Below are 576,716 nucleotides of genomic sequence, written 5' to 3'. Positions count from 1 at the left end.
TAATTAATTGTGTTTTTTTGGCAGTCTTGATCACTGAAAACTTTGACATTATAGGAGACAATTATACTTCGGTATTATTTTTGCAGTATTGCATATACAGTCTGTGGGACCCAGACTATCTCAAGGAAGACTTGACAAGGCCATCTCATACACTGTGGAATCTTGGCAGTTTTTTCAAACAGCCCCCCCAGCAACCCACCCTACAACTGCAAAAAGAAAAAGGAAATCGATGACAACTTAAAAAAAAATGAAAATTCCTGCATCAAAAAGACATTTTGTCAGAAAAGAGGAAAGTGGGTAAAAGGCCACAGAGTCCATTAAGAATTTTGCTATTATTGCCAATTTTTTTAAGTCATGCTCCAATACCGCGTGGAACTAAGAAACGCTAAAATAACTAAGTGGAACTAGTAGAGCCTAAAACGAAGATTAGCTTTTTATGTGGCTAATGGAAATGCCCACTGTTAATATATGAAACACTACAAGCATCTTGTTTTTTCCGATTTCTTTGCTTGTTTGGGGTGCAATTCATTTCTTCTAACTGAGGGCCATCAGAGTTAATTTCTGTGGGTGAACTAGTCACTGAAGGGACGATATTCAGGAAGAAAGAGACACCTCTCAAGGACTGATTATCACCAGCTGAGACATTTAGATGAAAACTGCTGGAAATGCCCTTTTCTCTCCATTGACAATATCCAACATTGATGCGTGAGGTTAGGGTGTCGGAGAAAATGAGATGAATGCCAACATCAGCCTTCATATTTAATCTCAGCCATCACAATGTTACAATTGTGGACTTTCAGGCTGTCGTTTATGTTGCTTTCTATGGGCTTTTTGCAAGCCAGGTTCACTTTTGCAAGGACACCGGCTAAACGTGAGTAACTTAGTGAACCTTGCCATTCATCCTTACAGCTTTTCTCAGACCTTTCTGCTTCCTTCTTACTCGCTTTGGATGCCAGTGTACTGCTGTGCTGGTGGTGGAGGACCTCCTTCGAAAGACGTGTTTGTGTTGTGGGAGTGACACAACAGGTTGCAGGCGATGTACGTGCTTCCTGCCTTGCAGCCACGCCGGCCGGAGCGGGATCCTGATTTAGCAAGGGCTGAAAAGGTGGAAGTCAGGCAAATAGACTGAATGCAGATGCAGGAATCTGGGCATAGCTGCTAGTGCAGTGCCTGTCCAGTGTCCAGAGGCAGGCACAGAACAGGAGAAGAGACTACAGCATGGCCCTACTGAAAACAAAAAACCAGATTCTTCCATAAAGGTTTTTGTCAAAAAGGGAGGTTCAGTATTGTGAGCAGAAAACTCTTCCTTTGCATTGTATTTCAGGATGTTACCTTCCCACTGTGTTCCAGGGAAAAAAAAAAAGATTTTGTGAATTTTTTTCTGTGAATGAGCAGAATTATGTCAGGGAAATATCTGACTGTCATCCCCCAAAAGAAAACATTAAAGATTGTCTAAGCATTTGGATCAAAAAGAACTTTTAATTTTTTGGTTTTGACCTTAAAACTTCTATAATTCGTTTCTGATGTTTTTGCTAGTTCTTATCTAAATTTCCATCTTCAGTATTGCTGTCTTTTGTCTCCCAGTATTGTTGAACTTGTAAATCAGGTGATAGTGCCAGTTCTAACAACTCAGCTTCATTCATTACATGCACATGAAAATAAGTGGAAACACAGCTTATGCTTTTGCATTATCTAAATATAGCTGTTTCAGAATGCATTCACCTGCAGCATCAAGAATTTGTTCCTTCTGCCTTTTTTTTCTATTTGATCAATTTATGTGCATATAGTTGAAGTAGTTGCTGCCCTGTTCAGAAAATTTGGTCTCCTTAGTTCGTTTGTCCACCTCAAAAGTTGTGTCCTCAGTATAACTTGTCCTTACCTTACAGTGAGAGAGTAGAACCATATCGGTATTTTTATATTTCAATAGCATATGGTCTATATCCATACAGATTCAGGAGCTAAATCTGTTTGCAGAACCTTTTACATACAGTGCTACCCCACTGATTCATTTTTTCAGGGGGTTGAATATACCAATATTGTATGGTTTTTCATAGGCAGACTATTGGTAATTCTTCTCTCTGTGGAGCAATCCTGTTTTGTAAGCGCCCTTTCGTGCTGCAGGAATTCAAATTCGTCCATGGTTGCTTTCAGATTTTTTGGCATCACTGCTGTCACAATGCCGTAGCTGAAGTAACCTAAATTAATTTAGGTCTACTGGCTTTAGGAGCAATTTAAAGTAATTGATGATCTGTCCTTTATGGTTAATGCTTTTTATGTGTGCTTATTTTTACTTGCCGCATTAGCTTGGCACCTGAATTGAAATAGGCAAATTACATAATTTTGTCAAATTTTGCCTCATATATACCGGTCATTTGACAAAATACTAGATTTGATCTAATTGTCCTGTCATTTGCCTTGTTAACGTGTAAATACAGTTTCTTTCAGTGCTTCCTAGCCTGACTACAGCTATTTCTCTTGCTTGCAAGTGTTGCCACTTCTGAGAACATATTACCCCCAAAATCTATAAACAGAGATCTTAGGAAAAACCTCTTCCTATCCTTACTATGTTGAAAAGTGCCATGTATTCTTACTGTTTTATTTTTAATTAGTTTCTAATCCATGGCGTTACTTTCTCTCCCATCCTATGAGTCTGTAGAGCCTAACACAAGCCCACTGAAGCTGTTGTGAGTCTCCTTCTGTTGTCCTTAGAGGGCTTTGGATTAAGACCACAAGACCAGCATTTTCCCCACAGTGTCTTCTGAGGGATTGTCTTAAAAAAAAAAAAAAAAAAAATTGCTATGATATCATTGTTAGTCTTATCCATTCTGTTCCAAAAGCACTGTATGACTACAGAGGTCTCGCTTCTTCTCCGAGATGTCTGATGTATTGAGTCTATCTGTGCTAATGAACTAAAGAGGGGCAGGGCAGGGCCTGACAGCTGCTTGTGGTTGTCTGTGCTGTTAGTCTCTTAACAGAGTTGCTGGCACAGTTTTCATCTGTCGCTATCCCCAGAAGCGTCCGGGCATAGTTCCAGCCGTCCCAGAGGCTAAAGACCTTGCCCAGTGGGCTGCCAGCATATGCTTACTGGTTTGGAGGAGCAAGGGACTTCAGCTGGATGGATGCAACTATACTGCTTGGCCTCCAGACAGGAGACCGTTCAGTGGGTTGTTTTATCTTTTTGCATAGACATAACTATGCAAACTGGTAACGAACAAGCAGTTCTAAGCCATGTATTTTGCAAAGCTTTGTGTATCACCATGAGTTGATGCAGAAGACAATGTTGCGCTTAATGCATGAACTGGATGCTGGGCAGTTGAGTGCCTGAGGAAAGCTTGGCAGGATTGCCACTGACTACTGGACACCAAGAGGCACGGAAGAAAATGGGAATGAGTTTTGATGTCCTGTCCTTCAGTCTTTGTCTCCAGACTGCCCTCCTACTTATAGCTCAGTAGGCACAAAATGTCCTGGGCTGAGATCATGATGGGGTCATCCTCCAAATGATCCATGCAGGATGTTTAATGGTGCTTTTAAAACTGATGGTTGCCTTTTTAGTTAGGTGGACATTATGTGTAGGCAGTTGGCCGAGAGAAAGATGATATCGTTCACATGTATCCTTTAAGGGAAGAACCTGCTATTTCACAATTTGTCCAGAAACAGTAAAGTTCACTGTCAAGTGATCCACATTAAAAAAAAAAACAAACAACCACAACCCCAAACAAAAACCACTATATAAAAACTTCAAACAGAAAACACAAGATTGCAGGGAGTTTTCAATTATATGATTTCACTTTTCAAAGACAAAAGTAAGTACCAGAGTGACATTTAGACAAGAGACCATCCTTGCCCCAGAATAACCCTGTTTATTAAGTGCAATTGTCTTCTGCCCTTAAATGCCACGTCTGTTGAAAACATTTTTTGGTAGTCCCTTAAGTCACACAAGGTGCATTTTCAATTCCCTCTGAGAGGGACTTACCTTTAAAAAAACAAACAAACAAACAAAAAACCAATAAAAACAAAAACCCAACAAAAAAACCCCAACCTTTTCCCTCCAAACTGTGAAAACAGAGAGAGGCTGCACCCTGAGGGAAGGACTGTGTTGGGCGTTTCAGAGCCTGTAAAAGCGCAGTCCTTCTCTCCAAGATTTCTCAGCAAACCTGCCTGCCTCATAAAATGCTTTGCTTTGGAAAACAGTCTGGGAAATGAGTTATTTCAGTTCACCATGCTCACATTTTTGTAAAGTAGTCATTCAAGTGACCAAAGTGTGTTTCCGTTCCTTAAAATGATAATAAAAAAAAAAATTTACAAGAAAATCTATTAATAGGTGGGATGAGAAGTTCAGGGAATAGATGTAGTTGTCCTCTTCTGTGTACGCTTCCCAAAGGCATCAGCACTCACCAAGGCAAAGGCCAGTGCAGCCAGGGGCTCTGACTGGGTACCAAGAAAAGATATCACCAAAGTGAGAGAGGCAGGAGGAGAGCTGCCTTCTCAGGTAGTTGGAAGTGATGAACAGCCAGAAATGAGTAATCATGAACAGCTCCTGTCCTCCAGAGTGCCACTTATCTCCATCTCCTTCACTCAGAAATTTATGAACCACCTTACTTCACAATTTTGGTTAAATCTCATCGAAAGACTCAACGCTTGGCGTATAAAAATATTGAGTAAGAAGGAAAGGTTAAGATTAGGAGTTGTAAGGAAATGCCATGGTTTGCTTCCTTCAAAAAAGGCTGTGCACTTTCACAAGAATGGTGCTCTTGCCTCGCCTTACCTTTGTCTTTCATCTGCATTTCTTATACTCTAAGCATTTTAGCACCACACCATTTTGCTTGTGCTAATAAGCTCTGCTGTGTGTGTCTTAAAATATAACACCTCCGTGCAGAGACCTTTTCGTGGTGTTTGGAAAGTAACACGCACGTCAATGGCACTGCATAATGGAATCACTCAGAAAAAAAAAATCATTTTGGATTTAGAAGCCATCATATGATATACCATTCAATAAGGAACTGAATTAACACCTCAAATTACCTTTACGTGGGGCTGTAAAGGACATCTGGGGTTGGGGCCAGACCCCTGCCATAGCCAGCCTCTGTCAGATAAACCCTTTCATAAACTAATTAACTGATCCATCTTAGAACAAATTAGGTCATTTGCTACCATTACTCCCGCTGGGAAATTGTTCAAGAGCCTCACTTCTCTGTTGCTTTGAAATGTTCTTCTAATTTTCAGCCTCAATTTATTCATGGCCAGTTTATATCCATTTGTTCTTGTGCCAATGTTGTCCTTTAGCTTAAATAGCTCTCCTTCCTCCCTTGTATTCCTTGATGTATTTATAGACAACATTCATATCCCCTCTGAGCTTTTGTTTTACTAGGCTGAACAAGAGAAGCTTGTCTCTTCTCATAACACAGGTGGTGGCGTGATCGTCCTCATCGTTCTCCTCAGCACCTGGTCTTGTTTAAATTTGTTTCATCTCTATATGTATGGTGACAAATACAAATAATTGATAATAATAGTAGTCATCTCTATTCAAGGTTCAATAAAGGAAAAATAATCTGCATCAAATATGTATCAAAAATAGGAAATGATACCTGCAGTAGATGAGGTGGCAGTATGCCTTATTTTTGGTAGCATTTATAAAATTCTGAGCTTATTTCAAACACAAAAGAAAACCCATTCCATGCTCTGGAAGGTTTACATGTTGCTTTCTCCCACTATCTGCATCGAATAGTAAGGAGTTTTTGCCACTTGTGGCTGATGTTTTCTCCTCCCAGGCACTTTTTCAGGTCATTGGTTTCTTTTCAGTGTCTGGGAAGATGCAAGAGTGGGGGAACCTGTGCATTTATGTGGCCACACGTCTCTTCAGCAAACTCTTTGAAAAGATGTTTCCCCTTTCTACCCCTTCTTCATGTGTAATTGTATGCTGGAGAAGGAGCTGCTATGTAGTTTTGCAGCACGCTGTCTCATTACAGTTACCACCGCAGGTTTCCTCCTGTCCTGGTGCATGGGTTGGTGGCCTGAGCGCTGCCCTCTCCTGAGAAGGGTTGAGAAGCCGTGAAAAAGATGTGTCGTGCGGCTTGGGACGTGTGGCGTGCCAGCAAAGGGTCACACGGGGCATGGAGGTCACTTTGGTCCCTTGAGTAAATCCAAGCCTGGAGACTGGTTTCATCTTTTGTCAGACAGATCTAGTTATCTTTCATGCTTTCACATGCTCCCAAAGTCATGTTCTGAAAATTCATTATTTATTATTGTAGTTATCACGCAGTGTTTGTTTTAGGGCAAGAACTGAACATGTTGACAGCAGTGTATGAGATACGTATGAAAACAGTTTCAGGGAGTTTGTGTTCTGATGCTTCATTACTGCATAGATTTAGGTATCTATTTCACTTTAAAAAATATATGCCTTTTAAAAATACATGTAACATTTAGAACTGTATGTTCATCTGCTTCAGGTTAAGCAACTCTGAAAGCCTTTGAAGAGTCAGAGCCTAGAAGATGCACAGAGCTGAGGTGCTTTGGGAGATGCAGAAAAGGTGTTAACATAGATTTATTAATTCAGTTACACAAACTCTCCACAGGCTCTTCTCTTTATACTAAGAAATGTGACATTTATGGTCTTCAGTGGTGAAGTAGGACTCTAGAAGGGACTTAAAACCTGGCGCTTCAGGCATGGGAGATCATTTAATTTGTAGGCACTAGTGAGAAGGCATACACAGTATTTCACAAAAATTTCTGAAATCATGTGTTATTCCTTTCTCTTTTCATATTCCTGACACATGCCATCATCAAATGGCCGTTTCACACACCCAGCATCTAGTCACATCTCTGTTTCTCATCTAAAATACTTCCTTTCTGTTTCGAGCAGTTCCTAGACTTTAAGAGGTCTCTCAATTAGAGATGATCAAAAACATTTCAGATTTAACAACCATCAGGAAATGCAGCTTAATCAAAGTAGACACATTTTGCAGGAACAAATTGGTTTCAGTTTTGATACAATTTTAAATGGAGAATGAATGTAAATGAATTGTGTCAGCTTTATTTCATTTAAATATACAAAATATTTCATTTTTACTTTACTGTTTTGATTCATTTTGTTTCAGCTGTCATACTGTCAGTCAAGACACTGTTCATATTGCTGTTCATTGTGTATCTATTTATATTTAATATTTAATTAAAATGCTTTGGACTTGGAACTTTCCTGTATTGTGATGGGCTTTTTTTTTTCCTTTAGAGTTTTGTGTTGGTGAGAAATTTAGATGGTCAACTTTTATTTCAAATTCAGAATATCCTATTCCCAGCAATAAACTTGCAGTGAGCCCCTTCTCCGTATTTCTTATGCTGCGTGGGGAATACAGCTTCCCTAGATTTCGATTTTATTACCGAATGATCCAGATCAGTCCTGCTCAGACTGATGCCTTTGGCACCAGAGGGTTCATCCAGATGTTACTGAGTACCAAAAACTGACTTGGCAGTTACAGATATGCCTTTCTCCAGGATTTGTTGTGTGGAGGACAGCAGAGGGTTTTGGAAAAGGCGGTTCAAAAACCATCTCTAAGAAGCAAGGGTACAAAGACTGGGGGAAGGCATGCTGAAAGAGCTTAGATGAGTCACAGGCTATCAGACACCGCCTTTAACAAAAAAACCCCCAAGAATTATTGTGGCACACAAGTTTTGTAGCTGAGACCACAGCAGGGAAGGCTGGAATAACACTATCCAGGTCTGGGTGATTACTATGTGGATTTAGCTGTCTTTGCCATCCAATGCCCTGCGAGCAGTTTATTATCTGGAAAGTTTTACAGCCCTGTATTTCACCGATGGTTATGCATCAAGTGTTGCCTTGGTTCCCAGGCTGTGCTCAGACATCTTTCAAAATTATGGTAAATATTGATTTAGTGCCCTGCTTAAACATGCATCTCTGGCACAGACTCTTCAGCAAGCGTGCCTGTGTCAAACAGAAGAATTAAATTCACAGCCAGAGTTCACTATAATAGCTGTCTTATTCATCTTGTGCTTGCCTTCTTGGAAAGCATCATGCTGTCATGTGTGTCTCTGAAGTACATAAATGAAATAAATGTATTAAAATGTTAAGATCTTTGACAGTGAAATATCCCCAGCCCCTTAACGCTGGAAAAGTCACCTTTGAAAAGTGACTGTAAAAATGGTGTGTTAGGCTGTGTGTTTTGCTCCTAAGGGAGAGACTCCCATCATCCCTTCCTCTGTTCTCAGGTTGTACTTTCCTTAGTTTCTAGTGTAGTATTTTCAGCTTGAGGAGTTGGTACTGTGATGACCATTTCATCTCACCCAACATCAGAAGTAAAACAGCCATCCCTAGGAGAAACAGTGTTCTTGCGTTCACCAGTGAAACCATGGTCTCCAGAGGAGATGTGATGGAGCAGTTGGATGTTCTTTGGTGTGTGGTGCCTTATGTAAAGCCTCTTCACCAGTAATGGGCCTAGTTAACATCTGTGGGTAGGTAAGCTTTTCTGCCAAGATTGACAGAGAAGCCTGCAGTGATTTATGTGGCTGGTGGTCTTCATGCTTCCACAAGACCGCCTGAGAAGCACTCTGATGTTACTAAATTGGGAACTTTGCTAACTCAGGCTAATATTAAAATGAGTTTCTAATTCCTCAGTATTAGCTCCCTTGACCATAGTTTTTACAACAAAAATTGCTTATGTATGCAAAATAGAAAAGGGTTGAGATGGTTGTCTGGAATGGTTTGAGGCACAGAAAGGATTAAGCAGACTCAATTTAAAAAAGAAAAAAAGCTAGCTTCTGCTTCATAAGAAACTATGTTAAGTTGTGCAAACCCCATCTAAGTTTTTTTTTTTTTCCAGTGCATATATGAAACCAAAAATATTATTCTTGTTGATGTTGCATAAAGCCCAGGCACTAGCAGTATATAATAGCTAGCATCTCTAGGAATTCGTATTACTAGAGGAATTCGATTTTCTTCATGAGAAACATACTGTTGGCTGTACTGGATAGGACCATCGGTCCAGTTTCTGGCTATGAAGACTTTTGCTCCTGAGCAACGTTGCCTCTGGTCTTAACTGATCAGGTTCAACCACATCCTGCAGGAATGGCACAACCCTCAGCAGACCCATGAGGATATTTGCCTGATAGTGTCTGCTGCTCTGCTTGCACAGGACCTTTTCTTGGTCCTTTCATTTTATGATGCCACCTGCTACCTGCCTTCATCAGTGGCTCAGTAGTCAATACAGCATCTCTCCTAGAGCCACATCTTTTGTAATCTGCCTACACACAGTAAAACATGAGTGAAGCCTCACTCCTTTTTATTTCTACACTTAAAACGTGTAAAAGTAAGAGTTTCTGAGGTCCTTCTGCAGAAAACTCACCCACAGTGAAAGGAGGCACTGGAAAATCCAAAATGCAGGGGAGTATTTGTGGTTATAAGGGGGACAGGCAACAGAGGTCAAACTTGAGGCTTTTCTGTGGAACAGTGGATTGTAACCTTAACTTGTGTATCAACAGAGGCTGTAAGAGGTGGTAGATATCACCGTGGGATTAAAACTGAGACCTGGAGTACCTTGCTGTTACTGTGTAGCTACTGCTCAGCTGCAGCATTTCTTCTGGGATGGAGAGTTTTCACTCCATTATATGCATTTTCAAAACAGAGAGCATATAGGTAGATATTGGGCCATGTCTGTTTCTAGGTGGTTAAATTGCTCATTAGACATTTCTTCTCAGCTAGACTTCACACCAAAAGGGCAAAAAAGAAAACTGGGCTGATTCTGAGCCCTGCAGCAGCCTTTTCCTTCTCTGGAAGGAAGAAGAGACTTAACTTAGCCCAATGTTTGTGTGGCTTATATTTCTTTGTCTCTTTTTTTCCTTTGTGGCCCCCTTTCTTTTTTAATGCCCATGCCAGCCTTCGTCAGAGGAAAGCATCTGGGAGATGCTTTGTGGGAGACATGAGGCAAGGCAGCTGCTATAGGCTTTGGGGAAGGAGGAGGATGTAACTCTTAGTGGTGTCAGTTTAAGGTGCTGATGAATTAAACGGCAGATTGAGACAGACAGGTTGGCGTCCCTGACGAGATCAATGATTTGAGAGGTTAATGAATGGCACATGGCTCATTTAGAGCTGGAGAGGCACCAGCTGGGCAGACCATGAGATGGATTTGCTGAAAGAGTATCGCAGCTGAAACTGGATGTGTTGGGTTTGTTCTTGCAGAAATGAGCTCTTCAGGGGGACTTTCCTACACCAGCCTCATTGACTGTGCTCTAGGGAGATTTGCTTGAGTTATAAATAGTGTGTTTGTGCATGTTTATATGTGTGCTTTACTTTCGTTGGCTCCCTAAAGGTCTTAGAGAAGCTAAAGGTCTTCTGAGAGAGGTTATCATTGATGCTCCTAAAGAGCCAACAGAAAGTTGGGTCCTATTGAGCACACTGGCTCCAATCCAGGAGTTTTTAATAATGGAATGTTTAATAATGTGCTGAACTTTTAGCATGGGAATAGTCACAGCAGGTCAAAGTACATGCATAAATGCTTGGCTGGTCTAAGTCAGGTTGCTCAGCTTTTTGCAAGATGGAGGCTGTTATGTGCAAGACAGCGATATTTCCCATATTCAGCCATGATGGTGCTTTTGATCTAAGCCCTTTATACAGGCTGTGGTTTTAGTAATGGAGAAGATCTTTTTGCTCAGGCCAGTGGCAGATTTGCAAGTAAAAGTCAAGTCTCTTGAGCCATGGGCCTGTGTCATGGTTTAACCCCAGCTGGCAACTAAGCCCCACCCAGCCACTCACTCACTCCCCCCTGGTGGGATGGGGGAGAGAATCAGAAGGGTAAAAGTGAGAAAACTCGTGGGTTGAGATAAAGACAGTTTAATAGGGAAAGCAAAAGCCGCACACGCAAGCAAAGCAAACCAAGGAATTCATTCACTCCTTCCCATCGGCAGGCAGGTGTTCAGCCACCTCCAGGAAAGCAGGGACATCATGTGTAACAGTCACTTGGGAAGACAAATGCCATCACCCCGAACGTCCCCCCCCTTCCTTCTTCTCCCCCAGCTTTACATGCTGAGCATGACGTCATATGGTATGGAATATCCCTCTGGTCAGTTGGGGTCAGCTGTCCCAGCCGTGTCCCCTCCCAACTCCTTGTGCACCCCCAGCCTACTCGCTGGTGGGGTGGGGGGAGGAGCAGAAAAGGCCTTGACTGTGTGTAAGCACTGCTCAGCAGTAACAAAACCTCCCTGTGTTATCAACACTGTTTCCAGCACAAATCCAAACCATAGCCCCAGACTTGCTACTGTGAAGAAAATTAACTCTATCCCAGTCAAAACCAGCACATTCTCCACCCCTTATTCCATACCATTTACATCATGTTCAGGTCTCACACTATCCAATACATCATTAACCACCATCCCCCTTTCCATCCTTTGATAGAGTACACAGATGTCATTCCCTTAGCCTATGGACCACCCCTGTAAAATGTCCGTAAATGTCCACAAATCCACAAAATATCCATTGAGTTCGTTTATTCCATGACTTTGGGCTCCATCTGTTATGGTGGTCACTCAGGTCAGGAGGGGTGGTGTGTTGCGTGGAGTTATTGGGCACCAATAACCTGTCGTATATGGATGGTGCCTACTGCGGTGTAGCTCTCATTCCTTTGGCTCTACCATTATAAAAAGTCACTGTGTAAGGAATTATTAGTTGCCTCTTGGCCTCCATATCTCATATGGGTAAGTGTATTGGGTGATGGAAAGAGTGAGTAGGACCCCTTCTTCCTTCAGTCACTGTGAGTGATGATGTCCCCGCACCTTTTCCTGTGTGGATAAGCTTGTTGTGGGGGCGTGGGGAAGGGGTGTCGCTCATCAGTCTCCTTCAGGTTTCCAACAGAAATTAGCACCACCACGGCTAATTTTGCTGCTCATCCTATAGAAAGAGAGTTGTTTGATCTGGATTTGAACTTCTTGCACCTCCACCTGTTGGCTGTGAGCCATTAGTTCTGTGAGAAGAACAGGCATACACGTGAAACAGTCTTTTAAAAGCAAAAATTGGCCTATTCAATTCATCTGGCCAGCCCCAACAGGACTATTGCTGGGAAGGTTGTGGCCACTGTTCATGGCCAATAACAGCAGTGTGATTGTGTGCTAGAGGCAAGAGGTTCTTCAAGAAAATGTTCTCCAAAACCGCTTGTGTTCCTTCATGTAGCCCAGAACCCCACATTTCAAGCAGATGCTTCATTTTTACACAGCAGCTAAGTGAAAACCAAACTGCTTGAAGCAGGTGTGCTGATATGCATTATTAAGAGCAGGGAGGTGAGTTCTTCATTTCTTTGTTATATATGTGGGCAACCTCCAGAAAAGAAGTGTCTAATTACTGGTTAATCAAATATGGGAATTAATGGGATCAAACAGTACATTAATGGAAAATATTCAAAATGTATATTGTTCCTTATCAGTTTGTTGATATTTGTAATAAATATTGTTTTGGCTGAAGAGCCACTGAATGATCGGTGTGATTGATGCTGTTTCATCTTGTAAGTTCTGGTGCTGCAGGTTGTTACATATCTTTATAGGTTATCAAGTGAATGATAAAACATGTCTGAACATCTGCTGTTGACTGTCTTAGGAACACTTTGAGAATATATAGGCTAAGTTTGCCCTCTACTGGATTGCAAAATGACCAGCTAGAGAAGTTTTGTTCTTGTTGTTTCCAAGGTAGTTTTCCATTACCTGATATAACATATACACACTTCATCCTCAAGACTATATAATTTTTGGTGTCGTATTTGGTGTCACCTTTGCTATGTGAACTGTTCCCTGAGTTATTTTGTTAAGAGTTGTCCTTTTAAAAAAGACTGTAGAGTGCTACTTTTGAATAGGGTGGTGGTTTTTTTTTCCTTTGGATGAAAAGTTTCTGCAGCGGGAATAATTCTGAACATCAGGCATAAACGAACAACTGATTGACAGCAGCCATATGCATGAACAGATTTACTCCTTTCCCTCTGACAGCTTGTTTCTAGCAAGGGCTGGGGTCTCCAGCAAGCTGTATTCACAGCCAGGGAATAGCCCCCGAGGGGCTGCAGCTCCTGCTCTTTCTCTGCCAGACAAGCTGCCTGCCACGTGTTTACTGAAGGCTTTTAGCGTGGATGCAGCCACTTGTAGTCAAGGCATGAAACCATGCTGCATCCTATTTCTAATCATGTAGTGGGATTTGGGGGCTCATTTGGTTTTTTGCTTTTAATAATAGTAACAAACATATACATCTGTGACAGACTGTATTTTGATGTCAGCTCTACAAGGGTGATCCCAGAGTTATGAGGTGATACCCATGAAAGCTAATTCTGCCTGTATTGAATCATAAGGTATATGAGGGCCAGATGCTCATCTAATGTAAATCAGTGTAAGTTCTCTGACCTGAACGGAGTTGTGTTGACTTGTGCTGGCTGAAGATTTGTCTCATTTTTCATGTCATTTCTCATTTGTTGTTTTCCTTTGTTGGATGGGCTTGTAATGAAGGTTTATTGGCCTCATCATGCCACTTCAAATTTCTGTCCTTGGTTACTATTTTTCAGTCTGCCAGGTTCTGTTTTACTACCAGAAATGCTATGTCAAACATATATTAGTTCCAAAAAGAAAATCAATGGCTGACTGGACAATGCTCAGTAGATCTTTGTTCTGACCCTGTGTCCAGATTTTATTGGTACTGAAAAAGCACTGTCCAGCACAGTGGGGCAATATTGTCACTATTTGTGGCAGTGCCAATAACATGTTATGAACAGCTGATGACAATTTGTAGGGCTCCTTTTACAGCCCTCCTGTAGTCTTCCTTGGAGGCCCCAGCAGGAGTGTGAACCAGAAAGCCATGCTGAGAGCTGTTGGGCTGACAAAGCTCAGGTATTTTTGCTATGAAGTTGTGTATCCACACCCTGGTGTGCTAGAAGGTTATGGTGAAAAGCCCTGAAACTAAAAAAGCTCTTTCCAATAGCACTATAGTTTTCCAGAGCCAGCAGGTTGCTTTTTTGTCATGATAGTTTTATATATGGATAACCTGAAAGAGGTATGGAGATTGAATATTATTGGAGCTGCCCACCAGTCAAGACTAAATTTGGAGAGGAGGAGGAATCCAGCATATCTTAGAGCATCAGGTAATAGAAGGGGAGATATTTCTGGCTGGCTGATTTATTTGTCTATTTATTTCACCATCAATTTTGGAGTTAAAGTAAGTCCCTGGGAAAATGGGGTAGGCAACAAATGATCAGTGGTGAAATGTGTATGATAAATAAATGTGCCCATGGCTCTACAGTTCATCTCAGGGGCAGCACCTCCAAAGCAGGCAGAGGAGAGTCAGCTGCTTGCATTTGGGAAGAAATCTTTTTTAAAAAGAACAAAAAGGAAAAAAAGCTTTTGGATATTTGAATGCTGGGTAGGTGGAAAAGGAGGACCACAGGAACTACCTACGGTGTTGGTAGCTTGTCTCCAGACTGGTCTCCTGCTAGAGCTCTCTGAATAGACCTGGACCTGACCCACCATTACACCTTGTTACCACCCCAGCCCTGCCCAGGTGCTGTGGGACGGTGCCCTGTCAGTGAGGGCTTGTGCTGTGTCACCCTCAGCTCCTGGCTCATTCTCCATTGTGGAACACCCTGCTTTTGCTGCTCCCTGGCACTCAGCCCGGTTGAAGTCAGTGGGTCATTTATAGACGTTTCAAGAACTGGCCCGTGTCTTGCCTGAAGCCATGGAGCAATATCAGAAGACATGAGAAGTCTTCATTGAACCACCTTTCTTTTGTGCTGCATCGATCCTCAGTAATTAGTAAGATTTACAAACGTATGTCCATTACTTAATTGCTTCTGTATTCATAAAAATATCACAGCATTTTAGTTCCTTTTACATTTAGAGGCTAGAACTATGCAATCTGTGGGGCAACATGCAGATTTCCACTTTGTTACAATATAAACCTGGTAGATACAGACATGAAGGTCTTCGTTCTTTGCTCAGGCCTGAGAATTGACCACTGTAGACTACAGGCTATTTTAATAAAAACATATTTTTGATAGAGAAAATGGAGACAAGCAATGGAAAAGAATTTGGAAAATGAAAGAAAATCTGGAGGGTAGGATGATCATTTTCAAAAGACAGGCCATTTAAAAGGGTTTGGGAGTAGATGGGGAGAGAGAGAAGAGATGGGGACCTGGATCGAGAGCACGTTACACAGAAACGGTCAGGGGGTTGCGCAGCAATGCGTCCTCTCATACAGGACTTGGAACCACTCCATTTTTCTGTAATGCGTATGAAAGGAGAAGAAACACCTCTGGCCATTTTACTTGTGCAGGAGCCTGGCTCTGATTTCAGTTCTCTAGGTATCGCAGAGCTAGCGTGTTAACTCAAGTGGTAGTCTTCCATTTTTATTTTTAAAAACAATAGCTATGGCATTAGAGTGAATCTGTGGGAGTTATAAAGGAAAGAAAATCATTTCTCTTACATTCCATCATCTCAGCTCACATCTAATTTATTCACTTCATAGATGCATAAATTCACACAGAAGTCAGACTCAGCTGAAAACAGAGTAGATGGAGTATTTATTGCATAGGCAAGAGCAGCCTGAGGAACATCAGGCAAAAGAGAACACCAAAATATATATTCTGAACTCCGTCTCATAAGCACCTTTGAGTTCAAATTCTCTTTCAGAGAGGGAAATAGTATCAGAGCAACTGCTTTAACAGGCTTTATGTTACAGCTGACTGGGGAACAGTTTCATCTCCTGTACCAAAGACTGCCTACTTTTTATTTAATTAAAAAAAAAAAAAGGCAATGATTTTAGGAGGGAGTAAGGCGTAACAACTGTAATGGCCAATCTCGTGCAGCATTTGGAGTGACATCAAATTGTTCCACTCTGACTTTGGCCCAGATTTGTAAGACCTGTTTTCAGTTCAGAAGTTATTTTCTTTGCATTTTGTAAAAACACTGAACACTTGAATTTCAAGGAGCTAGCAAGCATTTGTGTGGAAGTGAATGGGAGACAGAAGAGAGAGTGAGTGGCTGCCTCAAGTTAGGATCTCATCTACTTCTTACTACAGTAGCAGACGTATGAAGATAATTTTTTTCCCTCAGTAAAGTCTTGAGAAAATAATGTCATTTTCTCCCTAAAAACAGCTTCCAAACTCTCCTCCTTAGCTCTTCAGGATATCTGCATGTGTCTTATAGCTCTTGGCCCTAAGGACTTTAGGGTCCAGCTCTTCTGGGTGGGAAGGGCTGAGGAGAGGATGCCTCGTCCCAAAGCTGTAGGGTGGTTGCTGGATGTAGGTTTGCAGGCAACCCAAGAACACGGGCAAGCTTTGGAGCACCATGGCTACTCAAAACCAGGACACTTGTGTGTCGGAGCCCAGGTGTATATGAGCCCAGGCCAACTTTGCAGGTCACAAACCCCAATGCCAATGGAGCTGAAGAGATACCAGAGCGAGGTGAGGGCTGAGCAGTAATTCTTATGATTTCAGCTTTAGACTCAAATACCTAAATTCCACTTACATCCTGCTTTAGGCCTCCAAGTCTTCCACTGGCCCTCATTCCTTTTGCTCCATGTGTTTCCCCTGAAGAACTACTGTGGTAATGTTTTCCTGACTCTGCCCATTCTGCTATGTGCTTGATTTCTGTGTCCTTTTACAGCATGGATTTGTTAAAATGTCCTGTTTACATTTTGAATTTGCCATTTATTCATCCTTGGAATCAGTGATTCTACTTCTATAATGGATTTTGTTTGACTTTCTAAATGCTAATTGAGTTGGGTTCACTTTGCAACATCTTGCAGATAGCTAGCACAGGAGTCAATAGCTTTTCTTATATAAAACATGCAACTGTTTGTTACAAAAGTCTTTTAAAGTGTATTTTTAGTTTAGTTTGTGAGAAATGGTAGCCTGATTTTTTTTCAGCAGTCTGTACAATTGCGCTTGTAGTAACAGTTACTGGGGGCTTACAGGACTCAGCTTCTCTGGAAATTAGAGGCTTAATAAATACTTAATCAAATATTTTCAAACTAAACAATTTTGAGACGCAATTTGCAGGTTTTGATACATAAAAGTTTTCATGGCCAAAATTTCCTTTCCACAGAAACATTCACGTTTTCTTTTTCTTGTGTATTTGGTTGTATTTGGAGGGGGGGAAGGGAGAAGTTTTTGCTCTCTTGTAACCATGTTTTGGTTTTTCACACCCTTGTTGTTTCTGGTTAAGATTCCTTGTGCAAGTCACATTGTGCATGTCCAGGATGTGTATAATACACCTGGTAAAAAAACCAGTAGTTGAAAGCGAATGTCATTTAACCAAGGATCCAGGCCTATAGAAAGAGTTAATGGCATATGAACTCCCATGATGCAAAACAGCTGCATTTCAAAACCAAGTTACTTATGCAGAATAATTTCTTCTTAAAAAATTTCAGCATGAAAATATATTCTTGTCTGTAAGAGAAGATTTTAATCAGCTCTACTTCAAAATGTTTTCTCTTGCTATATTCCAAATGCTGAACTTCATTGTTTCACTTGTACTGATATTTAATAAATTGGTTTTGTTTTTCAGCCATGACAAGGCAAGATGAATTTTGTGGAAAAGGACTGTCTAATGGAGATGTGATGTATAATTTGGATGATGAATTATTGGAAAGCCAGAGCAGCCTGTGCTGTGGTCATTTTATTGTTCAGTGCAGTAATGGAGTTAAGTTATATTTACATTTTCTAATTATATTTTGCTATGCAAAAAAATTATACGTGAATATCCTCTTGCCAAACCAACCGCTGAACTCTATTCCTCTCTCAGAAAAAAAAGAAAGAGAACAACTAAGACTGAAATAGAAAACAAAATAGATAATGAAAGCCCACTGAAATCACAAAGAGGCTCCGCAGTGCATTCCAGACAAGCATCCTGCTTTTCATCACAGCCATGGCCTTCGCTTGTCCACCAAGTCCTCAGCTCAAAGTCTCCTCCTGCCAACAGCCTTGGCCAGGATCCCTCGCTCACTGCTGCTTTGGGAAACAGCTTTAAAACCCCTTGATTTTGGGATCAGCCAGGGAATCTGCTTGCTAGAGGTGGTAGCACCCAAAAGGCTGTTTGAATTGTGCTCCCCTGTGCCACATGCAAAGGAGCTATAATGGCAACACAGTGATCAGATCACAGCATATGCCAGCTTTTCCCCACAGACTCCAGGCACGAAGGCTTTTGCTCTGAAAGGATGGCTCAAGCTTCGGTGCTCCTCCGTGCCGCGTGGTCAGTCGGGAGCCGGGTGAGCTGCCTGGGCTGTTACTCCTCTGGGGTAATTACAGAGAGGAAGGGACAACGTTTTTTTCTCATATCTTTCTGTAGAATACCTCAGCAAGCTACTATCTCCATCACTGTATTGGAGCAAAACAGTATTGTTGTTATTTATTTATTCAAACATGCTGTATCTGCCTAAGTTAACTGAGAGTCTACGGAGGTCCTGCTCACCTCCGCATAATGAGCGCCAACAGCTCAATTTCCTAAAACCCATTACAATCAGTGGCTTTGGTTTATCTGTTTATATCTATGTGTGTTTGTAAGAGAAGGATGGCATAATCCTCCTTCTTTTTGATGGAACTTCCAGAGCTTGTTCTTTGCTGCTTTCCAGGCATTTCTTGCAATGAACACCATTTTCCTTACTTAGCTGTTTCCCCACATTTAAATGACTGCATCTGAATTAGACACAATAGGATGCATTGGAAAGCAAATTAAGAAGATGTATCAGTTTATGATTCCAAGTAAAATAGAGTTTATGACCATATCTTTTAATGAAAATGAAGTCCGAGGCAGGTTTAAACTTTGGTTTTCCTACTCCAAAGCTGGCAACCTAACCTGATACCTAGAAAAAGTAATAATAACTTTCCCATAGCTCCTTTAGCTTCCACTAGGAAAAGTGCTCGCCCCATATGAGGCAGCACTGAGTCTTTAATTGAAGGCAAAATAATGATGTAAGTTATTGTTTGCATTCTAAATACCTTGATTTACAGCTGAAACCTGACAAAAGCAATTAGATCTTTGACTATTCTTCCTAAATGTTTTAGGCATTCAGAAACAAAACAATTATTCCAGTGTAATATTTTGTATTACTGGATAGAAGTCAGGGCCCTGTTTGCTCCAGCATTTTATAAACATGATAAAAAGTAGGCCCTGCTCTAGAGAGTTCACACTTTCATAAACACAAATAATGAAAGTTAAGTGATTGGCACAACAGATTAACCAAATCCTTGACTTTGGTAAATTCCATAACACCATCTTAACAACTGGTTCACACCAATAGACAATACAGATTACTAGTAGGCACGATATCTACTTCTTCAAAAGAACTTAGGTACCTAATCTCAAATAATTGACAATTTCAGTTTAACTTAATACATACACCTAGGAAAAATAAATTGGTGTGTTACAATGCCTATGTTGCAAGATGTGGTCATTCACTGTAATGAAATTCCACTGAAAGTCCACTGAAAAGTAGAGCAAAAAAAATCTGCAGATGTGGTAGGAACATCATCCAACAGCAAGAAGCATTAGCGTTGCCCTCAAGGTGGAGAAGAACTCAAAGTGAATTGACAGGTATATATCAACCTCTCATCATTAAAAAAAAACGAGTAATGCAATTAAATGTAATCTTATTTTGTTGAAATATTTTTGTCAGGCACAGGGTGTTCTGAGGTGATACAGATAATTAGCAGAGAAATTTAATCATCCGTATCACAATGAAAGAAAAAAAAATTGGCTCTTTAATCAAAATATAGACCCACCTGAGCTGAAATTAGAACGTTTCAGTATGTCTTCCAGGCTAGAAAGTCTAGTTAAAAATTAATTGAAGTTGGCAAGCATTAAATTATCCACCTAAAAGATCCTATACAATTTCATGAATTAAATAGAAATACATTGATATTCACAAAATAAGTTATCTGCAAGACTACTGCATTGAAATAATGAAACAGTGAAATAACATATACCGAAGGCAGAATGCCTTCTGAGCAATATGCCATCACTAGGGCATGTATTAAAAAGAAGGTTCATTTGTGGGTCCAGATTTTCTACCTGGCTAAAGTAACGGTACTATTTTATACCAATAATGAGCTTGACTCATGGTGGTGTTGCACATTGAAGGAAAGGTTATGGCTAGACCCTGGCTGTAGCTGTGGGATTCAATGGCAGGACTTCTGTTGATTTCAATGGGATGAGCTTGCTTGGCTCTTAACACTTGGCATTTTCTTGGCAATATGTAAGATTCTTCTTGGTTCTAGGACTTGTGGTTTTGATATCTTTCCAACTTGGCTGGAATCACTGTCAGGAGTGAACACTTAAGTGAAGGGGACTTTGATGCTTTTTGCCTTCTCAACATAATTGTCATTAAAAAACCTGACTGTCAGAATGGTATTGAAATTAAATTAAAATTGGTTTAGAGGATAAAATCTGTTGCATAACAAACTTTCAGATGTATAACACAAATCTGTCTATATTTTCAATTCAGTGTTAGTGAAAAAACTTAGCACATATGTTGCTTTTAGCATACTATGTTTTAGTTATGCTTTTGTGTATTTTTATGTGTTTTTTTTTTAAAACTCTGAAGTACCCACTTCTGCTGGGAGAAGCTGGGTAGCACAGGATACTCTTAATTTAGTAAAGACAATGTGATCCGTTGGTTAGGCACTGGAATTGGTGCCATCCAGCTGGAAATCCAAGGTACATTTAAGGGTAAGGATGTTTGCTAGAAGGGAGTAATGAGGTGTATCATTTCTACTACAGGACTTGTATTTTTAAAGTATAAAAAATACTAGCTCTGATTAACCAGAAGTGGTACCTGCCTGAAAACCAAGGTCTCGTGATGCTTCCTATTAGCTTTTTCCTGTTACTGCTAGTGAGTCTAATGATTCTGCTCAGATTTTCCTAGTATTCCCATATATTTAAATTTCATACGCCCAACCATTATGCAGAAATACTCTGAATGCTTTTCCTCCTACTCTGAATCCTGTAGCAACTTCAACAATTTCATTCATGGAAAAGTAATTATTTGAATTCTGTATATTTTTAGCTTTTATTAATGGAGTTTAGAAACTGGAAATGTGAAAAACTCAGAAGCTTTAAGGGGGAATCTATACTTCTAGTAGAAATCCTCCAGATTTTGCCCTACTGTTGTAGCCTGCAGCTGTCAAGGTTGCCTCACGCCCAGGCTGCACTGTGGAGTGTATCTGCTGCCGATCTTAGCAAGAAACCTCACATGCTCAATAGCGAAAGGGACTTATTTGAGTCCCAGAATTTGAAATATATTCTTGGAACTTCTACCTAACAAAGTAAAAATACAGCAATCCATTAGTGCTATGGATCTTAGTATGAGATCTCCCATCTGATCTGCTTTTAGGAGAGCACAGTGGAAGTTTCTGTCTAGGCTAGTTGAGGTGTCAGCGTAACAACATGAAGACAGTGCCCCATGTGAGCCTGTAAGCTCTTGGGTTTATCATGGACTACACGAAAACAAGCTGGAGATCTCTGTACCAGTATTATGGTCTATTTGCTGCTGAATAATTCACTCATGGATAATGGGGAGTTGACTTCATTCCAGGTAGCTGTCCAGAGGCGATGTGTCTCAAGCCAAAGCCCTGATGAATCTAACAAATTACCACGTTTTCTAAGAACTAAATGTCAAAGCACATATATGGGCATTTAGTGTCTAAGTAGTGTCAGGAGAAAGCAGATGTGTGAGCTCCCCACTGTTTCTCCAGGATGGAGTTGGAACATGACAAATAAACTGCCCAATTATACCTTTGGGAAAATACGTTCCTATTGGTGTAACAGGAACACATCGATAAGTCTTTTCTCAAAGGCAGCTTTGAGAAAAGTTTTCAGCTACGCCGTTGCAAATTCCCTGAGCCTGTAAAGTTGCTTAGTCCTGCGTCTCACTGGGAGGGATGAGAAGTGAATGGCCATGCTTGCAAAGAAATAAGGTGGAGAACATGGGGAGAGGAGGAGAATGTCACCATGCGGTGACAATGTTGGCAGTAACCCACAAAAATTCAAGGGTTAAAAAAAGAATAAAAAATTAATGGTCCAAAGACAAATCATTCTAAAATTCAGTAGTTTCTGTCATATTCTTTTTTCCTCAGAATGTCTGAGTAAACATAATTTCCCTTTTTCAGACTCTTCTCTCCTGTTTGGGTTAACAAAGATGGCTTAAGTACCCTCATGCAGTAAGAGCTAGCAAATATTAACTTTTTAACAGCAGCTGCTCTGTCATTATTCTAATTTCTTGAAGAATTAGGGACGCTCAGAAGTAATTTTTAAATTCATTTAACAGTGTATTTACTTTATCTGACTCTCCAATGTCTTCTTTTTACTAGAAGAAGCAATTACTGCAGTTGTAAATACATGAGCAAAGTTCTAGCATAGTACGAGTGAAGATTTTTCAGAACAGACATGTATAGACATGTAGCATGGCTTGAATAACAGAATTCTCAAAATTGGTCCACTTAGGAAGCAAAATGTTGCTTGCTGTAACTCTTTTTTCTGTGTTGTACTACTAAATACCATTATGGAGTACATTTACTATTACTAAAGCTCTGTTCCTGACTTCCATTAGGTTTGCACAATGTAACACTCAACTATTTCATTTGGGATATCACCAATCCCGTTCCTCTTGAATGTTATAAGTTAATAGCAAAGCAAGTACTACAGCTGATCTCTCCTCAGCAATTATCTCCTTTTCTTGGCACTTGTTAGACTACATCTGTGGTCCAGTTTTGGGCCCTCAGTACAAGACTGATATAAACTGGAGCAAGTTCAGCAGAAAGCCACCAAGATGGTCAGGGGCTGGAACGCTTAGCCCTTGCAGAGAGGCTGAGGGAGGTGTACTTGTTCTGCCTGGAGAAGAGATGGGTTTGGGGGCACCTGAGAGCAGCTTTCCAGTTTCTTGGGGAGGTTATCGAGAAGATGGAGCCAAGCTCTTCACAGTGAGGTATGGCAGGAGGATGAGAGGCAGTGGGCATCAGTTGAAACAAGAGAAGTTCAGACTGAAAATAAGGAAAATCTTTTTCCCTGTGAGAACAGTCAACTATCAGAACAGGTTGCCTAGTGAGGCTGTGCGGTCCCCATCCCTGGAGGATTTCAAGACGTGACTTGACAAAGCCCGCAGCAACCTGGTCTGACATCAGAGCTGACCCTGCTTGAGCAGGATGTTGGGCTAGAGACCTCCTGAGGTCCTTCCAGCCTGAATGATCTTCTGATCTCAAGCATTTGGGTTGGGTTCCTCCTCAGTGTTTCTATTGAAAAGCACTAGGTTTCCTGCTTGCTTAACAGAAAATGCAAATCAAACTCCCCTAATGCTCAGTTCAACCTACTGGCCCAGTAAAGGGAAGAAGACGTGGGTCTCATGGTGAAACACTGGGCTGTGGACCTGGGTCTGATGGGATGTAAGGGATGGGGAGAATTCAGGGGGAAGGTGTAATATGACTTGGCCTGATCTTAGAGAGCACAGTCTTGAAATTAGGCTAGAGAGAAGCCTGGCTGGAGAGAAGCCTTAGCACAGGCTTGTGGAATCAGGCTGACAGGAAGAAGATGGGATCCTCGCAAAAGGGTCTGACTGAGAAGAAAAAGCCATTTCTTATTTTGAAGACACAAATCCTTTTATTGGGGAGAATAAAAGGTAACCTTAAATTAAGGAGAGAAAGTGAAACCCTGATACTCTTACAACTGACTTTTTGTACAACAGCTGTTGTATTTGTCTGTGGTCTTACATCCTTAAAATATTTTTCTTTAAAAATACTGAATAAATAAGAGCCTGTGCTGTGCAGCCAGCTAATACTGTGTGAAATTAATTCTTTCCTTCTATTCAGAAGGACTGTTCCCAGGCTTGTTTGGCTAGTGAGGAGAGCCAGCATCAAATGCATTGAATGGGTTTTATTTGATAAAATAAATTCTCCCACTCTCTTATCATCATAGCTTTAAATAAAGTATTGTGAATAGGATGTAAGCATTGTAGCCTGTGTTCCCTTTCAGATAAAGAAAGTCAGGCTCAGAGTACTGAAACCCACAAAGAATAGAATATCTATAAGGCTTTTTTTTTCCCCCTATGTCTCATTCTGTGATGGATGTGAGAAAACCACATTTCCTCAAAATGGCCTATAAAAATGTTGGCGGATGAAGATGCCATGTTGGTTTTGTCATAGTACCTGAGATATGGAGAATATCTCTAGATCAGATACAAAACGAAGCCTGTCTGAGTTCCCAGGGTTTTCCTCCTGGTATGCACCTTGGATACAAATGGACAGATTGCAGAAAAACCCTCCTCATACAGGGGTTTCACTTAAGATCTTGCTGTTAAGATGCAGCTGAGTCTGGGCTGAACTTTCCCATGTTTATATCAAAAGTAACTCTACTGACGAAGGAGGTGCACTGGGACTAAACCAATGAATGCAAAAGTAATGAATTTTGACAATTTTCCTCTGACAAAAAGCCTGACATGATGATGAAACATTTCCATGTTTTATTGAGGTTTTCTGGGCCAGATCTTTGGCCTTAAATACAGAATAACCACCAGCAAGCTTTTTAGCTACTTAAATCATACTACTTTCTTGGGTCCCAGGGTGATTGGCTATCCTTCCACATCATTCAAAGAAAGTGAAAAAGTTTCCCTACAAAAATGTGGATGAAATTTCAGATCATCTTTCTGCATTCTGCATTTCACTTCCTAATCATAAAAAAGTTGATTCCGTGTTCGGTGAGAATAAATATTTGTTGCAGCTCTAGTGACTTTCCATTAAAATGACATGGAGAACATCCATCAAGAAGAAAAGCTCAACAGTTGTTTGAATACTAGATGAAAGAGAGTCCAGTGGGGTTAATGTACTCGAGGGAGTAGTCTGGTAACATCACTTGTAGCTGCCTTAAACTTCCCAGACCTGAAGGACTTTTTCACTGACCATTTGCAGTGGCATCACCTGGGGTGATCACAGCTTGGGGTACAAATCTGCAGCATGACTTAGTCTCACAGTTCAATATCTGAGAGCAAGTCTTAACTGTTCCGTCAGCCAAACAAAAGCGGCTTAGACATGAAAAATACCAGCCAAAGTAATGATCAGCAGAACCCAAAGTCTTTGGGAACGTGAGGGATGCAGTTTTGGAATCATCTTAGGAAGTGACACAACAGTCATTTCTTAAACAGATGTTTTAATCTGTAACAAAAAAGGTCACTCAGTTTGGATTGGGTCATAGCATAATTTAGGCTGGAAGGGACCTCAGGAGGTCTCTAGTCCAACCTCCTGCTCAGAGCAGGGTGAGATGAGACCAAGTTGCTCAGGGCTTTATCTAAACAGCTCTTGGAAACCTCTGAGAGTGAACTCTGGTCATAAAACTTTCAGAGAGAAAGTGTTTTCTCAAAGTGTCAAATGAGTCAAAAAAAAAGAGAACTAAAAGCTGTAAATCAAGAATTTCTCTCTCATAATGGGATTTTTTTGCCCCAACATCGCCAATGTCATCATTTTGCAGTGTTGCAAAACACTGACTTTTGTTTCCTATTTCTCATGAAATCTCTGGTTTATGATGATGGGAGCATAGTTCATGGCAGAAGTGGAAACACGGTGATGTACAAATGCTGGCCAAATGGACCCTGGTTGGTGTTTAATAATAAGAAAAACAACCCAACAACTGGATGTTTTCAAAGGTGAAACAAAGAATTTTTCCAGTAGTCTCAACTTTAAACAAAGCTGTTTTAATCAAGGGAATTGCTACAGTTATGCCAATAGCACATAAATTAAATATTAAATAAAAATAAGCAGACAAACCCAGTAGCTGCATTATGACAAAGCTGAGGGAAAAATATCTAAAAAACCATTATTGCCAGAGTCCAATATACAGTAAGTAATTCTATTGGTGTATAAAGTAATGCAGGAGGCAAATGGGACTACTAACTGTGAAGTAGATAACAAATATTTTGTGTTCATACATAATTAAAACACCTGAGGGTAAAATACTGAGATGGAACAGGAACTGCCTGATAAAACATCAAAATTGAAGTAAAGAAAGCAAGAGACAAGAGTTTAAGGAACGTAATGAAGAACTTCCTGCTCAAGATGCAACATGTATGAAGTGTAAGCAGTTCCCAACTAAAGACAACGGAGAAAATAATCAAGACCTGTAAGTGAGGGGTGATTTTTGTAGAACAAAAGCTCCCACAGGTGATCCTCAGGGGCACCAGCATCATCTGCCGTTGGCATTTCCCACAGGTGTCTTGCTTCCCCATTACTGTTGTTTTCAAGATACATGCTTAGCATCTTAGGTGAGAAATTTTATATTTCAATATCTTTCAACAGCTGGGTGGCTTAAGGAGAAATACAGTGTGAGCAACACTACAGGATTGCACATGTTGTGTCCTATTTCTAGTGAACAGCCATTGCCTATGAAATGAAGATGCTGCAACCTTGAGGACCAGAATTCAAGGTGCTCCAGATGGGCATAACAAAAGGACTCATGGAAGGGTCTGCAGTTCCCTCACTGAAAAAAAAGAGAGAGCTTCTGCTCTAGCCATTGGCTTAGTTAAACTTTGGATGACGAGAAGAGTTTTCTGCTTTTTCTTCTTGGTTTCCCTTCTCAGCTATTAAGCAAATCACTTCCTTTCTTCTCAGAGTTTCTTCTCTCCTTTTGAGTGGGCAACATCTGAAGCAGTCCTGTTCATGCCAAATGAAATCAGTGGGCACCTAATTCTCCTGGAGATGACTGTAGTTACTTCTGGTGCATCAGGGAGAGACAAAAGAGACAGCTCCCTGGAAGAATTTTTTTTTCCTGTGTGCAGGCTGAGGTGTAAACCTTTGGGATGGGTGGCAAAGCTGTGTCCCTGGAAAGCTGCTCCAAGGCGAGGAGGGGCCACGTTCCCGCAAGGGCAGCAGGAGAGGAGGACCATCTCCCAGCAGCTGCTCCAGCCACCTGTGGGGCGGCTCACCCGGGGGACTGGAGCTCACACCAGTGGAAGACCTCATTGGTCTAAAAGTGGGGGTGCTGCTAGAAAGGAGCAAAAGGGCACGGCCGGGGTTCGGCTGCAGACCCACGCGGGCTATGCCCTGGCCTTTGCATTTCCCCGTGGTGGGGCCGAACTCCGGCATCCACCTGCCCGTTCCTGCGGCGTGCGGAGGGCTCCACCCCGGATCCCAAATCCTGGCGTTAGGGCGGGACCCTGGAGGCGCCCCCTCCCCCAGGCAGCGCCCCCGCGCATTCTGCGGGCTGCGGGCGGGCGGGGGGCGGCGGTGCCGGGGGGCTGCGGGCGGGCGGGCCGGGGCGCAGCCATGGCAACGTGGCGTGCGTCCCCCGCTCCCCCGCGGCAGCGTTATTCCTATTCCCCACCCTCCCTGCATCAGACGTGGCCTGGCTGGGGCCGCGCCGGCTCTAGCCGGTGAACAGTTAACGCCGGGAGAGGCGGCTCCTCTCCCCCCACCCTCCCCGGTTCCTGTTTGTAAAACGCGTGTGCACCCCCCGGGAGAGCAGCGAGCTGGGCACAGCCAGGGGAGGAGGGGGCGGTCGCCCCTCCGCCCTCTCCAGCTCCCTCTTTTTATTTATTGTTCCCCCGTTCCCCCCACCCCACCCTACCCTTCTTTTCTGCAACTGGTCTCCCGGGGTGGCCTCGGCTCGGCGGGACCGCCCGGGCCCAGGGCGGCGGCCGGGCATGGCCCGGGCGGGGGGCGTGTGCGCGGCTCCCTCCTGCCCACCCCACCCCGCCGGCTCCCGCAGGGCAAAAGCTGAATCTGGGTGGTAACTGAGCCTGGCTGTCCCCCACTGCTCCTGCCTCCCCTTTGACAAGGGCTGTTTTATTTTTATTGCCTTTTTTTTTTTTTTGGGGGGGGGGGGGCAAAAGGAAAAATATATATTGAAAGGGTGGGGAAAGGAAAAAAAAAGCAGACACCCTCCCCCTCTGCTGCTCGTAGTCCCCTCCACTCCACACCAAAAAGAGCCATCGCAAGTGCACGCCAGTTCTTCACTAAAGTGATCCAGCCGCTGGATTAAGTAACTCTCGGAGAACAGCACACGCACGCACACACACGGCAAAAATGAAGGAAAAGGCAATGTTTCAAACGGCTAAAATGCAAGGAAACATGATGGTAAGTGGCTGCTGCTGGCGCCTCCAGTGACTGCAAGTAAGTGGCGGGGCTCCCTGCTCGGGCTCGGTGCTACCCAGACCCCGTTCACCGCCCGCACGGTCGGTGCGGAGCCCCCCGTTGCTGGGGCTGAGCTGGCCGAGGAGCCAGGCGAGGCTGCATCTTTGCTTAGTGTCTGTCCGCTCCCTCCTGAAGAGGGTCGCTGGTGATGCGGAGGCTGCTGGGGCGTCCCCCTTTATATGGGGAGCTGGGGCGCAGGGAGGGCGGGGGGCGCCGGGGCTCCGCGGTACCGGGCGGGCTCCTCGCCCGGCTGGCTCCGGGCACCGCGCTCCGGCACGGCCAACTTCGCCAAGTTGTTGACCACGACGTGTGTGTGTGTGAGCTGGGGGGTGTGGGGGTTACCTTGCCTTTCCTCCGGCATTACGAGTGGAAACATTTGTCTTGATGCCATTTTTTTTCTTAAAACCTACTCGGGATGCCTGTTAAATCATCTCCCCCCCTCCCTTAAGGAGAAAAAAAAAAAAAAAGCCAGCCGCTCTCCCGGAAGAAGTGTTGGTTGCCATCTTGTGCTGATGGAAATATATTTGTGTGTTTTGCCTGCTGGCTTGACCCGCTGGGGGCGGCGGGGCTGCCGGTGCGCGGGGGGAGCCCGGCGCCCCGCCTGCGGGCTGCTCCGGCGGCCGGGAGGCAGCTCGCTGCTGGCGGGGGGCGGGCGTGCTTCGGAGGGGGGGGGAACGTGATGGCTTCAGGGCGCTTTGCTTTAAAACCAACTTATTTCAAATAACCTGAAGCTTGTAAAGGGTACCTGTTGGGCTCCTGTCCCCTCCCTCCTTTCAAGCAAAGCACTCGTATCTCTATTTTGCCCCCCCTGTGAGGGGAAATGCTAATATTTAATACAAAGGCAGTATACGTTTCGCTCATGCCTTGTGTTGACGTGTTCAAGAAGCGGCCAAAGTATTCTCCATCCTTTAATTAAGTTCCGTAGTAAAATGCTTCGCTGGCTTTTTAAGGAAATGCCTCCTTTTCCAACTCCAATAATATTGCTTTTTCCAGCAGCAGTTTTTAAGAGGAAGGTGCAATGCTATGTGACCTGTGAATTCAACTAAGGGAACTGAACAGGAACTTCTGCAAACATTTTTGCAGGAGAATTGCACAGCCTGTGTGATTGCTTTGTACTCCTTTCATTATGCCTTTTAAATGCCTGGGAAACATCTGGTGCTGGAACTTTTTTAACATGGGGAAAGTTAGATTATTATTTGCTTAAGCTACTGATCCTAGAGGTCGTTATAGTCTTTGATTAGGATGTTCTCTATCAATAAGAAAAAATAATTAACCACCTGAGATGACACTGTTCGGTTAAAGTACAGGATTAACCTAATTTACATACACAATGTCACGGAATTAATAAAAACCTCTCGCACATTTTCCTTGCTGGTCTCTGAAGTCAGGGAATGATGTGCGGGCAGGGATTCCCCCACTGCCACTCAGCAAAGGGCTAGAGCTGCTGCTGGGATTTTTGGCTAGCGCTTCTGAGCGTGGCAAAATGGATCCGCATATCCACACCTCTGCGAGATGAGCAAAGGCTGGAGTGATCAATCTGCACACAGAGCTGTGTAGCAGGGGCTGTCCACAATTCAAAACCTTCTGCCAGAGACAATAGTTTTTGCCTCTGATTCAAACGGGAGCAGGATCCGGCCCCCCAGGCTGCTAAGTCACAGTTATTTCTTACTGTCACTCGGGGCAGCCTCCCTGGCCCTGAATGCAAGGCTCCCCTTTGGAGAACTCATTTTTGAGACACTGTCAATGAAATTTCAAGGCAAGGAAACTGTTACACTGACAGAGATGATTTTTTTTAATTAATGCCTGTGTTTTTATGGGCCACCTAAAACACACACAGCTGGTTTCTGTGTTAATCTGGTCTGTGGTTGCAGCTATTTACGCAAGAATTAAATTTAGGTGAATATTTAAGCTTTAAGATATTTGGACAGATTCTTGTATTTCTTCAAAGATAATCATTAGTGGACCTAATCCTGAAATCTCAGATATGCTTTCGATGGAAGTTCTAGCAAGTTAAGGCTAGTACTTTCTTTACCCTTTTCCTTAAGCTGTTATTTAAAAAATAGTATTTTTACTTATTTATCACTTTTGTTACAATTAAAATTAGAATGCTGAACTAGTCATGTCAAAACCTAATGCTGTGAGTGTCCTCTCTCACATACCTGGCAGCCATTGAGAATAAGGGTTGGGTGTGTGGAGTCCCAGGAGGTGCATTACAGTGTGCATTGCATTAATTGCCCAGCAGAATTTGAAAAGTCATTGAAAATTGAAAGCCCACCATGGTTTTTTTTTGTTTTGTTTTGTTTTCTGGCAGTTTTGCTGTTGCTTAGAATCTTGACAAGCTTCTAACTGCGTATTGATTTTCTTCTCTTTAAAAATCTTTCTTAAATTGAGCTATTTCATTCTTAAAGTGATGTGACAGCAAGTGATAATACTGGCATACTGGTCCCTGGCCATGCAGTGGGCCCTTTTTAAGTGCAGTGATAGCTCATGGAGTCACTACACCTGTGATTTCTTTATTACCTAATTAGACCAGCAAAAATGAAGCCATTCTTGTGACACTGAGATAAATGTTTTTATCCCTGTGACAGTATTTCACCAGGGTTTTGTTTTTGCTTTTTTAAACAACACATTTACCTGGAAAGATGCCTATTTTTATTTTACTGCTCTATTCCCCATTGATCATTTGAGCCGGGGGAATGCAACTTACAGAAATAGTTCAAGCTCTTACAATGGGATTTCTCTTAATTCTACATAAATACTGTAGGGAATGATTAATACACAGTGGTTTCTTCTAGTAAGAACTGACATACCCCATGAGTTTTCCACAGTCTTTTTCAAGTTAATATGCAACAGTAGGGTGTAGAGATAAATGTTTATCACTTTTAGAGATAAATTCAATGCACTTACTTTTGATCCTAACCTTAGGTACAGCTATATAATTTATTTCAATAAAATATTCCTGTCTTTTCCCTCACACATCCAGTTGTCAGGTCAAGGACAATAATACCAGCTGCACTTGTTTTATTCTACTCTTGCCTGTGTCTTCCCAGGGACTGATCTATCATGTACATGGGCTTTTTTTTTTTTTTAATGGATTTGCAAGCAAATACATCAGGAAGAGCTGTTTTGAAGAAGACCTTTAGAGTAGCGCCAGATTCTTCTCTTATGTACACCCATGCAAATCCTAAGAACCCAATTTGATAGAGGTACAGCTGCAACAAAGATAAAAAGGAGCTACTACCTTCGGATGTAGACAATTAGGTGAGTGGAAACAATGGGATTAGTGGGAGTGCACAGGGGTCTTGAAGGCAAAATTTAATGTGCTGTATGTGAGCATGCTGTTATTTTGGCACATTTAGTTGTCAGTGAATGGAGGGAGCACTCTGCTGTAGCGAGCTCTCTCTGTTAGAAGGATGTTGCTGTGAAAGTCTTGTTCAGAATTTCAGTCTAGCCAGCAGCTGCTCTAGTGTTTGGAAACTACCAAGAGAAACTGATGGATGTGTCACTTTTCTGCTTTACTCTGATGAAAAATTTATGAATGGGGCAAAAGAGGCAGTTCATTGAGAGGACTTGTAGAAGAGTCTGGAGATTTAGATGCTAGTTTGACCATTTAAATCCCAACTCTGATGGGGTAAAGAAGCTGCACAGAGATTAATTTTTCTTGAAACTCCTACACTGAAGTAGGTGGTGGAGTTTCTGATCCATGGAGACTCCCTGCTATTTTCTCCTTCCCTCTGTCTCAGATTCCACTTGATTTAGAAGCCAAATGCAGTCCAGATTTTGTGTGCTATTCATTAGCTGTCTACTACCTCAGCTGAAACACGGACCTCCAGAGCTGAAAGCAGGGGAACTATGGTATCGGTTCCCAGATGAGCTATCATGACTCCAACTGAAGTTTAAAGCCAGACAGAAATTCAATTGCCAAACTACAGCAAGAATTGCAGCAGAAAATCTTTGGGGCTGCTGCTGCTGCTTAGTGAAAGGCAAGTTGTGTTTTGAGGACCGTAACAGTCTGGTATCCTTTCTGGGTCAGGCATGAAGGGGAACGAGCATTCCCCTTTCTTAGGATAATACATGCAGTAGGGGGTATGATCCATAGGAGGTACTGGAATTGCTGCATTGTGGGCCAGTGGAAAAGCTTTAAGATGTGCTGGGCCTGTTCTAATGTCATGTTGTTAGTGATGGAAATTAAGAGTCTCTGCACATTTAAGGTAGGATGGCAGAGAGCTCCACGAGGAAATATCCAGTAGGATCCCAACATTGTCCACTTAATGTAGAGTGTCCCTTTAGATACATCCTTACCTAGGGAATAGAAGTGCAGGGTCCGCCCACGGTGTATTGGAAAATTATAAGGGATCCACCGGAGAGAATACATGAGAAATACCTGGGGCCAGGCTGTCTCAGAATAACTTTGGTAGTCATGTGAAGTAGTCCACATTGCTAGCTCACTATTTGGCAATGTGAGAATCAAGGGAGGCGTGTGATCTAACTTTAATTCTCATAATTGCGAAGGTTCAAAATCTTGAATCTGGTGGTGCTCCTCACACCTGCATCTCTCTTCAGTATTACCCAGCAGCTCCTCTGCTTCCTCTTGCTTGCAACGAAAAAGGAACTTTTATGTTCATTTCTCCTCCCCTCCCCTGAGTCGCCTGTCTGTTCACAGGATAGTCCATCCCCTCCCCTCTCTTGCTGAATCTCTTCACTGCTTTCCCAAACAGTAATTGAAGGGACTGTTCGGGTTTTACTGCTACCCACTCAGCTGTCACTCAGTAAAGCCCTGAGCAGCGACAGAGGCCGCAGAGCTGTCTGTGCCGTCAGGAAGACAGCATTGCAGTCACCCGTATTTGAGAGGTTACTTTTGTTCATTAACAAAATCGGGATTTGCTTGATCTTTCTAAAGATAAATACCCAAAATGTACATTTTGGAGAGATTGATGGCCTGAGGCTTTATTTGATGAGGAGAGTTCCCCTCTCTGCACTGTGGAATGAGTCTTTCAACTGCCAGAAGACACTTCATAGCGTGTTCCCCTGCACCAAGTGTCACTCCTGTATTTCTCGGAGGTCGCGTTTCTTGGCACAGCTTTGTACTCACTTAGTATTGGTTTAATTGACTATGTGAAGGGGAAGGCAATAGAGAATCATGCCTAAGCACGCCTCTGGTTGGTACAAAACTTCTTGTAGCAATAGGCTCTTTAATGTACCTGACAAAAGCAGAACAAGATTCAAAGCTGCAAGTTGGAGTCAGAGTGTTTTGGACTGGAAGATAAAGTGCCCAGTTTTTACAGTGAAGGTGATGAGCTACTGGAGCAGTCTCTGTGAGAGTGTGGTAGTTTCTCTGGCTCTTGAAGTCCTTCGTTAAAACAAGATGGGGATAGGGTTCCTCTGACTAAACATTGCCTCCTTCAATGTAGACATCTACATCTAAGTTAGTCAACCTGGGCTCTCTTTATAATTTAGTCAGTGGAGTCTGGGGCATGATTCATCCTATTTCATGTAGATGGGTAAAATGGGCCAGAGGACCTACACTCTTAAATGGCAATTTCTCTCCATTGACTTAAGGAAATACTAGCTGAACCATAAACACCTACCCTGCAGATATCTAAGTCTTGAGTCTGTTGCTTAAACGTAGTCACAGATATTTCAGAGTATCTCAGATGACACTAAGCACCCCATTAGGCCTCTGCCATTATGTGAGACAAGGACTACTCTGCACATCTTTCCAGGGTTTGTCAACCACATCTGCAGTGGGATGTGGGGATACAGGAGCTGCGTGTTTGGAGCTTTACTCTTTCCAGGTCCCAGCATGCTTGTGCAGAAGCAGGTTGGGTCTCCCAGCACCACAGTCCATCTGTAGCTCGAGAGGAGCTCCATCTCAGCCAGATGCCATCTTGCTGCAGAAATCGCTTGGTCCATGGTTTGCATGTATACAGAGCTGTCCTAGAATATTATAATGCACCTCTGGCTTTAAAATTACTTAATCCAAATAGTTTAATGTCATCACAAGCGCAATACAGGCATTTATTCTTCTAGGTCTGTGTGTTTGCATGTGTGTTGTCTGTACGTTATTGTACTAAACAGTGACTCACGTGAGATTAACAAGCAAAGCCCATTTATTAAATTGTTTTATGTACTGTAAATCTTGTGTAATCCACTAATGCATAGTGCTGTCACTTAGGAAGCTTGGCATTCCTTCCCAATGGAGCATCACATTTAGCAGGTTCCCATACTGTTCATTTTGATAAGGCTGCAGCTGAGAATAAAATTTTAAAAATAAATCTAATTTACAAAATAAATCTAAACCATTAGAGCCCAAATGTTGACATTGCATTGATAACTGCATCCCAGCTGTAGCATGCATTCACCTGTAGATGCTGTGGATTTTCTACCCTTTTAAGGACGTTGTAGCAAGCAGAGCTTGCATTGTAGCAAGCAAGGCGTTGTACCCTGGTTGCCCTTGAAGTGGATTATCAAGGTTATGTTAAAATTGTGCTTTTGCAAAATCTGGCTTTGTGCATCTGTGGTGGTATTGGTAAGATCCTGGCAGTTCCTGGAGCACCTGTGTTGTACTCCTTATGCTGCGCACTGGGAAGAAGGGTGTGTCTTGCAGCTGGTTTCCAAGCACAAAATGTTCCCTGTGGGATCTGTATGTCCAACGATATCCTCTTCATCACTACAGAAATAAAGGGTGGGAACAGGAGCAGTGGAATTGCCTGTGGTATTTTGATGCAGGGGGAGAATTATTGCATGTGTAGCTGAATCCGAGTTCAACCCTTGACTGTAAATAGGTGGTTCCCAACCTGAACACTTACAAGGCACAATAGAAGAATTGCAAACGCGGTGCACGTCCAGCAACCAGTACAGGATTTTGTTTGTGATAAGGCCTCTTTCATGGTGTGACTCAATGTTTATTGACTTTATTAGCAACTATGAAGTATTTCCACTATCTCAGCCCTAATTACTACGGCATAATGACTTTAGAGGTCACCCTGAGATGCACCCAAATGTCCAGTCAAAGCAAGTATGAGAAAACTGTGGGATTAGCTGCAGTGGTGAATGTTGCACGCTCAGGTGAAGCACTGGACGGTAAGCAGAGCGGTCAACGCTGTGAAAAATCCCTCTCAAGTTACAGGCTATACTGGCCAGAAGATTTTGTCAACTCAGGCATGTGTAAAGACAGTTAGACGTGGCATGAATTCCAGTCACACGTTAGATGGCCTCATTCTGTAGTCATTATTCAGCACTTACTCAAGCAAAACTTTTGCTGAACTTAACGGGTTTACTACTTCTGCTGAAATGAGTAAGAAATGTGTCTGAAGGCATTCAGGTGCCTTCAGACCTGAGTCTCAACACAAACCCCCACCATGTTCTGTGTCACTAAGGATTTTCAGTGTTTTTTTTTTTAAAGATAGCAAACAGTGAAATATACTGGAGTGGACCAAGGTGAAGGGCCAGGGTAAGAAAGCAAGCAGAAGAAAAGCAGAGTGAGTGGTTATACCAGAGGGTGCTGCAGGTTAAGAAAAGTGCTCTGGAGTTTTTACTTCATCTCATTTTGTAAGTTGTCCCCCGTGGAGAACCCCATCAGCTCCTCCTCCAGATGTTTCACAGAGCATGCTGCATGCCTGCACTTTTGCTTATGCTTGTTTTCACTGATGATGATAAACTGGAAAACATGCTGGAGATGAAGCATTTTTATTTGTTTATCATTTGGGACTGAAGTTATTAAAATCGGGGAGAAAAATTGAAATGATAGGTTGGCATGTTTTCTGTAAATACTGAGTAGCTCTTCTGCAGTGTGTGATATAACCAAAGTAACCTAGAAATAAGCTTGTATTGCTCTTTTCTTGTGCCTAATTATGAGGATGTGAAAAATATGCTCATATTAATGCCTTTTCATCCGGCTGTGAGGGGGCTGAAAGTACCTCTTATGAAGATCTAGTTTGTAAAACGAATGATTGTAATGCAGGAGTATTACTATTCATGAGCTCTGAGTTTATTGACTCCGTTAAAAATTGGATCTATGGTCCACATGAAGATATGTAAAATGCTGTAGGTAGAGCAGTAATTCAAAAATTAATTGTAGTTCATATCAGTATGACTGAACCTTTCCTGATCTCAGTATTTGAGAGTTTTTCTCAGGGAAGGGAAGTTCGTGCTATATTCCCTGTTGCTTTTATGTTATTCTCTGTGCATTTTATTTCATTTGCATTAACCATGCACATTTACATTTATAATTTGTTAAAAACTTTGTTAAGGAAGGTACTATTCAGTTGGATTCGAACATTCTTGTAAAAATCAAAACCTATAAAAGATTCCAGAAATTTTAGAAGTAAAGTTTACTTATCTCCTTTTTGTTCCAGTATCTTGGTTTTACAGATACACCTTGTTTTTTATAAAGAGAGCATCTCTCACCATTTTCTTATTCAGATTTTAACAGAACTGTGGTCTTGGTAGGGAAAGGAGGCTGTTGGTACTATCAAAGGGCAACAAATAAATAAAACCTGTATGTATGCAATAGCAATTAAAGCAAAAATCACGTACTCCAGAGGCGTGCTCCTTGTTATGTTCCCTGTTCAGCAGTGTACTTAAGCACCTGTTTAACATTAATGGTAAGCATATGCTTAAATGTTTCTGCTGACTTGGGAGTTAGGAGGAGTCTGCTTTGCACACACAATAGTTGAACAGCCCGTTTTCCATCTGTGTGCGAGCCCAGAGCATGGTGCTAGCTGAGCATTTTCCAGGTTAATTAGATTGGCATAACAAGATCCCTAGCGGACTCTGTGCAGCCATCAGCTCTTCTGCGCTCCCCGGCTATCCGGAGCTCTGCTTGAAGCCGTGTATCTTTTGCTAGTAACTGAAACAGAATATTGCACTGTATTTCACCAGTGTGTTCAGATGGAAACAGAATTGAATGGATTGTGAGTACACCATAAATATCAATTTGGCTCCATATTGCTAGCGTGAATATGGTGCATCCTTCAAATGCACAGTGTCTACCAAGGACTATTTATTCTATAGAGTTACCAATAATGGCTGTGCTTTCATGAATTATGCATGTATTTGTCCCTAAACCTCACCTGACCGTGATTTGGAGTGTTTAAGATTTGAAGCTGGCTGTAAGTATAAATTGCAGGTATTTTTCATAAAATATAATGTCCTTACAGGTTTCTTTGCAATATTAGTCAGAGTCTATCATGCCTCTATCTACAATAAAAAAAAAATCTGAATCAAAAGAATTCTAATTCATTACAGGGAAAAAAAAAAAAAGCTTGATGCTCCAAAGTCTGGCAAGAAAAGGCAAAATTACATGAAGTCAAAGGTGATCTCTCCATCTATTCACTAAAGCAGTGAAATGAGATGGAGTCCCATTGTAGAAATAAGGGAGTTATTATTTACCAAATGAAGAAAGGAAAACGTCCCCACAGTATGCCTAGAAGCAACTTGCCAAAGTGTAGGAACATAGCCGTGAGAATCATATTGGCCATTCAGGCATTTTGATGGGTTAAAATGAGGAGAAAAGGCACATGCTTTTAGGGAGATATTAAATAGATGAGGAGGAGTATGGTCATTTTAGCTGAATTCAGCGGTACAAAATTTAGCTTTCCAGTATTTTCAGGGAGAGGCTGCCTTGGTTTCCTCTGAAGATTTCCTATTTTCCCTGTTTATACAGTTCTATCACATTTCAATCTCTGGTTTCTAGAGACTTCTCTATTATTTAACTTTCACGTTCAGGTTTGTTGGTTTTTTTTTAACCTGACCTCTTAAGTTTTTAAGGAGTTATATCCTTGTGAAGCCTTGCATATTAACAGTGACATCACAGAAAACATTGAGACAAAGTGGACTAATCTGCAGAATGGTGACAAATGGCTGTAGTGCTCTCCTGAGCTCTCTGCCTCCTGCTATATTAAAGAAGACACGTTATGAATAGATGCGACTAAGGAAGGGCAGAACAATGGCAAAATCGGAAGGCTTTGGGCAATTTGCATTTGGGTATGGGGAAGCTCTCAATCTTCGGTCACGGTTTGAATCTATCCTAAATTGATAGTTATTGGTGGTTGCTAACATCCGCTGCCTGCTTCCTAATCTTTGTGTGCTGTAGGAGGAAGAGAGCCCCAGCTGCACGAGGAATTGCTGTGAACCAGCTGGTGACCGCACTGCTCAGGCCCTCTCTGGAGGTGACTGATGGAGTCCATGTTGCACATCCCTTGGCAGGAACCCCCCTGGTCCCCAAGTGGCCTCGTGGTTACTGGAATTAAAATAATTTGTGTGTGTGTTTTCAGTTAAAAGGGCAGGATTCAGTCCTTCTGAATGATGTTCTTGTTCTGTGACATGTGTTGCGAGTTGAGAGTGCAAGACCTGCTGAGACAAGGCTGGGGGAGAGTTGCAGGAGGAGGAGATGTGGCCCAAGTGTGCACTGTCTCTGTGGGGCAGGCTCTGGAGTGGACTGTCTTTGGGAACTGTGCCTTTTGTAGGGAGCTAGCAGCATGGCTTGGAAAGCAGCTTAGAGGTAAATTGCCATGTATGAAGCACGGACGCTCAAGTCGCGGTTCCTGGAGTGAAATAACGAGCAAGCTAAATTTGTAGTCGGGACACGCAGTCTCCACTTATGGGTAGAGTCCATATGTCAAAGAATGTTGCAGTTGGTGAATTCATGCACAAGCACATCAAGAACTTGCAATGTATAGGAAATGTTGGGTTGGAGATACAGAGTCTAGTTCCCAGCTGTCTAAAGCAATCGTACGTAGTACTTTTGTCATTGCTGTGCATAGGAGTAATTGTGCTTGAGGCTAGTAGAGTCCATTGGATCATGTAAGCTGAACCCAGTAAACACATTTACTATCTGAAAAGTGAATTAAATCATTTCTCTTGCCTTGTAAATGTGTCAGACTGGCACATCCCCTCTGCTAGATTCAGTATCTTCTGCTTTCCCTTTTTGGAGATTCTCATAGTAAGCCACTTTTCTTCTCATGTAACTAAACATGTGGAGACTTGTAACAGAAATACAAAGATTGGTATGAACGAAATACAGATGCAAATGTGTTTCTGTAAACACTGGAAACAGCGAAATAAGTGTGAGAAGAATGTCATGTACTGATAATAAAGAACATTGTTCCCAGCAATAAAACTGAGGAATGTGCTGTGCTGTCAAGCCCAGAAGGCCTGGGCTCTGATGAAAGTCACAGTACAGGCGTCTCTCCAGCACAAGACCCTGCTTTCTAAGGACACCAGAAGGCCACAAGATAGTAGCACATCGCATGCTAGCACAATTCCTTTTCCTGTTAGGCCAACAAGGAGCTACACTGTAGCCAAACGGATGCGTATTTTTTCAGATATAGTCCATACAAGCAAAGCCAGATAGTGAGCTGCAACCTTGCTGACACTTATGAATGCCTAAGTAGGCAAGATTCGGAAGCAACTCAACTGTTGGCTCATAAAAGGTATAAAAGACCTGCCAAAAAACTAAGTATGTGTCACGCAATCTGACTGAAAAGCCTATGCTACCTTGTTATGATATGGAACAACTTAAGAAGTTGTTAATGCAAATGTGTCCTGCCATGGGGAGAAAAGCAAGTCTAGAGATTTGACTATAAACGAGAGGAAGGACTAACCTATGGTAATGAAATGCAAAGTATCTGATCAAAATTCAGCATGTTAATCTGAATAGTAAATCTTTTATATGAATGTGTCACTGGAGCCCCATAGTCTACAAGGTTTTCTTCTTACAGTGTATGTTGCCCTTGATGTCCATTTTGATTGTAGAATGTGGTAACGTTTCACTGGTGCCACTTGGTTTGCCTGCCGGAGCTGCATGGAGTCAAATGGCTTTAAAGGTTTCCTGACTACTGGAGGCTCTGGGATCTGTAAGACAACTGTGATTTGTTAAAATGGAAAGTGTAGGCCCTTGGTGTGTGATTGAGACGGTGTGATATTTAACCAGTGGACGTTGCATCTGATCTAGTCATAAAAAAATGAAATTTAAAACAAAAACTGTATTTAAATGTTAGTAAATGTAATGCTCACAGGAACCCATGCTGAGCAGTGGCTGTTGTGGTCTCCGCAGCTTATCTCTTCATGCAGGCTTTGACATATTGTATGGTTTCTGAGGAGAAAGACTGTCCTGCGATGAATACGCTTGGATTGGCATGCAACAAATTTGAATTTAGAGGGAACAGGGTACTGATTTCTTGCGTGAGCTTGAGCAAACCTCGCGATGCTGCCGTGCGCGGGACAGCTGTGTCAGTGCAGGGCAGCTCTGCCACCTCCTCCTGCGGTGACCGCGTCCTGCGTGGAGCTTCTCACTGGTCTTTACCTCCATTCCCCATTTGTAAAAAAGGGATGATAATTTCTTCCCTTCTCTTTCTTTGTGTGTTTTGACTGGTATTTTAAGCTCCCATACTATCCATCTGTATTTGTTTAGTACGTAAACTGTGTATTTTTGTGCTATGATGCTTATTGTGCTAAGTTCGAGTACTTGTCTATACTTAACATTATATTAAATGATACAAATGTCATTGATCTATTGAAGAGATGGCGTTTATTAAGAGATTATAGGAACATTTACGTCTGTACAATAGTAGTTGAGCTACACTCGTAGAACAGGTTTATTCTAAATTACAAAGAAAACTGAGGATAATGTCTTCTGTTCATGTCCACATTTGTGTCTGAATCAGGGTTTTATTATGAATCTAAGCAGTATTTGTCACAGTTTGTGCACAGCAATTAACTTTTTTTACTGGATCAGGCAATATCCTACATATTAATAAATTGGTAATATTTCAGTTGATGAGAAAATTCTGACTGATAGTGGAATCTCATATAAAATGTTCAGATCAAATATTTCTTTCTGTATTAACCTCATGTAAGAATATCATGGTTTTGATAATGCTTTGATTAGAAAAAGAGGAATTAAAGCACTCTCCCAAAGTCTGACATCTGGAAAAAAACTTTGAAATGTAATCCTTGATGGTTGGTTGCTTTTATGTTATATAAATAATATGTGGCAAATTAATTATTTCAGTTTTAATAAAACGAGACATTTTGATTGATGGGAACTGAAATTTTGTTTACTGGGAAGTTTCAGCAGTCCTTGTTTTCATCTTGCTTGGGAAGGAAAACAAATACTGAAATAATTTTTCTGCTAAATGGAGATTTAATTTCCTTTCCTCACCTTGGTTTTGCTTTTTAGCACGTAATTTTCCCATCCGTCTACAATCTATCGATATCATTAAAAATGTATTGTAAATTGAACTGACTAAAGAAAGCATATTTAGACACAAGCTTTTAGTCAGTGCTTAATTCATCCTTTGCTTATGCAAGACCACAATCTCCATGCACAACTCCTTTAATATCCAGCATGGTATTTCAAGCATGAATTGACTCCTTTCAGGTTGTTTGTATAAATAAAGTGAGCAGGATTGGGTTTAGAACTATCTACAGGATGGAAACATATTGAGGGGGTTATATTGAGGGGTATCTTGTTTCTCTGTCTTTCTTTCTCTGTCTCTGCTGTTTGCCATTTGTAATGGGTGTGCATAGCTTGCTTTGTCTTGGTGCCCCACTGGATCTGAGATGATTCCAGAGGAGTCATTACAGCTTTTACAATATGAATGCAATAGCTCCTTTGCAGCCATGAATATTCCTATAAAAATGTGCTTCCAAAGTCACTCATTACTGAGAGTGCACTGATGAGCACTGAAGGCATCCTTGAAGTCCTTGGTATACATCATGGGTTGGTTGCAAGCAGACCATTCTAAGATCTCCATATGGACAAAACTTTCAAACGTGCCTAGCTGAATATGGCATCCAAATCCCACGCTGGGTATTCACTCCGATTTAGATCTTGGTTCTCCATGCATATCATATGCAAGAGAATGCACAGACAAGAAAATTATAGCCAGGGTGAAACCACAGCACATACAGAGACTCTTCATCCTGGTTTCAAGTAGTCAGCCACTGACAGTGAATCTGGGTCAGGCAGCTGCTCTGAGCACCACATTCCCATGACTAGTCTAATATCATCCCAGACCTGCTCGTATAGATAGATCAGAGCTGCTGTCGCACCCCGGCTGCATTTAAACTTGCCCTTGATCACAATCCCGCCTCTGTTCATTTGTTCTAAGTACAGTTTATTTTGTCCTTGTTTGCCTTGCCAAATTTGCGGAGATGCGTGTGTTGGCTTTGGGCAAATAGCTCCTAGAGAAATGCTATCACTTAAGGTATTCCTTATTCCACAGCAGGTTTGTGTGGCTGGTAGAGTGTGAGGTGTATTCTCAGGAGTGTGAGTTTGTGGTGAGAGATCCCGGTGTCCCAGGGGTAGCTGGCAGCTATCTGCAAGAATGGTGCCAACTGACTCAGAAGAGAGTTATGCACAAAAGCTGGCCTGGTGGTTTGCTGTTTTTTCCTAAAGCAGACACCTCAAGGTTTACACTGTCATGTGAGCTTTTTTAGAAGGAAGAAAAAGAAAAGAAGAAGAGACAAAAAATGCTGAAGCATAGCACTCAATGAGTTCTTTGAAGCTAATTTGCAAAGGATTATTCATTTAAATACTGTTTCAGTTCTTACAGTGCTGTTATTCCTTTCATGGACCGCATGTTTCTGGATCATTGTCTAAAATAACTCTGTGAAAGCATCAGTAACAAAGTTTTTAACTGCAGTTCTAACCTGGTTGATTTTCTCCCCGGCGTGGAAGATCTAGCTTCTACCCTCTCCTTCCTTCAGGCCTTTCCTGTGATCGCAAGTGTACTGTGGGATGAAAGTCATACCCTCCTCATGGTTTATCTCCCTGTACCTTTACAGGGTTATGGGGTGTATCTAGGTCATGGTCTTATTTTGCTGTGATGTACAGGAGAGGCAGACAGTCTTTGAACTTCACCAGCAGAGAATTTGGATGTTACACTGCGGTGTTCCTATTTTGTACTATTTTTTCACTCAGCAATATGGCAACGAGCACTTGTATATATGTTTTTGCAAAATGTAATTGATAAATATTGAATCCAAAGCACTGGATTTAGCTGCTAGCGAGGTTGTTGCATGCTTCTGTACACGAAGTACAGAAGTTTGGGTGCCAGCTGCTATTGAGAGTGAGGTGATGTGGCTTTTTTAAAGCAAAAACAATACTTCATCTCAAAGCTGCAGTGCATAAGGACCGTGTCTTTCTAGCCATGTTATCTGCAGTCTTCTGTGTTGTAATGACAAAAATTCATGGCTACTACCAAACTGACCCAGATAGACCAAAGGATGTTTTCGTTGCAAAGGATGTTTTTGTTCCCTTTTCACTTGGGCTGCCCCAGCACTGCACAGCAGAGACTTGTGGAGCTGTGAGTAGAATGGAGTGATCCTATAAATGACCCTGATTATCACTTTCATAAATGACTCTGCATTTTCTAACCAAATGACCAATGAAGCAAAAGACATTGAACAAGATTTTTAATTATAACAAATGGAATCTGTGCTGTCTAATCAGATTGTTGTATAGGTGGCTATTATTAATTGCTAAAAGTTAAAGCAATTAAACTTCAAGCAGTCATTGGGCAGATTATATCAAAGAATTACTTCATTGGTGGGTTTGGGTTTGTGGTTTTGTGTTTTTTTGTTTGTTTGTTTAATTACTATCTCTAGTGGAAACTCACAGTATATTGATCTTTCAAATCTGTCTAAAGGTGAAGTATTAATACTGGTGCCAAAACAGCTGCTGCAGGTGTTACTATTATAGACTTGCAAACCTGAACAAATTTAATATTGAGTCCCCATTTTGTGCGACAGCAAAGGGAGCAGAAAGTAATTTAGGGTTTTCTATTCTATTTCTTTTTTGCTTCTTAGCGTGTCTGTCTTTATCTGCATTTTCTATCTATCTCTGAGCTGACTTTTCTATGTCCTTTCTCCTTTTCTTTTCATATATATCAAAGCTGACTGCTTGTCTGTCAGACAAGTGTGGAGGGGGTATCTATTTTGGCTGTTTTGGAGACTAGAGCATTCTGGAGCAACACTGAGAGTAGATGTGGTCCCTCAGTTCAGTATGCAGCTTGTTGCTGATGCAGTATGATTCTGTTTTGAAGAATAAAGTATACTGCTCCTTTGTAACACATTTGTGCCAGGGATTTGCACTGATGCACCTACTTTGGTGCAACAAATCTCTATTACAGCAAACTCTAATTGACCTCATCGTATCTGTGTTTACCCATTTGTAAAGCGGGCAACTTAACATACGTCTATCACATGGGAGTATTGTAAGGCTTGCTGAAGAGTAGCTTTTAAAGCATTTGGAGATCCTTGGATGACAGACACTATAGAAAAGCACTGATTCTGTGCACTGTTTTACTGCTCTCCTTTTCCATTTTAAGTCCAGCTCAGCACTTATACCAAAAATGTCAGCACTCTGCTCCTGTACAAAAACAGGTTTGCTCACCGTTTTTATTGAGAAGTGGTATTTGTATTCCCCATGCATGCACACACAATGCCTTTAGAAATTAGAGTAAAGCCGCCTAATTCCAAGTAGATTTAACTCACAGCAGGGCACACCAGAAAGGTGCTTCCACATCCAGGCCGAATGTTGCCAGAATTTCTCAGCAGGCTTTAGTTACAGAAGCAAGGAAGAAAACCAAGTCTGTAGTTCGATTGCTCTTCCCTTCACGTCTGGTCATTTGGAATCACTGAATCACCTAGTTACTTAAGTGAGCTTTGAGTGATGTTATGAGCATCCTTCTTAGAGGGTAAAAGTTTCTGCTTAGTCGGAGGTTTTCCAAAAGCCTTGATAAGGCTTGAATGCCCTATTCCCAGAACGTAGAATAATCCTCAGGTGGCCTAGAAAACCAGCCTGAACGCTGCACTTTCAGAATGACCTGTGCTTTGTTACTTTACCCTCTGTTTCTCGATGCAAAGGCGTTTCTTTGGACGGGCCTTTTGCAAGGCTTCAAAACCATGGAAGACGGAGCGGCCGGTGAGGCGCCGGATGGAGCGGGGCGGGGGGGCGGGGGGGGGGGGGGGGGGGGCTGTCCGTGGTGCTGAGCGCTGCCGGGGCGGCGGGGGCTGTCCGTGGTGCTGAGCGCTGCCGGGGCGGCGGGGGGGTGTCCGTGGTGCTGAGCGGTGCCGGGGCGGCGGGGGCTGTCCGTGGTGCTGAGCGCTGCCGGGGCGGCGGGAGAGGGTGAGGGCGGAGGATTGTTTTGCTTAGCACAGGGACGGATGAGTGCCTGCCCTCCGTCAGGTCTGTAGCCCACAGGTCTCAGCCCTCTTCATGCCAGTCGGCACACAGGGATTCATTTGAAACCAACAAGGGGTTGTAATAGAATCCTGTTACAAACAACTGTACAGAGGCTTGCTCCAGAGGTACCACGAGAATGGCGGCATCTTAAAATGTGGCCACAATTAGCCATTCAGGAGCCAGTCCGAAAACACAGCATTGCTATTCTCTGCCTTGTCCCTTATCAGTGTGTGGCAGACGAGGAGGAACATTTATACAAGACCACCTGCCCCTTCTGATTTCTGTTTGGACACTGTCAGAGCTCATAGAATCATAGAATCAGAGGTTCGTTTAGGTTGGAAAAGACCTTTAAGAGCATTGAGTCCAACTGTTAACCTAACACTGCCAAGTCCACCACTAAACCATGTCCCTAAGCATCACATCTACATGTCTTTTCAATACCTCCAGGGATGGGGACTCAGTCACTTCCCGGGGCAGCCTGTTCCAATGCTTGACAACCCCTTCAGTGAAGAATTTTTTCCTAATATCATCTACTTGGGGGTCCTCAGCAAGGTTCATCTGAATTAACTAAATAGTTGTCAATTGGCTATTTAAACCACACTGAACTCTCATTAAGAATTAAAGTAGCCTTCATTTCATTTTATTTATTTTACTCATGAAGTGGATTAAGCTATATTAAATTAAAGCTATTTTAATTCCATGTGGGACTATCCTGTCAGATATTTAATGTGGCAAAAATCATCCATCTACAAAGTAAATTTACATGTATCTTCCCAAGAATCTCAGTGTAAACAGGTCCTTAGTCCTTATCAAAAAAACCCTTTGTTTGCTGTTAGACAATGTACTTTGGAAGTGTGTAAAGTTATAATGAACAAGGGCACCAAGTGTTCACCTGGGGAATTGGCATGGAACAGCAAATGGACTATAAATTCACATCCTAGATTAACTTGTAGTACTTTTCCCTCTATATTGACAAAACAGGTTCTGTCGAGGTCTATAAGCATTTTCCTGTGGAATTTATGACCCTAGGTTCTGCTTAGAAACATGATAATCACAAATTCATAAAGTGAAGTTAGAATCTGAGGCCTGATTCAGCAGGGGACACTATGCACATGCTTAGCTTTAAATAGAGAGGTAGTTTGATTGACTGGTTAAGAATTGTGCTGAATCAGAGCCAAAGTGCCATGGCTTTTTGTGACATTAATATGGCTTCAGGATACGGATGTTCAATGAAAACTTCAGTGATGGTCTTCCTTAATAATTCAGAAGTCCCAATTTTTCTTCAGAATTAATATCAATCTGGATGATACAATCATTCTGCTCATTTGAGTCCTGGCTGTATAAGGACTTGTTTGCAGGAAGTAGCTTACCGATTACAGCTTTATTATAGGCAGCAGGAACATTGGGCTGTAACCCCTTTTTTTAATTAAAGTTGTTTTTAATTTATTAAGGCTATTTTTAAACTATTTTTTAGTTTCCTGGGAAAACAGTGGTGTGCTTTCCAGCAATTTTAATTTAGTTACATTTATGTATGTGCAGCTTTTACTACAGGAAGTCTCTCTTCATCATTAGAGGTGAAAAACATTAATAGCAACACTATTGTGAAGTAAAGTAAAGCTGTTGATGTACTTTATTGCAGTCACAGATTAATATTTCCTAGGGAAATAATGATACAAAAAGAATCATTGGGGAAGGCTACGGGAAATCATACAGTACCTTATAATTGCTATGAAACTCACACATTTTTGCCACTGTAAAGAAATCTTCCACCACTAATCTTATTCTCAGTTTTAAACCTAAAAATAACATTTTTAAACTAAAAAGAACATGTTTAAAGATGAAAAATAATTAAATGAATAACTGTAAGAATTTACTTAAGCACTTGAAAATTTCTGATACAAATAAGTGGTTTTCTTCAGTGTCACTGGAATAGCACAGAAAATGTCTGTTTTGTGCCCCTAGCATTCCTGCAAAATACTGCAAAGCAGTATGAGCAATATTTGTGTAAAGTCCACAGTTACCTGAGTTATGAGGGATCTGCCAGTGGGGCTTTAGGAAACATGAAGTATACTTCAAGAAGGAACAGTTTTGTTTAATGCATATATATTATTCACTACTGATATATACATTCTTTTTTCCACGTGTGTGGACTGACGGTACGGATATATTTGAATATGCTGAAAAACCTTAAATAGCCTAAAGTTAATAACCTAAAATAAACTTATTTTAGTATCTCAGTAAACAGGGGGGAAAAAACAAATCACAGAAACAAGTGTATTTTCCTAAGAGCTTGAAAGGAATAAAATTATTTCTAATAATTTATCTTATTTCTAATAAGTTATCTCTTGATTGTAACTGCAAACTTGCAATGGGTTTCTACAGAGATGTATAAAGAAAATTTTAGAAAGGAGAAATGTATTATATTAAAAAAATCTATTCCGTAAGAAACAAATTGCTTCCTGTAAAGTTAAATATGAAATTGAAACAGTTTGGCCCTGACCAGACATAATTTTCCTCATCGGAGGCCTAGGTGAAAGCCAAGGCTTTGAATCTGTAAACGCTTAAGTGCATGAGCAACTTGCATCTGTGTTTCGTAGTTGGAACTCCCTGGAGAGTGTGTCGTGCAGAGACGCTGCCGTGGGTGGGCGCTTCCAGGCCACCAGAACAGGTCTTACACAACGGTGATGCAGCGAGTGTTTGGAGCCGCACTAGTCCAGCCCTTCCCCTTTTCCAGCTTCAGGGATTGTGGCTCTGCCACAACTGCTTGTGTTCAAGCTCGTACCCCAAAGCATGTACCCGATCATTTTCGATTGCTTGCAACTGTGTGAAAGAGGAGCTAGTGACTTCACTTACACATGTCAAGAGGCAGGAAACAAGGCAGTAGAGATGGAGGTAAGACAGGACCTCAAGGTGGGGCTGAGGCAAATTTGGGATTAACGTAAAGCTGTGCCTCTAAATCTTCCTCAAGGCCCTGTATTGTGTAAGGTCATCCCTATCCTACGACCTGTTCCAGTATTTCACTGTTAAGTAAATTGATGTAACATTCCTGTCCTTCCTATAAAGAAAATTCTACCATGGGAACTATTACAGATTTTTCGTTTGACTACTTTATTCTGTGTTTTAGTACCGAACTATTTTAAATTAATTATCCTCTAATTTGTAGTTGAGGCACTCAGTGGCTGTAAGTGATAACATCTCCACAGTGCAGTTAATGTTATGCTTCTTTCTGTATATAAATACTTCACAAATGCAGTTTTCTCCGATGTAAATTGAATTTTAATACGTTAAACAGGATCATTTCTGTATAGTGCTTAGCAATGCATTCCAGGTGCTTGAAAGCAATTTTAGAGAGGGTGAAAAAATTTCCACGAATTGTTCATATCTTAGAATTTCTGTCAGTTTCTCCAGTAGACTTAATATTCAGTTAATAGGAAACATCAAAATGTTTTTGAGTATGAATTTAGCTATTTGCTTGCAAAGACAGTGAAGTAATTTGGACTTTCTGGATTTTTGACTGAGCTTTTTAGTGCAGGTTCAGTTGAGAAATTCTGATGAAAAACATATTCGAAGGTTAAAAAAAGTGAGGCACAATTCTTTTTATGTTCTAATACACATATTTGTTACTATAATGGTGTGAGACCAAGAATTACAGGAGTAATTTCTGTAGGAGGCTTTTGTTTTTCCAGTGTTCAAGGGGACATTTTGAAGAATCTTGGTGGAGGATCTCTGCACTTTTGGGAAATGAGGACCAGTAAGGGATGGGTTGCACTGGAGAAAAATCTATGAGCTGTCTTGGAAGTCCTGGTCTTTGGAATTACAATCTTCCATTAAAAAAAAAATTGGCAAAAGATCTAGTATTTACTGGGATTCAAAAGAGCTATGTGATAAATGAATACTAGAGAGTAAACTATTTGTGCTGTTAATACATTCTTCGTCTTACTAATCCATCCACAAGGAAAAATAAAAAAAAGACATGGTTACTAGATGGGTTTTTTTTCTCTTTTAGATAAAGCCCTAAACTTTTCAAGCGCTCTCTGAGACGTTTTTATGCATGTCTTGATTGTTATCCCTCCATCATTTATACTATAATGCATTACTGGAAGATCTGGAGTAAATTTAATTTCCTTACCAGCTGCAGTCTTTTCCTTTTGGCACAGAGTCATTATGTTTGGCTGTGTTTAGAATGAGAATAGAAAAAGCTTTTCACCGGGCTTCTCAGATCTGTGGTGTTGTGCAAAGAACTGAAATAGGAACTTGTCATGGTAGAGACCCTGCGAGATAGGAAATGAGACATTCTGCTACAGCAGCAGAGTTCTTGTTCTCCAGTGACATTGCAAGAACTCTGAAGGAAATAACTTATTTTTGCCAATACTCAGAATATAAACCGTATTAGTACTGCAGGCAAGATCACCGAAACTCTAATAGTGAGAGAACAATCTGGGATGTTTTTTATCAAGTCTTCATCCAGGGTGATGTAGTTAAAAGACAGCAAAAAGCTTGATCAGCAGTTCAGCGTCACAGATGCGATTACCAAAAGTGTCAGGCTTAGCAGTGCTCCTGTTGAAGTTCAGCGGGCATTTTCTCAATGACGTTAAGGGTATGGGGAACTTGTATGTTTTAAATAAGCAGTTAGCAAATGCATGTCCCATGGGTGCATTTCAAAGAGTCTCAATGCAAGAGCTCCATCATCTTGCCCTTCTCATAATTTCTTTTGATTATACCGTGCTAATGTTGACTGTTCTGATATGTGGGGTAGGTACACTCCAGTACTGCTTCTAAGTCTGTTCTGTTACTAGTAAGCATTTATCTAAGTCCCCAGTATGACTGCATCTTCAGGAGTGGCTTTGCACCAAGAATGTTTGTTCCCCTGACCTTTATGTACTGTAAAAAAAACCTTAGAAAACAGAGGAAAAGATAAACGCAGCATGATAACAGCAACAACTCAGCAAGCTTCAGTCTTTCCTAAATGCAAATCAGCACAAATTTAGACTAATTAAATTCTGCAGTTAATGACAGACTATACAAGCCTGATTTAGCAGATCCTCTAATGAGACCCTTGGGACTTGGAAAGCAGAAGCACGTTGCCCTCTGAGGTTATTAAGGCATAGCATCACCCTCACCTGAGATTATGGAGCTGCTACCTGTGATTGGGAGGCCAGGGCACTCAAGATAGCCAACCCAGGTTTTCTAGAGCAAATAAGAGCTAAAAGAACGAGTAAAAGGGAAGCACAGCACCCTGCCATTGCTCCCCTAGTTGTTGCCTGCTTACTTAGTCTGAAAGAAAGTTAGTTCTTCAAGGAAGAAAAAGAGATTTTGGGCCTCTTCCAGTATGTTATGCAACAAAAGATTCTTGGTTTTTGCCTGTAATCAGAGGGCTAATAGCAAATGTGATTTCATTTGCATTTTCGAGCTTTGAACATTATTTGTGCACTGTTCAGAGAAAGATGCTTTTGATTTATTTTATTTCACCATGACAGAATTTGTTGTGATTTCTTAGAGATCTGCAGCCACTGCCATTTTTTGGCACCGTACTTCTAAGTGTGTTCCCAAAGAGGTTAAATGTGGGGAAAGAACTAGTGCCATTTTTTGCATGTTAGAAAGAGTCCGGTGCACACATAAGCAAAGGCCTTGAACTTTCATCTGAAGTCAGAGTTGACAGTAATATCTGCAAGCTGTTAATGGAAAAGCATTCTAAGGATTGACATGCAAATAAGGGCACAAGTCTTGTGGTTTGTTTCCAAATTCCCACATTCAGTACTGCTACAATAGCCTTTTGAAAGTGGAGCAGAGTTTGCCCACAGGATAGGTTTATAAGATCACTGCAGAAGCTTATTCACTGCTGTTAGGTCTTATCACTGATGCACTGATTTGACTTCCATACTAGGATCCAAATTCTCTTTCAGCACAGCTCCAATTTCACAGCAAAGCGATGTCAGAGCTCTGTGGAGTGAAGTGTAAGGTTTGGGCAAAACAAGCTAGCTGGTTTGTTAGAGTGAGCCGTTTTTGTTAGCTGTGTGTACTTAGAAAAACAAAACCCCCCTAAATTTAACAATCGGTTAATTTGTTTCTAAGCAAAGAAACCATCTTCCGAACACATGGTAGACCACCATGTCATATGATTCCTTCATGAATCTGCACTGACAGCCTCAAAAGTTTCTTTTCTGCCAAGTTTCCATAATCTGCATCTGGGAGGAGATAAAATAGGCATGTGCTGTAATATTCCATTGCGTGACTAGTGCTAAGCATCCCCAAAGGGTCAAAGTGAGTATTTGCTCATATAGTCAGGTGTTTGCTAGTTTGACAATGGTTTGTAGAGCATCTAGCACAGTAGGGCACAGACCTAAGTGAGGCCCTCAGATGTCCCAACCCAACAGTGACTGCCATAACCTTCTTCCTGCTGCCACATCTTCTGAGAGAGAAAGAAGATGCCAGGCTGAAGTACACATTCACACATTCACAATGGTTAAAAAATACACTTCATTTTCATAGAGTAACAACTAAAAGAACAAAAGATTGAGGGTGGAGGGTAAAGCAGATATTTCAGTGTTACTCAACATTATAAATTTTCATCAAGCTTTTTAAATTCAAAACTAGGTTTGATGGAAAGGAAAGTTGGTGTAAATTTACACGGTGGCAGTTTCTCTTTGAGTGAAGTTTTTTTCAGGAAAGAGGAGTAGGAATAGGGAGAGGCATTCAAAGATGTTTAAGGATGAAGATCGGGAAAGGTTTCTTGTGGATGGAGAATTAATCTGTCCTTGTCTGACTTATCCCAAGAACCACATACTACTTCTGTTAAAACAAAAGCAAACCTGGGTCTAATTGTTGTCTGGGAAAAGGTATGGGACTGGATGGTACAAATAAATTTCTCATCTTCCCCAAGCCCAATTCCCTGTGAATCTTTATTCACTTGATCGCTGCCCACAAGAATTGCTTGGTCTGTTTCCTCCAATCTGTCCCCAGTGTTATGGATAAAGGTCTTGAGTCCATCTAGTTCCTCACTTGCCCCCTTTGTGTTTTGATTGTGGGATTTGTTCCGTTCTTCAGCCACAAGTCCTTACTCATCTCCACTGCTTGTTCTTGAGGGATTGGCATGTTCGCCAGCATGATGGTGAAAGATATGCTCCGCCACACAGCGCAAGGTGCCAGGGGCTGCAGAGTCCTGAGGAGCTGCCTAGTGTGTTGGGCGCTGCTGGGAGAGCTCTTGTTTTGAGCTCAGTAAAATTCTCTTCACCGGTGAGCCTGACTGAACAGCTAAAGCAAAGATGTTGTGACATGTGGGACATGATATAATCATTGCCTGTAATTATGAATGACTGTGTATAACTTTAGTGCCTGTGAGACCTAAGTTACAGACCAGGACTCCCATGGTGCTCTGAGCAGAATAAGAACATGGTAACTGCCCCAAAAAACTTGTAACTTAAGATTTACAATGCAACTGGTAGCAAAAATTAGTCTCCAAAATGACTATGGTGTCAGAAAAAGACTTCATAAGGAAATGGGAAATCATCACTCTGAAGGCAGATGAGAGATGAGCAAATTCAGGTCTAACAAGAAATCTACCAGTTTGAAAGTAGTCATCTGGACATAAATTATTTTTTTAAAGCGTGTTTCGTTAATACAGTGGTTGATTAAATATTCCCTATGTCTGGTCCTAATTTGTTGAAAATACATTTTTTTCTTTTAAAAAGTTCTTTTCCAAAGTTAAAATTTATCAAAAATCTTGCAAGTTTAAAAAATAATCTTTTCGTTGCAACTATTATCAAAATCAGTAATAATTACTTATTTCCAGCATGTTAGTATCTAGATGTACTTTCATAAATGGAAAATGTTGAGAATGACTTTCTCTTTTCTTAAAAAGTTTAAATATTGATTGCTAAGTGTGTATATATAGATATATACGCGTGAATACATATATGTATTTTTTGAGTCCATTACAAACAGCTCAAAATGAAGCCATTTCAGTATTTCAAAACCAGCTTTTCATTTCTCAGCCAACTGATGAGATTAACTTAAGTCTGATGTACATACAATGCTAAAGAAATACATCATTTCTCTACCACAGCATTAATGTATAATTTTCAGCATTTTTAAGTGACAGTTGAATTCTTTTCAGCACAATCTGTTTTACAAGGTTGGGCCTCCTGCTGGGGAGTAGAGTGCTGTATCACTGAAGGTGGATATCAAAGCAAAGTGCTTTTTTTTTTTTTCTTCCCCTTCCTTCCTGATAAAGCAGCCTTAAGGGCCTGGCCTCCACTGGGAAATCTAAAAGTGTCCCACTCGTTCATCTACAAATGATGAACTATCAGCTGGCACTAGTGTTTTAATCCACAATCCTGAGTAACCCTGCTGAGAGTGGATCTAATCGGCACAGCAGTAATGGCCCAGAGGTGATGGAATTTCCCACGTGTAGTCAAAACTAAGGGTTAAGTGCTGTTCTCTCATTGTGGTTTTTAGGACTATCAGAGCTTTATTTTTTCTTTCATTGGGCTCAAGGGCTTTGTTTATAGTTTAGGTATTAGCTTTATTCAATGCTGTAATCTAAGTCCTCTAAAGATGCTTGCAGCCTTATCCAGCAAAAAGAGGGTAGGATGAGGATCTCGTTGTTCCAGCACAATAAATTCCAGCAAACCAGCATTAGCTTTGAAGATGTCTCTGCTAACTGGGAAATGTCAGTATTATTTTTTCATAACTTACCGAAATTATAAATTGATGTGGTGTAACTTGCAAGGGAGTTTGGTGTAAAGGAGACATCTAGAACAAAATAACCAATTCTGAAGCCCCAAAGGACTAATTTCTTGGACCCAGTCCTGGCATACCGTAGCTGCATAGGCAATGCTGAGAATTGGCAACGAAGGAGAAAACACAGAGCTTGTTTACAAAGAGGAGTTACTGCAGAGTTGCTACAGGGTAGATATAAAGCTTACTCGCTATTCTGCAGTAATGCTCTGTGTGGCCAGTCCTATTCCATAATCAAAATGTCATTGTGTGGTTTTTAGAAATCAGTGCCATGGTCCTCTTGACCTAGTAAGGGAGGGTGTTTCAATCTGGTAACAGAGGCTGGGACAGATTTGAGTGAACAAAGACTGGCAAATTCATAAGAATGGTGTAGAGAGGGCATGTTGGAAGCAGGACAGTCTGCTGCTTCAAGCTGGAATGAGTTAGCAGAACTGAGGAGAAGTTAAAAAAAAAGACTAAACAAGGAGAATAAATGTAACACAGGAATTTTTTACTACTGTCCTCTTTTGCTCTATTGCTTTTGTTCCTTTGTTCCTTTTGGGAGTCTGATTAAATAATGCTTTATGCTGAAGTCCTAGAGTCATTTTAATCAACTCGCTGTTCAGATATCCCTTGAGTGAAAGAGCTTAGAGATGTCAAATGCAGTTACTCTTGTTGCGTTAAGAGCGCTGGAAGATGGAGGAGCACAGAGAGACAGTGGCTGATCCCAATGTGGTTGAAGCAGGTGGTTCTGCTCGGAGCGTGGTGCAGAAATCCCAGCCTGTCATCTCAAATATAAATTAGAGAAAGATTTCTGGGACTCTCTGGCACAGGTCTCCTGGGGGCATGACACTGTCTTTGTCTAACAAAAGCCTATCCCCAGTCGGGTGAGTGACAACTTATTTCCATATTTTTTATGAACTAGACTCCTCAAACCTGGTACCCTTGTTCATTAAAAGCTGCAGAGTTTAGGGGAGAAACGTAAATCTGGATTTTCTTTTTATATCAGAAGTGACTGAAAGGTCATCAGACTTCCCTTTGTGATTTCAGCAATTCACATGTCTTTTTGAACTTTGTTATTCTTTAACAGGAGTTACTCGGTTCTTACACTATGCTGATTACATGTTAGAAACAACTTTGAAATGTGCTGCGGGCAAAAGGTCACCAGACTACCAATTTATGAAAATAATTTAAAACATTCCTGTGAGGAATTCGGTTTAGATTTCAAGAAATTAATTTCTTTTAACTCGATACAATTAATTTTAGCCCATTTAGTAAAACAGAGAAGATAATTTCTTAAAAGTATTTAACTTCCGTGATATTTCTTGTCCACAGAGATAAAACTGCTTTTCAAAGGAGAATAAGTAACTTCATTCCAGTTATTCAACAGGGAAACAAAGTCACCAAAGAAAGAGGTGATCTGAGCAAGAGACATACCAACAAGTCCTCTCCAGTGTGAATGTCTCCATTTGTATTAGTTATTCTGGGCTGCCTTTATAGTCAGTGAGAGAAATTGGCATGTTTAGGGTGCAATTCCTCTGACCTATTTTAGGTATCTACATTAGGAAGAGAGGAATGCTGCCTCACAGGATGTTCGCTGTCAAGGAGGCTGAGGATGGCTAGCTCAGAAGTCTACAGTATCTACATTTGATCAGATATAATTCCCATCCTTAATAAGTATTTCATTCTCTGGAGTGATTTGTGGCAGCGTCTTAGTTTTTCTTTATGGATAGTGAGCACTTAGCCAAGGCCCACTGAAATCTTATGTGGAGGAAGGCTGAAAATAAAATGTGGTAAATAGATATCTGCCAAGTATCTCTAAGTTGGGGAATGGTTCTCCTGTCTCTCTTTCCGACCCTCCACTTCTCAAGGCCCAGAGGTGAAACTGTGATACAGCTGATCACTACATGAACCTCAGGGTGTCTCTTCACCAGGAGATCCATACTAGGAGCGTTAGACAGTAGCTGGTTTATCAATTATCATTTTTCCATGTGGTCATCAATTACCATTTTCATACTTTTCAGAAGTTCCCACTCCCTGCAGAAGAATCTGAATTTGTTTCCGATCACTGCTTGAAGTTTTCATTCAGTGTTTGGCACAACACAGGGAATGGTGGGAGGAATAGGGGGGGTGGTAGTGACTGACTGAAGTGATCAGCTGCATTCTCCATTTATGGCACATTCAAGTACTGTCGTGCCCTGTCACTTCCTCCCTCCTCCATCCCACACGTGAAGATTCCAGTTCCTGAGGAGCGGTTTGAATGGCTGCTCTCTCAGCATGGAGTTTTGCAGTCCAAGTCAGTCTAGAAGTATCTCAAATGCTCCCCCTCTCTGCTGCCACGGTTGCATGGTACTTTGCCTTCCCTTGCTCAGCAGTAGTGCTCATGTTCAGTGAGATCGGCTCATTGATCCAGCTGAAACTGAATCTTACTTTCTTTTACTGGGTCTGGGTGGTTGAGTGAGCTGATCTGATTCACTGAGCCACAGCATGACATCTGGGCCAACAAGGAGCACACACCAAAGAGGCTGGAGAAGGAACCTCTCTGTTCAGTGTTGATACGGTGTTAGATGAGCTTAAACATGGCTTAACGAAGAGAGAGGGGGACCTTCTGGGTTTAAAGATGATAATATTTTTGGTTTGGCTTGGTTTTTTTAACTGTACTTTTACTTGATTAATGAACTACTAGTTGTGCTTACAAGGCAAAATCAGCAGTGGTAATATGAACAGACGGAACTGGCTCAGTTCACGGGAGCCCACACTGTAGGTGCGGTGCAGAGTAGTGCAGTGTGGCAACAGCCTGGATAGCTCTGTGGGTGCTACCTGTGCGTACGCCTCCGTTTCCTGCCTATTTCTCAGATAAAGGGTGTTCAACGGAAGAAGAAAAAAAAAGCAGGAGCTGCCAAATCAGTGAGCAGTGTGGCTACCTTGGAACCAACCAGGGTGAACGCTGAGGCATGCATCAATGGTTAAGTGGTCACTGTAGCAATGCAGGGTAATAATCAATGCTGCAAGAACTTTCATTTTCTGCAAATGAAAAGCAATATAAATATAAAAGATTAATTATACTTCTGTTGCTACATAGGTCTTAATTTCAGAATAAATACTATTTCAGAATAAAAATTATTTTATTTCAGGTTAGAGTGCGTGCACTGAAACAGTATTAATTTATCTGCAACCATGTATTTTTTTCTGCTTTGTAGCCACACCAGTTAATTTCCCCATGTAGCTGAATACTGAAATAGGTTGGCTTTCAAGCCCAAATGCAGCTGTGAGAGAGATGTGATACAATGTGAGAATTGATCTAACTGTCACAGCTTGTAATGTAGAGGACACAGGTACCTGTTAGTACCTGTAATGTCCTACTCCTCAGCCTCAGGCATGATGGAGTAATCACTTAGAAAATTATCCAGAGTAGAGGGCCATCTCAAACAATTTGCTGAAAATCAGTTCCTGTGTAGGTGTTCCTGCTAAGCAAGTACCTCATTTAAGCTTCATGCTGATTAAGGAGGTCTTTCTATATACAAGGATATTAAAATGAGGTTGTTCATTTTTTCCTAGTAGATTTAACAGATATTTTGTCTCTGGGGAAGAACTTATTATTATCAGTTTCATTTGTTAGCAAGTAATAAAGTTGCATTTATTACCAAGTAACCAAGGAGAGAGCCCTGCTATCTTAGACACTATAGACACAGGGAATAGGCAGCTCTTACCCTAAAAGCATGTGGTCTGTGTGAGATAGATTTGTAGGTCAGGAGTCCACATTTTAGACTTCATACAAGCATTAAGACTGTCTTATATGCATAGAGCAGGGCACTGCACTTTCCTAATAGCTTCTGGGACATTTTACAGTGGTTCTGCTTGTTCAGCTGGGACTCAACTAAAACCAAAGCAATGGAGCAGGTACGAAGTGAAGTCTGGGGGCAGAAGATGTGAGAGGTGGAGAGAGCTTGAGCACATAGCATATTAGTACACAGTGGAGGAAGTCCAGGCAGCACTGCAAGTGTTTCTGTGAACAGTCAACGGCTCCTTCTGTATTTGCTTCCACAATTGTTTCTATTTTCTGGGGTGTCTGGAAGACTCTCTGCAGCTTTTCCTAGTGCTCTTTGCTGGAGAGGAGACACCAGGAGGACTGCACAGTGGAGAAACCATCCTCTGCTCAGTTTCTGGATCAGAGGAGAGAGAAGTTGTCCTCACTGGACGTCACATTACTGTCCCTGTCTTTCTCTGATCCACCTCCCCATCTGATAAGAATATGAAAATCTGAAGTAGCATTGCTACTGGCTTACTGGTAAAACAGTGGCTCGCTTCTTTTTCACTACAGCAGTATTTCAGTCATTTCAGCTTTCACTTGTTGGAGGGATTTTATGGAATGTAAAGATGTTGGTAATGTTGACAATGTTAGTTCTGTGTAATTTCATGGGTAGCATCCTCTTTATGGGGATAGCAGCCAAAAGAAGGAGGTTGGAAAAGACCTGTAGATGTTAAGTGAAATCAAGGCAATCACTGAGGTGTCCCAATCAAAAATGACAGCATTCTTTGTTAATTCAGACTGACATGACACATTCTGCAGTCCTGCTGACAACACGTGCCACAAGACGTGCAGCAGGATCAGAGCTGATTCTAGGATGTGATTGCAAAGCAAAAAATACTGAGCCTGAATCCCAGTTCTGACAGCTGATCCCAGTTCTGACAGCTATTCCCAGTGACCTGGAGGATAATTTCTGGCCTGTCACATTTGCTTCATTCTAGGGCAGTGTGTGACTCCCAACAGCCACACACTGCCCTGTGCCCCTGCATGGATCGTGGCACTTATTGCTGTGAGTTCTAAATAATAAGCTCATGTACTGCAAGGGAGGGGTTTTAAGCATGACATTTAGTCACCAACCCTGAAAAGGTTGGTTGGTCCACCCTAATTTAAATCATCACTTCAGGAAAAAAACAAGACATCATTGTTAACCTCGATATCTCTGTTCCCACGCAATGGCAGAGGAATAAAAATGGAGGTTATTAGACAGGTCTGTAGCAGTAGTATTTATTGCCTCAGGACTTCACATCAATGCAGGTAATAAAATGCATATCGATATTGGCCCACATACAGCTGTGCGTAAGAAAACTCTGTTCTGGGAGAAGGGACAGTTTCTCATTCTTTTCTATAAAATGTCAATGAAATCATGAGCTTGGTGAGACCTTAGAGGTATGGCTGTGGTAAAAATTATAAATGCTAACAATTAGGGCTGTATTTAATTGAGCAGGGATTCTCTGGTAGCTTAAATGCAAAGTTGTTTCATGCCAATCACTATCACCACAAAGGATCCATCTCGTTTGACGAGATGATAGATCCCTTAGCAATAAAGAAAACTGTAAATATCACCTTAAATCTTTGCAACGTAAGACAAACCTTAACTGATGTGAGCTTTCATTCTCCCTGCCTATTGCAACTCAGGGAACAAGTTGATAATACCACTACTTACGTGTCACCTTACTGTTAAAAGCAGCTTCTGATAGGCATCTAGCAGAAACCTTTTTTAGTCTCTGGAGTATATGAAACAGAAGAGATGTTCAGTGTTACTCTGTACAGATCTGAAGTGTGTTGGTCTGGGGTTGGATTTCAGCGTTTTTATATGAGAAAGAATATCTGAAAAAAATTCAGTGGTCACATATTTAGTCTTTTAATGAAATGGATCTCTCGGTGATAAACCTCTTTGCTATTATGAAGGATATCTTTTAGAAGAGTATATTGAGAAAGAAGCACACATTTGATTAGCACAGTCTTACACCACTACCTTAAAATTTCTTATTAAACTCTACAATTTCTCTAGGCAAATTCAGGGATGGTATACATGCAAATTTATTGTTAATTATTGAAGTTTGGTGTTTATATAAACATTAGGTGGTAATTGCAAGGAATAATAAATGAATATGTAAATTACTTTTACATTTATATTTTACTCTGGGAGCATGCTTAAATAAAGTCTGTGCTGAGGAGACTGCACAAAGAATGATTCTTCATTTTTATTGGTGATTTTTTTTAATTAGTACATATTCGCTAAATTATGATTGTGTTGGTTTTACCTCTTCAACTATAAAATAATTGTGCCTATGAAAAAGCAGTTGTGACTCTTGACTCCATGAATTTTCTTAGGCAAGCTGGGAAAAGGGATTATCTACATACCCCCAAATTAGAACTTTTATAAACAACTATTTATTTATCTGCTTCCTGATGTAAACAGATCATCAGCTATAGCCACCAGGGTAAAATTGTGCAAAGATTCCTGTAACAGAGTGCAATGCTTATTAGCACACAGACACACTGGTCTGGCATGCCTGGGGTACTATAACAAAAATGTTCTGAACTTGTAGAACTCAACAGTTCTACAAAATTATCCTATCCCTTTGAGTTACATGTGCTGAATGGAATAATTAGGCCAGTAATCAAGAGCTGAAACTTTGCTGATGGATAATAATCCACTTTCTGGTAATGGTTGACCCCTGTGAAGAGTCAGCATGAGTTGCATTGATTAACAAGATGAGAGACTGCAGCTTGATAGGAACTTACACTTATTACTGTAAAACAATAGACTTATTGTAAATTGCATGGACTAACAAAAGAGACAGCAGGAATAAATTGATGCTTGGGCATTTTGAGATCTCTTGATGGAAAGCCCTCTATAGCATGAACAATAAGCTACACTTCCTCACTTTTAACTGTCTCGAAGGAAAAGCAAAACAGACCAGTATGGCAGAGAAGAAGCAATGGATGTTCAAGAAATGGTTGTCTGTGGTGCACATTGGTACCTAAATTATTAGTCTACATAAATAATCTATGGCAAAGATCAAGAGTGGTGTCACAAGACAAATAATGTGCTCGGTAAACAACTGACCTCCGAGAAGCAGATAAGAAAATCAATAAACTGTAGCTGGTAAAATCATATACACGCTTAGCATATGAAAAGTATATCCAGGACCTCCTTTGAGCAAGGTCTGAGAAGCTCCACGCTAGGCTTTACGCTTCCACTGTCCTCAGAGGTGTGCAACGTATCTGTTACTGTATGTTGTAACTACTAGCAAAAAACTGCCAGAAAGTTTGGAACGGACTTAGAGCTGTGAGGTTACTTTCTTGAACCCTGTGTATCACTCAGCTTTTCCTAGGTAGGACTGGGGTGACATACCAGTATAGATTAAATGCCAGAGGGGACAAGATCAAGCCTTCACAGTCTGTTCCAGAGAGACAGTTCTTTGGTTTGGACTGTGGGGTAGGAACCTCATATTTGTAATGATTTTTAGAAAGAAAAAAAAAAAGAGATATTTGATGGAGTTTCTTGGCTCTCATCATAAAGGAAATAACTGAGGCGAAAAAAAATTAAATATTGATTATGGAAAAAAAATATACACCTTACCCAACTTTGTTTTGTAATTGGGACAAGCCAATTCCAGGAAGGAAAATTGTATTACAAAAGCAAAACAACAGCAGCAATTATAAATGAAAGCAAATAGGAATAAAAAAATGTCGCAGAAAAATCCCTAGCAAAGCAAAATGTTTGCGTTCATGGTATGAATTTCCTGCTGACTTCAGGGAAAGAGGGCTCAGAGCAAAGGTGCAAAGTTTGACAAAAGTTGCTACTTAAACTGTCAAGACAATTCTGATGAGCCTGTCGACACTGTGTGGATACCTAATCTCGCATGTGATGCCAGGGCCACAAATTTGACCTGATTTATTCATGGGGAATTAATCTGCCAGTGTCAAATGTTTATTCTGAGAGCTCATTTACTGATATATGGCCTTAGTACAAAACATAGGAATCTACTCAGTGAACATATTTTTTATTTTGGCAGTAAATGCTTACATTGAATCATAAAAGCATCCTCTTGGTGCTGTTGTGAATGCTTACTATTGATCAGTGATGTTTCTTCAGAGGTTCCAGGTTCTTCAGAAATTCAGGTTCAGTGGGGGTGAACATTGTTGATGCTTATCATGTCCTACGTAGATCTGTTCCTGAAAGGTTCTTGTAACTCCATGATCCCATGCACAATAAGCTGCCACGGGCACTTGGTTCAACACAGAGGCTGAAGGACGTGTACGCTACATATGATGCTTTATACTATGTTGTGTTTTAGACGGGATGAAATTGTTCAAATGGCAAGTTTATGCAACAGCGTATTTTCAGGTCAGCCAAAAGTTGTGCATAAATTTGCCCTGAATTTGGCAAATCACTTTGAACCCCAGAAAGGGGAGAGGAAGACTTGTAAGTCAAAATGCTTTGCTTTAGCATTTTCCAACTGAAATATTTTTACTTTTCCTCTCAAAACAGTTTTTGCTTTGTAGTTAACCACATGTAATTACTTTCTCCAAAGCACAAAGGTGATGTGTGTTTAATGAAAACAAAATTAATGTTTTCTGTTTCTTATTTATTTATTTATGAAGATACAACAGCCAACTTTTTGCCTAATACCTTCACCTCCATGCTTTCCACTTCTCTCTAATCACTAGTCACTAGCAAAAAATTAGGGATTCACACAACTCGAGTTTAATTCTTCATGACCCCTCCTGTTGCCATTGAAGTCAGTGGAAAACATTTCAGGGCAACAGTAAAACAGGGTTGGATACTGTTTGTGTCTGCCTTAGCAAGGTAGAGGATACCTGTCTCGAGTTCATCACAACTTCTGGTTCCTTTCAAAGGTGGCTGGGCTAACCTCAATTTTAGATTCAATTTTACCTTCTTAGAGGAGGAGGAACTTGTAATAGCAACAAACTGTTGCTTTTAATAGGGTTATGAGTTCATGTTGGTGATTCCTGAAATTTGAAAGACTCGTAGGTCTCAGTGGGAAGCTTAAAGAGATGAGCTTCATTCAGAGGGTGCTCTTAATGGATGCCGAAAACTTGTATCCGTTCAATGACTTTTGCAGGTGGAGATGGGAGAAACTTAAGATGATGAAATGGCTAAATGCATTTCCTGAACTCTCAAAGCGTGATTCTTCTTGTCATTAAAGATGTGGTTCACATTGTTTAAATAAAATCTTATGGTCACTTTAAATGAATGAAGAACAGACTATAAACAAAATGAAAGAAAATCACTTCCTTTTTAGGAAGTTGTCTTTTTTGTTTTCTTTTAAAAACATTTGTAGTATCAGGTCTCTCATCTCTGACCTCGGGTGTACTTTTCCTTGTCCACATTCATTTTGTATGTTCTTTTCTAATCTATAACACTCTGTGATTTAACATCTTCTTAAGAGTCTGTAGAGGATATGTGCATTTTTTATGCTTTGGGGAGATGGCCTTTAATTTGGACATCACCACCATCACCAGTCTATCATAAAAAACACCAGAGCAGTATTGCTTAATCAGTCATGTAATTTTGCAGAATGCTGATGCTTGTGATATGATTTACTATACAGCACAAAAATAAAGGGGCCTGATTCTATACTATTCGTTCAGGCAAAGATCCTGCTGTAATCACAGTTGGCTCCAGGATCTAGCCAGGGAGTGCTATTGCCTATAGTGATTTCTATTGCTTTGCAACAGCTAAATGCTTATTTTATTGTATAGCATTCACCAGTATTTCAAACCAACTTGTTCATTACTCCAAAGAAAAAGTGAAATGTGATCTGATACATGATAGGTCTCTTTTAAACTCTTCTGTGTCTTTTGGTATGCATACACTAGTCTCATAATCCTAACTTTCGATAATCCGTAACTATCACTTTACTGCAAATTCCAATAGATAACGTTAAATTTTGGAAAATGGAGCAGCTTAAATCAACTTTTTATTCCTAAATCAGACAAGTAAATTCAAATTTGATCAAAAATCATCTATACCATAGTTCTCCCCTTCTATATTACTAATTTTAACACACTGCAAGAATTAATTTGATCTATAATAGTAATTGTTTTCCAGAGATAAGGATCATGGGCAGCGTGTTCAGATGAGTTTTATTCAGTCTCATGAGCATCTTTTCCTCCCGCTCCTCCAAATTTGTGTTTTGGGAGCAAAGCTAAAGACTTTTAGTGTTTCCCCTCCCCACACATCCCCTATGTAGTATTGATTTGTTGTCCCATTTAAATACAGAGTTCAATATTCAGGTGTGTAAGTGCGACATAAATAAAATGCCATACTTTGCTGAGCCAAAGGGGCTCTTTTCCAGGGAGCTGCTGTAATTTACAGTAGGCTTGGCACCAGCATAAATATCGTTGGTTCGTTATTACAACCAAACGGTAAACCACTTTGGGCTCGTGGAAGACTGATGGTCTTGAAGAACGGAGAGGAGAAATAAAAGATGCGAGAGCTGTTGCCACACTGGTTGGGATGAGGGTTTGAGGCAGCCATGGCATGACTGGACCAGCCACACACGGTTGGGGAAAGGAGGATGGTTTCCTTGAACGGGGGAAATGCTGATTTTTATTTTGGTGATTGATCAAACCCTGAGGAAGGTGATGGGAGACTGATGAGAAAACTGATGAGAAGACCCCAGGGCACAGGGGCAAGATCCATCAGAGCCTTCAGCTGGAGAAGGGGCCTGGAGCAGGGCGAGCCTTGACCTGATTGGGAAGGGGGATTTTCCTTCCCTCTCCCACCAGCTTTGCCACCACGTTGGTGATGATTTCAGCTCTGCAGAAGGTGAACACCACCTCTTTCTCCTCCTTGGCCTCCAGGCCTCTCAGCAAGCTGGTAGGTGTCCTGCCCTCGCACCCCAGCCATGAGCCTCCCTGGCCGCTCGCCCCAGCTCCCTACAGCCCTGCCGGGGCAGGGTGTGCAGAGCCTCCCAACAGTTTGCCCACCTGGGAGAAAAACCTCCCAGGATGATGTATGGAGCTTTTCCCTCTCCGGCTGCGTGTCACTGCCGGGGACAGACTGCGCCGCTGACGAGATGAGAGGAGGGGGTGAGTTATGCCAACTGGAGCTGCTTTTAAATACAGCCGCCGAGAGCGCGCATCGTAAACCAGAGGGATAAATTAATCTCCACGATGCAGTTTCACTGTTTCAGCGACCTACAAATCGCTATGGAAATTGTAATTGTCTGCTCCCCCCGTTCCCCCTCCCGCTTCTCCTCGGGCGGGAAAGCGGCGGGGGGCGAACTGCCGTCTTCAGCCAGCGGCAACGGCCGCGCCCCGGGCCGGCGCTGCAGCCGGGAGCTGGCGCGACTCTCCCCGCTGTTAAAAGCAGCGTGGGGAGAGGTGGAGGGAGTGAAAAGAGGGAGGGAAAACACCGCCCAGGAGGGCAAGTCCCTTTCGGTGTCCGGTGGAGCTGCCCTGTGTCCTCCCCCGCCGAGCGCTGAGGGAGAGGGGCCGGTGCTTGTCATGGCCGCGGCGTGGCGGGAAGCGGGCGTTGGGCTGAGGCACCCCGGGGCCCCTCGCCTCGCCCGGCTGGCAGCCTGCGGGGCTGCGCCTGGCTCTGAGGAGAAAAAAGGCTTAAATCTCGGCCAGCGTGCTCCTCTAAACCCTGGGGAGGAGGGGGAGGCAGTGTTATTCCCAGACAGTGATCTGGAGCTGTGCACAGTGCCAAATTGGGCGATGCGAGGTCGGCTGGTTATTTATTTGCTTGATGGATCCTCCTCTTGGATCCCCCTCCCCTTCACCCTTCTGATACTGTTGCCAGATTTTGGCTTAGTGCATTGCAATTAGTATAGGTGCATGTTTTTTTATTATTAAAGGAGGAACTCTTATGCAGCATCCCTCATATTTCTTGCTGATGCTCTTCCGTGAGAGATGTGAAGGCCACTGAACCAAAGTGAGTCCTAAGGTTTAATTTATCACCTGCACACCTATAAGATCCATCACCTGAATGCCCTTAAGAGAAAGGCAAATCTTTTTTGAGGATTAAGCTGAAAGTAGGGGGGAAACCATTCCCCAGGATAATGTCTCAGTAATGCTTCACTCGAGTTAAAATGCTGGTGTTTTTCATCCCTTAAGCACTTGGCTAATAGAAGGTAATAATTGGGTTGATTATCATGTTTAGTTTGTTTTGTTGGTTTATTCTGTTTCCTACTGTGAGAAATACATTTAAGATGTCTTTAAACTGTTTCATTTTGTGGCTTGAAATCAAAATTAATCATAAGGCTCTTTTTTCTTTTTAATATAATGAAGTGTTTCAAGTTGCAAGAGTCAGCTTGCTTGTACACCATCTCATACAAGCTGCATGCTTCACAGAGTTAAATAACAGAGTCGGGGCTTTTAATCATAAGTAATGGCAGAGGCAGAAGCAAATTAAGAGCTGCAGGCAAGAGCAGAATAATGTGTCCTGGTGAGATTTGAGAATTGATGGTTTATGTGATTATTTGTACTCGTGGAGCACCTGTGGGCTTCACTCATGGAAGAAGGGCCAGGTGTGGTAGACAGAGATTGTACAGGATGTTCCTGATGGACAATAAGAGACAAAAGGTGAATGAAATACACAGATGGAGCAGAGGACGATGCAACAGAAATATGCCTAGTTATGTTTTTAGGAGAGAGGCTGTGAGCACAACATACTCTGTGGATGTTACGGACATTTGGCAGCAGCAGGAGCGGAAGAGGTCCAGGCACGGCTCCTTGAGGGAGTTTGGTTAGTATGTAGAAGCACAAAGAGATAGTGTTGCGCACAAAGGGATTCCAGGGCACTAGAGGTGTGGAGGAAAAGGTGTTTAAACTCGCAGTTTCCAGGTGATATGAAGAGATGGCAAGTAATTTCATTCTAGGCAAGAAAAACTCATCATGGATGCAATGTCATACTTGAAGTTGTATTTAAAAAAAAAAAAAATAAAGCTTTTAGTAATATTGCAGAAAATGCCAGCTTTTGCTGGGAACTGAGCACACAGTTACGAAGTCCCGAGAAGAGACTTGCCAGCTGAACCTTGCTGATATTTTCAGATTTCTGGAAAATCAATGCATGCAAAACAAATTGATAGAATTTCAAATATTAAGAATTTATATTAATATTTATTAATGTACATGTCTATCAAAATATGCTAATTCAGTGCAATTGGACCATCATAGCATTTAATATGTTTGGCTGATCACTTAATTAATTATCATTTCCAGCCTGCCTCTCCAATGCTTTGTGCTTGAGGCAGTCATTAACAGCCTGGGCAAGGAGGAATAACCCTCTGCCACAACAGAGTTGTGATTTACTCCCACTTTGCATGACTGGAAATCATTTCACGTGCTGGGAAATAACCTGAGAGGACTTGTGAGTCCTGAAAGTAAAACGGCCACAGGTTAAGGGAACTTTTTTACCCTGATGTGACAGTTTTGGCTGATACTTAGTCCATAGATGAACAGACTAAATTTCTGCTACTCCTCTAAAGTTTTCCTGCTGCTGCCTCTGCATCACCCTGCAATTCCCATGTAGCGTCCTATGTAGTTCTTGTGTCTTGCATGGCAGCATGCAAGACACATAGTTGCCAATTTGTAGTACATTTTCGAATGTGGCTGTTAATAACAAACCCTTTGGATGACCTACACCTTGTGCGCTGGTAAACGCTGATCAATCATTTCTTGTTATTATTGGTGTTGTAGAGGGCTTGGTTGTTGGCTAACACTGTAGAGATTCTTAAGCTTGACTTCTGCCCCTTCAACAAAAAGCAACCAGAAGGCTCTCTTTGCTTGCCCTGATCACCCCTTTTGGTTCGTTTCTCTGCGTTTAGTCCATAGTTACCTTCTCCACTGCTGTCCCCCCACCTCACTTCCCCAAGTCCATTGCTGTCTAGTACGATGTGTTTTCTACTGCAGTTTAGCTTGTTTCCTTTGTGTGGCTGTTTCAGAGCTGGAAGCAGCCCAGATCGTCTGGTTGCAATGGCTTTAAGTTCTTGGCTTCTTTGCTTCAGTAGGATGCCTCCCGGGTTTGGACTTCTTTTAGCTGCTTTCTTGGCTTGATGGTCATTTTTCTACTAGGCTGCAATTGTCTATTCTGAAGAGACCAAGCAGAATCCTGACTCTCTGTCCTCTGGAACGAGATAATTGCGGTGTTTCAACGTTCTTGAGAGTCCGTATTTTTCTTCTTGCCTCTGCTCTTTAGTCTCTTGGTTTTCTCTATTGCCACTTCTGCCTTTCTCCATGGATAAACGGGAAGCAGTGGCACCACAATGCTTCTATGTTTCACCACATTCTGGATGCGTCTGCTTTAGTCCCTTGTCTGAACCCAGCATAACAGATGTGCTACCTATGGCAAACTTTCCTTTTGTTTCAACAGTCCATGCTTGAACATCTCCAGATCTCCCAGCTTAAAGAAACTGGAGCAGTAACTTGTGAGCAGACACTTCCCCATTCAGTGCTGTGGAAAGTGGATTCAAGTCCTCAGTGTTCATAAATGATTTTTTTTTGCCATTGATCATCAGCTCTGTGGTCATTGCAGCGGGTGCAGAAACGCTCTTAATTCCATGATCTTTTTCAATGACTCCCATGAATTCTGTATTTCACTAGCCTCCTGGACTATATGGGATGGTTGTTTCTAGCTCTAGCTTGCCGTGTTTTAGTCCCTTACTTCAAAATATGATTTTTGCTTGTAATACAATGCAGCATAAAGCCTCTGGTGACAGTTCTCCCTCCTGCATCACATTAAGATTTCCTGATGTTGTACTGCGATTAAATCCATAGCTTGTACTTCCCAGCAGTGGTTGGTTCTGCTGCATGTCAGCTGCTGTGAGCGTTATGCAGTACTTGATCTTGCTTTTGTGGATCTTTTATTGACATCCTGCATTTGCCCATTGGTCTCAACATGGCTTTATTGTCTATCATCAGCTCTTGCTCACAAGTATTGTGGTCTGCTGTTACTGCCTTGTCAGTGTTGTAGGGATAACATTGCTGCTGGCTACTCAATCCTGCTGGAGCAGAACTGGTCATTGACCTAATAGCATAGCTGCCAACGTGGTGATTGAATTGTTGGCAGTTTTTTCCTATAGTGCGTACACATTGATAGCCCTTGGATTTGCTGAAGTCACATTGTGTAGCTCTGTTTAATTGGAAATCTCTACACCTTCAATCACTGCATACATTGCCTTCTTTCTTCTGTGAATGGTCATGGTTTTTCAACTTAAAAGAGTGATTTTCAGCACATGTGACATGCCTGTCTTTCTTTTGCCTTCTCCATCCCCCACCCCCTCCATGTATCCTCGACCCGAATGCCTGTGTATTGGTTCTGCTTCTTGTTTTCATTTTACCTTGGGCGACAGTACTTGTTCTGACTGTTAACTGTTTTCAACCTTTCCCTGTCAGATCACTTACCTTTGCTGTTTACAACCATTTCTCTAAGGTCAGGTGCAATTCAAGCCTCTCTCCTATATGATAGAATCAAATGTCCCAAGCATTTCTCTGATTAAGAATCTCTGATGCCTACAGAGTTACATGCTGATTGCAGAAAGGTCCTACTTAGTAAAAGACATGACCCCTCAGCACTATGCTGCTCAGCAATGCTTGGTCAGCACCGACCAACCATTCGGTTCCATTTCTTGGTTCTGGCTAGATGAAGAAAGGTATTTCTCTTCAGGCTCCCCCCCCCCGCCCCTTCTTTCTTTTTTTCTTTTTTCCCTTGAATGTTAGTACTTATTAGACACTCTTATTAGTGTCTAATATAGCTGTTATTGGGTTTGAGGCAGTATTCCTGGCAAGTCTGTCTCATAGGCTTTTCATTTTTTTCCACAATTGCATTGTAAAAGTTCTCATCTTTATTCCTGATAGTTACCTGTTAATACAGATTATTCTTTCTTTCACTGTCTCCATGCTTGTGCAAAGGTTTTGTGTAGGAAACTGCTTTCCTCCACTTGCCAACCAGAAATCTGGATCCCCATCTGTCTGTCTTAGTTTCTAGTAAATGATCTTCTATCCTGTTATTCTCACTCTGTTCTTTGCTACATTTCTGTGGTTTTTGTATCAATTGCTAGGTCATAAGAATTCCCATTTTTGAAACTGAACTCACTTTTTATTCAGAGAAATACTTGCAAAAGTACTGTATGTAATATGAAAGCCATGTGAAAATGCATTGATTGCCTTATATCTTCACTGAACTCTTTTCAAGATCTGTTTTATTCTCTTCTGCTTTCATGGTGTTTGGCCAATGTGGTAGACAAATGATTCAGCAATATATGAGGCAGTGGAAGACTTTATTTAATTTCTGGAGTGAAAACTACTTCATTAAGATTGTTATCCACCATTTCACGTCTGTTTTCTGGGTATTCATCTTTCTAGTCATTTGCTATTGGCCATCTTAGAGGTTTTCGTGTCTTTATTGTTTTCTTTTCACACATGGCTTGAGTAATAATTTTGCAGTAATCTGGATCTCTGGTTCTCCTCAATCCATATCAGTCTTATTTTTTCCACAGACTGTGGGTAAAGTTATGATACAGACATGTTTATTGTAGGGAATGAAAGCTTAATCCAAAGCCAGGATTCAGCTGATTAAAGGTGAAGCTGTCAAGAATTTAGGCATGTAAATCTAGAATTACAGTCCTGGGAACCTTGGCTCAGCTACAGCCTAAAACTCAGGATACCTACGTGACTTTAATATCTTACTTTTTAATCTTAGTCTGCCAAGTGCCTGGACAGCCTCTCTTTATATGCTGAGGTTTGTCTCTGTTTTCCAAACTGGAACAGCCTCCTGTCTGTGCCATGTCAGGAGGAAGTGTCCAAGTCTCAGCAAGGCTGTTCTAGTAAGTGCTGCCACTGTGTGCTTACCAGGCATTCATCAAATCTTACTAAAAAAAACACTTACAGCTGCTGCTTCAGATAGAATGGTGGAGGAGTATAGAGGAGAGATAATTTATCTTTTTTCCATAGGACCCTGTGGTTAGAGTTTTCACCTATATAAAGCACAAGATTCTTCCTCTGCCTGAGTGGGCTCAAGCCCATATGTTCCTTCCTGGATGTAGAAGAGCATTTTCCCTTTATCCTTTAAAATGCTAGCATGCATGCAATTTGGGATTCATGGGACAAGGGACACCGCAAGACCCACTGGCCAGCTGACTGAAGTGCTTATCTTTGAATGGGGAGTCTTGGGTTCTCATTCTTGCTTCTAGGCCTGTTTATGTATTTTGAATTCAACAGTTATTGGTTATAGCTCTGAGTCCTTCAAACGGACATTGGATGGCTTGTTTCATTGTATTTTTAAATAGCACACCTGTCCTAAAAAGCCAGATGATAAACTGTGTCTGTCAGATCAAAAACCAAATAAATGCAAATATCCCTTAGACCAGGGAAATTCTCAGTTTACCTTGCTATTTTTGCAGTAATAAAAACACTTGGAAAAATCAGCACCTCAACTTCAAGAGGAGTTTTATACAGGAGAGAAGTGAATACAGGAGAAACGTGTGCAAAAGCAATTTACCCCTTTCAGTGGCTCTCTAAAATCCCCTGTTGTTTAACCTTTATCCACAACATATATTTAAAAAGCATTCTCTCCACATTCGAACTAAGAATCCTTAATCAGATCTTTGTCACTTTAGTCTGTTGCAAATAGAAATTGGAGAAAAATCACAAATTCAGCATTTTATAAGCACAGCAAATAACCTCTGGTGAGGTGCTTTGATTTGTCTGTGCTGGCACTGATCTCTGTGACCTGGGCAAATCCTGGAGGCTTTGTGTATCTCTCCGTACTTGTAAGTAGTAAGAACCTACTTTGTGAGGGGTGTGGAGAGGTACGGAGTAACATACTGAAATACTTCACTCTTCTGCAATTAATTTTGTTACATAGTCTCATATATTTCTGAAGAGCAATCCAGGCTCAGTGCCGTACCTATGCTAGAAACTGAAGCAGGTGATAGATCTGGTTAGCAACAGACCCTGTCCCTCCTTTTGCTTTTTAGGAACCCCAGGAAGTTATCACGTAACTGCACCAAACTTATGTCTGACCCTCACCTATGCATAGGCATTGTTAACTCTTCTCCCTCTGGGATCCTGAAATACAGTGAATACCTTTTGTAGCCATTGGCATAGGCATTAGTTGGTGATTAGTGGGACTTGCTCCAGAAATATGTACGAGGATTGGCCTGTAACCAGACTCAGGAAGGACCCTCACAAGACCAGCTGTATTTAGGCTCCGTACTTTGCAAGTAGCAACTCAGCTTGGCATTAGAGTATGGACATACGTCCTCCCCTATGCTTAGACAGCCATCACTTGCCCTTAAGACAAAGCAGAAACACCCATTGTTACCAAGCATTAAAAAACTCTAGAGTGCCACTCTTGTTTGCCTATTATCTGTACACATGCTGGTACAAGCATTAGCAACAAGAAGAAATGTAATGGAAAGGTCAGAGCATAATACTGATGAATAGGATGCTCCATCACTGCGTGTGCGCTGCCCAGTCGTTGGGGCAGGCTGACGTGGGTTGCCTTCCAGCAGACCTCTGCTTTAATTAAATTTATTGGGAGGTGAAAGAAGTTCTGTGCTCTTACTGAGATTTTATATTAATATGTTGCAAAAACACTAGACTAAGCTACTTTTCTGGTTTATGCATAGATGTACACATTCTGGATTGAGAAGAAATTAATATTTCTTTCAATGCAAATGTATTTTCTGTTTATGCTATGGTTGTCTTGTTATTACCTTATGTTCCTCTCCTATCTTTGTTATATTTGGCTATTGTACTCTGATGTTAAGGCAGTAATAGCCTTTGTATTACTGTTTTTTTTTTTTGAGAGTATGTCAGTGTTGTTTAACATTTCATAGTGAACTTTCTCCCATCTTACAGTCACAGTCTTGCAGTCATGTGTTTATTGGAAAATCTAATATTCAATTACGGTACTTTTAAAGGCAGTTTCTGTCCGTGATGGTTATAAAGGAACTTGCAAATAGAAATCTTAGTCATTTGAAAAGCGAATGGCAAATAAAAGCACTGTAAGTAAATAATCTTTAGACCTCATTATTCTTAGGCTAGTTGCAGTATTTGGGGAAGTATAGCACTGAAGTTAATTCATACCTGTTCAAAACTTGCAGTGCTGACTTTTTGGTGTATATTTTTATCATGTATTCAGTGATGCCTCTGGGTACTATTTGGAAATCTAACGAATAATAATAACTTAATAAATTGGACAAAGTAAAGTATAAATATACAGGCATGCACACACAGAGGGAAGAAAACACTCTGTTTTATATTTTTTTCTCCAGTATGAAAATCCCCACATGAAAAACACACTTTATAGAAACAAAATAAATCTTCAGTAGAGTTCTAAAACTTAACTGCAGCAGGTGCTACCAAAAAGATAATAGATCCTCAAATATCTTCTCATTAATTCCAGGTTATTACATACTGTACTAGACATATGGCACAGCATTAGCAGAATTTTAAAAAGTACAGTTAGGCAGAAAGTGATAGTTTATCTACATTTTCCCTTATTTACAAGGAAATGTTCACCCAGCTTAAATAGATACTAATTCAGGTTGAGTAGTACCTATGAGCCCCATTCACAAACCAGAACTGTGACTTTGGTGCTGTGCAAACACTGCACGAAGTCCTAATCCAGGTGCTTAGAACAGAAGTATGTACAGCGATTTCCTTCTCTGCTAGGATAACCGCATGTAGAGGAAAATCCATACAGTGAAATAGATTCTTTTGTCCAGGAATGAGCCTTGATGGAGATGCTGAAAATACTGAGGGATATACTTGTATGTCAGGACCATCTTTACAGGTGTGCTTTTTTTCCCATATCTCCCTGGTTGTCAGATGCTGATTGATGTTTGACTTCAACCTCTTAAAATACATTCTCAATCACAGCTCGTTTTAAAAGCTACCGATGTCATAAGGAATAGTATTTCAAAAGTACTTCATAATGGGTGGAGTGCCTGGCTGTCTGCTTGTGTTAGTGAGATGTGGCGTTTGTTCTAATATCCAGCTCAATACAGGACTGAGGATCAATTTTAGTTTTAGTTAACTGCCAAGGCCCCAATAGTGCAGAAGTTGCATTTTATGTCATTTCAGACATCAAAAACCTTTAAAACAGAGCAAAGAGCTACAAATGCTCCTCGGTTTCCTGCTTGTGAAAATACTGTAGGAAAAAAAGACAATCCTGCTAACAAATCACGTCAGGTTAAGGACATTTCTATTACAACACATTGGTCTAAATGTGACTGTTGTATAGTGTCTGTTTGCGTGTTTTCTGCTGATGACTCAGTTATTAAATAGTTTATTATGGTTTTTTTTAAGTACTTTATTTCCCCTCAGAAAATGAGTGCAGCCAACCAGCATTTAGTGCTAGGCATCATTGACGAGGTAGAAATGTTTGAAGTGTGACTGATAACATTCTGATCTGCTTCAGACTATGGAGAGCTCAGTTCAAGTCTGTATTTAATCCCAGTGATTTTTTTAAAACTGTCTATATTTCATGCACTTTCAGAGCATCTTGCAGAAGTGAACAGAAGTGGTCCAAGCCAAGTCTCATTCGTGTCTTGGTAATGGAGAAGTTCTGTTGAGCTTGCCTTCCAGAAGAGGCCTGCTCTTAGATTGCATGCAACCATACCCGTCTTGCACCAGTATTTTTTTGTGTGTACTGCCAAGAAGCAATATGATTTTTCAATTGCAAACCTCATAATTCTTACGAGGTTTGCATGTGCAAAGAGAGAACGTTTTTTGGTCTCGTTGGAAAATCAGACTCCCAAGATTTTTTGCAGGTAGTACCCTCACCAGAAACAGTTGTTTTGTGTCTGTACTCTTACAATACCTCAGCAACTTAGAAAACTAACCAAGAGCTCAGCCATTTGAAAGCCTCTGAAATGGTAAGGTGAATATTATTTCTGTCATTCTCTTTTGATTTGTATTTCTGAGCTTCTGTTAGAATTGCTGAATTGTCCAGAATTGCTGAAACACTGTAAACAAAGCTATTTTTGCTATTCTGTGCTGTGTTGTGGTCCAGACTTCCTCTTGTCCTGTACTGTTGCTGTTGAAGCTTTTCAAACTGTATTAAAGCTTGAGGGCAGTACAGATCTGTGGGAACACCTGTCTCTGTTCCCTGGAGAAGACAGAAGCTATGGCTTCAAAATCTTTTGTACTCATCTGTGGACTACCAGATCACTCAGCAAGATGAACTGGATCTAATTTGGGTTGTGGCACATGCCCACATTTCTGTCAGCTTCCCTAGCATGCATGCTGGCTTTCAGGGCTGCTGTGGAAGACAAAACCGTACCTGATCTCACCAAAAGCCTGCTGATACAACCTCAACTTGTCCATACTTCTGTAATGAATTCAGACCAGCAGAATGAGTTTCCATTGGACAATGGTTTGTGTCATATAGCTAGAAGATTTTTGATCTGGTGCTGTGAGTCTTACAGCCAGGTTTGCTGTATTACTGAGCTATGGTCTGAGCAAGGAAATGTGAGGTTTAGCAATTCTTTACTTCTTAACTCTGCTTGTAAATAGAGGGCAAGGACACACTTGTGGAGTTTTTGTTGCAACAGGAATTTTAATAAAACAACGTCTATTTAAAACTTGCATGAAAATGGATTTGCATTAATAAATCTAGTTTATACTTTTCATAAAATAAGTTACATGTAAGCCATTTATCGCTTGCTACAGATGCCAATGGCAGGTGGACCCCTGAATGCAGTGCACTTCCTAATCCCACTGCTCAGGCTGTCAGTATTTTCATATTTTAGAAGTTGGTAAGACTTCACTTATTATTTTTTCTAGGAGATTGACCACAGAGAGTGTGAAGAACCCTTACAGAGGATAAACAGTTCTTCTCTTAAGGCTTTGAGATTTACTCCATGTTTGATTTTCACAAAGCATTTCACCTGATTGTATTAGTTTAGGTCAGGCCTCTTGCTAAACTCTCTCTTTTTTTTTTTTTTTTAAGAACCAAGAATGATGGTAATATCCTGGGTTGACACTGCTTGTCAAAGTAGCGAAGAATAATATATGCTAAGTAAGATGTCCCTCTTCGGCCTAACAACTTGAGTAGGCTTTTGAAACTGAGTAGTTGAGTTGGTAGTAAAGCCTGTCTTAATTCTGCCAGTCTGCACTTGAATAATGTCCAGTAGACATCTGATTGTTGAGAATCTACTTTATCACCAGACAAGATTTAATGATAAAAAAATAAACCAAACGTGTAGTGAAGAAATAAAGAAGCAAGAGATACAATACCAAAACATGTCCCTAACATGATGCTTAGCAATAGGGATTTTCTTTATCTGTTCCAAGTCAGTCAGCTAATTAACTTCTACAACCCATCACACCTGATGTGCCCTGGAGACTTCTTAGACTATACCTATCCTCCTTTCCTTTTGTTTTTAAAAAGCAACCTGCTTTCTTTTTAACATAAGATAGAATGATCTAGCCTTGATCAGTCATCCCTTTACAAGACCTCATTTCTATGTTACTTGTGATTGGCACTGGGACGTCACATTTAATACTGTGACAGTATTAAATAATATCTTTTCCCTGTCCTTCCTAAGGTTTCTTAATTAACACTTTTATGGCATATCTGGATTGGATTATATTCCTGGCTTTAGGCTTTAAGTTGCCTACCCTATTTTAGAGCCTTTTTAAAAAATGGTGATATAAATTTAGAAAATATATTATGAGAAATATTAGCAGCATACAGTAATCTTAAAACTTGTAATATGTAGTTCACCACAGGCTTTTCTCAGGAATATGTGTGTATATGTATACATGCAGATAAAAATTAGTCTTTTAGTGAATGTGTAAGACTAGAAAACCAAAACTGCCTAATCCTTCACTTCCTTTCACTTACACTTTGTTAGGTTTGAAGGGTTTTGGCCGACTTTCCATTGCAGGAGTCTAGTGCTATACTGTATGCTCTGAGACTTATTTTAGGAAATACTAGACTATTTTCTGACACAATACCCAACTTCAAATGCAGCAGCTGTGTGTCTGTTGCCTTTTGTTGGTTGATTCCGTCATACCAATTGCTATTGGTCGGAAGAGGTACAATTTTAAGGAGATATTCCTGCTTTGGCTCCCATGTCACTTTAAAACTGATGTGTCTGTCAGATTGGGCCAAAAATCTATGTTCTATAGTCCATCAATGAAAAAAAATAAAGGAAACGTAAATATACACATCTTAAAAGAATGCCTCCATAAATTTTGGAAACTGTGCTTAGGGGTAAAAGAAGTCTCTTCATGTTCTCTCTCACCTTCATTTGTCTTCTAGACCCAAAAAGAACTAATTAGACCTTTCCAGGACATTGACTTTTCTTATACGTACAGATTTCTAGCAGTCGTGATAGACTTCAAAAGAATCAGAGAAAATACTTAGAAGTAGTGATCTGGGGCAGGAAGAAAGCTTGATTCTTGGTGTGTCCATTTTCCAGTCTTGTTCTTTTCAGTGGAAAAATATAAAAAAAAACCCTCTTTGATGTTTTGCGTTGGAAAATTGGTGTGTATTAAACCATTTTAAATGCCGTTAATTGTTTTGTAGAGCATTTTTCTCCAATGTAAACATCAGTGAGAGAGTTAACCATGTCAGCTGAGAAGTAGTAGTCTGACTGTGAGGCACTTTCCACTCTGGTGCTCAGTGTGGTTGAGGAGCTATAGATACCAGTTCAGAATGAGAAGCTCATTATGCACTAATTTTACATGTCTCAGGTTACATATTTTTGGGCAAGACAATCAGGAGAATTTGTGGATTTTTTTTTTTTTTTATTCCCCAGATAATTCAGTTAGCCAGAGGGATCCAGAGCAACATGGGCTATTTTGTAAACCAAGGTTAGTTTTAATGGCTTGTTTTAAAGTAGTTCTTGCTGCCCATTGAAACCCTGTGCATGTTGGCCTTTGTCCTTCTGCAGGTGAAGAGCTACCAGGGCTTGGGGCTACTGCTTGTGCTAGGCTAGGAGAGGGACCTGGATGCTGTGCCAGTGAAGTGTGCTGAGAGTAGGTCGTCAGACTGTGACTAGATGCCTGATTTTTACTGCTCCTTATGTACTGATGAGAAGGGAAAGGATCTCTAGCTTCTCCTTTTTCCACTGGTATCTGTTTGCTTTTCAGTAGGTGGCTCTTCTCTCCTGACTCTTTTCTTGATGGATGCTTTGGCTAAAAAGACAGCACTACCCAGTGCCTCACGCTCATTTCACTTCCAAGCCTGATGTGATGGGGTGAGTTAAAAGAGATTATCTAAGCTGTTTGCCCATGGTAAGGGTCCTTATAGATGAATGTGTACATTTAGGATCTCTAAGAATAAAACTGAGATGAAGATTAAAATATATCATTAAGTTAGCTGATAGCAGGAATGCATCAGGGAAAGCTGGTGTCTTGCTAGCTGTGATGTCTACTGATTTGTTTCCAAAGCAGACTTTCTAGTTCTTTGAAAAGCTATTGAAGAATGTACTCATGCGTAGGAGGAGGTTAAGGAAGGTTGGTCCTGTCAATACATACTAGAGTTTTTTCCTTGGGTTCGTTAATAAAACCAGTAAGATTTTTAAGTGCAACTGTTAGCTAACGTCAATTAGGCCAGAGAAACTTAGCAGGAATTGAGAGGACTCTTGTTGTTTGACTAAGCAAATAGACTTGATACTTTCCCTGAGTTCTGCAAATACTACAGTCTGTTACTGATGCAGTAGATACACGTAAGGACTCTTAGGAATTTATTTTAATGTTCAGAGTATTGATCAAATAGTAATCTGAGTTTCTCTAATGTTGACATCAGTTTACAAAATTATCCCTGATAATGTGCTAGTTCAGATTATGGAAAGAATCATAGATTTTCTAGCCTAAAAGGGAACATTATGATAACCTAATCAGAGCTTCTATGCAACACAAGTCCGCGGGGGACCTGGTAGAGCTTCTGTGTTAGTTTGGCTGGCACGCTTTACTTGTAGAGTGTATTGTCTCTTACCTTACATGGAATGCTTTCTGACCATTTTTCTGCTCTGTGATTGTACTGGGCCCCAATATATGACAGGCTTCTGGTCCATGCCAGTGGCTCAAAGAATCTGATGAGGAAGGAGAAGTCTGGAAGGTTTCTTTCTTTTATTTTTGCATGAACTTGTGCCTGTTTGTTCATTATACTGGAGAGTTGTTTTGACCTCCTACAGTAAGTCAAGTCGATAACCCCAGAGAACCCTAAGACAGATAAACAATACAGATAAAGATCTTGAAATTTTATCAAAGTCCTGATTGGATAAAACTTTAACCAAGGGCTTGGCATCTGGACTAAGGCTCCTCATTTAGGAAACTTTAAAGAAGTAATTTGGAAATGGTAGAAAGAACAGTCTTGATAGAGAGGGGGAAAGGAAAACAGGTGGAAACCTTGGCTTTTGTAACTGGGGCACTTAGAAGAAGACATTGGGTTCTCTTAAAAGCTCTTGGTAAGAGAGAGTGCATATAATCATTCTTGTGTGATAGCCCGTAGTTTCCTTGGGTAAGTACTTTGCTTCACAGAAACTGCCTAGAGTTACTGTGTCTTTCTGTGGATCTCAAAGAAAAATACTTGTCCAGAACTGAATGCAATAAGGCCTCCATAGGAAGCACAGAAATTTCATGGAATCATAGAATGGTTTGGGTTGGAAGGGACCTTTAAAGATCATCTAGTCCAAACCCCCTTCCATGGGCAGGGACATCTTTCACTAGATCAGGTTGCTCAAAGCCCCATCCAACTTGACCTTGAACACTTTCAATGATGGGGGATCTACATCTTCTCTGGGCAACCTGTTCCCGTGTCTCACCACTCTCATTGTAAAAAATTTCTTCCTTATGTCCAGTCTAAACCTACGCTCTTTCAATTTGAAACCGTTGCCCCTTGTCCTGACATTACAGACCTTGGTAAAAAGTCTCTCTCCCTCTTTCTGGCTAGACGACCGAGCCCAGAGAGTTGTGGTCAACGGAGTTAAATCCAGTTGGCGGCCGGTCACGAGCGGTGTTCCCCAGGGCTCAGTGCTGGGGCCGGTCCTGTTCAATATCTTTATCAATGATCTGGACGAGGGGATCGAGTGCTCCCTCAGTAAGTTTGCAGACGACACCAAGCTGGGCGGGAGTGTTGATCTGCTCGAGGGTAGGAAGGCTCTGCAGAGGGACCTGGCCAGGCTGGATCGATGGGCCGAGGCCAACTGTATGAGGTTCAACAAGGCCAAGTGCCGGGTCCTGCACTTCGGCCACAACAACCCCAGGCAACACTACAGGCTTGGGGAAGAGTGGCTGGAAAGCTGCCCAGAGGAAAAGGACCTGGGGGTGCTGGTTGACAGCCGGCTGAACATGAGCCGGCAGTGTGCCCAGGTGGCCAAGAAGGCCAACGGCATCCTGGCCTGTATCAGAACTAGTGTGGCCAGCAGGAGCAGGGAGGTGATCGTGCCCCTGTACTCGGCACTGGTGAGGCCGCACCTCGAATACTGTGTTCAGTTTTGGGCCCCTCACTACAAGAAGGACATGGAGGTGCTGGAGCGTGTCCAGAGGAGGGCAACGAAGCTGGTGAAGGGCCTGGAGCACAAGTCTGATGAGGAGCGACTGAGGGAACTGGGGTTGTTTAGCCTGGAGAAGAGGAGGTTGAGGGGAGACCTCATCGCGCTCTACAACTACCTGAAAGGAGATTGTAGCGAGGCGGGTGTTGGTCTCTTCTGCCAAGTAACTAGCGATAGGACAAGAGGAAATGGCCTCAAGTTGCACCAAGGGAGGTTTAGATTGAACATTAGGAGAAATTTCTCTACTGAAAGAGTGGTCAGGCCTTGGAACAGGCTGCCCAGGGAAGTGGTTGAGTCACCATCCCTGGAGGTATTTAAAAGACGTGTAGATGAGGCCCTTAGGAACATGGTGTAGAGGGCATGGTGGTGTTAGGTTGATGGTTGGACACGATGATCTTATAGGTCTTTTCCAACCTGTATGATTCTATGATTCTATGATTCTATGATTCTTATAAGCCCCCTTTCTTTAAGTATTGAAAGGCCTCAATAAGGTCTCCCTGGAGCCTCCTCTTCTCCAGGCTGAACAACCCCAACTCTTTCAGCCTTTCTTTATAGGAGAGATATTCCAGCCCTCTGACCATTTTTGTGGCCTTCCTCTGGACCTGCTCTAACAGGTCTATGTCTGTCTTGTACTAGGGACCCCAGAGCTGAACACAGTACTCCAGGTGGGGTCTCATGAGAGCGGAGTAGAAGGAGAGAATCACCTCCCTTGATCTGCTGGCCATGCTTCTTGTGATGCAGCCCAGGATATGGTTGGCTTTCTGGGCTGCAAGTGCACATTGCTGGCTCATGTCCAATTTTTCATCCACCAGTACCCCCAAGTCCTTCTCTGCAGGGCTGCTCTCAATACATTCATCCGCCAGTCTGTATTGATACTGGGGATTGCCCCAACCCAGGTGCAGGATCTTGCACTGGGCCTTGTTGAACTTCATGGGGTTTGCACTTCATGAGGCCCACTCCTCAAGCCAGTCACGGTCCTTCTGGATGGCATCAGAGTTACGAAAGGTTATGTGAGAGCAAGATCCAGTTAAAAAGCTGTATGAATTGTAACCTTTCATCTTAAAATAGGAGCAAACTCCAGGTCTGCTGTTCGGAAAGTTTTGAGCGTACCCTGATCCCTGCATTCAAGATGCTCAATTTTACTGGTGCTGCTAAATGGTGAACACCTACCTAAAGCAAAGCATACAGTGATATTAAGGGGAAGTCTAGTTCCCAGACATAGCCAATGGGCTATTTTATTTTGTCAGTTGATTTCCCCATGGCTTTGCTCTCCCAGTTTCAGTTCTGTGCAGTTTTTCCCAATTTTCCATGCAGTGGAAGGGTTATGAACTTCTGATTGATGCCATCAGACCTGTTTTTTACATTCTTTTCTGAACAGCTTCTTGCAACTCTAACTTTGAAATAGTTTCAAAGATGTAGTTTTGCTGTACACACAGATCCACTTATACTGCTTAAGGCAACATACTGTTCTTGCATACCCAAACAGCATTACTCAACTACCATTTGTCAACAGCACTTTTCTTGCTCCAGGCTATTTTGGGTAGGAAATGTCATTCAAAACCAGGTCATTCTAGCTATGTGATTATGTGAATATCTTTAGTCATGCATGCACAACACCTCCCCCTTAATTAGGTACTTGTTCCTCCAAGGTGATTAACAAACTAATTTATTCTGCTAATTGCCAGAGGATTTGACCCCTGACCTGGAGAATTATCATAGATTTGAGACAGGACAATGCTCAAGATTTCTTCTGTGACTAGCTGATTAGAGATCCTCTCAGCTGTTGGCAGTCTGCACAATCAGGGGAACAGTTCTCTCTTGAAATGGCTTCCCATCAATGGTGCACTCTGTGGGGAACAGCAGGAGCTCTTTTATAGGGAGGAGAGGCAAGCATTTCCTTTGGAGTGCTTATCTTGATTGATGATCCATAGAAGTGTTCATGGCATCCTCAGTTAACCCCAGCTCTGGAGCTGAGATTGGTTTCCAAATGCTGGGGTTTATGGGCTTACCTCCATTTTAGGCACTTCTTTTTTACTTCTCATGTAGGATGCCAGGATCTTCTGTTTGTATCGTGTGCAGAAATCAGAAATTCTCCTTTATAAAAGTCTCCATAATGACTCCTCTTAGGAGAAAGGCAGTAGAGGTGGGGTTAGGCAGGCAGAATTCTTTTGCCATGAAAGTTACTTTTTCCACCTGAAAAACACTTCTACTTACCTATTTATACTTGCAAGGGAAGATAATCTTGGTGATTATCAGCACTGTGGATTTCCTCAGGTTCAACCTTCATGAAAGAGTTTAGCAACCAAAAAAGGATCATGACATATAACTTGATGTCTCCTGGCTCCCTAAAAACATACAGTTTGCCAGTGCCAGTTATCTTCCAGGGTAAAACAATATTTTGGAAGGGGACCTAAACTAGCTTTTACTTGATTGAGAATTTCACCCTCTACCCTTTTGATTCTTTAAAAGACAACCGTGTTTGGAGAAAAACAAACTAAAAGTTATCTACTGTGACTTTCCTAGAGCCTTTAGAGGTGGAGCATCTTACTGGATGTCAGGACTATTTACTCTTGGAGGCGCTCCAGGAAGGATAGTCTCAGCAATGCTGTCTTTGGCAGTCCAATGTTCTTGATATTGGATGGGTATGCCCCTATTTTGGGTGTAGGCTCCTTCATAGAGTTCTCTGAGATATACAGAGGCAAGTTCTCATTCATGAGTCTTCTGTTCAAATCTTACGAGTTCCAGTTTAACATTCTGAAGCTGGAGAAGCTTTATGTCTGCAAAAATGAAATTTGTGTGTGGAAGATGCCCACTTGAGCAATGATGTGGTGCTGCTGGGCTTCTCTCATATTTTAATATTGAATGTAATTTTAGAATACTTAGTGGAATAGAGTTTCGGAGTATTTTCAGTTTAGTTTAACTTGTAGGTTGTTAGACTTATTGTTGGGGTAATTTTTCTATGAACGTTTCCTTAGATCCAGCCCGTGTGTAAAATACTGAAGTTCATTAAGGCCTTTGTCTAGAGGTGGACTGAGGTCTAAAAAGAGCCCCAGATTCTCAATATTCCTTACTTCGTGCTGCTGCATTCATGAACTCAGAAGTGCAACTCACCAGGGGACGCAGTCACAGCAACTAACTGGAGAACCCAGCCTTTTGAGGAAGCTTGTCTTATTCTGTGAACATTTTCTTACAATGAGATGAATATACTCAGTCACTTCTATTGTTTTTAAACAGACTGCTGTATTCAGCGGCTTGCTGAAGAGCTTTTCATGTTACCTGTATTTAAGAACTGCTGGATTGAGTTACAGATCAATCTAGCCCCAGCTGCAGGGTTCTGCAGGGGTTCATCTGTCTTTCTGTGCTTACAGAAGCAAGCGGTGTCTTAAACAAATACATTCATGCCACTGCCATCAAAGGGACAATTTATAGGCAAAAATGAAACCTGGAGGACAGTAGTAAATTGCAAAAAAGCCCAAGAACATGAAGATCTTGTAATCCCAAATCCATTTTACTCCTTTAGGGCTGGGTCTGTTCTCATTTAGTGTCGTGTAAAAACAGGAGGAATGATGCTACTGAAGTCAGCAGGAGTGATGCCTGCTAAAGTGAGAATAGAATCAGAGTATAATCAAGTGAGAGATGTGTAATATAATGAAGATCATCTTAAAAATATGTGCTCTGACACATGATGGTTTGAAGGCTCTGAAGTTTTTTTGCGGAATTGTATAATTTCAAATGTGTTCAGTTTCCATAGAATAGAAAGATTTTTTTTTTCCGTACGTTTAAGCCCTGCAATCTTCCATGAGGACCTGAAAGCCAGACTGTGGACATTCTATCTTGTTCATCCATAGGAAAACCAAAACAAACAAGAAACAAAGCTCACCACCAACAACCACAAAAAAGAAATATGGGGCTAAAGGGAACATTAGGTTTTACTTAGTTCATTGCCCAGCTGCAAGCCAATATCAGCTCTGCCTTAGTCACTCTTGGGATGTATCTGTTTAACTTTTCAAAAATTATAATGGGGTAGGTTTCACAATCTTCCCGGGTGATACTACAGCATCCTTAGAAAGGTTTTCTATCCTTAAGTTTTCTGTCTCTTACTTTCCTAACTTGTACTGTCTGTTCTGTCCACCACAGACACAGCAATTTTTGCCACTTCCTTTATAACTGGCTGTTAACTGCTCTTTCCAAACTGATCTACATTTTGTGTCTCAAAATGGGCACAGAACCCCGAATGCTGAGTCAAGTAAAAATCTTACTGGAAGTGTATTAAAAGCTTTTCTCTCCTTCACAGGTCCCAGCATAGTATTTCACTTCCCAAAAGCATGATGTTACTGTCTTCTACCGAGTTTAAGATTCGTTTTAATACAAGATCCTTTCCCTCAGAACTTCCATCTATCTGGAAATTCTCCAATCCAGATTTGTGTACTTCATTATTCTCACTGAAATGTAGTTTCTTGCCCTTATTGCATTTTTTTTTTATTTCTCCAGTTTAAAATCTGTCTGAATTTTGATACTCTGGTATTGACTAATAAAATAGTGTATGTGTTGGTCAGCTTGTTCCAAAATAAGACATACCTGTGCACTGCAATGAGCTGGAGAGATATATGTTACAGGCAATGCACTCACATTTGTTGACTTTGCAGTGGGTAGGGGGAGTACAGCTGTACCCTTGTCATGACAAAGTAGATGCTGATTGCATAACAACTGTAGATCTGTCCAGTCTGTGATGTTAACATCACCTTTCCAAGCCAAACCTTAGTGGTCCTTTAATGTAAACTGCAGAGTAAGACAAGCAATCTGCTCAGCTCCTGATATAGAGGTATTCATCTCTTTGCAGAATTATACCCAGTTATATTTCATAAATAATGAGATCCTACAGCATTTTCCAAACATCTATTAATATCCGGGAGATACAAGTGCTAGTGATAAAAATCACTGCAGCATTACTCGTTTCTTCACAGGGAGAATGTTGCTGTCATTCTCAGGCTGAAGGCAAACCAGAAGAAATGTATTTTTTCTGTGATGCTTTTACCCTCCAAAGAAACCAAGGTGAAATTAAACCCATCATAGCTGTGCTGAAAAATAAAATTTACATGAGGAGAATATGAATGCAGTTTGTGGGCAGACTCTGTTTTCTCCCTCTAGGAAATACAATGAAAATACAAACCAGCTGGCTGAGTATTGGTTTGTGAGTGTTTTTGTACGGCTGTAGGCAGGCCTGACAAGTCTCACACATAAAGTTAAGATCACACATTTGGCTTCCACCTCACAGGCCCAAGTCCCTTGGCTTGTGCATCTTGCATGTGAAGCACGCATGGTTTCTCCCCTGTGCTGTGACCCCATAGGATGCATGCTCTCCGACAGCAGCCTGGCTTCATGGTTCTTTCATCGGGCTGTGATGCATGGGGACATACCCACATCTGACAGAAGAGAGACTCCACATCTGAATATCTCTATAGATTTAATCTTGGCTTCTCCATGCACTTGATTCTGAGTATAGCAGGCACTGCCAGACAGTGGTTTTTCAGTAGCCTGCCAGTAGGAGTTTAAATACATTGATGCTTGTCTACGCATGGAGCAGTTTTGGGATAGCTATACAGACACTGTTCTTCATTGCTTTTTCCATATTAGCTTAATCCACTGTGAAAGAGGATTAAACTAGAAAAGAGTACTCTTCCTGTGAAAGAAGTTGATTGTGGTATTACCCTATCCTCTCCATCACCTTTGTGGCTGGGGCTAGCTCTGTTTGTTTTTCCTTTTGCATTCACTGGTGAGTGACTTCACACATAGGTAAAGTCACAGGTATTCTTTAAGGATCCTTGCAGTTTTCACCACCCTCAAGTCAATTGGCCTGTGCATCCCAGTTTCAAAAGTGAGTTAATGGTAGAAAATCAAAGGCATTTGTGCTCTCAAGTCAGATATGGAGCTGAGGCCAGGTATCCTAGGTAGCTTGGGGTTTTGCAGGCATTTAAAATGAATATTTATTCACATTCCTATGTGTTTGCAGCGCCTTTATTTATGATATTTACATATTTACTATAGAAGTGATTATGCATGCAATTAAGAAACCGTACTTGGTTTATTTTGATTTTGGCATATTTGAAAATTATTTAATACACATAGAAATATTGCACAGAGAGTGCTGGCTAGATTCAATTTGAGTTAGACCCCAAGCATACCCCTTGTTTAACAGCTGTAGTGTCTCCTTTGCTGTGTCCTAAGACTGGAAAGGTCCCTTTATTTAGCTAAATTCTCCCCAAAAAGGCATCAGAATATATGGTTATTAAGGGCCACTCAGTCTCAGCTCTGCCTTGTCCTTCTGTGGCCACACTGCCATAATAGCCACGTATAACAGTTTAATACCTTTTTCTTCACAGTATTTTTATGAGAGGACAGTGTTATGGTCCACTTAGGAGACTGACAGATGCAGGGCAGGATTAATTCATGATTGATTGAGGATTCCTGATTAAATGTAGGGATATGCAGGGTAGACGTGTTACATCTGAGCTGGTCATCCCAGTTTCCTACTGAAATTTGTGGGGATCTAGTGAGTGTACTTGCTGAGGCTTGCACAGAACTCATCTCTGGATGAAATAGATGCTGAAATAGATTAAATGACTCCTAACTTAAAGTGGTTATTACTTTTAAAGGGAGCTTACGTAATTAGAGCTTAGCTATAAATATTTAAATTGTAGGTGCTTAAAGAAGGTGTGAAAGAAAAGCTGAGCTCGAACAATGAGAGTATAGCATGGCCAACAGCTCAAGTGATAAGAAAACAGTGAGTTAACTGTGGACTCCATACTTGGTTTCTAGGGAAAGTCTGACACACTGTTGGCTTGAGATCCTTCTCTGTCCTTGTTGGGTGTTTCTTGTGTGTCCTCGCAGACATAACTGAGGATGCAGGTTGAAAATGGGCGACTGTGGTGCATTGGAGCTGTATAACTGTACGTTCATCTAAATATCACAAAAGAGAAGTTTCACCGTGCAGGAGCAAATCCATAGAAGTGAATGCATATCTAGGTAGGATACTTTACACTGGCCTATCTATCCTGTTTCCACAACAGGTGACAATCTGGAAGGGGAAAATTTGTGCTGTTGTATTGAAATGCAGGAATTTTGTGTCTGCTGAATGGTTTATTGCATACTGCTAGTGAAGTTATATGAAGAAGGAAGACTTACCGTGTTGCTATCTGGAAACTCTGAGGCTGGTACTCAGTATTGATTTAGTCATTGTCCACAAGAACACTAAGAATTATGCCTGCTGTTGTTGTTATGCTTTCATCGTAAAGCCTTTATTGAGCAGCCTTGGCCAGTAATAGTAATGGATGGAGCACTATTAAGCTCACTGCTCTTATAGGTCAAATGAAGTCTCAAAATTTAGTAGATGTTCAGTGTGTCCTTTCTTTGTCGGTGATTCTGCTCACAGTTTTCTTGGAGCATGTTGCAACAACTAAATTTTGTGAAAAATTCTTCAAATAATGTGGCTTGAGAGACTCTAGACACATGAGGAATCTGAACTGACAGTTACTGGAGGCATTAGGAGCTCTCACATATACTGAGACAGGATCTTAACCTCTTCTCCTAACCCTGAGAATAGACCTGAATTCCAGTCCTGGATATAATCGAAGTAGGGACTTGAGCAGAGTTTCTGGTATAAACACTGTGTTTTCAGCTACTCTACTTTAAATACTGTTTTTCATCAAAGTTTTCAGAGTGTGGGAAGACCACTTGCTAGTGGTTGTAAACTGCAAAACTAATGAGCTAGATAATTGCATAACTGTGTCATCTGGCATTATTAAGTGTTTTTAAGAGCTTAAAATTTCCTGTGGATCTAATGAAAACTCCAGGTCAGCAGACCCTACAGCAGTATGGTTGCCTTTGATTTCATCGAAATCAGATCTCAGCATAGCTAGATACCTAATTCATCCTGTAAACTTCATTGATTTATTTGCACATAAAAACTTTCTTGCTTTGAATGTTTTGTTCTCTGTTTTGTCAAAAGTAAGGAAGCATTGATAAAGAATGCCCAGCAGGCAGGGCTGCTTTTAGTTGAATAATATACCCACCCGAGGAAGTGGATGGATGCAGAGCAATGTAGATGGTATTTCTGGTGGTGGTAGAGTCCATGGACTTGTAGTTAATTTCTGTGAAAGGTATTGGATCCTAACAATTGTGGATCCTTAGGGAAGCTAGTGGGCTTATAATGTAAGTGAAAATTTGACTTAGGAACATCTTAAAAGATACAGATTCTTAATGTGTTCTTTTCTGCTTTAACTTTCTAAGGAAATCTTCCTATTCCACATAATTTTGTTTCTTACATACCGAAAAGAGTCTGCTTGTTTCAGAGAATTTTGGAATGTGGAATTATAGAATTAATTTCTTAAGGACATACATTATTAGTCTATTGTCAGAAGCATTTTCCATAAGATTGAAATGTCAGCATTACAGTATATTTATTTAAATGGCCACTTGTGAATCAAGGTCCTTCCTGACTCTGTTGAACACTCTGTGTTTATCTGCATATGTGAGCGTGTATGTGCTGTCTCATATGTTCATAAATAATCCTGGAATTATAACATCAGCATCCACCTCTTCATAAAATAGCCACAAGCTTTTCCTTCACTACAGGCAGCTTGAATGCAAGCAACCCTGCTTTACTCTGTGGGTTTCTTCAATCTTGCCTTGTCTTATGTGGAGAAATTTCCTGAGAACAAGCATCTATTGTGAATATAATTTTTTTAGACCTCTGGAATTAGTACAAACAGAAATCAGTAAAAAAAGATGAAAAATAAGAGTACTGAGGGAAAAAAAAGTCCTTGATTTTATTCTGCAAAGACTTTGTATTTTAGGCATGTGCAGGGTTTAAATTTCTGTCTAAATTTCTTCTGTTTAAATTTCAAGTTTCACTTGTTGGGGATTTTATTTTCTGAAGAACAACTTATTAAAATGTAATTAAGCATCATATGTGAAGCATTTAAGCATTATTGTGACTGAGAGCCCTTTAAGAGGTTAGCAAAGGACAGTCTATCATGATGCTTGTCAATCATAAATTTAATACAAATCTGTATCTAGGAGCAGAGAGAGGTCGGAGACAGAGAGATAAAAAAAAACATTAATGGTCTTATGTTAAGTCTAGCGAATTAAAATTCTCAAATGAAATTAGTCTCTGACCTTTTACCACATTTGGACTATGCTCAAATCTTCTAGTGGACAACTTAATGGCAAGAGTTCTTCTGTCTTCACTGTAGGTTTCATCCTGCCTGTTTGAGATATGCCACAAAGCATAACAAAGGCATTTGTCTATTCTTGGAAGTTGATGATGAACCTTATAGTCATTCCCATACTTCTTTCAGTGGGGAAGATCATGCACACAGAGAGGAATAAATCTCCTTTATGCTTTACTAGTCTTATGGCTTCATACTTCGGGAGATGAGGTGACCTACTTAGGAAAAAAAAAAAGACAGTAAAAGAGAAGTAAAGGACAAAGGAGCAATAACCTAGTGTGGATTCATGAAGAATTATAGGAGAATAAATGGATCGGTTTTGTTTCTGGAGGTGTGATTCAGCTTGCCTTCTGCTTGGGGCTCCTCATAGCTTAACTTGCAGAGATCCTACGGGAAGTGAATGCATTCAAGATGTCAAACTGTTTTGATTAGCTGGCAGTATGACAGACTGGACGGAGGAGAGGCTTCGGTATTTGGAGGGAGACAGAATTTTACTCTTAGCTTTGCGACTGATTTTGCTGTGTGTATGTTAGTTCTCTCTGTTTCTTTTCTCACCTTCTGTCTGTCTTGCCTCTGAAGACTGTAAGCTCTTCAGAGCCAAAATTGGCTTCCACTGTATGTTTATATGCTGTCTGGCACACTGAGACTCAGATCACAGTTGGGGTTTCTGCATGCTGCTGGAATATAAATAATAAACCTCCTTTTTCTTTCACTAATTCTAACTCTGCATCTCTTGATATTTCCCTAGTTGTGCTCAGTTATTTCACAAGATTGCTGAGACGTTTCAGGAAAAGCACACAGTCCTTGCTTACCAGTTATCCTACTGATGTCAGAACAGAACCGCAGCGACTGCAGCTGAGCTTGGGATGGAGCATTACCAGAAACAAAGTTTAAGATGTGGTTCCAAATGGCCTTCCAGTAGTGACAGGTGCAGGAATGGTGATGACTTTTCTGTACATGTGATGCAGTTTGTTTTGTGCACATTGAACTGATGTAAGAGAAATTGTTTTGGCCAAATGCAGCATCATCCTTCTCTTGCTGAAACAGTACTCAGATCGCACCACATCTTAATATTCACAAATATCCCAGAAGATGTGTCATATTTGTGCCAGAACAGTCTCACAAAAGCTCCGTACCTTTGAAATCTTGCCAATCCTTGGTTTTGTGCCAGCTGTGCTTCAGCATAAATGATGTAGTTGCTTCTTTCCCTAGAAATCCTTCAGAATGAGCTTCACCACTTAGTGCTTGTGTGGCTGCTCGTAGACTGTCTAATACCCAGAGGCCGTTAAAACTTGACAATCACACTTCAAAGGAAACTCCCTGGCTCCATGGAGAGGAATGTTTTGGGGGATCCACTAGATCCACAGAGCCTTTTCTCTCCAAAATTGCCAACTTAAGGGATATTCATTCTAGGCATTCAGTTCAGGTGCCTTAGGGAGGAACCTGGGCTCTCTATAGTCAGTGGGGAGGAGGATACCCTCCCAGAGTGTAATTTCAGAGCTCATAAGTTTTAAACATGCTTAATTCGATTGACTAGAGACCCCAACTGTAGATAGTAAGTATACTTTTCTAATGCTTTCTCTTGTTTTTTTTTTTTCCAGTTTCCAAAGAAGGTGAGGCATTCACAGTCATGCTTGTGTGTTTCTGACTTATTTTCCCCGTTTCGGTAATTTTATAACCAACTCTGGCAAAGCTATGTGAGGGTAGAAGTCTATATTGCCACAATTTTCTTGGAAAATAAGTAGTCTGGTAAGAAAAGACGCAATTCATAGACCCTTGAAGGGAGACTGCAGTGTAATTTTTGGTTTTATCAAGCACTAGCGGCCTTATAAAGGAAGAGCTGTTATGAAATGCCCCACTCGCAGGACAAATTTCAGTCGGAGCTGATACCTCATTAGACACTAGAGAATCTAACCATTAGCTATGTCTTTATAGAAAAGTTTGCTTCACTAGTTCTGCTACTCCACAAAAATGCATGTTGGCTTTTTATCTCCTGCTTTTATCGTCTGCTTTTAGGCCAGTTGTTTGTTATGTGACTGGCAAATCCAAGTACTGCAATCTGCGAGCAGCAGTGCAAAATACCATCTGCTGTGAATGACTCTCATTGCTATGTACCCTTAGAACATCACCAAAGATGTATGTTAAGATACAATGAAAGGCTTCAGGAGACAGAAATGCAACTGAAGCAACATTTTGCTCCATACATGATCCCACTGTCGCCAGTAGGATTGTCTGGAGTTTAAATTAGCATATAACCTGACCTCAGCTGTTTAACATTAAGCAGTAGGGACAAATCCATTTCCATTAATCATGGTGATGGTCAATGTAAAACGTCTGCATTAAGTCATTGTGCTAATCTAAGAAAGCAAAGGTTGCTGCTCTGATTTGAGACAGTAAGAAATAGAAAGGAAATCTGCAGTAAGGAAATGGGCAAAGTGAGTGGCATCAAAAATTGCTTTCATGCAACCCTTTTTGTGCTGCATTAGGTTTTTGCATTGCTTTGCTAAAAGGAAACCAGTGTAATTCCAGCTGGAAAAGAACAGTGCCCACTTAATACAAGTTTGTGGCATTGATATTATATGAATAGGCCACTGAACTTAAGGATTCTTCTGCCTTTTGGACATATATAGAAGGTTATTGCTTTTCCTGTGCATATTTGCTTTTCAAATAGCGGGAAGTGATTTGGTTATTGCAGATGGTCAGTTCATTCAGACTCATAGCATTTCTCAGCTTGTAATGTAGGAGCTTGTAGCAGGCAAGCTAAGCAATGAAATAGTATTCTGAACTTCTCCCTTTTATGGGTCATCAACAGGAAGCAGGTTTTGGAAAAATTAAAACGTATTTTGTAGTTGCAATATCCCATATATTTTACTGCATTGTAATACACTAGTGAAATGACTGGTGGTGCTTTGAAATGTCTCTGGTACTCATTTGTGCCAGAGTCATGAAAGATGTGTACAGACAAAGGCGTCACAGGTAAAAGTCAGAGTGCAGGAGGAGAGTGAAAAATTGCCCCATTGTATAAATAGAAAAGCTTACTGAGATACCAAAAGTCTCCTCATTTAAACAGCATGCTGTGGCTGACTTTCTGTACAAATAAACAAGAAACCTGGTTCTTCCCATATAAATAATCCCAGGGATGAACATAGTATCCCATAAATGTTCTACTCCCCTAGCCAGTACCTATCTGGGTTTAATTTGCCAGTCTTGAGAGAATATAATTCTTCTTTCACTACATAGAGGCCTAATGTCTGGAGACTGTGAAAAGACTGCCATTGTCTTTAGTGGACTTTGGATCAAGCTTGGGTTACAGCTTTAGACTGTCAAGAGTTTGGAAGCCCTGTATGTCTTCTGTCTGGACTGAGGTTCCAAACTTTGCCATGCTAGTGTCTTGTGTATGTATGTGTGTTTGTGTCCCCATGTATGTATATATAAGAACTGAGATATTTGCTAGCATTTGTAAAAGTGAATCTGGAGTGCTGGAAGTTAGCTGCTCTCTCCAGTCATGTCTGGGTGTGGATGAAGGTGAGCTGCCTGAACTTCATCTACAGCAATATGGAGGTCTTGAGGGTAGGATGAGGAAGCAGGTATTATCTGTGCCTTAGAAAGAAGGAATTGTATCTAATGCCCTTTGGACAATGCCTGCTGACCTTTCTTTCCAGCTGCCTTGTCCATGCCTGGTCATCTGTGGCCGGATTATTGTTGCACTGTCACAGGCCAGTTATGGAGATGCACAGATTTTCCTTTTGAGGGAAACATTTTGCTTGGTGTGGCCAGCTGGTCATTTTTAGGTCATGGGTGGTGCATAAGATGCCAGTTGTGCTCTATTGTGCTTGGAGCTTGTCCTGCACAAGGATCATGCTTGCATCATCGAGCTAAGATCAGAAGGGTGCCTGACCGATATGCCCATTAAAAGCTAAGGCAATTAGCAGAATGTTCTCCAGGACTCTGGAATGTGTTTCTAATCACAGATCTGAAATATTTAGAGAATTAGAGTATGTTGCAAAAGGCAGAGAGGACTTTGGTTTTCTTCCTCCTGCACTGAAGCAAGGGATGGCTGTGAAAGTGGCTGGCTGACTGGGTTTCTGTAAAACTGATTACTTTAAAGCTGTTGAAATTTTATTGAGTGGTTAATGATGTTAGGGCACTGAGACCCATGGAGAAGCAAATTTGTTAATCACTTTAAATCTAAATAAACAAATAAGTTGTCACAGCACATGCAGTATTTCCGTTCTGTTCTTTATAAATTACGTTTTCCTCCAGAACTCCCCTTTGCTCAGTGCTGCAGACAGAAAGCATCTCATTGATTTGATTTGATGATTTTAAGAAATGGATGTGAATCATTACATACTTCCTCAGCTCACCAGTAATCCTAGAAACAGGAAAGTAGCTGGGCATATAAACACTGCTTCTATACTCCTGCTTTCCTGTGCTACGCTGCCCTGGATTGCAGAGCCCTCTGGCCATCCTGTGTGGAGAGACAGTCTGGAAGCAAGAGCATACGGTGCTTCTTGCACGAGGGAAGCGAGAGAGGTGTGTCACAGCTACATAACCTGCTCATCTGCTGCCTAAAGACCCAGAGTCCCTGAGAGAAGAAAGGGGAAGCCTACCTCTCCTCTGTCCTTGTACCGATACACAGTAAGTCAGAATTGCTGTGTGTAAGGGTGAAGTAGATGTATCTTCCTCTGCTATGCCCTGAAGCTTGGCAGAGCTCTGGAAGAGATATGTAAATGGCAGACAATGATGAACAGCACTTCCTTTACACACAGCATCATCAGTGTGTAGCTCTTTGTCCAGCAAACAGCTTTCTTTGACATACCCAAACACAAGCTCAAAACAAAATGTCTCAAAGCAGAACATAAATAAGCATTCGTGTAGGGGTCCTGAATTAAAACACAGGGTTTTTGATAAGTCTTAATTCTGCTTTGGATGTTTTTCACTCCCCCTGAGGAGCAAAAGACGTTACTAAATATTGAGAAGTAGTCAAGCTTTATCCTTAACAGGAAAGAGAATGATAGCGCTGGAGAAAGCAAGGAGTGAAAGGATTGTAGCTCTTCACAGAGTAAAGGTGAGGGTGCTGATTCATGAGGTGATTGTCCAGAGTGTTTCCACCATAATATAAAGCTGTAGCCCTGATCTTGCAAAGATTTCTGGGCAGACTGAACAACATTTCTTACAGGACTGGGCCATATGATCACTTCATTAGGATCACCCATTTCTACGGATGAGCATTTCCAACTTCAGGTGCAATCCTGCCATCACTGAACTCAGTGGAGAACTTTGCAGGTGCTTTGCTGGTGCAGGACAGATGCTTAAGTAAAGGATATAATGCATGAACACACATGTTTTCCTGCAAAAATTGGGTAGCAGATTGCAGTTCTGGAGTGTGTTCTAGCTTCTTGCTTCCCCTCCCCTCCAGCTGTTAATTATTATTCTGGTTTAGATCTTAAGGGAGGAATTATTTATCTTTTGCTATTTGTGTTTCAGTGAAACATTAACAATCTCTTACTAATTGCCTGTGCTAATTACCTCAACAGTAGCAGTATTCCTGCTCATCTAGTGAAGCCATGAAAGGAGAACGTGAAGCAGGAATAATGAAATCATTTTGTTGTCCCCTTTCTGTGCATGCTGCACAGGAGTAAAAGCATGGCAGATCCCGACCCTGCTATGCACAAAATGCAGTGCTCAAGTCCTGCCTGTAGGAGGGCAGACGTTTGGGAATGCTTCTGTGGAGAAGTTTGGGGTGTTTTGCAGTATGCCATAATTCCCTGTTTACACAGCTGTCTCTCTCTCCTGTGTACATTGACACAAAGCAACCACATGCTCCTTTGAATGAAACATTTCATCCCAAAGATTTGAATGTTTTAAAAACATTTGTGCATAGCAAACCACAGTGGTTTAGTATGAGTGACAAGCATTCCTCATTTGTAATCAGTGCTTACAGGCATTTGCTATGATACCAGTTATTCACAGAAGGAAAATCAGAAATGTTACCCAGCATGTTACTGATATAATTAAACTGAATGAAATATAAGGTAGGAGTGTGCAATAAATAATAAAATTATTTATTGAAAAAATTAGGGGCTGCTAACACTTACCTAATACAAAAGATTTTGCAATGGCAGACTTAATAAATATGCCTTTTCTGTAGTGCTGTTTTTCACAAAACATAAATCCTTTTTGTTAAATAAAATGACTGAAAGAAAGCACAGAGTTATGGAAATACATGACTGATGAAGAGAAGGCGATATGAGTTATTCTGATGTAAAAGGCTGTCTCACATCTCTAATGCTGACCTTTTTCCAGTGAAATACATTTACAGTGTTACATGTTACTTGTTAATAATTTCAACTGTTCTGGTCTTTAAGTTCACAACTCTTATCTTGAATATGTATTTTAAAGAAACTGTGACCATTTTCTGAGAGACAGAAGAGTCTGATCATTTTTCATATGTAGACGTAACTAGGACAAATGTCTGTCCTTGGCATCCAGGTGCTTTCCTACCATTAATCTTCACAGTCCCCTCTGGGGTAGGTGGAGGTTGTTATGCGTGCATTTTATTCCTGGGGTAATTTAAACAGAATCAGAGCAGCTTGCCCAAAATTTAATCCTGGTCTGACTGAAGTTAATAGGAGGTAAATGCATCACTTTGCTGGAAGCATAATTTCCTACATAGTAAAGATGCAAGTCAGTAATCAGGAGTTCCTGTCTGTGCATTCGACAGCCAAATCACTTGGCTGTGGCCTGTTTGCTGACTCTTCTTATACATGTAGGCCAAGCTGGAGCTCCGCATAAACCTGTGTGAGATGGACTTGTGTTTTAAATGAGGCCAAGTTGGTATTCTACCTTCTTCTGCTATTTTTGTCTTTAAAAAAAGTCCTCACAGCAGTTCTCTAACTTGTGAAAATTATACATATCTTTTATTTTGCTCATTGAAAGTGTTCATCTGGTATTTGTGACCTTGATATAGGGAAGTGGGTAGGTCTTGCGCTAATGTTAATCATGTGTAAAGGCACTTATAAAGGTATTTAAAAGGTTACCAATCTCAGAGGAATAATCAGGGCACTGTCTGCAAAGTAATGAAAATTTAAAAATAACTAGTTGAACAATGCAATGTAGAAATGAATAGGCTGTAGAAGAACCCATATAATGTCAAGATTGTCTGCCTATTTCTAACACAGTTTTTATAAAGAAAGGGAATATTGACATATTGGTTCTAATTTCAGATGCCTTAATAAAACAATGTCTTGCTACATTGGCTCAGGGGTTACTCCTGTCTTTGTAAAGCGTCTACAGTAGCTTTTGCTCTCTTTTTCTGATGCTGAGTATTGTAATATAGGGGCCAAATGATTCCAGTCTATTAGACGGCTAAGGCCGAAGAAGTGTGTAGCTAATCATATAATTTGCAGAATGAATTTCTGGCTCTTGCACACATCTCCTTGATAAACTCACCCTCATCTCATTGCTTTCCCTTGGTCTTCCTTTGCTAGGAAAGTGAGGCACAAGCATTTGTTGATCTGTGCATATGTACTGTGTAAAGATGTTCACTGGGGTGAAATCAATCTTCTTTTAAAATTGGCTCAGTTCTTTATCTATGTGAGTACAGCCCTGGGAAATGCATGTTGTGTATCATGGGTGGTATCAGCTTCAGCAGCAGCATGTTGTTGAATAGTCACCTAAGGGAGAGGACATGGAAGGAGGCTGAGACGCTCTACCTCTCATTGCAAAGGACTATTCCTAATACTTACCTGTTCATAGATTGTATTCACCCTTGCACCAGGGCAGTCTTACCCTTCTGGCTGATTGCAGTACTTTGACTTCAAGACCGAGGTCCAGGTAATCATCATCTTTTTTCAATAGTTTTTGAAAGCCTTTCAACCTACCATGTTCTAGTGGGCACCCAGCAAAGAGATTAGAGCTGAGAAGGACACAGGTTTCAAGGCTTCAAAAACTTTGCTGCTCTGAATTGGGATGGGTAATCAATCCTGGAAATGTCTGCTCTGTGGCAAGCCAAAGAATAAAATTAGTTTGGGACAACTGAAATGATTTATTTTTATTTCAGACTTTTTATTTTTTCATTCTTCATCAGGATTTCAAAATCACTTCATTTTTGGAAATAAATTTGTGTTATTTTCAGTCTGAAAGTGGTCCATTTATATCTTCTAATCTTAAGCAATAAATCTCCCTCCACAAATGTCTTTGAACTGGGAATTTTGTTTTAAACCAGCCCTTTTTCCACCAGCAGTTTTAACTTCGATGTGTCAGCGTTTTCCAAGGGTGTCATCAAATAGTTCCTGACTAGCTCTCTTGAATGTCTGATAAGAGTCAGATAAAAGAACTGGAATTAGACATGCTTTCCAAACCAGAGCTTGTTTTATGTGCAGTCACTATGCTTTCACATATATAATGATTTTGTAAGTTTCTTTTAATTTCATTATCATCTGTTCTTTTTTCCATGTTTTTTATATCCTCATGAGAAAATAATGTCTTTTATGATAGAAGGGAGATTCTACAAAATAGGAGGATCCTAGATAATGTTTGACTCAGACTCTCCATTTAGGTTGCTGTGGCTTTGTTGAACCATTTTCTATTGTATTTTGGTATTGCTTTGTGTTTTACTGACTATTCCATATATTTCCCAGAGAGACTAGTTCTGTGTGTTTCCTGTAGTGAAGACTATTCAAATGGACTATAATCCTGTAATCGTTTATAGCAAAATCAATTTGATGTGCTTTGGAAAACATTCGCTTGTACTACAGTCAGAGGAAATGTGTGTGCAGAGCTGAGAATTTATGTTTGTCATCAATTTTTTGAAGTTGGAAATGCATGTGCTTGCGTAATTGGGGATCCTCTTTTGTTCTACTTAATTTTTCATTTTTCCACCTATTTTTAAGGAGAATCCTATTTTATCACCTTAGTTAGCTAGGAAGGTTTTAGGATTTAAACCACTATTTCAGAAAAAGATCTCCTGTTCAGCTGTATTTTGTGCAGATTTAGCTCCAAATGTTCTGAGTGCCTCCATCGAAGTAAATAGGTGAATTATTGCCGCGTAGCTCTGTGTACAGTACCTGCCTGGTAGCACATCTTTGAGTTGATATTTAAGAACTACTGCAGCTCCCTCAAGTGGTGATGCTGATCTGTATTTACAGGTTTTTTTCATATGTTTTTTTCTAGGATTATGGATCATTTTAATGTTTTGGGCTGACCTGTTCAGATATTGTTAGACCTTACTCAGGTAAAGCTCCCACTGAATGCAATTAATCACACTGGAATCTGAACAACAGTCTTGGGAAAGTTTTCCTTGGATTGTCAAATGATTTTATGGAGGGCATAAAGCATTGTCTGTGTCCGCAGTAACTCTGTTTTTTTCTGTCAGTTGTGCTGGAATAAATAACCTGAGGACCCTACAAAAAGGGTTTTTCTCAGGACTGCAGTTGCAAACATAGAACAACTGTGGCGTAAGCAACACAATTGCGAACTACACAAATTGCTTGAGCGCACACACACCCCCCACTGACATCTATAGTAATGACTTAGGAAGAATGCTATTTCTCAGGGATGTTTTGCTGTCTTTGTGGTATAGACTTCAGCTTTTTTTTTTCGTTAGCTGCCTGTTTTAAGCAAGCAGCTGTGTACTGGACCAGATGAATGGCCCTGGTTTGGGGCCCATTGCTTCCAAAATTAGCAAGTAGCGTCTCTTCTGATGCTCTACCTCCTGCTAATTCTGCTGAGCTTTCTCAGTACTCAACATAAAGAGAGTTGTTATCCCATAGAATAAATGGCCATAGGATGAAGTCTGTGCACCCTTCTGCCCCCAGTACAGAATTGCATGAGCAAATCACTTAGCTCCACTGGTCTCCTCTGTAAAACACCAACAAGGAGTTTTATTTCAGAAGTTTACTGTAAGTCTTAATGGATGTTGTCTCCACTTTAAGGGCCTTAAGTGAAAACATATCAAAATGCCTACTCTCTTGTCACTTATAATAGTGTGTGCTGGGCAGAGGGCACAGACTGGCGGGAGTGGAAGTGCTCCCTCGCCACCGGCACTGCTTTGTGCCATATGTGCTAATGCTGCAGGTTAGCAGAATGGCACAGCTGCTTGTTTACCACTAGAACTTCTAACAGGTCTGGCATGTTTTCTGTATCAAATGCAGAGAACAGGCTTGACAAGCACTATAAACAAAACAATTTTATTTCTGAAGAGTAGAAGGTGATCCAGACTCCTATTTATAAAATTGAATTGATTCCAATTAATTATCTTCAGATTTTTATTAAGAATTAATTAATAATTATTAAGAAAATTTGATTTTTTTTTCCTTTTTGCCCTCTGTCGCAGTTATTTGACATAAGAAATAAAAATCACTAGCATTTTAGGCTTTGTCCTCAAATAATTCTATTTTTTTCCCTCTCTTTCCATAAAAGACTCATCTCATTTAAAGTGTGCCATCTAGGTTGTCATGTGTATAACAGACTGCATTGTGTTCACAAGAGAAGCATGTCAGGAGAGGGCAGGGTCCAACAGTAGTGAGTTTCCAAAGGGATCTGTTAAAGAGATGACAACTATTTTCTAATAAGCACTAGATAATAGACAAAAATTATGTGTGATGGAGCATATTCAATACAAAGTCTGTGCTCTCATCTTAAAGGCCTGCTGTCAGCTTAGAAATCACACTGTGAACATATCAGTATCTTTTTTATTTTATTTTTTCTATAGAAAGGCACTACCGGTAACACAAAAGAGAGAGAGAGATTACTTTGTAAACTTGCCTTAGGCTGCTCCTAAAAAAAGCAGAAAGGTGCAGTCAGACCTCTCCCACCGTGGCTGCAGTACTAAGCTGGGATGCGCCGGCAGCCCACACTGCAGCTGACCCACAAACCTACTTTAAAATATTTTGGGGCATGTGTGGGGCTTGCAAGGTGGCAGGACGTGCGGCTCCTGCTGTCTCTTAAACTAGGTGTCCTGGCTAGAGAATTGCCCATGGTGGAGAGGGGAGCTGGAGCTCAGTGCAAGAATCCCGGTCAAGAGTCAGCCACGAGAACAGGGAGCCCCTCAGCCCTGGATCATAAACTCGACACATAGGTACATTACAGATAAAGCAGTGCTTCTCTACACCTCCCTGGAAAAAGCAGGCCAAAGATGAAATCACTGCCAGTGTATTTATTTAGAAATAGGCCTTGGTGAGTGTTCTGAAAGTAATAAAATTCCAAATTCCAAAGATTTGAGCCTCTTGCAAGTGCTTTCTCTCCTTCTTAATACGAAGAAAGCTCTGAGTGTCACAAGATGAGGAAGATGCCTTCGGTGGGAATATCCCAGGTCATTTAAATTCTTTTAAGTCCAGTGTGACATCTCAAGTTCTAGCCAAAACACAGTATTGCCCCTCTTTGGGGTGACTGTCCCACTTTCTGGTTGTGTCATCTCTGTTATCCAGTAAATGTTTCCACCTCTGACAAGTTGTTGCCTGCATTTGTCATAATGTGCTGCAAATGTCAGTACCACATGTGCTTTATCTTGAAGGACCCGTATGTTTCTAGATGACACAACTAGGCCATGCTAATTGGTTTTGAGGTGTCATCCACGTCCAAAAATACCAAGCAGTACCGATACAAGGATATGTTCCTTTGAATAGGGATACTCTTTTCTCAGTAAAGAATATTTTCAATAAATTTATTATCCCCAGAATCAGTAGTGAATTCTGTTCTACTGAGTTACTGGATAGGCAAAGACATATTTGAATTGGTGAATAATGGCTAGAATAAACAATTCCCACAGAAAAATGGTAATCTTTGCTCAGTCTCATGAATTTGAAGAAGGTTTTAGGGTAGTTATTTATATGAAATCATTGAAGATGTAGTGTTGAGAAACAGTTTAATGATTAGCAAGAACCTTAAATTCCAGATAAATGGTGTTGCTGTTTCTGTCTGCTCATTGCTGATAGAGTTCCTGGAGGGGAGGCATCAGCTAGTGTAGCAAGTGGTGTTTCATCAGAAATTGTTACTACCTTAAGTCAAGGCGGCTTCATTTTTTCAACAATTGCTTTCAGTGTTGGTGCTTTTACAAAATGCAGCTCTGGCTGTGTTGCTGAAGTCTTGTTGATGTCATTGTTGCAGAAACTGTGATGGACTCAAATGTTGTTTCTTGGAGCCCTGTTGTGACATTTTTAGCTGCCTAGTTGCTGCTTGCCTGCTTTATGGAGAGGAACAAGAGGATCTGAATACTGCTGTGTGCTTGCATAACTTGGAGGGAATTAGATTATTTTTCTCTGGAAGAGCAAATCAGACTTCTTTCAGAGGTTTGAAATTATCAGTTGCAGTCAAAATTTCACAGGATTGCCTTTGTCACAGTTGTATTCAGATCATGATGAAGCAGCTTGTATTTTCTTGCTTAGCAGAGTCCTGGATTGCTTTTATCTTTGTGGTGAAATTATTGAACAGCCCTAAAGTTAGTTTTCACACTTTCTTTAGTTTGGTTCACTTGGCATGCTTTTATGATTCCTTGGCATATGCAAATAAATATACATATAGGTCTACCTCTAAGTCAGGAGGGACTAGAAATATGCATGTCTTGTTTCACAAAGCTTTGGGTTTATTTATTTTTTAAAGATGTTACTTAGCAAGCCAATAAGATCTATATCGGCTTAACTAGAAACTAGGAATCAAATGCCCCTAAATTTAGGTACATACAGTGAATACGTAAAGATGCATGTGAATATCCACTGGAATTTTCCAAGGCAGCAGCTCATATTGATTACGCCATCACTGATCTGATTTTGATAATTTCAATGTGTATTCCAGTACCTCGCATTGCTAAATACCTTTGCAAAGCTGACCTTAGTGCCTCTGTTTGACGTACTTTGAAAGATTGCAGTAAGGTTAAAAGGAAGCACATATGTTGATGAGTTAAATCAAGGCACATCCTAAGAGGTATTTAAAATGAAAATCTCTCTTTAGGTGGCTTGTTTGTGGATCCTAAATAACTGTGCTCATAAACCTCTGTCAAACTGGTAAGGACATAATTTATTAATCTCCTATCAATATTCCATTCTTGTCCTTGTGTCTCCCACCTCTTGAAAAATGAATACACTGTTTGGACAGCCATTTATAATCCTGTATATTTGCTGTTACATAATGGCAGTTGACCGAAAGCATGAACAAACCTTTAAAATAGCCTCCGAGAGCCTCAGTCGTTTTAGACTTTATGTTACTAAGACAAGTGAATTGGACGAATGGGGTAATTTGTACTTAGAAAACTGTAAGTGAACTGGTAAGCTTTTTTCCTAATCAATTTATAAAGATAAATGGGAAGGAAAGAACATGCACCAGCACTAATAGTGAAGCAGCACGAACATCCACCAGTTGAAATTAGTGCCAAATCCAAAAAGGAATTATTTACTTTTCGGTGATTTCAGGGGACATCAGACAGCTAATCTAGAACTGTGTTCCATAAAGTCCCTGCTTACGGACCACTTAGCTCCAGATGACTGGAACTCATTAGATGCTTTTCTGTTCACTCTGAAAACTTTCTGAAGTACCTATAGTGACAGTTCTGTACATTCAAAACTGCCCTGAGAAGACATCTCAAGACAGCTCCTCACCTGTCTGTAATCCTGATGGGAGACAGAAACTGGACTGAATTGTACCTACAGCCTTCAAGATTCCCTGATCCAGTATTTATTCCTAGAGAATATCCAACATGCTCTCTCACAGGGTGGGTTTTTTACAAACCTCCACCATTGCTCCTTTCTTTGTAAAAGGCCACCAGAGAAGAATATTTGAACATGCTGAAGCTGTGCCAAAGTGGAGGAAGAAATGTATGTCTGGCAGGGCCAGAATGAGAACAAAGGAGTAGAAGGATATTTTGTTAGCCTAATGGTAGCTAGCCTTTTTGAGATGTCTATCTTTCTATATATGCTTTTTTCTCTGCATATTCATATTTCTCTCTAGGGTTTTCCTTCAGCTGTGGGGTTCCAAAACCTAAAATTGTGTCGTTACATCCCCTGGGTCTTTTATTAAATCTAGGTTTTAGTTCTCTTCCAAGCAACAAAAAAGCTATCAATTTAGTGACAGCTAGTCCAAGGAGTCACAGAACTGTTTAAAGAAAATCTCTGTATTATAAAGAAGTTGTCTTTAAATGAAAGTATTTTGTCTTGTCTGCTCCCCTTGAAATCTGTGGCATGCAATTGAAATGCTGACTGGTTAAATCCTTCTGTTTCTCTAACATTCTGCATGCAGGTGGAAATCTGTAATTCTCTAACATTCTCAGCAGGTGGAAATTCAGAATTTCTCCAAGGTATGCTGCTTCTGTGTGCCACCAACTTTATAGTGAATTAGAGAGAAGTCGCATCAGCTTCTCCCAACATTGGCAATTAAGGATGTGCAGATGTGGCTCAGGCACTTAAGATGGAGCAGGAACCTTGTGCATCCCCTTCACATATAGAGCTGAGCATAATGTTTTGCCTCAAGACAGAGTCCATCTGAAGTAGCTGACTGAAGTGCCAGTGGATATTTTCCAAGATGGTTACTTTTTTGATAGACCTGCAACGGCCTACTTTGCCTTTCTGAAAAAAAATTTCTTTCCTTTTCTTACTGAGAGATCCCCCTTGAGAGATCATATTAATCAGGCAAACTGGTTGTTGTCATGGCATATCTGACTTGAGCATCAAATACTGCCAAGTTGCAAAGCAGAGAAGAATATGCATAGTGGAGACCAGTTCAGCAACATAAGCTGCATCTTCCATGGCTGCCAACGGCTCTTGGCACCCAAAGAAAAATGTATTTATCTGTAACTTTAATGCTTAACTTCCTGGCTTGTCTTGAAGACATGGAATTGGGATCTCATCCTAACTCAGATAAAGCTTCCAAAGACAGAATATTAATTAAGGCAAGACAGACAGTCTTCAGTGCAAATTCCTGTTTGCATGTATTGCAATACCAGGTACAGTCGTAGGCCAGGACCCCAATGTGATGCACAGCTGTACAAACACATCTGCACCTGTACCTTCTTTTACTCAGGCTTTGCAGTTACCTTTTTTAGCAGCAAACTTGCACAACCGTTGTTCCTGAGCGCGCTCTTCTGTGTGCCTTTTTTCTGCCTTTCATCACCCCTGCCTTTCATCACTTTGCAAAATCATAAAAATTAGAGATGGGAAAAACCTTGTTGGTCATGTGGTCTATCCTTTTGCCAGTTGGCAGGATTATGCCTTACAGCACATTTTCTAGTGCCTTGTACAGGCTATTTATAAACGTTCTCAGCATTAGGACTTTCACCCATTTCCTTTGGAAACAGTCCTGCTCACACCACCGGAAAGTACTTGCTGATATTCAGCTACATGTTCTTGATTTCATTTAATTAGGCCTAGGTGTGTATCAATATTCTTGGTGGATAAAATCACCTGTCTACTGACCACTGAGTGAACATTTATCCAGCAGGTGCCAGAATTACCTTCCAGAGCAGCTGATCTCCCTGGCTTTGAAAATCCTCCCATTGTGTGGCTCCAATTAACCTTGTAACGCTCCAGCCTGTCTCCCCGCTCTCCAGGCACGTTGGTGCTTTCCATCTCTGCCAGCTTTGGTCCATTTCTTTTCTGCCTCTTTGACCTCACTTGCCTCCATCTCCTTTATTTCTCTCAACTCTCCTGGTACTTCACTGTGTCCCTGCCTCTTCTGTGTGCTTTTGTTTTTCTTTCTTCAGTGCTCCCTCTGGGTCCATCTCTTCCCCTGAAGAGCCTTTTCTTCCAGCTTACTTTCTTTTTTCCCCAAAATCTTGTATCCTGTAAAGCCATCTTGCCTACTGTTCCCAGTACTTGAGTATCAGTGTTTTCTTTTCGCCACAAAGTGCCTTCATTCAACCACTTGTGGAAGACTGAATTACTCTTGCAGTGCCCAGAAAACTAATTTTTTCAATGCTTTTCTTAGTCCAGCCTGAAAAGCTAGCTTGTTTGTTTATTTAGGGTTGGTTTTGGTTTTGAGTTTTGGGTTTGGTTTTTTTAATTATTGTAAGGCCTGCAAGATTATTTTTTTTTATAATCTCTGTGATGCCAGAGAAAAATGTGCCTTTCTATGTCCCAGGCTCACTCGCTGTCCAATACTGCATTTCTACAAAATTTGCTCTGAGATGCTACTAGCACAAATAATGACATAAGAAAGTGAACAGATCGGCATACTAATTCCACAGTATATAACACCCCTCCGTCTTCAGCAGCCCTAGTGTCACTTATCTTGACACAATTGTGTGCTGCCCCCAGCAAACACATTAGATCAAAATGAACGATCAAGCGTATCCTCAGGGACTGCTGAATTGGTGCATTTGACATAGGAAAGAGAATTTCTGTTCTGTTTTGGGTTGGTTGGGTTTTTAGATGACACCAGACAGCAGATGTATAGATGGCATAAGCCTGAGGCTATTAGAGATTCACGAGTTTGGACGTTTTTGTCTTCACTAACAATAGTAATAGGAGTTAAAACAGTGTGTCTTTGTTTCTGTAGTGCCTGGAGAGTTGCTATTATAAAAAATCAGAGGGATTATATTAATAAATACAGTAATTTTAAGAGCAAATATTAATTTGGAGTTTTCTGGAGTGATATGAAAAGATAACCAGGAAACTCTAAAATTCCTTTAAAAGTTCATCGGAAAAGGAAAATACAGTATTTTAAATAATGAAAAGTGTATTTGAACTATTGAAAAATTATTTTTTGTTAAAAAATTTTCACTAATAAGCTGCTTATAACTATCGCCACATGAAAACTAGAAATGTGCTTAGCTCTGTCTGCAACAAACTCTGTATTATTTAGATGACACGTTCAAAGTTTAAGCAAACATAAATTGCTTAGTCAGAACAGAAGAATGGAACATGAATAACAATGCTTGAAATCCCTGACAGACATAAGTATTATTTTTTTAAAAAATATCCAAGAGAAGCATTGCTGGATTGTTTCTTTGCTAGTGTCATTTTGAGAATGCTTGTCCAAAAAGAAGTCTTTTATGTACAGTTTTAAAGGCAGTAGGGCTTGCGTTTGACCTGCTTTTGTTAGTGTTACATTAATAGTGCTGAAATGTGGGGATGCTGTTTATTTATACAACGTGGAAAAACCAAGTGTCATTTTTATCTGTATGCTTTAAAAATGTCAGTAAAACATAATTACTTTGCTGCTGCAGGGAAAATATCTTAAGCTAACACACTTTATTTTGATGGAAATGTCACTAGTTATAGGAATCAAACCTCCTTGCAAAACTTTGGATACTGAATTAAATATACAACTAAGAGACACTTGAGAACACTGTTTGTTTTGAAATGTCTTGATTTTTATCTTGGGATCTGTTTGCAGAATTTAGGGAAAGGATCTTTCTTACATATAAGATGTGTGTTTAAAGACATGAATCTTACGTTTGTACTTTTGAAATATTTTGCCTCTTTAAAAATATTTCATAATGCAAGTTACTTTCTTCTCCTCAAACCTCACCATAGGCTGAAAAGATCTTTTGCTGTAATGAAGCCCTGGTTACTGATACAGTGTTTGTTTATTGCCATTTTACTATCATGGCTCAATGATTCCTGTGTTTCTTTTTTTGGCTCCATCCTGTTTTCCGTGCCCTGTTGGTGTGCACACTGTATGACTGTATCTGGTCATATAACCGGGGCGTTGTAAAGGACTCTGGGCTCCAAGTCATGCACAGGTGAACAGCAAATTAACCGTGGAATTGCAAGCGGAGAGTAGAGGACTTGCAGCACTGAGCTGTGACTCAGGAGCACTGGGTTGTGCCCCTCCCTAAGAGGGACTACCATAATACATGCTTGTAGGGGACAAGCTACGTCCTGAGATAACTTGGGCACAGGCAGACTGAAGTGCTCTCCAGAGTCCCTAATGAAATCATCTGGGTCCCCTATGACTCAGAAAAATCCTCCTGCTTTCAATAACGACATCGCCAGACTGGTTCTGGTGAATCTTATTGCAGGGGGTTATTCAAAATATTTCTGCCTCCGGCTGCCTGCCCAGCCCACAAGGTCACTCGCTGTAGCAGGGCTGCAGAAATGTGTCTTGCAGTTTCCAACTGGGGTAAACCGCTTCCTTCACCCACCGCGATACCCAGAACATGACATGACTTTCCTTCTGCTGTCCCTGGCCTGTCATGGAGTAGAGAGCTGGAATCAGGAAGGCTTTTAAATAGCTGTAATTATTTATTTCAGGGCAAATGAATCACAGCCCAAAGTTGCATGATCAGGATTTTTTGGTGGATGAGGACCATTTGGCTGGTTGTTTTTCATTGAGCTTTTAAAGTATTTGACATTGCAATTTTATGTTCCCTTAATACAATTTTTCCATGAATTGTGTACACACATACATGCACAATATATGCGTGCATGACTAGACAAAATCGATTATGTGAAATCTTGGTTCTTAAGAATTAAAACCACAAACTGAATGTGTTTGGAACTGAATTTATCCTTAGTGTCTCTTTCAGTTTTGAACTGAGCTGTGAGGCAGAATGTTTTCTTTTTTCTGTACTTTCTTTGAGACTTTTTAATTCAGACATTTAATCTTTGCTGTTTTTTCTGCCTGGTGGTTTTGTCTTGCCTTTTTGTGGCTTTCTTTGGTTATTCCTTTGTGTCCTAGTTTTCCTTAGAAGTTAAAAATGTATTATTTCTTTTAATTTGATTCTCTTGTTCCCTTATTTTTTTCAGTGCTCGTTGTCACCAATTCCAAATAGTCATAAAGTCACTGTTAATGCAGTTCAAGATGGACTTTAGCTGAGCTAACTGTCCAGATTTTTGGTAGTGTGTAGTCAATTTGTGTCCAAAACATAACTTACGAGGGGTCCAAGTGGCTTCTGGAAAGTTGCCTCTGTTATGATGTGTGTCGCTATGACTTAGAAGCTAGACCTTTGCTTCAGAGCATTGTGCGCTCATCTCGTTTTTTAATTAAATGTCAGGATCTCAGTTGTGAAGATCAAAGCGATTCCTTCTTTCAAGTTCTGTCAGGAAGGAGGCAGAGCGTTTGTTTTTGTTTTCTCTCTTGATGAGATAAGGTTCCCTTTTCATCTAAATGTTAAAACTTTTCATCCCTGACTTTGAAGACACAAATAAAAAGCAGCGGATGAAACTATTCAAATGTAAAGAGATTTTTGATAAGGCAGTTGTTGAAATCACAGGGGGGGAGGTTAGCACTTTAGAATATTGTATGCACGATCTACTGAGGTGGGTTTTTTTTTAAGACTTATGAAATTATGTATATCAAAGATGGTATTTTCTTAACAGCTAAAACTTTAAGTGAGAACCGTGTTCCGAAACATCTCAGCCCATCAAATCCACTTGCTAAAGTATAATCAAGTTTGTGAGCTCTTCAGCAGCATGTCTCTCAATGGGAATGGGCAAACTCTGGTTTATGCTTTGTGTGTTTCCCGGGAATCCCAATATCACTGGCAAGCTTAGAGGTAAAAGAGCAGGAGGATTTCGGGGAGGAGAAGAGGGGACAGCAACTCTGCCACTTTCCTTTAAACCTAAGCATCTGTTGCTATGGAAACCCCGGAGCCTGGTGCTGGAGCAACAGGAATTGTCACCCTCTGTCCCGATGCAGCCGTGCTGGGAGCGGCTGGAACCCGCTGCCAACTCCCCCGGTGCCTACCTGAGCCCGTGCCCATTTCCTCCTCCGGGAGCGTTAATTAGCGGCCGCGGTTCTCCGGGCCGAATGAGCCTGGCCCGGCGCCCCCGCGCAAGGACCGCTCAAAGGCGGCGCTAGGGCCGCGGCGACGGGCGGTCCCCGGGCGCTGTCCCGGCCCGGGTCGGGATCCGGATCCCACCCCGGCCCCGGCCCGACCCGACCCGACCCGGCCGGCCCCGGCGCCGGGACCGCGCTTGTTTATCCCCGGCCGGTGCTGCCTGGAGCCACTTTGCGCGGATTTCCACAGAGGGGCGCTGAAGCACGTTTTAATGCAGCAAAAATGAATTAATACAAAAACAGTAAGAGAGACAATTTACCGGATTCTTTTAAAAAGCGACAACAACCACCTCCAAAAACCCGCAACCCCTCCTCCCCCTCCCTCCTCTCCCTAGCCTTGGGGAGGCGGGGGAAGGAGGAGGACGGGGTGGAGGGACGGGGACCGGGCACTTGCCCGCTTGCCGCGGCAGCGCCGTGCCCGCGGCCGGCTGGGGCAGGGCAGGGCAGCGGAGAGGCTTCGCCCTCCCTTCCCTTGCCCCTTCCCCGGGGCCGAGCCGCTCCGGCCACACCGGCCTCCCGGCGCCCCTCCAGCTGCCGGTCCCGCCTCCCTCCTCCCCGCCTCGCCTTTCCCCTCCCCACCTCTTTTTCTCTCTCACGGCTGGCGATCAGGTGTCTGTTGCTCTTTTTTTTTTTTAAGTTGTTTCCCCGGGGGAAAAAAAAAAAAATTAGGAAGAAGAAAAAGAAGGTGCCGAAAAGGAGATGATTGTAGAAGAGCCCTCCCTCCCCAGAGGAGCAACGTGCTTTGAATGAGGCTTCCACTTCGTCTCACACACTCTGTCACTCTGCCTCTCGCTTGTGCACACTGTCGGTATGCGACCTCGGAGGCGACTGCTCCGCCACCTCTGCCTGGGGAGCCGCTGACAGCCAGCGATTGAGCCAGCCCCCCTTCCATTTTTTTTTTTTTTTCCCTGCTTTTGCAAACACACACGCACACCCCCAAAGCACATTTAATGCTGATCCATTCAGGCGCCATTATCGGGGGTACGTCTTCGTGGAGTGTTTTGGTTCTTTTTTTTTTCTTCTTTTTTTTTTTTCCCTTCCCAACACTGGATGGTGCAGCATTCCCGGGGCCTGTGGTGTTACGGCTCGATTGCGTTTTATTATTTATTTATCTGTCTTCTCTCCTCTCTCTCCCATCACTCCCCCCCTCCCTGCTCTCTCGACCCCCCCCGCTTCTCTCCGGGTGCCGGTGCGGAAGACCGGGGAGCAGGATCCCTTGCTCTCCCTTCCACTGATGTGGGACTGAGCCTCTCCCGTGTGTAGCATGCTGTAGCCAAAAAAGAAGAGAGGAGGGGGAGAAAAAAAAAAAAAAGAGTGGGAGAAGCGCCTCTCTTTCCCTCCCTCCCCCTCGTTTCCCGCGGATTGACTTCATGGCTTCACTGTACCAGCGGTTCAGCGGGAAGATCAACACCTCCCGCTCTTTCCCCGTTCCCCCCGAAGCGAGTCACCTCCTGGGCGCCCAGAACAGCGAGGAGGACGGCGCTGCCGGCAAGACCGCGCGTCCATTGCAACAGGAAAGCAGCCGGCCCCGCTTCCAGTACCAGCCGCGAAGTGACTGTGAGGAGGAGGATGTAAGCGCCGGTGTCGTTCGCGTTGGGCTGGGGTTTGGGTGTCCCCCCTACGTCCCCTCCGTCCTGCCGGATGCCTCTGTGCCCCTCCTGGCTGGCGGCGATTTCTTGCTGTTTGTCCGCTCTTTCAAGCGGGTCTTTGCGCCCCTCTTCTTCCACCGAAGTGCCGGGGATAGGACGGGACGGAGCCCGCACCGAGCCGAGCCGGGGCTCGCCCGCCCCCGCGCTGTTGCCGCACCTCTCCGCGTTACCTGGCACCTTGCGCGGCTCTCCGCTGCCGCGGAGTGGGGCTGGGGTGCGCGGGGTCAGCGCGTTTGGACCGGGCAAGTGCAAACTCCGGCCGTCTTCCTCCAAGCGAGGCGACAAGGCTTCCCCCCCCCCCCTTTTTTTTTTTTAATTGTAATTCCATGTTTTACCCTTTAACACTCCCCCGGGGCAGAAGTCTTCACCTTGTCCCTCCCTCCTTGCTTTCCCGTCAGCCTCCCCCCAACCTGGCAGCGGGGAAACTTTTTAACCCCTGAGCAGCCGTTTCTGGGGCTCTCTGTCATCCCTCCCCGCCTCCCCCGGGCGAGCCCCCGCGGGGAAGGTGCAAACTTCGGCCGCGCACCTTCCGCTCCCGCGCTGCCTCCGAGAGTAGCGACTTCAAAGGGTGCATCTGCATATTGCCGTAGTAACGAGTGACTCATCCAGGCCGCCGGCTCGCTGCTGTGCCTGATGGAGTTAAACTAGCTTGGGTCGATCGCGCCTAGTTGTTTCGGGGGGGGGGGGGGGGGGGGGGAAGAGGGGATTTAGAAAGCGGGAAGATGAAGAAGGGTAGATCAAACTGGGTCGCTCCCCATCGCTGGTTTAGCCTGGGTGTGTTAGGTTTGCAGAGGGATTTGAGGGTGTTTTGCCTCCGTGGAAGCACACACAAGGGGAAGCAAATGGCTGCAGTTGGGAATAATGTTTGTGTCGGTTAAAAATACTTCTTGCCCGGGTGAGATGCATTAGTTTTTCAACAAGGTTCAGCTCTGGCTCTGGGAGCCTTCCCAGGAAAGGCATTGCTTCAAGCCAAGACAGCAGGTCTGCCTCACTCGGAGAGGAGAGTTGTGTTCACAGGGAAACTTCCTCGGGTTGCCTTCTAATTCCCCATTCCTTTTCCTGTTCCTTCGTAAAAACTTTCGCAGTCGGTAGAGCAAGTGCACTTTTGCCAGCGACGAGGCAAATTGGCCTAAACCTCCCCGAAGTGACAGAGGGCCACGCTGATAGTCCCCAGGGACCAGCGTTGACAGGAGCCTGGATTAACTCTTCCCTGTGACCCTCTGACCAGCAACGATCTTGGCGCTGCGGCTCCTTGGCCCCGACCAACTGCGGGAGGGGACCCGTCCCCGAGCCTGGAAGCCCACACCCACCCGTGACCCTTCCCGGTATGGCTGGGGACGCGGGGCCCTTCCCAGCAATGTGCTGGGCTCTAGGTGTCGCTGCGAGCCAGCGGAGTGCCGCCGCCGGGGCTGGGCTCAGGCACATTTTCCTCATTATTTGACTGTTTTAATTTCCCTTTCCTGGATTTGGAGACGGCAGATGTCTGGAGCCGCTTCTCTGGTCACCAGAAGCGCTGAGCCGGGAAGCAAAGGATGCAATTTAGCATGTGCGAGTGATTTGTGCTGACAGGCTCCAAAATAATGTTAATAAGAATAATGTTAAACTACTAACAGGAGAGCTTTTTTCTTTTTTTTCCCCACCCCCCTCCTTTTTTTTTTCTTTTCTCCCCTCAAGGTTTGTGTGTGGGTGGAGGGCATTGTTGTGCGGTGCCATCTGTAGAGGGAAAGGTGCCTGCCTAGGTGTCTCCCGCAATTAAGTGCAAAAAGCATGGCCAGAAGCGGATTTGGGGTGACTTCTAAACGCACGTGGGCACCTCGTGTGATTTATTTTTAAAGGGGGCAACGTGTCTGAGAAAGTTCAGTGGACCCATTCGGGCAGTTCAAAGGTGCTCCCGTCCAACAGAGAGCGGGCAGGCTGGGCTGGGGGTCTCCAGTGGGGAGGGTCGTTCAGGTCGGAAGGATGAATTCGTGACGAAGCCAGTGGAAATGGCCTTTAAAGCGCGTGTTGCGGGGAGGAGGGGGCCTGCCCGCGGGGGGGGAGTGGAGGCAGAGGGCACGCACGGGCAAGAACGCGGGCGGGACCGGCGGAGCTGTCCGCCGTGCTGAGCCCTCCCGGAGCGGGGACCGGCGGAGCTGTCCGCCGTGCTGAGCCCTCCCGGAGCGGGGACCGGCGGAGCTGTCCGCCGTGCTGAGCCCTCCCGGGGCGGGGACCGGCGGAGCTGTCCGCCGTGCTGAGCCCTCCCGGAGCGGGGACCGGCGGAGCTGTCCGCCGTGCTGAGCCCTCCCGGAGCGGGGACCGGCGGAGCTGTCCGCCGTGCTGAGCCCCGCCCCTCCCGGGGCAGGGGGAGCTGTCCGCCGTGCTGAAGCCTCCCGGACCGGCTCCGAGGCGAGCTGGCGGCGGCCTCTTGCCCTTGGCCGTGGCGAGATCGCGGCAGAGAGAGGGGGTTTCTCTCCCGCCGCCGGCAGGCAGGCTCGCCCAGGGCGAGCTGATGTAGGTCCGGGTATGAAATCCCCGAGGCAAAGGGAAAAGCGAGGCAGGCAGCAAACAAGGACTATGGGAGAAGTGCAAGGAGGGAGGTCTGTTTGTGCAGGGTGCCAGGAGCATGTGCTGTTGCTTATCATGGGGAAGGGCTTAACGAGATGGCATTGGAAACCCCTTTCTAAGGTGATTAGACTTCTGATTTCTGTTTTACACACATGTTATAGTAGGACATTCACGTTGTCTCTCATCCTTCAACATGGATCTAGTAGGAAAAGCCAGAGCTTAAAAATATAGAAACAAAGTTTGGTTGGTTGAGCACACTTGGAAATACCAAAACAAACCTGAAAATGAGACTGTTCTGTTTCTAACTTTGTCATGTGATTAATAATTGGGAGAGAACTGAGATTTTTTTATAGGTTACTAATGATGACTTTCCCTATTGAAGTATGTGTGCTGCATTCAGTACTATATTTTTAAGCATCAGTACAGACCTCAATGCAGTACAAAACAGAGGGAAAGACAGGATCTTGGCTTTGAAGGTCACAGTATTGTTAGTAAGCATTTTATTCACTGAAAGTACTACTGGTGGAAAAATACTAGATGAAACCTATATGAAGCTAAAGAGGAAGCAGTAACTTTGTAATAAAGAAAATTTAAAACAAAGACAATCATGGTTTAATATGACAACTGCTCACTTCACTTTACAGCCACCATTGAGATGGACTTGAGAACATTGTTTTTGTGATATGAAAGTATAGCAAAGCAGAAGTCACAATATTCTTTGGTATTTTAACAAGTTTTACTATGTTTCAGATCATGGTAGATATATGAGAACATATATATAGTAGACCTAACTTTTGAACAAAACCTGGGTTAAATATTGCAAATTTTTCATGTTAATTATTAGCCTGATGAGACAATCACGTTATTTATGGGAGGGATAATGAGGAAACTAGGTCTTCTATAAATGACCCCAGAAAACCACTTTCCAACTGGCTCTCTGGCAGTATTGTTACTGAAGTTAATTATTGCAACAGCTGTAAACAAAATTCTGATGACATTTTTGGTTTGTTATAGGATTACCTTTTTGCTACGTTAATTTAGATATGAGGAAATATCTGTGAAGACTTTAGTAAAATCTAGTGTGGTGATATAGCAGATTATGAAGAATTTTGGTAACATAATTCTCCTTTTAGATTGGTGAGGTTAATGCTTTCCATATTGTACTGTGGGAGGGATTTTCTCCTAGAAGTTGACTTGAGAATTTTTTCCCATAAAATAGAGCTTCTTCATCTTTTCCAAGCTTTTTCTTCTTTGGCATCACAGTGATTAATGAGTTTAATTTTTGCAGGCAACTGCCAGGAGGTGCTGAGTAAGATGTATCATGCTGATTGTGTATAACCCTGCTCCTTTTAATTACTGGGATGATAACAATGCATTAATCAGGTGCATAAGAAATTCAGCACTTTTCTGTAACACAGAATATTGATCTATTTTATAAGGCACTGACTATAAAATGATGATCACAGAAGTCCTTTTTAAATTAAATTTTGTATGATAAGTTATGTGTTAAAAATATTGAACTCTCCACTGAAACATCATAAAACTTTTCTATACAAAGAGCCATATGCTGCATTCTTACAGGTTCATTACTTAGCCAAAACTCCTATTGGCTTTAATAGGAAATAGGAATATGAAAATGGCCAGACCCAAAGTACAAAAGCTTTCTTTACTGTGAATGTTCTTGCCACAGCTGAATTCTGAATATTTCTTTCTTTCCTGCATTTGCTTAAAACTACATTTGGCCATATATTATACTTTACTAGTTTTGCAGTTGATTATTTAGACTGATTTACATTTTGAGAAGTTTTTCATTCAGATGTAAATAGCAATAATTTTGAAATGCTTCAGTAAAACTGTCTTTCCTGCTTGAATAAATTTAGGGTTAAGTAAATAAAATATCATTTGCTAATAGAGTGAGTCTGAGAAAGAGAGAATCAAAGCCATTAGTGTAAAAAACCTGTAATTTGGTATGTCAGACTTACTGTTGCATGTAATTGAAAGTGTTAATTTTCAGTTCATTATTTGTCTAATGGGAAGAGGTATTGCCTCCTAGAAATGTGTGTCAAGGACAGTGTTTCAGAAAGGTTGAAGCCTGAGCTGCAGACAACAAGCATTTCAGAAGTGGTGTGGTTTTTTCCCAGAGAGATGAGTGATTTGATTTTATAGAAGGGTTTGTAGGACTGCAGGAATCATAACATTACTGTAAGATATAGTAATTTGAATTGTAACCAGAAGTCTATCTACAGATCTGAACTGCTGTGCTTATTGACAGAAACTACTGTTTAAGTCAAGTCTGTAAGAGTATCTTCTTCTGCCACTTCTTGGTGAGTTCTTGGATGCTGAACTCAGTTATCCTACAGCCATTAAGATGTAGAGAGCTGGGACTAGTTCTTTCAATGGAAATAGTTAGGCCCTACTGATATTCTGTAAGCTCACCTTTTGAAATTAATAAAAATTATATCTTACTTCCTTCAAAAGAAATAGTTATAAACCTCATAAAAATCACGGGTTTTGTTTGCATGGAAGCCCATCATATATTTTGTGATTACAGAATAATGAACACTCTGATCTGGAGGTGATATGTTTTTTATACTTTGCTTTATAGCTATATTTAGAATTAAACCACCTTATGCTATTTGCTGCCAGTTTAAAATCAGCCTCTGTTTCTGTAGTCTTTACTAGCCATGATGATGATGCGTGCACTAAAAAAAATCTGCCAGAGAGAATGTATTTTTAAGTATTCAGGAATAACTGTGTGAAGAGGCTGAATCAGCTCTCTAATAGTAGGGAACTGTGCAGTAAGTTGGGATACCTCATGTAGAGTACTCGGCTCACATTATTTCTCTTGAGCTAGTAGCTCAAGTGCAGAAAGAAGACACTGAGCCTGGGTCAGAGCAGCTTGTGTTGGTTTCCAAGGGGCTTTCAAAGACATGGGGAGTGGGGAAAAAAATCTATGAATATGTGCTGCTCTCCATTCTCTGTATGTTTTTGTTTCAGAACAGGCCAGAAAGAAGGTAGTTCTTAGGGTGTCCAGCTTTGAAAATGCTCTTCGGGAGTCAGAAGATTTTGTCCCTTGAAATAAAAAACTTTACATTAATTTGGGCTAATATATTTACACTTTTGATGGTCCAGCAAAATCTCCCATTAAAGTTCATTAACTGCAAATTGATTTTACTGGGATTTTTGCCTGATAACGCTGGATGATTCCCAGCACGTTGCCGTGTTGTACGTGCATTTTCATCCTGTGACCAAGGGGTGGCAGCGTGTCTTGATTACACCGTTCCCGTAGAGCGCTTGGCATTTCATTGCTTTTATAGTAAAACACCAACCAACCATTTGTTTACATGCTCATACCTACACGTGAGGGTTATTTTCAATTCCTTATTGCTTTCTCTAGGTTTGATTGACTTGATGACAGTTTTGTAACACTCTTTTTCACCATCAGGGAGAAGAGAAATATTTGTTTTCAAAGCTCATAAAAAATGGTTTCACAACAGTTTTAAATAGTCCCATATTCAAGCATGGGGGAAGGAGAGGAGAAACAAATCTTTATTCTAAGGGGATGCTCTCTTTTCTCTCAAAGGAAAACAAAAACCAGCCTTTCCCCAAAAGCCTCTTGCACTCATACTGGGTTGATACAGTGTAAATTTTCAAAAGTACACGCAGATAATTTAGGTTTGTAAATTCAAGGCTTTTTGAAAAGTGATTTGTGGTCAAATCCAAAAATATGTGTTGGAATCTAATTCCTAGTTAGGTGCATAAATACTCATTTTGGGTCAGGTTCTTACTCACTTATGCGCCTTTCAAAATTGTGGGTGTTTGGTAATGATGAGATTCAGTGTGGGTGAGTTAACTGAGTTAAAACATATTTTCAGTCTGTGCGTTAGTCTATATGAAGAGATCTAGTGTGCCATAGTCTTTACTGCCAATATGTAACTAAAAATGAGTGTAAGACATGGACATTGGGCACATATATGTTGTGCAGCACAGAGCAGTGTAGAAGGGAACAGGGGGAGAGTGTAGTGGCACAATCCAGTAAGGTGTTTGAAGGGTGAATGGGCTGTGGCTTTTGTGTAGTGGAAACAGAAGTCCTTTACAACTTTTCCACCTGTAGAGTGTTTGGGAACCTTCATTTCCCACATTCAACCGGAGTTCTAGTTACTTCTCAGCTTTTAAGCACTTTAATTTAGAGATCTTTCATACTTTGTTTTGTTAAAATAGCACTTGAAAGTCTTCCCAAAGATTACAGCAAAGATTAACCCAGTTTTTAAGCCTCAGGGCACTTGTAATGTGGAGCCAGGGAGAGAGGAAGAGAGGGGTCTGATACTCATCCTCACTGCAAGCAGTAAGTTTAAGCAAAACTAATGGAGTGTGTGAGGTAACATGAGAAAAGCCGATATTGTGAATCTCTGCTGCTGAAATCTCACCAGATTTCCACTGGGCATATTTTATAATAGCTTATCACTTGCATAGTGTAAATTATTTTCCTCTAAACAAGGTGCTTGTTAGTAGACCTCTACTATTATGTAGATTCTTCCACAAGTTGCTGTCTCTGTGCCTTTTAAAACTGCATTTAACATTATTATCTTCACTTTGCAGGAGGAAAATCAGAGGCTGAGTTGACACATTGTCTCCTAGACAGTGCATCTCAGCTCTACGGCAGTGACAGTTGGCTGTGGCACAGCCCTGTGAACTATTGCAATATCTGGTCCTGGGCCGCAGGGGCTTTAAGACTAAAAAGTATTCCAGTTATCACCAAGGATATTCTTACAGGTGTAAAACTAATTGTGAAGTCCAGCACATTTAAGTCTTTGCTGCATCTAGCACTCATTAGTGACAGTTTTCATGTGACATTTCAAATGTCTGATGTTTTCCTCTAGCTGTTCAAGGGTTTGGAGCTTGCTTTGAGACAAGGGAGATTTAAAGCATCCAAAAGGGAAGGATAGGATTATCTTAATACTTTCATTATATAATATTTCGGAGGGGTGGTGGGGGGGTAGTTTTTGTTTTGTTTTGGTTTTTTTTTTATTTTTATTTTCTGTGTTTGTTAATAGCATCTGCTCTGGCATTCCAAGTAGATTCCATTCTAGGCAGACCTCAAAAGCAAATGCAGATTTCTCCCCAAGCTTGCTATCTTGGACATACAGAGCTACATGAAATGGAAAAGCAGCCGTGGGAAATGCCTGGTAACCTCAGCTCTAGTTATACCACAGTCATTAATTTTAAAGTGTTTGTATGTATGTGTTCCTTATTTTCCATTAAAATGAGCTCCAACCGTCTATAAAAGAAAGTAGCTGTGGTATTTTGGTCAGAGGAGAAATTAAACCCATGGAGGCTGAGCATTTACAGATGTTACTGCAATCTCCAAGCTGTAGATCTGAAGGCACTTGGTGAGCAGAGCCAGCAGCAGGTTTACACAGGATCCCTGTGCCTGCTGCTTTCCTCCCATTCTGGCAGAGGCAGAGGGAGAATAATGTCCAGCATCTGGGCAGCAGCAGGAGGCTTGTTACTGCCTGTTGTCCCTTCTCAAGGGTGTAAGCAGTGGTTTGCAGAGCCCAGTCATGTGGAGTTTGTGTCTGTGAAGATGAACTCAAGTGTCTTGCAGTGCCTCTTGCTAAGCTAGATTAAAAAAGGCTTGTATTTATAAGGCCAGCTTTTGGCAAAAGAAAAAGTATGAACTGCTGGCAGTAGCAAAACAGACATTTATGCTTGTGCAGGGTCATAGAAAAGCAATCTGGTGGCAGCTGCTGCTGCTGCTGGCAGGTAGGGTGGTATGGGAGGTGGCTCTGGGGTGGATGGCCCTTCCCATTTGCTCCCAAGAACTCCCAGTGCCTTAAGAGCAATAGAGGCTGCAAGCACAGCTCAGCTCTTCCTCCCTCTGTTTCCCCAGCCCTACCTCATGGGAGAAAAACTCAGTTTTGTTTGCACTGCCGGGAAGCCATGAGTCAGTTCTTCCTCCCTATCTAACAGGTGGCTGCTGGCAACCTTATCTCTCTCTGCCCTGGCGCCTAAAGATGGATCTCTCAGCAACAACCTCAGATGGCTCCTCTCCAGCCGCCTCACAGGGACATGCCCTCTGGCATTGCAAAATGCAAGTTTCAGCTGCTGCCTGTCTCCCCTGCTCTCCTCTCAGGACAGGCAGGTCGGGTTATCTTGTATTCCAGAGGAACACAAGGAGCCTTGAACAGAGAGGAAGGAGGATGTTGGGATCTGCTTGAAATAGTGCTTGACCTCTTGCATAAGAGACTGATTGTCACAAGATAGGTTTATTGCATACACAGCTCTGAGATTTGCACAGATTGCTCATGGCATTATGTTTCATGTGACTGTAGAATCCTATCTTTATTTGTTTGTCATTTATTGCAAAATCCCTCCTCATGTTTCTGGATAATCTATATTAAACATGGTTTGTCTTTGTTTTTGTTTTTCCTATTTCCTTTAGGTGCCAGAAAAGAAAGATAATATTTAAAAAAACAAACATCTATTACATTGTTGATAGGGAAGCTGTAGAAATCAACAACGATGTTGCCATAGAGACATAAATGGTTTATAGTGAACCAAAGATTTCTACTTTTACTAGTCTTCCTGCTAGGCATACTGAATGTAAGCACTTTATTGATACAGTTCCTCTGTCTGTTCTATATTAGCTTTTTTTTTTTTTTTTTTTTTTTTTAATTTGGGTGTTTGTAAACCCAGATACAAGAGGAGGCACCTGGAGAAAACACTAAAGGTATTATAGTGCTTCACAATGGTGTCTCTAATAAAGTGGGTGCTGTTGAAGCAGCTTCTTCGTTCTATTGTGAACTGCAGCACAAACAACACTTGTCAAAACACATACAGTGATTCATTGCAAACAAGAGTAATTAATAAAGGCTGACGTAGCCAAGGTTTAGGATCACAGTAACCCAATCTATTGTACTTGCCTTGTTTATACTCTCTGTGTTTGAGTTCTGTGTGCTTGGAAGAGGCTTCTTCAAGGAGTGGGTAATTCTCACTGATTGCTGGGCACATTTCTATACCTTCTGTTTGAGGTGGCATGGATCTGTGGTAGAGCATTGGAATGACCATTAGGGAAGTCTTGCCGTTCCTGGGTCTGCCACTGACCTGCTGCATGACCTTCAGCTAGTTGTTTATCCCTGTGGGGCAGGACCTGCATGGTTGGATACCATAAAGGAATCAAGGCCGTGACTTCACTTGTGGCTTTGCTGTGGTGGTACAGAATTAAATCATTTCTGCTTTTGGCCTAAAGCTTTGGGCTAAAAAGAATCCATAGAAACATGAGATTATTAATAATTAGCAGTGTGGTCATTAATTCTGACAGTGGCAACATTTGTGGGAGCATTGCTAATAACCAAAACAGGCCTGATTGTGCTTGTTTATGGTGGGCTAAAGGTCTCTCTCATTACAATGTTTCACAGGCAGTGCCAGAAGCTGATAATCACTATAATGCACATTTTTCTTTTAGCTAAGAAAAGCTAATAAGCATCTGTAGTTTTGAAAATGTCAGATTGAGCCAAAGTGCATGCAATTAGATAAGGATAATGTAACAGATAATAAGAAGATAGGTAGTGATGGATGAGCAGTTATCAGACTATTGTGCTTTGGCTGCTAAAGTGCTATGTGTCGTATAAAAGAAAGTGGTTGTTGGTTGAGGGAAAACATGCCACAAGTTGTCAGAGACGGAAACATGAGCTAATGTGGTAAAGTGACAAGGTTAGTCCTGGGAGAGTATAAACATGCATGTCAGGCTCTTGATAGATGGAAGGGTTGTCTGGGTTAAAAGTCATGTACTTAGGAAGGTGGGAAAGGCCACTGACAAAAAAAAGGAAACAAATATGGAAAGGAAGATGGACAGAATGGAGTTATTTGGAGTTGCTGTCTCTAAGGTTTCTTTTTTTCCTGTTTTCAAGACTCTCTGTCTTGTGTGTGTGATGTCTGGGCTATTCTGGCTGCTTCAGTGTGTTAAAACCTTTCTGAGACAACTTTTTTGCCCAAAAGGAGATACAGCGTGATGCACTGATTAAGAGGCTGGATGTGAATTTTCAAGCAGTGTCCTGAGTTTAATTTGCCACTGGGGGAAAGAATGAGGCAGACTCCAAAAGCAAGAGAAAACAGCAAGAGGATGAAAACCAGACAAGGGACAATGAAGGGAAAGAAGAAAGAGGAAAGCTGTGATGCACAGAACTGGATGCCAGCTCTGATACTGGAAGCCAAGGAATTTTGCTTCTAAAATATTTCTTGCTATAGGGCAAAATATTTCTTGTGGCTCAGACAGAATATTCCACATTTGCCCTTTCCTCCTACTTAGCCTAATCCAGGAACTAGTTCTGGGCAGGAGGGCAGGTTTTCCCTAATCTGGGAGTAGAGAATTTTTTGTCTCATATTTTTTCCTGCAATGTCTTTCCCACCCTTATCCCACCTCTGTTGAAGTGTTTTGATGAAACCAGAGGGGAGAGGTTGGAAGCCATTTCTCCCATATTTTGGTTCTATGATAACTTTTACCACTGTTTTTTTCTCTTAGAATTCACCGAGTATTTCATATCTTTATAAAATACCTGGCAGAAAAGCTCGTTGTGTATAGTTCTCATTCTCTCCTCTTCTGTAATGTCTTTAGGAAGATATTCTATAAATACTTAATTAGTGACCAATTATGTAGTGTTACAGCTGCAATCTCAGAAAAAAAAATTATTATCCTTATGAAATGTTTGCATTGTGGATAACAAATGCAAGGGATATTTTGGCACTTACAAAACATTGTCCTTTTCCATTTCAATTTGCACCAGAATATATCCCTTTTTGGTGTAACTTCAGCCTAGATTAACAGTATTTGTATTACAGGGTTGTATGGAAGCGTGTGTTTGATACATGTGTTTGGAGGGGTCTCAAGGAGAATCTCCTTATATCCTCAGGCCTTCACTTACGGATGGGAGCTGAGAGTTTCCCACCCTATCACCATCCAGCACAGTCCACATTCCTACGTTGCGTGACATGATTGCAGTTATGTGGCTTTTCAGGCTGAGTCTTCATCTTTCCTGACCCTTCACCCAGCTGAGCGCGGCTGCTGAGCTAGGAGATCTGTAACTGAAAAGCACATTTTCTATACTCCTTTCTTCTTGCATTCAGTCATTCTGGGAGACTCTTGTCCAGGTCTATCAGTGTGGGTTTGCAAGAATGGAGTTCATGGCATGGGCTTGGATCAGGTTTCTGGTAAGAAAGTTTTCAGAAAGCATCACTGAAACATTTAAGCTGTGAACATTTAAGCTCAGGGTGTGCTGAAATTCTCTTCATATAAATGTTCAGAGAAGGTCACTTAGCACATTCCCAGGATGCAAATTCAGAGCATGTGTAAACATGGCCAAAAGGATTACTTTTGTGGTTGTTTTTTTTGTTTTGTTTTTACAGTTCAGTCAATAGCAAATTGTATGCTCCTCAATAAGCTGTTCTTCTCCAGGCATTGGGCAAGCTTCATATTAGAGGAGAGGGAGAAAAGAGGAAGTCAGCTCTCTTCTCTCATGTTGGGCCATGAGGGAATATTGTCTTTCTCTCACAGATACAAGGATGCTCATAGCAACTGCACAGCTCTGTAGTGGCTCTCTCCTCTTTGGACGAGCTAGAAAGAAGTGCCTTATGGCACTAGAGAGAGAAGGGGAAGGTTAAGACCAAGGTAAAAGCCAGTTCAATCCCACTCTGTAGGTCTGCATGTGAAATCCCTCAAATTACAAGCATGTTCCTTCACTGTTTCCTCCTGTCTGTGCTAAGCTGAAGCTCTTCTGCAAGTGGGCTTTTGGCAGATAGGACAACGCTATTGGGCTGGAAAGATATGTGAGAATGCTATAGTCAGCTTTTTAACTGTGCAATTTAGTATAAAATGTAGGGAGCAGCAGTGTGAATCAGAGGATTGAATTTGCTCTAAAAGTTCCACAAAAGGCTCCTCTTTTGCTAAAGACAGATTGTGCCAGTCCAACCTGAAAAACTGTATTTTAATTTGAAAGCACCATTCTGCATTCTTTTCACTTGATCTCGATTGGTCACGAGCCACAAAGTTTCTCTGTGGTCCACTGGAGTTCAATAGATGAGAATTTCCTAACTTCATAAAATGATTAAAAGCACTCCAAATGTATATTATTAGCAAGGCTTCTGTAAGACAACTCAATCAGCAGGCTTCAGGTGCCTTTATGACAGGTTTGGTGAGCATTGTTTGAATGGCAGATTGCTGAGATAGATATTAATTGAGGGGAAGACTAATAAAATGCAAGACTTTATGCTTAAAGTAACTTAAAGAACAAATGATAGCGCATGTGTGTGCCAGAGGTTTTTCCGGTTTGCCATAATGCTGTGTAGATGAATTGTACAAGGATCAATGCCTCTGGCAGTGATAAGTGAGATCTGTGTGGCTGATTTTGGCAGTAGCCCACTCCTGTGTTTTCTTTAACCCAGTGCCTTGGACAGCGCTGGAAAGCAGAAAGAAGTAGATTGGTTTTATGTGTACTGCCTCATGTATCTCATCTAGAAAACTCATCTCCTCCAGCAAGCTGTATCATAAACCAAAAACCGAATCCACTTTCATCAAATGTTTGTGAGTGATGAACCATTTCAGTACTGTTCTGTTCTGTTCAAGGCATTTCTACAAACAGAAGAAGAATGATTGATTGACTCATTGCGAAATACATGTTGGGCATTAGGGACTGCCTTTCCTCTCTCCCTCTCCCCCTTTCATACAAGCTGGCTGTGATTTTCCAAACAGACAAGACAACGTGACTATTTCTATTTTATTTTTCTGTTCCATTTGTTTTCATGAATGCCAGGCAGATGCTTGTTAAGAGGGGAATGGGCAAACAGATTTCTGGAAACTGAGCCTCTAAACATCAGTTTGGATACCCAAAATTTCTAAGATTGGGTGAAGAAATCTGGTGGCTGCTTTTAGTCAAATGGGTTACTTGAGAATTTTTCTGCTGACATTGCTAAACTTTCTGATGAAAACTTAGAATAAACATGTCATAGTTAGTACTTACTGCTCTTTTCTTCCCTTGGAGCTCAGAGCACTCCAGCAAGGTACAGCACGAAAATCTGTTCTTTACTTCACAGTGATGTAATCTTCAGAGTTCCTAAATGTAAATTCGTGTGCCTCCTAAGAGGCTAAGAGGCTTTTCATACTTAATCGGTCTTCTTAATCAAAGCAGGAGATTAGGATTTTCTATGACTTGGTATCTCCCCTTTGCTGGTAATGGTGGAAATGGAGAATCTGTCCATCCTCAGGATATCTATCTAGGGGAAAGTTTCATTGTCAGACCCAGGCATTCCCAGCATTTTTCTTGGTCAGCTTCAATAATCACTGCTTCTCATTTATTCAGGTCAATGGCCCCCTCTCTGGGGGACAGTAAAGTTTTTTAGATGAAGGATATTGTTGGAATATGAATAGATGGCTGTAACCTGGCCATAAATTGGTTTAGACTGGAAATGATAAGATTTCTAAGATCTTGAGCATTGAAGTATTGGAAGAGCCTTCCAGTAAGAGCGGGCAAAGATAAAAGTCATATCTGGCTTTAAGATGGATCTCAGTAACTCTACTTTTATGGGATTATATACCTGCCCTTGGAAGCAGAGAAACCACAAGGTCCCCTTTTACAACTAAATCCACTGAAATTTTGCATGCAGCCAGTGAAGAGGTCTCTGCCTCCAGCTAGGTAACAGAAACTTCAGTTTTAATTACGCAGGCTAAACATCTTTTAGAAGAATCTCCTGAAGGAGTACAGGTTATCACATTCAGTGTTTGTAAAAAAAAAAAAAATAGTAGTAAAATGGGTTATACAGGGCTGAATCCATCCTTTGCACATATTTTTAAGGTTATTCAGTCAGGTCTATTCAGGAGTCCCTGGACTGCTGCATTTTAAACAAATTGTGTCAGGTACACCAGGTATATGATATTTCTCTAAGGATTTCTAGCTACAAACACTTTTCCATTTCAAGAGGCAAGATGTTAAGAGGTCTGTAACTATAAGGGCAGCAGCATCTACTTGCCTTTTAGTTGCAGATGGTCTGAACGGGCAAATCTAATTCAGAGCAGTTCTTTTTCCTTTATTGTTGTAGAATTGTATGTTCTTGTTTTGCCAAAGTGCTTTGCTCTAGCTTTTCTACATAGAGTCCCAGAGTCCTTTACAGACTGTACCTTTGCCTGTCTCAGTAACAAAGACAGAATGCAAAGGAAAGCCTATGGCTGAGAAGCCTTTGGAAGAATATCAGTCAGTTAGTTTTGTGTTATAGGACCCCTATAGTGTAATCTGAATGCAAATTATCTCCAGATTATGTGAATTGCAGATTTGGGTATCTAAAGAGAATTTAGTAGCTCAATACATCCAAATGGTTGAGAAAACTAGCTCAGAGTTTGAACAACCTTACTGGATATTTCCCTTTTTTAATCTAAGTGATCCCCAGGCCACAAGAGCAGTGCTGTTTGTGTGACAGAATTGCTCAGCTGGAAGCACCCAAGACCATCAAAGTCTCTCTGTGAACAGAAATAGGCAGAACAAGAGTTCCCTTCATATAGGAACACACCAGGTGCCCTTCAATGGCTCATTGCCTTATGTGGGTTCAGAGTGGGTTTAACATGCATTGGAAGGTTTGAGTTCATTATAAAACACCAATAAAACACTCTGCCCGCTTGCTACATGATGCTTCAGCAGCTGTGGCATTCATCTAGTCTGGGTTTGATCCTCAGCCTTTTCAAAACCGCATCTCCCAGGGTGAGCTCTTGGCTGTTGCTGCAGACTCGGAAGGGCTCTCCTCTCTCTTGTCCTTTCTGAACACAGGCAAGATGGGTGAGTTGGAAAAGAAACTGAGGGAAAGCGAGCATGGCTGTGTGGTGGTGGGAAGAGCTCTGAGATGTAGGGCTCTGGTCCTCAGCAGCTGGTGGGTGTAAAAAATGCCCAAGAAGGGGTACCACGCATGCAGGCAATTCCTGTTAGCTTCTTTCTCTCAGGACCCCATATGCTGATTTTTCAAGCTCACAGTGGGCTCAAACTGTTGACAACGTAGGAATGGCAGTGCCTGACTAGCAAGCAGCTGTGTCCTTTATTGCGTCTGGCCCTGAGCACTTTTGAAAATTTGACCTACGGCACAGACTTGTTTAAAACTAATGCAGCCACTTCTTCAAATAAAGCGATGAGAGACATATGTGTGAAGATATTTAATGTAGCAAGACTACTCTAAGGCAGCAGATTTCTTACCAATTATTCCAACACTGGCAGAGGAGAAGGCCCCTCTCCCTTTTTGGACCATGCAGGAGGGGAACAGCAGAAGTGGTGCTTTCTGAAATGGGTGCTGAGGGAGAGGTGGTGAGGCTATATCAGTGCGGTTAGAGGCGGGGGTGCAGATGACAGCTTCTCACAAGTGTGACAAAATGGTTTGGGTACATAGGGCAGCGGGTATGTTGATGTGATGGAAATTGCCAAAGTAATCTCCAGTTGTCTCATCCCAGCAGCAGAGGGAAAGCATGCTGCACGTGAGCAGTAAGTCAGCAAACACCATGGCTGTAGCACGTGACTGAGAGTTAGAGAGTTGGCTTCTGTTCCTGTATGCCATTTAATTTTTCAGGAGCTTTTAAATCCCTGTGTGCCATTGGGCAGATTTTCCAGAAGATTTTTGTTATGCAATAAAAGCCATCTGATACTGTTTCTACACTGCTGTTAAGATGAAGCATTCTTATTATATCCTATAATCTTACTCGTGCTTTCTATTCTTGATGGTTTTTCTAAGCCCTGGGCTAAAAGGCATTGCAATAGAAAAGATTCACCCAACAAAACATCCAAACTGTGAAGCACTAAAACTCCAGCCTTTTTTTCTACTTCTCAAGACAGTAAAGATCAAGCGGTACAGCTTATACTGCATGAAAGTACTAATATATGTTGAACACTCAGGATTTTCATGGTTATTTGAACTGAAATTTCACATGCCATCAAACATGCGGTTGATCTAAATCAGTGCCTCCCCAGGGCCACGTCTGCCCAAGGGATGAGCTTCCCTCACACCAAGGCTATATGCGCATGGCCCAAAGTTCTTCTTGTGGAAGAACTGAGGGTACCACAAGCACTGTGATGTGCTGATACAGTGCCAGCTTTCAGCTGCTGCGCATTCATATTAGTCAGAACTAATTTATCCACTGATTACTCACACGGCTGTAAACTTTCAGTCGCTGATGGAGGTTGTTCAGGGCTCCTTTAGATATCTCTGCATGGTATTACAATATACATCAGAGAAATCATCACCACGTCAGGCACTCAAAAAATATAAGCAGTGCTGGACTTAAAGTTGCCAGTGAATCCCTTCATTCAACTCTTTCTTGTATTCATTACTCTAGTTTCGTCGTGTGCCTTATGTTAGTCTTTAATTAAATGATTGCATGTCATTGTGAGGTTTTTTGCACAGGACCCCGCTTCCTGTGCTTACAGTGATTTTATGAAAAGCTCTTCAATATTTCATTTTCCCCCTGTTGTTTAATGTGTGGCCCTAGGCCTTAATCTGTGCGCTCTTCAGATGCTGTTTAATTTTCTCATGGGCTCTTCTCTAGCATTTACTGCCACAGTATTTGAATGCGTCTCAAATGCTAGTGAATTTGTTTTCACAGGACAGCTACTGAGCATGAAGAGGGGTTTATTCCCATTCCATACATAGTGAATTGAGGAACAATTGTTAATGCATCAAGAATACCTTGATGTATGTATGGGACTATTTTTATGGGAGTCCAAAGCACAAGCCTGTGACCCCAGTGACAATGCTGACCCTCAGCATTTATACAAACAGTATCAGAAGTCCCAGAGGTGAACGTTTGTGAAGTAAGTAATACTGTAATGCTCACTTAGCAGAATGCAGCTTAAAAACATTTAACATTTAACATATCCAGCATCACAGAATCTGGTTGTATGAGAGACAGGGAAATAATTTGTGTCTTCAGGGTGTCAGTCCACTTGCTTAGTCATGAAACTGTCCTTCCTCCCTCTTTCCACCTCAGTGCTTCATTTACTGCGTGCTGTTTCTTTTCAGCCATGCATGTCACCATGGGTCCTACAGACAGCTTGCTTTGACTTTCTAATGCCCTTTTGAGGCAATGGCATTTGTAGTGAAAGTCCCTCTGTGCTTGAAGACAAGAAGGCTAAGTTAAGGTTACATTAGACTGTATCAGTTCTATATAGACCCCTGATATTGTGCCATACTTAGTTTTAAAGCAAGACTTGTGGGGATAAGTAATATCTTTTATTAGAGTAACTGATCCTGTGGGTAGACAAACTTTCAAGTGTGTGAGCCCTTCAGATTTGAAGCCTTTCCTCTTATGTCAGTTAACTTAATGCCACTTCCTCCTAAATCTTAAAAAAGAAAGCAGGAAAACAAGAGGTGACATTACATGACAGCAAATGGAGCCTCCAGTGATTCATCAGTGGGTTAGAAGTAGGAGAGTGTGACCACAGACCGTTGAGTTAACAGAGTAACTGGGAATAGTTTTGTTCTCATCCTCTCTAAGAATCAGCTTAATTGCAGGGAAATAGGTCCATCTTTTCTCGGTAGTTTCATAGCTATCAGGACACTGGAAATACATAGTGATTTGGGAATGTTGAATTCTTTTCTGATAGCAAAGGGCATATTTTGGTAATTCCTACCTGACTCATTAGGAAATTAGATCAAGTGTCTCTGACACATTTCCACTATCTCTTCCCCTTTTGTGTGCATCTGTCTGTCTTCTGTATCATGCTTTAACAATAAATTATTTTTGGTAAGACTTATTTACCTTTCTGTTGGTATTCATACAGTGCCTGGCACAGAGAAGATGTGGTTTGTGCTGGGGTACTTAGCTAAACTTAGCTGAGCTGTTTTCCAAATCAACTGACTTTATTGTCCTGACTTTATGGCCAGTTTCGGCAATAAAAAATTAATTTAGGCTAAATTAAAAAAGGAGAAGGGAGTTGTAGGAATCTGTGCGGATGAGTGAAATCATCTTTCAGAAAGTTTCCTAATCACTAAGACACAGGATTTTATGGGTCTGCCTTATAGAAGCCATACCACTTTGTAGAGATAATTAAACATTCCCAGGAGCAAAGCTTTAAACCCAGGTATCCGATTTCCCAAGAGAGTGTGTAGACCCCGTGGTAGAAAATTGTTAGTGTTCTCTGCCTACGTAATAATTTAAGTATTCTGTGCAAAGTGGATCAGCTCGCATAGAAAAGAATGACAGTATCCTCTCCCAGCATATTTCCAAAATCTTTAGCCTGGGATATACAAGGATGGAATTCCAGGAGGTCCAGCAGTAGAACAAAAACAACTAAGCTGAAAGAAGCAGTGTCCACAAAAACATAAAGTACAACTATTTTTTCATGATCCTTCTTGTTCTCATGCATGTTCTTCTGGAATTTTATATTATTCAGTTGTTACTGCACACAGTTTATTTCTACTGAAACAGTTCAAGAGACATTTATCTTTTGTATCTTCAGTGTTTTTATTCCTGAGAAAGACTAATTGAAATCTGTCTCCTTGATCTTCCTGCTCTGTGGGATATCATGTCTGAGTTAAGTTTAGGCAGAACTTCAGAGCTGATGTAACATACCTAGAGGATTTTCCTACTTTTAATAAAACAGAGCATTCTCAGGGTTTTTTAACAGTTCCTGGAGGAGTCAATAGGAAGAAATGTTCATAATTGCTTAATGGAAAACAGTAGTCCTCCTGCTAAGAGAGAAATGCAGCACCACAGGATTTTTTTTTTTATTGCTTTATATGACAAAAGATCTGCTTCCAAATTCTCTGAGGCTGGAGAAACTTCATGTATCTGGAATATAGAAATTTTCCTGTGTCTTGAGTGGCTCAAAGGACTAAATTTGAGGAGGAAAATTAAAAGAAACAAATGCAGGTTTATGAATGAACGCAGAAGAAATTATTCCTGTGTGTGCTCTGAGGACATAAATGTCTTTTGGGAAGAAAGTTTGCATAGAGTTGGCCACAAAGAGGAGAACAAGTTTAAAGTCTGGTCTGTTTGGAAGAAAGCTTCTTGAGGGTGAGATTCCTGAGGCTGTTGAGAAGTCTTTCTGGAAAGAAAGTTCAGTTTCACTTTGCGACCTGTAAATATTTAGTAGTTTGCTTTCAGGAACAATAAGTTATGGATTTAAGATCAAACAGAGCAGTGTCTGGTGCTATGTCCTATGCTAAAAGGAGTAGTTCTGATCTACCTTGTAGATCTAGTCACTGTTTTCCATAATTACATTCAGTATATCCGATTCTCAGGTTACAAGATTTTGCTGCATTATAACTGTGGTTTTGGGTGCAGATACCAAACCAGTAAAGAACTTGTAGCTCTGAGAGCACCGGACAATATTCAATATTCCCCAATCACCCTGAGGTCGGAAAGAACAGGAGTTTGCTGCATTGCTGGAAAAGTGCTGGCTTATTTAATGTAGACAATAGCAGCTTGCATGCCTGATGTATGTACCTGGTGAAGAAGAAATCACGGAGTTTAGGCACATGAGCTGTTAAATGGCAGCTCTCAGGCAGTAAGTGCCCTGTAAAGGCTAAACTAATCCAAATTACCTTGCATTTGCCATGGGCTAAGAGTATGCATAGAGAAAGTTACTGCAAATCAGCTGCCAAGTGATAGTTGTATTGCTTGCTGTAGCTTGCCTGTTTGCAACTGAGCCCCAAGGAGCAATCTATCCTTTGGAGACAGCCTGTTTGTGCCTTGCCCAGTGGAGTCTTGATCTGTGAGTGGCACTATGACAATATAATGATGGACTCATCAGTGTGAGTGAGAGTTATCTGCTGTGCTGCTTCAAATCTCAGACTAAACTTGTGATCTTCGCTTGAATTTTTAGTGCATAAAACATCATTATCCTTGTCCCTATCCTATCCATCTCATTCCATGCTTCCTAACTATTGATGAAGTGTTGCTTGAATATGCCACTAATTTGGGAGCTGTATTTCTCATTTTCCCTGAGACTGGTAGGAGTCTCTCATCTCCTCTGCAGATAACCAGCTCATACTCTTTCTACACCTTCCCAGAACAAATGTCTATATATCCCTGTGCTGATTGTATCTGCAAGATTTCTCCTTCACCCAGAACTCATAAGGATGATTTACTGGCATGGCAATTCATAGTGCCAATCTAGACTGGACTGTAGTAAGTTAAGAAATGATGCACTTAAATACAGATATGTTTGTCTACTAGAAGGTTAAATTCATTGCAATCATCTAGTCTGTTGTGGTCCTTCTGGTAGCTCACAGGTCAGATGTGGCCCATGGCATACTTCATCCATCCATCTCTTTTAGCCTAGGGAAGACAATAGGAAGGTGCTTGCTCAGGAAATGCTCCACTTCCATTGCCTATGGATTAAGTGAAGCTGCTGCTGCCAGGGCTATGTGGCAAATGTTGATGGAACCATATCCATGTTTCATCCTGTCCAGGCATGGTTGAATAATTCATGGAGTATTGGTGCTGGTTGTGGCTAAAAGGCGTCTTCAAAACTGCGATGTGTTACATGAGGTTGAATTGTTCTGAAGTTGTCTGTCTGACACCTTCCTTCTGCAGGTCTTGAGCTTCCATGAATTATGCCTGCTTTGAGCTGAGGAACTGTTTGAGATAGAGTGTAATCAGAGAAAAATATCCAGTCTGATCTGAGCATGCCTTGGTGACAGAGAATCCATCAAGGTGTTTAAGTCATGCAATCGTTAATCACTTTGCTCTTAACTGTGTGCCTCATTTTTCACCTGAATTTGTCTGAATTTGTCTGGCTTCAGATTTCAAGCATTGATCTCTGCTGGGAGGCTGAAAAACTTTCTATCTTTCAAAATACATGGTAGGGGAAGAAACTAGTGCTTGATAAATGTGGGTCTTTGCTAATGTCACTTCCATTTTTTCACTTCTTTTCCTACCTTTGACATTTATTCTCACAAAAAAACCCTCATTTTGCTTCTGCAAAGGTTCATAATGGAATTACTGCAAGTGTGGAGATAGAACTGCAGCTCCTGTAGGTGTAGCCATGTCTGATAAAAGGCTATTAGTCCTGGCAGCACGAAGCCCACTGAGGGCTCCTTATGGCTGCCAGATACAAGAAGTCTGTGTTTGCATGGCTGACCTTGCTGAACTTGCTGCTGGGACTTAACTGCTCCAGGGACTTGAACTTGATAGAACAAAGCAAGTGTGGGCTGCAGTCTCCTATCACCAGGTATGAAGATATACTGTGTTTCTTAATTTATTTCTCCCTGATCCATATCTCTTGTCATGAATTTCAAATTAGTGCTTACCACTTAGGAGTCAGCATATTGCCTGTTTATTGTCTATGGGACTGATCAGAATGGAAATTCTGTGGAATGATATTAATGAAGTTTGAATAAACAAGCTCACTTCTGGTAGTGTCTGTCTGTCATAGTTTTAACAGAAAACAAAGGTTTAGAATGTGCTGCTCTTTAAAATCATGATAAAGCATGTTACAAATAATAAGAATAGTTTGCTTGACCATTATAGTCTGGTTATGTGAGAGAACACAGATCTGCAGGGCTTCAGCGTTTGAGTATCTCTGTGGAGCTGGCCTAGAATCCTGCACCCTGGGCACCAAAATGATGGATTCATGACTTCTGTGTGCAGAACCCAAATGAAATTCAAGGATAAAAGAAAGAAAAAGGGGGAGAAGAATGAGTAAGGAGGGGAACAGACAGTTCTCTTGCCTAAAATATACTATAGGTGTATGATGAAACACAACAGCCTATTAAGAGAAAAAGCAGAGGCAAAAATACAATAATGGTGGCAGAAGGACTAAGAGACTAAGAGAATAGGCTGGGAATATGTGCAGAAAAAATTTTGACAGGAGCCGCTGCTGATGCAGAGGGAGAGATTAATTTCTTCTTCCTGTTGAGAAGGAGTGAGGGTAGGTGGTAAACTAACCTGGGTAACTTGGGGTGTGGTTGAAATTCGTAGCTGCTGGAGAAGCTGATTGGCGAGATCTGATGCTTCACCAAATACATCTGCAGGTCCTCAGCAGTGCAGCTAATGCTGGTTTTCCTGGTGTGCTTAGGTCTGCTTTTTAAACAGACACTTCACAGGATGGCCGTAATGTTACTCCACTGGGCAAAATGTTTTCCAGCTTAAGTTCTTAACACAGTTGAAGTGATAAGGAGAGAGATGACACCAAGGACGTTATCTCCTATCCTTCCAGAGCAGGCTTTTCTCCATAATACATTCTTGAGTTTGTCCGGTTTGACTTTAAATTATTCAAACTATGGGCATCCCTGAAGTAGCCTGTTTTGTAACTGGAATCTCAATGAGCCCCTCAGTTCACAAAACAAACCCTGCTGCATGCCTCAGAGAGCTGTGTGTGCTGATTTGGGATGGGCTATGGACCATGGAATAGAAATTGTTCGTGGCCAGCCACAGGGGTTGAGCATGACCCTGTGATCTAAGCTGTGGATCTCAGCTTAGAACAAACCAGCTGACCATGTGTGCATTAATCTCTCTCTGTGGGCATTTTGAAGTACCCTTCTGTGAGGGCCACAACGGCGGTTGGTTTCAGTGGAGCCTAGGTTGTAGCTGCTGTATTTAGACACCATTAATGGGATTAGGCATGATCTGTGATTTGGCATTACTCTGCCGTTCCTCTCAACTGCCAGTTTCCAGATCAGTGTACAGAGTAGTGAACACCTTCCTTTTAAGGAGTTAAGTCAATGGAAATCCCAAAGAAGAATTGGACTCAACATTGATCGGTTGGTGGTAGCCGGTCAGCAGGGCTTGTTTTGCAGCTTCAACTGTGCATGTCTGTTTTGCCATCTGGAACAGTCCTGTACAGCTTGCTTTCCCTCCTGGGAGTGAACATCAAGTGTGGCTGAGCTTTGCCAAGTCTTTACTTTTCTGCTTCCATGCTGCTGCTGTGAAGGATATGGAGGCACTGGGAAGATTCACATCATGATCCCTGTTGCATCACAAGACCAGGCAGGGTGTGTGCGACCACACGCATGTGCCGTTCTATTGCACATATCACAAACATATAGGCTGAGATGAGGATCCAGAGCAGTGCATAGCCTAACTCCTCTATTGCTGCTGCCTCCCAGATTCTTCCTGGCACAGGGCAGCAGGAGAAAACATCTTTGTGAGTTGAGCAATGCACTATCATGGAGAAATGGAGCAGGTAAGTACTGAAATGGAAGATGTGCAGCATCAATACTGCTGATTCCCAGCATCTGTAAACTAGAGCCACCACAGTTTGAGATCTGCTGAAGATAATCAGGAGATGAAACAATTCTAAGTCTCCTTAAGGCCTTTTATGATTTGCTTCTATGATTTCAGGCATTGGGGTTCTAAAAGAATGCTGAAGTCACCAAGTAAATTCCAGTACTAAAACATAGCAGAGTGCATACTGGACCACATCAAAGGTCAAAATAGTTTCTTTTTTCCATCTTTTTGACAATTTTCAATAACGATTGCCTAGAGAAAGAATATTAGACTAGTGTAAGCAGACTGTGTAGCTCCCCCCACGTGTCCTCCCCACAGCCTGTGGCTGCGGACGTGTCTGTGCCCAAGGTTGTGCCACTGGATTTTTCATACAAACACATATAAACTTCTAGCATACACAGCATCCTAGGGCAATGAGCTTCGCAGCTTAGCTATCTGCTGTTGGGAAGGGAAAAGAAAGAAAGAAAGACATCTTTTGTAAGAAGAGGAGAAAATAATAGTAGCACTGCTGTTCCTGCACACCCGAGCCCTGACATCCCCCTTCACTGCTTGCCCTATCCCTGCAGTGAAGCCATCAGTTCTGTGTTTTCACATATGACCTGGTCAGCCTCTATCCCCTTTCCTTCTGAGACATCAGTGGGGTAATTCTTTTTTTTTTGGACACAGTGGAATGGTTCCCCTTATGTCCTATCTCAGTATACCAAGGAACCGGGCTCCCATCTGCAGTCTAAATGACTGCCTAGCAAAGTGAGAGAAACTGGGACCGACAGAGGCTGACCTTGTGTCCAGCAATCCATTGGCACATCGCAATAAATTTGCCAAACTATTCTAAGCAAGAAGCGTATTATTATTTACCAGCAAGGTGAAGAACTCGGCCGGTTTCCCCAAGTAAGGGTGAGCAGCAAAGGTCTGGATATTCTGGAAGTCTCTGAATTGCGTTAGCAGTATGTTTGAAATACACGGCGTGGGGAGTAGAGATGGAGAGGGCAGATGATATTACTGTGAAGTTAATGTGCCGCTTCCCAAGAAGGTGTGTGTGAGCCCAGCTTTGCTCTCTCGCCCTCATGCTGCGAGTTCGTGCTGAAGTGGAGAGAGAAAGCACCAGTCTCTCCTAAGCAGTGTGATGCAGACTTGGCTTTGATTTTTAGCTTCCAGGTGAGAATTGTGTAAAACTTACATGAGTTTCAAGCTGCTATAAAAATTCTCCAAATTTCCAGGAAAAGAGGGGAACATAAAAGAAAAGGAAAACAAACCGAGAAAGAGAGAATAAGGCACAGAAAAAGGAGAAATTAATAGATGCGTGTCATTGCTTTTCATCCAAGCGGCTTTGCCACCAGGCTGGCATGCTTGTGCATTCTAATGCATTTTTCAAGCTATATGGTGATTTGAAGCCATGACTGGTATCAGAGACTGGAATGAAAGTAAAAAGCTGTCTGCTTTCTGCCCTGAAATTCACTCCTTGCCTTGGCTGTAAGCCACTAAACCACAATTAAAATAGCATGAACAGGATGTGTCACTGAAATGGAGATCACGGTGTTCCATCAAACCCTCCGGCTGTGCCCTCCGGAGACCCTGCGACAGAAGGTAAGCCCTGCGTATGGCTTGCATCCCTTGGGCGCTGATGTACAGGTAAAAGGCCTTACAAGCACAGCCAGAAATTTATGGCAGGAGCAGATGAGGAGACAAAAACAAGAATATAAAGCAAATGACAGAACTGGAGACAAGACAATTGCAAGTAAACTGTCTCTTCTTTTTTCTCCCTCCTTTTCCAGTACGTTAGTACTAAGAACAGGGCTCAGCATTGTCAGCAGTAAAGAAGCGTTCTCTGTGTCTCCAAGCCATTCAGCATGCCTTCAGCAAATCAGCAATTTGACGATCGTTGCGGCAGCAGAAACCCTCCTTTGCATTGGCACTGCCGTCCACAGTAGCGGATTACGTGAGCTGATGAAGCCACGCTGCGTGTACTCTGACTGCAAATTCAGGGCCTAAGCTACTGTCTACATGGGCTGTTTTGGCCCTTCTGCTGTACAACTTTGGTCCTAACAGTTAGGAGACTGGTGCCACACATTAAAAATTTTAGAAAATCGTTGTTTTTTGAGTTGCCTCCTGATGTTTCATCATCCTCAAGGCATTTGATAGTGACAGAGCCCATCTCTGTGGCTAGTAAGATGATTTATCCTCCTGCTGTGGGATCTTTCTGTAGACAACTCTGCTGAACTCAATTGCCCAAACTTGTAGTAATGGCTACTTAGATGGCAGGGTGCTCTGGCTTCTCCACTGCTCCACTGCTAGTTGTCCCCCACATTTCCTAGTTCTCTGGCACCTGTTAACTGATGACACCTCTTCAGCTCCATAGCAGATCTGAGCCTCTTCAGTGTCACATTGACTTATTTTGAGTCTGTGCCCACATCTACCTTAAGCATGCATCAATCGTGCCCACACCCCCAGAGACCCACCTGACCTCTCCGTGCTCTATGTGCAGCTGCTGGAAGCCAGCTTGCACACACGGCCTCCCAGGCTCGGGACAGGAGCTCCAGTCGTTCTTCATGGGGCTGTGGTAGGAGAACAACCTTTGATTTCCAACTCTTCATTTTCCCGCCAAAAAAATATCCATCCAGTGGATGGGCAAACTATTTGATTCCTGCAATTTCTGTGATGGATGGGAGATCCCCAGAGCAGGAGAGAAATGAGGAAACCAACCATCTAGAGTTGGGCAAATCTAATATAATACTTTAACCTTTGACATGCAGGTCAAAATTGCTTCTCTTCTGAGAGCTACTGCCAGTGGTCCTTATTCAGAAGAGCACCAAAGGGCACGATTAAGCTCCAAGTATGACATAAAACCCTCTTGGCTCAGTGGAAGACCCATGTTCTCACAACATACTGGTTTAAGCATGTGCTTAAAACCGAGCACATGTAAGAGCTTTGCTGAGTCAGGGTAAGTGAGAGCAAACTGCTGTGCCATGAATAGCAATGAAAGCCAGAAAAGATATTTAAGGACACCATCAACTTGAAAATCACACTCTGCCTGAAAATTGTGTCTGTTCTAATTAGCAGTAGCCCCGTGACTGAGAGAAAGTAGCAGGGCATAAAACGTCTCTCCTCTTGGGTTGATAATTGTTCTCTTGGTTGTGCTTTGAGCTCTGTTGTTCTTACTGCTTTATTTGTTTTTCGTGCTTGCTTTGCCTTCGCTTCGTGCGTTATCAGGATGGCCTCGCTCCTGCGTGCGGTACACCCCTTGCCTTAGGCTGTGCAGAAGGGCACATCCCCGGAGCAGCAGCCGGAGGACTCCAGCGCTCTTGCGGAGTTGGGTCTCTGCAGGTGTCTCGCTTTCCTGATAATCCTCTGAGGGCAGAACAGCCTTGCTGACTTGCACGATAGGCCTGAGGAGCGAGCAGGCAGCTTTCGCTGCTGAGAAACAGCGCCTTTCTCTCCCTAGCCCATACACTGGATGAGGGTTAAGAGTATTTTTCATTTTTTGGGTCTCTCATGGCAATGATAGGGAACTGTAATGAATAGAGTTAACTGTCAGCTCCGGTGCTGGGCTGGGATCGGCGGGGGAGTTGTGGGTAGGGGTAAAACTTGTCTTTCTTCCCTTTGCTGGGGCTATTTTTAGCTTCCCCGCTGTGTGTCATGCTGCGGCCACACAGACATTTGTGTCACTGTCAGAGGACGGAGAAGGCAGGACGTTGTTTGGCTGTGGTGCCAGCTTAATACCTTCTCAAGCCATCTTTGTAGCTACAATGTTAGCGCCATGGGGCAAATGGGTCCTCCTGTAATGAGAGCAATAGAAATGCAGTTAACCCGTTTTCCCAGCTGTTTCCAGTCTTTCGGCTATCGTCCGATCCCAGCTAAGTGCTCTGTGGGTCACCTGGAGCTTGTATTCAAAACTTCTCTGCAGCTTGGCACCCGACTTCTCCTCCACGGTGCAGCTCCCAGCCTGGGACCGGCAGGACGTGGCATGGAGTCATTGGCCAGGGAAGAAGTTGTGATTTATAGGCCTCTCTCCCACCTTTCTACCTGCCCGTCCAGATGTGTCTCAGCATGGCAAGCCTCGTGCCAGGCCTTGCTGCTGCCTAGCAATCTGCAGGGGGCAAAAAAAAAAACCCACTGAAAATTCTGGTAACTCCTCAGTTTTGAAAGAGCAACGCAGTGCGTGCACCTGGCAGCTCTCAACAGTGTTGCCAGCGCATCAGTAAACTCTGGCCACCTCTCTAAAAATCCAGTGACCCCCTGATCTCTGCCACTCAAATGCTGTTTAGGTTTTGGTGACTGCTCACGTGCTAGGATTTTGGTTTATAGCAATCATAAAGGTATATATGTTACAACCACGTAAATTTTTGCAGAATGGGAGGGAGGCATGTACTGTTTATATGGTTCAGATAGAAATATATTTTTTGTGCTAACCTGATACCTGCTTGGAAAAATAATTTAACAAATGGCTTTAAATATAGCTGTTGAATATGAAGTCAGAAAAAAGGCTTTTGCTAAGGATCGTGTACGTACCTAGATTTCACAATTTTCCCATTGTCTGTGGAAGGCTTTGATTTCTGATTATACAAATGTGATAAGTTTAGGACTCTGATTATGCCCATCACTTATTGTCTCCATAATTTTTTTTTTGCCAGTATTGCCTGGTGTCGTGGTGACTTCAAAGTAGCGATGTCCAGCGTGTGAAATGTGTGTCTCAGCGTCGCAGGTGTGGGGTCAGAGATGGGCTCAAGGATGTTCTTTTCCACAGCAGCCTGACTGGCTGAGACGTTTGCTCTTTCAGTGGCAGAAGGATGAGGTTGAAAGATAATTTTGTAGTACTATATGATCAGTCTGGAAAGAGTGGTTGTTTTCATAGACGGGAAGAGGGGTGAATACAACACAAATTGTTTATGTACGTAATTCGCAGTGTTTCTTAGGGTAGATAACATAAACATTTCTCTGAAACAGAAGTAAAAAAAAAAAGTTGATGAAGACCTTAAGAGGGAATAAATAAAATCCAAACCATGCCACTGAATGGATTTTTGCTTGCATTTTTCATTGCAATCTATGTGCAAATAGGCAACAAACCAAATGTGCATACATGTATGGCACTAATGGCATTTAGTCAGCAGAGGGCAGGGTTTGCTGAGTAGAAATTCTTTCTGCTAAGAGAAATAAGTCTGAGGAAAGAGCTACAGAAGCCCTGAAGGAGGAATTTTGAAGATGTCAGTGCATCAATAATTACATACCCCCCAACTCTCCCTTTAATTCAGCTCTTCTCAGTTTCAGCTTTGGCTTTGTTAGTTAGATCTGCTTGAAAAAAATTTATAATTCTTTCAGGGTTTCCACCTACAATATACCACTAACCCTTTGGTTCAGTTAAGCTATTTAGGATATATTTATGAGCTTTGTAGGTACAGGGACTATGTTCTGATTTTCATAAATATATTTTTGAAAAATCATTGCTGGCCATATTCTTCTCTCTTTTGGGAATCTCTCTTAAAAAAGTAGCAGAGTTCACCAAAGTAAAATTGCAATACAGAGTCACGGGGAATTTTTTCTGAGCTGAGGTCAGGAAAAAGCCAAAAAGTCTTGCAGGAAGGAGTTTCAATTACAGTGAACAAGAATAAATTCTGGACTTTCTTGTCCTAGCATGGTAATAAGTACCAGACAAAAAGGTTGGGGAGAATATTAAGTGTGTTGGCAGTCTTTTACCTGAATCGATGATAAAGACATTTGAGGCTTTAAACCTTTCAGACTGCATGTGGCAAATTACTGCACTATTTATATTGCATATCTAATATTGATACGTAATACCTGTGAGCTGTGTACTAACAGGGAAGTTTGTTGAACTACATAAAAACCCCAATATTTTCCCTTTTGTGTTAAAATTAGAGTAAACGGCACAGTGCAAGGACTCATGGGCAGCAAATAAAGAAGCTGGTTCCTTTTAAAACTCCCAGAAGGAAAAGCGGATTATGTATGGGAAGACTTAGATCTGCACTTGCTAGCTTTAAAAGTTTCCCTTTAGCTGCTCTCATCTGTGGCTGGATTTTGATCAGGTTTGCATGTGATTACATATATGAAATGTGTGCAAGGTTGTTTAGAGGAAAATGTCACTGGAGGAAAAAGAAGTCACAGTGACAACCATGAAAATGTTGTTCTTAATCTCTGAAATACTTGAGATATAGTTTATTTTTGTTAGCCCAATTCTGCTTTCGTTAAACTTCGGTGTTCCTGTTGCTGTTCAATGTATATTATTAGATGAGTTTTGTCATTTGTTGAAGCAGTTAAATTCTGCGGTAATCTAAGGAACTGCTACCGATGCTTCAGACATGCCTAAAACAGAAGGGATGAGAGAATTAGCTACTGTAGCTCTTTTGGTTTTCTTTCTTGTTCTGATGAGAGCAACTCCACTGAGATGCCACTGCTCTGCTTCAAATAAATAGTAAGAAATGTGGGAACAGTCAGATCCTTGGAGGGGAATGAGTATTTTGGAATAGTCACATCCACAAGGGGGGAATGAATATTTTGTCTGGGAGAGGCTAGTCCTTTTGAGGAGCCTCTTTTAGGGACCAGCTGATTCTGAAATTGGGACCGTCAACCAACAACATTCTCTCACTTAACCTAATAATATAGAAGGATTCGGGTAGGAAGGAGTTAATTGGTTCATTGTTAATAGTTACTTCATTTGCTTCTTTAAAAACAAAAAAGGAGGGACGGTACGATATCTAAGCAGAGAAGCAGTAAGATGTACCACATGGTGACAGTCTGGAGTTCTGGAAAGTCCCATGACTCCCACCCACCAACTGTGCTGATGTGGTTTCTTGGGAAGATCACTGGTGAATTTAGTTTGTCAAATAGGGAGCGCTCCAAATACCTTTTCATAGGTGGAGAATTGCAGGAAGAAGAGACGAGAGCACTGTCTGTGCTGGCCAGGGAAGCCTGTGGCACCGGGAGGAATGAACCCCAAATTCCAGGCTAACACTTCTGACCATGGTCCAGCCTCCCTTCCTGCAACTCTTGCCATTTATTATAGATAAAGGGTTTTTTTTTTCTTTGCCATGTCTGGCTCTGTAAGCAGTGAGACTCTTGCAGAGGTCTGCTCTTGGCTTTGCTGTTCGTACCTACAGTCTTTCAGAGAAATACAAGCAGGGAAAAGCTGAGCTAAAAAAATATCTTTTTTAGAACCAAACTTTGCTGGAAAGTTGATTTCAGAAGTAAGTTGTGGATTTGTTAGACATGTTCAGATTAATGCGCACTGCAGTGCAGTGAATATTAAAGGAACTGTCAAGAAGGAGAGTCTGTGTATGGGATAAATTAGGACTCTCTAGGGATTAAAAAGATGTAGGATTTTTTTTAAGTAGCTAGCCTACTATTGAAAAATAATGAGTAGTTTCCATAGCAACTTCACTTTCACATGGCGCACACATACCGTAGCAACATAAAAAAGAACAGTATCAAAGAAGGAATAAAACTGAGTTGTGCTATTTGGATTTTTAAAAATATTCCTCCATCCTAAACTCTCTGTTTACAAGCCAAAGATCAGTAAATCACAGAGGATTTTTTTTTCAGAGAAAGTGATTATTATAACTTTCACCCAAATTTTTGGGAAAAGGAGGCAAAGTGAGAAATAATGATGAAAAGAGGACTGGAAAAGATTATGGTTCTTTCCTGTCCATACTGTAGCTTGAACAAAGCCAAGAGTATTTCAAGTTATCAGCATCTTCTCTTGGCCCTGTATCCCTAGTTGAGTCCAGTATAATCGGGAGACTACTGCCATTATTTCCTAAATGCACGTCAAGGTGTTTGACAATGTGTGATACACACACGTTGCTCATCATTTGACCTGTGAGAAAGAGCAAGGGAAGGTCAAACTTTCATGGCTATAAATTCTCAACATTAAGGCTGAATTCCTTTGAAGCTTGACTAAGGGTTTAATTTCTTCAAGCAAGGCTGGATTCCTTTATAGTTTCACAGAGAAATCAAGTAGAAATGACATAATCTCAAAAGAGAGAGTCCAACCAACAGCTGACAACGTTGACAGAAGTTTGCTGTGATTTTTGGATGTCAGTTTGAATTCAGAATTCCCAACAACTACTGAAGGCCATGAACTTCAGGGAACTGAAGCTCAGGAAACTTAGACACCCTAACTTTGAGAAGAGCATCTCTCACTGTGCGTTCTGCTCAGGGATATTCCTCTAAATGACCTGACCCCAGAGTCTAGGAAGAAAAATATTATTTTTCTTTTCTAACCTACCTGTTTTAGAGGAAAAGTGAAAGGAGATTTTTAAATGCAAAGAGGGGAGAGGATTATAAATATAAAAATACTGAATCAGGATGGGAGCAAAGAAAAAATTAGTAGTCATAATCATTGTAATAAATTAGAAGATAGAGTTGCTAGGCCTTTGGTAAGGAAAGACAAAGATGGTGACATCCCAAAATATCAGGTGTCATCAGGCATAACCTTTTTTCCTGCAAGAACAGTCTTAGTTGGGTAATGGATGTAACATCCGAGAGTTTCCTAGCTCTGCACCACAGCCCCACACAGCACTCAAGAAATCTGCAAGCGCAGCAGTTCAACACGTGCAGCCTGGTTCGACTAACACCTGGCCAATGACTGTGTATAATTATACATGGAGAATCATCACAGAGCAGATATGCTTCTCAGTCCTGCAAGGGTTGGTTCTTAGTCCACCATCTCAAACCTTGTGCAAATCACCCATAAGAATACATGAAGCAACGGCAGACAAAGTTTTCTGATTACATTGTACTGATCTTTGTGTCAATACTAAAGATAATGGGACAGATCCAGGACAGCTGGGATCTGTTGGTAAGCTGAAAGAACACAAACCCATCTATTTGAAGAGAGTCACATATGACAAGAAAAAATATGTGTCATATTTGAAAGGTGAGGGAAGTAATGTCTGTGAAAAAAAGACTTGGTGTCATTGAGGAATATCAAGTAAAGGACAAGCTCCCTCTGCATTACTCTGTCCAAAAATGTTCACGTGTATTTGACCCTTCAATAAGAAGAAGGAAATTACAGTAGATCTTTAACTGACCGTGATGCTATCCTTAATTAAAGATTACGTGACTGACCATGTTTCAAAAAGACTGTTGAACACAATGAGGAGGATCCAGAGAAGCTCTGATGTTGAATAAGAGAAGGAAAAATTTGGCTTGCTGAGTCACTTGAATGGGTTTGAAGTATTTAGTTTGTCGAAGTGGAAGTTCAGGGCTCTATCACATCTCTCTGGTCTGCTTGAAAAAGAGGTAAACAGAGCATAGTAAAGGAAACTGAAGGTAGGAAAAGCTTTCAAAACAAGGCAGGTAGGTGTAGCCTGCCAGTTGAAAAACTTGCCAAGAGTTATTTATAATGAACTTCATCTTGGGAAAGTTTTTAGCCAGGACTAATCAATTGTCTACAAAACTCTAATTCAAACAGAATTCAAATTCAGAGAAGACCTGTAGCCATCAGGATTTCTGGATAAATGACTAGAAATGGCCTTTATAGTTGTATTAATCTCTCTGATTGGTGAAAGCTTTGCCATGTGAACCAGTTATTGCACTACAGGAATTGCTTCAGGACAGCTGCTTCAGGGTTGTTGATATACATCTGTCTTATACCACCATCAGCTCCTTGAGGTAACTTGTCCCCCTTTTACGCAAGGTATCATTCAATCAGTCCAGGCTTGATTAACTCAGCTTACCTTACATTTACCTCTGAGTGCCAGGTCATAAAAGCGGATACGTGCATAGTTATTGCAGAGAAACTGATATCTAGTAATTTCCTGTGCTCAAGTCCTTTAGAAGTGCCAGCAGGTAATGTATTATAAAATGTGTTCTGTTTTTCTGCTTCCAGCTTTCAAAAATATAAGGGAATTATTTATTAATTGCAAACAGGTGAAAAAGCATAAAGACCATGAGGTTTTGCTTTTGCAGCAAAAATCCTCACAGATAGTAAAATGTGGTAAAGTCTGTCCTTTAAAATGTAGAGAGCAGCTTAAATTCTGAAGCATCAAGTGTGGTACCAGAAGGCTTGTATCCTTGAAATTAAGATTTTGCTTATGTGATTTCCTGAACCGGGCCATTTATTTACAGGGAAAAGTGCCATTTTCAAGTCAGAATGTTGCAAGTAATTGTTTTTCTTGCTGATATTTTCCATCTGTTTTTCTTCTTCCTTGTATAGAACTTTTCATATGGCTTTAGTTTCATTAATATTAAAACAAAAATTGACAATAATGAAAAGGTTCTGATTTTAACTCCACAAAGACTAATTAATAAGTAAGACCAACAGTCACCTTAACATTCATTAATACCATCCAACACTTCTAGTTGTGCTACTTAGAGCTGTGGCAGCTTTCTTGATAAAATACTTCTTAATGCCAAATGCTCATTATTCATGGGAATATGCTTTTCTGTAGCCCCAGGTTGTTGCAGAAAATGACAGCTTTTGATATTACTGAATAAAATAATATATTGTTTCTCCTGTGGCATTTTAGTGCGTACCACATTTAATGAAATGTAGATTTTTAAGGTCATTTCATTAGTAATGAACCCAGTAGGGTTCTTCTTTGGTGTCTGATTGTACTGTAGTAGTTTTAAAAACAAGTTGCTGAGTAATTTTACTTTTCTACAGAGTTCATTGGAGTTTCTTGAACTTTGAAAGTCTATTTTCTCTACTTACATCAGAAAAAAAAATCTTATATGATTGCTAGGATGAAAGCTGTGATGTGAAAAGCTGAAAAAGATTCCAACTCATTTTGTTTCTGTGAAGATCTGAAGTGCATTTCCCCTTCATCGGTTATATGGCTCTCCATCCCACATCACTTACTTTTCAATTAATAATTTTTTTCAAGTTCCATACTCTTTGGGGAACATATTTTTATTACTTCAGGAATCCTCTGCTGCTTTCTACAACTGTTCGGATTATTTTAAATACCTTCCTTGTGAATTATGAAAACCTCTAGCTACTACGGCATGATGTGGTGTTCACCAGAGAGCTGTTTCAGCCCGTGCCTGCAGGCCTGATCCTGACCTGTATGAATCAGTAATGCCATGGAGGAGAAGATGTATCCCAGCCACATGGGCGCAGCCTGCTGTGTTTTTGCCGATGTCTTAGACAAGGCAGTGCCTGAGCTGTTGTCCTGGTAGCAATTTCCTCCCTTTGGAGTCACTCAAAGCCACTTGACCTGTGCGGTGCCACAATTGGTGGCATAAGGTCAGCCTCTGCAAAGCCTGTCCCCATTCAGCATACCCTTGCAGGATGCCTCTGTCCTGCTTTGCCCATCTGCCATTGCTCCAAGGGGACATTTGCGCTCCCAATAACTTTCTAAACCCCACGGTAGCGCTGAAATGGTTAAATAACTGCCCCTTTTTAGGCACCAGTACTGATAAAAAGCACCTTCTGGTCTTGTTTTAGCTTCATGCCAAAGCACGTCGCTAGCTGCTGGTGGTGTGTCTTCTTCAAAGGATGGCTGCCATCCTTGCTTACTTCTCTGCAGAGAGCAAAAAGCCTTTGAAAGTACCTTCTGCCTCATCGGAGTAATGAGCGCTTAAAAAAAAAAAAACACAACCCGAGAGTCAGCTCAGTGGTTCAGAATTTTGCTGGATTCTGTGTAATTAATTAAGATTTTTTTAAACGTTGGTTGCTCTGCCAGTCTGTGTATCTAGGTTGTGCCAGTTTCCAGGATTCCCCTCCACCCCCATCCCCGCCCCTCGCCCCGGTTCCTCGCACAGACGTGAGCAGCTGCAGCAATGGAAGACTTCTTTGTAGAGGAGGCAGCTCCAGTGGAACAGGTAGGCGGGCTGGGGTGGGCGCTCAGCGCCCCGAGTGTGCCGCGACGGCCGGCGATATTTAAAGCCAACGGACCTAGGCTCCAACCAGCTTACAAGCTCTTGCTACCTGTGAAGGAGCAGGGATGATAGGATCTCTCGGAGACACATCAGGTGTGGCTCAGAGCAGCCTCTGACGCTGGATGAAGATGCCCTAATGTCTGCTAGGAGAAGGTTAAAAACTTCCCCGGGTGACCAGAAACCCTTGTGTTTTGCTCATGGGGCGGGCGTTGCTGTGAGCAGAGAGCTCTCTTCCAGGGAGAAGGGAATTCGGCAGGAATGATGCCAAGGAGAAAAGCGCTGAAGTCTTGCAGGAGTGGGGAAGTAGAGGAGCAAGCTGGAGGTTTCCCGCACAGACGTGGGTGCGACGGGTGTTTCACTGATCCCTGCTCAGATGGGTCTGTCAGCACCGTTATTGCTTCTCTGACTTTTCCATTTCACGTTGTGTTGGAGCCGGATAACTGAGGACATCGTTGCAGTACAGGTTACATCAGAACCAGATTTGCCCTTTCTGCCTTATATTGACATGCAACGTTTTCTTCCTACGTGGCTCTTTTTTTTCTTTTCTTTTTTTCTTTTTTTCTGTTTTTTTGCGTGTTGGTTACTCTTTTGCTATTTACACCTCTGCTAACCCTCTTGCTTCAGCCATGCCCTAGATAGGCATATTTCCGGGCAAGCGGTACCCTTGGACGAAATGATTTATAGTGATCGTTGCATGGGGAAGAAATTTAAAGTTGGTTAATGCCGTGGAGTTTGACCAAAAAGATGCAGTGCAGCAGGTGACTTGCTAATGTTGCAGGTCCTTTAGGCCAGACCTGATTTGGGGAGCATTTTCTTCGTTAGGAGAAATGACAACTGCAGAAGTTACCTGTTATACTTCTCTCTTTCCACCATACTGAAGCTGTGGTTTTTGAGGAATTGTACATTAGCGTTGATCTGGGTTGCCTAAGATGTAACTGTACAAACTGAGGTTTTCAAGGTGGCAAATAATGTTAAATAAATGTTTATTATTTGAACTGGCTTTTTAACTGATGGCCATATTTTGAAATGAGCTATTCTCTTTGACCACATTGGGAATGTGGGCTGAGTTTTGCTGCTGTTTGAGTAACTTCTAAACACATCTGCTGCATTAGCAGTATCAGAACCTGCTGCACTTTTCCAGTGATCCGAATCAGAGAGATTATGAGATAGCGTGCAAGGAATAATAGCTGAGAGCACACAATATCCTACGCCGACAGATCAACCTGCGAGTGCAGGAGAAATCTGTACAGTGAATGGGAGTCACTGGATCCGATGTTGCCGGTGCGTGCCATGGTGATGCAAGGCCTGGATGCCAAATCAGGACGCTGTGTTTGAGTGATGGTTCACCCAAAAATACATTTCTCAGCTGGCTCCTGGGCAGACTCAGGATGCACCAACTTAGCCCACTATCCTGAGCTCTACTGCATGGATGGGCAGTTACTCATCTATTGGGCTTTCAGTCCTTCACTGGGGAAGGGGGATAATAGCATTCCTTGCCTCCTGGGGATGCTGTGAGGATAAATACTTCATGAGTCTCCCAGATACTGTGGGACCGCAGCTACATAAGAGGGCCCTAAATGGGTAGATTATTTTCACTTCGTGCCTGAAATGGTGTTTTGAATCCAATGAGGAGATCTGTGTCTCTGATTAGAGAAGTTGAAGAAGAATTCGAGCCTGCTCAGTAGCTTCAGAAGAAATGTTCAGGACATTCATCTGATGATAATATTTTGAAGTGAAAGATTAATGTTTTGCAAAGTCACGTCATGTCTCCTGACTCTTCTTTGAAGTGAAAGCCCATTGTTTCTAAGCTAATTTGGCAAGTAAATGTATGTTGAGCTTGGCAATTTTTCTTTATGGATAGCTGACAGTATCTGTGCGAAGAATGAGGAGTTATATTCCTGTGTTAAATAATGAAGCAGGCGCATCAGTAATAGGCTACCACTTCTTTAAGCAGATTTATTTGAGTGATTCGGATATAAGCTCATAATTCAGTCTATATGGGCAATTCTCTTGTGCTGGATAGCTCATTTTCATCTGCATTGATGCAGATGTTTGGCTACCAAGCAGAACAGGACTCCCGCTTAATGTTATTGTCAATCTGGAATTTACGATTTTGAAAGTGCCCTGTTTAATTGCCTGTTTCCTCTGGGAGCGGTGTGCCGGAGTGTAAAGAGCGCTGTAGGACCCCTGCAAAGGGTTACGTTCAGCCATTTCTTTTAGAAGTACTCCTGGAAGAAGGTACTGGGGAAGAGCGGCCTTGAATTGGTCAGATTCTGAAGTGGGGAATTTTCTGTGTGTTTCTTTCAACAGAAAGACGTTACTTACAATGATTATATCTTACTATAGATTTCCACATGCTTGCACTCTTTTTACAGTGTCTGATATTTTAATATGAGGAGGAGAGAATGTGCACTATAGCTATGTATTTGTTCTGTAAGCATTTTGGATAATGGTATAAGGAGTACAATTAAAATTTGCAAAATTGGTAATTGCAAGCACTCTCGAAGAGGACAGGCATAGAATTTCAAATGATCATGATGAATATGAGTGACAGTGTGAAATCAATAAGATAAAATTCAATAAAAACAAATGTTAAGTATTGTAGTTAGGAAGGAAAGTCATCTGACACCAGGACAAAATGGGGAATAATTGGCTAAGCAGCTCTCTGCAGAAAAGGGGTTTTGTGGCTTATATATATAGTGGATAACCAAAATGCGTGCGATTGCAGACGTGGTAGAGCTCATTCCAGGGTATATTGACGGATATGTTGTATTTAAGTTACGGGAAGTAATTATTCAGCTCTGTTTGATACGGGAGAAATCTGAAATTGAGTACTGGGCCTGATGCTTGGAGGAAAATGAGGGAAACTGGAAGGAGTAGAGATGAATTCAGAAAGGTTGAGAAACATGACAAAAGTTGGATAAAACTGTATTTGTTTAGTTGAAAAAAAGAGAAAACTGAGAGAAACGATTTTAACAGTCTTAGCTATGCAAAGACTTTTTTGTAGTAAAGGTTTCTTCTGGGAAATCTTAATTTGCAACGAGATTTTGGCTAGATTTTAAGAGAAATGTTATAATAATAGATGGCTTTAGGAAAGATTATGGAGTACTTTTTTGTGAAGAGAACGATTCAGAACAGAGAAGACAAACATCCGTCAGTGGTAGTTGGAAAACTGTCTGTGCAGGAAGGGACTGGAAATTCTCCTGGGCTTTCTTCAACAGTGTCTTTCTGTAGATTTTATTGCTATGGAAAGTACATGCTATGTGCTAGGAAAAAAAAAAATATTTTTGTTGTGTGCTTCAGAGGAGTTTTGTGGTGGCATAGAAGAGAGATGCAGAAACAAGACCTATGTACGTGCTACTGATAAGGTCCCATGGAGTCAGTCGCAGTGCATAGCATCCTTAGCTGTCGTGACTGTTCCTCATCAACAGAAAAGTGCTGCTGTTGCTCTCCTTTGGGTTAAGTGCCAAGGAAGCATTCCTATAACTCCTGCAGACGACGGCTTACTAACAAAACATGAGTTTATAAATGTCCATTTTGGAAGAATTGTGATTCTTTAAATGATACAAGTGATTGATCCTACATTGCTCGACACCATCCTCTGTCATCAAATAACAACCTGTCCCTACCGCAAACTTACCTACTGAGACATTTGCTTGCAGAGAGGATCATTATTTTAGATCTCTCCCAGCTTTTGACTAAAAGGAGGATATTTCACTGTGTTTTATGTTGAGGTGGGGGACACATGAATAAGAGGGTGAGACAGAGAAAGCTTTGGGGGGAGCTGCTATGATTCCTTTGCTGGAAAAGGTCCCATTTTACTTCTTGGCTAGCAGTGGAAGAGCTAAACAGAAAATGTTTTCCCCATGGGTTCCAGTAAACAAAATCCGAGATCGAGAGTTGTCGTCTGCCCAGCCAATTCTGGGAGAAGATCTATAGCTCTTGTGTAACAGGCAAAGGATTTTTCTGGTGAGTCAGTATCTAGCAAAATCCTTAAATGAAAATAAGTAAATGAGGGTGCTGCTGGTAGCTTGATATTCTTGAATTTCTAAGTCTGGTGATATTTACCAAGGTTATAATGCAAAACATGAACAACTCTTAATGCTTTCTGCTGAGAAGGGAGGTTGTTACAGCCTAAGCATAATTTAACAGAGCGAACTGACATTTTAAGCAGCACACTGATATGTCATGCGTGTTTTGATCACTTTGATGGAGTTCTTCTGGATTATCTGTTGCTGTGACAATCCTAAACTCTAGTATAAAGCATGAAAAGGGCTAAAGACATTAGAATATAGCTAGCAAACATTTTTTTTTCCTGAGGAAAAAACCAGCCTTACCAACAACTCATTTCCTGGATGATCAAGACAGTACATCAGACTGTTTGAGTTTCCACAATAAAGTAAGAGGAAATAGAGAATGCTGTACTATGGCATTGCTAGAGCTGGATCAATGAACAATTAAAATAAATTTACCCAATTAACTTGGCCCTTTCATCTGTTCTCAAGCTGTTTGTAGATCAGCCTTGTCTCCCGTGTATTTGTCTTTGCTGCTTGAGTACAAAACACATTTCAGCATCTAGATCCTCTGCAAATTATGATCACAGTGTTTTTCCTGTTCTGTGGCTGAATAACTAATAAATTTTAAAAGGATGCTGTAAAACCAACATGGTCTTTTCTGGTTTGGTTGTTTAGATAACTAATCATCTTGAAATTCGTAGATTCTCGGGATTCAGGAACATACTCTTAGATATTTTCAAAAACATCCTTGTAGCCTGCAGCAATTTCATGAGCCAGAGCTGTCTGCATTTGGTAGTCCTAAATTAATTTTTCTTCTTTGTATTTGTACAATACCTTTTGAATCCATGTAACCTTTTAGGCCATTTTATGTGATGTTGCGTAGCTATTGTATAGGAGGGTAGAAGCATTCCCTGCTCACCTTCTCCTTTCCACACATTTATATAGACCCCTATCCTCTTGTCCCTTTCTAGGCTGAAGAGTCTGAGTTTATATAGCCAGTCTCTGTCTTCAGTCATCCCTCTCGTCCTTGTCTGTGTGTTGTCCATTTCTACCACATGCTTTAGGGGCAGGGAGCTGCATGGGAACTGCACACCGTCTTTAGGATGAGGATGTCCCATAGGTTTATACAGTGGTAATTTTTTTCCTGTTTTGTTCCCTTTTTCTTTCCTAATAATTCTCAGCATTTGATTTGCATTTTTGACTGCTCCTGATCACTAAGTTGACGTTTTCATAGGTCTATTTATTATAACCCAAGCTCTCCTCCCTGAATGCTAATCGCTCAAAACCCATCACTGTCTACGTAAACTTTAGGATTGTTTCTGCTTTGTGCTTCACTTTACATGTGTTTACATTGGGCTCTTCTCGGCCATTTCATTGTTCAGTCACCCATGAGGGTTTAGTCTCAAGATACTTGACAGTCACTTGAGCAAATCTCAGTGTCATTCCTTTCCTATCCCACTTACTGTCTGTGACATGTTGGCTCTTCTGTCTTACTTGTTATTAGAGCTGGTTATGGGCATTAATCCTAGTTCCACTGAAGCTGGTGGATACACTTACAGGGATGTCACTGGGAGAGACGTGTGCCCTGCACATGCCATGTTAAATTCCCTTTCCACGTGGTCTCTAACCTGTTCGTTTGATTTAGTAGTTGATAGTATTCATTTTCTTCCTGGCAGCAGGATCAGAGATGCAGTTATTTTATTCAGGAAGATAATAATTTTGTTACAAGTTATATAATAAATCATAAAATAAACTGGCATTTTGGGGTTCTTCTTATAATTCTTGCAGTTTTACCACTAGACCTTGGGAGATTATACTATCTGAAAAATTTAGTCACTCTATGGAGATAATTTGTCAGTGGTTTGAAAATCGGACATGCTAGATTTATGGTTCTGGCAAACTAATGATCTCTTTTTTCAGCGCTTTGTCAAAGCCTGGTATGCTGCCCATAAGCCAGCCTCAGCCTTGGTGTTTGTAAGGGAATGTGTTTTGGTGATTAACAAGGTGTTGTTTTCATCATATATTTATTACGCTGAATCTTGTCAGAACAATTCTGATCCAGCACATTTATTAGATTGTATCTCTTCATGCCATTGATGCCACTGTGATGGTTTCCTGTGTCTGGTTGCAATAAAATTAAAAACCAAAATGCCCAAAGAGCAATGTATATATTTGCATAGATTGCTGGAACAGGTGTCAGATAAAATATTGCTGTGTTTTTATGTTCTGAGAATGTCTTGAATTGCAGCCTTCCGCCAGCTGATAAATTCCCTAGGTCAGGTATGGTTGAATGAGTTTTTACCTTGGTAAGTCAAAATAAAGATGTGTGAGTGGTTGTTTGGAGAACTCACAAGGTGAAAGGAATATGGAAGTTAATGGCTTTAGGAAATGCAGTGAAGGTGGGAGAGTGCATCTGCTTTCAAAGCCTGGAACCATTCACACTTGTTTAGGTTGCATCTGTGATGTGATGCAAACACAGATTTATTTCTTGGTAAGAAGAAACCAAGAAAACTCCCTTTCTTTTAACAATAACTCAGTAACTACAGGGAATATCTGCGTCCCTTTTCCTATGTGTTTGATGTGAGTTGCATTAACACTATTGCTGCTAATAAATACTGTAACCCTGTAGAATGTCCTGCTATGATTTAAAAATATTTTAAGGGAGATTTTTCAGAAGCACAGCAGGCGTTCAGGTGCCTAATGCTCTTTGAAAGTCAGCAGAAAAAGTAGTAATTTTTGCGCCATATGATGCCAGACTAAAAAAGCTTATGGTGCTGTGCCCGTTTCTGGGTTTGCACCACTGTGCTTTGGGAGTAGCACGGTATCACGTGAAATCAGATAACGTGAAACCAAATTCCTTCTGGCTTCAAATGAAAGGTTCATTTCCTCCTTTGAGCATTAGTGCCCCATATTGCGCTTTATCTGCCAGGGCATTGATATGTAAGCACGTGAGGCTGCTTCTTTCTAAGTTAGTAGGATAGTGTTGTAGTGGGTAAGAAGCCGCAATGAAATAAGGCTGCAGAAAGGGGAGAGAGCATGTTATTAGTGGCCAGAGGATGTTTAGTTTAGTTTAGTTTAGTTTTGCTGTAGACAGGAGTTGGAGCTGCTAAAATTAAATTTCTCCCCAAATAAAGTGTTTTACAATTTATATTTTAAATACTTTCCAAAGAATCTTTTCTGACATACACTCTCCTGTGTCTATTAATGTCAGTAAAAACAGTTTAAAAACTCTGGTTAATATATGCATTTTTCTATCATATCCTGGTCAGGCTTTTCGCTAGGCAGATTTTCTTGCGTTTTTTGGTGCATCTGATAAATGTGTTGCACATGTTTTGTCCTTCTGGGTCTCCAGTTACTTTCAGACTGCAGGTTTATTTAGCAATTAAACAATGTCACAACATCCACTTGTTAATCAGGGTGTGAGAAACCTGACAGCCATTTCCCAAGTCCTTAATAACAAAAAAACGTGAAAGGACATTGTTTTCTCTGGCATCTTAGAGCACATCCGTACTCTAAGGGCTTTATAACAAAGGTCTCCTGGAAGAGCCCTCTAGCATAAGCTGCAGCCTAAAATGCAGCAAGAGGTTTTTGCAGTGTAGCTAGCTGACCTTTCCACGAGCAGAGGGTACACCGAGTCCTTATAGAAGGCACATGGACCTGTTGGCGTAGGTATGTCAGCAGGAGGGGTGAGAAAGTCAGCGTGGGGGGAAAGGTGTTAGCTCCCTCATCTCACCTTGCTGTGCAAAAAAACATTTTCCAGTGTACACCTTTGCCTTAGCAAAGGATTGCGGTGGGACCTCTGATGCAACAAGGCACAGATGTGATTGTGCAATTTATTTAAAGCTTTCTTCCATGCATGTAAATGCTGGTGGAAACGCTGGAGGCTCAAAGCAGACTTCTGCATGGTGGGAGGCTGCAGGAGGATGTGTCTCAGTGAGGGCGTGTACACCTGCTGTAATCAAATTCAGACACCTAAGTCAGTTCCCCCAGCTATTTCCTGCTGTCCCTGCTGTGACACCCCTTCCCTTTCAAGTCTCAGGGTAATCCTAGGAACTAGTGCTTATTACTACTTCTCAAGCCAAAGGTTTCCTTTGAAGAGACTTTTTCTTAAGGAGTTGTGAAGACTAATGCAATCTTCAAATCTTTCTCCTGCAATCAGCTTCTCGCCAATGACCTCTCCTGCCTGTTCTTCTCAGGAAGGGCTTTGTGTCCTCCACCAGCCTTGCATAGGTTCTGCAGCACGTGGCCCGACTGAATCCCGCATCCGCTGAGTGCTGGGATTCAGCTGGGTGTGGGGTGCCTGGGGCCATTAGCAGCGAACTCAGGAAAAAGAGTAGGAATTATTTGAGAGGTGTTTCAGGAGACAACGTATCCCGCATAGGCAGCTTAAGGAGGAGTGATTCATGTAATCACGACTGATACGGGAACGAGGTAAACAGGAGGTTTAGGGAGACAGCAAATACTGTCCTGGGGCAGGTACTCATGGTATGTTATTCAGCTATTAGATGCTTATGTAGCATTTCAGATAATGTCTTATTAAACAAGCAAGACCTCAAGCTGGCTAGGTGTCAGTGTTTCCGTAGGATTCACACTTGTTGCCTATAGAAGAGGGTCCCTGTTTGAGTAAGGGTTGTGGCTGTACGTATCAGGACAGACTATTTGTGTAGTTTTAAAAGTACAGCTACATCTATTTATTCATTCAGCCTTACAAAACTGTCATGGAAATTTATCAGCTCAGCCACAAAGACTAATCTTCCAGCTTTAGCAGGATGGAAATACTAATGACATTTTACTCGTCCATCAAAAATAATTACTCGTCCCAGCTGAGTGGGCAAGTAGAATTTGCGAGACTCAATTAAATACCTACATTTAGGAGAGTTTATATGATGTTCTTGTTGTAAAGCACTTCGATTCTTACCAGAGCTGTATAAATTAACCACTTCAGTGCTTTCCAAGAAATCTCCTATGGGTCAGAACTCAGATTCATTGGCATCTTTTGTGCTGTTAAGAGTGGCTTACGCTGAAAGCAGGTAATAGAAAATGTCTGCAGCAGCAAAGTAATTGCCACCAAATGCACTAGTGGTAAATACATAATACTAAATGATACACAATAATAAATGAAGTGACACTGTATAAAAAGGACCAGTATTTTCTCAAATCTTTTAATGACATTTTAGTTCTCACTTAGCCAATTAGGAGCCACACATCGAACTGAAGCAAAGCCCAGCACTGAGGACCAGTGTGGAGCCAGTCCAGAGATGCTTGTGAAGAGATTAATTTCATGGAGAAACTGGGCTTCTCACATCTTGCTGCTATGCCTGAGGTGTGCGTGTCCTGGTCATCCCCCCTCTCCTCCAGAGGAGAGCCTTGGGGAAGACGGTGATGGTCCCTTTGCTTTCTGCTCTCAAGTTGCATATTCCTTGGGGAGAGTTGAAGCAGCACTGCACTGTCCTGAGCGCTGCAGTGATGAGATGCAGCTGGATTTTAGAGCACCTCTACCTTAACAGTGTGATCTTATCATTATCAGGGTTGTGACGAGAGAAGTCCCTGGATTACAAAAAGCCCGTGTTTCTGATGAATAATGCACAAGTTTATCCACATGCCATGAGCCTTCCTTATAGCTACTGTGAGTCAGCTAGTGATGTTTCTGAGGAACAGGGGACCAGTGGTCATCACCTGCAGGGACACTGCATCCGACATGTTTGTGCCTGCCTTGTTGAGGCAGAAAGATTCCTTGAGCTGCTTCCTTGGGCCTTCCACGTACCTTAGCAGCTAAAAGATTTCTTCCAAGTAGATGGTTTCCACTGCTGCAAAGCGAAATGTTCTCCAGGTAGGTAGTTCTGGATCTAATTTCTGACACAGAGGAGATTAGTTCAGGATTTATGTAATGAAGTCCTGGATGTAGGATAAATTGAATAGCTCCATTTGTTCTGACATAAATCAGAAAGCACCTGCAGTCTGAGTGACTGTCCCTTAAATGTCACAGGGACATGGGTCATTGTGGAAATATTACAGGTTTGAGTCACACACTTAAATAGAAACATGAAAATCGGAAATCAAAGAGAGCTGTCAACTCATCGAGCTCGTCACCTCACTTGTACTGAATATGCCCTAGGACCCATCCGGAGCAGTGTCTGTTGGCTAGACTGATACTCCACCATCAAATCAGTTCAGTGCAAATCTTGAAAGATACCAGCTGAATATAAATGTAAAAGGCTCTGATGACATAAGTGCATTCAAAAATACATTTTTTTAAGTATGCCCGGCTAGGGCATTGCATGGGATATTTCTGAATAGCGTAAGAAAATAAAAAGACCATTAACAAAAAAGACCATGACAGGAAGATTTCAGTGTGTGTTCTGGCATGTTTTATAGCCAATACTGAGCCAGTATGCAAAAAAAAAGAACAAATAATAAAACATTTTCTTCTTAATAACCAAAAAAGCTTCCATCTATATTAAAACCTATAGACCACCCACCAGTTAATTAAGCCTACAGCACCATAATGACCATTCAGCAGCATTAAGCACTCAGAATTAGGTGACAAATTTGCTCAGCCAGCCAGTGGCATTAAATAACCATACATACATAACTTCAACTAGTCAATAAATCAAAGCTACACAAAATCATTACGCCCTCGCATGTCTTGTCTTCTCTGAGATTTCTGCTTCCTTTCCAACAATTGTGCACATTAAAGGCTTTTCCAGGGTGCCTGCTGGAAGGGCGTCCAGTTGAGATGGACAAGGAGAGGGAACAAGTGCCAAGCCTCAAAGGAACAGTCTGCTCAGGACTCCTTCCTGCAAGAAGGGGCCTACAGCTCAAATGCCTTTCCTTTGTGCGAACGAATAGAGGTACTCCTGGAGGCTAGGCAACTACTAGTTAAATCTGTTATGAGTAGATTAGTCCTTGTGCTCAATTTCTGTGTTTTTACAGACAGTTGGTCAATGCATTTAGTTTCTCGGTACCTTTAAAGAGTAAATAATATCAGTTCCTTCCATCACAGAGAGAATAAATATGTTGCAAACGGTGAGACAGTCAAATACCAGAGAACTGGAGCCAAATAACTACCTTAAATTATAGGATAGATCTTGACCTGTGTGTTAGAGTCAACCCTGTGATTCCTGTCCACAGGGACCCTCAGCTCATCTGTCATGTTCTCCATGAAATGCTCAATGTTTATTGCATCACCCATGAGCAGGTACAAAGTGAAGCCTCCTGGAGAGTGCATCACATTGAGCTCATCTTACAGTTGCATGGTTTTCTATGTCTGAAAGTCTAGAAGTTGCCTTGTGTTGTCACAGGTTATATAATGTAAACGTTTCTTCTTTGAGCATGGTTGGGTCATCCCATCAGACTGGGCGGTGAAGTTCCCACCATGGAAAATTAGGTTGCTGGTCAGATAGCTGGGAGACAAGCCGTGACCTGGAGGATTGTCCTTACCACCAGGTTTTTCATTCTCCTTAAACCAGACATTTATTCCTAAGCCTTCCCTTGAGCAGCTGTCACTGAAGTTGTATGTCAATATGTAAGTGGGGGCGACAATGTATTAGAATTTTCTCAGAAAAAAAAAGTCTAAAAATTTCCAAGTAGCTCTGTTGGAACGCTGACATAAACTTCTACAGCTTCTACTGCTTTCTGTGTGACTCTAAGATGGTAAGAAATACAAAGAGCTCAGTTTTAAAGCTTACATCTCAAAATGAAAGCAATAAAAAAATATAGAGAGGATAGAAATGCAGGTAGAGACCAAGTCAGTGAGCGAGAGGAAGGATGAAAGAGCTGTAAAAAACAGACAGAAAATTATCTGTCTGTAGCAGGCAGGAAAACGTAACATAAAGTGTAGAAATATTTAGAGATGAACTCTTTATGAATATTGATCCGTATTATTCATGCTTTCCAAAAAAGTGCTGGGAAAAAGAAGAGTCCCCTCCTTGTGAAATGCGCTATTCAAAGGGGCAAATACAGGACTGAAGAAAAGTGCTTGCTGTGTATATGGTTGTGTTTCCTGTATTATGGAAACGAGTCTCAAATTATTTTATCCCCCTTACAATTATCAGCTTGTAATCATGGTGTCTTTTGGTTTAGAGAAACATGGCATTTCATGAAGAAGAATCCAAGTGCAAAATCAGGTTCCTGTAGAACCAAAGACTCCAGAAAGCCAGATTTTATGATTCCTATAAACTCTGTATAGCAGTTCCTGCAAATTAGACAAACTGTAGCAGTTCAAGATTGCCAGTTTATCAGGTCAGTGGAAAAGTGCATCACTCACCCAAGCTCCATCCAGCGCCAGCTGGATTTGAGTCTCTGGCAAATCTATTTAGACAGTAGTGGTATGTGAACAAAACCCTAGCTGATCAGGTTGGCAGCACAAACCCAAAATGAGTTTGTCACTCTTTTAAATTCCCCCATACACTGGTGGAAAATTGCTGGAAAATGAAATGAAGAAATGGCAGAAGTAGTTTAGTTTCCTGTCAGCTACGAGGTGCGGACAGCCTTACAAGAATATGATACATAAGCAAGCTCTTGTCAGTGTAATCTGGGTAGGCAGACTGGCATAAAAGAGAAGGTGCTCAAATATTAATGGTCCATGGCTGGAGTTCTGTTCCTGGGTCTCAATGGCCTCATCACAGCAGTGGGCATCTCTGTTGGCCTTCCTACCCTTTGCTTCCCAGATAGGTTGTTCTCAAGCTTTGCTTCTCAGGTAGGTTGTTCTCAAGCTGTTCATCCTACAGCTGATCATGTATATATGAAAACAGTGGGAATCTGCCAGGGACCTGGCAAGGCATGTGTGTGCGGCTGCGATGCTGGAGCTCCAGGTTTCTCATGTCACACAGTAGCTGGTAAGTCTAATTTTGTTTAAATGCAGGCCCAGCACATTGTGGCAGTGACCTTTGCTGGGCCTCGGGGCATAGTCCAGATTCTGTTTATGGCTTAAAAATAAAAAGGAAGAGGTGAGTTAAAATCACCTCTTTTTTCTGTTTATTGTAGGGCTAGGTGGTGCTGTTCACTTTCAAAGTGGGTCCGAGAACCTCATCTTGAGACACACTTTTTATGTACAAGATTGTGCACATGGGGAGTTATTTGGAATCACTGCTCTTGAACAGGCATTTCTGGAGTAATTTCTATTTTAAACAAGCCCTTGCTACTTGATAGTTTTCATTCTGCCAAGCCCAAATCTACCTTTTTTCTTCTAGCCTCCTTCTAGAAGCCAGTTGCAATTGGAGAGGTTGCAGAGGATGTAGAGTCCAACGGACTAGCATTGCAAATACTCAGTTTTGGATGAGAAATAATTTAATACTAAGCTGGGGTCCAGCTCCTCTCTGTCAGATCTGTGCCCAGGTCTTGCGTACTGGAGAAAAACAGGGCAGCAGAAAGTGTACGGTATGTGTTTGTGCATCAGAGGATTTCTCCTGAGAAGTGCTGAGTACTTTATTATTTAATTCCAGGGGATATATTGAGAGTCAGAGATGCAAAGTCTCTGAAATGATCGGGCCCTTAATGAGGATAAGTAGCAGTAACCCCAGTGTGACACACAAACTGGAACGGTGTGTGGGGTCACGCCAGTCATATGGCAGCGAGTGACTTACATAAGGAAACCCCTGTGATTACAAACAGGTGTCACATCACTTTTTCTATTAAATTGATCAAATGGGTTGAAATCCCCAGAGAAGCTGTTATTGAGGTTCATGCTTGGGGCTGCGTAGCCCAATTCACTGCAGTCTTAGGGGAGGGGGAGCTTTGCACAGGAAATGAACTCTGCTCGGCTGAATTTTCTTTAATAATTGCCTCAAAGTCTATTAAGTGTGCACCACATCAGATAATTACAGGTCCCCCTCTTTTTTTTTTTTAACCTGTTTTTAACCTAGGACTTGTTACCTAGGACTGTTTGCCTTGGAAAAAGAAACATTTATTTATTCCTTGAACTGTTTCTTCCTCTACCTTTACTGTGTTCAGGGATTTATCACTGGCAGAGTAAAACCCCATGAAGGAATAATGGTCTTAAAAGTATAGTGATACATGAATTGGCCAAACAAGGTAATAAGCACTGAAGTCAGGCCCTTATTTCTTGCAGCGTAACTGATACATGGAATAAACCAATTTTTGGTGTTCACAGGTTTTACAAACTGTTCCTTTGAGCCATTTTCAGGTTCATCTTTCATTTTGCGTAGGGCAAGGATGTTTATTGAAAACAAAGCATTTTATTTCACAGTGATGAATTATCAGTCACTGAGTTGTTCCTGTGAACCCAGTGGATGTTCGTAATCTCTGGGAACCCTCTTTTACCTCTTCGTGCTCTTCCCCCAGACTTCTTAATGAATAGGCTTCCATCTCCCGTCTTGTGAATGGAGGTCCAGGTTATGTGGTTAATTTTTCTTCTTAGTGTTCAAAACTGATGGAACCCAGGAGCAGTTTTAAAGGGAGGAGATGCCCTTCCCCCTGCAAGATGCCAGTGCCCTTGACTGACCACACCGGGTTGTCCGAGAGCCCGGCTAAAAAGCCAATACCTGCCTTGAAAGCAATCCCAGGCAACAGCTTACATTAAGCGGTGGGTGGTAAATTAGGCGCTGATTCACAGCACTTCTTTGTGCTATTGCTCTGATACCAAAGGGTGGGAAATAGCACAGAAGCACAGGATTTCCTCTTGCAATCAAACACTTTCTGACTGTCTCTGATGGATACATGCAGGTGCAGTGAAGTGCACGGATGCTTGGAGGGAGTTTTGAATTTCAGTTTCTGTTTCAGGCTGGGGGTTTTGGTTGCAGTGTGGTATTTCGGGTGTGATACAGTAAAAACCACCAGTACGTTAAGCGATTGGCATGATTTCTTTGCATTTGAAGTGGCAGCATTCATCCTTTTGTATGAGGTAACACCTCAGCTTTCCATGAATGCCTAATCCCAATTCCCTTGTAATTAAGCTGTTCCACTTCAGCCATAAATATGGTCAAAATATGGTATTTTGTAGCACTGCAGCCGTTGGACTGCAGTCCTTCTGCAGGTGTGCTGCAGTAAGCCATGGAAAGGCAGCTGCCACGAAAACGTCTGGGAGAGCAGGGCCCAAATTACTCCAGCTGCATAGCAATCAGGCTAAATTGGTGTCGGTTTGATCGAAAGGACAAATAGGTTGACAATAATACACGACCGTATTGACAGACAGCCTTTCGCAACAGCTGTATAAGCTGAATAGAAAAAAGGTAGGACAGGACTTCAGTGCATAGCCTAACAATTAGATTGCCCGTTTCTGTTTTATTTCTCCACTAAATGCTATTATACTTGACATTTATGTGTGTTCACCGCTATAATTTTAAATTGTATTATTGAAATAAAGAATGGTACGTGAAAGCCACAAATGATAGCTCATTTAGTGCTTTCCTTGTGGCTTTGGCTCATCATGTTTTTGACTTACAACAGACTTGGCAATTGCACAAGTGGGCACACCGGAGAAAAAAAAAAATACACATTTTGGACCAGATTTTTAAAGGAGTTGAATCTTTGCAGTGTATGTGTGTGGTCTGGTAAAGCAGGTTCACAGATGGGGCATTTCTGTGGTCATAGGTCTTCGTGCAGCCGAGCAGACTGCTCGCAACGTGCTGGGGGGCAAACTGTGTGACATGACAGTTTTCTGGTATTTTCTAGTGTAGGCAACAAGTTACATAAGGTTCAGCTCTCAGAGGTCGGACTGTTTCAAAAGGCAACTTAGAAAGCCAGATATGAAGGAATAACACAAGAATTTGGAAAGAGAGGAAACTGAGCTGAGGCACAGAATAACTTGCAGCAAGCAAGTCACCTAAAAGACAACAAGAAAAGGTACTATAAATACATTAGGGACATGTGGAAGGCAAAAGAAAGTGAAAGGCAATTACTTAATGTGGAAAGAAAACAAAACAAGATGGCTGAGAAAAGGCTGATATTTTTACTGTCCTTTGTTTCATTCTTGTAAAAGAAATTTGTGACCCTATAATTAAAGTGATTAATTTTAACAAGGAGATAGGTGATCAGGTGAAAACAGGAGAGGAGAAAAAGCTACAAAATACATAGATAAGTCAAAAGTATTTAGTTCAGGAGTGTCTGACTAAAATGACCTATGAGTACTTGGGGAGTGAACCACAAGGAGGGAAAAAGAAGCCTCAGAGAATGGTTGACCAGTCAACCTGACTCCTATGGCCCAAAGGAGAATGGATCTATCCATTAATAAGCCTGTAGAGCATAATAAGGAGATAAAAATAGACCATGTGGATTTGTCAAGTGTAAATTGTGATCCCTGTAAAAGGATAAGGACTGCCAAGTGGATAAAAAGTAAGTGGTAGATGTGATATATCGTCAATTTAGTAAGGCTTTCGTCACCATTCCAAATGACATTTCCCAAGCGGTGTAGAGGAAAATGCATTAGGGTACAATCATCTTGAAGTGGGTGTAGAGCTGCTTGAAAAGCAGTAATCTATCGATGGTTTGCTGTTGAACTGGGAGAGCATTTCACTGGAATTTACCCAGGCATCTAGCACTGGGCCTTGTTAATATTTTCAGTGATTTGGATGATGGAGGATAATCTACCCCTCTGACATTTCCTATTGATGCCAGGCTGGGAAGGGTTACGGACACTTCGAAGTACAGGATTAGAATACAGATTAGAATAGATATGCTTGCCAAATAGCCTAAAAATATTAAAATGAAGTTAAATAAACACAAATACTAACTACAAGACTGAAGGAAGAGAAATCAAATGTAAATGGGGATATATAATCAATATAAAATGGGGAATGTTTCACTGGGCAGCTGCAGTGCACATAGGGACCTGCTGTTAGAGTGGATCATAAACTAGATAGGCATCGTTGATGCTGTTGTAAAGATGTAAGGGAATTTCATGTGGGGATGTATTAGTAGGAGTAGCATGAGCAGGATGTGGGAAACAGTTATTCTGTTATATCTACATTTTTTGTCCTTTGAGCCACACTTAAGAATGATATGCACAAATCCAAGAGAATCCAGGGGAAAGCCAGAGGAATGACAAGATTAAAAAAATAAAATAAAATAAAATAACCCCGTTGGAAGGCTATTTGTTTGATTTAAAATGGGAGGATTTCAAGGCATCTCCAGTGCGGAAGAGCTTCTTAGAAAATGGAGAACAATGAGTCAGAAACAGAGTAAGAGTGAATGGACTTAATTTTCGGTAAGAAAGATTTAAGTTTATTGGAAGGAATAAACTCTATGATTCTAAGAATAATTAAGCATTGGAACAAGCTTGAAATGGCTGGAGCAGAAGTAGGAAATATGACCTTTTCTGCTTAAGGGTATTATGCCCAAACTGGTGATGCTTTTTAATAGCACTGGAGAAACTTAGTAATTGTTTTCACTATCCACCACTCGGGAATTCTCGCAGTCATTGGGGCTGTGATGTAAGGGCAAGTCATGGACCAAGGCAGCTTCCATTTTCTGTGACTCACTCTTCACCCATCCTCAAATCTAGGGCAAGATTGCAATTCATCAGGTGCATCCTTGCAAAAAGGTCAGGTTCTTCCTTACTCTTTCTTGCTATTCCCATTCAATGTCTCAGATTCAACACGTAGCAAACCTACGGTTATTGATTCCTGATGCTCAATGATTGTTTAATGACAGATAACTAAAAAAAATCAAAACGCAATGCAACCCTACGTATTATATTGCATGTAATATTTATATATACTGCTATAACGTAATACATAATATTACGCTCAACACTAAACTTGACTTGAAATAATTTAACGAGGGCAGTTCGCATTGCAGGTTTCCAGATGATAATTAGCTCTGTTCGGTGCCATTTGCCTGTGAGCATTAGGGTGGATGTGCGTGAGTAGAACCGTGTGATGCCAAAGACGGTGAATGAAACCCTGGTGCCAGTGATCATAGTTCTGGCGCCTTCTATGAAGGGAAAATTGTACCAAAAGAAATAGAGAAAAGAAACGAAATGCAGCCAGTTTGAAACTTAGAAATATCAGTAAGTCACAACAGCTATGCCTGAAGTCCCAAAAATAAATTCCCAATCTGAGCACCCATGTTTGTCAAGCCTGGGGTTGCAGGGATGTACTAAGACATACACAGGTCTTTTTTCCCAGTCTCTGGCAGGAGAAGTTAACTGTCCTTCATAGTGGGACATGTGAAGGGTGTTGGAGAACGATCAGCACATGCAGTCTTTGCCTGTTGAAATGCGTAGAGGTCACAGGCAATATTTCAGTGAGGCTAAAGATCTAACCTCGCACTCCCACCCAGGGACAGAAGTCTTTCTTTTTTTCCCCCTATATATACAAGGAAGGTATGGGGCTAAATCTAAAGAACTTTATAGTATGTTTATGCTCTTAATAGGTACTATTAATAATTATCAGGGATAAATATAATTTTCATCTTACAGATGTCTTGCAGAGAGAGGTTTTCTGGGAAGGGTGCATCACTAAAGTGCAAATTGTTTTGGATCAAAAATATTTTGTTTGATCAGTAAATGAAAAAAAAAAATCAGTTCTGTCCTTCTTTTGGTCCTAGCTGCAGGCTACAATATTGACTAAACTTTGAGAAAGTGAGGGGGTTTTATGACATTTTAAAGAAAGAAAACTAATTCCGTTTGTAGAATGTCCCTTTATAAACATTCTTGTTTATGAGAAAACAAATGCATAATGCAACATAGATCTTTGCATGGTGCAAATTCTGTTTGAAATCTAAATACATTCAATTTCAGAAATTGTATGCTGTTCTGAAAAGTTAAATATGAGCTTGAAAATGTGGAAATAAATTAGGTCTTTTCATTCTCTCACTAGTAAACTTTAACAAATAAAATTTAATACCCTTGAAGGACAAATGATTCAGAGCACTGGAAGCAAAAAGCCTCTATGGATTTGGGTCATGCACTCAATCATTTCTTCTAAACTTAAGCATAGCTATGAGAAACATGCTTAGTTCTTTATACATTAAAGCCTGGATCTGAACTCCATACTTTTGTCACAATTTGATATTGAGATATAAATCACTAAACAGAAATCTCCATAAAGCCTCATTATAGAAGGGGCTTCTGTTAGTATCATTGATTGATTTGCTGATTTACTGCATGCTCATCAGTGATCAGATGAAGTTCTCAGCCTGCTAAATATATTCCACATGCATCATGTGAAGTTGGTATTTATGAAATCAAATACAATGAAACTCAGTTGTGCCTTTCCCAAATGTAGTTTGAGCTTGGTACATCATGAAATTGTAACATGCATTTGTAATCATAAGCCCAATTAAGGAAATTACTTATTTCTGAAAATGGGCTTTTGTCCCACTGAAATCCACGCTGTTTAAGCTTATGCTTAATTGTGTTAAGCTTGTGCTTTAATTTGCCTGAATGCTAGCCATGGTTTAATATTTATGTTTTGGTATCTAAAAGAAAGATGCTTGATTGTGTTCAATGCACACAGTTAAGCTTTTGGATTCCTATTTCTGAAAAAAAAAAAAACCAAAAACCCCAAAACTTTTCATTTTGATGCTTGTTTTATTATTATTATTGCCCTGGGATAGAGTTAATTTTGGCTGGGATAGAGTTAATTTTCTTCCTAGTAGCTGGTGTAGTGCTGTGTTTTGGATTTAGTGTGAGAAGAACGTTGATAACACACTGATGTTTTAGTTGTTGCTAAGTGGTGCTTTTGCTAGTCAAGGACTTTTCAGCTTCCCATGCTCTGCCAGGTGCACAAGAAGCTGGGAGGGAGCATAGTCAGTCAGGACAGCTGACCCAAACTGGTCAACAGGGTATTCCATACCATATGACGTCATGCTCAGTACATAAACTGGGGGGAGTTGGCCAGGGGGCAGTGACTGCTGCTCGGGGACTGGCTGGGCATCGGTCAGTGGGTGGTGAGCAATTGCATTGTGCATCACTTATTTTGTATATTCTTTTATCATTATTATTATTATTATTTTCCCTTCCTTTTCGGTTCTATTAAACTGTCTTTATCTCAATCCATTAATTTTCCTTTTTTTTTTTTTTTTATTCTCTCCCCTCATCCCACTTGGGGGGGAAGTGAGAGAGCGGCTGTGTGGTCTTTGGCTGCCTGCTGGGTTAAACCACAACAGTCCTTTCTGGCTCCCAACATGGCATCACATCATCATCATCATCATCATCATCATTATCATCATCATCATCATCATCATTATTGTTATTGTTGTTGTTGTTATTATTATTATTATTATTATTATTATTATTATTATTATTAAACTTTTGAGCCTGATAGATATTTAAACACAAAGTCTGCTTGACACATTAGCACATATGTGGTCTGAAGTATCCAAAATTGACTCCGAGATACAGAGGTCGCAATCGACTTTGGTTAAACAAGTAATAAAGAACATTATTTCTTGGCTTCTTCACAGAAGGAAGTGATTCCTCTTTTATTATATTTTCTTCATTCAAGGGCATGCTCAGATTAAAGAAGGATTTTAGAAGGTTTTTCAGTGCTATTGATCGAAATAAATGCAGGCGTTAGCATTTCTTCCTCACCTGCAACTAGTCAGAAGAATACACCCATCAAATTGGAAGCACTTTGGTCACAGCGATATATTTATTTCTACTCAGGTTTGACTGTCATACCTCATATCTTCCAGTAGAAACAAAGTGGAAAAAGCTTAAGAAAAGGTAAAGGAGGAAAAGTGTTTTCTTGGTTCGGACTTGGAAGTCCTTACTTCCAACATGAAATTCTTATCATGGTTTGGACAAGATGAGTAGTTTGTTCCTCCTCTAAAATAGAAAGGGATTTCTTTTTTTCTGTTTGTAATCTCTTTTGTCACTTAAGGTTTGTCACTCTTGTTGTAGAAGACATTCTTAGACCCTTTTTGTATAACACTTAATGGTCAAGGTACAGAAGTGGTTGCAGCACTAATATAAACGCATAGATCTGACTTTAGATGTTTGCATTCAGAGTATAAGCTCAATAAAAGAGCAAAAGTAACTAAAACCAGGTTATGGCAGATACTTAATTTGGAGAGCCATACTTCATGCCTCGTAGTTTAGTGATGAGGAAATATTTTTCTTAAAAATTTTAGTGTAGTCTTATTCCAGCAAGAATAAAGAATTCCTTCTGGAAGAAGAAAACCACGACAAACCACAGCAGGTTCCACTTCAGAGAAGCAGGCATTCAGAAAAGCTTCTAAAACTCATATGGCAGGCACTTATGGGGGTAAAATGTGATCGAAACACTCATCTTCATGCACTACATACCTATCAGTTCAGTTAGCCTCCCTCTGTCTGATGAAATAATTGCATTGAGAGCAGGACGATGTGCCGTTTTAGCCTGCCATTGCTGATAGCTTATTATTTTGTCTACTTCAACTTAAAAAGGTGCAAAGAATGTGAAACCAGAATGCACAAACCTCTGGTCCTACCGGCAGAAAGTCTGGCTTACCAGATTTCCTCTAACAGCATGACTGGAATATCTGAAGAGGAAGAACGAGCATGTCTTGGAAGCAAAAAATGAACAACTGATTTCGCCCTGTGCAGACATCTCATTTGAAGCATGGAGTGCTTTTTTCTATGCGTGCCAAAGGAACTGGGCTGTCCCTGGACAGCTGCTTAGGGGAGGATCTGACCCCTTTTGCTGGGGTCTTCTGACAGATTTGCTGAATACTGGACTTTTCAACATTTGTATCTGCTTCACCTAGGCAGCTCCACTGTCTTACAGCATGACATACAGAGCTCTGCAATACACCCTTTGCACTGCACGGGCAAAGTTCTATTGTCTTAAGTTGGCTTGTCTACCAGACTGGATTTACTCCATTTGGCTTAGCTAGCCCTTTCTATTAGACTTGTTTGTCCTTAAAACTGTAAATCCATTTTAAAAAGTAAGTTTCATGAGAGCAGTCTGTGTCTTTCAACATAATTATACTGTCTCTTCCAAGAATTATGGTGAGACAAATTCACCCTTGTGTCTTCTGTTAAGGTGTTTATAATCCATGTTACGTTGTTGGTCAATACATTTTCCACTTTGTGACTTCTGAAGCCCTGAAGATACTTGATCGTATTCAAAACAACATCAAAGTTGGCCATTTACAACAGAAGGATGAACTCTTCCTTATTTGGAGATTTTAATTATATTCCAACTCTAGTATAGTGCCCATCATTTGTAATGTCTTTGAATGCGTTAAGTGATGGTCAGCATCTGTCTCTATGGGAGGAGAATGAGATAAACTTTATGGCATTTCTGGCAGTTGCATGCTAAAGAAGAGCAATGGGTCTTAAATTCAGATCAGAACAGTGGGAGGTTTTTTCCTTCCTTCCCTCTTCCTTTGGTAATGAACATGTCCCTTATGCCACAGGGCACAAGTGGGAACTGCACTGAGAGTCTATCTTTAGTGAAGGGGATATTTAAAAACCAAAACCTTCAGTCCCAGTTCTGTGGAAATGCTCTGAGCGAGCTCATCAAAGAAGCTGGCAGCTAGATAAAGGCATCTCAGACTATACAACCCTTTAGTTTTTCTTCTGTGCTTTATAGATGTCAGATCTTGTTTCTTTGATGATTTTCTTCTAGTTCTCTCCATCTCTGGTAGTAACAGCTGAGAAGGATGAAATCTGCAATTTGTTCATGGGCAAGCATGGTACTTAGGCAGTGGTAGTTTAATTAGAATTAGAAAAGACAATAACACCATTGTGCTTTGGGTTGTATTATTATAGAGCATTAAAGTCCCAGTAAATGGCATGTCCTTTGGTTAAACACAGATGTTTCCAGAACAGGAACATCTTGGCTGCCAGAGCCATTAGTCCATGGGCAAGCTAACTTAATAAAGCAGTCAAAGTCATTATTTACCTATGTATATTCCCAACATACAGCCTCTAAATTACCTTCAACTGAAAAGCCAATGTTATTTTTTAAGTTTTTAACAAAGACCCCACCGGGCTTGGTTCTGTACAAACACAGAGCAGACAGATGGTCCCTCCCTGGAGAGTTGGACTCAGACCTTGCATTTCTCTTGGTGACCTTCTGTGTTTTCTCTGGTTTGGACATAAGCACTGGCAGGCCCGAAAACCTTGTTAGCTCCTCCTTCCCCCAACTTCTTCCATATGTGTGCAACATTACGCAGAGATTTGGACTTTTGATTTTTTTTTTTTCTGTTCTTTCACAACCCAGTCCTACTTTATAAACTCTTTCAGAGTCTGAATGGTGCCGAATCAATGCAATCCTTCCTTGTTATTGCATCCCCTAAAAGCTCTATCAATCTGGTAACTGTCTGGTGCATTACTCCTCATTTGCAAGCAAACTGGCCTTCTGGATGGAGGTAGAAACATTCAATACGTAATCCACTATGGAAAATTACTCTTTGATGTCGAGTAAATTGTAAGATCTACAATTGTACTGCTTCACGTTAATAAAACACAGATACAGTATTAGCTATCTTTTGAGGAAGCCTTATTTTTGTCTCCAAAGAGAATAAAAGTTCATACAGGCTGGAAACATATAAAGGAAGCGACTTGCATGTTGTTGTGGTGAAGAAATTTCCTCTCTTTCCTTCCCTTTCCCATCCTTTTTACTTGATTTGGCCTTAAAGTTTTATGCCTTTTCAAAACTTCCCACAGCATTTTTGTTCCACTGTTCTGGACTTCTTTCTCTCTGCCATCACCTCTCTAGAGCTGAGAAAAGAAGGATGGGTTTATGCCTTTTTCCTTTCTCTCAGATTTACTGGAAAAGAAGGAAGGAGAGGAAAAAGGGAAGACAGAAGAAACGGGATGATTAGGGAAGAGAGTGGGAAAAAAGAAAACTTTCTATTTCATTATGATTTTTCTAAAATTTTATTTTTTTCTCTGAAAAATTAACACACTATCTTTTTAAAAAAAACCTCTATTGTTTTTTTCCTTTAATTTTTCTTTATTTTTTCTTTTTATCTGTTAAGGTGTTCCAAGATTAGTTTAATATGTTTCTTTCCAGCCGACACCACTAGGGTTCCCTACTCACTCTTACTGGGCTGTAGAGTACTAAACTGCAGAAGGTACTTTCCAAACTCATGTATGTGTGTGTAAATTAAATGCAGATTGTCATTTCATCAGGACAGGAGCTGCATCATTTGCTTTCTATGTTTGTACTGCACCCAACACGGTGGGATTCATTAAAGCCAGGATCGTGCCTGTCAGGCTTTTTGTTTGTCAGCTTGTTGCTCTTAACTTCTGTATCTCCTCTGTCTTTCCTTATTTTCTGCTTTTTCCTCCAACACTGCACAGTTTTCTGAGTGCCTAGTCTTCCCGTGTGCCTGCCGCACTCTTCTGCTCTGCTTATATCTGTTACCTCCTTTGGTTGATCTGTCCCCCAGAAGCCAACTTCCTTCCCTGCTTCACCTTCCCATCTCTCCCTCCAGCCTCTCCAAGTCACAGATCTCCCTGCATCGTGGTGGCTTCCCCAGGGAGTAGCGTGATGCATGGCCATGGTGTTCAAGTCATCAGCACTTGTACACACTGATAATTAAAGGGTTAGTAAAATAATGCAGTGTTAAATGTAAAGGATGTCAGATTAAAGGTTATGCAATTAATTCAATTAAACTGACAGTAGAGAGCTAGGGAGGCAGGGGTTCAATTTCTTATCCCAACTGGCAGTTGTTTTACCTCTCTAGCTATTAAAGAGAGAAAAAGCCAAACCCCAGAGACATTGCTGACTGCCAGTGCAAATATTCTCAATGAAAGTACAATAAAATCCTTAGCACATAGATAGGACTTATACCTTCTAAGCAATGTACTTGACAGTCCTTAATCCTGGTGACTTTAGGCATTCTCTGAATATTCTTTTTACGTTTCCGTAAGAATGCCTGAAAAGTGGGACAGGAGATTTTCCATCAAAAACGGTATGTAAGCATCAAATCCATTTTGCAGTTTGCAGATGTAGATTGTCCTGGAAGTAAACGGAGGGTTTTTCAAAGATAAGAGGAAACACCTTAGATACAATTACCTATAAGAGAAGTAACCTCAAAGTCAGCGGGTTTTGTAAGTCCCAAACAGTCTGTCAACTTTTGGCTTCTCCATGCTGTAGCCGACCATATGATTCAGCATGAATATAACCGCATTTACAGACGTTAAGGTCAGAAAGGACTACCCCATCTGAATTCCTGCTTGTGGAGGTCATTAATCTTTCCCCTGACATCCCTGTATTCACCCCAACAACTTCGAATAGAGAAAAGACAGGGATTTTCAAACATCCCAGGGAGAACAAAACCAAGGAAGAAAAATACAGTTGCAGTATAGCTCCTTTGCTGTGGTCTAAGTGCTAATATTTTAGAAAAAGAAATGCTAAATAGGTATTTCGTGTTTGTAATTGGACTAAATATGACCATATATCCTTTCCGTGTGATGATGTGGATGGAACAAAAAATACAGTCTTTTTATATAGAGGTATTTTAAACAGGCCTCTTTTCCATTTTCTCCCAGAATTTTTACAGGAATTGGGAAATAGGGTAGTTCTCTGGTCATTGCAGCCTTCCTGACTGCCTGCTCTGAACAGCACGCTGTCGTGTGCATGTCAGCCTGCTTGGTGGTGTTATAAAGTGCTGGAGGTGGCTTAAATTCACAGATTAAGACACTTAAATGTCAATGTCTGCCTAAATTCCCGTTACATCCTCTGCAGATCTAGCCAATAGCCAATCGTGCCTAGAGAACTAGAGATGTTTTCAGGCTAATTTAGGTCCGTAATTTTAGGTACTTTAATTTGCAAGTTGAATCCCACCCCTGGTGTCCCACGCCATCTGGTGACAGTCCCTAATAACCAGGTACAGATTTCCTGGAGGAGCTGAGGGGTTTTTAGCCTTGTTTCCACCCCACTGTACCCACACATGGCTCTTGGCATTTTCCCTGTCTGTGACCCCAGGCACCATATTTAGAGAGCTACAGAGAAGCTATGGCTCTGGGAACAGCTTCCCAATCACATCACAGTTAAGGAAATGGGGAGAGCTAAAGTTTTTCCCCGTTTGAAGCCCTGAATCATGTAAGACCTGCCTTCATTAGCCATAGAGTCATTTCCACCTCTGATATTCCAGATCATTAATTATCTCTGCCCTCACTAGTGAGTTTGGCCACCTCCTCCAGCCTGTTCCTCTTTAGGAGTGTGCTATTATTAAAAGACACTTTGCTCCCCACCCCAGAAGAGGTGCAGCAGCACAAGTGACATTGCCAGGAGATCAAGGACAGCATCGTATTAGTAACACAACAACTCCCTGTTCACAGAGGAGAAGAAAGGAAACGAAGAAACATACTGTCCTTGCAGCAATTTCAACGCTATTTTATAGCTCCCCAGAGCATGCCAGGCATTTTCCAGATGTGAAATACTCAGTCTTCACTTTCAACAGCTTTCCACATAGTCCTAACTAAACATCATTGCAGCAGATAGTTTGGCAGGTCAGAGAACATTTCCTTGTGGTTGAAGACCAGGGAATCAGCTTGTCCTAGTTGTGTTACAGCCGCCGGTCCTCAGCCTGGTCCTCAGCCAGCCTGCCTGCCCACAGTCATCTTGAAGGCCAAAAAGGGCTTTTGAAATCACCGTTCATCAGTGCCCAGGTTGGAGGGAAGTAGCTGTTATTTCAGTTGCTCACTCTGAGGAGTAGCCAACTCAATTTCCATAGGGAAAAGTAATCTCCTATTAAGCTTTTTATTTGTACTTACTGTATTTTGATTCAGTTGTTTTTAGGCTGGAAGACTCTTGGCTTTATTCTTTTCTCATGTGAATTGGGTTTTCTTTATAGAAAAAAAGTGCCAACATTATGAACAATATTATTTTTAAAGTATTTTACATATCTGAGAGGTTCATTAAAAATTAGTATGGTTTCAGTCACTCTTTCTAGTATAAAAGCCAATACATTTCACATACCATCTGGAACTAGACAGTGACATTTCTCAATTATGTTAGTCATATAATTAAAATGAATGGAAATAATAGTTTTATAAAATATTTTGCTTACAGTTCTGGCACTTTACTAAGCATAAAAGTTTCTGAGAAAGTCAAATTTACTTAGCATACTTTTGTCTGCTTTCAAGTAATGTCTTTCTTCTTGATGGGCTCTTCTTGATGGGCTTGTTCATTAGGATGTACAAAAGTGCTACTCTCAAAGTGATGGCTATGTTCTGATATTTTGTTACTTTATTAACTCCTGTAGCACCTTCCTCTAGCTTCTTTTTCAAAGTGATGACTCTGAAACAAACCTAAAAGCAAGCTATACTCTTTACACTGCTAGAGGTGGAGTATGTTTTTGTGATATTCCTTTAAACAGATACTGATGTATGAGATACCAACTTCTTCCATATTCCTAATGCAATGAAATAATGCAGAACACACTGAAGTTAATCTGGACCCTACCAGTTACCAATGGTGCGAGTTGCTGCCTGCTTCCACTCAGGTGGTAACTTCTCATCCTGGAAGTCCCACAGAAGAAATAAGGCACTGCTCAGGAGAAGAAAATAATGTACAGGCAGCAGTCATTGACAGTAAGGCTGTAAACATAAATCAACCCATTAGCTGGGAAATTTACATTTTCTTTCAGTTTTTCCATGTTTACTTTTTCTCCCTGTGTCATTAGAAAAAGGAGATGTGTCTTTCCATTCATTAATGTACTTGATCTCAACACCTCGATTAAGCCAACAAACAAAGGCACAAGAGTCACTTGTTCTGTGGCAAGACAAGAACAAGTGGCTTTTAAAATAACCTCTGATTCTGAGGCCCAATGGGAGATACTGAAGGCCAGTTTTTTAAGAAGTAACAAGCTCAATTAAAGCAATGGGTTCCCCAATAAAAGATGCCTATTTTTCAAAAACGTAGGCACTGACTATGCTGTTTCTTTCAGGAGTCTTTAATGACTGCATATACTATTGTAAAGGATAGCTTCAGGACACTGGAGTTTATGTGACCATGTATCATTGCAAATAATGTAGTGACATTTCTTGGGCACATCTCCAGACAAAGCAGAGAGACGGAGAGCAGCAATGTCATTTCAACCAGATAAAATTTGTTTTATCTACAGATGTTTCAAGAACAACCGCATCTGACCTCAGCATTACCTAGAGAAGCCAGTTAAAACAACTAAACTCAGAATAAACTCACCATTCTGTGGGTGGATACTATTCCTGACAATCTTTCAATAGGTCTTTTGATGAACCTGTCTTTCTCTAGGTGAACAATCAGTTAGCTTTTAATCTATGCATTTTCCTTGACCATTGAGGTTACCATTTTACCTAACTCTTTCTTGATGTAGAGCAGTATTTATAGAGACCCAGATCTTTAAGAAAGCTCAGGTCTCTTCCTCAGTTGCTGGGCAAACATAGCAAGGAATTTTATTTAGTTTACTTTTCTATAAGGACTAAGAAAGAGTTTCCAAAGTCAGGGATCACTGGTAAACCATACTCTCTAACAGATCCGTATCAACAAACTTTAATCGGACAGATTCACAGATATTATGGTGAACCATGTAGCATTACCTGTCAGACCACTCGCAGCTTTCAGATGATAGTCTGGGATTCACTTACAAAGCACTTTATATAATAAATAATAATTCTGCAACTCATATAAAGAAAACAATACAGATGATACACAAAAGGCATACAACTCAGTATACAAATACAAAAATGGTGCAACACAAAATAATACTATGACACACCTTTTTTAGTGCCTTGGTCAGTGAATCCTGCCATTGACCTCCCCTGGAATTGGCTTGTGCTTCACAGAGAAGCTAGGGCAGAAAGAAAATTTCAGGGCAGAAAGAAAATTTCAGGGCAGAAGTTTGGTGTTTACTCCACCCAGTGGAGAATATTTGGCTACAGCTCCAAGAGTGCTGAAAAGGTCCTTTTTTTTTTAATTAAATTAAATAGCAAACAGATGAGTTTGATACTAGTGTACCAGGAATGTCATAGGATACTTAAACAGTGTAAGCGAATAGAAAAGTCCACCTTCAGAAAAACAAGCCCTTCACAGGAGACAGCTGGAGTTCTGCGGGTACTTTATGGTTTTTTGGATGGCACCATCACCTGTGTTTATGCAACTGGAACAAGCCCTAAGAATGGGATCTAAACGCTAGGCATCTAAACGTGAGCCAGCCCATTAAGTTCCCATGATAGTGGAGGTTGTTGATTAAATTAATGGAGAAGAAGAATTAATCAGAAGAATTCAGATCACCCTAAGACAGAAATCTATGTCTCATCAGTTGAACCGTGCCCAAAACTCCGTTAGCTCCATTGACTGGATCTCCATGGTCTGTAGTGTGAACTCAGAGATGTGGCTTGCGTGGCCGCACTCAGGCATCAGCCTGCAAGCCCAGTCCCACCCTAAATGCTGCGTCATGCTCTCTGCCGTTTTTGGTTTTAGCATTGCATGAGACTGCATATGCAGTTCATTACAGCCTTGTGGAGGTTGTCATAGTGGAAGTGGCAAGTTTTAACACAAGATGAAATTTTTTGGTCCAAAAAATGCCAGGAAGGGATTTAGGTACTGTATGGTAATTATACATGCTGTTTTCATGTAAAAATCATCAAAAGGAAACAGTTAATGAAGTGATTGTCCCAGTTCAGGGTTTATTTAAAGTTCATGGCTGAGAATCTGTTGAGGAGACCAGAACAGATATTGCTCTTCCCCCTGCTCCTCTGTTGTTTCACAGCCATCTATACATTGAGGAGGAATTCAGTGCTTTTGCTTAGGTCACACATTTTAGGTTTTCTTCACAGCCCTTGCAGCTAGAGACAGCACTTCCAAATGAAAGATGCAATGCTATTTTATGTTAATGAAATGAATGTGACAGCAACCTGAAAACGTCACTAATCACAACTCTGCCTAGGGATATGAGACAGAAAAGCATTATTCCTGCCCTGTTTGGTAGAGTATTAAGTACTGGTTAGACTCCAGTGAAAGTAACAGGTATAAGAGAAAAAATGAGCTATCCCTGTTTCAAGCAGTGCTTCAGTTTGTCGCAGTGGGTAGTTTAACTTGTTTAGGATCTATTTTTCTAGCTCTAAAAATGTCTGCAGATGATTGAGAATTACTGACTCCACAGCACGACTCAACACTTTTGGATCTCTTAGCCTCCCTTAGCCACAGTTCTGCTCCTCCTCAGAAACCCTGTTTGCTCATCTTTTTTTTCCCCCCTTTTACAAGCAAGCAGGCACTGCCATCCCGCTGGTCGGTGCACCACATCATTACAGCTGCCTCTAAGACTATTCATTAAAAGGCTTGGAGGGCTTTTGGAGAGAGGGGAAATTTCTGCTCATCCTTAAATTGCCTTGGTAAGTGGCAACTGGCTTTCTGCTGTGCCCTAAACTGTCCACCACCTCTCTTGCGAGCTCAGTTCAGCCTGAAGAGTAAGTGAATGAGGAACTCAAAGGGGTGGTGCAAGATGCTTTTCAAGCCATGCTTAATTAAAAAGTCTAAAAACAAGAAAGAATGAACCTTTCTGTCTTTCTCAGATCCTTTATAAGAGCCCAGATAAAATTTAAGTTTAACCTCATTGAACCGCAGTCCTCTCTCTCATTTTTACTGACACCTTTAGGCAATCCATTAAGACTACATCTAGTGACAATTAAGGAAAGGTCAGTAGGAACAGATTGTGCTCTGGGCTTCTCAAGAGTTACCAATAATAATGTTAGAATGAAAGAACTGCTCAAAATCCAGAAGGGATTTACATAGGGTACGAAGAAAGGGTGCAGTGAAGATGAAGGGTTGAATTGCCGGAGGCCTGTGATCTGCAGCTGTCCTTGGGAAGTCACTTCATTCCATGTCCCTTTGTTCTTCTCTAGTCTCCTTTTTTTTTTTTTTAATGGTAGTACTTAATGGCAAGGAGTGCCTCCTGGTAGATATTTACGTGACAACTAGTCCACAGGCTCTAATTTCAGAAAGGGCTGTGGGCAAAATTATAAGGATCATTAATTATCTCTTCCGTAAGTAACTGCATTTTTTTTGATGAATAGCTTGTTTGCAGAACTATCAGTCTGCTAAATAATAGCACCTTTGCATATTAAAAAATTTAAAGAACAAGAAAAGTCTCTGCCCTGGAGCATCTGAAGGATACAGTAGCTAATGCAAGACTCTACTAGTTCTGTATTGCTGTTTCTACTTTTTTTAGGCACTGTTGACTCAAGGGAAAAGACGATCACATGTCCTGAACTCAGTTCAGTTTAAAACCGTCAGCTTTTTCTATGATACTCATGGTGATACTGAGCCTCCTCTTCCCAAATTCATTGCAACCCTGCAATGAAGTGGACAGTGAGTCTGGAGAGATATAAGGATTTCAGGGACTCTGAGGTGATGTTGAACACTTTTTTAGTATTTCCCACTCCGGGAACTTGAAATCTAATGGCCAAAATGCTTAAGTGAATTTAAGCATCACTATGAGTATCAAAGACTTGCGATTCGCATGTGACCGTTATGAAAAAGAGTTTGATTTTATACTTTCTACGTTCTTTGTTGTTCAACTGTTTGGTCTGCTTTCAGGACTGTGATTGTTCTCTTTGGCCTTTGAGTATTGAGGTCAGCGAGGGACCAAGCTGTTTCTAGTTGTCCTTGAAATGCAGGCAAGAGGAGATTTTGCGATGTCACATTAGCATGCTCCTTCCTCTGGCATGTATTGTTTCTTTTGAAAGGGGAAATAAAGCAAAATGTTCAGTTTAAATACAATTTAAAGACAACGTTTAAACCTGCGGGATTGTTTTCTTTGAATGTGAGGTAGGCAGGTGAATTTCTAAAGCCTCTGCGGTAGTTTTGAAAGCTGGAAACAAATGTAAGTGGTTTTATGTCATGCTACCATGTGGCCTTTATGTAAATGGCCGTTTGAATTGCTAGGTGCTTGGGAAATCTAGAAATGCACTTCTGAGGTACAGAAGCTATTTTTATACCTTGTTAGAAAATTTCTAAATCCACCCTGAAGTGGTGCATGCCTTGTTTTAAGCAGAGGGTGGCTGTGGGATCCTGTAGAAGGGGGTATGTTGAGGAGGAGCCAAAGTGGGTCTTCTCAGCAAGGGAAGGGCAGCCAGGAGCCGGGGAGCCAGCGGGGCTGGCAAGGCAGGGCAGAGCAAGGCGAGTAGAGCTGGTCCAGGGGTGGTAGCCAGGGCCTGCCAACAGGCCAGACCTCCAGGCATGTCTGTAGGATGAGATAGGTCCACAGTCCAGCCAGAATTCAAATCAGCAGGTCGGGACTAGCGGGGCACATGGCCAGGCTCAGACGCAGCTGCAGCATCGCTCAGACAAGGACCCAGCGCGAGGGCTGGAGCAAAGGCATCAGCCGCGGAGCCTCTCCCAGCTCATCCCACATAGCTCCTTTCCCAGCAGCCTGCTCCCAGGTTGCAGCTGCCCTGCATCCGAGCTGGCCTGGAGCACCGGCAGCCAAACCCTCAGGGACGGGACGAGGTTTTGCAGAGGCTGTTGGTGCACCCAGGGTCTGGACCCACTGGCACGTGGTACTGACTGTCCCAGCCCCCGAGGGGACTGGGGAGGGGAACCTGCCTTTCCCTTGCTGCACTTCCCAGTCATCTGCAGGACTGCCGGCACCTGGCGTCCCTGCTGCAGGACGCTGGATTCTGCAGACACTCCTGAAGCACCTGCAGGGAGTGCCCCTCGCAGTGGCCGTTCTCAGCTAGGACTTTTGGGTGTAGCATAAAACTGTGACTACGGTGCAACTACTACAGTGCCACAACGTGGCCACTGCGCCACATCCTCCAGCCTGTTAAATAAAAGTAGAGATGGTCCCTGCTCTTTCCTCACCGTGTTTCAGTGTGGAGAATTTAAGCAGAGAGACACGAATCACTCCTGTACTTTCTATGCAGAAGGTAATCTTTTTGGTATCTTCACCCTGCTGCTGTAATGGATGAATCTGAGATGATAACGTGTCCTCCTCTGTGGCCAAGCCGGTCTCATGAGTTTGTTAAAGGAAGTTTTCAGGTCTGGAGTGCTGCTCTTCGGTCTCTGGTGTCAGTCCAAATGGCTTTTGCTTTCCTGTAGATATGTGCTGAAGTCACATTCAACTGAAAGTTAGACTGGTGCTTGTGCTGTGCTACTCTGGAAAGGCAAGCTTTTGCTCCACATGCAAACACTTGGTAAGAGAAGAAAAAAAATCAACTATAAAATATAACTATAAGAGATAAAATATGCTACTTATTTTTATTAGACATTACACAACGCTATTTGTATATGTATCAAAAATATTCAGGAGAACTCAGTTTTACTCCCAACTTCTGCAAAACCACTGTGCAGTTATGAAGAAAAGCCGACACTGGACTACTCCAGTATGTTTGAATGCTTTGCTATATCTTCATGAGACACCCAGAGAACAACCTAGGAGAGCAGATGGCACAAAACACCATGTAACATCCTTACTCTGATGTAGCAGCAGTACAGATCTGATCTCTCCCTCCAGGGCTACTCTAGAATCTCAGGAGAGCTGAACGGATGGGCTCGCAGCGAGACATGATGCGTCGTGATTGTCACTGCTGTGATTCTAGAGATATTCTGGAGAATCTGTCGACACCATCTGAGATTACTTCATGTTCCCTGTTCTTTGGCAAACCAGACTAATCGGTTTCTACTTATATGAGAATACAGAAAGTTCAGTAGCTCCATCCCTGTTTGTTTTATTTGTTGAGAGCAAGCTGTTGAAAGCAGGCTGCTTTATGGTATAGAGGATTCCAGGGTCCAAAGCTACTGAAGGCTCATGTATTCGGGGGTGAAAAGGAAAGTGGAGATTTGTATGGGTAGGTTAAAGAATCAGAGAATCATAGAATAGTTTGGATTGGAAGGGACCTTTAAGGGTCATCTAGTCCAACCCCCTGCCAGGGCAGGGACATCTCCAACTAGATCAGGTTGCTCAGAGCCCCGTCCAGCCTGACCTTGAATGTTCCCAGGGATGGGGCATCTACCACCTCTCTGGGCAACCTGTGCCAGTGTTTCACCATCCTCATCGTAAAAAATTTCTTCCTTATATCTAGTCTAAATCTACCCTCTTTTAGTTTAAAACCATTCCCCCTTGTCCTGTCGCAACAGGCCCTGCTAAAAAGTCTGTCCCCATCTTTCTTATAAGCCCCCTTTAAGTACTGAAAGGCTGCAATAAGGTCTCCCCGAAGCCTTCTCTTCTCCAGGCTGAACAACCCCAACTCTCTCAGCCTTTCTTCACAGGAGAGACGTTCCACCCCCCTCTGATGGTTTTCGTGGCCCTCCTCTGGACCCGAAGAGCAGTGTCCCAACACATCTCTACCTCTGCATGCAGAATGCCTGTTCATAGCCATGCTGCATGGTGTAGATGCGCAGTGGTGTGTCACAGCTGCAGCCAGCTTGGAGGGATGGAGAGGTCAGACTTCCTATGTTCTCCAAGTAAAGGACTTTAGGAAATCAAGGATACGCAGAACAAAACTATGCTAGAAATGCAGACTCATTTTCTGATCAGTCTATTATAAAAACTTTATTTGTTCACTGCAAAATGAAAACATTTTCTTCTTTGCTTTGATGGGGAGAAATGGGAGGTAACATTAAACGAAGTTTATTCTTAAGAACTTGAATAGGAATCCTTCCTTGAAGTTTCCAGTGTTGCCTTTGGAGAGAGGGACTGAAGTTGAAATATAAGGCCCTTTTTTGAAATGTTTTTGAATTCACAAAGACTCTGTGCTGATCTTTCTTATTCAAAACAAAACATTGTGCCTGTGGAGGGGAGAAAAGAAAATGGAAGTGGTTAAACACTCAAGAAAAGTTCTAAGCTTCTAAGTAAGCTGCTGAAAATGATAATCAATAGCAGCAGAAAGTTCCTTTCTTGTAACATTGATAAGAAAGAGGAGAAACCTGGTGTGACATTATTTGCAGATGGAGCTGACAGAGCTCCCCTCTTTAGTCTGGAAAACCGGAGCTTGCAAGAAGTTAGAAATAAGCATGAATGAGGTCTTAAACTTTTAGGAAAATCTAACCTGCGAGAAAGGCAGAGGTTGCACGGGGAAAGGGGGACAGAGCAGTGCACAAACTCTGCAGCAGGCTTCAAAATGTCGGGAAACTCAAAATCATTGAACTGTTGTTAATAAATGAAGGGATCATGCCGCGCTGTAATGACAAAACAATCCCAATCCATTACTTTGCCCAGTAATTTTAAGAACTTAAATTTGGGTTGGTATAATGTGATAGTGAGTAGCCTAATGAGCCAGGTACCAGACGGGGTAAGCTGGCTGGCCTGGAGGTGTCAGGTTTATGATCAAAGGTTGAAAGTCTTGTCACTGTGTCTGCAACATGTCACCCTGGAATAGTCTCAGTTACCTTCTAAACCTCACTGCAAAAAGCATCATGAGTTTTTCATTTGCAGTTTATTTGCAGTTCACGGTTTGTGCTTATTTTGTATGGGTAGTGCTTTTCAAGTTCCTATTTTTTTATAGGATTTAAATTCACAAAAGACCATGGGATCATGTAATCTTTTTTAAATTTCACCTACCTCTGGGTCAAACCCTGCAGTTTGTGCAATTTGTCATCCAGGAAGACATCAACACCGGAGAATCTTCCCATTCTCTTGGCAGTGATGTACACCTGGTTGGAAAGGGAGAATATCTGATATCTCCGATTTGACATGCAAGATATTTTGTTTGGCTGAAGGGAAATATCTCAGTGTCCTTAAAGCAGTTTTGCTTCAGATGGTTAACTGAATTATGATGGCTGCATTGATTTCATTCAAACGTGTTATTGAACATGCTGTTCAGAGGCCATGTGCTCCATCCTGTGCCCAGGCACATCCTTGGTGCGTAGAGGACACATGCATGGGTGTGATGTTAGGTGGGCCTTGTGCGCATATCAACCATAGCCAAGACTGTGACACCTGAGAACTAGGTCTGTAATAATAACGGGGCTACCAGACACCTGAGCTATGGCAAATAGAGCGTTCCAGCAGCTCAGGATGACGACAGACCAGGGTATAGTTAAGGCAGATGAAGACGTTTGCATTCATTTTGACAAACCAAAACGTTGTCTTTCAGTAGTGCAGATATGAAAAACTGAAATATGTGAGCAGAAGTCTTCCATGGAAAATGTTGATTTTTCTGGAAATCGTGTTTCCTGCTGCAAAGAAAAGGTTATTTGAGTGGTATATTCCCAACCCACTCAGAGTCTGTCTGAATCTGAGTATTGCCATCTGGCACCCTGTTGGAGAACCACAACAGCATATGCTTCTTTTATGTTACTATTTGATATTTATGAGTAAGACAACTTGGTAATATATTTGGCTAATTACTTTTTAAAATTCCATGTCCAGAAAATTCATGGGAAATGTAGTGCAAAACTTTGTTGAACACAAGTAAGCAGGAAACAGAAACTTTTCAAACTGAAATAACGAGGAAATCTAAAGCAAAAGATACAACACACAACCACACCCAAAGGAAAGCCTTTCTCTGCAACATGCTGGGTTGGTCATGCAAGGCTTCAGTTCCCAGGTGGGAAGTGACAAGCAATCAGATAGTCAAAATCTTGGGCTCCCAAATCAGGAACATTTATGATAATGTTCTAGTTGAAAATCATTGCTTTTAAATGTAATGGGTATTGCCGTCCTTGGGTTGGCCCCCTCTCTTCCATGCCCCTGAAAAATATGTCTGCTTTTTAAAGGACATCCAAATATGAAATTCTGATTGAAAACCAATCAAAATAATTTTGTTTTAGAAATGACACCACAGTGTTTCATGTCATTCAGGTCCCTCATTCTCTGCACAGAGTGTGGCTCCTTGGAAAGACGATCGCTAAAACTAATCAGCAGGTGGTGCAGCACAGTAGGAACAGATCAGTAGAGCAAAGCAGTTGATGTGGAGGATCCTCAGATTACATCAGAGTTACATTTCAGAGTTACATCAGTTCAGATTAGAGTTACATCAGTTCAGATTAGAGTTAGTCTGATCTCCTAGACCAAACTTTTCTACCATGTGTGTGACTTGAAGCTGTCTGGAGAAAAGCTGTCCTACAAACTGTTGCTTCTGTCCTGCTTGCCTCTCAGCCTACCACTCTTGGGAGTAGCACACTACCACGTTTCGTACAGATGACAGTACCATTTCGCTGTTCTTCCATCCTCACCTATATGCGTCCTCGCACATGAAACAAGCCTTATTTCTGTTCCTGTCCATTCTGTTCCTGCTTGCTTATGGATGGCACCATGGTACCTGCTCCTGAACCCTGTCCCAGCTCCCCATTTGGTCATCAGCAAAACAAATGAACGTTATGGGGGAAAATTGCATGCTCAGTCCTGCAACTACAGCAACTATTTTGCATGAACATTCTGGATAAACCATACCTTCCTAGACATCCTCTTGTCTAGGGCCTCTTGGGAGATTTCACTGCTGCAGCTGCTTTGCCTCTAGGCGACTGGATATTTGGAGCTGGGAGACAAGCTCAAGCTGCTGGAACCACATTGTCCTTGAGACATGGGATGGTAGGTTCAAAATGTTTTGAATTTGGAGGTGCACAGTAGAGACCCTCTGCTGTGAGCTGTTGACAATGTTTCATCATTAGATGAAGTTCTGGGAGCTCCTTTTGTATTCAAGAGAGTGGCTATTGCACTGTGGAGCCACACAATGCCTGCCTCCTTCTGGCTGAGGGCTGAAAAGTTTCGGGTAGGCTAGTCTTTTGTGGGCAAAAATATTATTTGAATTTTCCAGGGCCGTTCTCCAAACTCACTACTGGTGGTAAGACATTTGGGATACGTGGCAAAACTACCTGAGCATCTACTCTGCATGGGCTCCCAAACAGTGTCGGGGGTATTGAAGCATATTACCAGCTCAGCCCAGATCATCCATGATGGTATAAACTGTTTTTCTCAATTGTTGTGCAGGTCATGGTGGACCACTGTGCCAGATTTATGGCCTTCTCAGAAAGTTTTTCCAGGAAAACTTTAAGAGATCCATGTTTTTCATCATCCCAGTCTCAGATTCAAAAAGGTTGTTGGCACCTTTCCAAGCAGGGACAGGATCATCTGTGGTCTTTGCTTCCTTACCCTTATTGTCAGAGAAGCTGTATTCTCCCCGTGCAGATGGGTCATGAGCTTGGATAATGATGGAGCCTGTCTCCCATTTAATCATGTCCTTACCATATACCACATACCATCTTGACCTGGTCCCTGAGTCATCTCAACCCCATGTGAATACACACTCACAGATATACACTCACACTCCCTAGTGTGGCTTAGTCTCCCATCCCCTTTGGGCAAGCACAGTTACTCCAAATACTCCCTGTGTCCTTTTTGGCATTGTCTGTGCCTTGGGGTGTGCCTGCAACCACCGTTTCAACAGTCCTGAGGAGACCTCACAGACCAGGACCCGAGTTGTTTGCAAGAGAAAAATGCAGGTTCAAGAGGCAGCATGGGGCCAACAAGCATTTGGTGCAGGGAGGCTTTGCTTGGAAATGGCAGAGAGGGGAGGGCATGGAGGAGGAGAAACATGAGCTCTGTTAGCTGCTACACCTTGGGTGGATGAGAGTTGTGGAGTAGTAGGGAGGCAAAGCCAGATGATCCCTACACCTTGTGGGACAGAGGGGCACGCTCTTCACAAGGCAGCCCCCCCTCCTGCTTCCCTCCCCAGTGAGGTGACAGCTTTTGTACTGGTCCCTTCTCCTTCCTCCTCTAAGAAGAATGATCCATAAATGATTCATCTCTCCTATCAGTAACTGAAGCACTTAGAGCATCACCAAGCCTTCCAGGTTTATGATGGGCCTGCAGAGCCCCATGAGGGCTGGTGGATGACAGCAATTATGAAGTGGAGGACATTTGGCCCTTTACATTGTGCAAGAAGCTCTTCTGGTTGTTGCATGAGCTCATAGTGTTTTGAGAGCATAATGTTGTGGAATGAGTGCTCAGTACATGTTGGAGGACTTCACAGTCCATCGGTTTGGACCTCTATGCTCTCCTTAACATTTGGAGCACATTACATGCACGTCTGGGTCTGCCAGTTTGGTTTCATCCAAAAGGAATCTATTCATTGTGTTTGACCCACTTCCTAGCCTGCACCAAGATGTGGTAAGTGAGGGCTATCAAGGGGACCACCTCAGAAGTGCCCTACTGCTCCGAACTGAGTGCGGAGGTCAGCCAGCATTTCTGATGCCCTCTCTGCTTGGAGAGCCAAGGCCATGAGAAGTTGTTGTCGTTGTATGTCATGGGGTAGTCCAAAACATCTGGGATGGGAGGCAACTCAACAACAAATCTCCGCTGGCCCCTTAGCGGTACTGCCAAGTATAACTATTCTGGATTCCCCTTAAATCATTTACTGCTGAACTATCCGGTAATGCAAGGAAAAAAGATGGTCATTTACATTTTTGCTACACAAAGTCCCCACCTTTTCTGAAATATTTGCTAAAATAACAAAATATCAGTTCTGAACATCACTAACAATTTTTCCAAAAATCTTCCATATAGATGCTTTTTTGACTAATAAAAAGCTTAGGATTCTCTTAACACAGCAGAACAAAGACCTGTGGAGGGTGTTACAGTGCCATGAGGAAACTCCAGTACAGTTCACTGGGCTGTTACTGGAATCCTGCTATAAGTTGTTATTAATTAATAACTGCAGATTTTTTTTAATTATTGGTTACAGTCTTAGACACAAAAGTATCAAAACCTTTAGATTTTAAACTGAATCCATAGGTGTTAAGGAAAGGACAGCCGTCGACTTCGCTGGAAGTTGGCTCAGATTCTGAGAGACTGCATGAAACTATATATTACTTTAATAGAGCCACATTTCACAATGCAACACAATTTAACAGATTTAAATTGCACAACAAAGAATGTACTATTTTCTAAGAGCAGTATAAAAACTAAAGCTACCTTTGGTAGAGTGTGTGCAGAGGAAATGAGAAAGGAACAGATGGGGAAGCATTTACATAGAAGATGGCAGGCAATTTCATTTTTTCTATTGGCATGCTAATTAATGATCTTTCCAAAGAAGGAATGCTGTATAAATCTCCTAAAGGAAGGATAATAGCAAGGTCAGATGTATCTGCTAAACTATGCAGGAATTTGAATGCACAAGTATTGCAAAATCCTGTGTCAGATTAATAACCTGTTCTAAAGAAAAATTTGAAGTACTTGGTAAATACAATTTGAAATGCAGATACGAGATAGAAAGGCGATGCATTGGAATTTCAAGTTGCAAAGCTTGAACTCTTGAGCTGCCCTGGATCCTGCAATTTGTTTAAATCTATTGCACGAGGTGAATGTTGAAAAGCAGAGGGGGAACTCAGAGCTGTTGTTTTCTCCCCTTTCCCGAGCCCATGGATGTCTTTGAAGGTTTGCATAGTTAAGCTGAGAAATAGTGATTCAAAGACTTCAAAGGGTTCAGTTTAGCTGAGATAAACATTTGAAATAGCGGAGGCTTTTCTATAGCTTAGAATAATAGTCATAATATTTGCAGTACTTGATGTAACTAAAAGCTATGTAATGCTACTAGCTCTGTAGTGCTGGTAAGTCAGCAGTTACTCTGTCTGCTCCGGAGTGTGGCTCACAGCTACCAGGTACCCCCAATCGCAGTGCCTGGGCTGCTGCTCAACTAAGGAGTGTCACAGTGCCTCATGCACACCAAACCCATGGCACCGTAGGATTTTTCCCTTTTTCACAAAATACATGGTGAAATTCTCTAAGACCACCCTGACAAGCTAAGCCGGAGAACAGTGACCCGGGACTCTCCATCCCCAGCTTTGTCTGCGTGTGCTTCTGCAGCCTCTCCATCTCTCTCCTTATCCCATAGTCTCTGACATTTTTGGCTCCCTTACTCTATGATCTCTGCTGACTTTCTGTCCCTGCAGCCAAGTCCCTGGGAATTCAGGGTTTCGGTATCTCCGGCTGTGCTGAATTATGTTTTTTAACACATGGAGATTATAAGCCTAAAATACACTGTGTCTGGAGACCACTTAGAAAACATTTTGAATAGTATGATTGCGAGGAGAGGAGAGTTAAAAGATGTATTTCGGGGAAAAGACCACGCTGCCACTAACAGGTTGGCTCAGGACTGAGATTCTGGGAAGAGTTTGATCCGTAACGTCTGTAGGAAATCTCTGCTCGCTCAGCACTAGAACTGCTGGCTCTTAAACTGAGTGAGGAATTGCTTGTTCAGAGCAGGTATTTGATCCTCACTTTGGATCAATTCCACCTGTAAATAGCTCCGGGCTAAATTCACAAGGAAGACTGAGATAAGCTCCAAAGTCCAAAATGTCGAGCATTCTGTACAGCCCTCTGACAGCCTCCGTGGAAGCCCTGCTGCTGGGCTCGAGCAGAGCGATGGGCGCCTTGGCAGTGCGGAGCTACGTGGTTTATGTATCTCACATTGTAGGACTCATGGGCTCCATCCATTCCACTCCTTTTCTTGGTATTTTCCGTACTAGCTGAGGCTCTTCTGCCCAGGGAATTTTTAATGACTTTTCTCTTCATCAGCCTTTAGTGGGAAGCTGAGGACGTGAATTTCATATCCAGAAATTACCTTTGCAGCACTAGGGCAAAACTCCGTGTACGTCTGCAAGTAAACCTTAGGGAAACAAAGAGAAAAAAAGGTGCGGAGTTGGAAATCAAGACCCTGAACAATAGTAGCGCAAATGTGATTGTCAGAAGTAGCAGCTGACAAAATAATACAGTAAATTCTACTAATGAGTATTCATACCTCATCAGGTGGAAAACAGTCCCCATCCCAACATTTAAAAAGAAGGCATTTAGATGGAAGAAATTAGCATCATGATTTTGTTTTGTACTTTCAGTAATAGATGAGATTCATTAACAAAATGTGACTTAGAGAACTTGACAAGCAAGTAGGATTCAGATGAGTGTGCATACGGTGAAAAAATGAATGAATACAGCTAGAAATACCACAAGGCAAGCATTGAAAATTAATTTTAACCTTGAGATTGCAGAAAATGTCATGCATTATGTATTGTTATATTTGTGTGAAAAGGTGCAAATTCTAAGCATTGCATGAGAAAAAGAAGCTAAAATCTCTGGCAATAAAGTTTCTGAAAGATTTTTTTTTAATTTAGAGGTAAAGGTGGCTGTTAGCTCAGCTGGGTTAGCATCTAACTTAATAGAAAATGGGACACTGGCAATAAAATAAATAATGCTGTTTAATTACAGTCATGACCTTTAGTAATTGCTGCATTATTGCTTGGTATTGTAAGAGATTTATTGTATTTACTGAAACAATTGTTTTTTTCCTCTGCCAAAACCACCAAGCATCGGAATTGGAAAATATCTATTGGATTATCTGGTTTGTGTATCCCCTGCTGCACAATGTCTTGTCCGGTTCTGCTGTAAATATCTTCAAGTGTTGTTTTGTGTGAAATGCACTGGAAGGTTATTCTACAGCCTGAAATACTGGTTATTCTTACCATGGAAACATTTTTGCCCCTGATGAGTTGAGATGCAGGGTTACTTCCATCTCATTTCTGCTGGCTGGACTTTTTTTCATGCTTCCCTTCATTTACAATGGTTTTACCAACCTATTCTTCTTCACGGCTTTCACTGTTTTCCAAGAGTTAAACCCATATCAAAAGGGAATAGTTTTTATCAGTTCACATGACTGCTTCTCCGATACTGAGGAAAATATGAGAATGTGCATATTTCATCAAATCCATACAACATTTGTGCAATTATTAATGCAAAAAAAGGCAAGTAATGACCACAGTAGAGCTGGTGTTCTTTAAAACTGCAAACTCAAAGAGATGCCCTGCTGCCCCTAGTTTCATAGCATCCTAATGGCAATGGAAGAAATTCCTAGGACACCAAATGGTTATTCTGCACCCTCTGCTGTCACTCCTCTGCAGTCCCCTGTGCCTCAGTTTCCCTTCAGCGCTGCTTTCTCACTGGTTTCTTTCTGAGGCATGTGTGAATGAGTGAAGAGAAGAGTCGTTTGTATGGCAGAAGGCAAATCGCAGCCTTGCTGGAAGCTGAACACCATGAAGGGACTTGAAATTAAGTAATTTACCCATATGAATAAAACATTGAATGTTATTTTTAGAAGCTTGACTGTTCTGACAGACACAGTAATTTTTCAGCTAATCTCACTGCTGGTCCTCTTGAGCCAAGGGCTATCCCCCATCCTCCAGAATGCAGAAAGTAACATCATTAATGATAATACCATGATTTTGATGGAATTTGCTACCTTTTAGCCAAGCACATTCCACTGGGGCCTGGAGGCTCATTTCAGAGGCAGTCTCCCTTAGATAAGCTACCTTGGCCAAACTTTCCAAAATTCATTCAGATTATTTAATTGAACCTCTCGCTCTTGCAAGGAGATATTGCTTATACTTAAAGACTTAATAAGTCTCCTGGTCTAGATAGTTCCCTCTCTGATCATTACAAGAGGCAGGGCCATTAATATCAGCTTATCAAGCTTTGCTGCCCTGTCATATTTTCCCTTCTTTCGATTTTACTGAAAGTATTATATTAGCACAGTGCTTCTGAAGAAATATGAATTTTTTTGGCCTGATTTTCCTCCTGACTGTCCATATTTTCAAGACAGGTTATTTTGTTCATCAGCTCGTTGTAGCAATAAGCCTTTTATTTCCTTCTCAATGGGTGGGAAACACACTTCAGCTGTAATGGAGTGCTCACTGGGAGCTGACAGATGCAGCCAGACCAAGAAATTCTTCTGACTCCCCATTTTTCAAATTAGACCTTGCATTGCCTCCTGCCACTGCACTGGGCTGAGCTTGGGAGATCACAGCACCCCATCTCCAGGCTTCATAAAGCCACTTTGCTGCAACACAAATGGCTATATCTCAACTGTCTGCAAATCCTGGTGTTGAGCCCTTCTAGGTAGGGAGTCACTCAGCTTGCCTGGCTAACGTTGCTATCTGATATTACCTCCAGGTATCATCGGCCATGTGAGCCAGACTCTCTGCAGGTGGGAAAGCTCTTTGGAGAAGCCCATGCCTGCTTTCTCCTACTAAGCTCTAGAACTTACCTAACTGAATCCAAGCTTGTCCAGTGGTTTGTATGCAGTATAAATTTGTGATTTAAATAGAGCGTAGATGTCCCATGGTTTTTTGAGCCATTCTCAAGCTCATCACTTAGCGGGGGAGAGCAGTGTGGGCTATAGTTTCCAGTGACAAAACTGCTCTCTCTCAGGATCCTCCTTCGCACTGAAAGTTACCTGGATTGGTGATACCACTTCAATTTTATCTCTGATAGACACACAAGAGGCTCCCAAAATTCTATACTAGCTCACTAAATTCCAGTGGCAACAGAAGAGTGGCAGCTTCAAAGAAACAAACTGGCCAAGAGATCCAACAGGAAAGCTTTCTTAATCATCCCACTTACGTACTGAATAGATTGCATCCATCTTTTGACACTTGTAAAAATCAACAAAAGTGGTAAAAATTGCTCAGTAATGCTTCTCATATAATCTTTTAAGAAAAATGAACTCTATACCCTTTCAGAGAACTCAACAGGACGTTGCCTTTTCTTTGTTCCCCTTATCATTCTTTGTGTTCAGGATGGAATTAATGATTTTCTCAAAGGCTTATTCCTTTCAGAAATCAGTTCAGAAAAATCATCTGTCTTGGCAAAACAGCCAGAACTCTTCCAAAACAGGTCTTTCTAACTAATGGGTTGCTCCTTGAACTTCGATGACCTTCACAAGCATTTCAACTCGGAGGAGATAGCTCTCGTCCCACAGAAGTGTTGGCCCCAGCGTGCAGGCGAAGGCAATGTGACAAATGTGCATTACCCCCCCACACAAATGATTAATTTTTCACGTGAATATTAGCATAGTCTTGAACTTGCTTATTGTGACTTCAAACAGTTGAAGGTTTTGATGGAGGCGGCGGGGGGAAAAAAAGGAAAAGATGTGGAGGTTGTTAAAACATGTCTGTACATAGGAATTGCCATTTCCTACTCTAAATAGGGGAGAAGATTATGTTCTATTTTGGGAGCTACTCTGTCCCAGATAACAACATTTCTTCTGTCTGTCCTCACTTTGTCAGGACCAGGTATCTTTCCTCTTGGCACCTCTCTTCATCTTTCAGCAGCCTCCCCCTCCCATAACCTTCACTTATTCATATCCTTCTCACCAGGCTGCTTTATCACTGTTTCCTTGAGATTCTCTATTTCTTTCTTCCCTGGCCTTCGGTCTCCTCAGATGTGCTCTAAGAGGATCTTTCTTATCCCATATCTTTCAGCTCTGGGCTTGCCTTCCTATCGCTCCTCATAAGTTCCTTCTCTCTCAGCCTCCTCTCCCTCCCTGCTCTGTGGGAAGGCTCAGGTAGAGGCAACCATTCGGTCTATGGTCCTGTGCTCCGGAGGGTATCAGCACATCCCAACCTGGGCATTTATTGCCCCAGAAGCAGCACTCCTGGCAGGTTACCTCCTGCCCTCGGGCACGGCAGCCCCGCGCTGCTGCCCTGATTGTCCTTCCCTGTGCAGTGGCAATTTGCTGCTACCACAAAGGTGGTTTTGGGGAGATATGGGACGGCATGGCGAGGCAACCGGAAACTTTATGCCATATTTTGCAGAAAGTCCTAGAACTGAATTTTCCATACCCCTCTATATGAATGTTTCTTTTTGCCAAATACAGGCTCTGTGTGTGTGTGCATCCTCTGCCCATTCCCCATCTCCAGGTTCTTCCATTGCTGGAAGAGCTGATTTGGGGGCTTGCTATGGAGTCTGTGAACCTACTGTATGAGACTGTATTCGTTCAGGTCTTTATCTCAAGCTACTTTATTTCTTTATGTGAAAAAAGGCAGTCAAAATATTCAATTCAGTGCAAATCAGACACTTGGCTATTCAGGTAACTGAAAAAATTTCTCCAAGTGACATTTCTGAGATAAGCAGTCTCTTGGATGCCATTCCCCTGCTCAGGACTGCCCGTGCAGATGCACTCTTACAAAACTGGGTTTAGTCCAACTGGTTTCTATTGTGACACAGAAAAACAATTCTGGCAAATGCTTGTTCTGGAAGAGAGGCCACACAGATGTGAGGGGTGAGCTGAAAAAGAGGCATTTCAGCAAGATAATATGCTCTGTCTGAGCGCTCTGAGCAATGAGTCCCTCCTTCATAAGGTGTACAGAGGTGGCAGGACCCTCTTGCCCCTAAAGCTTGGCTTCTTTGGGCTCTGGGTGTTAGGTACAAGGGCAGCATTTGCCTCTGGTTGCTCCGGAGTGCCCTGCTGTACCTCTACAGCATCAAATGGGAAGGACGGCTGCATATCTGAGATCACTGGTAGCGATGCAGCTTTGTGTCCTTTCTACTTTCTATTTGCCTTATTAGTACAAACCCAGCCGAGAGTAAGTTCATGCAGCGAACTCCATTTAATCAGTGACGAATATGTCATTGCTGGTGCAGCCCTGTGAAACTCATTGGCAAAGTCACCACTTTGACATTTCATCACTGTAACTTAAGGGAACAAAAACCGGCCAAAAAATGACATATGAATTTTCCTATCAACCTCTGAGTGCAATCATAGTATATATTTTAAAAGGCCATACAGCAATAAGGAATCCTTCATGAACTCAACTGGAAAACAACAAATCTGTTTCTACTGGGTGTTTTCAGGCCTTATTCAATTTATAAAAATTAACGGGGGAAAATTATCTACTTTCCTGTGTTATTTAAAAAAAAAAAAAACCAAAACAAAAAACCTCATTCAATTTCTCAACTTGTACCAGCCTGTTCTAACAGAAACTGAGGCAGTTTGCCAAAGGCTAATGATTCAGTTTTATATGATTAGTTTCTTTAGCCAGATCCAGATATTTAGAGGAACTAATAATTTGTTACGCTGCTAATCTCTAAAATGCCTGCAAGGACTCACATCTAACTACACCACTTCAGTCATGACAATTTTTTGTTCATATTTTTGTTCTATGTTGTTTGGAATTAATATGTTAATGTAAGAACAGAACAATGACAAGATTATATGACCCATATAATTTTTCACAGCTTGGCATCATAAGGATGTATAAGCAAAAACAACATTAGGGACAAGTACCTAGATAGAAGCTGGAGGTTTAATTAGAGAAAATTATGTGGCTATAAAATTGTCAGTATTATACATAGCTGACCTTGATCAATCAAACTGTCCTTAAGTGGGGGCAGAGCCTAACCTTCTGACTGTGTTTCTGCAGTTTAGAGCAGACTTTGGTATTGCAGAGTGGCATTTCAATGATGCCTGATAGTTTGGGATGCCTTTATTCTTAAGTGTAACACGGAAATAAGTCTGATATTCAGAAATGTAGTGAAAAATCAGTTCCCTTTATGATCATTTGTGCTGGACCTTTTGGACTCTGATATGCTCAGGATTACTGATGATTTCTAAAAATGTAGCCTTACCGCATGTTGTAATATAGTCTTTTTTTTCTGTATTCCTCTAAGGACCAGCTGGCACAACTGGGGTTCATGAGGGAACCTTCAGGCATCTGTACGATGCTGACTGTAATACTACTAAACTCTGTATTTACTGGTACATATCATGCAGTACTTAAGCACATAAAAAGTTTAAAAGACATCTGCCGAATCTGCAGATAACAACTGTGAAAAATGTTCCCCTTTTTATTGTGCTGCAGTGGGAGCCCAGCTCTTGACTCCTGAAATCTGCAATGCCCCTTTCTTCTCTCCAGGTACTGTGCTGTGAAAATCTCCATTAAAACAAAATAACATGCTTCTCAATAGGAAGGGAAGAGGGGGGAAAGGCATCCTTTTCCTATAATAAAATTGACTCAGATTGGGCTCTGTGGCCAATGCCCGTCTAAATTGTTGTAAAAATTAACATAGGAATTACCAGATCAGAATGTCACAGACTAATGCTCCATCTGGTCCAGTGTTCTGTTTCCAGAAGTGACTTACACCAGATGCTTCAAAGGAGGAATAAAATATCAGAAATTTAGAGAGGCCTATAAGTGCCCTAACCAACCACTAACATGGTCATTGGGCAGCTGCTAGGAAATCTAGTGGCAGAAGGAGCCTGCCAGCATTTCTGCTTTTCTAGTAAATAGAGCAAAGAAACGCACTTCCCTATAGGATATCAGTATCTGCTATGTCCAGCCCTGCGCACATTTATCATTCCTCCTGACCTCACGTGCACACGTGCATCCAGATGCACGCACAAATCCTGTTCTCTAAGTGCAGAAGGGTTGCAACACAATGGATTTCATCAGAGGTGAAAAGTTGCTCGGGAGACTCACGGGGTAGAATTTGTTTTAATCAAGCTAAGACATTTCCGTCTGATCTAGTCACCCCAGGCTCCCTTTCTAATCAAAAGAGCAATACAGCACTTCGAGGTCACGACTCTTCTGACCGGGTTTAGATGTCTACTTTAGGAGGCAGTGACTCCACTGACTTGAGCTCCCTCTACTGCAAAAAGGAGTCCAGGATGACCAGCGCAGATGGAGACCTCTGCAGGGCAGGTGTCTGTGTTTCGCCAAATGAGTCCCACCTGTGGTGGCTAAGCTAATATTTTTAGAATGATAAGGGGTTTTCAAAAATTAAGATCCAAAATGCTTAAGGCACTTGGGGACATATTTCAGCCTGCCCCTCTCCTTAGTCTCCCTTACTGCCTGGGCAGTAATTGCATCTAACAGAGTCTAGATGATTATGGGAGTGGGATAAGGAGGTTTTTACTCTTAACTAGCAGCTCAGAATGATCCGTCTTCATAATGATCAAAATGTGTTAGCAGTAGATGGCCATGAAATGGGTTGATTGCATCACTAATGGTTGATCACACAAAATGGCCTCTGGATTAACATTAATTGGTCACCTTGGTGGAGACTTCAGATGAAAAATCTGTCTGAACAGAGACAGTGATTGGGCTTCTATTTCCCTTGTAGAGTTTGTCCTTTAAAGGAGGTGGAAAAACCCTGAGGGCACGGTTGCACAATCATTAGATGTACAGAGAGTTACCTGCCTTCTCCAAGTCTGGTGTCTTCCGAAGTCACTAGGTCTGTGTTTGTCCTAATTGCTTTATGTTTCTATGCTTTTTATAATTCAGTATTTGGTTATCTAAAATACAGGTTATATTATTAGGGGTAGAAACTAGCTTGTTGTGTATTTTATTTATGTCTATTTTGTTGATCTTTCAATTTATAAATATTTGTCTCCCATGATAGGGAAAAAATTGACTTCAGGTGGCTAAGCAACAATAATGGAAATAATACCAGGGCTGGAAGCCCATTACCATTCCCAACAACCTAGGTCTACACAGGATATATAAACAAAAGCAGAAAACTGCAAAGCATTTTATGACCAATCAATGTCTGAGAGCAACATAATACAGAAAGACAAAACACACTCCCCCAAAGAGCAACACACCATTAAATACCATGTAGAAATCTTTATCTGTACCTAATAAGGGAGAGAAACTGAAACTGCCTTTATAAAAGAACATATTATCAGGTCTGAGAATGAATATTACACCATGGATGGAAAATTAATTTGTAATGTGTAAAACCAGGTATTATTTAATGACTTCCCTCACAAGGACACACAGTGACAGTTTTTATTTATCTAAAAAGTAATTGCAAAGAGGGAAAAACTATCCCTATCTTGTGTAGGCATGGCATCAAACAAAAGGCTTGAAAAATTAGCTTTCTAGCTGTAGAGGCTGGGGTAGATTGCCTACAAAGATTGTCACGTCTCCACCAGTGGAAGTTTCTAAACTAGGGTTGGACAAATACCTGACAGGAATGGCTTAGCTCTCTACTCCTACTTTGTAAGTTTTGGGGTTTTTTAAACTTTATTTCAGAGAATCAGGACTTTCTTACAACAAAGTGGAATGTACTTCACTGTATTTTGTTATATGTAGAACAGGTGTGCAGAGCCCTGGGTTCTGAGCTTAGTTGAACTACAGAAATTCGATGGAGGACAGCCCTGAAGCTCCTCGTCCTGAGAAGAGTCACTGCTCATCTGGGCAGCCCCAGCTGCCAGGGCACCTGGAGAGCTGAGATGCTCAGAGAGATCTGGTAATTCAGACAAGTGCATCTTCCCACAGACCCCAGATCTCTTGTCAACGCCCATTTGACAATCTGCAATAAATTTAGCCTCTTAATACGCTTTCAGGGTAGTTGCCTTGCCTTGCCCTGCCTTTTGTGCTTCTGTCTCTGCTTCTGTCTATCCACTTCTCTCTCCTGCTCACTTTCTTAGCCCCCTTGCTCCCAAGGAAGAAGAGTGGTTCACCGAGATGTCTCTCAAACTGGACAGTAGACCCCACAGCCTTCAGTCTCTGTTGCTCCTCCTGGTTCTTTCTGCAGTCCAGATGTTCAAGACATTGGGCTCCTGAATGCAACAACATGTCACATAACGCTGGTGCTGCTGGTGAAGGAGCCGGGACTTCCTTCCCAATGAACCCAGTGGTGCAAGTCAGGAGTAGCTGTTGCTGTAAAATTGCCACGTGGGTGAGAATGGATATTTTCAAGTGGTTGATTTAGAAAACAAAATAAAAAATCTGATTAATTACTGAATGTATTTACCTTAGAAGGTTTTGCCTCTTGAGACTGAATTTTATGAAGGCATTGGGTATCTTGGATACCATGGTCTAAACACACTGGTGGAGATGTGAGAATGTTGTTGCTTTTTCTTCTCTGAGTTCAACAGCTTTTGTATACGCTGAGACTCAGAACATATGCAATGCAGGGAAGGAGACCCTATTAAATGTCTCATACTGGAACCCTACAATCTGTGTCGCTGAGTTTGATGAAGACGCTGCATGCAAAAAGTATAAAATCCATAACAAATGGGGCATTTTGTGACAGACAGTGGGTGATGGCAGGCTGTCTCAGAGTATTTTGTTCCACCCAGAGCACATGCTGCTTTCAAGGCTTCTCTCCCACATCTCCTGCAGACTGGAAATCAGCCACTGAGTGTGGCTTTGAATAACAAAGCCATAGGTGCTACTTTTTGCAAAGGCTCCATGCCTGCAAGTGTGCACGCTCGTACATGAGGAAGGACTTTTTTTCCCTTTCATATTTCTCTAGCACAGTGCATGGATGTGGCTGAAGTATTCATTTGCGTTAATATATGTGCAAATAGTAGAGACCATTAAATACACATTATCTCCTCCTGCTAACGATCTTCAGTACTTTCACACGGCTGTACTGTGACTTCTTCCCAGTGCTTTTTGCTTGCAAACGGCTGAGTCTCACCCTGCGAGGGTTGGTGTTTCCAAGGAGCAGGGGGCAGGTTCAGAAGTTCGCTGCAGTTCCCAGCATGAGGGGCAGGAAGGTAATGCCAGCGAAGGGAGCTGCTTGTCCTCAGCTTGCCAACATAACTGCTTGCACAGCCGTGCTGTGAACCAGATCAATGTGCTGATAAATGAACTGACCTGCCTTGAAAATAACCTGGGAAAAAAGATGAATTTTCTGATCCACCTCACAGCGTGACCCCATGAGCAGTTGCATTGGCACAACCGAGGGCGCCGCACACTGCAGTGTGCTTCATGTTTAAGGGAGTAATGTCGTTAAAAGTATCTCCTGGTTTTGTCTGTTAATGTTATTGAAGTAAAGAGAACAGGAGCTCATGTTCAGCCATCTTTGTGGCTCACATGGGCACCATCTGACAGGGCGATGTGGGGTAGGCAATGGGCACGTTGTTCATTAGTCTCCTGGTAGTAGCAGTCAGCAGGAAAATAGTGTTTGGGAGTGACTTATCTCACTGCTGCAAACGGGCAAAGGTTGCCATGCAAAGCCCTGCTTCTAAGCAGTGGCAGTGGCAAAGCGAGTACAACCAGTCCTGGTGGCAAGGGAAGAATGGAGCACTTCAGTTTTCTGGGTTTTGGCCAAAAGCTGCTGTCATCTTTGGGGACAACAATGAGCAGCTCAGGCTGGAGAGATAGGGGAAAGGTCTAGGTGTGAAAATTTTTCTCTCCAGGCTTCTGACCATGAGCCACAACTCTCCCTGGGCAGAGCTGGGCACAGCATCTACCTGTCACTGTAGCATTGGGTGTTTACACCCATTTTCACCACCGTGCTCCATGCATGAATGCATGTCCAAGCCTTAGCCATTACAGGATTTCATGAAATAAGATGAAGAGTTGGGTACTTCAGTTCCCCTCCTTTTACTTCGGGAAGGTGCTGCTCTTGTTGCAATAATACTTTTTTTTTTTTTTTTGGTCTGTTTTTCTCCATGGGTTCAGCTTCTCACTGTTCATGCTCATGGGTTTGGACTGTGGCTTTAGGTACCATACCCATTTCCAGAGACAGTTCATGAGCTCTGACTGGAGTCAGTGTGTGATTCTGCCCCTCTCACTCAGGAGAACTTCATGAGCAAACAGGACTGCAGATTGCCATCTTTTCCTCTCTGTAGCTTTTCTTTGTTTTTTGGGTTTTGTTTTTTGTTTTTTTTTTTTTTAATGTTTTCTTTGCTTTCCCTGTCTGAACATTCTGCATTTCCTACCTTAGGTGTCACCATGGTCTTGTGCAGATATTGGTTCTGTTAGTTGTTAGAGAAATCATGTTGTTCCCCCAAATTCCCCCTGTTAATAATGATGGGGTATTTTCAAACAACTAAATAGCTGCTCCTTCCTGTGGAGTCAGGAATCCAGGAAAAGTTTTAAAGGCAGATGGAGGCTGTTAAAATAAGAGTGTTCTTATGATGATAAACCCCGGGCTAGGGATGACACATTTGGACTGGATAATTATTATCCACTCCAAGTTTTGAGTGTTGTCACATTTGTGAACCAAGAGGCTCCTTCAGCTTGGGAGCCAACCAGCTGAAATGTGAGCTGAGTTAGCTTTAAAAGCAAAGGTTCGAACTCAGATGTGATTTGCAGTGTGAATGCACCATGTGCATCTAATTTGCTTGCAAGGAGGTATCGAATTCTGGAGGAAGGTACGGTTTCAGCTATGCTGTCCGTTGGTATGTTCCCGAAATTGTGCAGCTCTGAATTTGAACTTGGCTGTCGTGACTGATTCTCAGTGCAGGGCTATGATCACATCATGACCTGATGAGCCGGTAATGCTCTGGTGGCATATGGACCCATGGGCTTACATAGGTAGATGGTGAAAGTTAGAGCAGTCCTAAGACCACTTCATGAGGCAGTGTACACTTGCCAGGAGAAGAAGAGGGTCATAGCTGGTGCTCCCAGTGCAGCTGAGCATCAGGTCCAGCGTCAAAGATGTGTGCCTAACTCTCTCATGAGAGCACTGTGGCCAGGATACGTCTCTGTCGGGTGAGAGTACAGTGTGGGAGGTCACGAGCTTGCTTGAAATAAGACTTTTGTGGATCCTTCACCTGAGCAGAGAAAGTCCAATTGTACTTTGGCATTCATTTTGCCACCAGTACATCTTCCCAGATTTTTCCCCTGTGGTAGATATACATATTTTGGTAGTTTTTTTCACTATCGTTTTATGACTTGCTGCATTAGAAAAGCTCTTCTGAAGTAGCTGCCTCAAGTTCGTTTTTGCCAGCTACTCAGAGGAGCAGGGAATTGTTAGCAGCTTTTCAGGGCAGTTTGCTCCCCTCATACTGCAGGCACTCTATCATTCTGTCCCTCTTATAAACTACTGGACTGTGATCTTAGAATCGTGTAACATTTTTTCCTTTCTATTCTTATTAGGAAGGTACTCTAGAATTAGATGGTCACAAACCATCTTCTGATTTTTAGCTTACGTTTGTCCTTTCTTGTTTATATACGTCTGTCCTGTGTCGGTGTTGACCTTGGGTTTAAATAGTTCTTCTTCCCCATTTCTGCTTCCTTCCCCAGTGTATTTATAGATGGCAGTCATATCCCCTCTTAGCCTTACTTTAATGAGGCTCCTGTAGTCTCTCTCACATGACAGGTTCTCCATTCCGCCCATCATCTGCCAGCCATTATTTGTGTCTGTTCCAGTTTTGCTTTCATTTCTCGTGAATATGAGTGACCAAAATTGTACCCACTATCCAAATGAGGTGTCAACAGTACTCTGTTATTTGCTACTAATATTTCTCAGTCTTTACTGGAAAGTAAAGGCTTTCCCAATAACTCCTTGCATTGCAGATTTCTTTTTCACTGCCATGCACACTGGTGGTTTACAATCCTGTCATCAATTAGTACAATCAAATCTTCTTCCTTTTCTGTTAATTTGAGATCTGCTATAGGAACCTGATTATACTTACAGGAACACACATACAGCACTATTGCTCTCAGTAAATGCAGCTGAGGTGAGATTTTGAGCTGGCCGTAAATATTCTGGGATGATTTTACTCCATTATGTTTAACTAAATTACTCGGTAAAAGCTGAGCATCTCACCTTCCTGGAAGAAAAGCAGCAAACCGCACAGCAGCAGTTATTTCTGGATGGCACAAGGAGCGTGTTAACATGTAACCCACCAAGGCAGCCAAATGGAGAAAATTAATATGGAAGAACGATCTGTAACGATCCTCCTACTTGAGGAGGATTTGATAGTTTTCATGTCCGAAGTGCTCTGTTGCTTTTTTTACAAAACTTCAATGAGTTTTTTGTACCTGTGTTTATCTCCCTTTCTTCATGTGACTCTGTTTCTTACAAAGCTCACGTAGGAGAAGTTCTACGGTTTAATGAAGAGAGGACAGTAATTAGACTGACACCTTATACTTGCTCTAAGGAGGTTTATGTTGAGGTCAGAGTTTATGGAAAGGAGTTGGGGGACCTGAGAGAGTGATTTGGTCATTAATCGCTGGGCTCTACTCCGACCTGCTCCAGCTCCTTCACCTTGGTAGAGATGTCCTGAAAATGCCAGTGCTTTGACATTTGTGGGCTTCAGACTTTTTAAGTCTAGGGAGAAGCTATTTTCTTGAAGTGTGCCTGTCAGTGTAATGAGTGTAGTGAATGAACTACTCCAGTTTATTTAGGAATTAGGATTTTATCCTGAAACCATGGTAAAAATATGCTGGAAGCCACTTTTCAGCAGATGACAATGTCAAAAGCCCCTAAATTGGTGAAAGCATTTTTAATGATTCTGAAGTGGGTTTAATTCAAAAGAAACATTTTTCTTGTCTTCTAACCGTAACATTCAAACCACAAAGTAGAAAGCCACAAGGTAGAGTCACGTTTGGCTTGACCTTGGCCTGGGTGGGCAGTGTTATTTTTAAGCCCTGATCACGCCAAGCAAAAGGAACGTCCTGAACAATTTCACTTCTTATAGTATGTAAAGCCAGAAGCTCATGTCCATCTTTTGAGGCCAAAGAAATATAAAGTAGATTCTTCTAGTGCTTTAGAGGATCAAGTTCAAGGAATTACTCCATTTCATTTCAGGTATCACTGGAGCTGCATCTTCAGATGTAGGTGTCTAGTGGCACACAAAGAAAGATAGAGAAGAGGAGAACAACACTGCGATAGTGACCCAGCTTTTGCTGGGCAGGCAACGTGTTAGCATGAAGCTGTCAGTCTTGTTTTGGCCAGAGGCACAGTTACATGCAGTAGTCGTACGGCTGCACCTTAGCTGCAGCTACAGTTAGTGCATTTGCTCCCATAACAGCACTCGTCTGCATTTAGTTTAACTGCAAGTGCTTGGTGCCTCAGTACTAAGACCACATAACATCAAGAAGAGTTTCTAGAAATTCTCTTATGTCAAACTAATCTAACTAACAATAAACACTAAAGAGTTTGAAATATTAGTATCTGTCTTTTCAATGGCAGGCAGATTAAGAGCCTATTGTCAGAGTGACTGAAAATTAAGTCTGAAAATTTAGAGTTTGGATAATTGGGAAGCTGTATACTAAGGGGGGATTAAGTGCTTACAGAAAATCTAATGAGGTATAGCTAGTCCTTTTAGATAAAAACAAGACATGAGTCTTTACAAAGGCCAGATTCTACTGCCATTAAAATAAATGGGAATGCTCCTAGTAGAACAACATTAGGACTTTGACATCAAACGTGAGAATAAAATGATCAAATATATCTCTAGGACTAGTCTGTCACTTCTGAAAATGGTCCATAACTGCTCTCAGTGTCAACTAAACTTGTCATCCACGTTTCAAATGGAACTTTACATTTAGTGAAACATCTCATGACCATTAGAAAGCATGGGTCAAGTCCTGAATGACTGGTCAATGCACATCCCCAGAAGAGTTTTGCTATACCGAGTGAGTAATGACACATTGCACAAGTAGAACCTTGCAGTTTCAGACCCACAACACTTCTGTCTAGACCTTTCCTTGCAGAGAAAGAGAGGGCAAGTTTCATAAGGACCGCGTCAGTATTGACCGGTAATACCAAATGTGGCCTTATATGCAGTGTAATCTGATCAAGTGCACACTGCACGGTGTTTTAAGATGGGAAGAAAAGATTTCTGTGATGCTGTAACACCAAGGTAAAGATCTAGGGTAGCACAATGTGACAAAGAAAGTAGTATAATTCACATGAGAAAGTGGTGGTCACCCCTCCAACTCTTGTGGAGAGAGCCACTCTGCATACCAGATATTCAAATTACACATCTCTGCCGAATGACTGCCTTCCAGCCACCTGGGTTGTTACACTACAGGCTTTCCATTAGAGCTGACACTTAAAAAGGGTGTCCTCTATGTAGTCACATCTGTAGAGATGGCTCATTACACACCACAGCATCACAGCCGATCAGCTTTGAAGTTGTAGCTGTCCATACTAAATCATAGTCTTTGTCAAACAAACTTATTTTCTTATTCCAGAAATGGACTTGAAATATAGTGGGGTTTTATATGTTTTACCAGAGATATATTTCACACACTTTCTGCTTTCTTTTCCATTTCCTGAAATTATAAAAGAGAACATAAGAAACCCAGATGTATGAACAATAAAACCAAATGGCTCTTCTCTCTCATAGCGACCTGTGAGCTGGATAATGTGAACTGTGATCAAAATTTTTTCATGGTTGTGACTTTCCATGGGATCTCCCTCCTGGATAGATTCTCTCACTGCCGCCTTTCCCGTAGAATAAGAATCAGTACAATTTCCTGAGTCATTCACTGATTTTCAGGAAACTTAAAAATTAGCATCTTTGAGACTTCTATTTTATATGAGTTTTTATTTTTTGTTTAAAAAGGGACAAAGGGTTAAAAATAATTTGGGAGGAATGACAGGTATGCACATCCCGCCATCATATAAACCTCACATCCTTAGGAAACCATGAAAATAAAGTAGAAAACACTACATTGTTAGCATCATTCCATTGCGGCACATTGCAGACATTTTTGTAATATCATGTGATTTCCATACATCTTCAGTAGCTTTCATTTTTTTTGATATAGGATTAAAACAATCCCTTTGTAAAGACTCATCATGACAGTGCTTTAAAATGCCATGACTGTCAGCTCATAAGTCTTCTTAAAGTTGGATGGCTGACATAATAGCATTTTTTTTTTTCACTGACCTAAATCAAGTATTGGATGGATCAAGACTTCTCCCTCTATGATCTCAAAGGAGGGATTTTGTTTTTTTTTTAATGTCATGTTCGGCTATTGGTTACTTTATGCTGAGCTGTGAACTGTGTGGTTATTGGAAGCAGCATTAAAAGCCAGGGAGTGCCTCTGTTTTCAAGAATATCTATCACTCTACTGTTTTAGGCACCCGACTGGTTGTAGAATATATTTACAGCCATATAGGATACATATTTGACCTGCAGACATCAGAGATGAACAAATCCAAATTGTCCAGAGTGAAGAGATTAAAAAAATTTTGGAGGGTGAGTGAAAAATATACATTAGTCTATCAGAAAGATTGCAATGGTAACAAATGAATTATAAGCAGACAATTTTGATGTTTTGCGGACAAGCTGTCCTGCTGCATGCACGTTATTTGATCATACTTTTCATTGCAGGGTTTGATTGTATGTTTATTGTTTTGCAGATTAGTTGCATCTTTGCAAATTTCTAGAGACATTAAGCATTCAGGTTAATTTGACTTTTGAGAAAAGTTTTAGAGAATTTGAAACAACAACAACATTTATACAGTAAAAACCCTTGAGGAAACTAAGCTAAAGCAATTTCCTTAGTGGCCTTTAAAAATGCCATTTAAGGGTGGATGAATATAAAAAAGCCCTCTTTTCCCCTCAGGCTGTATTTTAGAGCTGAGATATATTGTAGAGCTGAACTATATGGAACGTGCTTAAAGCCCATGTAGCATTGGAATCTAGCGTGATGATCAAATGAATTAAATAATAATAGAAGGGCATATTTACTTTATAAACTACTGCATATTTTATAGGTTGGAAATAAGACCACAGAGAAATTGAACAAATGATTCTTTACCAAACGTGAAGTTAATTTGGTGCAACAAGTGACATGGGCATCTCTCTGATGTCTCATAAACTGGTTTTTATGGATTTTCTTGACAAGTTTTGGGTCAGTTTTTCCTATTGTTAAATATGATGCAAACAGTAGTAATTTTAAAAGTCATTTTAAAGTCCTTAAATAAATTTGTTTGGATGTTTTCAGAATATGGGACTCTGATACCAGTTAATGAAGTTACATAAATTATCTTGCATTATTAGTTAAATAATATGTATTTTTCCTGATCTGATCAGGAAAAGCTATTTAAAAGTAACATTGATATGAGATTCCATTAATGGTGAGAAATGGTTGATTTCCATGATATAGAGCAATTTATAGTCAGGACATTGAGTAGTAGAGGATTTCCACATTTTTAAGTCTGTCTTGAAATAGAAGTAATGTCTCTATTTACGATTTTGTTTGTTGAAAAGTGTTATTGCCTGAGTGAAAATTATATTTTAATCATCATATAAGTTTCATTTGTGCAAACAGGCACAGTTTCCTTAGAAATTAAAACATATCCATTAAGCATAAGTAGATATTATATCATATTAAGTGACATGAGATAATTACCGTAGTCAAAGCATGGTACCTAAATGGGCTCAGGGAGCGGTTTAGTTTTAAGAGGCAAAATGTCCTTCTTGGATAGAAATATTTTATTTGCTTATAGCTGTGTATGTTGTTCTGCAGCTGAACACTTTGTCCTTTACCTCCTGTTTGTAAAAGCTATTAAACTGCAGGCTATTAAGCATCCTTTAATTGATGCATTTTCTTCTCTTCTCCCTAAAGCATTTGTCCCTATTCCTTTATTGTGGTACCTGATATTTCAGGGTAATATAGCTCAAAATTAAATTTCTGTAGAAGCAAATGTCAGTTTTAAATGCTACTGTTTCCTTTTTTCCTACTTCAAACTCTTCTGGATAGAAGTATGTCAAAATCTCAAAGAAGGGTTTTATGCTTGGGATTAAAACAAAAGGGGTAGACCTTTTATTGTGCAGAGTGTGCATTTATAATAAGACATAATATATTTATGCAGGAGATTATATGTCTATGATATGGCACACACTCCCTTCCTCCACTTAACTCTCGGCATTAACTTGCTCAGTATTTATGGATATATCAAAATTATGATTTACATTGTACTTATCATTAACATCCTTTGCAATTGCTCTGCATAGTTCTTGCTATCCTTCAGAATACAGTCATAAAATGAAGAGATTAACAGATAATTAAATTAAATCCTTAATTATTTGGGATGATGAATTCACTCTGTGATTCCAGAAAGGTATAGAGAGCCTTTTTCGCAGGCAGTATAAATTGAAACCAATGGAGCTATGATGATTTATGCCTGCTTGAGGATCTGACTCATACTGTTAATTATCTACTCCCCTTTTAAAAACATATTAATAAAAATTGGATATAGGAACTGTTTATTAAAATATGAAGCTTTCAAGATATTTTTGAAATATTATATACATTCAAAGATAGCATTGCTTGAAAAGTATCGGTCATTTTTCACACAGAATGGAATGTTCTTCAGCAAAAGGCAGGGAAACTTCACTTTTGTTTCTCCAGTGGTTTTGGACATCCATGGGAATCCTTTCATTGCTTTCAATTAATGCTTGATATGGCCTATGTTTCATGCGAATCTCCAAAGTGTTGGCATATAATCACTGATAGTTAAAACTTCCACCGTGTTCAGCAAGTATCCACTCCTGCTGGTGAAGTGGCTGGTAACTAAACACTCCTGAAAATACGGCCAACTCAGCTAATTAAGGACAGAAAGCCAAACTTATCGGAAAAGCCAGGAAAATGAATTATAGGGTCAAGACCGGCAGCAACAATAAGCAATCAATCTTTCTGTACTCAATTCTGAGTACATTTACTTAAAAAAAAAAAAATCCCCTTACAGTTATTATAAAGAAGGTTACAGATTATGATATTTAACGGGCATGCTGGGCTATTGTGAGGACTGAAGATTATAATCTTTAACTTACATACTGAGCTGTCTTGAGAACTCATTAGTAATGGTTGTTAATGATGCAGAGATATTTGGTTAACTTGCACCAAGCTTAGAAGGAACACTGTGCCAAGTTTTGTCAGTAATAAAAATGTAAAGCAATTGTCATGGAAACATGAAAATTGATATGAAAGTATATAATGGCTTCTTCAGAGCCACCGAGTCTCTTGTGTAAACCTTTATTTAGAAAATGTTTAGAGCACACATTATTTACTCAATAGTACACCCCATTGTGATCCATCATACCTATAAATATTTAAGCTCCTTTTTTTTAATGGATTTTTGACCCAATAGCCTGTGACGGCTATAAAACCCTATTAAGGTCTTTCATGCCAAGTATTTGAAGGGATGTTTGGAGTAAATATGCCTTTTAAAAAATCTCTATAATTTGCTCTGGAAAGTACTTATGGTGGTGGGCTGAAGCAATTTGTTCTCTTCAGGAACAGCTCCTGGAACTGTCACTGATTCCATCGGGAAGCTGTACTTTCCTGCTTCATATTTCTGTATTTTAGACTGTAAATTGGTATAAAAACTCTGATTCTGGAGCAATTTCTCTGTCTCACTGCTTCTTAAAAACATATCTTGATAAATATTGTTTTAGGTGGCTTGTGTTACTATGCATGGGGGCTGAGATGTAAAAAGAATGTCTTATTTAAGTGCTTTTAAAATGCATTAATATTTTGAAGAGTTATAGCCTGACCCCCCCCAAAGCAACAAGGCTGAAATGCTTAAACCTGTTAATGGAATGTATATCCAGTCTTATAATCCTGACTTAGATAAAAAGGCTTTCACCCTCACTGAAGTGGCAGTGACCTGCAGTTTCATTGCTGAGGCATAGGGTATGAGTGCAAGTTCCAGCTCGTGTGGCCTCATACATTCTGTTTGCTCTCCATAACACGTCCATCAGGCAGCAATATGGTGTAGCTTTAAACCTGTTTGGAGAATGCCATTTCTTCCTTGCAGCGTGCAGGACAGATACTTCTGGGTCCTCTGTTGTGGCGACCTGCAGGGGCTCTGCCAATTCTGCCCGAGAAGGCGCATGCACATGGTAAAAGCTGATGGCACAAGATTTGAACGAGCAAAGATGGATTTAGGAAGGGAGCACGCACCTCAGGAAATTTCTCGATGACTTCTCTTCTGCCTCTCCCTCTAGTAGCTTTTAACAGGAGACTAATGGGTGCAAAAGTCCATCAATTAGCACTCCCCCCCCCTTCCATTTTCAAGGGTGCCACTCATCCTCTGCAGCAGGCACTAATGGAAGAAGGACGATGGGAGAAGAGTGGGAAAGAGGGAGGAGGTATCTGAAAGTCTTCAGATGACCCTCAGCGCAGGCAGGCAGGGAAGGGCTTAGGAAGCCTCTGGCCCTGGGCTCAGCACCTCCTCCCTTCCCGCAGCGGAGAATGAGCCTGCAGCACCCATGGGTGCCTGCCCGGGCAGAGTTGGAGCAGCCCTCCTGCAGCATGAGCAACGGGGACCTGCCCGATGCCGATCTGGTTAGTGTTGGCAGGCAGGAATGGGGGTCTGAGAGGCACAAGGGTGACTGAGACCCCCCGAATCCGAGGCACAGGGGTGGGAGGTGGGTTGGGGGAACCACTTACTGTGTTGGCACAGGGCAACAGAGGGGTCAGGAGTTCTGGCTTTGCGGTCCTCCCTTTGCTTTCTCTTCTTGTCCCCTTCGATGGCTTTGTGATCAGCTGGTGGAGGAAAGGAGGAGGGAGGAGGGATTTGGCTGCAGCAGCTCACAGCACCACTGCTTCTGCTGGGACCACCTCCCGTCCCTCAGAATCCTTTGTCCTCAGGTAAGGAGCAACAGTGGCTTGTAGTCCCCGTGTTTGGGGAAGGATTCAGCCATGTCCCTTTCAAGTCCCCTACTTCCAAGGACTTCCCACAGCTGAGTCGGGAGGCTCCGCCGTTCTCCCCTCCAGACCGGTGGTTTGTGCCCTGGCCCAGGACTCAGCCACGCTGAAAGGACTCACTTGGAAAGTGCTCAGACAATTGAACCAGGAAAACTACTAAACATCAACCAATTGTACGTAAATGCGAATCGATCACTTATTACTTTCTGTTTATGAAACCGCAAATGTCCAAATGTTCATTTTGGGGAGGCCACTTGGCACTGCTGCTCTGTGTGTGATGCATTTTGCTGCTGAGGATGGCTGAAAACAAACTGCATTGATTTACAATAATAATGGAAAACATTTTAATATGTTCATAAGCATGGCAATTAGTGCTACAGAGGCCTTCCCTGCAAAGATAGGTTTGCTTGAACTGGTCTTAGTTGTTGGGGGCCTGTCCTTTGTGTTGTGAAACTAGTGAAACAAACTATAAATCAATGGAAACGTAGATTACAGATATTGCTGTGTATTGCTCTGTTTATAACTCTTATAATGTTTCTAATGACTCTTAATTATTAGTATCTGGTGTATTGGTTCAAAATGGGAGCTACTTCATTCACTACATGTGTAAGTGGTAGATCTGTCACTGCTCATTCCCCAAGGTCAGTGAAGTGTGGTAAAGCTGTTAAGCATAAACTGGATTAGGGAATTTACACATGCTTACAAATCTCAGTGACCAGGCTTTAAAGTACTTGATTTAATTTTTTAAAATGGACTTTGTAAAGCAATCTACAAATATATCCTATTGCAACTTTAGATTAAAATGTAGAATGAATGAAATTGCGCGTGCTGTTTTAAAATGCTGCTTCTGCTTTCCATTTGAATTTTGCAAACCCCTATGGCTAAAAAACGATATTGAAACTTAACACACTGATGCTGCAAACCCTTATTCATGTAAGTGATTTCACTCATGACAACAGTTCTTTTAGTTTCTGTGCGGACTGCCCATATATCTATAAATGTTTACTGCACCATCAGACAAAATTAATGAATTGCATTGTTAAAAAATGAATGAAATTAGGCGTTCGCTATCCTGGCAATGTCGTGAGGTTTTGAGTTGATATTGTAACATAGCTAAGCCGTAGCTACGCAGATCAGGAACCTAAGGGTGGTCTTCTGGCAGACTGTCTGTTCATCTCCCTTAGCTGTGGGGTGTACGACCCTGGCAATAAACTGCCAGGGAGACTTCCCTGGGGGAGAGGGGGCCCCCCCAACATCTTGGCTGTCTTAGCAAGTTCCTTTCTTGGAGGAATAATATCCTGGAGGTTATTTTGTCTGAAGATATAGGAGAGGCTGCTTGTTTATTAACTTTGTTTCAGTCTGAGTTGCAGTCATACCAGGGATGACATCAGAATCTCTTTAGCGTTTAAAGAGAGGGGCAGCATTTTAAACAAATTTTTACAGAAGAAATAATGCTCTCAAAACACCACACTGCAGTTCAAGCACTTCAGCAATGTAAAGCTAAAATGGAAAATTCAGCAAGCAAATGAAAATGAGCATTTAAAACTTTTTTTTAAAGCGTTCATTTTTTGGTAAATCCCTTTTCACCTTCGTTTCGTGATAGAACACGCTATGTTGACTGCACGTCTATTCGGAAGTCAGTCTTGCTGATGCTGTGCTAATGGCTGTTTGTAATCACTGTTAGCAGTGAGGGCGTGCTGTACAAAATTTCCTTTAGCGTTTCTAGTCAGCATTTTCACTGTGAATGATGAGATCCGAGGTTTCTGGAGTGAAATCCTGGTCTGCTTGAAGTCATTGGCAGATCTCCATCAGATTTGATAGGTCAAGAATTAGATGCTGAGGGTCTTCTGGGTGAATGCATCTAATTTAACAAAACGTGGCACAGGGGCTACATTGCTTGCACAGTTAGGTAGCTCCAAATATTCTGCTCTTATTCAAATGAGATGTAACATATTCTTAATTGATTTAATTTATTTTTAAATTATAAAGAGAGGGGAAAGGGGAAGGACAGCACCGGAATTCAGCTCTCCTATTCAGGGACAACATGAGCACCTTCTCTGATTTTGCATTATTTATCTCCAGGGTGGAGGGATCTCTTACTACCACAGCTCAGTCTCCTTTTGCTCCTTTCTGAAAGTACCCACATGGGCTGCATCAGCATGTTTTTAGCTCCCATGGACTGAGCTTCTTGGCACTAACAAAACAACGATGGGGAGCCGGTACTTGGCCTTTGATTCATTTTATATAGCCACAATGGTCGTCTTGGTTGAGTCTTGGGGTTTATTAAACTAAAGGGTCCATATGCCACTATTGGATATAGGAGCTTGAGTCTAGCCCTCCTAATTTAAGTTCCTAAATAGGATCTAGCCTTCTCCCTCTCTTTCCAAGCAGGAAAAAGGGGAAAGCTGTGAACAGTTGATGGGGGAGAAGCTGAAATGTAATATATTTACGTTCAACAAAAATAGCTTTTTATGCAAAAAAATTGGACTTTTTATTGCCCATATTTAAAGGACTGACAAAATGCTGATGTAAAATGAAAGCTCCCATCTCACACATTTTTAGTACTACAAATCACTTCCTCGCTAGCGGGATTCAGGGGTTTCTCTGTCTGAGAACAGACCACCAGTGGGTTGAGTCACTCTTGACTGGCAGTTTTGTGGTCCTTTGAGGGCCTGTCAAGGCAGATGGGTCGTCCTGCTCAGCCCCGTGCCTTGGTCCCAGCACGAAGACAGATCTTCCTTGGGACATGCCACCTCCCCATCACCTGAAGCAGAGGGGTCCCTGGGGTCTCGTGGGACTGTGGGAGCTGGGCTGTGTTCTGACGGAGCTCGCCGGTACCATCGCCGGTGACACAGGTCCTCTCTCCAATACAAAACGCTGAGCAGGGAGCAGCCCTTTCCCTTTTGCTGGCATCTCTGTTGAGAAATGCCTTTCTTACAAAGGCTTTCTTACACAACTCAGTTACAGTTTGCCTCCTCCAAGTGGAGGGCAAGTGTTTATTACCCAAGGGCTCATGCATCTTTGATACAAGGAACAGTTTATATAAGCAAGGAAGCACATGAGCCTGGTCCAAGCCGGCACCTGAGGAACACCGCTGCTGGTTAATCTTGCATGTGCCCTATGCTAAATTGAATATTTAATCTGAAAATTTTATGGGTTATACTCATGCAAACTAATGTGCAGAATTTAATGTCAAATAACACAGTCAATGAAGGCCTGCTTATAATAATATCTTTTTTTTTTTTTAAAAAAAAAAAAAAGAACTCTTGAGATTGTACTGGGACTCCTCTTGACCCTGTCTACTTAGAGGGTAATGGTGACTTCTCCTCCTTTGCCCAGCAACAGCATTGGAAGGTGGGAAAGTGAAAGTATCCTTGAAGTGTGGTGCAGAATATGTTTGGTAGATAATTGCTGCATTTAGAGAGGGTACAGAATTAATGGTGTGGTGTCCTTCTGGCAAAAAAATTGCACATATTAGAGAAATGGTGCTAATAGCTCAGAATGCCTCTGCAAATGCAGAAGTTTGCATAATTACACAAATTTGGTGAGTGTAAAAGCCATCTAAAAGTAATAATTTCTGATGGCAGTAAACGAAATGGCAAGTCTTTCAGTTCATAAAGAATTTGTTTATGCAAACTCTGGAGTTTACTGAACTCTAAGGACTTGCTCCCTTTGCTTTTAAGTGTTTTACTAGGTGCTCTGGAACAAGATGATTTTTTGCCTGCAGTTATCAGTTCATGTCTTCAGGCAGAATGATTGGCTTTTGCCCATGCCTCATATCATATGGCGAAAATCAGAGTGGTCTCCAGCCTAGGCTGAAGATATCCTAAGATGGAGGGTTGGTCAGGAAGACAGTTACCTCCTTCTTCTTCAGTGAATTTTGGACAGTTTCACCACAGGTTAATAAACAGAAGAATTTTCCTTTCCATCTCACAACCAGAGCAACTCCCAGATCCCTTTTGTCCTTGCTTCAGACATACCATTGTTGTATTTATGGCCATTTTTCTCCCATTATGATTTCCTTTTATTACTGTTGGCTTCCAAATAACTCATGTGTGAGGCAAGGGGGGGAAAGTATTTCTGTGTGTTGACTCTGTTCTCCTCTAATACCTACGAGGGGGAAGAAGGGGGTCTTTTGCACCCTTCTGAGATCAGTCTTAATTTTGTCATTCTTGTTCATTGGTGAAAAGGAAATGCCCTTTCCATTTTCTGCACAAAGGAAAGGACAACATCTGGAGCTGAGTGATGCCAGCAGGCACCCTCGTGTTGGTAGAAAGCCCAAGAGGACGTATTTAACCAGGAGAGTGGATGGAGACCTGCTAGGCTGCATTTGAGAGCATGTAGCTTAATTCTGTCAGCCTCAGAGAATGAGAAGGGGAGAAAAAAGGTCTTTCTTAATATGTTGACTGTTAGTCTCAACCATCTGTGAAAGCCGTTTTTGTTATCGAAAGCACTCTATCATTCAAAGTACCCATTTGTTTTGAACGTCTCTGTTGTGTTAATGTATTAGAGTAGCTGAGCTGCATTAAGTGTAGTAAAGCTGCATCCCACAGATGTTCTCAGAGAATAAAGAGGTGCAGGGGAGGGTACCCTGATTTACCCCAAGATGGTATTCACGTCTAGACTTTGGACTTGTACAAAGCTGAGCCCTTGCAAGCAATGAAGCCTTAGAGTTGACTTGGTTGGCCCTCTGGAAATATGGCCAGACTCCTAGCTGGAAACTCAATATATGATATAATTTATGATCATTTGGTTTGAAGCGGGGATCTGATCTGTACAGAGTGTGGAAAGGATTTCTGGTGAGCATTTCTTGCCATTCCTTCTCTTATCCTGTTGTTGCTCTCCATAAAGCTTGGAGCAAGCACTTGCTCAACCACATGAATGAAACAGGTTTATGGCTGCTTCTTGAATTTCACTGCTTTTATTGCTTCTGTGGAGCTGTTCCTGAGAACTGAGTATCTCTCAAATAATAACTTGATTGACAATAAGTAGACAATATTACTCTCCTCAACTTCTGCTACAGTTTCAGGCTATGTATAGCAATTGATAGGGCAAAAAGTCCTCTTGCAGAAGGACACATCATCCTACTCTCTTCATCCTACTGAAGAGCAATCCCTCCTGGAGCTGTATCGAGACTGATAGATGGCTGCAACTAAAAGCCACACTAGGGTGCACTGAAGTTTTTTGGCACTTTGTTCTTCATGGAGGTACTGCAAAGAGGTGCAACACAGAGACTTCCAGCTCTCAGGTTCAGTCATGTTTCCTGTCAGCTCTGCCAGGATCATTTGTTTGCTCAGAAAATGAAGCAGTAATGGCATGTATTACTTTGAATAAATTCAGCTTATTTTAAAAGCAATAAAATAATGAAGTGAAGCTGAGATCTTTTTTGAAAGACACATGGATGTCTCCCCACAAATCATAGGATTTGTGGTGACTCATAAATTCTTTATGGGTTCTTCTTCAACAACATTTTGCCTTTTAAATGTGAACTAGCTTTTGTTGGTTTATAACTCATTGGTTTAGTCATCTTGATACTACAAAAGCTGACACCTGAAAACTGTACATACTAAGTATGGCAAAGGCCTCTGCTTTCTCAGTCCGTCCCCCTAAGGCTTGATGATTACCTCAGAATTTGCATCTTAGGTATGTATGCACATTAATTTTGACCATTGCAGATTATGGACTTGACTTTGCAGTGGGGTTACATACAAGGCATCCATTGAGCACATCCGTGATGCTCTCTAGGTTCAAAGTCTCTGCAGTTTGCTCTGGCTGTCCTGCGCATGGAGCTCCTCTGGGTGACAACCTAAATTAGACCCTGGTATCTGAATATTAGAACACTGGCAGAAGCTATATCCTGCTTACAGAGCTACCCAAAAAGCAGGGATCACGATCCTTTTGGCAAGATTCAGCCCACTGCTCAGGCCAGCTATTAGCTTCTGTGGTAAGTCCTCCTCCTGTACTCATTTCTCCCCTCTACTTCTTAATCATGCCTTTGTATAAACTGATAGTATTTTTAACGCTTCTGCTTATAAGCAGTCTAAACCCATTGGTCTGTTCCGAGATCTAGCTCAGGGACTGTGTCTGAGTAGCCAGACGCAGCTCGTGGAGGTTTTGCAGAGAGAGTGAGCTCTATGCAATTCATTATTAAAAACTCTCAGGCTCTTTCTTTCACCACTGGGACGGCTCCTGAGGGTGAGTCTGCTCCTGTTTCCCCGTGACTGAGCACTCAGGGACCCACGGGAGTCCCCGGAGGAGTTTGCTCCTTGCTGCAGGGTGCAGCAGGTCTGGGCGCAGCCTCGTGCCCGGGGCTCTCTGCCTGGCAGGGGGTGCTGGGTGGGTGTGCTGCTGCCGGGACCCTTCAGATATGTATGAACTCTGCCTATTTTCCTTCCTCATCCTCTCCTCACCTAATTTCTTGTCTGCCTGTTGTACACCAGGACAATGTAAAGAAGACTCTGCCTCCTGATTTGTGATAAAAGTGTTTCTAAGAATATCTCGAAGAGATCCCCTTGGCCTCTCTTCCTACCACATCAAATCCAGAAATCATATTTGCTTTACCCCTGTTTGGTTTGCTTTCTGCTATGAATTCGTTTGTCTCCTTCAGCACTCATAGGATTACACACGGAGCGAGAGGAAATGATCAAGGGATCGGAACAATTAGTGTATGAAAGAACATTAAAATATGTATAAAATGCTTTGATTTAATGATGAGTAATGTGGAGACGGGTTTATAACAGTCTACATATTTATGAAAGATGTAAACATGAGGAAAATGAGAAAATATTTGTCATAACAAGTTGGAGTTTAATTTACATTTAAGGAATGAAATTTTAAATGGAATAATGTATGCTGAATATAAAGCAAAGCTTCCTGCCTGTAACATCTCTTCAACTATAGAATAGTTCCCAGGGGATGCAGCTAAATCCCTTTGCCATAATATGAACATTTTCAACTGACCTAGAGGAAACACTAAAATATTAATTTAGGAGAACAGTCTTGCATCAGTAAAGAGGTGATCTGAATGATCTAATGTTTGGGGTTGTTTTCCATCACTAATTCCCAGGATCCTATGATCTTTGAATTTGGCGAGATCTGCAGAGGGTAAACAATCTCAGAGATGCAGTTTCTAGTTTTTGTGCTATGCAGTGAGGATAAACAGCAACTGCTGCAATGAATTCCAGCCTTCATGAGGCTATGATGGTATCGCATCTAATTGCTTTGCAGACTATATTCTATTGTAGCTTGATGCTGCTTAGGAGGAAAAAAAAGGTTTCTTATTTCCTTTTTGCACCAGCAGTGCTTTAATTGAGAAGTGCTGACATTATTCTAGCAGAAACAGTGTCTGTGCGGTGTGGCTGATACAGGTCCAGAGAAAACTGTACAGACTACCTGTAGCAAAAGTTAGTGCTCAGCCCTTCCACAATATTTAGAAATTTCACGGGACAACACAAGCAGTAATTAATTCTCGAGCAGCCTTCTGAGGCGGGCAAGCATCAGTATCCTCGTTCTACAGGCTAGGCTCTTTGGAGAGACGTTAAATCTCTCCCAGAATTAGAGGCATGATGTGAACATCCACTGCTGTATGCACTGGAGTTACTCAGCACCTTTCAAAACCAGCTTACTTGTGAGGGTCTACAAACGGGCTTAGTTTCCTACAGTCTCGTCCTGTATCTTTACACACCAGCCCAAAGGAACTGATGGCAAAGTCTGAATTATAATGTAAAGTACTTTTTCCCCCCTCCAACTTTTATGCCTGTCTGCTTCTAAACAGGCATCCTCCATTCTAGCGCTACCAGTTTCTTCAAAGGTTTTTCAACAGCGTCTGCCTGTCTCGCAGCCCGGGTGAAGCTCTCCCTGCTGACCATGCACCAGGCAGACGAGGGAGATGGACCCAGCCTGCAGGTCCGTGGGCCGTGATGTTTCCCCAGGCTTGCATGGGCCAAAGCCCTGCCATCCTCCGTGGCCTGGCCGGTTCCCGCATCAGCTCAGACCTCCTGCGTCCTCATCACGTGGCACCTCCTGAAAGCTTGAGCGCGTCCCTCCCCAGAGGTGCGGCGCTGAGAATAGCCTGGGGTAGCATTTCACCTGATGGGAGATGTGCCGTAATGGAAGCAAAGAGACGCGATACCTGTGCAAGGCTTTCAGAAACTAATCGTGTTTTGCATTATCAAAGTACTTATACCATTCAAGATAAATCACTAGTATGCAATTTGCTCTGTAGACTCCAGACATGAGTTGGGAACCATGAGATTCAAAGAGCATTTTCCAAAGAAATGGAGCTCTTACAGTACTAAATACAAATAATTCTACTTTGAATTTTACATACTTAGTAAAAGGCAATACAGAGATGATGTGGAAGATTTATGCATTACAGTCACACAGAATATGAATGCGTGATTATGTGGATAGTAAGTGATAAAGAAAATAAATGTAAAAAAGAAAAGAATTTGTTAAAATCAAAACAGAAAGAGAACAGCAACAGACAGGTAATTTTAATCGGGGAGAAAATCTTTCCTGTCTTACCTCGGTTCAGAAGTATACGTTAAGATTCAGGAGAGGTTTCAGGCCATCTGCTAATGTAAAGCAAGTTCACTGCCAAGGAACACCATCTTGGTACAAAACCAATCTGCCTTTTATTATCCTATAAGTTGTATGAAGTTAGCTTAATTTCTCTGCGGCAACTAAACATGGTATTATTAAATTATCTTAATACAAGCCTGGTAAACAAATATCCATACTGCTAATATGAAGTTATTTTACTCTCTGTAAGGTAATGAATATATTTATTCACTGATTTGGAACTCAGCTGGCTTTCTGACTTCTACCCATAGAAGGCTCCAGGCCACTTCTTTTGAATCTCTTCACTTCTAATGTTTTCTGGAAATCTTTATTTTCTATTAGCGTAACTAAACAGAGCAGATGAAACCTACAGTTATTACTTGTCTGTGCTAAGCTCCTTCATGTATTGTTACCTTATTCTAGATATCTTCTTATTGTTCCTTGTATTATCTTTTTACTAGAAGTAATACATATAGGACTACAGAAAGACTGAAGATTAAATGATAGGACTGCACTTAGCTCAGTCTTTCTGTCATTCTTCAGCATTACTTGGGATTTAGGTCAGTCATCTAAGGATTCATCTCCTAACTAGCAGATAGGTTTTCTTTGAATCATTAAGTCTCACAGGTCTCTTCTTCCCACGTCTCTGAAGTGGTTCATGATGAGAGGCTCTTTCATTTATAAGCTCCTGGCGTGCTCAGATAACTTTCTTACACGGCTCAACACAGTATCAAAGTCCATTATTTACTTACCAGCCATAATCCCTCCTCTGGCCTCCCTGCCGTGGAATACAGCTGAAGCACCAGCCTCTCTGGGACTCAGCCAAACCCTGGCTGAGGGATGCTTCATGCAAAGGAGCTTTTCACAATGGCAAAATCCCCTCATTTGCAAGCCCAGTGCCAGGGGCAAGAATTGCTCTTATCCTCACAAACTCATTGAAGGGGAAACATAGAAAAAAGGCAAAGAAATTATACTCAAATATATATACTCAAAAATACTCAAAAACAAAATAGCAGTTTGATATACATATGGAGTTCATATGTGATTCAAAGGAATTCAGAAGCAGATTCCCTAAATCTTTGTATTGTTTTTACGTATATACATATATAGACTTACATATACACGCAGACATGCAAACTCCATATATGCCATAGTCCCATTAAGCATGGTTGTGTGTATGTGTGTACAGTAGTCATTCTCAGCTATATTGCTTCACGAAAAGGTGTTTAGAGAGAACTTTGAACACTGTAGTGGTAAAGCCATTCCACAGTACAAACTTGGGGAAGATGAACCTCTTTTGACTTAAATGAACTCTGTGTAGGTTGAAAAACCTCTTTTCAACACTGCCAAATCTTTGAAGTGGAAATCTGCACGTTGTGAGGGAATGATTGAAGTGTGAAAACCACCTGCCCGTGAGAAGCCTATAAAGGATACCCACCTGCACCGATCAGTGCGACTGTATAACACGAGCTATTGCTATATGCCAGTCTTGCCTTATACTGTGTATTTCTCCAAACCCAATGTCAGTATATGGCTAATGCCATAACAGTATGGAGTTGCCTATCACATGCAATGTCATGAGACCACCCTGGCAATGTAAAGGGCCCCCAGGAGACAGAACTGGGGCAGCCAGCCTTGCTGGTGGGCTGACACAGGCTAAGAGGACAAAAAGCTTCATAACCCAAAGCAAAGAGAAGTCTTCTAATGAGCAGACATCAGATATCCGAGTGGTTTGGGTTTCAGGAGCATGGCAGAATTCACAGGGAACTTAATTGTGAAAAGAAGTTGACCCCAATGAAGGTTTCCTCTAGTTTCACTTAAGGGAGAGAAACCCTCTTGTTCTGGTTTTGCAAAACTCCTTGCAGTAGAGTTGGGTCCCTGCAATCCCTTTGGCCAAGGGACCAGCACCTTCCTGACCCCATCTCCACAGGCACAAGGCGCTTGCAAGGGTCCCGTTCCAAAGCACCAAGACTGTGCTTGAGACCTAAGGCTACTTTCCCAGTGATGTGCATGCTCGGTCTTGTGGCTGGGGTTTGTCTCAGTCTTTATCAGCTGTTCTCCATCACAGTCACAAACCAGATTTCAGAAAAGTCTAATCAAGATGAAAGGATGGTGGCAGGCTGCTCGGGTTATGTGATGCCTGAGCAGACAGTAAAATAACACGTGGGTAAAGGTACTATTAAGCGCTAGTGGTAGATACACATTTTTTCTGCAGGGAGAAAATAACCCTTTATTATTTCTTTTTTTTTTTTTTTTCCCAGTACCCTCATGCTTCAACTGTTACCGTAAAGCAACTGCTGCGTATATATAAAATGGAAGGTGCACTATGATGGCTGTTCAGAGAATTTGACAATGTGATTGGTTAAATGTCCTATAGCTTGTGAATTGTGAATGTCCTATAAATATTTTAAAGCTCCTGCTTCAGCTGCAGCCTCACCGAAATCCATACTGAGGCTTCATTTTCCTGACAGCTGCCTTCAGAGTTGCAATTCTGTCTGGTCTTGCTGTTGCAAAACTTAATCGAGAAAAACAGGTCATCGCTGGTTCGAGCCTACTCTTGGATATTTGGTTTAAGGTTGTATTGCAGTCGTCACCTTCTTGCATAGTTTTGTAATCTCAGCGCATTTTCCCAGACCTATGGGCTATGGGTCCCTTTGCAAGTATCTTAAAAATATTGTCAGGGATTTGTTGCACCAAACATTTATTCTGAGGCTGCGGAGAGCTGCTACCTGGAGTTTGCAGTCCTCTGATAAAAACGGTGCCTCTTCTACCTCCTTGTTGCTGTTGGGATATGTTGCATGCAGTGTCCTCCATGCCTCAAACCTAAGGCTCCATGAGAAGTGGTGAGAAGGACAGTCCCCTGGACAAGGCACAACTGCAGAGCCAGGCCCAGTTCCCCCCTTATTCCCAGATGCTTTGACAAGTATTTGCTTTACCTCGCAAATTCATTATCCCTATTTTAAAAAAAAGTTGTTATAATAACATTTCCACACTGCGCAAGCATGCTGGGAAGATAATATCCACTGAGGAGGGAGAGGTGTTCAGACACAGCAGTGATTAGGATTGGATTTGTGCATAAATCAATGACAGTGAAACACCCTTGAATAATCTCTGCCTCAAAGCAAAATTTGACTTGCCTAATGATCTCATTTTGTCTTGTTGGGTGACTAAAAGGTTATGATAATCTCAAGGGATCCTGTAATTCCTCCGCTGAATGGCTATGTGCAGTAGGGCTACAAAAACATGAAGGAAATTAGAGTTTCAGGGCTTGGTGGCTGGAGGAATTTCCATAACAGTTTTGGGTAAAAAAGAAATACAGCGTCTGCCCCGCTGTCATTTCCATGAGGGTCACTGACAGAGAGGTGTAAATTAACCCCAGCCTATGTGTAGCAAGTGAATAATAGCAGGACTAACAGAAAGAGTAGAAGTGTAGCTTTTAAAAAAACATACTCTCTAGGGTTCAGCATAATTTCTGGTTGGCTTACATATAATAGTCATACCTACCAATTCCCATCAATTATCTATAAATATTTGCTACAAAGCTCTTAGACTGACCGAGGATTTAAAAACATATTTTACTATTAACTGATATCCTGTAATATGTACGTGGCTTTTACTTTTGCAGACCTAGAGTCTTCCACCATCTCCCAAATCCTGCACTTTTCAAAAAACCAAAAACCCTGAGCTGGCTATCTCACTGAAATATTTTAGAGAGTCATTCCGGTTGTGTCTTGTTTTCTGCACTCTGTAATACGTACCGAGCAATTACTCTGTGGTTACGTAATTTGTAAAATTGATCTGCTAACTAAAAGTCTGATTCACTGACAAAGAAAAAGTAAAGGCAAGTGAAATGTCTTTTGTAAAGGTTAAGTGCATATTTTATTTGCAACAGAGGATTACAGATCTTCCCAACAAAGTTTTGTGTATCTGAGCAGCCTTGTAAAAATGAAGTTTCTTTATTTAAAAGCCGTAGTTCTGTAGTTAGTGAATTTTGTGAATCCCGACTGCTGTGGATGGTCTCTGGGGTAGATTTCCAGTGCCTACTAACATGATTGTGTTCATCATATATCACTTTGTTCCATACGGATGTTAACTCTCATCTGTCTTCCCTACTGGGCTGCCCATTTCCACAAAACTTCTGGGACCTTTGTTATATTTGTTGAACTTTACCTCTTTGTCAAATTTTGTTGAATAGTCCAAAAGTGAGCAGGGCAAACACACATACACCATAGTCTCATCAAACTTGCTTCCATAGAAAACCAGGTTTAAAAAATCAGATTAAAAATAAGCAGCCAGTGACGAGTTCTGTGAATCCCGTTTCCAGTGTTTTTGAGGACATGATGATGCTCTGCAGGGTCTCAGCAGAGTCAGAGTCCACAGGCAGAACAAGAGCAGTGAGAGGGGATTTAGATAACAATTCATAAATTGTTCAGGATCTTCTGAGGCAGATTCTCTGCAAAGAGAGTGGCGATATTGCAAAGAAAAAAGTAGAGCAAAACTTGTCTGAACAGAGAGCGACTACAGCGTGAGGTAAAGCTGGAGATGGCACAAACTGTTCGCCCTCTCACTCAGCGCCTTCTGCTTTCTGGGCGTCACATGAGGCTCATCTTCCCTCTGCTTAGTTTTTCAGGTTTTGCCAGTAACAGAGCTGATTCCCTACATTATGAATCTCTTGCCTCTGAGGGCAGATGGGGCAGCATTGGTTCATACTGTGCTCCACGCAGTAAAGCACAGCAAAATTATACCCTGAAAAGAACCCAAACTTGATTGTTGCATATAGCAAATCGTGCTCGAATATTTAGTGTGAAAATCATTTGTGTAACTTCTGTATGGGGTGTCTTAGTCTTGCTGTTTGCTACACCCTTTCTGGAGAACAAATACCCCTCCCAAAAGAGCACAAGGTGGAAGAGGAGGCATAAATCTCTAATCTTTACAGTCAAAAGAAAATGTGCTCCGTATCCCGTGAGATTCAACTAAGTAGAGATATGGATCCTGTTTTAAGCAGGTTTCAACCTGTAAGCCAACCTGTAAACCAATGGCACTAAATTAAGCAGCACACAGCCTTTTCTAGAGCAAGATGAAATGATGTTTAAGCATCCCACCAGTTAATTGGTGATTAGCGCATGCCTTTGCTCGTTATTCTGTCAAGAAGCTTGCTCTCAGTTAAATGACAAGCAATGAGAAATGCTTTAATTGTTTCTAAATTATTTTGCGGTAATTAGTCAGCTGCAATCCTAAGGAAGAGAATAAGTTGAGGATAATGGCAATATTTCCTGAAGAAATATTGTACCCAACAGTGATTCCTAAAAGCAAGGTAATGCTTTGCAGCCCTGTATGCGTCTGAGAGGATGTGTGCCTATACCATAGTCCTTGGTCTTCGCTGTATGCTGTCTGAGTACTTATCAGTTGAGCATAAATGCCAAAATTCTGCCCCTTTTTACATCTCGGGTCATGCTTCACACTTCCTCCAAGAGTTAATAACTACAAAAAGCATAAATAGGAGAACTTTATATATTCCTTAGGCTGTGTGACCTCCATTGTAAGGTTAAATCATGTAACCACAGTTGTGCCCCCCATTGCCCTCCATTTACGTTGATGACTTGATATGTCTGTCATTAGTCAGTTGTTAACTGTTGCAGCACGGCTCTTGCTTGAAGATTTCTTGCCAAAATTTGAAACCCACAGAAACAATGCTATGAATTGTGGCTGCTGCTTCTTAGTCTATGTAATGGTAATGCGGGGATGGGTTTCCGTGTGGAAGTGAAAACTACTTGTAAAATTGAATCTGTACAGCTGATTCTGTGAATGCATGAAACGTTTTGTGATTGTGTGTTTGCAGACTTGTACATGTAGTTTGATGTTATTTCATTCATGATAATGAACCGAAAATAGGTAAAGTCACGACTCAACAAATTGTTTAAAATCAGAGCACTCCATAACTTCCGTGATAACTTTTATATTTCTCGCATGAAACATACAGTTTCTTCTGTAGTCATACAGAATCTTCCCAAAATCTTCCATATTAATCTAATAAAAGAGTGTTTACTTTATCTAGTGCTAAATACTATGTGAGTCAAAAGTAATTCTTTTATTTTTTTTTCCTGGGTACAGTTACCAATAAAACAGTGCCTATTCTGGACAGGTAATTGAACAGCTGGCACTAGTCCTGTCAATGAGTACAAAAGGTACCACAAAAGGTAGCCCGGCAGCTTTTCCTCTGTAGTTGTAACGTGCACAGTGCATCCTGTTTTTTTCCCCTCTGTCTAAATCAGGCAGCTGTACAGCAATTACTGTCAGCATAAATTGAGCAAGCTTGCAAATTGTTTTCAAAGTCATCCAAGAAAGCAACTTTATCTTTCAAAGTAACTGAAATATTATGTTGATATTATATACAATTATTCAGGTAATTTATAAGTTTTCTTTGGGACAAGTTAAGTGCACTTTATGTGTTTTATCTGGATGACTCCTAATGCATGGAAGTGTGAATTATTCATAAGTTGCCTTTTGGTTCTAGGAGTCTTTATATAGCTTTTGTTTGCTAATGCATTTGATAGGCTATTTTGTGCACTAACACATTATATAGATAATGCTGGCAATAAAATAAATGCTAAATTATGGATTCTGTAGTTCTGCATTAAGAGCTAGTACGGTGTGCTTCATCATTTTTCCTCTGTTCTACTTCACAAATCTAAAGATAATTGATACTGTGAAACTACCATCTAACTCATCGAAAATACACTGCCGCTGAACTATTACTGTATATGTTGATGTAGAGCTGGCATTGTTGACCAATTTGTTAAAGCAGTGAAAACCTAAATATCTAACCTGGAAGCGTCAATATAATACCCAGAGGCCATTTGGGGCTTCTTAAATTTGTAATATGAACAAACAGAATTTATAGTTATCATCCAAACAAAATAACTGATAATAATCTTGAGTGCTTGTGTGTGAATGTTGACCTCTAGCTAAACTGATGACCTAATTCCCCCTTTCCCCCTTCCAAAAAAAAAAAAAAAAAGAAAAAAGAGGAGAGAGCAACCTCCTTACTTTTTCACCCAAAAAGACACAGGATCTAAAGTACTGCAAACATTTGTTTCTTCTTTTTGTACCACAAAAGATTTCTTGTGGATGAAAACATTGCCAAGGCAACAACCATGAAAGTCTTCCATCGCAAAATAGTGACTCGTTCCAGGGGACCTACTTAATTTGGTCAATATGGTACCTTGAAGCTGCTAAGTGGGCCAGAGCTCCATGTTAGTGGTGTCTGTTATGAACACAAAAGGTGGTTCCTGCTGGGAAGAGCCTGCCCATTGCTTTCCTGACATGTTGTTCGCAGTACGAGTGAGCCAAAGTGATTTAGGGAGGACTCTGCAAACACAAAGAGCCCTACGTGATGTGAGGGTGGCACAATAGCTGGCTCCAGCTAACTCCTGCCAGATCTTCTGAGGTAGCAGCTCCCTCACGCCTTTCCCCAGTCAAGCATAGCTATGATAATAATTAACAAGCAGCTTTAATACAATATGGAGTTTCAAGTGTTTATCATAAATTAGTAACTGAGTTAACAGTATTCACTCATGCTCTAGGGCACTTTGCACTGTTGGATCTCCTCAGAGACATCAGCACCATGGCTGTTAGGCAGGGCTCAACCCTTTGCTTTGGGTTCACGCTGTCCTTGGAAACAATTGCCGACAAGATGGCATTGCTCATGGTCATTTTTCATGGGCAGGGCCTTCTTAATAGACTTCTGCAGTCTCTCAAAGTCTTTATTAAGATTTATATCTCCTCTCTACTGGCCATCTTGATGTAGGATTGCTTTCCAACTCTGGGTTTGCACAGCTAGATTGGGCGTATCTTTCCCCTCAAAGGTCAGCATTCAAAGGAACCACTGAATGACTTAAACCCTACTGCAGTCTGCCTGTACGCTTGGCAGTGCTAACTCTGTCCCTGGTATATAAAGTGGACCCTTGTGGATTTGAACACTTTGGGACCAGTGCATCATTCATCTTAGTGAAAGTTCCTATTATCAAAATGTGGCTGCTGTGGCAGATACGTATCCCTCAGGAATGCTGAGGAGATTTTTCACTGGAAATGGATATTTCGGCAGAGACAGCAAAAGAAACAGTAACCCTAGAAGGCAAGTACGAGACACAAAAATACCTGAATTAACAACAGGAGCGCGAACCATCTTCTAAATTAGTGAGATTACCTTTTATGTGGAATTTGTAATTAGAATCATAGAATCATAGAATAGTTTGGGTTGGAAGGGACCTTTAAAGGTCATCTAGTCCAACGCCCCTGCCATGGGCAGGGACATCTTCAACTAGATCAAGTTATTATGACTGTAGCCTAGTGTCTTGGACATTTCCATAGCCGTTTGGATCCTTAGGTTATGCTTTTCTGTACCATATGTAAGATACATTTCCTCACAGCTACCTGAGCACCTTTTAGTGCTAGCACTGTATGCTACCTTTACACTGTTGTTGAGAGGCACTGGAGTAGATGGATGTCCTGTTGCATATGTAATGATTGAATCACAGGGCAAAACAGTCACCCTTTGCAATTTTGCACAGGTTGTGTACAGCTTGAGCCTGGCACCAAATCCATGTTCCAAGTCCGGCCTGAGTCCCGCTTAGTGTCTGGTTTGCTAGTTCCTGTCAAAAAGGTGTTCATCTGTTAGGTTTGTATCTTGCCTCTGGCAATGATCAATACGTAATGTTTCAGAAAAGGGACTAAAGGGAAAAAAAAACCCCACAATAATGCACTAAAGTAGTTGTACACCACTATTAATTCATCCTCAGTGCCCTGTAAGCATTTTTGTGAATTCTCCAGCCTAAGCTAGGTCTGGCTTCAGGTTGCATAAATAAAAAATAATTACTGTTAATGAACATTTTTAGCATCTGGATTCAAACTAGCCTATCTTAATTAACTCAGAGCTGCTTTTCCTTAGTTTTTGAAAAAAGGAGCAGTCTGAAATACAACTAGAAGCCAAAGAGTGCACATTTTTCCAAGTTCATACAGACCACCAAATTTCTTATTCCATTGGCACCGTTCAGATTCATCTATTAAACTTTTCACATTCCTCTTTTATGGATTTGCATGCCTCCCACTCTAATATAAACCAACAGGATCCTATTAATAGCATTATACCATTCTTAAGGATCCCTGATTATCCTCACCTGTGAATTAAGCTTTTAAGTAGTTGAAAAACAGTGCGTGTGTTAACATTTCATGAGTTAGATTAACAGTTATTACTTGAAAATAATCTTCTACTGATTTTTTTAATTTGCTAATGGTTTCTCAGTGATGTGCTGAAAATGTTCTCCTTCCGCCCTGCATTATTTTTCCTTTTGTTATGGATTTTTATTGCTTCTGATAACTTAGCTGATAGTCATTTGAACATATTCATTCAGGGGAGCTATACTTACCAGAAAAATTTGCAAGAGGTAATTTCTACTTTTGCAAAAGTTATAAAAATGGTGTTTTGGTTTGGGTTTTTTTTTTTTTAAATATAATTTCATTTTTCTCTTAGAATTTCAGAGCTTTTCTGAATTTCCAGGTGAGCCATTGGTTAAAAGTCATCAGAGTGTAGTTATTAAACTCTCTTGAATTAAGAGGATGGATGGATGAGCAACTTTGGAAGGGATCCAAATCTTCATGAACTTTGTGAATTAGGATATAAGCACTTATTAAAACATATCATTATTCAATGAATCCTTAATATAATGGGAGCCTTGTTTCTGTATTACTTGATCTTTATGCTTATTAGTCTACAAAATATTTCCAAGCACAGTAGAATATACTAATAAAGATTACTGCTTAAACTCTAGCTTAGGAACCTATTTCTCCATTGCCTTGTGACTCGAGTGGTCTTTTCACACTAGGGAAGATTTAGGATTAAATACTCCTGAATTAGAATTCTCCATTCACATCACTTGCAGTCTGATGTTACCCCGTACTTTTTTCATGGAGATGTAGTTATATGGCAAGAGCTGCAGGCTCATACGTTGCACAGCTTCCTGGGGTTGAGAAGAGTGTGGAGATACTCTTTGGAGGACCTGTAGGAGATAATGTGGTTCAGGACCAGAGGTATGTAGAATATAACCACAGTGTCAGTCCTAATGAAAATTTAGCATGTGTTCCTAATGGAGAAGGGTCAGCATGGTGTCTCATTGAGAAGCTTTGCCCCTTCTGTTCCCTTTTGGTCCCTCTAGAGCATGTTATAGCTCAGAATGTAACAACAGAAGAGGAGTAGGGAGCTCATTAAGCTTATCTTGGAGCAATAGGACTGTCAGCGTACCTAGACCTGCTGCAAAGGCACAAGTTTGATAGAAAAATTTCATTTACCCAGTCGTACTCTGTTAGCTGCCATCTTCTCATGGAAATGACTGCTATGGACAAGTCCTAATCACAAAATAGGTTTGAAAAGTCATTTTTCATGGAACAGGATATGGAATGGAATGTTGAACACTTTGGAGATCATCTGGTTTAGATTTTGCTTGGCTTGATTCCTGATTAAATAGGCTCACCCAAAAGAAGAGACTTTGTACAATCAATTGCAACTGTTCATCCACTTTTAGAAGTAAAATTTCAGGTAGGTTGACTGTAGAATGACAGCAGAAGGACAAATGATGGAGAGAGCTGGGCAGCTCTGAAAAGTCAGGACAAGTAAGCAAAACATGGTTAGGAAAGCGATTCCCTAGATATTCCTATCGCTCCAAGAAGTAAGGGGACTGTATACTTGCCCCCTTGAATCCATCAGCAGAGGCTACTCACCGTTTCTTTTCGTGTGCCACACACTTACCTACATTGAAACCAACATGGATTTGTTTTGGGTTTTTTTTCCATTTGCTGCTTCTTTCTTCTCTGCTTTCCTTGTTGTGAAAACAATTTACAGAAGCCAAGAGTTGTGGATTTCAGCTCTCCAGTTTATTTTAAACATGACACAGCAGCCTTTTCAAAAAGAACAAATCTAATCTCTTCAAAAGTTCTTTCCTGTCAAGATGTAAATTGCAGAATCTCCCAAATATAGTGTATAGAATCATTGTTAAGGAGATTAGGCCAATTTGTACAACCGGTTCTAGAATCCCCTAATTTAATAAAAACATGAAGTAAGTGTGGTCATCCTGAGGAGAAGAGAGAATGTTAATGAGGCAATCATAAGATTTGATCTCCAAAAATAATTTGATTATTTTTTATTTTAACAGGGTAATTAGAAAAAATGATTCACATTTTACTGATTTCATTTCCTGTAGTCTGTATAAGGACATAAAAATTATTAATAAAATGTCTATATGTGGAATACTAATTTAGGTATAACTTCTTACGTTCCCTACTTAAATTTTGTGTTCATCGTTAGTCTTCATGTATTGCAGTGCTTTACAGCTGAGATTTCTGAGACACGCACTTCCCACTGACATTAATGGGAATGGTACATCAAAATCCACTAGGTGGCTTTGAAAATTTCAGATATATTTTCAGTGTGCTGTGGAAATACTGCTGAATTTGTCCTTATACCACCCCTCAGAGACAGGTAAATATCCTTTAAATATATTTTATTGAAGTTGAACTGTGCAGAACAGAAATGTGGGAGACATAATGGGCCTAATCCTATTGACTTAATCTGGCATTGGAGGTATAATCATGAGCCAAAACCATTAAGAATTCATCAGCAAAACTAGCCTGATATTGTATTTGCCTAATACTATTTAAAAAGATGAGTTAGAAAAAAAATCTGTGGCAGTCCAATTTCTTTTTTTGGTGTGTGGAGTGTGAGGAGTGCATTTTCATATATATTGAAGTGAAACTCAAAATATGTATTTATAATTTGCACTGTAATGCTTCATGGGAGATGTAGCTCTTGAGCTCCATATTCCCTTCTTCTCCTTGGCAGAACTATATATTGTTTACTCTCTTGGACTCAAGAGCACCTCTGGTCATGTCCATCACAAAATAAATCGCCTGGTTACTGCGGGTAGTCTGGGTTACCCATAGATAAAGTGGCCAATCTCCATTAGTCAAACCAGCATTTTTATTACAGTCATTTGGTATTAATATTTGCTGCAAAAAGGAGAAACCTGTTAAGAACATTTTCATTGTGTTGAAAACAGTTTCTCATCAAAACAATGTTGACCAGCTGATTATTTATCTAACAGACTCCTCCAGCTAGGCCAGGCGCAGATTTTTTCCCCCATTGCCTTTAATTTTGGTACAATTCCTCTGCACTTTATAACTGGTCTTTTCCCTCTGTTCACCACTTGTGAGACCTCATCTGGGGTACTGTGTCCGATTTTGGGATCCCTGGAAAAAGGAAGACATTGATAAATTTGAGTGAGTCCAGGGGAGGCCACCGAGATGGTCAGGGGCTGGGGAAGGGGCTGTGTGAGGAGATGGCTTTGTCCAGCCTGGAGGAGAGCCAGACTTGACACCTCTTGGAGGTGCACAGGTGAAAGGATGACAGGGCAGGGACACAGTAGAAATTAATGAGTTGCTGTAGAATTTAATTTAAATCATTGTACAATATGCCTTCACGTGAGAAATAACAACACTGTAAGGAAGCCTCAATTAAAAGTGTTGGAAAAAAATGTCACGAATCATGGGTTTGTTGTGACTCTGACAAGAAATTACAGGCTTCAGTAATGTGTGATTGACATCAGACATTAGGAAATAACGGTAACGTTAAGCAAAGGCGGGGTAGGGTCAGCTTTCAGTACTGTGGGCTCCCCATTACTGGAGGTGTTTCAGGACATCCTGGACAAACACCTTTCAGGAATGGCCTAGGGGGAGTTTACTTAGTTTTTTGGAAGAACAGTTAGACAAAGTAGCTTCTCCCAGGCTCTTCCATACCTCTTTTCTGTGTTTTTTCAATAAAAGTGTAGGGCAAAACTTGGGGTCAGTGCCTTGGCTCAGCTGCAGTCTTCTTGTGTGACCTTGGGTACATCAGTTAATTTGAGCTGTTTCAACTCTCCATCTCCAAAATGGAGATTATTATTAGTGTTTAGAATGAGAGGTGCAGTGAAGGTATAATCCATTAAGGCTTTTAAAGCACTGGCATATTACATTAATGATAAAGATAAAGAAATATCCTGGCCCTGCAGAATTTATAATCTAAAAAGGTCAGGCAAAGAATGTGAGAGGAAACATCAATATCCTTGCCTTACAGACGAACAACAGAGCCGCAAGGAGAAGTGATTTGTCAAATGTGGTAAAACAGGACTGAGACAAAACACCCAGATTTGTCGTCTATTCCTTAAAGACAAGACCGTGCTTCCTCTCTTAGCCTAAGCAATCACAAATATTGTAAGTGATTTCCTTTCTTTAAGCTCCTCCATTGGGGTTTCTTCACAGGAGTCATTTTTCCTGCCAGCTTCAGTAGGAGCAGCACAACCTGCAGCCATTCAATTTGCCTTTATTTTAAGACGGCAGCAAGTATTTCTAAATTAACAGGACTAACCCACTGGCGTGGCACATCCTCCCATCTTCTGCCCAGCCACAACCTTGTTCACACTGATGTCTTTCTCAAAGGGTGGCAGGCACTGTTATCAATAATCCGTATGTTACTTGTGTTTTTTATGGCTTCCTGCGATTGCCTGGCATCCCTTTGCACTTTTTGACTTCAAGATCTTTGCACCAGATACTCTGCCGGTCAGTTTGATCCAACATCACTCGTGCTCAGAGTAGGTGTCCTCCAGACCGCCATGAGTGCTGCATCAATACTGCTCTTTTTGCATTAGTAAAGATGATCTCTACAGCTTTCCTGGGTTTTGTAGAATTTACTGAGGCCTGAGGGAAACCGCATTAAATAAATAACTTATTTAAAAAAATTAATTTACCCGAGAAAACACATGAAAGGGCTGGAGAGCGCTTCGCCTTCGGGTCAGAGCTGGTTTTTCTACACTGAGTGAAGGCACGCACAACTGGTGACTCAGAAGATTATCGTGCTGTTGGAACAGCCTGACATAGGCTGATGTATGATGTCACAGCAGGACACCGTCTCCTAGCAACTGCCCGGAGTTGCTGTCTTTACATTTAACCCTTCCAAATTTCCACAAGCGCCAGGATGCCACCAGGATGTGTTTGCACAGCAGCTTCTGCTGCAATTTAATCAATACTTCTCTTCCACTGTTCTTTGAACAACGCAGGGCAGGCCAGAGGGCTCTGGCAAATTGACTCAGCTAAATGGGATGGATCATTCTGCGATGCCAATGTGACGGCGTGAAACTTGTTCCGCTTCTCTCACCTTTCCGTTTCTTTTCTGTGCTTTTTAGAGGTGGGATTGTTTCTGCTTTATCATATGTCCATTAACTCCTATACTTTCACTGAAGTCTACCCTTAAACATGTTTCTCTGCAGGGCTCTGAGTTCATGATATCCAAAAGGTATATTTTAAAATGATCAACTGGTTTAAATAAGGCAGGGGAAGATCCAGCAGCAGTCTGAACGTCAAGACTTTCACTTTGTTATAGACTGGTAGATAGCGATGTATCTCCATGATGCAGCAGCTCCTCTCCTGTTCCTAGTTCCTACCACATCTGATACGTGTGCCGTGGGAAAGATGTTTCCATGCAGAGAGGAAAATTGGTAACGAAACTCTCTGCAAAGCCTTTCACTACACTTTTCTAAAAAAAAGAATTTAGGTGGAATTTATGGAACTAATTCAATCTCAGTAAGTTAAGTAAAGGAAATCATAATGTCATTGATTTAGAGGTGCGTAAGAATTAACAAGGCAAGAGAAGGTACTTACCAGTTGTGCAATGGAAAAGGGATGGCTCGTGCGCAAGTCGCAGTGTTTAGTAAACTGACTTCTGTGTCAGATCGTGGCAGAAATGAGCTTGGGTCTTTTTTAACTCTTTGTATGTCTGTGCATTTGCGTTCAAGAGCACTTACCTGAATGAAAAGAAAATATTTCATATTTTGCCTTATATCTAATTTTTGAATGATTTAGGCATTCATTTAAATGGCATTAGGGAAGTTGGCTCAGTCCAGTTGCCGTCGGAAGCATGCTCTTCGTACCAGTCGGGTGTTACCCCGGTGCTTTGGCCTTGAGGGTTCACGTGTTTGTTGGCTGTCCCGTCTCAAGCCATACATGGCATTTAGACCTCTCATTTGTACCCAAAGCCAGTGGGAGCTGAGCAACGGGCACTTGCTGAGCACGTGCAACTTGGAAAATTAATTTGAAATTTGAAAATTAAGACCGAATGGAGTCCTCACCCTCACGGTGTTTTTCCATTCCCAGATCGAGTTGTGAATGACTGAGAGGGGTGGCAAGTATGCAGAGACAGGCACATACGCTGCCTGTCTTCCCAACGTAACCTCACAAAGATCCCGCGACCAAAGGTCCTTCATTTATCTCTACTTACCAGCACTAAAATCCCCATTGCAAATCACTTCGGTAGTAGCTGCCATTAATTTATTTTTGTGAATCACCTCACTGCAAGAGTGCCGCTGCTGAACGGCAGCGCTTTGCTGTAGTGCAGTCTATGTTCATTAAGAAAAAAGTTTCAGACTCTTCACAGGTTTGTGTAATATTGCAAATCTTTCAACATCTATTAGAGCTGAAGCTTGGGGCTTGAATGCTAATGGTACTGAAACTTAACACCGAGGTGATCTGACAAAGTCGACTAAGGAGGTTTTCATAAACCTTTTGTACAATATCTCTGCTTCTTTGCCAGTGAAAATTAACCTCTACTTGCACAAAAACGAAACTTCACCTAACTCATTTAGAAATAGCAGAGGGAAAGAGAAAATCAATCCATAATGAACAGTATCACATTAAGAAAATCTAATTAGAAATGGCTTCTCTTTTATTGCACTGATAATGGTAAGCTTTAAGAATGACATCATTACAAAATCCGATAGCTTATAACTGAGTGAATTTTTTAAAAAGTGTTTAAACTACCAGATCAATAACTTCACACACCACATAATTAAATTGTACAGAAATTCTCAATAAACACTAATGTTAGAAACATGGTACTCTATTTTAAAATAAATTATATGTTATCTTGTGCTGCAGGTATGTCTAAAAGTTGCCCTGATATTTCTGAAGAGTGAGAATCTCTCTTTAGACATTACACTGAGGAGAAAGTCTTCGCTACTTAGTCTTACTTATTTGTCTTCAGCTGAGTTGGGTGGAATAGTTTTCTGGGTCTATGCACCAACTTCTCCCTAAAAATGTTATTTGGATTTGCGTGGTTTTTTTTTAAGACTGGGACTTGAAGAAATAATAGAAAAATTCAAAACTCTTCAATGTAACTTCCAATATTTTCTTTTCAAATTATTATTTTAATTTCTTCAGAAAGAAACAAAACTAAGAACACTTCTACGAACTGGAAACAAGCCCTAATTGTAAAATTTTATCCAGGGTTCCACAGTCTTCAAAGCAACTTCAGTTTTACAAAAGTAAATGAGTTTTTTTTTCAGCCACTGCATGAGTTAATGCTTGGGATAATCCATCAAGATTTGGATACAGCTAAAATACAATAATATGCTGCATACCCATTATATCCAATGGCTGAAGGTATAATTTACCAGTGGCAAAATTATTTTTTCTAAATGCGCACTGATAATCCGCACTCACATATTGTGCCCACTGAGGGAGCACCATATCTAATGTGTAATCTTTTTGTAATGAGCCTATTACTCTGGTTTCTAGGTAGAGTTCCACCAGGCATATCTGTGGGCAGTTTTGTTCGTACTCTCATTAAAAACCGTCTTGGTAAGATTAGCTGCTGCTTGGCAATTTGCATGGCTAGATATATTTGTTTATAATAAGAGCAAGAGATAATTAATACACTTTATACAGAAAGCTGCAGCCATGAAAATAAAAAGGAACAAGATAACATCAGTCCTGTTTTCGTTTTTAAACGAAAAGTGTTGCAGGAGTTTCAGAAAGTGTAGGAAAAGGATTCATTCAAGGTTACACAACAAAAGACTTTCTCTAGCATGGAACTTGCAGATAAGGAACAATGTGCTGCACATAATACTTCTGAGATTTGAATTAAAACTGCCAGGGATATTGGCAGTGGAGATGAGCACTGTAATGCACTGTTCTGCAAAAGGAGTTCATCACTGGTAACAGAATTTGAATTATGCTTTGCTAGATTTCCTGCATATGTCAACAATAAGTAATTGCCAATTATCCTGCTCAAAAGAGCTGGTGGGGTACAATCATTTCACTTAAGCGTAAGTGCAGAGCTGCAGAGCGCTGAGGAAAGAGCTCTGCAGAGGGAAAGCTTCAAGAAATAGTTGCTGATAAATTGAGATAACTTCAGCTAAAGCAAAGGCTAATTTTAACTTTGTCCTAACATGCAGATGTTCAATAGTACTTAATAATCTGCAGCAATGCACCAACTAAAGCAATGGGTTAATTCCAATAATATGCTTGCTCAATAAGGCAGTACCATTTACTTTATTGCTCAGGAAAGAAACAGCCTGAGACTGTGGCTTGCTCAGAATAATTGTGGAAGGCCAAGGATGAACCTGGGTCTCTTAAGCTCACCACCCTATCCACTGGAGTCTCCTTTCTCTGGATGACCAGAAGACAACTAATGAGAAGATACAGTTTCTTATATAGTAGGCTTTTTCTTCTTTTTCGTTCTTTCTGCAAAGTTTATTGAATCCATATAAGAGCCAGAATATTTAAAGGTTAGATCAGAGTTCAGAGCCAGAGCTCCAAATTTCTATTCCAGGTTCTGCTTCTTCATTTTAGGCAGGACACTTGTTAGCTTCCCCAGTGGCTAAAATGGAAATAATTATATGGAGTTGGTGTTATGAGACATACTTGTTATTTTAGGTTGCTTTGGGATCTTTGCAAGAAAGATGACAAAGAAATGTCAAATGTTGAAGTATTGCAATCTTTTCAATGTCTGAAAAGGTATGCCTAGAAACTGTGCACTTAGTTAAAAAAAAAAAAAAAAAGAACAAAAAAAGTTATGTAATCATTTTTTCATATTATAATTGTATAGGTTTGCCTATAAATATACTCATCTTATACAATGCTTGGTATGACTAAACTCCCTCTGGCACAGGTAGAACTGAGTTTGGCTCCAAATGTCAAGCAATTCTAGGTTTTGAAGATTTCTGGGTTTCTGTATATGTTTGTGTGATAAATGTATTTGATTAGGAAGAGATTTTGTAAATAGATTTTTGTGAGCCAGGCTTGATTGCAGTTTAGAAGGATTGGGAATTCTCTAAAATGTATCCCTCTGATCCTCAGTGCCTACACATAAATTCTCAAGACCTGAGGATTGCAAATGGGGCCCATAATAACCGTGTGTGGGACAGGCAAAGAATTCCCCAGGAGCAAAGCAAACAGCCAGATATCGTCCTGCATTAGCAAAGCGAGTGCTCTCAGCTGCACTGAATAGGGGAAATGATCATCTAAACCTCCTCAACCACAGCCTGCTGTGGGAACGTTATAATTAAATTGTACATAATTAAATACTGTAATTTGCACACCTGTGCGGAGGACCGGGCAGATCTGCCCCAAGTGATGCTCTTTGACACCTTGGGATCCTGGGGTAGCTCTTTTCCTCCCTGAGTGCAGAAGGATGGCTGTCAGCAGGTTATGCTGGTGTCTCACAAGGTATTGCAGTGGGACCTCGTGGAAATCTGTCAGGTTCCTGTAACCTCTGGGATCTGCTCAGCACAGAGTGTTTTGGGGACTGGAGTTGGAGGACTAAAAGCACTGAGAGGTGCTTATGCAGGCTGCACATCCTGGAGTCCCAGCTGAGAATTTGGTCTCGGTGGTTCCCTGGGACTAGGCTTGGGTTCCTGAAATGATGGATTGAAATTGCTAAGAGCAGCACAGAAAGCGGTGAACTTCACCCCTAAAGTTAAATGGGTCTTGGATTACCATTTAAATTAATCTGTGAGGTTTGGCCTGACCCCTTCAACTGTTTACCTGACCTGACAGATTTGGCGGCCAGAAACCAAGGGAGTGCAAGGATTGTTTGCTCAGAAATTTAGGAGAGAAGCTATGTAAGGTAGTTTTCTCTAAAAAAATTTATTCGCTTCTTAGTTTGTCTGAATCCTAAATTTAGAGAAGGAGAATTGAGGGGGGAAAGACTGGTAAATTTAGATGTCTGTGAAACTCCAGCAAGATCTGAGATAGTTGCTGTGATTGTACCGTGCACTTTGGGGTTTTATAGCATAGCACATGGCTTGTGGTTTGCAGGGTGATCCGGTGCCTGAACCTGCCACTGGGGTCCTGTGGTTTCTTCTGCCAGCTCCAAACCCAAGTCAGCTAAAATAGCCTCATCACGTACAGTGAGGTCACTGCAACATCTATTCTCGTGATAGGATTGTGCCCATCTTAAGAAAATAGGATCAGAAAAAGGTGATCTTTCAGATGAAAGCAAGAATAAATCAGGTAAAATACTTTTTTCAGGGTTTTTTAATTTTTTTTTTCCCTTGCAAGTAAATAACGTGCCTATAACCTGTCAATCAGCTTGCCTGGAGGCTTGATAACTCCTGAGCCAGGTTGACCTTTGCGAGAGAATTCATTCCCTTCCCCTTCGATGGGAGACTGTAGCTTCAGCAGGATTCAGCTGTGGAGTGAAAAATCCAACCGTGTTCACAGCTGCTGCATTTTAACGTCTGACTGGAGAGAAAAGTAGGTTAGAAGGTTTTGGTGTCCCCCGTGGAGCTTCATCCCTGGCTGAGCAGATAATAGCTCTCTAGGAAAGCACTCCAGTGGTCTGGTGTTTTTAGTCCTCCCTCCCTGCAAAACCGGCTGGCTGCTCTTCCATAAGGAGGTGAGGAGGGTAAACCTCTGCAATTAGCAGCTGATCCTGCATTGAGGAGCTCGAGAAGATTTGATTCGCATTTCAGGTATGGGCTACCTTTGAAACAACTTGTTCATAATCTTCACTTGACATCCCTCAATACTGCAGAGGGGCTAACTTGCTGCAGGCAGGACTCTCTTTTGCTGTGAATCTGGTCTGTAATGTTGGCATGTTTTATACAGGTTTGACATGTATTTGCAGTGGGGAAAAAACAAGATTGATGCCTTAAAAGCAGTGATGTCTGTATGGGATTTCCCTCTCTGAAGTATAAATGCCAGAAAAAGTCATGTCTGGGTATATATTTGACCTAGTCACTCCAGGTTTTCTTTATAGTTATAGAAGAGAAAATGGTACTTTTCTGACCCGGGTTCCCTCAGGCTTCCCATGGAATATATTGGCAGGTAGCTGTTGACTAGAAAGCCACCGATCGTATGAAAAGCTCAGGTGTGGATATCTTCCTTTAGTCAGATGAAGCCCATGCCCAGGAGCTGGAGCAGCCCTCTGGTTTTAGGACTCTTTGCCGTCATCCTGCAGTGTGCCAAAAATAACTGCACATCTAATATTATGCTTTCTTTCCTGAAGTGTGACAGAAGTCTATTCCTCTCCATCCCTGGGTTATTACCCAAATATCATCCTGAGGACAGTCTGTTTGGAAGGACTTTTTGGAAACCCGCTGTTATTCTTTAGCTTTTTTGTTATGTCTGTTCTGAGAAAGAGTAACACGCTTAGTGGCTTGACCCCAGCTTCCCTTTCTCATCTTATTTGGTTCAATTGCTCTGGCAAATACTACAGTGGTTTGTGGGTTTGGCCGTATCTGCCCATTCTTTATAATAATCACTGAATTTTGCCTTTTCCCATCCTTTTCTTTCTCATTCAGTGTCCCCTCTGCCCTTCCCTGTTACTGAGGCAAGACCGGGTAATGCGTAACTCCAAGCCCTCTCTCACCCTCTAGCATCCTTTTTAATAGACAGATATTGTTTTGGCCACCCCTTCCCACTTTGAAGCTGTGATTCAAATGGTTTAATACTAAAATATACGTTTACATGAGTCGCTCACCTTCATTTCATCTACACTTTTGGAGTGATACCAACCAGCCTGAGTGATTTATTGGATTTTAATTTATTGAACCGTTCTTTCGCCTCCTTTCTCAATACGTCTGCCTTTGTGAGAGCCTCGGCTTCATTACCTGTAAAATGTCACCTTGGGATGGATATTTCCCCTTCACCTTCTGAAGTGAAAGAGAAATGAAAAGAAATCCATTTAGTTTATCTGCTCTCGGACTGAATTATTTACCTTCTCATTTTCTTTGATCACCACTGTTGTGGTTTAACCCAGCAGGCAGCTAAACACCACACAGCCGCTCGCTCCCTCCCCCTCTTCTCCCCCCCCCGCAGTGGCATGGGGGGGAGAATCAGGAGAAAAAAAGTAAAATTTGTGGATTGAGATAAAGACAGTTTAATAGAACAGAAAAAGAAAGAATAATAATGATAGAATATAGTGAGAATATAGAAAGTGAGTGATGCACAATGCAATTGCTCACCACCTGCTGACCAATAACCAAGTAGCGATCGCTACTTCCTGGACTACGCCTCTTATTTATATACTGAGCATGACATCATATGGTATGGAATGCCCTGTTACGACGTCATATGGTATGGAATACCTCGTTGGCCAGCTGGGCCACCTGTCCCGGCTATGCTCCTTCCCAGCCTCTGAAGAATTCTTGACTAGGAGGCTACTTAGCAACAACTAAAACCATCAGTGCGTTATCAACATTCTCCTCATACTAAATCCCGAACACAGCACTAGGATGAAATTTAACTCTATCCCAGCCGAAACCAGGACAGCCGCTTTTACACCACAGTGGTTCTGCTAACAAACTTTCCTGTGGGCTTCCTGCTGCTGGCAAACCAAGAACTGCGTTATTCCTCACCTTCATAGTCTTGGTTAATTCATCTTCACCTCTCTACCAGCCCCTCTTTAGTAGGAGGTTTGCAGTAGATGCAGAAAGTAAAAGTGTGCATATCTGTGAGTGACTTTATTACTTGCCTCTCTTTGCCTGAATGTTTTTCGGGCCTGATCTCATGCATCCTACTCATTAATTGTATTTGGGGAAAGGAGAGGAGCTCTCTGGTAGTTTTGCTTGTTTGATTTTTGAGGACTTTTCTGGATTCTCAGAAGTTGGGCATTGTTAAACTGCACACGGATTTGGGTTTTTTTTGCCCCAAGGGTGTCTGGGGGCAAAAAAAGGGGGGGGATTTTAAAATAATTTACTGTGACTTTCTTTGTTATTTAGAAACTCCCTAAGAGGAAAATTTAAGAGAATAACAAAAAGTGTCTTAAATCAGCATGGTAGTAGGTAAGGAATACCTTGTTGGAGTCCCTGGAGGGTTGTCAAGTCAACAAACATAAGCAGACATTGTGCATACGAAGAAATGGCCCATCTCCTGAAGTTTGTGCCTTTAAACCACTCGAAGAGGAAGGGAATAACTGCTGGTACTGCAGGGCTTTCCCCCTCCTGGGCAGTGGGTGGAGGGCTCCAATATTTCCCATCTGTCTGCTCTGGGGTTGGTTTGCTTTCCCTTATTTGCCTAGACACAAAAAAGGATTATATCAAGAGCACTATTTCTGCTGCTTCTAGCAGAATCTAACTTCAAGATTAATCTGTTTAAAATGTGGCTGCTTTGACTTGTTGACTTAGTCACCTCTAATTGCAGAGACAGTGCTTGTATAATTTTTGTCATTTCCTCATTTTTCCTTTACTGAATTTATTTATTCTCATTCTACATTCTATTCTTGGCATTAAAAATCTCAGCTCGCTCTTTCTTCTTTTTTTCAATTCAGCAAAAATGAAAATTTATAGACATGGAACAGTTTCTGATTTAAATGAGACATCTAATTTGTTCCAAGATTTAGACATCAGGATCAACTACATTGTATATAGCAGCAGCAGGGTTAACTTTTCCTATCAGGCTTCTTGGATTTGTTCTTGTTAGACTATCCTTTCTTAGCCCTGCCTGCCAACATCTAAAACACTATTATCTGATCCCTATAAATACATAGTTCTGCTCTTTGTAGGATTAATCATCTGACATGATTCTTCCAAAGCACTTTTTGGCTTCCTTTCCCTCACTTACCAGATCTCTTCTACCAGTTGCTCAGATATTATTTATTTTCATTACCAACAGTGTGCATAATTTTTTTGTCTGCTGTGTAAATCATGCCTTCTTAATAGGCTCCATCCTCAAAAAGTTCCCTGGTGCCTGTTTAAGTTAACCATTAACCACCATTCTTCCACCCTGTCATGTCCTTAACACATGGAAACAATGCAATTATGGTTTGTGGTTTTTTTTAATTTAGCTACATCTGTTTTAAACCGCTGTAAAACACAACAGTTGGCAGTTTACCCTGCCACTGGAGCAACTGGAATACAGCACTACGCTGTTCAATTCCAGAACAGGTTTGCAGCCTGAGTCAAGCATCAGCTAAAAGGCATGTTAAAACAGGGCCAGTCTTTATGTCCTTTGTATTGGACTGAATTAGTTCTTACTGACCAGCACCTCTTTGTATCCTGGGCTGTCTAGGGAAGTTCACCGTTCTTCCATCTTCTACCCCAATTTTTGAACAGAGTTCCTGATTCTTTGAAGTGGTTTAACCCCAGCTGGCAACTAAGCCCCACCCAGCCGCTCGCTCACTCCCCCCCCCACAGTGGGATGGGGGAGAGAATCAGAACGGTAAAAGTGAGAAAACTCATGGGTTGAGATAAAGACAGTTTAACAGGTAAAGCAAAAGCTGTGCGCGCAAGCAAAGCAAACCAAGGAATTCATTCACTCCTTCCCATCGGCAGGCAGGTGTTCAGCCATCGCCAGGAAAGCAGGGCTCCATCACGCGTAAAGGTGACTTGGGAAGACACAGGCCATCACTCCGAACGTCCCCCTTCCTTCTTCTTCCCCCAGCTTTATATACTGAGCATGATGTCATATGGTATGGACGTCAGTTGGGGTCAGCTGTCCCAGCTGGGTCCCCTCCCAACCTCTTGTGCACCCCCAGCCTACTCGCTGGTGGGGTGGGGTGAGGAGCAGAAAAGGCCTTGACTGTGTGTAAGCCCTGCTCAGCAGTAACGAAACATCCCTGTGTTATCAACGCTGTTTCCAGCACAAATCCAAACCATAGCCCCAGACTTGCTACTGTGAAGAAAATTAACTCTATCTCAGCCAAAACCAGCATATTCTGACATGATATATTCAGCATTTCCAATTTGGTGTTTTGTTGCACTCTTTTGTATCCCATGTGATGACTATATGCTTTATACTGAACTTTATATTTCATCATTGTGAGATTTTATTATTTCTTAGATTCTGCTGTATTAAAAGTGCCCTTTAGATTAAATTCTTCTAAAAAATCTGCATTCATTAGGACTAACCCCTTCTCCTTTATTAGTCCAGACACTACAATTCCCATCTTACATGAGAAGACCGGTAGCTATTGCCAGCATTCACTGTCCAGTTTCCAAGCCTTAAAAACATCTCCATCTAGTTCCTCCCGTAGAGAAACCAGGAAAATCACCATCAGCAGCCATCCCTAAACTTCTATGTCGTTACCCAAGTCTGTCCAGCACTACTGAAGGAGCACAGAAACCTACAGAAACCCTTTTTTAACGAATCTAGCATTTGAATAAGTGAACCCACTGTGGAGAGGAACTTACAGTAGCTGGCACATGTCCTGTAGATAGTTAATTAAATTGATGAGGCTTACGAGTGTTTTCTTGGTGGTAGAAATTTTGTCAAGTTGTGTTGTCTTTGTCCTCCAAAAGGCTATTGGTAAGGATGCTCACCTTCCCACCACACACAGGCGCCTGATATGGGAGGTGTTCTTGTATAGTTTGGGTGACATCATAACAAAAATTCAACATCAAGACTGTGGCCTGGTCTAAACACACAAGTTGTTTCATTTTACCATTAGGAGCATAGCTAATGCAACACTCCTAGCGTGGAGGCAGTGTGGGGAGCCTGGGGCTGGTGTACACAGCTCAGGGGTGGTGTAACCCCATCAGCAGAAAACCCCTCGGTCAGTATAAGCACGTGGGGGCTCTGCCCCACAGCAATAGCAAGAGAAATTGGGCAGTGGAGCTGGGGCTACAAAGCAAGGGCTGTTGAATCTGGGAACCAGAAGCAGGCAGGAAGAAATATTTTTACTTGCTAATGCGAACATTGAAATTTCTGCGTTGAGTTTGCCCTGCCTTACTTCAAAGACTTGTCATTTAGAATATTCTTGCAAAAAATAAAGAGTTTTCAATAGGAAGATTTTTGGTTTTCTCCCACTGGAAATGTCTTACTTTTCCAGCTGATTCTCATTAAGAAAAAAAAAAAGAAAAAAGTATTTCTGAATCACCTAGATGCTCAGAATTCCTTGGAAGTGAAAAGAACATAATGAACAGAACTTGCTTCAGAAAAGTTACCATTTTAAAAGAGTATGAGAAAGGAAATGTCAGGTCTAGCTTTACACAGAAAATCTTCTGCAAAGCTGTGATTAATACAAAAAATTCCCGATTCAACATCTCTTCTTCTAAGTACAGGTATCTAAAACAGCAGACAAATAAATAACTAGAGCAAACCCAATTGTTGTAGCTGAGAAATTCACAACGGAGAATTAAACACTAGGGATGGGGATGAGAGGAGGTAATTAAAACAAATTGGAAATCTTAATAGGTAGAAACGAAAATGGGGAACTCTCTGTCAATGAGTAATCTCAATTGCCAAAGTACTTGCAGATGGCTTTCAGCCTAGAGGATTTCAGCTGGGAGGATCTTCAGCAGTACAACGAGCTCCATGAGTGCTGACCCATAGTGAGTATCTAAACTAATCTTCATTTAAAATATCTGGAGAATCAGGAAACAACTGACTCTTACCCAAGCTTTTCTCAGGTGCGTTTAGCAAAAGGCTCCCAGCAGACAGGATGAGCTGCTCACAAAGACATCAGTAATCTTCCCAACCTCATCTGTTCTGGTACAGACTTGTATTAAAAATGAAAGAGCCCTGGTGAAATTAATGCAAAATACAGTTGGGGACATAATGAAAACTCTTTTCTGACAGTCTTTAGACTGCTGTAAGCATCCCTCACTTCCCTGTTCCAAAAAGGGTATAATAGTACTTTTTTGTGTTTTGTTATATTTGAAAGAGGAACACATAAGTGTTTTCTACTTTTTTTTACCATTTTTTAGTAACCTAAAATGCAAATTGGATGAGGACAACATATAATGTCCTCGCTTATGATTCTTTTTTCCCTGCAGAAAAGATACGTTCAGTATTTTAATAGCACCATCTGTCACAGTAGCAAGTGCCAAGCTGCAATATTGATCTTGTCACTTTGGGGAATGGTATGATATTTAGGATTATAAATAACATTTTTCTTTGCTCTGTTCATGTGTTTAGTTTTTATATAGAAACCAAACTCAAGAAACCACTCTTATCACCTAATAAGACAAGTACTTTCTTACAATCCACAGCAGAGGTATCATTAGGACCTGAAGCAGTATTTATATTATTAGCTGTCACACCTTAGTAATGTGAATAACCTAATTGGTCTCTGCAATTTATATAGTGACAACTATAGTCACAACTAAGCAAAGATAATAGCTTCTAGTGACCATAAGGCATCATTGGGCACTAGTTTTCCCTCTTTAAATGAGAGATGATTATGCTGATGAGATTTTAAATGAAGAGCACTCAAGCTGAGGTTACAAAGAAAGCAACTACTGCGTTTCTAGCTATTTTATATATTGAACAGCAGTCTCGGGGTGTTTAAAGGTGCCGTGCCCTTCGTATCACCTGGATTTTGTTTTAAATTTTCATTTAGCCTGCCTTGGAAAAGAGGAGATGCAGCATGTAGCTCATTTTTATCTCCAGACAGACTCTGGAGAGGCCAGAATGGTTGGATCAGGTCAAGGTTATCATAAACCTGGAAAGGTTTCAGTGTGTTGAGCTGCTTGATTCAGAAAGAGACTTTCCTGGCAGGTTGCTGGTGAGGAGGAGGCAGTTCTCCTGTTAATGTAGGAACTTGTGGGTGTTTCCTTCCCCGTTTTCATTTTTGGATGTAGATGTATTTTTCAGTGCACTGGGCTCTGATGCTCCTAGATAGTTGAAGACAAAGATGCTGGACAGATGTAAGGGGTAATGACATCTTCTGAGTGATAATGATATTTTCCAGGATTTACAGGGTTGAATACTTCTGTCTGTAGTACTCTGCTGGACATGATTAAGATTTTAATAATATGCCAGCATTTTTTTCCTGCTCCACAAACTTCTTTCTTTTGGGTTGGATATTGCATAAGTTTTATGCCTGCTGTAATAAGATTTCATCTGGGATTTGTAGTGTTCAAGTGTTAGAATAGAAATACTTTAATACTGTTTCTTCTGTTAGTAGTTCTCCTGCTGCTGAACATACATTTATCCTCTGCATGCAATTTCACTCACAACTTCAAGGCAGCACATGGTGCTCATAAGTACTGCATTTTATAGATTTTCAGCAGTTGTCATTAAACACCTCTCTTGAGAAAAAAAACCAAAACAAAAACAACCCAAAAACATTTACACAAAACATCAAAATCTTGTACTAAAATAATCCATTATAATCCCATTCTTCATTTCTGACGTGCTGTGCAAATTGATTTAATCTAAGATATTGCCTGACTATATTCAAGGTTGAGGTTGGTTCTTTTATTTGTTTCATTTCCTTTAACTGAAAGCATATTTTTACTGGTGAAAAATAAAATCTAGTAAATAGGTTTCTGGATACTGGATGATGGGGTCTGGATAATCCATTCTTTAACTCATTGCTTGTTTTTGCTGCCTGATTGCTCAGACACTTGCTCAGCTGTGTCTGAGTATTAGCATTTCATTAAAGTAATACCTGGTGTAGAGGACAGCCAGGTCTGTAGTCATGGATGCAGGAGAAATATGTACAAATGGCACACTGAGCTGCTTAGAGACGTTGTATATAGATTTACAAGCAGTCTGTAGTAGAAATCAACCAACCACTACAGAAAATTTCACATATAATTGTGTGTGTGTACATATATATATCTCTCTATGTATATATAGTATAGGATAAGGGCAGTTGCCAAAGTCTCCATAGTGGCCGTAGCATTGCCTTTGCATACCAAATGTGATTCCTTTCCTAGCGTTTCCTTTGGACACCAAATGTGAGTCCTGGATAGCTTTTAAACGTGTGAGGCTCTGGCAGGGGCTGATCTGCATCTTTCGGGAGGTCTGGTCAGGCAGTGTCCAACCTGTGATTTGTGGGAACCGGTCCTGCTCTCCATGGACCTTAGCATCGTGGTGGTCGGGCAGCACCGTGGTCTGGCAGGGTCCAGGGTCCCTGCTTCTCCAGAAGGAAACAATGGATCAGAATAGGAATGGGCATTATTTTACATACTGTTGGGTGGAAAAAAAGGAGGGATGATTTTTTGGGGGATTTTCTTCCCTCCCCAAGCAAAAGGGAATATCTACCTCACCTTCTCCTTGCTCTCTGGCAAAACTGGCACAGGGTACTCCTGCATCCATTACCTTATGTCTGCAATTATTCAATGCTAGTGTTTTCCTATATGTGGGTCGCTGCTCACAGGTGCTAATTGCCAATCCAACCTCCTTTACTGATGCCCCACTAGCTCTCAGAGCCAGTAATGCCTGGCTGCAGGTGGGAAAGGAGACAGCAAGAGACATTGCTCTGTTTGAGGCTTGACCCAGTCAGCTTTTGCATATATACTCCTCTCATCTGTCTTTTGGTGGTGGAGGGGAGCTATACAGTCATTGTCAGCCAGCAGGGTGTTGTTGGGGATGTATTTTTACAGTGAATTCAACTCCCCTGGTGCCTTACAGGTCTGTCTGCCTTCCTGGGTGAGGAGGTGGGGGAAGTGACGGGTATGGGTCAGCAGGAGCCGAGGTGTTGGGGAGAAAGGTGAATTGGCAATAGTCTCCCCTTTTTCTTGGAAATGTGGGGTGACCTGCCTGGGCTGGGGACACTGGGGGGATGAGGTTCAACAGAGAGCCAGGGCAGGAGGAGAGCTGCAAGAGCCGAAGGGCTGGTACAGGGAGTGGGAAGATGGGGAGAGAGCATGTTTTGTGGGTAAGTGAGCAGAGGGAACGGGGGGAAAGGATTACATGAATCTCTGTGATCAAAGCAAAGATTTTGTGTGCTTGTTTTACCAAGAGGTGCATCTCCTCTCTGGGCTGGATTACACAACTTGCTCTCGAGCTGAGATTTCTAAAGCAAACACAAGTAGTTCTTCCCTTTCGATGATCAAACAGGAAAGATGCATAAAGTCACCTAAAGTGTCTGATTAAAACCAAATATCCTCCCTCCCAAAAGCCCATGCTACAATTGTTTCTAAATATGAGAAGTTTTGTCCAGCTGTATGCAGCCCACACAGTGAGGCTATACCTGAGAAAAAGGAGCAATTAATATCCCCGGGGAAGTAGAGGAGGAGGAGGTGGTGAGCGCAGCAGGGAGCACAAACCAGAAGCATTGCTCCAAGGACAGGAAAGAGAGACGGGCATTCTGAGTGCAAATTAATTAAGCAGCAAATTTAATCTGATGTTTATGGGCATGACTATGAAGGAAAACATGTCAGATGTATTACAGTTAAAGTATTTATATCTATAAATTGATTGTACGAATTCACAAATCCAAGAGAACATAAAAAGCATCTGTTTTGGAGATGGGGATAGATGTAGGATGCTGGGAGCGGCTAGGAAGGGTTTGTGGGGACTAGTACCCAGTGTGACAGCTAAGGAGGGATGAGTGGAGAATGATGCATGGCCTTGTTTGTTAAGGGGAAAAAAAAAAGTGGGGGGAAAATGTTTCTTTCTATATTAGCAGAAACAGAGACAAAGACTAGAGACAAGTCGCTTTGAGGCGAGTGATCTCTGGTAGTAAATTGTGCTGAGTATCATGACACCTCTTCATTAGAGAGGCCAAGAGGATGGTTAGAAGTGTAAAAAATGCCAATAACATAACTGCAGCAGGACTTGAGGAATGTCCTGCTCCAGCGAAGGGCAGAGTGAATCATGTAACATACAGCAATGCTGCAAGCAACTTCCCTGTCCTTGGTAGGCCACCGAGATCTACCTTTCCAGAAGTGATTTACTGGCTGTTGGGCGTCTCCCTTCCCTGGTATGGGTGTCCGAGTGGAGCATCCAGCACTGACATGCTCTCTGATGCCCAGTGGGAGGACTTTCATCTTGGCCTCGGTGTCCTGAGGTGCAGCGGTTCCAGCACTTGCCCTTATTTTGGTGCTTGCTGAATTTCCTGCCCTTGAAATGCAGATTTGGCAGGGGACTGAGCATCTGCTGCCTAAGCCACAGGATCCGAGGGGAGATGCAACCCCGGAGCAGTGGTGGATGTGTTTTGGGGCTAAAGCATGAGACGCAGGGCTGCAGGCCTTCTGGCTGTGGTGGCTGCTGTCTGTAAGAGAAGTTTGGGCAGGCAACCTACGCAATCAAAGCATCAGAGAAAATAGGAATGGAAAGGATCTCAAAAGGTCACCTAGTTCACCCTTTTGTCCAAAGGCAAGTTTAATTATACCCACGCTGTTCCTGAGAGATGTTACATCTCCTTGGCCTCTGCCTCTCTAAATTAAACTATCTGAGTTCTTTCAAGTTTTTCCTTGGATATGATGTATTTTTTGAAATCTGTGAGCCTCTTCTGGACTCTCTCCAATTGCTTTGCGTCCTTCAACAGCCGAGGGCTGAGTGTGGCTGGTACCCTATACAGAACCTCTCCAACCCTGGAGAGAGCCAAGGATCACTAGTTTTGTTTTATGCTGTTGATGACCCCATGCGTGCATTCAGCTTTTCTTAGCGATTTGGGGGGAGCGTCTGCAGATATCAGTTTAACGTCTTGAAGAACTCTTGGTTTTGTGGTATGGGCCCCTTTTACTAACTTCTGTCAGGGTAAAATAATGGGCCAAGTCTAAATTTGAAAACTTGTAGAAATTGCCTCAATGTAAACAACTTTGAGTGGACTGAAAATTAGTACAAAGTTTTTGATAAATGGCAAAGACTCTATTTACAAGGAAATGCTTATTGCAGTTGTCTGTGTTAGGTCAGGTCTCATTTAGTATCTTCATTTAATGATCCTGAAGAGGGAGTAAACAGTCTGTTAATGAATTTGTGTGTGATGCTATGTAGGGAGGAACTGTGAGTAATAGGCAGAAAAGAAAAAGACTACAAAGGGACATAGAGATGATAAACACTCACAGATAATGCAGTTAATTTCATCTCTGCCTAACACAAATTAATGCATTTGTGTGAAGTGGAGGAAGGGAATATGCTTAAAAAAACCTGGCCTAGTTGAAAGCCTTTTATGAGAAAAGTCAACTTATGTTTGCCACATGATATGACTCCCAAAAAGCTGAATGCCGGTTTGGACTGTTCAAGGAACAGCTCACACACATGTGGGACACGGGAATCTCTCCTCTCTGTTTGACCGCTACTGGTCTGTGTGTTTTACTACCAATGAGATATTTGAATATACACAAAAAATAGGAGTGAAGATGAAGGGGGAACTGGTTAGGGAGACTGGATTAAAATAACTTGGGTGGGCTGATTAACCCAGGGAACAAAGCAGCCTACGGATATAGGTTTCAGCTGAGAAAACAGAGGTAACATTATGGCAACAGGGAAGATGTATGAGAAAATGCAGTTAAGAATGGGGAAACCGGCACCAGCAGTAAGGCATTTGAGCTGATCATGTTTGATGGATAGTTTAGCCTAGTGCTTAGAAAGGTCTGTGTAGTATATGGGGAAAAAGGAGTAGGGAAAAGCTGAACTGCTGGGAAAGATGGCATAGAGGATAAGGGGTGTCATCCTCACTCTTATTTTAATTTATTTTAACTCCCCCTCACACTGTTCTGACAAGAGTAGCACAGGAAGAAGCTTAAAGTAAAGGAGAGTCTGGCCCTAAAAGTCTTTGCTGAGAGCAGGTTCCCTCCAGTGTTTCAGCCCTTCAGTCCCTTCTGCAAACAAAGACGGATACAGTGATCAGACATATCAGAAACTCAAAAGATTTAATGTAAAGACTCACAGGTTTTTATTTCCTCTCTTCCCCTTGTGAGCGTCCCAATGTGCTGGGGGTTTCAATAAAGAAAATTACCTGTCTAAACTAGAACACATCGAAAACCAATTCCCAAATGAATGTGTGTGTACATGTGTATGAAGAGAGTGAGGGAATGTTTAATTATGGCTTTCGTTTAAAAAAAAAAAAGTAGGCCCTTTGTTCAATGCAGCTGTCAGTCCTGTCACCTCATTGTTGTAAGCAAAACTTAAAAAATAATAATAAAAAAAAATCTGCATAGAGAAAAGAAAAAGGCATCCAAAAATTAAGCTGGGCCAGTTAGGCAGTAACTGTATTATGGATAAACAGCAGCAATGTCCTTAAATACCACAGAAACAGTGTAGCAATGCAGAGGTCAATGAGGGCATTAGGAGACATGAGTAGGGAATGACAGATGAGGTTGTCATTGCAAAGAGTCTCCGCGAGTTCTTTGCCATCAGTATTAAGAGAAAAAGCTGAAGGTCATATCAGAGACTAGAATGCATTTTCCTGGGGGCAATACGAAATGGTAAAAGGTTTTATGATTATGCCAGAGCAGGTAGTTAGGCAATTAGAGCTGTTAAAAGCTGACAAGGCACTGGGTCCGGATGAGTTACATCCCAGAGCTGAGATGGAAGCAGCGAGTGGAATTGAAAGCTTTGGCAGGGTATTTTTGATCCATCTCCAAGGATGGGGTGGTTCAAGAGGACTGGGGAAAGAGGGGATAATGCAGTTGCTATATATAAGCAATGATCGTGAAAAAATCCAGTGTCAATGCAATTCTTTGCTAAGAATATAACTGATAAGGTAAAAATATGTTTCACTTGTGCAAGCACATGATAGAGGATTGTTTGCTTGGACTTGGGAAAAGGGAGTTCTTGGCTTATAAATTTACTTGAGTTTCTGAAACACATTATTGCACTAGAAGACAAATGTCAAACAAAGTCTATAATTTATCTGACTTTCCTGAAAGCATAGCATGCAAAATATTGATCTACTTAATAAACACACATTATCTCCTCAAAATGATTAAAAATTAACTCCAGAAGAAGAACAAATAGTGTCAGTAACATTGCAGAGAGATAACAGAGAGCTGGAGAGCAAATGTGTGTTGTACGCTGTCTGCTACCATGGGGTGGGCTCTTACAGATCCTTATGCAACACTTGCATTGTTTTGACCATTAGACTTAAAATATTGTAGAGGAAAAGTGGGAAATCTTGTCCTTCCTTGTGGAAGGTTCAGTAAGGGGCAGGACCATGACAAGCAATTCGAGGCTGTGCGTGATAACCTTTAATCTGTGTAAAACCTTATGTCTCCCATTGGCAGAGGCTGCCCTTGAGGCACAATTCCATATTCAAAGGAGCTCAGCTCTGTCTGGGGTGATGATTGGCCTCATAAGTATTAATGATGGCAAACTAGATTGTTTCAAACACTGCTGAATGTGATATCAGAAAATATTTAACAGAAGATGAAGAATGCAATATGATAGTTTCAACATTTCTCTCTGTGCTGGGCTCCTTCCCCAGGGAGGATTCCCGGCTTGTTTGCAGACAGGAGCCCCCAGAAGCAATGGCAATGGGCAGCTGTCCATCCCCACCCTGTGTGTGACATTCTGCTTGTCTCCTCATGTTTCAAAGTGATAGAGGTCGGTGTTACATCGACCCTGCCGTGTCCCGAGGCAGTAGACGTGGACTGCAGGGACAATCTTTCCGTCCGCCCCCACTATTGGCTATGTGCATTTCTTTCTTGGGGCATTTTGTCGTCTTTTGCAGACAGAAAAAGCTGTAACAGGTTTCTTGCGGGTGACATTTTTATTCAAAGCAGAGGGAACTATAGTCAGACCATGACACTGTAGGATCAGTCCCACAGTGTAAAGGGAGCACACTTTCCATGCATACCTCTGCTGCAATTCTCTGTGTTGCACTCTACCAAGCCAAAATAGCCCTCTTGCACTGACCCAGCAGGACTGCAGGTAGGAATTGTACGTACTCAGCACCTTCAGGGATCTGGCATTGTGGTAGTCTCCTGTAGCATCAGCTTCATAGCTGAACCACTGTTAATGTGTTTGCTATTCATCTGTTCTAGCATTTAAATAGTAATTATTAGTGGCATATTCTTTTGGGTGATCAGCCCAAAGCTGCAGTGGAATAGCGTGACCTTGAGTTTTTCTATAGACAATGGAAATTAGTTGATAATGAACAACAGTAATTGCCTGGATGACAGTGCACCTCTGGAGCTACATCACCACAATACATCACTGAGGCCAGGACCTTAGCAGGATTCACAAAAAAAGGAATTAACAAAATGCAAACAAGATGTTAAAATGCATAAAAAATGGGATGGAGGATAATATAGAGGGTAATTATAATGTAATTGTATAAATATAATTATATAAGTAAGCACTGTAACTTCATTGGTGTCATGGTTTAACCCCAGTCAGCAACCAAGCACCACACAGCCGCTTGCTCACCCTCCCCGCCTCCTGGTGGGATGGGGGAGAGAATCAGAAGGGCAAAAGTGAGAAAACTCGTGGGTTGAGATAAGAACAGCTTAATAATTGAAAAATAATAATAATAATAATAATAATAATAATAATGATGCAATGAAAAGGAAAATGACAAAAAAAAAGAGAGAAGAACAAACCCAGGAAAACCAAGGATGCAACCGCTCACCACCCGCCGACTGATGCCCCGCCAGTCCCCGAGCAGCAGCTACTGCCCCCTGGCCAACTCCCCCCAGCTTATATACTGAGCATGACGTCATACGGAATATCCCTTTGGCCAGTTTGGATCAGCTGTCCTGACTATGCTCCCTCCCAGCTTCTTGTGCACCTGGCAGAGCATGGGAAGCTGAAAAGTCCTTGACTTAAGCTAAACACTGCTTAGCGACAGCTAAAACATCAGTGTGTTATCACATTATTCTCATGCTAAATCCAAAACGTAGCTCTATGCCAGCTACATGATGGTGTTGGATTGACGGTTGGACTCGATGATCTTAGAGGTCTTTTCCAACTTTGATAATTCTATGATTCTATAAATGGACCTGTGGCAAGACTGGAGTGTAGGAAGGTCCTGGGATGGGGGATTTGGGTCAGTGCTTGAGAGGTGCTTAGGTGTGAAGGAGTTGGGCAGAAATGAATGGTGTCTTGTAGGAGGAGATAGTAGGTTGTTGAACAAATTAAACGGTCATTCAGCAGTCAGGCAGTAAAAGGTGTGTTTCTGATTGGGGATGTACAAAATAACCTTAGGGCAGGAGAAGGGATGTGCGTGGGGCATAGGGCCAAGGCACCTGGAAGTTTGGAGCCTTTTTCTCTCACAGTAGAAGAGGACAAAGGAAGGGGATAGGACTAAACAGATTATCAGGACATCTTTTCCCCTTCTTCACATGCAGATGGACCATGATCATTGTTGAACAGGTACACAAGAAGCTGCAGGGAAGAAGAAACCAGGGTAGTAGAAACCAGAGCAATGACATTTCCCACCCAGACTCCTGTTAAGTAGTTTTCCCTCTTACCCACTTCCTCCAAATATTTCCCTGTATCACTTGAAGTTCTGCTGCAAGGCATGATCTGGAGAAGGGAAACCAAAAACTTCTGAACAAGTGGAAAGCCTGACATTTCCAATATTTGAGTTCAAATTGAATACAAGGACATTATTTTCGTGCACAGAGCTTGTTGCCACAAGAAGGTCAAGAGAAGAATTCTTCTAGGTTTGGGAAGAATACGGAAACTTGTTGCAAAACTAAGAATACTGCGATTGTTCTGATTAGCAATAACACACTTTAGGAGGAATAACTCAGTGTCAAACTCCATGACTTAAGTCAAATTTTAAGTATTAGGGATGAAGATAAAAGCTAAGCTGGAAGCACAGCATCCTTCCTGGGTTTTATGCTTTCTGGAATTAATTATGCTTTCTACACAATTAATTCACCCACTTGTACTTTCTAGTCAGGTTTTCTCTGTGCTCCTGTGTTTACATGAACAAAAAGCATTCACAACTGTAAGCATAAAGATTAGATATGTATGAAAAGAGCTTTTGGAAGGAATATTAATATCTCTTAACAACAGAAAATTTGTGCCTTTAAGCAGGTTTGTGAAAGTCTTTTTTGCGCTTTACTCTGTGTAATTCTGGCTGTCATACTATAAGCTGCGCTAAACTGATCATCGGTTTGATCCAATGTAATGTGTTTTGTGTTTTTTATCTTGCCTGCTGATGCAAAGATATCCTTCATTCAGAAATGGCTTCACCTGTAAGGTGGCTGTACTTACATGCTCCAATTTTATTACAATATCCGACAGATTGATGCACTTGTTCAATTTAGCATTGCTATATCACAGATAACAATAGCAAAACCAAATACAGAAATAGAAAAAGCCTTTAAATTTTACACATTGAAAACCAGATTAATTTCATTTTTTGGCTAGGCGTCTTTCTTCAAGCTGAGGGGAAAATGAATAATTACATTATTCTGTGTTAAACTATTATAATATTTTTCCTTTAGAGTTTCTCCAGTGAAAGCAGCGTGACCAAAGTCTTGTTCACTTTTGATTGTTTTTTTTTTTTTCATGAAACTTAAAAATGGGTAATATTTCTGTGATTTTTCCATTCCATGGTTTTATTGCTGGGACAATATTGTTTCTGTTACGGCTTGTGAGCAGTGCTTTGTATCTGTCCTTAAACAGATCTGATGCATGAAATGATGATGTTCCTGTGCTTTCTCAGGCTTTGAAGTTATTAGAGCTAAGTGTTGTCAAGTTTGCTAAACATTTGGGTGAACGAGCTGCTCAAGAAGTAATAATCCATACTAAAAAGAAAAGAAAAAGAGTATTAGCATTTAAAATAAAGAAAAAGAGTATTGGCATCTTAAAAAGAAGTGTATTTTGGGGCCTCTTTATCTCCCTTCTGGGTTTTGCACTTTTTGTGTTAATGAAGTCAAGATTTTCCCTTTCTTCAAGAAGGCCAGAAATGGATTGGTTTTTTCTTTTTAATGGAATTTGGGCTTCTCGCATGCCTCATGAGTGAGGAGTTTAAAGAAAGCTCCGTACATCATTCTTTCCTGAAGATTTAGTCACACCTTCTAGCAACCTCTCCAAACATGCCTGTCTGCACTATCCTTTATCATAAATACTTTCCCTCTTTGCAAATGTATTTTAGCTTTGAGGAAAAGGTTGATAGCTCAAGGAAATCCTGGAAAAAACTGGCTGGTGCTATTCCTTAGTTGCTGACTAACTTGTCATTAGGGATTGCTGTGATTTGGGAAGAGCTGCCTCACTTCACCCCAGCACTGACTGTGTTTCTGTAATGGGTAAAGCAATTATCGTCAGTTTGTCTTGTAAATGTTGAAAGGCATCTGCTGTTCCTCTGAGGTGAATGGTGAAATGGAAGTTGATGCTGATAATAAACATAATTATAAAGAAGGCTGCTGGAAAGACTCCTGATCTGTAAGGGAAAAGTGACATTTTAAGAGCTGTGCTGTGGACCTAATGAGGATTGGTATTGCCTTTTAAACTGTCGTACTGAGGCTGGAATGATATGTCTGATAAAGTCACACCCGTTATGTGACGCTGTATTGCAAAAAGTTCTTGTTATATCAAATGTCCATGATGGCACAGTGGATTAGGTTGGAAAATCGCATTTTCAGACCTCTGGGTTTGGGCTTTCGTTGGGTTTTGGGTTGGTTGGGTTTTTAATACAGAAGGGAAAGAAGTCAAAGAGATTCCCTTTGAAACCTTTCCTGAGTTCAGTGAGGCTTAGACTGGCCAATCCAGACCATCATCAGGGAACAAAATGCAAAGGGTTGCAAAATGCAAAGAAATACGAATGTCTGTGTTTGGTACAAAGCTTCTGGCTTGACGTGTGGGCAGGATCTAGTCTTGCAAACAGTAGTGTCGAAGAGGAAGAGGATGAGAATACATGTTATTGTAGAAGATTCATGCTACCTGGTAGTTTATGTGCCAGGTGTCTAGACTGAGGTCACAAAATACCAGCCTTTAAATTAGAGACAGCTTTGTGCAAATGTCAGTGGCAAAAGAGTCGAGTTGAAAATAACATTAAATAATTACTGTGAAATTAAAGGACTATTTTGAAGTTGTAATCGAATTTGAGGCGTCATGATTATGTTATTGGTAGCAGTTCATGGCTCATCCAACGTTATTATTGTAGAATTGATGTTTTCATTTAATGTTTTCTGGATCAGTGTAATCTTCTGTGGTACTTAATTGAATAAAACACAAGATTCACTTGGAATAGATGCAGATACAAAGTACTAAATTTCTCAGAGGAAGAATGTTTCCACTTTGTTTAACCCAAAGCATTAGTTTATTTGCAAATGTAATTGATACTGGCTTGAAGAGCATTCCTAGAGTACATTAAATGGGACAGCCATAACAACAGTATTAGATTTATGGCAGATGAGTGTAAATAGTGCAATATTAACTGTAATGGATTCTGGACTGTAAATACACCATCATGTCCCACTATATATGGACCAGGAGCCTTATTCATGAGTGACTCTCTAGATGTGCATTGTACGAAAGGAAAAAAGTCCTGTACTTTGAATTACCTCCTGATACTTAAGACAAAGCTGTACGTTTCTATAATGCTGAGATGCAGGGTAAAGCCCAGGTCCTGGCTGCCAGCAAGGCTGCGGTCTTGGTGTCCAAGCCCAGCGCTGCAAGTAGAAACACAACGTTGAGTTCAGTGGAGGGTGCGTCAAACCTCAACTGGCAATGGAGGACTGACAGAGTCTGGGAACCTGTGCATCTTGCTCAACCCTAATGGAAATGTAACCAAAAGGAAAGGTGTTGAATGATATGTTAATCGTTCAAGCTTTTTGTATCTAGGAAGGGTACTTTGAAAGAGTTTGTGAAAGGATGGGGAGAGCTGCAACGCTGCACACACAGAAAGAGTCTTCTAACAGGATGCCTCAGAAATGAGGACTGGAAAAAGAAATGTCTGTCCTATGTGGACAGAGAAACTCACTCATAGTAAAAACGGTCTCTTTAGGAATGGACAGCAGCGTGCTGGGCAGATGACGGGCAGAATGTTCTTCTTGGCATTGTAAGTTATATTGAGCAGGGTCTGTTATTCTGTTGGAAACGTCTCCAGCCCAAAGCACCGGGAACCCTGGCCTGTGCAGCTCCTGGGTACTGCTGTAATACAAATAATTTTTAAAAAAAAAGTTTATTTTTCATTTAGTTTCATTACAATGAATTCCTAATATGTTGACTATATTGATTGCATGCAACTATGCTACAGGACTATTTTATGAATAGGTGCTTTTTGGTTTTGACTTCAGCACACAAAAATGGATATTCTTTTATACTGTGTCTGCATTGCACTTCTCTGACTGTGTAAGGAGGCTTTAAAATTGATGTGCATTGTACTTACAGCCACTTATAGCCACTTTGCAGAGCCAGAGTAATGTCAAGGAACTTTAGTGCCTGAGAGAAGAAGATGCATAGGATTTTGCCAGGATGGAAGCTCTATCAGCCTTTTAAAGCAATCAAGTATCTTTTGATTATAGAAATTTAAGCCTCATTTACAGTGCAAAATCTGATGAATATACTTACGTTTCTGTCACCCAGAAAAGGATTCATCCCAGGTAAATTAACTACCCCTTTTTCCTCATGGAAGGAAAGTCAAAGCGAAGAAGCCTTCTGGTACCATGCTCCGCAACGCAGTGTGGGCTCCACTCTTTCAGCAAAGACCTTCCTGTATCATAAGGATTTATTCTACCTGTGTGTTAACTTCTGTTAACGTGGCATACTCTTATTGGGGAGAAAATTAAATCTTTAAAAAAGGTTTCACTAAGGGAACTGCTTGAATCCTCTAACCGTGTTGCTAAAGAATATATCTGTACCAAATGATACTGCAGAGTTTATTTAGCAATGGGATACAAAGGAGTTCATTTTTATTATAATTCATGTCATCCTAATGGACCAGTTGATAAGAAAGCATGAAAATGTAATGCTGGATGCACTATAAATGAATATTTATTTGCCTTCTACAACTACCACGTGGGTAAACCAACAATCTCAGGCTACTGCCTAACTGGTAAGACGGACTATTGAATCAGGTGTATGTCATTCTGCTGCCAATACTATCTGAGGTGAAATCAGTTTGAAGAAAATACCAGATTAAAGCATAGTTTCAAGACTACAGCTGACTGTTCTGCTATTTTTGTAACTTTTAATCACATGCAGCCTGTCTCTGGCATCTATGAAGGGGAAAAAACATTGAAAGTAGATTAATCTGTTTTGGAAAGCTTGTCTCTTGACTTCATTTCTGGACATAATTAAAAGTCTGATCTGTTGGTTAGAATTTTCCCATTTACTTTGCCTTTTCTTTGACTACTGGAATGGGCAAAGCGATCAGGCGAAGTACTGCTGAAGAATCCTGTCCATTAAAGCTTTGTACAATAGTTTCCCTTTCATGCTGAGCTCAGATTTACGGGCAAGCATGAATGTGTATGCTTTTCCCATCAATCTATTATGCTTTCTTCTCATATTAATCCTTTCAGAGTAGCTGTTGCTTGTTCTGATATCACCAAACTACAACATGAAGTGAAAAGCAGTTAACCAACTATTCAGTGCTCTGGATTGCTTTAAAAGGCAGATAGAATTGATTTTTCTTTTTCCGCTGGCCAACTTCTATTTCCACTGTTCCAGACTCTTGCAGCTTAAGCCTCTAAATGTTCCATTCTGCAGCCACTTCCCACACCAGCAGAAGTCTTGATCTATAGAGGAGAACAATAGAAATGAAAAGACTGCTGATTCCATGAATAAATATAAGCCCTTAGCTGCCTTATTATCCCTGGAAAATATGTCCAAAAGACTGTCTTTGGGTAATAGTTGCAATAAAAGGCTGATAGTGTTCTCGGGTGTGATGAAATCTGCCCCTTCTTGTTTTAAAAGGTCTGGTCTGCTCAACAGAGCATGGGTGATGGGTGTGGCAACTTCTTTTTTCCAGTGTGAGTTCATGTATGAAGGTGAGACTTCATAAGCTTTCCAAATGCAACACATTGCAGTTGCAGATATTTCACAGGTAGAGCTGGGCAGAGACCCAGGGCTTTCCAGAACACATTGTTTGCAGCGAAGCCTGATCCGAGCACGAGTATTGATCTGCTATTGACATTTAGCAGGTTTTAAGTCCTTTTGCTTGTAACTATGCCATAGGTTGGGATAACAGAAGGCTTGGCTGACAGCTGGAAGCAGGAGTGGGCTCAGCTTTTGTCTCTTTGTGGGCATCGTTGTACTACAGCATGTGTAGGCAATCACATGTGCCATTTGTATCTGTGATGTACCTGCGATCTGATTTTTATATGTATATATGTGATGGGCATGTTACATGTGTGTAATTATGTACATAGATCTATGAGGTATTGTCACGAATGAGTGGTTTAGAGGCTGCTTAAAGAATCACCGTCAAAGGTATCAGCAGAAAGTGATTTTAATAGAGATTTGTAAAGGTGCGACTTAACAGTTCGATGGCAAGGTTCACTCTATTCCTTACTACAGGGATGAAACATATAAAGAAAAATCATGTTATGTTTAAGGGTTTATATCTAAGGAATTATATGTGTTTATCAGCAGTCTAGGGTTCACAGCATCACAGTTTTAGCAGCACTTAATCATTAACTAGTTTAACATTTACGAAGAAAGTTAGTAGAGTCTACTTAATCGCGACTTAATTACAAATTATGCTTACTATTAGTTCACACATATGCACGCAGACAGAAAAAAATATATATATAAAAATGTACAAAAGGTAAAAATTCCCCTCAAGTTCAGTGAAGAAATATTCACGTGAAATGTCTCGGCATTTCTCTCCACAGGAGAGGGTTGAGCGTTGAGGAGTGAAGGGTTTCAGCCCAGGTCATGTCATCAGCTTTCGGGGTCGGTCCTCCAAATATCGCAGACCCGAGAGGTCGCGAGCGCCGAGAGGCGTCCCACTCCAAGGGAAGTGCTGGGCACAGCCTGCTGCAGTCCAGGAGAGCTCAAAGGCCCTCACTTAGGATCACCGTTTGTAGGTTCGCAAGATGGTTGGCTTTAGTCATCAGTAAATTTCCATCCTGGCCACAGTCCCAGGTGGTAATTAATAAAAGTTCTCAAGGTTTCAGTGTTGTTCTACTTGACACCTGGGCCAGGCAGTAGAAGAGCATTCCCAGCCTCAGCTATGCAGAGTTTCTGATACAGTCAAGGAGGCTCAACCGCCAGACTCCGTACATCAAGGCTGAGGTTTCTTGGGAATTTCTGAGATCAACAGGCGGCCCAGATCAAAAAGCAGCCCCGGAGAAGGCGGGGGTGTGAATGCACCACCACAGGTATATGAATAAGATGTGCATTACTTCTTTGTGACAAGCGCATGGTTCTGCCTGGTACATTTTATCACCCTCAAGCTCAAATTTCATACTCGCGTGGTTTCCTAAGGGATATATGTGCAGGGGGGAAAATACACATTTCTGCATAGCTTTTTTTTAGCTACTAGGATTTGTAGGAGTTGCATAGCAATGTTATGGAACTTTCTATTAGTCTCCAGATATCTCAAATTTCCATCCTTGTGCTATTTTCTAAACTAAAGGAAATCACAGAATTTTTTTTTGTATGGAATAATTCAGAGACGTGCTCATTTATTCAGCTGTAGGCTACTTTGAAATGTTTGTGTCATAATTTCTTCTTTGCTGTCTTCAGAATATGGTAAAATGATAAGGTCATAGATACCATATCAAACAATAATATGGTGAAAACTATGTTACTGGAGACAAACTAACCTGTGAGTGCTATATAAAGGATGCATTTATTGATCTGAGTTGTGTGTGGGAAGGTATGATTAAGTACATCACAGTAATTATGTGTGTAATGTTTTGGGGAGGCTGTAATGTATTTTATTCATATTCACCAAAAATAGCGAAGCCCTGCAAATTGTAGTGGGACAATCTCAAAGTCATATTGAGTCACTGTGTGTTAAACAGAGGTCCTCAGTCCCTTCATGAATGCTGCTCACCACTCCTGGGACCCTACAGCAGCATTTAGACGTCCAGATCAGTTATATGTACCGAAATCACTGCCACTTACTCTTACTGCTTCACCCTTCCTTTGTCTGGCTGTTGGACCTCAAAGGAACAAACATTTCAGACGGGAAGACACAGGGAGTAGTCTTGAACCTTGGCAAAAGACTTTTTATGCTCCCTATACATTTTGGACATCCCACCTCTGCTGCTGCTGCTCTTGTGCCGCTGACAGTCGCAGCCTTTTAAAGCCTTGTTCTTGCTTCCAGTAGGGACAGGTGGGGGCAAAGTTGAGGCACTCTGTCATTTCAAGTAGAGATGTGAGGGTTTCACACCTCCTCTGCTTGCAGCACATCAGGTGCTGTGCAAGCTGCCCTTGCTCCAGCTCTGCTTGACTGCCCGAGGTGGCATTGCTGAATACCTGCTATGTCTCTCTAATTAATGAACATTATCAATGCTAAGTAAAGGATGTCATATCCCTTTTTAGAGGTCTTATGCTGTGCTCAGAGCCCTACTGTTCTCCAGAAGATCTCAGTAAGATGTATAGGATATATAGATCTTATGCATTCCTTCTGCATCAATTCTCTTGTGTTACAAACAGATCAAATAAATGGATGGGAACAGGACCTTGCTGCTACATTACTTGAATTACTTAGGCTATTTAAGTTTGTATTCAGGCAGTTATGCATTGTATGTGTTTGCACATCATGCAGTAAGATTTCCGCTTTCTTTACTCTGTCATCTGGTTTCAACTGAGTTGGGAATCTGGTTTGGTGCAGTATTCTCAGAATTGAAGAGTACCCCACTGAGGCATCTAAAACAAAGACATAGTGATAGCACGCTTTTGAAAAGCACCTCTCATCTGCTGAAAATGAAACCTCTCAAAGGTGCTCCAAGCGGTACATCAATTTTTAAAATTAGTGCAAGGCATTGTTCTGGTTGCTGTTCGCTTCATCAGAAGGAAAGCGGACTGTTGAAGTTGTACTCATAATAAGTCAACTCTTTTTATCCCCTTCTTTCTCTTTTTTTAATAAAGACATACCTTTACCTCTGTGTTAGGGGTGCTGGGTAGGCTTTTCCAGTTGGCCCATTTTCCATAAATAGCATTTCCACTAGAGGGCATTCAAAATACTGGTAACAAATTTTAGCTGTCTTCTGCTTTAGTACACGTACTGTGCAAGACCTGCAGTCCAGAAGGGTGAATGCTGGGGGGTACTGAGGCACAGAGGGGGAAAGGGAGTGAAGTGACATAAATCTCTGCACCACTTGTTTCATCCAACTAGGGAAGTAGAGTTATGCCCAAGTGTTGTTTTCTGCCTCTTCCTTATGCCTCCAAAAACTTGAGTACAGGAATCTGAAGATATTCTGGTTTTGCCTTCTCCATAAATAAAGATGTGAAGCCGACAGGAAGGGCCTTGGATCCCTTTGCGCCTCTTTTAGAGAAGACAAATGTCGGCAGTGTTTTCATTGTTCAAACTTGTGAAAAGGCTATGGCTGGTGGAAAAGCTTATCTACCATAGAGCTAGTAGGAATGCAGCAACGTATGTTTACCACAACAGATTTCATCCCAAGAGATCTAGAAACACTTGAGGAAAAAACACACTGGTATTCAAACACTCACAGCCATCACAGCCCCCCACCAGTAATTGAGGACAGGGAGCGTAGGTGACCACCACAAGCCATCCAGCTCCGGTGAGCATTTTGGGGAGGCAGTAAACTCCAGTGGAAATACTCATGCAGGTGGCAGAGCTGACACCTTTGTCCCTCTTGGTGTTGTTCGGCAACATTTGTGAGAAGTTATCATGAGGCTACCATGGTGTTCAATGGGTCACCGCTCATCAGGGTCCAATGGTCGCACCCTTTGCTACAGGTGGCAGCAGTCCCAAGGAGATCCTCTCCACTGTGTAAAGCCAGGCTCAGCCCTGCCCAGCCTACGGGTACGATGCAGCCACCACCCGTCAGGTTTTACCTTGAGAAACTGAGGACATTTGGTCCTTATGCCTGCATCACTTGTGAGACCTCATCAGTTGTGGTGGTATAACTTCCAACTAAATACGACATCGTTAAGATGAATGTATGTTCTGTACATCTAGCTGCTTTAACAGCGTCAGTATTTTGCATAACCTCACTATTGAAAGTGTACAGATCGTGTTGTAAGTTCAAGTATTTTTTTCTTTTTTTTTTGGTTAAAGCTGATATAAAAATAAATGAAAAATAACAACCATTGCAATGAAAAGTGTACTTCATAAAACAAATGCTTAAAAAGCCACTTGCTCCAGCTGTGGCTTTTATGTACGAGGATCTCTCAGGCAATTGTGCTTACATAAGAAGTCTTTCACAACATTTACATTTAAACCAGTCATCATCTTATATGCAGATCACTTATTCATCCTATAAATCACTGTTGCAGCTAAAAATGAAGATGAGGTTCTCCCTTTTCCAAGCAGTAGGCTGCTAAATAGCCTAATATGTTTGCAGCTGTTTTGAAGATGGGGATTCTCTGTTTGACAGTAATTTGGGGGGGGGGTTATTTTGTTATCTCTGTTTTCTCATCACTGGTGGTCTCTTTTACATTTTCTGATCTGGATATTTGAGTTACGAAATACATATTGTGGCTATTCTGTTAAACTTATGCTTAAGTAAAGAGAAAAAAAAAGTAGGGAGCAAAGAAATAAATCCTTCCACTCCTAAAACAACAGTCAAAAAGAGCCCATGCTGAATCAATGAGGAAGGGATTCAGCTGCTACCCAGAAATAACCGGGGGGAGCGGGGGGAAATGTCAGTGAAGATCCCCTAAGATCACGGGGAGCAGAAATACTAAGCCAGACTGTGAGGAGGCAAACTTTGAAAAACCAATTTGGAGATGATTCACAGCTGGCACTGAAGTTGGGGCCTCAGAAGTCTCTCTCGCACAAATAAACAAGCGAGAAAGAGGCATCTGTTGCATGGCAGCTGCCAAGGTCACACCAGCAGGAACAGGCAGAGGGGAAGAAAAAAGCCAGCGGTACGGTCTGTATTCCTTGCAGCGATGACACAATGCCAAACAACTATGGCACTGCTAATCACGTGCCTTTGAGGCTGGAATGATGTATTAAAATATATATGCTGACTTAAAAAATAGCCCCACAGTGGATCAAAAGAATGGTTTTGAGAAATATAGTTCACTTAAATAGGAAAGCCTGACTATCAGTACACATGCTTGATCTTTAGGGTAAGCAAACCAAAGTGGATACATAATCCAGAAGTGAGAAGGGCACAAGTACCTGCCATGTTCCGCAGGGTCACGCTCCAATTTAGGCAGGAAAGTGCTATGCAAAACAGCTCTAAGCTGCGCACAAGTGAGCAGACTTCTTCACAGCTTGCATCCCAGCGTTGTCTTACTTGTTTATCATGAACTGTGGGGTCCTGGAACTTGGAGCAGCAGCGAGAAACAGGAAGCGGCGGAATTTAGTGCTTCAAATAAAAGTATTACAATCACTTTAAACTACCTTCTCATGCTCAACTTAAAAAAACCCAAAAAGCAACTTAGTGAGGCTTCAGTAATGCACAAATAGTAGCAACACCATGGGACTGTTACGCAGATCCGCAAGTCATTCTTGCAATGCCCATTGTCTCTGTGTCCTCCGCTGCACGTATCTGCTGTCTCATACAGCAGGAGTTCTCAAGCTTGTAGGAATATTTTGAAGTGTATCCTCTGTAGGAACAGATATTTGTGCAAATAACTAATTAATGGTATTGAATAAATAAACTGGATTTGATCTGTTAAATGAAAATACCACACCAAATTGCTTCCTTAATGATCTTGGTCATGCGTAATGGAAATGTGATATATTTCTATCTGTAACTATATTCATGATCTATTATTGCCTCCAGCATGTTCAGAGAACCTTTGAAATATGGAAAATCATTCAAGTGGATCCCCAAGCCACAGAGGTCCTCAGTGGAGCCTCTGAAAATTCGTCTGGACATAGAGACTCCCCTGTGGCTAACCCTTGGCAGAATCAACATGTTGGAGACAACCGGAGAGGAGTCACAGTAGCAGGGCTGGTGCAGGATAAAGCTAAGTAATACATATCTTTAAAGGCCAAACCTTTTTCCCCCTTTATAAAAAAATAATTTTGGGGATGCCCTTTGACAAGCTGAGAAGTCTTGCCAAAAGATAGGGATTAATTTGGTACAAGGTGAAGTGGTTTTGTGGTCTTCTAATAGGAACAAGGTTGAGAAGCAGCGCTGGGGATGGTGTGTAAGCAATAGAGATGCTCTGCAGCCTTTGTAGGAGTAGAGCTGATGTCAGCTGATCTACCGCCTAAGAGTTTCCAATCCTCAATTCCGACTGGGGACATTGCTGTGCACTAATGTGATATTAGTGTTGTCACATTCTTGGAGAGGGGCAGGGCACAAACTGTGCTTTCAGAACAAAACAAAATTAAATTCTCCCTCTCCAAAGCTTATTCAGATGAGCACAGAACAGAGACCTCTAGAATGAACAGCCAGGATGTCTGGCTGCTTTTGCAGCATCTAAAAGCATAAACTCCTGTAAAGACAGTTTTTAACCTTGCAACCCTCATGGTTTTACAGTTCTCTGTTCTGCTCTGGTATCCCCTATATGAGGAGCACTTGACCTCCAGTAGGACCTGCAGTAGGAAGAGCACAGATCCCTCTGGCTCACTGCATCTGGGCCATAGAGGTCCAGAATGAAGAGGGGCTGTGCCATTGCTTTTCTTGTGGATGAGATGTTGGCACTGGGACTGGGGAGAGTGAATCGGTCACCAGTGTGCCTTGGCACATCTGCAGGACCATGATGATGCCATAGACAGCCAGCTTTGTACAGACCCTTCCCTCTTGTTCCTCACTCTTTGAAATTCTCTAGGAAAGCTGGAATGGTGGGGAATAGGGCAGCTGCAGATGTATTAAATCAGCTTTGGAGATTAAATGAATTTCTCTCTCCAGGAGTATGGTCTTGGAAGAGCATGGCTCAGGTAGACCTTCTCAGATAGTTGCTGCAGGAGCTGCCAAGAGCTCTCAGCCTTGTGTCCCCCACCCTGCTGTCTTCCCCCTGGAAAGAAGCACCAATTCATACTGAGCACTGTTCCCCTTGCGTCCTTTGGGCTTGTTTTGATCCAAGCTACATCAGTCACCTTTCAAATGACTGAACGCTAAAATCCATGGCTACAACATTTTTACAAGCTCATCTCACCTTTCTTACAGTGGATGTCTGTGCTGGCAGACTCTCTCTTCCTCAGTTATCTTACTAACATCTACTACCTCCATAACACTGTATCCTAAAAACTGTACCCTTAGGACTTTTCTTTGTAACCTACCTGTGAGCAGGTTTTTCCGTTGTCACAGATTGCCAGAGTACGTGCTTTCTGGGGCCACCTGTCCTCCCTGAACTGAAAGCAAACCAGCCAAACCGATGGGAACTGGTAGTGAGTGTGAAGCTCAGAGGGACTGGCTGAACAAAAGCAGATCATGCGGCGTGTTCTGCTGGAGGTATCACATTGCCAGGTACTAATGGTTTAGACCCACTAAAAATTTCAGATACGTAGCTCTCCATGGGATTTAGTCTGTATCTGGAGAGGGGAGAACATTAGCAGACTGTGCAAAAGTATAGTTAATCAAGTAGAATTCATTTCTACCCACTCTGCCCCCTGGCTTCAACTTCCTTGATGTGGTAATGAGGGGGGAATAAATAGCCCAGTGTGGTACAGCCAGAACCCCAGGTTTCAAAGGAGCAGAAGGGTTCTGCATCCAATAACTATACCTGCTGCTGCTGCAGGCTTATTACTGCCCTTGCTTAGTCTATACTCCCTTGAACAGATGCGTGCAGCTGGAGGGCTCCCTGTGAGCACAGGCTGCTGTTGAATCTGGCCTCTGTAACATGCGGGGGATGGGAATGCTCTGCACTGACTCCTGAGAGCCCATTGCTGCTTCCCATGAAAGGGCTTCTCTGCATCCATGGGCAGCAGAGACCTCTACCTACATGGAGGGGCAGGATTAAGGATGGTCTTAGTAAACTGATCTGCTTAAAAATGTTTGGGAGCAATAACAAGCATGCACTGCTGTAATGCATGGTCATAAACAATGGTTATTGTGCCTTAGCTCCTAAAAGTTCATGGGTCTTCATGGTCATGACTTTTTCAGGTTTTAGTCCACCTTGTCTTCCAGAGCCATTGCAGCATTATTTTCCGTTTGCAATGTGCAAGGTTTGCAACAATCTTTGAGCATGAGGGAGCGTTGTGGTGGTGATGGTGGAGATGCTCTCCAGGAACCCCTGAGAGTGTTTTGAGAATGAGCCCAGACCACAATCCTGTTCCTGCCAGTCTTGAGAATGAAGCACTTCCCTTCTAACAGGAAAGGCTCTAGGACATGTGTGACTAATTTGTTACAAGGTAATTAAAAATTATCTGTCTTACTGCAGCGCTGCATGATTTTGTTGAAACGAGCACTCTGGGTGAAGATGAGTTGAGGAGCTGGGAACAGGTCCTTTCACCTGTCACTGGTTCCTCTCCTAATGGGAGGGAAATGGCTGTCTGTCCTGCCATGGTGCTGGAGGAGCTAATTAACGTCAAGTGTGGGGATGCCATTCACGTGGTTGTCGTTGGCATTTTGAACATACATCTTGGTTAACAGGGAGAGTTGTCTGTGCTCATAGCGGTGTTCCTGAGCTGTCCCAGTGGTGGCACAGTGTGGACTACGTGGATTAATGGAGGATGCTCATGATGGGAGTGCAGCTTGTGTGGCAGGGATCGAGCCCTGCGCATAGCCCAGGCAGCCAGTGGAGACAAACTTGTTGCAAATGGTGGGTGGTAGGGCACGAACAGCCTGATGCATCTTCAAATCTGGCAGGGAAGAAAAATGTGCTGCCTGTATCCCTGTGATCAGCTGGGATGCTGTGGGGTGGGATGGATGGGAAGGTCATATTCCCAGGGTCCTTATCTGCCAGTGCCTCCTGCAATGCCCTAAATGGGACTGTCTGTATAAATCCTTCTGCCTGGGCAGCTGCTGAGGCTGGCAGATACTGATTCTTGTCCTGTGATAGGGAAATATTAATCTTTCATAAGTGATGACTCAGCCAAGCAATAAAGTTGGTACCCTAACATAGCACAGAGGTCAGGGTGGATGGCCTCAGCTCTGCTAATATGTGAGCAGATTATTCTGTGCCACTTAGTGATGAGTATTTTTGAATGGCAATGGCCACTGCTTCCTCCTCTAGCGTCTCCCCAGGAGGTGTTTGGCAAGCTCTGAACCCCTTTGATCAAGGAGGGATGGTGGCAGAGAGCTGGAGGACGTGACTGTCCCCTGCTTCCACGTCCTCCTGGCAGTGAGCAGCAGCTCATGGCCATTTGAGGGGATAAAACCCCCCGCGCAGGTCCGGGGTGACAGGGAGGTGCCACGGGGCATTTCAATAACGTCAGGGTAACTGTGCCAAGACACTGGGAGGTGCAGTGAGAACAGTCAGCATCGTAATGCACCTATGTAACGAGGCTAAGCCATATGCATTTGCATAGCTAACTGTTGGACTGATTAGCACAAATAACTTCTCATGTGTCCAACAACAAACTTATTGGAAAAAATCTACATTGTAAGGAAAAGTGGCCGTTTCCAGAGCTAGTGAAAACTGTGTATCTTAAGTTGTTAACCATGAAAGAATTGAATATGCATGGGGAGGGCATACAAGGGTAAACAGACAGGTACAAATATACTTATTTTCAACAAAAGTGCAGCTAAGTTCAGTGATTGCTAGTATAAGTACTGAGGGGTCAGGAACACAGTGAATGGTCTATATAGCGAGACGGATTAATTTTGCAGAAATTTCCAGGATATACTGTGAGGAAGTAAAAAAACCCAAAATACAGTTTTATTTCATTTGAATTCCTCTTTAACAGAAGTGTGGGGTAAAGGAAGCCTTCATTACTACCTACAACAGGTAGAAAATTAGACTGAGCCAATTGGAAAATTCAAACTGATCCACTTACACAAGACCTTGAAAGCAACAGAATGCTGGGGAAAAATGTGCGAGCAAGAATAACCTCACCATAAACATCTACAAAATATTGTAACTATTGGGACGAGATGAAGAGATGAAATTTCAATGTATGCTGGGACTGTGTCATAATATAACCCAGCGAGAGGTTGACACAGGCTGTTAGATTTAAATGTAAATTATTGCTTCTTGTTAGAGAGGTGCTTTTCACTTTTTTTAATGAGCTGTTGCCTGGATCCTGGCGCCTGGGACCAGGCAAGGTTGTCCAGTTTCCTACCAGCACAATTCCATGTTGCAGATCTTTTATGTCATAGTTTCTACGAACTTATGTGATACGTAACAGTGAAAATGCAGAAATACTTAGAAGGTCTGAGTGGTGGCTAGTTGATAATCTCTAGGAAAACTTGCTCTGCCATTGATCTGTCCCTGAACCAAGGATCAAATTTATCCTGGGTGTAGGAAGGGATTGCCTCCAGCAGGATTGTGCTCCTGGCGAACGTGACCTTGTGTAATAAATCTATGCTGTAAAGTTGAGGGTGAAATGGGGCATAATCACTTCCTTGTCAACTTAATACTCCGATGTTCCCTTTCCTTAGCTGGTTAGCTGCAGACTCAGCAGAGATCCCACTATCACGTGAGTGAGAAAACATTTCGCTTTTCTACAGCGCTACAGAGGCGAGCTCTGGGCTCGATCCAGCCCAGTACGTTGGGTGCGCTGGGAAGCAGAAAAGCAGCAACATGGCAGTTTCATGTCACTTGATGTTGAGGTGAGCAACGGCTTGCATCAGTCCCGAGCAAATATTGAACCACCTTCATGCTGCTCTAAGTTTTGTCCAACTCTAAGGTCCCCTGAGGGTTACTGGAGAGCGGTACTTGCTTTATGCCTCATGCTCGGGCACACCCCGTGTCACCCCATGCTGGCAGCAAGGTGGGCGAGCGGGCTCGGAAGGCTTGTTTGACAGCTCCGCCGTGTTGGAGAGATCTCCGTTATGGCAGGCGATCCGCGGGGAGCGAGTTACGGCAGCGTGAAGCGGAGCAGGCAGCGCACGCTGGTGTCACCCTGCAATGTGACCTACATGGAAGCTGCAAGTGCGCAGGAGGCAGCCACGACATCAGAAATGCAAAGTGGCCCCCGTCACATCAGGGACATGGAGAGGGCCGGGGGAGGCTGGGGGCATGTTTTACCCTGGTGAACGTGCCACCCTTTGGCAGTGAGGCAAGCAGCTGCCCGGGGAGCGTTTGGTGCTCTCTGCATCCCATCAGTGGGAACCTGCTTCCCTGGGAGCGCACCCTGCATCCTCCAAAACTGCCCTGGCCGCGGGGCAGAGGCTGCCCTTGGCACAGCTTTCCTTCATAGCCGGGGACTGCCAGGGCATTGAAACCTCCGCAAGTTGGGAGAAGACGAGAGCGCGTCTGCCAGAAACTCCGCATCCGCGGGACTCCCTTCGCCGGCATCACGAGGAATGCGGGATTTCATTCCTGAGTGCCGGGTGCCTGCGGCCGCTTTCCCCCGGCAGCGGGAGGGGAGATGACTGCCGAGCTCCGGCTCTGCACATCGCCAGCGAGCGGCACATTGTGCTACGGGGCGGCCGGTGCATGCGCAACGCGCGGGCTGCCGCCGTGGAGGTGGGGAGCGAGGACCACATCGCTGCCTCCCGGCTCCGAGCTGCCAGTTGCTGGTTGCCAAGCAGTTATCATTGTTTCTGTGACGATTGCAGAGGCTGTTGCTAATTGAAGAAGCCCCCACAGCATCATCCTTCTCTCTGCTCCTGCTTCTGCTTTTATTTTAGAGGCTCAAGGGGGAAGACAGCTAGACTAGTGCTTTTTTACATTGCATTTTTATTTATTTCTTTTTGTGGGGGTGGGAAATTTCTCAGCTGGTGATTAAGTGATGGACTAGTTACTCATCCTTATCCCTTTAGTCTTTGTGTGTGTGTGTGCGCGTGTATGTCTGAACACACACAGACAAGCTTACACACACACACACACACACTGTAAAATCCTGTTTGCCACTGCAGTGGGCACAAATAGGTGAGCATGACTACAGCCAAGGAGCAAAATGCATCAGGGAAACAAGCCCAACAACAAGAACAGGTAACGCTTATTTTCCTCAATTTCAAACAAATACAGATTTGCATTGTATAGCTCTGTGTTTCTTGTATGATTATTATTTTTTTTTTTTAATCTTCTTGCATTCCTAAAATTGTCAACTGAGTCACCAGTCAGTGGCAGGAGGAAAGTACTGTGTAGCTGGGTTCAAGGTCTGCTTTCTCAGTGTGTGTGGAGGCTGGGGGGGGGGAAGCTGAAATTGTGCTATTTTTAACAGCCTGTACCTCTTGCTGAAGGCTACAGAGGTTTGTTCTGTAACTTGTTCCTTATGTGCCTGTGGGGGGGGCGGGATGTTGGGATGGAGGCCCCTTCTCGCTGGAGGAAGGGGCTAAAGCTTTTTAGCAGCCCCTCTGCAGATGGATATAAAATTGCAAAAGTGGGTTTCAGCTTCTTACTTTGTCATGCACTTTCAAGGATTTTGTTTTGTCTGACATTTTCTTGGAGGGACACTTCAGAGTACAGCGTGTGCTCAGGCTGTGCGTGTGCAAGCAGTGATGGGGGGAGGCAAAAAGCAGCTGTAAGTAGGTATAACTCCCATTGACTTTGGGGAAAATTGCAGCGCTCACACCATAGCTGAACTTGATTCATTTTCTTTCTCTTGGTAGGTGCTGTATGTGTTTCTATAGAGGTAGAAAGTTAAAGACTTAATTTTCTCTGTCATGTCTGGTTGTTAGAGGGTATTCCTATGACTGCACTTGCCAGGACAAAATGAAGTCAAAACTTTCCCTGTCAAAAAAGCAGCGGGTGGCAGAAAAAGGGGACATACCCTCAGCTGTAAAGGAGAGGTGTAGTTAAGAAGTGGTGGCATAAGGGAAAGCCTGGTTGCGATTTCTGAGCCCCAGCTGAGGATGGCAAAGGTTCGCGGGCTCCTGGCGCACCGGCAGATCAGCAGCTCCATCCTCCTCGGCACCAGCTTCCCCTCCCCGCGCCTGGGGGGACCACGGAGGAGCCCGTACGCTCCAGTTCTTCCATTTTCGTCATCTCCTTAAGACATTGGAAGTTCAGCACTTTAATCTTCGGTTTAGACAGCAAGGGAGGATAATTTAAACAGATCTCTCAGGGCACAAATTAATTCTTAAAATAGTTCTTCCTGGCTTGATAGGTTGAGAGCCTCACACGTTGTTTTTCTTTTTTTTTTTCCTTGGTGCTTTATTTTAGGGAATTGGGGAAGGGAAAAGCATGGGAAGGCACCACAAGTAGCATCATATAATCTGCATTTTTAGGGTGACATTGTACTAACGGCCAAAACAGGCTCAATGGTTCAGTTAAAACAAGAAGAAAACAACTTTGACACTGAGGGTAAAGAAACTGTGCCTTCATCTAACCTTACATCTGTCGGGCTTCTCTGCTTCTCTGTCCATTGCTTTTGGAATATGTATTTTTGTCGCTCTTTGCTGCAGATTAAAATTAGTCTAGCTGTGTTTCTGGGAGGCAGGGCAGGGGTTTCTGTATAAATGCCTTTTCTGAACAAAGAGAGCTGTGGGGCTGTCCCCTCCTCCTTCTTAGAGCTGTGTACAAGTGTCGGGGTTTCATAAGTCAAAAGTATAAGTCGGTTGCCTTTTATAAAGGAGCAGTGTTTTTGTTTCAAGTAGTGTTACTTGCCTAATGCCATTTTGCTACTGGTATGCCATGTGTTTGCTACTTCTCTCTTCCCTTATGAAGTATAAAATGCCCAGAATAGGTCTTTAGTATTATGCAGAGTCTTGACTGAATATATTCTATAACTGATTGAGTTGCAATTATACCCATATGGTACGCTTAAATATTCTGAAAGTACATGCTCTCTCAGCTCTGCCCTAGTGTGAGCATGAGATAGAAATATCAGGCATATATAAATATCAATGATCTTGATGAATATTAATGTTTGAGTCTGTAAGCAACTTTGCTCACTCCCTTTTTTTTTTTTTTTTGTTGTTTTCACAATGCTTTATTAGTAAAATGGCTTAGCAGTGGGGGGTCAATCCAATCTGTGTCCATTGATTTGAGTGCACTTTTAACACCAAATGCAGATCTAAACTCTTATTTTATTTAAAACAGTTCATAACTGGAAAAAGGCTCTATCCAAATTCTACTTCCAGCTGAAATTCTGTTTCCAGGCTAGTGCATACCAAGAATCGCTTAGGTTTTTCCTTGCTTAAAACTGATCAAGAAACTGAAAATTGTAACTGGGAGAAAATTGAAGGCAAAGTGCTAGTCTGTCTGTAGAGGACTGAGTCTTTTTCAGAAGCAGCTGCTGCTGTTGTAGGAGACCGTGACCGTCCCTTTTCTGTATTCCTTGCTGTGATATCCCCTGAATCCAGAGGCAGGCAAGTGACACAGCTGGCTTAAGTCTATGCTGTGTCCTACCATGCTAACCCGAACAGAAGCTGGGCACGAAAAGACACTGCAGGAACAGGGTGGGGAAAGTTTGAAAACACCTGCAGAAGCTTTGCGGGCAGAAGTTTAAAAATCTAATTCAGACCCATGTGTCTATATGCAAATGAAGGCATGTTCTGTCTTAAGATTTACAAAAATTATAATAATTAGAAAATGATTGTGGAGATAAGCAATGCAGTGCCTTACCTGCTTGAAGCCAGGCAATAAGCATCCCTTTCTTCCCTTTGTTGATTAAAAATGTTTCTATACAGTTTCTTTCTGATAAACAATGTTGCTCACCTCCATATCGGTTAAACTATTCAGAATTTTAATCATTTATCTCCTTGCTTATCTGTTTCATGAGCCTGAACTTTAAGTCTTTTGGCCATCATGTACAGAAAACATTCTGTAAGTGATGTGTAATGCTGTCTCTTACTGTCAAGTTGTGATTGCTTGATCAAGATGTAAGTTGAGTGCGGTTGCCTCTGTACGCTTAGGTGCTTTTGACACAGCTATGGTTTCTTGTTCAAATGGTTGAAGTTGGATACCGCGCAGTGTACAATGATTACAACTGGCTTTCTGCTAGACCAAACGCTCAGAAGTCCGTAGAAAAGCCTGCAGACACTACTAGACAGGATCTGGCTCAAGAGGATGAGCGAATCTTGTTCTCTGTCTTGAGGATTGTTAGCTGGATGTGTGAATATACCATTAAAACCACTTTTCCATTAAAAAAGGAGAAGAAAATAACAACAATAGGCCAAGTACTGGGTAAATATTTGGTAATTTACACTGCTTGAATTTCCTTGCGTTTTAACATGAGCCTGTAAATTTGTTGTCTTGGTTTAGCCCAATTCTTGCCACTTTTAATGGCCTTTGGGAATGCGAGTAGCTCTACAGTCATACATAAAAAAAAGGAGGCTATTTTTTTTATGAAAATGTGGTAATAGGTATAATGCTAAAATGAGACTTTTAGGTATTTTAAAAAATGAGTCAGCATATCAAGGATAACAGGATCACAGATTCTCGAACACCTTTTATAAAACATATTTAAAGGGTTGATTGGTTAATTGGGTACTTGAACACTCAGAATAAATGATTGTTCCCATTTCTTTTGCTGTATAGCAAAGAACTGTCATGGACTTACAGGGAGCGAGATCCTGCTCCGAAATGTGCACATGTCCTAGACAAGGTTGTTAATGATTGATTGCATGCAGCTCCATGTAAAAGACCAAATATTAAGTAAGGAGGCAAAATAGCTTGAGGGCTGCCTGTGGAGGAGCGGAGTCAGATCAATAGAACAGTTCTGCCTATTAACTGTCATTAAGGTAATCAATTTTGAATTTTACAGAACAGACGGAATTCCAAATAATAGGTGTCTTCAAGTGGAGAGAGAATACATTTAATTTGGAAAACCTATGCCAGACTCAGGACTAAAATGATGGAAATATTAATATTTCATGCTCCTAATGTTCCCCTGCCACTCTGCACTTCACAGAAATAGCCTGTAGTATGTTGAAGAGTGAGTACAGTTGGAGAATCTAATATACTATGCTGAAATGTGCCTCTATTTGAGTAAATTTATCAAAATAAGAAAAAAAGGGTGCACTTCAGGTGCATTATGCAGGCTTTTTCCCTGCATAGTTATAACTCAGGTAATTTTGAGATTCCTGTAGCAAGGGGTGTCAATCCCTGTGTGCCCTGCTGTCTTCTTTCAAGGTCATAAATATCCTCAGCCATTGTGAGCTGTGTCCTATGCTGTTACTTCATTCCCAGAGTAGATTAAACTAAAAAATAGAGGTGTGCTTACATTGGGAAGTAGTGTGGACCCACCCCATGAGGGTGAGAGAGATGGTATTGAGGTCCCAAACACACATTTTGGACAGAGGGTTATTTCAAGCTAGTTCCAGACTGGTGTGAATGTCCATTAGCGGTTGAACAGCATCTTCTCATTTAGCTTCATCCAAAAGGAAGCCAGTTTGTGTGCTCTGAGACCACTATAAAATGTGAGTTAGAGCGTAGTAGATGGGTACAACTGAGGGATTTCGTCAGTAGTGCAGTTCTGAATTGAACAGAAATACCAGATGCGCCTCACATGTCTTTATCAGGGATGATGGGATGTAGTTAAATAAATGTAACTTCATGTGAGCTATGTTCCTGGATCTGAAGATATTCTTACATGTTTTTTTCCTGTGAGGTGTGACTTAAAAGCATTCCAGGTCTGTTGTGCTCACCTGAGTGCTGTCCAGCAGATCATCATCCCTGGGTGCTGAATGTCTTGGTTAGTTCAACACGCTTTATCCGAAAGACTGCGACAGTCCCGATTCTCTGTGACACTACAGCCTCCTTACATCAGGCGAGCCATACAAATTGGCTCCAAAGAGTGCAGGATCCCTTCACGTTGTAAACAGGCTGTAGCATACAGCAGATTCAGGCACATATTATAAGTTGTGAATTTTATCTATTGAAATAGGGAAGAGACTCTGCCCTTTTATTTGTCAATACCGTCCCTCGTGTATGCTAGACCACAAAGAGCCACTACTGAATCTTCTGTTTTCTTAGCAAGGTTTGAGATTATGCATTGTAACTTTATGTTCGGAAGCAGACTGAGCTTTGAAGGTGTTACAAGAAAGCCCTGATTTACGGTGCCATTAGCTGGCACAGTCAGACTCCCCACTGCAGCACCCAGTGGCATAAAATCCACGCAGAGGAACTGAGGAGCACCGTGACGTACCTCTGCGGTTCCCAGATTCAACAGTGGTCTGAAAGGAGCTGGGCCAGGAGCTGTTGAACAGGTGGGAGTGAGTCTCCCAGGAGATGAGCTAATTTAGTGTATTATCTCAGTGACTTGTGATAGCAGAGCTCCTGCGTTCTTGGCTGGAGTTGAAAACTGTCATATCCCAAAGGTGAGTCCCTGCTTGTGAGAATCCCTCATTCTTGCTGACTTGCTGCAGTATTCTGGCTCTGATTATTACAGCTGTGCAGAAATCAGGGAGCAATGTCCACTTTTGGAAGGTGTCTGCCAAAGAGAAAGGAAAGAGGAGAAACCTGACTCTGACTTGCACAGAAAACAAAGGGTTTTTTTAGTTTTGGTGGAACTGTTTAGTGTTAGTTGTTTAATTGCATAAGTTTTTAAAAATAAAATTGTTGATACAAGACAATACTTTTTTTTCTTGATAACAACTCTATAAATTACATATCTTATTGTAGACCCAACACAGGCTTTCTCTAGGAAGTCAGAGAGAACATTCGTGTTTCATACTGTTAATGGTATCTGATCTATTTCTCAAGAGATTAAATCTCCATAATAGTACTCCTGAGAACACTGTATTCAAGAACATGAAATTGCATCAAACTGGCAGTCTTTTCAAGCTGTTAATTTGCCATGAGGAATACAGGCACCTAAGCAATGGGGAGGGGGAGACAGAGATGGAAAGGAGCACATTCGGCGTAAAACTGGAGTTTCAAAAGGAGAAGGCTGTAGAAAAGCTTTTTTGGTGTTCAGTACTGAAATGGAAGTGCTTCTGGAAGGCCTCAGGTATGTCAAGACCGCATTATGGTTGGTGATCTTCTAAGCACACAGCTTCCAGGGGTTGGCATACTTCCATAGGATGCTGCTTGAGGTTGTGTATGCTTTACACTCTGGCTATACCTTGACAGGTCAAGTGGGATGTGCTCTCCCACTTGTCCTTGGGACAGTGTTGGTTGACTGCTGCTCCCTCCATTCCTAGCAGGGGTACCTTGTGCTGCAGTTTTTCTCATTAAGTCTTTCTTTTGCTGTTGGATCAAGACAGAATAATTTGTCTCTGAAGTTCGCCAGTTATCTAGGGGTCGTGAGAGTGTGTTTGAACTCCACAAGAAAAAAATCTTCTTAGATTTTTTTTTTCAACTCGTGTCTTAGAGCATCCGATGTTTCATTCCAGTTGTGGTCCATTAGCAGTGCTATGCACTGCTACAGTCATTTCGTGAGTGATGGTTTTACCTGCTTTCAGTTCTTATGCCTTTAATGCTGCTTCTTTGTGATCTTTATCATGCATTATGTTGTGGTGAATCGTGGTCACTTTGGACGACGTGAGAGAAGGTAGCACTTTTTAAATTATGTAGAGTACAGTAATATCTATTATTTATGTTTCATTTTGTATGTTTTGCATTCAAGTCTTTTGTTCTTTTGCCCTTTCTTTTTTCCTTCTTTTCATCCTTTCTTTTGTCCTTCCGTCCTTCCTTCTCTGATTCTTAAATGGGATTTAAGTAAGTGAAATAGATTCAGAGAAAGGAGAGCACCGGCAGCAACAGAACAGGAAAGCTGAGCGCACTCCTTCTCCAAAGGGCTGCTGCAGATGTGGAGAAGAACTAACTGCAGAAGTGAGAGGAGTGTATTGAGCAAGGTTGCAAAACCTTCGTTAAACAGACATTTGGAGAAGGACCTATATTTTAAATCAATGAAGGTGATCAAGAATGGAAAGGTGAGTTAGTATCAGTTTCTGATTTAAGAGCAAAGTTTGATTATCAGGTGGCTTTGAGTGATAGTTCAGTGGTTGGAGCATGGAACTTAGTGCTTCTTGTGCTGCAGACTTCCATCATGGCTTTGAGCAAGAGTGTTAGACTTAGGTCCTTGGTGGCAGTCAGCAGCTGCTCTTCTGCTGAGATAGTCCGTTGTCACCCTAAGTTGGGGAAAAAAAAAGACCTGGGTGTCTCCTGAGGATAAGTGCATGAAATATGAAGTTCTGAGGTACTGTAGTAACTCAGGGTGCACAAGTATCTGAGATATCAGAGACATGTACTCCTTGATGTTTAGAGAAGGTAGGGAAAGAGTCATAGGAGAAAACCTGAAAGTAAAAGCTCATTCTGAAGATTTAGATATGAATAAGAATTTCAGCAGAAAAGAATCAAGATAAAGGTAAATCCTGGCAGGACTTCAGATGGTTATAAGCAAACTTGGAAATGAGGGAGAGATAATGCATAGAATTTTGGGATTGTATCTGATTCTAAGATTTTTGGAACTTGAAGCAACTTTATAGTTTGAGGTAAGATAGAGATGCATCTTGCAGCTCTCTGTTGCATAATGCAGAGAGACCTTTTCCGAGAAGGAGTAATTAGGGTTTTTTTTCAATAGGAATACTGCAGTGTAATTAGGAGTCATAGAGATGAAATGGAAAAGTAAATAGGGGATGACAAGCGAGGGATATGTGTGGTCAAGGGTAAAACCAAAACCTTTCAGAAGTGGAAGCCAGATGCTGAAGTTTGGGGCCCAGGAGGTTGATGGAGAGAATCTTCCTGGAAGTCAGGATGAGGCTATGAGCCAAGGCTGAAGCCCAGAGCCTGGTACTTGTAGAGAGAAAGCCCTGACAAAAGTTGTGGAAGTTGTGGAGAGAGCTCTTAAGTGTGATGGAAGTAGAGGGCACATGGCTACTTCCCACCACCATTGGTGAAAATCCTCCACAGATCAAGGAAAATGAGAGAAGATGGGTGGGCTAGAGAGTAACTATTAACTATCCGGAGGAGTTATGGGAATTACAGCAGAAGTATGATTGGATTTGGTGGTGAAAGATGCTTGTGGAGGAAGAAGCTGCAGGTAGGCAGCTGGTTCATCAGGAAGCAGGGAGCACATGGCAGCACCCTTCCCGTGTGAGAAGGGAGGTGACAGCAGGAGCAATGAGGCAGGGGCAGGAGGAAAATCAGGTATGGCCATGTTGTACATGGGTTATGGTTAGGGTGATGGTCCCCTGAACAACAGCCAAGTTGTACAGAGCAGCAACGGTGCTTGGCATTCCCAGGAATGCATTCAGTGGAAGATCTCAGCAGGCTTTGCAACCTTCCTGAGGACTCACAGTGAGGGACAGTGGCTGCTCTCCATGCAGCGTGAGGGTGATGTGGTGGCACAGAAAAGTGAGGTGCAAGGTGAGGACTAGCTGCAAGCCTTGTGTGACAGAGGGAGTTCAGAGCACTGCCTCTTCTCTTGCCTGTGCTGGACATTCATGTTGTGGCCTTGGGCTGTGCTTTGACTCAGTATCTCCATCCTGTAACACACTGGTAACTGCTTACCTGCCTGCCTTGAGGGAAGCAGTGAAGATGGCTATATTTTTGCCAGCTCTCAGATACCCTGTGTCTCTTCAGAAATACCCTGCCTTCAAAATAAGTACTTAAATAACGCATTAACTAAAACGCTGACTGTTCTGTCTCATGGCGGGGTGCGGTGGGGAAAAGCAGCGGCTGTCTTTGCCAGGGGAGAAGATTCTCAGAAGCACAAGAGGAAGAAAAGGGTTAAGGTCCTCTTCTTGCCCAGGGAAAGGGCTCTGCTTCCCTCATTGTCCCTTGTATTACCCACCCCTGAGTGCCCTGACTGCCGCTGGAGTAAAGCTTTTTTTTGAGAGACAACCTGTGTGCTGTACGCCTGATGATAACTGGCAAGCAAGGTATGGCTATTACTATTATGAGCTATTATTTTGTGATGGAAAGTGCGGGTGAAAAGTGCAGATCGACCATAATTTCTCAGAGTGGGATTTGTCCCAGTCTGCTGGACAACATCTGGTCACAGAGGCGTAACAGGGCCTCTGTTTTGGGATCCTGTCTTGTTAAATAGCCCTGCAGTGCCAGCATCGGCTGTGCCGCCGGGCTCAGCGGCTTTGGCGGAAGAGGCTGGCGAAAAGATGGGGCAATCTCCCTGCATCCACGTGAGCGAGGAGTGCTGTTGGAAGGCATTTCCCTGTCTCCATGACCACCTTAAAAAAGGTGCAGATGATCATGTGCAGAGGATAGGCTATTGCCATGTGCTGGGATGGAGAGAATTAGTCCATGGGATCCTGATGATGGGATCAGTCGATGGGATCACCAAGGGAGCAGGAGCGTCTAGACATCGTCTCTCTGCTGCTGCCTGAACCTTGGCGTGTCCCTTACGGCTCTGTGGTGGGCATACGCGCTGCCACTGTCCCTGTGTGGGAAAGCCTCGTGCCCTCGTTGCATCCGCTTTTATAGGTGAATACGCAAGTCCAAGTCCAAGCTGAGTGGGGAATCAAGCCCTGAGTATGTCTCACGGTGGAGGAGGATGAGACAGGCTGAGGCACTTACTTAAGAGGAGTTAAGCTGAGCTTACACGTGAAATGATCAGGCGAAAACCCGGTAGAAAGAGGAAGAGGAAGAGTTTGAGTGAAATAGTAAAACCAGGCAAATCTGCAGACTGAACTGTTGTTGGTTGGGGTTTTTTTAACCTTTCAGCTTACATCCTTACCTTTGTCAGTCTGAAAACAAATGGCTGTTGCTTTTATTGTTTATAAAAACTAAGAGAGATAAAAATAAAAGTAAATTTTATATAAAGACTCACAATGCTTTGACGAAAGTAGTTTATATTACTGCTTAACTGCTGCTGAGCTTGAAATTGGATAGATAATAAGCCTTCATCTGAAGCAATTAGTCTGCAGTTTTTGACTCCATTACCTTCGCTTATGTCTGTAGCTGAATAGTTACATGCAGATATTTAAGGCTTAGTTGTATATTATTGTCAAAAGTGAAATCACAACTTAGACATTAATTTATTGTTAATTTAGCTTGTTAGAGATACCATAATAAACATGTAATTGACTGTGGGGGGAAAGTATACCGTAGTATATTATGTGGAATGCATTTTGGGTCTTTAATTTAGTTTAATCACACTGTGACCAACCTCTCAACTCTTTTTGTGTAGGGTTTAAAGGAGTCTGATACTTAATCTTAATGTGGTTGTAGGAATTAATGAATGGTACATTAAGGTGTAACCAGCCTTAAGTATGCTGACAGCCTTGCACTTTTACCCTTCTGTTTTCATGGCCAGGAGCAAACAGGTTATTTTCAAATGGGTATGCCACATTTTGTGATTATTGATAGAGAGAAACTCAAAGTTGTACAGGGAAAACATATTGCAACTTAACCCATATTAAAATGGCTTTTAGTTCTACAAAATGGTCTATGGCAAAGCAGATGATACAGCTTGAAGGACGTAGTAAGCAAAAACTTCAGGCTTTTTATTCTTCTTAGATACTTTTATTATTCTTAGATTTTATTATTCTGAGATACTGTGGTATTAGATAAAATGGAGGAATTGTTCAAGGTGGGGAAGGATAATGAAACTTCTTTTTTTTTTATTTCTTAATTTTCAGATTCTGTAGATGCCATTGCAATGAGTGTAATAAGCATTGACTGCTCCTTGTAGCAGGAAATTTGTATCTAAACTTTGTTTCTTGTACTTAAGAAATCCTGGCACTTCACAGTTTAGTAGAATCTAATAATACTAGCAGCCTTCTTTTTTATAATTTTCATGTCCCAATATCTTTGATATAAAAGTTAATTTACAAACATTGCTGAGAATGCTGATCCATTGAATCTAACGAGTATTTGAGATTAATCTTTGTGAGCTTAATCATTGGAGGCTTCAGTTGCATTAAATTGAATTCTTTTCCAAGGTCTTTTCCTCGTAAGGTATAATACATGGGTTTACATGGGTTATATTGATACTTGACTTTGCTGTTGCAAGTCATGCTATAATTAAAAGTTTTATTCCAACACTCCAAGCTAAACCAGCTAGATAAAACAAAGAGCAGTTGTGAATGTATGGGACAGCAAAATCCAAGGAGAAATTGATTGAAATAGCCCTGGAAAGTACTTAGCACATAAGGTTTGTCCATTAGTAAAACGTATATTGATTAGGAAATGTTTTGACTTCCCTTGCTGAAGGTTTTTCAGTCCTCTCTTGTTCAAATAGGTATCTCGTGACTTCAGTTGCTACTCATTGCTTGAGAAATATTACCTTCCTTCCCATAATGTCTTTAAGGTTGATAGTAAGTAAATAGATGATGTCTTCATTTGGTTTTGTTCCTTGTTTACATCCTGGGCTTTCCAGTGCGCTCTGGGAGATTAGGAGACTGTGTTGTTATCTGGTAGGCATCTTTTGCTCAAATGTGTTGATGAATTCAGCGTTGATACTGGGTTGCATGTTGACAGAGTATCCCTGTTAAAACAGAAAACTTTAAGGAATTCTGGAAAGTGCATGTATCTGAAATATGATGAAGACATGTTTGGAGCAAGTGGTCAAACAGAATAAATCTGTTGACTTCATCAAGCCTTGTGCTGGCCCCTATACTATCTTTCACTAGTCTGAAAACCCTTATGTAGAAAACTGAGGCTTTAAATTTACAAGAGCAACAAACTTGTAACTAACAGTTACAGCTGGCCCATTCTGTTTTCATGTGGCTTTTATGATAGAAAAAGCTGAATATTGTAAATGGCTCTTCTCTGTACAGTTCTGTCACGATGGGGGTAAATACTTCTTTCAGAAGTCAAATTTCTCTTAGGTCCTCTGATGCGTGAACTCTGATGGAGCTCTGTCTGAGAATGGACTTCAGGATTAGGACCACAATATAAATCAGGCCATGTTTACATGCTGGAATAAGGTTGCAGGCCTGGTATCCTCATCATTTTTTTCAGAAGGTTTATTTTAGCACCCGTTGGCTTTCATCCTCTTGCTTGTGAGGGAATACTGTTCATGCTGGTCTTCTCCTGACCTTGAGGTGGGAGGTGACTAGAATGCACTTGGGGACCAAGTAGGTCCACTGCCAAACCTCCATGCTAGATAGTGTTCTTCCTATAAATTCCTGTAGTTTCCTATAAATTCCTGTAAGTTCCTATAAATTTTAGAACTTCTCCAGTCAGTTATAATGCTCTTAGCATCTGGGTGAGTCAGTAAATAAATTGTCATCCTGTATGTCATGCCAGAAGGGAGCAATTTTTTTTGCTCTTCAGGATCCTGGTGTGAATTCCAGAAAGACTACAGTGATCAATAGCACACAGCCACTGTCACAGGCTAAGTCCGGATTTTAAGTCTTCAGGGTTCACCCTGCTGTAAGTTAGCGCTGTCTGAAACTATGATGCGTACGTTTTTTTTCTGTAAAATGCAGTTCATCCATGCAGGGATATTCCCACTAAATCGCCTAACTCAAAATATTTTGGGGAGACCGTTCAAATCTCCATGTTGAACATGTTTGGACCATAAACCTAGTTTTACTTAAGAATTTATGTGCATCTACATTAAAATGGAAAACCAGAAAAAATTGAAATCAAGATTTGGTGGGATGGGGAATTACCAAACTAAAAAATTGTCTCTTGAGGGTTTAAAATATCTGAAAACTGAAACTTCTTGTCCCAACTTGTGATGCAACTGGAGTTAATTACACCCACTAATTAATATCTCAAAAGTTGTGGGATCAGAAAGCTCTTCTCCTTCTTGCTCTAGGAAAGAAAAGAGGGCTTGGCTGGTTGCTACTTCTGTAATAAAACATTCTGGAAATACTGTTTTATGTACACAAAGATACGAAGTAATTGAGCTCAAAAGGCCTTGTAAAATACACGAGAAATAACTTGAGGCTAAAAATATAAGCCTAAATGAATCCTAGCGGGATGCTCGATGCTTATGCCACTTCTAGTCCTCTCACTGAAACTAGAGCTTTTTTCTCTTTGCTTTTGTTTCCCAAATAGCTTCTTTGCCATCTTTTCCTTGACCTCTGAGGAAAAGTTTGAGCAAGAATCAATTCTTTCCTCAGCTAAGTTGCTGCAGCACAGTCTACCGTAATAACACAAGTTGTGCGTAATCCTGCAGAGAAGGAGAACAGATATGCCAGGGGTTTGGGGAAGCAGTGAGAGGTTACAACGCAGCTACGCAAGTGCGCTCTTTCTCTGGGGAGTCACTGTGTAGGGGGGCAGTGATACACATTTTTCAAACCACGTTGGGTGTTATGTTTCATTCTGTTCTATCCAGGCTCTTATGGTTTTGGTCGCAAATGCCTATGGGTTGCCAGAAACACAGCCTCCGATATCCACTGAACCTATGTTTTGTCTTTCCTTGGCCCATTTCTTGAATGAATGCTTTGTGTCAGTCAAAGAGAAACTGTTTCTGTGAGGAAAAAGGAATTAACTTGTTGCAAGCTATTCACCAAATACTGTTTGTACTTTTATGTGTGGTTGGCTGCCCGTCAGGTGTAATGCATATCTTTTATTTATTTTTATTGCTGAAACTTCTGAAAAAACAAGAGATGACAGTTGCTCTAAGGCGACTGAGTTTAGGTGACACTCGGATGTTTATACTTCATTACTTTTCATTGTCTTGACAGTTTCCATAGAGTTTCTTTCCATCATATAAGCCTTCAATTACCAAATGAAGATTAGTCCATGGCCCCAAGCCAAAAAACTGTTGAACGGCATTTTTTATATTATTCATCGACATAGATAATACAACTAACTCAAGAATAGATCAACTTCAGTTAAGGAATTCTTCAAGACTGGTTGGCAGTGTGCAAAAGGGAAGACCTAAGTCTGTCTGAAAAAAGTGTGGTATTGACTTGTCCGTTTGCTCTAATTGTCTTTGCAAATGTTAACTATCGCTACATTTTCCTTTTGCTTTCATATCCTGAGAGGGAGGAGATGATACACAAAAAACGTGAATTAAGCCAGACTATTAGCTTAAGCAAACAGACCAATAAAATCATTGCTGTCTGCTTTGTGAAATTCCAGTGAGCAAGAGAAGGCTAAGAGCTTTCTTTAAAAAAAAAAAAAAAAGAAAGAAAGAAATTCCACCTGTGATTCTTGCCTGCAGGAATTATGGATTTAAGGGAAGAAAGACTTTTGCAGGAGTAGCTGCTGTTGCTGCTAGTCTCTCTCCCCGCCCGGGAGGTGGTTTGGAAAGGGGTCGGGAATGAGGAGGCAGCTGCTTCCCACTGCCTGGCTGCGGCATTCGTCCTCCGCCGCTCGGTTGCAGTGCTCGGACACCGCGGCAGAGGCAGATGGTTGAGGGTGGCACTGAAGACTCCCGTCCATTTTTAGCAGCAGATTTCAGTGCCTGCTAGCCATTTACTCTTTTCATCAGTTGGGCAATGCTTCAAACTTTGGCCACATACTCAGTTTTAAAAAAGCTGGGGTAGCTCCTGATTTTATTTCTTTTTTTAGAGCATTGGGGACAAATATCCTCTGGAGTTTTGTCTTGGTAATGCCACTGAAAGATGCGATCCTGTTTGTTGTGAAATGCACTCTGAGTGCATGAAACACAGCTATAACTACTGAACAAGCTGCAGAGTCTTATTTAGTAGCTGGGATTTGGCAGGAGAATGACCAGTTAACATGAAAAGCCAGGAAGAAAATCAAATAGCTGTGGGAGATGTTGAAAGTAACAGATGAGAAGAGGTTGCTTGCAGAATTTTGATTCTACACAATAAATTATTGCTGGCAAATTGAACTGCTGCCTGCTTTTCAGTGGTATTAGAGAGCTGGAAATAATGCATATTTTGGCCAGGCATTCATCTACTGTCTTTTGTTGACAGGCAAGTAAAACCTGAATAGGGAAAAAGACTAATTAATCATTACTTTATGTAACCTTTGCCAGCATGATACAGTTTTGACAGTTGAGTCCCAGTGTGCAGTGTTCTTTTAAATTGTTTGGGTTTTTTTTGCTGTAAGATCCAGGAAAAAAACGTGGAAATACTTGGGGGTGTTTTAGAGAGCCTAATAGAGTTAGGTGTCCAAGTCCAACCAAAAATGAGAGTCTTAAAAGTTTTAGCTTTCTGTATACCGCATAGTTGGTAAATAATGCCCACGGGGGAAATTGTTGAGTCGTGATAAATTGTTGAGCATCCAAAAGCCATTGTTGGTCTCACTGGGGACCGCTGAAAGCTCAGCGTTCTTGAAAATCCAGACAATTATGTAGGTGCTTATGCACGGGCTTTGAAGGCTCACTTTTGTGTATTAAAAAGGATGGTTTTTTAAAAGCTTTCTGCTGTTACTGGCCATTTATTTTTCCCCTCTGTTTTCTTCTGTGCTACCTAAAAAGGTAGCACAGTTGAAATAAACACATTTGAACTGCTGTGTAGTCAAATTATGGCATTTAATTTTGGGAAACTGAGGGTGGTCTGCTGGTCAGTACTAAGAAGGAAAAGGGAGCAGTTTCTCAGATATTAGGGCATTTTTAATCCTGCTGAGTTTTGTCTTTTTCTTTTCATCCAAGAGATAATAATGGAACTGAATTGCCATTTTAGTGATAGAATATAGTTTGTTTTCTTTTTTAATTGGAATGTAACAGACTCTGAAAGACCTCAGGACAGGAGATGCTCTAAAATAACTATTTATACTATTAATGATAATGAAATGTAATTATAGGGTTATGTTATTTAAATATAGCCTCCTTACAGAAAGGTGTGTGTTGCTAAACTGGTGCTTTCCACATGTAATAATAATACCTAACGCGTTCTTCATGTTTTATGTCTTCAAATTGCTTTTAAAAATATTATTGCTGACATCTCAGTGATGTAGGTAAACTGTATTATCCACACTTGGCAAAAAGGGAAGCTTAATACGAGAATGAAGTGACTTGCCCGGGGCTAAATTGCTCCTGTGTTTCAGCCACCGAGCCCATGCGATGCGATGTCGTTCCGTGCTGTGGGGACTATCAGGTCAGCACTGGCTTCAGGCAGTTTGTTGCAAGGTGTAGACGTGACCTACATCGCTTAAGCATTTTGAAAATGTTAACAATGATTTATTCATTCATTCATTCGATTACTCAGGTTTCGGTCCTTTTAAATAAGATCAGACACCCTTGGATCTTTGGATCTTTATGGGCACCTCTAGAGATTTGACAGCCATTTAAAGTCCTCCTAAACCAGACTCTAACAAGGAACTCTGGATATTAATGCTCCAGCAGCAGCACTTGTGCACACTATGGTTAAACGTGTTCGTGCATACATGCCCGTACACACAGACATATAACCCCACCGTGAAAATCATCAGATGAGTCCTTGTGCCTGCCAGCACCCATTGAACTCTGAACCTGAGAGCAAGAAATCACTGCCTTAAGGCCAAGATGCTTCCAGAAGGGTGTTGGGCAGTATCTCTCCCCTTTGAGAGGCAGCATTTTCCATCTTCTACTGGATTTCTACTGGCCTAAGTAATAACTGACTTGGGAAAGAAAAAGTAGACTGGTACACCACTCTCGAAAAATGCCTCATCTCTAGAGTAAAGAATAGTGCCCTTCCCCTGCAGATAGTTTTAAATTTGAAGTGGTGTGTCAAAAAAATCAAGAGCCGTGGGTGAATGCTTTGCAGTGACAGGAGAAAATGAGCCCTAGAACTGCCTCTTGGATGCGCTGATATAATCTCTTCCCGTATCCGAGTGCCTCACAACTGTTAATGAATTTAACCTCAGCGGTAGGGATGCTGGCATAGCTTATGAAGCCTGAACAGACCATTTGGGTTACCTGCTTAGTCTTCCTAACTATCACTGGCCGCACACTTACCTTTAATTTGTGCTTCTCCTTTTTACAGAGAGAGGACAGAGGCACAAGGAGATGATCCAGCCCTGTCTCAGACCCAGCGCTTAACCCTTGCCTCCCAAGTCTTCGACGCTTTCGCCACCAAGCTAGCCTTTCTCCTAGAAAATTCAGCATCTCCTGTCCTCACCCGGCAGTGACGGGAGTATTTTATAACCTGCAAATGTGTTTGCTTCCCTGAGGGGCAGAATATATGTCATTCTTTAGTGGGCAAATAGGAATGGCACAAGAGATGTGTGAGCAGTGCTGCTTTTAGCTGTCCTACTAGACAGATAGTTCTGCGGCCACGGGTCGCTGGCCTGGGAAAAAGATATATGAGGAGGCTTTCAGGAAAATCCCTGAAATTTCTCTCTTTCTGGTTTTCATAGCATGGCAAAGCAACTGCATTTTCAATAAGCTACAACTAATGAGGACAAGGAGGGCCTAGAGAAAGTGTGGAGGCTGGAGGAAAGGGAGCCTTCCCTTGCAAATCGATGTAGTAGTGTGTTAAAGATATGTTTGTGGGGAAGAGGAAAAATCACTAGTAAAATAAATCATCATCACCCTCTGCTTCCTGTTCTTTCTGGCAATTCTGCATCTGAAACTATAGACAGTTTCTGTCCTGAAATACTCCAAGTGGGCTTTCCCCTTCCCTGTTGCTCTAGTGTAAGTGGTGTAGAGCTGGCTGGACAGTCTTGCATTTTCTGAAGACAAGGATTCTGGCACTCGGTTGACTGCAATAAATGCTGTTTTCAAGAAATACTTGCCAAATAAGTAAGATAGCCCTTTGCCTCTAATGATTTCATATGACTCTTCTTCCTTGGCTTAATAGTTCAGTTTTAAATGTATTTATAATACATACGCTTTTGGTTGTTTGTCTAACTTTGACTCCTTTGTAAAGAGTCACTTTATGGAATACTACCCAAAATATTCCATTTCTTTTCATTAGATCCATGTATTATCAAGCAATACAAACAAATATGTCCACTTAAATGGGCATACTCACCCACCCAAAAACAACCTCTCTTATCCAAAGAAACAACCAAATAAGACTTGAGCCAAATGGTAGGAAACTTGAAAAAAGCCCACATGTCTAATTTAAGGGTTTTCAGTAAAGCAGTCTTTGATGTTAGGGTGAATTATGGGTGAGCATGGTTTTGGAGTGTAATACTGATGAGGTTACTATCTAGGACTTGGGTTCAGCTGTTGAAGGTATCAGAAGGGGTGCAGGGACCACGAGAGATGGTCTGCTGGCTGAGGAGGTTATGGTCTGCTGGCTGAGGAGGTTAAATGCTGTCGTGGGGCCCCTCACGCCCTTGTGCCGTGGTTTCTATGTGATGCTGAGTGATCCCCTTAGCCAAATTTTTCACAGGTTTCGTAGTTCTCATTTGTCCCATTTTTTTTCCAAAGCTCAGCTGGATGTAGTTGCTCAGTAAAACTCTGGATTCTAAACCAATTTTTTTTTTTTCTGACTTTCAGAAGTGCTAGACATTTCTAGCTGCAATTGAACTAGATAAGAGCTATACTTAACTATATGAACTTATGATAATTACTCCGAAAAAAATCTGATCTCAGGCACCTGAAATTGGACACCCTAAATTAGCAAAACGTTTGACCTTAATCATTCTCTGACTCGGCTCCCCATCTGTGCAATGGGATAATATCTTCTCTTCACCACGTAGAGGTGCTGTGGAAAGAAAGTGATGAATATTTGAAGCACTCACATATTGTAGTGATGAGCTCCCTAGAAACCGCTATGAGAAAATTGATAACTCTGCCTGTAAAGCAGGTTGGGATTGTGTGCTGCAAATAAGACCACACACACAACGGTGAGGATCAAATGAAATATTGAAGAGGCCTCGTTACGTCTGAGCACCAGCCACTTGGTGCAACGTCTGAGGCAATTGAAAGTGTGTAGGATGTGTAACTAGATTCCAGCACAATACATAGACACAAGGGGCTGAATTACAGCTTGTGGACCTTGAGGCTTAAATCTGACATTTCCCAACTTACTGCTTGCGTGTGAAGGTTAACCTTTAACTTTAAGGTAGATTTTGTCTGTTAGTTTTGAATACAGGTGAGATTTTCAAAAGCCCTTGTCTCTGTCCTGTCACTGCTGCCAGTAAAGATAACAGAACTTTATGGATGACTTCAGTGCGAGCAGAGTTAGGCTAGTGTTGAGTACTTTCAAGTCACAAACCATGATTTATGTTGCAAATTGTCTGAAAAATACAGTGGGAATAAATGCAGTACTTAATGCTTGAGCTTAGTGAAGCTCTTGTCATTCCTCAGGGTTGTTAGCTTTCTCTATTAAGAACAACCTTGTATGTGAGATGCTAAAATTAGGCATTGGCAGTGTTTATTGTTGTTTGCTAGTGCATAACATGAGTATGCACAATTTCTCTTATTAACCTTGAATGCAGAATTTCATTGACCTGATTGTGAACATCAGAAACCTTGAGGTAACCTACAGAGGTTTTTATCTGACATGCAGCGAGTGGTATTTAAATGACTCAGAGTCAAGTTTTAGTATTATTTATATTATGGCAAGCATCAGAGGTCAAAATCCTATTGTGTCAGGTTCTTATCAGACACTGCCATGAAGATCTGGCAGTATAAATTGACAAATGGAGTTTTCCTTTTCCTGTTTTACATGCAGAGGAGGCAGAATCTGGCCCGCAGGGAGCCAGTTTTACACTCACTGAAGAAGAGGAGAGACTGCCTCAAAGTCAGACACAAAATCTTTAGCAGAGTCACCAGCAGAGTCCAGAGCTGTTGGGTCAGAACTGTAATTTTAGCAGCATTAATTCATTTCTCTTCTTTGCAGACACAGTCTTCCAGCCTGCATGCTGAGATTTTGCTTTTTTTTTTTTCTCCACCCTTTTAAGACTTTTTCTATCCCTTTTACATACACAATGTCTTATGTTAGTGGCAAATAATTGTCTTCCTCTGCAAAAGGGAAATTTTTTCATCGCAGCTTTACTCATGGCACCTACCATGTCTCTTTTGGACTTTGGAAATCAGTGTGTACTGAAGTCAATGCTACAGTGCATTCCTCCCACCCCTAGCATAATTTTCTACCGTACCCTTGGCATAGACTCCCTGATCCTGCACATCTTCTTAGCAGTAAAGAAGAAACATTTTAACGGCTACAATTTATGGGACTTCACAGGGAAAACGTTATTTCCTTAGAAGTTGCAGAAGCAAATAGAAGTATTCCTCACAGTGAGACTTCAAGTGAGCTAGAATTGAATTGAAATACCTCTTTTAACTCTAGGAAGCCGTCCACTTTCACAAACTAAGGGAGTGCTTTGGAAAACATCTGTCAGCTCTCTCCCCCCCATGGAAGCCCACTGGTCTAGCACACTATCTTTTTTTCCATTGTTTCATGGGTTACACCTACCATGGTGAGTTGTGGTATCAAATAGCAATAATAATCTTTCAGTAGCACAGATACAGCCAGATACAAACTGAGATGCACATCATGGAAGAATGTTTCTTTACCATGCTAGACATGGGGTCTATCATGCTGAATTCTGTTTCGGAGACTACCACATCTGGAGGTGGCTAGACTAGATGAAGATACTATCCTCTCTGGGAAATCATTGTCTAAATTTTTGTCTAATTTTTCTAATTCAATTGACTTTCCAACACCCTTTATTCTCTCTTATCCACCAAATCTAACTCCTATTTTTAGGTTATCATGTATTTATTCATATTGTAATAATATCTAGGAGCTCTGGTCAATTATGATGGTCTCTATTTCCAAAGAAATGAAGATTTAGATGCAAAACAAGAGATCATGTTGATGATGAGCACAAACAGTGAAACAGAAAGAAATAGGAAGACAATAGAAAGGCCATTTTCTTCCTAGGATTTGATAAGGATCCTAATGTACAGGGTTATACATTGAATACATTATAATACCCAGGATCAATGAATAGAAATGAATAACGTGCTCATCCCAAAAGAGTGCGACTTTTTGAAAATCAGTGTTTTCTTCAGTGGGACTCTGAAAGGGAGGAAAAAGTGCACTTGCAAGTGGAATCCCTTCTCCCATTGTTGTATTCAGGAGGGAAGTTCAACCTGCAGCTCAAGAAGCGCGGCTGGATGGTGGCACAAAAGAGAGACTCTGCATTGCTTATTGCCTGCAGTGGTTCTGGCAACACAATTCAGAGGGGAATTCGAACAAAGTGATTTCATTATTCCTTCTCTCCTAGTATCTCATCTCTTTCTGTTTTATGAGTACTGAACTCTCTGTTTTAAATTTGCTTTAAATCGCATTTCTGTATTGTTTCATTTTTTTATTGTGTTCATTATTGCAAAAAAAAAAAAAAAAAAAGTCTAACAACCCTAATGAGATAATAGCAATCCGTATGATGATGAGATTTTAAATGTTAGATATAAATTAGTCTTAGGAATAACAAGGTTCCATTCTCTTACACAACAGGAATGTATCACTGAATCTCTGATATTATGTGTTAAATGTGTTCTTAAGAGCAGTGGGGATTTCACATGGTGTGCATTCACGTAAGCCCATCTGTAAGAAATGAGTCAACTTCTGGAAGTCTCTGTTATTTTGTAGCTTGAAATCTTACTCCTCTATCCACCACACTTCAAGATTTATTCTTACAAGGAGCAAGATTATATTGCTGAAAGACTGAGACCAAGGTCCGTGTGCTAGTGCACACCTATGTTTTTTGTGGGCATCTGTGAGATTGCTGTCTGTTCCTCCAAAAGAATAAAATCAGTCCCTTGTTCCAACTTAGCTGATTTAGCAAGAGAGAGAGTAAAAACTTTGATCCCAGTAAATTTCTATAAGATAAAGAAAACATATGAAAATGAGATTTCACCAGAAATTGACTTACGGTGTGCACTACAAAGCTCCATTTAATAGTGAAATTAATGACTAATGTATTTTCATATTCCATTTCCTCCGAGATTTCAGCTGTTTTTCTAGAGCTGGATGGAGAAGATATTCCTCAGCTGAATAGGAACAGCATTCGTCATTACTGTGGCAGGATGACTCTTGGGAGAAGTTTATGGGGAATAACTTTTGTCAGCTGCTAGAAGGTTTCTGAAGCTCTTGAGCTGTTCCATTTCTGCAGGTCGATCCATTGAAGAACCTGGACCATCCCACTCTTTGCAGAGTACCTGTTCCTCTGCATCAGCCATTGCAAATGGGCCCATCATTGGGGTTATTTTGTTAAAGTGAACAAGATATGGTCTGCCATATCTATAGAAACCAGTATAAATACTCCAGTTACAACGTTCTCCAAATCGTAACAGAAAACACTTATAACCAAACCATTTAAACAAACAGAGAAACAAACAAACAAACCCAGTTTTTAATTCTGGGAACTGGGATTACTTATTTATAAATAGAAAGAGAATGTAGTGTAACCAGTAACTGCACATCAGGCTTCCTGAAATGTTAGAATTATTTAAAAAGTACCTACAAGGCAAGTGGTATTTGGAGCCGCTAAACCCTACTACTTGAAACACTGTTATCCTTTTAGTTATATTGATTTCTTTTGTGACTCTTGGTTGCTTTCCCAGGAACTTCCAATGCTTGCTAAAAGCTCATGTTATTTATCTTCCATGAACTTTTGCAGATCTATGATATTTCAGCAAAATTCTATTTCTTAGCAATCTGCTCTAGATGACATATTTTCTTCCAGAATTTAGCCACAGGCTAGATTGTTTTTCATCTGATATCCAAATTATTCAAATACGTGATGTCTGAGAAATACTGTGAGCAATAAAACGGAAAGATTCTGGAATTCCTGGGTGCAAAGCTAGTTGAACTCAGGATTTTTTTTAGTATGGCTCTGAACCTTCTTTCAGCACAGCTCTGATTTAACATTATTTCATGCTTTCATTCCTCCTTGCTCCTCGCTTGAGCTCAGGATGCCAGTCATATCAATGTGGGAAAACGTCTGCAATCTACTTACAAATGTCTACTAGCAAAGAATTCTGGGCTTGGTTTTGCTTCAAGTATGCCTGAATTATAAGAGCTATTCAATAAGTCTTAAATTACACATTTACTACTACTGCATCTACTCCTGTCTGGTCTGTTGGTAACTGCATTGCCTTCATGTGGTTTTCTCCTCAAACGCCTTTTTGATGGTGAATTTGGGTGAGACATCCTCTCTGTGTCCGCTGGGGCAACGTCTGCTCCTGAGAAAAAGGAAATAAACTGTTAGTGTCTGCAATTTGCGTGTCTGCAGTTATTGTACATATTTCTCTATTGGCAAATGTGCAAGAATGAGCAACTTGGAAGCATTTTCTCTTGTGTACACATTACGAGCCTTTCCCTGTGTAGTTCTAAGAAAATACTTCTTAGTGTCCTGCTTTTAGCTTAGATACATCAAAGACGTTATTGATGTCTCTTGATAAGCAGACTTCTAGTTATGCTTAGTGGCTGCCTTTTTATAATGATATTTTGCAACTTTTTGTGTGATTGACTTATGAATAGTTCACTGCATTTCAATGACCTATTTCCGTCTGTTCAGTTTTGTTACTAATATTAGAAAATGTGTGGTATTTAAAATTTTTATTTGATACCTGTAAACAGAAAAATGGCTGCTCAGCACTGCATGAACCTTGATAGATATTTTTGGCTTAACATTATTGCACAGGAGAAGCCATTCTTACACAAAGTATGAATTTGCTTGAATTAACAATAGAACATTGGAAATTCCTGTAGGAATAGTCTTGCAGTGACTTGGGCGTGTTCTTTGAAGTGCTGTGTTGGAAGAAATGATCGGTTGGACTCCATGATCTTAGAGGTCTTTTCCAACCTTAATAATTCTATGATTCTATGATTCTATAAATGCTCTATTTCTGATAAAGGTATTCTATTTGAAATGTCATTACTCACTTCAACCCCTTTGGCCAATGAACCTAAAAACATCCTCAAGCATTAAAGTTGCATTCTTCTTAACATCCCTACCGCACCAAGGCAAGGATAATGTTGAAAAATGTTATTGCTGGTTATAAGCAGGGATATCATTAGTCATCACAGTAATTATTAAATTATATGATTTGTTTAATGGACCTACAGTATATTTAAATTGCAGAAAAAACAATTACCTTTTTTTCTACATAGGGAGTTAGAAGAGAGGGCCTACAAACACACATAAATAGAAATTTATTTGAGACTGTTCTAGTAGGAACGAGACTGGAGACTGAATTGCTGTGATAATTACTAATTGTATAAAGCCTTTCTTATTTCTAAGAGCTGTAACTTGGTCCCATTGAAAGATGGGACATGTCAGACGTGGGTTTATGTCAGACACGTTTATACTTTGACCTTAAGTCAAAGCTTGAAGTTAGGCCAAAATGACATTGCACATAAGCTGTCATTACCTCACAGTTATTCATTGTGTTTGCAAATGACTTCAGATACGATTGTGGTTTTTTTTTTTTCCTAGCACTAAGAATGGCATGCAATTATTTAAACATAAATGCCTAGTGCCATTTTCGTGCCCTTAGTTGTCCAAGACACTTGCATAGGGTTGTCATCTGCCATATACAGAGAACTTAAGACCTGCATCTTTCTGAAGTGGCAGAGGGAAGCCAAGCAGGATGCCCCATGACATCTAAAATAGTACGTGACATCTGCGATTATGGGAACAGAATCCTACTGTTATTCTTTTAGTTATATTCATTTTTTCAGTGACCTTTCATTTCTTTCTGGTTTCCTGCAATGTTCTCTAACGGCTGATGTTATTTACCTTCCATGCAATCCTGCAGATCCACAATACTTCAGCAGCATTTAGTTTCTTAGGAGACTGTTCCAGCTAATACTCTTTTTAAAAACCTTACATGAGTTGTCTTTCCTGTAGTATCTTTTGTATCCCATAGCTATAGTTTCATATTAAGTTCTGTATACTTCATCTCAGATAATAATTATATACATTTATGAATGACTTGAAGATAACAAACATTTTTACAAAATATATATAGACATTATTTCAACTTCCATTGAAATGAAAGAAAGCCGCCTGTCATTTACAGAATATTTCTTCTTCTTCATTTCTTCTACCTGAAAGAATTACAACTAGGACTACCTTCTGTATTCAAGTTTCTAGTATGCAAAACTGATTTTATCTTCTATATTTATCATGAGATAAACATTGCATATATGAACCACAGAATCTGAGATCTATTGGTTCAAAGGAACGTAGGCAGAATAGACTACATGATTATGAACTGTGTTAAAAATATGTGCTCTTTATGCAGTCCTCTAGAAAGCAGAATTTTTGCATTTTGCAAGAATGATAGGATAAATTGTTTTGTATGGCTCAGCAAAGGACTGCAATAATTGCCAAAAGATTATGTACCTACTTGCTGTAATTCATATAGAAGAAACGTATCAGTTGCTAACATTGAAACTAGATATAAGACAGCATGCAACCAGAAAGGATCATAAAAGTTATTCTAATGTAACTTCAAAGCTCAAAATTCCAGAAATACTTTTTATTCCGGAATGCAGCAGGAAATACAGAAAATGGTACAGTGACTGCTGAGGAATGAGAAAAAGTATATCAGAGTCATTCATATAGACAGCTTGGAATGTGACCAAAAAATGGAATAAGGTTATTTGCGAGATTCATTCATACCTAAAACTGTACGTTCTGGTAGGGCAAAGTCTTTGCATTTTGATACCAAAACCTCTTAATTGAAAAAGCACCTCTAGGCTTGATTTGGAAGGATACGTACAATCTTGCCCTTTGTCCGTGCTTTCAACTTTCTGTCTGTCTCTGCCAGTAACTGTGGAATCCAGCAGCTGATTTCAGGCAAATGTGACAGAGTGGGCAGTGATCTCGAAAGTATTAAGTCCAAATATGAAAATTAGTGGCTGCATAGGAAAAAAGAAGCTGAGATAATGCCTCCACAGGGGGAAAGGATGGAGGATGAACTCAACAGTTGCATGGTCTGGCTGTCCCGCCAGCTGGCTGAGCAGCACGTGGAGCAGTTCCTTTTCCATGGCCAATTTTCTGACTTGGGCTGTAACTCTGTCCAGATCACAGCTGTAAAGTTCCCTGACCCTTTTTGTGTGGATTGGAAGAGATTTGATATTCCCTTTTCCGCAACAGTAACTTTCAGGGGAACAAGATAACCAGAATTCATAAACTGTTCGTAGGCAAACGTTGAGTTGATGTTGAAAAAGCGTCTAGAAGGTGAAGTTTGAGGTTCTGAGCAAAAAAATGGCGGAAGTTGTTCGGTTTGGCTGCAATCCTCAGGATTCCTGAGGTTTTAGCACTTGTCCCACAAGTTTTCCTCAAGCAAAGAAATTCACGTTTTATAGTGCTTAGTGACAGGAGTATTGCAGCTTGGCAAGTGGGCTCTAAATCCTGGGTGGCTGTAGTAATTCCCAAGGGAATAGCAAATGTCACCACAAATGAAGTGTGAAGCTGATAGCTTTTCTGTCTCAGATACACCAGAGAGAAAACTCACGTAGTAAGAAAACTCAACAGCTTTGTAAATCTCCACCTGAAAGAATGTAATTTGCTTGAAGGACTCCAGGCAGACTAATGGCTTCCATGTATGTGCAGTTTTTGTATATTGGGAAATGTTATATTAGCATGAATAATGGGTTTCTTTTTTGTGAAGGTCTGAATAGGGAAACAGTTTTAGAGCCTGACAAACGAAGAATCCCCAAACAGAATATAGCCACTTGAGATTTATAGCTGTAACGTTATCTTTCCTTCATTTCCATAATTTTCTTTGTTTCTTCTCCATCAATCTGCTCATCTCCCCACGTTCTTGTAACAGAGAGACACTGGCTTTCTTAAGTTGTTTTTTTTCCCCATCATAAACTCTTCAATGCTCTTTGATTCAGCTTCTTTTCTTAGCTTTTTTTTTTTGTTAAATAAATTATAGCCTTTTATTGTTGTTTTTTTTTTCTCTTAATACATAAAGTTTTGGTTAGATGTCAGCTTTGCTTGTATTATCCACACAATCAAATTACAACCTGTGTCCAAGGTTTCCAGCCAAAATGAGGTAGACTAACATCAGCCTTCAAATGAGTGTGCAGAAGTCAGTGTGTCATTCCCTCTGCTCCTGAAAATTCAGGACTTCCCTGATGCCCAGAGCCAGCAAGTCGATAATCACTCGTGGGGAGAGTTCATGGCCCCAGACCTTTTTCCTGTAGCTGGCTGCTGTCAGACTGGATGTTTGTGCCCACGCAGCACCACGTGGTCTTCACTAGGACTCTGCATGGAGGAAAATGTGCCTCTGAGTAAAAACTATTACAAATGGCACTAATCCTCCTCTATGATTCATGTATACCCACGGGATACACTCAGGGAGACGAGGCTGCCAAACTAGAATTTGAAGTCATATGCAGTTCAGGGGAGGATCTGTATTTCTGTTGATTTCTGTAAAACATCCAGGATACTCCCATCCTACACAGATGTTTTATTATTGTATATTAATATGCATATTGAAATACCACCTGAAGGCCAGGAACAATTTAAGCTGTATTGTACTGGGCATAATAAGAATAACAGTAAGCAACAGTCATGGCCCCCAAAGGGCTGTTGTCTGAAAGACAGGATGGACCATGCAGAAGAGATGGGCAGAAGAGGAGGTGCTGAGGGGAAAGAGGAGCAAGTAACTTCTAATGAGATAAATGCAAGCATAATAAAGACTAATATCAGGTGTGGAATAATTCCAATTAAAGATAGAATTTATTCAATAACAAATATTGTTATCTTGATGAGCTGCTAGCTCCGAGAAGACAGGCATGGTAGAGTGAGGATATCTGTTTTCATATGCATTATTGTGATTCCCTACGCATGGCAATGCTGCTGCTTTCTTCCAAATGCAGTTGAGACAAAGAACTTCCAGCTACTTCAGAGCCCGATAAAAGTGTCACCGAGAAGCTTAATTTTTCAAGATGTGTTAAGAATGTACATGATTTAAGTTGAGGACCAATGCATTTATTAAATACCAAGCTGCTCTGTGCCACCTTTATCACCCATATCGTTTGTACTTCTTTCCATTTCTAGTTGCATAAACATATTAATTATGTATCTGTAATGAATAAAGTATAAGTTGTTATTGCAGTTACTACTTCCTCAAGCCTTTTTATTACTGGTTGTGTCACATTTATGGGCAAATCCTGCACACCTGTCTCATGCAAGTAGATCCATTAAGTTTAGAGGAGGTATCTTTTAATTAGAAGTTTTTCATATAATAATGACAGATCAAACAATGACATCCAGCTGAGAATTTGTCTGTCAATATTCACTCAATTTTAGAAGTACCCATGAAAACACATTTTGTTTTCTCTGACTCTCCTCCCTGTATGAAATGCTGAAGAGAGAACCATAAAATTCTCAGTAGTGGGGCTTTAAATCCTGCATCGCTATTGGGATATCACGGTCTGCATTCTTTTGTACAAGGTTTCCCTGCTGTCTGCAACCCAAGGGAGACAATCCACTGCAGGAAAAGCAAACCTTATTTTAAATGGTCATGTAAACTCAGAATAAAAGACCATTTATTTTATGCATAGATGTATCTATACTTGCATTTTCTGCATTTTTAAAAAATGTTTGAAACATCAAGAATTCTAGGTTTTGATTTCTTATTTTGAAGGACCACAGAAAGTCAAGTGCACTTTTATTAAAAGGGGGTCCAGTCTATCCCAAAATCTTCCTTTACTGAAAATTGTAGGTAGTCATTGAAAGACATCATACTACATGTAGCTATATAAAGCATAATATTTTCATGGGCTGTCTATTTATCATAGCCACCATGCAACAGAAGGACCTGTATCAAAAGTAGAGGATGAGAAAGGATAATGGAATAGGAAGCAACCATTTTAAGTCTTTGTTTCAGAAAGAAGCGTAACTAAAGTGTGGAGGTAAAATTAAAATGCCTTGGTGTGTGAAAGGATTCAGGATCATGTATGTGTCTATGTATGTGTGTGCATGTATATACATGTATGTATATGTTTTGCATGCAGCATTATAGAAACATTAGCTCTAATTTCCTATTTCCTATGTATTATATACAAGATTTTTTTCTGCATAGAGAATTTTCAGTCTTATTAATGTAGATTATTATTTAAACTTGTTCTCAGTATTTTGCTATATGCTTGGGACATCTATTTTAAATCCTCTACTGCTTATTTACTGCTTGTTTAATAGGTTTGTCCAGCTGTAAGGCCCCTTTACAAGCTGTATTTTGATTCAAGAAGGAAGTTCTTACTATGGTAGCCTGGGTTTCTTTCACCAAGGCAGCAGGTGTTGGCCTCAGGGCACTCATTGAGCTGGCAGTAGTGAACGGGTTGTGATTAGGTGCATGTGAGATTGATATTTTGCATCTCTGTGTGCAGAATTTAGTTGGAGATTATTTCTTTCCCCCCAGCACATTTTAGATAAGAGACCTTTTTTTTTTTTTTTCCTCAGTGGTGATGCTTTCAGTTTTAACTGCTGGCATTTTATTCTTCTCTTCTGCAAAATAGTTATGACTATCCTATGTCATCTCTTAGTAAATCTATTTTTTGGTGTCGCTATCAGTTGCTGAATTATTTCTTGATCAAACACATCAGCATTATAAAGGATGAAATTTTATCCTAGTTTACCGAGAGCAAACAAGGGGACACCTCATAACCTTAAATGACAGTACTGTTAACCTTAATACACAAAGATAAATACACATAATGTCCCTTCCCAGAAAGCAGATTAATAAGGACATGTCTCTGACCTGAGATTAGTCCTTAACTTTCATCACAAAATCAGAACTGAAATGATGGAAATGGCCTAAGAACCTAAATATACTGAAATATTCCGTTGGTGAGCCTGCAGTATTTACTTTTTATTGAAATAAATAATGTTACTAAATTATTTGAAGTATTCACTCAATTTGGGAGTCTTAAACTAGCCTGTACAGGGCCAGATTTTCTGATTATCTAATCCTGCCTGCTCTCTAAGGCATAGCTCTTTATACAGAAATGTGCTTTATCAAAGAGCCCTACTTGTTCCAGGTTTCTCGTAGTTGTCTGTGGAGCACATACGCATCTCTCTGAGGTTAAAAGTATTAGTGACACTCGGAAATAGGGTGCCCACTCAGCTAGACCATCGTTCTGATCCTCAATATAGAATCTAAGGTTCACTTTGTTGTTTTATTCGGTTTGATTTTACTTGACTGGAGTTTGAAAGTACTAGGAGAATTTTGTCAATGTCCTATTTCAAGGAAATCTTATTAATCACTTTCAGTCATGCTGCATACTTTCCCGCTGTGTATTGTTGCTGAAGAAGGAAATTCCAGCCTGATATTTTCATTAATGATTGCAGAAAGTTGGACTGGCACTACTTAGAAATGTTGAACCAAGAGGGGTTATATGTAGACTTTTCATAATCTGAACTACATCGTAAGAGAAAAGTTGTACCGTGGTCATATTCTGTCTCCATTAAGGATTATACTACATGAAAGCAGCAGCTAAAGCAGTTACCTGCAGAGAATAGTAGCCCTAAGAAAGCACTGTAGGTATTTCTAGCTGTCTCTTAATATGTTGGAAACTTGCAAAAATATAGGGAGTCAAGCTCTCAATGGCTTCTTGTAAAGTGTTTTTTTTAATGCAGGTTAATGACTGATAAGCAAGGTACACCAGCACCATGTGAGCATCCGCATCTATGAATGCTCTCTGCATTTCCATAGACCGATATCTTTGCCCTTTCTTATTCAAGGATTACATACTTTTAAAAAAAGAATTCCAAACCTTCTTGTGCAGAATTGCATAAGAAAATAAAGTTTAGGCTAAACGTTGAATTTTCATTTGTTGTTGGCATTTCTCTCTGGGTTTTTTGTGTTCTTGTTTGCCCGTGTGGGAATCTGTGTTACCTTTTTGGGGGCTGTTTTGTGAACTGCCTGCTGGTGAGGTGTGGACCAGCAGTGGCCCAAAGACTATTGATTGAGATACACTGCCAGGCACCATAGTTTGGGTATCCATGAGCCAAGCTTTTATCTAATGAGTCATACCTCATGAAATGCTTGTTCCTCTAAAGTTAGAGGATAAGACCCCTCAAAATCTTCTGAAAATGTACTTCAAAATCAGATGCCTGCAGTTGCTTAGGATATCTAACTTGCTCTCCTACTCATCTAGTTTACATGAAGGATCAGGATTTTGCTTCTACTTATAGATAGTTATGTATTTGCAGACTCCTGATTCATTGCTCATATTGATATATGACATGAGTTGGTTGTTGAAATGTATTTCAAATCCCATTATATTTGCAACATATTCTAAGTATAGAGTTTAATGCGGTGTTTCATAGTGATTCAGAATAGATGCAGGTTACTCAGAATCAGGGAGAAGTGACTAAATTATTTTGACTGCTCCTGAAGGCATTTCGGTCATAAGGAGATACCGGGAAAGGATGCGAATATTGCATCAGAAGAGTACAAATTAAGTCAGAGAAGGAAAATGGAGCGCAGCAATGGAGAGTATTGATGCTCTGGATTGGATGGAAGATAAGAAGCCTGTAGAACAGATAAAAGCCAGTGTTGGCGTGCTCTAACGTGCTGTTTGGAGAAATATAAACTACAGCCTCAGAGATTTTAGAGAATAAAGAATTTAGAGAGCAGTGCTTATGGAGGAATATTGAAAGGGAAAAGAATTAAAAGTTTCTCTGTGAAGACAGATGTAACACATTTGATATAAATTCCTGCTGATTTTAAAGTTTATATAGTACGTATTAAGCACTTGTTTGATGTAAATTAGGTTCTGTGTCCTTGCTTAGCATTTGAAGTATTGCATAAACTTCAACAATAGTTTTAAATACTTTATTGTATGTAAGTACTGAAAGTTGTCTCATTTTTTTTATTTTCTCTTGATAAATGATTTGCTTAGCTTGTTGAAGAAGGACTTTTTTATTGAATTCTGGTGGAAGCCTCCATGAACGATGCATAAGGTCTCACTTAATTGGTCTTTCTGTCTTTCTATTGTCTACTGAACTCACTTCGCTTCCTGACTGAGTTTAATGAACTTGCTGTCTGTAGGGAACGTTGATATTAACGCTGCGGTAGTGCTCAAAGGCCCCGGGCAGGACTGGTGCAAGGTGCTGTGCACGCACACAGATGTGATCGTGAGCCCCAATTTCATGTTGCCAAACTCGTTACTTTCGTTTCACACATGCAGCAACTTCAACTAGAAAATGTTTCCTTTGAAACCACATTGTGGTAGCGTAATTACTGCTCAGCAGCAACGAGGGCAGTCCCTTGAACCCTGCAGAGTAGGATTCAAGGGACTGAAGAGCTGGGACCATTAAAAACATTATGTCAGGTCTGTCCGTGTCCTCTAGCGGGAATTGTGCAGGAATAAGGGCAACAGGTCCTTCTGTATTGGCCGCAACAGCTCAGCTTTCTTGAGTGGGGGTGGTGGGTTTCATTTTTCTGCGTCACCTGATTCACTCCTATATTACTGCATGGATCATGTTGTGTGATGAAGGGACAGGAGAAATATTCTCCTAATATTAAGCAGATATTAAGGTCTTGCTAAAGCTCTCATTCTCCAGTTTAATAAAAGAGTAGTGTGGAGCCTAAAAGTGCTGGAAAGGAAAAGTCATTCTTCTACACACGTCTACTTTAATGAGAGAAGAGGAATTTTACATACTGATGGACACAGAGCTGTGTAACACTTATCCTGGGCTCGCACCAACTGGGCATGTCTGATCTAGCCTTGTGGGACCCCACCGCCTCGCGTGGTAGCACAGTGCTGGGACACTCGCAGACCTCACAGTCAGATGGTTATTGCAGAGGCCAGTGTGAACCTGGACAACTGCTCTGGTGCCAGACAGTGATGATGATATTCTTCCTTTAGTTCTCTAGATATATGATCAGTATACAAAAGAGCTTGCAGGTTCTAATTAGGAAAATGCAAAGATGGAATTGGTGTGCAGGCAGAATTAATTTTCATTAATTTAAATTATTTTTTAAATTTTTAAATTAATTAATTTTAATAAATTTTTTTCTATTAGGAGATCTGACTGCCACAGTCATTGTGATCACCTCTGCAACACAGTTGCAGAGAGAGAAGTACTCTTCCAAGATTAATGTGTGAAAATTGGACTGTCAGTGTTCATATTCCTGTTTCAAATTATACTGATTATTAGAGTAGCCTTGGTAACATCACTTATTCACCCTGGACCTTCTTTCACTTTTTTCCTCTAAAAAAACTCTGTAGAGTAGCTTTTAGTTCGCAGGGGTAATGTAGGTTAAGCTTTGCCACGTATTGTAAAGTGTTTTGAAATTACTAGATGAAAACAGGTTATCAGTGCAGGGTACTGTTAAACTATTTCACTGCCAAATGACTCATCCCGAGAAGTTAAAAATAGCGTGCCAAGGGGTTTTGTCTTTCAATTGTGTCGTGACTCTAGAATTACATTATTGCAGTTGCACGGTCAACTCAAAGGCCGTGTCGCCCTACAGTAAGAAAGACTTGATAAGCTTGATAATAAGACTTGATAATCCTCCCTGCTCTGGTGGCCTGCAGGCGTTTGAGGTGTTTGTATCTGGGGCAGATGTTCGCAAGAGACTTTCCACTTGAGCTGGGGGGAATTGATAGAACGGAAAAGAGTTTTCCATGCTGTCATGAGGGAGACCCTACAATTCGTCAAACTCTGGTCTTACACTCAGAAATGCATTTTGTGGTTTTTGTAACTGCAGCTGGAAGCTTTGCAGAGAGTACGCCTTACGCGTGTTTCTGCTTTCCTGCCTCGAGTGAGTTTGATTAAATACTCCCAGTTATTCACGTCTCGATCAGATTTATTTCCTCATTCAGGCTGAGCAGTTTCAGGGTGCTCCACAGTCAGATACGTTGAACAGTCACAGTAAATTTATGTCCGCTTCTTCATTTTTGATTCATATACTTCTGATTGTTTCTTGGTTTTGTTTTGCTGAAGTAGATGAGAAGAGGGCAATGGGAAAACAGAAGAGGAGAATGCCTGTGTGACTTCCCACAATTATTTCTGTCAGTTTGGTTTTCCTTGTCCGAGGTCAGACTATGACATTTAAGCCTTTTTGGTTTAGAGAGGAATATTAAAACCCATCAATGAGTATTTTCTCACTTGAGACCAGCACAAAGTTAGCACAAGTTGCATGTGACGGGAGGAGAGATCTGTTCAGCATTTCCCTGCCCCTACCTCCTCCATCTGACTGTGACACCGAGTCCCCAGATTCTCACAGTCTTGGTGTCACCTACATCCTAGAGTTTTCCATGCCTATGAAGGCTTAGGGGCAGCCAAAAAGGAAGCACTATGTGTTGGGATCTGAACGAGATCAAGCCTGTGTGAAACTGGGCCAGTGGTTCTCCACAGAGGGATCTGCCCTTTTACAGAAGTTTCTTACCAGTGAGTTTTGCCCAGGGCCACCCTTTTCATTTGCGCAGAGGCAGTATGGCTCTCCTGGGAACTGTTTCTTGATGCTTTCTGTCTTTCAGCTTCTGTCTTTTATTTGATAGACCTTTTCTCAGTTCTGAATAGGTGAGGAATTCCCAAAATACTATTTTCAAATGTCCTCCTCCCAGGAAGTGGGATGTTTAGAGTTAAGCCCTGATGCCTTCTGAGATGCTGGAGCCTCCCATGAGCTTTGTGTTTGACCTTCACAGCTCACTTTCTGAACAGATTTTCAGAAGATGTGATTTTCTATACTTTCTGGTTTCAGTAGCAGGTCTGATTGCTGAGTATTTGTGATGAGGCCTAAAAACTTGTTTTCTTTATTCTCCATTTTCACATTCCTGAACGGTGACAGGTCAAGAGGTGCTTTGGTTCTGTATACAATAACATCTGTATGTGAGCTCAATTATTTGATCTGGTAGGGCATGAAGTAAGACGGGGACTTCGTACACATCTCTGTAAAGTGGCCTGGGAGGGGACAGAGACTGGTGGCTCTATTAATTAAATGAGCTTTGGTGAATCAGGTTGGTTCAGCCAGGGAGCACTACCCCTTCAGGCAGAGTGAGTCTCCTGTACGAGATTTCTGAGGCGCTACAGCACGTGGATTGTGACAGGAGAGAGGAAAGCAAACCAGAATGATGGACTTGTCTAAGGAGGAAACAAGGCAAGAGCATCTCGGCGTGGTGCAACCTGGTTCCATGTCAAGAGTTACAGCCTTCTCAAGGTCTTACCGTGCATTTTTGGAAAGCAATTATACTTTGAGTTTTCTATGATCTTTCCCAGAGCCAGATTTGGCCATAAATTTCCAGGCTTGCTTTGTCATTCCGATGTCTCTATAAGATCCCCAGCCTGCCCTGGAGGCAGTTCCCAAGCAATATCCCCAGGCTTGCCTGGGACATGTCCTTTTTCTCCATGGTTGCAATACTTGGGGTGCGCGGGATTGCTTGACTGGAAGGACTGTAATACTAAGATGCAACTGGAGAGCCCACCAGCTAGCTGAGCTCCTCTGAATGTGTGGTAGATCCTATCCTCACAGCGCAGTACAGCTCTTCAACAGCTGAAGGACTCATCAGCGGCTGTATTTGGCACTGGGGAAGGAGTGTGAGAGAGGCTGCAGAACTGCATAAATCTAACTGCAGCGAAGCATGGGGTGGGGTACAAAAGTGGTCTCACACTGAATGGACTGAGCTTAACAGGTCTGATAACCCTTCTAACTACAGCTGAATAATGGTTGGCTGGAACATCTTGCAGTTTTCCAAGCTTTGCAAGGAATTTTGGATGGCTTGCTGGAGAACTTGTATGCCTCTCTGGAGACCCAACAGGTCTCTCATGAAAAAGCGTATTTCTAAGACAAGTAAGAGGTATGCGGTGAAGTAAAAACATGTTTGCATAACCTTGATATGTCTATGTAAGAATTAGCTTTTACATTTGGCAAATACAGTGTAAACTTTCTGTGACCAAAAGATGACATTAACACAAACTGAATTGTAATTAATCTTAGTTGACTGCTAATTACCTGTAAAACCTGATTAAAGGGAAAACTAAATTTGCTTGCAGTAATTAGTGTTTCGATATGAAGTCTATGTCCATGTAAATATGTCTAGTTCTCTGTGCTAATTTATCACCACTGATATTTATGAGGTTTTTTTTCTTTCTGCAAAGGTTACAGAGAATGAAGGACAGAATTAGAATAATGAATCTTTGTTTATTAACACAGCAACGGAACAAATATTGTATAGACATTTTGTAGACTCCAACATTATGATATTGTCAGAGAAACATAGTGTTTCAAACATATTAGCATAGAAATGGGTTTGTTTCATATTACTTCAAATAGTTCTGCTTGCACTGGTTTGTCATTCAGCTGTCAGTAGAAAAGCAACAAACATTCAGTGTGAATTGACCCCCAAGAAAGGACTGGCGATTCTGCTATTCATTGACAAATGGATTTTGAAATATTCACATAATGAAATCCCCAGAGCAAATGGACTTTAATAGCTGATGGAATTCCGTAAAGCAACATAAAATCACAGCTGGACATCCAGAATGAATTTTCAGTAGGGATAGCAGGCAAGTATATACCTGCTTACTAATGTGATTGAAAGGAGTAGGACATGTAATTCTCCATTCCAACAGGTAGTAAGTCTTTTCTCTGTCTTTTTAGCACAAATTCATTAACTACCTTGTCCTCCATCAAATTGTGTTAATAATATTATTCCTATACCAGGAAAACTTTGTAGGTATCACGTTCAACACCCAAAAGAGCAATCTATAAAGTATTCTACATAGAAAACTCACAAACCTACACTCTTACCACTACACAACAAGCTATTATTCAAAACACACCCCATGCTCATGATGTTGTTAGACATCGCTGCATCTGCACTGAGGGGAAAATGTAGCCATCTAAGCCATCTAAGTACAACTTTCATGCAGCAAGATACTTTCCTATGGAAATAATTACATCTTTGGATAAAGCACCTGAACAAGACACTCAAGCACACTACTAGAAAATGTCTAGGGGCTTTATGCTGCTACCCCATATGGGATACAGAAAATCACTCTGTGATTACATCCTGCATTGGAAAAATAACATATGCTGATCCTCTCCCTTCTATCCTTTAAACAGCTCTCCCAAACCTCACCAAACTGATTATCAGAAGCTTTATGGAATCAGGTTGTGTGAGAGCAACAAATACAAAAGCTGCCAAAATATCTTCAAAGCCACCACAAAAAAATTGTTCTTGACAATCAAATCACCAGTGAGCTCTACACATGGAAGCCTTAGAGTGTGATATACTTTCTCTAATGCACCAAATACCCTCCTGGAGTTATGTGAGTGAGACAAACAGTGACTTTGCACCAAAATACTTCTGTGCTGATAATTGGAAAAGGACAGAAAAGCCAGTACTCAGAGAAGAATATTTCTTGCAAACAACTACTTTATCTCTGACTCGCTGAGCCTGGTTCTCAAGGGAGATGTACAAAATACCTTTGAGGGAGGTGGTTTGGGATAAAATACGTAACTTTGCTGGGTATTAGAAATACAGATGCAACAGATTCATTTTTCTTTTGAATTACAATTTTTTCTAAGCCTTCCTTCTTGATAAACCCTTTCTGTTCCACCTTCTGTCCCTCCGATAAGGAAATGAGCATATCACCTCTCCCCTTGGTTACCCTTCATGACGCTCTTCTCTCAAGTTGTTTAACTGATTAACATAACTAAACGAAGCTCAGAACAGCGTGTCCCAGTTTGTACTGAGATTGAAGTTTACTGCCTCCGTTTCAGTCAAAATTATCAATTGCTTTATAAAAGATACTCAGATCTTCAAATCTTGCCAGTCTTACACAGATAAAACATGGTATTTAGATGTTTACAACAAGGCTACTGGTAGCTCTCTCCTGAAATTGCTCTCCCATGAGAATACGGGAGCAAAAGTTGAGGTAGGTTTCATCATTCAAATAGGAACTGGAAGGATATCAAAGCAACTTCCTCTTTCTCTGTTTCTCCTTGGAGTAAGGGTGAATGGATGTTCTCCTAGTAGATATGTACAGTTATGCTCTGCTTATACGAAGTCAAATAAGAAAACTGTAAAAGTTTTCAGCAAGATCTCCAAAGAAATGCAGTTCTGAATTAGGCCCTTAACACTGCCCTAAGGTGCCCAAAGAGTACAGTATTAACTACTAAATAATCTCATGACACAAGCTATTACACCATCTGTGTGTGCCTCTTTGAAAATTTGTACTGCCACATAAATCAAGGCGGAGCAGAATTTGTTCCTGTACAGAGAAATTGATAAAACATTTATGTAATTTAAGATTAATTATATCCTTGATTATTTTATGCAATCTCATAATTTTCAAGGTCTAGCCATTTGTTACAGAGAGCAAAATTTATTCAGAAATACAAATAGACAGTATATACAAAAACCCCAGCAAAAATAGTTTGATAATTTCTGTGGCCTGTACTTTCTAACATTGAATCTGTATTCCACTGTTGTAAGTTTAACTGGACAACCCACAGTGACCAGAGTCTCGCCTGGTGACTGTTCAGTGGTTTGTGTAGTTCTTAACTGGGCCAATGTCCGCCAGAAAACTTCACACGTCTCTGAAACAGCGATGCTCTTTGTCACCCTGGGAACCGTTTCACCAGAGGTGCCAGAGATCATGACTGTGAAGCCTGAGCTGCCCAGTCAGTCTTCGAGTGGACGTTTCCCTGTTCAGAACTTAATCCCAGCTAGATATGTGAGAGTGTATATAGCTAAGTCCTTACGGTTTTCTGTCCATTAATGTTAATTTAGCCAAAAAGAAAGGATGCTATCTTACAAACTAATGACTTGACTACTTGATTCTCTAATAAAATTGACACTGAATTTGAAGATGGTCAGGTTGTGCATCTATGGGACTGTGTTATTCTATTCCTGTTAGCTTCGTTCTTTCTTTCTTTCCTTTCTATAACCAGTCATTTCATGCAGGTCAAATAAAACTCCGCTTGTCTTTAAGCTGGGGTCACGCATCAGTTGCAATGCCTGAAACTGTGAAAGCAGTTTTGACTCGAGCCTTTTGCAATAGAAATAACGGTGCAGCGGAAACGTGTCTGATATGTACAAAACATTGCATGTGCATTGTAACGGATCCTTTGTGGCAGATTTTCAGGCCACAGTGTTCTCATTTTGGGATGAGAAGGCATCTCTCATTCATTTTATTGTGGGGAGCAGGAGGTGAGCTCAACATCCTTTAAAGAAATGTTATGATTTTTTTCCCCAGCTTTATTTCTCTGCAGCGGTTTCCTTTGATATTTGATCATATTTAAAATCCACCATTTGGTTGTATCTTTCAGGAACTGTTGGGTCAGTTGCTCATAATCAGCAGACAGACGCCCAAATGGTTTTTGTCATTAGGTACCAAAGAGACTTTTCTGTTTACTCTTCCCTAACACTTACTTGCATCTTACACAGAAACATCCCTGCTTGATCTGCTCTATAGATAATAATTGACGTAATTCTGGAAGGCTGACATACTGATGCTTCCTTTGGCAATTTAGCCCAACAGAAAAGCCTACAGAGGTTTTTGCCTATTTAGAGGGCAGGGAGTGTGTCTGTATTTCATTCCTGCAGTGCAATTCAGTTTCTCTCTAGAAATCTATGAAGAAGAATATCTGAATCAATGCTCTCATGCCAGCTTGGTTGTGTCCCAGTACTGGTAATACAACTGAGAGTTTGTGTAAATATGGCTGAGTTATACAATAGTAGCTTACTAGGAATTGTTTGTCACTGATTAGTCTTGTAAATGTAGTGAAATCTGTATAGCGGATCCAAACTTCTTCCAGCCAAAATTGTTTGGAAACCTGAGACAGAGAAAAAGGGTAAAAAATCCATTACTTGCGTAACACCTTTTTCTTGCTTGGTGTTGCAGAGCTTTTAATCTTTTTGTCCTTAAACCCTCCAGACTTCCAGATAGGCAACTGCTAAGTCCTGCAGTAACAAATACTTATTTTCTCAGAAGAGCTAATTCCAGCAGACCTGAGTCAATAGGAGACGGAGGAAACTGCCTGTTCGTTGTGCCACAGTCCCAAGCTGGACCACTGGCTTGCTGCAGTCTTTCATGCCCAGCCTCGCTTCCTCATAGCTTGGATTTTGTCTGATTCTCCTGTTATGACAACTGAATGTGTTAAAAGCACTTAAAAGACCCTCAGGACAAGAGCAGGACTTAGAGCATCTTCATGAATAGCAATAACTTGCCTTGCCAGGAACGACTGAGCTTTTCACTTCTGGTGGGAAGCCCTGATAACATTGTCCCTTTCACTAAGGGACACTAAGACCTGGAACCATTATTTTTGAAAGAGGCTGCTTTCATTTCTCTTCTTTTCCTGAATGCTGTGTGTAGCAATGATTTCCGAAATTAGTGTCCCGAGTTTCAGAGAATACAAACCTTCATTAAAAACGGCCGTCTCGATGAGCGGATGGTGCTTCCTCCCCAGCGCTGGGCTGGGGTTCGTGTCCTTTCCTATACCCCTGTTGCTGAACTTAGGGGTGTCCTAATAGTCTGATTCTTAGAAACGTATTTGAGAAATAAGGTCATGAACCTTTCTCTGCTACAGAATATTTTGTACCAAGTGATACGTGCAAAGGGACACATCTGTCTGTCATGTGGAAGCGTGTCTTGTAATGCCGATGTAATTGAAATGCAACAGAACGGTCATTTAGAGGTAAAACTTTTAATCTGTGTATGGAAAAGGGTAGATGTGAAAGCGAGGCAAACCTGCAGTTTTTGAACATCTTTCAATAATCAGAAAAGGGAGTTTATAGGATCAGATGAAAAAATATCTTTTGCCTCATGGGAGAACCTGTACCTCAACATTTTTAGATGATAAAAGGTACAAAATGCGAAGTGACTGAAACTGCCAGGTGAATTTTCCTATGGGCAATTTAGGGACAATTCCATAGTAGTTGAATAGGGTGAAGTATGCCTTTCTTCTGAGGATCATTATCAAAGAGCTGGTAAAAAAATCTAACCAGAGTAAAAGATCTTTGGTATTAGGCATTGGCTAAAGGGATTTTAACAGTGCTCTCTTTATGCAGTGGGCATGCAGTTTTTTTGGCACCGGGAAGAAGAGTGGTTTCTTTTCCCTTGTAGTGTTGAGACTTAGCTCCGATTACTGAGGCTGATTCTTCTTTTATGTAAGAGACAAAAGCAGCCAATGATTCAGTCTATTAAAGCCGAACTGTATCGAAATGACTGGTGATTCTGTGCTGGAAATCAGCAATGGGCTACTGCTTGCATTAAAATAAAAAACAATCCTGATAACATCATTGATTCAAGGCTTTGAATCTTTAAAATTCACAAGAAAAACAAAAGGAGACTTAACTGCTGAGTTAATCAACACAGGCTGAACTTCTCTCCAGCAAACAGATTACCTTCAAAAGAAAAAAGAAAAAGTAATAAAAAAAAATAAAAACAAAGAAAAACTGAGCAAGCAGATAAGAAAGATGTATGACAGGACTGTAAAATGGAAGCTACAGAAAACAACAGACCCTGAGCAAGCTTTATACACTTCTGATGCAAGAAGCCAGGTAAGATTAAATCCCTTAGCTTTGTAAGAAAAGAGTAGAACAATCTCCCTCTGGCTATTGCAACAGAAGAAGGAGGTGTGAGAGTCTGAGACAAGCTTGCATATCTTTCAATGTTCATTTCCAAGTGCTTTTTCTGCTCCTAACTCCTCTAGGCTTCTAATTTGCCTGTTACTTTGACTCAAATAACCTGACGGCTCATCATGTGCTTGAACCATCCGTTAGAAAATAAATGGCATAGCAAGACAACCCAGCAAGATATGTTGAATGAATGCTGAAGGCAGAAATAACGTGCATCTTCACAGATCCTGAGGAGAAGATAGGTGAAACCGGGTAGCCCTTGCAGCAACAGCACGCCTCAGTCTGTGCCAGCCCGTCCTCTTCCTCCTCCCACTCCCGCAGGAGCCAGAGCCCTGAAAGGACTGATGCTGGTTTTCGCTGCTGGAACTTTCTGAAAGTCTATTCAGCCTAAACTGTTCCTCTCAGCTGTTTTAAGTCTCTAAAGGAGGTGTGATCAATAACAAGTGAGGGTGAATGACAGGTTTCCTAATTCAGATCATGTCCGGTAGTGGATTTTGTATCACCAGGCTACTGCATATAAACTGTGTGGTCTGAGCTAGATTTTCCTTTCCTTTAAAATACACAGATAATGTTAAAAATGGAACGTTTTTAACTGAAGTTAATAATATTCTCAGACTCTCAACGGGTGCAAAACAGCTCTGACTTCTGTGGAGATGCTGAGCTATCCCAGCTGAGAGCCAGACCCAGAAGGGACAGCAGCTTTCTTGGTGTACTGTCTCACTCTTCTGGTCCAGCTGGGATTATCACATTGCCTAGGGGAATTAGGCAACTTCATTAGTTGCCTAATTTCCTTTCGGTGTTTTGAAAATACCAGATGTAATTAGTGGTTTTTCTTCCACTGCGGACTGCATGCTCTTTTCTCTCCCCATGCTGTCCAGGTGCCTCTGCAGAGTATGGGAAGGCCATAGGACCATGGATCTGCTCCTGCTCCTTCCCATTCCCCAGGCTGTCACATCCATAGTGCTGTGCAAACAATCATTTTTTCTTTCTACAGCACTTCCAAAGCAAAAATGAAAAATGGTTCTTCCCCAAGGGCTGGGAAAAAGTTAATAGCTTTGAACCAAATTAAAAATGTTGTCGTCTGTCTTGGTTTGTGGCTAGTATACCTTTGAAAAGAGAAAAGAGCAGACTCATTTTGGAAACATCACAAGGAAAAAAATCAACTTTCTGTTAATCAAATGTTTTGTCAGAAACCCTTTTTGATGTTGTTATTAATATCGTGTTCTGCCTCTTGAGTTTTGGCTGACTCTAGGTCCGCTTTGCTCCTGCCCCTTGGGACTGGAGTTCTGGCCCACTCAAGTCAGTGTCAAGGCTGCTTTGCAGTCTCAGGGCTTCACTGAGGCACACGAGGGTTTGTCTTGTGCCTGCACCACATAAAAGTGCAGGAGGCTAGGAAAAGCTGCCTTATTTATTTTTCCACCACCGCCTACAATTAAAAGGTATTTAGACTGTCTGTCGTTAGCAAAGGTTTCCTGCAGTCCTCCATATCATTACTCCAGCTGCAGCTTTATAAGGTGATGTTCTAGGTTAGAAAAAAAATTTATTGCAGAGTCAGATATCTGAGACTAAAGCTAAAATGCTGTTTGAATGCTTTTGTGAGGTGTCATGAATGTAGATTGGTTGAAACACTGCATCTATCTATCTGTCTAATCATATACCTACTGCTTGAATCAGTAAAGTTAAGCACATGGAGATCTATTTGAAATACAAATCCAGAGAAAAGACACTTACTTTCTTTAATCTTGGACCAATACTTGTATAGAGGCTGTTTCATTAATGTATTATCTCTGAAAGGTAACTAGGTTTGTCAGAGTTGAAGTAAGATTAAATGAATCAGCTATTGTAGTTCATCTTTTAAATCACAGCACTTTGCTCTCAGTTTGTAAAATAATCTCCAGACTAATGAAGTAGGGTCAATCACATGCATTTTTGCTGGAACCAAATTGCCATTAATTGTGTCACAGCTATGGATGGGTCAATAAATGGTGCTGTTGTACATTGACTATTGCAGTGCCAGAAGATAAGCCATTTTTTCATTACATGGTGCAGATTTAGACTCTGCACAGATCAGTGTCTAATTTCTGCCATGTAGAAGCTCCCCACATAGCTCACGTTTCTTGCAGAATTATCACTGGCTATTTCATCTGAAAGTGCCCCATTGCTGAAACAGCTGACTTAGCAATGGGCAGCTGGTATTTAGCACTGTGGTAGATGTGGGAATCATTCAACTCCCACAGATCCTTTTGTAACTTCAGTGTATTGAACAACTTCCGAAAAACATGTATTATCCGCAGTTGGGCAGTTTCGGCTTGTGGTTCACTGGCGGAGGGGAATGGCAGGAGAAACATTTGTGATAAGTAATGCATGCAATGTGTTGACTAGCTACTGCAGAGATTTCAACAGGGCACATATTGAGTATTTAATTTGCTAATAAAAAATAACCATGAATGGGAGGGAGGGAAAGAGGGAGGACTGTGTTAGCTGGTAGTATCACACCTCCTGGTTGATGTTTCAAGGGATATCAGACAATGTAGAGCCATCTGCTTTGATACGCACCTCTGGCACTCTGCAGAAGAGGTTTAACCAGGCTGAGAAGACACAGGCAACAACAGTGACCTTGGGTGGGATTTCAAAAGGGCAGGTGAGATGAGGTGAAAAGGAGAGGAGAAAACAGCTGCCCCATCTCAAAGGGGATGGGGTAGGAGTGACCTACGTATAAGGCTTGGGTAAACAAGACCTCATCACGAATTTTTTTCTCTGTATTAAAACTTCTTTTATTCAATCTTTATGTTTGTTTCTTTCGTTAAGATTTGATAATCTTTGACCAATCTGATCACTTGTAGTAACCTTGGGTTGCAATCTTTGGAGACAAAAGTGTATCGATGCCAATCCCAGCTGGGCTCTGGATGTAAATGCTACCGGTGCAGAGCCTGCTGTGAGATGTCTTCAAATGGGAGGGAATAACTGGATCTTTTCTTGAAAAGCAGAAATGGGGAGAGTCTCACCAACTTAGAGGGTCCATAGAGGGACTAAAGTTGCACCACAAGAAGAAATATTTCTGTCTAACAAAAATGTTCAGGTTTGGGTTTTTTGGTTTGTTTATATGTTTTTTTTAAGATATGCTCTCTTTTTCCTGTTTTGTGTGGGTGAAAACCCAAGAACTGAGTAAGTCCTTGGTAAAAAAAATAAAGCTTAGAAGAGCAAGCTGCGGAGAAATGAGGGTATTTGCCATTGTCCCACCTCCCCAAGGAACGTGCTAACCGTTCAGCGGTTAGCTGCTCTGGGCTGGATTTCTCTCTGTCTTTCTTGTTGCAGCTGCATAAACAATTAAATATTAATTGGACTAGAAAAACAGATTGGCCATGTGGAGAAAAAAGACACTCACCTGGGACATGAGTGGCCAAGTTCAGCTCTCAGCTCTGAAACTGGTAAAGTAAATTTTTCTGACCTACTTCTGAGCTGTTGGTCTCGGTCACCTGATTATACTTTATCTCTCTTCATTGTTTTTGCCCATGGTCTCTCTCACGTTCAGACCATTCTAAATATAAAACACCTTTTCTAAAGGTTTCGTCAAAATTAGCACATTCCCAGCAGAAGTGTTGGTTTCAGTGACTAGATTGTGTCAGGTTCAACACTTTTGTTTCAAAAATTGTGACTAGCTCCAAAGTGTTAGAAATATTTCTTCAAATGGACCTCCTGCCACAGTTTTTTCCCCCAGATGAACCTTGGAAGCTGAAGCACAAAAATATATGCCTGTTAACTTACACTGCCCTTTTTACTGGCAGGATGGATATTATGTTACCTTTTGCAAGTTGCTAGGTGCTTTCTTAGCACAAGACATAGCATATGCTATTTCTCTGTCTAGATATATTATAGTTGCTCTTGGGTATCCAAATACTGAATTTGTTGCCTCAGAAGAGCTCACAAGCCCCTGTATTTTATCAGCACACATAGTGCAAAAAGGCCAAAGAGAGGAATGTGGAGTGATGAAAATGTCGTACCTAACTCAGAAAGCAAACAAGAGGACCAGATGTCCAAAAATGACCCCAGGGAGGTTTGCCTGGTTATACCTTAGGAAGGAACAAAGCTCTGGTTCTTGGACTTTGAGCATAGAATTTTTTCATATACCAAATCACTATTATGACATAACTTCTTACGTATATTCAGGATTACCTGTACTTGGCATTCCCACTGGAGTGGAAACTAAATTAAGAATATTGCTCAGGGAGGACTCTCGACTAATATTCTTATCTTTCAGTCATTTTCAGCTTTGAATTTGATCCCTTTTGGTCTCAGAAAGGTTAATAATCAAATGTGATATTTGGGATGCCATTCTGTCCCCAGTTTGCTTCTCATAATTCTCTGAAAATATCTGTAATTGAGATTATAAGTTAGCTACCGGACAAAATTTAGCAGTGATGCTCTGTATTGAGATGGCATGTTTTGAAAACCGGACTTAATTGTTCTCTGTTTCCTGCGCATCTTCTTTGAAGTTAGCAGGGCTGGCGTGGGAAGAACAACATTTGACTACTGCTTTTGCTGCCTGCCGCAGCTCATCTTAAAATTTTAAACTGGGTAAGGCACGAGGGAATTTCTCTGGAGATCTCAGTTGTGAAAAGGGCACAAGATTCCCAGTAATTCTCAGAGAAGAGCTTGTTGTCATCGTTTTTAACACTGTTATAACAAGTGTGCTCTGTATTTGTCAGTATTGCAACAAATTAGTATGCTGTTAAATTCAGCTGGGTAGCAGCATTTGCCAAAAATTGTTATCCAATGAGGCAAATATGGGTTTTTTCCTTTTGTTTTGTTTTTCTTTATTATTAAATGAAATGATTAAAAACCAAGTCACATAGACTCTTCTTTGAGCTATTTTAATCAGTAAACCTGCAGGAGCAAATGTATTACGGGGGCATCTGTACGGGAGGATGGAAATGATCACAGAGAGGTTTGAGCCATGCGGGTAGGAATTTCAGGGGAAGGGGGAATCTGTTTCTTCATGCAGTCTGGGTTCCGAGTCGCTCCCCAACGCCAGCCCCACATTCGGCTGGTGTCACTGGAGATATAGTAAAAGGAATGAGGCAAACTGTATTAATCGGAGATCTGTTCTGCTTTTGTCACCCCTGCTGCTCTTTTGCATTAGGAGAGTGTGACTTTGCCAGCAGCACAACGTTAAGGACGAAGCCTCCAAAATCTGCAAGTCATTCAGATGTTGTTTTTCACTTGTCCTACTTGCGCCTATGGGCAGCGCGTTAGAATTTCCAGAGGGCTTCTGAGAAGTCCGGCTGCTGGGTCAGCGACCAGAGCGGGGCTCAGAGAAATGCCTCGTCGTGAGAGGTGGGGTGGACATCGTCCCTGGCGCCACATTCAGCACACCGCTAGATTGCCGTGACACTGCTGGGAACTGATATCGTTGCATGTGAGGTTTCTTTTTTTATATATTTTTGCCCCACCAAAGAAAGCCCAGCTGCCAGGGCAGCGTTCACTGGTAGTTGCCTTGAGGTACCAATATGTATTTACTGTGCTGGTCAGCTAAAGCAACAGAGGGTTTTTCATCATTATAGACTTGTTGGCCCCAGGGCTTTATAAACCATGATTTGAGTTCACAAGAAATTAACGATTGCCCTAGAAATCAGCAACTTTAAACTGTTATGTTGTCTTGAATTACCTTTGGATTTTCTGAATCTCTAAGGGGTCATTCAAATCATGTTAACAAACTTTCCCTGCACCATAATAGCCTTTTTTTTTCTAAGAAGAAGCATTTTTTATTAATCACATGGCTAAAGGAATAGGAGCATTAAGGAAGTATCTGTAGTTTGCCAATTCTGGTGAGTAAATATGCATGCTCACAGCTCTTACCAAACTAAATAAGAGTCGTGGGAATCGGAAGACTCTGGAAAGGAAGTTTTAAATCATTAAATCCTTCTGATATCTCCATGGGGGCATATGTTTTCTAACTATTTCATTTACAGCCTCTGGCCCTTTTACTCATCACTGATCTTCACTTACACTGTTCCCTGGCTTCACACCAAACCAAGGGACCGGTGCCCCCGGCTGAGCACTGGACCCCCCAGAACTGCTCTCAGGGTAGAAGTGGAAAACAGACTTTCCTAGCCTGTCCCCATTCCCGTTTCACAGCGCAGGTCCTGCGGGATAGGAAAGCCATTCTGCTAAGAGAGAGACAAATAACAGAAATGCTCCTTTGGAAAGGGTTTTAAAAAATAATGACCTGTAGCATCTTTGGATTGGACATTACAGGGAATCGAAGGTTTGCAGAGTAGCTCTCTGCTGCAGGAGGAAGAATTAACTTCTGTAGCAGTTGGTCTTTTTGCAGTGTGGGCTGTGGTTGGGAGCTCTCAGCCACAGCTATTCCCTCTGGTCATATGTCTGGTTGACCGGTAATTAGGAAAACCTATTAAGTGTGAGCAAGATTTCTGATGATCCTTCAGCTTTTGGGTCATTAGCAGACAAGAGAGTGACAGGGCTGGTGACAACCTGCTTTTCTAGTAGGCTTGCTGCCCTTGCTGGCATGTAAAATGCACACTGTATTATAAATCCGAGAGGTTTTTTTTCTCCATGAGGGTGAGGGAGGCTAAGTCTGGTGGTTGTGATATTAACTGGAGACCTGGGTGCTGTGCTGGGTGGCACTGGAGGACTCTGGCAGGTTGGACTCTTCCTTCACTGGAGCCAATGGGACTGTGATTTTTTTTCCTGTACCTTGAGCCTCCTTCAAGCAAAGTGAGCCCAGGAGTACTTCAGCATTTCACAGGAACGCAGGGAGGACAAGTCATTATGATTTACCTAAAGTGAAGCTACTACGGTTCAGCCTGACTTATGATTTAAAAATCAAATCAGACGCTAGATCAGATGAATGAAGTTGTGAAACTTTTTTTTTCTTTTGACACGAATTGCTTCTATAAAGCATTCTAAAAGTAAGGACCCCTTCTGCTGGTTAATCTTACTTAGCAGGGGGAAGCAGGAATACAGCCCCAGTATTTCACACAGTCCTACAGGGCTGAACTGATACAAGCTGTTTTGTTCCACCGCTTCAAAAGACAGATGAAGCAGAGAATTAATTATAATATTGATTCCAAATTAACCAAGTTAGGTTAAATGGTTTGTTCGATACCAGGTGATTTTTAAAATGTATTAAACAGTGCATTATTTACAATCTCCAGTTAAACAAGAGGATCCAAATATTTTATGTAATTAAAGAAATGGATTCTGAGGCGTAACTCTGTAAGTTAAATGAGTAGGCTAGGTGCACTTCTGGAGATTTTTGCTCTACAAAAAAACGTAAGAATGACTTTAGGAGAGCAGACAGAGGATCCATCTAGTCTCATGCCTTGTCTCAGACAGTGGTCAGTAGCAGATAGCTGCAGAAGAGTACAAAAAAGTCCAAACGCACAGCTGTATTTTCTCAAAACACTTTCCCTGTTTCCAGCTATGTGTGGAGAAGGGCTTGCACCACCAAATATAGCTTTCTCTAGATGTAACCACATATTGTGTCACTGAAATCAGTGGTAATGCAATAGATTTATAGCGCTGAAACAAATGTAAGGTCTAGCTTTTAGCTTCCCACCAGGAGGTTGCCATTGAGTCCCTCACTGACTCCAAAAGAAATAAACAGGAAGAGGTGATTTTATTGCATTATACCTCAATGTTGTGGTTTAACTCGGCAGGCAGCCAAACACCACACAGCCGCTCGCTCACTCCTCCCCCCACAGGGGGATGGGGGAGAGAATTGAAAAAAAAGTAAAATTTGTGGGTTGAGATAAAGACAGTTTAATAGAACAGAAAAGGAAGGGAAAATAATTATAATAATAATAATAATAATAATAATAATAATAATAATAATAATATAAAAGAATATAATATACAAAATGAGTGATGCACAATGCAGTTGCTCATCACCCTCCGACTGATGCCCAGCCTGTCCCCAAGCGGCGATCGCTGTTTCCCAGCCAACTCCCCCCAGTTTATATACTAAGCGTGACGTCATATGGTATGGAATACCCCTTTGGCCAGTTTGGATCAGCTGTCCTCACTCCCTCCCAGCTTCTTGTGCACCTGGCAGAGCATGGGAAGCTGAAAAGTCCTTGATTAGCAAAAGCACCACTTAGCAACAACTAAAACATCAGTGTGTTATCAACGTTCTTCTCACACTAAATCCAAAACACAGCACCATACCAGCTGCTAGGAAGAAAATTAACTCTATCCCAGCCGAAACCAGGGTGCTCAACAAGGCCAAATGGACACCTTCAACAGGTGAGGAATCAGACTACAATAAAAGCCAGGAGTGCAGTAGTATGTCAGTAATAAAAATCACACATCAAGATTATGAAGATTAATTATATGGCAGTTTGCTGTTTCTTTGAGTCTGAAGATCTCTCTAGAGAATTCGATGTTTAGATATAAAATGTTTCTGGCTGATAGAGCTGCTTATATTGTTGCCATATCTTGCTGATGTTTTCCCCTAAATTGATACATTTAAATAACATCTAAGGTTTGTGTCCTGCAGTCCTATCAGTGCTGACACTCCTTAAACGACAGAAAATGTAAGAAGATGAGTATCTCTGACCTGAAGAGACTGGTTTTGACTTTAAAATTTCCAGAGGTAGCCAGCATCTCAGGGTTGTGACTGTAACCGTGCTCAGTATGGGGATCTCATGATCCTAAATTTTGTCTTTGGCACTGATGAGTCAATGGCCTGGTGCATCGCTAGGCTGAGATGTGCTCATGAAGATGAAAACCAGTAAAAGGTTGTGGTCTCACCAGTCCCTCTGTGGCCTGTTTCTCATCAATTCCCTGTTGCTCGTGTTCCTGACCCATCTCATTAAAATCCTGACCACACACAGCTACTACAAATACTGCAGCCTTCTCTCCCACTATCAAGGACGTTCTATAGCCACCAGCATCTCCACAAGTTTCAAGTGAGATTTGGAGAGCAGCAGATCTGGGGCTTATTTGGCTTCGTCTGGCAAAACATGGGTGGAGGGGGAGGCTTAGCTGGGTTGTAAGCCACAGTTTTTATCACAGTTCTCACAATATTTGGCATTTCTCTTAATGTCCCTACTCCAGGAGGCAGGTGGCTACATGCAGACCTCAACTTAAAGCAATCAAACAAGCGAACAAAAAAGCCCTTGCAATGATTGTGTTGGAAAGATCAAATCCAGAAAGCTAATGATACATTTTATGTTTCCTATTTGAAAATATTCATGGCCTTTCAAGTAATCTCGTAATTCGGTGTATGAGTCTGACTCGTGATCCTTGATTACTGAAGGGTTGGCGATGCTCAGTTATCAAAAAAAAGTGGAGAATGATGCTTCTCTGTCTTTTTTGGCCATGGTATCCAGACGTTTGAGTGTCCTGTGCAGAGCAGAGGAGTTCAGTGTATGAGATTTGCAAGCCCTGGCTTGCAGCATATTTTCCTTGGGTCTGGGAGAACTTCCTAATGGAAGAGTGTCAGAAGCGTGCTTTAGAGAGGGTTTATGTGCAGCAAGGCAGGGAAAATAGCTGCAGTCGTACGAGGTAGCTCTATTACAAAGGGAAGGTAGAATCCTGGAGCACAGCAGAGCTTCTCCCATGCCTGTATTTTGCTATTTTCTTAGCTGTTTTCTGGATGAAATCCCAGCCAAATCTCTTCTCTGTGGTGGTGAATCAGTGGGAATGCTCTGTGCATACTCATTAGACTTCAAAATCCTCATGCATAAAGAAGGGCTCACAGTCAGGGCAAGTGATGGTGTTCAACCAGCTGCATTCTTACTGAATTTCTTTTATGTCCAGCGCTGAGAAATGTTACACTTTAAATTGTCATTTGTTTTGTTGGGTTTTTTTCCCCTCATAGCATGTGTTTTCCCACATGGGAAATATTGTGCTGTTTGGTAGATGTTAAGCAATTAATAAAATGGCATATTTTGCATCCTATTATGTGGACAGAATGACAGAGCTTTTCTTGTGTCTATGGATAAAGGCAGCAACAATAAATTCCCACTGTACTACTAAAACATGTCTGTTCTGTGCTAGACTTGCACTTTACTGCTGTTGTACATTTTTTTTTTTAATGTGACTTGTACTGGACTATCTTACATTGTCTGCTATTTTAAAGGAATGTTTTGTTTCATTATTCAAAGCTGGCAGCAAAGGATCTTTACATAATTTCTCTTAGCCTTCTTTTCAGTATTAGAAATCCTACATGGAGAGTCAGTTTTGTCATTGGCTTGGGATGCAAAAGATCTGAGCTCATCTTCTTCTGCTAGATATATCCTATGTGACTTTGGGTACTGGGTGTTTGTAATAGCCTTTTGCTATAAGCAGGTCAGAGACAATCAAATATTGCTGACAAGCCATTGGCTTGTAACGGCTTTAATGCTTTGATTATCATACAAAATTTGTGTTTGAAATGTATGTGACAATTTATTTAGAGAACTTTGGAAAAAAAACCCAAACCCTAATCCTGTAGTCATTAATTTAGGGCCACATCACCTTCATAGAACTCCATACAGAACAGTTTGCAAGTTGGGATTGAGAGCCTCTGTATGGGTCTCAGTAGGGGGCATGGTCAGATCCTCTCCTGAAATCATCTGCCCAGGACTTCTGCTGCACAGCAGACCAATAATCAGGGAACCATATGCTGCATTTGATAGTTAAACTGAAATAGCCTTCATTTCCACCGATAAGAGTAGTAGGAATAATGTAATATTTTGCATTTAATTAGGAAAAATGAGTTGAGAGAGTATGTAATTTTCTTTTATATGACAATTAGAAATGTGCCAAAAATTTCAGTCTGGAATTTATGTGCAGCTATCCTTTGCAATTAGTCATCTTATTTACTGCCAAATAAATGTGTTTTTAGCAGAATTTCTGTGAAACTGCAATTACATCTAGGGAACAAGTAGATTAATTCCATCTGCATGGGCCGTATGGATCTTTCCGCAGATACTCTGCATCCCATCCCCACATGCTCTGTTTGACTTTCTGGATCCAATAAGACTGGGAGAAGGAAATTCTCTGCTCTTTTCAAATGAAAAACTGAAGCAATATAACTTAACCTTATTTCACTAAGAAATATTACATTTCCCTATGCCATCTACTATCACCTGCTCAATTCTGAGCAGGCAGAATGCATCATTCTGCTTCGAGGAGAATATTGGTCGGAGGTCAGGACCTAATCCTGCAGCCCTTCCTCCATTTGCTAAAAGCAGCGTGACTTGGAAGAGAAGGGACTACAGGATCAGGCCATGACACAAGGAACAACTGAATTGTTGCATGAGACGATGGAGATAATAAATCATGTCAAGATTAACTTTTTGTTTTTCTCTTTTGGAGAGAGTATGTGCTTCCAGAACCTCCTCTCCTTTAAGATTGGTGTGGTACAGAGGTCCTGTTTTGAGAATTGGGATTATTTGTTGTAAGAGTTGTTGGGTGATAAATTCAGATAATGCTTTGAGAATGTCAAGAATAATGTTTTGTGCTTGTATACAATACACGAAACCTTGCTACATATAAAACTATGCACCAGTGAGTTCTATGTTTGCATTGTAAGGCAGCAAAATGCGTGTCCCAGACATATTCGTATACCTACACGTTGCAGCACGTATATGAACATACAAGTTGACAGCAGGGCTGGACAGAGGCCTGAGCGCTGGCCTTACTGCTTCCATTAGCTGCTCCTCAGCATTTTTTTGGCTTATGACAGTCAGTGCTCCCCCAGGAACACCAGAGGCACAGTTTGGGGAACAAGGTGGCCCATGACCCTTCCAAACATGACCATCCTGTTTTGAGGAGCAGTTGTGGCATTTGGCCTCAGAAACAGAACAAGCTCTGGCCTTTTTTATTTAACAAGATACAGCTTTTCAATATCATTTACTGATGCACGCATCGGTCTTGTGTTTGTCATCCCCTGGAAGATCTTCCAACTGTCTCAAAGAAGAGTTGTTTCAAAGTAAGAATCACAGAGTCTGAGCTTGACATATTCATTATTACCAATGGTAAATCAGTTAATTGTGGTCATGTCTAAGTTTTTTGTGAAACTACTTTTTGAAAGTGAAGAATATCTGAAGGAAATGTCCTCTGAAATTTTACCGATGTATTTCACTGAACCCACCCAATCAGAAGGCCCCATTCACATCTGCAGGTTGATATTTCTGCAAATATTGCTGTTTTAACTTATCTTAGGAGTTAAACTGTATCCATATGATGATTACAGCCATTTGCTAGACCATCTGTCTTTCAGGACTATCAGAAAGTCTAGATGGATGATACTATAATTTGGAACTAGGTATTTCATTCCCTTGAATTTACTTATGTCAGACAGAATACAGCTCACTACTATTTCCAGTAATGATGATCTAATTACCTCAGCCAAACTGTGGCATCTCACTGGGAATACACATTTGTGTGATGCTTACTCAGTCACAGGGAGACCTAGAAGGGATCGTGCATAAATAACCTATCGTATATGAATATGATTGTGCAAATGGTATCTTCAAAATGAAGCGGATCACGAGTGTGCTCCATTTATTTCCTTCTTATCTGGAACAATGAACATGTCCATGGTGCAGTGGGGAGAAGTCTCTACACCCCACTATGCAGCATGAGCTGTGTGGAGACATCACAGGACAGTCACGGAAAAGCTTAGGCTGGAGGCATTGCAGTAACCTAGCCCAAACCTGCTCCAAGCAGGGCTAGACTGCAGTTACATCAGGTTGCAGTCCAGCTTTGAAACTCTTCAAGGGTGGGGATGACACAGCCTCTCTAGCCCTTTTTCCAATGCTTCACAAGCCTATTATGATTTTTTTTTAATGTCTAATCAGAATTCCCTATGTTACAACTTGTGGCCATTGCACTTGCACTTTGCTATGCATGAAAGAGCTACGAAGAAATCTTTCTCTGATCACCAAAGGTCTATTAAAAAAAAAAAGAAAAATCAGGAGCATAAGAGACACTTCCATTCATTAGCAGTGTTCACTTAGAAGTTGCCTGAAGATTGATCAACAGAGACAGGCTGCATGCAAATGTAAAGTGTTTCTTGCATATACAAGTATCCTTGCACAGTCTGTAATTACATGATCACCCCCCAGGTGTTTTTTTTACTGGACCCTCTATCCTATTCAGTCTCCAGGCTTGATCACTTCAGAGATGAAGCTGAGATTGTGTGGTGAAATAAGTTGTTGTCTTCAAGATTGGTTGCAGAAGTTGAGACAGACATAGTGAGTGTTACATTAGGCATCTCAAATTAGAAGTAAATTTGGACGTTCATTTGATTCTACATTTGTAAAAAGAGGATAATAATTCCCACTTTCTTGAAAAAATTGTTAGGAAGAAAAATTCCTTAAGTGAATAAAGCTTGAGGGTTTTAGACTGATGAATACCATAAACTATGCCCATACTGCTAGGTGAAGAGCAGACTCACACCTATGTTATTCACACCTGCATCCACAGCCGATATATGGCCTGTCAACATTGACACCTATAGTAAATCTTAATGATTATACTATAGGTGTATAGTGTAATAGATTATGACCTCTCAGAAGAGGTGGTGTCCAGATATTTAGTAGCAGGCTGGGACACGATACACTCTGACAGAGCCATGCCCAGTCCATTCAGGCAGGAACGAGAGCTTGAAGCAATGCTGAAGTGCTGAGCTTTGTCCCGGTGGCTGTCTGCTGCAGAATATGTGCTTGCAAATCCACCATGTGAAGAGTGGGAGAGTCTAGACTTCGCAAAATGCTCAGACTTCATCTGAGGGTGTAGAAATGCTGATGGAAAACTTTCAAGGGAGTTAATAATCTTTAAATGTAATGAGATGTGAGTGGAGAGTGGTAAAAAGATGAGAGAGACAAATGGAATAAAAATAATTAGCAAAATAGTTGCATTGAGCATACCCACAGCGTGAAATAAACTTTGTGAAATAAATGAGATACAGTCTTAGGCGAGGATACTCTCTGACCGGAGTATGGTGTTGCATCCGAATGCTTACAGCCTGAAGAGGCAACATAAGTCTTGGCTTTTTCTAATTCTTGAGACCTGACTTTGCGGGTCATTTAGTATATTTTCTTTTAAGCATATAATGTTATTAATATTAAAGCATCCAAAACCGGGCCAGCATTTTTAGAGGCCAAATACATTAGCACTCATCTGTGACAAACATGTTGCTTATTCAGATTATTCATATGGTGCTTTGGAGAATCAGCTGGTAATGGGTATTTTGCTGGACATGTGGAGATTTGTGATTTGTGGTGAAGGACAGACTAGCCATGGATTTGAGCAGATGGTGGTCATTACTTGTGCCAACATGTGACTGCATTTAATTATAACAGAAGTGCTGAGGCAGATTATTTTGCTGGGCTCTTTACATATATCTTCATAGCAAAGTGAGTAAGTATTCAAGGAAGCATTGCATATAAAAGATCAAAACTGCAACAGATAAATTTTAATCATTGCTATATGACAAAATGTCTAATATTTAGAAATTCATGGTCTCACATATGTTTCCAGGTAGATCCTTCACTTGAGAGCAATAGACTCTGTTCTTCTCAATGTGCATTGACCACTTAATGCAATTCAATTTGATGGAAACTACATTTTTCCTTGAATTCATGAAGCAGTAGAGTAAACTGGCTCCACATAATAAATATGTCTGCACACCTTAAAATACAAATACAGCTTGCCATTTTGAACCACATTATATGGAATTATCTGTAATGCAATATGATTCCATCTTGGGGATCACACTGTTTTATGTTTATATGCTCTCACTGGCTCATATTTTCAATTTTTATGGGTTATTTTATTATTGTTTTGCTAATGACACTCAAACCTCTTTCTTTCTCCCTCAAAATGCATCTTCAGTGACAGATAGTGTGGTCTCTTGGCTGTGAGTTTGCGGTTGTGGAATAATTTTTAGCAATTAAACACTTTATTGATTAAACTGTTCCTTCTATTCCATGATTCATGTCACTAGACAGTGCGTGGGGAACAAAAAACAACTGCAAAGAGGAAAAAGCGTAGAGAAGAAGAGGGCTGTGTAGGCACCCTCAACGACATCTTGCAGCCAACCACCCGTGCTGAAATGCTCCAGTATAAAACCACATACCACAAGCAGAAGTAGCACGTAAAGTGAGTGCTGCTGGAAGCAGTGCTGACGTTGCCTGTGTGCTCTGAGGTATATACTGGAATAGTGGCAAAAGGCTGGTGAGAGGCTTAGCAGCCTGTGGTGTTACATTGTCTACCCTGCCTTGTGTGCTTTGGGAATAGGTTTGCAGAAGCAGTTATGGCTGGGATTCAGTGTACTCCTTTTATACTTAGAGAAAGGCCTATCTAGCTTTTTCAGAGATTTCATCTCTCTGCCTATATTCTAGATTCCATACTGCCTGCATTATGTCCTATGGCTTGAATTTCCCTGGGCCAGCACGTACTTTTAATGTCAGAGGAATTATGATGAAACCAGCTGAAAGCATTTATGCATGTTCCTTTACGAATGTAAAAAGCAGTGAGAATAAAGTTCTTCCTTCGGTAATAAAATCTTGCGTTTGTTGCCATATGGCTCATTTTGCTGCCCACAGTTGCTGGACCATCTCCTAAACCCAGCTCCTACCTGCCTGCCAGGGTCACTGGTGCCTATTGATGTTGTAGGTACCGTTCTGTGCTTTTCAACTGTTTGTATACACCTTTTGATGTGCTTCTGAATCATCAATTCTGAACTTGTCTATATCAACACTTTACTTGTCACTATGCATTTGTTAGCATTCTAGTAACAGCTTCATCCATTGCCTGATTCAAAGGCCTTTTGAGATTGGTTCTTGGGCATCCTCAAATGATGCTGTTCCTCTATATTTAGGGAATTTCAGTTGCTTGAGATTAGGACCTCGGACACTTTTAATGTATATGGGGTAGATGCAGACTAAGAAATTTCAGTTCTTGGTAGGTCTGGTTTGGTAGCTAGGTGTAGGTAGCTCGGGAAGAGGAGCAGACCAGGCATGTCTGTGCAGGAGTCCTTGGCTCTCTCTAGCACGGGAGAGCAGGTGAGATGTGTGGGGGCACAACCAGCGCTAGCCCAGAGTTGGGGGGGACAATGCTCTCCTGCTGAGAGCACCACTAGAGGCGAGACAAGATCTTGCAGTTTATTCTTTGAAGCTTTGTATGCAACTGACCTTCACTTAAGCATTTTGTACTGTATAAATATTTCAAGTGAGCCATGAATCAAGATTAATGCATTAGGTGACTACCAAATCATTAGCAGTGCAGGATGTAATAAAGTTGATGCCAGGGCTTTATTAAACAGGGCGTGTTAGTCATTAAGATAAAGTAATGGTGTTGTGTAAATGTGAGAGCAGAACCCCATTTCCTCTGGGTGTCTCATCTTAAACAGGTAGCAATGTTAGGAATGGCAAGTAGCAAGGTAGGAAGTCAGGCGTGGCTTAAATCGCTATGGTGACTGAATTCTGATTAACTGATTTGCTGCATCTCTTCTCGCAAGGAAGATGATCCTATGCCTTATTTTCTATTTGGCCTCAAAACCATAATCTGGATAGTGCTAAGAGAGCTGATTTCTCAGAGTCAAAAACAAATACTGAAAAGAACATAGAGCCAGGGAGCAAGGCAAAACTCATTGTTTACAGCAAGTACACAAATGTCTAATCTTCTCCCTTTTTTTTTGGTAGTAACTGAATAAGAATGGGCAATGAAACATTTTTAATCCACTGTCAAAGCAGACTTTTCAGGAATAAATAGGAAAAAAAACAGAATCCACAAATTCTGTTTACACTTGAAAATTCCTTTGTTTCATTGATCATCATCCATTTAGTTTAGTCTTTTTGTTTGGGCCCCCGCATAGTCTGGCTCTGTGCTATGAATTAGATCAAAAAAACACTTGCAAAGAGTTTTTTTGGCTAATAGCTGAAAAGTTCACTATGTTGGCATCTTCCTTTGTTTCCATTCCTGTGAATTCCCAGTGATGAGAACATCAGCCCGTTTAATAAATGCAAACCACGATTTGTGTTCAAACGGGCATTCTTGCGCTTGCAAGACCTGTGGTCACAGGCGGAGGGGTGAGCACTCCTTCCCCATCTCTCGGTGGGCTGTGGTTGGTCACCCAGAGACCAGGGAGGTAAAATGACCTTCACTGTCACTCACTCGTTATCTCTGGTGTCAGCAGCTTCCTTCCCCCTTCTCCTGCTGTAACTCAGGCTTTCCATAACTTTTAGGCCATTGGTGTTGATTTTATAACTATTTTGAGCTCCTGATGATGTTTTTTTTACTCTTTGTAAATTAATCCCTTGAGATATTGGGGCTGATTGTCCTGCTTATTTCCATTTTTAGTCTTGTTCTATCTCGTTCTGTCGTATCTCAAGTAGCAACTTTACCCCTCCTACTCTCATGGTTTCTGGTGAAAATGCTGCTTTTATCATCTTTCCATCCCCTTTAGCATTTCACTCATCACTGGCTTTTCTCACCCCCTCATACCAATGTAATTCAGGGATCCATCCAAACAACGGATCCCTCCTAACAGTAGCCACAAAACCTTGGCTGCTGCGATTCTCTAGCCAGGACAGGAGCCTTCTCTGATTTTTTTTTTTCTCTTTCATCTCAAAACAAATTCTGGAGATTTAAGATTTTGATCTGCTCCTTGCTAGTGCAGTGTTTTTTGTTTGCCGGTTTCTCATCCTCAGCTTTCCTTTTGAAATATCATTCATCATCTTCTTCAGCTAGTTTCCTTCTTAGCTGTCAGGGAGTCTTTATAAGTATCGTAGTTAAAGGGTGCAATACCGACATAACATTTTCCAGTTTTCCAAAGTGGCCAAATCCTGCAAAGCAGTCAGCTGCTATTATATAGTTTTGGAAAAAAAAGCACATGATGACTTTAAAAACTGATAGGCCGGACTAAAGAGTATTACTGAACAATTTAAACTTTCCATAGAAATGTGTTTTAGCTGATGGCTCTGCCTTGTAAACGGCCCTGTCTTTTATAATACCTCGTCCTTAGCTGAAGTAAACATATTTTTTGCATCGCTTATTTTTGTGAGCAGTAACTAACATGCGATTTAAGTCATCAATTTATAACTATCTGAGGTTTATACCTTATCTCATGGTGATTTATTTTTGTCTAGAATGTGTTTTTACTACAAGTGACATTTCAATAGCATATTGCAGTCTCTGGAGTCCTTGAACTATTTCCAAGCAGTGAGCCTGCTAGGATTTAAGCCAGTTTGGAAATCTGTCTGTTGGGTTGATGGATTATAGTCCATGTAGTGAGCACTCAGCCTCCACAAGGTTCATGGCATCTTCACCTTTAAGTATCTAATTTATGTAGAAATGACAATAAATTATTTAGAAGGGCATGCTTGCTGATATCAGCAGTTTTGGAGCAAGTAAAAATGGTATGACTTTGAAAATCATTGGAAATGTTGGCAGATCTTCAACAAGTCTTTATAGGTTCCGGCTATTAAATATTTGAGAAGAAAAAACCTTGTTTTTCTTCTTTCCCCCAAGATTTTCTTGTCAGTTCTTTAGGAATTTATCAGATTGTTCTTGGAATAAAGTCCACACTGATTCTGGAAAAGCGTGCATCCCAGAAATCTATGAGAGGACAGAACGTTCAATACAATATAAATGTAAAAGAGCTTCTTCCTTTCTTCCTGGCTCATTAAGGACTTGCTCCTGAGTTTGCAGAAACCTCACATCTATACCAATAAACTAAGCACTGTAATTCAGTGTCGGCAGGGCATGTTCTGACACCTCCACCCTGTTCAGCTCTTTTACGCTGCAGATCAAGTTGGCCACCTGATGCTCCTGGGCTGAACTCAAAACTTTCCTTTAGGGTTTATTTGTTTTCCTTGTGGCATGAGTCAAAGCCATGCCAGGGAGTTGCTATGGTATGGACAACTGAGTCCCACAGCCTGGGCCAGGCCATGTTTAATTACTTAGTATAGGCACATCTAGAGGGATAAGGCAAGGATTCAGTTTAGCACAACATACAGCACATTTGACGATGTAGAAATTTGCCCTCAAAGCCTAAGTAATCCTGCTGAAGAACTGCAAATGTTGACTCTTCAGGTTAAATATCTAAATCTGTCTGAAGGTGTCTACCCAAAAGGCAGTGTTTTTGCAAGTGCTGAACACATAAGTTCTTTAGTGAATCAACAGGAATTTGAAAATCACCTTGTAGACATGGTGGGATAAAATTAACATTTATTAATGTACAGGCTTACTCGAATCTACTTTAGAAGAGAGAGCAAAACCTTGGGGTTTGTAAGATACCACCAGCCAGAGGAACATTTGCAAACTCTAATGCTCTCTCCTTCCTCCAAAGCTTCCTCTCTGCCCCCTACAAGATATCCATAAAATCAGAAAAGCAGGGAAAGCAAAGATAGTAAGTAAAAAGCAGCTTAACTAATTTTTATCTGATTGTAAATTAAAATTGTCATTGCACTGCTATATTAAATGTCTGTCTTTTCCAGAAAACCCCAACCCTGATCCTGGTATTAAGAGACTAGAAACCTGGATTATTTCTAGAGTCTGCCATTGACCTGTTTTACCCATTTTTATTCTGCTTCTCTAAATGAAGGGGGCATGCTGAGCCGGCGTGCGCAATGCAGGGCAGAAATCCCTAACCTGGTACGGAGGGTGCAGGGCTGTGCTGGGTGGAGATACCCACCAATTAACAGCCTCGCTTCGTTAGTGCAGGGCTGTGCCCGAGCTAATAAAAGGCCGGTGCCGCTGTGCTACCTCCCCTTGGGGAGGCTGGTCAGCCCCAGGGCTCCTGCCTCCTGAGCCACTCCAAAAAGTCAGAGCGTTGCTTGGCACCTATTGCAAAAAGAAACACGCTGGTATGGAAGGTGAATATTTTTTACTCTTTTTATTTAATGTTTACACCATAATAGCAATCACTGAAAACTGGACTTAAATTTTAATTTCATGTACAAATGAGGAACCAAGCTATACTGCAGATAATATTTTACAGGAATATGACACAGTATATTGATTTTCTTTAATTCTGAAATTCACTGGAGTAGTGAAGCAGCTTTGTTCTTAGCTTAGATCTGTTTATCTAAAACTTTAATGACTAATTATTTTTTTTTTTGCAAAGTCTAATTGAATTTTACAAACAGGATTAGATCTTTAAACTCTGAAGCATAGCTGGGAATGATTATGGAAGACCAAACTAAAGCAGTTTTCTGTTATTCGCAGTGACAGCACGGCAAGCTGCTTTCTAAGGGCATCATGTGCAAACAGCTGTTATCTTAGCATGGAGCTGGCTTATGGCTTTACGAGTTTCCCAGCAATTTGGAAAGCTAGTGGGTTTTCACCTGAAAGAGTAACTTTGGGCCACAGAGCCTGATTTCCGTGTGTGAACACACGCTGCTAAGCTGGGGAGCAATGTGCGTCGCGCGCCATGGCAGGTTGTGCCAGCTGCTAGGACTCTGGTGCTGTACTGACTGCTGCTAACTTCTGTGTCCGTGTGGTAGCTCATTGCCTGTTTCAAAGGAGATGTCTATCGCATCTATACAACAATCTCATTTTAATCAGTAAACATATGGTGAACATAGTTGCTTTTTACTGTGGCTGGTGTACCGCAGTTTTAGGTGTGAATGTGCTGCAGGGCATTGTCTTGAGCCAGGATTGGGTAGCAGAAGATAGAGCTTCATGGAATACATCCTAATTCACATGGATTTGATTCATATCAACAAATGAACTCTCTGACATTGTGTCAATATGTAGAGGTAGAGAGAGCACTTTCTTATAGACAGGGTTGGGAGAAGCACCTTAACAATTTCAGAGAATGTCATGGTTTTCAGCTGCTGGCTGTCTCAGAGGTACACTAATGATGTTCAACATTTCAGGTCGTCAACAGTAATTTGCTTAACAGAGGCTTTAGGGTCAACATTCCTTGTTTTAATTAAGCTCTTTTCATGTAATGTTAGGACAATTTCTGACACGGGGAGGTCATAGTTTTGATGGGAACTTTTAGCATCCACTGTCAAGACTGCTGGGAATCTGAAAATCTGGTTATTAGCAGAATGATAGTCACTACTGGTAAATTCTCTTTTATTTGTTGTGGATATATAAGTATGTCTGTTGCCTGCATCCCGCCCTCCCCATGCAATGCCAACCTAAACATTGCCATCTTCTTTAGAAGCTGCAGCGTTTCTTCTGATAATTGCCAATTTATCCAATCATCCCATTACCTCACTGGGAGGCTGACTGAATTTAGAGTCTATAAATGAATGATTAGTCTGAGGAGGAATCATATCTGAGGGGAGTAAAGAAGTGGTGTTAGTATATAACATTTTCTTTTTGAATAGCTATGTCAATTGTGGTCATTGCATTTTGTTCCCCCATACGTTTCTTGGCTGCTGCAGGAATGCTGTTAGGTTCGCATTTATTTCCAGGCATTTTTCAAATTATTTGATGTGTGTTGGGTTTTTTCTTTTAGCTCTGTCTGGAAACATTCCTCAAAGACAAGTAAGGACCTGTCTGGCTATCTCAGGGACTGTATCTTTTGATAGCTGCTTTGATGACTAAGAAACCACCTGTCTTGCAGTAGCTGAAGTTCATGTAGGGAGAAAGACAATTTAGAGCTACAAACCAAAATGAAACTAATGGTTGTATCCTACGACACGTTACAGCATCGTCCAGAAGAGACTTGTTAGTTAAATTGAATGAGCTGCCTGTTGAAATTCTTAAACCTCTCAGAGAACTCCCAGTCTAAACAGAGGAAACAATAAAGGATGTTATCCTCCCTGAATAAGCATACATTTAAGAAGGCTGTAGGTATGTGAAACTATAGGTATGTAGCATGGTTTTGAAATAAGAAAAGTACAGTATGAAATGTGATGAAAAAGGCAGTCAGAATGAAAGTGGCAGTATGAGATCTGTATTTCAGGTTTAATTTTTAATCACTATCAAGTCCATTAGAGAAGTGAAAATAGAGCATGATCAATTGATATAAAAGTATTTTTTCCAAAAAATGTTAATGTCTTTATTATGAAGTAGCACCTGCTACTGCATCAAAAGTTATTAGATTGTATGTGCGTGAAGTAATACCCATAGAAGAAATTAGATGAATAACCCATAATAAATCATATACCACAAGGGTATGCAGTTAATATCAAGATTAATTATGGGCTGATTTGTAAGTCATTATATCATAGATAGCAATGTTGAGGTTTAATTTTTCTCTAAAAACTGATGAGTTCTGATATAGCTGCTTAACTATTTATAAGCACCCTTGAGATGCAGGCTAAAGCAAGACAAGGAAACATATCACTATTTCATTGCTTTGCCTTGTATAATGGAGTGGTTAAATCCACAGTATCAATCACACGGAAACTTAATTAAAGTTTCTGTTTTCTGACCCAACCTTGTAAACACCTCTTTGTGTTTTGTCTTCTGATGTGTGCGGTAGCAGGCCGTTTTTCTTATTTTTACACTCCTGATAATCTTCTCTTGTCATGGTTACATTGTGGCATCATTTTATCTGATTTATTAAAATGATTAAAAAGCAGGAAAACACAGGATATATTCTGCCATGTTGATGAATTTTATGACATGTTTAATATGTTGTGTCAAATATAATTTATATTCTTGAGTCATTAGCATGTGAAACACCATAATATTTAATTCCCTTTCCTGATTAAGGGCCAGATCCACTTAGAGACAGACACCCATGAGTTGGGCTCAGCTCCCCACACCGTGCCCAGAGAGGGCTGGGTGCTGCGGGGGGGTGATGCAGGAGTTTGTGTACAGGGCAGGCGTCCTCCCACCAGGGAGAGGATACCCCTGTTATAGACATCTACGTTGTATCTTGGTCTTCCTCTGTGGAACAAGTGTTTACTTTGGTAAATCATATGCCAAAATATCTAAAAAGTGCTTAAGCGCTCATATCTGCATCCCACTGAAGTCTGTGGGAATTGAACACAAGTTTAAATAGTTTCCCTAATACAGAAAGGCATCCCATTAAATGCTTTCCTGAGTTCATCTGCACCTGAGAAGTCCTATGGGGCATGTGAGGCCAAAGGTGACCATTGCCCTTTCCCGGCAATATTTTCGCTGCGGATGGAGGAGAGCATCCTGTTGGAAAGGAGGCAGAAAAGCCATAGCGCAGTGTCGTGCATTGACTGACAGCAGCATTTCTTAACTGGTGTCAAAAGGATTTAGTGAAGTATTAAATACAGTTCCTGATGTTAGAAGCTGGCCATAATATACAGTGTTAAATTTATATTTAGATGAAGAAATCAACAATACTCCAAGGCAAACTGTGCAGTTACTTAATAAAACTTAGACAGACAAACAAAAACAGGATATTATGGAGTCATGTTTTACTTTTTTGGAAGCTACCTATTTTCTATTCCTTTGCTTAATTGCCCACATTTCCCTTAAAATAATAAAAAAATAAAAAGCCTGCATGGACACATGGATGACACTTGCAATTCAGAAGAACTGCACACATCATCCCCATACACCACACACCATCGCTCTGAGCTCAGAGGTTACATGGCGCACAGAGGGTGATGCACGCCATCTGGACTAAGGTAAATGTCATCCTAATGGACATGGGAAGCATTTTTCCGCAGGCTGATTCCAAGCACAGCCCCATTATCAGGCAGGCCTCTTGCTGATCCTGTGTCCACCCAGGACAGTGGTCTTTGCCGAATCAGGCTCCGTGAAAGATCCTCGGGCAGTTTGCTGTGACTGCTACCCAGCAGCAGCAGAGAGAAACAGGATTCTTCTTCCCTCTGCAACAAATGTTTTAATAATTGATAATGAAAGTGGTAAGCTCGAACTATATGTGGTATCCATAAAATACATGGAGATTACATCTACCTGTGCTGAACAGCAGATAAGGAATAGCACGCCCGATGGTATTCTTCAAGCCGAGTTCAAACACTCCTGTCCTGACAAGGCAATGGAGGAGGGCTGATTGCCGCAGTGACAGTTATTAGCTGTAACCGCCTGCTCCTCTTACTTGAAGTTATGCCCTTACCTCCCCCCTTGCTGCTTACACCACAGATGTGCTGCCTGTGGGCACAGGATGCAAGACCGGCGCGGGAGCCTGTGTTTTGTTGTCTGGCCACGGCGTCAGAGGAGCCGGCAGGGCGGGGAGGCTGGTGTGCCGCGGGCGAGCTCTGGCCTCTCGCGCTGAGCAGAAATAAAGGCACCTGCACCCTTGCTCTGTGCCCTGGCCAGCAAACCTCTTGTGAGATAGTACTAACCTTCAAAAGCTACTCCCCTGCCTCAAAACCCTCATGGGAGATTATTTTTTTGCTGTATGTGAGCAAGGAACCCATAGGAATGTGGCCCTTAAAGGGTGCTGTCTCAAATGGAGAGGTGCTTAGGAATTGGGGCATCTGTTTTTACAGATGTTTGGGAGCCTCACCTACAGGGAAACTGAGGGCAATCGGGCATCTAAATGGCTTTTAACAACCTAGCCAAACCTCAATGGCTTTCGGTGTAATTACCCAAATGTCTTGTATAGGTGACCTAGTAAACCCTCATTTTTCCCACAAACCTCTGTTCCTAGAGGGAGGCTGCCCCTTCTCCTCACGCTATGAAAAGGAAAACTATGGGCAAAACAGCAACAGCAAAAGCTACAAACCAGTGAGGAGGTAGGAAGATGCAGATTAGGGGTTAGCATCACCACGAAGTGAGGTTAACAAATGCTCAATTACTGGACCAAAACTGGATCCGTACTGTGGGCTCCCATGGAGTTGCTTCTACCATGGAGTGACCGACTGGTGCGGAGAGGGATTCATTCAAAATCAGAAAATTGAACTAGTACAAGCATGAAAAAGTCTATAAAAATTAATTTTTTTTCAGCCATTTCTCTCATTTGGGCTTTTCCATGTATTTTTTTCTGCAATAGATGCATTTGTTCATTTAGGAATTTGAATTCTTAATATAAGTGTAAGTGAGAAATTAGTTGAGTTAATTAAGAGGTATGTAAAGTGTGGATGGTATAGAATATAGGAGGCTCTTGGGGAGTCCATGCTCAGCATGAACCCAAGCACGGACGTTTCGTAGACTCATCCTTTGAGGGCATCTGGGTTCAGAAGTCTTGTTGTCAAAGGATCGGGATTATATCAAGACATCTTTCATTCCCATGGGAGATAATGACTTCCTGCCTGGATGGCAAATGTTCTCATTTCCCATAAAAAGTTATAGGACAAAGGTTAAGTACCTCCTGTAATTTCAGAAAGGAATTTGATACAAGCCTCTAGCTGTCTTTTCTATCTATGCCAGACATTTTTTGTTGTTCTAGAAGCTGACTGCATGGTACAGCCTGTAACACAGGGGCTTGTTAGGACCTTGGAAGATTGATTATTTTACATTTCATGTCTTCAGCCTGCAAAGGGGCTCTGCTGCGTGACTGAGTAGCTCGCACTGAGAGAACCTCCTCACGTGGCACTTGCAGCTGGACTCTCGGCATCACTGGAACCATGTTACCAGACCCCGAGGGAAAAAAGTGGAACTGGGCTTATTCCCTGCAAGGGAATTTTTTTCTTAATATATTTTTTACAGAAGCACAACAGAAGCAGACAGATTCCAGCTCTTTGTCCTATTACCCAGAAGAGTTTTTCTCTCTCTCAGGAGGGGAAACAAATACTGAAATCATCACAAATAAATAGTGATGAAGCCATTAAACAAAATGGAAATTAAGGGAAAAGTGGGAATGAGATACTGTTGATGTGAATTTTAAGAGTCCTTCACAAAGGTTTATGTAGGAGAATGAACTAGGTTCTGATTTTTTTTGTTAAATTCATGCCAAGAAAATGAAAAAAAAAGAACAATCCAAGGTTTCTAGCACTCCATTAGTTTGCTGTGAGGTATCCTGAAAATAATATGATTTTTTCATTTTACATTATAAGGCTATGATAGCGATATTTTACAAAGATAAAATACTATGTACAAAAAAGCAATGCTTTTTCTTTTCTATTTCAAGACTGCAAAAAGTGTTGGGCACTAAGGCACAGCCTTGTCATATTTCTTGCTAACAAGGAGAGGTCATAAAACATACAGTTTTTCCTCCTCCATCCTCCTCCTACTAAAAAGTAAATGAGAGCATGTCTGCTTTGCAGTCACTGTCCCAAGTTCTAGCTTTAAATTAGCTCGCTGGGGTCCCAAGAGCATGTGGCTGCAAGAGCCTGAAGCTTAGCCCAGGCTGACTGCCCCAGCATTTATCCCAGCTTCTCGGGCAGGTATTGTAGCACTGAGATCCATGTTTCAAATACAGCATGGCTCAAGGTGCCCTAGCGAGCACCTGGGCACGTAGGGCAGATATATCATACCCAACAGCCACCGTGTTCTCAGGAGCACGCACGGTGATGGGTGTGCTTTCAGATTTAGGGGTCTGTTTTTCCCTGTAAGCCCAAAGAAGCCCATGGAAAAAAAGAAAGAAAAGGAAAAAAAAAAAGAAAAACACTAGCTTTTACTTCTGCAATTCCTCTGCTTCTTTTGAACTTCTGATCAGACATATTTTTCATTAATTATTCACTACAGTCATAGTCCCTCACCATATGGGGAGGGGATTAGCTGAAACGATGAACCCCTGCTGCAGTTCACCACTGTTGCTTGGTCCTACCCAACAGGGAAGGGCTGCAGCTATCGACTTGCGAGGGGAGCCAAGGTCCAAGTCCATTCAGCTCACAAAAGGACAGTTTGTTTCACATTTCGAAGGAAATGAAAACTAACGGGTAAAAAAGAACTGACCTCTCGTGCAGAGCTAAGTAGATATGTGCGTAGGGGGTGAGTCTGCTTTCCCATGCCAAGAAATGGAAAGAAAAAGAGAGGAGTGTGTGTGTATATATATACGTATATACTTCTCTGCTCTAGCAGTATAATGCAGTGAATGAATCTGTGCATATCTAATTGTTTTTGGCTTGTTTTTTTTTTATCCTGCCTCCCTCATTCCCCTTGTCCAAATGAATGTGACAAAAATGACTGCAAATATTTTAGTACCATGGCTTGCTTGTTTGTTTGTTTTCAGTTTTTAGGTGAAGTGGTGGGCTTTGACATTGTGTTTTATCCTGGCAACTGAAAGACTAGCACTTGACACCCCCTTCATTAATAGCTCAAAGCAGCTGTAAGAGGAGGGAATAAATTGTTTATAGCAGCCTGGGCAGAGATAAAAGACTATAGTCATATATAGTCATATAGTCTTGACGTTATTTACCAACAGGTGAAGAATTTCTGGAGAGAGAGGTAGAAAATCCCACGATACCATGAAAGGACAGGCAGGGCAGCCTGGGGACACTGGAGGAGTGAGAAATGCCAAGAGGAGAACAGCATTGGCCTCTCTTCCTCAAGGCAGCATTTGGCAATGGTTGAAGATTCATCTGTCACCATTAAATAACTGAGATTCTTTACACTGACGATTATCTGCTCTCTATAGAGGGAGGTTTCAGTGATGGACCAGATGAAAGGCTGTTGAATACACAAGGGGAACGACGCAGGTATTTATGTCAATGCAGTGGAAGGAAAATAACGCAGCTGATTTATCTCGAGTAGTTCATACGACCTGTCTGTCCCTTCATGGTGCTGCTGCTATCTTTTGGCATCCAGCACGGTGGCCAACGTGTGAGCACAGATCAGTTGTGTCATATTCTTCCTTCACTTCATCAATGCAGAACATGTCACAAAATTTTGCTGTCCTCAGCGCCACCTTTCAATTCCCGAGTTTGGTGACAGCAGATGTCACTTGAGAAAAGCACAAGGGCTATGACCGGTGCTAATTTTGGGAAACATCATGTGGAGCTGTGTCACCTCGAGGACATGTTCTTTTTGTAGCTTTCAGTGTGAATGTCACTGTACTGCTGGGTGTCCTCTTCTCTCCAGGTAAAGAAGATACCCTATGTATAGTTGTTATGAGGGGGAGAGGAGTCCATAGTTTGCAGATGGGGGATAGTCAGATAACGGGGAATTGAGAGCCTGTGACAATGCCATGAAGTTACAGGAACTGTTTTAGTCCTCTTGAAAAAGCAGGATTTCAGCTGAGATTCGCTCTTCTGCTGGTTAAAATTAGTGGAAACCTGAAAACTGGTTCAGAACCTCTATACAGATACCATGAGTCCAATAGCTTCATCGGTTTTGCACTTAAATTTCTTCATGCCTTCAGCTGCAGCTAGGCGAGTGTAAAGTCTTGCTGAACGGGAAGTTGGAGTTCAGAAGCCAAACCCTGCTTTTTCTGAGTATACAGAGGCGCGTGCGACTGGAGGTAGAGGGGTGGCAATCTAGTGAACCTGAGGAGAGCTGACAGATGGGATTTCTAGCCCAAATGACTTTATATTGCGTTACAGAAAATGTTGAGCTTTGCGGGCTGGTAGGAGGAAGAGTCCTGCTTCTAATTACGACTCAACATTATCTTTCATTGATAATAGCCTTTTTGTAATAAAAGAAGGTAAAAATGAAATGCAGGTTGTTGATTTTTTTGTGTGCACCAATGAGCAATACAATCACAACGTAGTTTTAAATTAAATTCTTGTGTTCCTTTTGTTAATTTAAGCTTGATGATTTCCCTTCGTGCCAGAGCCTAATTTACAGCAGAGAAAATTCCCTTAAATTGATTTTTAAAAAGGCACTTACATACACTACATTAACCTTTTCATTCCCTTATGGTGTGTGTCAAAGAAAAATGATCCCTGTAACTCTGCTTATTGGAGAGACACATCTGTAGAGTATATTAATTGGTAGAGTTCCCATTCTGCTCGAACAGATTTTTCACATGGTAAATGAAATCCTGGCTGTGCCAATGCTCTTCTCTCTCTTTAAAAACACTGGTGCCTCAGCCCCATTCGTTTGCCTTCTCCCACTGCTACATATCTGATCACTTCTGAACTCTTTTATTAGTTATGGAAGAGTTTTATCTTTGAATTCAGATAGGGAGAAGTGAGGCACCAAGGCCCAGCTCCTCAGGAGTGTTTCTGTGCCTGACTCCTGGTGAAGCCACAAGAAATTAAGGATCTGAACACCTCTGAGGACATTGGCCTGTGCATGGTGGAATATGGTGTTTGCAGCATCACATGAGATGGCTAGATGGGGTACTTGATAGGGAAGTCTATTCTGGAAGGTTTTTTGCAGCATCAAATGAGTTTAGGATGTCTTTAAGTCTCGTAAAGTGAGTGAGATGGACAGGGAGATGAAAATAAAGGACCTTTTTAGGGGTCTTTAGATGAGGAATTGACCTGAAGCTCCACTGAGCACTGTAGGGAAATGTGGAGATGACTCTGTCTACCTGCTGGGTCTGTTAAGACCCCTTAATTTCAGAAGCCAAACCCTGCTTCTTGAGAGAATATCAGGTTGGTGAGGTGCGGAGAAGATACTCCTTTCTTGGACACTTGCCTGTTTCCCATCTCTGGAGCATTTTTTTCATGGGATGCAATGAAACAGCCACACACAAGTCATTGTGTCTGCTTGGGGGATTTTTCTCTTTTCAAATCCTACAGCATGTTTAAATCAATATGATATCCCTACGTTTAACTTCAGTTTCAAATACCAAGGGGACCTTTCTGACCCACATTCTTTCACTTTTGACATCAGAAGTGAAAGAGTCACAAAATTAAAGAGAGAATTTTGATTACAGCGGAATCTTTACGGCTTGAAGCCAGCGAAAAGCAGACAGATAAACCACCAGCATGATCCAGGAGAAGAGGTGCTTTTGTCAGTGCTGTTAAAATGCTAACATGAATTGTGCAGGAAGATTAAAAATGATCATGATGATGCAGTGGCTTTGCTGCTGGGTGGTAGTGACCCTCGTGAAATAGATCTAGGAGAAAAAATTGCAATTTGTATGTCAGTCAGTTTTACTTTTATTTTTTTTTTGAGTGGGAACATCGATGTCTTGGTTCCATTCTGTAATCCACTTACTGAGTCTCAGGATTGTATTTAATTAAGGATATTTCTTTCAAATGAAAAATGACCAAGAAAAATGTTCTTTTGATACAAGGAGTCATGCTCCTGGGTCTTGTGCCACAGTTAACACAGTTCAGTATGGGAAAGAAAGTTGGCATCTTGCTTTCCAGAGGAAAAATGACTTAGTGTTTGTTGGTTGTGTTTACTGCCGCCCAGAAAGTTTTGAAAATGAAAATAAACGACTTTGCAAAGCTCTTTGTCATGTGCTGTGAGAACCCTAGTAAAAATAGAAATCAATTAAAACAGACCAAGCGTAAGACTCGTAAACCTTTGGAGACCTTGGAGTCACTTTGCCTGACAGCAGCACGCGGTGCCGAGCCCGCTGGCATCTCACGCCAAAAGCCCGAGAACCCTTCGAAGAGCTGTAATTCTTCAAACTACAGTTTTCCTGAGCTAGAGCTGGACAGGGGCCAGGGGCAATTAAGACTTTTTTTTAAAACTTCATGACCATCAAACCAGGATATCCATGAAGTGATTTCTGGTTCAAGAATGTCCGAGAAAAGCCCGAGCAAATCCTATTAGGAGAACTGAGATGTCTCCCAGCTATTTTGAGGACAGCCTCGCAGCCTGTGGACTCTACTCCCTGCCTCCTCATCCAAGCAACGCTCACGGAAGTCAGCACAGGTTGCTGCTAGCCAAAAAGAAATCGTTAACATTATAGAAATGGAAAAGACAGCCGTCCTTTTGCTGTTGTGTCCCTTGCTCCTTACTTCTGCGTGAGTAACGGTACGAGCTCACGCACACGATTTTCCTTAAGAGTAAGAATTGCAGAACTGGGGGTGAGTTGGGGACTGTAGCTTAGGTTTAGGATTTGGGATTCAGGTGGAGTTTATATGGTGAAATAACCTGGAGGGGTGCAGGGGACCAAGCGTAGGTGATCATGGTGTGGTTTGTTAGCATGCTCCCAGGCGCGGTTTTGGCCCGTTACTAGCAGGACCGTCCCAGGAACGCTGCAGCAAAACCTGGGGTTCAGAGTGCCCCAGGGACTGTGTTGGTAAAGCAGTTGTGATACGGTTGTGCCGCACTGCAGCCTGAGAGGGTTTGGGGGTTGTGGGTGAGAGGTGTGCCCTGCCAATTGCCCTTAGGACAGGAGAACAGATTTTGGGTTGCTTTATTGACTAGTTTGTATTTACTTATGAGACCAGGAATGAAAGAGTCAGGAGATGAGAAGAAGGGGAGAGAGTAAGCGAAAAGATGCTGGCTGTACAGGCTGGGGAGAAGGGGACTTAGCTGGGAGAGAAAAGCTTTCATTCTGCGTCCTACTCCAAGAACTGCTAATGTCTTTTCATTTAAAAGCATTGTGTAAAATACTTACACGTTGTTTTTCCATTCCTAAACAGTGTTAAAATTTGTATCAGGCAAGAATATTCCTTCTATAATTTTCCATTAAAATCCTGGCTACATACTACAGATGGAAACACAGCATTAGAGACCCACATATCAAATATGACTTGAGTGTATTGGCCTTTGATCCTAGAAACAACAAAAAATTAAGTTTCTCGTAAAGGTAAAATTATAAAATAATTAGCAGCTTAATATAAAAATTGCTCCAATAATGAATAATGTAATTATGTTGTCTTTGAAACATCCAAACATCAAACAATTTGTATTTTTCAAAACAATAAATGATTGCTGCTTGAAATAAAAGTTGTGTAAAAGATGTAGAAAAATAATCTGTGAATTTTAGCATCCAGAATAACTCTGGAGTTTGCATTTTACACACCTCCTGCACTATACTTTGATTGAAGAATACTCCAATGCTTGAGAAATCCAGCACCATGATCTGATTAATTTATGATAAATGGAAAAGACATGCTACTAAAAATGTTGTTATTGACCTCAATAAGGGTGGGTTCTGGCTTGAAACGGGGAGGAACTTTTCTCTCTCGTGAGATTCTACTGGGTTATTTAAGGGATTTCTTTTTTTTTTGCTGAACTCAACTTTTACATAAAGTAAAAAGTCGCTCGAGTCCCGTGGAGGACAGAAATATGTGATTTTTACTGGTTCTTTGCTAAATTCGGAGAGTGTTTTAGTGAGCACACAAAATAGATTTTGTCTTCATATACTTGTTAGTTTGGGCATTTTTCTTTGTTCAGTAAGTAAAAGCATTTTATGTTGTGTCTCATCATGGAGGTTCAGGTAATTTTCCTTACATCTGAAATCCCATGATTATGGGTGCTGATCAAATGTTCTCTCCCCCAGAAAAGCTCTGAATTGTCACTGCAGCCTCCTCCTCCCTGCAGTGCCATCCCACGCCATCCTCCTGCCCCTTGGTCTGTCCGTGTCCCTCGCTTCCCCATGTAACTCCGGGACTCGGGAAGTCAATCCTGTCTCTGACCTGGTTTGCTCAACTGCTCCCACGGCCGCGGGACCTTCAGGAGCTGTCACCTTGCAGCCCTCACCATCTGAAATCCCACCGTCCTGTAAGAAGTGATGATGAGAGAAAGGTGTTTGGAACAAAAAGCAGCTGATGTATTTCAGATAGTCATGGTAGATGGTGGTTGGCGTGGTAGGTTGTGCCGAGGGTGCTTCTCTCTTTCATTCTGTTTTTTTTTTATTTCTCTATACGTGCATGAAGCTTTGCTGTCAGTTAATGAGAGTTATGTATGCCGACCAACAGAGGAGCGACCCTCCCCTAGCCCCCAGCTGCTTTAATTCACACATGAATTCATATAATAATTACTGTATCGCAGAAGTGTTTGCAAGTAACCTGGCAAGGTAATTTTTACTTTCTTAGCACGCAGTGCAATTTCTGCATCCTGAGTTTGATGGACACCTCAGGAGAGTGCAAAATGAAATTGATAAACCCGTTTTCTCCCCCCCTGCTGTACACACCATTTTCGTATTCCTCTTCCCACTGTCTCTGCGGCGCGGCGACCTCAAAGCTCGGCTGTCTTCACGGCTGTTTCTCACATTGTTCCCCAACAAATTATTTAGGAATTAAATTTTGTTCACCTCGTGTTTTCCTTCCTGTACCATTTAGAAGCAAATTATTTACAAACTAGATTACAGGGAAAAAAAATGCCTGGGAGTTAGTAAAATATAATATTAAACAGAATTTCTAATGCCGTCTTTCTACCCAGGGAGATTAAACACCTCACTACTTCCCTTATCACAAATTCTTCCTTGGTGTTCAGAGTCACAAATTGAATGATATTTTCTTTTTTTCTGAAATATATTTTCACTAAAAACTGTAATTGCCTTTTTACAAATGTAAGCAGAATGGCATTTTGTTGGAATTAGGGGAGTCGACAAAGCTGAGAGGTGGTTTCTCCAGGCTCTCATATCTTGCAGAGAAGCTTCTTTTCTCATTTCTTGAGATCGTAATTCTTCAAGAAATAGAGTAGAGAGATGTCATCCTCGCATGCCTTGGCAACATCACCTTTTGCAGATGCTTTCTGCATGGGTATGAACTGTTTCAAGGCCTGTGCATGTGTTGTGCCTCGGGTTGGAGGGAGCCAGGCTGTCAGAGCATGATCGTGGAAAAACTGGAGCTAAGCAAGTGCTATGGCATAGAGGGGTCCTGGGATCGGGGATATAATCTCTGGCATTTGGGCTTGCCAAGCCTTTTCACAGATCTGATGATAACACAGGCTCTTATGGAATAAAATTCTAAGCGTCAAACCAAGTTTTACTGGTGCCGTGGCAGATACTTCACCCACGGAAATTATTTGGTTCTGTTTTAGTGGATGAATGTGTGTGCTTATATTGAACACTGAAATAAAATCAAAGAAATGCTGTTGATTTTATGGGCTCTGTCACTATTGGGAATGGATCTTTAATTATGACTTGAATTACAGTAGCAGCTAAGGGCCCCTGTGAGGATTCGCAGTCCCACTGTGCCAGGTGCTATAAAAATAACTAGGTTACAGCAGATGAATGAACCAAACTGATGGTGGGAAAGTGAAGAAGATTAATAAGATGACATTAAATCAAGACCATTGCAGTTCTTGGCTAAAAGCATCTCTAATCACACGTCATGTGTCATACACACGTACAAGATTGCCATCTGCTTTCTCCTGGCCTTGAGTCAGAAGATGGCCATGCCCTTGGCTGGAGCCATGCTTGGTGCAACAGGTCCAGCTGGTGTTTGCAGCTTGAACTTTTGTCACCTTGAGAATAACCTCCTGGCAGGATTTCAGAGTCCACATTCCCAACTAATTTATTTTGGAAATTCCACGTAACCACTTTGTCCCTAAGCACTAGGAATAATTTGGGAATGCTTCAAATGGCAACGCTGTTTATTTATACGTTGTAAGGGGATAGGAGGATGTTGCAGTGTGATTACTATACTTGGGTACAAAAGTCATGTGAGATGCCAGTTCAAAATACAGAGATGCTAAATTAATCTTTTAGGCTTGCTAGGTCTGGAGGGGATCCAAAACTGTTTCATCATAATACTCATAAAAATGATGGGAAGTTATTAAATATCCATTTCTGCAATACAGTACAGCTAGGAATCCTAGCTATTACTGTATTTAGATATTTTTACAGATTTTTTTAAATTTAGAAGTAGCACTTCTGGGTTTCATTTGTAGCTGACACAGACTGGCTTTGCTCCAGCGGAGCCAATGATCTGTGTCAGTCAATGCTAGCTGAGGATCTGGTGCCTTCTGCTCTAAAACTGTGGAAGACCCATCATCTGTTAAAGCTAACGGTTAGGTGTAAGGTGCAGATGGCATTCATTTTCTCCTATTGGCTTTGTAATAGAAACATGTAAGACTGAAAGCTCTATCAAAGCATAAAACATGCAAGGTTTATTTTTACAAAGGGCTGAGCGTTATGGATACAACCTTTTCCTTGCTCACTCTCAAATACTCCATTAATGCCCAACCTCAAAGCATTTGCGTATGCACACTTTGCAGAAAATTGTGAGAGGAGATGGAGCTGCGGTGCCAGAAGGGGTGGCTTTAGGGCATACGTAAAAGAGCCTCCCAGCAATGCCGGGCAGGCCAGTGTGTTGCATTGTGTGCAGGGTAAAAGGTTTTTGTCACGGTGCTGGGGAGTAGACAGCAAAGATGTTAACTATTATTAAGTCATTGCTCCCTATTAGTAAAAGCATTTATTATCAACAGAAGATGAACAAAAACATAACGTAGTTGTCTTTCGTCACCGCAGCAGGCAGGATGGTTTTATCCCTCTGAATCTTTCAGTTGGGGTTTTACAGGAAAGCCCACATACCTGCCATGCCTCATTTGTAAAAACACACCAAGTTTTTTTTCCTCTCGCTCTAAAGTGACATCTTTAGCACCTGAACAACTGAGTTTACTGTAGCCTCAGGCTCAGGCTCTCCGAGTCTATCTGCAAACCAATTGCTATTCAGCATCAGGCTTCAGCTGGAGCAGAGCTCAGGGTGGTCTGCAGCAGCAGGAGGGGAGGGAGGCGAGTGAGGAGGAGAAGGAAAGGAAAGAAAATAAACTTGAAAGTAAACTTAAAAAAAAAACGAACAGAAGTAACTCAGCTTGAATTCAGAGCTGAGAAGGATGCAGTTACATGCTTATTATTGTTTATCCGTATTATGGTACTGCCTAAGTCCTTTAGTGGTTGAGGTTTCCACTGTGCCAGGCAGGGTACCAAAAATGATTCCTGCCCACGAAGAACCTCCATCCTAAATTTAAGGCAGAAGGTCTAGACAGGTGGAGGAGTGCGATGAGACAGTAAGGCAGTATCGATCAGCAATATAACCAGAGGTCTCAGCAAACCTCCTGCTGTAACCACTGCAATGCATCTGGTTTACTGCCATTGTCATTGCAATTACTGTTTCTTTTTTGCAACACAAGGTTAATAATCTAACTGTATGGGTTACCTACCCTTTATCTCATTTGTTGTAGTTTAGCAGTTATAATCTGCAGCAATTTTGTGTTATAAAGAACTAATTAACAGCAAGATTACATCATAGGAGTTTTTGCCAGGGACAACACTGTTCCCATACCTTAATTTCTCAGCAAAGTTTTTATTCTGGGCCATGTTCTGAAACTGGTGAGCTGACTTGCCGGAGACATTGCACTCGCTATGTTATGTCATCAGGCAAAAGTTTTAATTCAGAATGATGTAGCCTGAGGTGAAGGTAGAATACATATTCCTCGATTAACTGTGTGTTGACAAGCTTGCCAGAAGATTTTTCATTTACTGTGTTTGTGAGCCTGTGGTTCAACTCGGCAAGCAGCCAAACACCAACAGCTCATTCCCCCCACCCCCAGTGGGATGGGGCAGAGAATCAGGAAAAAAAAAAAAAGTCAAATTCATGGATTGAGATAAAGACAGTTTAATAGAACAGAAAAGGCTGGGAAAATAATAATAATAATAATAATAATGAATAGAATATACAAAATGAGTGATGCACGAAGCAATTGCTCACCACCCGCCGACCAATGCCCAACCTTTCCCCAAGCAGCCATCACCCCTCCCCAACCAACCCCCAGTTTATATACTGAGCATGACGTCATATGGTATGGAATATCCCTTTGACCATTGGGCTCAGCTGTCCTGGCTGTGCCCCCTCCCAGCTTCTCGCTGGCAGAGCATGGGAAGTTGAAAAGTCCTTGACTAGGGAAAGCACCACTTAGCAACAACTAAAACATCAGTGTGTTATCAACGTTCTTCTCACCCTAAATCTAAAACACAGCACTACACCAGCTACTAGGAAGAAGATTAACTCTATCCCAGCCAAAAGCAGGACACTAGTATTTCAGGTTATTTAGTTAAAATTTAGAAGCAAATAAAAAAAAGCAAGAAGCAGAGCTTGCAAGAATGGCAGGTATGGAAACCATACAAAACCTTGCTATAAACCCCATCTTGCCACATCTGAAACCAATAAGGGATCTTACACCTGTTTTTGTTTCATACCATTCATTTCTTGTTTTTTTCCTTTCTTTTTTTGTCTTTTTTTCTTTTTCTTTTCTTTCAGATTTACACTGGCATACCTGAGAGGAGCTCAGTCTCCTGTCTGCAGCTGTGGTCCAGTGTCACCTGCTTCAGCAAGAGCCCTCACAGCACATGTTTCTGGAATGTATATATTCCAGTATAACATGCCTAGGTTTTGTTGTTATTGCACAGAAGTGGCAACTCCCTATTGAAAAGGACTAAGAGGCCCACCGTGACCATCCCTCTGTTGATTCTTCAGAGATTTTGGTCTAGGATGTATAGCTTTTATTGAATAATACCAGTACTTGACAAGTGATGTCTATATTGTCTTTCTTTCATTTATCAATATAGACATGGCTATTAAAAAAAAAAAAAGAAGTTGTGCCTGATGAGTTTTTATTTTAAGAAGCTATTATATTATTCTAATATGGCCACCATGCTGGCCCACTTTTGGCAGGTTTCAAACAAACATACCAGAAGTAATTTTGTTGACAGCATCTTGGCTTGGAGCACGTCCAACCTTCATCCATAACATGTCAGTGCCGTGATTCTTTCACAGGCAGGAAAATATGTCATCACAGATCTGTATTTGAGAGTCTTAAAATACTGTAGATGTCTAGATTTATGACTTCAAAGTCAACTTCACAGGTGGGTAGCGTTATTTTTCAATCATAAATGAAGATGAAAGTGATAACATTTAGAGTTTTTAGTATGCAGCATCAATAAAGTGTGCTTATGTTAAAACCTGTGGTAACATCTGTTTTACTTTCCTAATCCAAAAACAATTAAGGTTTTATGTAAGAGAAAGAAGGGTGTGGAAAACAAACAGCGAAGGAAAAAAGGAGAAAATCCAGGCTGAAGGGCTTTAGCTTGCTTGCGGAGGTCATGCAGACGTTGTGTTAGTTCTTGCAGGTGACTCCTACCGATGAGCGACTTTGTTTTAATGTTTCTTTTTATGCTGTTTTCAATCAAATCTGTTTCGTCAGAGCAGAAATTGTGCGTGCTTGGTTTATTTCAATTTGTGTAATATGCTCAGATTTCAGTATTAAAACCAAAGCAGTCTCTTTAGGATTAACAGACGTGGTTCACGAAGGGCATCTGCTTGCTGGTCGGTTTAGATCTCAGTGTTCTGCAAGCTGGGATCTTTCAGGAATGGGCCAATTATAGCTTTGTGCTGTGCATTGGAAAAAAAACCCTTTGAGGTGCCAACATTATTTGTGTGCTTGAATCTGTACCTGCCTAGGGCTTAATTAAACACCTTCCTGGCTTTGGTCCCAAGCACAGAGGTTTTCCTCAGCAATATGAATAGGCAGCTGATGTCCGCCTGTGGGAGCTCCTCTTGAAGAGGTGGGAGTTTGCTGCCAAGGGCATGGGGTGTCATGGACTGGTGGTGGGGCTGTAATCTCCTGGAAATAAAAGCTGGTCACAGTGATGCAACAACATCCCTCTGGAATTAACAGAAATACAGATAGGAAAGATCTAAGACGTCAGTGCTAGCATATATATGGTACAATGTGTGTGCAGCAGATTTACTGTAAATTATTCCATCGAAAGAGACTTCACATGACCAAGAAGAACAAAAAAGCTGCTTTTCAAACCTGTGCTGAATAAAGCTGTTTACCTTTCTTAGAAATGTCATTTATCTCTTCTTGCTTTTTATCAGGGGAAATTTCCTGATGGGATTTTGAAAATAAAGTGAAAACGTCCTTTCTGCTTCCTTGCAGTATTAAACCCCAAAGTTTTGTTTATAATGTTTTCCTCCTCTTGATATGCTAGAAATTCCCAGTCTTTTTTGTTGTGATTTTGCTCAAATATTGATTGGACGACTGCAGAATGAATGGGATTATGATGTGATAATGGATTCGGTGAAGTATTGATGTCCTGAAAGCTTAAGCACGTGTGTGGAGTTCTATCACACTGGGACCCAGGGATGGGGAAACCTCGCTTAATGCAAGGTTTTATTAAGCTTTTGAACTACATCTGGGTTTGTAGATTTAATTCAAGTCTGTGAACTGTTTTTTTCAATTTTAAAACTTCTGACCATTAAGGCGGGGAGAGGGTTGTTAGATTATTTTCAGGAATGTGACTGTTGTCATCAGTCCTGTAGTGCTGCCGGCATCTTACCTCTGTCCTTCAGATACTGTCAGGGCTTGGCTGGGTAGAAGCACTGTGGTTTCCAGCTGTTTCTCCCCAGATCTCCTGTCATCCCTTTTGGTCCCACCGTGCCCTGCTGTGAAAGGAAGAATATTTCTGCCACTTACTAACAACACCTGGATTCTTTACCTGGCTTTATCTCTTGATTTATATATGACCCCAGGAAAGTCACAGACTCTCTTTTGAGCCTATTTGCTTCACCTGAAAAATGGGGACCATTAGAGTTTCCTAAAAAAGGTGTTAGAAGACTAAATTAACTAACATTTGTATTTGTGCTTAGGGTGAAGACACTATAAAAATGCAAGTATTTATATTCTTTCTGTTTGCTTGTTGGCAAAATTGCATTTCTCAAGGCTCCTGACCTACTTTTCAGATTTTTCTCCTGTAAGAATAATAAACTCTAAATTTGTTCCTTCTAATTATTTTTCATTTCAGATAGAAAGCCAAATGCAAATGAGGGGAAGGCAAGGAGGGGAGGGGTGCTAACCTCTACCCCTCTTTGCCAGAAGGAAGAGAACCATTGTGTCTTTTCCAGACCAGAATAAATAATGAAATACAGGTACCACCTCAGATGTTTAATACCTCAAACCTGGCTTTCCATTGCAGATTTATAGCCTTTGTAATGGATAGATCCTCAAACATATAGGAAGAGAGTCTCAACATTATCTTTTTCTTTGAAATGGATTCTTGATATGGAAAAAGTTGAAAAGTATTTTCTAGTGTTTTCTGAAACCAAAACTGTGAGGTTTGCCTGAACTCCCTGTTCAGGTCATGTTGCTGTGTATAAGGAAAAACTACAGTAAGTGAAACAAACTCTCTGAATTATAGAAGAACTTAGTCTATTATAAAGCTTTTTGTTTTCCTGAAAAAAATTAAAAAAGAAAGGAAGAAGAATCTTTAAAAAAGTACCAGCAGATCTATCTTAGACCCACCATCCCTCATGATACAGGAAATGAGGCAAAAATTCTAACTTGGTGAGGTCGACAAGGAGGAGGAGCATCCAGAGTTGTTTTGGCTGTGAGGCCAGATCCCTTGAGAGTGAATTCAGCCTTCCAGGAAAGTGGAGGGCACTGAATATTTCGTACAGTTCCTGGAGATGCTTCAATGTGTGCATGCAATCACATTTAATGCACGGTGCTATGGGGAATTCAGCAAAAAGCATGAAAGGTATAAAGTGCAATAAATATTTAACATCCTGTGAATGCAAACACAGCACTTCATAAAAACCTCAGTCTCGAGAGCAGGGGTGCTGTGTACATCATAGACAGAACATATGGTACAACCACAGCTAATCAGTGAATAGTGATGAAGCTTTTATTCTAAAGTTTTAAGGACGTGATTAAATTTAATGTATATGCTAGACGTGAAGCCTATCTTCATGTCCTTAGACCTACCAACCTAGGAATTCATGCAAGATGGCCTGAGGAGATGTGATGTTTTCTGGGAAGGCAGAAAAGTTCACCATGGGGATATCCTTATTGATTTTTATCTCCATACATGCCCCTGTGAATTATTTATCTTCCTGTATTCTTGTCTGGCATCTTATTATAAAAGTCTCTTGAAAGTTACTGTAAAGCGCTCTATTCCCAGACTTAATGAGGGTTGGTAGGAAATTGGCTTTTGATAAGTGAGTTTGGATGAGTGCTGGTGTGGGCGGCTGGTGCCTGTTACGCAAGGAGGCAGTGGGAAGTGTGGGATACACTACCGAGCATCCTATGGGTGCATTGTATTTATTTATTGTATAATCTGACGTGGGATGGATTCAATTAATACCACAACGTATTATAATGGCATGAATTGTATTTGGCTTACGGGCTTCACCCATCACGGTCGCAGGGTGCATGGTGTGGTTCTGCGGACGTACGTTGCTGTTCGGATTCTGCTGTTTGTTTCCTTCTCTAAGTGCCTTTTCTAAATGTTCATTTTCCTTTGATGTTTCTAGGAGCTGGTGGGGAGTAATCCTCCTCAGAGAAACTGGAAAGGAATTGCAATTGCCTTACTTGTTATTCTCGTTATCTGCTCCCTGATTGTCACCTCTGTTATACTCCTGACACCAGGTATTTATAACCTTTAACTCACTTTCATTCTGTTTTTCTTCTGTAATTTTACATTTCCAAGGGTAAAGGGATTGCAAACTGACTGCAAAGTCAACATCAAAGGAATCATCCTTCCTGTTCTTTAGCTTGATGTGAGCTGAATTCAAGGCTATTCTTAGGTAGATTGTTTAAGTTTTACATTTCTATTCAAAGATCAGGGCGGCTGAGCTGAAGGTACAGGGGTGAAACTTGGTTGCCTAAACATAGATGGAGAGTGTCATTTTAGACGTGCCAGGGTGTGACAGACACCTACGTAGGGCAGTCAGTTAGGGGACAGGACTTGCTGAAGTTCATGCCCATATGGAGCAGCAGCCGCCAGTTGGGTGGCATATCCTAGAGCATCTAAAACGGCATTAGGTGCCTATGCTTAGGCACCTGAATCCCATCCCATTCAGCTGTATTGATTTTTACATCAGACCATAGTTCAGATTTTGTAAAGTTCCAGCTTTACAAAGGAATTGCAGATAACTATGTGCCAGACAGCACTTAACCACAGCAAATAATTAGTTACTTCCCAATAAGGGATTCTGTCAGTTAATCCCCTTACCAAGTTTCAGCAAAGTTCTGTGCACGTAACCTCTGTAAATTACTTCTCTTACAGTAGCTGCTGAGTTGGTAGGCTTGAATTTTAATAGGTATCATTATGATTATTGATTATTACATATTTATACAGCCCTGTAAATTTCCATGACTACCTATGGAGTAGAAATAATGCGCTTTTGCGGCTCTGAGAAGCTTGTGATCTGAATACGAAAAGACAAACGAATGAGAGAAATGAGAGACGAGACATAGAAAAGAGAATTCAGTGTCAGAAAGGGTGAGCAGCTACAAAACACAGGAGAAGGCAGAAGGTCACCTGCAGAGGAACGTAGAGGAGAAGAAAAGGGGCTCCTTCTTGGATGAGTAGATGCAAGTGATTGTCGGGGACAGCAGGACAGAGAGCACAGAGCTGAGGATGGGAACGGAGGCAAGGGAGAAATGAAACTGTAGGAAATGGAAGAACATAAGACAGTGAAGTGGAAAATGAGATGGAAGAAATTTCTAGCTCGTAGCGTGTGAACTGACATGCAGTTCAGCAGATCTGGGCCCTGACACAATTGTTATCCCACACTCCTGCGGTATGGTAGACTGCAGACAGTGATAAATCAAGAAGCAGGACTGCACTGAGTTAATTTGAGGATGAGTGAAACAATCACTATGTTATCCTTTTGGTTATTTATCGTCATGCCGTGTTCAGTTTATTTTGTGCTATCCTGAAGTTTTCAGTGTAAATGTAAGTAGCTAATGGTCATGCCAGAGTAATTAAATAATTAAATTAATTAAGGTTAAACTTAATTAAGGATCATTTATTTAAATTACTTTCGCTAGGGTTCAGATTTAACACCTTTGGACAGTGCAGTTCATCTCTTAGATGTTTTGGGGCATGGTCTGTGGACTGTACTCACATCAGGCACCATTTATTTGCAGTGACAAATATCATCCCTTACCATTAGGTATGGAAATGTCACCTTCTATTTTACAGAAGTGCAGAACCAGACTTTTCAAAAACTCATGCTGAAGCCTAGATTGCTAAACCCATACTTGTGGGCTTCAGGAAGCTGTCCGTGGTTCGCGCTGCATAGATGAGACCATGGGTGCCACTTCCATTGAAGAGCAGGTTTCCATATAGATGGATACATGGGGAGAAGCATAAACATACCTGTCCTAAATACAGTCTAAGTCACAAATCTTTCCTTTTACAAGAGCACTTGTAATAATGATTGCTTTAGAAGGATGGTCAGAATGTTATCTGGTGAGAACTTAGCAGCTCTGTTTTCAATTCTGGGCTCTACTATAGACCTCATTTAGGACTTCTCCTGAACCGTACTTCCACCTCTCCATAAGAAAATCATACATAAAATCACTAATGGCTATTATGACTATAGATACTGCGGTACTGTTGTCCAGGTAAGTGCCTAGACAGAAAAGGTGTACTGAGCATGTATGTATGCGTACACATGTATGTATGTGTATGCGTACACATGTGTGTATAACATAAATCACACAGTTATTAGTATGTACTTAGCAACAACTCCAAATAGCACCTTTGAGAGAGTCTCGGTGCTTAAAACTTAGGAATATGCAAAGTCATTTTCTATGCTAAAATTTCCATTCATGTTTTTTGAGATTTGTAATTACCTGCTTTGCTAAAACTGGGTTTGGGTTGGTTTTTTTCCCTGCTGGTGTTTCAGAACTGCCCTCTACATGCAAATACAAAAACTCCGAGCTCAGTACTGCTTCTGTTTTTATTATGGATCTGCAGCCTGCTTTATGGTGAGACTTTGCCAAGGGTAAAATAGATAGCTTTGGTTGCTGCTGTGGCTTGGTAGCAGCTGAGTTTAATCTTCTCTTGGGCCACTGGCTCTGAAGCTTGTTGTGAGGCTGCACTATGGAGGCTCATTTCACAGGCGTTTCCCACCAGCCAGTGCTAAGTGAGACATTGAGGCTGGCTTGACAAACGTAAAAAAGTATTACATTGCTGATCCTGACTGGGGATAGCACGCCCCAGCAAGGTAGGAGTGGGGAAGTTAGAGGAGCCTGTCCAAAAGGAGAAGCAGAATCTGCATTTACCTGCCACAGAATAGTTCACTGGAAGAAGAAATGTTTACCCTTTGGTAGTCAAGCTGAAAAATAAATGATGGATGTTTGAACAGGAGGCGAGGAAGGGACAGGAGGACCAGGAAAGAAGGAGGAGAAGCAGTTTTGTGGATGCTTGTGGGATGGGGAGCTGCTGCCAAATGTGAGAGTGGCATCAGAAAAAAAAACCCAAAACCTCTTCACTGCAAATGTCTCAAGCAAAGTGTTGCAGTCTGGCACGGCAGAGCACAGTGCTTGCAAATACTTCAAAATTTTTAAGTCTTCCTTCTGATGATAATGTTGGAGTCCAACCTGACACTGTCCTGCTAGTACAAATATCCTTTTGAATTTTATCTCTGAATTCCTTACTTGTACCTGTCTATGTTGGCCCTCTCCCTGGCTAGGAAACCATTCTTCTCTAAGTATTTTGCTGTTGGTTTGAAGGCCTGTTTTGCAGTGCAACACCAAGGTGTGCTATGCAGAGATGCTCTAAACCCAGTGCTGAACATCATGCTATGCTATGCTATGCTATTCTATGCCTACAGAGAGTAATTTGGGGCATGTATAGGATAAAGTGCAGCATTCAGGCTTGTAGTCCGTGTTCAGACAAAGAAAAGTGGTTAACTGGACCCATAACTTGCATCGTGATGGTTGTATTTCCTAATACCATAAAAGTCTCCTGCAAAACCAAGAATGAATGGTGGAGTGGGGAATGGGGGAGGTTTGCTTAGCAGAACAGATGCTGATTAAGATATTTAATAATTGAGGAAAAAAAGGATTTATATCTCTCTTCAAGATTCTTTTGCAAAGCAGCCCAAACCTTTAAAGAAGGTTTTAACCCTGGATTCAGCTTCAGAAAGGCTGAAATCCCTGCGGGTTTGGGTTTCTCAGAGGCAGGTCACTCACCCTGCTTTAAGATTAGCTCATGAACTGGGAACAGTGCTCTTTGCATTCAGCAGACTTCGTAATTACAATAGCAGTGCTTTATTGCTAGCTAACGCTTAGGTCTTATTTTATAAAATCCTAATAAAATTTCAACATTTCTATGATTTGTATACCCTTTGGTATTCTAGAACAACATTCTCAAAAAGTCTCAAAAAGTAACTGGTGAACGCTTGCATTTCATTACACTATAGCATACCGCACGCACACAATTACCTACGCTGAAGGACTCTGGTTTCATGTGTGTGTGAGTCCTGCCGTTCCACCCACCTTTGAGAAATGTGAAGCTATTTTTACAAATGATAAAAGTGTGGGACTGAGCCTTTCCTAACTGGCGGTTGCTCACTTGTCCCAGCACATGGCACTGTATGGGTCCCGTCCAGCAGCGTTGGGTGTATTTGTATAAACACGTGCAAAAGTTTGTAGTTATGCAAGTGTGTGTGCACCCCCCCCCCCCATTTTAAAGCTGAAGAGAGGGCTCAAGCCTACAGAAATTTTGATTAAAAAAACCTCCCCAAAATTCCATTAGACATTTTGCTAAGGAAAAGGCTGCTTTCTAGTCCCCTCTGTTTGGAAATGAAGGCAAACAAAGACTTTTTGCAAATCTGTTCCTGATATTTAAAGCTTTCTGGAGATATACATCAAGTTTCCTCCTTTCAAATCTGACCTTTAGCTGAAAAACAAGAAAGTACACCCAACTCCACATTAAAATTTTTACAAAATTCATAGGAAACATTTTTCAGAGATGGTACTGAGGTAGTCATTGCATAGCATTAATTCACAGCATGCTGTCAGACAGCCAGATGCATTGCCTACTAAGCTTTGTATGACTTTTGCTAGTCGGGAAGAGCAAGGAAATATCCTGTGACCAGCTATGCAGGAGTGTAATTTATTTGTTCGCAATTGTTATATATAAATGTATCTTATATGCCATTAAAAAAAAAGTGGGATTTTACAGAAGGGAGAGAGGCTGCCTGTTTGCCTTGTCTGGCCACTGCCTTTTGGGTACAGGGAGGTCTGGGGGAAAAGGGGCTCAGGTTTGCCCGGGGATCGAGCAGGTATGCTGAGGTGGGAAGGGAGCTCCTGGTGTGCTGGGTCAGGTCTGCCGAGAGGTGGACATTCATGGACGCACGCTCACCCATGTGCTTGCAATGCACAATAGCCCAGGAGGTGTGTGAGAAAAGCACCTGACACTGACCTGTAGCTGAGCCCCAGGGATGATGGAAAGAAAGGTGGTCACCTAAGGGTGACTGAAACCTTCTGACCCATCAAGCAGCCTCTGAGCATTGCTGGAGCTGAGAGGAATCTCAAAAGAAAGGATTGGTACTGCAGAGGCAAAACAGGCAAGGAGGTCAGCTCATAGCCCTCTTCTGTTTGAGTTTTCTGGGTTTCTGGAGGATCTTTGTTCTGTTTGTGTTCTGGAGAGGAAGGTTTTATCAGTTCAGCCCATGTCCTTTTGGGTTCACTGACTTCAAGGATGAGGTGCAGACAGATGAACCCAAAAGGTCTGACCAACGCAGGGTTCCTGTCATGCCTTTAAAGTTGAATTAAAAATAAAACGGACACGGTTTTCACTTGGTTCTCTCAGCATGTAACTTTGCTGTTTGGATAGTGGGTTTCTGACTTGGCACTCAAATCACAAGTCCTTGTGCCACCTGCACTGCTGCCATGCTGCTGTGCTGCCAGGCCCTGGCTGGCAGCTGCCATCTGGGTCTGCTGGGGGCAGGGGACATCGACTGCTAAGAAGGTGGTGGCACATATTTGATCCTTTCCTTTCATGAACCCAAGGAGGCCTCAAGGTCTCTGCTAAGGCATGCTCAGAGACTGCTGCTCAGGAGAGGGTGGGCTACCTGAGGTCCCGCAATTGCACTTCTTCCTCTGTAAATGTCTCCACTGGGGCCAGAGGAATGGAGTAGACATTCTTAATGAGTGCGCTGACTTATCTATGTCTTGGATGAAAGGTCGGTAAATCCAAATTTTTTACTAAAAAATCATTGATTGATTGATTATTTAGTTATTTGTTTTCTCCCTAGCTGTATGGCTGAGATTGATGTTGTCCATGGTTCACTATAGGACCTACTGCAGCTATTACAGCCCACTGCAGGAGACAGTAAGGGAATCTCAACAAGAAACATGCCTTATGGAGGCTCCTGGGTGTGCATGCTTCACTTCCTACCTCTCCCTCCTCCCGCTGGCCGTCAGGAGGAGTTTGAAGTGCTGTGAAGGTATAGAGGTGGTGCAGCTCCCAGACTGGCTGTCTCCATCCTGCACAGAAAGAGGGAATGAGAAGGGATTCCCATTCTTCCCCTTCCCAAATCTCCAGCACGGAGGTGTGCTTGTGCCTGTCCTTATGCCCTCGTGGTGGGGAAGAGGGTGTCCGTGTTCCTCGGGATGGCATTTGGGAAGCGGCGCCTGAAACAGCTGTAAGCCCAGGGCTGTATGTGGGCTCTGACCTCCTGCTCTGCACCACCTGATCTCCCCAGGTATCCAGTGCTGGGACCTTGCACCACGGTGGAACTAATTGGAACAGTTCCTGGAGTTCCTCTGACCCATATTTTCTATTTTAATAAATAAAATTATGCAGAAGAACTTGGCATAATGCTGTCACACAGAGTGATTTGGCTGAGCACTTGAATTAATGTGTCTTGGTGTTTGGAAGGCACATTGAGCAGTGTGATTGAAAACTCAATCAGACTTGGAAAAAATATAAAAATTGAAGAACGTAATTTAATTTGGTAAAAATGATAGTTTGTATTGAAACACCTTTTAGTGGCAAAAAACACTGTTCATAAGTAATTTTCAGTGGTCTCAGGTAGCTCAGGGACTTCAATTTAGTGTAGTAAAGAAGACTTTTTCTCTCTAATGGCTTCAGGGAGTCTGTTTCCACTGTTTCTACAGTGTGTTCAGTGTAACAAGTTTAGTACTAAAAAATGTTAAAGATAGCTAAGGTTGCATGGTACCAATAGACCTCAGGCATGAGGATGCTGTAGTGAGGAGGGATGCAGAAGCACACATACCTGCTGTGGAAATACTCAGAATGCGGCCTCACACGTTCCTTTAAAGAGCGAATGTGTTTAAACTGACCAAAAGGTTTCCATGAAAATATTTTTTCAGCAAAAAACTGAATGTTGGAAACAAACTATTCATAGAAGGTGACTGCTTCTCACAACCAAAAAACTACTGGTGAGAGAAAAAAGAAAAGAAATATGTTAATCAAAATTATTGGTTTCCATTTTTCTGTAAAAATTTCAGCTTTGAGAAAATAAAAATCCATTTTCATATTAACTAAGCACCCGGTATAGGGTTCTGTAATGTAATATATATACTCTTCATCTGTAAGGTCCCAGAATCCATTGATTCAACATAAACACTTCAGTTACAGGCCCAGCAGCCTCTGTGTTGTGTTTATGAGAATTGTTATGTAGCAGAGAGGTGGTGATAGAAATGAGAAGGTATAATTTTGGCACAGGAAAAGATGCTAGCTGTGGCAAACTTCAAGTGGTTAAACTCGTGCCTTGGTTTTATTTGGTTTGACTCCTGCGTGTTTAGTCTTGGTAGCATCCTAGATGAGAGAGATTTCTTTTTAACAGTAATATATATGCAGACAGAAATCAGTTCTGCATTTTCTTCAGGTTGTGCTTTGCACCAGAAACCTGTTGGCAATCTCTGACTGCATCACGAGAAATGCGGAGAGGGCTGTATGAAGGGCAGCGGAGGAAGATGTACAGCGAGTATTTCTTTGTGGGAGAAGCGGAGTGCTACAGAGCAGAGTTCGGAAGAATGAACTAAATGAAGGACACTTTATTACAAGTTGATCTTACAGCATCTTAAACTGGCAGTCTGGTTCTTCAATTTAAAAGCTGTCCAGATTTCCATGTTTGCAAATGAAACTGTGTATCTTTGCACTAAAAATGAAAGTTAGTATGGGCCAGCTATGCAACACCTAAGGATTTAGGGTTATGTCTTATAGATTTTTCAAAAATATTTCTGCAGTCAAGTGTCTGATTCCCATGGAAAATCTTTTGTGAATTCCTGAAGTAATCTGTCTGAGCCCTTATAAGGCTAAATACCTTTCCAGCTGTGGTTCTGCATGACAGCTTTTAAGGAAATAAAAACATAAGCTATAAAAACTTGGTCACTTCTAATTATTTTTTAAAAAATTAACTAATGATTTCAGAATAGTCTTAGTGTTAAGTAGCTTTAATTTTCTTTGGAATAGTCGGCATTATATAGCACTGTGACATCTATGGGTGTATCTTCATGACTGTTAAAATATTTTTTGATTAGGTTATGTCCGAAAATGTGTGGTTTGGACCATATCTTGGTCTTTTTGTAGTTGCTGAGTCCAAGCATAAATAACCAAGAGGTTTCTGTTTGTGAACCACTACGTGGTCCTTTTATGACACTGACAATAGGAAGGGGCTTATGTGTGACAGAAAACTTAATGTGGAGCGTTTCCAAATGAGATATGACATGGCTCTATGCACGGTTGCTGTACTTTCAGATACATTTCAAAGTAGAAGTAATGGCAGGTTTTTTTCAAATGTTTTACAGTTGAAGATAACAGCTTGTCTCAGAAGAAGAAGATAACAGTGGAAGATCTCTTCAGTGATGATTTCAAAATTCATGACCCAGAGGCTAAATGGATAACTGGTGAGTGAGGCATGAACGTGTCGCAGTGTCTTCGAGAGAGCTTCCTCGCTCTCTGGGTGTCTCTTTTTTTATTTACTGCTTTATTCCTCCTGTTCTTTAGTTTGCTCCTGAAATTACAGAATCGAGGAGTGGTTGAGGTTGGAAGGGACCTCAAGAGATCATCTTCTCCAATTCCTTGCTCAAGCAAGGGCAGCTAGAGCAGGTTGCCCAGAACCACGCCCAAAAATTCAATCCTCAAATTCCTATTCCAGCTTTCCCCCTGATAAATATGCACACACCACTGCTCTATTGTTATAATTTTTTTATTTAAGGCTCTCCAGTGGGCTCATAGCTAGGCATTGAAAACCGCAGCCTTTGTCCCAGAGGGCTTCCAGCATTCAGTAGGTGATGGTTGGAAGAAGTGGTTGGAGCACTATCGCCGTCATTATTTCACCATAAACAAAACTTCAGGTTTATGTTCCTGGCAGAGAGGTGAAGCATTGCTAAGCAACAGGCAAAGAGTGGTCCAGCAGCAGCTGGGCTGGTGCTTGCACACAAGCCATGTGCTCTTTTTATCCTCTGCTGCCTTATGTTTTCTAGTCAGGGGAAAACCAAGTAATACTTGAATTAATGAACGTAGCGTTTGCAGGAGTAGAGCTGTTTTGGGGGATGTAGATTCCAGCTCTCGCTGGAAATTGCTGCAGTCTGAACAAGCTTTGGTGAGAATAAAATGATTTGTGGTATGCTGTTCATGTAGGTTCCAGTCCAACTTCTATTATCACTGAAGTTATTAGTTTTTCTTTTGAATTTAATGTGGAACTGGATCAAATCCTTCCTTGTGTTTGGCTTTCCTTCTCTGTTATGCCCGTTGGGAACAATTTTAATACCTATAATGAAAAGAGAGAGTGTTAAAGGGTAGTGTTGAATTAACGTGTTCCCCAGTCGCCCTCAGCACAGCTGTCTCCGACTTCTCCCACCAATTCAACTACAAGGGAAAGCAATTGCAGACAATATGCACCTTCACAAACACACCTGCTGATGGGCAGGGGCTCTTTTTCAGGTTATATACTCTGAGGCAATGGTGCTTCTCATAACGACTCTCTGGGAATAAGGATATGTCCTGCTTTCAGCTGGGATAGAGTTAATTTTCTTCCTAGTAGCTGGTACAGTGCTGTGTTTTGGATTTAGTGTGAGAAGAACGTTGATAACACACTGATGTTTTAGTTGTTGCTAAGTGGTGCTTTTGCTAGTCAAGGACTTTTCAGCTTCCCATGCTCTGCCAGGTGCACAAGAAGCTGGGAGGGAGTGAGGACAGCTGAGCCCAATGGCCAACAGGGTATTCCATACCATATGACGTCATGCTCAGTATATAAACTGGGGGGAGTTGGCCGGGGGGCAGTGACTGCTGCTCGGGAACTGGCTGGGCATCGGTCAGTGGGTGGTGAGCAATTGCATTGTGCATCACTTGTTCTGTGCATTCTTTTATCGTCATTATTATTATTATTTTCTCTTCCTGTCTTCTTTCTTTCTTTCCTGTTAAACTGTCTTTATCTCAACCCATGGGTTTTACTTTTTTTTCCCCGAGTCTTTCCCCCATCCCACTGTTGGGGGAGGGTGAGCGAGCGGCTGTGTGGTGCTTAGTTGCTGACTGGGGTTAAACTGCGACAGGATAGTGGAAATATTAGCTGCATTGCGGTTCAGAATTATTTGTCTAGCATCCTTTTTTTAGCACTGATATCCCTAATGGCCCTAATGAAGGAAGAGGTGTTTTATTGAGACCTTTACTGCTATTTTCTTTATTTGCTAGAATATGAGGGAATGATAATGAATTAAATAAACCTTTGCAGGAACAGAGAATGAAGTATTGCCATGGACCTATGTATAACATCTCTCCTCTGATGAGTACGGTTTTACATGGATGTAAGGCATATTTTCTGCAAAATTGCAGTCTTCTGTGAAAAAACAGTGTTTCCCATGCTTTTCCAATTATGATCACATACTGGTGCCGTATAAACTTTTATTAAGACTCCAATCTTGAATATTTTAAAATTCATCTCCGTCCTCCCATGTACTCTCACTGACTCCAGCGCAACTTAACATCAGTCTTGCCTGATCTGAAATTATTGAAATATTGTTTCTGTAAAGGACAAAGCACAAAGCAGTATTATGCAAACATGCATAGATATTTTAGAAGGAGATGTTCTGTTGCTGTGCTACTAATACCACTGAGACTGTTAGAGAAATTTTATGAAGCCAACAGATATTCTGTGGATTGACCCAAGGGTGACTTCGCATTTAAGGGCAAGATGCTAATCTGCAATGTCATTCATTGGACCCAAAGCCATTTTACAACATTAATTACTTTTCTGCATTATAGTTGCTTTTCCCAGCTTTCTCTAGCTGGATAAGTGGTGAAATCTTGATTAAGGTCCCTGGTAAGCAAGATGAAAGACCAGTATCCCAATTCCCAAGCACACATTGCTATTGGTCTCTTATTCTCAGTTTTTAGAATGCAAATGAAAGACACTGAAAATGCCAAAGCCAAACTAATAAAACTTTATGTAACAAGAGTGCTGAAATGCCTTAGCAGAAAATTGCATATTTAAAAATTGCATGTTTAAAATTGCATGTCAACTCATAAAATGAGTTGACATTTGGTAGGGAATCCGCACAATTGTTAAAATATAGGTAGCTGTTGTCTATCTTTCCCATTCTTCTATTAATTACATAGCAAAATATCACGGTCATTCAGAGATCTGCAAAATTCAGTCCTCTTGGCTCTGCAAAGCTCTATTTCCTTCCTTTCCCTCTTCGTTATTGCAGAAGATGGGAATTCGGTAGCCTCGCCAAAGATGAAGCGTGTTGCATGTTTAGGAGTATTTGAATCATCTGAGGGATGAGATCACTCTTCCAAAAAGAGTGAAATCACTCTTCCAAAAGAGTTGAGTCAGTAAAATATCTGTGTTCTTCCCAGTAAGTGAGGGGCTGATTCAAACCCTCTGAAGGAGCAAGGTCTTTCCTTTGTCTTGAATGAGTCTTAGAGCAAGTGTTAAAACTTTCAGGTTGGCACTTAAAAATATGCTGAAAGCTCACTGAAATTGATGGGATGAGCTGATGTTTAAGCATTTTCTTGATTCGCAGTGGGCAAGTGGAAAAATAATGTATTCCTGATCGATAACCCTGTCATTCTGTTGATTTCAAAGGAGCTACGGAAAAAAAACCCCAAGAGAACCAGTCTCAAGGCTGACATAACTACACTTTCAGTGCAAAGATTACAGGCTTTCTCTAAGCTTTCAATCGCAACTTGTGGCTGGTTAGTGGATATGTTTGCATCTTTTTTATTGTAATTGCAATTAAATTTACTTGCACGAAGCGAGAGATGTGCCAAAGATGGAACATTGAACCTCTTACAATTTCTGTGATGCCACTGTAATTTCAAATTCCGGTTTGCATTTTTATCCGGTGGTTTAGGGAGAGTAAAGAATATTTTGTTTAATTAGCTGCTGTCTTCTACTGCCCTGACCATTGTTGTCATTGACTCGGTTAGGAGCGCTCTGGAGGGGAGCCACACATTCATAGACCAGAACTGACTGCTCCAGAGATTATTTCTAGTTCCACTTCCAGGGACTGCTATTGCTTAGATTTGCTCTGTAGTGTAAGTAAACGCTGGATTTATTGTGAAGGTTTCACTCTTCAGGACAGCATAGTAGATAGTAGTATAGTATGGTATATATGGTATACTATAGTAAGTATAAAGCAGTGTAGTACAGGAAGTTTGAGATTGTGCTAGGGATCAAATGGCATCCCCCTGCCCTGCAATCCAAGTGCAAAGAATCCGAGCTGCGTCTCTTTTCCAGCCCCATCCATGCCGTGCCTCCTCCTGCGCTCTTCTGCTCATCGCTCGGTGCATCGCACCCCGCGCCGTTCCATTACCATCCTCTATTGTGTACTTCCCCTTCCTATACAACTATAATTATGTTGTCCATATGCTAAGCATGCATGCGAGCTCCAATTAGCAACTCATTTCATACTGTGTATCTTAAATGTTGCATTTGGACATGTCCTCATTTACGTATCCTCCTCCATACACCGTCAGGAGCGTCCTGTGCCGGCCTTTCGTTAGCCCTCTCGCGGGTGACAGATGGCCCACTCGTTAGTCTAGTCTCTAACTGCTCAGCAGTTCTGCTCTCAAGCTCCACGTTACTTTATAATTAGGCTTCACAATTATTAGGCTTTCCTCTAATTCCTCTCACACAGGATTTTAGCTCAGGTTTCTGAAAAGCTCAATGGGATGCTGCAATGTTCCTGTAATGGTGGACAAAAACCGGGATAAAGAAGGGTACCTGCATTTCATGCTGAAGAGCAGCTCAGTCGACTGATTTGTCCTGAAAACAATAAGTCTTTACCTGCAGCTGCCCTGAGAAGGCATTCGGGTTGTGAGTGCTGTCTTTGCGGCCCTACAGAGCTGCAGGGATTCCTATCAGCTGTGAACCTGACCCCCTGTTCTTGGGTCCCTGTCCCTTCGCATCTCGGGATCACTCCTCCTTCTTCACGGGCAGGCAGCATCGTGCCCGATGTCAAAGTAAGCAGCAGAGACTGAATCGTATACACCACTTGCGGAGATTTATGCTTATCTTCTACTTATCTTCTGTCTTTCTACTTAATGGCAAATACATTTTGCCCACACTGAAGGTACTTGGCTGCTGTTGTAGTTAGAAAAACATAATAGCAGCCTATAATATACTGCCTGTGGTTATTGCGATTGATTGGACGCAACGTGCCCTCATTCCTTACTTCTTGGAGGATGTTTTTCCAGCCTTGCTGTTGGCATCTTGCAAGACAGATTGTATGTAGCAGTGGCTGTTGCCAGGATTTTGGGCTGTACATTAGCGACTGGAGGCTCCAACTAGGAGCGCATCTCCTTTGTGCTAGACACTGGCCAGACATTGCGAGACAGTCCTTGCAGAGAGGTTGTAGCCACATGAAAAGAATAAAGATTGAAATGAAGATCACAATATATTCAAGCAGCGAGGAGCACTGAGGCACAGGACTCCAAAGGACGTGTTCGGGGTCATAGGAGGTTGACTAAAAAATCTGAAAATCAAGCCCTGCTCTCTGAGGTCCCTGCCCACTTGCTTCACCTGCAACACTGGTAAAATAGTATTTATTCTTATCCAAAGAGCAATAGTGGGTAAACTAGCAAAAGGCTCTGAATGGCATTTTCAGAAATGGCTCAATTATTTGGAAACCTGCCACTCAGTGAGAGCCAGAACCACCGCATGCCTAGCTCGCATCTGAGAGTGGCAGCTAGGCTTTTATCGCAAAAGTCCTTCTGAAAAATGCACTAATATCTAAATATAATAGAGTAATTCTTTTATCTTTAATACTGAAGCACATATGTTTTCTTGTATGTTTTAGTAATAACATCATAGAATCTCTAGGCTCTTCTAAAGTCTAATATTGAATTTAATGACCTGGAACTAATAAGTTTTATTTACATGCTGAAAAAAATCATTGTGTAGTAACTGAGGTAATTTATTTCAGTTTACCTTTGGTAATAATGCTCAGATCAACAATACTTGGATAGCCCAAATGCCCCCAAGTCTATTCTGTGCAGTGTAAATCCATTGCACTGTATTGATAAAAGCATTGATGCATTTCAAATGATGCAGATGTGTGTGGAGTAAATGAATTATTTATAGTTTGCTTTGCATAGATATTAACAACTTTGTAAATGCTAATATTTTGCATTGTGAAAAAGGTTTCGTTAAGGTGCTGCTTTGACAGCCCTTAAGACCAAAATTGCCCTGCTAGAGAGCTATAACCCTGTTAGCTGGAGTGCAGGCTTCTCCAGGCTGCTCGTCCATGGACCAAAAGATTGACTGTTTCCAAACGACCACCAGAATTGTAAAGTGGCAGGAGCCTTTCTCTTGACGAGGTTGGGCTGTTGGCATGAGAGAAAAACTCATCTTTCTGTTTGTGATCAGAGGAACAAAGTCATCTTCCTCGGGCAGTGCAGTTTGCGGTCTTGTCTTACGTGTTTGTGGTCTGCGTCAAGAAGCAGCCGCACCTCCATACGGGCACCCGTGGACACAGGCGAGGGCCCCACGCCCTCGCCCCGGTTCCTTGTCTTACGTTAAATGAATGTAAGCTAGAAACTGCTCACGGGTGGTTTTGTTAGTGTGAATCTGGTGAAGGCATAAAGAAAATTGGGTTACGCTATTGGGATATTTGCTTCGTTGTGCACCTTGCTAAACAGATACTAGTTGATTAATTTCAATATGTTTTAAATATGTGTTTAAAAGGCTTAAGTGAATAGGTTTACTGGTCTTAATGAAAGACCAGTAAGAAAACTTGTCCCACTCCCAATTCTGGTGTGTTAAACCCCATATCCTACTTCATGGCAGCTTGGTTTTGCAGTATTTTTGTGAGTGCTCTGGCTTTTCAAACGTTCTTGAAATATTTTCTAAGACACACAGCAAGTTACCTGGAGTGCAGCACATTGGTTTGCGGTGTTTAAGGTTTCAGTGAACTTCCAGCTCCAATTGCAAAGAGCCCCACAACCCCGAGGAGCTGTAAGGGTGACCTTATGCGGAGGTAAAGACACGGCTCTAAAGGAAAACGCTGTGTGGACCAGAGGAAAATACAGGGGAAGGACTGAAGGAGGCTCTTCTGGTCTAGCACTTCGTGGAAGTGCGTGGCAGTGCTGCTTGCACACCCCCACGTGGAGGTTTTGCTGGGGATGGCCTTCAGAAACCCTCTGGTGTGATTCATGAAGACATGGATGCTAGTTAAATAAACACACAGTGACCTTTTAGGTAGTGTTGGTGTCAGTGGAAGTGTCCATGTGCTTTAGAGACAGTTGATTACTATTCCTAATCTAAACACCTTCATAAAGTGACATCCTATGTTTCCAAAGCAGAATAGATAAGGGCTCATGCTCTGTCACGACTGCCACAATAAGAAATAAGAGAGGAAAATATTAAACCATTTGAACCATAACTTTGATTTTAGACCCCATCCTGCATCGTCTTCTTCAGAGATTTCTACGCATCTGTGCTCTGAGAGCACTGAAGACAAGTTGCCCTGCTCCTGCCTGGGCAATTGCCTCAGCAGTGACGGTAACCTATTCACTAAAGACAGGAAACCCGGGAATTAATGGCTTTTTAATATACTGTAATAGGCCGTGGAGGAGAGCATTTCTGCCATGTAGCTGTTTTGTTCATTACTGCTAGAGAGAATGAAATGAGAAATCAATTTGGCTCTTTTAAAAATTAATACAGCCTGCAGGAGCAAGCACGGGAGGAGCTCCGTACCGTGGCTTCAGCAGCGCCTCCGCGCCCAGCCTCTCCCCAGCGCTGGGGTGCTGGTGGGGCACGCGCGCTGCTCTTCCACTGAGAAAATCATCCTTTGGCGCGTACAGCGACTTCTGAATTTAGAGGGAGAAATGTACTGGAGAAAGTCCTGTTTGTGAAATATATCGCACCCTAGAAAAGCACAAGTAACACTGCAATGGTCAAATAGGGGGGTTGGTTTGTGGGGTTTTTGAGTAGTTTGATGTCTTGAGGAGGTCAAGATTTTCCTATGTGCCTAACCCTGTATTTAGGAGCCTCCATGGGTAACCCAATTTCTCCAAAGCCTGCTGAATTCTAACCATTCCCCTCTGTGTCACCGACTGCTGTTGAATGTCCTCCTGAGGTACCAAAATAAGTGGCCTCAGCTGTTCAATGCGATAGCTTTATATTTGTTACGTCCCTGCACCTTGCCAGGTTGAGTGAAGAGACCGGCCTGGGGACAGGGCTGGTGGCCTGAAGTCACCTGGGAGAAGTGAGATGAAAGGGAACGATGAGGAGGAGGGCACTGGCAGCGTGATGCTGCACGGGAAGGACAGGCTGCAGAGTCACCCGGGGGAGAAGCCCAGGCAAGCGGGGAGGATCCTGGTGGTGTGCAAGGAGGAGCAGGAGCTGGAGTTGTGCAAAGGGTGAAAATGAGCCTGGAAGTCAGTACTGTGACGTTGCCTGAGAAATGGCTTGATGGCCTAAGATGAAGAGGTGGAAAATACATTCAATTGCTAGGGTAATATCAAAGGGAACAATTAGTGAATCAAAGATGGCTGGAAGAGGCAGGAGATGTCCTTGGACTTCACTTCTCTTTCTTGTCTGGGTTCTACTAACACCTACTCCCCGTAACTGCCTAATTCTGTTCCCACTGATTTTTTTAAAAAGAACAGGAAAAATAGACTTCCCTGCTCCAGGCAACGTGATGGTCACACTCTCACGTGTTGGACCAGCAAGCCGGTTTCCTATACTTTTTATACCCATTAGCAAAAACAGATTCCCCATTTTGCTTTCAAGCCCAGCTCCGCTGAAATCAGTGCTTTTCTCTCAAAGTAACCCAGAAGCAAGGCAGTGCCTCCTGCCGTGGCCGTGTCTGCTAGCGAGGAGCAGCTTTGGGGAATAATTTGAAGCTGTAAGAGCTGTGAAAACTAGGAGCACTTGGGCTCCTTTGTGTGTTATATTTGTTTGCAGATTTGAGGTAAAAATCCATGGCAATTAGGCAGAAGCTGCCCTCTTTGCTCCTCCCCAGAGTCATGCTTTATGTCACGCCAAGGTGCAGAGCGGCCTTTCCCCACCCTGCGTTGCTGGTGGCTAATGCAAAGCTGCTAAATACAGTGCTGGGTCCTTTTACCCTGCCAGCCAGGCAGACGTACTGCAACTGCACCCAGTTCACGGGAGGGGAGCCTTTTGATTTAAAAAAAGAAAAAAAAGGAGAACAGCAGGAATGGAAACGGGGAGGAAACAGCACGCTGCCACGGGGAGCGGCTGCATCCGTGGGGGACTTTTGAAGATGCGGCTCACATCAGCGGTGTTTCTGCTGCTGGAAGAAAAGAAACGCACGCGGCAGTTCTGCCTACGTGCTTAACAGTTTGAATCTAGTTAAAAAAGGATCTGTTGTTTTTTTTTCTTCATCTTGTTCAAAGCGGTTTGAAATCAAAACCTGCTGCTCTCCGAGCCAAAGGAAAGGCACTGGTTTTACAGGGGTTTAACTGGGAGAGGGATTAGGTGTTCTTTCAGTGGGTGTTAGTTAAAAATCCAGGTGAACAACTAGAGGTACAGTGTGACACTGCTAGATGTGCCTCTCCAGCGTTGACACTGCGAAGCGGGTAACCGTGAGCTCCCAGCTGTCCCCAGCCCCTGGGGAAGGGGGAACTGCTGTGACAGAAATTGCCTCCGATAAGCCTTTAAAAGGATGGTCATAACTGCAACCCGGCTGGTTGAATTTGTACTAAAATAAAGTTGTTGGTTTTTTTTCCCTTTGCCTCTTCAGAGGAGTATAGCGCAGAAAAGAGGAGGGAGAGAAACAAGGAAAGCCATACCTGGCTCCCGGGTGGTGGAGCAAGCCAGGTGCGGCAGTGGGTGGTGGTCTTCTCCCTTGCCCAGGAGGCTGGCAGTGTCTCACCATGTGGAAGGTTGCTTTGGGAGGGAGTAAGAAATATATTTCATTTAGATCCAGCACTGCTAAGAAAATCTGGGCAGATAGTTGGGGAATTCAGTTTTGAACTGTAGGAAAGGAAAATTGAGAATGAGGGTTTGCATGAACTTGCTGAAGGTTTTCCTTACAATCAGGGTGGTGTAAGGGTGGAAGAGTTTTGGGAAAGGAGTATCTAGGAGATGAGCATCTAGGAAAAATCAGAGGGAAGAAATGAGGTGCATAATTGCAGGAAATGCTGGGCAAGAAGCACATTCAAAGGAGGACTGTAAAGGGATGATGGAGAAGGGAGAGATCTTCAGGGTGTTTGGGCCTCTTGATAAGCAGCTGATCCCGATTATAACATACTACTGCTACCTTCAACAGGGACTTCCAGAAAGGTTTATGTCTTTCGACACAGTCCATCTTTAGGTGCCCTCTATTTTGTAGGAGGGAACTTGCTTACTTTTTTTTTTTAGAAAAACCAAGGCAATTTTATATTTTTCATACTCCCCTGCCTGACTTTGGTTCCTTGTTGAAGATTTTTACTTGGTGCAAAGCACATTCTCCTACCTTAGTAGCTTTCCCTGAGCTTGCTCCAATGCTCTTGGACACTTGTTGAACATGGAGTGCTTACCAAGGATAATTAGAGCAGCATGTATTCTTCCACTTGTACCTTTTGATGAACGTTAAATATATGCTGAGATACCATAATTTCATAATTGGAGATGGGAAATACTGTATTTCTGGTGATTAAACTTTATATCAGATATTTGTAATTGAAAATTTAGCAGGCAAAGATTTACTTATCTAAGAAAGAAAGTCTCTGGTGAGTTTGGATCTCCTGACTATTAAGCTGTTGAACATATAAGCAGCAGTACTTTTTTTTTCTTACAAGAAATAGTACCAGTCTTATATAATTCATTAAAAGAAATTTAGAATGAGATAATTATCACTGATCAAGGGAATATAATTATACTTTAAAATGTAGATATATAAATCTCACATCAGTGAAAATTCAATTAAGAACAGAAGAGACCGAAGGTTTGCCCAGCCCAAAATCCTGTTTCCATGAGAAGGGATATGCGTGTGCACAAGGTCGAGTAAGAGCACAGCGAGCTTCACGCACTTTTTAGGTTAGGAAATTACCAGAGCCTCTTGAAGTTTCTCTATTTAGTAACCCCAAATGTATTTCTCTTCCAAGTCACTTGCCAAGTGTCCTCCAGAGCCCCTTGCATCCGCCATGTCCTTCATCAAGTACTTTCACTGGCCTAAGACCTGTTGCATGAGGAACTGCTTACTTTTGCTTACTTGGGAGCTTGCTCCTATTTGCTTTGCTTGATGGCCCTTAGATCAGTACCTTGGATCATCCTTGTCATTTCTTGAATGTTTTCCACCTCTAATATATCATTTTAGAGAAGATGGGAACTACACACAAGGATTACAGGGAAGTATTGGGGTTGGCTTCTTAAATGTGTTCAAATGATTTCAGTTTCATGGCACTTTAAGGCAAGTGCATGCATGTAATATAATTTGTTTGACCCCAAAGAAAAGCCAAAAGATTTTGCACTCTGTTAGAGTTAAAATCTGTAGGTGCCAGTACCAAGTTATATGACTGAGTGATCACAATGCCATAAAATCATGTGATATAGGTCCCCAGCAGGACTTTCACAGCTTTACATGAAACCAGCACTGAGTCTAAACACACACCCTGAGTTTTAAAACTGATTAGTTTGCTGACATCTCTTTCCATTGCCAGTAATGAGGAATAATCTCTAATAGAAAATGAGGTGATCCCGTAAGTGATCCCGAGACAGAAGTGGCTGTGCATCCTGAGAAACAATCCCTGATTATCAGAGTATAACACCTCTAAAAAGCCACTTCTAGTCTCATGCTTAGCAGGAAAAGAACTCAAGGTAAGACAACAAGTGTGAAGAAATGAAAGAAGGAAAACGAAATGCAAGGAATGGCATGGGATGCCATCCAGAGGGACCTGGACAAGCTCGAGTGTGAAACTCATCAAGTTCAACAAGGTCAAGTGCAAGGTCCTGCACATGGGTCAGGGCAACCCCTGGTACCAATACAGACTGGGGGAGGAAGGGATTGAGAGCAGCCCTGCTGAGAAGGATGTGGGGGTACTGGTGGGTGAAAAGCTGGACATGACCTGGCAATGTGCGCTCGCAGCCCAGAAGGCCAACCGTATCCCGGGCTGCATCAAAAGAAGCGTGGCCAGCAGGTCGAGGGAGGTGATTCTGCCCCTCTGCTCCGCTCTGGTGAGACCCCACCTGCAGTGCTGCGTCCAGCTCTGGAGCCCTCAGCACAAGAAAGATACGGACCTGTTGGTGCGGGTCCAGAGGAGGGCCACGAAAATGATCAGGGGGTGGAATGCTTCTCCTGTGAAGAAAGGCTGAGAGAGTTGGGATTGTTCAGCCTGGAGAAGAGAAGGCTCCGGGGAGACCTTATTGCAGCCTTTCAGTACTTAAAGGGGGCTTATAAGAAAGATGGGGACAAACTTTTTAGCAGGGCCTGTTGCGACAGGACAAGGGGGAATGGTTTTAAACTAAAAGAGGGTAGATTCAGACTAGGTATAAGGAAGAAATTTTTTACGATGAGGGTGGTGAGACACTGGCACAGGTTGCCCAGAGAGGTGGTATATGCCCCATCCCTGGAAACATTCAAGGTCAGGTTGGACGGGGCTCTGAGCAACCTGATCTAGTTGAAGATGTCCCTGCCCATGGCAGGGGGGTTGGACTAGATGACCTTTAAAGGCCTCTTCCAACCCAAACTATTCCATGATTCTATGAAAAGGAAAGTGGGGAACAACTCCCTAGAACATTTGGTTGATGGAGAGAAAGAGCTGAACATGTAACCAGGTTTGTGTATGGCTGTGCAGGGAGTTTGCCTTCACAACACTGCCGGCTGGGTATGATGCTAAATTTTCATTTTGCTGCTTGACTTAAAGTCCCAGCTTCTGGGGACAGGTGACTTACAAAAATACTTACTTCAATTAAAAAACAGAATTAAATAAATCTTAAAATTTTTAGACATTATTAAAATCATATCTAAATGGCCCTTTAAAAACTAAACATATTTGGAAGGTAGATGAAAAGAATCCAATGTTTAATTTCATTAGAAAATATATTTTAAATATATCAGGTTCTTTTGAAGCCTTATACCTGATTTGTCAATGCTTAAGATTTGTAATAATTCACAAAATCTGGATAATCAGCTTCAAAGCATTTTCACTTTCCAGGGAAGGCAAATTACAATGGCATGGATGGAAAAAAAGTAAACAAAGTCTAGTAAAAAGGCAGTGGGAAATTTCAAAGCTCAAGCCAAGAAGAGAAAAAAGTGTTTCAGCTCAGAAGCAATTTCTCCATAAAGGGCAAAATTTTGGGTCTACTGGATAAATGATGGTTATTTTGGCATGCATTGGACCTTGTAAAAAATCAACTGTACATTGCAGGGGTGGTAAATCCAGCAGTTCAAAGATACTTTGGGCTCATTGCAGTTATGTTCAGTGTGGTCACTTATGCAGAGTAAGTCAGTTCAGGTGCTGCTTGGAAGTGTTGGCCTTGCCATGCATGCGCTGTAGAAATATCTGAATACCATGGTACTGGTACCTTCAGGTGGGCTGAGAAGAGCCAGCAAGACTTGGACAAATATATAAAATCCACCAATTCTGCCTGGACAAAGTGCCCAGAAATTTTTCCAATAGTCTGATTTATTATTGCTCTAATAAACACTTATTCTCTGCTCAGAAGTCAATTTTCCTATTTTCTGGTGGACAAGAGCCCATATCCAAAACCTGCTCCTGCTGCTGGCGCTGGTTGCTCACCCAGCATCAGCAGAGTGGAGCCAGCGGGGGGTGAGCTTGGCCCATCCCCACTGTAATGGGGTTAATGCACTGTCCTGGTTTTGGCTGGGATAGAGTTAATTTTCTTCCTAGTAGCTGGTGTAGTGTTGTGTTTTGGATTTAGTGTGAGAAGAACGTTGATAACACACTGATGTTTTAGTTGTTGCTAAGTGGTGCTTTTGCTAGTCAAGGACTTTTCAGCTTCCCATGCTCTGCTAGGCGCACAAGAAGCTGGGAGGGGGCACAGCCAGCACAGCTGGCCCAAACTGGCCCATGGGGTATTCCATACCATATGACATCATGTTCAGTATGAAATCTAGGAGGCATGCTCTGGGAATAGCGATCGCTGCTTGGGGACAGGCTGGGCATCAGTCGGCGGGTGGTGAGCAATTGCTTTGTGCATCACTTATTTTGTATATTCTTTTATCATTATTATTATTATCATTTCCCCTTCCTTTTCTGTTCTATTAAACTGTCTTTATCTCAGTCCACAAATTTTACTTTTTTTTTTTCGATTCTCTCCCCCATCCCCCTGCTGGGGGGGAGTGAGCGTTTGGCTGCCTGCCGGGTTAAACCACAATATGCACATACGCTGGGCCATGTGAAGCTGTTTTCACTGCTGTATATTATTGCTTTTGTTGATGGACTGACTCTTTTTACAAGATATATTTCCTGGAAGATTTGTGCATAAGCCAGGACCCTTATTAATAATTTGGAGGTATCTTTTGCTTCCTTATTCTCCTTCCCAGTGGGAGTGCGGGCTGTGAACTGTGACATAAAAAACGTCTTAAAACTTTTTTTTTAAATATCACCAAGAGTATATCTGTACATGTATTTGTTCTATGTGTTCTATATTTTCCTTTTTCCAGGTTTTAATTTCAGGGGCAGCATTTGTGAGAGTTTACTATTACCTTTTGCCTTGAAGCATTTAGCTGATACCAAACTTGGTAGCATCCATAAGAGATGGCCTTAAAACAAATTAACCTTTGACATTCATTCTTTATTTCTTTTCTAGTTTTAATGCCTCACAAAGGAAGATATTTTTATAAGTAGAATTATATACCAATAATTGTAATATTCCTGATTTTTTTTCCTAATGGGCACAGAATGGTTAATATGGCTAAATTATCAAGCCAGAATAGTATGAGTATGAAAAACATGAGAGGGTTTATTAGAATTCCATATTTTATATTTGCTTTCCTTCTCTTAGGGCAGGAAACTGAGGACATATAATCAATTTTCTGTTGCAATCAACTTTTTTAGGGGAAACAATATTGGACAATATTCAGGAGAGAACAATACTGAAAATAGCGTGTTTTTATCCAGTTTGAGGGACATTATGACCTTGATCACTACAGTGAGTTTGGGTTGCTCCATCCAAAAAAGATAGATTGTAGTGGGAATAGACATGGTCCAGAAAAGGATAAAGACCATGACAGACGCATGGAAATCCATGATAAAAAGAATCACCCTGAGTAACAAAGAAATTATGTAAGGGTATAGAAAATAAAGAAAAATATTAATAAGTCAAGTTCTTTTTATTGAAAAAAGGCATTCTTTGCTTTTAATGCCATCTGCTGAAAGTTGTTAACCCATTGAGAACCCACTAAGAAGATATTTTTGGACAAAAGGTTGACCAGGATTCAAGAAAGGACCAGTCATTCTTTTGGTGTAACCATTTTTCATCCATCGCACTTAAACCAGGTGTTCATATTAGCTCTTTTGCTTCAGCACCCGCATCAGCATGTTTGCCCTCTTAGCCGCAAATCACTACTGATTCAAGACCAACATCATGCAAGGCAGTGAATGATGTGCGATGTCGTTCCTTGGCAGAGAGACGAATAGGAAAAAAACAGGTGAAATAAGAAATTCAGGAATAATTTCTGGGATTTGCTATGGGGCTCCCTGCAGGAGCTGGCCTCGTCACTGCTGGCAAACCGATTTGAGATGTTAAGGGAAAATTATGTACTTAGCTGATGCTAATTTTTTCATTCCTTCATCAGTTAGTTTAAAAACGATGGGATTGTGTGTATAATTGCAAACTGCTCCTCCCGTTAGCGGTTCTCTTGCAGTTGGGTGCGGGGAGTCTCAGCTCCCCGTCAGCCTGGTCCGCTGCCCAGCATCACATTCAATTATTTATTAATGGTTCTTTGCAAGTGATTAAAGTGTTTCCATTGGCTCTGTAATATGGTGCCCTCTTGTGACCAGTCCAAAACCAGTAATTACACACTGGTAACCACAGTGTGTAGGATGTTGGATTTCAGCTCTTATCCACCTTGATTTTCAAAAGCCTGAAGTCAGGGTGATGGCCGTGGCTCTGCCAGACTCCTTTTACAGGTGGACTTCAGCACAGTCATACCTCGCCAGACACATCTGAAATGATAGCGTAGCATAGAAGGGATTGTGAAGTACTGCACACAAAGATAATTAAAACTTTATCCAGAGCTGTATACACAGAAAATTTACTTGTTAATATACAAAGATCTCATTCAATCTGTACTGAAATTTTTGTACTCTGCCCATGATAATGATAATGAAAAGGAAAACCAACACTTTATATGTTCTTTCTCTCCATTATGGCCACTAACAAGTGTAATTTGGTTGGGGGCAAAGAGAAGGAGGCAAGGAAATGCACAGAGGAATTAAGAAAGCGACCTGGGGGTCACATTTTAATGAAAATTTATTCATGGATTCCTTTTTTTCTCGGTGTCAAATGGATTATTACATTTACCTGTAACACTTTGGGTTATGCACTCCCCTGTGTGAAGCCGAATGACATGAGGCAGATAAGACCCGGTGCTGGCCTGGGGGACAATAAGGGAGTGCTTGGAGCAAGTGTACCTGCATGGGGCAGGCAAGGTGGGGACGACCAAGCAGGAATGGTAGCTTGGGCTCTCATATGAGCTAGCAACTACTGTGGCAAAAGCCCTGGAGGTTTTACACTCCCGATAAAGCCTGTGCCACTGGGTATTTGGGTCTGCATCACTCATACCAGCCACATTACGGAGCTGGGATGAGCTGATACGTGGTACCTGTTGCCCGCACTCTGTTTTGCTGTTTAGACGCATGGTGAGACCATAAAAAAGTATGTGAGATGTGGATAAAGGCGTTGTCCTGGTTTCGGCTGGGATAGAGTTAATTTTCTTCCTAGTAGCCGGTATGGTGCTGTGTTTTGGATTTAGTGTGAGAAGAACGTTGATAACACACTGATGTTTTAGTTGTTGCTAAGTGGTGCTTTTGCTAGTCAAGGACTTTTCAGCTTCTCATGCTCTGCCAGCGAGGGGGCACAGCCAGGACAGCTGAGCCCAACTGGCCAAAGGGATATTCCGTACCATATGACGCCATGCTTAGTATATAAACTGGGGGGGAGTTGGCCGGGGCGGGGGGGCCGCCAGTCCTATTACAGTATATACTGCAAGAAAGGTGTTACATAGCATAACTCTGAGAACAAATACAATGACTTTGAGAGCAAATAAGTCAACGTTGTGACCAGCCCTACTAAACTAATATAATGAATACTTATAATAAATTTGTTTAAACACGCTCTGGTCAGATATGTCACTATCTCAACCCTTTGTGCCCCAAAAAGGCACCAAAAAGGTGTTGTGGTTTAACCCAGCAGGCAGCCAAACACCACACAGCCGCTCGCTCACCCTCCCCCAACAGTGGGATGGGGGAGAGAATCGAAAAAAAAAAAGTAAAACCCATGGGTTGAGATAAAGACAGTTTAACAGGACAGAAAGAAAGAAGATAGGAAGATAAAATAATAATAATAATGACGATAAAAGAATGCACAGAACAAGTGATGCACAATGCAATTGCTCACCCCCCGCTGACCGATGCCCAGCCAGTTCCTGAGCAGCAGTCACTGCCCCCCGGCCAACTCCCCCCAGTTTATATACTGAGCATGACGTCATATGGTATGGACTATCCCTTTGGCCATTGGGCTCAGCTGTCCTGGCTGTGCCCCCTCCCAGCTTCTCGTTGGCAGGGCATGAGAAGCTGAGAAGTCCTTGATTAGCGAAAGCACCACTTAGCAACAACTAAAACATCAGTGTGTTATCAACATTCTTCTCACACTAAATCCAAAACACAGCACTGTACCAGCTAGTAGGAAGAAAATTAACTCTATCCCAGCTGAAACCAGAACAGACACCAAGGACTATTTCCTGAGAAATTTTTAGGGTTAAATGGCTTTTGGCCTGTGCTGAATGTGGGAAGTTTCTGGCAGGGAATCAAAGGGATGAGTGTAATCTGGTAGCTCCAGGTGTCCGGACTCGGGTAACCTAGGGGTCATCTGCACTTTTCCTGTTACAACGTTTAGGGTTTGAAGAGCACACAGCATGAGCACAACTGAACAGGAAAAGAAGATGGCAGAGAATTTTTGAGGAAGATTTCTCAGCTCTGGAATACGCCAAAGTCAGCTCAGCGTGCTGCAAATTCCCCATGTTGCTGTCAGTCGTTACAGAGAGATAAACTGAGGGCAGCAAGCAACCAGATGTACATTTTTACTGTTGTTCTTAGGATTTTGCAGCGGTTTTGTAATCGGGATGATTTGCCCTGGATGAAATCAAAATGGATTTACTCCAGAGGATTTCTCATTCATTTTTTTCCTGATTGCAGTGTCTCTCTTCCCCCCCCGCCGATGTGTTATAAAAGCAGGTAGAAGCAGGGAAGAGGAGTTATTTGAAGTTGAAACGAGTTCTCTGTTTCTAACATGGACTTCAGCTTTTCATGCCTATGCCACTAAGCCATGATCCGAGCCTACAGAGTTCCCAGATTGGGGCTCTTTGAAGCGAAGTTCAGTCTCGCAAATGAGAGGCAGCAGCAGCATTGTACCTGGTTTCAAATTTGGGACTGAAATTTCAAAGGTGTGCTCTGCCTGGATTGCAGGCTTGGTGCTGAGGTCTTCTCTCAATGAGGTTGAATAAGGTCTTTTTTAGTTTGGATCTTGAAAGATTTGGGATTAGACAAAAAAAGAGAAACAGGCTGGCATTACTGATTTATATAGTTTTAAGTTTTCCCAGGACTCAGCCTTCTTCAAGCTTTTGACAAGTTAATTTACAAGCCTGCTAGAGATGCACGTAGATATGGGAATTTTCCTGAGCTATAACTGTGTTTTATTTTACTAGTACTACTGTGAAAACGCTATATTGGTGCACCAAGTGAAACTGCATTGAGGTGATGAGCAATTAAAACCACTTCTTGCATAATAAAGCACATTCTATCATGTTGCACTTACTTAATGTACCAATGCAATGTGTTATACAGCATTTAGCTAAATTACGGTAAATCACCTATTTAAAGAAGTTTTCCTTTCAGCCTCCCATGTGAAAAAAAAATGCTGGAAACAGTAAAAGGATAATGACCCATAATGCCAGAAAGATAAAAATGGGATTTCAGTTGTCTACCGGAATTAAAGGCTGTAGCGATGTTGTTAAAGGCAAGCTTTTCTCCGTCCCCTGTTGCTCCCTTGCATCAGCATCACAAAGTATAAAAGACTCTTTCTTGTTTCTGCACTGCAGAGTAGCAAGGCTGAAGAAAAAGGAGTTGCTGGTGGAGGGCAACAAAAGTGGTGGATTGAAGACAAAAGAGCTGGGGGCTGTGATAAGTTACAAGTGCGAAGGTCTATGAGGACCTAAGGACCAGCTCTCACTGAGGGTGGGGTGAAGCGGTGGGTATGGAAATGGGGTTTTGTTGTTGTTCACCACTCGTGCTCCTTCCCTCCCTCTCCATTATCCCAGAGCCAGCTTACTGCAGCACCAGGGGACAGGGGAGGGGAAGCCTTCCCTGCTTTTTCTCTCTGGGAAGCAGCTCGGTATCAAAACAGGCCTGGCTTCTGCTTTGGAGAAGGAATTTCAGATTCAGTTGTTTATGGGCACATGCTATAAATATCAAATAGATGCACTGCAGTGTGTCTTGAAAGAACAACAGATCATAGTATTAAATGCATCATCACAACAGTCGTCTTTTCCACCTGAATTTGGGATTGCATCTGTCTGGACACCTGAACAGGCTTCCATCAGGGACTGATTGTGCTTTTATTTTGCAGTATCTTCTATGTGGTTAAGTTTTACAGCAGTTAGGGAGCTTGCATGGTCCTACCATTTGTTGAAAATCTATTCCCTGTGCTTTTCCGAGGAGTAAACCATACCTTCCCCAGGGAGTGCAGGTCCTGGGGGGATGGCTCTCTTTGTCATGCAAAGGTATGTGACTCCAGTTAGGCAGATATTGTCCTAAGTGAGTCAGTAATCCTGCAGGCTTACTAAATAAGATACAATTTCCCCTTTCATGAAAGCAAAGTAAAATAAATATTTCTCTAAGCCAGTTTATGCTCAACCTTCTCCCTGCTTATATCGTGCTCAACCTTTTTCCTCTTCTTTGGTGCTGCTTGTTAATGTTTGCTGGTTTTTCTGACAGTTTTTATTTCCTCTGTGAATTTACCCTGTTCTGTCATTTTCCTCTCTGCTTCCGTTATTTCCCAAAACCTCAGGCTCTCTCTCTCAAAACCAGTCTCTGAAGATAGCAGGCCTGTGCTTCTGCTGCATCTGGCAGGATTAAGGGGTCTTTTTAAGGTCTCGGCCCCACGCACAGCAGCCTGTTAACCTCAGCTTGTCCAATTCCCTCCCCTGTGTCACTCAGAAAGCACTTTTTTTGCAGGAAATCCTGAGTCCCCCACATTTTACTTTCCTTGCGAGATGCTCACGTGAGCTGTGCGGATGACTGTACTTAACGTATACGCCTGGTGCTTTGCCTGGCTCTGACGGGCTTCTCTCTCCCCTCGGGGTTCTGCTGCGCGTGGGCTCGCTTGCGGGTGCGAATGCCGACAGTCACAGCAGCGAACACCCCCCGCTACCGAGCCCACAGCCTGCCCGGGTACCCACAGGGACACGCTCTTCCCACCCAGCTACCCGGTTCAGTCGTGACGCCTTTCCCACAGTGACACGCTGTATTTCAATGTAAACCGGCAGCCTCCCCTGATCCTGCAAATCTGGTAATCACTATAAGCCAGTATTTTTTTTTTCCCTGTGTGCCACAGGTCTGCTGTGGATGATCCGGGTTTGCTTTCTCCAGCCGGACACCCTTCTCTTTGGCCCCGGTGTGTGTGTGCTGGGGGTGAGGGCTGTGAGATGCCCAAGCCCACCCGAGGGGCACACCCACTCCTTTCCCCACCTCTGGGCTCCATCCACTGTGCTGGGGCTCAGAAAACTTGTTGGGATGCTAAACAAGCTGAAGATTTTTTTTTATTTTAATTTCACTGCCTCATCCTCATGTATTTTTCCAAATGAATACGATCGGAGTACATGTCGTTGCCAGTCTGAAAATACCAACTCTGTCTGAAAAAACATCTACTGTTGCAACCTTCCTGCCCGTTATCTTGTTAGATGGTAAGTGCTAACCAGTTGTGTCTGATCGATACCTGCCTGGGAGGACTCCAAGAACCCCTCGGCTAGTTCAGGCGCTGCCATCGCGTCAGCAAAGGGGGGCTCAGCCTGGCTGACAGCTGAGTGATGCCCTGCTCTGGTGGAAGGCTCGTCCTTCAGATGTAAGATAAAATTCTAAAGTCCTGACTGCTTTGAGTCATTAAAAACCCCAAAATGACTTTTCTTTTTGGAAGGTGGAGGGTGATAACATCAGGTTCTTGACTCTTCCAGCTGCAGTAATTGGCTTCATCAGGTTGAATAGGATACGGTGTTTTCACTTCTTGCAAAGCTCAGAGGACTCTTTCAGGGTTTCTAACCCCACTGTAAAGCCCATCAGGTGCAAACTGCCTGCCAGCTGCCGTGGGTCACACCCGAGGTCAGGTCTAGCAAGGACCTTCTACAGCAGCAGGGATGAGAAATAACAGAAGAGTGCCAGTCCTCTCTTGGTGGCCCCATGACGTTCGCGGTGCCAGCACAGAGCTCCATCCCAGCAGCGCGCGTGGCTGGTGCGATGTGACCGCGGTCCCCGGAGAGCGATGCCATCTGCTCTCTTGACATGGCATAATTTGTTTGCCAGCCTTGCTGGTCATGCTGGTATCTGGAGACTCATTTATCTGAAATGGTTCAGAACAACTTCAGGACTTAAATTTCCTTTATTCACCAATCTTCCTTAATCTTAGGGATTGAGAACAATAATTCCCTCGACGCTGACTTTCATCAGACTGAGACTCATTCAATTATCTTTCACGTCTGTTGATCTGAAACTACAGGACTTGAGAAGTTGCCTTTTCCTCTAAGTCTGTGGCTCTAAATGACTGGAGCTGTCTTAACGGTCCTGATACTACCTTCTGCCTTTCACTAACTCTTACTGCTGACTTGCTGCATGTGAATTTTATAACTTTTTTTTCTTTGATTTTCATTCATCAGTTGCTAAACTGATAGAAAATTAGAATTTCATTAAAATATTTTTTTAGAGCTGGATTTAAATTCTTACTCCTTCTCATATTTTACCACATAGTTCTGCTTTCTGATTTCCATAATCTCCGACAAATAATGAAAATTCTCCTCAAAAGCGTGCAGGTCCTGCTATTATCTTATAAACCAGACTCTCATCTCTGATAGCGTGTACTGACTTAGTCTCATCAGAGAAGTGTACAGCCATAAATTTGTGAGCACTGATGCTAATGCAGATCTGTATTCCTGTAGCTGGATGTAATTCCTTCAACTTCTTTGCACCACCAGCACTCAAACTTACTCCTTCTAGAAGTAAAATTGTCCCAGACCTTTTTGTCCACTGTGATGAGCTGTTTAGCCTGGTGCCCAGTCTGACACATAGCGATGTAAAAAGCAGCAGTGTGGGCTCAGGCAAGTGCTCCTCTAGCCCAGCGTTGGACCTCTAACCACGGCAATAGCTGATGCTGTGTTGGACTTGAGCCTGGCCCCTTTTAGTGGTCCAGAATAAGGCAGCCCTGCATTAGGGATGATAGATGGTATATCCTGCCTATTTCCTTTCACATCTGTCAGTTTATCAGTTGTCCATGAATTTTTGTACTCCCTTGTTTTATATCACGGCAAATGATCCATGCTGTCTTGCTCTCTTGATGGTGTTCAGCGTTTTGTTGGCTGTTTAGGCTGCCTCTGCATATTGAGCTGATGATTTGTGATCCTCAATGGATACCAGTGATGGCCTCATGATCTTTCTCCTGAGTTTCAACTGCCAGTTCCAGGTTCAGCATCACGGCAGCACCCATGGCCAGGTTTCCAGAGACCCCGTGCCTTTTCTGAGGGTAAAATCTTGGGAAGGGTTGGCCAGGTAGCATGCCTGAAAATGCAAAACCTGCATCGGGGCCGTAATGTGTAATTCTCTTAAGAGAAATCCCAATATTTTGTCTTGTTTCACCCTAAACAAGAGGCCAGCGGGCAGAGCTGCCAGGCTGAGCAAACCCACGTGTGTGCTGTTCCTGGCGAGGGCTCAGCGACGGCAAGGGACACGAGCTCCCTGTCACTGGATCTGTTTTCTCCGTGTGCCTATTTCCTGACTGAATTTAAGAAAGATGTGTACAAAGAAGCTGGGAAGCTCTGACACTGCAAATACATCATTGGTCTTGGGTTTCCTGATTTCACCCATTCCGCTTAGCAGGTTTTTAAAAATTTCTGCCAAGGCTCCCCCTTTCCTCTGCACGGACTCTGTACAGCACCAAGGCTGCTCCGTTATTTCTAGTTATCACTGCTTTTTGTAATCAGTCATTTCTGTAAGCGTGACTACATATCTGTGTCTACACTCACAGACACACAATATATTTTACCAACCAGACAATTTCCTGGAAGTTGAAGGAGGGGGAGGATTTGGCGAAGCGAACTCTGCTGTTGAAGAAATCCATTATATAATGGAATATATGGCTTTATGCCTGAAAGTTACAATTTTCAGCATCATTTACACTGAACACCAGCCCCAAAGAAAGGCAGGTATAAAAAATGTGATGCAGTGATGACCTTTATCAGCTGTGGTGACAGCTATAAATCAGGCTGCAAATTCTCATCAGCTCGCTGGACAGAATTCATTACAGGCAGAGGTTGCTGCATTGCTTTTTGTCTTTGATTGAGGTATGTCCCATTTAAATAAATGCTCTTGCACCGGAACAAATCACACGTTTCAAAATAGAAGTCCAAGAATATTATTCATTGATTCTTTTGAGGGCTAAGATAATACGACTTATAGACCAGCTAAACCTCACGGTGTTTTGCTTGGAATATAATGCAGATCAATTTGTTCTTCTCTTAAGCAGACCAATTTTCTGTTCATTAATTCAGACGCTGTGTTGATGGCTTGTATTGAATATAATAGCAAGATTTACAGCCCTAACAAATCAGTGCTGCTTCATTTATTCTTCCCTATTCGTACCAAAGGTATATGCAGCAGATTAGCACCTGATTTTAGACTTGTAACAAATAGTGGGAAAGTCTTTCATCTCCTACTTCCAACTATGGAGCAACTTTTATGTAATCATCTTGAAGTTTCACAGTTTATTGAAGTGTTATGGTTTTTTGGAGCATAGGGAGCAATAAAAGTTTAGTAGCAATATCATTATGGGCCATAATGTAACTTCCATCAGTTCATGCATTGCTCAAGAAACAGCTATCAAATATTAACAGCCCCACAGACTCATTAGATTAATAAGCTACTTTACCTGTGTACTGAACTTTGAGCTGAGTCTCATCACTAGTTTTTTCTGAGAGGCTTACAATTATCCAAATGCTTTGCTGGCCATATTTAAAATGTGATTTTTCTGTTTAGAACTTAGTATGTAATTGGAAAACATTCTGTGTGGTTGACATAGGGTGATTATTAAAGCAGTAATCTTTTTCAAAAAGTCTGATAATTAGCTAATATTCTGCCTCTCAGCTTAGTTATTCTTGTTATTTCTGGAATACCTGAAAATAAAAATGTGGACAGTGTACTTTCGTCATATGACAAATGATGCTTCAGCCTTAAGGGCCTAAGGATATAATAGGCAAGGTGTGTAGGGAGCGTTAACACCTTTTATTGTATCACCTCCTAAACTGTTGACATAAAGGCGTATCTTCAGTATCGGGACACAGAAGCTGGAAGTTGAAGTTGTAAATAAGTCGGTGCTGGATCAGACCCCAGAGATCATCTCCTCTGGTGTCTGGCCCAGGACAAGAGCAAATGCTCAGGGAAGATTTTAAAAAGCAGGTGAATTTCTCAAGGTGATAATTCAGGATATGCTTCGAGTCCCTTGCAATCTCAGGTTCGAGGGCCTTCTGAAAAGCATCTCCCCTCAAGACCCATAATCTGTGACAGATGTTTCTTCCGTTTTTCTAATTCTTGTTTGGACCCAAATGCAATCCTGGCACCCGCTCTACTCTGGGACTGTGACTTCCCAGCTTGTTTACCTTCTGCGTGAAGAAATATTTTTCTTTTTATTTGTGTTGAACCTGGCACTGGCTGGTGTCATTTAGTGCCTCCCAATATTTATTTTGGAAAAGGCAGGGAATGAGCGTTCATTATTTATCTTCTCCATGCTGCTATGACTTTTTTGACTTCTGTCCTAGTTCTGTTCAATCAGTTCTTTTCCAGGTTGAAGAATCTTTGTTTGTTCAGTCATAAATCGTATGAAGCAATATTTTAAAGTCCTGAATATAATCAGGCATGCTTATGAAAATGCCATGCCCTTGGACAACGCTCCAGAATTAATGACAAAATTTTAATACTGTCAAATCCAAACAGGAACTCTCTTCATTATTCTGGTCTCAAATGCAAGTCTTAATCTAATTCAGATCCTGCATTTTTTATTCAGGACCGAAGGTGTTGACAAAATTTACTCCATAATTAAAATAAAGAGATGCTTTGAGAACTTTACCTATGAGTCTGGAGGGCTGCTGCTGTGATTTGGACACTGAGAATCTTAAGTCTCTAAAATCTTGTTGTTTGGAGAGGATCATCTGTATTGCAGCAACAGTTTGGCCTCACAGGATCTGATTCATCCCAATCTCAGAAAAGATTTTTTCTTCCTACGCTTACATGTAAAACTGTGATACGTAGGACATGACTGTTTTTATTGATAGTAAGTAGAGTGTAGAAGTTTTTCGTCTGCACTTTCAGAGCATTTTACAAAGATGGTTAATGACTGTGATAAGGATTGTCATCAGCAGTTTAGAAATTAAAAAAGACTAAAACATGGATAAGGAGGGAGTAAGCTAGGTCTGTACACCAAAATTTTGGAAGAACTGGGTCTCTGGACCCAGTGTTGTCTTCAGCTGGGCAGTGTGCATCTGTTTGTGGTTACAATGAATTGGCTCCGGGCTTTTACGAATCTGGTAGGATTTAAACTCACCTTTGACTCATCCCAGGACAACCTATGGGTACTGTTTAACCATTCACATGTCCCTAACACTTGTGGGATGCACCATGGTAGCCACCCTGGGGTAGCCACAGTGAGGGTAGGCTGAAACCGGAGGCAGAAGTTTGGTAGGATCCATCGGTTCTCAATCTTAGTTTAGCCAGGTTGCAAAAACCAGTAACCCTTCTCCTGTGTAAGAAGAGCTCCTGAAGCTTTTAATGGCAATGTGCTTGGGACTTAGGACTTATGTTTTATGTTTTATCTGTGGGGCAGTGCATGTAAGCACTGATCAGACTTGAACTTCGGTTTATAACACCTGACAAGATCTCAACCCTTTATTGTTGTAATGCTTTTTCATCCTGAACCTTTGACCTGCTACCCAACCCTCATTTGGAGTCTCTTTCATATGTCTACCCCAGCCTTTCTGTCAAGTAGGTTTTGAGCCTTGAGCTGGAGACTATCTCCCGCCTGTGCAGCAGCCACCACAGGGGATTCTTGTCCTTGTCCAGATGTCCTGAGTGCTGGGGTAATCCCAAAGTGCAGTAGGAACAAGCTGATTTGTCTTGTTCCATGTGAAAATGGCAATTTCTTTGCATGCATCTCCTTCTGGTATTAATTTGCAGGACAAATGTAGAGCTGGAAGATCTGCACAATATTAGGTTCAAGAATCTGCTTTGTTAGAAGGTGACTTGCCTTTAACTTTCAGAGACTTTCTAGGCATCTGGCTTATTAAACTCCTACAGAGACTGAGGATCTTGGAAACCTTTAAGCATAAGGAATGTTTTTTGACCTTGTCTTTTTCTACGCTAACAATATAGCAAGCTGTGTATGTACATTCAAAACAGGTCACCCTCTTGCATTCAGCTCTGGGAAAGTGTGGCAAAATAAACATGTGGCAGAATAAACATGCGACAAACACTAACCATGTTGTTTAACGACTAACCTGGAAGCCACTTTAACATCACAGCAATGGCTGTGTTAAAAAAAAATAAATCTGTGTTCTTTAGAGGGAAGTTCCCAGCAGTACTTTTGGTTCAAGCCCATAATTAGGTTCTACACAAACAGACAATTTCAGATTTCCTTAATGTTCTTTTCTTTTCCTCCTTGCAGATAATGAATTCATTTATAGAAGCCGGAATGGCACGGTGATTCTGAGGAATGTCGAAACTAACAATTCAACAATATTAATAGAAAACAAAAAAATTGTAAGTATTTTCTATAACGAGTAGCAGAATTTCACAGTTCTCTTGCAGTTGGATCAGTAAAGCAGAAAATGACTTGGGTTTCAACTTCGTGTATTGTCAAGGAGAAGAAATACACCCGTAATACTATGGGCCACGCAATGGCTGATAATGTGAAATTGAACTCCAGCTTTTGTTATTATTCTGCAAGCTCAGTTTCTTTCATACTACAGGAAAGTATCATATAGATATTTGAAGCTAGTCTTGCATATCATATATAATTGAAAGACGCATAATACTCGTCCTTGCATGCTTAATAGAAAAGACAATTGATACAATTTACTGTCTGTTGGTGGCATTCTCCATGTTCCTCCATGCAAATACTTATTTTTTAATTTGTGGATTTGCTGATTTTTCTTGCATAATGGTTGAAATGTAATTTCAGTGTTGTTAATGAATACTGTTGATGAATGGAAGTGGAGTTGCACATGAGAGAAACCCGAAGAAGTTATTGGGAAAAGGAGTTAGTAGGTGGCTATTAAAATGAATGAAAAGAAAATAAATTCACAGCTGATACAGAGTATTGTTTATAATGATGAAAGTGTTTTGTAGCATTGTTTTTTGTAGTAGATGAAGCCAGCATTGTGGCAGAAGTTAGTACGTTAAATGTCAGAGTGTTTTCAGTATTCCCTGTAAGAAGTTAATTTCCGAAGTAAAATACGCTTATGTTTGCTCCAACAATGAGACGTGAATCATATTGTCCTGGTAAAATTGTCACTTATGCATTACCTCCCTAAGGTTTTGATTAACTTGAGGTGTTTTTGTTGTACTGTGTCATTGCAAAACTACAAAAGCAGACGATGGCTAACAAAGACTTATCTTAATGACCCAAGATCTTCAGAAAACAGCTTTAGAAACTCAAAAGTTAAAAGTAAATCTACAAGAACACTATAAAACCACATTCCAGGTTGATTTTATTTTGCAGTATGAGTATATATGACTTATACAAATCTCAAGTACCGTATTAATACTTTTTTAATGAGGCAAAGAATTTATCACTGAATTATTATTGCAGGACCCACCCTTAAACTTCACATGCTGCCATTTAACTTTCAACCTTTGCTACATCACATAAGCAATCTCCTTTTACCAGAGTGTAACCCCTTTCTCTACAATTCTGCTAAGGGTGAAGGAATGAGCTGGCTTCCCTTAATGTCAAGGTCTGTTGAAGTCAAACTGCTTCCATTTGGCCTCTGTTTATTCCCCTGGTTTTTAATTTTTGCCATTTGTAAGAAAAGCACAGTGTTCCAAGATAATCCTACTTTTTCATGCCATGGCCTCCCTACTGCCTGTTCTACCCTTGCTCCTCTGCCCTCTCGGTGAATAAATCTGCAGAACATCACCTCCACATTAATCCAAAAAGTCACGATACAAGAGCCGCCGTTACACCTCATCCAGGAACATTGTCTTTGTCCTCTTCCTTCCCAGCCTGGGTCAGAAAAACTTTTGCTACCTCGGCATGTTTTCCTTTGTCCATGTTATTAATATAACAGTAAATAAAATCTGTCTTCATGCTGACACTGCTGGCTCTCACGCTCCCTTGGTACCCCCCATCCTGATCCACGCTGGCCCATCAAGCCATTAGGTTGCCCAGAGAGGTGATAGATGCCCCATCCCTGGAAACATTCAAGGTCAGGTTGGACGGGGCTCTGAGCAACCTGATCTAGTTGGAGATGTCCCTGCCCACGGGAGCGGGGTTGGACTAAAGGTCTCTTCCAACATGAGCCATTCTATGATTCTATGATCCGTCCCCTCTGCCTTTGGCTGTCCCCTGGGTTCCCCACGCACCACCTCCAGCCTCACTGGCCTTGGGGAGGACTCTCCCAACGGGATGAAGTGCATTTCCCTGAAGCCCAAATTCCCCCTCCCAGTTTGGTCCTTGGGAATTTCTCAAGGACTTGCATCTAATTTGTTAGGTGAGAGGATGAGATTTAAAAGGCAGTGGATGAGTGGCGTGTTAGTGGCACCTCTCTCTGACCTTGACGTGCCAGCAATGTATTATATTGAAACACACTGGAAAAAAGAAGGGATGTCTGCACTATACAAATGATAAATGGAGCCGGGAAAAGGTAATTCCTGACAAGTCTGAGATATTTTGGCATCTCTTCTTGTTAGTAAGACTTAGAGCGCAGCTTTTTGCAGAACCCAGGTCAGGGTGCACCTGGAAAGCTGTATCAGCACAGCGTCCCAAAGACGTCTTTGACTGGGGAAAATGGGATAGGATTCCTCAGATTTGCTTTAATTGGGACAGGTAGTGTTGTCTCTATAATAATTTGCTCCAGCAGGTATTTACTGTTTGCTGTCTCCAGCACTTTGGCCAGTGACTGCAGGGAATGAGAGGGAATTAATAAACTGTCGTTTATCAGGGTTTTCTACTACCTGCTGCCCACAGCTGCCCCACCAGCCACTGTGCAGTAGGTTTGTAAGGGAAAGTCTGATTATTTGAGTTAGCTGCCTGGTCTGAGTCACAATGCAGTTATGCTTTCTCTTATGGGAGCATATACATGCCCACATAACATTTCTAGGTTTTGAAAAGAGATGTGATGTATTATTTTTCAAGACACTTAATCTGGCAGTGTTTTTCATCATTAGAAAGATGGTCGTAACAATTAGTTCTAGATGTCATTGGCTTGAAAACTGAAAAATACTTATTTCAATGTTCGATTTATTTTTTAGGTCTCCTTAAAGGCTATTCGATACGAAGTGTCACCTGACCGGGAATACGCACTTTTTGCTTTTAATGTTGAACCAGTAAGTAAATAGATTCTATTCCAAAATACACAGCCAGTAGCTGGCTTTTGTTTTTTTCCCCCCACTTCTATGCTAGTAAGATGATATTTTCAATTAATTGCTTCCTATGAAACAAAGGAAGAAATCCCCTCACTTAGATATTCTGAGAGCATGTCACACTGCCATCTAGTAGAGGAGAAAGGTATAAATTACACTGTAGAGGAAACTGTCATTGCCAGGATTTTATAGTCTTTGGGAGGGGGATTGTAAGGACATGTCTTTGCTACAAGGATTTCTATTGCTCTTCTGTGTAATTTTTTTTCCATGGCCTTTTTCAGTCACACTATAAATTTCTTCCCAAGAACAAAAAGCAACTGTCAGTGTCTCCCACAACTGAAATAATACATTAATTATGGTGTCACCGTTCCCAGCGCTGCAGTTAGGGTTGAGCTATCACTTTCATTATAAATCCTTTTCTTCAGAGGGTTAGGTATAAATCATTCATAAGAAATCACTGTTGGGTTACTACTAAGTTTTAGATTAGGATGAATTTTCTACCAAACTTCAAAAGAGAAAAGTGTAATGAGTCATTTTTAAATGATGACTAGAGAATCAGACACATAGGAAGCAGTTCTTGGGCATGAATAATATTTATTTTCTTTTTAAATTCTGCTGGTATAAGACCTGAAATGTTTGAATGATAGCTATGCTGTACTACTTGGATAAACTATAAGCCCCATACATTTTGCTTCCATAATCTAGAGTTGCACCAATTCCTCAAAATGAAAATAATTCATTCACCAGCAACTGTAATTCTTCTTCCATAAAATAAATCTAGTTTCAGCTGCTAACCAAAGGAAATTTGTTGGTCCTCTAGGTAGTGGAGGTTGTGGCTCTGTTGCTCATCTGATTTCTCTATTGTCATCTTTGGAGTTATTCCTGACTCATAGTAGTATAAAAATCAGGAAAACCATGCCCGGTGTTAGAAGAAGTTCAAATAAAACTGTATCAGAAACTTTAGGGGTAATTCATAAAGACTTTTTGCTGGGAAATCATTGTTGGTGCAACTTCACTTACCCGAAGCTTAGCAGAGTTCTAGACAGAGATGGATGTGGAAGTGTTAAGTTAAATCTAAATACGGGGCAGCCAGCCTAATGGCCATCGAGCAAGCAAAGTCTTTGCCTGAAAGCCCCCCTGCCTTGTGTGCCAGAGGTGGTTTGTAAAATTCGGTTCTTTTAGTGGAGATTGGCCTTTGGCTGTGGAAGCCCTGTGCTGACACTGCTCAGATGCATTGTGCAGGCTGAAAGAGCCCCGAGAAGGGAGAGCTTCCTCAGTTCCTCTGAGAACAAGAGACAAATTCCTATAACAAGAAAAATTATAACGAGAGAAAAAATTTCATTCCTAAGAAGCAGTAGTAAGAAATTCCCTTTTTATTCTCAACCTTTGCCCATCAAAAGGGCTGCACATTCAGAATATCTGCGAGAAGCAAAGTTACACAGGCTTTTGCAGCCCAGACTTTGCGTTCCGCCTGCAGAGGAACGCTTGGCGCAGGCAATGGAGGAAGAGGAGGATGGGGACGCAAAGGGATGGGCTGGGCGTGTTTCCTCCACATCCTCCTCTCTACATTTCAGTGCTTGCAGATCTGTGGTTTTGGGGTGCAGGCAAAACACTGGGGTTTTGGTGCTTTAGATGCCTGGCTGGAGGAAAGAGAGCAGCACTCAGCCAGGCGCTCCCTTCCTCACAGCATGTCTTCTTCCAGAAAGGAAAACCCGAGGTGGCAAGCTGGAAACATGGCCTTTGGGAAGATTTCAGGATGTGACTAGACATATATTTGGTGTAAGAGAGCATTGCAAATTGTTCAAGTATTCATATAGGAGATTATGATAGCAAAAGTTCCTGAAAAAGTCTTCTGAAACAAAACTAAACTAAACTAAACTAAACTAAACTAACCCCCCTCCTTTTTCCTTTAAGATCCATGCTTATAAAGGATACAAAGATTTTTTTTTTGAAGCAGCATACTAATAAAGGGGTATAAGATTCACTCCTGAATATTGCATCCTTAAGCCATGATGGGTGGCTCTTTGTTTATTGAAGTTGCAATAATTGTTAAATTACTTATTCAGCTTTCTTCTCACTTGGTATACAGACTGTGGCTACAAATAATTGCATGTTAGTTAGCTTTTCACATTTTCTGCATTTCAAACTCTGTTCTTGGACAAAATTCAAATTACGCTGTTTTCTGCAACACAAAAAGTTGATTAGCAAAGCCTTGGGCAGTTGTCCTTGTTGCAAAGTCAAAAGGAAATTTCAGGAAATGTATTGGCAAAGGACGTTTGCTTAAAGTTTAATTCTACAAATACTTTCAAAAAAGAAACTTCTTGAAACTATTATGTATTTATTTTATAGGTGTCAGAAAGTGTTGCTTTATTTTTTGCCATTTAAAAGTGTGATGTGCTGCCTTTTAATTGTTTGTGAGTATAGATGGTTTCATCATTTTTTTTACACCATACATTTGTGCTGCATTTACGTATGTGCATAATATCTTAATATACATCATATGAATTAATCATTTATCTGAATCCTAATATGAATGGGATTCAGCCTCTATTTTCAGTACTGGCTAGGAATAAACATCAAAATAGAAAAGCATAGTGTGTCACTCCAATGAAGTGAAATATTTTTAAGAAAAATGCTACGAAGTCATTTCCTGCCAGTAATAGCTTCCTTCTAAGGTTTTTCTATTTATTTGCACAGAAGCATCTCTGCTCAGCGTTGGGTCTGGGTAACGGCACTGACACCCACATTGGAATAACACAGCCCTGAACTGGCAGACACCTATTTTGCAAAGATATTGAGGCAACTAATGTGTGTTTTCCTGTTGTATCACTTCATCATCTTAGAGGATGATGAATTAAAGCGTGTTCCTTAAAATATATTTCTCCCAGGAAGCTTGGCAGGCGGTTGTGAGACTGGCGTGGGTACATTGTGGCTAGTCGGGCTGTCAGGTTTCATTCTAAATGCTTTTTTGCAGTGCTTATATTTACAGAAGTTTAATCTTTCAGGCAGCAATATTCTGGGTAAGCCTTGTGCTAATAGGGAGCTTTTCTAACCTTGAACACAGAAGATTTGTTCTTTTTCTGGAAAGGTCATAGGGAAGGCACCAGGCTTCTCTGTCTTTAAAATACTCTTGCAATTTTTCTGTTGTTTGTTTTTTGTTTCTTTACACTAGAGCGAGGTCCAACCTGAGGCTGAAACCCCAGGCTGAAGTTTGGGGAAAGCGCTGGGGAATAAATACCCCCATAAAGAAACTTGGATTTCAAATCACCCTTCCCCAAAACAAGCATATGGGGCTCTGGCTACAGAGTTCAGTAACCCCAAAACACATAGCCAAAGGGGGGGTTAGCCACAGCATCGCAGCAGGAAGGGTGCAGAGGGTCAAGGCTGTCCCTGGTGTGTCCGGTCAAAGCCGCCCTTGCCCAGCGCGTGGCTCCACCAGCGATGCTGGATGAGCTCCGTGCTCCCTGCACGCCTCCCGGGGAGACACAGAGGTCTCTGGTGTTTGGGCTGCAATCACGTTTGTGGGTCTCTGTGGTCTCCAAAAGGGATTTCTTAAATAGCCAAGTGACAAACCACCTCTTAAATTCGGTAGCGTTTCTGCGACTGGGGGAGTGATGGGGGAAGAATAATGACGAGTAACCAAACCCCAGGGGCTTGTGTAGCTTTCTGTGGTCGTCGGAGTTAACCAGTGGAGTCTGTGTAATGGTGATAAAAGAAATAGAGGAAAGTAAATGAGAAGAAAAGTGATTTTCTTGAGTGACATGGTGAGACATTAAATAGAGAATATTTAATTGCCTTTATTATGAATAGCTGTTGTTGTAATGCAAGAGAGGCAATAAAGTGGCCGGGATTCTTCTTAAAGCTATTTGTTCTTCATTTCCAATTTACCAGTCCATTACTGTGTTTGAGCTAGTTAAGAGCAATTACACAGAGGAAATCCTGACTGATTAATATGGACCAAACTGCTAAGTCTTCTGAACAACAATTAGGGCTTAGAGACTTTTATGGCTGATACAACAGCCGCTATTACCTATTTTGCAGTTAAAGGAATGCACTTTTATCATGCTGAAAGCTGCAATGAATTAATCATCACTGTAATTAGAGCAGGCCCAACTATTTTTTTTTTGCAGTAGTTTATGTGGTGAGTTTAGTATTTCTTTTCACCCTGCCTGTTGCCATAGATCTCACAGCAGTGGTAGGACCAAAGAGACCTCAGAAAGACCCAGTCTAAACCCTGGACTTTGTGTTTAGAGCATGAATGAAGTAAAAAAGCATTATTTATAGAAAGCAGCATATTATTATTGTTGTTGTTGTTACTATTTTTTACTATTTGTCCAAGTCTGGTTGTTATGTGGAATGAACAGGTTTTGTGCTTATGGCTCCAATTACAACCTCATACTGCTTTAATTAGTCATGTAAAAATTAAAACAATATAATGCTTGTTATTTCCAAAACACTAATGGTATAAATATTAATGAATCCTCACAACATCCTTTTGAGTTAGGTGAGCACTATTATTATGATAAATATGCCTCTGAAAATTAGACACCGTCATAACTATCATCAGTAATATGGCTAATATTGCAGCTATGATATTTATTACTTAATCGAAATGGATTTACCAGTGCTAGAAATAGGTTTGCATAAACCTGTTTTCTTTCTGTGGCAGTAAATATATTTCAAATTTACTTTTTTCATTCCCACCCAATGTTGTTTTCAGGAATAGTGAAAATTTATAGTGATTACACTATGTAAAGTGAGCACAGTTAGAACATTTGTACCATGAAATAATGCTGCCTGGTTTAGTGATTTGTTTAATTTTTGGTGTTTTGTTGTAGAATTTTTGAGTGGAGCATTTTGAAGGGAAAAGCTTATGTTTATAGTTTTCATATCCTTTTTTTCGTATGAATGCAGTTTTGAATCTTGGTTGCTCATAAACCGGAAGGACTCTTTCTCTATTATAAAGCTGCACAATATAAGGGCAGTGATGACTGTTATCAAAGGCTAGTGGCTAAAGCTATTTTCCCAACATTTTCAAGCCTAAAGCACTGTAACTTTGTTTACTTATGAGAATTAGTTACCCATTATTAGGATAAATAACTGTAGTTTTACTTTCTACATAAAAAGAAGAAAAAAAATCAGTCCTAATAATGTAAAGTTTATATTAGTTAAAATGTTTTTCTGTTATTGCATCTGTGCGTGTGTGTATCTTCAAGCAAAATATCTTCTCTTTTCTTAATTCACCAGAGGACTGTAGTTGTTCAGTGCTTCTGTAATGAGCAGAAGTCAACCACTAGTGAATTAGTGGAACCACATAGACCAGCCGCTCATCAAATCTATTATGATTTGCTAAATCTTGGGTCTTTTTCATGAAAACAACAACTTCAGATACTTCCCATAGAATAAATATTGCTAATACCATTCAGCTAATATTTAATATTTCAGTGGAATGCTCACAGCTTGTGAAAATTGCACCATTTTTTAGGAGCATGCCTGTATGGGGTTTTAGCTAGGTGATTCCGGGGCGCCAGGGCTGAAAGTGGGGGCTGCCTTTTTTCTCCTTCCTGTTACATATTCTTATGTCCTGTTTTGAGTCATATTACTTCAACAGCCAAGATCAGTAAATATCCTCATTTAATAATGGGCTTTTTATCCTATTTGTGGTGATAAGGAGACCAGAAGTGCTCCAGCTGCATTTACATAACAAAAGCTAAGGCTTGTGCGTCCAGAAGTACTGTATTAACAAGAAAGTACTGAGAACGTAGGGGAGGTTAATTTTCTGGCTGATAGTTTACTTTGGATTTGAAGCTGAGGCAGCAGCTATTATTTGACAAAATTTAGAGGCAATAATTTATTTCAAAAGCAGAGTGTTGTGGGGTTTTTTTAATTATGAATCTGGTCTTAAAATACCCTTTGTGAGAGACTGCCTATCTTTTCTAATCTCAAAACCACCATGAATAAATTCCCTAATCTGCCGTTTTCAATGTGGGCTGAACAGCAACAAGATAAACAAAAGAGGATTTTCAAAGGCATCAGGGAAGGTTGATTCAAAAACATTTCTACACTTCCATTTGCTTTTCTGTCAGACGTGGAGGTGTGCAGCTCACCCAGGACACCAGCACTCCACAGTCACCTTGCATTAAATAAACCAAAGCTGCTAATAAAGAAAGTCTGAGCAACTGGGAGATTTTCCTACCAATAAATCTCAGTTCAGGCAGAAGTGGCAATATCTCCGTCAGACGTACCGACATACCGAGTTTTTTCTGTCGCGTGTTGGTATCAGTAATTGGTTCAGCCTAATTAATATTTGATATCTGCAGTGGCACAGAGAGAGAGGGAAGTTTGCCACACAACTCTAGAGGGATTTATGGGTTTTCAAAACTCTGTTAGAGCGTTGTGCAAACGCTGTCTTCTCAGGTGTCCTCAGTTGTGCCTTTAACAGCAGAGCCCTTTTGATCACAATTTTTTTTCTGCTGCACATGCTTACAAAACTAAAAATTCGTGCTGTGGGGGGTGGATACCCATTTTAATTGAGTAAACATTATCAGGTGGTGGGAATATTTGTTCTTACTGCTCAGCAGTCATTGCTCTGTCCAATTTCTGTCACATTGTGTGTTTAGAATAGAAATTTTTGGATGCAGGCACAGGATGGTGGAGCGATAATTGGTGACAAGTTTAATCCTAGACCTCCCTTTTGAAGGAGAAACTACAGAAACTCATTTCATGCTGGTAACTTTCAGGACCAATTTTGGACTAGCACAGGGGAAGAAAAGAGGTCAAACCTATTCTTTTTTTTATTTGTTTTGGAGGAGCCTCATGGTTCATTTCAAATCCCTACAAAGCTCTAGCAGAAAATGTGTTCCTTTATGTAGCCTTATTCTTTGCTCTAAGCAGCAATCCCTCTGCTTTGGCACATCCCAGTTTAATTACAGAAAAATTTCCAGCTTAAACAAGAAGGTAAAGTGGGGTTAGGCACTCAAATACATGAACTGCAGGGACATTTTAGTAGTTAAGTTCCTTGGGCCGATGGGTTCCTAGTTAAAATTAAGGATCTGTCATGGTAACTCTGGGTAGAAGCAGCAACAAAAAATGTGGAGTGAAATAACATATCCCAAATCTGCATACTTTTTCTTTGTTTTCCATTCTTAATAAAGGGGAAATGATAGGCACTGAATCTCAGCAGAGAGGAATGGGTAGGTGGAGCCTTCTGTGTTTCTTGTCCATGGAAAAAGGTGTTTACACCCCTTAAATGCAAGGAATGGGTGCTCACCCCAGCATCAGGTCAGCAGATACTCTAGGAGTGGGATCATCTCAATGTTGAAGGAACTGGTGAGGACTCTGCGTTTATCGTGGGTAGCCACCATGGTTACTTGTGGCTTGCAGCTCTTTCCTGGAGCAAACAATAAAACCGCATTGGGATCCCAGTTTTTTATCTCTGTTTCGCCCCATTCTTGGGGGATGTTTTCAGCAGGAAGTTGGTGCTTATGAAATGATGATCTAGATACGTTCTTAAAACATGATATGATGTGTTTGCCTGGGCTGAGAGGCAAAGCTCTGCCTAGCAGGTCTTCCTGCAGTCCTCATTCCCCACATTCCAGTTCTGCTAATGCATGCTCCCTCCATAGCAATGATTTCAGTAAAACTGCACCGAATCTCAATTTCTTACTGAGTCTCCATTCCAGGGAGTGTTGTTTAGTGTGATTATTGCAACAAAATACTAACTGCGTGAAATGGAGCACATCAAAAACTGCGTATGCTGACTTCCGCTGCTGCGCCACCTCTGAGCTTTAACTATTTTCTATTAAAAACAAAGGATTAAACTCTTGCTGTGCTTCTAATGATGTAGATAAATGGAGTTGGGACTAAACTTTAAGCCTCCTGATTTTGAGCTGGGAAACTTCAACACAAATTGCACAGACATGACTGAGCGCAAAATAATATTTCAGACTAAGTTGGACAGCCTTGCTCATGTAGCAGAGGCCAACTGTACCCTACATTTATTCGTAGATACAGATATACATCAGCAAACTGAAAAGCAAATCCACAGTTCCAGGGAAGACTAGAGTAATATCAAAAGTCAGAAATAATTAGCCTGTCATGCAAGAGTACGTAGGTATATTATGTATTGGTATCAGCTATCAGCAATCTTCTTCTGTAAATATTTTCTTAAGCAAATGAGATTTTCATCAAACAGAGAAGGGAAAATAAAAAGACTCAAGGCAAAACACTATGATACAAAAATAACCAATTTTTCTTTGCTTGGCTAATATTAGATTTTTCATTCTGCTTCCTATCCTGAGTGTATAGATGATCTAACTTGAACAGACAGACTGGTAGAGATTAATTTTCTAACAGAATTCACAAAACATCTTAAAAATAACTGCAATTTATTTTTGAATAAAACATAGGTAAGGTAATTATACAAAGTCTCCTAGATAGTCAAAATCAGATAGACAGTCAGCAGTAAAATCATTGCAGTTTTCTTTCTTGCACTCCCATGGGAATCCATCTTAGTGAAACACAGGGGAACCTTCTGTGCTTTAAGAGGAATGAAATAAATGCAGCTATATAAAAATTATTAAAAAAAAAAAAAGAACTTAATAAAGAACTAGGTTCCTTGCAACATACAGATGCTTCACAATTGCGTTAGAGGTGAGTTCCTGGTTTTAGTATAATTTTGCTTCCTAAGTTTTTAAGGACAATAAAACCCCCATTTTGTGCTGGATTGTGATAAGTATAGGTAGTTGTTTTAAAATGTTAAGGAAAGAAATATATTAAGAATAAGATGCAAAATGGGAAAACAACAGTGATTTAAAAGGCATTAGAAAGCAAAATGAGAAAGAATTTAATTCTGGTGTTTATGCAGAAACATAGGAAGCAGTCCCAGCCTGCAGGAGTTTTTAATCTAATTCTTCTGATTTCCAGTCTCTTTCATTTATTTATTTATTTTTAATCTCTGAAAAAGGAAAAAAATATATATAGTGCCTTCTTCTGGAAAACCAGATCTTACTATGCAGAGCACCCCAATGAAATTCCTGTACTCAGAAATGCAAATCTTCTGATGCAAATGTTCTCCTCTTTAGCTGAGTTACGTGCCTAAATCCAAGGATTGTGCGGCTCTGTGGTTACCCTGAACAAGTGCCTTTTATCTCTTTAACTGCCTGCAGAACTCTGTTTTTATCAGGGCTATGTTAAAACCAATAGTTTACATTCCTCCTTGGGCAGCTAATGACCCAGATTTGAAAACGGAATCTTCTATTCTCTTTTCTTTTATTCTCTGCTCAAAAAAAAGCTCTTTTTTGAAAGGGAAACGAGTCATAGGGCTTTAGTCAGGTCTTTAAAAGCATGAGTCCTCAGATTTTTATGTGCAAGAGTGGAAGAGTACCCGTACAGCGACGCAGCAGGCGAGGAAGAGGGGATGCTCTGTGCTTCTTCCTGTCCTCTTTGCTCTTCCCCCACTGGGGGTGGCCCGTCATCACCACAGTCCATTTACCCCTTGGAAGATGTCCACAACATCACAAGGATGTGATGTCTCGTATTGGATTTCAGTTTATTTTTCCTTATGTCAGAAAATAGAAATGTCGTCTCCAGTGAATTAGATCCACGTGTACATCGCGATACAGCTCAGAGTCTTCTGGTCTCCTATGGAATTAGAAAACGAATCTTTCACAGAACAGAGAGAGCATTTTTGGACCAAGGTCCCTGGCATATATCTGAATACTTCCATTCTCCTTTCACATCCATTTCAGTGCTCTTAAAATTCTGCTCTCTAATGCTTTTTGAAGGTCTCATCTTTCCTGTCTTGGATTCCTTTCTTTGAGTCTTCTACGAGTGCCCTGCACCTATGACCACCGTTTCAATGGCAGTGCTAACTTCTTTGTATTATTCACCCTCTCAACTGCTATAGTAGGAAAAGCAATTTTGGTATGCTAAGAGTAAATTTTAATAAAAAGAACATATGCTGTGGTTGCTAATTTCTGCCACTAAAGTGAATTATTTGAAAATGAATAAATTAATTAGATATACTAAGCATTCAGCCCATTTTCATGGCTTGGTTCTCACATAATTGCTACAAAACTGTGCCATTTGGATTGTGAACTTCACAGAAAAGAGGTTTTTAGAATCTTTCCACATCCAGTCTGCCCAGCTCAAGAAATGTTTCATTTACAGAAGGCATTACCTAATGTTTCATTAAAAGCATTGATTATGAAGCATTGATTTCTCATGCTGTCCTTCAGCCCTCAGACTCGTAACTCCAAAGTCAACGAAGGTGAGCGTCGGTCAAGTGAATGTAGATATGAACAATGTAAACTCCTCATCTGTGTCAGCTACCCTGGCCTGCCTTTACAATCGGTGTACTCCTGGGTGTAAATCTGAGGCTAAAATAGACACCAAAGACTGGTCAGAAGAATTATACCCCAAACAGGCTTTTGGCACCATTGTCTGGGAAGAGGGTGTTGCTACATGAGGTTGTAGGTGCAAAAAGGGTAAATGCTTCTAAAGAATGACTGGAGAGGTCAATGGCAGGGACATCCCTCAAGGCAGACAGCTGCAAAGAGAGTGGCTCCAAGCTGCAAACTGCGAAAGCCTGGGAAAGTATTTTGGGGAAGGATGACTATAAATAAGCTAACTCTGGTTTTCTTTCTGAATCGGCTTTGGGCTACTGTCCAAGCCAGGACAGTGAACTGGATGGACTTTGGGTCTGACCCAATACAGATATTATTATGACCATAGATATTGCAGGAGAATCACAGTTGTATGTTTTGTGTGTGTTTGTATGGATTTGAAGGTTTTCTATGTTTCCTAAGTTTGAGATAATTACTGTCTCCTTCTAAAACTTTTATTTGGCCCTAGGCTACTTTTGTACTCTTATCCCTATTACAAAATAATGCACAGTTTTTTGTTTATCTTTTATTTCTTTTCCTTAGATATATTGTATGGTATGTTAGAATCGCAACATTAACTTTGTACCAGATAATTTAATTCTCATTTCCAAGTTTCTGAACAGGACTATAAAACAGGCAAGTGCAATGCTTGGAGAATTTCCATCCAGTCTTACACCATGCTGCTGCAGAGTGGGAGGGGAACCTGGGAGTTTATAGCATGTGGTGTGAATACCGATAAAAGTTTAAAAACAAGATCGACAACAAATCGAGCTCATTATTCAGAACCCTCACTCATAATGCTTAATAACTTGATTGCAGATGCTTCCCAATGACCTGACCAACAACAAGTGCACAAAGGCTGGTGCAAAAATCCTACCGAGTGTTTTGTAGCTGCCATCTTATTTGCCAGTTAAAAATGGAGCAGTCGTCCTTTACGCCAGTGACTGCAAGTGCTTGCTGGTGCTGCGGGTGCCAGGGGAGCGCTGCGAGGACAGGTGGCTCGGGAGCAAAAGGAGGCTTTTGTAATTGCTTGGCAGGACGGAGCTGTATTAGAGTGCAGCAGCAGTTGGCAGATTGGATTAACGCTCTCCTCGGGGTGAGATCTGGCACACGAGCTGTATGTTAATACCTGTAGCCTAAGTTGGTTCTGGAGCTGCGTTTGCAACAAAAAGAGCATCCACTTTACCTCCACCATGTCACGAAGTCATAAATCCTAAAGCCGGCCTTGAAATTCCCTTTCGGCATTGTCAGCAGTATAAGGTTCTCAAAAGCGTAATCTTTTAATAAAGAATTATTATCATGAAACGACTGAGATAGATAATCAGTTTGTGGAACACGGAATAACAGCATTATCTTACAGCACCGCAGTCCATCTATTACTGTAGTGGATGTTGCCATCACACTTTATTTATGGTTATTTTGCAAACTAGAGATGACACTATTTGCGAAGGAGTAACTCCTTGGCTTTGCTGGTTCAGAGGCCTTTGGTTTGGTGCCTGGAAAATCAGTTTCTAATCCCAGCTCTCCCCCTGTACGTGTGTGGGAGAGATTTACATATTAACGCGCGTGTTGCCTGCAGCGTCTGACCCTATTGCAATCGGCTTGAGCTTGAGTTACAAAAGCATCTAAAATGCAAGTCCCCGTGGCATGAATGTGCTGACCCTTCCTGATGTCACCTTGATGTGAGATTGTTGCTGCTCTGAGGAAGCCCCTCCAGTGGGGTGACAGGGCATTCACAGCACGGCATGACTGGAGAGCTGTTCTGGTTGTCCTCTACGCACCAAGGACAAGCTTATAGAGAAAGGCTCCTTCAGGCTCGTATTGCAATGATTTAATTTTCAGTTTTAGAGGTTAAATTGTTAAAAGATTTGAAAAACAGAGCCACGCAAAGACTCTTCCTGATGATGCACTGCCTCTTGTGTTCTTCCACTCTCCATCCCTTTTACATAGCATTTTATTCCCTTCTTCCAAATCAATTGCTAAAATTTCTTCCTGGTTCTGGAGATACCCAGTCGCTGCTCCTTGATTTCCTACGACACCGGGTAGCAGTGGAGCAGCTCCTTATTCAGACTGGTGTGGCTGAGATGAGGTGCTGACCCATTGGGTCTCTCTGAGACACTTGACCGCTCGGCGTTGGCTGTTTTATTTCACCCAGGCACAGTTACGCTGATCCTCCCCTCCTCTTTCCAAGAAAAATGGTTTCCTCCCATAACTCAACTGTAATACGTGCATTCCCCAGGTATATATCTTGCTCCTTTTGCCCAAACGTTAGTTCCTCTGGAATACAGAGACAATTATAGCAAAGGCAAGCTGTTGCCAAATGCTCTGTATGTCAGTTGATCCCTTCCTCTTATCACCTTTCCTGCTCAAACCTATTTCCCCCGTCTCTGCCCTTTCCTGAGCTCCCCAGATGGTCCCGGAGTGGCACAGCACCCTCAGTGTGCACTTTCTGTGGCTGTGACCATGTCACACATGTGGCTGATCAGCCGAATATGGCGCGGTGGGTAAGAGAATCCCAAATCAGGTGTTTGGTAACAGCTGTGGGTTATTTGGCTGCCAGCTGAACCAATGCACAGGAAATGCTCGTTGATAGCATTTCGTTATGGTTTTCCTAATTTGTAAGAGGCACAAAGAGAAAAGGGCAGCGTTCCTTGGAGGGCTGTAGAAACAGGTTGGCACGCGGTATGAGACTGTATTAGAGGTACATTACTTGGGAAGTGATAAAGTATAAAGGGATAATTCAATGTAAAGACAAAAGAGAATTTGCTGCCTCAGAAGAGAACAAAATAGGTCAGTATCACAATGGATTTGAAAGGTGAGAATGTTGAAAAGACCTCAAATTATATGGCTTTATTGATTTGTTTGGTTCTTGCAAGCAATCGAGCTTCACTGAGTGTAGAGTACAAAATACCGGTATGGATTTTGATGTGGTTTTTTTTTTTACAGTGACACAAAAGGAATAGATAGCATGTGGTTTTTCAGAGAATCTAATTCCAGGCTGGTTACTATGGAGTGCCTATAAGCAATAAAACGGTGGTAATACTTTGCTAAAATAGTTGGGCTGGGGAGGATATTGCTGACCAGTCTGTCTCCACTGATAGAAAAAAATGAAAAGACCATTACCTAACTGCCCACAAACCATGCCTCAGTCAGAGGTAACCCCTTGTCCTCTAAATCACAAATACATGGGAGAATGAAAGATCAGACATTGAACAAAACATTACCAAGAAGTTGGTGGTCAGTTACAGGAATGGATTTTTCATCCCTTTGGAGAGCCCATTCAACATGTAATGGGAAAAGAAGGATTTCTTCTCAACAGAACAGAAGGGTTCAAGTTATTCATCAGTTTTCAGGTTGTACAGCCCCAACAAAACCAATGGTATCATAAAGAATTTTGATCAAAGCAAATGATGTTGACCCATTAAGTGAAAATTTAGTCTTTGATGTTGCCTTTCATCAAAAATACAGAAAATTATGCAAACAGGTACAGTGACCTGCTTTAATTCTCCACAGAATAGCATAAAGAAGTATGGCAGTGAGGTATTTTTAGTCAGACAATTTTCCTTTTCTCTACTGGAAGATTTGTACGAATGACATCATTACCCTGTAAAGATAACAGAATATTTGCTTGTTGGTGACTGACCAATAGAAGAATCAATGTGACGGTGTGGTAGTGACTTGGCTCATCCTTTACTGTGCACGGTTTGTGCGTGTAGTAGAAGGAAACACAACCTCTGGCTAAGGTTTGCTTGTGATTTTCCTTCTGAACTTGTTTTTCCCTCCCTTTCATGCCATCGTCAGATAACAGGGTACCAAATACGTGAGCTGTTTGCCAATGCAGAGCAGCAGCCTTCCTGCATTCTGCTTTATTCTCTTTTCCCTCTTAATTTGTCAACTTCAGAGCCTGGTTAAATATCACAGATACTAAAGGCCAAATGGCAAATCATCTTCTACCTGCATATTTTGCATCACAGCATGAGTTACCGTTTAAGGGTGCCAGGACCATTTTGAAAGGTGGAGTATGTAATTATGTCAAATGTTTGGGATTATTCAATCGGTTTGACATTCATATGTGCATTTGGGGACTTGTCTGCTCATAGCACAAGTAGGAAAATGGGCCATATAATCTACTTCCAGCAAATGTCTTTTTAGAGACTCTTTGTGGGAAACCCTTTTAATGGATCTGGCAGTTCCTGTTTCACCGGCCACTTGTGCTGTATTTTTAATGTCTTACTATAGAATATAAAAGGGAATAGATTATAAAGACTATTTGGGTCTGTTAAGAATCCTGAGGGGATCTATTATTTGAAGATATACTTTATTGTTACAGAATAAAAAGTGATTCCTTTTACCCAGAAAACTACTGAGTGCTTTATGATTAATTACATTAAAATATATTCTTGCTATTTTCAGACCTTAGCCAACCGTTGTACAGTTTTATTTCCAATGACTGTTTAGAGTGTTCATTTTTATTTGGGGGTACTGGGATGACTTTTTGGATGAAATGTGTGATTCCTGAAAAAGAAGAAAGACACTAAATACAAGAAATTTTATATTAAGCCTTGCAAACTGCTTTATAACACAGCTTGCACTTCTACTCTGCCCTGTAGCTGTTCCCTTTCAAACTCTAAGTTTTATGGGATTTTTTGTGAGTTTTCTAGATAATTCTTTAAGGTAAATAACGGCACTGCATGAAGGATCAGGTGGCTCTACAGAGTCATTTAGAAAATGGATGCAAAGGATGTTTTAGTTCTATATTTATCAAGTAAGTAATAATCATGAGATCATGGCAGCCGGTCCACCTGGATTTAATCTCAGATCCGTGAACTGTTTAATATGCTGAGTAGTAAGACCCTAAATTAGCTGTTTTGATAGCACAGCCTGGTGGAAGGTGAGAGCATTGGGCTGATTTGGGAAGTCTTCTTCTAAGGGCTTTTTCACCCTTTCTTTGCTTGTAAACCTTTTTGAAAGTCTGCACGTGCTTCTTGCTTGTATTGATCAGCACCTTGTCATACGAACACAGAAGAAAGCCTTTCGATAAATGCTGATTACTGCTGGTGTGAGTGTGGTATCAGCCCCCAAAGTGTGACAGAAACCAGCACAGAAGATGGAAGTGTAAACTAAACTTTCCCTTTTTTTCTGATGCTAGTGATAAATCCTCAGCAGGTAGGGTAATCTTTCATACAGCCAAAATATGCTGAAAACACATTTCACAATCTCCTTCTAAAAATTCCCTGACTTCCATCTAAAACCTTTTCCTAATCCTTTGTGAGTTGCACAGGCAGTGCCAAACTGAACATAACGGTGATAATTCCAAACTTTTAACAGGACGTTAATGAAGGCGAAGGCTCTGCGTGTCCAGCTTTTGTCTGTGTGACAAACCAGGTGAGACGCAGGGAGGTAACCAGGATCCTGCCTGTCTTTTTGGACTTATGTCAAGTATTTGTGCAGTTGCTTTGGGGCAAGAAGAGCTATGGATTCTAATTTAAAGTATATGAATAGTCACAATGAATAAATGAGTCCAAATCCATTCTATTCTTAAATAACATACATTTTCTATTTAAGTAAGCCCTGTTGGGCTAGGACTTGTATCCTTGGGGATGAAGCAAGTGCTTTCAAGGAGACGTTACTCTACCATTCACACCATACTTTGCTCTGCAGTGATGTGGCACACAAATTGCTTCTTCCATTTTGTTTCTGTAGCTTGTAGGAACCACAATTTACTTGTTATTTTGGAATTTAGCGGCGGGGGAGAGGCGGATGCTCTTCTCTGCTGCTGTATGAGCTGCAATGTTTGCATTTCCGCTGTCATCTGGTCATGTCCAGGTTTCTTTTGTTGATTACATAAAATGAGGTCAGTGGCTTCACAACAAAGTGTCATCATACATAATGAGTCCTGTATTTTTCTGAATTTTAGAGAGATAATTGCCTTTCCAAGACTTAAGTGGAAACAGATAGATCTGTCTCTTAGACCCTTTGTGATTTCAGTGTAAACATGCACATGTTGCAGAGCATAATGTAGATTGAAAGTAAGCGAGATCTGTGCTGTGGCCTGGGATGAGAAGCCCAGTGGGAGAGTGTTCCTGGCACAGTGGTTTTAGTATAATGACTTTTACAGCACTCATTGGTCACAGCTGGCATGGGAGCTTTTGTGACCCCATTTTGGTAATACCTAGAACCCTCCAGAGCAGTCTCAAACCTGTTCTAACTTATGTTGGTGGGATGACTTGGCACACAGGATCTACAGAGCAAAACGGTTGCCAAAACCACTGCTACCTTCAAATATGCCTCTCTACTGAGAGGAGCTGTGTGCTTCTGGGATCCAGCCAAAAATCAGGGCTAAGAGCATCAAATCAGTGCCATGGCTTTCACCACACCTCTTGGATAGGGAAGGGGAACACAGAGAGTTAATATAGTTATTAACTGTATTTCTGGGGCTAAGCCTCAGAAACAGAGAGGTTAAATGAAATGAATACTTTAAGCACTGTCCAGTCTCTGAGGCTTAGCTCTGGATTTCAGAAGAATCTTTCCTGCACTTTTCCCTGATGTGGGGTTTTCCTACTGGTAAGTGAATAATCTAATTCAGCTTGACCCTAGCAGAAATTTTAGTTGAGAGATTAAGCAGACGTAGTCATCCTCTCGAAAAGTTAAAATAATAACTTCATTTGGTTTGCATATCTAAGAGGAAAGCAGCCATTTCATGTCTCAGAAAGACATTAAGTGATGTTTCTCTTGGATTCCTGTCTGCTTAGGAGGGTTGCTCGCAGTGTGTTTTCCAAACAGGTTTGAAATAGTAGGGATGAGAAGGACTTTTGAGCTGCATGTGCTCTTGTCCTTAAGAACTACAATAATAAAAAATGTCTGATCCTGAAATCTTCGCTCATACAAGTAGTTGTTGTTTACATAAGCAAACCTACTTATTTTAAGGATTTATTTGAGAAGGGATTGCTCCTGTGAATGAACTCTTCCAGCTGCAAGCCTTTGAAGACTACATGCTGCAGGCACAGCTGATGTGAGATATTTTAGGGTCTGGCCAAAGACCCAAGAGGATGACAAATGATGTTCAGAAAATAAAGGAGTTCTTTGAGAGTCCCACAACTTTTGTTTTCCCCACTCCTAAACTGCCTCGGCAAAGAAAATGTTTTACCTCAGTCTCCATTAATGGCCTTAAGACAGCTCTAAACTCTCTAGCATGGCTGTGGGGACTCCACTACAAGCAGGGAGATCAGCAGATATCCTGCTCAAACTTCCCTGGCTGTTTCTTTTCCCTCCAGCCTGCCACATTTCTCTATTTTCCCCCGAAGGCATCTGTTCACACTCATTTTGGGGGCTGGCTTCTGCCTCTGATAGCTGACCACACAGCATGGCTTGTTACCTTGAACACCAGTCCTTGCCTCAGATCACAATTTATATCTCTCCATCATTTTCTGCATCCTACTCCCAGGGTATTTGAAGACAAAAGCTGCTCAGTATTTAATGGCAATGTATTATTAGGTTTTTCAGCTCCGTAGACAAATTCAGTCTTCCAGTACATTTTCTTTACGGAATTTGAGAAGTTTTAGAACTTCACCAAAGCTGGAATAAAATCTAAGGCCACATGCATTAGCCAGGTCTCCAGTATCAGCATTATAAGATCCAAGAGCTCTTTGGTATGATTGGATGTAGATGAGATAATGGTAATTTATTTGACATCATCTGGAACAGGTGGATCAAAAAGGACACCTGTACTAAAATAAATGCTAGCTTGCAGTGAATTCACTTGTGTTCCTAGACCTTCCCTGATACCAACACACCAGAGACTCACCTTGCTGGAGGAGTCTTTATGTATCTGAATGCCTAAAAGGAGATATGATTCTGGGATGTAACCTGACGATGTCCTTGTGATGAAGGGAGTGAACTGCACAGGGGAAGAAGGGAATCACATCAATCTGGCATCAGTCTCTGTATTTCATAGGTGGAAAACCAATGCTTTCACCTCTATACTCTGGTGGTAGCTTTTTTTCAGGGGGTTCATGCAGCAGTGTGAGGATTTAGTGTTTGGATTCTAATTGGAACAGAGGAGTTTGTTATAATATCTACAGGATGATGTGCCTTGTGTTTATCTACCTCTCTACTGAGCCCCCAAAAGATGGAAGCCTGTGGTAGACGCCACTATGCAGGCGTGCCCTCGAGAGTGACGGGTAGTAAGTCATGCTTACTTGTCTGTCATGCTAACGATGTGCTTGGGATGGACACCGCTGAGGCTGGCAGCACCATCCAGGACATCTCATGGTTTCTTGGCATAAGTAAAAAAAAAAAAAAAAAAATTGTGCAAAAGCAGAGGTACCTAGGAAAAATAATTTTAGTCAGACAAACTTGATTGGTGAAGCAAGTATTCAAGAAGTTCCTCCTTTGTCCTCTGGGACAGGATGCTTTGAGAGCTATGGGAGAGCAAGTGGCTTAACGATTTAAGTAGAAGTCAAAAGAAATGATTGTTAGGAGACTTATTTATTTAGTAGCATACAGTGACAGGACAGAATTGCAAAAGTGAGTGCCTGTATAGATGTGTATAAAGTGACTCATATTTAGACCTTTCGCACTAGTGCCCTGACTCGTGTTGCTCAGCGTTGCTCACCTTGGGCAACCACAGATCGCTGTTAGGGATTGTGTTGTCACTAGTGGAAAATCACCAACTCTTAAATCGCTGACCTTGACTCTGGTATTATTATTTGCTACTTGGAAAATAAGTAATAAACTCTCCCTTCTGAGCTGACCTGCCATGCAAGCTGACAAGCTCCTCCCCAAGGCCCAAAGAGTGCAAATTGATATGAAGATGCAATTTAGCAGGTCAAACAAACATGAAGTCAGCTTTATGCCCTAAGTCAATAAAGGTTTTATTTGCGGACTGACAGGGGTCTTACAACCTGCTCTGAGATCACCCAGCATCACTCCCTGTTTTATTTATGTGGGAATAAAGCAAAAAAAAAAAAGCATTATACCCCTGTTGTGTCTAGTTATAATGAGGGAGAATGTCTCCAGCTGACCAAGGTGTCCTCATTAATGATTGTTCTATATTTAGCCCTTGCAGAGACCATGTGCCCCCAGTTTAATCAAAGACCTGGTAGTCATGGTAACGACACAGAGCATCTGGATGTATACGATTTGCCAAACACTGTAATAAAGTGCAAGATGAAAAGAACACACAACAGCGTTAGGTGAATTAATGTATTGTTCTTTTCTACTACAGATTTTGAAGTGTTTATAAGAGCTCCCTAGCCATAAATTCTAGATTGGTTTTGCAGAAAAAGAGTCCTATTAACACAGGCGACAATTACTAATATCTTTTTTTTGTTTTGTTTTGTTTCTTAATTTCGTTTTGCAGGTGTATCAGCATTCATATACAGCATATTATGTCCTCAGCAAAATACCTCATGGGTAAGCAATTTTTCAATGTCTTCATTTTAAAACTCAGCCATTAAGAATTCTGTAAAATAATGTGTATCATGACAAATGGTTTCCTGTGACAGCTCTTTGCAATGGTCTGGCATTCAGCTGCAGCATCCACTGAGCTGCGTGTTGTACAAAAGATGACATAGTCTGGAAACAGAAGTACTCAGCTTCCCTGGAGAGTCAGACTACATGAATTTCATATTCCAGTTTTCAAGTTTTTGGCTAGAATATAGATGTGTTGGCGTCTGGCTGAGAGCTGCGGCTGGCCACTCACCAGAGCACTGTCAGAGGATCTATCCAGGGGTGTTTAGTCCCTTAAATTTGGTCAGAATTGAGGCATCGCCCTTCAGTTTTGGGTCTCTTGGCAGATTCCCTTGATACAAATGCTCTCTCTAGCATCCCATCTGAAGGCAGATAGACCAGTAGTCTGTTCCCAGGATCCCAATGCTGTTTAGATACATGCACTCACAATTATACTGAAGGTACGAGCCTTCGGGTTTATAGTTTATCTTTTCAGAGAGTGTGAGATAAGTGCAGACAAACAAGAAGGCCACATAGGCTTTACACAGCATTTCTAAACTTAATGAAAGCATATTGCTTTATCTAAAGCATGTAGCGTGAAAGGTTATGTATCATTACAAGTAATAAACTTCTGTCACCAAATGCCACTTCATTTAGGTCCCCCTATTCACTGGAGGTCCTGAGATAGGCTCAGTGGTTAACATAGGCATCAGTTAGCTTGAGGGGATCCTTCTTTAGCTTTGATTAGTTGCTGGTTTTTAAATCCCCCTTTCTCAGCTTTGTCTTTGTGGCACTGCAAGTTACTCGCGGCTCCAACTCCATCACCCTGCAGCTCATCTCACCTGGCTTTTTTCTATAGAGTTTAGCCCATAGTTTCTACCTGCTTTTCCCTTAAGATACCTTTTTTAATATACTTCAAGGACTGGCCCAACTGGTCAGGAGCGGGACGCCACCATACCAATAAGACACATGTAGGCATATGATGATACCTGTTGTTTCAGAGTGACATCTCCATAGCACCAAATGGAAATGCATAAGTTGCACAGCACAATTCCTCAAATCATTGTCAGTAAATGCAAAGCTAAAAGTTGGGAAGCTGATGCCAGGTTGTGTGTTTTAAGTATCATGTTGGTGATAACTGTGTGGGAATGGTAAAAAGGGAAAATATAGTTGTGCTCTGCCATTTTTGTAGAACGTTGCACATGACTGGTTATAAAACATATAATTTCAGTATTTGCTATGCTTCTTCACTAAGTTGTCATTTCTATACATTATGGCTAAACAGATAGTAGATGTTTTGGATCCTTGCAATAGCTGGCAAAACCTGTAAAGTTTAAAAAATCTACCTGGTTTATACACAGGGTGATCATAGGATCACCAGATAACTCAGGCTGGAAAGGTTCTTCCAAGGTCCAACCTCCTGCTCAAAGCAGGTTACTTAGAGCTTTATCCAGTTTTGAAAACCTGCAGGGCTGCGGACTGCACAGCCTCGCTGGGCAACCTGTCCCACCACTGACTGTCCTCACAGGGAGAACGTTTCTCCTTATATCCAGTCTGAACCTCCCCTTTCAGTTTACATCCACTCTCTCTCACCCATACCACCGTATTAAATGGATTACTGTGTCTCTGACTTAGGAAAACACTGGGGCAGGTCCTCAAGTCCTGTTGATTTCTGCATCCATGGGCCAGGTGCCTGCCCCGGAGAGACGGCAGGATCCTGGCCATGCCTGTGTGCTCATGTTTCCTACTGCTTTTTGTAGGCAGCTCCCACTATGCCTGTGTCCAGCGGACCAGCAGCCTTCCCACTTGGCATCTTCAGGGGACCTCGCTGTTTAACGCAGGAATGATGTTTTAAGGGCAAAAGTCCTGGAAGTCAGACATTGCAACACCTACATTTTGAGGCCCATGCCCTCTTTCCAATCCAGTGTATTTGGTACAGTAACCAGTGGGTTTAACAATAGAGACGTACAGATTCAATGGCAAGATATAAACACAGCTCTCAGCATTTTTTCCCCATAAAAATACTAGTTACATTCAGGTGTTCCTCAAGGATTTGTCTCAGCACACTTGTCCACACACACAAAAAAAAAAAACCACACAAAAAAAACCAACCAAAAAATCCCTCAAACAACAACAAAAGAAATCTGAAATAACTTTTTTTGGCTTCTATCTAGCAACAGAGAGACAATACTTTGTACACAAAAATCTGTACTAGAGACATAGATGTTTTAAAATCTGTGAGCTCTGGAGCTTGTGAAGCCTGCTTCCCTACAGCTTGTACCTTGTGATTGACTCGCCACAAAAAATCATGAGCTCGAGGTTAAGTTGTTTCCATGTACAGGTGGAACATGGGAATTAGGAGATTTCTCACCATCATCCATGCCAAAGCTCTGGTGCCCCAGTGTGACACGCTCCAGACTTCTTCAGTCTCTTTCCTTCCCTGCCTCAATCTGGACTTCGTTTTTGCTTTTCTTTTTTTTTTTTTTTTTCCCCAGGAACTTACTGGACTTATTTAATTCTTATTTAATTTTTGAAAACTCCATCTTTCTGGCAATATATCTGACATTAGCTTGTGGGCTGAAAGGGTGTTGAGCAACAGGATGAACACACAGCATGAGCACATAAGCTTTGTATCTGCAGTAAACCTGGCTAAGAGCAAAAGCATTTGACTGACAGCACAGTTCTATTCCAGACAAAACAAAGGTGGAAAAAATAGAAGTATCATACATAGTATGTATTAGAAATGCTAAAAATTAACAATACAGTGGTCCAGGCAGTTTGCTACTACTGCACGATTTTTCTTCGTCCCTGACAACCAGCTTCTTGTTCCCCCCAGCTTCAACCTTATTGCACACTCAGCTGCCTTTCACCTTGCTCTCCGTGTTTGGTTGAGCAGCGGCACAGGCAGTTGGAGGGTTGGATGTGTCAGAGGAGAAGTATCCAGTATAAGGGGGAGATCTGGAAAGTGAGAGGGTGCCAGAAGGCACACAGGTGTGTCAGGCACTGGTGTCCCCACAGCATGATATAGTGATGGATCAGGCGACTGCTGGCAGGAGGAGGTTGGAAGGATTGCTGCATTTCGTGTTGGTACAGGGATGGTTTACAAAATGGTTTAGGCTGGAGGTACGTATACAGGCATTGCAAATCATCTTGTCCAGTAACAATTGCATTGATCTTTCAGGTGATCATAGTGCATGTGGGTGGTGGAAAGGGTGGCACATTACCATTTCCCTGGAGCAAAGGCGTTTATCGTTCCTTTGGAGTTCTGTGTATATTTTAGGGACAGGAATATTGCGCTGATGGATATGTGTGGATGAAGATTGTTGAGGGCAGGACCATGCACACTGACACAGCACAAGGTTCAGTTCAGTTTGGCATTCCAGGTCCTCTGGTGATGACAAAACTTGTAACCCACAGGCAGCATCCTTGCCCTCCACCTGACGGTAACACGAGTGACAAAAGCCTTTGGCACTGAGCAACAACCCCTTTGCCATTTCTACAAACTGTTTTCATGCATTAGTCCTCTCCTGCAAGTAGGCACCAGCTTTACGCCCCGTCGGTGTGTGCCAGTGGTGCCTCGACATTCCTCCAAATCAGCAGCCGAGGCAGTGACCGCTGGTGAACAAACCCACTCCCCTCCGCAACATCCCTGCTGCTCATTAGACGCTCACTCCTGGAAACAGGCTGTGACAGTGTGACTTCCCCTGCGCTCTCTCTACCCTGTTCCTCATCCTCGGCTATGATCTGCCTCATCAGGAAGGCCAGGCAGTTTAGGCTTTGCACCCACTCAGGCCCTTGCTAAACCCCTGCTGAGGCTAACTAATAAGGAAGCCAATTAATCTAATCTGTGGCATCACTTTTTAAATAACGTGACATTAATCTGCTAGCATAAATTGCTTTTTAAAGGGAAATTTCTAATTATTTTTGCCATGTTCTTCAAACTCTCCAGATTCAGGCAGTGTCTGAAGTCAAAAGGGACTTGTACCAGCGTTTTCCAGATTTCATTCCAAGTTCTCCATAAGTTTGACAAGCCAATTTGGGCACATCCTTAGCATGTACATTCACAAATGGTATTTTATGCAGGGTGCAGGACTGCAACATTTTTCCATGAGAGCTGTTGTGGAAGTAAACTCCCCACATAAGGAGTAGCAGCACTGTTGGGCTCTCTATAAGACAACTAATATATGCCAACGACATAGACGCAAAAGATCTTATTTAAAAATGAAAATAAGCCCGAGGTAGAAGAAAGAGATTGCACAGATTTAATTTCTCCTTTTCTGTTATTTCAGCCTCCTGGTAAACTCCGGGTAGAAACCCCCACCGTTTTTGCCACATTTGCCTTCTGTTTTCAATGGCCCGCGGTTTTCGCTTTTCACAGGGGGAGCAGCTAAGATCCGCAGTTCTCATCTTCCTGGGCTGAGGGGTGCAGGGAGGTGATGTTCAGTCCAGCTTTCCTGCATGCCACCCATTTTTCTCCTGCCGCTCGCCCAGGGACGAGGTGCTGGCGCCGGGTGCCATCTAGTGGAACGAGCCTCTGCGCTCGCTGCTCACCTTTCCCTGCTGCGAACATCTCCGTACCGACCCATCTGCTTTTCTCTGATCCGTGCTGCTTTTCAGATGTATCTGCCGGTAACTGCTTACAGCTGTCTGCATTATAAATATTTTTGCAAAGCTCCTCGCATAACCCCACAGTTGCACTTGCCGCATTGTAATTGCCAGCTAGTTGTAATTTATAGGTACTGCGATAGCATCTGCAGCTCCAGATAGGGAACAGAGAGCTCTCATGCAAATTGCTGAGAAAAAGTGGAACACAAATACCATATACAGTTATTTCCTAATATTATTTTTCCTAACTTTGGAAAATAAAAAAATTAGCAATACAATGTAGGCAAAACCTACTTATGAAATCCAGCCACCGAAAATGATTTTATTCTTTTGTGGGTTTTAATAATGTTGCTCCTACTGAGTCCAATATGGATGATCTTAGTCATTCACATCCTTCACTGAAACAAGGGAAGAAGCTTAGTTTGTTCAAGGTTTTCAAGGTCAGGCCATGATTGACCAGAGCATTCCCCTAACCTTGTTGCAGGATTGCCCTCACCGGTGTTAAGGTCATTTCACACCAGCGTGTGCTGCTGGACCACTGGTTTGATCCAACACTGCAGGTCCTAAGCAAGAGCTGATTTTGGATTGGTATCCAAGGGGGTACCTCTATCTTTAACTTTGTTCTGTGGCCAGCAGAAATGTTACACTTTTTTACAGTTCTGTGTTGTGTTTGCATTCCCCAAAATAAAGCCTAACATAAACCACTCATTTCCTCAGATCTCCTACTGCTCATCCAGTTCTGCATGAACCGCTCCCCTCTGAGCACAGCTAAGTGGCAGGGGTTTGTGCTGACCCCCTCGGACGAGCTCTCAGCACAGTGTTAGCACATCCAGCTGGGGCATGTCAATGGGAGCTTCCAAATATGCTTCTAGAGATCAGTGAGAAAATCAGCAGTTATTCCCACTCCTCATTGATTTTGTGTATGGGAAGGAGGGAACTGTACACAGTCACTCTTAAGCAGAATCCATATTTCTTCCCAAATTTCTATGGTGTAGTCAGAGGAACATGGTAAGTAGATCACGGGAGCAATTGCGGAGCTGAGTTCAGCTCTTCCTGCCTGCACTGCCGAGGGTCTGTGAAATACTGCGCGCATCCCCCACACTGAACTCCCAGTAACTTCAAGAGAAGTCCCGTGAGCGGAGTGAGGGCAAAATATGCCTTGGAGATCCACAGAAGTGATAACAGGAGGAGGAACTGAGCCCGTGCTTCGCTGTGAGTAAATTTTCAAAGTGACGTCTGTAGATCTCTCTGCAGAGCTCTCACTAATGTTCCTGTCTCCTTTTATACAAGGTACTGGCAGGAAAGAGGTTAAAGTTAATCAAAGAAAACTTAATCAGATTTGTACGTACCCTATTGTGTAGTATTTTGAAGGACAACAAGGTTTTCCGCGCACATGCTCACATGTCTATGTTCTCAGTAAAAGGAAAATGCGTTTCATTATTTAAAATCATGGTTAAAAAACCAGCAGGGAACAGGCTCTGCTGCAGACATCTGTCCTTTTGACCCAGACTGTTCTATTTTAGTTTGTTCTGGCCTGTTATGCCCCTTCTCTGGAGCATTAAACTTCCCGTGCCTCAGTGTCCCCATCTGCAATGCAAGGAGAGAAATATTGCTTGCCTGACAGGGGTGATATGTGATAATTACTGTAGAGAGTGCTGCACAATTTCACTCTTAAACATTTATAAACTTGTACTAGAGCCCACATTTTATTTTAAGAGGAAAAAGTACTGTAATTAATAGAGTCTGTTTTCAGCTAATTAAATTCTACTTAGAGGAGCTGAATATTTTCACCCAACAATGATATACAGAGGTTGAAATAAACCCTTATGAAAAGGTATGTAAAACCAAATAACAATGTGAAATTTGTTAAATAAGTAGAAAAATGTATTCCGCAGTTTGTGAAGAATCTGCTATTGCTACTTCTTCTCTCTCCTCCCTCTTTATCAATTATCATTCCATAGTTTTAATCATCTTTTTGGGATAGTGTATGTAGTTAATTAAGGCACCTCTGCTGCATAGCATGGTGGCTTTTATGCCACACTATAAATAACAACATCCTCGTGATGCGATATGCTTTTTCAGTTGTATTTTGACAACAGAAGACTGGCCCTTGGAATAGTTAAACTTGATAGCTTGATTGTGGAGCCTGCCCTTAAATCCTCTGAAGTGGATAGCAATCTTTCAGTTGAGTTTACTGGCATTTGGCTCAAGCCCTGATGCAGCTGTTGGGCTTCTTGCTTTTTATAATCATCTGAATTAAACACTCTGTAAATCACTGGAACAGTGGTTAAATCACATACCGGCTTATTGTTGCGGATACATTTTGTACTTCTTTAAAAAGAAAGAGCCAGCATTTTATTAAACAAAGCTGTTATTTGAGCATCATTCACTTCCAAGCAGTGGCAGGTTGAAAGCAGCTCAGCCTCAGAAGGCAGATCAGGCGGGACTCTTGGCTGTGCCGGTGGGAGGAAATCCACTTCAGCAGCTCAACACCATATCATTTCCCCAGAGGATTTGCCATTTGCTCACCCATGTTGGTCACTGCATAGCATTTTTTACATGAAAAGTTCCTTTCCTGTGTAGGCAAAGCAATTCTTACCACATGCTTCTCTCCTCCAGAATCAGTTGTGATGTGGGTGGACACCTTAGAAACCATGTACAGCGATAATAATAATGAATAGTCCCCTGATGGGAGGATTTGATATTAAGAATTAGAGTAATGACTGCTGAGACAAAAAAAAAAAAAAAAAGATCTTGGGTAATTAATAGTTAGATGCAGATGTTAGCAGTTTAGCAGAGAAAAGCCCAGCAACCAAGCTCCTTATGCTACAGAAAAGGTCAATAGCTTCTGGCTCATCAGGAAAAAAAAAGGAGAGAAGAAAGCTTTGAAGCAAACTTTCCCAGAGTGTTTGTCTGAGGCAGCACCTGCTGAAATGGAGGCAGGGCTCTTATTAAATTCTATTCTGGAATAAAATGTGCTTTGCTGGTGAGATACTTACCTGGATTTGGAAATGTTCACCTGTCTCAGTGCGAATGAACCTCCTCTGGTCCCCAGGCTGTCGTCAGCCTCCAAACCATAGACACTACCACAGGGTACACGACATCCCAACACTGACCACCGCCAAACCTCGGCACGTTGGCATGGGTTTTCCTTCTTATTCGTACTCAACAGGGTTGAGTTAGTACATAGAGTTTTGGCAGAAAAGAGAAGTAAAGGTGGATGAAAGAGAATCTATCACAGGATGGTGCCTAGCACCGAATAGGCAACTAACCGTAGCCCGTACAATTGCTGTTTCCATGCATCACCTTCCCAGAAATAAAATTGTTCTGTAGGTGGATTTTCATAGTGGGGAGTGGGATTTTTTTGTTTGTATTTTTGTCCTAATGTTCAAGGTTCTGGGGGTTTTTCCACTAAAATAGGAACAAAAACCACGCATTTCCTCAGGGGGCCGTTTTTGCTTCGCTGCTATTGGGCTGTGGAGACACCCTGCAGCCTGGCCCTTGATTATTTGTTGCTGTGGTTGGGTGATAAATTCTTTCAGCCTACTTAAACTCTCAGTGTGGTGGTGTTCAATTACACAGCACAAAGAATGAGCACTGCATTTTACAAAGCACAGACTTATTTTTTTGTGGGCATCTGAAAAAAAGCCAGTTTTGAGGACCCAAACCTGCAAGATTATGGACATTTCCTCGCTGTCATGGGGTTTAATGGGGCTTGGGCTCAGGTTATATAGCGAGGGCTATATAGGGACCTGTGCCCAGTCACTGAGGACTACATAGTGATCTGTGCCCCACCTCTGAGGAATATATAGCTGTCTGTGCCATAGCACTTGTGCACCTCAGCAGTGTCCTGGGGCTCCCTTTGGTCCTTGCTACCTGGTTCTGTGACCACTTCACAGGTAGGCACTAACCAAATTTAATAGGCTGAAAATCTCTTCTTGTCCCAAAATAGGCATCTGTCCCCTTGGGGAGCTGAGAACATATGGGAAAGAAGGGAATGGGGAAATTTAGGAAATGCAAGAAAGGATCTTTGGGTGGAGAAAGGATGCTACAGCCAGGGCTTTCCTTGATACCGTAACCACTGAGGAAGTCTCTTTATGGCAAAGGTGATATAATCCCAGGCCGATAGCCCAGACTGCGTCACACCAGACCTGATGTCTCTTCACCCCTTGCCCTAACCCTCCATTTATTGAATGCTCCACTACAAATTTGAGGAGGTAAGACAGGAATAGAAAAGGTTGCTTTCCCACGTCACACGTGAGAAGGAGCTAGAGGAATGAAAGGACCTTCCATATGCATAGTTGTGAAGGCAAAAGTTACACCCCATTTCAAACGCGAGCATTTCCTCTTGCATGTGTACTTGAGGTTTATACATCTCTGTTATGGGGCAGAACTGTAGGGCTAGAGTGGTATTTTAGTGCTTTAAATAAGGAGAGTATTTTACAATCCACTTTTAAACTGTATCTGAAATCAGGCTAATTGTGTTGTTACTTAAAAGTGATCATATCACTGTTGATAAGAAATGGAAATAATGGCTCTACTAGATGTATGCCTTGTTTATTTTAACTGATGAGGACATGGTCTATGTGGGGAGAGGCTGTTTAGAAGACTATTGTGTTTCAATATTCCTGAGAACCTCCGCACAAACCTCCAAGACCTCCTTAACCTGTTGACATGAGAAGAAATAAGATTTGCTCAAAGACTCTTAGTTTTCAAAAAGATGTGGAAAATACTGAGTCATTCTGGATTTGTCTGAAACCCAGTAACACAAACTGTTGGGTTAGTTTAGAGCACAAGCCCAAGAATCAATCTCTTGCCCCAATTAAAAGTGTGACCTAGCGTCCAGTGAAATCATATTATAACGAGGCACTTCTGCTGGCTCTGGTAGTAGCAGATCACATCTGTATTTCATTTTATGTACTAATAATCCCATATTGCTCTCTGCAGGCATCACATCATGGTGCTATATTTTTATTAGGGTTTGGAAGTCAGACAAGGTCAGCTGGATAGAAAAATATCACAAACATCCTCTCCTGGAGACTGGCAGAGTCGCTCTGAAGAACCATGTACATTCATCCTGGACTCATTATTGTTGGGATCTTCCCAGTTCATTCTTAATCATCTCAGTGCTTACTGAGTTGTTTTTCTTCAACCTGTATGTTTTTTGCCCGTATTTTGGATAGCTGATCTCTGGATAGCCGTAATTCTGACTAGCCTTCTTGATAGCATTCAAATATTTAGATTTTCGTTTTTCCATGCCTCTGTTGTAGATAAATAGACTTGAAATCCTGATAAATCCAGTGCCTTACTTCATGCCTTGAGTAGATCTGAGATCAGAGCTGGCTGAGAAACCTCTGTAGAGCAAGAGAAAATTACATGAGTAAGAGAAAATTACTTTTAAGTGGTTGTGTTTATCACCTGCATGCTACCACCTCTCATTGTCTCTTTAGGGAACAAAATATGACTCCAGGAACAAAAGTTCTTTAAAAAAATGCAGTAAAAATTCCACTCTGTCATCTATGATTTAGAGGGGTCACATGAGAAATATGATAATGTCACCATTTTAAAAGTAATGCTACCAGTATCTAAGGACCATTGCCACTGTTTGCTTACTCAGGGAAACCTAGAGATTTTGATCAATGACTTGCGGTCCTCCAGCCTGCATTACCGTGACTCCTAGCCGTGTACCAGTCTCCGATGCATTTTTAAACCAGTTGTTGTAGACCTTCACTAGAAAGGCAAGCCTGTGCCATCATTTTACATAATTCCCAATGGAAGTTGGTGGCTCTTTTCTGACAAGTGATTGATTTTAAAGTGGTATTAGTATTGTGCAAGATTTTGCAGTACCAAATATTACATTGATGCATGCTTTACAGACACAGGCAGACTATAATCAAAAAGACCTCTGAGCTCATATTGTTGGCTTGAATCTGACTGGATTGCCAAATTAGGGACAAATGTTTTAGATTCCCTTGCTTTCTGTCTTTTATGCTCTAAATCCATAGAATTCATTCATCTTGGACAAAACGGTTGGTGAGATTGGTTGTTTTTAAGAACAGCTGAATGATCTGATGTGTATCTGTAGTTGAAATTAATAAATTCAAATTGCTTTCATTACTTCCTCCTACTTTTGTTCACTGAAAAGTGCTGTAAGGAAAATACGCTTGTGTGTGTGTGCGTATGTACATTAAATATTTAATAGCGGACAAGCCTAGATGAATGGAAGAGCCTTCTCTATCTATTTAAGCACTTTTATGACAATTCCAGGAGGATTCTTTTAGTTGCATTTTCTGACAGTCTGATTTCTTGATTATCTGTTCTGGAAAATCCTTGATTCCCATTTGTATTAAATTTTATTCTATCTCACTGCGAGTCTCTGCAGGGCTGTCTATCTCCTGGGAAGCAATTTTCTTAATGGCACCTGTCTCCTCTTCTCCTTGGTGAATACTGAAGTAAACAAGTCATTTAATTGTTTAAGAATGCGTTTTTGCTTCTCAAGAAATGGCATTCCTGCTTCTTGGAAATCTTTCCCTCTTTCTCCAAGTCCTTATCTGTGGTTCTCTGTACATTTATGAACACATATGTTTTACATGCTTTTATTTCTTTTTGCAAATTTTCTCCAGTGCACTTTTTTCTCATCATGCATCACAAACTCTTAAATATTATGAAGTTTTCGGTTCTTTATAACCCTTCCAGTTCTCTTTTCTACATAGTGGTTTATATCTCTTTTTTCTTTCCTTCTTTCTAAGGAAGAAGAAATCTGTCTAAGCTGCTGTCTGATTTTATGCTATTACAAGTAGACATGAAGACACTAAGTTCTGATGCTGAGACAGATAGTTTAGATAGATAGTTTTTTATCGTTAACTATCGTATGAAAAAGTCTTAAAGTACTGAGAGCTGATGTGCTTAGGGCTGTTGTCTTTCAAAATATTCAGCGCTGGCTTGACGCAAATGAGAGGAGGGGATATTTCTGCCTTCCCCACACTTTTTTTAAACTGTTTATTTCTTCAACTTCTTTGCATATACTACTGAGATCTTCATATACTTCCTATATTTTCAAAACTTATGGCATAGTTAAGCAAGGGGGTTCAAAGTTTTTCTTAAGAACTCACTCCAGCTCATATACATAGTTTTGGTTATTTGTTTAGAGGATGGACATGTAAGAGCAGCCTTTAGTGCAAATTGTTGCATTTTTACTCACATTGGCAGCATGTGCAAAGAATTTCCATAGAAATTCTATTGTTCTATATTTAAAATTAAGATTAAAAGTTATTAAAACAGACCCTAGAAGGACAGCCTATACCATACCCCAGACTTTGACTACTTTTTTCAGTTTCAGTCTTTTTCAGTCTGACATTGTAAAATATTTTTCTTGAAGTAAAAGGAGCCTCTCCCTCAATTACAGTGGAAAATTTCTATTGGTTTTTTTTAAGTTGCTTTTGAAGAACTTAATATAGAACAGTTTGTCATGTTTGTGCTCAAGGGGAGACTCAATGCCATGAAGTCTCTGAGGGAAATTGGTCTTCTTTAGAATAGGAGAAAATGTCAGAAGAAGGAACACATAGATATAAAATTTTCAGCAAAACCAATACAATCTCTTTAAAACTAATTCCTCATTAATCACGGTATTTTTTAAGGTGAAAACCAGGCAACCTGATATGATTGATTAGTTTGTTTTATTCTACATATATGTTCTGAGCTAAATCACAGGCAAAAATGTTTTGGCAGACAGCACGCTAATTGCACTCAGGAATTTTCCTTATTCAGAAATTTTGAGGGGAGACTTTTTGGCAGAAATCCTCATCTAAATGAGCAAATTTCACAATTTACTACTTCCATAATGTTTTGTGAACATTGTGCTGAAATCATGCCTGTGTCTGGAGCAATTTAACAACCTCAGCTCCAGACAATGTCGTCTTAACGTGGAAGAGTTTATATAGCACCTGCTCCATCTTCTGTCTGCCTAAACCAACATTATTATTCCTTTCTTTCCCAGGCTTTAAAATCAATCATTTTAAGAGGTGAAAGAAAGAAAGGCAATCCTTTAATAAGGCCTTGCTATTTCTTTGGCTGGAAATGAAGATTAAGGTTCTTTTCCGTAAGGAAATATTGAAAGCGGTGTGACGATGCAGTGAACCTATTTCTCCACGCAAACCAGTAACAGGAGATATACCGGCCGCCTTCAGAATAGCCTGTTTCCAAGCCAGCATCCTGCACAAATGAGCTCACAAGGGGAAGGCTCACATCCAACCAAGGCCTAATTATGAGGGTCTATGAGGAGCACTGGCTCTTTGGAGAGGCTGAGATGACCCATAATATAGATTGATTCAAGAAAAAATTCAGAAGAATCTCAAGCAGGCTGTTTTGGAGAAGAAGCAAGGATGTAGCTATGGAGGACTATAGCTTATAAGCAATTACATACCTCCCAGAAGGAGCTGACCAGCATGAGATCCCATCTATGCAGCACTTGGAAAATGGACGAGTGCTCCTGGGATATCGGTGTGCATTTGGTCTGACTCCCTTAAGGGATTTTTACCAAGGAGAACTAAAGGTCCAGAATAGTATGAGATAATCAGAAATGTGTTTGATATCTGCTCTCCAAACGGGTTTTTCAGTTTGAGGATCACTAAGAGCTTTCCTGGGGAGAGTGGTAGAGGGTTGTGGCCAACTCGCCTGGAGCAGCTGTGTAGACAACTCGTCCTCCTTCTGTAGGTGATATGATGAGTTTGTAACGGGGTTGCTTGGGGCTGCCAGGGAGGGGGTGTCCACGTGTATTCCACCGCAGACCGTGCACCCAACGTAGCCTGAGTAAGCATGTGGGAGTCTGGTCTTTCATGGTAGGGTTCACAAGTAGATGAACTCCATTTTTATGCCACCTTCAGACTTGCTGACACCCTGGTCTCCCCTGGCCACTGCTATATAGCCTATCTCCAGCTCATTGCTACAGTTTCTCTGAAGCCTGCTAGATCAGGCTTGGCAAGGAGAGATATCTTCTCAATCCCCTTGCATGTGACACTGAAGTTTCCTGCAGGTGAGGGAATGAATGTTGCTACTCTAGGGAAGAGGATTCTTTTCAGAAGAGATGAGGAACAAACCAAAATCTACCAAGAGGAAAATGTCCATCTCTTATTAGTGTTTGTGGGGGGAAACTAGGATCTTAGACTGCTTTCATAGCCCATGGTGAAAAAGAATAACTCAGAGCATGAGGATGGATGGATGGATGGCTACCGCCTACCTTCAGAGGTCTACATCACAACCTGGACGTGCATGCTGTTACATGCTGAATATAGAGGCAGTTTATGGTACCGAGGTTTGTAAATGAGGTGTCTCCAGACAATGTGCAATTTCATCAGTCAGCCCTTCTATCCACATATTTATCAAAAGGTTTCAAGGCAAACAAACAAGATTTTGCTACAAAAGAAATTTCCCAGCCATTCTGAACAACTTAAGAAGGAACACAGGAGATGCAATTTTATTTTTCCTCAGCCATATCAGAGAAAGAGAAGATGACTTTGCTTTTTTGTCTGCAGCAGAGCTCTTTCCTCTTTCCAAATGGAGGGCTTTTCCTTCTGCCTTATCAGGTACCAAAGCTGATTTATGCAGCATTTCTCATTGTGTTAGAGTTTTCCTCTTCTAAAAGATAATGCAGTGAGCAGAACCGACAGGATTTGTCTGGGCTCTGGTCTGAATTATTGGCTGTAATTGGTATGTCTGTCCCTTAGCTCCACCTGTGTTATCTGAAGCGTTACAGGTTTGAATTCTTACAATTGTATAATCTGTTTATTTGGGGATGATATTTCCCTGTCTATTTATAATATCTTGTTCCTCTTCTCACATGAGTAAAAAACCCCAAGAACTAGATAATTCTTTTGACAAAAAATGAAGTACTTTTTTTTTCTCCCGTAAGAGGTTTTGGTTTCATTCACTAGTTTTTTCTCTTCCTCCTGCACTCAGAGGTTACTCTCTGTTGAGATAATCAAGATAGCTAACCAAAGAGATTGAGTCTTAACAGGAATAGCTGACTTGAAACTTAAATAGCTGATGCGTACAAGCTTGAAAAGATCCAGAAGAGGCTGTAGGGCTATTCTTTCTGAAATGGGAATTTTGTGGCTGCTGTTGGTAGCAGTTCAGTATGACACTTACCTCTTCTCTTATCCATACCTTACAAAAATGACTTTAGGCTACCCATAAAGACACCTTCTGGTTAAAAACCATGAGAAGAAAAGACATAATTTTACTCCACCGGCAGCAGTTGTGGGTGACACTTTGCCTATAGAGCCAAAAGCTATCTGGGTACCCTTCAAGCTTGAAGGGTCAGTGCTCAACAAACTCCTCTTGCCCCCCCCCCCCCATTCCTAATGGGTCCTGTCTGCATCAAACCTGTCATCTTGAGCACTTTAACGTTTAACCAGCTCCATGGACCTCTTCACAGGGCCCTTGCAGACATGGGTTATGGTTTATAACCACTGATGCGTACCTTCTAGCAGGAGAGCAGAAGTTGCTGTTCCAACTGCAGGAGTTATGGAAGGGGGAACCTGTAGGCATCAGTGTCCTCATCTAGGATCTGCCCTGATTCTAGCTGGTCTTTGAACAGGAGTTCACAGGAAAAGCTAGTTTTTTCACATTGGAAAGACCGCACAAAATCAATTTCTAAACACTCCTCTTGCTGCTGTCTTTGGACTTGCTACAACAGCCCCAGTGCAGCAGGAATGTGCAGCCAAGGGAGTTCTTGCCTGAAAGGGCAGAGCTGGAGGGTAACTGTGGTACAGCACCAGGTCACAAAACGGGCAATAAAGAGAATTCTGTTAGTGTCCAATTATTGCATTAGTTTTGTTCTGTTTTGAAAATATCGTCTGGAAAACATTGCCTTTAATGAAGAAATAAACTCTACACAAGCAGAGAAGGCCTTTCGCTTAAAGGCTAGGCAGGCTTTGGCTCTTTTCTCTGGTTTTGGGTGATGTTGGCCTCAAATTGCCCTTTTGTTCTTATTTGTAGACCAGTGATGATAATGCCCTTACTTTTTAAAGCAGTTTGAGATCTGCTAATGAGGTATGCTGTATACAGGCTTTATTAGTGTTCTTGTTTGTAGAATATTACTATACACAGAGTTGTAGCAATGTGACTTCAGAATATGTAATGTAATTACTTATGCTGAGTATAAATACCATCAAGGCAATGGTGTCTGTGCTGTGATAAAATGACATTATGCTGCTGTGACATTTACCAAAAAAGCCTCCTTTTTCTATATTGCATTTGCTATGTCTCACTGATGTTCTGCTGCAAAATGAAGGTAATGGATGAAAGAATAAGAAAAGCATTTTGATTTTATTTTCTTAAAAAATGAGACATTTGGTATTAATAGGAGCTTTTCCGTTCAAAGTCAGGCTGCATATCAGTTGTTATACAGTTGTTGAACTTTCCTGCAGTCATGTTCAAAGGAAAATTATTAGGCAGAAAAGCCATAGGGTGAAGAAGATGAAATTATGTATTTCTTGTGGCAGTATGATTCAAAGATATAATTATTGTTTATCCTTTGTGGACATCATCAGTGTTGATAAATACAATTACTTTGTTTGCCATCCCTTGACTAATTCTTAAGGCTCAGGCAGTCAGCAGTGGAACTAATGTGTTTAACTTTGTATTAATAAGAAAACAGAAATTGTCAGTTAAATATTTGATCTTACCAACGCTTGCTAGTGGTATAGTGCTTACCTTACAGTAAATCAATCTACTGAAATCTGTCACTAAATATTAGATGATTCCAGCTGAAAGATGCCTTACAAGGTCATGGTGGATTTCCAAAACAGATGTGCACCAGCTTAAGTAAGGACATTCCTGAAGCTGAAATTTTATTTTTCTCTTTTTGCAGGGATCCCCAGAATTTGTATCCCCCTGAGGTCAGCAATGCAAAGCTTCAGTATGCTGGTTGGGGTCCAAAAGGGCAACAGCTGGTAAGAGAAAGAACAAGTGTGCAAATGAATTTAGAGACCATGCTGCTATTGTTTGGAAGTAAAGAAAGAATAATTCTTTATTGACTAGTTTCTTGAAACCTGTGTGGTAGCTTCTAGCATCTTTTTTGGGATTGTTTTATCATGTAATTTATTTGTAAAATTCCCCAATATATAAATTTACTGCAAAGTAATTGTGTCTACAAATGCAGAGGAAGAACACTTTATGAAAGCTCTTTGAGGGGATGCACCTGCTTCTCCGAATGTTGGACACAGGACAGATTATAGACATAATAGACAACATGATTTAGTTAGCATATCATTGCTTCGCAAGGGTGTCTCCAGGCTGGCAAACTTGGCAGTAAGGATATTTGAATATTAGCATTTGGAGAATGCATCTCTAGAACAGAGTTGCCCTGAATTTGCCCTGTAGATATTTCCAAAATGGACAAAAGTAGAAGTGTATTCTGGAAAGTTTGCCTAGCAGGCTTTAAAAAATCCCACTTGTCAGGGATTCATTGCGTATCATGGAGCCTTTCATACTGCAACAAACCTGAAATCTCCAGTGTTTTGTCCCTCGGCCACTGCCATCTTGGATTTGCCCATTTTATAGAGCATGTATTTCCTGGCCAGATCCCCTGGCTTTGTTTCCTGGTGCAAATCCAATATTAAGATTTTGCATATGCCAAACACTCTTTCTACTGTAAGAAGAAAAGAAAAAGTGGCAACTTCTTATTTTAGATGGAATCTTTATACCAAAAAATGAGTTTTAAAAGCTCATTATCTGAGAAAATCTGTCTCCTGTCCCCAGTGCTCTCTTGGGGATTTTTTGTCTGTGTCCTTAACTAGATTGTTTTCAAATTCTATGATTTTCAAAACAGCAATAGAAGACATTATCATTGCCAGTCTGCAAATCAGGTTGGAGGAAACAGATACAGGAGCAGGAAACTCTCTCCTCTGCTCCATCAGGAAAATTGGGTTTGAGAGAGTCATCGACCTCACATCTGATAGGAGTGGAGATGCAGCAGCCTTTGCCTCTATGCAAAATTACTTCTGAGGAGCTCATTTTTTCTCATTGCACACACGTACGTGCCCCACTTTCATCCTCTAACATGTGCCATTTCAAATTCCTTAGTCTGCTGCCCAACAAATCACTGCTGAGCAGTTTGTACCGATTCACAAGAGATTGGGGTCTGATGCTGACCAAACTCTTTCTTTTATACTCATTTGTGAAGACTGATGTGTTCTTGTCATTAGGCTTCTGGTCAGCTGAAAATGTACAATCAGTTGATAACACATTATGTTCAACAACTAGAGACTGCCTTTAGGACGTGGCAAAGAAAGGAAAAATAGCCCACCGTTTTTTTCTTCACTGTTCACTGCTTTTTTCTATTTTCAGTCTAACAGACTGAGTTTCACAACGTATAGCGAAAGCTACATCTGCTAATTGAAAGTTAACATCGCATTGTGTTAGTGATTTCCTCCATTTCGCAAGTGAATCTTCCTTTCTTTAATACAGTTTTGCTGTGAACTTGTGTACCTTGAATCACAGCATGTTACTGATTCACATTCACGTTAGTTTTACCAAGCTGAATGGGTGTACTTAACTTCCATCTTAGAAAGATTTACCTTTTTTCTGGCCAAAGTCAAGATGACTGATTTACTTCCTCCATTGCCTTCTCTACCAAAGCAAATTAACTATACAAAAAGGAAAAATATTCATATCAAAATGGACAAATTATGTATACAACAGGACAGTATATACAGCCCAGGAGAAGTGTCATCTTTACTCCCAGCTTTATCCTTTAATGCTGAAATAATTGATACCACTTTCCACCAATTTTAATTAAGAAATACAGTGAAAACTTAATTACCTAAGACTTCCCCAAGACATCAAGTTTAGTACATGTCCCTTCTGTGGGACGCATGACAGATTTTTTTTTTAAGTAACTTCAAATATTCCTGTTACTATTGAATTCCATATGAATCTTGGAAATATCTTGCAACAGTGGTTTTTTTCCGTATGTTTCTTTTTTCTTCCAAATTAAGTAAATCTGTTGGCCTGTAGTTCAGCTGTATTCCCTGTTCCTGCACTTGGAATCAGGGTTGGTGAGGAGAACTCAACTGGTAGTTTTAAGCGTTATCTTGCATACCTCTAACATATGTGCTTTTTTGCTCTTTTCCTTGCCAGTCATTTACCTTAAAATAAAATTATGGCTGCAGTTTATAAAATAAGCAGGCATTTACATAGATCGATATAATCTATTTATAGCTAATGATCAGCAGAGAATTGCCAGAGAAAAAAGAAGTTTTTTGAAAAAAATCTGCAAGCATTATAAATGAGATGATAGAGAAAATATAGAATGCTCACTGTTCTGTATTTCAGGACTAATTGAGTTACTCAGAATGTAATTGCCAGGGAAATTCATGTCTCCTTCTGTGGGGACAACATCGAGTGCAAAGGCAGAGAAAAATTAAAGTCTGTTTAAACTTGATGGTGTGAATGTGTTTGCTAAAGGTAGGCTGGGTTGTGTTGCAGGAGAGGGAGGGGAAAAATGTCAAATGGGATGGAAAGGAGTAACATGCTGGGAACTACATACCAGCTCCCCTGGTTCTAGGTGGTTACAGGGCCAAACGCTTTTTAGAGTATTTTAGGGTGGTCATACAACGCACGAAGGTACGTGAGCGCGTGCCAGCTCCGGTGCTGCCCTCAGCAGCCCCCCTCTGTGCACTCTGCAACCCGACCAAATGCTGCGTCCCCCAGGAAAGGTGGGAGCAAAGGGTGGGTGGGGTTTGCATCACCTTGAAGATACCCCAATTTTCAGGAAATAAAAAGCTTTCCCCTTGAAATCTCCTGGTTTGTTCTTCTTTGGCAACACAAAGGAGAGGCAGGGCAGGCGAATAAGAGGGTTTGGTTCAGAAATTTTTTATTCCCTTTGTGCCTTCTACTTCATCCTTCCTAGGGGAACTTTTGGTCACTGTGTCTGGTCGCTCTTTCTCTCTTGCATGTCTAATCAATCAAAAAGAAACAAATCTGAAACAGAAGCAGCCTGAATGATCTGCATTCTTTGTGATTAAAAATAAAGGGTGGAACTTTCCCAGGAGCAATTTTCTATTTATCTTGTTTTCTTTTTGTCCTTACTCATTAAATTATATGCCAATTTTTAGATGATGATCTCCTCAGAGCATGGTTCTTGACTTCTTACTAGCCTGCAGAATGCCACACATGCCAACAGAGCTGTGTAAATAATGACAGATACTGGATCTGAGAAAATCTATGTCAGAAGATCAGAATGCAAAAAAGCCCTCACTTCTGGCACCTCGGAAAAATGCTTCAGCCTTTCTCAGATCTCAGCCGAAGTCTTAACAAATTAAGTCTTCCAAAGCTGTTGGAAGAATTGGGCCCTTACCAGTATGAGCTCCTGAGTCAATAGAAAGAGAGCCGCTAACTTCAGCGCGAGAGAGAACACATGTCCTAAATGCGGCTGTTATTGAAGGGCTCATTCCTCTCATGTGTGCTACGACATGAGCCATCATTTATGCCCTTGTAGAATGAGTGAAAAACTGTTAAACTGGAATAGCAGTGTGACATATTCACTTTTTTGGGGTGTAAATGACTATGCAAAATGTCTATGAAAGAAATCCATCCTTTCCGTGGTGCACCCGACAGCCCAAAGTCCCCCTCAGTATTCGTTGGCATCAGCCCCCTGGCCTTCAGTGTGGTGCTCGGTGGTTTTCAGTGAATAGGCTGTCTTATCCTCAAACAGTTTGTGTGATACTTTCTAGAGATACGAGGATGTTGGTGGCATGATAGGACTGCAAAAAAGTGTCAGGCTGTACCTTTGCCCTGTTCTGCGTATGCTTATCTTTGTAAAAATCTTCACTCCTTAGATTTCCTCTCTTTTTCTGATCTTGCCATTTATGACTCAACAGCTACCCACTTTTGGAGTTTCAATTCTGCCACAAAAAAGCTTCTGTTAATTGATCTTATTGGAATATTTTACCAGTTTCATCACGTTACATCTTTTAGAGCAATGTTCTGCCCACGTGCAGAGGGCTCACGTGAGGTTTCCCTGGTACATTTGCCCCAATAGTATCTACGCAAAGGTTAATAGTTACAATGACCCTGAACTCAGTTTTCATAAAACTTGTGTGGCTGACAGGTTTGCACCCCTCTATTTATCAAAAAGAAAATAAGTACAGTGTGAAAAGGTTTCCTTTGCTGGTTTGCTTGGTAGCATGGCTGATGTCAGGGAGTGCTTTATCTAAGTTATCCCAAAATAAGCACATCCAGGTTCAAAATATTTGCTTTAAGGACAAGCTAGGTACATACCTGGACCCTGTTGTCAAAAGGAAGGAGCAAGCAGCAGGACTGCTCTGATAATGTGCAGTGAATATTTGCCCGCTCTGACAGCACTGAAGTACAGTTCACAGGAGTTGTTAAACTCCAATTTCAAAGGCAGAAGAACTTCTGCCGTGCTGCTATTTTCCTTTTTTTTTAAGTCAGAATCTGTAACAGCCCTGACAGATACTAATGATAACGGTGACACATCAGATGCTGGGGAAAGCAGTTCTGCACAACTTCAGAGGCAGCAGTTATAATTCAAAAAAATCTCTCTCATAGATCATAGTATTTATTCTTCAGCAAAGAGAAACATTTTTTTGAGGTTTTCCTAGCCAGTCAGTCTTTTACTGTTTCCACTGTTTCTTTAAAGTACCCAAAACATACGGGAAGAGGATTATAGTTGCTGGAAGTTTTGTACGCCCTTGCACTTACTGCAACCCCACAGTCAAAATGGGTTTCTCCTGCACTCATAGTCAATAAACCTTTTCCAGTGTCAACTCTTCTGGAGCAGGAACCACCACCTTTTATTCTTGTAGATTATGCCGCAATCAAGTGTATAATTGGTTCTAAAGTAATAGATGTTATGTTTCACAGCAGGTGCAGAAGTTGCATTAAGAAATCTCTAGTTCAGTGAAATGCAAATGCCAGGAAAAAAAGGGAGGAGTAAGTCTTTCAGCCCCTACCACGTTAAAGGTTTGCAGGTGCTCTCAAAGAAAGAATGCTAATGCTGGTAAACAGCTTATTGTCATAGATATTACTGTCTAAAAAGTGCAATACAATTTAGAGAAATATTGGAATTCATTCATGTATAAAACGTTTGAATGATAGATCCTGCTGCACAGGGCCAGAACCTATCCATCTCATTTGTTGTTATCCACTTTTTTTCAACACTGTAGCACAATGTCTTCCTAACTAGGATATCTAGATGCAAAAAGCTGGTTAAGTGATGACACCTGGAACTAAACTGGAGTGACTCCTCTAATTAGCAGGTTTTTCCTTGCCTGAATTCGTGCCTGTCATGCCGGCTTAGTTCCAGGCAGAAGGCTGCATAGATATCAAGTGAGGAGGACCATTTTCACAGGAGGTACTGAATCATCTGCTGTTTTTCCTAATCCAGCCTGGCTTTTGAACTGCTGTGTGTATAATTGCTGTAAGTCTACTTGTCTCCACCATTATTTCATAGATTTTTACATCATTATTTTCAAGCTGCTGTTCTCTTACCTCTTCTTTTTGCAATGACATCTGAATCAATATTTAGCTGTGGTCTGCTGTATGTAATTATTCTGCCTTGGTTATCTTGCTAGTTGCAAGGAAGAAAAGCACAGCCCCCCCGCCAATGTCTATATAAGCCCTATTTAAGCATGGTGGGGGATATAAGACAGCTTTTTACATGGTTCATGCATTCTGGGAAAAGCAAGAGTTTCAGAATAATGAAACTCCCCCTCATCCCCTTTTCCAGTGTCAGAATATGAATTCTTCAAGGAAACCCCAGTAAGACATATTACACATACACTGAATACCTGGACAGGTTACTCTGGCTGGGGATTCCCCTTCTCCTCTCCCCCCATTTTATTCAAAAAATTCCACTGGAAAACTGTTGTGTTTGTTTTTCCCTTTGATGCTCTGCTTTTTGGTTACAGTGGCCATAGTGTCATATTTTTATTTTTGCACATCCTTGTAATTTCCTTTGGCATCAGTGGGCTTGACGTGTTCGGGCCTCGTTCACCGAAGGGAAGCTCTAGCACAGTCAGTGTTACGAGCTCTGCTGAGAACGGTTGTGTCCCTTCCCATCTCGGCATTCTCGGTACTGCATTTTCATCAGTGGCAAAAGAGCAAGATATTTAAGATAATTGAAGATGCTACAATAAATGTTACTGAAAGAACATACAGGTGATTTTATTGTAAATAAGATGTTGCTCTTTTTGCGGGCGTGAAAGATTTCAGAGGAAAAAAAGAAATTTACTCTTTGCCATAGAAATTTTACCAATAAATCAGAAAAAAGTTACTGCTCTTACATCCAAATATGAGAGACGTAGGTTGTTGTAGTGTTCAAGGCATCACCCCTAGAGGTGAGACACTGTCATAGGCTTCCTCTGTGACTTCATATATGTCACTTTTGTTTGTAACTTAACTGGTTAAGTTACAGCATGAAATGGCAATATATTCCTACCTTACAGTGGACTTACAGAATAATTAGATGTTGCAGACGTTCACACTCTGCATTAAGGAAACTGAGTGCGTACCCGCAAGAAATGCATGTGTTGATGGACTTGCTAGCTTAGAGCGATTCACATCTATACCTCCACTATAGGGCAAGTACTGAATTCTCTTCCTTTATATGTTACCACATTTCGTTATATGCTACTGCAGTCTCACAAAGTGCAAAATTCCTATCAGTGCAACACACTAGGGTAGGGTCAGTTCCACTGAAAAGAATTCCCTCCTATTACAGAGATCTAAAATATTGATATTCCTTTAATTTCAATTGTGCTTTATGGATATTGAACAGGTATCCTTTGTTAAGGGCATTTTTCATTTCAGAGATCTAACAGCTAGAACTACCTACTTTGGGTCTGTGCATAAGGGTTTCTGGCATCTTACAAAACCGTGGTTGGTAGATGATGTCCATTGAAATAAGTGCTTATGAAAAGTGTTGCTCTTGGAAAGCTGCTATTTTGTGCCATGAAAATAGTTACCTTTTACTTTAGATAGCAGCAGTCATTGGTGAGTGTATGTTTAAGTGACACATGCTAGGATGCCACAAGCAGGTGCCATCTAAGGGACGATGGAGTAGCGCACCTTCATTTGTGGTGGTGGTCTCACCTTCCCCAGAAACTGCCATTCATCAGAGCCATGAGAAAGCTTCAGAAACAATTCTGTTAGCTCTACCAGCTGCTGGAATAGATGTTGATGGTTTCTATTACTAAACATTGTGTTAAAGAGGAATATTACACTGAATAGCTCGCTGTCCAAGGTCAGATGTGTACCTCGAGGAACCCTGAATCCCAGTTGCCAGTTTCTTTATGCTGACAAGTAATCTGTGTGTTCTCCTTAGACAGATATTCATTCTATAACACAATAAAATATTTAAAATGAAACACTGTATCATCTCACATTGAATAATCTAATTTATAGTGACGCCCTACATAACATCAGTGATATTAGGTTACAGAATACAAGATAATCCATCAAGCAGAACTTAAAAGCAGAATCGGAGTTACATACTAAATGGTACATTTACTGATACATTCTTTAATATAACAAGGCAGTTATAAATTAAAATAACCCCATTAGAATCCAGGGCAAGGAAATCCAAGCAGACATGGTTCTCTTTGTTGAGGTGCAATAAATTCTCTTTTCTTCCCTGAAGAACAGAAAATAGGACAGTGTATTTTTCTTGAAACATATATTTTTAAATCCCCAGAATCATGATAATTGCTTATTTGGCTGGACTCTGGCAGATTCTAGGTGTGATTAGAATCCGTACGTGTTGTGGACTACCCTGCTCACAGAATACAAATGGAAATGCACTGCGTTTGTAATGATGCAGTGTCAAAAATATAGAGAAGCTTGTAGAAACCTGAGAAAAATATTAACGCACTTAAGGACTTAAGCTGGCAGAAGCAAGGCAAAAAATCTCTTCTGTGTCCAATTTAAAAGGAAAAAACTTTCGGAATGTGTCTCCAGATCATAGAATTCAGTCATTACTCCTATAGCCTGTTATATGGGACTTTATCTTGAGTATTGATTTTGCCAATTTTGGATTGTCTCTAAAGACCTTAAAACCCACAGGATCTTACAAACTCTTCTGCTTTCCACAGGGAGCCTTAACATTTCTTGGAGAAAAGGTCTCCAGACTTTAGTGACTACTGTAGACACACCACAAACGTGATTTAGTAAGAATGATAATCTTAGAAAAACCTTAACTGTTCCTAACAAGGAATTGCAATATATAGGCTTTATGGTACATGCTTAATAGCTAAATAATATTACTTGCAGCAGATCCATATTTTCCCTAGACTTTCTTTTGCTGCTGATGTACCTATAGAAGCCATTCTTATTGCCCTTCATGGCCCTCACTGAATTCAGCTCCAGACGAGCTTCGGTTTTCCTAACCCCCATCCATGCACAATCAGAAAATGTCTCTATATTCCTCCCAGGTCACCTGTCCCTGCCTCTACCTCTTGTATACTCCTTTGTAATGTTTGAGTTGTGTCAGGAGCAACGTGCTCATCCACGCAGGCCTCCTGCCTCCTTTGCTTGGTTTCGTACACATCAGGATGGACCATTCTTAAGCTTGGAGGAGGTGATACTTAAAAATCCAACAACTTTTCTGGACCTCTTTTCTCTCCAGGGCTGTGTCCCATTGGATTCTTCCAAGCATGTCCCTGAACAGGCCAAAGTCTGCTCTCCTGAAGACCAGGGCTTAATGCATTTTGTCGTGATCTTTCCTCTCATGATCCTGAACTTCACACGGTGCGCGCAGCCAAGGCTGCCCCCAGCTTTCACCTTCCCCTGCATTTTCTCCTTGTTTGAAAATGTGAGGTCCAGCAGAGCATCTCCCTTCATCAGCTCCTTGATCACCTGTGTCAGGATGTTGTCTTCAATACCCTCCACAGACGACCTGGGTTGCTTGTGCCCAAGTTGTTGTCCCTCCAGCAGGTAATGGTTAAAGTCCCCCACGAGGACCAGGGCATTTGAATGTGAGATTTCTTCCAGCTGAATGAAGGCAGCCTCATCTACTTCTTCCTGACCGGTCAGCCAGTAGCAGACACTCACCACGACACCACCCACATTGGCCTGCCCATTAATCCTGACCCATAAGCTCTCATCTGGCTCTTCATGCGTCACCAAGCTCCATGCATCTCTGCTGCTCTCTCACATAAAGGGAAACTCCTGCTCCTCAGCATCCTGGCCTGTCCTTCCTAACGAGCCTGTATCCATCACAGCACTACAGTCGTATGAGCTGTCCCACCACATCTCTATGATCCTATTGAGATTGTAGCTCTACAACTGCACACAAACCTTAATTCCTCCTGTTTATTCCCCGTGCTGCGTGCGTTAGTGTACAGGCACAGAGAGGCACCCAGCCGTGATGGTTTCCCAGGAAAAGTATGAAAGCTTTCCCCATGGAGTTGTGTGCTCATCTTCTCCTTATTTTTGTGCATTGTTTGAGGTGGGCTTCCTTCAGCCCTGTTCACCAGAGTCTCTCTTGTCCACATCTCCCTTTTCTTGCCAGCCTGGTCTACCACTTCCTTGCCTGACTGTGGGCCATTGTCTCCCTCCCCCGTTGTTCTGGGTTTAAAGCTCTCCTCCCCAGGCAGGACACAGCTCCCAGCCCCAGAACTGGGGCACCGAACCTGGTCTGTAGCTGCAGATCTGTCAGCAGAGCAGGACCCTTCCTCAAAGTGCCTGAAGTCACCACCTTCCAGCCTTCACCTTCACAGGAGTCTCCATTTACCAGCCCAATCAGCTTAGACTCTGCCTGCCCCTCCTTTCGTGCAGGGCCTCAGAGAAGATCCTTCAACATCCTTTTTGACACCCCTGATGTTGCAGAGTCTTCTGACCTTCTCCCACTGCTTCTTACTCTGCTCATGCCCACCTCCTGCAGGCAAGGTGATCATCTCCCCCAGCCTCAGAGAGAAGTCACCTCCAGACCTGGCGAGCCACATCTTCTCTTGGAAGCTCTTAAATGGGGCCTAGACACTGTTCATAGAAATAGAAAATATTTCTTTATTTGAAGACATGAAGAAATGCTTTTCCATTCTCTCTGACTTTGTAGTCTCTTTGTTGATCACATGCGATGAAAGCAAAATCAAGTTCTTAATGTTTATTTTACAAGGGATATTAGCAATTCCCAAGGTACATGGCTAAAATCAGGAGATTTGCACAATTTACAAGTGGTGACTCTTTTGCGCTTCCTTTCATAGATATCTAATCAAGCCACTGAAGGCAGCAGATATTTCATTTGTCTTTTACAGTAACTCTGATGGTTTTCCTTTGCAGAATCAATTAGATTTCCTTTCACTGCATTGATTTCCATGCAGTTAATCTCTTACTACTGATATGAGATGTGTACAAGCCTTCGATCTCCAATGAGAAGTCATGAATACTGGTTTTGATATGTTTATGGATCAGCATGATTCTTATGTGCATCTGTACTACTGTATTCTCTGATTTTAGTGGTCCCCTGGGGTGGTTTCAGCCTCTCTGTCCTGAAAGCCTTCCTGCAGAATCATCTTAAAACTGGTGTAGTCCTCACTTTGGTCTAAACGCCACCTTTGCCCATCTCTGGGCAGGGTAAAGTTGAATTAGTAAGCCTTATCTATTTGTTGCATACCTTCAGAAACTGCTATGTCTTCTAAATCCTTGCCTTGGTAAGGAGTTAGCTTCTTACTTTGAATTAAAGCAAAGATAAACCCTGGTATGAAAAACTGAAACTGTAGCCTTTTCTGTCAATAATTTATCAAGATGTGATTCTCTGCAACGTATTGATCATGTGGAAGAGTTTCATTGGTTCATCACCGGTTTTAATAATGACATTTTGGGTTTGTAGAGAAAAAAAAGTTGATTTAAAAATTCTTTATCTCACTCCTCCATCATAATTGTTATCTGTCTCCTAAATTGCGAACATGAACCATTTGATGGAGAGAATGAAAATATTTTGAAGTCTTTTGTCTTACTTCTTTGTTCCCACCTGCTATCAAGCTATATTTAAATGGCAACAAGAAAAGCCTAATTAAAATACTAGCTCTTATTATGTAAGCTCACTGGTGAGGAGCAGTTTATGGTTTTATTACCCTTTCTGAAGAACTGATAAGAGCTGCGTAATCATGTCATATGCATTAAGAACAACACTCATGACAGAATGCATTAATGGAAGCTATTTGAACATCAAAGTTTCCATTTTATGAGGTTGAAAAGAAGAAATTGGCAGAGTATTCATTAAATAATGCATAGTCAATCAGCAACAAGCTTTAGAACTGATTTTTAATTGATCACACATTTTTCTGCTGCAGTTGATATAAGAACGATAACTGCAAAATGCCAAGACCTTTCCGGTACAATGCTCATCAGATATCCTTGATATCCCAAAGTGAAAACACAATTATCATATCTGCTTCAAGATGCTGCATAGACAAGGATGGGCATGCTAATTCTGTGTAGTAAGGACAAGCTTTAACTTGGAGAAAACAGCAAGGAATCTTTCTCTTTGCAGTTTTTCATTTTCACAGTCCTCAGCTTCCAGGTTTCATATGGCAGTGGAAAAACAGAACTGGCTTGAGAAGGGGCACCTCTAAAATATTTGGATGGAATTAGAGAGCACTAGAAGTGGAGGGGAGAAGGGAGAGGACTTTCTGTGTGTGCATTTCCAGGAAGAGCATGATTGTGCTCAAAGCTATTTGTGTTCGTGGTCTGACATTTCAAACCCCGGTTACATGCTGTGACTCTGTTACAGACCTCAACTGGTTACTTAGCATATAAATAAAGAGGTAATACTTTTCTATTTCCTGGACATATTGGGAAGGTAAATAGGTGTATTTTCCTGAGGCTTTCAGACCAATGTGAGGTGTAACACCATATAAATACGTAGATAGTTAATATACAGTTCAGCACAAAACTTTCCTATCACGGACACCCAAAAAAAATGAATAGAAGATACAAAATTTTAAGGGAGTATCTTACACTGAGAAGGTAAAAAGACAACCTTGATTAAACTGTGGGACCATTGTGGTGTGTTGACCTTGGCTGGCTACCAGATGCCCACCAAGCCGCTCTATCACTCCCCCTCCTCAATGGGACTCAGGGAAAAATACTATGAAAAGCTCATGGGTCGAGATAAGGACAGGCAGATCACTTAGCAGTTTCCGTCATGGGCAAAACAGACTCGACTTGGGGAAATTAATTTAATTTATTGCCAGTTAATTGTAACAGACTGGGATAGTGAGAAATAAAAAAAAACTAAAACCACCTTCCCTTCCCCCCACCCCTCCCTTCTTCCCAGGCTCAACTTCACTCCCAATTTCTCTACCTCCTCCCCCCGAGCAGCGCAGGGGGACGGGGAATGGGGGTTGTGGTCAGCTCATAACGCTCCATCTCTGCCGCTCCTTCCTCCTCACACTCTTTCCCTGCTCCAGCATGGGGTCCCTCCCACAGGAGACAGTCCTTCACAAACTTCTCCAACATGGGTCCTTCCCACGGGGTGCAGTCCTTCAGGAATGGACTGCTCCAGCGTGCGTCCCCCACAGGTCCTGCCAGGATCCTGCTCCTGCATGGGCCTCTTCAAAGGCTGCGGGTCCTGCCAGGAGCCTGCTCCAGTGCGGGGTCTCCACGGGCTGCAGCTTCCTTCAGCGCACATCCACCTGCTCTGGTGTGGGGGGCCTCCACGGGCTGCAGGGTGGATGTCTGCTCCAGCGTGGACCTCCATGGGCTGCAGGGTGGATATCTGTTCCAGCGTGGACCTCCATGGGCTGCAGGGTGGATATCTGTTCCAGCGTGGACCTCCATGGGCTGCAGGGGGACGGCCTGCCTCACCATGGTGATCTCTGCTCCGGCGCCTGGAGCACCTCCTCCCCGACCTTCTTCGCTGACTTTGGTGTCTGCAGAGCTGTTTCTCACATTTTCTCACTCCTCTCTCACATCTGTTGCACAGTGGTTTTACCCTTTTATAAATATATTGTCACAGAGGCACTACCAACGTCGCTGATGGGCTCCGCTTTGACCAGCAGTGGGTCTGTCTTGGAGCCGTCTGGAACTGGCTCTGTCTGACATGGGGGCAGCTCCTGGTGTCCTCTCACAGAAGCCACCCCTGCAGCTCTCTTTCCCCCGCTGCTACCAAAATTTTGCCATGTAAACCCAATACAAATGTTCACATGCACTCTTGATTGAAGAGATAATTGACAGAAAGTAGGTAGGAACCTTAAATTGCAGGTAGATTGATTTCAGGCAGTTGAATCCCCATTTATATACCAGGGTGATGTGGTCCTGCACCATTCAAGGACTGCCTAACCTTACAGAAGTCTGGATTTAGCTCAAATGATTAACTTAATTTGCCCACATATATTCTCATAGGGCTTGTGTGGTGAAATGGGTGGCTGTTGCTTAAGAAATTTGAAGTGATTGGGGTTTAGGTAGAAGAGCCGAAGGAATTAGATGTGGTTAGGACTATGAGTAACAGCATCGAGGCGATAGTCATTGAACATACGTGACAATTCTTCTTTTAGGGCTGTGCTACCCTGCAGCAGGAGGAGAGGGCTTCGGGAGACTTTGAAGAATGTGCACGAGGAAGCCGGAGTCTGGCTTATCAGTTGGGAGGGAGAATGGTCTCTTCTCCAAAATTGTTTTCACCATGCATTTTATTTTTTTATTCCCATATTAATCTACTGATGGTCTAATTTGAATGCATGCTTCAGCTGCCATTACCCTCAAAGAGCTAATGGACCAGATCTTGAGTGGATGAAGATATCTGACATTGGCTGTTTGTACTCAGTGGAAGTGGTAGATACCCAACTTATATGAACTGCATTGACTGATTTTATTTGGACTTGGGAGCACCCACCACACCATAAAAGCTGCTGGAGAATAATCCCCCCAAATTAGGCAGATTTTATCTTCCTTTTTGTCTTCATTGGTACCTGCATCTCTCTGCTGAGCCTACTTGGCATCTGTCTAAGGCAGACTAGATCATGCCATCTACAAAAGGCCACAGAAAGTCCTGCACAAGATGATGCATTGAATCCTGCCAATGTACGTTGGCAATGTACATGGCAGATGTACAGAGCAGGATAATACAAGAACTATTTTTCTTTACTATTCAGCAAAAAGGATTTTACAATAGCTGTAGGTCTGCCTTTGCAGGAGGAAGTATGAGTTCAAGTAAGTATCATGTTGAAGCTGACTATGACTGCCAATAAACAGATCAGTTAGACATGCAGTTCATGGCAGGACAACGCACGTTTTGGATTTCTTCTGTCCCAGTCTTCACAAGCTTATAATACTCCAGCCGATGTGAAATAATTACAGTAAGGATGATTTTATGGTTAAGGCATTGGAATAGAGCTGGAGCTACCCAAGTTTGACTCATGGTTTTGCCAGTCTTCCTGTGTGACATTTAAAATAGGATTTGTCTGCTTAAACATAGGTTCCTAGAGCACCTCAGCAGAATAGTGTTAAATGTATGTGGCCTCTAGATGCTACTCTGAGAGCAGAGGTTTCCCATATGTCCCGTATCATATCTGCCAGATGTTTTAGATGCATGAAGAGGCTTAAAATGGCTCTAGGTGCCTATGTTTGGGCAACTGAGTCTTGTCCCTGTCTCGTTTTTTCACATGTTGAATGGGGACAATAGTACTTCTCTGTCTATTAAAATGATATGCTGTTGAGGTAGGGACTGTCTTTTCTATGCATTTGTTCAGCAACTACAACAGTGAGGTCCACGGATAATTACCTTTACACTTACACAAATATTTTTTACTGATTCTGCAGTAACATAAATATAAATATAAGCATTTCTGAGAGATGCACAGAATTATAAAATGAATCTGTTGTTTTATTTATTCTGCAGAATAGACCCTCAGGTTAACTGGTTTGCCAGCAAAACAGCAGACTTAGAAAGCTTTAACATTAAAAACAGAAAACAATGAAGTACATTATGTTGGATGAGGAGAGAGTAGCATGTTGATTTGTAGTTATATTTCCCCACTCACTGAGTCTTCCATTTTGTGACTGTTCTTTTCAGCCTCCAAGGAAGTTTGGACTGATTTGGAATTTAAAACAGTGTCAAGGCAAGACTTTGTGCTTTCTATACATGAAGGCCAGTTCTTGTTGACCAAACCCTCCACATTAAATGGTCAACCTTTCCATGTTAACTACTCTCTCATAGTGGGTGGGCCTTGCAGTGTGGAAGGCTGCCTTCTAATGTGTAGGAAACATTCACACTTCTACAATGTGCTAATAATTTAAAGTAATAAGCATCCAGGCATTAACTTTATGCTTGGAGATGCTAAATTTGAGTGATGTCGCTCATTCAGTTGACAAGTTATACATGTTAGAAATGATGGGGTAAAGAGAACATAAACTTAGAATGCCACCCTACAGTTGGAAAATAAATAGAAGCAGTAAAAATGCAAATTAATGCGTATAAATTTATTTTCTCTTGGTCTGTGAAGAAATAGGAATTTCACTCACCTCTTTGGCTGGAAGGAAGGTGGGTTGAATAACTGTAAAAGGAGGTGTAGTATTCATCTGCTCAAAATAGTTAGTCACTGTGACTTTTGCAGTGGTCTTAAAGAGATTATTTTCTTTAGATTCCTGAAAAGGTCCATAAATTAATCCATTTAAAAGTACCAGTATTTTAATTACTGCAGCATAATTACTTAATACCATTCTAGGTCAGTTTGGTGAGAACATTACTTCAGAAGCCCTTAAAAAGTTGCAAAAACATTTTAAACGAATCCTCCTTAAATCGATCAGTGTTGTTAAGGCTCTTGTATGTTTTAAGTTAATTAAGTTTATTTTATTGTTAGTTTAAACATTTACCTTACTGTATAACTTTATCTTACTGGATAAATACTTAATCTTTGATTTAAAGTTCTCCTCCTGTCTCAGGCTTGTGGTCCAACCAGTCTAGGTTTTTTTCTCCAATGTTAGTTGTGTCACACAAAGATGTCAAGAGGTTTGAAGTAATCAGTTCTAACACAAGTTGCAAACAGGCAGAGATTTCTTCCCAGCCCACATCAGTTAGTGGTGTGTTGATACCTGAGGCTAAAGGGATTATTTCTTATGCTGAAAGTTTCAGGTGACATCCTGAGCCACAGAAAGCCAACAGCAAAATCCCCATTGATTTTTATTACCCTGAGATTAAGTGAATGCATTTAAAAAAAAAAAAACTTTATCTTAGTCCCCTGGACGTTCCAGTTATCTCGGTTAAGTATTTCACCTTTTGAGCACCCAGCAGGAAGAGAATGAAGTTCTTGTCTTCTGTTACATCCAGTGGCAAGGAGTTCCACGCATTAATTCTGATTTCATTAGGAAAAATATTTTTATCCACTTTTAAACAGCTTTCTTCTAGGTTTCATTGGTTTACCTCTGCGCTGCCAGTTGTTCTGCTTCAATTGCTGCAACCACCCCCACAGGGCGTTTGCCACCATCCATGAGTCAGTATAGAGATAAAGTACTGGCCATTTTTCTTGTTCAGCAATATCTAAAGCCAGCTGGATGGCTTTCACCTCTGCAGACTGACTCGATTCACCTTCTCCTTCAGCAGTTTCTGCGAGTTGTCTTACAGGACTCCATACAGCAGCCTTCCACCTCTGATGCTTTCCCACAAGACGACAGGACCCATCAGGGAACAGGGCATATTCCCTTGGTCCCGTTGGCCCAGGTTATAGGGTTTAACATTGCAATGAGCTCTTCACCTTGCTCCTTACTGGGCCAGCAACAAGGGGTTCCTGCTATAGCAATTCCCATAACATGCAACTCAAATTCCAGGTTACAACAATTTAAAGGTATTTCCATTACAATCTCCACCCCTGGTCCCTTTAGACCAGACCATCGGGTTTAACAATTTAACAGTGCAATGAACTCCTCCCCTTGCCCCTGCTCCGGCTTGGACTGTTGTGGTTTAACTCCAGCCGGCAACTAAGCCCCACCCAGCCGCTCGCTCACTCCCCCCTGGTGGGATGGGGAAGAGAATCGGAAGAGTAAAAGTGAGAAAACTCATGGGTTGAGATAAAGACAATCTAAAGCAAAAGCCGCACACACAGGCAAAGCAAACCAAAGAATTAATTCACTACTCCCCATCGGCAGGCGGGTGTTCAGCCATCTCCAGGAAAGCAGGTCTCCATCACGGTGCAACGGTGACTTGGGAAGACAAAGGCCATCACTCCGAACATCCCCCCTTCCTTCTTCTTCCCCCAGCTTTACATGCTGAGCATGACGTCATATGGTATGGAATATCCGTTTGGTCAGTTGGGGTCAGCTGTGCCAGCTGGGTCCCCTCCCAACCTCTTGTGCACCCCCAGCCTACTCGCTGGTGGGGTGGGGTGAGGAGCAGAAGAGGCCTTGACTCTGTGTAAGCCCTGCTCAGCAATAACGAAACATCCCTGTGTTACCAACACTGTTTCCAGCACAAATCCAAACCATAGCCCCAGACTTGCTACTGTGAAGAAAATTAACTCTATCCCAGCCAAAAGCAGCACAGGGTGAAAACATCCTTTTCCTTTTTTCTGTTTCCCCTCCATTATCTTGTAGAGCTTATGTCTTCCTTTTTTATTCTATAGAGTTAGCAATTTCAGTTTCTTCAATCTAGGTATGGATGTTTCCATTCTCCTAACTTCTTTCAGAATATCTTCTTTTTCCTCTGCATTGAATGTGTCATGATGAAAACGGACATGGTATTCAGCATGGGCGTATCTTCCTGACATAGCACAGGTTTATTTTCCATGCTATTAGTTGTGCTCAGTGTTGGACTTTATGTGCTGTCCATGATAAAAGGCATATATATTGCAAGAATGTCGGGGGGTAAAGTCTTGCTCAAATATGCACACCAAAAGAGAAGACACCAGAAATTTGGGGTCTGGTCTTTGTCTCCTGTACAGAGAGGCATAAAACTGAACTTGACCCCTTCTGTTGTCATTTTACATTAGTCTAGAACTACTATGTAAAGCAAGCATAAAATAACGTGAAAGTGATGTCGATACATTTTTGTATTATTTTTCTTTAGTAAAATTTCTAATCTAATTCTAATCTAATTAGCTGAAGGTATTGTGATCATTTGATAGAAAGCACTGCTTTGATGTCATAAAACCAAAACAGTAAAAAATACATAGGTATTTCATAATATCATCTAATATCTTTCTAACCCAGAATGTGAAGTAATCCAAAGACATTTCTTTTTGATGAATAACGGAAGTTCAAAAGCTTTTTCTTAATTTATAAGATACATTACACAGAAATCTTCCTTGTGCTGCTTCAGTTATCTTTTATCTTGATTATGGTTGACATTTTTAGGGTACAAGGCACTGTAGTTAGGAGGATAATTTTAAATTCTCTATGAGGTGCTGCAGTTTGGCTCTGAATTATATGGGAGACAGTCTGAAGTCAGAGCACTATATTATTTTTCCATCCAGCTACCAGATACGTCATGCAGCCTGATTAGTGCAATGAAGCTTTGAAAGACAAAACAGTGAAGACAGAAAACATTGTAATGCTTTACAAAGTGAAGGGCAGGAAGAGATTGTCAATCCACCTTCTTTGTTTTTCCTGTAAATTCATTTAAAATTTAATACAGTACAAAATATTGCAAAACCTTCATTTGCTGGGAGAATCTGGTCAAGGAAAGGGTTGCATCGCTTGAATAACTCTACTTGATTGTGTGCCTGTTGCAGAGGAGCCCCCACCCGAGCACCTCCAGCACGTTTAGCTCTTGGACACAGAGATTTGGATTTATTTGGGCCCGAAGTATCTTATTCTGCTTAGTCTTCCTGTTTTTTATGTACATTTAAGCTTCAACAACTCTCCCATATGCAGACTAGCTAACACATAAAATTCTTTACTTGGCATCCCTCTTCTGGCTCCTCTGCTTACTAAAAATCAAGGTAGGAAAGAGAATGTAGTATCTTCCACAGCATATTTTTTACTTTCAAAAAATATTAATTGGATGCAGCTTTTCGTAGTTTAAAAGGAATAAAAGGAAGCTACAGTTTCAGTCATACTTTTTACCTTTAGGCAAACTCACTATAACCGCTGCCAAAATTAAATTAGGATCTATACTTTCTTCTGGAATCTTTCCAGCTCATTTTTAGGTGAAACACATACTGTAATAGGATGTGAAACAGAAGCTGAAAGCAAATATTTTTCCCAATTCTGTCTTTTCATGAGTGTAACATGAGAAATTGCATTCTAGTACTGTGGTAAAGATACCTAATATTTATTCCAATATCTTCAGGTGTATAAAAACCCATCTGTAATTGTCTACTAAATCATGCTAACCGTTTGTCTTTCAGTCTAAACGGCTTTCTGATACCCTGTTCAGTATGTCTTTGCAGTCTGAATGGAGTTTAAAAATATTTTAAAAACAAGAGCGCTACTTTGAGCAGGGTGCAGTTCACTTTGGGGTGAGGAGGGGACAGGATCTGTGTCATCGACGACAGCAAAACATGGAACAGTGTTTAATCAGATGATAAAGACCGATGCCATGAAACAATATTTTTTTAAATGGCTGGCTAAAGTTTTGCTTGCTGATCAGCACTTAAACACCAAATAAAACAGGCTGATTCCCAAAAGCATTCTCATAGCAGTAGATCTAACGACTCGCATGAAATTAGCTTTAAAAAAACCCAGGAGGCTTATTTGGGAGTCTGATGCGAGGCTCCTTTCCTGACAATCATGACTTGAAATTTTTATGATTGATAAGAATGTTGTAGTTACAAATTCTTCTCCAAGATGGAGTTGCTTTCCCACAAACAGCACCAGCCGTGTGAGCAGGCGTTTGCAGAGGCAGGCTTAGGTACCCCATGGCGATCCTTGCCCTCCCAAGGGAGCTGCGAGGTCCCCGTGACGTTTGGATCATGTCACCTTTCAGCAGCCTGAACGCACTAGATTTTTGCAACAGAGGGGAGAGGTTTCCAAAGATGGGCTGGGGGTTATGGCAGCTGCATCCGTGCTGGCAGGGGGGTGAAACCCCATGGGTGCCTTTGTCCGATCCACCCTGGTTCCTGTAGGAAGGTGACCCGGGGACCAGGGCAGGGTGGGAGGTCTAGCACATCCCTTTGGGTCCTTGGAGCGTGCCACCTGCTCCCCAGCCGAAACACCAACCTCCTCCTGCTTTGTTGGCCAACGTGCTGCAGTCACACAGACTGTCCCCTCTTCAACAGCACATGTTGTCTTGTTGGATCTGCATTAAAACCTGGATTCAGATTTATTTAGTAGGTTGCCAGCTGTGTTTTAAGGAAGCAGGAACAGCTGGAAACAAGCAAGAAGCCATTTCCAGTAGCCAGTTCAGTCACACATAGCATCAGTATCAGCTCTGCTAACTGCTACTGTGTCCTGGACCACTTTTTCAAAATCCTGAGCGATGGCATTCTTCATTTCATGTCCTCTAACTGCACTGTTCAATTTCTGAAATGAAGACAGGAGTGAGAAAAATAAAGCTGGTATCAAGGGACCAAGGCTTCAGTTTGTTGTAAATTAGCATCTTTCTATTAGTTGATGGCATTGGAAGCAAGCTGTGGAAATCCTTTTTTGACAAAAGATGCTATAAAAATGTGATATGTGATTTTTGTACTGCCAATTATTGTAAAAGCAAAATGCAACATTTTATAATGGAGCCACTGCTTAATGCTGTTCTCTTTTTCTTTTTCCCTTCAAATCAGATATTTATCTTTGAGAATAACATCTATTACTGTGCCCATGTGGGGAAACAAGCCATCCGAGTGGTCTCCACAGGAAAGGAAGGTGTTATTTTCAATGGGCTCAGCGACTGGCTGTACGAAGGTAGGACACGACATTTAGGGCAGCAGTTAGTTATGAGTTTAAGTTACACTCTAGATTTACAGGACTGGCTGGAATTAGACATTCAGCATTGCATTTCTGGGGACTGGTGGACCACGAAGCTGAAAATCTGCTATTCTAACAGTTGTCTGAAGTGCTGGACTGGAAATAATGTGAAATGATGTAAGAATTCTGTTTTCAGGCTGTTTTTCTTTCCCTTAGTCCAAAGGTAATAAATCACCAAGCTCTAATGAACAGAACTGCTTCATTATTTAATGGCACCTGCAATCACTCATAGACGTGCCAGTTTTCACATCACAGAAAAGGACAGAAATGGGGAGGGAAAGAGATTTTATTTTAAAGGAAGAAATGAGGAAAAAAATTGTACTTGATTGGTTGGTTTCCACAGCACTAGGTGGGCCCTGGAAGCTGCCCAGACCTTACTACCTAAAATTTTTTTAAAAGAGGCCAGGTCCTCACAGTAATTGGCTTCTTTCCTTTGAAAATGGGCCTGATGGGGTAGAGGGTCATCGCGGGAGCACTGCTTTAGTTTGGTCCTTTCAGCTGGCAAATGGGCAGTTAGGTGTCTGTGAGCAGCTGCTTGCAAAATAATCTCACCTGCTCCCTAGCTTAGGAAAGGATCCCAGCCATCCCCAGAACTTTTTGGGGATGTTATAGGCTTTTAAGCTAATACTTTATCAGAATTAAAATTAAAATATATGTATTTTTAGAGTTTCCCTCTAAAGTCACACTTTCTCCTGCAGGTCCCAGCACAGTCCCAAGCTTTTCTTAGCTCTACAGAAAGAAGTGTCCAGATACATCTATTAACTATGCCCTGTTGGCGGCTCCCAGTTTCCTTGAGGCTTAATGGAATAGAATAAGTTGCAAAATGCCATTCACCATTAATTGGTGTAAAAATATGAATCACTCCTTAAATTACTCTGTATCACAGCTAAGCTGGGGCTGTTGGATTCAAAAATGAGGGAATTAAAATAAATTATTTTGTTTGCCACTCCCAGAGAAGCTGGTCCCATAAATCAGCGTACAAACTCATCAAACACATCAGTGGAAAAATCTGATAGCGGTTTAGATTACTTTTGATATTTAAATGTGTGTTTACACTGTACCACAGAATATTTGCAAGCGGACGTCCTCCTTGTGAAGCACTTTGTAACCAGAGGAGTGGCTAAGAAGTTACAAAATGCTAATCATCTTTAATTTTTTTTTATTTATTAATTTGTTGCTGAAGTTGTGGGCAGGCCTCTTTGACTCTGTAGGTCAAATGTGCATATTAGTACCCATATTTTGCTGATAAACATCATTTAGTCCATAAGGTCTTCTCGCAGAGTCTCGCACGCAGCACCATGCTGAGAGGAGTTTGTCAAGGCGGTGAACTCCAAGCACGCCAGCAAGCCCGTGGTGACCCTTGTTTTGCTGACGCATATTTTTATTCAATGACGAGATTGCTCAGGCAATTTCTTGGCTGACGCTGACTTTCAGGTTTGTCCTTTATAATGAGCTTTCTTGTTAACTTGTTAATGTACTGGGATAAGAAATGAATGTATGATCAAATACAGTCTGGTTATACCAAGCCAGGTTCTGTAACCCCTCTGAGCAGCATGTACAGGGTAGGACCGCTGAAGCTGCTATTCCCTGGGAGTACGTTTTGCAGAAATTAGGATATAGCATCCCTTTGGAAGTGTCGCTTTGTGTCCAAGTAGTTTATAGTGAAATAAAAACTTCTTTTACTTCACGAACAAGTGTAGAAGGACCCACAGGAAAACCTGAGATATAAATGTTCCCAAGTGATGGGGTGCCGGATCCAAAATCAAATGCAGAACTGAACTGTGTGAGCTGAGCTCCTTCTCTTGCTCTACGTCACTTGTGCAGCCCTCATGGAGGTAAACCTGGGACTGGAGTCTGGACTGAGGATTCATGGCTTGAACAAGCTGTGGGGCCATGGGATCGGATGGATCTGCAGTGTTCAGATGTCAGCTCTCTGCATGCATGGATGTATGGAGCGGGATCCCAGAAGAAATTGGGTATTGCGTGGTGGTAAACGGGTAAGGACCACTGGGAGATGGATGACACCTCCCTACTGGAGTCCGTGAGAATTCAAGCATCAGGTTGTCAGTGAGGCTGAAGTTTTACCCTAGCAGCAGCCGGGGTGCTCTGCCGACACAGTTACTCGTGCCTTTATTTTTCCAAATTCTCTCCTTTTCTTGGGTGCCTCCTCTTTGGTGGGATAAACTGGAACAACATTTTAAATCCAAACTTACCTGACTGGAATTGCTTGAAATCTGGGCAAAGACTGAAAGTTACCACCTCCAGGCTATTTTGCCTCTTCCCCGATTCGCGCTGACGTTTGTAGACGTGTCTTCCCCACCTCCCTGACGGAGCTGGGTGGGATGCTCAGACCCATGTTTGTTTGCACTGCCGCCGTCTCAGCGAGCTACTGGGATGGATGCTGAGCATATGTAGAAATCTCGTTCCATCTGTGCAGCCATCAGCAGCAGATAGTCTGAAAAGGAGCTGCGGGAAACACTGAAACAGGATCACAGAGAGTTCAGCCCACTCCTCTTCCCTCACGTGCTCTTTTCGTTGCTGAAGTTCACCACCCCCGGCAGCGGCAGCCGAGCCTCCCCGCAGCGCCCGCCGGGTTACTCTGACAGCTCACAACCTCCTTCTCACTTTCCCTAAACGCAGTGCAAAAAAAACCCCACACTTGGTGTTTTCTATTTGAGGAAGCCAATTTTGAAGGTCTTTTATCGTAATCGGCAAGAGCACATCAACAAAAATCCCCTCCACCCTTTCCGAGAGCTGTTTGCACAGCGCGCTATGCAGGTGGCAGTCCCAGTAGTGCCACCCTTTGGGGTAACTCCTGACGCTTCATATGAATGGTAGACCCAGAGGGAACACTTTTCTTCATAACGTGATTGCTTTTGTCACGACAGAATAGATGCACTGTACTATTAATCACAGTTTTTTACTAAGTCCGGAAGCAGAGCAGATCTAGAGTAGATTTGACAGGTTTTTTGCCCTGGAAAAATGCAGAAGTTCATTTCAATTCAAGTTAAGCTCTGCTTTTGTAAATCTGCCAAAGGGGAAAAAATTTCTTCGAGGTATTTATGCTGATCTGTAGACTTTTGATAATATAGTGAAAAACATTTCAAATCAATCAGAGCTTAATCTACTTAGTGCATTTAGCTGGAAGGTTATGGATTGATACATAGATTACGGTAACATGAAAGCATAGATTAAACATGGTTTTTATTACTAAAATAAGCATTGACAATGTTTTCATAGTCTGACTTAACATTTTCAGAGCTGTGCCTGATAGATGCTTATACAAAATGGAGTGATATCCTAGAAAAGAGAGTTTAAAGTTCTGCAGCTGAAACCAGCTAAGCATTTAAATCCATAGAACCAGCAAAGAGTGCTTTATATTTCAGTTTGCTGTATGATCGTTGTTGGTTTGAGAATATGTTTTAGCAACAATGAGGCTTAAAGATAATTTTAAAACAAGTGGCGATATAGGACAAAGTACTTTCAAAGCGATAGGATAAGTGTATTTGTATGTATTTGTATGTTCTTTATATATATAGTACTTTAATAAAAGTAATGTACATTTTAAAAAGTAAAGTACAGTAAAATTCATTTCATTTAAACACTTTGTTAGAGCACTCTTCAACAGAAATTAATTCTGTCATGGTGTAATTAAAGTATCTTCATTTGCTACCAGGCACTAGGAGAGACTGTTCAGATGTTGTGAGAAAAGGTGGCAGCGCGGGGCTCTGCCAGAGGTCACCTGTGTGATCCTGCGAAGTGACAAAGAGAAGGTTGTGGTGTCCCTGTGTTGCAGTTTGGAAGCTCATTGAGTTTGGGATTGTGTGATTCTGAATCCCAGGGAATGGGGCAGGAGGACCTCCCTGAATGCTGGCACGCTGCTGCCAGACTGGGAACACCCCAGCAGGGTAATTCAGGTCCCTTTACGTGGCTCTGCGGAGCAGGACAGGGACTTTTTCTGGGCTACACTGCTATAAAGTCCTGGGGTGACCTCCTTTGAGCAAGACTGTGTTCACAGATAGAGGTAGATGACTTCTGGAGTTATGCTCTGCCGCTAAGTGGGTGCTTGGAAGTCATGGGGGAGCAGGATGCGACACGGTGGTGTGTGCTCCTGTCACCCGTGGGAGGGGAAGGAAGGATTTTCACCTATAGATGGGCCTATCCCATCCATAGTGTGAAACTGAGGGCTTGCTTTCCTTGTGTTTTGCTGCATGTGTCCTCAGATGTAAGAGTAGTCCCTTAGAAGCTATTTTGTAACTTGGTCTGCAGGACACGTTTTTGGTTTTTAGGGACTTTGCTTGCAAAAGGAAGGATTGCATGTGAGTTACTCCCTCATCCCATGTCACTGTCAGAGCGATCAGAAGGGTTTGTCGTGTAAGTCTCTAAAGATCATCTCAAAGTGAGCATCCCAGTTCCACACTTAGTCCTGGCACCACGGCTGTGGTGTCTCATCTGGATGTCTCCTCAACCTCACGTCAGAGAGAACCACATCTGGCAGCCAAGCCCCAGCCCCAGCTCACATGGCACGCATTTAAAACTCTTATGCAATATGAGCTATACGTATCCATCATTTAAAATTGATACTCTGCTCTGTTGAGCTTAAAGCACAGCGGTGTTGCTATGCTTTATTTTTGGCTAGGGAGCAAGAAGAGGAGTGAAAAAAGACTCTTTTTCAGCGATGATTCGTATGCCTTATTCATCTTCATTCTGCCTGCATCTTACGTTATCACCAACAGATCCTCTTACGTGACTTCACAGTGACACCTGGTGGGAGAGGCCAGGATGTCATCGTCATTAAGACAATGAAACTGCAGAATTTTTCGCTGCAAAAGCTAGTAAAGGTTCCCAATTTCCCCTCACATACATTTCCCTGAAACTCTCTCTGAGCTTATGGGAACTACACAGCCAAAGCTACTGGCTGATTCATGCTAATAGTGGTTCTGTTCCTTTTCTAGACTTTATAAAGAGAGGAAAGAGAACACAGTAATAAAGAAAAATCTTTTCCATAATTTAATCAGCATCTCACAAAAATCAGAGGGTATATTTAGAACATGTATGGCTGGTCTCAGACATGCAGTGCCTGGTAGGAGCTGCCAAATCAAACAGCAGTTATCTTGAGCAGTGTCTTTTATGCTTATAGTATTTCAAGCAACTGAAGTAGATATATTTCTTAAATTTAGAAGTATTAATCCTGGGACTCTGGAAATGGTCCTAATATTGGGAAAATGCTAGAGAAGTCTGCTGAAACAGTGCCTTACCTAATTTGTCCGTGTGCTCAATTTTTCATTGTATAATATGAGAACACTGAACTTCTGCTTGGAAACAGGAACTTTGATGATCAAATTATACCTGAATTTGAAAAGGGACATTCATAATTAGGCTGAAAGCAAGTAACTCCTAAAACTCCTGTTCACTGTCACTAGAGAAGGAGATCAGATATCCTAATATTTCACAGTGTAGGGCTAACCTTTCCCAGTAATTAGTAGCTCCAAGACCTGGTGGGGGAGGATGAGATGAAGAATTAGACTGAGTCATCACTGAATTTTTTTAAGATACTCTGGATAAATAAATCTCTTGCCAAAAGAACGCTAAAGCCAGCACTCCAGACAGTAAAAGGGGCCAGCCCTAATGGGACTACAAATTATTCCTTTTTTACAAGGTATGTAAAGAATCACTGGGACAGTGAATACAGATTTTAATTTGTTTTTAAGAACTTTCACATTTTCAGTCACAAAGAAAATATTTCATGGACATGGATAAGTTTGTAGTTCTACACATCTGCTGTGGGGTAAAGGTGGGTAGGGAAACACTTGGAACTGGGAAATGGCCTCAGATAGTGCCACAAACGTACCCTAAGTCTAAAAATCACTAGTTTGTCCTCGCGTAGGTGCTGATGTTATTCAGGGCTTTTAGGGAAGCTGCGTGGAATTTGTTCCTTCATTTCTGTGTTTGTTCAAGTGAGGTAGCAAAGCCAGTGTGGTGCTTTAGTGACATTGTCACCATATTAAAATAGAAAGCCTGTCCTCTGTATTGGACATCATTCGGTGTTGCCCATTCAGTACGTGCAGCTGTTGTGCAGCTGTTGGGGCTGTACAACTCCCAGTTAGCCATTATTTAGCTGCCCATTGAAAATGTAGATGACTATTTTTGGAGCACCTTTATTTGCATGCTCATTTATACCAAACGTGCATAAAATCTGGCCATTTCAGTTGCAGTCAAAATAAGAATGAAGAGCAGCCCTTGGCCTCAGCCATGTGTTTGAAGTGGGTATTTATTTCCACCGTACCTAATTCTGTTGTAAGGAAGGTGAACTAGATGCAACATTATTTTGCCTTATTCATGTTAAAGCAGAGATAAAAAGAGCCTTAAATTTCACCAGATCATGTCATGAAAGGTTTGGTAGAAGTTCCCTCACCTTCATGCTTTGGCAGAGGTTCCCCTGTCAAAGGGAAGCTGACATTATGGGTTGCATCACCAGGAATAAGCTTCTGGCCCTTCTCAGTTGGCTAAGGTCAGGGAAAATTGAACCATTTACAATGCACATTGCGAATGCCTGCCTAGAAATCAGCAAGCTCCTGAAAACTTTCAAATGTGCTGTTATCTGGACCGGCTTCAAAATCCAGCACTGCGCCATGATAAAGCTTGCCAGCTCTAGCCCAGTCTTTAACCTTCCCTTTCCGCAGAAGGTTGTTTGGAAGGGGGCTGCCAGCCAAACCCAACACCTGTCATCCTCTAATTTTTTGGATCGCCATCATTCAGGCTTCAGGATGCCTTTTGGAAGGAAAACAGAATATTATTTACTGTGGTCAGCGATCTCCTTGGGGCAGTGGAAGGAAGCCAGATGTCCGTCCTGATGTCGCTGATCAACCAGCAGCTGCCAGTACTCTTAAGTCAAGAGGTGTTCAGCGAGTGAAGTTGTTTGTTTGTGTTTGCCCTGAAGCTTGCACTCTTCTTTCACAGAGGTCCTGTTTAAAAGTGCATTTCTTCAGGAAGAGCTCTGAGCCTTGATGCTTCTCTTGGCATCATGCTTGGAGGCAGGACCTCGATGCTAGCTCAACTCAGGCTGATAACGGAAACGAAAATTCTCCTTTCTAGAATTAGGTATCGTGCTTCCAGATACAACGCCAGCCTGGTCACAGTCAGAGGAAAGACTTTAAATAAGTCTGAACTGTTTTTATAATATTTTAGGTAGTTTCTTATAGTTCCATACAGTTTCTTGCAATTCATTTTGCCTGATGAAATTGTTTCTTTGTTGGATGAAATCATCCGATCATAGCTGGATGATTTCTATATACTTGCAGTAATAGTAAAAATAAAAATGTCATACTTTGCTGTTGCCAGTATTTTAATCTTTTAAGATAAGGCAACACTCGTCTGCATTGCAACAAATTGTGACTTGTTCAAGTCTGCTTGGCTATGTGATTAAAGAGATTATTGAAATTTATATGAAGCTTTTCCTGAAAATAGATTTGCAGTCTATACAGCAAACATGAGAGCACAAATTGTGTTCAGTTACAGCAGTTTAAATCCAGACTAAGTCTTTTGATCCCTGCAGATTTAGTTGAGATGTGCAACTTCCCACAAAATTTAACCAGCTGCTCTGGTAGAATCTCTTCTCTTTTCCACTGTTATTTCACTGCCACTGCTTTGTCAGGGATACAGTTACCTCTTCAATTACCTTACGTGAGAAAAGAGCTACCCAGTTTGCAACCAAATTAAACCAAATTAACTACTGTTCTGCTTAAGCAAGAGTACGTGAATAAAAATGAAAAATTGACAAAGAGAATAAGTAGACCCGTATCAGAGTATGAAAGTAGCACCTGGTAGGTATCTGAAAATAGATATTGTACCACTGAGTCAAATACTTCCAAAAAATGGTGTATTAAAAGTTGTATAACAGAGCTATTATGGTTTTCTGCTTGTACGTGAGTTCTATTTCTCTGCACCAAATTCGTTACAGTAGCCTTGGGTTAAATACTCTGTTGGAGATCTGTGTCCCCATTTTCTGATTATGCTGGTATTTTTAATAACTAATTAGTATACTAGCACTTTAAATATTGCAGAATACATTTTGACCTATGCCATGCTAATCTGAAGTCTGGAATAACTCTACGGAAGCTAATAGTGGTGCTCTGGATCTGCACCAGGGTGCTGAATGCGAGGGTCTTGCTGTAATATTCATGCTTTATGTCCACTATCAGGATTGCAAAGGAAATATCTTAAACTGGCATTATTCCCAGAAAAAAGAGTGTGAATGTTAGAGAGTATTTGCAAATTCACTCAAATTTAAGAGCTATGCTTTCCCTCCATAAAATCCTATCTGTGGTTTGATATGATAAAACACAGAGAATATATTCAGGTTCACTGCGGATAAAACAAAAATGCATCATTTCTGTCTTGGTAGAATTGAGCTTGGGGGCTGTGACACACGTAAGGGTCTTCCAGGCTGTAGAATGTTGTAGAGTATGAAAAGAATTGGGTTAATTGTACAAAAACTATGTGCATTAATATTGGGGGAAAATATATCTGTTAGGGCATGTTGCCCAGGGATACGGTAGGGATCTCTGTCCTGGGGGATTTTTAAGAGTGAATTAGACAGATTTTTGTCATAGGTTGTTGAGATAAACATCAATCCTATTTCAGTGCTTGGGGGGGATTAGAAGATTTCTTTTGGCTTCTTCTAGACCTACAGTTATATGATTTTATATATAGTTTTGATGGCTTTTTCTGATCTCTTTGCAGTTAGATATGTTGGCTCTGAGATTACAAAGTCACTGTAAGAGCTTTTGGAATATCCCTTCAGAAGTTACAGAATACCTGTTTTTATATACAATAGGGTAAATACACATAAACTGCTTGTACAAGATACATATAGGGAATGGAGCTCTCTATCATGATAAATTTACATTTGCCTCATTATTCCCCTGAGGGAAATTGGTGGTTTTCTTCTTCTGAGGGTGTCCATGAACTTCTTGTTGAAAAACATGTTTTAATGAAAAAAAACAAGCTTAATATTTTTTAAAGAGCTGCAATCAAGAAGTGATTAAAAAGACAGGAAGAATAACCAAGTTGAAAGAGAGCCATAGAAATTTTATGTTAGTGCACAATTCCATCAGTTTGACCTGAAAAGTAAGTTTCGGTAGTTTTTTTTTTCTTGATGCACCGGTTCTTCCTTGGTGCAGCCTTGCTTACGGAAATTCAGGGGCCAATGCAAAAACTACAGGCTGTTTAAATAGCTATCCTCTTTGTCTTGCGGCTCCTTGGCCTGAATAAAGAGTATCTGTTGTAAGAAATAAAAAAAGCAAAAATAAATGTACTCTGTCCAAATTAGAACGAGTGACAGCTACATGAAAGGAATGAAAATTCTGCTGAGATATGTGATTCTCACTAGAGAGTTGGCCTATCCATTGTTGTACAATATCAGAAATAATGACAGAAGTCACCTCATAATTTGTGTATGTTAGCTCTTCTAATTAAAAAAAAAAAAAATAGACAAAAAACCAAACTGAAGCGCAGTTAAAAAAACTACAACTCCAAATCCTAATATCAGTTGGAAACAGCCAGAGGTCAGAGCGGGTCTTTGACTGGAAAAGCAGAGGAGGCAATGACCTGCGAAACGCAAAGGGCGAGTTACTGCCGAGGGCTGGCGGGGGACGAGGGGTGCCCCCGCAGAGCTGAAGTCCACTGTTTCCTCCAGCAGAACAGGCAGGAGGTTAAATCTTTGTATGTGAAAAGCGACCTTCAATATTCCTATCTGTGCTGCACATGCTTGATGTTGCAGGAGGAATGATAACCAACATGCTCAGGTCCTGGTACTGGGAAAACAAGACTCTCTTTTTGCACCAGTGTTTTGAGCTGCCAGCTCTCCACTGAACATAGAACATGAGGGATATGGGGGTTACACTACAAGGTATTTTTCAAACTGGGGAAAAGAAGTCCAGTGGTGCCTGCAATGTTGATACCGAGCAGGACATGGAGGTGACTGTACCTGGATTTTGCTCTGGATCAAGAGAAATTAAGAACTGGGGCAGATCTTTAAAGCAATCAGATTGACATACCAGCAGTTTCTAAAAGATAAAGCATCCAGGGATTATATCACCCTCAACACTCAATTAGTTTATGTTGCTATAAGTAACTACCATATGGTGTAGCTTCTGCACCAGCTGTTTTCCAGTCTTCAATGGCTACAGGTCTACAGGGGAAACTATGCCACAGAGTTAGCAGTAATTAGAAAAGTGGAGGAAAATAGCATATTTTAAATGTGATCTTAAAACTTTCAGATGAGTAAGTAGTAAAATACAAGTGGCCAGGTATGCGTTGGCTGTTGCGTGCCAGGCTGGGGCTACCAGCTGCCTGCAAACACCACGTGTCCGCGGCAGGGCGGGTTGCAGAGGTTACGGCTGCTCCTGCTCTGCAGTGGTGCAAAGCAGCCAGCGTGGGACGGCGGGAACCGAGTCCGGGAGGACGGCAGAAACCTTTAATCATGTCCTGGTATCCTGGGATGCGGGCTGAGGACTGCAGGGACTGAGCAACACGGTAACTGGTGGGAGATGTTTTCCTTCAAACCCTTCTTGTAGTGAGGGGCCCAAAACTGAACACAGGATTCGAGGTGCGGCCAATTTGATTCTGTTCTTCTCAGTTCTTTTCTTCTAAAGGGGTCACGGCCATTTCACATTTCACGGCGTTCACATGTGTCATCTTGGTGCTGAATGATCACGCTTTCAGCCAGCTTGTGCTACTGGCTGGACAAGCTATTGTTTGAGTACTAGAAAATTATTAGACTACTTTTTTTTTTTTTTTTTCCTGGACTAATGACTGAAAATTTGTTGTGCCCTGATCCCCAACCATAAGAAGTTTTAAGACCATGAAAGTTCTTGTACATCGCTCTGCACTGGAAAACTTCAGTGTATTGTTTTGAGTCACATCAAAGAGCACGGCCACAAAAAACGCTGCTAGGAGCTAAATACTATAATTTATTTTAATTATTTAAAATTATTCTTATTAACAAATTCCTTAATTGTGGATTTTGAAGGAATCTCTTTTCACTTCTAAAGGATTTTTGAGATGAGAGTGGAAGCATCATATAGTACCAAAGCAAGCTATCAAGTTCTCCATGTATTTATCCACAAAGTTTCCTGTGGTATAGCTAGGTCTCCTAGATGGTTTTGCAACTGTAGTGGCTGTATGGATGTAAGCTACACCAAGAAAACATTCACTCTTTGTCTCACCTGGTACTAATCATACAGCGAAGGGCATCCACTGCAGTCTGTCAGGCAGAGTATTTGAATTCCAATCTATTAGCAGAAAAATATTTCCCATAGTTCACACAAATGTGCCAGAAAAGTAGATGTAAAATTCACAATTACAATCTCATTTAGTATGTACAATACCTTGATTTATATATTAGAACCAGAGCAAAATTATACAACTAAGCAGAAGCTGATACCTGTAACAAATCTGTTTGTGGTCCTTTAACTTCTCTGAGTTTTGCTTCAAGATTTTGTTTCTTTTTTGAGTGTTTCCACTGACTTATATAGTACTGTGCTCTTGAATATAACCAATTACGCCTTAAATCAGTGATGCCTGACCTAGGGCTAGAAATGATACCTTTCTACTGAGACCTGGTAATAGTTATATTCTAGTCTGAGAAGTATCAACACTTTTTCAAAAATGCAGAAAAAAGGTTTACATCGTACTTTAGATCTAGACTATCTCTACAGACTGATTTTAAAATGAAGTAGTAACAGATAGATTTCTTTTTTTTTTTCATTTTCTCAGTAGCACAGTCATTTAAAATGAAGACTACAAGTTTATTCCTTAGTGTGGCTTACAAAGGCCTGGTCTCTCAAGGATCACCTTTTCTTATGCATCTGTAATTCCTTTCCAGGCTGAATCTTTTACTGTTTTTTTTTTTTATTATTATTGTTGTTGTTGTTATGTATGTATTCCTGATTTTTCTTTTTTGTTTTTTCATGTATTATTTTTAAGCTAGTTTTAAATCATTTGAGACTCTCTGTTTTTTTTTTTCCTTCCCCCAATTCCAATGACGCAACAAAAGCAACATAGACTAAAGGAGAGAGGTACTATCTTGGAGGGAAAGAGTTAATACCGAAGGACATATGAATGTGTGTTGGCAAAAAGGAATAATTCCAGAGTGGTCCTCAAAACTTCATTAGAGATTAGAGAAAGATGCAATATTGCATTAGCTAAAAGAAGAACTCTTATATAACAGGGCTTAATGTCCTTGGAAATGTTGCAGAGTTTATTTGAAAAATAAACCCAACAATACTCTATTAAATTTATAGAGGAAATGGAAAGCAGAAACTCAGAGGACCGTAATTGCCACCTACAAATATAATCATTAGAGTGAGTAAGAAGTAATGAAGGAGGAAATCAGAGGCAACTCGCCTTCTTAGCAGGAAGGTGGAACTTATATTGCCACCATGTGGTAAGAGTATGGAGAGCTAGGAGCAGCTAGCTTCACTGTCAAGATTCACACAGAATAGGAGTGCTGCAAACTGTCAGAAATCTGCATGATTTGCTGGAAAAATATAGTGTGCAAATAGCGTCCTGATTAGAAAGAAGCACTGCGAGATGAAATCCCATTTTGCTTTTGATTAGTGTGTACGGTCGGTTCTTTGGTGGTGTGTTTGTGGGTTTTTTTTCATTTGAATTTTAATTCAAAACTCTGTAACATAAAATATTCAGTGGAAAAGAGAAGTGAGCAGAGTGCAGAAAAGAATGAAAAAAAAGTTCTCTTTTTAAAATGAGGTCATTTGTAAGCTTTTATGAGTACAAAAATCCATCATTCTGTTGCGAATCTTCTTGAAATCATCTCCAAAGTTTCTGCATGAATTTTGATTTTTCTCAAATTCTTCTGATAATCTTGGGACACTTCCCAGTTCTATCACATTTAGAAATAAAGGCCTTAATGTTTCACAAAGAACTTTTCAGAGCACGCTATATAGAAACAGAAGTATTTTTCCAACAGGAATTCTTCCAGTTCTGCCTACAGCAGGATTTGGGATTCACAAAAGTGTGTCAGCTTGTTCTTCCCCCCCAACTTTAGATCGTAATTCTTCGTGACATGGCAACTGGTTACTGTAGAAATTATTAGGATTCAAGAGCATGATTTCACAGCCCGAGTCAGATGAGCTTTTCACAATCCCCTTTTTGATCAGATTAACGCTGGCCCCTGAGCTGACCCGCAGCCGAGGAGAGCCGGGTCAGCCTCTCCAGCACAACCCTCCCAGACCAGGGATTGCCGATGCCCTTGCTTCGGAGAGGTCTACCCTGCTCCACTGCAAGGTCCCTTTCTTGTAGTTCACTGTAGTGTGAACCTTTTTCTCATCTCTAATGTGCATAACATCACTTGCACAGGATTGTTCGGGTGTCAGTGTAACGAAGTGCTTAAACTTCATGCTAAGTACAACGGTCGCCTCTGTAAGAACAGCTCTCCTCCTTAGCACCCACACACTTGTAGCTAAAATACAAGAATGAGATTAAATGAGCATCACAGATGACGCTCAGCTGTATCTCTTGGTACATGTCTAATTATGACCTTCACTGAGGCAATTATTCTGTCTTGATCTTAATGTCTTTTGCAACCATCAATTAATAAAACTTCACATAATGTCCTGGTAGAACAGGAATTATTACCGTCTTTTTAGAAACAGGCAAACTGAGGCGCAATTATTGACCTGGTTTTAGATGAGATGAGAGAAATTAGGACACAAAACTGAGGTGAGAGTCTCGCCTTGGCCCCTAGACACCAAATAAAATGCAGAGCATCGCGTGAAAACCCGGATCTGGCTGTTCTCAGCCCGTTCCTGGGATTGCCTCCAGCAGGGACCCCTGGCAGGTCCCCTTCAGGTTGGTCACAGGGCATGAGGGATGCACGACTGGAGAGATGTGTCTATGTGAGTCACTGTGCAGGAAGGCTGGGCTGGTCCCAAGCGATTTCAACAGGAACAGGAGCCTTTCCAACCCACAGGGCACCCTACGAGCAGAAGGCAAACATCTGCTGTTAAAGCTGCCCCAGCTCTGCCGGGCTATAACTTCTGTTCTGCATCGTGGAGGGGCTGATGCACTCTTACCTGACTTGCAAATCCCAGAAAATAGGAGCAAATCACTTCAGTCCTTCCCTTTTTACACATATGACTCACAAGCATTTGCCTCCTACATTAGTTTTGCTTTTCCTCAAAGTTGAGTCATTGTCTTGTATTTGATTTAACAACAATAGCAGCAAAAAAAAAAAAAAAAAAAATCAGCATCGGTTGCTACTGCATAAGACTAGATCAAAAGCAATTCTTTAAAGCAGGCTTTCAAGATAGCTAGATTAAAGATTTGGGAATCTGGTAAGAAAGAGAACTGAAGAAAAACAGCTCCTAAAAGCAAAACATTACGTTTTCATGCTATTGTGCTTTTAAAATTGAAGGCAGCAGTCTGAAAACAGACATCAAAATAAATCTTACTTGATGGAATTATCTGGAGATCATTGTATATATTGCATTTGTTTTGATTTTCCAGTCTCTGCCTCAGACTGTAGGCACAGAGATGACTTAAAAGATTCAATATCCCATTTTAAAAATTAAACTTCACTTGATTATTGAACTGACCCATACTAACCCAGAGACTGTTATCTGTTATTCTGGAGTATCACCAGCAGGCTAGAAATCGTAAGAACAGGACGATAGGAGGTAAGAGCTGTGTCCCCAATAGCTTAACGATTTCAGGTGCGATAACTGAGGCTGTGCTGCCCCTCGGAGGCACGGCACAAAGTTGCAGCACACGAGGAGGGAAAGGATTAACTATGCTGCTTTAAAATTATCTTTTTTTTTTCTCTCCCTCCTCTCTACCCATCTACCCCCAATACCGTGTGTGTTGCCCGAAGGTCTATACGTGTGGAGCCTCTTGATAAGGGTCTAGAAGCCCTGTGATTTAGCACATCTTGCCCAGATTGTATCATGAGCGATGATAGTCTGGAGAAATCATTTTCCAGCCAAATGTAGGTATTTTAGGATCCTTTCTGCTTCTTGGCTCTCTTCTCTGGTATTTGGCATCTGGAACAACTGTGGAGGTATCATCAACTACTGATGATAAAAATAAACTCGTGGGATGGAAGAGTCAGGAGAAGGTTCAGGGAGTTGATGTGGTTATTATCCAGCACTATGGAGCAGGGAGCAGTTTGGGAATTTCCCTGTGGATTTCCTCATTTTAGCGAGGTCTGTCAGTGAAGCTGCTGCTCTGCCACATGGGTGCCATTGATAAACACCAGACCTGGAGCAGCGGTGGGAGAAGTTGGCATCCTTCTGCTTGTACGGCTCAAGCGACAAAAAAGACGTTCACTTCTGCCCACTCACCAACTTGAGGTTCTTTTAAGAAGCCCTTTCTTGGGAATGCTGGACCCAGTTAAAATGTTATGTTGTTTGAGTAGGAACACTGCATGCCTGCGTGTGGGGCATCTCTTGTTTAAGAGCTTACCTATGAATTTTGGGCATCTGATTTTGACCTTGCTAGTGAGAATAATTTGAACTGGATGCTGACCTGGCAAAGAGCAAACCAGGAAAACCTGACATGCATCAGAAATGTTTCAGTGCTTTTGTGAGATTTAAAATGATGCAAGACAGAATAATAACCCCAAAAAGGAGAAAAGATAACTTTAACGGGGTTGTTCTGGCTCTGTTAGCGGAGAGCATGCAGTGCCAGATGAAAGGTGGGAGTAGTAAGACAGAAATGCAGACGTAACAATTTTCTTCTAGTGTGAGCTGCCATTCGGCTGTGTTGTAGTACATGATCTACTCATTACCGAGGCCCAAGATTATCTTTAATGAGCGGATCGCACAGTACAAGGGTGCTGAATGGTGCCTCAGCCTGAAGGGAAGCTGCAGGAAGAGTGGAGAAGCCTCCATCCCTTGAGTCTTCAAAAGGGCCACTGCAGAATCCAGCCCTGGCACAGCCCCTTTCCCTGGTAGAGGAGGAAAGCGGCAACGTGATGGATGTAGCCACGTTGCTCAAAGCCCAAGCACTGTCTCTGACTAAGCATATTAGGGTTAAAACAGCCAACCTTTCTGTTCCCGTCCCAGAACTGATGTTCTCCTGTATGAATTATTTGCTTGCAGTGTATAGAAATTACAAATGCAAGTCCACTGAGTGCTTGGTAGTAAAAAGCAGATCACAAAGCATTTGTCTTTGATTCCTGCAAAATAACATTCCTGGGACATCCAGAGACTGTTCCTGACCAGCTCTGTCCCATGATTGACCTGTTCTCCTCTAGGAGAATGTATACATTTGAAAGCATGGCTGAGTTATGGTTTAGAGGAGAAACTAGCCCTTTGCCTTCAATGCAGCAGCTAAAATGTGCCTGAAGATCAAGAGCCACTTCTCCCGTCTGACTTTACCTTTTTTTAAGCTTGTAGTTTGGTGGAAACAGTGTGCACTTTGCTGACCACTTGAAAAATGAAAGAAAGCACAAACCAGTTGCTTGAATGCACAGTTTTCCTGGGTAAATGTCTTTTTGTTTGTTTGTTTCAAGTGGAAAATAATGAATCATGTAGTGCATTCACAGGTATGAAAGGAGTGGATTTGGCTCCTTTGAACACGAAAGTCCTTAGTGGACAAGGATAACGCTGTTACATTTCTTTATACCACATTGAAAAACAAGAACTGGATCCTTAGTTAGTATGTATCACTAGATACATTATTTATACCAGTTATGGATTTGGACTTAAAACTGCACTAAGCCAGCTCTCTGAGTACACAAGGCACAGAAAGATAATTTACAGGCAATTAGTCAGCCAGGTGGTTGCATTTATAGCAGTATATCATGGTCCTTTTTTCAGTTAGTGAAGGCAGATCTGCAAAACACAAACCAGACATCCTGTTAGCACTCCTTAAAGAAATGCTCTTCACACCGTAAAACAATAAAAATCTGTGTAGTCATGATGTAACCACGCTTTGAGTATTTTCACATACTGGTGGAATCCTGCTAAACCTGATGAAGAAGAAACTTCACACCTAACGTGCCAACAACGTAATCGGGATTTATAGCTGCAGACTGGAGCACACAGTCTTCAGGGGTTGGAGGGAATGACAGAGAAATATCACTCTGAAGAAGCCCAAAGAGTAAGTCGCAGCCTCCCTGATGGACGTTCCCACACGCGGGTCTCTGTCCCCGAGGAGCAGGGCAGAGCACCCACCTCGGGGACCGCCGCAGCCGTGTGTCATGGGTGGGAAGGGACGTTCAGCCAGCCCAGAGCTGCTGTGTTTTCCAGGGGGAAGTTACCATGAAAAGGTGAAAGGCATCCAAGGAAGCCTTAGAAAGAAAAGACAATATATATTAAAATTGGCATCTCTGAGTGTAACCCACATCCGAACACTCCAGGAATAACGTGACTTGGAAAATGACTTTTTTTAGTGATAACCAGTAAAGGGCAAGCAGTACAACTCAGCAGTTCTGGTCCTACTCAGCAAGGACAATGGTATTTTCTTTGCAGTTTGGTAAGGTTTGCCATCTGAACGTTTTGAGGCATTTCAAAACATACGTTTTATAGTCTGGTGGTGGGAAATTACTTGCCAGTTGGGAATGTCCGATGGCTTGGCTGTGCCCGTGCTGAGCACACACCCCACAAAACCAGACCCAGTCCCCAGACTGCTGCAGGGAATAATGAGATATTGGTCAGCCGTGATCTCAACACAGCAGCTCTGCCAACGTCGTGGATGTCATGGTAAAAATACACCGGCGGAAAAAGGAGCTGCTATAATGGGTCTTTTTTATGTGGGAATTGTCCTTGATACTAAATAGGAAGTGTTTAAGGGTAGAGCAGGCTATGAAGGTCTTGGAAATGAAGATTAGTCTACTTTAGATATTGTTAGTTGTTAGGTAGATAAAAATGGAGCCATCTCCATCCTGCCAATAAATGCAACAGATAAGGAGGGGAAAGGGGGAGGGCATTTTTTTCCAAAGCCACCCTTAATCAGCAAAAAACAGCAGACAAAATTATCTTTGGTAGATGGGGATTTGTGGGGTATGGGTTACATTTATTATCTGGTAGGTTATAAGCTTTATTATAATTTCCGGTATTTGCCTGCTACATCCTAAGGAACGATACGAGCTGGATCTAGTGCGTGTCATTTATAACTCTGTGCGTGTCATTTATATGGTAATGGGGGAGTTTCCCCTCATCCCCAGCGATTTCTGCAAAATTCTACATGCTGGTTCTCAGTGTATTTAGCTTACTCCAGTGTAAATTAAAATGCACATTCATGATCTTTGAACAAAGCGGGCAAGGATAATTAGTAATTTGATACTGTTCTGTACAACGCAATTCAAAGTAATACTTATAATTTGCAGTTAATTAATCAGGGTTTTTTTTCCTTAAAATTCTTAATTGCCTTTCTGTGATATTCATTTTTAATAAGTTTTTTTCCTACCAGTTTTAGATCCAATTATGCAGACAATTTCTGTTTGCTCTTACTGCATGGCTCTGTGTGTGTGTTTCTATGTACATTTCTCTATGCATTTTGGGTTTTTTTTTCAGAAATTTTTATGTGCTGCTTTATGGATGGGATTTTTGTCAGCTGAAATTAAAAAGTTGAAAATAATGGAATGGGTGTACAACTATGAAAAACAAGATACAACAGGGAATAGAAAACTCAAATCAATACAACAAAATTTTTTAAAAAATCTAAATCTCTGGAATTCCATTGCCAGTATGAATAGTTAACCTCATCTGGTATTTAATTCACTATCCAATTAAAACTCTTACTAGAAGACTCTAATTGTTGTAGCTTTAAAGTAAAACCAGCAGTTGTTAGAGACACAAACTTGAGACTCTCCAAGGAAATTAAAATGGTCATAAATTCAAAAACAAAAATGTTAGTGAATATAGTCATATGTGGGGGTAGTGCCTGTGTACATATCATGGCCCAGACCTTTGCTGGGCAAGGCACTGAGTACTCCGTGCCTGACAAACCCCTCTCGTGAGCAAGAGCTGGGTGATGCCACCTTGCTCACCCTGCAGGTCCCCTTTCAGGGCCCTTGAAGGCCTTCATACCCTTCGTGCTCTGCAGATGTGGAGGGGAACACTCACAGCATCTTTCTTTCCACCCCCTTCCACCTGACTAGAAGGGAAGGTGTTTCCCTAATTTGTCTGTCCTTGTCTGGGCATGTGCTTATTGCCTTGCTATAAAGGGCTTTTAAGTGGTCCTTGCAGAAATGTTCTTCACTGCAAACTGATTTATGTTTTGCCAGCATTTCCCTATTGGGCATTCTGCATACACAAAATGTTGGGGTTTGTTTGCTCTCTCACTTGTTTCTGGGAGTTTCTGGGCTGTGGATGTCAATCGGAGTTACCCAGACTTGGTGCCCTTGCCCTAGGCGCAGGGTACCATGCGGCTTTCCCTCTTGTCGTAGTGCAGCTGGAGACATCCCCTGTACCCAAAGCATCTGTAAGTATCTTCTAGGCGTTAGTGGGGTTTAGCCGGAGGTCTGCAGCTCCCTGGAGAGAGGTGGGATAATTCCAAGTCGTCCAAGGAAGGTGACTATGCAAGCTTTTGTCAGTAGATTTAGAATTACTACGCAGTAGTCCACAGCTCAAAAATATTGAAAAAAAAAGTATTTCCTAGTAGTAGAGATAAAAGAGATTTTGATGGGTGGACATTATTACACAGGTATGTTTGTCTTTTCTGTGTGCTTACCTGAGTCCCTGGTAGAGGTCCTTCAAGACTTGCACCTAGGAAGAACAGAATTTCTGTTCAACATGGAGGTGCCACCACTCTCATAAACACAGCCAAACCACACTGATCCATCAGTGACATAACCTTATTATATGCCATTACCTTTATTAATAATCAATGTTTCTGTTATTTAGGAAGAGTGTTTTTCTGAAATATTGCTATAAGCTAATTTGGATTCTGTTTTTATCCTGCTCTCTTTTTTATTATTCCTGGGTAACTCTATTGATCTCAGTAGTTCCTCTGATTATTCAGTACTGTAAAATCAGATTCATCCTCTGAGTCATTATTGAGCTAAATCTCTCAGTTAGCCAGATCCTGAATCACTGTTCAGGTTGAAACCTCTGGGAATATTGCCATAGTAGGGCAATATAAACTCTGAGTGGGTTTTTAATGGCTGTTCAATGACTGTAGCAGTTTAAACTGGGCAAGAAATTTGGAGCTAAACTAAATTCAGCCAATGTGCCACTGTTCCCATTTTATAAAGCAGAGCCGTATTTTGCAATATTAACTGACGTTTATTAGCACTCATGCTAGGTGACTAGCAGGTGCTGCTCGGGGTGAATAAATCATGCAAATAATTAATGTGAAAGACAGCTTGCGCAAGTGCTGATAGAAGTCCATGGGGTTGAAGAATCAAGTTCTTTAATAGCAATGTCAGGCTGTTCAGTCTTCTTATCTCTCATATTTCTTTATGAAACATTAAAAGAGATTGCTTTTGGGCACTTGTGTTCTTGAACTATTGCAATCGTCTAATGAATTTTTGATAGTCAAATTCAGAGGGTTTTGTGATCACTAACTTTCTTGATATGTCTGTAGCTATTGAAATGGATCCCCTGTGTCAAGGTTGGCTGTCCATCTTCCTCCTATCATAAAACCCGCAGATTAGTTGGGAAGAACCTGTAACTTTTAATTTAAAGCAAAGGTGAAGTGGAAGCTACTTGAGCGGGCTTGAATAGAGTAATATTCAACATATAATGAAAGCCTTGATTTGTCTCACTGCATTGCACAGATAAGCAAATTGTATTTCCAGCCATAGCAACCTGTTAAGTGGCAGGGGGGGAAAAAAGAAATAAAAAAAAGAATTTGACTACAAGGAGCCCTACTGCATCCAGTCAATTGGGCAACATGAATTCTGTCTTGTCTAGGTCCTTAGCAATTGAAAAGGTACAATAAGACCTTGCAATGAACATTTACTCACAGCAATGAGCTGCAGTGCAAATTACTCGGAAGACTTTTGCCAGCAAAAGTTTCTACAGATTTAGTGCCTCTAGCTAACAGTCTTTCATGGAGAGCTGACAACAGGCTGTGGGTTTATGTTTATGCCAGGTGATGGAAAAATACATTCATATTATGCATTAGTGACATACAGCAGTGTGCCACTGAGACGGATTTTCTAGATGCATTTGCTCTTTGGAGTGAGTGTGAGAAAGAGGAATATCTGACTATATGATCTCTAAGTAATATTCCTACTTTCATAATTCAGTCCCCATTTTCATTATTACATCTGGGCATCCTGACAGATCCCAGACTTGCCTGTGTTGATGAAATGTCTGCATGCCAGTCTAGTCAGGATGGTCCAAGAGGGTTTTACTGTGGCTGCGACTGACTCGCACTATGAAAGAAGGAAACCTGCTAATTGTTAGGAGCTATTGTGAACATTAATCATTAATGATTTTGAAAACAAACAGCTAAGGATTGCTAAGATGGTGCACAGGGGAGAAAAAGCCAGAAGCACAGAGAAGGGAAACATCTGAAAAGAGCGGGAGGAGGATGCGGACGCAATTCAGCGTTGTTCTGCCGTGTTTGTCCAGAGAGGTGTATAACTTCCTTTATGTTTTGCAGCGCTTGCTGCAAAACAGGCTCCAAAATACTGATGTGCCCTCAGGATAGTATGGCATCGTGTATGGCACGTGGTAACCCTGCCTGCCCGCCCGCCTGCTGTGGTTGCTCTCGAGGAGGTGCCAGACCTCCTGGGGAGCTCCTTGTCTGTGAAGACACAGGGTCCATGTGAGATCCGAGGGACAGCCCCTCTCCATGGCTTTTTGCACCTCAATTGGATGAGCGCGTACATGGGTGAGTACAGCTGAGCATGCTCAGTGTGCCAGGACGTGAAGATGGAGGAGCCCCCCCACCCCACTGGCGATTTCTGAATAGCTGAATCCTTCTCTTATTTGTGAGAATCCACCTGTATTCTCAGATGACATCACACACTTGTGTGCATCTATTTCGTTTGGAGGGTTTTTTCCAACAAATCCGTTTGTATGAATGAGGGAGATCTTAAACATTCGCGATTTCTTAGTTATTACAGCCTGAGCCTGGCCTCCTGCGTGTATTCTGGTAGGAGCTGCAGAGATGTACCTGAGGACGGCATCAGGCCCGTAGTCAATACCACCAGCGTTTTGAAGCCCCCAAGCACTCAAACAGCAAAGAAGGTCTGGCAGCCACTTGTCAATAACCTTGTAAACAACACCTCAATGCCCTGACTCATATAACAACTACAGGATCTTTTAGTGTTGGAAACACAACAAATTAGAAGAATCAATGGACCAGAAAAAAAAAAAAACCACAAGCATTAAACGAGCAGTTTTGATGTGGGCGAGATGAGTAGTCTCAGAAAGTCTCTTCTGTCTGCGAGCAGCTTGATGCCATCCTAACACAATCTCAGTCCTGCTCCTTGGGGAGAGGTGTCCTAAAGATTGTCCTCAGAGTGGGTATTGCTGGTAGTTGGGACTACGGATAAGGAGCCCGGGTTGGAGTGGTCAGGATTTGGCCAGGCTGGCTGGCAGAGCCACCTCTGATGTGCACACCCTGGCTCTGCTGGACGCTGTTTGGTCTTCGTCCCTGTGTTGTTCCCTCAGGAGTCTTTGCCAGGTATCAGAGAGCATCCAAAGCTGACATGTCTTCTGATGGAGCACGGCAGCTTCTGGTGTTGTTACACAGAGCCACCTTCATCTCGCAGAAGCAAAGGTGGACCACGGCCCATTTACCTTGAGATTTTGTGAGGTTTGCCTGCTTGCTGAGCTTCAGCTGGGCTCAGGCAATGCAGCAACTCTTGAGAGATGTGGAGGTAAGACGTGACCTTGTTGACCGTGCAGAACACACGAAGAGTCCCGTGGGGTTGTCCTCAGCGCCCAGTGTGAACCACCCCGTTGAAATGAGCTTCTCTGCAGTCCCTCCGCATCTGGGCACAGGGAGGCAGAAAGCACTGGCCAAACCCGTGCCCGCTGTCTCAACACAATATTCTGCAGGAGCGAGGGGCTGCAAGGCTGCGCGAGCAGAAAACAACATGTGTTCAAGCAATTAAACTGCATGACTAAGGGGAAATTAATGACACCTGCAGCCCACACCGTCCCTGTGCTTGAGGCGGTGCAAATCTCCTGGCTGGGCTCCTTTCCCCGGGATGACTCGGGGCTGCTGAGCACATGGGAGCTCCTCGCCCGCGTCTGTTCGGCTCCACGGCTGCATAACGCTGCTGCCATCAGGTGGTGAGCTTTTTGGATCAAAGAGTTGATGTTTAAAACGTGCTCTCTAAAACATGTCCTAAAAAACGCCATGAAAGCAAGTAATATTTTATTCTTCGTAAGCTTGTTGCCTGTCAGTGGCAGAGGAGGCTGTGTGTTTCCAGGAGGAATAAAGGGTCACTGGGGTGAGCGTTGCAGCTCAGGTTTTCTTAAGGATCTCTTGGATGATGGCACGAACACCTTGAGAACGGCGGTTGTCTGCATACAGGGACTGTGGGATAGGGCTGAGCCTGGAGTTTGGGCTTAGCCCAAAATATTTTTTTTTTTTCTACAGAAGATTGTTGAATTGCTTACTGGCCCTGCAAAATGACTTTTTTTTCCACCTGACTCAATTAGACAACTGTGAAAGAGGATTAATTGCACCGAAATCAATAGTGCTGCAGGGCTATTGCTGACATCAGCATAAAATAATGTCAACACAGGAAAATGTAGATTGGATACAGTAATATAAAACAGTTTTACACTATTTGCATACACATAACTACTTTTACACCCATTTTATACCTATTACAATGCCTTAATGGAAGTCGGTGTAGCTCTACACTACAGCAACCGAGAGAAAAATTTGCTTGCATATGTATGAGAGATGGCAGGGCGGTCTTCTAAAGCCATCCCTGAAACACGTGTCAGTGAAGGCCGATATGAACAATGTGTTTTCCCTAACTGGGTAAAAATACTTGCTTTCAAACTATACAATAGTAATCGATTTGGACGTGTGGTTGGTGGTTTGAGATGGTCTAGTAATTGATTTTAAAACAGATGGCAGCTGTCAAATAAGCATTTGTATTTATTTGATGTTTCTATGAGAACCCTTGGGGTTTCGCTATCTCAGAAGTCTTTGTTTTCTCCTTTCCTAGACCCCCTTTCTGTTCTCTGATCTCTCTTCCTCTTATGTTCCTTTGATGCTTCCTACTGACAAATTCTTTTGAGCTTTCTTTCTTAATGTAAGCCATGGTCTTTATGTTAGATTTTAATTTCATTTTGTTGAAAATTCCTTTTTATTAACGGTTTTAATAAAACAGCAAAATGTCTTCATCACAACAAATACTTAATGATCTGAGCATCATCTACAATATATCACACAAACAAAACCATTGATTATGCTTCCTGGAATTGATGCTCTTTACCACATCAGCAATAAATAACATAGAAGGGGAAGTTCCCAGGCAAAATCTTGCATAATTCTTTGTGTAAAAATTAAAATATTCTGAAATTAATGGGTCTATTGACAGAAAACTAGATATGTTTGTGCGTGCGTGGGCATGTATAAATATCTACTCAGAGGAGAATCAAACTATTTTCTGTCTTTGTCTTCTGTGGGCACAACATTAATAATATTGTTTTGATTTCCTACTGAAGAAGAAAATGCAATGTCTGGAACAAGAAGAGAATTTTAATTGTATAAAAGAAATTGATTTATTTAATAGATAAAACCTTCTAAGTGCCTCTACCCACTGCACCCTTACTTTGACCTCTCGAGATGCAGAAAGCCTCTGCTTTTCTAGATGCAGTTAAAAAACCCTTTCTGCTCAGTCTCCAAGAACAGCTCCTCAGCTGTTATAAATGAAAGTTACTTTTTTGAAGTTAATGACGCTGCAGTTGTTAACTGCAGCTCATCCGTATAACACGAGGGGCTTCGCCAAGGGTGGACACACCATTCGGATCTCCAGAAAATCTCTTGTTTATCTGCGATACGGATCTGTGAGTCAGTCATTTTTTCTTGGAAGAGAAAAGGTTAGTTTCTTTGTACTCATTGCAATATTTTTCCTGGGCCTTCTTATTAGGTGTTAGCAGTCAAAGATTGAAAAGCTCTTAGGACCAGTCTTGCACTGACTTGCTCGCTCCTGTAGAAGGGCTTTACGTGCCAGCGCCGGTGGGGCTCTCTGGGTATGATTGCCACTGCGCTCCCTGCGAGGAGTGGCACCGTGGACACGTGGGCACGGGCACATCTTGAGGATGGCTGTGGAGTGATGGGATCCTGCCTTGCACAGAGCAGAAGCATGTGGGCTGATCAGGGTGGTGTCTCCAGCTGTTTTCACTGTACATGGGAATTGGGGTATTGATGCTTGTAATATATATAGCGCCGGGGGGTAAATTATACGGCTAGTACAGCTATATGCCTCTGTTGACTGTTATGACAGAAAATCAAATGTATTTTTTGACTTGAAAATTATTTTTTTATTCCTTTTTCTCAGTTTTTCCTCCTGACATCATATTCATTCATTTTTTTTGGAAGTGATAGAAAGGGGTTGCAATGGTACCTGTCAGACAATTGGTCTGTCCAAGCATCCTTGTCTTCTTGTGCACGTCTCTGCTTCTGTTAACTCACACTTGCAAATTACAAGATATTTGTGGTGGACTTCAAAAATTGGAAATAACCTCTAAGCTCCCAATGGATTTCCCAGTCAGTCATTGGTGAAGGCTTCATCCTTTCCCTAACATCAAGCCAGAACTTTGCCACCTTCAGCAGAAAGACATGATTCACAAATATGACTCAGGATGGACAAAGGCTGCAGAACTACTTAGATTTTTAGAAATGCATGAAGAAATCCCCATGGCCATGGCGTTTACATGTATTTATTAACAAAGAAGAGCTCTGCCAGTCTAGAACTCTGCGCAAGCCTGGGAAGTGATTTGTCATGGAAATGTCTGTAGAAATACCACAATGGCAAATTATGGTTCACAACATCTGCGTGGATTTCCAAATGTGGTCCATACAACTGGTTTTATCCAGAATGTGCTGGTTGCCACTGAGGTTGCAGAAGATAAAGCTCTGATGCTTTTCCCTGCATTGATTCTATAAGGGAAGGCAGACGTCTGGACACACTTCAGTGGGACTGTTCAGTGCTTCGACAGAGGTGGACATGAAAATTAAAAGTGTTTGATTTCTATGGCCAAACCTCTGCTAAAGGTGCTATACAAGTATGAAAAAGATTGCAAAATCTACTTGTGAAGATTCTTACAGGATTGTGGTGGATATTGTCCGTGGAGGAAGGGGCTAGATCATTTTTTGAAATCCCTTCCAGCCCTATTTCCTATGATTCCTCGAGAAGTTTGTTACCTAAAGTAAGATACAAGTCTCCCATTTCATTGCTTTTGCAAGTGCTGCTGGCATTAACTCAAAGTTTGAAACAAGCAGAAGCTTCCGTTCCTTTTATGCACGTACTGGGCTAGTTTTGGATAACACAGCAAGTAGACATGTCCATCCAATCTCTGATCCACTGTGCAGTCCATCCAGGGATTGCCCTTATGGTATCACAGTCAAATGCTACATCCAAACCCAGATTCAACACATCTTGTTACTTGGCAGCTGAGAACCACAGCAAGGGACTTCTCCTTTCTGCTTCCTGGTGCTAAGCAGGAAAGCATCTATCAGGAAATGCGTTCTTCTGAAGAGGTGGGATTCCTGCTGAGGGCAGCCTGATTCGCTCTGGATGCTGTTCAGGTCTTGATAACAAAGACTGCCACCTACGTAATGCGCTGAATGCAGCAACCTTCAGTTCAACTCAGGGAGGATTCCTCTCGTCACACTTCTGTTATTGCCTCCAGTTTCTTTTCTCACCCAGTGATAAGAAAATGGATATATACCCAGTTGTCACTGAATATGCTCCAACCTAGGACTTCAAATGCTTCTCCTGCGGATCTGTTAACTTAGAAGACTCTTCGTTTCACACAGCTTTGAAATGATCATTCAATTGAGTTATTCAGCTAGAAGAAGGATTAAAATACACATACTGTAACACTCCCCGAGCATAAACATTTCACTGGATTACCAGCTGGCTAATATGTATCCCCACTAAAGATTCACTACTTAGAAGCAAGGTCATCCAACTGTTTCAGAGTGGTTCGATATTGAATGTAGTAACGTGGAATAAGTATTGACTTGCCTCAGACTCTGTGCTTGAACCCAGCCACCAAGTCTGAACAGGCAGTATCCCAGCCCTTGTGCAGTTAAGGCAACCGCACACTTCATTCTCACTATTTTTAGGGTTTGCACGCCCCAGTGTGATGGCTGGTAAGCAAAGCTATGGAGAAAGAAGCAGCACAGAGCCACCAGCAACTGACTGAGGTATCTCCTCAGCTTGCTCACAGCATCCCTACATCTTGTAGCACCCAGCGACTGCAAGCTCTGAGGAAGAGAGCAAAAGTTTTGATCAGTTATCACTTTATACTCTTAGCTATACTCTTATACTCTTAGTCATGAGGTATATGTGGAGGGGGGCTCTCTCTTTAAGGAGAACCTGGTTTCTTACATATGTGAAGTGGCTTCTGAACCGACTTTAGAAAGACCCAGGAGTATTGAATGCAACCGATTTTCTGAGCATGTGGTAGATGCAAGCGCAAAGAATAAAGTGTCCCCAAGAACAAATTGTGTGCAAATTGCATTTTATTTTCATAAGAATGCATTTTATATTTCATAAGAATGTTCTCTAGTTTGCTAAAACTAACTGATCTCTCTCATAATGGCAAGGTCCTGGCTTTGTTTCAAGGCAAAGGTTCACACAATTAAATCTCATTAACAGAGGACCACAAAACCTGCACTAAAACCTTTCTTGGCATGTGACCTTCAGGAGAACTCCTTCATTAAGTCTGAGATTCTGGAGAAAATATTTGCTGAATGAAGTCATTCCTAATTAATGTTAAAATGTCAAGGATTCATCTGCCAACCATTTTTGCTCCTTTTCCTTTATACTCTTAATTATCTCTTTAATGAGCAACTAATATAAAAGTCAAACGCAGCATCTTTTAAATGTGCACACAACAGGTGGGACCATGCAGCAAAGCAAATTTGCCAGAGATGTGCTTTCCCATGTAGTATTTGCAACTTCCCAGGCATCTTTCCAAAACCTCACTTAGATGTTGCCATTAAGTATTGATTAATTAATTTGTTAGTTGTAGAAGGTATAATTATCGAGGGTGATTTTCCTTGCACCCATTCTAACGTTACCTTGAGTTTTATCTCAAGCCATATGCAAGTCTGGATTAACAAAGGTGTTCATTTGCTTTATGATGAATATAATTGTCTGTCTATTCTCCAAGGACTGCTCATTCAAGATTTTTTTAACAGAAATAAAACAGTCTTTGGTGAGTTTCTACTCTTCAGACCAGAGGGACATTCTGGTTGGATCGAGGGGTCATCATAGGGTGCTGTACAAACATGGTGGGTCTGAACTCTGAAAATCCTCGTCTGTTTTTGCAATGACCAGTGATAACAGCAGACGTTGGAGCTGCTTGGACTTGTGTAGCAGGACTTCAGTGACAAAGGCTTAGAAACACTCTGCAGCCTCTTCAATTCTTATTCTCACATTAAAGTAATGAGACCTGTCTTCCTGCCCATCAATCTGTACAGCATATGCAAGTCTGTCTGCTATAGTTTAAATAGGGATGACTCATATGGTATTAAGCCTCTTAATGAAAATGGATTACACTACTGCCTTTTGCAAAATGGGAGGTTTAAAAAGCCAAGTTAGTGTCTTCCAAATGTCAGTAACTGGAGACACTTTGGACTAAGAGTGAATTTTATAGCTTTTCTGGATATCTATAAGCTTGCAATAAAGGATAGTAAATGATGAGAAAAAGTATTAAAAATTAGAAGTTCTTTGAATTTGTGTTTAATGAGATTTAGGTTCTGCCAGCCTTCAAAATAATTTCTTATGATGGCAATCTTGTTTTCTCCTTACTTACTTGAACTCTGACATGTTTGTATTGGCATCTCTCTGAGTACCTTTTCAATAGCAACTACATTATTCAAATCACAGAAAAATCTGTAATCCCCAAATTCAGTGTGTAAAAAGGATCAGTTTCTGACCCTGGCTATTTATTGAAAATTGCTTTGCAAAAGTGATTTAAAAAATGAAATAAGAATAAAAGTCAAGATGGTATCCAAGCCACAGACTCTAAAGCCTTGTGTCTTGTAAAGTGTTACAAAGTTCCAGCATTGCATAACCTATAGAAAATTGCTATTTTTGTTTATTCCTGACTGGCAAGAGAGCTTAGGAAGATTTAAATTGTAGCTGAAGCCCTTGTACCTAAGTATAAATGCTGTTTGAATCCATTGGTATGTGTCTGGTGTGACTTTGTGAACTCTTTATGGAGGAGAACTAAATCTCAGTCATTGCAGTTCTCAGGTAGCCCCGAGGGACCCTCGGTTGTGTTACCATCGGGCAGGTAGGAACCCAACACCTGCACGTATATATGTTCGCATATCCATGTACAGGACACATAGTAGGAGCAGCAGGGCCTTTTATGCTGTCACGAATATGTGTACTAATATGAATAATTTGATGTTTCTTGAGCAAGATAATTACGCTTAATAACCTATATATTCAGAGTAATTGTTATCAATTGTGTTCATTTGTGTATATGGCATAATTTAATGAGTATTTTTAATTTATATTCCTGTGGCATCTTCCCTGTGCTGTGATTAGACTGGGATTTTCATATCTACGCTGTTTCATTTATTGCTAACTAGTAATTTACATCTAATAGCCTTTTTTTCTGTTCTCTCCTTTTTTTTTTTTTTAATTAGAGGAGATCTTGAAGACTCATATTGCTCATTGGTGGTCTCCTGATGGCACCAGGTTAGCGTATGCAACAATTAATGCCTCCAGAGTCCCCATCATGGAGATCCCGGTATACACTGGCAGCCTTTACCCTACTGTTAAAACGTATCATTATCCAAAGGTAAGGGAAAATAAAACAAACAGTCCTGTTGTTCTATCAAAAGAAAAAATTTTGTTTTTTTCCAGTAGGCTCAGGCAGGAGACTGCATAGTAGTGCACATTCATAAGCAATGAAAATAAACAGATCTAAGGGAAGATCAGCTGTTCCCCAGTGAATGTGGTCTTCATTACTCTTTAGTTACATTTGTAAAATTGCAGTTTTCTGACTGGGCTATTAGTCATTCTAAATATAATGAAAATAAAATTTAAAGATTCTTGCTTTGTACCCACACAAAAGCAATTGTGCTTCCATGCTAGAAAGGTGTCCAAGAGTTTGGAAGCCAGCATTGCTACATTTAGACACATTTCCTTTTATGTAGAAGGGAAATGAGGTATTGGGGCTTCATTAGAATATCCAATGCCTAATGTCAGAGGAGATAGTCTGGTTTTGGAGACATGTTGTGCCTGAGCATTCATAAGACACTACAGTGCTGCAGCCGTTTCTTCTGGGTGTCTCGCTTTATGCACTGATTACCTAAGACCTCACACGTTGGTCCAAATTGAACCATCATTTAACAGGAGAGATACCCACGTATATGCAGGTTTTGTGGAAGGTATTCAACAGGGGATGCCCTTTCATACAATACAAAATGAATCAGTATTTTAGTATATCTGCCATCATCCTGTTGGACAACCTTTTATCAAAAGATACATACAATAGCAATATTTCTAGTCGCCATGAAAAGTAGCATTTTTTACCAAGGCTAGAGTGTCCTAAGTAAAATTACCCCTTGGTTGTGCCTACCAACCTCTCCACACCCCGGTGCCACATCACTACAGTTGCAGATTTCTTGTGAACAACTGCAGCAGTCCAGTCCGTAACCCTGTGCAATGGGAATGCATTTTTATAAACCATGGGGACGTAACTAATCAAAACCATTCTGTGTTATATAAGATATGGTAATTTATTCTTATTTCAAAATCTAGGCTGGAATGGAAAATCCAACTATTTCTTTGCATGTGATTGGTCTGAACGGACCTACCCATGACCTGGAAATGACTCCCCCCGATGATCAGAGGATGAGGTAGGTGCTTTCTTGCCCTGCGATGCTGGACCCTGTTTCTCTCATGGTTTTAAATCAGACCCTGACTTTTTTCAATATCATTTTACAGTGCCTTTTTCTGCCACTATCAAGGAGTTTCATTTTGTGTAAATCTGTTTAAAATTTTTCAGATTTCTTTTCTTCTTACATGTATTTTTATAGAACATTATTAGTTTCTTACTAATAATAACTAGTTTTTTAGTGCAACCTGTATGAAAGACCATGAAGCAGAAACAGGGCAGCCCCATAATGCAGCAAACATGAGCTCACTGCTTCATGACATGAACACAGGAATGAAACCAGGCAGACATTCTGCAAACACATTGCCTGATCTTCATTAAAAATAAAAAAGAAAACTCTTTGCTGTTTTTAGGGCAGGTGTATTTTAGAAGTTGGCCTGCAATTCAGCCAACTACTTAGACACCCATTTCTAATTAAGTGTGTGCTTAAGTCTGCATTCAGCAAGAGTTTAAAAGTTGAGCTTGGACTTCAGCATGTGGTCAAAGCTTGAGGTATGTTTATGGGTCTGTGAACAGGTGAAAGGAACACGTTGTTCAGGAGAGATGCAGCTTTAGATAATGCATGGCACACCTCCCCGCGAAGCTCGGAGATTAGAATCCAAATCCAGCTTTTAGTAACTTTGATTTGAACTTGAAATAGCCTTTTAGCAGGCCAAGAGAAATCAGACTCTGCTTCTACATCTAAAGTACCCATAGTGGCCCCTCCAAATGTAATGCTGCAAGATTATCCTTCCCAGGCACATCACTTGTTCTTGTAGGAGCATCCAACCATGCGTGCTCACCTTTTTTCACTGATTGCTAAATTAGATTGCTGGATCTGTAATTCCAGTGCCAATAAAGATAGATGTACAGCACAGAGCTAATGAAACAGGGCAGCTTGGAGGGCGGGGAGGGTGCAGGGGTGATCTTCGTTACGCATGGTAGATATATAAGGCCTGTGGGTAGGCTGGGTACTCATCTGATGAGAGGGTACTAAACCAGTGGGATTATTTATGGTGGGAGTTGCCTTTCTTTGTTAGGAAAGCTAGTGTCAGCCTCAGAACGTGCTTTCACTGAATAGCTCCAAAATACTCCAAATCCATTTATGCAACAAAAGATGTGACCAAACCAAATGGGCATAACTGCACTTGCCTTTCAAAAAAACAACTTCAGATCTGTATACAGCAGGCAGCAATTCAGGATCACAGGATCCCCATCACAGTATCCCCATCACAGTATCCTCATCACAGAACTGCGGCTCCTGGACAATATCATTTTTCTGTTGCTAGCATACTCTGTAAACACAGAGACTCAGAAACATTTTAATTATAGTAATAACATCAGATTGCAAGATCCAAGTGTTGTTAATAAATTTGTCCTATGTGGTTATGGGTGGCTGTAATTTATTTGGTTGCAATCAATATTGTAAAATGATGCAAAGTATATCATAATTAATTAGTCTCTGTATATTTCATCAAAACCATGGCAATTTCCATCCTTAGGGCATGATATAAGTAGTGCTGCTAACGCAATAGGGGTACATTTTCATTATGCATATGTTTGCTGAAATGAGAGGATTAGTGTGATAACATTTCATTAAAATAGACAAGAGGGATGTACCATACAGTTAGTTACAGAAGGGAGTTTCAAAGAAGCAGGGGAAGCTGGTGATAAGGATCTTCAAGCAGAGCGGTCCTGTCTGAAGCATTTCAATGTGCTCAGTCTGTTCACGCAGATGATATATGGACAGAGCAGTACTTCTTGATGTTCTTTTTATCTGGAGCAAAGTGGTTTAGTACAATTAATAAAGCTGAGAAGAAAGTGGAGACATGCCAGGGACTTTTTTCTTTCAGAATTAAAGGAAGTCAGAAATTTTCCACAGAATTGGGATATTTTTCATTTTTTTTTAAAAAAAAAAAGCAAAGCTATTGATTGAAAAACATATTTTGGGGGAAAATGTACAATTTTGATAATTTTTCCTTTTTAAAAATCTTTCATTCTGAGCATTTTTGCCAAATGTTCTCCAATGCCATGCTTTTCTGTGAGAAAAAGAAAGTGAAGGGAAATGGTGGAAATCGCAGTGGGGAAAAAAAAAAAAAGTATTATAACATTTAATGCCTGACAGGCATTTTTTCTTTTGCTGAAAACCATTGGACCCCAACAGTTACATCAGCAGGTGGTCAGAACTGGACCACGATCCAACTTATTTCTCACGTCAGATTCACATCCCAGGCGGCAAATTAAAGAAAGATGCTATCTCCCCTGAGTGCAGAAAGCGTCACTGGTCCTTGCATAGGTCATGAGCAAATAAATAATGAAGAAACTCAGACAACTCACGTCTGGATCAGGGGCAGGAGCTGGCTGTGCCCCAGGGACCGCGGGCTGGGCTGCTGCCTGTCACTTGGCCACGTCATATCTCATTGTCTGTTCTTTGTGGTGTTTATGGCTTTATTACTGTTGTCATACTTCAAGTATTCATATTGTAGATTCATAACTCATATTTTAGATTCACACCTCCAGAAAGCAGCCAAGTAAAGTTAGGGTACGAATAAGGGCGCTGCACAATGACCAGTCTCAGATGATTGCAAACCCCACCACCAACGTCTTTACTGGGATGGGGAAATACATTGCAAAGCTCAGCATGACTGCACCCTTCCTGAAAGGACTGAGGGAAGTTATTCCTTTCCTTTGGGAGGGTGTAACCTGCTCTGATGTGGACGTCTACAAACAAAGTCAGGTAGCTGCTGGTCTAGATTTCGCTCTATGGGAAGAAATACGTTCTCCTTAACTCAGCTCCATATAAAATCTGGGACAAGTCAGGGGAAGAGGGCTTGGGAAATGCACTGACTCCCCGTTTCTCTCCACTGGCTGCTCAACCAGTGCAGCTGCCGGAACTGCAGATGTTTAAAATTAACTGAGATTAATCACACCTTATTGTCTCATTTTGCTCTGCAAAATGGGAAACGTAAAGCTTGGTTGTCCTACAGAAGAGATGTGAAGTGAAGTAAATTAAAGACTCCACACTACTCTGAGACTAGAATAATAACTCTCCAAGTATCTGCAGTTGTCTGCTTGATGGCTGGGAGAGGCTTCAGAGAGAAATTGAGACTCCATGCGCATCTCTGGGGTGGCAGGGAAGATAATGTTTGACCTAAAATAATAATTAAAAGTTCCTGGGAAAGAACTGTGGCTCCCATGTTCAAACAGCGAGAGGGATGTAAAAATTGAATATATGTCCTTCAAACTTTAAATTGGATTTATGGAAAAAATGCTCCAAGCCACAATATGTACTAAATTCACATTCCTTTTCTGGGGAGACTGAATCTGCCCAGTTAATTTTTGAGAGAAAGAAGAGGTGGTTATACAGTTTAATTTTGCTTTGTTGTTTTTTTCCTCTTAGGGCCTATGCTGTTGCTGATAAAGAGTAAAATTACAATTTTATTTCAGGCACTGAATTTTCAGACTGCTGTTGTCTCACCTGGAAGTATCCTTCCTTCCAGTGCAATGGATGCAATCGTCGAGGTCTTTTGTTATTTTTCCCCAGCCAAATTCAGGCACTAAATATTACTGAAAACTACAAAATCAATTTCCAACTTGTTATTCTGCTAGACAAACGGGCCTTTGTTGCTTTTGCCCCTTCTCTTCAGTATATGCAGGAGCGCTTGCCAGAACACAAAGTACTCTCCAGTGACACAGCACGTTAATTCCAATGAGAGCAACAACTCCTTATACATATTTTATAGCAAACAAATGAACTAATAAATTTTTTATAGACTGTATGCTGTGAAAAGTCATATTATAATTTAAGGATGTCTTTGGCCCACATAGCCCAGCAGTATATTATCACACCACCAGCTTTGTCAGCTCAGCCAGAGTTTTACCCTACTGATAACGTGGTGAGGTGGACCTCTGTGAGTACCGCCCCAGACTGGCTCTGGGAAGGCGATCATCGATGTATTTGTTCGTGATCCCGTATTTTCCAGCCTAGCCCAGCCTAACTGGTTCCATTGCTCACTATTGCACGGGACTTTTCCTGAAGATATTGATTACAGGACTGTGCACCCACACTGGTGATTTACTCCAAGTATTATCACAACCTGAATACGTCCAGCAATAGAGGATGGTACAGGGAGTGTGGGATGGCGGTTTTGCCGACGCAAACTGTTACATCTCTGCTGACGTCTTTATGGCAACCAGCTGCATCTGCTTTACAGAAACCCTGTGTCTCTCTAAACTATATCCTTCTTGCTGTTTTCCTTTTAATGCAACAATCATGGATATTTTGGTGTGTAGTAGGCATATTTAGAGGCCATTAACTCTTCATAAGCATAAAGAATCCAACCATTGGCAGTGATGGGTCTGAGTCAGCCAGTTAGTGTGCTCAGAATGGAAATTGTTTGCAATTTCTTTTCCACCTGTGCATAAATTTGTAGCTCCAGGCATTTCAGTCCTTCTTGGAAGACTGAATAGCTTGAAAGATTCTTTATCTCTGCATTCGTCTCTTCTTTGAAAATGACTGTCAGAAGTGGCAGATAAAACACCTGCACAGCCCTAAAAATGTCATTTTTAGGGGTTGAAATCCATACATAAGGAAGCCTAGAGACATCGAGACGCAGCGTTCTTAATAACCAGAGATCTCTCCTGGACCGTTTGCCTGCAGCAGCCTCCAACTGCTCTGCCATGTGGCAATTCATTAGGATGTCAGTATTATGATTTGGTTTATGTATGTCTGTGTTTGCAGGGACTACTACATAACCATGGTGAAATGGGCAACCAGCACCAAGGTGGCAGTAAACTGGCTGAACAGGGCCCAGAACGTGTCTATCCTGACGCTGTGCGACGCCACCACGGGAGTCTGCACAAAGGTAGGAGAGACGAGCCAAATGGTGGCTTGCCATCGGTTTTCATAACCCACGCAAGGAGAAAGCATTTCAGTTATTTTACCTGGCGACAAGTCAGCTGGCACACATTTATTTAGGCAGACACAGAATATAAACAATGTTTGCAATATTTACTTTTTTTTTTTTACACCTTCTAGAAAGCCAGGAACACTCTGTGTGTGTGTGTGTGTGTGTGTGTGTGTGTAAGCGAGTGATTACTTGTCTTGAAATAACTGTATACATGCACAAGCACACACACACATCAACAATTTGTAACCTGAATATCTTTACAACATTCTAGTTTAATGGCATTATATATATTTAATGGCATTAAAAATGGCTCATGCTTATCTACCCACATTTTAATTGTAGTTAATTAATCCCTTCTATAGACACACTAATGTAAATGGTGTATTGATATAACCTGTGTAAGCATTAGCAGATACCATCTTTTAAACTGGTATAGGTGTTTCCACAGTAGAAAATTGTTCTGATATATCCATCTCTTGAAAAAACGATGCAACACGTTGCATAGACGACAGTGCAGAGTCTTTTCTTAACAACTTTCATGTCAACCTTTCTTTATTTCTTAACAAGCTTTATTTCTTTGAGGAATAATATATCTTGTGGGTTTATGTGTTTTGTCTGTATGAGTAAAATGCTTTCTTGAATGAGAGTATACTTACTCATCAGAGAGGAAAGACAAGGAGAGCAGTCACTGGATTACGCTCCTGAAGCACATATTTAAAGAGTTTCTTTGTATTTCTGAACAACTTTTCAGATTCAATCCAACTGCTTCCTGCACTGATGATAAGCAAAATGTAATAGATGAGAAGTATGGTATTAACGATCTTCTTCTGTTTTAGAAACATGAAGATGAAAGTGAAGGCTGGCTGCACAGACAGGTAATAGTGATCTTCCCTTGGCGGTCAAGTTTTTGGTAGGTTTTTTGTGTCATTGTTTTTCCCCCAAAGAGAAAAACTGCTTTCCAGGCCTGAGAAAGGTACTTGGAAGATGGCATGATTTGTATTATAGAAAAGAGTTTCTCAGTAATAAACAGTTCTTATTGAAGATGCCATCTTCTCTGGTAGGTTCCATAGTTCTTAGCCTGCAATTTACTGGGATTTAAAAGAGATGAAAAGCTGATGCTGGTGGAAATTCACCCACTGACAGTATCTGTGTAAGACTTATCAACCTCAGAGGTATTCCTTCATACCCTGGTTTGAGACTGATGATGATTTTAAGCAGTACGGTGGTTGTTTTCTGGTCTTCTAGACCAGAAAGAAGTCCACTGTTGAAAACAGAAGATCAAAGGTCATTTTATTAAGAAGTCCCATGTCCATTCAGAGCCAAAATCATGCAGATAGGACTTTTAAGTCACTTAAGCTAAATTTAACAATTTTTTCTGTGTTACTCTGCAGCTATCTGCAGATGTAAGAAAGGTGAAAAATGAAATTAAATTGTCGATGAGGCAGTTAAAACAACAAGGGCTTATGTGGAGCACAGAATGGAGAGAAACTCCCTGATGGAGTTTACTATCCTGTTTTAACAGACGACTCTTAAATAGCTGACATCATTCTTCTGACACTTAACTTGTGCCTAATAGTGTTACATTTTATGGCAACATGCTCCCATCCCACAAATTAAATAAAACAAAGATGAAAATAAATGCTAAAAAAAAAAAAGATATTAAAAATAGGATAGAAAATTTAAACCCGCAAGAAGTTTTGATTTATGGGATTTTTCTATTCTTTTTTTTTTCTTTTTCCTTTTTTTTTTTTTTTGGAAAAGGAAATAAAACCTGTAGATTTCCAGCATGTAAATCTCTGGAAGATCATTTATAACACTTCCCCAGGAGTCAGTTTGTGAAGTGACCTCATATTTGATTAGGCTGTTCTTGAGAGATAACCTGCTGATACCAATTCAGCCGTAACACTGAACTGTTTTTCATGGGATACGTGAATGCCAGACAGGGAGTAGCATGTCAGAAAAAGATCTTGTACTGTATTGAGCAGAAAACAAAAGCTTAAAATACAAGCCAAGTCAAGAGAAAATTAAATTGCCCATATTTTGTATCTTTAAAAAAAAAAAAGTACTTCACAGGATTCATTTATTTTATAAATCCAAGGATAGTTTTAATCCTTTTACTGCTCATTACTTATGCCTCCATTAATGCAGTAGAGTAGGACTTGTGTTTTTACACTGCTACGGTTCTTTAGTCGTTTACCTATGACATGGACAAGCATTAAAAGATGATGCTTTGTCCTGAATAACTGTAGTAAACAATCTGCCAGTCTCTAACGGGTCTGCTCCAGGGAAATATAGTTTTTACTGCATCTCCAAACATTATATACTTAGTTTGAGGTTAGAGAAGAATGTTCATTACAGCCAAATGACTCAGACATCTCAGTACTAAACTAAAATAACATTTGCTATGGACTTTGGAGACATTTGATAGTACTCTTCAAAAGCTTTTGTAGGAGTCTGAACAATTATAGGCCTCTTTCGCCTGTATTTCTGACAACAAAATTACTTAAAATTCTAGTTTGGACTGAATATATAATTACTAGGATAATTGTATTTTCTATTATTTACCTTTTACTCTATGACACATTAATCTAGATAAGTGGCATGTGTGTCTGACTATGAGAATGATGTGAAAGCGTTAAACGCTAGTGCGAGTCCCCTAACCTCTTTAAGGAGGAGATGAATTGCACATTAGGCAGCTACTGAAGGAGCTCAGGAGTGTGACTCAGCTCAGGATGAAGACTCCTTGGTTGAGACATTTTAATATAGGTACATGCATATGAGCCAGGTGCCCAATTCCCCTCTGTAGACAGCCAGGATGGTGAGCAGTGTGGTCACACAGTCGATGTACCTGAGTATGATTCAGCCCACCCTGAAGAAGACACCCACTGCCTAGTTGGCCAATTTGTTCTGTATGCTCTGTTGACCAGACCTCCTTTCAAGAATACCCCAATTTTAAATCAATAGGACTGAGGAATCTAACTGCTTGCCTCATTCTTTAAAATACTCCTTCAAAGTACTCCATATACCTAGTTTGAAAAGCATACAAGAGCTTTACCTTTTTCTTGGGAGTTTAAGTACATCTGGTCTTCCTGGAAATAGGGGCAAACTTCACAGTAGGCTTGGAGTAGTCTGGGAGCAGGAGAAAGGAGAGAAAAACATCAGTATCAGAAGATACTCAACAAGGACATGAGGGAGTCTCCAGGGATGATAGGGCTGACTTTTTTCAGCTGTTTGAAATACCGGGAGTTCTGAGATAGAGCATATAACCCATGAATTTGAATTTTGTTCATGTTGTAGTAGTTTGGGAACTCAGTGAGATTTAACAGCCTGTGTATGGAAGGTCATAGTAAACGACCTTGTGTTCCCTTCTGGGCTTAAGTTCATGAATGAATTTTATTCAGGTCTAAAAACTTTGGAGAGACTCTCTACAACATAAGCAAAATTTATTAATTAATAAATTACTCCAAGTATAATGAGAAATATACAGTATTTACACAGGTTCTGCTAGAAAATATCTGTCACTCCTTGCCAGATGATATGACCAGAATTTTCAAACCTTTTGCACAAATAAGAACAGGCACATGTTCAGCAAAGGATTTTGGAAGTTTTGCTGCTTTTATTTTTATATTTGCTTGTGCACTTCTGAGCATAAAAGCCAGACTGAACTTTACACATACTTTTGATTAAATATACAAATTCTTTGAAATTGTAATTATAGCTGTAAACAATTTTGTTTCAATTTTTGTGAAGAAGCCATTTTCCGATAGTGCCGGTGATGGTCACGTACAGACAATGAGTCAGCAAGGAAGAAATAAGACAATTTCTGAGCACCTGCTGAAGATAAACTTTACTGGCATTTTAATTGGCTTACTTATTTAATTGTGAACGTGGCCTGAACAAATTTAGTTATAAACCAGGGTGCAATTCCAACTCCACCAAAGGCTGTGGGCTTTGACATTGACGTCAGCAGGACAAGGAGATTACCACAAAAATGTTTAGAGACATATAACCTCCAAAACTGCCTGCGTGGGCTGGCTGGCCTCCCCTGATAACAGCTCCTTTGGGCTGAGTTTTTCTTTCCAGTCCTCCTGCTTCCCTAGTGTTTCAGATCACCTCAGTCTGAAAATAAAGACTTTTGCTCTGTCAAAAGGTTGAAATGTTGAAAACCTCACACCATTTTTCTTTTACAGCTCCCTTGTCTTAAAACTGACAGCATGATAACCCAGTAATGATTCTCTTACACGTAGTTAATAGGCAGTATGAAATTATATTCTTTTAAATAAAAACAGAGCTCACAGAAGCCTCCAAACAGGACTGACTGTTTCACCCTGTAAAGCCCTTTTGTCATGTAACAACCCCATAACTGACCTGAAGTTGCCCTAAAGACAAAGGATGAAGCAGAAACAGGACTCAAAGCCCCATAATTCAATACCGAAATTCATCTGCCAGAGCTAACAAAGCAACTCTGGTTACAGCGTCTTTGGCACTTAAATGAAGACTCCTGATTTCATCCAGTGGAGGGGATTGGTACCCAGAGGCATGGGCTCCTCTCCTCTCCAGTTGATGACCCTGTATTTTGATGTCAGGTGCCCCGGCTTCAGAGGTGGCCATTGGTGTGGTGCACCCAACTGCAGATGAGCATGGGGATAGGGATGGAGGATGAAGCTCAGCATTGCCCCAGGGGCTGAGTGTGGCAGGGGATGGAAAGAGAACTTCTCCCTGCACCCAGGTGAAGAGGTGACTTCATTGTCAAAGTAATGCCGATGCTCATTTATAACACTTCGTTGGATTTCAATGAACTGTTTACCAAAATGCAAATAGTTAAAAGAATTTATGTCACACCTGTCTGTTTATCAGAGCTACTGCCCTGTGACACTTAAAGCACTGGGACATTTCCCTGAAAGAATAAACACCTACAGAGAAGAATCACTAATTATGGGATCTGGGCAAAGGTGGATCAGAGAAAGTGGCTGAAGATCCAGTGATGCTCAGTGAGCCCTCTCCAATACCTCTATAATAAACTCTACCTTTTTTTTATTGTTATTCATTGTTCCAGTACTTTATGCCCTTCTCTAAGACCTGCAGAAGTTCAGACTGCCCTTAGCATTGTCCCCTCATGCATCCTGATTCTGCCAAACTTGGGATAAGACTCTGAGGCACTCATTGGTTTCTTCTCCTGACCATTTGCAGATACACTGGCCTGTGTTGCACAACTCTGAATTCTAGGACTGATCCCTCCAGTGATCATGGTGCCCTCCAGCAGCCTCCCATCACCTTATCTCTTCCACCAAAGCTGAAGTCTTCAGTGGGGCCATTTTGATACACAGCAATAAACAGGTTGCTGGAAATGGAGTTGCTGCTGCTTTCTTTTACTGATAGTGATGCAGGTTGGTTAGTCCAACCAACGCCTTCTCCAGCCACAGAGTCATCCTTTGTTTAGTGATTATTCCTTCAACTCTGAGGATGACTGGGTAGTCCTCAGCTCCAACCACCTATTTCCTTCCTCTTCCACCCTGGGGACAGTCGCCCATCACAGGTCAGCAGCTCTGGGTAGATCTGCTTCCTGAACCAGGCCACTGTCTGTTCACACAGGTCCCAGAAAGGCAAATGGGATCAGGGACCCACGCTTACCGAGTCAGATTTAAGCTTCAATTTAAGCTGCTGTGGAATCATACAGGAGTTACCTTACTTTTTTTGCCCCCTTATATCTGAGTCTGAGAGCACTGAGTTATTGCTACGTGTAGCTGATGTGAGGACAGCTTTGTCCTTCGTCTGCACAAAGCAGAGGATTTCTGGAAGCTGGCCTTGACTGTTTGGGTAGAATTCATTTGTCTAAATACAGAGATCTAGCTGAGCAAAAAGACAAGAAGAGCCATAAGGACTTAGGGAGTGCCCTACCGAGTGTCACCGCTGCTTCCTCTGCTCCATCGTTCTGTCCTTAGCAGGCACAGCAGCTGACGGGATCTAAGGACAGGGTGTGAGCTGGCTGCTTTCTGCAGTCCAGTCCTCTCATATTTCACCACCACCTACAATAAAAAGATTATGGACATTTGAGACTCTATCCATGTCTATTCCCTTTAGGATCTGTTAATGAATCATGAGTTTGTTCAATCCCTTTTTGCACCTTCTAATACCAGCTGCTTCCATAAGCCTCCTGGGGCAAAAACTTCCAGAAATGCCCTACCTGCTGCACAGGAGAAGTATTTTCTTTTACCAGCATTAAACTGATCTCCTCTTATTTTCAAGGAGGGCTCTTCTGTTCTAGTCTTGTGAGATTCAGTCAATAATAGTCAGCCAAAGGCTCAAACTGTTTGTATCACATGCAGAATAATTTAATTACGTGCCCAGTGTAGCTCCCTACAATACAAAATCCTCTTCAAAAAGCCTTTCAGCCTGACGTCCCCGCCATTTGCCATCCGGGATAAGTCACCATCTCTGTCAAGGTTTTAAACAGAGTTCTGTTTGTATTAACGCGTTGTCTTTCCGGCAACAGGAACGTGCAAACAGGCTGTCTCATAACATCAGCCGAGTGCTAAAGCCTCGCATCTGTCATCCGTGCCGTGTACCTCCTTCCCCTGTAACTCTGAATGAACCTCAAACTAATCTGCACAGCGCCTGCTCTCCCTGGCAGAGACATATTGCTGGAATATATAATGCAGTAGGCGCAGCTATAGAAATGTAGGGTGAACTCATTGCCGTTTACCTCAGTAAAGGAAAACCTGTCGAGCAGAAGGTTTGCCCAAGTTATCATAGTTGTTTTTCAATGAGTTTTCTCCTGATGTCAAAGACATTTGGAAATTATATAGAGTTTCATGTTTCAAATTCCAGAACAAGTGTCAGAAACAAATGAAACCATTATTTCATAGAGCTGCAACAAGCTGTAAATGGACATATTTAAAAATATGAAAACCTAAGCAAGGGAAAAAAACAAACAGTTTGAACACCTAATACGGGGTTGATAAATCTGATAAATAGTGGAAAAGAATTAACCAGTAAAGAACTGGGAGCAAAGGAACATACAGTAAGAATAATGCGTTAGCTTATGAGAAATAAAAATGTTTATTTCTGTGCTGTAGGTGTTTGTATCAGCCATAAGTCTCCCTGTGCAATCAAGTTCTTGCTGGTTCAGTGTGGTATCTTGACATGTGCCAAGCAGAAACCCAGGGTGTTTGATAAACACTGAACCAAAGGAGGACCCAGAAGAGGCTGAGCAACAGTTTTCCTCTTGGTTGCCCTTGAAGAAGAAGGAGTCACGAAGCTGGGCCAGGGCAGGCAGGGCTCAGCCGGTCCCCAGAAAAGCCTGATATCACAGGAGAGGTTCAGCAGAGGTTCAGCTCTTGGTTTAGTCCCAACTATTCAAGATGCAGAGTAGAGGAGCTTCATCTCGCCAGTTCCCTTGGTACAGTGCTACTGTGTCATACCATATGGACCATCCTTCTGCTTTCCCTTGTAATCTGCTGTTCAACCATCTCCTGCAGTGGAGACTTCCCATGTGCCTCGGGGTTCCTGTACAAAAAGAAAACAAAGACCCTTCCAGGAAATGCTTGCTTGCTTGCCATATGCGGTGTTTGATTTCCTTCTGCTGAGTCTCTTTTACCTCTGGTTGAAAGTTTTAGTCACCCAATAAAAGTCAATCATCACGTTCACCTGGGAGCTCTGTGTCAAAGACAGTTTTGCAAGATATCCTCCCCTTCGTAAATAATTCAGTGAAATAAGCACTTGTAAGAGAGTAGGAAAAGACAGCAGTTAGATGCTGCTAGTTGTGTTTCCTCGAGGACAGGAATAGATCAGTTCTTCCAGCAGAGTAAACAGCATCTGTCTTACTGGTGCCAACAAGGTTCAAACCATTTCTAAAGGCTTTATTCCAACTGCCCCAAGCAGTCAGCTGTATATGTGCACTTTTTGCTTTGCAAAGGGGAATTTACTTTATAGCCAAGGCACTCTCCTTACTGCCTGTCTCCCTGTCTTCCCGCGGCTGAAAGGTGTCTGCTTTCCCGAGAGCACAGAAGCAATAATTTTCAAAACTTTCTCCAGTTTTCAGTGGGTTTTTGGTTTACCTCAGGTTGCTGTTAAAGAGCACTCTCTATTTCAATGTCAGTTAATTTCACAGGGTTTTGTAGTGCTGACCAATTTTAAATACAATAAATTAATGGTAATACAACCCTTAAATTCACTCCTTACAGAATGAAGAGCCAATTTTTTCCAAGGACGGTCGGAAGTTTTTCTTTGTTCGAGCCATCCCCCAGGGAGGACGTGGGAAGTTCTACCACATCGCCATGTCGTCATCACAGGTGACTCGCTCGCTGCCGCTGCTTTTGGTCTCACCTGCAGTAGAAAGCAATAAAAAGTAGTATCTGTGCTCATACCGGCAAGACTGGAAGGTGCAAATGTAGAATGTGGGTCTTGCGCATAAAAGAAAACTTTCAATGATGGTTTATTGGGCATAAGATAACATGAATTTCCAAATGAGATAATGAAAAGAAAAAGGTCAACCAACTGCCTCTTTCCAAACAATATCATTGCTTTGTTTTGGTTTTTTAATGCTTCTTAGTTGTACATAAATAAGTAAATCCCTGTACTGCCATAAAGGATTAATCAGAAGCTCGTGGGCACGCTGGATTAGAGGAAGGAGTTTGAAGCTGTTCTGTGCTGAATTCATCCCATTATCTTCAGTGGCGTTATGATTAAGATGATTCTGACTCTGTATTATTTCTATGCCTGCAGATTCACAGAAATAGCAGGGGGAGGGGTGGAAATTGCAGACGCATGGTTTATTTTTAATAGGTAACAGAGTCAAAAGAGCTCCCTTTTTCAGCAGAGAAGCTTTGCTCAGATATCTTCTTTTAAGAATAAAGAAATCCAATTCTCTTTTCTTTCTGGCAGCCCAATAGTAGCAGCGATAACTTGCAGTCTATTACATCTGGCGATTGGGATGTGACAAAGATATTGGCATATGATGAAAAGAGGCATAAAATGTAAGTAAAATTTGGTCTGACAAATCAGTCTTCACTTGTTTAGCCCTGGACTATAGGGTTAGTTACAATGGTGTGGTGTATGCATCTGAAATGTATGAGCATAAGGAAATGGGGATAAGGCAGCAGGAGGAGCTGTCTCCATTTTGACTTAACCTCTCGTACCATTCCATATATCTTATCTTATTTTGGTTTTCTTTGTATAGTTCAAACCTTTCTTTCTGTGACTATTAAATACGTTTGTGTAGAGTGATTTCTCCTGCTGCAACTTCTGATATTAATCTCTGAAGTCTATTTTCATTGACCACCTAGATAGTCAGTTTTAGAAAGAATCCTTTATTGACCTGCAAAAATACCAGCGCATTAGGAAAAAAGTATTTAGTTAGAATACTAAAAAAACCCCACCCTTCTTCACACTTGCCCTTTATGCTTGTAAAATAACTTCTGTAAATGTTTTGCTTTTAAAAATGCATTTCAAGAAAGTACGTAATAAAATGTTTGGAAGGTTTTCTGGAGTCAAATATCATATAGGTTCCTTTCCAGATACAGTTTCAGCAGGGTACAAGGCTCTCACCTCTCATTTTCTTAAGGTCACTGAATAGCTGAGCAAAAAACCTCTGGAATATGATAAACTTTGAATGATCATTAAGAGGGTGGTGCTCAAGGTTTTGAATGCCCTCCATTACCAATAACTCCAGTATGATATGAGGGACTTTACCACTTGGCAGAGCTAAGTAGCAAACTAGCACCAAAGTCTTATATGCATTTTAACTGTCGAGTCAAGCAGAAAACACCACGTACCGTTTGTGCAAAAAAAATATACATCTAGGCAAGTGCAGCTCATTGGAAGCAGATCGGCTGGGCTGAATATCCTGCCTGACACATTATTCATCCCACGGATGCTACATTTGCTCCTGTAGTCTGTCATTATTCACAAGAAATGCATGTGGGGGATCGATCTGGACTCTGTACGTTGGACTGAGGTTGGCCACCTCCAGCAGCACCTCTCTGTTACCTTCAGAAGCTGTCACCGCACAACAGGGCTTTCACTGTTTAGCCAGAAAAGGAGTTCACCACAATCTCAGCACAGAACAAGGGCGATGAAGTATTCTTCGACTTCATACTCTGTCTTCCTTGACAGTCCAACTCCCTTTTTCAAAGAGGACATTTCAGTGGGTTTTGCATCAGACTCTGGTTAGCTATCTATCTGGGCAAAGGGTAAAAAGTAGTCAGAGAAGTAAAAACAGGTGTTTAAAGGTACTTCTGCACTACAAAGCTTGAGGTGAAGATGTGAAGGTCTTTCACTTAATCACTTGATCCTTTTTGATCTGCTGACATGACCAGTCTAGGACCCAAACACTTCCATGCTTGTTTTAACTGCAGTGCAGCCTACGACGTAGGCAGTAGCCTCTGCAGTGATGTGTCCCTCTGTATGTTTTTCTAATTCAGTTTAAACATTCCTTGCCATTACAAAGCAGGAAAATGGCTATGTGAATAAAGATGGTTTTGTATGAGATACTTGTAAACACGCTTCTAATGATACACTTGTCTGTTGAAATTTTTTTCCCCAGTTATTTCCACAGCACAGAAGATTTGCCAAGAAGGCGACATTTATACAGGTATGTGCGTTACTAACTTCATGTACAGAATTTCCCATTTTTTCAATCTTACACAAATCATTACATAGAGATTGTGATAGAAACAGTTTCTTATGTGTTTGTCTTTAATGGCATTGCAGGATCTTGCAATGTGTCACTAGAATAGACAGAACAGCACAGTGAGAGTGAACAAAATGCTTGACATTTGGAAATGGTTTACATTTAGCAATTTTCTCACTTTACTGCAAATTTTAAATTGGTCTCAAGATTGATAAACTGTCACAAAACTTTCCAACAGAACTGCTTAACACTTGAAAGAATCCAGAATTACATAAACTAATGGTATAAACTGTTTTTATACTTCCACATAGCAGTTTTCATGGAAATTTGATAGCACCTCACCTCTTTACGAAATTGAAAAGAAATAACAATATGTTATGTTTGCAAATGTTTTTCTGCAATTCCAGATTATTTTAGTATCCTTCGTAACTGCATGATGAGTAAAAGGCTGGTTTTTAGTAAGCTATTGGTAGTGTAGCTATTGCAAAGTATTGTAGGAGCAGATTACAAAAGGGAGGAAACCCAAACTTTGAAATAATAATTTTGGAATCATTATTCCATTTGTCCTATTTTTCTTCTCAATCTCCCTGCTGTCATCTCAGCATCTGCAATGAAGGGCAGAGCTGGTGATAGCATCAGTTGATAGGGGACAGTCAGTATGTTTTCCTTCTGTAACATGATGTCATACCTTTTTTTCCTCGGTGGGAAGGAAAGTAGAGTGAACTAAATTACCTGTAATAGAATCATTTTTGCCTTTTGAGACCTCTGTGCCTGTTCTCTGCACTCCACAGGTTTTTGAGAGTAGCTCTGCTCAGTGTTTATTTTCTTGAAGAAAAAAATATCAAAGTTATTTTGACCATTAATTTCTATTTAAATGGGAAGAAAATCTCATTTTAAAAGCTGAGTCCAGGCACAGCTGCTCAAGAGCTGCTGGCACGAGTCAAGGAGCTTCCCACCCCTCCCTCTTCTTGGCATGCAGCTCACCCTGGTGCCTCATTAACCTCACCTCCCCACATAGGCAACAGGGAAAGAGATGCCCAAAATGTCAATGTCCTTGACCTTACTTCGATTACACGGTGATCTTGGCCTCACTTCAGGTATTTGATTTCCTGCGCTGGGTAGTCTGACTGTGTCTCGTCCCAGCCCAAGGGTGTCAGCTCAGAAGCATCCTTGGCAAGTGTTCATTGACAGAACTCCGCTGGAGCTCTGACAGCTTGTATCAGATGAAGATCTGGGTTTTGTTTTTTTTTTATTTCCTTTTTGTGTCTGATTTAGTAGCTTGTAAACAGGATTTAAGCCAGAGACATGACCTCAGCCTAAACAACAACTCAAGACCTACTCAGTTCAGTCTCTGTGGTTCTAAACAGGTTGTGCAGCCTCATCTCTTTCTACCTTGAAATAGCAGCAAAAACACTCACCTGCTTTACAGTAATACTGGAAATATCTATTAGTTAATATTCTTGAAGCATTTTAAGTTTCAAAATGCTATAGCAGTCCAAAATTTTATTTATTATTTGCTAATAATCTGCAATTCATTCTTCAACTTACAGTAGACTCTTACAAAACGCTTCTGAGCATATGGACAGGCCACGTTACCTTCTTCAAAAACAGACCCCTAAACACAATCTTTCCTTTCTACGTGGATGTTATAAGAGCAACTGTTTAAAGCCCCAAAAAGGGCTTTGGCCTCTGAGGCAGCTGCTAGGCAATCAGACCAGTGAGGCAACCAGTAAGACACTTAAAGAAAGCAATTCCAGCTCTTTATTGTCTGTTATAATGTAAGTAGGTGTAGAAATACTGCTCCATTGTTTCATGCCTTCATTCACCAAATTATGACTTCCTCCTGTGGAATTGCAACCATCATTTTCATTTAAAAACTATATCTTCCTTCATAACCAGCTGACCCTGCAAAAAAGACATCAGTATCCTTTTATATATTCTCCATTCAGGCAAAAAAAAAGCCATTACTGCTATTTAAACTCAACCAAATGGAAATGCTTTGTCTCTTCCTAATGTTGGACACATTATATTTATGTTCTTATTCTACAGTACAGTAAGGTTCAAGTAATGTTGCTTCCAGATAACATTTGCTCAGTGACCTTCATGGACTTGTATTAACTTTTTCAGCGCAAGCACAAATGGAAACTTCAACAGGCAGTGTCTGTCTTGTGATCTGATTGAAAACTGTACTTATTTCAGTGCATCCTTCAGTCACAACCTGGAATACTTCCTACTGACATGTGAAGGTATGTTACGTTTTGTTATTGCAGTTGTTGTGCCTAAGGATAGGATTTAGAGCCGGCATTGATATCTTTAGATATCCTGTGTACCTGTGGGCAGCTGTGAAGGACTGGCCGTAAATATCTGGGTTACTTTGCTTTTAAAGCTTTACTCTTAACATTTTTTTTCTTTTGTGTATTTTTAACTAAAAGCAGATGTGTGCAACCTTTTCCTGTGCATATCTGACTATTGAAGATAGAGGTACATTCCTTTAGGCATTCCAAGCATCCTTAAGTTCAAGTAACAACAAAACCTAGAGGAGATAAAACATCAGAAAATTTGTGAGAGATAAACCAGCGAGGTGGGATTAACCGTGGGTGACTGGGACTGAGTTCCAAACGCATCAATGCGTACCGGTACTAGAACAAGGGATTCAAAGTAAGTAAGTTACAATCAAAAGACAGTTTGCCAAAAAAAAGGTAGTTTGCAGAAAGCTACCTAATGGACAAAGTGAGTACAGAATATCTAGTGTCTCACTGCTCATTCATCATAGATTTCCCTTAGTTTGGAGCAATCTATAGGTCCGACAGAGGTTTTGTGTGCTGAAAATGCCTTACACTATCCAAAGGGCTAAGGCTAGAGGGAGAAGAGTTGTAAAAGTCAGCTTTCTCCACCTCTGTTAAGAATAAATGCAGAACTCCATAGCATTTAATCCTATGTAATTTAATCCTGCTTAATTATCCTAAATTGCACACACAATGGGTGAACACAGAACTGGATTGCAGCCCCCCATGGCAAGCGTTATTCTTACTGGTCGTCCGCTGCTATGATTGAAGCTGCTCAAATGGCTGCACACCCTCTAAAGCAACTATTGCAAAGCAGCAAGCCAACAAGAAATGCTTTATTTTCAACAGCTCAGGAACAAACAAATGTGTATAACAAAAAAAAGTAGCTGTTGTGTATGCTGTTGTACTGCAGCTCTAAGTACTCTCTCTGCTGAACGTCAGCAGTCTGTTTGGGATGGCAAAATGGGAAATAACCCAGATAATCAAGATAAAGTGGAGAAGTATAATGGTTAACCTGATACCAAGCAAAACATCTGGACATGAACATTTGTAAAAACATCTTCTGCCCCAAGAAGGAAAGATAGACTGTATTTTGGGGTCGCTTATAGGTATCCTAAAAAAATAGTTTGCAGTACAGTACCGTGAAATAACATTGACAGTACAATGGACTAATTACCTTAACAGACTACATGTAAATCTCTGAATCTATAATTATGGCAGACATATGCAGAGAAGTGTAATTTTCCATTAAACATTCAGTTCTGTAGTAGATGTTATGAAGTTTATGAAGTTTGCCTCCTTACAAGAAAAGCCCTGTATATTTTTCTTCTTGTTTTCTTTTCAAGAAAATCTGTCAATAGCTACTAGAGACAGTGTACCTTTCCCTTACACCAAGATAATTGTTTTACCTTAATTAGAAGCATTTGTGAATAACAAGATTAAGATTTCTAAGGGTCTTATCAACAGTTATGAGGTGATATGTTTGTATCACATTATCTCTCATTCACAAAAACCTGCAGGTGATACCTGATCTTCACCTGATCTTCAGGTGATACCTGAAGAGATTAATGAGTTTTATTACTGTGTACATTAATCCAAGTACACAAGATAATGATTTTGCATAACAAACTGTGGGCCAGATTCTCAGCTGCTGTAAACAATACCTCCATTATAAGGTCATTAGAGTTAGATCTGTTTACATCTGCTGAAGATATCTTTGTCTGTATTTTCATTATGCAGGACTAAATTCTCAAACCGTAATCTCAGTGTAGCACAAATACAGCACAGCCTGAACTACGGAGCTAATGTCAATGTCTCCATTCAGATACCTTTGCTAAATATGTATACATGAGAAAATACAGAGATCTTGGTAGGATTTCCATTTTCGATGATTTTATAAAAATATTAGTCCATCACATTTGATGGAGTTATTCCTTATTTACCTAACTGAAAGTGAGAGGTCTTTCAACTTCTTTGCTTTCAAGCAGTTTACAGGAACAACATTTCTTTTTAGCACGTTTTGTGTAGGATCCATCTGACTTCAGATATTTGCTATGGGTACATTTACAGCAGAGACAACTCCCTTTGGTTCCTGTTACAGCTGATGTGGGTCACGTCAGGGGAAACATCTGTTTTGGCTGAAATGCAGCCTTCTGGATAAAAGTAATCGTCGCCTCAGACTTTGGTCATACAGATAGGGTAGAGCTGTTGCGGTTTGATGGAGAATCACTTGGATCCACTAATAGAACACTTCCTTTTCCACATTTCCTCAGGCTGCTTAACTAGAGTTTACTCTTGCCTCACTTTCTCAGGGTATTATTTTATTACTCAGAAGCAGTCATACTCTAGTATCTTCTTGATTAGCAGGAAATCCCGTTTATCCATATGCACTTATAACACATAGATGGAAAAGCTACTTGAATGAGGATGTATCAAGGAGCCCTGCTTATCCTGCGTTGATCAAACAGGCAGAGCAGCAGCAGCCCACCAGAGTGGACGAGTGTTTGTCTTACAACGTCTGCTACCCAAGGGTTTCTGCCAGGAGTTCCCACCTCTGCTTCCCCAAAAAAATCACAGCTGGAGTCGATGTTAATGACCAGACAGTGGCAGACAGAATCTATTGCTGTTTGGTGCTTTCTTCTCCATCTACGTTGTATAAAAGCACTCAGAGCTCAGGTCTTGCTGTATACTCTGTGACTGCCTACAAAATTGTGTGTTTGTAGCCCTAACTGATGTATGACTTTTTATCAGATGTATATTTGTCTTCAAAGGCAGCTAAATATGATTTTACTCTGATCAAGCCTGTAATAATTAAAAAAAATCGTATTTTCGCAACTGTCCACAGGACAAATGCATGGGCAAATATTTATGGCTTGAAAACAGTTTCTGTACTGACACTTTGAGACTAACCTCCACCATACCTCAGTTTCACTCTATCCCTTTTATATTGCCTCTCTTTGTGATCTTCGGTTGCAAACTTCGCTGAGTTTAGAGACACAGACACGACTGTGGCTCAGCTTAACCTCTCTAAAATGGATGGCAAAGTTTGTAAGGCTTGATTAAGCAACCGATACGTATAAAATACTCTGTGATACTTAAGTGAAAAGCAATGGAAAGGGAAAACATATGTATTTAAAAAAAACCAAGAAAGGTCTGGCATTGCTCATTTGTTGGAAGTTTTCTACTCACTGCTTTGGTACCTTAGAGGCAGCATATAATTGTCTTAAAGGATTTTTTGCTGTCCTGCAGACTGTGCTTAACAGCAGTGCTACCTGGCACAGACGGAAATGAGAGAAGAAGTATGCTATAATAAAAGGTAACCTCTCTTTCGAGAGGACAATGTAATGCTTACTGTCAGGAGGCAACATTTATTGCAATCACTCAGTCCCAGAAGGCTAGTTACCTTATATTTCATCTAATTTTATATGCTCATGATTGAATTACTGTAGCAGGATCTAAGGAAACATGATGCTTTGCAGACTGCTGTTAGATTATCTCTTCTAGACACTGTCGAAAAAGCAATATGTGCTGGAGCAAGGTCACTCCTACTGTCATTTTCATCATAAAATATGGGCTTACACTTCTGTCTCCTCTCATAAACCAGCACAGACACTGCCACTGATTCCTTCTGAGATAAGCAGAAAGAAGATCTGGATGGAAGGGTTTTGCTACTTTATAAATAAATTTAATTGAGGATGGGATTTTCTCATCTGGAATGGGATGTAAAATTCAATTGCATCGAGAAAAGGGTAAGAAATTACAAGTTTTGGCTGTGGAAAGCAATTTACTCCTGTTTCTTTAGTGGGGCTCAGACATGTATGGTGCAAGGCTGAATGACACTGAGCCAGTAAAGCAGTAAAGCCCATTTTTAAGTGATAGCTCCTTCTCCTCTGAAGGATGAAGCCTTATCAACAACTACCACTGTAGTCAGCTGTGTAGTGTTTTAGTATTTCCATTTTAAATAGGTGCACCTTGTCTTCAGTGACTCCTTCCCTTGCTCCCTGGTGTAACCTGCCAGCACTATTAAAACTTGAGTCCTAATTGAGGTTGTTCATGGGAGAAGAAAGGACATGCAACCATTTCTATTGCAGGCTAACTTGTACTCTGATACTCCGTGTAGCAGGTTTGGTTACAGCATCTTCACTCATAGAAAAACCTGTGAAGTCACTGAGACTTCTGCTTGAACACACAGAACTGGGAAAGATTTTCTGGATCCTGGAGTTCAAGTCCCTGCTATTGCGGACAGCGGCATTGTAGCATCCTTTACATTAGTTGGTCAGTCTCCATCAACTGACCTCAGCCATAAGCTGATCTTGGCCAGCTCGATGAACCTGGGGAGGTGTGAGGTTCCCCACAAAGGGTTAATGCTTCTAGCTTGAGACAAGAGCAATAGTGAGGAAGACCTCTGGCACATGCATACATTACGGCAATTAATGCCATTTAATACATGATGAAAATGAAGCGGGGGAGTATTCATGGAATGCCTACCAGCCTGCTGATTAAAGTTCTCCATAATCATGCATTATCAGGAAGGAATTAATAATTTTTAGGGATGACACAATGCAAATTGGTAGTTACACAGAGGGGAGAGGACTGTAATGAGGGCTAAAAGAAAACTATTGTCTCACGCTTAGCATGGTTGCTGGTGATAGAGAAGTGCCTTTGCCACTGCACTGTGCATTATCTTTCATCCATTGACCAATTTAGGAAAAATCAGCTTTCACTTTGAGAAGAGACAACAGTGTAACACAACAGGGGACACTATCTTCTTCTATAGGTCTCAAGACCTTCCTCCTTTTCCAGAAATAGTAAGATTGTTTTGATTCAAAATACTATAAAATCACTATAGTTGATCTTAGCTCTTTGAAGGTTCTCTCTGCTGGAACCTGTGTTTGTACCTGACTGGTAATCTTTATTGTCAGTATTGTGCAGGTCAAATGACTTTAAAGCTGTTTCTCTCTTTGGAGAAAGGAAAATAGACTCTTCTAACAAAAATGCTGAAGTATTATCACCTGATTTGGATGTCCTCTCTAGCACTGTGGTTATCAGTAGCTTAGCCTAGACGCTGTAGATCAGTAATCACAGGTAACAGGGATGAAGTAATTTCTGCCTTTCCTAGCAGGCAGTTTTATAGCTGTAGAGCAAAATGATATGTTGTAACTGAGCTGTGCTTGATAAAATACCTAAAGAACCAACAGGAAAGGGATTTATCTGGGTATATGTCTGCTTTTCTTCAGGTATGAACTCTGAGCCAGCAGCCACAATGACAACAACTCTGTAACTACTCTCCTGTCTCTACAGTGCTGAAGGATGCCTATAGGCCTGGGAAAGCATTAAAAATAGGATTTATAGCTCTTAGGTCCTGCCAGATAAAATCCTGGTTCAGTCCCATAAACAGAGAACAAGTGGTGCAAAAACACAGAGCAGGAAAACTTTCCAATTTAAGGATCTCCTGTGAGAGTGATTCATACTAATGAAGAAGCAATGCAACCAAATTAGCAATAATCTGAGTCAAGTTCCTCATACCATCGTACATGTAATTCTTTCTGTCTGTATATTTATGAGTTTTAAAGACAAGTGCTGCAAGTTTATTCTTTATAGAGGCAGCATGGAGCTATAAACTTCTCAGCTCCTTGAACTGTTTCTTGAGAATTTAATTATCTTCTTTCCTCCCTCTTGGTGGAATATGGAAACACCATCTGGATATGGGAACACTTAGGAGCATTACTTGCTGCTTCCACTTATTAGGTTTATTCTGAGCATTAAAAGTCCTTTTCTTATTCTACATTTCTTTTATTTTCCAGATTTTTGTTGGAGTCAGCAAAGACTTTCACTACCAAGGTTCATCAAATCATCTTGCTCTGCTTTGTGGCAGGTTGTCCTGATCTCTTTTAATCACATTTTAACACCACAGAGTCCAGAGCATGATTTAGCAAGATTCAGCCTCGCAGTATGGAGAGGTCTAAAACCATGTTTTGGAATCATTTTACAAATCTAGATTTTTCTGCCCTCTGATGCGGTTGCAGCACAAGCTCCTGCCCACACAGGTGATACACAAGTCTGAAATGTATGGTTACACTTCTGGAGGATACCACGTATACAGAAATTTTTAGTGTAGGTGAGTCTAAGTTACAAAAGACATCAAGTGAAATCATTAATTTATAATATGAGGGCTGCTTTAGGAGAATACATCAGCTCAGCATTTATGCTTGTTGGGACCAGGATTCAAAACAGGGCTCATGTCCTTGATCAGTGCCATCTTTCCAAACCCGGTCAGTGATTGCTAGCTAGCACCTTTCCTGTTTTCTTTTAATAATGTGGCAAGGGCTTTTTACTAAAAACCACTAGCCAGCACTCCTGTGCAAAAGAACTTTTGAAGGAGCCTGGAGGTGGTCAGAAAAGTAGGAAAATTGGGTCATTAATGCTGCCTCGTTGTGCTGCATAGCCCAGTGGTGTGCAACGTGAGATAAGCTCAGCCAACGGCCGGGTGGGTGGGAACATCCTTTGGAACGGCAGCATCCAGCACCATTACCATTGGCATCGTTCAGCTCAAGGATTTAAAAACCATTATTTTTTTTAAATGTGAATAAACATAAAATTCTGGGCAGTGTTTCTAGTATTGTGTCTATACTTAAATGCCATTACTGCATGAAGACTTTGTCTTCATTGAGGAGATATATAGTTTGGAAAATCTCCTAGTGTTTTATTCTCTCATGGGATTACCAGCTGATTTGGATAGACTTGAATGCGTTCCAAAGAAAAGCTAAATTAAAAGCAATAAAGTGCTTGGATTTGTTGATGGATTTCACCGTAACAAAGTAACATTTTATTTTGCCCCTCTTCTGATGGATTCAGTCGGTTTCATCTGCACTTTTTGTAATGCTGAGTTTAGGGAGCTTTTTTCCCTGAAAATCCTATAAACTCCTAGAGGTATGAGTTTTAATCAACAAACATCTTCACAAAAATGTACAAGTTTTAGCATATCACTCATGAGAAATTTTTGTCTGAAATATTCATGACAAAAAAACAGGGGCTTCTACTGCTTTCTGAATGAAAGTGTCTGAATCCTTTCTGCCTCAGTAAAGATCACGACATTTGTCTTTCACCATGAGTGAATCAAACCACATTTTGCTTCAGTTTCTCCATTAATATGAGGGGGCCGTGGGATCATCACAGAGACATTATTGGCAGTAATTTGTACATCTGTGTCACTTTGAACAGGAAGAGCTTAATATTATTTGATATCTCAAGATAATCCTATACCGAGATTCATCAGGATACAGGGAAGAGGCAATAGAAGTTTTATTGTTGGTAAAATAAATACTGCAGTAAGTGTTTAATTTGAGTTATGGAAAGATGAGCAAAGCCCTTTGCACCCTTTCCCCAGCTGATCATTTCCATGCTTTTACCAAGTGGGGAGCAAAGATACAGCGAGAATTAGCGGTTTGCCTATGGCCACATCTTGAGTCAAGTATTGTGACCCCCATTTCCTTCCTCATATTGCAAGACAGCACTCCAAGGAAAAGGACCATGGGCTACTGGAACAGAGCAGAAATGTGTCTAGCTCTGTAGTCTGTCTCCATCGGTGGATGGTGCATAATTACCCTCTTCAGGATTTTTGCAATAATGTACCCATCAGGGACATGTCTGCCCAGCTCCTGCAATAAGAGGTTGGCTGATGCCTTCAGGCGGGAGAATAATGAACCTTTTTATACATCTTTCTCAGTTCCTTCATTTAATCAGACCTTTTAACCTGTGCCATTTGGGCCAGACCTACCGTCCCTGGAAAGCAATGGAAAACCTGGAGACAAGGATTTTTTATACTAGCTATGGACAAGCAGATGCCAGGAGCTGTAAATCAATGTAAGATGCCTACCGTTCAACAGCACAAGTTCATAAAGCAACGTTTTGTCTACAAAACCTAACTACGTCGCTCATGGATTGCCTTACATATCACGTAGAAATCTTGCATATCAAAGTCTCATCAACAGCATTCCTGAAACCAGATTGTTCTTAGTAGTCGTTATGCTCAGGTAAACATCAGTGCAAGCAATAATGAAAGTACGCAGCTTAGCTCTTCCCTGGATACATTTGGCTATTTATGGACTATAAACCAACTTAATATTTAGGCAAATATATCTGCAAAAAGTAGGTGGATTGCTTTCTTTGTTCCCGTTCTGTAACAGAATAATCATGTTATTTGTAGAGTACTGTTGGATTCTCTAAATCCTGTGTTGAACATGGACACCTATGATACATATATTTACAAACAGGTTGTTTTTATAATAGTTGTTTTAATTTGCTGGCCTGTATCTAGACATGGAGAGTTCAAAGACATGTTTGGTAACAGTGGTCTGAGAAGTCCTAACCAGCTGCAAAATGCTAGTTAGGACACATGGGTTTCATTTTTTTCTCTGTCACAAGCTCCTTTAGAGAACTCAAGCAGGTCTTGTAATTCCAGCTTCCTAGGGGTGTTGTGAAAATAAAATCCACTGCTGACTGCAGTGCTCAGATGTGCAGTGACAATAAGGGGCATAGAGGTTCCTAGGTGGATAAATTACCAGAGTGGTTTTGAAAGATTCAGTGAATCTTCAATCTATTCACTGCAGAGAAACCTTCCTAGCAGAAACTCAGCTATTAGTATGCAGGAGAGCACTCCCGTAACAAAACCAGCATGTAAAATGATTAAATCATACCGGAGTGAAGAGCTAACAAGGCATGGCTGTGCACGTTTGCTGTTAGCTCACAGCACCGCGTGATGTTTCGTCTCAATAGCAATTCAATAACTAGTCTGTAATTACATCGCAGACCTTAATAAGTGTGGGGCCAGTCCTCCCAGGTGCTGAATGCTCTTAACTCCCACCAGCCGCAGCAGGAGCTGGAGATACTCGGCGCAGCAGAGGAGCCCCTCGGCACGTCGCGGGACGGGACTCCAGCAGACCAGCCTCCCTTGCCACGTAGCATCGCTCAGTGCCGTTAGAGACAGGCAACGATCTCTTGAACGAGGGATTGAAGTTTGAGTTATAGCAGCAGTAAAGCAGTTATGAAAAATATAATAACCCATTTTGGCTTAAAGCACGTCATTATGTGTTATATGTTTCTATAGCACTGGAGTGTGTTAGGAACTGGGAAACCCAGTGCAGCTGCGTCGGGGAATATCATCCTGTGACTTTTTCGCTTTGGAGGGTCCTTCGATGTGTATGTGTGTGCGGTTTGCTCTTTGTGGGTGATATGGAAGTGTTGATCTTCTAAGATCAACAGGGAGAGGGTTTCATTAGGAGTGTTTTCTGTCGATAACACCTAGGTTATAATGGTAGAAACTCTTTTTCTTGCTTTTGAGAGACAAAGAAGCTGAAGTTCCTATTTAACCTCTCTAGGTAACCACTTCATGTGGCTTTGGGCATCTCTGGCAGATGGCTGGGGAAAGCTTGCTGCTGTGGGTACAAGTATCTCACTCCAGGGCCTGAAACAAATATTAAACGCACAGAGAGGAAATACCTAAATTTAATCCCTACGTAAGCTTAGTTACGTAGAAAGCCTGCTGCCTGGCAATACTTCTGAAGCATGTACGTTTAGTGTCAGCTAATAATATCATAAAACTACCCATCATGGTAATGGCAAAGCATCTTAGAGACTCTCCAAAGCACTTCTTACTAAAATTCAAGTAAACGCTTTCTAAGCACAGCTGGTCCTGCTAAGAGGGCCAGAGCTTGGCAATTCAGGTAATCTTTGGTGAGGATTATAATAAATGATGTCATTGAGGTAGTCTGAGGAGACTTAATTCGATGCTGAAATAACTACTAGCACGGAAAAGGAGTTTTATTAACCAAGTCGAGAGCCTATGGATAGAGAAGCGCAATAGGCATGCCTTGGTTTAAACAAACGTGAAGGTTGCTTCCCGGATTTTACTAATGGGGTATGCACCGGCTGCCGTCACACTTCAGTAGAGCCACGTCAACACCTCTGAAGACCCCAGCCAAGGCTGAGAGCCAACTGTGGTTTTCATCTGCTGGCCCAGAGTTACATTATTTTCCATCACAGCAAGTGTTATAATATGTTTCATCAGAAAGGTTTGCTACTTACTGCCTTATGTACAGCTCATGGGCGTTCAGATTTTGTGAGCTGTCCTTGGCCTGGATCTGGGGTCTACAGCAAGGGGCAGAAAGCCAGTGTTTGACACTCTGTGCTATGGGGGTCCGAACGTGGTGTTGTCTTTCTGGGTAGAGCAGGACAGGCAATCCCCAAGACCATGCTATCCTTGTGCTACTGCACAAGCCAAGCATCCTAGCCAAAATATCTGGCTAACAAAATCCAAGATGCATAAGAAACATGGAGGTAACACTGAAGTGCAGCTAAATGTCCTGCAATGTGATAACGGCCTCCAGGAACCAGGCATGACCCAACAGTGTGGGTGCAGGTTCCCACCCAGCCAAATGCTAAATGAGCACAGCAGCCATGCTCCTGCCTGGAAGGCAATCCCGGTAGTTGCTCACATATTAGGTCACTGGGTGACTGTTATCTGTTGTGACCAGAATGGTTTCCTATACAAGGATGATTACGACAACGCTTGGGTTTTTTGTATACGCAGTAGCGGGAGGCTGTAATTAGTGCTTCCAGGCAAACTGTGACCTTTTGGAACTTTTCCTGAGGCTTATGAAGCTTAAATTAGTTTCTGCTGTTTGAAAGCATGCACAGACTTAATCTCTGGGTCCTATTTATATTATAATTACTATATAATTCACATTTGCATTCACTTGACTCCCTTTCTTACTTAACAGCCAAGGTTGGCTCTTGCATCTCAACTCCTTTGTGCGCAGTTCATGGGTCAGAAATCCCGTGGGTAAAGGCAAGATGGGGAGAGCTCACTCTCGCTCCCTCACAGGCTTGTACAACTTCAGAATAGCAGACTGATATGAAAAATCCCTTTTGCACAAACAAAAGGTACCACAAGAGCTTTTTCTCCAGGAAAAGAGAGGATGCTATTAGTGGTTTGAAATCTGACAGAGAACTTCTTTTCTATCGGCTGTTAACAATGTAGTTATTAATGTAGTCTGAGATTAATTAAAATGATGGCTTTGGTGGATGTTTCAGTCACATTTTGTCTTCCTTTAAGCAGATCATTCATTTATGTTATAAAATATTTCACTGTACTGTTATACATCTTTAATGTGGTGTAAAGTACCCATAAATACTCAGTGACATAGAACAAGTGGAAAAAAAATGCATGAATATTTAATAATAAAATGAATAGAAAACAACTAATTTCCAGTGCATGGAAAAACAAGATTGTGAAACGAAAGTGAAACTCCTATCCCCTTTAAAATTACCTCATTCTGCAAAGCACTACATGTTTCTTGCTTTTACATGCTTTGATCCTGTTTTCATTTTGATTCTTGCTTGTAGATATTAGCCGTCTGGCATTGCCCAGAGGAAGGTGATCTATCATCTGCGTGCAGCCAGGGTTCTTGTCATTCGGTCATTCCATACATATAAAATTTTATCTGAACTCCACTCGTAGGAGATAAATGACCATGACAACAGGCTTCCTCCGATGCTTCAAATAATGAAGCTTCACAAATCAGGCAGTGGCCTCCTGCATGTTGAGACTAGGGTGCATGTGCGTTATTTCCAGCTATATGAGCGACCTTGGTTGAACTCATTATTCTGCAGTGGATAGTACAGATGTTACCATCCCGCAAGATTTAAAGCTTCCTCTAAGGAAAACTGCTTTTTTCACCTTGTTTGCCAGCTGGTCCAGCTGTAAGGTTTATTGCTGGCTTTTGTTTTCTGTTTGCATGGTACTTGTTTAGTTCTTTATTAATGCAGCCAGTACATTAAGGATATATTAAAACCTGAGAACTCATGAGAGGAAAACAGCTTAATAACTAGACAATGTGAAGCAATGTTTTTGGTAGGTTTTTTTTGAAGTTAATACCCAGCATCAGTTATTATTTAACCAGCTAGGATATCATTATTTTGTTGCAAGATAATTTTACTTATGGAAAAGAATAAATTACAGTTATCTAAATCAATTTATCCTAGGCTTTTAATGGAATAAACACAAAACATGCAATGGAGTATTATTCTGTCAGTGTTAATGAGTTGTAAATGGCACTGAGAAGAGAGTATTTTCTTTCATGCTGCGATTACAAGGAAATATCCTTTTCCCTTGAATATATCAGCAGTATGTTTATTAGAGGAGCTGGGAGGAGTAACAGGGACTGCAATGCTCTTTCTCCCCTTCCACAGCTCTTCCAGGACATGGCTACGCAATCTCTTCATCATGACTACACTGCCATTTGTGATACTTTTTAATCAGGAATCACAAGATCACAGGAAAATTCAGGTTGGAAGGAACCTTAGGAGGTCTCTAGTGCAACCTCCTGCTCCAAGCAGTGTCAGAGAAGAGATCAGACCAGATAGATCAGGGCTGTGTCTAGTCTTTTCTTAAAAGCCTCCAAGGATGGAGAGCGCACAACCTCCCTCGGCATCCTGAGTTATCTAGAGACTTTCCAAGGTCGGCAGGGAATACAGAAAATGTCAGGCATATTCCCGCACATACGGTATTTCTCTTAGGATTAGCATATACTAATCCAATAAGAAACAAGTATATTTTAAAAATAGGGACAAATGTTAAACTTTTACTTTCATCTCTTTTCAAAGTTTGCAGAAAGCCTGGATTAAAATTGAATTGAAAGAGGTTAAATTAATGAGGGATTCAATTAGAAATAGCAGGAAATAGAACAGAATTTGGAAAAAGAAAGAGAGTTGCCTATGGGGATTTCTCTGTTCAGATTTGTTCTTCCAACCATAGATCTGAACCAGCACGCTAGAACAAAATACCTTAGCCTTTTGGGAAGTCAGTGATCCCCATGTGAGCTGGAATGGTTCCCTCCTACCTCTGGTGCTTACCGCTCCAGGTACAGAGTCAAGGTGCACTATCAGGTTCAGGAACACTGCAATCAAATTCTCCTAACCTCCCTCCCTTTTACAGCTGATCTTATCACTATAACGGATGAAGGTACCTGCAATGTTTCTTGAAGGTCATAGGTTTTTCCACGTTCCTCTTTGGAACCATCCACATGCATTATTGCATTATGGCTTTTGAAAACCTTACCCAAAGCCTCATGAAAGGAAGGAAATGCTTTCACTGAGCCCACTCGATGTGGTAGCTCATTGGATGATATTAATTAAGAAGGAGAGGATGGGGATTAGTGAAAGAATTGTAAGGGAAGGTTAAGTACCAACTAAATGAAAGAAGGCAGCAGATTATGATTAAGAGAAATATAAGGCTAATTGGAGATCAACAGCAGGGTTCATTAGGAGCTGGTCTTGGGAATGACCTTACTTAGATTGTTCCCTGGCAACCTGGGAACCCAAAGCTGGACGCAGCTAATGGAATTTGTTAAGGCCACAAAGCTGATAAGCATCACCAGAAGGCAGAGAGAAATACTGGAGAATCTGGCTGTCTTGCAGGGCTGGAGTGGGAGAAATTAATAGTACAAAGAGCAAAATTAAGCACATGGTGACTCAGGGCAAGAATTTGTCTTGTATGCTTGAAGCTCAAGAGTTACAAATGCCTCAGAAGAGCAGATGAGTGCCTTGGCATGCAATGCTGGTCACTGGATGTCTGCAAAACGCCTGCCGGCTGTGGTCATGGAAAAGGCAAATGCTCTTTTAGGATGGATCAGGCAAACAATTTTCCGTGGAACTGGGCAAGTAGCAGTTTCACTGTATAAGGACCAGTTAGGACGTCCTCTGCAGCAGGGGTAGAGTCCTGGTCATTTCTGTTCAGGTAGGAGGAACTGAATGTGAAATGCTCTTGCATTAAAGAATAAGAGGAAAAGAAACTTTGTCTTACAAAAGGGAGCTAAAATAATCATCTAGTTTATCCTACTGGCTGAGAGCTTTGGGGACACATGACTGCTCTAACTATAATGGGAACACTCATGATTAGTAGAAAACAGCTTGTTGGAACAAACCCAAAAAGGTGTAAATTGGAGTCACAGCCAGTGTAGCTTCAAGTGGGAAGGCAGCTCCTACCAGAAGAGAGAGACACCAGTAGGAATTACATCAGTGAAAACAGAGTTATATTTAGAGGGCATTTGTCGATACTTTCATAAAACACAATTACCTGAAGAAGCAAGGGAGGGTCTTCTCAGACCCGGGGTCCCATGTCCTTCTGTGTTTCAGTGACCACAGGACAGACGGTGGGATGGAGCCGGTCAGTGTCAGCCCAGCTTCCCACACCACTGTTTGTAGGCGCCTCTCAAAATCCTGTGGAATGGACTGAGGACCTGACCATGCTTATTCACTCGAGCAACCTTTTGAAGAACTCATCAGACCTATTTTGTGTAGTATAATTAAGGACAAATCTCTTGCTCATTTGCCCTCTAGACACTGCTAACTGAAGCCGCCTCAGAGCAACCAGATTTATTTCTGCTCTATGTAAAGAGCATGAAATTTATTGCTCATCTCAGATGGGGCAGAAACAAGCAGTACCATCGGTGTGGTTTGTGCAATCCTGCGTGTTGCCCGAGAACAAGACAGTATTGATCATTTTACAAGACAAGTTACATTTGAGGAAGTAAAGATTAGATTACAAAATTAAATGCCTTGGGGAGGGTGAATAGCAGCACAAATCTGTTTGATGTTTGTGTCAACAAGGTTGCCAAAGCAAACAGCATGAACATCTGTCTGTAGCATAGACTGGAAAATACTGTAAACGGGAAAATATTTTAATTGTAAGCAGTGGTTCACAGAACTCCCCATGTCTTTATTTATTAGGCTGATAATATCACCCCAACATATGAACTTTATGCAGCACGTATAAATAATTCATGGATTAGCAAATAAAGAGATCTGGAATCTGTACACAGAGATGGCTGTTGCCAATTATCTCACTTGTGCAGAGCCAGACACTCTCAGCTCCCATTGCTTGCAGCTGCTCTTTTAAATCATTCATCAGCGCTTAAGAGATATGCTGGTGGCGCTGGCAAAGAGTATTTGAATTTTCATTGTTTACACACTGTGAATTTAGCTTCTGGTCTGAAATTATCTGCCACATTGAAGCCTTTGAGAATATGGATGAGAAGAATGAGACAATTCCTCTTCTTTTTCCTTTTTTAACACTTACATAACTTTGATTACCTTTTTTGCAATTTTGCTTCATATTCTTTTTATAATCACTACTTCCATTTTAAAGTTGTAGCCGATATAATTCTCTATGCTGTTTAGATCATGAAAACATCAGGAATACTTTGGAATATTCTCTTAAAAGTGTTACAAAACAAATGTCTGGTAAATATTTTGTTCAAAGTTATATGATTTTCCATTTTTATTCTGGAAATCTATACGTTACCACCTAAATATCTAGAGTTGCTTCTTTCTGATAGTGTTTAAGTGGAAGCCTCTTGGAAATAATAATGAAAGCTGCTTAAAAAATTGATGACAAGCCACAGCCAATGCTTTTTCTTGTCAAATTACTGAGGCACTGAGTTTCTGTGCACTTTCAGATGTCAGCAGGTAGTACTTTCTTGATGATAAATTTGCCCGTGTCGTTATAGTGATATGGCTTAATTTATTTCTAGCATGGATAATGACAGTAACGTTTTTAAAGTCAAAGGCCTTATGATAAAACCATACGTTTAGCTGTATTAATTGAAAATCTCATTCCTGTAACTAGATATTTATGCAGCATTATTAACTATGTGTCTATCTGGGAATGTATAGAGTATGTCTATACGCACAGAAGTTCTCCTGTTTCGGTCCTTTCTCTTAAGCTATAAAGCAGCAGCGTTAAAACTGCTGTCAAGTTTCTGGGGTTAGCTGGAGGAATGCTGGAGCTGAGGAGAGGGGAATGGAACCTGCAAGCCAGGTGAAGAGGTTCCAGCTGATAGCGCTCCAGTGCACCCCATCCCGCTCCTGCCAGAGGGATGCAGAGAGGGATAACGGGGTTACAGAGCCCGTACGGTGCCACCCAGCGTCCTAAAAATGTTGGAGGAGGTGGCAGGGAGCAGCAGTGCCAGGTCCCACACCTCGGGGTGTATCACTGCCCTGCTTGTAACTACCCCTCTGCAGCCGGGGCCAGGAGAAGAAATCCGACCGCATCCTCATCCCCTCGTCGTGCAGGGAAGTAGCCTGCTCGTGATTTTGGGAACAGTCACCCAGGTTATGGGGTATGCGCTGGGTCTCTCTTACCTTTTCACATCAGGGGCAAAGCAGCTCGGTATCTGCTTTACTTTCTTAAAGTGGAGCACTTTGTGGTTTATTCTGCAAGGAGGACAAGCAAATGCTTAAATCCAGCCTGCACCCACTGCTCCCATGCGCTCAGGACCTCTGTAAGCAAGAGGCAGAGTTTGCAAAGTTTCCGAGGGGGACGGGTAGACGCAGGCGCTCATCGGCGCTGATTAAAGAACAGAAGCAGCAGACTGTGCCAGGGCTCAGGAGTCCCAATCAAAGCCCGTTTGGAAGGGCTCTGGAGAGAGGAGACACGGAGCAGAGGATGTCCTCGCCCTGCTTCTGTCAGCTCCCAGCAGTTCATTGAACAAATTAGGTTTCACTCTCAGATCCGCAAATGACAGTGGATGGCATTTACCAGATGGCATGTGTAATGGGACTGTCACACCGTTATAGGTTTAAAAATAAAGTATGAGAGGCAGCTAATGAATATACACTTCCTAATTTCAAGAATTTCGTTCTATCCCTGTCAGGCGTTAGGCACTCGACTTGTGAGTGTTGAAAGACTTTTGATCTGTGTGTACTAAAAGACATAGTCTAGCACGTAACTAGGTTGTTTTACTTTAAAAACTGGCATTGAAATAAGCAATTTACATCATTCTTAAAAAAAGTGATTTTTCTTCTTAATGGCTTTCAACCCGCTCAAAAGTGACATGTATTGTTTAACTGGAATGTCATCATTGGGAATATTTAATATCGAACGTAATCTTTCTCACAAACCTGGTGATTCTAGTCTGTAGATTTCTGTCTTTACCATTTTTCCTCATTTGTTGAAAAATAAAAATTGAGCAACTCAAAAGTCTACTTTTTCAAGGATACTGATGCATATTTTAAAATATTTTTATTTGATATTACTTCAAACTGAATATCTTTTTATGGGACCTCACTTTAAAATATTGATTTGGGGAGATGACAGTAAGGTAGTGAGAGACTAAGGAAACACAATATATACTACATGGAATTTTCTAAACTACATACTGGCTTTTTTTTATATTTATTAGTTTCTCACAGTTTTTCCAGTGCCAACACAAAAAAGGAAGAATAAATTAGAAAATAAAAGGATTATATGCATTGTATTTTTCTCTTTATCCCTCTCCTTTTGTTAGGCATTTTTGTGTTAATTAAAGGACTGCTCTAGCTCCAGTCGAAGTCATTTGGGAGGATTCCTTTTATTTTCAGTGATGATTTTATCATGCCCATGATGAATTGTTTATTAGGTTTGTTGCTTTTCCAGCAGACTGGCTTCTGGGACTGCAGAGAAAAAGCAGGGCAGATTTATAAATAAATATAGTCAGCATATCAATGTATATTGGTAGTAGAAAGGTAAATCCAGTTAAATCCTGGTGAGTAAAACATGGTTTTCCTCTGTGCATTATAGTCACTTAGCTCATTCTAAGAAAATGGTGCAAACAAAGGAATCGGATTGTTAGTGAAGAAAATTCTCAATTACTAGGAAATAAAAGTCAGGCTGCCATATCAGTCAGCTTAATTATAAATAAAACCTTTTTCTGCCTCTTCTCTGTATAGGTAGAACACTCTTGATTGTACGCAGGGGGACGTGGTTTCCTGGCAGCACAGGGAAAACCACTGCCACAATTATACTGTCCTAAAATCTTTCTTGCTCTCAAGAAATTATTTCACTTACCGAACCAGTATGGATGGCTCACAGTAACCCGTTTTTATTGCTATTTGTGTGCACACTGTCAGTTACAGCATATCAGGGGCTTTTTCTCAGCCAGCTCTACACAGATTGCTGGTGCACATGACTGGTGATCATGCAGGATTCGCTTGTAGGTTGGAGGACTCAAGTCATCTTAAAGGGGCTTGAATCTCAGTGAAGCTGTTTTAATTCTGAAGCTTAAAAAACATTGGATTTTTTAATATTCAATGTAATTCAACAGCAGGTTTCCCCTGCATGCCAGCAGCGTGCCACCAGACTGTCAGAGCCCGAGAAAGTACGAAACACGGTTTCTAACAACCTTTCCTCCATGGGTCTTTTGTACAGACGGTTCCAAATTTTGCCATCCCCGCTGGCTGCTCACCCTCATCGCATAGTAAGTTGGAACTGGAAATACTGTACATACAAAAGAGAAGACCTGCCACGAAGACTGGTGGGGCCGCACCTCGAATACTGTGTTCAGTTTTGGGCCCCTCACTACAAGAAGGACATTGAGGTGCTGGAGCGTGTCCAGAGAAGGGCAACGAAGCTGGTGAAGGGCCTGGAGCACAAGTCTTATGAGGAGCAGCTGAGGGAACTGGGGTTGTTTAGTCTGGAGAAGAGGAGGCTCAGGAGAGACCTTATTGTGCTTTACAACTACCTGAAAGGAGGTTGTAGCGAGGTGGGGGTTGGTCTCTTCTCCCAAGTAACAAGTGATAGGACAAGAGGAAATGGCCTCAAGTTGCGCCAAGGGAGGTTTAGATTGGACATTAGGAGAAATTTCTTTACTGAAACGATTGTCAAGCATTGGAACAGGCTGCCCAGGGAAGTGGTTGAGTCACCATCCCTGGAGGTATTTAAAAGATGTGTAGATGTGGTGCTTAGGGACATGGTTTAGTGGTGGACTTGGCAGTGCTAGGTTAACGGTTGGACTCTATGATCTGAAGGGTCTTTTCCAACCTAAATGATTCTATGAGTCTATGATTCTATGATCTAGGATCTTCACCCACACATGGCGTGGGAACCCTCTGTTCCTGCTGGTTTGGATCTTTGCTGAGTGTATGGATGATCTTTCCTCAGCTGCTCACACTTGTGCTGCTGCATCATATTACATTATGGGCAAAGGGAAGGGAAGTAAGATAACCACTATCTCTGAGGTTAAGGATTAACCATTTCATCATCAGTGCTCCTTCCACCGTCATGAGCAGTATTGTCAAACTCATTGGAAAAGCTGTGAACAGGTATGGTAGTAACCTACAAGAGGCTATGGTGGGTCAGACCGAAGCTCCTTTTGGCCCAGTGTCCTGTCTCCATGAGCAGTCAGCAGATGATAATTAAAAAACAGAGAGAAGGAAGCTGGCAACTACAAAATGAACCTAATCTCATGCACCATCCCATTTTTCTATCAATCAGCCACTTGGTGACTTTCTGAACAAGAAGTTGAATCCAGACCACTGTGCTAGAGACTATAGCATCGTACAGCACCCTGTGCTGAAGACTATAGCGTCCTGTGGTAAAGACTATAGCATCCTAAAGACTGTAGCATCCTATGGCAATGAATTCTGTGGTTCACTTGTGCATTGCATAGTAATGATAATCCTCTTTGTATACTACTGACTGATTTCAATACCCAAATGCTGCATTTTAAGACAGCATATGTGGTCTTTTTTAGTGCAAGAGCCAAACTGGTTTTAATTCATTTAAAAAAACCACAAAAAACAAAACCAAAACATTTGCAAAACAGCAACAGTTATCCATAGCATATAAAATGTAAATGCTTTGTGCTGTGATGTTTGGGTGTCATTAGAATAATTTAAAAAGCAAGTGATTTAATTGTGTTTGTGCTAATTATAATGTTTACAAATTAGGGAAAGATGCATTTAGTGGTCCATTGGGAAAGGGCTTTGAAACCTCGCATGTCTTCAAGTCTACAGTACTGTCATTTATTCATAGACTCTTTCTAATACCAGGGTGATTTGCTTTTTAGATTACTCTTGCATGGAAAGCGAGTCTCAGGAGTCTTCAGCTCCGTGGAATTCAAAACCAGGTTCACTTGTGTCTGTGTGTGCTTCGATAGATATTTAACCGAGTTCTTTTCTTCTTCTTTTCAAGGTCCCCGAGTCCCGATGGTGACCGTTCACAACACGACCGATGCACAGAGTAAGAATGGGCTTAAGCCTTGCAATTCTTCAGAGTAAAGTAGCCAGGCAGGACACTGAGATGTAGCTGCTTTTTAGAAAACTTACACTAGCGGGGAGCCCAGACTCTGCCTAGATGCAAGTCTTGGGGTACAAAGACAGTGGTTTGGGCATGACATTTGTTATCAACTTCCTCAAAAAAATGCACAGATCTGTCTCTCTCTTTTTGTTAGTCTTTCACAAATATTGATTTACGTCCTACTCAAAAGTAAGAAATATTTAGCTTAATCTACGATTTTAAAAAAATCGCTCTGGTACGGATTACCAGGTTGAAAGAGATAACGCAGAGGAATGAGCCCCTCAGGTTGCACCTTTGCCTGGTTTCCTGATCTCTTCACAGGGATTGTAGCACTTATTTGTTCAGTAGGGCTTTTTTAATGCTAGTGATTCACACCTACACCAGTGTGAAGCTGGAATTATTCCAAATACAGGTTTCTTCCCTCAAAATCTTTGGTACTGGCTGTAGCCATTGCCATACTGGTTAGGATCCCTGTGGAGCCCAGAGAGCCATGAGGTTTCTGGGGTTCCTCCTTTACACTGTAGCAATACAGATTATCCAGAAAGATCAATTTTTTACCCCAAGTCAGCATGGCAGGGGCCCTCAGAATGACAGCCTTTCTTTGTCCCTTCTCTCTACAGGGGTCTTAAACCAAGGTGCCCCTTTCTCTCTTTCATGAGTCTCAGGAGACCACAGCAGGGTGTGAGTGAGTCTCACGTGAAACCAAGGTTTATCTGCTCCTGTCATTTTGATAGGAGACCCTTATCTTTTCGTTTTAATGTAGAGTTTAGCCCAGCCGTAACCTGCAGTTAGGGACTTCAGGCATTGCTGTGATCCAAATAATAAGCAACACCTTCATTCCAGCTGCTCTGTATGTGGCCGGTTTATCAGGTATCAGTTTAGCTTAACTGGAATTACAGCAACTCATTGCTGTTGTATCTGCAAAGGAGCAGAGCAAGCCAGGGAACTTGGCTCCCAAACTAAAGGTTTTCTGTGAAATGCTGAGCTGCTTAATTTCCCACTGAAGGTGGAGAGCGTCAAAGGAAAAACTCCTGTGGCACCAAGACACATAAGAAAAAAGCACAGGATCCATCTTGCTTTATACAGTTTCTGTGACTTTTTATTCCCTGTTCTCTCAATTTCTGTTGGCAACATGCATTTCAAGTCCTTACTCCACCTAGAAAAGTTTTGCTTATAAGCAGGATGGTGAGAATGCAATCCAAAATTCTGACTGAATTTTTTAAAACAGATTTGTGGCATATTATATCCTTTACCATTAAAATAGAAATACTCGGCAGTGTTCCATCTAGTGTCAACAGTGTCCAATACTGTTAAGGAGATGCATTGTACATTTAACTCTAATTTATTCTCCCATCCTTTTCAATTAATTTGTTCCAATTAAAAAGTTCCTTTGCAGAGAAAGACATGCATAAAATTTAGCAGCATCTTGAAACAAATTAGGTTAAAGCAATGTACTGCTGTGTGACTGTCCTGTAAGGGCAGCAAGAAAGATCTTTGCTGCCACAGCAAAGCAGCACAACGCACCCTGGACCGTGGCTTAGACCTTCTGCCATCATCTTGCTTATGGGATGACTTTAAGATAAATATTTCATTTCCTTGTGCCTCAGTTACCCCACTGGTCTACAATTTCTGGGTAAAAGTGCTGTGACTTTTTGTTCATGTTCATGTTATTGCTGCTGGCAGTAGTGGGATAGGGGTATAGCTCCATGTGTCAGTCTGGTCCCTTATGAAACTACTTCTGCTATAACTAAGCAAAAGTTGGCATTTGTAGTTATTCTGGCCTACAAAAATACAAGAATTGCTTTTTTAAGTAATACTGAAAACAAATTGCAAGCTTGAGCTTTCCAGTCTTTCTGCACCCGTGACCACTCATATCTCAGTCTGTGCTCAAGGGTGTACCAGGTCATCTTCTTCCCAGCGGAGACCTGACCTTGCTAAGCATAACTCCAGAGCAGCCCTGGTGATGCCCGCAAGGCTCTTCAGCCCACAGAGGATGTTGCCACAGGGCCGGGAGAGTTTCTTAGCTCTGACCTACAGCTCCAAAGTGGCTTTCTTTTTTGACGCCTTAAACATAATACCTTAATTTTACCATAGACATGGAGACAGCTGAGTGGCTATAACAGCATGTTCAGGATAGTGCTCTCATGAACTGTGTTATAGCCTCCTGTATAGTTTTATAAAATACTTTTAGGTGAATAAAATGACAGATACTATAAAATAGAAACAGCAAATGAAGGGCTTGAAAAAGTAACATAAACCACACCAAGACTAGTTTTATTTTGACAGATATATATGTATAACATTTATTACCTAGAGTCTAGTCTTGCACAGAACACATCCCCTACTGAAATTCATGATTTTCTGCATGTGATTATCATTTCCCTTGGTTCCTTTTTTTTCCTCTCATTCTTTTGCTTTTGAATAAAGAGCAACCGACAGTTGCATATTACTGAATTTACTTATTTAATATGAGCCCATTACTCTATAAAGGGAGTTTGCTTCTGTATTCTGCAATAATCTGATAATAGTGAGTTGCACTGAATATTATAGCATGCTTACATATAATTAAGCAATGACCATTTGTACTCCACAGACTCAAGCTCCCTGTAGTCCTAAAGCAGAAAAGAAAGTCCTTTAGGAGATATGCCAATCTTTTTTATTTCCTCCACAGTCTTCCTGGCTTTCTGTGAATGCAATTATATGAACAAATAAAATGGCTTGACTAAATTCCCCTACGTGGCAAGCCCCTTTCTGCTGATAAAGCTACTTGTGTGTGCCATAATTAAATGAGAATCTTAATATTTAACTAAACGTAATAGGCTGTTGCTTTGGCACTTTTGTGGGGGTTGTGGTTTCAATAGAATGAGCCAGGCTTTTCAGAAGCAGGGTGAATAGTCATTGAACCAATATAATATTGCTGAAAGATCTGTGAAATGTATTAACTGGGAAGGGCATGTTTTTGTGCTGTGCCTGCCTATTCAACAGAGATGGGCAATGAGAGCATGATCATCAGGTACCGTAAGTATTATTTGAAGAGCTGGGGTTACACATCTATTTATCAGTGTGTCTCAAAAGGGAGGTTACAGTCAATGAAACACATAATTCGGTGTGAAATCTCAAACCCTCCTTGGGTTCATGCAGCAGAGATAATGCCCTAGATCCCCCTGGTTCAAACCCAGCCTGATGCCACGGGGATGAGCACTGCAATGGGCTCCCCAGACCAGGATTCACTGCCACCACAGTGGGATCCCCCCGGCCCTTGAATCCCTCCCCCATGGGGCTCAGGAGCCTCACCATCACCAGGAGACATTTCCCACCACCTAGGACATACAATGTCTCCTAAAGATGGGCCCTTTTCTTATCAGCTGGGAAGGACTTGCTCTTTTTGATGTTGGAGGTGGCCGCTTTTTCTAGAAGAGGCTCAGCCCTTAGAGCACATGGCCGGGATGTGGGGTATAAAAGTTAAATCCTGGGAAGGAGGAAGGAATCCTCTATTTCAGTCCCAGAGAGTCCTTGGATAAGACACACAAGCAAAATGAACAATTCTTGAAACACTCTGAAAGCCAAGAGTTCTCCAAAACCTGACATTGCAGGTTTGTATGATCTTTGTCCAGTCTTCTCTCCCCATGATTTTCCTTCTCATGGATTTTCTCGTGTGGCAGCACAACCTTGTCCTGAAGCCTTCCATAGTCACCTCCCTTTCCCCATTCATTATGTGTAACTTGGGCACAGACTTGAGGACTTCTTCATTTGATACCTAGCTTTGCATGGCAGGTAGATGTCTGACTGGGACCCATAGTACCGCCTCAACACAGGAGGTCACGTTCCCACTTGCTGTAAATCAGCTGACTGTCACTGATTTCAGGAATACAGCTTTTTGCAGAACCTGGAAGGGGTTTCAAAGACTTAGACGTCTGTCAGGACTAGAAGGAAATTCTTTCATAAGGAAACTTGTGTTACAAATATTAAGGTGGCTATAAAATGTTAAAATGCTTTTTCACAAACAATGCCAAAAGTTTTTGTGATCTTGTCCTTCTTCTTTCAGAAATTTTTGAGCTGGAGGTAAATGAAAATGTGCAGCTGACTGTAAATGACAGGCAAATGCCTAAGGTAGAATACATGGAAATCAAGATAGACGATTACAGTAAGTAGCACTTTTCCTCTCTCTTATTTTTCTTTCTCTTTTTCACTGCTCTTTCTGTGAAATGATACAGTCATCTTGGCTAGACTAGCTGGGGGAAGAATGACTTTGGCTCTCAATAAACTCACACAGTTTGCAAAGCACTCTCGTAGGATGTGCTACAGAAGGAGGTTATTACAGAGACAGGATTTGATGAGAATGCAGCTGAAGAAAGGCAAAATGATAGGGTTGGAGTTTTCTTTTTTTCCTTTTAAAATTTTCTTCGTAGAGAAAAAGCCACTCTGGGAAATGTCACGGTGTGGTGCCCCCGTTGTTCAGGGCATTTGCTGGACTGGTGTATCATTTGAGATGGGTTTGAAGTGGGATACTGTATGTGCTTGCTGGCTATAGCTGTGGCCGCCTTTCAGTATACAATACTGAACTGCAGTGAGGGAAGACAACTCGCCAACGACTGCCCATCAAAGTCATTTAGGATTCTTTGAGAAAGACATATCATTTGAGAGGGTTGGAAAAAAACAGCTTTATGAGAAAAGCCAAATGAGATTTCACCTGGAGTAAAGAAGGCAGAAACTTGGAGCAGTTTATACCTGCAGCTGGTGCATTATGTGTACCACTTGTGTAATCATTCCCCACATATCTATATGCCAAAGAGGACAGAAAGAGAGAAAAGCCTAATGGCAAACAGCCAACATGTAAGCATTTTCTGTCTGTCTCTGTAGTTGTACCTGAAACAACCTAAAAAGCATCTCCTCTGGCTGTAAGCAGATATCTTACCTATATGTCAAAAATCCACATACTCAGAGTTGTGGGATGGCTTCCAAAAATCCCAGTTTACGTGTATGGTGGCAACTCTAAAAAAAAAAAACCCAAAGACCCTGGGTTCAAACTATGACCTAATATTTCCCATGCCAAAAAGGACTGTAGCTCTCAGATCGGATGCAGTGGAATGAAAGCAGTGAGGTGTGATGGATGGCAGGTTACTAATTTTGACAATTGCCAGGTGTTATAAAATGTGAAGCAAAGGCTGGGAGACAGTTGCCATTTGAAAAGGACCATAATGGCCCTAAAATGTTCTGCTTGCCCCATGGGTGTTAGGAACATAAACCAGTGCATGAAATAACCGGAACAGACCTGCATTTCCAGGACTTATGGACAGGAAAAGATGGGGAAGGAGCCTGTTGTAAAGATCACGTCTATCCCTACCGTGAGCCAATTCGTAGTGGCACTGGCAGCTTATTAGGAATATCTCAGCTTGATGCTAAATTTCTTAACTGCAGGTATCATTGAAACGCGATTCTGGTCATTTAACCTAAAATATATATACGTGTGTGTAATAAATACAAGCTGGTCGCAGCCATGTGGCTGTCCTTCTGTGCCCTCCCTGTGTTTTCGAAGCTTTGGGCTTAACAGCCTTGGGAACACTGCACATAGTGCTTAGTTATATTTAAAGTCAAGCGATGGCCTTTTTGGCCGTCCCTGGGCCATTGATCCAATTTGCAGCTATTAGCATTCAGATGGAATAACTAATTAGGCGGAGTGTCAGACAATGATTGCAAAGCAAACCACTTAAACCGCACGGTTAATCTTTGTATTAATCTACTGAAAATGCTCCTAATACCGACTTAATTGCTGGGCCTTTGCTAATCTGGATTGTAGTTAACATTTTAAAAATAAATGTGCTCTCATTAATATGGAAAGCATTTGTATGGCAGTGTTTTTGGCTATCGATACAAAGCCACGGGAAGCAGTTAAATGAAACTTTGGTGAGCACGTCCCTCACTTACTGGTTCAGTACCAGTATAACGACGTGGGCTTCAGCATGGTTACCTCCTGTTTTACAGCAAGATTAAGCCCACTGGAAGTTAGGATTAAAATACATGTTTCTCTATCTGTCTTCACACCGTTATAGCAAAATAATCCTATTCTCTCCCCCCTGCCACCACATTTAATTGGGTTTTAAATTATCATTTTCATCGCCAATTTTCCCCCTCCTCTGCTGCCCTGAAATATTGATTTCTGTCTGCGTCACTCATCCAGCTGCCAAAAAGGAAAATTATAGCTATTGCCAGATGTTAATTGAATGCTGTAAAAGTGATGCATGACTGAACAGCTCGCGCTGTACTCCCGATTTACATTTCTTGTCACCTTGGCTATTATAATATGGGTCTTTTCTTTGACAACATCTGTGTTTCTAAGTTGTTATTTACCAGTGCCTCTGATGAAATGCCGTTTTGTTCCTGCTCATAAGTGGCCAAAACACCAGAAAAATCTATTAGAGTTATGTCAGCGTTCCCACACTGAAGACATGTTGTTATTTGGTTTTTTTGCCTAGAATTGCCAATGCAGATCTTAAAGCCAGCAACCTTTTCGGACACCGCACACTACCCCTTGCTTTTGGTTGTGTAAGTTCTTGCTCATCCTTTTTTTCTGTTCACATTATTAAGGCAGCCTGGAAACCTTGGCCATGATCTGAGCCTTTTAAGATACGAATGCCGGACCGCTTTAGCACCTTTAAGTCCAGCACGTTGGTCCCTACCCCCGTCTCACCTCGGAGCTGGGAGAGGCTAGACGTAGGTCCCTTCTCTCCCGTGTTTGAGCCAAGGGTTTCAGCTCCCAGGAGGGTGCCCTAGTGAAATCCTGCAGAGTAAATTGTAGGATTTTGTAAAGTTGTTCCGCATACACTTGCAATTCAGTAATTTTGGGGGCAGAAAGAGGAGGGGGAGGAATAAAAGATGGACGTTGACTTTCTGTCCCAGTGCTTAGGGGCACTCGCCCTGCACTTAACAGGTAGTTTTCGAGTGGGATGCAGTCAGCCTTATTACAGCTTAAATTTTAGGCACCCTCACACAGCAATCCTTCCCATGTAAATGCCGGTGTTCCCTGAAGTGATAGTAAAGAGAGAGCTAGAAACCTTTGAAGATCTCCACGACGTTAGCATTTATATTAGGTAGGTAGGATTTCCTCTCGGCAGGCATAGCAGATGGGTATTTCTTTATGCTATGTTTAGTAATAATAGTACACATTACTGAGTTTTTTCTGGCAATTTGAAAAGAAACTGGGGGAGGGAAGTCACTGACCTTGGAAGAACCTGCTTGGCCCTGGCTGCGTCCCACTGCATCGCTTGCTCCCTGCCAGGGAACACCCCATGAGAAGCCTCATGCAGGAGTGATGAATGCCTGAACACCATCCTGCACACCCCTCCATGAAGGACAAAAACACTGCAATAAGCGTGTCGTTACATCACAAAATTACTGCAGAGAAAATGTACTTCATTATACAAGTGCTTGAGGAAGATTGGTACTCATCAAGCTAACAGCACTTGATTAGGCTGCCTCTGAAGCTGGATGTGCCTGGGTCTCGCTTGAATAAATGCAAATGACTGAAGTCACATGCACATTAAAATCCTGCAGTGAGTTGCCTGATGTCTCCCAGAACCCCCAAAAAGGACAAGAAGTAGATGGAAGTGCCAGTGGCTCTACAGTAATCCCAGTCCTAAAGTATTACTTATAATCATCATCATCATCTCTTGATTTTTCCGAGCTCTCTGGCTGAAGTGGGGTCAATATTTCTCGAGACAGTTCCCCTGTACAGGATCAGGACCTAAGCAGAAGGGTGAAGAGGGAGTCTTGCCCACCCTTTCCCCTTACCCACCAATTTTGGGCCAACCTGGGCATTTTTAAGCTGTTTGTTTTATCGCTTTAAAAGTGTCTTTTCCCTCTGTACTTGTGTGAAGCAGTGGTGACAGAAGTGATTGACAGCTCCATCTACAGATGCTTTCAAGAACCCTGTAGGAGAGGGAAGGTCTGGGCTGGGAGAACGGGGGCAGCAAATGAAACCCCAAGGCTTACCAGTAAAGGAAAGGACGATTGATGTCTGCAAGCTTCATCCAACGTATTTTGGCAGTGCCAGCACACCGCAAAGCCAGGCTCCTCACAGAAACCCCTCCACCAGAAAAATACCATTTTGGGGAACGTAGAAAATAGATATAGCTTAGAGCAGGTGTAAAAAGGGAAAACTCAACTGACCTCTGCGTCGCTGCCCTGGTTTACTCGGAGGAGGAATCCTGCCCCGTTAGTGATGTGCTTGCTAGGTTTGTTCAAAGCTCAGCTCAGCGCAGCGATAGCTGCTGTGCCAAGAGGGAGGCAGAAACCAACCTGCAGCTTCCACCCCAGCCTCAAAACCCATCCCACACAACCAGCCTTCTGCACATCATCATTGCAGAGACCGGTCTCCCCATCTTGAAATCTGCCCTGCCTTACGATGCTTGCAGGAGCTGCGGGTCCCCATTGCCACGGCAAGCTCACGGCCCCCGGGGAGGTTGTTTGGCCCGTGCTTGGTGCTGTTGCCTTTGCTTGATGCCTATTTCTGTTTCAGAGATGGGACGCCTGGCAGCCAGATCGTAACGGAGAGATTTGAGGTGACGTGGGAAAGCGTCATGGTCAGCTCTCACAACGCCATCGTGCTGAAGTTCGACGGCCGCGGGAGTGGCTTCCAAGGCACTAAGCTGTTGCACGAGGTTAAGAGGAGGCTGGGCCTTTTGGAAGAGAAGGATCAATTGGAAGCTGTCCGGTGAATAACACTGTTATTGAAGAAATTAATTCATGAATGATAATTAACCCAAGACTGTCATTAGTCCTGGTTACTTTAATGGTGTGTAGGGGAGAGCAAGGAGATGGGAGGGAAGGACAATGTAGTCGTACAGCTGCGACCAAGTGGTGGCATGTGAGAGAAAGCTCACGCCAGCCAGTGCAAAGGGAAGGAAACAAGCCTTAAACAGAGCTAAATTAGAGCACACTTATCTGTATCACGTGTTCAAAGCCTATTTATTTTTAGCTCTGTACAGTCATACAGCTACAAACAAGTAAGCTTGAATATCAGCTCCTACATTAATTTTTTGCTGTCCTGGTAGTTGGAAAAAATCCATCTTTAAACCCTTAAACATTTTAAAACAGAAAAAACCGCGCAGAACCCTAAATGTCAAGTCCTGTCATATTGTTAGATTTATTCTGCACATAAACACTCTAAAAACACTATCAGAGTAGTGCAATAGCATCAGCTTTATTATGACTTTCAGAGGTCATGCAGGTTATTTGTTGCCATTGCTTGGTCAAATCCAACACAACAAGTTGCAAGATTAAATCGAACAGAGACTCATGTGAAAGCAGCGTGTGGCAGCATGAATTTAGATTGTCTACATCATTTTTCTGCAGCCACCCCAAATTCAAGTTGATAAAAATCACACTATGTTTGCTATATCTAAGGGAAAAATATTTTTAACCCATTTTTTCTCCTCTCTCATGTTCTAGGACAATGCTGAAGGAGCATTACATTGATAAAATGCGAGTCGGTGTGTTTGGGAAGGTAACGTTTTCCCGTTGTTCCTCTGTGCTGTTCTAGTTGGCTGATGTGGCTGAGCTAAATCCTGATTTATTGAATATGTCAGTGGTGACTTTTTTATTGTTATTTATTTTTGAGATAGACTGCTGCTTGCTCAGAGATGTTAAAGATGAAAGCTTTCATTTTATCAATGTATTCGTCAATTTTTTTTTTTTAGATTAACTTCCAAGTGCAGAAAGTGACTGTTTGTCAGAAAAACACTGACAGATAATTAATTATGTTTCCCCCTTGCAAACTTTCATTTCATTTTCATCTTGTCCCTTAAGGCCTGTGGGAATGTGGGTAGATCTAGCTCATGTCGTACAAATGTAGAACAACAACATTGATTTCTGAGGCTGATTTGCACCCCAGTGTGTGCCCAGCTGGGAAACAGCAATTGCGAAGTACACACGGTTTGAAATGAGAATGGGACTGAGAGTAGAAATTGTTTATTGTGGGAGATACAGGCTTAGAGTGGGCGAAGAGACCTGCACGTACAGCAGCAGCTCTGCGGGGAATTGTTAACAGCCTGACGGCAGATGCTGAAATTGTGATGTCCATTTTAAATAACAAAAGACTAGGGTAATATTTTGGAGAGGTAACGTATCTCATTAGTCCTACATCCATAAAGTGGGATGGAAGGAGGCAAGCTCTTGGGCACACAACCCTCCTGCCTTCAGGAGAGTGCAACGAGTATAGAGCTCATCTTCAGCTGCATCTGCTGAAGCCAGGGACATGTCCCTTGTTTCGTGTTTTTTCAGGGCAAGGTATTAAGCGCTCTGTAATGGCTGAGAGTCTCAGTTGCCCTGTTTCTGTACCCAAAAGCAGCAGCACCTCATAGCAGGACCACTGATGCCCCTGCCCTTTTTGTGTTCTAGGATTACGGTGGCTACCTAAGCACTTACATGCTTCCAGCCGGCGAAGAGAACCAGGTGTTTGCCTGTGGAGCTGCTCTTTCTCCGCTGACAGACTTCAAACTATATGGTAAACCCCATCCCAGAGCCCACAGACGCTCTTGCTGACCACAAATGATGTTTCTGCCCTAACCTTCCCCAGTTATCTTCTCTTTCTTCCCCAAGATCCTGCCTGGTTTGTATTGTGTGTCTTCTTAGGACTAGCTATAAATCCTTTTTTCCCCCTCGAGCAATTTTGCTGGCACCGGTGGGGATAATTAATAATAACTTTTATTACTCACTCCTTCTAAATAAAGGAGAATTGGCTCTAAACCCCTCCAGCCTCTGACACCAACCTGCACCACTGCCTTGAATGTGCTTCTTTCTTGCCTGAACCATCCGTCCGTGGGAGCTGTGGTCCCGCCTGCCCACCTTGTCCTCTCCCTGGCGGCAATACTCCACTGTGCGAGGCGGTCCTTTCTCTCAGGGACACCAGTTCCCTTTCCACTTAGTGCCAGTGAAAATCAGGGGACTGCCATGAACGTCAGTGGTGTTAAGCCAGCCTTCAGGTCCCCCTACAGTTATCCCTGAGACCAACGGGAGCTTGCAGTAGACTGTTGATGGAGATGGCCCCATATGAAAGGAGAAAGGGACACAACACGATAGTGCTCTTCTCTCATATCTTGGTTGCATTAAGGAAAAAAAAAGGGGGTCTTCTGTGCCTTATTTAGAAACCATAAGTACATGGTGATAATGAAAGACTGTAGTATCATACATATTCTTAGTGCCTTTTGAAAAACTTTTAGAAATATGTCCTGTGTAACTAAGGCAATGTTAGAAAAGAAGATCTTTTTTAGCATTTGCAATATTTGACTCAGAAGCACCAGTATACTCACTTATGACTGAAAGAGCTGTTTTCTTTTTTTTTTCCAAGCTTCAGCCTTTTCCGAAAGATACTTGGGCTTGCATGGGATTGATAACAGAGCATACGAGGTAACTGCATGGACACTGCATTTCCCTGATAAAATGTGAACAGGGTTTTAACTCTTCCTCAATGTGTTCTCTTTTGGGGAGGGAAAAAGGATATGCAAGATGGACTCACTAGTAAAACTCCGTATTTAAAAGGCAGCAAGGTGTCCTTCAGCCTGCTTTCTTCTTTTGTTGTCTTAATAGTAACGATGGATATGTTTTTTATTGATTAGCCTTCATGTCTGCCTCCCTAAATTGGGTAAATACAGTTATTCCAGTTTTACAGATTGAAAGAGCTGAGGCTGAGTAACTCAGATGTGCCCAAGTGGACACGATGTCATGGCCTCCTTTAAAGTTCTTCCCAATGGTCTTGCCACTTTGATTCTCTCTGAGGTATAATTTTTGACCCAAAGTCAAGTGAAGCTCAGCTTCTGTTGGCTTTTCCAATGTAAGCACAGATGCGATATGTCAGGTAGGCAGAACTCTGTGCCAGAGTTAAGCAGGACATGGAAAAAGAGACATGGCATCAGTTAATGAAGATACTGTTTAATATGTATGATGGGATCAGTTGGTTCGTGTCTTCTTTCCTTCGATTACTTGGAGGAAAAACCTAATAAAGAATATTCACACAAACAAAATTTGTTAAACAGAAAACATTGTTAAGCCTTGTCTTCAGCTAGAAGATGTGAAGGCAGCAGAGGTTTGAAACTTTTTCTTACAGAGAAGGCAGGTAGCACCCCGTGCCCCTGCACTGGAAGCTTTTCCTGGCTGTCTACATACTGAGTTCATTGCATCTCAGATTTTGCACTCATGATCTCTCGATCTTTGCAAACTCTTTTAGTCCTTTTAAAAATTTGAAGGCAGTCAGTAGAGGTGAAAGCAAGGGAAAATATTCCAGAAATGAGAGCTTTGTCTTGCCATGCGCTCAAAAGCTGGCCTAAGCAAATAGTGGTACTTTTGGTTAACTCGGGGTTAACTGCTGGAACAGCACCTGAGCTCTCTGCAGAGCGTGGCACTGTTCTGGGTAGGCACCCTAACTGATGCACACCTCCTACACGCTACGTGAATTGTTTAGGGAGAAGAACTGTTCCTAACCCATGGATCAGACATGAACTTTATGAGGGTCACATAATCCAAGCTTGATGTAGACTCCAAAAAAGCTGTATTGTTGTGTGGTAGGTTACAACTGAGGAGCAGAAAGGAAGGAGCCATATAGGGGAGAACAGAGTGAAGATATGTGCATACACCATCACAAGACTTAAGCGTCGCAGCCAGCAATCTGAGAATGAGAGAACTCATTCATTAAGTCCAACAACAGAGGGAAGATCAGAGGGCACCCTTGCAAAATTTGCAAATGCTTTCTAAGTCCATACAGAGTGTGGAGCTGTAAGAAAGCCAGAACAGGCCTGCACCTGCCAAAATTTCCAAAACTTGCCTCTAGCACCAAGGAAATACGCAGGGCCACTTCTAATGTTCAGGGTTGCTTTATCGTTTAAATGGGGAGAGATACACGTAATCTGCAATGTAAAGTGACAGTGACCATATCTCGGTAATACATGCCAGTGTTTTTAGCCAGCTAATCTGACCTCCATAGCCAAGCATGGAGGGTCCTGTTGCTGTGGAAGATGCACTTTATCTTCTGTGGAAACCACATAAGACAGTGGGAAGATGAAAAGAGGTAAAAGACAGGATTGATACAAGGGTGTCTTAACTGAAAAATACATTAACTCATGTAAGTGAATGACAGCTAGGGAACCTGCATTTAAACAGTGAAGGAAACATGAATTTAAGTTGAGACAGCTATTCTTCCCTACCCTCCTATAAAGCGGTAACATCTGTGATTTGAGACGTACATTCCTCTTTCCACTCCAAGACTTTTTTGGAGTCTTTTGGAGTCTCCTTGAGACTTGTATTCTTCTGAACAATGCAGCAAAAAGTGGAGAAGTCCTTCATTTCTCTTACCCAGTACCATTTGCAGTCACTCAGATTTGTATTTCCCCCATGCATCTGAAAGACAGTTGGGGGCAAAGACATTCTCAGCAGTGGACACTTGAATTTAGTATCAGATCCTCCCCCGGGCTGTCAAAGCTCATTGAGGTTGGCTTTCAAACCATACCAAAGTCACTCCAGCTTTCTGAAGAGTTCTTAGGCATAGGCACCTGGGCACGCTTTTCATCGGTGGTTTGTATTCACTGGAAATTCACTTTGACATTTTCTATGTATTCTGCAGTTCAGGCTTTTAGTGAACATTATCAGAACAGACGAGGGTCTCTGACCTCTTCTTGCTGCTGATACCAAGCCTGGAAGGACAGGGTGGGGGTCTATTTTACCTCCAAATTGATTCAAGTAGCCAAGAGAATATGCTGTGTTGGTGTCTGCTTGTTATCCCTGTGATGAAGTATCAAATGGAAATAAGTGTTTCTATTTTCTCCATATAAATTGCTAATTTCTAGCAAGATTTTTGATCTTATTGCAACCTTTACCTTCACAGATCACCAAATTAGCACACAGAGTCTCATTACTGAAGGAACAGACATTTTTGATCATTCATGCTACTGCTGATGGTAAGTTAGCCCATCATTTGAGCTCATTATATGTTTGGGATGGCTTTGATTTTTCTTAATTAAATTTGCCTCTTTAATGATTGTAATCTGTTTTTACAGAAAAAATCCATTTTCAGCATACAGCGGACCTTATCACACACCTAATTAGGGCAAAGGCTAATTACAGCTTGCAGGTACAGTATGTGTTTCCTTTTTTCATATTTGAACAGTTATTTCCCAGTTTGAACTCAAACTGCTGTTATGAAGCAAGCTTTGAAAAGCCACTTGCAAACACAGCCTGGCAGTAGAAATAGCACCTGCATATAATGTTTCCCTATGTACTCCCATGCTAATTTGATACCACTGTTTTGGTTTGGACAGTTGTAGAACAGTTATTAAATTACAGTAAATTAGGTTTCAGAAGACGTATCTCTAAGGAATTGATGCCTGTTGACTTCCTTTGGGAAACAAACTTTCTTTGGAACAACAGGCCAAATTCAGGATGAATTACAGGGAAACAGGCATCTAAATTAAATCAACCAGAAAAGTTAAGGAGAGAAGTGTCACTTAAATCTGACATCCTGCTGCGAACAACATACTCTGGTCTAGAAAGCCGCTTTTTCCACCAAATTACGTCTCTGATTTGCTGAATGGCCCATGTACAAGCCATTAAATCTTCCAAAATGAACCCATCCACCAGCCATGGGGATGGTCCCTGACCTCTGCTACATCTCAAGCCACAACCACGAGAGTGCAACTAGCCCAGGATGGAACCATGCCAGGGACCATGCTACAGCTCACACTATAGATGGTTGTGTTGCAGTGCCCAAGTCCTACTAACGCTTGATTTACTGAATACCAGCTCCCTCTGGCTGCATTTCTGCGGAGCTTCATGTGATGGGTATGCTCACTCCATCATGCTCCAAAGGCAGACAGGCTGGAGCACAGGCGCGGGAGCTAAGCAATGAGCCCAGCACACGTTGGGTCAGCACAACAGTGACAGAGGCACCCCTGCATATTTCCCAATGCAGAAGCATTAGTACTTTAGAGCTTGAAGCCACTGATGTGCTAGAGGCACCTCAAAGATTAGTTGAGGACTGAATAGAGGGCTGAGGGATCTACGTCTTGGATTGAGGTACTCAACAGTGAGACACCTTAGTCCTGCCTGCAAGGATCCAGCCCTAGAAACTTATTTTTCCCCCTTCAATATCCTGGTCTAGGCAACCCATTACGATCCTGTCCTGGTTTCGGCTGGGATAGGGTTAAATTTCTTCCTAGTGCTGTGTTTTGGATTTAGTATGAGAAGAATGTTGATAACACACTGATGTTTTCAGTTGTTGCTAAGTACCCTCCTAGTCCAAGGACAGCTCCAGTGCCTACTGACTGAGCTAGGTACACAAGGTGTGAGGGAACATAATCAGGACAGCCAGCCCAGCTGGCCAATGGGGTATTCCATACCATGTGACGTCATGCTCAGTATATGAATGGTAGGCGTCATCCAGGAAGTACCGATCGCTACTTGGTTATTGGTCAGCGCGGGTGGTGAGCAATTGCATTGTGCATCACTCGTTTTGTATATTTTATCATTATCAATATTATTTTCCCTTTTCTGTGCTATTAAACTGTCTTTATCTCAACCCACGAGTTTTTCCTCACTCCTACCCTTCCGATTCTCTCCCCGTCCCGCTGGGGGTGGGGGGAGTGAGTGAGCGGCTGCGTGGTATTTGGCTGCCTGCCACATTAAACCATGACAGATCCGCTTCATTCCTTCAACACATGCAGAACTTATCTGTTTCATTAAAATGGAAAGTTGTGTTTAAACTATTTCATTTCTAGCTTCCCACATTTTTTCTATTTAATTACTTTTCCAGCAAGCTTTATTTCAATTTTTTACTTAATGACATTTTTTCTTTAAAGCCCTCATTTTAGTCAGTAAAACCTAATGCCTTTTCTCTCCGCAGACTTGCATGGGTTTTTTTTCAGTTTTCACAAGGAGCAAGCACTGTGATTTGTAAGTGTGGTCTGGTTCTGCTTAGCCTGAACTTGTTCAGAATGGAATTAAATGGAAAATCCTCCCCGAAAAGGTTCCTTTTGAAGGAAGATGCAAGTCTGCGCTCAGAGCGCTGTGGTGCCTGAATCACCCTGGACCTCGTGCATCTATGGGAAGACACACGGTGCTGAGGAGAAGCAGTGGGTTTGCAGGCCAGCTTGAGCTGCAGATACGGGCGGTCAATCCTGAGACTTTAAGCTCCTAACGGTGTGTATTTTCTTGTTCCTTTGCAGATTTACCCCGATGAAAGCCATTACTTTAGCAATGCAGCATTGGAGCAGCATTTGTACAACTCCGTGGTCAACTTCTTTGTAGCGTGTTTCCAGGTTCAGGACAAACTCGCGATAGCCCCACTGAAAGAGGAGGAGGACGACGATTAACCCTACTTGTCCGTGCTAAGCACAAGGCAGATCTCTCTAACAATATGCAACTGGATCATTTTCCTGAAGAAAGAGATGTTATGTTGTTAGCATGTATTTAAAGAAAACTGAAAGCAGCTCATCTGCTTTACTTGACAGCAACTCCTTCCTAAATGGAAGAACATTAAGCATGGTGAACTCAGCAGAAACTGCTGTCTGAAATTAATCCATCACAACCAACATCTTCTTTTTCTTTCCTTTTTTTTCCCTTTTTTTTCTTTCTTTTTTTGTTTGCCACAAAGTGACTTCTAGTGTGGAAGTGGCAAGACATTGAACTTGAAGGAACACCCCAAGAAACCGCTTTGAGGACTGGAAGATTTAATGTCCCTTTGCATTCAAGCAATCAAGCAGTAGCAGTGAAATCCGTCATCCATATTAAGGTTACTATAGTTAGCATCACACTGTGTCAGAAAAAAGATCTAACCTAATACATGGAGAAGATTATAGCACAATTATTTTAAAGGATACTGATTCACACATACTTGCCTGCTCTTTCCCATGTTCAGGAGGTTTCTCATTGCTATAGGACATACAAATTCAATTGTACAAAATATCGCTATAGTTACACTGATCTTTACCTTCCTGTAATTATTTCTTAATTTTGTATAGCTTTTACTTCTGTTTTCTTTGGGTCTCATGCTTACCTTATTAGCTTCTCAGCTTGTTCTGGATGGGGAAAAAACATACACTGAATTAGCCAACTCACTTTAGACCTTAGGGGTCTAAAGAGGCAACGGGGGTCGAGGTACCCAGACATTAAAAAATCTATTAGACTAAAGCAAAGGAAATCTCACACTCATGTTCCCGGCATAGCCTTTGCCTGGGAGACTGAGTATTTTCTTTGGCAGCCTTGAAAAATATGCACATAAATAAGCTAAATCAGCTTAACATTGAGATATTTTTATTGTACTATAGAAAAATATGCGACGGTCACAATTTTTTTTTTCTTGTTTTAGTATTGGAACAATTGGTTGGCAACCTGTTGGGGAACAGTTAGATAAGGCTATGGTAGCAGGAATTTGTACCAGATACTTCACAGATCATCTCATAAAGCCGTTTAAACAGAACCAATGTGCAGAGATTTATTGCACATGCTGTCTGTGGCTTAGTTTTATTCCAGGTCAATGATTAGCACATTCCAAATGCGTTTAATTATCTCTTCTCCTCATACTAGCTACATACTACTAAAAGAAAAAAAATGGGAACATTTTTGCTTTAAATTGTCTAACACTTCATTATAGCCGTGCAAAGCAACTTTTAAAACTTCTTCTGAAAAAATTCAACTCTCAGAAAGAAATCCAACATTCATTCACTTCCACTTACCACGTCATAAGAATTTTGACCAGTGTCGCTCCTTGTAAAATATTCTGACCAAATGTACAGCCAGTATTAATACTGTATATTTCATTTTGTTGTATATAAAGGAATGTCAGTCAGTTATTTGTCAGGTCCCCGATCCAATATTAGTCTTGTGTTCAGCATGCATGCGATAACACTTCTTTGCTGATCAGGACTCTTTAGAAGTACTAGCTTGGAAATATAACAATTAATGTAATTTCTTTTCTTGTTTTGACAGCTTGAATGTCAATGCCGGTTTCTACTTTTTACATAGTACTGTGGGTAAACTCACATCCTGACAGCAATGATGATGTTTCCATTGTGTTCTTTAGTGTGTCTTTTTTATTATCATTATTTCAAGCTTTGAATGTTGGTTGTACTTTGACCATCATGAAAAATATATTGATAAGCCACAGAAATGACCTAGTTTGGTTTTGATTATCTTCTTTAATTTACAGTGCATCGACATTGTGTGAACAAGAACTACGGTATAAATCTGCTTTATCCGGCAAAATGCCAAATAGACAATAAGAATGCTGCGTGTCCAGATTTTGCTACACCGAACAGGCTCAAAAGCCTGAAATGAACTTGACCCAAGAAATGTAAAAATCTGCTCTGTCCACAATCTTTTGTAGAAAGAACTTTAGGATGTGGCATGGTAGTGTTTGTTCATTCATGGAATAAAACATTATTTTACCACCTTGGTTGCTACTGCTGTTATTTAATGTTAAGTAATTAAATAAGCATCAAGTTGCTGGAAGTGCTATTCCTGGGTGAACTGAGCCCAAACTCCAGGGTGTAGATCAGAAAAATCAAAACAAGCCTTTATAAATAAATACACATCGCCATTTAGTCTGCCTGTAACCTTGGGAAATGGTGTCACCATGGTAAATAGTGACTGCTTTTGAGGAAAACATGAAGGAGCACAAAGTGGGTTCAATTCCAAAGTAGTAGTTTATGATAAGACCCCTATCACCCTCTAGTTTTTGGTGAAAATGCACCTTTCCTCCCTTTCTGGCTGCTGACCCCGGTGCTGGAATACCTGCTGACCTGGCACACGGGCTTCCTACGGCATCAGCCAGGCACAAGAGCTTCACCAAAGGGATTTTTGCTGTTTCATCCTTTGTCCCTCTTCCCAAAAGTCGCTTGTGAGTTATGCAGTGGGAACAAAGCACTAAAACTTACTGAGTCTGCCATAGCAGATTTTTCTGCAGATGATTCTCCATCAGGAAAGGGGCAAGCAAGAGGAGGGAGTCATCCCACCCAAATTCAGATATTTGTTCCCTTCAAGCCAAGAGGAGAGACGTATACCTGCCAGGGCCATGCTCACACACCTCCCTCGAATGAGCAGCAGCTTGTCTCTGTGCCCGTTTCGCTCCGCTGGCTGCGGGGACGGGAGCGACTATCCCAGACTGAAACAGCGGGGGGACAAGTTGGGGCCATCCCTAGCTGTCCCCTGTAACAGCACTTTGTGGACTGCAAGATCGTCTGGATGTTCCTACACCTTCTTTACACCTGGAAAGGAAATCCTTTCATTTCATAGATTTCCTAGGAAAATGGAGATTTTTGCTCAAATTAGAAATCCTGGCTATGACTGTACCCTACAATATGCTGCCCTCTTCATCTCGAACAATAACTTCAGGAAAGATTTAAATCTGCACAGACATCTGTGTCTCTAGGCCTAATAAAGACACAAAAGAGCTTTTAACCTTAAAAGACAATCACGTAGCAAGGCTGTGATGCTAAGCAGCCACTTGGAGGTACAAGGATGACAAGGATGCTTTCCAATGGCACCGTGCTGACATGCTGCACCTCTTCAGTGTCCAGGGTGATGTCCCATCAGCTGATACCAACTTTACTGAACTGAATTCACAGGAAGAGAAATGTAATATTTTATAGCAAAACCAAGAAATTATTGTGGACACTTACTCTAATCTTTGTTGCCCGCAAATCAGGAAACAAGAAGCTTTAGCACTGATACAGGGCAGGCAGATTGCCCCAGTACAAAATAGCATTGCTGTTATTTTGCTTAATTACCTAAATGTAACTAATATTTTTTTATTGTCCAAACAAATCAAGCTCATACTCTCAACGAACTGGCATTTCTGGATGCTGTAATGTTCGACTGCGGCATCCCAAAGCGGAAGAGAACTAATGAGCGGTGCCCTACTAATTCAGAAGGAAACCACAGAGGAAAAAATGAGGCATTGCTGGTAGCTAATTAACAAAGCCAGGCAGCCAGCCACGTTTGTAATTGTCTATGGGATCAGGCATGGCGATTATAAATCCATTCAAGCTCTGCCCATGAGCTCAGGCCAAATAAATGCTGCATCTCTGAAGGGTAGGAAGGAAAAAAAATGAGTGAGGGAGAAAGGATATATGGGATGCTCACAACAACTTTCCCATGGGAAAACCATTGGAAAGTGCTGTTAGCAATGGGGAGAAATGGGTCTTTGGTGGGGGAGACTGAAGGAGCACGGCCGGTGCTGGCATCCTCATGGAGCTGTGCTGGTAACGGGAGAGATGCTCTTGCTTTTGCTCTCGTGCTCATGTTGTCTCTCCGAAGCTTACTCAGGTTGGCAGTGGTAAGGCGTTGGACGATTTAACTTTGCATATCGGGTTGTGGGGCACATCTGCCCTGCAGTCCTTGCTGGGGCTGCAGAGAAGCTGCCAGACATGCTTCAATGAGGGCTGGGTTGAGGACACTTTCTTCCTTGCCCTGGGTAAGAACTGGCTCCCCTCGGTGCGCATTCTTCCCTGGACTTCTTATCTGCTTTCCATTTGCAAAAGAAGAGGAAAAGGCAAAAATGGGAAAGGTAACAGAAAAAGCTCAAGATCTCAGTTGCCAATTCCTTAATCATTGCCTCTTACTGAGCCAGCTGTTTGCTTATTTCTATTCTGCTCTCCCAACTTAGGCTCCAGGCTGGAGGCTCAGAGCAGAGCTTAGGGCACTTGCTAAGACCTGTCTCCTCTTCCCACTTCATCTTTCTGTCTTCTCCCCATACAGCATGGTTACAGTCTGAAAGCAAACCCAGCACCCGCTTGGAAACTAGGAAGAGACAAATACAAAAGCAGCATGGTGAGCCCTCCCTATAAGCCAGAACCAAAATAAATTCCTTATTCTAACAGCTAATTCATGCTTGGCCAGCATCCTTTGCTTGGTGCTTATTCTTTTGCTGTGAGGGAATAAGGAAGAGAAGATCCCCAAAGATGAATTATTTGTCCTCCCTATTGCACCAGGCCACCTGCTATGAAGATACGTGCTGGTCTGGTTCTCCCCACTCCCACCATCCAGCCGGCCCTCCATCCTCCTTGCAGCCTCAGCCTTTCCAAACTTGTGGTGGGTGCAGAACCAGGCAGCTCACAGAGGGAAGGGAGGGGGTGTTTGGGAAGGGTAGGAGACTGTATCATATTATTCAGGTTTTGACAAAGGACAGGATCAGCATAGAGAGGCCTGTAGAAAACCAGCGTGGTGTTTTAAGTTGTGAAGGGTCCCATATTACCCTCCCACTGCCCACTGCAGCTGCTGCAGGTGATGGAATGCTAAAACCCAGGCTCATGCCTCTGCTGTTGGAAGAATCCCCCAGTTTATATAGCCCTGAGCAGGACATCTCCCATCGCCTACGGCAGGGGCCAGGAGCTCACCTCCACGGTGACACAAGCCACTGAGCAAGCATGTACATGGAAACAAGGCTTTGGTTTTCCCTCCTTTTTGGCATCCTCCACCTAATTCAGCTCCAGAGCCAAGGGGAAAGGAGGACACGTCTAATCTGCATGGCAGGAAAACTGAGTAAGGGATGAGCCTGCTCTCTGGGAGCGGCTGCCAACGTCTTTGCTAAGCATTAACAGAGGCAAATCTTCAACTGTCTCAATGTCACGACATTGGTGTGACCAAGTCTTTTCTTAAAACATCCCAGGGTGGGACTCGGGTGTTTATATAAGAACTAAAGTTTTCATTTCCAAAACAAGCCCCAAAAGCCAACTGCTGTCTGCAGCTTATTTTTGTGATTGTAACAACCTGAAAACACCATCTGGCTTTTCCACCCCAGCTCAAGAAATGAAGGGCCGAGAACACCCTTCTTCTGAGTACCCTCCGCTGGGATCACCCTGGCTGACCATCTCCGAAGGGGACAGAGGGAAAGTGGAGGAACCTCTGGGGACAGGGACCAGTGGGAGAGGAGAAACCACCCCTGCTGCCACTCTCGCACCGGTGCGAGGCAGCTGGGGACAGGTCTGCAACCCCCCAGCCTTGGACCTGCCCCAGGGTGGGGGAACCGGCTTCTCCCCATCCCAGTGCGGTCTTGGGTCCTTTACCTGGCCACAGTAAACAATGATGTCATTTGTAAGCAACAGTTTCTGCTACAGCAGTTGTGTTGCCAGCAGCTGTAAAGGGGAAGATTCAGAAATCCTTTGTAAAATGTATTTTTTCTTTTTTTTTTTTTTTTGCTTCAAGACATTCATTAAAAGCCTCATATAAAATGAAGCTACATTCTGCCTCCTCACTGGGATAACAGCTTTAATCAAAATGTCCATTTCCATGACCGAGAGAGAAGAGTAAAAAGCAAATTTAGATGTAACAAGGCCCCAGGAAAACACTAAAGTAAAGCACGCTCCAGTATTCCTGTGGAATAGCAAGGTTTCCCTCCAGTTCTTTTTTCTTTCCTTCATTATAAATGTACCTTTTGGGTCATTTTAAAGCAACGAACAGTTCTTTCAGTGAGCTGATGTGAATGCTCTCGTCTTTGCTGGAAAATGCATCCAGGCCTTACACCGTCTTTGCAACTGCTGTTGTCAATGCCCTGAAATGTCGTTTGGGCTGAGCATTTCCAGTAACTCGAACTGACAGTTTGTAGTGAGCATCGGTAACCAGCCTGCACAAGCTCCCGGGTACCTGCTCCCCACGGCCTCGTCTGGGAGCACCTCGAAGTGGGGTAAGTCCTTCACCTGGAAAATCAAACCTGGAGAAAAAACATGAACAAGACAAATCCTCTGCTCCACGTTCTGCTCTGAGACACCACGGGAAAAGATTGTGAAGAACTCAGGAGCCCAGCAGGGCAGTCCGCTGCGATAGTTTCTGGCTGACTTTTGTTCCCTCTAAATTCACATTTGGATGCACAGAAAGCTGGAAATTCAGGATGCTGTTTTACCTACACGTGGCTCCTGCTTCATCAAAGCAATATAGCCATCACATGAGTCTGGCGGGCACCCAAAAGTTTGCCACCTATTAAAAAAATGTTGCAGAGGAAGGAGAAGAGACAAAAGAGAGCCGGAGATGAGACAGCCCATCCTGAGATGTCCCTGCCCTGACATGGTTAGGGTTATGCCCATGAAAAACACAGAGACCCTCCACCCCAGACATTTTCAGTCTGTGCGCTAGGAGAGGTCCATGAAAGGCAGATGAGAAAAGCAAGCCTAACGCTACTAAGCTTAAATTTACCAGCTAGCGAGCCTCAGTGAGAAATCTTTAGGAGTCTAGAAATCAAAGTGAGTTGAAAATGGCTGAGATCTGGCTGAGGCCATTCCCCCGAGGCAGAGGCTCTGAGCTGCTCTTCTCAGCCTGCACCCTCGGAGCTGCCAGGAGCAGCAAGCGGTGCATGCACAGAGGTATTGAGAGCACCGGGGGGAACAGAAAGGGGCATGTTCTCACCCAAAAGCTGCCAGCTGTGCCTGCAATTCTATCCTGCACCTTGCACTCATGAGAGTTAATGGTCACTGAGGAAATCAGCGGTGGCAACGCGAGCAGTAACCACGTCAGCGGTGCAAAGAATTGCACTGAAAGCCAGAGATGGTCTGGTGCAGTAACAGGGGTGGAAATTCCCTCTTCTGGGCTATCAACGCCGCAGCTGGCAATAAGGTATTTGTCAGCTATTGTTGGTGATGGTGTTGTAGGGGAAAGGAGCAAACAACATCCCGGCTTTGAGTGGAAACCAGAGCCGGTGCTACGGCAGCATTTTTCATCCTTATCAACTCTGCACGGTGGGCTGCAGTTCTTCTTAAGAGGCGTTTTTTGAAGGTAGAAGCCCTAAAAACACTAAATTCAAACCTCATTAACTGGATAGGATTTATCTGTGATCCAGCAGACTTTTGTTTTCGCTGTGATGATTCTTATAACTATATAATTTACGAGGAAATTGGGATGGGAAAAAGTTTTCTCACTTGCCTCTAATGGCAGACTGTAAACAATTTATCATGTAACACAGCGACGGCAGCCAGAAACTCAGCTCAAACTTCCCCGAAAAAATCTGCAATCTCTGGCTGAATAACTAATAGGTGGAAAAGCACTGCATTTTCCTACATTAGGATTTTAAAGGTAAAATATCCTTTATTCCCCCACTTCGGACCTTCAGAAAAGAAGTTAAAGAGGAAGAAATCCCTGTCTGAAGCATTTTGCTGGATGCAAAGGTTTGCTTTGCCTGCAGAGCCTCTGGGTTACCTGTTCTGGGAACTTCTGTACCAAGATGCTTTTAAGAAAAAGTTAAGAGTGCCGCAGTTTTTTCTGGACAAGTGTCAGCTGGTTTCGTGGAGTGAAATGTAGATGTTTACATTGAACATCTCCGCAGCTGAGACAGCCGAGCTAGGCTCTCTTTATAGCTTTTTTTGCAGAAGACTAATAGCCACTTTAGGGCACAAATTACCCAGCCAGCTCCAGACGCCCGCTTTGGGAGGGCACACGCTGCGCCGTCTGCATGGACCAGGAGGATCTGGGTGAGCAGATCAGCTATAGATCTCTCTTTTCACCCGAGGAGACAGGGAAAGCAAAGAAAGTATTAGATTTGTAAAGGAATGACTTTTAAGAAATGAACAAACACCTCAGTTTTCTACCAAATTGCTTACTGCAGCTATCAGCAGAGCACAGACACTTGCTATTATATATTTATTACACTTTACAGCGCCAGGGAAGCTTTTGAGTGGTAGGATGCCATCTGCTGCTCCGAACGGTTATTTCCTCCCTTCCTATCCCTTCCCAGCGGGCAGCTTGTGCCGATGGGGGGAAATTTGGAATATGTTTGGATCATCTGCAAAGTGAAAATATTTTCACCCATGAAACAAAATTTGCCCGGATAATAGAAAGTGGAGTGAAGAGTTTAATCTCACAAGCGCTGGCTCAGTTATGAAGAAAAGTTTGTGCAATGAATGAGGCATCCCAGAGAAAACATACGATATTTACCCACAGACCGGCTTGCAAAGAAGATTGCATTTTGTATAATTTCCAGTTTAATGCCAAGACTTGCTGTTAATTCTGCTAGCGCCCATTTCCATTACCGCAGAAACAATCATCTCCACATCTGTGAGTCGATGCGATGCCCTGTGACCCTGAAATAGAGTCCCAGCATGTCTTTCTAAAATCTGTGGAGTGAAGAACAAATTAAAACACACTGTCGGCTCTCAGGGACTGGAACTTAAACCTGCGAGCAAGCTCTATTAAGTCCAGTAATAGACACCAGTCATACTCAGCCACACAATGGAAGTAAAACGGGATGAATAGCACATCATCAGCTCCGGCACTCCAGCAGTAATAAGCATCACGCTGGGCTCACTGCACTGACTAATCCATAATTTATTTGGCTTCATAAATATCAAAACATACCACAGCTGTTAGTACTTCAGTGCAAAACCCGCAAATATTGCTTCAATTATTCAGGAGATCGTCGCAGGAACCAGTCAACTGCTTCGAAGGTGCAATTTTAGAAGGTATCAATTACTCGGGAGTTTCAGCAGCGCAGTTGCCGGCCGGGCCCTCGGGGCAGCTGGCATGGGGAGCGCTGGGAGCACCAACAACAAGAAGAAAAATTGCCTCTCCCTCAAAAATAGCCTAAAGCCTTGAGCCCCACACAGGGAAGGATGCAGGCAGCTCAGTGGCAGCGCTCAGAGGGGGTATGTGCGGTCCCCTACAAACCTTGGAGGGGTCTCTGCTTCAGCATCTCACTCCGAAGGGTTGCAGAAACGATCATTAAATCAACAATCCCAAAAGCTTGCCCTCCTAAATTTACCCTCCATGCAGGACACAAGCTAGACTTGCTTAAATGATGAAGCCCAGCAGTTCGAGCAAGTTCACCTCTCCAGCAAGGAATCACCATTTGAAGCCATCCTGGGCTTTCCCTGCTGAAGACACTTCCCTTTCCCGATGGCATTTGGGTGCCGAAGACCAGAGACTGTGGCCAGCTGCTTGGTGGGTTGAGGTCAGGGTTACAATTAGCAGATGGCACGGTGGCTAATGCATGGGCATCAGGTCCCACACACATCACCCCTGTCCGTGCTCACGCTGCAGATCCCGCCCTCTGCTGGGGTTCATTCATTACATCCCTCTGTTTAAAGCCAGGTTTCCAGACTAATTCAATCACAAAGACCATGTGCTGGTTTGCTAGTTGTGTTTTATGGGCAAATATATTTTTCCACTGAAAAAAAAAAAAAAAATCAGTTTAATTCTAACTTCTCTCCTGTGCCATCCTCCTGCAAAGAACTGGGAACAGGAAAATCAGATTCTTGAAGGAGCAGATGGCATCTCGCCAATGCTCCCCCATAATAGTATATACCCCCCATAATAATATATACCCAGTGGTCATTTGCTACTGGAAAATGAGAATCTCAAGGATAATTAGGTATTTGCAAGCTTCAGGAAAACAGGCATCCAGCAAGAGACGATGCTGAGATTCCTTATCCAGAGGAAAAGCTGAGCTGAACTATATGAGACAGCAAAGAAGCCACATGGAAAAGCTTGATGGCAAAACACAAGGGAAAGGAAAGCAGGTGTCGCTCACTGGGCTCTGTGGGGACTTTTGTTTCATGCGAGATGCAGCGTGTGAACCCCAGGTACAGGGCAGCCTGACCTGGCTCTGTCCTCATGAGAAAAGCATGGAGCAACCTGAGGAGGGACACAGTGTCTGAGAGGTGGAAAGGGACCTTTGGAAAAGAGAGCAGGGGAGTAATGTCTGAAATGAGGGGGGGGCTCTAGGGCCAAGGCAGGAAATCAAGCTTCAAAACTTTGAAATAGATAAAAATCCAGGAAAGGTTTGACACAGGACGCAGGACTGGTCCCTGTCACTGAAATGTTACAGGAAAATTTTATTCCTGCTGCAGAGGAACATCTGCTCCTGTTGAAGGAAATTTCTGGGGCTGTTTTGGATGCAGGCAAGTGCAGCTCCTTCACACAGGGCTGTGCTTTATGGTGGGGAGCCCTTGTGTGAAACATCCACAACCCACTGCCCAGCTGGTGGTGCAACCGAAAAAAGAGGCACATTCTCATGGGAAGGCACGCTCACGGGAATTACGGCCATCATTATCACGTAATGATGTAAAAAAACCTTCCCTCCTCTTCTCGTTATCACCTCTCCCCTCCAAAAGTAATCCCACAGGTTGTCTCAGTGCAGAGACACGGCCTGACCCAGTGTGTCCGAAGTGTCCTTGTGCTCCGAGACAGTCCTGCTGCCATCCAGCTGCACCATCACAGCAGTGTCACCATCCGCCCGACCCACAGGAGAACCATGGAAGGGTCCAGCTGCATGGGAGACACCACTGGGGGCAAAAAAGGGGACAAAGTCCCCTATCCAGAGGGTTTAGAGAAGAGTCATATGGCAGTTCACCTCGGGGAAATCCTGAATGTGGATTTTGGGAGTCATCTACAAGCACGCCTGTGGTTAGACATCTCCGTGCAACTGGCCCCTTGGCTCCTCTGCAGCCAGTGGAGATCTAGCACCTCTTGAGACTACACACCTCACTTTCCTTTCTGGGGCGGCCAGGGGGTGGGGGGACAGGGAAGTCCCAGGGGCCAGCAGCCATCGCGGGCTCAGCCCAGCATGGAGCAGCATAGATCTTAGAAGCACGCGTGGGTTTCAGGTCCCCACGTCATTCACAAAACAAAACAAAGAATATTTTCTGGAATAGATGTTAGTGTACCCCAGGAAAGGGATTTAGCCTGGCCGATGCCTGCAATACCTTTAGTCAAGCAGGCAGGACAAAATCAGATAAAACGCAAGCGTGACCAGACCTTCAGCAAATCCCATTTGAGGATCTGAAGCCAAACTTTGTAAATTAAACTCAAATTTATTTTCATGTCCAGATGCTAGAGACCTGCTAGCCCAGCTTGGTTCACTCCTTTGCTCCAGAACTTTCTTGCATCTCCAAAGTCTGTAGATATTTTTTTTCAATCTCTAATGGGACCAGAGCAAACTCCTGGTGTTTCAACATGGCCAGAGCTGTCAAAAGGCCTTCCAGGTCTCCAAAGTCCAGCTCTTTTTTTTTAAATAGACAACAGCTTCCTGGTCCCATGACTTTTGCAAAACAAACAAACAAAAAACCTCAACAAAAAACCCTTTGCATGTTATATTTCTATTAAAGGGTTTGCTCAAGCAAAGTGGGGCCGTTCCCTGCAGTAAGGGAAAGGGCAGCCCAGCAGGGAAGGGCACCCACTGCCAGGCAGGGCTCCTGCAAGAGAACAGCATGAAATTTTCATGCAAATTTCCCACCAGGACCTCTTGAATAAAGCTCCAGATTTCCCTGCCCTTAATGAATAAATCACTCAGCCTCGTTAGTGGAGTCTCCAGCAAGAGAGCAGCGAGCATCACCTTTGCTGCTGAGTTGACCAAGGAACTGATGCGACCAGAGATAAATGTTGCTCTTAAACTTGTGCTGAAGAAGACGTGAAAAAACGCATTAGCTCATAATCTCACGCACAGCGACGCAACATGGGGATTATTAAGATATAAGTGCTGCTCAGGCACCAACTTCAGAAAGATTTTTTTTCACCCTTAGTAGGCTAACAAACCATTTCCAAAGCAGTGAAGCTTTTTAATGGGTTGTTTTTTTTTTTTTTTGCAAGGTATAAGTGTTCCCCAAGTCTCTTGGGAACTGGCATTTTCTTCTAGGACGGCATGTGCATCTGGGGGGAGCTTTTGTACAGGACCAAAAACAAAGGGGCTCTGAAAACGGCCTCTTGAAATAGCTCTGATAAATCTAATACCACGGGGCTGGGTGCTCTATGTTTGCACAACCCAGGGAGCAGCCTGGATCAGCCCCATGTGTCCTCAAAGCCTGCAGCAACGGTATTGCAGGTCCTCCCCATCCTTCTTGAAACCAGGAGAGCACGGCGTGCCCTGCTTCGTGCCCCATCTCCCCTGGTCTGGTTGGCCTCGACCCAAGCGCACAGCCACCACCAGCGGCTGATGGGACTGATGCCCACTGCCTGGTGAGCTGCAGGAGAGGCTGCACTGGCGCATCCTGGGGTTTTTTGCAAGGCCAGTAGCTCAAGCATCTCCCATAACACACATCCCATGGCTGTCGTACAGCCCACTCTTGTGGGAGCCTTTCTGACTCTGGGTTGTGCTTCATGGAGCTCCAGGAGCAGGACCTGTGATGCTGCAAGGAGGGATTGTCACATCCACTCTGATGCCTGTCCCCAAGAAGCACAGCTCCCCAGCTACACCGTCTGACTCCCCCTCCAGCTCTGCCTTCTCCCTCCTTTCTCATGAATAAAATAAAAAGAGGAATAGAAGTAAATTACCTGGAGCTGCCTCACATTTCAGAGCAGCTGAGGGTCTCATTTTCCTAATCAGGCACTTTGGATGGGGGAGCGTGTGGCAGCCAGAGGTCCAGGTCCAAATCCAGGCTTGGCTCTGCGTGTATCAAGCGAGCTCAGTCCTTGCACGGGGCTGGTATGGAAAGGGAGGAGCAGCACTGGCAGTGCTGGTTCAAGAGCAGAGGTCTTGAGTTCCTGGGTGTGAATGGGCCTGGTCCTCCTGAAGAGGGGGAAGACATTTAGGGTGTGCAAGAGATCATCCAGCACATGCCCATGCAACAAAAAAGTGCCAGTGTTGAAGCGAAAGGCTTCTTGTACAACGTCCCCTCCCCGCACGCCCCGGTGAATAGACAGGTCAGCGCTCCAGCATTTCGTTTACACAGGACACTGGGCTGCCTTACGGCATGGCTATTGCCTGGGAAATCCTCACTGGAATTTCAAATCCTCCAGCTCTCTGTCACTCTGAACCCAGCTTTAAATTTTCACCTATTTGGTACATATGAGTGTTGCCCTTTCTCCAAGTTAAAGTCATATCCTGGCACGGACATTGCTCACCTGCTGAGCACTCCCAGGCTACAAGGTTTATGGTTTGGTTTCCACATACAGAAGCCACAAAGCAGAGTGTTGGTGTATTTCTGCTGTAACTTATTAAATTTATAAGTCATAATGTTCTTGAAAAAGAGATGGAAAACATGGGAAAACAAACCCACCTGCCATGTGTCTCCCCAGGACTGACCACTTGCTCACACTTTAAGAAGTACATTTGGTGGGACCTGCCGCGTTCAGTCTCTACCACACACTTCAAACCCCATAATTTTGAGCCAGGGATTCTCAACACCTTCTTTACTGCGAAAGCTCGGTAAATCCAATGCATATACATTGAGTCTAGCTGCGATCAAGGAAAACATAAATATGGAAAACCTACTACAAGAAATACTTTCAGTCAGTATATGAACGTATGGAGGTTGTCTGCCTTTAAACTTCATAACTTTCTGACTCTGCAGAGTACTACAAACAGCCACGTTTCTGTGTACACCTCTGACAGCTGTAACTTCAATAGTATATCGAAGGAAAGAGGCAAACACCTCTTCTGTGCCCAGCAGAACACCTCCCTGCGCACAGTCCGCTGGAGCAGATAAACACTCTGCTCTTTAAAAGCATCACAAAACCATCCGTGACTGCTGGATTGTGGCTGTTTAACACTTCAGCTGATCTGGGTTATCTGGGGAGGTGTCCCTGCTGCTGGGACGAGCCGTGTCCAGCACTTCCAGTCCCACGAGGCTGCTGCCGTTTGTGCTGTTAACGTCCTGTTTTCCAACACAGGAACACTTGGAGTAATGAAAAATAATAATACAGATTCGGGCACCATTCCTGCTTTTGGAAAAGCGCCAGGCTAAGATCCATACTAACTTACCCCTTCATGCCCTGGTGCAGAAGCTCATGATTCAGACTCTGAAACAGGTTGAGTCATATGAGTACAAAGTCCCTCAAATGGCTAATGGAGCCCTCAGGAGCTGCTGAAGAGGAACATTGGGTATTTAGCTGGATATCAAGTTTATTGAGAAGACAAAGGAATGACAGACCTCAGCTCTGCCTGCTCTCATGTTGTTTCACCTCTGGAATGACTTCTGCTGGGACCTTTCTGCTTCTTAAGCCCTGAGCAGCTTGTGCCTGCATACCTACAGATGGTAGACCCCCAAAATGTTGCACAGGAAGGTCTGGCTCTGCCAGGAGCCAAAGGGATGCTGAAGCTGTCTCCTGCTTGTTGCACCCAAACTTTCCCCCTGCTGCACCTCTGCCAGCCTGCAGAAGTGGAACACAAGGATATGGCCCGTGAGGTCTTGGGGACATCTCCACAGGGACAGAAACCACAGCAAATCCAGCTCAGTTTGAAGCGGGAGCTGGTGCTCTGCCTTTGGGCCATCCTCCCCTCCAAGCAAAACAGCTTCATCTTGGTTTCCATGAGAGCAATTGAATGAGATGTTCATCCAGAAACTAAAGAACATTTTACAGCTGCGAATCACGATTGTGTGAGACAGATAATTAGGCAATTAGAACAATGAAATGTTAAAAAGACACCATGTCTAGAAATGAGGGCAAAGAAGAAGAGAAGACAGGAAAATTTTTGCAGGTTTTTTTCTCTGGAAGTTTTTCAAATGGTAAGTGATGCAGGGGCAAGCAGCTGGAGAGGAGAGAAGGGAGGGAGGAGACAGATGAGACACTGAGCTGTGGGCTGTAAGTCTTCTTGGGCATTGCATCCAAAAATTAATAGTTGCCCCTGTGAATTTAAGGTGGGATTTCCTAGCTGGTTGATTTTGCTCATCAAAATCATCAATCAAAAACCTACAGAGAAAACCAATTACACATTATTTGGACTCTGGGGCCATTAAGTGACTTTTTGCAGCCTTAACATTTTGATACTGTGGTAAGCCAGAGCCACCATTCAGAGCATGGTCTTGCCTCCGGGCATCTCCCTGGGGAGCCACATTTCCTATCAGGCTGCAACGGCCTCTTCTTCTTCTGGGGGATAAAATTTGCGTTGTCTGCCTGGGATTTTGGGGTCTCTTGCGTCTCGTACATGGCTGACCAAAATGCGCTCTTATCAGAATTGGATAAAACTGATCACAGAGTCATTTCTGGTCTTTGCTTTTTCCGGGCTGTTAATTTGCTCATTCGTACAAGAGCTTCAAGGTGAACCTTGGTTTGGAACAAACCTCAGCCTGCCACATGGGGAAAGCAGTTGGCTGCACAAGCCGGGTCTTCTCTTTGCAACACTGCAAGGATTTAATGTTTATGTTTATATTTGCAAGGGGCATTGGAAGTATTTCACACATGTGCCCCGAGATCCCTCTTTGATGAGAACCACTGTGGTAAGTGGAGGCAATTGGGATTATGGTTTCAAAAGCATATTCCTGAGCTGGACTGAGAGGTGAATGGAGACGCACCTGGTCAGTTGTCTCCACCCTTCTGAACATCTTCCAGCTTTGCATGTATGTACTGGCTGCCCACGCCCTGCATTTCCTTATAGCACAAACATGCAGTGCCAGCAGCATATCCCGTGCTCACACAGGCCTTGGTGCTGCAGCTGTGGCTTCATGCCAGTGGCATCCCTGGGGCAGAGCTCTGGGCTTGCTGTCCCGGCTCTGACCACCATGCGTGGGTGGATGTGTCTGTAGCTGGATATGGTGGTATGCTGGTGGGACTCCAGAGAGGTCCCCCTGGAAACAACAAGAAACAAGTCCTCCTTCCCTTAAGAAGAAGCCAACGTCTTGGGTGCACCAACCAAGAGAAAGTGCATTTGCAGAGCTAAAGAGCTCGTGAAGCTTAACACACAAACACCACACAGCCAGCTCTTCAATTGCCCTGCCAGTCAGCCTGCCAGGAGCCACTCTGCTTCTCATCACAAGGACCAGATCTGGTACCAGCAGGGAGAAGGGACTGTGGCTCTTCAGACTGAGACTTTGAGAGATGCTCAAAGATAGCCCCAGCTCTCTGGCTGGGGACTGGATTTGTCTGACTTGCTGACTGGAAAATCACATCCAGAAATGAGGAGCTAAAGGTTGGTTTTGGTTTTTTGGGCTGGGATTCAGGGAACTGGATGCGGCTTATAGCTCTGCTCCCAGCTTTCTGGAGATCCTTGACCACTTTCTGGCTTGTCAGGCACTGGTCTCCAGAGATGTGGAAAGCAGTACTGATTCTCCTTGTCAAAGCCCATTAGGTAAAACCACTTTGGCACAGGTAGACGTTTCTTTCTTCTTGTACAGGAAGGCTCAAATTGCTGGCACTAACGCTCGAGGCTTTTTTTTAGCACATATCTCTACCTCACACATTGGGCTCTCCAACCTCCCGTCACCCAGTACAGAAGAGTGGGCACCTTCCCAGCCTTCTCGCCCTGCACCACATCTCCACTTGTGCCTGCTAAGGCTGACCCCCCTCCGCCTGCCCCTGCTCCCCATCCTCGGCTCACCTCTCCCTGTTTGCCTTGGCTTGTTAAACCAGCCTTTCCCAGCTCTTTGCACCACTCTCGACGGAAGGAGAAAAAAGCAATTTTTAAATGCAAAAGGGCTGTTCTGGTTTTCACCGGTTTTATTGGGTTTTGCCCTGGAAGAATCCCTGATGTTTGGGAGCAGCTGGACACAGCCTTTGTGTCACTGAGCACATTCCCATCGACGGGACCGTAGTGCAAGGTGCCACGGTGCTCATGTGTCCTGTCTCCACAGCAGCCTCCAGGCTGAGCTGAAATAATCCCTTCCTAACCCAGCAGGCAGCTAGGAAACCATTATGAAGATTCGCTTCCCACTTCTGCTTTTGCCAGCAGAGTAAAAGGGATGTGCAGGGCGGCTCTTGCTCCTCTCTCCCCCCGTGCCTGCTCCTGTGATTGCCGTTGTTTTATATTTTAGCAATCTTGCATTTATCCCAGCCGAAACTCACTTTTAATTTTCATTTACAAAAATTCTTCGAAATCTTTTGGTGGGTGCTTGCCAGCATTTCAGGGGTATAGCATCTTCTAAGCGAATCTGTCCATCCCTTTCTCCCCGTCACATGATTCAAATCCTGCCCAAATCTCACCGTACGGCATTAGACACTCCCCCCTATTCGATATATCCCCTTTTACTGTTATTGCTACGTACAAGTGCCAGCCACGTCTAAGTTTCCTATGGGATTCCTTGTCACAATCAGATTTTACAATGTTACACTTTCTCAGGTGCCCGCTGACACACTTCTTTAAGTGTGTGTTACTTTAAAAATTAACTTTATCTATTCAATTTAAACGTGTAATGGCATTAAATAAAAAAGAAAAAAAGTGGCTGAAATTTTGACCGTATTGAAAAAAATGGGAGTTTTGTCACTAACGTCAGTCAAGCCAGGGTTTCGCCCAGAATTTGAGCGAGGGAGCTTAGATAAGCCGATAATCGAAACAAGCCAGCTGTGAAAGCTGAATCTGCAATCTCAACCTGAACTCCCCCGCCCTGCAAAGATTACAGCACGGCTCTGCCTCTAATTGCTGTAAGAATAGCCATCTTATTGTCTACGTCTTCTGCAATTCCATTACTGGATGAAGGACGCTTCTGATACAAATGAAAGGAAAAAAAAACCACCAAAACCCACACCTATTATCCTGCCTTATGCACTTATGAAATTAGAAGGTTATTACAGCGGAGAGGAATTAAGCTACAATGCTGATGCTCTGTCTCGCTGAGGGTTTACAGAGTGGTAATTAAGAGAAGCACTTTCTGCATAAGAGAGCTCTTCTGCTGCAGAGGAAGAAAAAACATTTCTGCTCATTTTAATCAGACATTGATGGATGCCGTTAATCAGTTATGATAACGTGTTAGCATCTCCCTCGTGCTACGGCTCTGCAGATCTCCCATAGCTGCCAGATAACCCCAGCACACTCACTTCCAGCCTGGACCACAGCCCATGTCACTGGGGAAACCCGCAGCGGTTTCAGCAGGCGCTGAATGAATGCCCCTTTTCAGATCCATTAGGACAGGGAAACGCCAGCCCCGCTGTTTATTTATTTAAACATTTCCAGCATGGCTTTGAAACCCTTGCCACGTGGAAGACATTAAACCCCGGCGTCTCTGTGCACACGTGAATGAAGGCAAACCTCTTCCCCCAGGTGAGCAGAAATCACTGGAGCAAATTTCAAAGCAAGTCACACAAGCTGGACACAAATCTGCAGCAGAGATGGACTTGAAGGACTTTTTATACGGTGAGTGCTTCTTTCCCAGATGGTCCTCATCCAGCTCTACGAGTAGCCTGGCTTCAGGAGGCTGCAGAGAGGACATCAGGAGCAGTGCAGTGCTTTGAAGGTCTCTTTGCACCTCCACACACGGCAGCGCCGGGAGCATTCATCCCCGGGAGGCTGGGGACTCCCCTGGTCTCCACGCAGAGCATGGCGAGGATAAAGTGCTTTACGCTATGTTCAAAGCCATCAATACCGGTTGCACAAAGCTAGGTGACCTGGGAGGACTGGGGGTGAGCAGGGTTACCCACCACACAACGGCAGGACCACGTTTAAAAGAGTCTCCAGTGCTACAGCCCATGGCGGACACCAGGGCTCAACCCAAAACCTGCTGACGGTCACTGAATCCCTCAGAGGTTTCCATCTGCTCAGCATCTTTTGAGGCTGGGTGGAAAAAGAAGTGCAAAAGGCACAATATTGTGACTGATAGGAGTGACCTCCACTGCGCTCGAGTGCAAATGGTGAGAGAAGGTAGAGAACAGCACGGACTTGGGGGCCTAAACCCAGATGCCTAATTCTGCTCCTTGTCCGGTTATCCACAGCGCTATCCTTGCAGGGTTTGAGGGGGTTTGAGCCAAGGAAAGCTGTGAAGGTGTGCAGACGGTGAGAGAAAGCTGAGCCTCCTTCTTCAGAAAATGCTTCTGTTGCAGCATGTGCTTCTGGACTTCAGCAAGAGTTGGAAAGGATTTGCTTGTCCTCCTGCTTGTCCAAAAGCAGTAAGGGACTTTCTCCAGCATCTGTGTCCTTGGGACATCATGGGCAGCTTTCATTTTATTTTAAAGCACGTCTTTAAAATACAGGGATGGAGAACAGCCCCTGGACATGTTTCAGCAGAGGGTCAAGCTGGGTGCCAGAGGCAAAGCATTGGGTGCAAACACACGTGCCCTGTGGTCCCTCTCAGCAGCCCTCGTCCTGCAGAGCTCAGAGCTGTGGCTGCGGGGCAGCAAAATACAGGATAAAATGGTGTTTCTTTGAGTGAAACAGAGCCTTCCAAGGAGACAGATGTTATTTTGAAGAGTGGGGCTGGAGAAGCCATAGGGGTCTTGCTTTAGTGTGCTGCTGATTGCCAAAGGCACCATCCGAAGGAAGAAAAAGGACCGTTGGAAAGCACAGGCTGGGCAGCCCAGGCTCCAGGTGAGTGCCAGGAGCAGCTCTGCATTGCCCCTCCAGGCAAGGCAAAGTTTTTGGAAAGGACTGGGATTTTGGAAAGCATTATCCTTCCCACTGCTCCACTCCCAACCGACTTCAACAGCAGGCAGAGAGAAGAATGAAGTGATTTGTTGAAGGTGGACTCAAGGTGGCCGGGTTGTGCGCTGGTGCAGGTGCTGGGAGCGTGAGATGCTCCTTGCAGCACTCGCGGGGACACACGGCTGGTTTGGAGCAATATCTGCCTGGCCCTGCCTGCTGCTGGCGACAGGTCCACGTGCCCTGCTCCAAAACAGGGCACTAAGGGAGCTTAAATACTGCAGCGATATGTTTGGACATAAACAAAGTAGACTAGAGTGATGAAAGGAGAAAGGCATCATTCCTGAATCTGGGCATGCCAAATTGCAAAGCTCTTAATCATGCATTAAGGAAGTATATAAATGCATGCGCAGCTTGTGGAGCTCGTATGCCTGTTCCTGCAGTGTCCAGCTGTAGGTGCACCACGGCACTATGGCAATTTTGGAAGCAAGACCCCAGTACTGAGCCTGCCGTGGGGTTTTCATCCTGCTGGGTTGTGGGGAAGGTGGTGGATAGAGGCATCACCCAAATCTGTCTGAGCAGAATCAGGCACCTCCAGCACGTGGTTACAGCCATGAGCTCGTCAGCATCGTGACTGTCGCTGGCACTAGAAAAATGCAGATAAAGAGCAGAGTTGGTGTCTCAAAGGGGACGGATTTGTGACTCCTTGGTTAAAGTTTCTAAGCAGAAGTAAAGCAGAGACACAGGGTAAGAGATGAAGAAACAGTAGAAAAAATGCCACTGCTCATGCAGGTTGAGTTTTGGTTGGTTCGGATCTGGCTTTTATGGGACAGCTGCTACTTACCATGGAGGAAAAGAAAAAATCAGAAACCCCAGTGTGGTTTTGACTTTTAACCAGCTCTTAAGGAAACCGTGGGTCACACCTTTGTCACGTTGACTTGTACAAGCCCATGAGGACTGCAGATGGCTTCCCCACCAGCCTCCCAGGCAGCAGGTGGCACAGGTCCTGCCTCTTCCCCCAACCTGGGACGGAAGATCGTCCAAAGCTCTGGGATTGAGAAGGCTGATGCTAAATATATCCACTAGGATTTTCTGTCCAGCCTTTGTTGTGTGCCAGGGGGTGATGAGGGAGCCAGCACGCTCTCCCCAACCTGCAGCTGCACAGCAAAATGCAGCTTGTTGGAAGAGCTATAGAGACTACAACCTTGAAGCATGGGAATAGCTGAGAACAACCTTTGCCTTTATGTACAGTGTAAACAAAAAAAAAACAAACCAACTTTTAAAAAGCAGCAGCAAACAAGTTAGCAGCAGCAGCAAGGTTACTGGCTAATACATGTGATTTCAGAGGCTGAATTTCTGACTCTTTCTTTGTTTTAAACCAAGGTTGGCTCTCTCTCAGAGTTATTGTTTAGATTACAGTCTTGCCCTGAAAGAGGATATATCTACCTCTCTGTGCCAGCAACGAAAAATGTTGCTATTCACATCTCATTGGAGGTGCTAGAAGAAAGTAAGCGCCGCCTGTAAATAAGCTGCCTCAATAATTAATTGCCAGCACAGACAGCACAATAGAAAAGCTCCAGAAATAAGTTATTGCAAATACAATTTCAAACTAACAGTGCATGAATAGCTTCTGAAAAAGCCTCCAAAAAGCAGACGCTGTGTTTCAGAGGGAGGTAAAACACCACCAATCAACTTGTCTCTGCTTTCTGAATGGGAGGTCTCAGCTTATTCCGTTTCAGGTGAGGCAGCACATAGCCCAGAGATGAGCCCCCCCAGCAGCCCCTGGTTGGCAAAGAAAAACAAGGGGTTCAAAGTAGCAGGGATGAGTGAGCAGTGGCATGGTCATAGGGAGCAGAGAAGAGGAGGGAGGAAGAAATGTGGTGGGTGAGTGGATTGATGGATGAACGTGGTCGGTGGATGGATGGAGGGATGGATGGATGTGGTCCATGAACATGGTCAGTGAGAAATGCCATCGTACAGAGAGAGCAGCCACATGACAACCACAAGCATCCTCTGCCCAGGGAAGTTTCATCCAGCAGCAATGGGAAGAAGAGGAGGAGGAGGACCTCTTTAGCCCCTATCAGGAAGCATAGACGTTATCTGCACCCTTCCCTGAAAAGTGCAAAGTATGAGGCACATGGTGAAGACGAGTATTAATGAGGCTGGGCTGCCACACGCTTGGCCTCACCAGAGGAACATCTCAACAGTCTATCTATCCCTCAAACCATGCAACCACAGATAGATAACAAGCTGTCGGGAGAGCAGACAGGCAAGGGGTCGGGATATCCTTTGGCACAGACTTTATGCAGGGGAAGGCACTGGCATGGTTACGTACATGGCTGTGTACACGTACATCCAAAAGCCAGACTCTTTGAAAAGGGGTACAAAAGGGAAGGATATGGGGTGGTCCATGCCCCAAGCCTGTCAGTGTTTAAGAGGCATTTGGACAGTGCCCTTAATAACATGCTTGAACTTTTGGTCAGCGCTGAAGTGGTCAGGCAGTTGGACTAGATGAACGTTGTAGGTCCCTTCCAACTGAAACATTCCATTCCATTCTATTCTATTCTATTCTATTCTATTCTATTCTATTCTATTCTATTCTATTCTATTCTATTCTACTCTACTCTACTCTACTCTACTCTACTCTATTCTATTCTATGATTTAGGACAATTCAAAGCTCACTTTAAGATCTCATCAGCCAGTAGGGGAGGGATGGCAGTGAAAGGAAGCAGGGAGGAGAAATAGTAAATAGAAAAGGAAGAAAAAAATACACATCCAAGTGAAATTTATAATTCCCATATAAATGAAAGGAGAGGTAATGATGCACACCAAACTAACGAAATTATTCTGCAGACTGACTACTAGCTAATGAAATTGCTTACTTAGCATACATTAACCGAGCTGCAACTGGCATTTTACTGCACTCGCATTAGCCAAAACTCTTCCCGTCAGCAGCGAGAAAAATGCCACAGGGGTAGAACAAGACAGCTTTATTTTACATTATACCCACCACAAAGTGCAGCCAGAATCGGAGGTTAGCCAAGGCACGGGGTCAGCTGCAGGGGATGCTGAGGCTCAGCTCTGGTTTTTCAGCGGCTCCAGATCAGGCGTGCTCTGAACCGAGGAAAATGTCCTTCTGATCTGACAACCCTGCTCATGAGAGCTGGAGCACAGAAGTCAAATCAAATTTATTCTGGTTCATGGGTAACCAGCAGGACTATTTTGTGGCTGGAGCTTCATTATTTAGCAATTTTGCTGAGGACGGTTAAGCTGTATTAGGACACAGTTAAGCTGTATTAGGATACAGCTCTCCACGACTGTATGCTAATAGCTCTAGGACAACAGATCAACACCTCTCTCTATGTACACACACCCCCACCCCCAGGGTGCCTTTCTTACCCTTAAAATGTGATGGATTCCAGACAAGAAGTTAAGGTACTTCAGGTTTTAAACAGTTATAAATGTTTTTTTCCTAGAAGCACAAAGTCGGAGGTTGGCATCACCTGCAGAGCCCACAAAAGACCTCCTAGTAGTTTGAGCCAGGAACAGGAGGTGGACAGCAGCCAACCGTGTTGGGAAGGCCAAGAATTAGATGGGAAAGCTGTCCTGTCGCCCATCCCATTTTACATCCTGCTAATGCAGGTCTGCTCTCCCATATCACCATGGTAAGGCTAAAAGCAAACGTGCTGAGCGGCGCCATATCTGTGTTTTCACCTTTCTAGGGTGTTTCACGGTCTCTGTCACTCAGCGTATCCACGGGCACAATTAAATAACACCAACCACAGATTGACACCGTTCAGATGAGTAGAAGGGCCTTCATAAGGCCTCCAGAGAGCAACTCCCCTAATGGCAATTACTGCTTTTTAGAAAAGGATTAGAGGTTAATGGTAGAAAAGTACCCACGCAGGAGCTGACGCCTGCTGTTATGGAAAACTCTCGCCTCTGGTTTGCTTCAGTTCGGTTTTAAGGAGCCTTTGGGAGCACGATGCTGAATCACACCAAATGTTTCACTTAAAAGTGAACCTCATTCTAGATTTGACAGGCAGATGGGATTAGATTGTTTTTTCTGATTTTTAGTCAGATAATATACACATTCCCTTATCAAATGATGTAATTCTTAATCAATACTTAAAGCTTTAAAGTATGTAAGTTTCTCATTAATTTTTTGGCATTTTTTTCCACCCTTTGCAGCTAAATTGCAAACAACCAGAAAACTTGACTGAAAAGCTCTCCATCATGCTTTTTTGTCCCTTTACCTTAGGATTCAAGGTAGAACATTCAGCAAAGTTGAGTTGGGTCCGCAACCCAATGCAAAAGCTCAGGCAGTCTGGAAATCTTGATCCCACCACACACCTCCCCCAAAAGAGCAGATACCTTACAGGGAGGGATCATCACGTCGGGGTTCCACGGGTGTACCTCCAGGACACACACCAGAACAGACCCCACGATGAACCACGGGAAGGGGCATCCCAGTTTCCCAGGCATGTTCTTACGTCTGTCTATATGCACTGCCTAAAAAAGTCCTTCTCTAATGCCAAAGTGATTGCTTCTGTGTTACCCAATCATTGCTGAATAACCACCCCTAAATCTATTGTGTTTTCCTGGTGAAACAATCCCCATCCATAAAAGCCATAAAAGGTCTTTGGGACAAGAGACACAACATCAAACTGAAAGGCCCATGAGTCAAAGCTTTGCTCCGATGATTAACTGAAGTATTGCAGAGCAAGAGAAACGGTCTCCACTTCCCACAGATCAATGTTTCTCCAATCCCACCCCTTCAAGGTCAGTTAAAATTTTCAAAACATATTTGACAAAAGTTGTGCAGCTTTAGCAAGAGGCCACCTCTCCAGGGCCCCGGCTCATCTGAATAGCGTGCCATAACCTTCAGCCTGTCTTGACGTCTGATTCCCTGCTTGGATCCTATTATCATTACTCACTGGGGAGACCAGGTATGTTTGAAGGAAGCCAAGTCTTCCAGCTTGTCAGCTCTGAAATATGTTGCCTCAGGCTGCCCAAGCTCTTGTTATTCCTTATTCAGTACGTGGGCTAAGGCTACCTGCAGCTTTCACCCTCTTTGCTGCACAGATGGATTTATCTTTTGACCGCTGCCATTTACAAAAAGGGGAGAGTTGTCTGCAACGTACAGCCTTTAGCCTGACGAAACACAACGTTATTCAGGATTGCAGTGCCTCAGAAGTGACAGAGGGAGCGTTGCCCAGTGAAATCTGGCAGTAAAGCCAGCTCAGGCTTGCTGCTGGTCTGCAGCTGGACGAGCCTCCCTAATTCACCCCAATTTGTTAACGTTCATCTTCGGTCATCCATTTGTCACTCCCTCCCTATCTCCTGTCACAGTGCATCTCTAAGAAGAGAAGGGTTGCTGTCAAATGAAAGCATCGCCACCCACGCCCTCACCCCACGCCAGCACGTGTCCTCCTGAAGGTGGGGCACTGGGTTTGGGACTCTGCAGCCTTGCGTCTGCATCTCTGCAACAGACCACTTCTGAGATGCTCACCGCCTTGCACGAGCACCCGACACTGCAGCGCCTGAAACATATGCAGGCACCGCAGGATGCCTCTGCGCGTGGACGTGTCAGGACTTCAGAGTGCAAGCCAATATGCAGCTAACAGCAGGGCTAGGAGATGCGGGGGCAGGCTCCCTCAGATTGCCTCCGGCATGGATAGTTCTACTGGCACCCTCCTCCAGAGCTGTTGGCATTGGCCACCCCAGAAGGGACGGTGAGTGAGATGGACCCCAGCAGGGACCCAGCCTGGCATCCCTGACCCGCAGCGAGGGGCCGTGCAGGTCAGAGCCGCACGCGGTCTTTGCACTCTGGCAAATGCACGTGCGCATTCAGTGGCAGCGAAGCCAGGAAGGGAGGATGTACCCGATCCAGGCAAGCGGTGCCCCGAGCACCAGCCCTGGGAGCATGTCTGATCTCCCACCTCCAGGTAGATGCCTCGTCTGTGGCCAGGCACCACGCTGCAGGGAGATGTGGGTGGTGTCACCATCTCCAGCCCCAGTATGGTCTCAAGGAGAACCAGCTTTTGGACACCTGAGGTCCAGGCTGCCCTTCTCGGACCCCACTTGCCACGTGGCCCGGGCTTCCCCAGGCTGCCTCTGCAGGAGGGGGTGCAACTGGGTGAAATCAGTTCATACTGTAACTTGGGTGAACTCAGACCCTCAAGCTGAAGTAAGAGCTTCCAGCTGGTTGGCAAGAGGCTCTCATGAACATCTAGGTGCCGAAAGCCAAGCCCGACCCAGGGAGGCACTATGAGCTGGTCCAGGGCATTGGCTGCGAGGGTGGTGGCAGGAGCGGTGCACCAGGATGGGGGTAGGGAGAAGGGGACCCACACATTACAGTCTCCAAGGAGAGTGAGCAGGCCTAGGGACACGGTACGAGGATGTCACCATCCTGTGACACGGGGTCACCAGCGCCGCTGGCTACTCCTCCCACAGCAGGGGCTGCCAGGAGGTCACTTCATTCCAGGTTGTAGGAGCTGCATTTCCCTGCAGGGAACTAAAGCTCTTCCTCACAAACCTCAGCTGGGAAACATTCCTTTTATAAAGAAGTCTTAGGAAAAGAAAAACCTTTTACATTCAATGGCTGTTTCCCTTGCAATTGCTTTAAAATCACACCCAAGCCTTTCCCCGGCTTTGCTGAGCGCTCAGACACCGCTCCATCTAGTGGAAGTCTGCTGCAAAGTCCCACCTCCGGGAGCACAAGGACCCCTGCAAGACCGGAGCGGTGAAACACGAGGGCTGTGACCCAAAGAAGGCTCCAGGCCAACCATCGTGCAGGCTTCGCGTTGCTGCTGGGGCCGTAGGACGCAGGCAGCCAAGCTCCGACCTTCATTTCTGCTGCAACACCCGCAGGTGCTCCAGGCAGGTGGGGAGGATGCTCACGAGAGCTGGCAAAGGCAAAGCAGGAATTAAGATCTTACCAGTCGCCTAGCTCTAAATGTCTTCACAAACCCACTGAACTCGCAGAGCATGTGCTCCTGGTCCATCTCGATGCAGGCAAGCTGCAAACCATGCCTGGCTTGAGTTCGGGCACAAATTTGAGCAGAAAGTTCTCCACCTTCCACGAGCGTGCGCCAGTGAGGCGGTCACTGCCTGCTCCTTCCCTCCCCTCTCGTTTTGGGGATGCACCTCCGAGTAAGTTAGCCCTTAATTTTCAAATTTCCTTTGATTTTTGTTAAAAATTCCTGAAAATAAACATATAATTAGATCAGAAATTAAGTCTTTAAGCCCAGGGTAAAACCAGGGTATTTACAACTCACTGGTGGCTCTATAACTTCCCCCACCACGCTAACAGCCAAACAAACAGACCTCTTCAGCCACAGAATCAGAAAATTTGTCTGTTCCACTAAAAATAAAAAAGAACTGGAAGAAATTACATGAGAAAGAGAGGGAAACTGGGATGTGGGTTTACTCCCATTTTTAGCTAAGCAAGGCTTATGCAATCATTCTTCGCAGGTGCACGTGTTGATTTTCTTGTCTGTCCTCCTCCCTTCCGCAGCCCTGCCAGCTCCCTGACCCACTGCTCAGTGTTTGAGGAGATAACGGTCCCAAAGATACCAAGCTACGAGTTGTGTGAAAACAGGCGCTTGCATCGAATGATAGCCTTAAATGTCCTCACTGAAAGATTAAACATTTACTGCACATCTGTGAAGTTACACATGAGAAAGTCCCTTGAAAGCAGTGCTGTTTGTTCTGCTGTCCTAGAAACCGTTTCTTTCTCGTGGAGTGAGCAGAGAGGTGAGATTAGCTTTTACCTGACTAAGTACCATCACTCTAGTTTTAAATAAGAAGGGAAAAGTCAGAGAAGTAAATCAAAGTCATGGATGCAATTTCACGTTTGTGCAGGACTGACATTGCTGGTTTGGTTCATAAACTCCCTCTGCCTACGTCCCAGGCCTTGCCCAGATGCAAGGGCTGCTAGCTCATGGTCAGCAGCGCTGGGTAAAGCTCAGGCTTAGCATAAAAGATTCAAATTCACCGACACAGCTCATGCGGTACCCAGCATCATGGCATGGAGGTTGGTGTCAGTGTTTTGAAAGAGGTTTCTAACCTCAGGATGCTGCTGTGCTGTTGGAGGGGAACTACGTGAGGACAGCAGAAGTGACTCAGCCTGTCATCACTGTCTGCACTTTGTAATTATAATATATAGCACTTTCCTCAAGGAGCCGCACGCACATTAATGAAGCAAGTCTCACACCAGCCCTCCTTGGGAAGCATTGGGAGCCCTGTGCGACTGCCAGGAAAACTTGCAGAGAGGCACAGGCAGGCAAGAAGTCTCAGCTGAGGTTTCAGCAGGGGTTGTGCAGCAGGGATAGGGAAAGGATCGGATCCCCCAGCTCCCACTCCACACTCGCATCATTGAAGGCAGCGGCTGTGCCAGCAGCTCTCAGAAGGCCGTTCAGCCTTCTCAACTGAAGGCTCAGCAGTTCAGCAGGGACCCTCTTCCAAAACACAGCTACTTCTCTGAGTGCTGCCCCAGCAAAATTGTAACTGGAAACAGCATCCGTTGGTGGAGGCATCAGAAGAATTTTTTCTGCAGCCTTAAAAGTGGCCCGGGCTTTTGTGTTTCCTGACGGAGAAACGCCTCACACTAAGTGCCTTCGGGGTGAGCAAAGTTAGGTCGAGGGGCCCTTTCTTACAAGATGGATGGGCAGAGGGGGACGCTCCCGCACGCAGTGGCAGTACCACCCCCTCAGCTCTCCCTTGGAAAGGGATTCCCTGGAAATAAAACCCTGGAAGCTGTGGCAGCTGGGATAGGGCGGGAATAATAATTTTCCTTATTCTCAGAAGAGGAAAAAACAGCGAGGAAAAGAGCCCCGGGTCCTGAGCGGTCTCGGGGCCGGGAGGCGGGCGGTGCGGGCGGCAGGTGGCAGCAGAGGCCGCGCTGAGCGGCCGCCCGGCAGCGCTGAGTTCCCGCAGCGCTCCCTGCCCCACCGCGCTCCCTGTCCCCGGCGTGCTTTTCCCGCTAAGACGTTTCTAACCGATAGGAGATGTCCCCAGGGCACTCACCAGGTCCAGAGGTCAGCAAACAGCTCAGGAGGACTTTGTCACTGAGTTTTTTTTTTTTTCCTTTTTCTAAACCCAGTCATTTCTGGGACCAGCCACGCACAGCGGTTTAGGGGATGCACGCCCAGAGCTCTGTGCTACTCCCCTGCAGCGAGTCTAGAAAGGACAAATATTTTGGACACAGACTGTGAGAGCTGGGAGCAAGGAGGAGCAACACAGGCTTCTGCAAGTTCCCACTGCAATACATCCCAGTTTAAAGCTTCCCAGCAGTGAAATACCTTCTGTGTTTTCACCTCTTCCTTTCTGCATAATACAGTGTTATGCAGTGAAGGCTCCTTGCTGCAGTGTCCCCTGGCACCTACACAGAGAAGGCTGTTGGCCTTAGTTCAGCAGGCATCCATAAACACACTGCGCTTCCAGCCCAGACTCATAGTAACTTTGAGACTCTGCAGATCACCCTTAGTGAGAGGTCCAGGGATCTGGATCCAGGTATCAGCTCTATGTGCTGTGATTTTCTGCCCTTACCACACAGCATTGTCTTTTTGAGACCTGAGGTCCAAACAAATTCCAGCACTTCTTATTTCTGTGGCTCTTTCAATTTCCTATCATAAAATACAATCAGTCAATGGGGGGGGGAGAAAAGAAGAGACTTTTTGCTGGTATTTCTGATCTAAGCTCCAAATGCAGGGACTGCTAAGCAGAAATCTAGGTATCTCCTCTGGTGGCATTTTCATGGAGATGACCCCAGACCTTAATGACCGATGCAATGAAAGATAGTTGACTTTATTATTTCTTTTACCGTTACCTTTCTTCCCAAGAAGCAGGTTTGAATTACATTTTGAAGACACTGTTTAATCCAGCTCCATTTGCCTCATTGGTGCCAATTTTAGAAGCCTTTGCTCTTGTGGGGAATCACCTCCAGCAGCTGCTATGCACTTCGCGGTTCATCTGAGAGAGCGATCCCACCTGTACTGCCTACAGGGCTGCTGTGCTGTGGGTATTACTGTGTATACTCTGAGTACTAAGCAAGCAATGACTCCAGTTAATAAAAAACAAATCTTGGTGACTGAAAACTGAAGAGCTCCTCTCTGCAAACAGGAGGATTAATAAGGGACAAGATACTTGGCAGACAATATTTTTCATTTTCCTTTTCAGGTTGAATGAGTACAATGAGCTTTTTAATTTATTTACATAGAAAGAACCCAGGTGGGACTGGATTCAGATAACCAGAAGTTTTGAGGAACCAAAACTGACTCTGAAACCCAAATAAAAGCAAACAATTCCAATGATCCAGATGTTGCTGTGCCTCAGAGGTACAGGGTGGGGGCTCACTTAGAGACTCCAGATGTGAAGTGATGCTCTGCAAAGATGTACATAAACAGAATGAATCCACAACTTTTTGAAGACACAAGTGCCAGCCATTCCCACCCACCCCACCCCCCCCCCGGAAAGATTCCCTCATTGTCACTTCAAAGATGCTCATTGTTGTGAAAGTTGACCTTGTTGTTAGAGTAAGCCTTATTTATGGCATAAGCTATAAATTGCAACTCCCTTTATCTTCATTTTCTTCTCTCCCATTTTCATTCCATGGTTGTATTTTGTTAGGAGACTCTGTCCTTGTGGCTCTCAGCATCCTTACAGTTACAAAACTGCTTCTTGAAGCAGAACTGTTTAACGTTATGAAAGCATAGTTTAAGGAAACCTTAATGTGACCTGCAGCGTCTTCATAAAAGACTGGGAGCGATCTGTTAAGCATCACAGAGTACATTTGTACGGGTAAAATTACATACGTGTATGTTTTTAATGTTTTTATTGTAGCTGCATCGCACTAGTAAATTGTAGGGTACAAACTGTGTGACAAGACATAATTAGGAGCACTATTTATTTTAATTAAAGTGTATTATTAGATCTAGATCCCCAGAGGTGCAGCAATAGGTCTCTAAAGGAACGTATGCAAAACATCCTCTCGTCGTACGGAAAATCTGCTCACGTGCTGTATCTCCTGCGCAAAACGTACTCGCAGAGGAAAACAATTTAGGAAATATTGCTGTGCTGGTGAACATGAGAAAGAGAATTTCAAGGGGAAAATATTGCTGTAACTCAGGGATTGAATATGCGGCAGAAGAGTCTCCCAGCTCCTGACTTAATCCATATTGACAGTGAACAAGCTTTGCCACTTGGGGACTTGGGGACGTCCCTTGCTGGCCGCAGCTGACCTTCCATTACTCTGGGCTGGCATCAGGCTGTGGCAAAGGGGCGATGCAGGGAGAGGTGAGCTCTGCCCACGCGAGGGACACGTGGACCTGGGCTTGTAGGTGAATGCTCCAGGGCAAAGCCACTCGTGGCTGACCCAGCCACCTAGAGCTCTGTGTTTTGTCCCTTTGAATGCATGTTCCCTATAAATGAAGAGGTGTTTCTCTTCCAGGCTTGGAGGACACAGTTGTGTCTGCACATCTTTCGCTGGTGTCAAACAAAAATCCTGCCTAATACGGGCTGAGCTCAGAGCTCAGCTGAAGGGGGTAGACACTCTAACCGGTGTATTTGGTGTTTTCTGATGTTCCCAGCTGAAGAGAAAGGCAGATAAAGGCATCACACCCCAGAACCTACCCAGCCACCTACACCCGGCTTTCCACCGGCTGAGCCTACCCTGGGCGCTGCTCCCTGTGTCCTTGCCTGGGTTGTAGCAGACGTCCCTGGGGTTGGCCCCACAGCCCTGCCTGCCTCGTGGCCCCAGGTTGCCTCCCCAGGCTGCAGCTCCTGGGACAAGAGCAGCCAAACCACCCAGCACAAGGCATCTCCTCAGGTATCACCGCGTTTGTATAAAATGATACTAGAAGACCAGCTTAGATAAAACGTCATTTACAGGAGAGGCAATAGCTGAAAATGGAGCAGTCGCACCAAAGTCTGAACTTGGACAATCTTTCACCCCACAACTCAGATTGCTAAATCCATGCCTAGAAATCCTAAACCCACAAAAGAGAGCTCTGAAGCAGGGCTCAGGAGGAGCCTGGTGTCACAGCAAACAGGCTGAAGAACCCTGGCAGGCAGCACCCTCCTTCTGCTGTTTCTACAGAGAAGCTGGATTTCACCATCCTGATTTATGCCCACGATCAGTAGCCTTGGAGATACCGCACTAGGATGACGAGATTTCTCCTGGAATGCCCTAATACTTGGGGTTTTGAACAATATTTCAGACCTGTTAGTCATTTCAAGCCACTTCAGGAAAGTTACAATAATTAATCACTACCATTTCCATGAGTGGAAAAAAAATGACAAGAACCATCTCTAGAGAAAGTTTCCATCCCTGAAGACCAGAAAAACTGATTTCTGTCTCTTTGCAAGCAAGATCAGAAGGAAGAAGATCTCTGAATTTTAATGCATGCTTCTGCACGTGATTAAGCCCGTGTGAGAAGATGGCAGCAGTGCTGCTGCCTGTATGGACAACTGAAGATTCATGTCGGCAGGGGAAGGAGAGGACAGACAAAGGTTACAGCAAAATCCAGAGATGTCCTTTACAATATCTCCTTTGCTCTCAACGCACACGGAAGCAGCATCGACTGAGCTCCGCTCTGGGTTACTGCAACGACGCACGGCCGGTGCAATCCCACCCCAGCGCCCCTGCAGCGGTGTTGATTTATGAGTAGGGAAGAAGGAGTTGCCGAGAGCAGCCAGCGAGTCGTCACCACTGTTGCACTTTCATGTCCATATTTATTGTTTTCTTGCAAACATGGATACTGAGGGGTCAGGCTAACCAGCCTAGTGTGAAGTCTCCCCACACCAGACACATGGTCTCATATTATCTTGACTCCCTCACCTTTAAAAGCTGATCTGATTAATTGGACTCAAAAACCACAGGTGTCTACCAGGTAGGTGCTGGCGCCTGGAAGGGAGCCTCGGCTGGATGCAGGTCGAGACAAGGTGATCTTCGGAATCGTCCTCGAGTGAAATAAACAGTAAAACACGGCAGATGAGCTCTTCTCCAGGAGTGCAGCAGTAGCCCACCCTGGGCAGCTTTTGATTGTGCGAGAGGCTGCAAAGGGTCGGCAACAAACACTATCAGGGCACAAGCAGATGGGAGCAGGGATTTGTCCCTGGGACCATCTGAAGGTAGGAATTTAGCCCAAAGAAAAGTGATCTGGTGAACAGGAATTATTTTTCTGTGTTATGCTGGTGCCACGTTTACCTGCAACCTTCAGCTCATTCCACTTTTATTAATGCTAAAACAGGAGTAAAGATGCTTAAGTGGCTTTGTTAAATGCTGCCAAGAATACTAAGAGCAGAGCTGTAAATCTTGAGTATCTGTCCCTGCTTTTCCCGGGAGGGTTCTTCTAGGGCAAGGGGAATCCCACAGATCCCATGAGAGGCGGCTGCTCCTCAGCTCCCCATCTCCCCGCGCCTCTGGTGTGAGCACACGGCGTTCCCTGTCTCCGTCTCCTCTAACGGAGGGACTAAAATCAATCATATTGAAAGAGGAAAGTCAAATTAACGCAGTCCGTATTAATGGGCTGCTTATTAAACGGAGAGGAAAGCCTTTTTACAGCAACCTACACAGATGCACACATCCGCAATTATCTTTTTAAATTCTAAATCAAAGCAAATTAGCAGTCTAGCGCCGAGCAGTAAACATGATTTGATTAGGCATTTCATACCCAGGATACAACAGGATTTTTTTTGAAGAACTCAATTACGATCGTGAATCCGGCTTCCTCTGTGTTATGAAGAGCTCACCACCAGCAATGACAGCTCAGCTCAGGGTCAGATTTTCAAAGCTTTCCTTAGTAGATACTAAGATTGCAAGAGGTGGCATCTCCGCAGCTCACTGTGCCTTGGGTGGCACTTTTATTGTCAACTAACAGCTCCAGCTCCTGGAGTCGCCAAGTGCCAGGTCCTGCACCTGGGTCGGGGCAACCCCCAGTATCAATGCAGGCTGGGGGAAGAATGGATTGAGAGCAGCCCTGCCGAGAAGGACCTGGGGACACTGGTGGATGAAAAATTGATGATGAGCTGGCAATGTGCGCTTGCAATCCAGAAAATCAACCGTATCCTGGGCTGCATCAAAAGCAGCGTGGCCAGCAGGCCGAGGGAGGTGATTCTCCCCTTCTACTCTGGTGAGACCCCACCTGCAGTGCTGCATCCAGCTCTGGAGCCCTCAGCACAAGAAAGACACGGACTTGTTGGAGCGGGTCCAGAGTAGGGCCACCAAAAATGATCAGGGGGTGGAAGGCCTCTCCTGTGAAGAGGTGAAGAAATTTTTTATGCTGAGGGTGGTGAGACACTGGAACAGGTTGCCCAGAGACATTGTAGATCCCCCATCATCGGTGTTCAAGGTCAGGTTGGATGGGGCTTTGAGCAACCTGATCTAGTGAAAGATGTCCCTGACCATGGCAGGGGGGGTGGAACTAGATGATCTTCAAAGGTCCCTGCCAACCCAAACCATTCTATGATTCTAAGAATAACACAAACCCCTTAGTTGTCTAATTCCCTATTTAAAAGCATGTTTCTAACCCTGTGGCTGATGAGAAAAGCTTGAAAATACGCTGAAAGTTTAAGGCCCCCAAAATTAAGTGGCAAATACATGTTTTAAATGTCATAAATCTCAAATCAGCCTCTGGATCCTAAGCCCTCTGGGGTGGCAATACTGAGTGTTGGTGTTCACGTCACTCAAGTGAACTGCATAATTCCAGATGGTCCTTGCAGAGACAACCTCTTCTGCATGACGCTGCCAGACCAACAGAGAGGACAGGAGGGTCCGGAGGAACTTTACAATGACTTTGTCCATCACTAAGGTCATGGCTTTGTGCTCAAGAGCTGTACGACAGGTGAACTCAAACATGAGATACAAGGATGTGGTTTTGGGAGACTCAGCATACAAATGTCTCAGCAGCCCACTGGAGTTAAATATACAGTATTAGATAAATGTTTAAGGCTCATTAGCATTAGATAATAGTAAATATATTCTTACAGGAGGGACATTTGTGTCCAGCAAACATCACACACTTAAAGTTGTTGTGATGGTGGATATATAAACAATAAATCTCAGTTAATAAACCTGTCTGTAAATGGTTTGCTTCTCACCAGCTTTCGATGTACTCTGAAGGCAAAGCAGGAGGTGAATATCAGGAACACGGCGTTCTGCCACGCTGCAGAGCCCAAGAAAATCAGGAAACAAAATAAACCAGCATTAACAGGCTCGTTACAGCCGCACCAGAGCAAGACTCCGCTACTTGATCTGGTCCCTCCAAGGACTTTTTTCCATGCCATTCTGAAGAAAAACCCTCTTGCATTCAGTGCTGCCTTTAAAGCTGAGGGTTTGGCCATGCTCCTGCACGAGCAGCACCAAGTCAAACACGAAGAGCGCAGCTGGGAGGAGAGGTGGGGCGGAGGTGGCAGGTTGCAGACAGACATGCCGCGATTCCCTTCCTCCTTCCAGAAGGGAGCATCCCTGCCCTTGCCGTGACCACGGGGCACAAACGATCCTCTTTTTCCTGTTACAGGTCACAGGACCCTGAAACTGCGGTTAGTTTTGCTGAGAAAGCAGCACACCGGGGTGCCTGTAACATGGACTCTGTGACGCTCTCTTGCCTCTGTCTATTATCACCTCCTGCCTGTTTTTAGAAGGGCCTGGCAGTAACCACTTGTGTAGGAGGAACAGCATGTTGAGGAGCTGCAAGTAATAATTACGAGGGAATCCTCTGCCATGTGTTAATTTACCACTGGTAATTTATCAATCGAAGAGGCTGAAGCTGCGGGTGATGGATGACAGTGCAGAACTTTCCGGACACCAGGAATGTGTCTTGACCTAGGGTCTGGAAAAGGACAGGTGACAAACACTTGGCCAGGACTGCAAGAACAGCACACGGCCACAGATCACACCGTAAAGGCTATCAGTACTTTCTTCTATGCAGAACACAATAACTAGCACTGTCACACAGATTCACTGTCGCATCAAAACAAGTTGCATATTCTGTGTGGTTTACGGGCAGAAGTAGTGAGGCAGGGATTATTATTCTTTTTTAATGCTGCTGAGTTATTATTATGAGTTTTCATCCACGCTGAAATTGGGATTCACTGCAAACTGGCAAAGCGCAGACCTGCGAGAGACAAGTCAGCAGCGCAACCAGAGGTCTGCCTCTGCGTGTTTGCAGGCACAGAACACACATTTTGGAAGAAAATTGCCATGATGGGTAACACTAACGGGGAGGATCGAGCAGTGTTAATGCAGAAGGGTGGGACTAGATGTCTGTGGTTCTGTATGAGGTTCAACAAGGCCAAGTGCCGGGTCCTGCACTTGGGTCACAACAACCCCAGGCAACGCTACAGGCTTGGGGAAGAGTGGCTGGAAAGCTGCCCAGGGGAAAAGGACCTGGGGGTGCTGATTGACAGCTGGCTGAACATGAGCCGGCAGTGTGCCCAGGTGGCCAAGAAGGCCAATGGCATCCTGGCCTGCGTCAGAAATAGTGTGGCCAGCAGGAGCAGGGAGGTGATCGTGCCCCTGTACTCGGCACTGGTGAGGCCGCACCTCGAATCCTGTGTTCAGTTTTGGGCCCCTCACTACAAGAAGGACATGGAGGTGCTGGAGCGTGTCCAGAGGAGGGCAACGAAGCTGGTGAAGGGCCTGGAGCACAAGTCTGATGAGGAGCGGCTGAGGGAACTGGGGTTGTTTAGTCTGGAGAAGAGGAGGCTGAGGGGAGACCTCATCGCGCTCTACAACTACCTGAAAGGAGGTTGTAGCGAGGTGGGTGTTGGTCTCTTCTCCCAAGTAACAAGTGATAGGACGAGAGGAAATGGCCTCAAGTTGTGCCAAGGGAGGTTTAGATTGGACATTAGGAGAAATTTCTTTACTGAAAGAGTGGTCAGGCCTTGGAACAGGCTGCCCAGGGAAGTGGTGGAGTCACCATCCCTGGAAGTATTTAAAAGACGTGTAGATGTGGCGCTTAGGGACATGGCGTAGTGGGCATGGTGGTGTTGGGTTGATGGTTGGACTTGATGATCTTAGAGGTCTTTTCCAACCTTAATGATTCTATGATTCTATGATTCTATGATAATCACAAGAGAAGTCAGTACAGCTATTTCCACGCTTCATGTTAAACGTGTTTTCATTCCTCAGGGACTGAAGCTACCTGGACTTTCTTCACTGGATTCAGCAGTTAAAGGGCAAAACCGAGGGAGAGCAATTCAGTCTTCGCTGACACATTAAATTCTCTTTTAATGACACAAGGGGGTATATTGCTTTGCTAAAAATCCAGGGAGCTGTATTCACCACAGCAAAGCAAAACAGACAATCTGCAGAAAGAGGCAAAGCAAAGCAAAGCAGCACTGAGTGCAACAGCTCCTTAAACCTCCTTTGTCATTTCTGAATTTGATAAGCAGAGAAGCTCAGGAATCGTGTTTTTTCCACTATGAAATACAACCCAGTGCAACTTGGGTTTTTCAGAGGGGAAGAAATGGAATTAAATTCTTTATAGGTAGAAAAAGAGCTCGGTTTCTGCCTTTATATTTCCCATGCTGTGCTTTTTAAGTTGATAGGATGGTGTTATCAAAGCTTTGATCTTCCTGACAGTCCTTTGAAGGACACACCTCTCCTATACTGCTGCCCCTCTTTTTTCTTAGCCCGCCCATGCAGAGGATGCTTAAGATGGAAACTTCGCCTTCACTCGGAAGGGGCTAGCATGGCTGTTTGCAGCTTGTATGAATTTCTAAAGGTCTGTGTAAGTGAAGGTTAAGCAATTAATAACATCAGTTAGATCACCTAAATAAATGCCTGAACTAGCCCGACGTGCTGCATGATGTTGTGCTAGCAATTTCGTTAGAGGTGCTACAAGAAGTAGCTGGTAGTTAGCAGCTACACCTAGTGCAGTGCTTGAGGAAAAAATCAACTTGGAAAGTTTCCTTATTTGTTCAGAGTTTGGATAAACTGCAAGACTGCTGCATCATTTCAGCAGTTATCAAGCAATGCTGCTGCAAAACTGGAAATGTGAATTCCCATTTCAGTTTGCCCACATTAAGTGGGTTTGATTATGGTGGTATAAAATATTTTGTTTCTGCTTTGTTTTCTCAATTAGTTTCATCCCAATTACTTTATTAGTTGATATTTTAATAATTCATTTTGCCTTCCTAGTCAAAAAGTCCCAAACTAGTTTCATCAAAGTTGACAGTTTCTTGCAAAATACTTCAATGTAAATGAAATAATTTACTAATTTGTCAGCTCCCAGAGGCTCCTAGCCTCACAAAATCCCCCGCACGCACCTTTTTTGGGGGGCAGGGTACATTTTCCTTCATTGCTCAGAGACACTAGCATGAAGTTTCCACTCTTGCTTGGTATTACCCCTGCATCTCTTTCAAAGCAAGCACAGTAGTACTACACCTCCATAGGATGCTCAACTGTTCCAGCTTCAGGCTGATGACCAGTGACTCAGTTCTTCAGAGCCATCCCAGCATGTATCATCACATCTCTTGCATTCCCTTGTTCTCTTTGACCCAACTATTGAGCTCAGTATTTCATTTAGCCCTTATACCTTTCGTGGTTATTAGAAAGTCCCTGGGTCTCACATCCATGTGAAAATAGGTTTTATAATGGCTCTGTAAATCGTTTATCATTTGAAATGATCCACAGAGAGAAGCACCGCAGCTCCAGCCCGTGGGCAGGTTTTGTTCTCCTGATGTTGTATTGCTCACGAGTGACTGATGCTCCCAGGGGTTCACACAGCCCAGCTCACTGACGTAGGTGAGCAAGGAGGGATGACGTCTTTCACTTAATCAGATTATATCACCAGATGAAATAGAGGAGTTTTCAATCACAAAAGCCTTTCTCCAGGTGCGCACATGATCCAAAGCTTGGCCACTTTGATCATCCATATCAGCTATCCTAGAAAGAGATACTCGCCCTCCTTGTAAAGCTTTTTCTAGTATTTCTGGGTCATCACAGCTGTAACAGTGCTTCCAAGGGTTTGTTAATATTGGCATTTCACCACAAATGTAAACGAATGGATATTTGATGGAGCTTGCATTTGATCAATTTGCATTTTAGGTATTTCGCTACCTTACAGCAAAACAAATCAGAGCAGTTTACAAACGTTGTTTTCTTCTACCTGACTTCTATCTCCAAGATCAAGAGAGATACTTCTTTTAATAACTAGACTTTATTATATTGTCTGTTCCACGGAACTAGAAATGCAGTTTGCAATAAAAAACTTCTTGGTATGGTAGGAGAGGAAATGAAGCCGTATCAGTCACTGCTGACCGAGAACGAAAGGCTCTGTAACACAGACTCGTTGGGACGTTCATTGCAAAGAAACTCTGCGGACCTCACTAGTGAGCAAACTGCTTGATTTCCTCTCCGAGCGGTGCTGTGACCCCGCGCTCGTGCGGGGAATAGACGAGTCAGAGAGCCCAGGAGGAAATGAGAGCTGCTGCTCACGCTGCAGACAGCATCCTGGAGGGTTTAGAGACTGAGGTCACAAAATATATTACTTTTAATGCCCTCGGTAGCATTTTTAATATGCTGAATGGTTTATGTACAGTGCTGGGCTCTCTGTCAGAAAGATGGAGGCATTTGGGGGGCCAGGTAAAGCAGTCTTCAGCCCAACAAGCGCTAGCGAGTCTGGAAAGTTGAATACATGGCCATTGCTGCCTTCTCTGGACAGCGAGGGAAAAGAAGGAGCCGGGGCGAAAGCAGCGTGAAATGAGAGGGTAAGAAGCAGGGACTGAAATAAGCAGCAGGGACTGAAAAACACACTGCACGAGAAGCAAAGATGCTGGTACTGCCAGGCAGCTGGGAGTCTCGTTCTCGTTCAGTCCAGGCGGAGTCAGAAATAGGAAAGATGGGTTTGCTGTGCTTGAAACTCTGCTGAAGAGGTGATTTAGATACGCCTCGGACCACAGCTCCTCTGAGTTCTCCCCTTAGGTGAGCTGTAATCGTCAAACCTTTCAGCTAAAGGACGCTGGAAGAAGAAGAAGAAGATGTCTGTGTTTTGATTCCTCTCTTTTCCTCCCAGTGCATTTCAGTCATGTCTGCGGGGTCCCTCCCTCAGGCTCCGCTCCAGCTGGGCTTAGAGCACAAAAATGCACTCAACTGTAGGATTTCCGTAGCTACAGCAATATTCAGGTTTGAACACTGGAGTGAGTTACCACAGAAAGGCTCTTTGGATGCACTGTACCCAGGTGAGACAGCAAAACTTCACTGCAGCCAAAACAAAGCCGCTTTACTTCACATGCCAGGGCTTTGGAGCACACACGCCAGCAGTAACCCCAGCCCACCAGCGCTCCGTGACTTTTTAAACCCTCCTGACTCAGCTGCAATTCCGATCTTTCTCCAAGCTGGCCTAGTGGCTCCTCTGCCTCTCTCCATGCAGGGCTAGAAGTGAAAAATCAAACTCTTCTCTCCCCTTTTTTCTCCTTTGAAAATATTTTATTTATTGCTTTAACAGAACACAGACAAGCCTGAGGAGGTTTGAAATACTCGGGTATTTTTCTTCAGATGGTTCTCCTGGGAAGGCTAACTGCCTTTGCCTGGTCTCTTGGCTGGTTCACCACTGAGCTCCTCTCCCTTTCTCTGTTCCAGCCTGGCCTCTGGAAGGCTGATGGGCTCCAGTTGTTTTGGGCCCCGTGGGTTAACCCTGACTTCCCAAATGTAGTTGAAATGCAGATCTTTTCTGACAAAGCCATTTCTCTATCTTCTCTCGCTAAGTCTCTTTGTACAGCAGGCAGGGATTGTAGGACATAGTTGTTGTCTGTAAAAAGCTGTGAGTTTATCAAATTGAAATCTCAAATTCCGAAAGCCATGAAAACAGTGAGGAGGTATCATCGCTTAGTAAGATATTTTCAGTATCTGGAAAGAGAAACAGAAAGGACTGTGCAATTTCCCACAACCCCAACACTCTGAGTTGAATGAAATCAAGTGAGGATCAGTCTTTCAAAGCCATAGAGAGCAGGGAGGGAAACCTGTTTCATCTCCATTCTCTTTGATGTAGCTGCTTCATTTAAAAGTGTTTTAGCTGACATGCTAATAAGATTTGACCTCTTAAGCTTAAAATAGGGTTGTTTTTTTCTTTTTGGCATAGCTTGCTATGAGGAAACGTCCTAGGCAGGCCCATTCAAAGCTATATCTGATCTGCCCCTGACTACCATGCTTTCTCCCTGGTAGATGCAGCCTCATCTCCTTCTGACAAAATGCTGTTTGAGGATCAAAGAAATGCACCATATTGATAAGGGTGGGAATATTTTTCCAAGCATCACTCACTTCACAATTGTCTGCATACATTCTCTGTAAGTTAAAATTCCCTTGGCAGAGCTCCGAGCATCTCCCAAGGGCTCAGTCACTCTCCGCTTGGCTTCTCCAGGGAAAGCTCCCATATCCCGCTGAGGAAGCTTTTCAAGCATGCCTTTCCCTCGAGAGGAGCCTGTTGCATTTCAAAGAGACACTGGATTGCTTTTTTAAGAAAAGGAAGGCACTTTCCTAACCCACCTGCCTAGTGCTAGCGTAACCTGCTCCGCACCGCACAGCCGGTACACAGATCACATTCCCTCTTCCGAAGGGCTTGGATGGGCAGCAAGCTCACAACGTCGACACTGGAAGCATCATCAGCAGCATCAGAATGAAACGGGTTGGGTAGGTACTGCTTGTCTCAGAAATGCTGGTCCATGGCCCATACGTGCCACAGCACTAGCCAGGCTCAGAGACATTTGGGAACCCTAACAACTAGAAAGTATTTTTTCTTAAACACTAGCACAGATTCTGAAGATTAAGAAAGCAACAAGAAGGAAGTGCCTGTAGCCTGCAGTGCTTCCTGCAGAATGAATTCTAGCAAAAGGAATCATTTTGGAGATAGTCTCTCTCAATCTCGCAGCCCTGTAGGTGAAACGAAACACATCTGCAACTTCCTTATTAGCATTTTTTGCATTCATTAGTACTATTCCATAGAAATTCTAGGAAAACTTATTCCTATTAAACCCTGGAGTCATTTGTAAAAGTTTGTTCTTTGAGGGGTCAGCCTACGAGTCTCTTTCCTTGTTTCATTTGTGTGTGCGCTCTTTCTTCTGTTGCCGTTCCTTAGCTCCGCTGCTTTGCTATTTCTTTATTCTTGCTGCGAGCAGCATAGCACAGGCAGAAGAAAGGGGAAAGGGAATGGGCTTTGACTGGCTGTCAAGATATGAACTTTGAGTATAGCTAACCTAGGTTTTATTCCCTGCTTCACCACTCCCAGTGCAAATTTCTCTCAATCTTAATTTCCACCCATAAAAAGGGCAATTCTTACCTAACACGCATTAGTCAATGTAACCTCCTAGCACCCTGTAAGACATCATGATATTTAAATGTAAAATATATAAATATCAACAGAGCCGTCTTCTTGTCTACCCTTTTGCCTTGAGGTACGGCAAACTAACTAAACTGCACTTGGAAAACATTTGATGAATTTTTAGAGCTCCATAAAGATTAAAGTTGCACAACTTTCCTAAGCACCCGTTCTGGTGCTTATCTGCTCCGCTCAGACGTTTTACACATCTTGAACTGCGCAGTTGATTTTTTGTTTAGGAGTAGCTCAGCCCAAGTTGAAACTAGCAAGAGATGTGAAAGGCAGCATGAAAGGCTTCTGTAAATACATCAGCGGCAAACAGAAAGGAAAAGAAAGAAAAAGGAAAGTCTGCTGCTCAATGTGGCAAGGGACCTAGTGATGAAAGACATGAAAAAGGCCAAGATGCCCAGTGCCTTTTTTCTCTTTTCACAGTTTTGGGCTCCCCCATACAGTAAGACAGTGACCTACTGGAGCAAGTCCAGCAGAAGACCATCAAGATGATTAGGGGGTGTAAGTACGCAATGCAGAAGGAAAGGCTGAGAGCTGAGTGTGCTCAGCCTTAAGAACAGAAGGTCTTACTACTGTCAACGACTACCTACCAGGAGGGTAGAAAGAAGACAAGAGCCAGACTCTTCCTGGAGGTGCATGGGGATGAAATTAGAGTCAACAGCCACTTGTGGAACAACGGACATTCTGACTAGATGTAAGTATGGTTTATTTATTTCCTTGAGGGTAGCAAAATACAGGAACAGGATGCCCACAGAGGTTGTGGTATCTCCATCCTTCAAGACACCGAAAACTTGACTGGACCTCCAGAGGTCTCTTCCAGCTGCACTTCTACAATTCTACTTTATGACTCATGGCAAAGAAAGCTGCAGGGTAATGAGTGGAGACCATGTCTCCCTGACTTCCAGCAGATCCCTAACTGATGGAATGTCTCCACTATTACAGACATGTTCTATATTTATCTTGAAATAACTGCTGTATCAGGACAGATTTTCTACAAAGAACACAAGCTTACATTATGGACCTAATGCTTCTGTAAGCAACTAAACAACAACATGAAAGGTATTTCTTTTTTCCTGGGTACAGGAGACAGGATCAAGTAGACACTTAAGTATTATAACCTTCCACTAAAGGAAAAGCATGTTCGTAACAGCAACCTAGTATCAGCATACTTCATCAAACCCTTTCTCTACTGTTAATCACACGCACAGTAACATCTGTGCAAGCCAGTTGGCTCTGGACAGCTCCTGTGGTTCTTGAAAGACTATTTCTTGGCAGGTTCTGTTTTTTACTCTAATTGAAAGGTTAATCAAATCAGTCATACTTGTATGTTGGCTAAATAAACACACTGTCTCCACTGATGATGAAACAGATGCATTACCACTCACGTTTCCCACGGGGTTCATTTGTTCCATGATTGCATTCGGTTTTCTTCAAGCTTCTCTGTGCACTATCTGACAGCATTTTGGATAGTTTTCACAAGGAAATTTACCTTTCAGAGGCTATTGCATTCACATGTCTCTTAACTCTCATAGTCTTTGGCAAAGGTGTTACATATCCTCAACACTGCTTGGTTGTGGAAAACGTGGAAGAAGTTAATCCTAAAAAAGGTGAGAACTCTTACTGAGGCATAAATGCATTGTCGAGTCTAGCAGTTTATGTTGCTGAGGCAGAACCTGCTAACACGTTCAAACCTGGTTTCTCTCTGCCTCTCCTCCCTCAGTGCTAAGTTTCACTCTGCAGAAAGCTGTTTTAGCAGGTCTTGTTAGCTTTTAGAAAATTCAGCCCTGAAAATTCATATGCCTTGTGTTTGATTTCATGCACAGTTAAACAGTGACGCTGACTCATTACATGCGTGTATCTCTTTACAAAACCAGCGTTTACATT

At 41.9% G+C, this 576,716-nt stretch overlaps 1 protein-coding gene across 2 annotated transcripts; it reads left to right on the top strand.

Moving 5' to 3' along the window:
• The first annotated feature begins 110,531 nt into the window (after positions 1 to 110,531).
• DPP6 (dipeptidyl peptidase like 6) lies at positions 110,532 to 534,756 on the top strand. Of its 2 annotated transcripts, none has more exons than XM_075144169.1 (26): positions 110,532 to 110,848; positions 352,097 to 352,211; positions 360,363 to 360,461; positions 387,161 to 387,255; positions 389,968 to 390,042; positions 409,825 to 409,877; positions 426,388 to 426,469; positions 447,185 to 447,305; positions 477,156 to 477,310; positions 478,276 to 478,373; positions 483,132 to 483,255; positions 484,137 to 484,175; positions 491,484 to 491,591; positions 492,184 to 492,275; positions 493,844 to 493,891; positions 496,058 to 496,176; positions 516,224 to 516,271; positions 520,374 to 520,472; positions 522,802 to 522,871; positions 524,844 to 525,038; positions 525,776 to 525,830; positions 526,724 to 526,829; positions 527,673 to 527,731; positions 530,199 to 530,271; positions 530,371 to 530,444; positions 532,534 to 532,818. In XM_075144169.1, exons 1-26 carry the CDS (start codon positions 110,648 to 110,650, stop codon positions 532,678 to 532,680), a joined length of 2,550 nt encoding a protein of 849 aa, XP_075000270.1. In that variant the 5' UTR covers positions 110,532 to 110,647; the 3' UTR covers positions 532,681 to 532,818. The 2 variants fall into 2 exon arrangements, with proteins under 2 accessions (XP_075000270.1, XP_075000269.1); XM_075144168.1 differs by lacking the exon at positions 110,532 to 110,848 and adding an exon at positions 269,526 to 269,991 and having other exon boundaries at positions 532,534 to 534,756.
• The last annotated feature ends 41,960 nt before the right edge of the window (positions 534,757 to 576,716 follow it).

Source organism: Calonectris borealis, chromosome 2 (assembly GCF_964195595.1).
Source record: "Calonectris borealis chromosome 2, bCalBor7.hap1.2, whole genome shotgun sequence".
Taxonomy (NCBI): domain Eukaryota; kingdom Metazoa; phylum Chordata; class Aves; order Procellariiformes; family Procellariidae; genus Calonectris; species Calonectris borealis.
The sequence above is the reverse complement of the archived record's forward strand: the minus strand, read 5'-3'. Positions and strand labels throughout refer to the sequence as shown.

What these genes read in the sequence shown, in the direction of transcription:
- DPP6 (XM_075144169.1), top strand. Translation starts at nt 110,648, where the DNA reads ATGGCTTCACTGTACCAGCGGTTCAGCGGGAAGATCAACACCTCCCGC. An exon ending in TAATAGAAAACAAAAAAATT is followed by an intron (nt 387,256 to 389,967) that starts GTAAGTATTTTC and finishes TTTATTTTTTAG; the next exon opens with GTCTCCTTAAAGGCTATTCG. An exon ending in GAGTCGGTGTGTTTGGGAAG is followed by an intron (nt 525,831 to 526,723) that starts GTAACGTTTTCC and finishes TTTGTGTTCTAG; the next exon opens with GATTACGGTGGCTACCTAAG.